This window comes from Apostichopus japonicus, chromosome 22 (assembly GCF_037975245.1).
Source record: "Apostichopus japonicus isolate 1M-3 chromosome 22, ASM3797524v1, whole genome shotgun sequence".
NCBI lineage: Eukaryota > Metazoa > Echinodermata > Holothuroidea > Aspidochirotida > Stichopodidae > Apostichopus > Apostichopus japonicus.
Window position 1 is genome coordinate 3729839 of NC_092582.1, and position 550041 is coordinate 4279879.

The 550041-nt window shown below is 37.4% G+C and overlaps 16 protein-coding genes, 4 long non-coding RNA genes and 2 other non-coding genes across 32 annotated transcripts; 11 read left to right on the forward strand and 11 right to left on the reverse strand.

Moving 5' to 3' along the window:
* Positions 1-1138: 1138 nt before the first annotated feature.
* Positions 1139-53635, reverse strand: LOC139963385 (nuclear receptor subfamily 5 group A member 2-like). 3 transcript variants are annotated; one of them, XM_071964082.1, is made up of 6 exons: positions 53102-53635; positions 40561-40605; positions 20884-21156; positions 17466-18094; positions 13859-14114; positions 1139-7849 (listed from the first exon to the last, which is right to left on the reverse strand). In XM_071964082.1, the coding sequence occupies exons 1-6, from the start codon at positions 53205-53207 to the stop codon at positions 7599-7601; spliced, it is 1560 nt and encodes a 519-aa protein (XP_071820183.1). In that variant the 5' UTR covers positions 53208-53635; the 3' UTR covers positions 1139-7598. The 3 variants fall into 3 exon arrangements, with proteins under 3 accessions (XP_071820183.1, XP_071820184.1, XP_071820185.1); XM_071964083.1 differs by lacking the exons at positions 40561-40605; positions 53102-53635 and adding an exon at positions 35132-35699; XM_071964084.1 differs by lacking the exons at positions 40561-40605; positions 53102-53635 and adding an exon at positions 35147-35681.
* A 39968-nt stretch (positions 53636-93603) lies between these two features.
* LOC139963980 (nuclear receptor subfamily 6 group A member 1-like) lies at positions 93604-138361 on the reverse strand. Its single transcript, XM_071965257.1, has 5 exons — positions 137954-138361; positions 129398-129766; positions 125092-125147; positions 98273-99053; positions 93604-97656 (listed from the first exon to the last, which is right to left on the reverse strand). Exons 1-5 carry the CDS (start codon positions 138021-138023, stop codon positions 97424-97426), a joined length of 1509 nt encoding a protein of 502 aa, XP_071821358.1. The 5' UTR covers positions 138024-138361; the 3' UTR covers positions 93604-97423.
* LOC139963982 (uncharacterized) lies at positions 127809-130234 on the forward strand. Its single transcript, XR_011791809.1, has 3 exons — positions 127809-128486; positions 129177-129338; positions 130092-130234. It is a non-coding gene; the product is annotated as an uncharacterized lncRNA (long non-coding RNA).
* A 6273-nt stretch (positions 138362-144634) lies between the features above and the next one.
* Positions 144635-151668, forward strand: LOC139963821 (torsin-1A-like). Of its 3 annotated transcripts, none has more exons than XM_071965007.1 (7): positions 144637-144791; positions 144936-145067; positions 146190-146360; positions 147204-147472; positions 148268-148443; positions 149009-149133; positions 149786-151668. In XM_071965007.1, the coding sequence occupies exons 3-7, from the start codon at positions 146198-146200 to the stop codon at positions 150058-150060; spliced, it is 1008 nt and encodes a 335-aa protein (XP_071821108.1). In that variant the 5' UTR covers positions 144637-144791; positions 144936-145067; positions 146190-146197; the 3' UTR covers positions 150061-151668. The 3 variants fall into 3 exon arrangements, with proteins under 3 accessions (XP_071821109.1, XP_071821108.1, XP_071821107.1); XM_071965006.1 differs by having other exon boundaries at positions 144936-145042; XM_071965008.1 differs by lacking the exon at positions 144936-145067 and having other exon boundaries at positions 144635-144791.
* A 1733-nt stretch (positions 151669-153401) lies between these two features.
* Positions 153402-165124, forward strand: LOC139963717 (torsin-1A-like). Of its 3 annotated transcripts, none has more exons than XM_071964802.1 (6): positions 153402-153549; positions 155656-155842; positions 157851-158113; positions 158311-158486; positions 159826-159950; positions 161454-165124. In XM_071964802.1, exons 2-6 carry the CDS (start codon positions 155683-155685, stop codon positions 161732-161734), a joined length of 1005 nt encoding a protein of 334 aa, XP_071820903.1. In that variant the 5' UTR covers positions 153402-153549; positions 155656-155682; the 3' UTR covers positions 161735-165124. The 3 variants fall into 3 exon arrangements, with proteins under 3 accessions (XP_071820903.1, XP_071820902.1, XP_071820904.1); XM_071964801.1 differs by having other exon boundaries at positions 153508-153639; XM_071964803.1 differs by lacking the exon at positions 153402-153549 and adding an exon at positions 153751-153991.
* On the reverse strand, positions 163062-169044 carry LOC139963718 (iron-sulfur cluster assembly 1 homolog, mitochondrial-like). The gene is made up of 3 exons (XM_071964804.1): positions 168822-169044; positions 166811-166970; positions 163062-165534 (listed from the first exon to the last, which is right to left on the reverse strand). Exons 1-3 carry the CDS (start codon positions 168900-168902, stop codon positions 165386-165388), a joined length of 390 nt encoding a protein of 129 aa, XP_071820905.1. The 5' UTR covers positions 168903-169044; the 3' UTR covers positions 163062-165385.
* A 6703-nt stretch (positions 169045-175747) lies between these two features.
* Positions 175748-301432, forward strand: LOC139964237 (neural proliferation differentiation and control protein 1-like). 2 transcript variants are annotated; one of them, XM_071965682.1, is made up of 9 exons: positions 175748-175984; positions 186312-186452; positions 239045-239116; positions 259483-259647; positions 265145-265211; positions 283057-283129; positions 285789-285868; positions 294061-294163; positions 300327-301432. In XM_071965682.1, the coding sequence occupies exons 1-9, from the start codon at positions 175897-175899 to the stop codon at positions 300411-300413; spliced, it is 876 nt and encodes a 291-aa protein (XP_071821783.1). In that variant the 5' UTR covers positions 175748-175896; the 3' UTR covers positions 300414-301432. The 2 variants fall into 2 exon arrangements, with proteins under 2 accessions (XP_071821783.1, XP_071821784.1); XM_071965683.1 differs by lacking the exons at positions 175748-175984; positions 186312-186452 and adding an exon at positions 218660-218994.
* LOC139963983 (uncharacterized) lies at positions 207648-209863 on the forward strand. Its single transcript, XR_011791810.1, has 3 exons — positions 207648-208240; positions 208340-208889; positions 209501-209863. It is a non-coding gene; the product is annotated as an uncharacterized lncRNA (long non-coding RNA).
* LOC139963984 (uncharacterized) lies at positions 211163-217006 on the reverse strand. The gene is made up of 3 exons (XM_071965258.1): positions 216311-217006; positions 215341-215457; positions 211163-214159 (listed from the first exon to the last, which is right to left on the reverse strand). Exons 1-3 carry the CDS (start codon positions 216524-216526, stop codon positions 213791-213793), a joined length of 702 nt encoding a protein of 233 aa, XP_071821359.1. The 5' UTR covers positions 216527-217006; the 3' UTR covers positions 211163-213790.
* A 796-nt stretch (positions 301433-302228) lies between the features above and the next one.
* LOC139964238 (exosome complex component RRP4-like) lies at positions 302229-316807 on the reverse strand. Of its 2 annotated transcripts, none has more exons than XM_071965684.1 (9): positions 316655-316807; positions 313861-313982; positions 313049-313150; positions 312132-312177; positions 311056-311211; positions 309994-310062; positions 309418-309597; positions 307689-307817; positions 302229-307135 (listed from the first exon to the last, which is right to left on the reverse strand). In XM_071965684.1, exons 2-9 carry the CDS (start codon positions 313968-313970, stop codon positions 307052-307054), a joined length of 876 nt encoding a protein of 291 aa, XP_071821785.1. In that variant the 5' UTR covers positions 313971-313982; positions 316655-316807; the 3' UTR covers positions 302229-307051. The 2 variants fall into 2 exon arrangements, with proteins under 2 accessions (XP_071821785.1, XP_071821786.1); XM_071965685.1 differs by lacking the exon at positions 316655-316807 and adding an exon at positions 316339-316363.
* On the forward strand, positions 314055-332769 carry LOC139964239 (uncharacterized). Its single transcript, XR_011791918.1, has 3 exons — positions 314055-316107; positions 326840-327048; positions 332486-332769. It is a non-coding gene; the product is annotated as an uncharacterized lncRNA (long non-coding RNA).
* LOC139964236 (choline transporter-like protein 2) lies at positions 320672-370424 on the reverse strand. Of its 2 annotated transcripts, none has more exons than XM_071965680.1 (21): positions 370175-370424; positions 352671-352719; positions 348591-348664; positions 346586-346667; positions 345606-345678; positions 344268-344396; positions 341800-341869; positions 340620-340755; positions 338924-339007; positions 338372-338484; positions 337439-337564; positions 336211-336310; positions 335112-335204; positions 333797-333911; positions 332779-333017; positions 331166-331263; positions 330443-330546; positions 329721-329794; positions 327070-327253; positions 326301-326385; positions 320672-325962 (listed from the first exon to the last, which is right to left on the reverse strand). In XM_071965680.1, the coding sequence occupies exons 1-21, from the start codon at positions 370212-370214 to the stop codon at positions 325850-325852; spliced, it is 2181 nt and encodes a 726-aa protein (XP_071821781.1). In that variant the 5' UTR covers positions 370215-370424; the 3' UTR covers positions 320672-325849. The 2 variants fall into 2 exon arrangements, with proteins under 2 accessions (XP_071821781.1, XP_071821782.1); XM_071965681.1 differs by lacking the exon at positions 370175-370424 and adding an exon at positions 361392-361536.
* Positions 370425-374685: 4261 nt separating this feature from the next.
* On the reverse strand, positions 374686-379266 carry LOC139963944 (ciliary microtubule inner protein 2B-like). The gene is made up of 6 exons (XM_071965185.1): positions 379033-379266; positions 378067-378326; positions 377314-377486; positions 376493-376634; positions 375789-376067; positions 374686-374944 (listed from the first exon to the last, which is right to left on the reverse strand). Exons 1-6 carry the CDS (start codon positions 379095-379097, stop codon positions 374853-374855), a joined length of 1011 nt encoding a protein of 336 aa, XP_071821286.1. The 5' UTR covers positions 379098-379266; the 3' UTR covers positions 374686-374852.
* A 2213-nt stretch (positions 379267-381479) lies between these two features.
* On the reverse strand, positions 381480-389769 carry LOC139963971 (adenylate kinase 8-like). The gene is made up of 10 exons (XM_071965240.1): positions 389339-389769; positions 388759-388843; positions 388303-388466; positions 387129-387279; positions 386546-386617; positions 385545-385748; positions 385141-385272; positions 384579-384668; positions 383570-383711; positions 381480-382850 (listed from the first exon to the last, which is right to left on the reverse strand). Exons 1-10 carry the CDS (start codon positions 389420-389422, stop codon positions 382523-382525), a joined length of 1452 nt encoding a protein of 483 aa, XP_071821341.1. The 5' UTR covers positions 389423-389769; the 3' UTR covers positions 381480-382522.
* A 4476-nt stretch (positions 389770-394245) lies between these two features.
* LOC139964258 (uncharacterized) lies at positions 394246-436943 on the forward strand. 2 transcript variants are annotated; one of them, XM_071965712.1, is made up of 22 exons: positions 394246-394403; positions 395449-395646; positions 408533-408701; positions 410181-410350; positions 411917-412069; positions 412546-412760; positions 413101-413240; positions 413502-413756; positions 414335-414449; positions 415664-415834; positions 416214-416477; positions 419392-419847; positions 420292-420415; positions 420788-423130; positions 423549-423766; positions 424862-425024; positions 426547-426695; positions 427274-427520; positions 428308-428786; positions 429157-430389; positions 431833-433578; positions 434129-436943. In XM_071965712.1, the coding sequence occupies exons 2-22, from the start codon at positions 395532-395534 to the stop codon at positions 434336-434338; spliced, it is 9135 nt and encodes a 3044-aa protein (XP_071821813.1). In that variant the 5' UTR covers positions 394246-394403; positions 395449-395531; the 3' UTR covers positions 434339-436943. The 2 variants fall into 2 exon arrangements, with proteins under 2 accessions (XP_071821813.1, XP_071821814.1); XM_071965713.1 differs by lacking the exon at positions 394246-394403 and adding an exon at positions 394474-394604.
* LOC139964418 (small nucleolar RNA SNORD83) lies at positions 415186-415262 on the forward strand. The gene has a single exon (XR_011791965.1). It is a non-coding gene; the product is annotated as a small nucleolar RNA SNORD83 (small nucleolar RNA).
* LOC139964419 (small nucleolar RNA SNORD83) lies at positions 418537-418613 on the forward strand. The gene has a single exon (XR_011791966.1). It is a non-coding gene; the product is annotated as a small nucleolar RNA SNORD83 (small nucleolar RNA).
* An 8750-nt stretch (positions 436944-445693) lies between the features above and the next one.
* On the reverse strand, positions 445694-464732 carry LOC139963551 (peroxiredoxin-6-like). Its single transcript, XM_071964407.1, has 6 exons — positions 464483-464732; positions 458677-458833; positions 457706-457843; positions 450567-450640; positions 446988-447060; positions 445694-445831 (listed from the first exon to the last, which is right to left on the reverse strand). The coding sequence occupies exons 1-6, from the start codon at positions 464566-464568 to the stop codon at positions 445700-445702; spliced, it is 660 nt and encodes a 219-aa protein (XP_071820508.1). The 5' UTR covers positions 464569-464732; the 3' UTR covers positions 445694-445699.
* A 6285-nt stretch (positions 464733-471017) lies between these two features.
* On the reverse strand, positions 471018-509956 carry LOC139963751 (uncharacterized). Its single transcript, XM_071964866.1, has 8 exons — positions 509809-509956; positions 504652-505432; positions 493923-494050; positions 489231-489279; positions 478608-478757; positions 475467-475808; positions 474399-474485; positions 471018-473524 (listed from the first exon to the last, which is right to left on the reverse strand). Exons 2-8 carry the CDS (start codon positions 504868-504870, stop codon positions 472715-472717), a joined length of 1785 nt encoding a protein of 594 aa, XP_071820967.1. The 5' UTR covers positions 504871-505432; positions 509809-509956; the 3' UTR covers positions 471018-472714.
* LOC139963960 (uncharacterized) lies at positions 481563-486180 on the forward strand. Its single transcript, XR_011791806.1, has 3 exons — positions 481563-482044; positions 482857-483055; positions 483452-486180. It is a non-coding gene; the product is annotated as an uncharacterized lncRNA (long non-coding RNA).
* Positions 509957-510936: 980 nt separating the features above from the next.
* On the reverse strand, positions 510937-538324 carry LOC139963958 (pappalysin-1-like). Its single transcript, XM_071965218.1, has 17 exons — positions 537155-538324; positions 526099-526972; positions 525090-525275; positions 524506-524651; positions 523662-523958; positions 522739-523068; positions 521417-521870; positions 520369-520500; positions 519296-519381; positions 518541-518740; positions 517056-517163; positions 515779-516285; positions 515009-515171; positions 514239-514470; positions 512980-513151; positions 512193-512277; positions 510937-511811 (listed from the first exon to the last, which is right to left on the reverse strand). Exons 1-16 carry the CDS (start codon positions 537702-537704, stop codon positions 512200-512202), a joined length of 4515 nt encoding a protein of 1504 aa, XP_071821319.1. The 5' UTR covers positions 537705-538324; the 3' UTR covers positions 510937-511811; positions 512193-512199.
* A 6752-nt stretch (positions 538325-545076) lies between these two features.
* LOC139964187 (LIM/homeobox protein Awh-like) lies at positions 545077-549602 on the forward strand. Its single transcript, XM_071965591.1, has 4 exons — positions 545077-545759; positions 546635-546813; positions 547416-547651; positions 548205-549602. Exons 1-4 carry the CDS (start codon positions 545673-545675, stop codon positions 548513-548515), a joined length of 813 nt encoding a protein of 270 aa, XP_071821692.1. The 5' UTR covers positions 545077-545672; the 3' UTR covers positions 548516-549602.
* The last annotated feature ends 439 nt before the right edge of the window (positions 549603-550041 follow it).

Genomic DNA, 550041 nt, shown 5'->3' on the forward strand with positions numbered 1-550041 from the left:
TCTTCATTTTATGAATATATATACAAAAGAAAAATTACCTAAGAAAGTTAAAGCCGTTGAACACTTATATAGGTAATGCTGCTGTTTAGGGCAATGTTCTCCTTGCCCCTTCCTTCTTTGTTAGCCGGGTACCATGAAGTAAAGACGCGATGCATCCGTGGAAGTAAAGTGTAGCAAAAAGGGCTTACGCACGTGTAGGTATGTGTATGAACAGAGATGAGGGCTTATAGAACAACTATAATGTACATCTGTTTTACCAGTGATCTATCTCCGAATAGCAGCTTCCTGGTCTAGTATTATACGTATGTGTTTTTTATCATTCTTTTATATGTATGTTTTTTTAGATCCTCCTGGAACTCGCGAAGAAGCCATCATTGGCTTATCAAAGAGGCAAGCTGACCGAAATCAGTCTCTTAGATTCATATTTAACGTCCGTGATTATGAATTGTCAACAACTCTGTATCTGGACGACGTACATTAATCTTGGAATGACTCGAACCAGGGACCTTATGCTTGGAAGGCACCAGCGCTAACCACTGAGCTAACACTCCAAAACCTTCCCCATCCCTTAAGGATATAACCTTCCCCACCCCCTTTGGTATCCTTTCTTCCTGGTGTGAAGTGCGAGTACGCACAAATGTTGTATATCTTCTATTCCAGAAGGTGGAGGGATTGTGAGGGGGGGGGGGGGGGGAGGGAGGGTTGGGAGTAGGCGGGCGGAATAGTCTCATATGGAGCAACATTCAAATCCTGGAGACAAAATGTTTTCAGTACAAGTCGGAGTACATTTGCATGTTAACTACACATATTCTGGATGTTGAGGGTCGAACAATACTTTCCTATTTACAACACATTCTTCTTCATCCTTCTATTTATCTTTGACAATTGCCAAGGAAAGGCCTGTTTATTTTGGAAAATTATTAAATTTCAATATTTTCATATTATATCCAGATCTTATCAATAATAGGTAGCATGGGTGTGTGTATGTATGTGTGCATGTGTGTGTGCGTGTATGTGTGTATGTATGTATGTATGTTGAATGGCGTGGAAGTGGCTTTTCAGTGCTTTGTCATTAAGCTCTTCGAATAATTTCTTAGAGAGATAAAAAACACAAAGAGAACAACAAACAAGTAATCGGTAATTTATCATGGGCTTTTAAAATTTATTTTTACTTCCATAATGTTATGGAATAGTTCAGCTTAAAACTGCAGAAGGTTAAATGACGCGTACACAAATACTTTATCCAGAAGAAATGAAAAATAAATGGGAACAAAAAAGACCCCCCTCCCCCACAAAAATCCTCTTAAACACTATTGCATACACACTATATGTAAATATATATATATGTATATATATATATGTATATGTATATATATATATATATATGTATATATATATATATTTATATATATGTATTGTTTGCAATGCAAACACACACTCACTATCCGAGTTATTCACAAAGTCAAACAGACAGTTTCATATCACTTAAACAGCGCCACAGCTGCACTCAGAATTATGTATGGTACGGACTTACTCGAGACAACACATACCATTCATTGGGAAATCATTATGAAAATGATTAAGTTAGACATAAAACTTGTTGTAAAAACCACGCCATGAAATTTGAAAAGACAAATAGGTTGTTATGAAGCGAGGTGTTAAATGAAAAGATAGGGGATGTTGAGGTGAAAATTATCTACAAATTACTTTATATGCAAAGCTGGTGAAGCACACACATACCTGAACGTTATGTCCATACAAGCGTCATACATGTCGTAAAGTCATAACACCGGGCCAAAGCAAATAATATTATTTGTTATTACAATTAACTATACCAATATATATACCCACGCCGATTTTTATTTTTGTCGGATGGTAAAAATGTTATGGGGAATGTGCTATTTAGGAGTTTCAAAACCAATGAATTCTCAGTAAAGTATAAAAGCCTTCTGTAATCAGGAACAAATCTTGCGTCTTATAGAAAAATACTGTAACACCAAAAAAACAAAATCACTGAGCTTAAAGTGTAATTACCCACGATGAAAAAAATCAAAAAAATCAAAAGATATCATCGGACACTATTTAAAAATATTTCTTAGTAAGTAATCTTGATTCTAACAACCCTGTAATATTGGTTTATGAAGTAAAACTATTTTCATCATTTTTTTTTTTACAGAAATGAAATATGAAGAAAGGATAAACAACACCCAATGTCGAGTTTACTTGTAATATACAAACAAAGTAAGAACTTGTTAATGAAGAAAACCAGTGCGAACAGCTTAGGCTAGTCTATAGTAAAATTCTGCTAGATTTTCTTGGTATGATCTTGTTCAAGGTTCCATTTAAAATAGGAAACATTCATTTACTTGTGGCAGGGATATGTGAATCGATTCCTTACATTAATTAATTGGGTGTGACGTCACCAATGGCGTACATCATTTTGAATGAGAGTGATTTGCTAATCAATTCATTCCGTCACTGTTTGTGACGTTAAGGGTAGAACAGAAGAAGCGACTGATCAAATTCTACTTGATTCAGGTAAAATTTAAAAAAAAAATATTCAAAATGTTGTCCATTTTCGTATACAGCATTTGAAGTTTGACGTTCTGGTCTTTTCCTGTTTTCAACTTACTTTTTTAAGCAACTCGAGTTATAGAAATACTGTTCAAATTGACTCGAACATTTGAAACGTGAAAGTAAGTGTAAGGCTGCTGTAATTGCCCAAACGTACCGTAATTCTGGAAATCCAGTTATGGATGATAAAAATATGGAATATTTTAAAGTGACGATCCATATTTTTTTTTTTGAAAAATTCGCCAAAGACTCTCTGAACGATGGCCTCCAATTACTGGCAAGATAGATGAAACAAATTTTCTTTTAAATGTGAAGTACAAAAAACAAACACACATTAAAAGTAAATAAATATTATGCGTCAGAAGGACTCGGGAGTAGAAAAAAAACAAGAATTAAAAAGTTGGGAATTTGCGAAAGAAGTTGATCATTTAAAAGAAATGTTAGGAATATTTTTGTGTCCAGTATGGTTCATGTGTTCTTCTTCAAATGTTAGATACAATTATCAATTTAATTACGCTATGTGACAGGGATTTTGTTCACCTTTAGGGACTCAAATTTTGCATTATCTGTAAACACGAAATTTCTATAAGGTTTAAATATGGTATAAAAATTTATCAGATTAAATGAATCATATAGGCTCTTCATATGTGTGTATTTGTCTTAACAATTAAAAAACAAAGCCGCTTACATTTAAAAAGTCACCACACTTTTCCGATTTGCTAGGAAAATTGGTAAGTCCTTTCGTAAGTACTTTCAAAATGACTATTATACTCCTCAAATATTTTAGTTACCCAACTTCAGAAGACTCAGATTTTGAACGTCATGAAATTTTCTTCTGAAGGACAATTTTATTCTGGGTTTACAAGACGTTTAATACTGTTGAGAAGCCACGGTTGGTCTAACTAGCATATTTGGGGTGGGGGTGGTAAGGGGAAGGGAAAGAGGGTGAGACAATGTTAATTAATATGAATGCTATTGGAGGTTACTTAATTAAAAACTTATCTACATCTTAAAACCCTGATTATTCCGTGAATGATGTAAAAATTCCTTGTGTTGTAAAATATTTACACGCACAAAAGACATTTTTCCATTTTTCGCCATTGAAATAGTAACATGTTAATGTTACATACACAGTCATCGCCAATATTACTACTATACTCACAAAATATTTAAATATCTACACCTTTTTGTTGCATTCTTTCACTAATGTAATAATAAAATCGCCTTGATATATAAAAAAAAACAGAAAACAAGAAAAACAAATATGGAAATACAGGACAGATATTCGTTAAAAGTTAAGAAATAATTTGTGCGACTGTTTTTACCAGGCTACAGAAAATGGTTAGAAGAAAGAAAAAAAAAACAACTTTTGACACTCATTTCTGAACGATACAGAGACACATTAGGAACATATAATGCTACGATAATGAACGGTATGATAATCTTGAAGAAGGACAAAAAGCAAAAAAACAAAAAGAAAACGACTCGCGCCATGTTTACTATAACAGTGTAAATTTTGACAAATTAAATGACGTCATAAGTTTCTCTATAATTCGTTAGAAGATATATAAAGATAACAGTGCATGCAAAACATACTGCAAGAGCGAAGCCATCCAGATGAAACTTTTGAAACACTCGATTCATAAAGCTCAAGATTTTTTTTTTTTAGAGAGACGTATGTGTGAACCACACAAGAAACTGTCAATCTTGATGCACACAGTTAAGTATTGACATGCGCAGATAATAAAGCACGTGATCGTATCTCTTGATTGCAAAATGCATTCTTTAACTAGCCTATGGTGGCCTAGAAGGGACATGAGATATGAGAATATATTTCGACGTTTTCATCTCAAAATGTCGACTTTAAATTTGTCTTTTTTTTCATTCGATTTCTCAAAGTCCCTCCTCTATCGTCATCGTGCAAAAATCTTGAGTGAAAATTAACAATATTTAAGGATGCTCAAAATTTTCGGACTTTTACCAACCGACATGAATGTGAAAAATTCATTTATGTAATATGAAATGTGCATATGAACTGAGGTCAAAAGTGAATACTAACACATAGATATGTTTTTTCATTTTTTTGTCCTTTCTTTAACTGTAATTTAAGACTTAAAAAAAAAAATTGGAGATTTTTTTCTTTCTAAAAATGCGACGTATAAAATGCTGTAATTAAGAAGCTGCCTGGTTTATCTGAAAGTATCCTGATTTAGCAGAATTTTCTTGAAAATAATCCAATAAAATGATGATGATGAAATACTATAAGAACAAAGATATAGGCATTTCGAAATGTACAAAAAAAAAATTGACCCTGTACAAAATGTCACACACGTAAAAATCTTAGGGTGTTTGCAAATCAAGACCTATATTGACCTTGAATGAACTACTATATAATGTATACAACTGTGGGATGATTTGATTAGAAATCGATTAGTTTGACCCCATACTATGACAAACTGAATCTAAAAGTGGTAAAATAGATTATACCCTGTTTGTGTACTTTTCATCTAAAAATCTAGACAGTTTTTAACGCGAATACGAAGTCATAATTGAAAGCCACATTATTCTAAAGATCTAGCCTGCATGGTATAACAACCCCAAAATTTAAAAAAAATAAGAAGAAAAAGAGCACATGATTGTTCCAAAAAATCCCATAATATAGCCATTCAGAAATTGTAAAGGCAAGCCTACACATTAAACGAAAAGAAAATGTAAAAGAAAAATGTTAGAAAGGAAGTGTTGTTTTGTTATATTATAATCGCCGTTGTGTGAATGGGTACATACAAAAGAAATATTCGCCTCTAAGTTTTTGCCGTGGTATATTCCAGACTATACGGGCGACATGGGTTAACTTATGGAACTAAAGATTACAAGTGTCCTTGTATTCGTCAGTGATCTGTGAAATACAAAACCCTTGCTCCATTACAAAGAATTTCGAAATGTTCCATACAGTTGAGTCGAGTTCGATACCATTTTCAAACTATATTCATACATGGATATTCCTACTGTAGATTAAACAAGTGAGATGTTCAAGTTCTCCATTTGCAGCACCCCTGTTTCATCTTTTGTATGGTTTCAAATATTCATGGTTTGTTCTAATTACTTTTAGGTGACCCGGTAAGAACATGTGACAAATAGCCACACGACAAAACTACCCCCCCCCCCCTTCGGATTATTTTATTTATCTTTCGTTGCTTTCGAATTAATTATGAGAAAAACTTTTGACAGTATATGGGAAGAAGGGAAGCGAAAAAGGTGACAACCTATATTTAGAATTATGGCGGTTGCTATGAATATTCATTAGAAGAGCAGAATCGGGTCATTTTGAATAATTTAATCAAAACAAAAGAAAGTATCTTCTTTTCATTACTATTCAATTATCGAATGCTAAGTGCAAAACTTAACCGAACCATGTAGAATATTCAAGTTTTGTACTTCTTTTTGTGTCATCCAGGCTATTTGTAAGTCAAGCTGAAATTTAAATTCTTATACTCCTGTATGTGAATGTAACTAGAGCCAACTAATCAGTACCGTACTTGTTTTAAAACGGTTAAAAAACAACCTGTTGCCCTCTTCCATCAGACACAAGAGCCACGCTCGCAACAAGGTTATGTTTTTGTCCAGTGACAGGATGAAAACAAAATGTCAACTTGGTGCTCCAACTGATGACACAAAAAATCTCTTGATTAAAGCGTCCCTTGTGATAGACGAGTCTTGAACTTGAAAGCGCCCTCTAAATAATGGATTTTAAATAGCGCTATGAAGAGTCACGGATGCAATAAACTCATCTTAAAAGGGCGCCTCTACAAATGAGTATTTCTTGGCTTCGATTACCCTTGCCCACTTGAAACACTCAAAATCGTATGTCTGTTATATGCTGTAACAAATAGCGACCGACACAAAGCAACAAAATATGGCTAGAAATCTTTCATTTTATCACAATTTTAAAAATTTCTCATCTCAATCACTGAGGAATATAGGATATTTTACGTTTATTGCACACCTGTTACGACGTTACACCTTTCAGATCATCTCCCTTTCTTTTCCATGCAGAGCTTCCCCGACACAAACCTCCCCCACCCCCCCCCCCACCCTCACCTAACCACTCATTCGTTCTGTAGCTGCGTAATTGACGGTCATAACTGAAACATTATGAATGAATGTAAAAGCCTGGTATATAGTACTAATGAGATAGAACTTGCCACGTTCCTCAAGTCGAATAAACGACCATTTTGGGTTTTATAAATGTGTCATTTTTAAAACTTAAAAATACACTAAAATTTCACAATTCCAAGTTTTATTGTAGAACTAAGATATCCAGAGAAAAGAATAATTCATTAGGAAACGACTGGAAGAAGACTACAACGTAATCTAAAGGTCTTTGGCGTTCGTGTTATTCTACCACCTTGTGCAATGTAAAATATAACAAATTCAGAATTTCTACACGTAAAAAAAAAAGAAAAAAGAAAAAAACACTCTAAACTCTGGCAGATTTCAATTACTTGAATCTGGTAACCCTTAAAAAGTCCCAACTATACAATGAAACAAAACATGTTCATACATTATCGCTTGATGCAAAGCAACCATCCCAAAGGTCCGAAAAATGTCTTTGGATAAGCGTTTGAATTTCTGCTCCCACCGTGTGATGACAACGGACAGAAAAATGATGCAATTCCTTTCATAAAAATCTCTTCTTTGGCTTTTCGAGTTAGTTTTTCATTTTTTTAAATGGCGAATGTCACCCGCTGCATGGCACATCTCGAATTTAAACCATCTTTTTCGTATAGGCCTAGGCTATTTATAAAACCACGGAAACTCATTTATATTCACGTCGGTTGGAATAGCCACACACGATGCACACTTTTCGAAGCCATATTCTCAGTCCTTCATTTTCTTGGATGATGGTACTGGTAATCCTCCACATTGCACTGAAGGTGATGGTCTTGGTTGGCCATTGACAACAAGCCTTGTGCTCAAATATCCTTCTCTCGGCTGCACACAAAAATACCCCCGTTAAGGTGATTTTACTTACGTTTACTGTGCAACATCTCCATTAAAAGACTGTTAAAGGGTACATCCCCGCTCAGATGCTTGTAGTAAAGGTATTCCTCCGCTCGCTGGCAAATTTGCCGTATCTCAGGCAGAAGTCTAACAAGATGGTTGAATTTGTCACCGATTTCTGGATACGCCGAAAGAGTGTAGTCCACTAGCGCGCCGCTTATTTGCTCCTGGCAGTTGTCTATAATATGCTTGTCCTGCAATCCCGACAGATCAGCTGGGGAGAAAAAAATAAGTATATACAATTTGAAGAACGCTTATAACGTTTAGTAACTTAAGCTCAACAAATGGTGTTCAATACACAATCAATAATACAAGCAATATATTCGGGCAAAGTGTATGTCAGCCGAAATCATAAGTTTCACATAGGTACTTTTATTTTTAAAGAAAAATCACCCAGGAAAGAACCTGGGCACGAAAAATCAAACAACCGAACGACTGATCCGCCGCTCTCAACCCCAGTCCCCTTGCATCGAGACTGTGACTGTGTGATCATCGTCAGGTGTGTATCAAGATTCCCCTAAAAGGAGAATATAGTGCTACACATGATCTTAGCCAAAAGTCATATAGTAGGTAAATACAGACGCTCGTTATGTCTCTAAGCTCGAACAACATATAAACGTAACTTAGCAACACCTTTTGATGCTTTCAAACTTGGTATACAAAATGTTTATTATCCATATACATGACGGCTGGCAGTTTTGAGGTGTTACGGCTTTAGTGCGCATGCGCGCCACACTAATGTTAATTTTAAATTAATTTTGCGAAACACTCCGACCTGCTCCCCGGACTAAGGTATTGCTTATAATTTCTGAGTTTAGTCTTCGACACATCGCTACTGGAGATGGTTGAGGGCTGAAGGGAGGGTGTCGGTTTGCCCATGAGAATAAAAATTATGGCTTTATGGGACTCCATAATCGAGCAATTCGGCCTATTTTTCTTCTTCTGTATTCAACCTCTCCATCCTTAAGAGTTGTAAAATGATGCATTATTTGTAATAACTTGTCTTTCACGTAAATCGACCGCTAAAAGTGTTTTCTTTTGTTACTCATTTGTAGATTGTCTAAATATGAAAACTTCACCTGGGTAATGATTTTGTTTAACGTCGACTATAGAGTATAACGTGTGTAGGAAATAGTTTAATTAGTGTTGTTTCCAGGCTCTTTACTAAACGTACAAACACTATCAAGGTCTAAAACCTTATCAATCGATTGAATAACTTTCCAATCACGTATAGCGAAAGTTGACAAAACAAAAAATCACCTTCGCTATATTCATAAACGAATAAGATTATTGCTTACACATGTGTCGATAGAAGGCTGATATTGTAGTATGTGCAGGGGCGACAATGGGCAAGCAAGTGTTCTATTTTACAGCGAACATAAGGTGGTACTATAGGCCTAAATTATACGTGGTGACCAGAAAAAGCGTGTTGTTATATGCGAGGAACATATACACGGCTTGTTATCATGCGGTCACAGTGTGAAAATCCCAATATTTTTGTATTGAGAAACACTGCATATGGCATGGCATTCATAATAAGATAGTATTGTGTTATTACATTATGTGATAAGCATAATATTATAATGGTATCGTGTTAGGCTTTATTAAGTGGTAATGATATTATGTTAGTGTTGTATTATTTTATGTGGCAATCTTTTTATGCTGGTTTTGTGATATATTACGTAACGACCATCGGCTGCTATTGTTTTATGTGAAACGATAACAAGGTGATATTATGTTATATGACTCTGTGGCAATCGTATATGGTATTGTCTTACGCTATGTATAGCGATAAAATTGTATACTGGTATTATATGTGGCGATTATAATGTTGTTTTACATAATAAGGTGATCTTAGGCCGATCTTGTGTCAATTGTACATGGCGATCATAGCCTTTAATGTGCGGTTAATATTTACATACAAATTCCCTAATAACGGTACATATAGCATTAATAAAACTTCTATGGCCTTTTCTTCCAAACGATGTCTCAATAAAAACATGAATTTTCCTTGAATGCTCTGAAATACTCTTAATTTTGGTCAGTTAGCTTTCAAAAAGAACGCAAGTATACACCGAACCACAATTATTTCACATGTATACATAACTTGATACCAAATATTCATGGTTCTTCTACCAATTCGTTTAAATTCATCCACAAAACTATATCAAAAAGTTTCTTTTAATTTTCTTGTTCTTTGCGCTATGCGATCATCTCCGAGTTTCCCATTCATTAGCTGCTGTTGGCGGGTTAGCTTCGGCAATTGCTACCTCAACCATACCGTTTAATAAAAGGCCAAGCCAGTTGGTATCTGAGACTGTCGAAGCGGCGGCTGAAGCTTCGCGAGGTTGGGAGTAAATTAATCCCGGAGCAGACTATACAGGAACGGGAATCGTGATGAGAACCCATGTGGAAATAATTATTATCAACAGTAAAGAATAACAAATGTTGTTGCGAACCAAATCGTGCATAGCCAAACGACCATCTCGGCCTTCATCCAAGGTCAAGTTAACCAGCAATGGCGTGCAAAGAATCTAAACAGAGCATGCATGCCGTGACGGGGTATAGAAACGCGCATGATAGGGCAAAAAAAAAGAAAAAGTAAGAAGAGATATTGAAGATTATAGTAATAATATACCACCACTATATAATACTGCAGTATACTACTATACGGTGTCGAATTTCTTTCTTGTATGAGGATGACGCCACCTAATTAATATTCATAAAGCTTCTCCACCAATGACGGGCGTTTCAAAGTGGTGTCATATCGATAACTAATTGCCACAAGCACTTGAGCGAGTTGAAAAGACATGATACATCTTTTAATGATCATATACATCTCCGGTGGTGTTTTTTTTTTTATATATAGACGTTATATAAGGCAGGTCCTACATATGGTATGACGCTAATGGGATATTCATCAATAACATGCATTGGGTTATTTCAAGCATAAATTCTGTTACACGTGATATAAATGAACCATCAAATCTATATACTGCAACAACTATAACAGTTGGTTTATTTTCTCATTTTACATTTACATATCCACATATATCTCTGCCAAATATAATTCGTGCCCAGGCCTCTATATTGGTTGATATTTCTTGAACCAAAATATTTGATGTGGCATCGCTGGTGGGCTTTTTGTCTAAGATCATGTGTAGTATATAATATCTATTCCCTTTTCCAAGTGACTCGCGATACACATTTGGCATAACGTCACAATCCTGCGGTTACAGTTCTCTTAGAAGTGGAACAAGCTGCTTGGTTTTCGTGCCCAGTCTGTATCTTGATGGGGTGACTTTTCTTAAAAAAAAGATTATTTTGTGGGAAAGAAACATCACACATAAAGATCTAATTTCGATGTCTCTAATTTTCTAGGTCATTATCTCTCCGAAATTTGTCAACAAATATACTATCGAGGAAAAGGAAAACGATAAGAAAGTGGGTAGCCATGCACTTGGTAGGACTAAAGTTAACTCAAAATCTTTCGTATTGTTGCTACGATTCTCCTAACAGATTAATGTCCTTTTCAGTTGTTGTATAAACAGTGATGAGAAGGTAACGAAAGAAACATGTAAACTTTTCAAACTGTCAAGTTTCGAAGACAAGATAACCAAACATGTTTAACCCGAAGAGCTTGTACTTGAAAGAAAGCTAAGATAACTGGACGTACTTCAACAAGCCCATCAGTGACGCTAGTAACTATATTGAATTTCAGAAGGGAAAAACAAACTAAAACCGAGGCATTTATATGAATTATTTTGACCTTTTACCCTCTCTGTATTGGAGGAGAAGCTAACATGACTAGCATCATTGGTCAATGTAGCAGAAAAGATGCTAATTGGGAGGAACAAATTAGAAAGAATGAAAAAAAGCTAAGAGGAATTTTAGTCCATTTCGGAGATATAACCAATTATAATGTTCCTTCCCACACTGGATCAAGTATAGGTCTAAATATGAGCTCACCGAGCCTCATATGCTCATTTTTCAATAATTTTCAACAATTTTGCAACAGTTGTTATTCTATATTTTATATCAATGCTTATTTTCTAAACCGAAAATGGATTTGGCAAATGCTGATTTAAATCGTGAAATATAGACTGGCATTGGTCTCAGTGCCACCACTGTTTACATTTACCTTGAAAATATCGGACAGAGAAACAACGTGAAAAATTAATGGATTCACCATAATTTATTACACATTAACACAAAGGCAGCCAGCCCCCCTGACACGACATTTAACAACTCCAAAATTGGAGCAAAACTTTTTCGTAGATAATTGGAGACCTTGTTAAGATCCAAGACCACCACCCCCCCCCCATTATAAGATAAGCATAATGGTTCGCTCTGTATCTATACTAAACTTTACTTCAGCCTTTTTGCTTTGACCATTTTTTTCCCCCAACCCTCCGATTAGTTTGATAGTTGATACAAAATGAGATTGGAACTGATCACATGGACAGACAGACACAGAATCTCACATAATTTCCACCACGTGAAGTTTTTTAAATTTAATACAATCCTCAACGTTTCGTCGGCAAGGCCAGACACTTGCAAACTATAGGGTTAATCACATGCATCTATAAAAACTTTGGAAAACTGCAAAATTGTCGACAGTTATTATTTGACATAAAACTTGTTGACTTGTCTAGATAATGGACATTTTATTATTGACCACAAATCAAGCCCTCCCCCCTTTGAGAAGCTTGCTCATATAGGTGTGTGTGCGTGTGGGGGGGGGGTGCTTGTATTCAAAATTATGCTATGTTTTGCAACTTTTGAAATAACATTGATGAATTTCAACTTAATTAGGTTGTACCACAAATACCCGTTGTGTATTGATATATTGTACACTATTCAATAGTTTTTGTAATATGTTGTCTGTCGATGATGGCGAATGGGGGGGGGGGGGCAGGGGGTGGAGGGATGAGATCCCATTGATTTTATCCTGCGCGAGGGAATGGGAGGGGCTAAATCCCACCCAGAAGTATGCGTGGGAGTGCCCCTGTCAATTCCCGTATGTCTTTAAACATGTTGCCGGCCATTATCGATAAAGTTAGAACCATATGGCAGAGCAGATAATAAGTCATTTCATTCTTGTTAGACCATATCAGAGCGGAAACACCTGTAAATAAGTACTACGCATATTTGGCAGGAAAACGTACGAAGCTCAATTAACTGCGTTTAGTGTTTCTTCTTTGTTTCTGACTTTTTCGTCCAAGATTGATTAATTCCTTTGCTCTTTGCTGAATAAACGAATACGATATTCTAGTTGCTGGAGTGTTTTCAAGTTGTATTAATAAAAAATTAAGTCAAATTGTTTGCTTCAAGTAGGCCCCTGTTTTCTTGTGCTGCCCTACCAACACCTTAGCTTTATGTATACAAATAAAGATAGGCAAACATGTTGCCAGAAGACAAGTTTAATCGATCCTTGACCAAACTCTTTGATGGCTTGACCTTGAAATTATGGAGGAAATTTACATCAGAACTTCAAATCACCAAATCGATATTGATCAGTCGTGATCTTTATCGCAATGCCGAAAAAAAATTAGGTTTGCAACCTCTTTTGTTTAATTTTTTGTTCTCCCTTCAAATGAGGGTGTTCTTATTTTGTGAAACTCTTAATGTGTTCTTCATTTTATTGTCAGTTGTTTCGTCTTCAAGGATGTTTCACGGGAAGAATGTCGCATGTTCAATGGAAATGTTGAACATTATTATGCTAGTTATAATTTCAAAGGTAATGGTTATCAATACCCTGTTGGGGGCGTCAGGAACAAATTGGCGGGCACACAATGACTGTCCGGTCTATACAATAAACTACGTTGCGTAATTCGAACTGCGCATGCGTGTGACGTAGTTCCGGGATATGTCACGCGATAAACACACATGTGATACACTTTATAATTGTCTATAAATATCTACATTTTCATGGTCTACGAAGAACTGAAGCTGCCATGACTGGTCAATATTTTCAGTACTTAGGAGAGGGATGGCTTTTACCCTATGAAAACTTGTGAATAGCTTGTTTAGCATTAAGCTGTCAAGTTAATTATATAAGTCAATCGAGCATATATGTGGCGTTTGTTTTACACCTTAAAAGCGAGATTCATGCCTATCGCATCTCACTTTGCTCATGCGCAGTTTGAATCATAAAATGTTTCATTGTGTCAAAAGGTCATGCTTGATGCGTGATGTATAGGGTTGGGTTATAAGGGCTTACCTGGATTTAGTAAGATGAGAAACTTCAAACACACGAAGTCTTTGTAATCTAGCTTGAGTTCCCTCATGCGCATAACCAAACGATTTAGCTGCTCCACCACGTCACCCATCTCCCTGAGAGGTAGCGTGTTTGGGTCGATTGTTTGTCCTGTGATGAGAAGGATGTGTTCACCATTGTAACTGGCCTGGCGATACAGGTGATCCAGCAGGAGCAATTCACTCCACGAACTCTGCAGAAGCTTCATTTGATCTTCCACCTGAAATGTTGGAGATGAATAAAAGAGAATGTGAAAACGAATTCATTGACTGATTGATTATTGATTGATAGATGAATTATCGAACCTTCAACCATCATTTTCCTTGAGTTGATATGAATACAGGTCATGACAAAACGAGACGTCGTGAAATGTGATGATTGGTAACGAAAGTATAAACCTGTTTTTTGTTATAATGATTCAACTTCTTTTGTTCTTTTTTTTATAATCAGTTATTATTCTTGGTGACAAAAAAAATTGACGTATTGTTTAGAAAATTAGATGTTCACGAATTTGCACAATACCGTCTTGTCTTTACAGAAGACCGTGACGTCACTCAAAATAATGAGGCGAACAATGAAAAAGTGCAAATTTCTTGGAAACAACTTGAGGCAATGTTGCTTTTGTTGGTGTTTGTTACATTGAGAATAAATATATGCCACTCCTTGAAAATGAATCTGGAAATGGCACGTTTGAGGAAGAGCTCATGATGGCGTCATCTCTTCGGTTCAAATATCATTGTTGTAATTGTTTCTTATATTATAATTACTAATATAAATATGAGGGCATATAACGATGAAATCTTACACCCTTTGTCCTTGTTAATTCGTAATATATATCTCTCATAACACTTTGAGATCACGTCTGCAATGTCTTAGTTTTTGCAGGCCTGCAGGGTGGCTTCTGATAAGAAACATTACTGTTGCGTTTTGATTTGAAAACATATACGGTGCATGAAACATAATATCTAACTATACAGTTTCCGAACTGAACCAGTTACTTTGAAATTAGAGGCAAAAAGAAAGTTAACCTTTATACTTGCAATGTTACAGTTCATAAAATTTGTTGGACGAAAACAATATAATTGCATTTGCTTAAATGATTAAATGATGAAGGGTCGATTTAGTTTAGAAATTTAAAAGTTTCTTTTATCCAGTTTCCAAGTAAGGAGTGGAAGCATCAGAGTATTAATACAAAACAGTTGTTGCCATGGAGAGTTGCATTTATAACATCACACCTCCTTGAGAACAAAACGTATAAACTTCACATCTATAAAGGACATCTAGAAATTAAAAGGAAATTTCACCTCTATGTTTAGATTAGGTTCCTCTTTCGAAGGCCTGAACCAAATTGACCTTCGAACTATCCTATTAATTAACTAGCTTATTTGAATATTTATAAAAAAACCATTGACATATTTTGAAAGGCATAATAAGCCATATATACATAGAATTTATCGTAGTTTGCCTTGTTATTTGTTGGCTTTCATATATACACGCCTCTCATTAATAAATTATTACGGTATGATATTAGCTCTAACATTTGAATTTTTGATGCGTTTAATTATCACCTTATATGCAGATTGCGATGCATATACCTTTATCGTTCGATATCGTTACATATTCTCTTATTTTCGACACTAATGTCTTTTTTTCCGTGCGTGTGTGTGTTTCTGTTCGTGAGAGCATAAATATCTTATAGCTTGTTTCGTCATCGGTACAAGAAATGACGAGGAACTGTTTAGGTTTACTAGCAGTTGTTGGTTATATACTTTTGCTGTAGAAGAACGGTTTAGAGGAATGGGAAGGAGGGGAGTAAGGAGGGGGGGGGAGAGAGAAAGGGTGAGAGCAAGGATTACTGCATTACGCTAAACGATACTTGTCAAAGATCTTAGTAACCGATCTTGTTGATCACAAATAATAACGGTTGGTTTTGGTTCTTCTTGTTAAGGTCTGTATTGTATACGGACCGTCTTATCTTAGTTACCAATATTGTTAAGCATGCATGGACGCTGCGTAACTTTTTGTTGTAAACACATATAGTCTCGGCCACAGGGCCCCGGCAAAAGAGCGATAAAGGAGTACAGCAGCCTAATCAATAGTGCGACAGGGATGTTCCACTTGGAGAATCTGCTGGTATAGAAACCCCGCAGTAGAGCATATAGAGCTTACACATAAATAATTAGGTAACCTTACATCAGACATTCTATTACTGGCTGTGTATTACGTAACACCGTCTAGTCAGGCGAAGGCCGTAAGAAAGAAATCGCGTGCTATTGTCTACTGAGCAAATACTAACACTACACAATTACTGCGTACAGAAAATGTGAGGGAGACCGTGTCGACTATGTTACGTCATCAATAGATTATATACCGTTATAATTGCACAGTGGTTTGTGTATGCAAGGGTTGTTATGTGTTGGACACGGGTTTTATCTTCCACCGTTGAAATACTACACACTGTTTCCGTGAAAGGAGACTATACGGTTCAGACATCGTACATAAGGGACTTCCCGAACAAACAGACAAGATATTAGATAGACTTAGATACTTATGTTTGTATGGAAGGGACTATAACTAAAGATTGGTTGAATACAACTGTTGAGCGGTTAATATAAAAAAAGGAGGAAAAATCCCGGGTTATTACTTCGGTGGAGCTACACACGTAGCCTACCTGGTATGTGGTAATTGATGTCGCAGTAGTTTCATGGTATATATGCGACGTAAATAACAAATCGCCCGATACGCTGAACTCCCCTTGAGAGAGCTTGTTATTAAAAAACGTTTATGCATGCATGGAATATGAACCAAGTCAAATTAAGGTTATTATGGGAAAGATACTACAAAAGATGAACAAGTCTATACTCGCAGTGTTAGGCTATATACAATTCGATCAAACAGCTATTCATTCAAACAATGTTTCACATGTTTTTTTTTTTTTTGGCAGGAAAGAATATCGATATATACGGTAAGATAACACGAGCTAAACCAACCACACGAATGGAAGAACAATCTAAAAACATGGTCACGGCTGAGGGAGTATAGAATGGTGTACCATGCACGCAGGGTTGGTTGTACCATCTGTTATTACCTCCATGGTTGTACAGCATCAGCACAGGGCACGTAATTTTGAGACATTATGTACATTCTGTAACATAGCGAAACGTTTCCACTAACAGCAAGTTGTTAAGAGGTCACACCGACTGGCCACCTGCAGAGGTGAGCCCACAAATAATTAACCGACTGAAAGAAATTTTTGGGCAGTAAAATCTGCAAATCTACATTTCACCCTCTTTTCTTTCTGTTTGTTTTTTCCCCCTTTTTCTTTGGCTTTTAGTAGATTTTCCGACGAATAGTCATAATAAGTAACTTGGATGAAGCAATGGCTTATACTGCGTTTCTACATTTTATTAAGTAACGTAAAATGATATTTTTTTTATATATATTTCGACGTGAGTGTGATCACGAAATCAGTAAACACCATGTACCATAATGCAACACATTGATTTACAACGTATACGTTTGAACTTTGCTAATGTAAACATGAATATTCATAAATGGGGGTCATCATTACCTTGAGTTCCTTGAAGAACACACTATTTCTGGCCCAATCGACGAAAGCAAAGAGCGTTTGGTCAGCTAATTTGCATATCATACTGAACAGATCATTGGGTACACCACCTAAGGGGCTATGGACATAAGAAGCAACTTTGGCCTGAAGTTGGGCCTGGTCTGGTTCGCTGCGAATCAGTTCTACCAAGAGCTTAGGGGTGTGGTCTGGTTCACTCTTAATCAGTAATGGACTTGTCGAAGTCGTTTGGACGTGATGAGGTGACGTTGCCTCCGTAGAACAGACAGGACCAGTTGTGTAGTTGAGCGGTTGCATCTGAGGGGAGGTGTACCCCATGGGCGACGATAACGCGGGGCTGGAAGATGTTAGAGGCTGTGGAATGTTCATGAGAGGGGGCGGTCTGTTCAAAGGATCTCTGATAACTACCGCCGGGGCAGGATATAGCGGCGAACTTCTCGATGCCGCATCGCGTATGCTTTTAATCGCCATAGAAATATCTGGGTTTCCTGGTCCAACAATTGCTCGTGCATTTGATAACAATCTGTTTCTTTGTTGCTGTTTAATGGCTCTGTCTCTCTTATACATAGGTCCAAACTTATTTCTGCCTCCCCTCATTCTATCTGGTCTCACGGCTGAAATAAGAAAACAAAAAGTATTGATATATAAGGCGAAATAGTATAGAGGGAGTGGTAGGGGGGGGGGGTAGAGAGGGGTAGAAGGTGGTTTCAAATAGTGAATCTTAGAAAATACAACTCGTACTTTTATTATGTCCAGCAAATTACTACGAAAAAAAAATCGAAGACTAAGTTCATAAACTACTTCTTGCTTTATCAAATCAGCTTTAAGGGGAAAACTAGCAATATCCACGGAAACAATGCTATTGGATTTGGTAGAAAAAATGGAAGAAATAATGGAATTTGTAGCCTGCCTACTAGGGAGAGATTGAAGTGATTAAACCATTTATAACATCACTGTTGAACTAAGTCGTCAGACCTATAAACAAATCAACATCTGAAAAGTTCTTTCGCAAAACTGCACTGCATATTTTATTACAGAAAAAGAGAAAGAAATATCATTGCCAATGAGGCGAGAACAGCTGGCGTGAACAGCCATTTTATTTCACGTGATTGCTAATTACCTACCAGTTTATACATGCACATGTGTGTGCAGAAACGTCTTGCACAGGCTAACATGTACATACTTAAGTTATCAAAAGTTTACACTTCTTATAGAGGTATACTGTGTAAGAAGGCTTTCAAAATGCTGACCTCGTATTGCCCCCTACCTCCACCAAAAACAATATGTTTCTTGCGCGCATTACAATGTGTGCTGCAGACTATCCATTATGATAAATGCATACCGATGCAAACACGCCTACTTCACACTATATATGGCATTTGACTTCACAGTCACAAGGAAGTTGACCAAATTGACCCAATTGGTTAATATATCAGTAGGCCTACTGTAACACTTCTCAAGCCGACCTTGAGACAGAATATGTAAACAAATAGCTTCTTTTTTTTTTTTAATTACAGTTATGTTAACACTCAATCTATCCAGCACAATGAGCAGCTATGAAAATGATAAGTATACAAACACAAACATCGCCCTATATTTCAGTCTGCATCATATAACGTGTGTATCATAGAGGCACACTGCATACGTACGTATAGACATTATTCACATTCGCGAAACTGGGTCTTCTGGAAAGAGTTCATGGTCAAACATGTATCATTTCAAAGCCATGCATCGGCCTATTGCAAAACAACAACTGTTGATTGTGTTATAGGAAAGTTATGTCCACTGAAGCACATAGCTACAGTACTGTTATAGCCTATACAAAACAGGCTCGTTATTTTTGATCGGAATTAGGAGAATAATAATAATGAAGAAAAAAACCAATACAGCCTATGCATATAGTGGCAACATTTATGCTAACAAGCTGGGTGCCTTGCAACGAGTCAAAAACCCGTGATTCTTAGTCATACGCAGGGTTTAAAACCATGGAAGCATACAGAAACTGTGATACTGTATACGTCGTCCACGCGATGTATACCGCAACTCACAAGCCATGTGCCACACAAATGGATACCCTCTTCAAAATATGTGGGTAGGTTTCGAACCGGAATACGGCAATATAATTCAATTTTTTAATCTAGCACTGCATCGATAACTTTTGACGACCGGTAATGCGGTAGGGAAGACATCTGTACATTAAAAGTTCATTTTTTTTGCGGTGATCAAATTCAACGATATTTTATTTTATTTTTACATATATACTTTTACTCGCAGGTGTCATAAGTATATAGTCTCATTTCATCCGTGTACACTTTCTACCATGAAATTTTCCCCTCACTAAGATACACAAAGACCTATCATATCCTACGGTGACTACAATACAACACACCTGCCGAGATTCACAAACACCGACGTTTTAATGATTCTTAACCGGTTGCAGAAACTTGAAGAGAATTTTAATCAAAGTTGATGTTACTTCCCCAGGTTAATGTCGCTTGCGTGCAAGTCCTGTTATTTCTTGGCTAATGATGCGAATAAACTATTTTACCATGGCAGGTAATACGTGCCTTTGCTTGGTCGTAAATCACAAAGCATTAACTGGTTACCATTTAGGTCTTTATAATTACTTAAGTAAAACCTTTGTTGACGATGAAATCACGACAACTTCCATTGTAAAGAATATTCCACGTTGAATGTAACACAAGTCGCGAAATATTGTTGGCTGTTGAGTATACATATATATATATATATATATACGGGCATGAACACACTGACTGACCGACCACCTGATTGGCTAACTGACTCACATACTGATATGTGATGGTTGACCAACCAATATAGGAGTGCAGGTAATAAAACTATTTTTTTCGTTCATAACTGTCTAATAAGTCACATTTATGCAAGGAATTTTAAGCTATATAATGACGCATTAGATTAAATGATTTTGCGACTTTGACCTTCCGATGTATGTAATACTTATTTAACACCCCCGTCTATACAATGAGATATGTGGGATTATATAACTTTGGCTGCACCATATTACATATTTACCGTTCAGTCCAATGCAGAAAGTTTCGTGTACCACAAAAAACTTTCATCTTTTATTTCTCATATTAGCTATCCTTTGTACTATAAAATTCTTCGACTATGCTGCGATTTTGAGTACTCAAAAATATATATCGAACTTCTAAGTATTTCCGAATGTCAATGATCTGCCTGGAAACCAATGTACTTCTGTCTTTTTGTCTATAGTTATTACATGATTATACCAAATTAACTAATTAGTTAAATAAATTATATTATGGAGGAGAAAAATGATAGGAAATGAGCAAAAATCAGTCTTCATATATTTATATGTTAAATGCATATACGAGTGGAAGACTACATATATTGTTATTCTCACCTTCTAATTTCATTCCAACTTTTAGACATTTCTGAAACCGGCAGTATGGGCACCGCTTCCTCTGTGTTTTGTCTATTTGGCAGTTTCTGTTTTCAATACACGTATAAACTTTCTTATTTTGAACAGTTCTTTTGAAGAATCCTTTACAGCTTTCGCAGGTAAGCAGCCCATAATGGTATCCGGAGACTTTATCCCCACATACAGGACACACCTCCTCAAACTCTGGCTTGACGTCAGATTGGTCGAAATTGAAGTCCATTCTCAACGAGGGTGCTGTTAGGTAGAGAAGAAAAAGGAAAGAGCGACGACTTAGTACCTTTAAAAACAACATCCCCGGCTTCAATAACTTTTAGGGTCATCAGGGTGTTTTGTAACCAAAATGTTAGCACCTTAAAGAAATTGCTACAGGTTTGTTACTAGATAATCTGATCCTTCTTCAAATCATTTCCCAGCCATTGTGGATTTAAATTAAATATCTCTGTGTGGATATTTACTTTGGAGGGTCAGTTAAAATGTGTAGGGGGAGGGTAGGGGGGGGAGGGGTCAAAACTGATAACCTTTAGAGCGTTTGAATATCAAAAAAGAAGATATTCCAGGTATACACATTTTCATAAAATATCAATAATTCGGCATGAAAATTCAGGCAATGGGTATAATAATTTTTTTTTAAATTTTAAATAGTATTGGACGGACCAGTAACAGTGACAAAACAGATGAGATTATTTTGAAAATTATCTGACAAAAAAACAAAGAAGCTATTTATGGTAAAGAAAGAAAGACTGCAATGAAATTTTCATTTTACGATAAATAAAAAAAAAACATGTCATATCATAGAAAACTGGGCGCCATACCGTATAAAACCGGCTATTAAATGTTAAGCCGATAGGTGAAATTCCAGTATTTAGAGACGTTTTTAGAATGTCAATGGAGTGCTCAATGAACATTTCATACACACAACTACTTGATTCGAAGGTCTGTACTCGACAAGAGGGTCATTTCATCCCCATCTTAAACTTGTAGAGGAAAGTTAACTAATTTGAGAAAGCAATCCAAAAGAGAACGCGAATATGACGCAAAAACTAAGATAGATACAATTTATATGCATCGATGGTATTAGATAGTAAAGTACATGTGGCGTCTGGCTCGGTCAATACTTTGCGATGCCATCTAAGATAACTTTTTTTTCTTTTTCACGAGCACATCAAGTCTCTTGTTGCAAACGAAAACCAGTCAAGATTACAACCAGTTTCGCTGTTTAGATATTTTATCCCAAAACGCTCTCAACTCGACAGGAAATGAAAACGAAAGAGGAGTAGAACAGAATATCTTTAAGTCAACGGCAACAATTTCAGAATCAACTTTTCGCTTTTGTTTGTGTCTTTAGACATAGGATAATCACAGTTTGTGTTGCGGTCACTTCACCGGGGTAGCCTGTACTCCTTGCAAATTATTCAAATGCATGGATGGCATGCAAATTTATGACGTCAGAACCCCGTTTACTAATGAAACGAAAGAGACTATAAATACAGGACCAAAAACATACGTCACCACTTTTTGACAATCCGGAAAGATACGGTATTGGAATGTCGATAAGTCTGATCTCAAATGTATTGGGGTGGGCGGAGGGGGGGGGGGCGGGTGGGAGGAGGGGTTGATATGAGGGGTAGCTGAGGAACCATACAAATAATACACAATGGCTTTCGGGGCACAATAACCCCTACAACCCCATTATAGCAACTCGCATACCACTATATACTGTACTAAGAAAAATCCACTGCACGTTAAATATACAGGTTCGTGAATGAGTCATAACTTGGTTTACACTTTATATTAATTTTCAAAGGTAACTTGCAATTTCTCTCGGGACGTAAAGAAGAAACTATATTTTTCCTGTTTGCTGATTCTTTTTCTTGTTTATCCATTTCCAAAATGGCGACAGAATAATAAACCTTTAATTATGTTGATGGTTGATTGCTCACTCAGGCCTTCAACCACAACTATTCTGCTGTGCTGTTCCGAAAGTTAACTTGCATTACAGCCATTCTTTCGATATAAGCGCACTAACAAAAGGCTGGGTAGAGAAAACCAGCCCTCCCGGTCATTTTTGCCGTGAGTTTTATCGTTTGAGTCGTATTACTCTTCTTACCCTCTTTTTTTATCTTGTTTTGAAAAGGTGGATTACAGTGTGTAAAAAATGTTTTTTTCTCTTGGTATATGATAACGGTCCAGTGGTGCTGAAAAGAAATCTAATTACTTCACAGTATAACTTACTTTAGGGCTACTCTCAGTATACGAAGAAGCACGCAAATTCAAAAGAATAACAGCATGTATGGTTCGGTGAAGATGAAGACGTGGATTTTACAGATGGTATAGGGTGGGTGGGGTATTGGGCAACTATTATGAGGGTTTAACGAAAATTATTCGATATCAATCAAAACTAATATACAGATTTTTATTTTGGTCGGATTACGTTAAGAAGAGACAATGCAATCAATTATTTTTTTATTAATCCATTTGAGTTGTGTGGTAGATGGAATGGGACGTGTTTTATACAGGTGCTATTCTGTTACGTCACATCGGCCTATACATATACACTTAATGTAAACCTGCTGATAGACATTTCAACCGTTCATAGCTTTAAGTATACATACATGTGTAATCTATATACCTTGTAGATTTAGACTCATACGCAATGTTACAACACTGCATGTGAATATTTCGACAGTGTTAGCTTTAGCTTTTTGGTTATTTTTTATTACTTCAGAGGCTCGTACACAATGAGACAGTCAAGCATTTAAACAGCTTTACCTTTTGGGGGTAGGCTATACTATCTTTCGTTGATTCAGACTAACATATTAAGTCAGCTTGAAAACAAAACACATTTTGATTTAAGGGTTTATGTAGGAGCTGCTGCGTTTATTGCCTTTAATAGCTTCAGACTAACAGACATAAGTACAGAGGGCCGGGTCGGGCCCCCTCTATGAAGTCATCATTTTCCTTAAACATTCATGAAAACGAGCATTGTATTTCTCTTTTCCTTCACCGGGCCTTCTCCCTTGACCCACCCCACGCCGCCCCTCTCGGCGCCATTGCCTGTGCACCGTTGATGTAATACATGTGTTGCCTGTAATATAGGTTCATAACTTCATATATACTTTGTTTCTTGGTAATGAAATAGCAATCACGGTTCAGACCAGGAAGATTCCTGTTTGAAGCAAACATAACTCTGAGAAGAAGATCTCACTGTTAGGCTATGTAAAAATGATTCGGCGATAGGAGTCAAGTTTTGTGTTTATGTGAGTCATGTTCACGGTTGGGAAAAGTATATAGTACAAACATGTACCAACTATAATAATCATATATATATAGATGATAATAAACTGTGATTGTGCTTCAAGCCACGTGACTCACGGCATACAGAGTGTATAACTGGAACAGTGGAAACTCAAGAGCAGGCCTACACGGTAAAGGCCTGCATACAACAAAGCACTATTATAGGGCTTCACAGGAAACAAATCTCAAGCATGAATGACCAATTAAAACATTCCCATAGAGGCTACAAAAACACCAGGTTGTACTTTAGAAAAACGGATGGAAAGTACATTATTTATCTCCAGGTAAAAACTTACACGGAGTTCTCGTGATTGATGGACACAATGTCATTCGCAGGTGAGGATTTCACCTATAACGATGATGTAAAAAACGGCTGAACTGTAACTCAGACTGTCGGATGTAATTAACAGATCCGCAAAGGGCTATAGAGACCAGAGGACATCAAGCTGAACTTTTGAACGGTATAGGCTTGATAAGGTCACATAGTCACATGTGTTAGGCTATAAATCCCTTACACCTGTATAGGGTTGTTCAAGTTCTAATTTTGCGTTGAATTTTGAGGCAACGTTGACTGTTAACAGAGAGGTAAAGTATAACTGGAATTGATATTTTGTTACTTTAGTTAACCAAAGTTTCAACGTGAACGATTAACTGCCAAATGAAATAAATCCGAGTATAATAAATGTGTGGTACACAGAGTCTTTAGGATAAAACGGTCGAAAACTCGATAGATTGATACCGTAGGCCTAGAGTGATATAGGTGTTCCTATTATGTGCAAATATTACAAAGCTTGGTCAGAACCACCAACCCAAACACACTGAATCCAGCTTAAAGGCGCCATTTGCAATGTGTGACTCATCGTATGTTGGATAAATATATATATATATATATATATATATATATATATATATATATATATATATTAGCACCACAGATGACACAGAACAAGAACAGCAGTTTGTTACCTACAAATTATCGATTGGCTGTATATGATCCTACATTGACCTTATGCCAACACTCAGCAGGATTTGGATACAATCCATTGACCAGCAGTTTGATGCTCCAACAACAATCAGTATTGCCCACTTCTAATTAGGGTAATTAACATCAACATAGACTCTATATAATTATATCTGTTTTTTCTTTCCCCCTCAATATTTCATTGAAATTTGAAACCTACGCTCCATCTGCCAGTACTCTGTATCTGGTATGGCTATGCACCCGACAGAGTTCCCTTTAACAAAATTGATGCCATTTCTCGCCCAGGCAGACACCAGGCATTCAAACACGGGTGTAGATTTTGAGGGCAATTGTATTTAAACGCTGGCGTATCATAGCACACACACACCAATAGTCATAATAACCACACAAAAGATCAAATTTTCCGCCTCGCCTCACAAGTTCAGCTGGATAGAAAAGGGATTGAACAAATTTTCTCACCTTTTTTTGGCAATCGCCTCAGCAAACCCATACTTTCACACATGCTAAAAAAGTTCCGTTAATATGTGACTCTTATATGACACCAAAATCAAGAAGATGTGGTTGGTGTTGATGTGGTGACAAACAACGCTCTGTAACGAGGTACTCTACCAAAACAAACTACAGAAGTGCATTCTATGCATGCTTCTTCTCTCTGCAGTACCGTTAGGTAAAGCCATTTACTTATAAACATGCAAACACACAAATTTCCTACTGAGGGAGTGCGCGACTGTGGTTTTTCTTAAGTCGCGGGTGCTTAAAGATTCGTGTAGTCGGCCTATTATATGTATTCGTATGCGTTAATAAACTTGAAAAGAAAGATAACAAGTATGATGAATATTTCAAGATTTAAAGGTGTAGTATACACACTTCACCCGGACTACCAAGATTTAGAACGATTTCAACAGGACTGTCATGGCTGCTAAAAGTTAATGTTATCTTTTCTTTCTTTTTCATCATTTTTTGCAAAACTATTGAAGTCAATGAAAACTTTGTTCATTCCTTCCCATGTGACTTTGGTTAACTAAACTAACAGATAATATTTTAAACTTTAGTGACAATTATCTCTATACCAAGACATCTAGCATGGAGTTACCAAAATTGTGCCAAATTTAACGCAAAATATTATACTATAGCTTAAAGTTTTGTCGCAGTGTCTGTAAAACATCTATCTCAATAGAGAGTATAGCTGACCACATGTAAGCCAAGTCCTTTGTTTACAGTGTCATGCTGGGGTATAGTTATATCTCCCAAAAGACCCTTATAAAGTATTGATATTTTTAAAAGCCTATAACAGCTATAGTGGACTAGAAACACTTTGGCTATACAGCTATATATAGAGGCATCGTCTAACGTACGGTACTATTTCGCGTATATGAAAATCTAGTATTTGTCGACGTCAAAATTATTAACTTGGTTCCATACAATTCAGGCAAAATGATGGGACGACAAAATAATCTCGTTCATATATTTACTAATCATCGTTTCGTAATTTATATTTTTATTTTATTTCTGACTGAAGAGCAGACGACAGTTACAATGTAAACAAAATCATAATAGAAAGAGGGAATTGAACAGACCGTTACTGCAGATTTGAAACCTTAACTGAAAACAAATTAAAATATTCCCTACATTTCTTAGCAGGGGAAGTATACATTGATATGCAGGGTCTCTTTAGCGCGCAGAGATGAGTCAGCTTGACGCAAAACGAACCAGGAGTAGACACTTTTTTTCGTCGGTTAGATAGAGATGATGGGGGGGGGGTTGCCCCCACCCATCCACATGCTTGAACGGTATTGTTCCTAATAATCGATCACATTCATTGTATTGGACTTGTTCTTTATATGAAAAGTAAATCGATCTGTATAGCTTTCCCTCATATCAGTGTGTCGCCGCAGATTTCCCAAATGTTTTCCTCGAAATTATCTTTTGTTTCGGAATTAAAACAACAAAACTTTCAACAACACTACACATAATGCCAATCACCGTTACACATCAAATGCCAATACGTTCTGTACTATCGCGTGGTCACGTTTTTCGCTGCAATGCCGTGAACAGCGCTTACTATTGCTTGCGTATTATTAATATTATATACTGCGTACTACAACAGAGAGCTCCTCAACTTGCGTCGCCGTTTAGTGTGTTTAGTACACGACTACAGGCTTGCTTGCATGAGTGTGTTATACTTGCGTCACTTTACATTGAACAAGAACCAAGAAAAATCCCTTCTTCAAACTAGAAATGATAATCTTACCATCCAAGACTTAAAAAAAAAGACAGCAATTTCAGAGAAAGATATGGATGCTTCGACGCCTTTTACATAATCTCTGTTATACCAGAAAATTGCCTTGGGGATCAAGAGGAATTATTAGCATAACGATGTACATTAAGCAACCGTGCTTCGGCCGAACTGGGCACGACCTAAGGCGGTTTAAATGCTAAAACACGAACAGCCCAACCAAAACACTTGTCTGCAATCTCGCGGTCTTCAGGTACTAGTAGTCGATTCGTGATGATGGCGACCTTAAAGGAGTACTACAGGCATCAGAAACTATTAAGTACAACAGAGGATACTAACAGAATAACGTACGTAACTGTACGTATATCATATTATCATTTGGTTAGACGAGCGTCGAACACTATACAGTTATATAGATTATCGGCATGTTGCAAAATCGGTGTGGCGTATAGAAAATTCATCAACTTGGGGGCCTATAGTGAGTGTTTATGGGTAAAAAAAAAAAAAAAAAGCGACAGAAAACACACTCATATAAGATTGGTAAAAGACAATTCAGACGTCTACTGGAGGTAAGGAAGGAATATTAACCAACACTGTGAATTTTCAAAAAGGGGACTGAAAATTTCATTCGTTGTACGATGGATAGCTACGCCTAACCTTGGATGTAATTAACACTTCGAAGGTCGAAGATAACTTTCGAAAGTAAAACGTTGTAACAGAGTTATAAATTGTAAATCCTAGTTGGATCACACTTCAACGATAGTGTGTGGGGGAGGGGGGGAGGGACCCCCAAATCACCTGTTGATTTTATACTGTTTTCTTAGGGGAGGGCTGGGGGAGGGGCTGTATCCAATCGATTTAACATCCATAAAGTATTGTAACCAAGGTGCGCCATACATCTGGCCCACATCTAACTTAGACAAAACATTCCCGTCTTCTGCGCAATCGAAATAATTAGTTATAACTCTTGATCGTAGTAAACTCATACCAACGAATGTACCATGCATAAGTCTGCGTGTTTGTGTACAGCTTCAAGAATACTACGGAAGCTCAGAATGCATAGAGCACTCCTGATACTTTATACCAGAGGTTGCGACGCGTGACTGCCGTAACGCGTGCGATGTCTCAAAAGGGATTAGTGTGCGCTGACTATTTGCACTTTGCAGCGATCTGCCTTCTGTAAAATATCACTTGTCACCCGAAAAGAGCAAAATTTGGCAACTCTGAGTGTGAGAAGTACCACTTTGTCAACAAAAATGCCCCAAAAAAATTCTAAGTTTAAATATCCGAGTATAGCCGAGTCTTGTTCTATTGGCCTCATAAACCGTCCCTATGTATACCCTTATATATCATGTATTTAACCGAAACAGAAGCCAAAAATTATCATAAACCAAGAGATGTTATTACATCACAATTGAGTAATACGATCGCGTTCCAGGCTCTTTGTTTAGCAGTAGAGTGATGTGATGTCTCACCTTAGCGTCGTTCTGTACAACGTTTGAAGTTAGACGAGGGTACTTCAAAAGACAGTCAAAAGTGTAAATGGAATTCCAAACCATTCAACAGTCGCGATAATATAAAATATCTAACTCGCAATCGAGGAAAATAAAGGAAAGAAAACAATACTTGAATTAAACACCAGATTTCACAAACATGAGACTTTGCAATGGAAAGTATTCATTGCATATAGATCGTGAATATAAATATAGAATTGTCTGTTTTCTAGTGGAACTATACAAAACCTATATATTGACGAAACTTGGGGAAAATAAGAGAACGGTGTTTAGTATTATAAATCATGGAACAGAGAGGGGTTATTTTAAATGTATGGATTTGCTTAGTTGAATCACCACGATGATCTAGTCCTAAAATGATACATTTTACAAAAGTTACATCTCTCATTGGTGAAATTTGCTTTTTGAAATTCACGGTTTAACAGCTATACATGATCGCGGTGACGTTCTTCCAAAAGGGTGTCTACCATGTCAGATATCATTTGCTATCCCAGGCTAACTTGTGATACTATTATACACAATGCATATATACATAAGTCATTATCACATGAGCAAATGTGGAAACTGAACTTCCGTCAATTTGAGGTTACAATCTGTTGAATCATGTCCTATGTGTCTACGTTCTATTCTTAATGGTGTGTAGGCCCATGAATTATTTAAATCTGTCTCCACTTCTCTGCATAGTTCATGGTCTCAGCAGTGGGATTGGGAGCAACACCATGCCGTGACTGACTAAGTACGTAATATATTCAAGTATTCAAACTTATAAGGAATTGATTACATATTTTCAAAACACTTTAAAGCACATTTAGCAAGATATTATAAAATGGGAACATCCCTTGATCATGGGTATACCTTTAACATTCCTAGGTAGGCATCATGTATGTTACATTATACCATATGTTATATGCTTTACATATGATACATTATACTATACTTTATATGCTATGTGTATGCACTATGCTACATTGTACTATATTTTACACGCTATAGACATCTTTCAGATACGATAGAACACTTTTAAGTTTGTTTTTTTTCTCAGTTTTGACAATTGAATTGCTGAGAATCCTTGTAAACTGAATTAAGCTTAGCTGAAGAGGTTTCAGGTTTCTTAGCTATATCACTTTAATTGTAACACCTGAAAGATTTTCATACCCAGAAGATAAAGGAATCATAATCGATCGTTCTGATAATACCAAATTATCACCTTAAGGCGATTCCGTTTACATCTCAACGTTTATTTGCGATATGGTTGCAGAAACAACGAAGCTCATTGCAAAAGTTGGATATTTTTTAACTAATTAGGAAAATGCTTTGATTGAAAAAAAAAATTCGCCCCCCTTTATTTATTATTATCTTCTTTTTTTTTCTTTTTTTTTTTTGGGGGGGGGGGGGGCTGTATTGTACGTAAGCAGGCATGCGTGTATATAATAAAGGTGTTCATTATTAACATGCTTATTATCAGCTGTGGTGTTGGTATAAATAGGCTATTATATATTAATATCCTTCACCTAACTAATTTTTAGTAGCGAGCCACACAAACAGTGATATCGGTGATAAGTTGGTAAGTTTAAAATTAGAAAATATCAATTAAAGAAAGATTAAATTATCGTCCCTACTGATCATCCCCGTCTAGGGAGATTATCGCGGATTTAAATATTCATCATCATATGTATGGATGACGACTTGAGCAAGTTTAAAAGTGACATCACAGAGTCACTTTTTTTTTTATAGTTTAGGAATGAATGTAGGGCAATGATTTGATGTATTTTGAAATTTATAACAACAAAAGAGTTGATAGTAATAGTTGCAAATCTTGGTACTGACATTATACAAGATAATATCAGTACTGGAATATTTGTCCGTACATCAGCAATATGTCTGCTTATACCGCGAAAAACAAATAGTAATAAATTCAAGCAGTAAATGCAAACGCATTGTGAAATAAAACATCAAACATAAGAACCATACCATAGCCTATATACTGCCATGGCTTTTAAAAACATATAATTGCCTTGGTATTTATATAAGACGGTGAAAGGAGGTTAATGGAAAAGAGGGTAGGAAAAATATAAACGCAATCAATGCGTATACTATTACTTACGCGCAAAATGCGCGCAACAACTTTGTTTTTGATGACTGCATCAAACTCGATACACTGGGAGCCTCGATTTGACTGAATAAATTTATAATTCAAATCAAACCAGCATTTAGAAATGTGAATAACTCGTTAAAAAGAAAATTTCGAACTTTGCAGCACAGCCTCAATAGCCTATGACAAGGAGTTGCGTGTTTATCTGTTCATAAGTTTAAAAAGTACGGGTAAGAGTTTTTATATATATGATATCAGATCGTTGATTACTATTACATGTACACATATCCATCTTGTATATGTTTCGAGAAGATCATTAACATCAAATATCTGATGGCCAAATGCACAATGGAATTATTTGTTCAATATCCAGGAAAGCCTGTAATACACATTATCGAACAAGCACGCTCTAAAGACGTTGAAGCATGTACATTTTTTGCCCAACCCTTGGTTCATATATTACATATGTATACCCAACCAAATTTGCGGTAATGCTTTGCCCCGAAACAAGTAAAATGCAGAATAGTTTGACCAAACTGAACAAAAGCTTTTATACCGACTTGGAACACCACATGTACAAAACATATTGTGAATCGCACTATAGTAAGCAACACCCCATACTAAAACCACCACACAACTCATGAGATGAACCACAACACGCAACGACTACAGAGCTAATACGACGCAACTTCATTCATGCCATGCCCCCCATTGGCAGACGCTTTAGCAGTTCATGGCCCAACTCCAGACCTTATAACACCATTTTAATTTTAAAGAATTGCAACCAGTTCCGAGAGGGGGGGGGGAGGGGTGGGTGAGGGCACCGGTATACTTTGTGCTCCTTGTTGTGCATGTTTAATTTATATGTTGAGGCAAACACCGATTGCTTGTGGAAGGCAAGGGCTAATACAGTAACATAGGTACACATGTGCAAATAACCTCCTGTTGGAGAAGTTGGTAGGTTAACCGAGGACAGAACCCTTGCACTGTACCCTGTTAGGGTCCCATGGCGTCACACACCGACAATGTAGAAAGATAGAGATCAGAATGATGAGAGTCTAATAAAATGACGTCATCCTCCCTATTTAAACAAGCCAGGGCGGGAATCGCACTGCCTGATTACAATATTTTATCTTCAATTCCAAATGTAAAATAAAGCCAAATAAGTTATAACTTCCAGTAGGTATCTGCACAGGTGTATCTAAGAAGGTGTTTCCTATTTTATAGTCATCCAAACAGATTTATTGAGAAATGGAACATATCATCGAAGTATTGCTTTCATTGTGTTTAATTTTTTTTACTTTTGATTACTTTGTTGAAATTTTTAAAAAACTCCTTCGATAACCCTATAGACATAACAATTTACCATCTATATACAAGAGCAATGCATAACATTAAAATGATTATGAAACCGTGACAACTGACAACGTCCCCATTTAACAAGTTAAGTACAGACAGATTTGGAGGATCATTATGGTAGCCACACTATCAGGGTCCTCGCCCTTCATCGAATTCTGATCACGAAATATATATATATATATATATATATATATATATATATATATATATATATATATAATATATATAATTGACTGAAATTTGGCAACAGTCAGACGTGGTGATGCAAATAGCGAGAATGGAAGACGTAAGAATTGCAGGGTTGAACGCGGCGAAGTAGGAGTGAGCAATTTACAACGTCAATTCTCTCCGTGTCGAAATTTGCCCGAGGCTATATTACGGGAAGATTACGGGCAAGTTAGGAAAAGCAAAAAAAATTTGAAAAGTGCATTCTGTGAGTGCAAAGGTCACGTGGGTTGACTTGTTGTGGCGGTAACTCTGTGGGTATGACAAAGCTTATTAAAATTATACGCTTACAAGAATATGAAGGCGATGGTAACCAATACAACACTGACAACAAACAGGGAGACTATAGGTATGTATGTATGTATGCATACATGTATGTATGTGTGTTTGTATATATGGTAAACATGGTGACAAAATCATCGGTGGGACACATTAAAGCAACTTATTTGAGGTCAATTTACATAAAAATTAATTAGTATTATTCATAACCAGACTTGAAACTGTAAATCGAATTAAGATACACTTCTACATTTTTTATGTCAAATGAGCATTTTGCACCATTAACGAATAATGAGTAAATTAATTTGAACTCTGTAAATATTCGCCAACCGAAACATTATAACATTAGAATATAGCAATAACATTAAAAAAAACAGTGAAAAATTTATGAAATTCAAAAAGACGAAAATCAAATTAACTAATGGCCTGCATTTGTTATGTTGTCTTTTGTCTTTAATATATGGTAACCGACAACTTTCACAAAGTCATCGGTTTCCAGCGGAAATTTTTGCAAACATATATGAAAAGATATAAGACTTAACTGCTTGCCAAAATATTTCAAACTTTGTTTATTGAAAGTGGAAATTTGATCTGTCAAATCAACGAAAGAGATTTGTGATTAATTAAGCACAGTGACTTGTTCAAAATAATTCAATTCCATGCAGCTTTGATTTTTTTTTGGGGGGGGGGGGGTATTTTACCTTTGAACAGATTTTTAATTTGAAAAAAAAAAGGTTTTGGGCTACATAATATGGAGCAAGAATTCTATATCCTATAAAGGCCTGTCATATAATGAAGAATACATATGAATGCGATAGAAGAGAATAAAGGATTAATTCATTATGTCTACCATCTGTTAACAATAATGGAAGAGTCTGCAGTATTCTGCTAATTAATTTCTGGGAACATTATAAACCAGCCGAGAAACAAAATGGACTTCTCAACCTTTGTTTCAGAAGAGAAAAAAAATATGGTTTTGTCCTTTTGCAACTTAGAAGAAGAATCAATATTATGTCGTAGCGAAACCTTCTAAAAATTTAAAAAAAAAAAAAAACACAATTAGCTCTTATAAAGCAAACGGAAGGAAATTAATTTATTGCAAATGGTATTTTGTGGCGAGAAAATGTTTTCATTGGCCAAGGCAATGAGACCAGTTCTTACAAAATTTCAAGGACAGATGAAGTATTGTGCACAGATTGTATACGGAAGTAATATGTCACATCACGCATACACAGGAGGACTATTAAGGTGACTTTAAGACGCCACTGATTTTTCTTACATACCACGTCGGTGAGGTATATACATTGAGAGGGCGGGGAGGGGGGGAGGGTAGGGTAGAGGAGGTTCGAAGGGTTTTTAATTTATCCCTTTAGTAGCGGGTTTGGGGAGGTATAACAGGAGCCCGTTGTGTATTTTTAGTTTTACAAAGTTTTACCGATTCTCTTTTATACAGTTTGACCAAAGTGGTAACTACACTGGTAACAAAGTAACTTCCTAAAGCATTTGTAAATTGTATGTAAACTTCTGTGTCTAACGATCTCTTTATTGATCTAAGCTTTATCTTAGCTTCTTCGAGGAGCAAACTGTCAGAATTATTTCAAAGTTCTGTAAGTTCTCTTAGTCTGCTAGAATCGTCTGCATTATTTGTTATACAATATCTTTCTTAAATGTTCATTTAATTATTTTTTATATTTATTTTTCATATAGGCCTATATATATTTATATAAAGTAAGCCTATCATGTGTAGGTGTGTGTAGTTAACTCCTTGAAAGGTCCGTCCTGCACGCACCGCTTTTTATTTGGTATAGGGTCAGAAATTATTAGATCTTACTCACATTGAACATTATAGTATGTAGCCTAGCTTGTATGGAAAGCACATACATGGACTATAGTAAATCCATATGACATAAGTATACGAACTGAATGTGGAGGTAGATTAATTAACCCCTGCATGCATGAAGTAAACGACAGAATTAACCCTACAGAGTCGTATACGAATCATAGTAATAACAACACATTCGTGCACACGGTTTAAGAACGATTGTGCAGGGATGCTCCGTGTGTTTACTAATAATACTCTACCGTTTATATAACGATAATGTTATTAAACACAATGTGACTGACGTTTCTTTCTAGTTACAAATCATTCCGTTATGATAACAACTAGTATTATGATATGTATCGTCTATAATCTATTGCTTGTAAGTTTACGAGCAAGCATAGCCTACCAGACAGATACAGACCTTGACCCCCGCCGCCGGGTAAACTTCCATTGATTGGCGGTGAATTCGAAGACGGAGGTACACCATGAGCTCCCGCCCTCTGAACGACGCTTGCCATCAGCTCCAAGAATCACAGAGAAACCAAACCAGATAGACTTTACTCATGGAGCCCAGATGTAACCCTCGCCGTGGTACACGGGCGATTGTAGCGATATTTCCACCGATATGACAACCTCTTTTCCAGCTTCACACCATTGTAAGCCTTAATATACACATGCACACAGAACACAACAACGACAGTTACTCACAAATGTAGAAAAATCCTTGCATAAGTGGCATTGCAATGTATTTCCTACTGCCTCGGGATCGCGTGCGACCAACTAATTGTGGAGTACTATTGAATATATTCGTTAACTAGCGTACTACTGGCCTATACCAACATACATTGCAATATACAGATCTCGCTGTGCATTTCAATACATTCCAACCATGAGAAAAGGCTCAATAGAGAGCGACGTAGCGCTGCGACGGATAATGATAATAGCTATGACCGTAGGTCAGAACGTGAGCAGTGATGTTTGACGCGCATGCGCCATTATGCATATTCAAATATAGTTCTTCTTCGCGGCAGATTAGTTGTGAATAAACAGCTGATTGGTTGAAAATATATAGAAAAGAGATACGTCATTAGATTTTAACCAATGAAACTCTCTTTTTCCTTATGAAAGTTGGTACTTTTTGTGGGGAAATTGTAACATTAAATGAGTTTTTAATCTAAGCTAATTGACCCAAGATTCACTTGTTTTATATATAAATGAATTTTAATACATGGAATAAGAACACAATTGATCGACATCTCAAAGACAAGGAAAAATGCTCAAAAAGATCTAGTTACGGCGAACCTTGAAGGAAGCTATAGCTTCTTCTTTTTTCTTCTTACTTTACACCATTATTGAAGAGAAAATTGAAAAGTTGAAGTAATTATGTATGTATGTAATATATGCTGGAAACGACTACAGTGGTATGAACTTACAATACAAGCACTGCCATATGAAACATAGTACGCCATCCATGGTTTTAGGTGACCAGAATCTAACTTGAGTGGACTCTCTTAAAAAAGATACCATCCGTGAAAACACGTAGGTATGGGTAAGATTGAAACGTATAGGTGTGCAAAAGAAGTTTTTTTTTTAATGACAGGCCTAGCTCAACTCGATACGAAAGTAAACAATGATTTTTTTTTTTAAATGCTGCAATTCTGTGCCCAATTTGGTGATATCTTAAAAAGTAGATTTAAGGATAGCCCAAGGAGTATATTTTCACTATCTTTTCTTAACAATGATAGTCCAAGGGTAATTATTTTGTTTAATTATCTGATGAAAGGGGAATATCGTTTTAAGCATCCGGGTCAAAATTGGCATTAAATATTTTTTAATTCAAAGTATTTAAACCGTTTTCGAGCCTATATTTAGTGTTGAATTTGAAACCTTTTTTTTGTACTAAAAATGAACTTGAAGCAAACAGGTGTTATGTCATACGTTATGTACATTGGCGAAACTGGGTTTTGTTTTACCTAGAGATTTTCATTCAATTTCTAATGCAAAAGTCTGGAATTTATCACAATAATAATGCACCACATTAACTTTGTAAACTTTTCCAAAACCTTCCCAATCCAAGGGCAAATATATAATGAAATATGAAGCGCGACTGAAAGCATTCTGTTTCCCAGAATGCAACTATGAAATTGACATCACCTGTTTGCTTCAAGTTCAAGTTTGATATGCAGACTGATAATTTCGACTATCAATATCTCCTCTTCGTAGTTAGTTAATTTCACCGGATCGCTTAGAATGAGAAGTTCCCCTTTGATCATTCTCATCTGTATCAAAATTAATCCACGTATTATATTCATGATTTTATAGTAAATTGAACGCAATATTTCACTGTTTTCTTGGGGGGGGGGGGGAATAAGAATTAGGTCATTGTTAGGATGATTAAGAGTTCCCCTCCCTCTCACGGCCCTTCATCGGTCCCTCACATATTCCTATAATAAACACAGTGCATGTTTTCGTATCCCCCACCCCCTTCACCCCCACTCCTTCACCCCACACATTCACCCCAATCCCAACAACAAAATAAAAAGCTATAATCAGAAAGCCAATCGCATGTGTTATAAGCATTACGAAAACAAGTTATTCTTATTTTTTTTAATATCGATCGCGTCCTCGATATGACCTTTTCAGAATTACATACACAACTGGTTGCATGTTTGAACTACTTCGGGTCAACCGTTCCCCGGATAATAACCAATGACCCGATTCTCTTGAGATGTTCGTACAATATAACACATATATACATACATATTATATATATGCTACGCCAACAGGAAACCCGCTATTGATCCCAGCGTATAGGAATTTCAACGGCTTTTAAGTGCATGGAACTATTTAGGGTTTTGCACTTTAGTAATTGAAACCAGCAAGCAAGCACCTCAGACCAGGGAATATGAAGGCGTAAGATATATTGTACATCCGTATGATATATCCTTATACTATATCCTGTGCAGGTATATTGTCATACACAACAAATATCGTTTACACAACACATATTAAGAATATATCCAATGATTTCCAAATTTTACAGTCTTATGTAAGAGTCTAAACTATGCCCTTTTGAACTTTACATTTGCAAAATAGATTTCATAAACATGCATGACCACGTGGATTTGACCTGTTTTATATAACCGTGCTATAATTTGAGATACAATAAGTGATCAAAATCGAGCAATTTTACTTAATTTCCCCTTTTTTCACACATCCTCTTTTATATAAGAAGATATCATATATTTCATACCATATTTTATAATTTTAGAGCCCCACAGATTCCGATTCACCGCTGTTTTTGGTAACCAAAAAATACCTGCTTTTGTTTTGGGGTCCTTTTTTTATTTTTCAATGTGAATTTTCAGAATTGAAACGGGTACATGATCACCGAGCAACCTTTCCCTTCTTTTAGTGTCTTATGGAATAGGACAGTCTTATTTCTTCACAGGTATATGGTATTTCATGATTAACATCACGGCAATCGGTATACCTTTAACAACGGCACGTGATGTAAAGCCCGGAATCCCACGCATGACGTCAGCATCGAGGAGTATGATTTTATATATTAAGGCTATAGCCTAACGTTAGTTATACATGCCGTGCAGTACAAGTGACGGAAGTGATGGCGGAGAGGGGGGGGGGGTGGGGGGGTATTACCCGCAGAAAAGTTATATGAATTCAGCCAACTGCTGCCTCAACTTCGTTCTGTATAACTATTTCTAATGTCATGGTACTGTGGAATATCACTAACGTTAGTAACATTAGGATACTACTATCCTACTAATCGGTAGTTTGGTACGTACCTGGTAATGGTATAGTAGTAGGCTAGGATCATGCTGTAGATGTGACGATACTACTAGCCTAGCCTACTAATCGGTAGTTTGGTACGTACCTGGTAATGGTATAGTAGTAGGCTAGGCTCATGCTGTAGATGTGACGTCATGCATAATATCCCGGGCTTACATGACGTGCCCTTTATCTAACAGACTACGGGGAAGCTTGAAATGTATTGTAGCCCACGAACAGGTAGGTGTACGCACTGTTCATACAGTGTAAGATACTATGAGAGGGTCATAGAAAGGTCACCTTAAGATTAAGCTTACAAAGCTCTGAACACTTTAAGCCCTCTCGGACAAATACCCATTTTGATTTTCGTAACTGAGAACGACATTTAACTCAGACCACCAATTCTTTCTGAATTAAATATATATGAAGTTATTAAAAAGGTTTCCCAGAAATGGCTTCATATTGGACAGCATAACTGGAGTCTGGAGGGGTAAGGTTGGACAATGGGTAAAACCACGTCATTGTTAGTTGACATGGGTAGTAACAATCTAGACCCTTCATCAATTTCATCCGCTTCCCTTTGATAAAACATACATATACATATCGTATATTCGAGGTCAAACACCAAATAGGCACATTAAATATTTGGATGTATGGAATATAGAAGAATCAACAACGTTATTTACGAGGTACTTCAGAGACACTGATATATACCAGTAGTTGAATCAATGATACCGGGGTTCAATTGGCAGTCACTGATACTAATTTTAAGGGTCACCTTGGCAACAAACGTTTGAACTCAAACACCAGCATATATACATTCTCTTTATTTTACTAGCCTCTTTGTTTTTCTAATTATATTTAAGTTTACACAATTGAGATTGTAATTTTGAAACAAATAGAAACCAAAAGAGATTTAAGAAAACAACTGAGATGGTTAGTTTGGATGCAAAATATGCAAGGTTAAGCATTTCATGAGTGCAATAGTGAGCAAAGTAGGTAACTTCGTGAGAAAGTCTTTAAGTACAGGTATAACCTTAAACAAGTGTAACCATGGTAACGTGGAGCTGACCATGACCTCATGAAAGGTTTCGGTCAACTTTCAAGGTTGACAAAAACAACATTTAGTGTAAAATATTCTGTTCATGTTTTGCGTGACAACATCGAAGTTACATCATCATCATCATCAAGTTGGAACTTACTTTTCGTGCGTAAATAAACAAAGTGTTGGAAGATAATTGACGCATGCGCGAGACATTAGGGTTGAACATTATGTTGCAATTTTTCGTAATGTTTACATATCACAGTATATGCTTATTAGACATGGATTCACCTTTTCCCACTTCTCGCGTTATTGTTAAAAATATCTGAGAAAGACCTCTTCGTAAACTCATGTGTATCGAAATTGGAACGATATGTATTGTTGATGGATCTTCCGCTCCTCACCCCCACCCCTCACTCGCCCCCCCCCCCTCCGAAAGTTTGCAATCTCGTGACGATGATCGACTGAGATAGTGGCCTAATTCTCTTTGACTTTAACCTTCGTCATAAATTCACAATCACTGCAACCTATAATGTCACGTGTGAAAACCGTTAATTATTCTATGATAAAACGACAAAAGCACGCGATTAACTCTTGAGTTCCATAAATATCACCATGACAACAAAAAGATGAAATTCATCGGTTCGATAAAACGAATAGCTAATATACTCTTAACCGCCCGTATATAATTATCTGGAAAAACTTCAATATTTGTTGACGGTGACCACACAACTTGAAGATTTGTTTGCATAATAATTAAACCCACTATTCAAGAGCTGAAGCATGCTTTAATAGTACTTCAGCTTTGCCATGCAAATGACTTAAAGAGGACGCCAGAAAGGACCGCCATTTTGAAAAGCCAAAAAAAAAAATTATATAAATAAAAGTACTATGAAAACAAAACAAAAGTTAACTTCTGCACGAAAAACAAAACAAAACAACAACAGCAGCAAACCAGAAGCGATTTATGCGGAGAAACTATACAAAACATGCATATCACTAACCATTTGACCAGGTAGCCCATCGGTCAGTAACAGGTCTGCCTGAATCTGTAAGCAAAGTATAGAGATTTACTTTAATATAGGCGTACGAATATCTTCTACTGAGCTAACGTCATGTTAAAAAGACCCGATATTTATTTTTGGGCTTAAGATCGTATTACTTCCATTATGTACAAGCTTACTCGCAATGTATGGAAGTATAGTTATTATGCAAATGGTCGAAACGAATACAGGAACAGGTATACAACACCCACCCCTCCCCCCCCCCCCCTCCCCCATTGAACATAGGGGCGGCCCCAAACTTACAAAATGGTATGCATCTGTGATTTATTAGCTTGGCTATGATAACGTCCAGCACGCTGGTATACAAGTATTTGTATAAGAATGCATAGAGTTATACAGGTGTAAATTTTCTGTTTACAAATTCATATGAAATTTTTTAAAAAGCAGTTCAAAAACACAGAAAAAAAGGAAGAAAAATAAAGTCTACGGTACGGTAGACTTAAGGAATTTTTCTGTTTAAAATATGCCCAGCAAAACAAATCGGTTTCCATCCAATACAAAGCCATTAGGACACGTGTACTTTAATATAATATACACGCTGGTCAGTTGTTTTTTATGAGGGGTCAGCGAAGGGTCAATCCATATTGCTTCACGAAGTCAATACGTAGTCACTGGTATGAAAGGAAATACCAGGGCACACGGACAAAGCAATTACAATCAAACGAGGGTGTTATGTGTACTAAATAATACCCTGGACATAATGACTAAATAATAGATAGGTCAGAACCAGCTGATGGTGATCGTATTGCTTCCTATCAAATTATTAAGACAGAATTGACCTGTTAATGGACGAAAAGTAGACTTAACTCTACATCAAGACTTCTAGCAATTAGCAAACTACAAGTAATAGTTTTGTTTAAATTTACAATAAAAAAATATTCGCTGACCGAAGACGCTTAAAGTTGCACATACTTAAATTAGGCCTATATCGTATGCAAAAATCAATTTTCAAAAAAATTCTACAAATTTTATACTTTTCCTTTCTTGCATTTTGTCTTTAGTGAATTTTATACTATTTAATGGAATGAATTATTATTAAGTATTGGCATAATAATTATGTACATAGTTTCTTTAAGAAAGGATTTTCGGTAAAAAACAAGCAAACTATACAAAAACAAAAAGTGTTGATCAACAATAAATATGTTTTTACAATTGATCCAAGCACGAAACGAGACGAAAGTAATTCAATGTTTGTATTTATTTGATCTAACTGAACATGGACATTATCTGAAGAGATGTTTTGAAGGTGACAAAAAAATAACGATATAGAAATTAGGAAACAATTGAAGAAACAAATGAAGTTAATCAAGTTGAGAGAATTATTCTGATTATTACCTTGACCCTACTCTCACCCTACCCTACCCTACCCCTCACCCCATGCCACCCTTTTCTCGAAGGGACTGAATAATGCATGCTACCAACCAACGTATACTGAGTCATCTCAATGAAATCCGTTGCTTGGCACGAACTATTCATGGGTATGATGGTGTTTCCTTTCAAAGCCTATACCATTTCCTCCACCCCCATAAGTTACACATAGAATACATGCACTGAAGCCTCTGCCGATGAAGATGTGTGGTAAGCGATTTGATCCAAAACGGTATAACAAATACTGCGTATATTTGAGCAAATGTTTAGGCGAAGTTAACTGTATATTCGGTTATGAACTTGTTGGCCAGGTTCATTGGGTACAGAAAACTTGCCCCGACCTGTTTGAGTAGACGAAGCAAAGCCGGCCATCGCAATTGGTCGATCTATATACAATAAAACAACTTCCGCAAACGGGTCAATAAGCAAAAACAGATTCCATTATGGGCAAACATAGTAGTTTTAATGTTGCTTTATTTGTCACAAAACGGAAGACTGAGTCACAGGTCTAAAGATTACATCAACTAGTTATGTATTGCTCGGATTTTAATGTTATTTCTTTATTTTTATTATAATGTTTGTGTCCTATAATAAACACGGGTTTTGCTGACTGCTGAAAGTAGGATATTGAACTACCTACCGACAATGACCTTAAATGACCTGAACACGGTTTACATTCAACTTAAAAACAAAAGAAGCAACACAGAGAGAAAGTGAAAGGTTTTACCAGATAGATAACACTATGGCATCAAACCTTGACAAAATGGCAGCCCCCCCCCCACCGTAGCATGACAACCCCCAACTCATTCCATCCTCGATGTATCTTCCAAACTGGGGCAAGGTTTTTTTAATTTTTTTTTATTATCATACACCTTTACATGAGTTGGTCCTGACAAAGTTCACTGTCGTACAAGGTAAGGATAGTGGTTTCATTAAAATTAATTCCATCTTCTTTAAATTGCTAATTTGCGATAATTTGTACGTAATTTGAGTACTATACTAGAACTAAGATTGCAATAAACCAAACGAAAACATACTAAAAGGTTTCACCAAATGAATGTGTACGTATGTATGAATGCTGTATGTAATGAATGCTGTGTGTAAGCATTCCAATTCTACTCTAGAATTTCGTCTTCCAGACAATTTTGTTAACATTAATTTGAACTAAATATCAAAGTACAAAACGAAACACAAAGGCAAAGGAACAAACAACATAAACAAAGCCAAATCTAACCGGTGCCATACGTTTGACTTCATTAAGTAACGACAACTTCATGATTTTTCTTTTTAGTTTATCAAACTAAATATTTTAGAGGTATTTATTTTGTAAAAAGATTGTCGATCATCATCATCATCATGGTTGTTGAAGTCAACTCGGAAAAAGTTGATTTACGTTTTAGGATAGGTAATCACTCAATCAATCAATCAATTGTTTAATAAAGGAAGTTACTCTATCATCAGGAAATGTGTAGTCATGCTAAATACATCTCGATTTGAGTTCTGGCCCTAGTAACAATTATTTCATGGAAATGACTAAATCTATTTAGAAACCTCAAATTCATTTTAAACAACTTCGATTGATCCTATGTAGCTTGTCCTTATTGAGAAAGGGCAAAAGATAAATTATAAACCGTATTCTCATTAAATTAGTTCGGATATGAGAGGTCAACATGCAACTGTGTAATTGCTTTTTCTGTAACTTGATAAGATATTAACCCATTAGATCCGTTAACTCTGGAAATGGCAAAAACAAAAATTCCCTTTGTTTTCTCATAAATACCCTGTAATTTAAATCCTTGTTTAAATGCTTCCATAGTTTAAAAGTTTAATTCGTTAACCTAACAAATCTTATCTGATTAATTTGGAAAATATTGGGGTGACGAAGAGAAAATAGAATAACCATCTTATAGTTTTGTTGCAGGACGGCAAATATTAAAATATTTTCAAAGATTACAGCAGGTTTGGGCATCTAGACAAATTATTTAAAGAAAGTACATGATTAAAATATCGGATAGCAAAACTCACATACATTATTGCACTGAAAATCAAATGTTATATTACAGCCGTTTGTAGTTTTGATGAAATATGACGAATATTAAAAGTACTTTTCAAACAAATTCTTCTCGTTTTGAAGATAAAATCCTTAAATACAAATGGATGTGGGAAGACAGTGTACATGACTTTACTATCTAATGAACAAATTCACAGGCATTGTAAACTGAAATATTCCATGTGGTGAAAATGAGAGAAACACACACATTTTAGTAACCAACCACTCCACCCACTTAATTATCATGGAATAATTTGATTATCTTTTGTCTTTGAATTAACCGAAATGTGCATGTTTTAAGCTATATCAATATAGTCAAACCAGTTTCCAAGACCTTTTAGTGAGAATTCTGTTCAATACGTTTTCTAGTTGGCTTTGGTTTAGCTCTGTATTATATTAACATATAATTGGTTAACTCCATCGATTTGTACACCCTTCAATCTATATAGCATAATGGACTAATATGGTTTTAATCATGTTACTCCACTTTTAATTTATCTCAATTTGGGGGGGGGGGGGGGGTAAAACAAATTGTCTCACAAATTGTAATGTTTATCTCATTATTATTTGACGTTTTCGCTTAATTTCTTTTATCACTTATAGGTGCGATTTTAGCTGAGTAAAGAAACGTGTATCTTTCTCTTTTTCTTCTTCTTCTTCTTCTTGTTCTTTTTCTATTTTACTTTCTGGAGGCAGGGGTAATGTATAAAATTTACTTTCCCAACCGAGTATATGGTACAAAATGAACGTGTCGAACTAACGCAAAAGCAAGAGACCGTAAAAACGGTTTTGTATCACTTTTTGAAATACATATAACAATCACTTCTGATACGTATTTCATAGGTTATCACGACAACTGTCGAAAACGATCTCATCCCTTCCCCTAGAAACCACCCCCCCCCTCCACCCCTTTCATCGACAACATCGCCTTCAGTGATTTCAAACACAGTTAACTCCATATCCCAGTCTTCTAAATCAATCCCAACATTCGCTCTTCAGTGTAGCAAACTGACAAGATTGCGATGAAACTGAAAGAAATATTCTCAAGGGACGAAAAAAATAAAGAGAAAGATTTGATATCGAGTTGATATCTTGAAAGATATCAGTCCATCAGTAATTCCAAGATCAACTATTATTTCACAAACCGATTGACAACTTGCTTTTGCGTCTCTTTAGATTTAAACTTGTCAATTTAAATTCTTCCGTATTTAAAGCCTATCTCCATCTTCATCCGACTATTCTCTGCATCATCAGAGTCTCGTTTCACTCTGTCCATCCTCCCTCCTCCTCCTCCTCCTAGACGCAATCCACCAGCCATGAAAATTCTCTGCCTGTCTCTCACGAGTGATATGTTCAAAAATAGACGAAAAAACATAGAAAATAGACGGGGAAAAAAAACCTTGGCATTCAAGTGAAACAGACTAGGAGAGTACAAGGCTACACTGAGGCCAAATGGGGCTCACTCAGAAGAAGACAGTTACGTACAATGTTGTCTACCGTTTTACGGTGCTGAAATAGTAAAGAATTTAGCAATCGAAGAGCCAGAGTATGATTTTTTCCATTAGTGCTTGCAAAAGGCACGATTTATTTCATATCAAGCATGAGCACAATATACAGACAAATGCAATGTCATGTCTCCACTCGGTTTTGCTTGTTTCTGTGTTGTATTGAAATCATGGTTTTCAAGCAAATAAAAACGGATTTCAAGACAGTATGTTTGTCTTTGGATTGTTTTCATTGAGATGATAATATTATAATATCTCATTGTCTTCATCTTAAAATGGCATCATTTTAATTTATTTTCGTTGTTTTCGACATACCAGTATTTGGTTGAAATTCCATGTTTTGGTTTATGTTTCCCTTGTCTTTCACTTGTATTCTTTATGGTTTATCAATAACAAGCAACATTTACAAGCTTCCGTTTTTAGCCGAAATGATTTATCGATGACAAAATACTGAAAAAAACAAACTTGACATTTTAAACCTTTTTTCTTTCTTATTTTGGATGACCCTGCACGAATTAATATTATAATAAGGTAATAAAATAGCCTCGTCTAGATTTTCATGATTAGTTTCAATCAATTTTGGAAATTTCTGTCTTTTAGTAAATTTACCGGACAAACGAGTTCTTTAAGTTTCTCGAAACTCCTAATTCCAATTCAGACACTACTCAAAACATTGTGTCTTTGTTACGTAATGATAACAGAAGACCCGGCCCAAACCCCCCTCCCCATCCCCAACCCCCGGCACTCGGTCCGTCCACCCTTTATCAATAGACCCCCTGACTTGTTAGTTTCGAGATAGAGACAACATTCTCGACGTACGGTTATTTACTTTAAGTTGCGTTGTGGAAAAACCACCATGGAATTAGGACTCACACTACACACATGTTAATAGGCTAACTGACTCGTTGATGCATCGGTTTAGGCAGTTACCCGGTTTGTGTATAATGGGGGCCCCGTTCACACGAAACGCATATTAATTCCAAACCATTCGTGCATACATGCCTCACGGTAACTTATGCGGGTATGCCTTTCAAATGGTGAACCATGTTACAAACAGATTCATCTATCACTTGGATTCAATCGTAAGCGATTTCTGTAGAACTATAATTTATTCACGCAGAGTTGTAATTATTGCTTACGCAGCATGGGCATACACACTGCAGATCTCTCTATATAAATAAGTCTTTTTCATAGCTCACCGTATAATATATACTGTCTTATACGATTTTGCATTATATATATGTTTAGTCATCTATGTATATTGGAAACCAATCTTTATTGACAATCTCTAAAACTACGTTTACGATCGAAAATAAAAAACAAAAGAGGCAACGTATTTGTCTGGAATTTTATTTATTTTTTATGCGTTGCCCCCTCTTTTCCCCATGTTTTATAATATTTATATTTTACTTGTAAAGTTTGGTTCCCCCTAATCACCGACTTAACTCGGTCAAAGCGGGTGGCGTACTTTGCCTCGTACCAGAGCCAACGGTTTGGTGACTATATAAAAACCATATTATTATAACATTACTCAGTCGGGCAGAAATTTCACTTTTTGCATCCTGATGTGCACTGCTTGAGAATATCAATATAGGTTTTGGAAAGTTATATCAAATATTTGATTTGAGGTTTCTTCAAAATAAATGGGTTAAAGCAAAAGATGAGCTTGAATTCCTCTCAACTCGAATAGGATTCATAATTCAACTATTCTTTTACATTTTATTTTCTGGGCGACTTTTGTGGCGTACAATGTTTTCTTTCTTTTCAGCGTATGCAAACTTGCTTATCATTGTGTCCGTTGAAGCAGGTGCTCCTATACTTGAGAACAAATTTAGAGCAATTGTTTCATATACCCCCATTTGGTGGGTCAAACATAATTCAACATCCTCAGGTGACCTTTTCGATCAGTTGCAAATTTACTTCTGAACAGCTGACTTAAAGATGAATCGAATTATAACATGTAACTACTATACACCACTTCCGCGAAATATTTCCTGTCTGTAGATAAAGAACATCCGCACATGTTTACAACAATTCAAGCGAATAGAAATACATTTAAAACAAAAACCTTAAAATGTATACTTTTACAGTGGAATCATTGTCATTTGTCTGTTTATTGCAGGATATACCCAATAACAACATACAGTTGATTGAGCTCTGATTGAAATACAATCCAATGCTATAGTTTATTTTGGATTGTGAAGTTGATAAAAAAAATTGTGTGCTTGTGATGAATTGCGCGAAAAAAAATGAACATTTCAGCAGTAAGTTATTGCCTTGGGTGAATAGCATTCATTAAATATGTTTTTAGAAGAATTTTCATACTTAAATAGGCTGGATAATGATCGACGCTCTTGTTTATATGGATAATATCAAATTGACTCAAACTAATAATAAAGGTACACTTAATTTTGTTATTTTGTTGTAATTTTTATTTCTATTGTTATATAGCTGAGCTTTTCAATTAACAACAATTGTTGGTCATTGTCGTATCATGAAAAGATATAGCCCCCTCATATATCTGCGCAACGTAGATTTGCGTGATGCAAGAATTTTACGAAGGGCCCATATAATGGTCAACTTTAGAACAAGTAAGGGCCTATATACGAACATGAAATTAACAATTTTCAAAAATATGAATATAACGAAAATATCGTCCAAGTAGGAATGTGGTTCCGTTTACTTTGTTAGAAAGAGGTTGTTGAAGTTGACACCGAATATTTTTTTTACAAAACGGGGTATACAGGTGGGCCTTCTCACTTCTCATCCGTTGTAAAAGTGAGGCATAGGGTATGCTGATTAAGGGGGACAACTTATTAATGCATGGGTGAATTATATTTGTGTTTGTTTTACATTCATATTTGTTAACAGTTTTATTTATTTATTTATTATTATTAAATTTTTTGGACAATATATCCAGGCGACATATTTACAGACCTAACTAATATTCCATTATATTGAAAGTAGCATGTATTCGAGCTAATTACCTGTGGAGACCAATAAAAACGTCACAAAGAAGACATATAAATAATGTATTCGATGATCATTCAAAACTTGGCGTGTATAAATGTTTTAATAATAATCATGTCCTTGAAAGTGATGAATCTGCGAAATAAATCACGGTTTTTTTCTTTTTCTTTTTTGGTCATTTAGAAATATGTTAACCTTATAAATTAAAAATGATAAGTTAACAAACGTATATATACCCAGGTTATCAATTGATATGCTTGGAGACTACCCAGAATTTATTTCAGTATACTGGGCATATTTTAGGATAATCCGTACGTGGTTGCTCGAGATAATAAGCACAGACAATTCATCAAAAAGGGCAAACATAGTGACAAACGCATGGCTTACTATAAAATGGTAAGCTACGTTTCATTGCTAATTGAAAATAAGGAATTAGGAATCACAAATAATTTCCAGTTGGTTGACATCATGATTTATCTCTATAGAGTAAGGCAAATTATGTCACCAACACAGAAATATCATTGTTCGATAAAGGTGACTAATGCCTACAGTGGAATTGAGACCTTCCTTACCGGTTTCGAACCTTTGGACATACAATCAGGGTCCATAGCCTAGTGGTTAGGGTGTCCGCGTACAAAGCGGGAAGCCCGGGTTCGAATCCCGGTGGAGGCTGGAAGTTTTTCCACTGTTCTGGATGTACGGTAAGTATGACTAGCAGCTCCCTTGCCTAATTACGTAATACATTCAATGGCGCATGCTACTATTCGTGTTACCAGCAATAGTATCTTATTAATGGTTATCTCAGTCTATTACGCAATATTTTTTGAAAAATTGACGATGAAGAGCTCCTTCAGACTATACCGCTTGTATATATATATATTTCATATTTTGTTTTTCGCCGAATTGGATCAATGTTCATGTAGCTGGAGTGTGTTTAAAAACGAAATTTGGAGCATATTTACATTTACATAAACAATCATCGTAAACAAAAGTGCTTAGGGCTAAATAACAGCAATACATGCTTAAACGAAATTCTGTCCCGAACTGACAAAGAAAGTCAACACAATATAAAATAACAACTTAAGGTTTTAAGTTGATGGTTTTCATAAATCACTTTACAGTCTAAAGAGAAGCTTAAACAAATTAACAATCTTACACTATAAAAGCAGGAACTTCATATATTGATTACGTCCACCACAAAATTCCACATGGTACTTTTCTCCTTCTTATACAAAGTCTTCAATATTTCTACCTATTTTGATGTGTTGATACTGGATCACTTCACCAGATGGTAGACAGGTAAGGCTACTAAATAACTAAGATTTTTTTTTGAAGAAATTTTGTGAAAATTCCAACGCAAAGTGATGTTGTCATTTTTGTTGTTGTAATGCGACAGTTAATATCACTAAATAATGTGCTTTCATATTCCTAACATGAACAATTTTTCTAAGCCCTGTTTCCTCTGACATCTGCTGGGGAAGCCCCACCCACTTTTCAGAATGAAGGGAAGAGGGGGGGGGGTTAGAGAGGTAGTTTCAATACTTGAAAGAGCAGCGACTAACCCTCATCTTATAAGCAAATATGATTGACACCTGAACCATTAATATATAAAAAAAACACAACGGTTGCTATTTGAATGTATAATTTTCATGTTTTCGCACCCAGCACGGTATTTGAGTATACAGCTTTAATATTGGCCACCAAAATATTCCACCAAAATAAAGGAAATCCCTTACCTACAAATGACCACCAGTGAGTGTCAAACATTTTTCTATTATTTTATAGCACTTCAATGAGAACATTAATTGCCGAATCCCCCACCCCTTCTCCTAAACGTAATGTTCACCCGTCTGGATGGGTAGAGCCTTCAGAAAAAATCGTCTTGAATCGTGCCAGGGGTGAGGGTGGTAATGGGGGGGGGGGTGATGCAAAAGGTCCAAAAGCTGTTCCAAAAATAATACAGGAAAATGTTTTTTGACATTTGCTGTTTTCTCTCTGAGTAAGGAGTTTTCGCGAAGTGGTTTCTATAACGTGATGTTTGGTACTGTTGGTGTGGACATGCGCACACGCTCATCAGAAACGAACATAATGAAAAGGTGTTACATGCATGGACCACATATTATATTTATTTAATTTTTATAAATATTTCGAGGGCAGCTCATGGCGGGGAGCAAGCAAAACTGCAATATTCTTCTACTTATTGTATATAGGGTGTAGATTGGCAACAGTCCCGTCAAGTTATTGCCAATTTACAAGAGGCTACATGAAATTTCTCACTATGAAACCATTATAGCTAGAAAATAACCCTTCTATGTTTTGATGACGAATCTTGTCTGTCTTAAAATTACACGACCGAGAAGATGAAGAAAATAAAACGAGCTTCCTACAACAGGGAAGTTTCGATGGCGGCCATTTTAGCAAATATTTATTATTAAATGAAAGAGTCCGATAACTGTCCAGCTTGAGTAAAGTAACTGCACTAATGACCATTTGTTATCAAGACTGGTTATTTACATTATCAGAATGTTTATCTTGGATGTTTGCTGAATGTTGCCAAAAACCAGTCGTATCTTTAGTAACATACAAACCTACCTTGCAGACAATTTGAGGTATCCTATTTAAGCACTAATGGATAGGACTAGCTTCCGTGATATACACTATAGAAACAGTAGGGCTCAAAGATAACTACATAGCCTATTATGAAACAGTGCTGTTATAATTATCAGGCCCGAAACTATACTAATGCACGTCTTAACAACTATACAACATGATTAATCATGCATGCTTTTATCTTATGTAATATTGACTTTATATACTATACAAAGAATTCGCCTCAGACCTGGTTGGGTTTCTTCAAAGAGATTAATCGCAGGCAATTGAACACTACACAGCCGTTTACTTGTTTCAGTGTATATATGGGAAGCAAAAATAACAGGGATTATTTCCACACGAATGTTAAACCTCACCCCCCCCCCATCGCCCTTTTAGTGTAGGAGAGGGCGTGCATCAAAGGACAAAAGGAAATGGATTATCTTCTTTTCACATTTCCAACATTTAAATGAGTACCTAGATTCCTTTTCTATATTCCCCTTGTTCTGTTGCATTTACAAAAAATATTCTGCTACCAGTTCTGCAGCGGGGGTCGGGTGGGGGGGGGGGAGGGGAGCTGCGTGTAATAGAATCTGGCTTCTTCAACTCAGGCTCTCCTCCCCCCCCCTTTTTTTGTATTGATACTTGTTCCATACTTGGTGTTTTACACAAGTGGAATTAAACTAAACTGTCCTAAAATCTTTATTGTAAGAAAATACTTTGGAATTACATGTATATATATATATATATATATAGATATATATTAATACATATATATAAATACATATATAACAACTTTCCAAAGAAGATCAAGATTTCGAGGCCAGTGTATAAATGAGGCAGGGTCTATCGAACTGAGGTAACTTTTATTAGAAATGGGTGCAGGGGTAGAGTAGGAGAGGGGAACAGGAATGTTTAAGTACAAATTATTGAGTCCCTAAACTACCACATTCGTTCTATATTACAATAACTTAAAATACTATGTTAAAACCATTTAGGCTTCAAACCATAAATTTTACAAAATTGTACATTAATCGTATACACTACTTGTGATATCTCCAAATATCATAAAAAAATATACGAATTTGAAAAATCACATATGCACTGATAAGAGGAAAAACATTTCCAATATTGATAATGATCATGAAAGCGTGCTATGTAGAGGCAAGGCTTAGCCCAACTGCGTGATCTAATATATCTATGTATAACAAAAATATTTTTTTAATTTACACCATTAATGAGCCTACCCAACAAAGTAGGTAAGAAATAAAAAGGCCCGCATGCATGAAGATAGAAAACCGTAATTATTGGTCTAGAATTATACAACAATTAATTCCTTTAACGGCATGAAAATAGAATTAGTTTTTGTTTCTCATGAATAACCCTATATGTATACATTGGTTAGTACCGTATACAAGACGATGATTTCTTAACGCGGCTATCAGGGGGTAACTTTTAATTTGGATGTCAATAGCTTGAGAATTATTGATGTATATTCCTCCGGTAATTTTGACTAACCAATTGACCAAAACTTTCTAGATCAGAGGTAAGAAACACGACAACGAGAATATAATAGTATAGCTCATCTTTGACAAGGGTCGAGAAATATCCGACAAGCGCTAAAAGTATCCCTGTATTCTATCGCAAACCAACACACACGCAATTAAGCTAAAATAAAAGCAAACCTACAAGAATTGTTCTGGCAAATACATGCTAGAAGGTAACTCTTAACTTTTAGAATCTTATTAGATTATTATTAGATATAAAAAATACTCCACAGTCCACACCTGCATTTCACCACTTCTGAGTCTATCTGAAAACCCACGTGTAAAAAAAATCTGTTGATATACCCCGATTGATTAATAAGTCGACTGAAAATGAAAACTGAGGGCTCGGGAAGCCTGCTAGGTATAGAGTTTGTTAGCCTAACGAGAAAGAACGATGGAAGTAAAGAGAGAGGTGGGTGGAGAGAGAAGGGAGAGAATTGAAAAGTACTTACTTTTGATGCAGTCTAGGGGTATTTCTCCGTATTCATCAAGTGCAGGGTGGGGTGGGAATAAATAGTCGGTGTGGTCGGGGAGCATGGGCATCTTCACAAAGGACATCCAGGCGGAGGTGTTCGGGTAACAGGACCTCTCAACTCATCGAAAAAGATACTGTGGAACATCAACCAAAATAACACCAAAATCCGAACAAGAAGGACGAAATGCCAAGGAAAAACAACTTGTGGTGAAAAACAAGAGTGAAAAATTGGTGTAAAACTAAAAGCTGCACAGCAGAGACCATGCACGAGTCAGACCGCTGGTTAAGATCCAAACACTGCCTGGGCTAATGATAACGGTTGCAAAAAACAGAACCCTGGTGTTCACGCACAGCGTCCGCGAGACCTTCGTTTCACAACTCAAAATCACCGCTAAAATATCTCTTGTTAGAAACTCACCAGAAGTATCCGTCCGCTTAGACTGAGACCAACATGAACAGTGACCAACTTCGTGATTGATCCATCAAGTACGTCTGTTGTACGACTAAGCATGCGAATGCATGAGAGAGTAATGTCAACTTAATGGGTCAATATAAAACACTGGTGCACCAACTAGAAACTACATAGCGTTGGCATACGTGCTGGTTGGGTTCGAAGGGCGCACGCGCGTAGCCGAAAAAGCCGGCATCCCTTCGTTGAGTATGGTAAGTGACGTGTATTGGCTGTAGACGAATTTGAGACGAAGCGACTCGGAGCGCAAAAATGATCAAAAAGTTTAGATCGCGCCTCTGTCCGAGTAATTTAATGTATTCCTAGTGGAGCAAAGTAATACAGTGATGCGAACATTTAGGCAAGCTCTTTTCTGTCTCTTTCTCTCTCTCGCTGTATGTCCTTTTATATACGTACTAAATGTTGTTGATTGTATTTAACATTTAGGTAAATCACACGGTTTAAAATAGAAACGACCAGATGACAGTTAACGAAGGATACAAAAGTAAGGGAGAAAAAATAAGGGTAAATTGTGACAAGAATAAATTAATAAAAGGAAAATTCATAATATTATATTGGTAATAACAGAACCCCAATGGGATCGTTAAGTGGAATGATATGGGGAAAGGGAAATAGTTTTAGTTGAAGTTTTAAGATTATGCAAATCAAATAATCAGATCATAAATTTACAGCCCTCGAAGAGGAAAATATTACTACTGGTATCACGTGACATTATCATGACTATAGGCTCACAATAACTGGATATGCTGTATTCATGAACGAAGTTCTGAGGCTCCCGAGGAATATTTTTGTTTTTGTTTTTACTTTTGATTGCGTTTAAACTTCAAATATAAGTTAACGTTGTATAGTCTCCTCCATAATGACAAAACCATGTGAACTGTAAAAAATCGCACTTGCTAAGATCGAATGTCAAAGTAACTGATAATTTATTTTAGATTATCAATCTAAAAGAAACAAATTTCTGATGGACTATTTCCATTACATTATAATCAATTCGAATGTGCGACACTATTAGAAAGAATTTGTTTGTCTCTCAACGTATATATATATATATATATATATATATATACATATATATATATATACATATATATATATATATATATATATATATATATATATATATATATATATATAAATATATATATATATATATATATATATGTATATATATATATATGTATATATATATATATAAATATATATATATATATATATGTGTATGTATATATATATGTATGTATATATATATATATATATATATATATATATATATATATATATATATATATATATATATATATTTGTAATATTGAATCGCAGAATGCTGCTTTAAGTTAAACGACTGTTGATACGTGTGACAAGAAGATATATTCCTCGTCGTTAGGATATTCCGGTTCCCTCGAGGTTATAGAAGGTTTTTGGTCGTTTATGATATTTTCCTCAATTATTACTCCTAATGACATCAGACGATTTTATGTTTCTCCATTTTGTCCTTTCTTCCACTATCTCTCTCTCTCTCTCTTTTCTCAGCTTTTTTCCCCATTTCTTTGACGTAAATGGCCGAAACTTTGGCAACCCTTCCATTTAAAACAGTTTTCTCTTTTGTAGTTGTTGTTTTTCCGTTTAACAGTTGTGTCTCGTTTAAATTAAAGCTATATTACCCTTCAGAATATTTAACTAAAATTTGTTCGCTTAAAATATATATGCTGTAACTTTCTTATAATCGCAGACGTTACCGTAATATAACAATGAATACCACTGTTATCTTGCTGTCAGTGGAAACAATTCTACTCATTTCACAATTTGTAATATATATTTAGTATATCTAATATGTTCGTGTGTGAAGTACTGGCAGAATGACGTGAACATTTATCAATGAAAGTTTTCTCAAAGAATTTAAAAAAAATGTTTAATTCACTGATTAAAATTCGAAACCTGAATGTTGCTTGAAGAAGACCTATTTAACTATAATCGAGTAACCAATTAAAATGTTGCAGCCGTTCTCTTAAGTTACTCAGATAATATGTTATTTGATGACGTCACGGTACCGACGCTGTTCTTTACAGCGGCGTCTGTCCATATATTAGCCTATAATCAAACATTGGTCATTCAAGGTCAAACTTCAACAAGTGAGTTTAGGCCACTTTGTATGTACCCTTCAATCAAGTGCAAACCGTTTTAGACATTTCTTTATTGACACTACTCGATAACTGGCAATCATTTCAAGGTTTTCGAGCATCCAGGACATTTTGTTTGACATCCTAAGAGACGGACCAGTACAGATGACATTGATCTATATGATAAAACCCAAGTGTTCGCTATGAAGCTGTTCAACTGTACACAGAGCTGTGTCTAGTGTGTAGCTTATCAACGGTCGTTCAATAATAGAGAGGAAAAAACCCACCGTACCCCAACTCTTCCCCTCCCCCCCTCTCTCCCACTCTCCCATACATATGCATCACCCCTGCCTCCCGACACTACTTCCTCACACACACACATACACACACACAAACATACACCCACATTTCATTAGATTATTTATAATAAATAACGGATAAAAGGTTCCGTGTCCAGATGTATCTGAGTTTGAGCATGAGAGGATCACGTTCTAGGTTCATGCAAGTTCATCTTTGTTTTTTGATTTTTTCATTTAAACCGGTTAACGCTTATCGATAGAGTGATCATAGTTGATTTCGAATTTTGCCATATATACGATCACGCACTGTTCCCCCTCCAACTCCCCACCCTACCCCCCCCCCCCCCACCAAGAAAACAATGAAAAGAAAAGAAGATTGTAACCTAACGATCGGACAGAGTATTCAAGATGTTTTCAACTGTATAGTTAATGACACAAGATCAAACAAGCTTTGGTTAGCGGATACTGCAGTGGAGATGTCACTATGTAATACAATATCATAAACTGTTATGTGACACTTGACTTTATCGTGTGGGTAAAGTATACCTACAGCCGAGGTCCGCCCACGAATAAATCGCTGCAACACCCGTTGTGATATCCTTGACTTCCATAACCCGTCTGATGGTTAGTAGACAGATGAAACGGCAGGACTTTTCGTCTTAAACTTTCATGTTTATTTGGTTGGTTCTCTCATATCGTGTTGCATGGGTTTCTGTCACTAATCTTTTCAACAGTGATTGATATTTTACACCAATATGTAGCGAAGTAATTTCATTTTTTTTTGGAAGTTATAGTTATATATAGTTATGATAATAGTGTTTATAATTATCATAATGATAATTGTGTTAATAATTAGCATAATGATAATAGTGATAATAATTAGCATAATGATAGACCGTACTGAAGTTGTACTATCGAAACATTAATTGAAGTGCGATAATTTGTGTACAATGTGTTAAAACTACATTGATTTTTAGTAGCACCAAAAAATTCTTTTAAAATTGAAATTAAAACAAAGTAGATAAATAAGTCTTCCGAGTTGGAGAAGTACACGTCTGTTAGTACAGTCAAATCAGTTACAACCTTGCCGGAAATATTTTATCCATGAAAAGCGACAGCCTCTAAGAGCGCAAATTAGATGGCGCGCTTTCGAATCCCATTGCCACGAGGCTGTACCTATGACCTCTACGCGACCCGCCGTTGTAACCATGACAGCAATATAAGTTTGACAAAGTCATTCCACCACTTCATTGATTTTGCACCAAATGTAGAGTTTTCAACCATTTGGCTTTAATTCGACCAGTCTCTTAGCTGTTATACATAGATAACTTTCGCGTATATGATGCGCTAAAATAATGAAATATCAAAATGCGTCGTATTATGTTCTTAGCTGTATACAGTCTTTGTTTCTTTCTTCATTTGAAACCATAAGCCATTATCACCCTGTTAGATTCGTGAAATTTGCATTCATAAAATCATTTTTTTTTTTGAAATTCTTAATGGACAGAAATAACTCCAATCACTACGGAAATAAAGTTTAAGTTATTATATCATAATTATATAGCGTATTGATGTCACTACACTAGAAATGAAATTAGTCTCCAACATACCACTGCAGACGAAGACATATTCATTTACATATCAAACTATTCTATAGTGATCTCGCATGCATTATAAATTTATTAAAACGTGACACTTTTTGTTCTTGTTTTGTGCTCTGTAAAGAAAGTACTTGTAACTTATCAGATGGAAGTTTATCATATCGGTAAAATGACTTGATGAAATCATATTCAAACAGCTATTTTTTTTCATACAAACCCTTGGCAACCAACAATAAACCGATCGTATCTGTAACACCATATGACATAGGAAATCTGAGAACGAAATCTGTTAGGCTAACGTTAAGCTTTAAAGCAACTGTTTGTTAACCACTTGCCGATGTTTCGGTGTTACATCGCACCCAGCGTATTTCATCCAGGGGTTAAATTAAAGCATCTGTTCTCTTACGAAAGTGTCTCTTGATATACCACTCTCGATGTAACGTCACCATCACACGGTTACAGTCTCGATGTAATGGGGCTGGGACTGGGGGTCGAGAGTGGAACAAGTTGTTTGCTTTTTCGTACCCAGGCTCTTTCTTCGGTGAATCTTCTTAAAATGTCTCCAGGGGATATTCTAATCTAGTGTAAACCATCCGCATGAAGTTTCTACACTATACAAAATCCCCCGGATGTAGCGAACTATATAAATTGATATTGTATACTAACTGCTGGCTTGCTAACTGTATTATATTACTTCTACTTATTCCCGTATATAGGAACACGAATATCGAGATATTCATCGATAATGTAAAAAATAAAATAAAAAAGTGATCAGGTACATTTGGGCTTACATTATTTGAATTTACGGACCCACACTTATTCTATTTCCAAGTCAGTAATAACTCGAGGTAGGAGATGCCATTAAATCCACGTAGAGATACATTAATGGGGCTAAACTTCCACTCTGGACTCAAATACATACGTGACGTAGTATTGAGAATTTAGTGTAGAATATCCGCATGATAGAATATTCAGGGTAGGAGGATTCTTTATATACTGTCACATTGTACTGAAACGTCCAATTTCCGGGTATTACTAAAGAAAACATATAATAAGAATGAACATAATAAAAAACATGCATACATACATACTGCACTAGGCTCAAATAAGATTATCTTTCTTAATCTCTACTACTTAACAGTGACTTGATTCTAATAGTAGTGCCGCAAATAGTCAGCGTTTTTTTTCTCCATAAAACTCTTGGTTATAAATTTTCTATCTCTTCCCTCCACCAATTTTATAGCCACTTCACTTAAGTATTTTCATATAAACTTTCAATTTTCAAGGCCTTAGCCTATAATTTGCATATAAAAATCTGGGATGAAAATCATATTGTTTTCAAATTTGAGATGGAATAAGTTTTCTTTATACCAGTACATAAGGTTTATAGGGAGGAACGTATATGAGGGCGTAGATAACAGTGTATAGGTATGAATAGAAAGTATTGTTGTTAGTTCGTGTTGTGAAGGCATTCCCTCAACGTTGTTTTTATACAAAAGAGAAGGAACTTGATCGTTATTGCTAACGTTGAAATTAGGTTCAATTATGACGGTTGTTTGCGAAAATTTCTTAAATAACTTTGATCGCATGTCAGAATTTTATGACTTTTAATCAGCATTGTAGTTGATACTTTAGTCGCTACGGGATAATATATTGCAAAGTAGCTAAAATAAACATAATTTGACTAACGTTACAAACATCTGTTCATTCAAGCCTAACGTTACAAACATCTGTTTATTGAAGCCTAACGATACAAACATCTGTTTATTCAAACCTAACGTTGCAAACATCTGTTCATTCAAGCCTAACGTTACAAACATCTGTTTATTCAAGCCTAACGTTACAAACATCTCTTTATTCAAGCCTATAACGTTACAAACTTCTGTTTATCCAAGACTTACGTTACAAACATCTGTTTATTCAAGCCTAACGTTACAAACATCTCTTTATTCAAGCCTAACGTTACAAACATCTCTTTATTCAAGCCTAACGTTACAAACATCTCTTTATTCAAGCCTAACGTTACAAACATCTCTTTATTCAAGCCTAACTTTACAAACATCTCTTTATTCAAGCCTAACGTTACAAACATCTCTTTATTCAAGCCTAACGTTACAAAATTTGTTTCTTGAAATTTTAAGTAACTAACATGTGTTTATCCAAACAGTTACACATTTGTCTACTTTTTCTTTGAAGTTTGCTTTAAATAATTTCTAATCACGTGACTTAAAACAGTTTACAAGACAAGCACGTCATGTACTAAGCAGTCATACCCATCATTGTTACCATTAAAGATGGCGATCACGGTGGCGATGACGATGACGATAACGATAGCGATGATGATAATGAAGTTGAGGGCGATGACGATTTCAATGCAGTATTTTAATGTATATAAACTTAAGTAAACTGAGGTCTCTGACAAACTTGTAAATATAACAACATTAGACACGAAAGTAGTTGCAAATTCAAATCAGTTTAAATGAGAAATTAACATTTCTTTTAGCCGCTTTCGTTCCCTAATTAAGTTTTCAAATTATAGACTTTAAAACACGTGACGCCTAAAAGGAGATGTATATATGTTTTATTGTGAAGGCACTTTGGAAAAACCTTGAATTTGAGACCGAAAAAAAAAAAATTAAAATTTAGGGCAAACTAAAATTTATCGTCTCTACCATTTTGTCTTATAGCTCTAGCATTACCCAATTCAAATGTCTTAAATATATGGATGAAAATTATGACCATATATCTTTATATTAGAAATGGAGAACATCACCTATGCTGTGTGTCAATCAGCAATTGGTGGAGGGGGGGGGGTGAGTAAAGATGGATCGGGTCAAAATGTAACAGTAACATATTACATCAAATAATGCTGAAAATGTCACATTTTTGAAAATATATGAGGATTAATTACATTCCATTCTAGCTGGATAAAATTTGGTAAACTTGCTGGAAATTGGGAGCAAATAAACTCCCCAAAATACGGGTTAAATGTGATGAATTGTTGCAATCAGCGTGCCCTTAAAAAACTCGTTTTCTCTCAAGTTTAGTTCAATAACTTTCAGTCTTCTTCATTTTCACTTTAGCATCATTTAAACCTTTTTTTTTAAGTTTCCTTCTGCTTTATACTACGTGACTATTGCTTTAAAACGATCAAATCTTCCATGATGAATTCCCATGATGCAATTCTCTTCACTTACCAGAGTAGACCAAACCACAAAAAAAAAAACACAGACAAAAATCACGACAGACTTACAAAATTTGGTTCGTGACAGGCCTTGGAATCGGCTATATTGAGATTCATCATACCCCTCAGCTCTTGAATCTAAAATATGGACACATCACGTAGCAGAATTTGTCTTCATCTTGCGTATTGTTTTGAGATGAAGCTTGGAGAAAATAATCTAAATGAATTTCAAGTAGAAACAGGGGAACTCTCTCTCTCTCATCTTCATCTTTCTCTTCTTGTTTCTGTTTCTGTGGCAAACAGATTCACGTACTGGGATGAAACCTTTTCCATAAGCCCGACTCAGCAATATTATTTGATTATTTATTGAATTAAAATAAAAAACAACAATGAGAGGAAACATATGCGAAGTTGGAAGAGTTACGTCAGAGATAACCTCGGGATGTCTTTAGATGCGTAGAGTAGAACTTTTAAAGGGGTATATAATTAAGACTAGATTGAAAATGAGGAATGGGGGGGGGGGGGGAGATGGGCGGGTGGGAAATACGGGGCGGGCGGGTGGGGTAGGTGTGTTACTTATCTTACAAACAGCCAACAAAATTTTAAAGATCAAATGCCATTTTGCATTATACTTAATAAAACGTTCTTTTTTCTGAACAAATGTTCCATCAGTCCTTATAGCCTTTTTTGTATCTTATAGTCATCCAAGATTAATCTGAAAATTTTGCACCAGATTTAAGTCCTAACCTCCTATACTCTTCTGAACGGATTGGATAACATAGTCTCTCTTCTAACCAAACTTGGTTTATAGTATCGCTAAGAGGTAATTTGGAAGAAATATTCGTTCTAACAAGTTTACTTTGTCGGGCATGTTTCCCTCCTTATTGTAACATTAAAATGTGACCTTCAGCTTCATTTTAGGGAGATGTAGATTTTGACTAACAGTACACCATACTTGCAGTGTGAGTACAGTGTCCCGAGTACGAGAACGAGTACACAAAACACGAGTAGGAGTGACAACCCTGAGTACGAATACAAACCCCTGAGTACGAGTACAAGTACAACCTCCTGAGTACGAGTAAAGATCTCTTAGTAAGAATACAAGTACAAACCTCTGAGTACGAGTACAAACCCCTGAGTACGAGTACAAATCCCTGAGTACAAGTACAAACCCCTGAGTACAACTACAGACCCCTGAGTATGAGTACAACACCCGGAGTACAAGTACAAACCCCTGTTTACGAGTACAAGCCCCTAAGAATGAATACAATTACAAATCTCTGAGTACGAGTAAAAATCCATGAGTATGAGTACAAACCCCTGAGTATGAGTACAGACCCCTGAGTATGAGTACAAGCCCCTCAATTAGTGTACGATTGGATGTAAAAAAGTGTCCTCGAGTACGAGAACGTCTGTGGACTCGAGAAGTTACAAGACTACATGACTGTTTGTAACAGAACCATTCACCACGGTAGCTAATACTACCCTACTTTCTCTTACACATTTTCAACAAGGTGATGGTGGGTGGGGGGGGGGGGGGGGTTGGGGGACTGGATAGATCATGAAGCTACGCCATTGGCGAAACAGCAGACTTGGATTGTCCAATTTAGCCTTATAGGTCCTATGGGCTTACGCCAAACGCACTTTAATACAAAATATATGTGTTAATTGTGTGTAGTTTAAGTGCTTTTGTAAAGTTTAACAATTGAAGGTAAAATAAAATAAAGTAAACTGTATGAAGTTCAAATAAACAATCGCCCCTTCTCTTTGCGATTTGATTTGATGGTAAACTTTCAGAATATTCTCAATAGTAAAACTCTCCTTATTAAAGGTCATCGGTATTTTGCCCCAAAATATGCTAGAAATTCGATCAAATATTGGTCAACAATGCTACCACTTCAACAATAATTTTACTACCACCCTGGAAGTATTTGCCCTCACTGAAACATTTAATTGTCTTATTTTACACTCCTCAATTACTGGAGGGAACTTGGAGATGTAGAGCCACTTGGGAAATTACTTTTGCATGTATGTATATGTATTTAAGATCCTCCTGCAAGCAGGAACTCGCAAAGAAGCCACCATTGGCTTATCAAAGCCGCAAGCTGACCGAAGTCAGTCTCTTAGATACATATTTTAAAACGTCCATGATTATGAGTTGTCAATTGTTAGTAATGTAACTTGACGACATACAGTAATCTTGGAGTGACTCGAACTGGGGACCTTATGATTGGAAGGCACCGGCGTTAACCACTGAGCTAACACTCCACTTTTGAAACTTGTTTTTTCATGCTAAAAATTTAAGGCCAAAAGTAATGACCTTCGTAGTTCATTACGTTCATTTGTAAATTACTCATTCAGACAATGAAAGAATAACCGGAAATTCTTGTTTTTTTCGATTTACCTTTTGCTCATGATAAACACGAAAGGCCTTCAGCATACTTCAGTTTCGTACATAGAATGAAATATACAATACGTAAATTAGAAAGTTTTAGTAGAACGTAATTTAGAACGTAAATTAGAACAAAATCGTAAATTATACGTTAATTAGCACGTTTAATATGAATAATCTGAGGAAGAATTAAAAGGGAAAAACTGACTGACCAATTTTAATCTTATATTCAGTAATATTCGGTAGGTATGGTAAAACCAATATTTGAAACGTAGCGACCAAATATTATATTTCTTGTGACGTCACTGATCACGAACTATTTAGCCTGAATTATAAATATTGCATTCAAATAGCGGGACCATATATAGTAATAAACACTGTTAAGTCAATTTCGTTATATAGTATAATTTATATTTGTTTTGTTTTTGGGTACATTAATTCTGCTGATGAAGAAGTCGTTTACAATGAGTATTATATAAAAAAAAACATAGTTAAACTTAAAACAGGTCCAAACGAATATCAAAATTAAATATAATTTTGCACTATTAATAAATATGATTATCAGTAACGGGTGAACAATAATATAGGAGTTAAACAGATCACTGAACTGCATTGCACTGTTCTTATATCAGTTGAGTTGCTCCCCCTTATGCTTGTTCGGTTCAGTTCGGTTTCATTCGGTTCCGTTCGGTTCCGTTCGGTTCCGTTCGGTTCCGTTCGGTTTGTCTTTGTTTGTTTCATTGTTGTTGTAGTTGTTGTTGGTTTGCTTAATAATTTGATCACGTGCACATATGGTCCTCGATATATCGAGGTGTGTAACTCACATTCATGCAATTTCTCAAACTGTGGAAACCAGATTAGGTGGTTTTGTACACGTTTTGTTTTTACTTTTTATTTTTTATTTGTTCTGACTGAGGACTTGAACAAAGGACATATACATGTCTTCAATTTCAAACAACCGATTCTCATGGCTTTATCAGTCAAACGTAGTACAGGTGATTACCCGTTTAATCAGTTAAAACTGTTTAATTAACATGTGTTACAATTATGACCAGTTGCTACTGAGAAGGACTTACAAACAGACAATACACTCAATCCTATACATAATGATTGACTGGACTAACCAGAATACTGTAAAGAATTCGCCAATAATTTCGTCCACATTTTTAACAGAAAGTGGTTGCTGGGGGAAAAAGACTGGAACAAATGGTTAAAATTTGCAATCTGAACCATTTAACAAGGTATACTTACTAGCAAACATAAGGAGAGTTGTGTATAGACTCGTAACAATGCAGTCATTAGTTGAAACAGCCTTTGAGTAATGAATTCGTCTGTTAGTAATTTTACCACAGTACCATATGCCGACAGGTGTAACATGTGTTACGGTGTTAATAACACACTTCAGTTTATACGGAGTTACGGTGTTAATAACACACTTCAGTTTATATACGGTTGCCTCTTATTCACAGTACAAACTGATGAAGCCATGTAGATTAGGTGTTTGAAAAGAGTCGCCCGTTCCTCAGGAGAATTCTATTGTTTGAGAGGTGTTGTTTAGGGTTAGGGTACATGGATTTGAACAATAAAAAAAAAAAAAAAATATTGACTCAATGTGAAACATACATGTGTGTGCAATCTTTTGTTTGTTATTATTAAACTCAATCAAGAAATCAATGAAGAGCTAGTTAGCTCTGCAGAATAGGAAAAAGGCCTAGTATTGATTACCGTATTGATTATTGATAATTATGCTGTTCCTTGTTACTCGCATAGGTGTAGGAGGCGGGGGGGGGGGGGCCGCAGCCCCCAACCAAATATTTTCGTGAAAATTCGGGCAATATGCTGAGAATTTTTCGGGCACCTACTGAAAGAAAACTAATTTGCAATGTGTTTTTCAATGGTTAAACTGATATTATTATTATTATCATTATTATTGTAATGACTTGCCCAAAAATGATAGCCAATTATGGAAGGGTAATAACACAGCAAATGATTGTATGTAATTGACTACGATGTAATAACCGATGCATGCCTATATGATATGTACACCAAATCAAATTGGGCTCCTATGCCTATGCTTGTTAGCCTTCCATGGAAAACACTTTTGGTATTAGATGAATTGGTAAGCTTAAACATTCTTCTGTTTTTAACACTATGGGAGTATATGAACATTGCAAAATTTCTTCTACTGTTGAGAATGAAACTTAGCGTACACTTGAAAAACAGATACACTCGTTTAAACTAAACTGCTAAATATTTGCTTTCATGTGAAATAAAATTCAAACGAACTGGAAAAAAATAGAACTAAGAACATAAAATCGCATTTTTGGTTTCAATTTTCTGCCAAGAGAAATAGCTTATGCTGAGGTTTCATGGAATCAAAACAAGTATCTCTAGGAGTCAATTGTGAAATTTATTTCATACCAGTGAACAGTGAGTAATATGGATGGCAAAGCCAGGAGGGGTTGGGGTAAAGTGAGGAAGTCTTCCCAATTTGTGAACATTTGTAAATGTGCCCCTTTCGGTAAAAAAAGGTAATCCTTTTTACCCTTTTTTTAACTAATCGGTCAACCATGATATTTTTTTATCAGTGAGCAGTGAAATACCGGTAATCCAGGATGACGGAGCCTGGAGGTGGAGAGGGAGGGGGGGTACCATGGGCACGTTACCCCTGTTTTGAGAAGTGCCCCTTCTTAGTAAAGAGGTATCCATTTTCCACTTTTCAGAAAAAAACGGCCCTTTAGTTATTTCCAACGTATTCAACGTACTGCAGGGGATCCTTATGTAACATTTTTGAAATGACGTCAGCTCTAAAAAATGCTTTGCACCCAAAAAAAGAGGAAATTAATCATCAGTTCTTATTACAATAAATATGGACACCAATATCACGTTAACAATCAGGCATTGCGTGTCTGAAGCTTAGCAAAACGGTGTACTTTTAAGCTTCTGAGGAAACCATTTCAAACTATTACTTCTGGTTATCCGAAGGCCTTACTCATTCTCGTTCTAAACCTATACCCACGAAAACATTAGGTCCTTATTTTTTTTCTTTCATTGTACCAATGATCATTTTCAAACAAGTCATTGTATAAATACGTTGCTCACCCAAGCGTAAGCCATAAATTAGTAGAAGATAGATTGGCCGTGCAATATAGGCAAGGTATATGCGTTTAATTTTAATGGCTACCATACGTTATATTCCCTGGCTAACTTTACCTTATACACACTTCCCCTAATCTTATTTGTCTAGTCAATTCAGCCGCGCGCAACTACCCACTTATACTTCCTCTTCATGAAGCCATGGGTCAGCTGAATTTTGTTTTAATATGATTCTATGATTCCGTTCGTGACAATATGGGCAGCTATTATGTTAATTACTTACAGCTTGATTTATCTAATTGTTTTGTTTCAAGGTGCTATGATAGACAATATTAAAACCACCACACACAAGAAATATGATAATAAAAATAATACAGTATGATTGCGTCATCACTACTGGCTTGTTAGTACTGTATTATGGAACGCCAATATCATGACTTGTGTACTTTTTTATATTATCATCTTTTTTTTTTTTATATTATGATCGTGTATTTTGATATCATCATCGTGTATTTTCACATTATCATCGTTTTTTCATAATATCATCTTCTACTTTTATATGATAATTTTCTCCTTTTATATTATCATCGTTTACTTTCATATAATCATGGTGTATTTTTATATTATCACCGATTATTTTCATATCATCATCGTTTCATTTCATATCATCATCGTTTATTTTCATATTATCATCGTGTATTTTTATATTATCATCTTGTACTATTATATTATAATCGTTTATTTTCATATTATAATCGTGTATTTTCATACTACTTTTGATACAATCATGACTTGTGGCCCATACTGTAGATGACTAGTAGAATGCATGAAAGACCAAACGAAAGCGGATTTCACCCACACACCCACGAACAGACTTTATTATGTCCGTCACCGTCTAAAATACCAACGAGACCTGGGATCCGAAAAATCCTGAACCGGTAAAATAACAGTTTCCGAAAAAAGGGAAATAGCTGTTTACATAAGGAGAAATAATAACAACATGAAAGAAAAGTTTACTTTTCTTGTCAGATTTAAACAGCAATATTTCGTGCGTTGAATTCGAATATTTCTGCCATAATCCCAGCACAGTGTACGCAACTCATAAGCTTCATGAGTTTCGCATAAAATGTTCAACTTTCTTATCAAATAGTCATGAAAACATGGTTTGCATTATATAAAGGATAACCTAAACCATCCTAACGCGTTTTCATATGGTCAAAACTAATTGTAACCAAAGTGGATTGGAGACAACTTGATCAGGATCGAAATGATTCGTTCATTAAAACATGTTAGTAAGGCATGTCGAAGGTCTTTATTTGACCAATTAGAACATACCAGATAGGTCAGTACTGTGGGTCATAAAAACCGTTCAGGTGAAAGACAAAGAAAGCCTGCAGACATGCAGGTCATAATATTCCATGCAGGTTATGTATACTATGTTAGCCATAAAGGCCATCGAGGGTATGTTGGCTATGAAGGTCATGTGGCCATGCAACCTTTTAGGCCATGTTCGCCATCTAGGCCATCAAGGACATGTAGGCCATCGAGGGTAAGTTGGCTATGTATAGGCCATGCAGCCTTGCAGCCCTTGAGGCCATCTAGGCCATGTATATATATATATATATATATATATATATATATATATATATATATATATATATATATATATATATATATTATATATATATTATATAACATATATATTACAAATGATGTATATGACATTGTCACGGTGCACTGCATGAGTTAACACCGATAAAGGACATGTCTAAAATAAACCAAGTATTGCATGTTTGGCACGCCATGGAGCTTCCTGTTTTGATTGCATCGAATTTGAAGGCTATCGGAGTAGACAAGTTAGAAGTATCCCCTGATCTGAAGAGTTATTTTTCACAATCTAACGATGAACGTCTGGGTTACCTTTAACACCCACCCGTTAACTGTCAAATCAGGTGACACCCAACATACTATATAGTGTATCATGCATATGCAGCTGGAATTATTACTGTAACCAGGGGAGAGCCTCTCAGTGGCAAAACACGTTTAATATTACAACATTGTATCTTTCTTTCTTTTTTTCAATGTTCCTTAAAATACTAATAGGCTAATTATAAGAATACATGAAGAAAAAGGGAGAAAAGTATCGATTTGAACTGAAGACGTTCATTTTTTTCTGACCGCTATAAACTTATGAAGGGTAAAGGGAAGTCACATCCATAAGCCTTTATTTCTGACCACGAATCGTCGATTTTATTTTGAATTGTCTCACTGTGGCTATATTTTCACTCAAACTCCGTGCATTTATTTTAAGATGCCACACATACACACTTTTAGATTATTTAGTTCTTTAAGTGGACTGAGCAATTGCATAATGGTCAAAAGTCTACTTATTTCCTTCCTTCCTTAAAAGAATATACTTGTTTTACTATTGATATTATTTTCTTGTTAAGATGCCCTTGGCCGTTCTTACTTTTACCCAAACAATTTTTTTCCCCCAATTCCTTTCTATTTCTCTTTCTCTCTCTCTATCTCTCTTCCTCTCTTTCAGGCTCAAAAAGGTAAGAAGCAAAAATACACACTTGCAGGTTCTTTTGAAACATTTCTTTTTTCAAATAAATTAAGTTTAGTATTATTTTGTCTCCAATTTTTTTTTGGAGATACCATCTAGTGGTTTCAGGGCTACCAATTTCAATCACTTTTTTTTTTTTTTTAAAAAGAGAAAAAAAAAATTCGAGGACAAATTTCGATATTTCCTTGACATCTCTTAAAAAATATAAAATAATGGTTCTTTCTCCTCAATGTCTTTTGTATTGCCAACAGTATCTTAACTTTATTTTAACAAGTAAAGATTATACGTTAATGGTGTCCTTGAAGGGTAATCTAACCAATGGGAAAAACCGTATAGCTTTGGCAATATACCATACAATAAATAAACATACAACTCCACAAAAAAAAAAAAATCAATTTCGTTTCTGCGCAGTCTTTGAATCTGTAGATATTAAATACAAACCTGCCTACTATATACATACACCACCCGAGTAGCATGAGACCGTTGCAGCTTTATTTTTAAACTACAAACAAGGTAGTTGGTTGAATGTTAAAGGAGCACGTAAGATTCTAAAATATATGATTTAAGCTATATACTGCTTCGATACTGTATGACCTATTCACCCCGCCATTACATACGCTTTAACATAAATCATTTTTGTTTTTATTAGTGTATTGTTGTGCTTTGACGTCATAAAGGGTATTTGCAATTTCTGCTCCATTTGAAAGTAAACATTAACACGTGCATATAGTACTATAGACCTACCGTACAGAGATTGACAGAGACAACGAACCTAGCTTTCATTACATATATACACCGACGAGACTAACGTCAACATTATTTGTTAATGATATCAAAACCAAGTACTTGCGATTTTTTTTTTGAGGAAATCAAAGACAAAGGAAGAAAATAAAGAACAAAACCCTTTAAGAATTGTTTTAACTTGGTATAAAGTATTGTTTGATAAGCTGAAGCGAATCAATTGAGAAGTTCAATAAGGTTTTGACAGATAAAAATTACTTTCATAGAGGTACTTATAGTTCTTTCTCCTTCATATTTGTTTTATTTTTGAATTGTGACAATTACATTTCTCAGAGACCGGGTGAGTGTCTTAAAGAAGGAAGGGAAAATTTTTCTTGAAATTGTACCGTTCATGGGTGACCATTATATGACTTCCTAGCATATAGGCTATGAGAGTTGTACACACTGGTGACGTTTAACCATATAGTATTTAAGCCTACATCAAGTTATTGTATCGATTATGATTGTGATTCCCATGTTCATAATAACCATATTTCTCGTATATGACTTGCAATACTGAGAAACGGATGATGCGTTGATATTAGTTGATTACGTTACGTTACGTCACAGCACAGCACATTTAAAAACAAAGATCTTATCTAGCGGGGGGGGGGGGGGGCATTTTTGTTGACACAAACTTGCTTATGAAAAATCTGATTCAATTTCAATAATAAGATTATCTATTTCCTTTTCGTTTTCCCGCCAAACACATTTCATTTGCAGACGTACCTTGTAACGTTCCATTCGAATTGCTATAGGAAGTATTTCATAACTTCCAATAGGCCTACATGGTACAAAGTAACCGAGGATTTAAAAAGAAAAGAAATCAAAAAAAAAATTAAATCGCTAGTCTTGATTCTTTAAAATGATTTATAACAAAGTATCCGTGGGCCATCTTATATTTAAACATTGCCTATGACTGTGTACTTTGTATAGGCCTGAGGAGGATTGCTTATGACTTACAGTAAATAGTTGGTTTTAGCGAGGATTAAAACACATGCATCTGTTATATGACACATACTTATAATGTATACAGCTATATTCACAAGTCTATAGCCCTTACTTGGCGAGAGTTATTACGAAGCAAACAGTTGCTTTATTAAGCCATTCTCAACGAGCATGTTAAAACGCTATACACCCCCCCAACCCCACCCATTTCACGTTGTATTCCCATCTCAACACCACCGGCATTTTTTAGACGTTTTAAGTTATTTCCTATAGAAATCAGGCTCGCTAGTATATTTTAACAGACATACTTGGCTTATCTCAAAGCAAAGGGAAATTCCCTAAGCCCCAATTTCTATCATACTTTCTTTCCAATTCAATTGTAATGTCTATCTTGGCAACCTCTGCCATTGTCTTATAGTCAAGAATTATTTTTTTGAACATTCTGTGAATACATATTTTGCAATATGGAACATGCAACTTCAGATCAGAGAGTAAACAAGTTGCCGTTATCATCCAACGCCGAGGCCGATAGTACATTCTTTTCGCGAAACTACTACTTATCGCACGAAATTATATATAGTCTCGGCTCGTGCCACTGCACTCTGTTGATTATCGGCGTTCATTATAATTAGCGTTCTTATTATTACTATGATAATTATTATTATTATTTTGGTACTGATAATTACTGAGGCTGTTTACGCCCGAATATTTCGAAGAATTTTGAATCCATCAAAATCAATTCCGATCACTGATTCTGTATGAGTGTGATTAATAATTAAAAAAAGATAGAAACATGAGGTATATTATAAAAGAGAAAATAATATATAGCGGTTCCTATGTTTCAAGTCTACTGATCCTGGTCTTTTACGCATTGATAACTCTATAGTCCTACATTCATGGGGGTGTCGAATGGTCACGTGATAACAGTTAATCTTATTGAACGAGAATTCGGTATAACACGAGGGCAACGTAATTTAGACATGAACGACTTTCATGACGCTTATCCTCCAGGTTAAGAGCAAATTCTGTCTTGAATGAAAAAAAAAGAAGGTAAATTCCATGGTTTATTCAAACAATCGAGATACTAGGGTATTGATGGTACCGAGTACTAGGGTACCTTATCAGATGAAATAAGTAGAGAAAGAGTTTGGGAAAATTATTAAGATCAATATATTCGCTAATGGTGGACTTGAGATGCGTCAAAGATGTATTAAGCTAAACGTGGTACAGTCGGTGGTGATTTAGGTTATATTATAGGCTAGCCAGGCTCGTAAAATCTAATTTGAACCACAAAGATGTACTTGACTTACATACCTATAGTTTGTTGACTTATTGACCTTAGATAAAAGGGTTGGGTCCCCCCTACCCCCTATATGAATACTATATCACTTACGGTATGTGAGCGTATGTGTGGGACTGTGATTAACGCCCCCCCCCCCAAAAAAAAAAGAAGATAAGCTGAAAGCCGGTAGCCAACTTCGAGAATCTCTTGAAGTTTGGAAAATTACACAAAATGAAGATTGAATAGGCCTATCGAACCTGAGGCTGAAATTAAAACTGGATTCTGGAATCAGTAAAGTTATTTTGGCCTCAACGATTGTAAAGAAATATGTGACCTTGAATCAAAACGAGACACGATCGATTGGCGAATTTAATCGAAATATTGGACCTCGCCCCCTCCCCCCCCCCCCCCCCCAATAACGACCACACACCACATCTCCTCCCTAATTTGGCTTAATTTAAAGTTTGGATGAAAGAAAACCGACACATTTTCATACAAAGAAATACCAAAAAGCAAACAGGGTATACAGAAAGGTCTTAACATCGGTATGATATGGTATATATATATATATATATATATATATATATATATATATATATTTATATAGTTGATCATATAGTTGATCATATACATGCCCATTCAAATGGAATAATTCAGACGAATTGAAGACCTTGGCTAGTGTCGCGTCAGGATAGACTTATAGTGCCCTATTCACACGCAATATCTAACACAACTGTGGAAAAACCAAACCAACTTCACGTTTGTGTGTGACAACCGAGCAGGAACAAATTTGGCTTAGGTCGTCGTGTAAAAAACAAGCTAATAAGAATTTATACTTATAAATATCTTTGGGGTTCATTTATTTCTGTCAAAACTTTTGACTCCAATATTATACACTGAACAACAATAACACAACATGAGGTATATTATGACCAAAAAATAACACGGTAGCCAACCATTGTTCGTGGCGATAAACTTAAGGAAACACACCTGCTAACCTTCATATAGACACAAAAAAACGAGAGAGAATTAAATAAACTCTACACAAATCAATCGTATGGGGGTTACTTGGTTATAAAAACTCGAGAAATAATAAATGAAAGAGAAGAGGAGAATAAATAAAGAAAGAAAGAAAGGAAGGACCTTTGTAGTAAGTTGTTAAGACTTCATTATTGTTCATGAAACTACAAATATATCTTTAAAGTGAGATTAGCTGCAAATAGGCACATAGAACTTAAATCGTTTGGAAGATGGTTAGTTGTTAAAAACAGCTCTGAACTGATCCATCGTTTATAAGAATTTAAAACATTCTTCTGCCTCGGTCTGACTCGAGATTTAGAGAGACACGGTATAGGCTCTTTGGGGGTGCGAGAGAATTTATACAAGGTTTGTTCACATTGTTTGCTTAACACTTCCTTTTTTAGTGAATTGTATATGGCGTTTGTTGACAATGTATCACATGTATATATATGCAGGATAAGTTGGTACCATGCAATTTTTTTTTGTCCAAGTTGCTTAAAAGTATTTATAACACATTCATGTTAGAATCTTCTCCGCATTGATATAAACGCAATCGTATAACTAAACTATATGTAATTCTTTAAATAAGCTTTATTTTAATTTTTCGTCTGCAATTGTGTGGTAAAAATCCAGTTTAAACAGTTTAGGGACCATGCAGTAAAAAGAAATATTTTACTATTTTGTCACAGTTTTTGGCATAAAGGAGCCCACTGTGCCACATTTATGAAACTTAATTTAATTTAAATATGTTTGCCAACTCGATACTTGGATCAGCATATTTTGAACAAAAAGGCGCAACCCCACCGAGAGATAGAATATTTAAAAAAAATAATAAAAAATAAAAATCCTAACCTACATCTCAAATATGTAACTTAAAATGTGCAGTACGACATCAAGAGTTGTTTAAAATTCTTCAAAATTGTTTTAAGAAAAAGTGTTTACCAAACCTTCTCAAAGACGATACAACTCCCCCCCCCCCCTCTCACCCACCGACATAACTGGTGGTTGCACCCCGGGCTGAACTATTCATGTCAAACTCAAGAGACAGCTTAATTTTTTTTTTTTTTCCCCAAAGGTGTACGAGAGATATATTTCTTCTGTCCATTTTTTCGAGGGATGGGGGACAAGGGGGGAGGGGATAGTTGTTCGGAAGAGATATTTTGTACCCCCCTCTTCTTCCCAGATAAACAAATGATTTTTGCGAATTTTGCAGTTATGAACACTTTAGCAGATTTACCTAGGGGATACACAACAGTGTTTAAAGGGATGTGATCATTTCAAAAATGCCAAACAAACAAAGTAATAACTAAGAGAAACGCAAATGAAGTGATAATCTCCCTTTTTATCATTAACGTAATTTTTGTTTACTATAGGGCAAAACGTGAACTTTTAATTGTGATCTACTACTACATAATATAGAAACACTTGTGTGTTTGTATGTATAGTGCGTGTGTGCATGTATTTGTGTGTGAATGTATGTGTGTAGCTATATTTGGGTGGGTGTGATTGCTTTGCAATGGAATGCTGGAAGTATGGAACAGCAATGTATACCATAAAGTAAATAAATGGGAAGGCTCTTGCCCACCCCTTACCCCCTCCCCTCCCCTCTCCCCTCTCCCCATCCCCTCTCCCCTCCCCAAAATGACAGAACGTGTACCCAAGTTCCCATGACAAATAAAATAAAATAAAAAAAGACTGATAAGTCTCAACAAAAGCAAACGCTTTAATTGTATCACTATCGGATTTGTTTTACGGCTTAGGGTTAAGCTCATACGAGGGGAGGGGGAGGGGGATGGGGGGTTTATGGGTGGGTGGTAGAACTGAAGTAGAACTATTAAATATGGGATTAAAACGAGAATAGTTCAGTGAATTTGCTGCAATTTGTCATGGAATGATAAAGTGGTGATAACTTTCAACTTTTGAAAACGTGCCTGCATGGGCGACGAATTGTCGAGAATTGAATCGAAATCCATCAAATTGTCCATCATTAACACTTCTTTACAATAACTTTGGAGAGTAATTCTATAGTTTGATGAATTACAATATTACTCAAGTTTAGTAAAACTGTTTATCAAGCGCAACGTGATGTGGTGGAGGGTGGGGGTGGGGATTGGTGAAAAAGAAAAATAGAAGAGGGCGGTGTTCACTTCAGTGATGCAATGGAGGTATGTTGTTGTATATTAATGAACAAATGTGATCACAGGTATCTAACAAAAGAGATTCAAAATGTCTTTTGTTTATTAATTGCTTTGCTATGAACTTAAACATTCTACTGCTTAAATAAAGATACGAGTTGCAAATCCTTTGTTAAAACAAGAAATAAAACAAACAAAAACAAGCAACAAAACTAGAAAGAAAAGAAAAATATTAATGAGAAATATCTATCGATTAATTTAAAAAAACAATAACAATAATTACGATAACTTATAACATAAAAGGCAGAATTTGCATTTCTTTCTTTGTTTTAAACTACCTTAAAAACAAGTAAAAGAAAAAAGGAAGAAAAACGGAGTTAATATAGACATTTTCGCGAACAAAATATTCCCCAGCATTTTCGTGACTTACTTGTATATGAATGTAATTCAGACGCCTGGCCTTGGAGCCGTTTTGTTAGCGACGTGCTAGAGGAAATTCAGCCGACATGGGCGGCAGCCAAATACTGGCCGTCGATCAGACCGCACTCAATTTGTGCTGTATATATTTCAATGTAATTCCTTGCAGTTGAACAGGTTTTGCTTCTTCCATAATAATTCCCTTCCCTCCTTTGTGTTTACCAACCCCTGTGTGTTTTATTTTTGAAGCATTCTATCAATTAATTGTCCAATCTAGCATATTATCTATTACAATCATATTTTATTTCTGATAAAGGGGTTCTGGTATTTGTTTCTGTCACATTCGAGTCGGTGCAGGAATTGTTCAGAGATCATTTCTTGAAGGGTTTGGACCGAGGCATGACTTCTTCGAAGTCCTATTTCTTATCAAATGTAAAAAATTGAATTGCATTTTGTATCTTTTTTTCTTTTTCGATACCGTTAAATTTTGCGGGTTGTCTCTTCGAAATATTTGTAACTTTTTTCTCAATATCACAAATGTTATAGCACTAAAGTATGCACAAACTAATGTTTTGTTTTGGTTTATTAATTAATTAATTAATTAATATATTTATATGTTAGTTTTAATATTATTGTATTACCCTATACAAACTACTAATATGAAGAAAGATATGCGCAATCACTTGGAGACCTCAGCTAAAATATGTTTACTTCCATTTCTCGTTTACAACTTTTCATGCATTTTCTCCAAGAAATCAATTTGGCAACAAGAACAACAAAACACACACAGTAATACTCCCCCCTCCCAAAAAAACAAAACAATAACAATAATAAAGAAAGGAAAATAAATCTTCTATACCATGAAAGCACTAAACTTTAAAATAGTATTTGCATCCTCTTAAAATTCCACTTTTCAAATCAATTTGTATATTTTCTTTTATCTTCATAGATTGGACTTGTATTTTGCAAAAGGTTTAGACAATTCTATATCACATTCATAAAGCATTCATAATATGTTTGTCATCGATCAAACCTGTAGACCTCCTGCAGTTTTTATTTTTTTATTATTTTTTATTATTTCGTTTTTTTTTTAACCAAAAGGACCTTTTATTTAGTTAATGGCTGCTTTGTGGTCTATTGTTAAATATATATATGTTAAGACTGAAGCAAGACCGCACGGTCACTAATTTAAAAGGATTTTGGTGAAAGCTTTTTCAACTTTTCTGCTTTCTTTTATTTTCTTCAATTTTTCAAAACCAAAAAAGGGGAAGGTAGCAGTGATACATTTTACTGTTTTGATATTGCATTTTAATGCTCATGTTGTTTATATCTTTAGATATTTTCTGACTATTATTATCTATTTTTATGCACTTTTGATGCTGATTTTTTGGGAATTAAATATTTGACACAACAAGATTTTCTTTTGTTCGGCATTATTTAATTAAGCTTCAGCAAATGCAATTTTCAGTTAATTTTAACAAAGGAAAAAGAACCAAAAAGATCAAAATTTTTTTAAAAACAGACAAGAAAAATGAATGGAACTCATTAATGTGTGACAATAAGGTATGATGTGTTTATATAGTATTTTTGTCTTATTCTAGACAAAGGAACGACATAAAAATTATTTCAATAAAGTAAAGATTACTTTTAACCTAAAATTATTTCATATTTGTAGGTGCTATTATAATCAAGATCACACGAGGGATTCAATTTAAATAACAAACAGATATTATCCCTTGATAAAGAAGATTCAAATTTCATGATTCCATATTTTCTGTACGAATAAGGAAACGTTTTATTCTATCAAAAATCCTTTTTTCCTTGAAATATTGGGGGGGGGGGGAAGGAGGAAATTTTCATTTGATGATGATACCACTGTAATGTTTGAAGAAAAAAATTGTTTCAGCTAGTACTGATACCCTACGTTATCACCTTTTTCTTTAAAGAACAACTTGGTTTCCCATTAACAACAATAAAGAGCCCACACACACAGGGAGAGACAACTGCAAATATGATCGAGTTATCGTCATACAAAAATCGACATTTTTGCATATTGTTCTATGGCGCAGGGTTATTTTTTGCACGTAGGATCATACACCAATAACAATACATCAAAAGCCTATGTTATTTTTATCCAACCTTGGAAAGTGTCATATAAGATAAAGAGAAATACAAAAAAGACAAAACTAAAGAAAAAGCTTGTACAAGGCTAACACGCGCTTGTGTGAATCAAAATGGCGACTTGCTGATTCACTAACCTTTCTACGTCACCGGTTCAAGCCTCTGTGAGCTAGTCAAGTTTCGTCGTGTTTTTAAAAAAAAAATAACTGATATAGCGAAAAGGAAACATCGACAATATGAACCCAGGAAGTGCTTAAAAATTATGAGAAAAATATGATACTCACCCTTCATTTTTCTTTTAATTTTTGGGCCTTTTCTATACGACTTGTAGCGTTAGGGATATTGGTAAATTTTACCGCGGAGCGTATGTAATACTATGCAGGTTTACCTCGCTATTTTTTCTTCACCGTTGTCCTTTTCCTCGTGAAATTTGGCGTATACTTCTTCTGTCTTCTAGTCGAGAGCGACCGTCTAGCAAAAATGGAAAAAAATATTAGTTCAGAGATATATACCGCTATCGAATTAAATGGCAGACGGGGCCTATGAATTTCCTGATCGGGGTAGACTCATTCATCTTTCCACTAACGAGTGGTGTAGTTATTCGGACACCCCGCAGAGAAACACTGTCGAATCTAACGTACGATTTACATTAGTTTACTTTACGCTTAGTCAACTCCGCATTTGGATTTAATATTTAAAATTATTCAAACTCGAATGAGAGTTTATCTCGATCATATTTTTAAAGAAAATTCCGGGCCTATATACGTGTTACTTTAGAACATCTATAGATTGGATATCATCAAGGTCGTGTCAGATATGGTATATAGAATGTTCCATATTAATAAAAATTATCTTTATTTATTTACTATATATCTGCCATACCACTTGGTACACATTTATATATATATATATATATATATATATATATATATATATATATATATATATATATATATATATATATATATAATAATAATAATAAATCTATTGTCATAGATAAAACACAAAATAAGTGATAATTAAACAAATCGCACGGTGTCGTTACATCTCGGCATTTAATAGTAATTATTAATGTCTCTATTGTTATGCATGTACAAGGAAGATTAAACTCTATGCGTATGTTATATATTTATATATACTTAATGGTAATGTCTGGTTTGTACAGTGAGAACCTCTTTCAAGCATCTAACTTTTTACATTGACTCATAAATCTAACAAACCTGTCCAAGCGTATTTTAATCTGAATGGGGGGTGGGGGGGGGGGGAGGGTTGAGGAGCCAAAGCAGAACAAAATTGTCTCTTGTTTCTTTCATAGAGCAGCTTTTTTAAGTTGATTTCGGTGCTACTTATTTAGAAAACACACATGACGATGTTTAGTTTAGAAGCTTGACTTGTCAAGGTGCACTTCAAATATTAAGTGCAAAAAAACTGTTGAGAATATTGAATTTATCTTTTATTTTATATTTGCATGATACATGTGATTAATTTTAATATGAAAATTGTCCGGACGACAAAATATGGAGATCAAATTCTGTAATCATGAAATGTGAATTATAGTTTTAATGACTTTCATTTTTAAGAAAACATTTAGAAGGTGTGTTTTCAATTTCCTTGATCAATTTCAATCTCATTTTATAAGTAATACTTGTTATGGATTTGAACAAACTTAAGAAAAAAACTTCTTTATAGGGTGATTTTAGGCGTAAATTTAGTCTCATTATGTCCAATAAGTCCACCCCCCCCCCCCACGCCAATCTGAGTTCTGGTATATCTTTCTGCTATTCTGGTTTCGAAATATTCAGCTTTTCCACTTTTTTAGCCCATAACAATTACAGAAAATATCAGTATTTTAAATATTTATTATTTTAAAACATAAGGAATTGAAGTTCATGCGACTCGAACTTGATCAAGCCTTCTCATTGTCTGTGAAGGTAACATTATAGGCCTAAATCTGTTATAATCTCTCCCAACTGGAATATTATCTTTCTTTTTAATTGTTTGGTAATGTTGTTCATGAGTGTTATCTCCTTTAGATAAACCAATAATGATGACTGGGTTTGTGTCTCATTTAACGTACACCTTTGTTTTGTCTTTTTGCATGACTTAAATTGTTTTTGTTTTCCAAATATTCGTAACGATCGGTCATTTTCTTTTCGTATCAATATGAACAATTGGCAGTATCTATAGGTTTCAAAATTCACGACTTATTAGGCAAAACAAAAATTACAATTCGCCTTACCAATCAACTTTCAAATGATCTAACAGCAATTATTTTTGTGTGTATAGTTTAGTAACAATTTTCTGAACAGCTCGATACACTATCCCGATCACAATACCACTCATTTATTAGCTATAGAATTCGCAAAGATAAATTTCAAATAAAAACAAACACAATTTGGAGAAAAAAAAATTGTTGCTTTACGGAGAGCTTACAAATATCTTCATTTTTCATGTTTAACTCGAACGATGTAGTGACGCATTTAACTATTTGCGTATCCCCCTTCGCCGCACCCCAACCCCTTCCCACCCCTTCCCATGCCAGAAAGAAATAAAGCCGGTCGTACACATAACCAACAATTTTTATGTACAGAAATAATGCAGAATATGTACATAAATAAGTTGAATGAGAGAGTTGGCGGGAAAGTTACTTTCATTTCCTAACAACTACCATAATGTCGTTTGTAATAGTTACACCTGTGAACAAACAAATCTCGCCCCGCGTGCAGTTTCATTTCTCGTCAGTTAATGCTTTGCTTTCAATTAAGAGAAAACCTTCCATCAAGCCCCATTGATCTAATGTCTAATACACACAAACATATACATATAGGCCTATATATATAAACTTTATATCAAAACTTTATGTAAACTATCAATCACAGATTCAATGAAAATAACAACAATGAAAGATAACATTTGCGGTGTTTCAGAGACTCATAGAAGAACGGAAGAAATTGAGGACAGTGTCAAGTATTAAAGCTGTACGCTGAAATAGGAAGGATTGAATCAGAATCATTTATGTGTGTGTGTGTGTTATTCTGGGGTGGATCCTGTACTTAAAAAAGAAAGAAAAAGAGAAGGAAAGTGTGTATAACACTGGGGTCTTTGAAAACGACTCCCATGCAGGAGGGGGGAGGGGGTGGGGCAGGTTATTCACACTGAACAAATTAATAACATTACGTGCTATATGGTAAAATTACACTCTGAGCTATATGTATTTATATGCTGTAAATGGGAGGTATATAATAAGGTCTACACGAACTGTTTGCTAAAAATCGACTTTCAAGTTTGTGTGTGTGTGATTGAAAGAGGTAGGGGTGGTAGGGGTGGGAGTGGTGAGGGTCCACAACACCCATGGCACGTGCCTGGATTGTGTATGCCTGCAGTGTCATACCTCAAACCACAAAGTTGTTTGAAGAGTTGTAAAATTATAAAAATAAAAAAAAAACATCCCCTTCTCGGAACCATTTTATACAAAGTATATATATATCATTTCCATGTTTCTCTCATGAAAGTGGGAGATGGGGAGGGGTAGCGAGGCGAGGGCCGACAAGTGTCAAAAGTGAGAATGAGGATAAAGGGTAAGGGGGTGGTGTTTCTTTGGGTTGTGTACGGGATAGGTGGAAAGGATACGGTCGAGAAATGTTGAAAGTGACAATGAGAATAAAGAGCAATTATAGGGATGGTGCGGGGATGCGGGGTGAGGGTAAGGGTACAGAGAGTGTAAGTGATGCGGTGGAGAAGTTTCGAAGGTGAAGGTGTACGAGTGTAAGGGGCGGGGGTGGGGGTTGCTGCAGCGTGGTCGCTTCTGTACTACTTTTTCGTCTTCCAGCGTCACATTATGTTCGAATATGCGAACTTGTGCTGGGGCATATCCGATGATTTGATACAATCATTTCTAAAATGATTTGAATTATCAAATATTAGTTTTAACTTCGCTGCTGATTTTTTACACTCCCTGCGAAAATAAATACGCCGATGCCACAACATATTTCAGACATTACTGTTCAACTTTTTCGATTTCCAAATGCCGTATTTTTCAACGCATTATATACATTATGTATGTATATCTTTAAGAATTCATAAATCTTTTACCAGTACCGGAGTTGTATAAATCTTACCGCTCTCAACAGATCGATATCTCAACATTAGCGAGAACCTACAGATTTCTATGGGAACCATAAATGTTTAGAACTTGTGCTTTATTGACTATAAAGTATGAATTATGGTATAATATGAAGAATATAAATAAATTTTTTTTTTAAAAGATGTCTAGGAAAGTTGGTCAAAGATTCATCGAAGGTCATAAAAGGTCTTTCTACCAATGAAAAGTTGTCATTATGACGAAACGGCCTTCAAAAACTAACAGACACATAGCGAAGCCCGAGACACATAGCGAAGCCGAGACAATGCCCAATCCATTACCAAAGAAAGGTATAGTTTGTGTGGAACCAGAGATATGATTCTAATGAGAATGTTTTCGAACTTAGAAAAATATATAGAGTAGGGTTCAAGAAAAGTTAAAAATCGAACACTGTACTTTTTCTTGATCCAGTTTATATTTAGTTACATTGAAAGAGAAACTTGAAATTGATAAACAATAAATACAATAATTCATCAAAAGCTATAGAAGAAGATGAAAAAGAAGAAGAAGATGAAGAACAGACCTAAGGCGTCTTTTATATCTTTTAGCTTTGATCTTTTCTTAGTTTTTTTTTGGTCAGCTCTCTTGCACTTTTTCCTCGCTCCCGAAATTGAATGTAATAAGACTAGAAACTTGTTTCACGATATAAAGAAACCGAAAGTCGTGATTTCCTTTCGTTTCTGAAAAGCTTTTTATCGGTTGGAAAGTACACAGGCCATGTGGAAAGTAAACATCCACACGGCATCAAATTGGGGGATGACATTCGATAACGAATAAGTTTTACTACCGTAACGCTTATAATGTATTCAATTATTTCTATAATTTTTAGTGTCTTTTTAACCAAAAGTAGTAAGGTTGAAATTATAACAAAGCGAGGAAATCACCTATAGTTCTTTTCAACGAACTAAAAACAAATGAGCATGTATATTAAAGTGGGTAATTGATAAATTGCTTAAATTACGTAAATACCCCGTCACCCAAATAGTATCCTGTTATAATAATTTTTTTTTTTGCTCGTTGGATGGAGTCTTTTTTTTTTCATTATTTAAATGAAACTTTACGAAGACTTTTTTTTAATGAGAATTATTTATCGGACAGTATCGAACATGTTAATGAAAATGAGCGAATCAGATAGGTTAAAAAAATAGCCATTAGGCTTAGACCTACTGTATTTTTATCTCATGCATCACAGGCCAATTGGGACAATTTTTTAATGCTTTAGCCTATACTGTACTTTCATATCATGCTTCAAAGGACTCGTACTAGACATTCTTAACAGTTCCTTACCCTTGAGCTGATTCCAATGCTAGTACCACTCTATACTGTCCTCTCATATCATGTTATAAAGCACTCATACTGACAGTATGAACAGTTCCTAACCTTTATCTGATTCCAATGCTAATACCACTCTATACGGTCCTCTCATATCATGCTTCAAAGCACTCATATTGACAGTATGAACAGTTCCTTACCGTTATCTGATTCTAATGCTAATCCCACTCTATACGGTCCTCTCATATCATGCTTCAAAGCTCTCATACTGACAGTATGAACAGTTCCTATCCGTTATCAGATTCTAATGCTAATACCACTCTATACTGTCCTCTCATATCATGTTATAAAGCACTCATACTGACAGTATGAACAGTTCCTTACCGTTATCTGATTCTAATGCTAATCCCACTCTATACGGTCCTCTCATATCATGCTTCAAAGCTCTCATACTGACAGTATGAACAGTTCCTAACCTTTATCTTATTCTAATGCTAGTACCACTCTTTACTGTCCTCTCATATCATGCTATAAAGCTCATATACTGACAGTATGAACAGTTCCTAACCTTTATCTGATAGAAAACAGGATATCCATACTGCTCATACTGTCAGTACGAATGCTTCGAAGCGGGCGGTGTAAGTACAGTGTAGAAAAATTGTCCTAAACTGGGTGTTTAACTAGTAAAGTTCATATTCACGTAAAGCTATGTCGCTAGTTAGAGGCAGTCGGTCGACGTCATAGCAGTGAGGGGTTTTCCCTTTATTTATTTCTTCTTTTTTCCGAAATCATATCATCACACGCACATTACAAAGATGGTACAAAATTGAGTTCACACCAGGCGCAAAGCACAAGGTATATATAATTTTTATTGTACCACGGTGAAAAATGTGCACGTGTACTCTGATACTGGGTAACGACATAACAATATGACGCCATCAGCACGTGACGTCATCAGAATAAATGCCTAAAAAAAAAAACTTTAAATAAATCATGGTTATATATCAATCCCGAAAATCAATCAAGTCCAATTTATACACACACTCACACATATCAATTTATATATAGCCTATATATTTATATTGAAAGTGAAATATGCCATCTGTCATTTTGTTGCACAATCTTTGACCAATCACGTTTAATCTTCTCTGTGAAAATGCTACCCACTGGTGGAAAGACACCTGTTTCTTTTTGTATTAGTTATAATGACATTGTTATAACAGTCACTAATAATATAATATACACAGCCATCATATGCATGCTGTACGGTAGAGGTGTGTTTGTGATAAACGACTTCCCAAATACAGCTAAGAACCATAGATATCCGTTGAAGAGATACCCTGGCTCAACTTGAAAACTCATGTTTATATAGACAGCCATTTTGTCCACGTGTGATGTCATAAGGCCACTAAACGAGTAGAATCGGTATAATACGCCGTATCGTTTTTGACGTCAATACCAGCACTGAGTAATATTTCGAAAGAGCATTACCGGTACTCTTTAGCTAGAAACAACATTCGGCAAAACCACCCTATATACTAAAGCAAAATAAACAATATTAAACGATTAAAGAGCAAAAAAAAACTATTTAAGCACAAAGTAGCCTCTTACGGTTATGGCTTACACTTTTTTTCCAAATCTCTGTCTAATCAAGGTAAACATTTTTTTGAAGGAAAACTTTATACAGAATTTTAGTCTTGATAAATCAGAGTCCAAATAAGAAACATTTGAGTGTTAGTATAGTTTAGCAATATGTTATTTTGGTTTGTAAGATATTCAAACTTTAAATATATTAAATTTCGTGAATGCTCCTTTAAGGCTTATTTGATGATGACGTCGACTATTCAGTGAAGACGTTAATTCATTTGTTTTTTCTTATAAATATTAATAGCTCAACCAAACCTTGCTCTATTAACTTCATATAAAACAACAGAGCACCCCTCTATAACATACTTTATCATTTGATATTGATAATTATTTATGCAATTTCAATGTAAACAATGTCATGTGATGCTATAAAAGTCTTATGTGTTTCCCATTGAGGTTTTACACTGCATCTGAGGTACTGAGCTAATGCGGTGTATGTTTGTGTTAGACTGAGGAGTACAGCCACTTTAATTGATGAGCCTCAGATGTTTCATTGTTAATGATCAATACTCAAACATTAAATGCGGGATAGAAAGAGAACATGGGACTGAGGGGTGAAGAAAGAAAAATGTTTAATTAAAGGACAATTGCGTTTTATAATTAATTATAAAATAATTAATGGATAAATAACGTATCCGAAACATGAATCGAAATGTTCGTAATGTTTTGTCTGGCGTCGAATCATAAGCATATGTCTATGTAATGACTGTGATGTCTTGGGCTTGTTCAATGATACCGTATGCATATAGCTACAATAAGATGTTGTGCTGTTGTTGTTTGATCTATAAATTATTAAATATGGTTTGTAAATATGATAAATATTTCAATAATGATAACCTGTTGGGGTCATCTTTGGATGATAAGAAAAAAAAAACATTCGTTCTATTTTTTTAAGTTAAATCTGACATAAATTTTAATAGGAGTCCATAAAAAAATATATTGTTAATAAATATCTCTCTCTCTCAAATAGTCTTTTAAAACTGAAGACTCTTAGATTTAGTGTTTATCACAAGCTGTATCGTTTTTCATTGACCAAATCAATGAAGGTCGTATTGGACTCTAGCCACATTTGAAGGGTGGAGACAGCGTTACTATGTTACTGGTGTCAGAGGTGGGATTTGCTTATAAGTTTCGTGTATCTTTGGAAGATTAAAATTGATCGAAATACTGAATATAGGCCTAGGTTTTAACCAATGTATCACTTGCACATGGAATGGATAATATGCACAACATCCACGTGATAAACACACAAACACACACACACACTCACGCTCACATGCATCGTTCTTTTTAAATATATATATTTTTTTCTTTCTTGTTTATTCATATATTACATTATCATCCATGGTTGGAAAATGATCTCAAGACCAGATGATGAGGAGGAGAGATTGCCGGAGCTGCGTGATGCTTTGAAATGTCTGTTTCTTCTATTCTGTCCCATCCTTTTGTTTTCAGTTGGCCTTGATGTTGCCGTGATCTCGCGTGACGAGCGTAGCGGGGGGAGACAACCTTGGCGAACGACGAAAACGCGCGCCCTTAGCTCAGCGTATTGATCTAGCGGGTATAACGTTTGCTAGCAAAATGTGAAAAATTGTCTGTATATACCATTTCATCATACCCATGTTTACAGTTACGCTCGTTTCTCACGTACACAACGAGATGAAATGAATAAAAAAAAAAGAGATAAACTAAAAAAAAAAAAAAAAAAAATGTATGGTGACATTGAACTTCAAGTTCATTGATTTATAAAATTATAAGAAGGAAATAATGTTTCTATTTGATAAAAATAGTAACAAATTGAGGAATAAAGATAGTCTTTACACAGAATTAAAAAATAAAAACGAACATAATAAAAGAGATGAGGGATGGGAATGAAAGCGAAGAATAAAGAATAAATAAAACAGAGGAAAGAAAGATTAATGTAATGATGATATTTGACTGGCCTCTAACATAAGGTCATGTATGTTATATGGATAAGCATTCTATCGTATATCCTTGAGACATAAGAACTTATGTACGTTCATGTCTGTTCAAAGACAACTTAAAAAAAGATAAGACTCCTTGCGTCAACGCAATATATACTAGCAAATTTACAGTAGATTACATCAAATATTGTGACGTCACTTTTATTCCCATTTGTTCTTCTATACTTTTCTTATTTGGTTATCTTTTTTAGCAAGATAAATGGATTATGTTCTACTGACAATTTTCCATACATTTTATGATCATTTTGATACCGTTTTGTAATGTAATAACCCCTCCCCACCTTCTCCATTCACCTCCATCATTTATTCACCCGGGTCAACATACAGTACTATATACATTAATATTTCACCATTTTGTGTAGATTTTTCATGAAAAATGTATTTAACAAAATTATGAAATCATATTCTTTTAACAAAAAACTAAGTATAGCATTGCAAGATGGGTTTTTTTTATCAATTAAGTCTCTACGTTTAAATTATTACTCTTTATTCACATTAAAAAGATACAGTATTATATACCGAAAACGACCTTGTTATAAGGTTTCTGTTTTCATACATCGAATTTTGACATCTTAAACAAGGAAGGGGGGGGGGGCGGGGCGCTGGAAATATGAAAATTACGATTTAGGCAGACTTAAGCTTATCTTTGAAATATTACGATGTTTTTCAATTTTAATATTTAAAGATATTACTAGTTCAGCTAGTCACACTTTCATTTCAAAATGAGTATCAAATGTAGAAAATTGTGTAATTTTCCCTTTATGTGTATGTTGGCGACGAAATGTTGTAAAACCGAATGACGTCATCCGTTACTTGATAAAACACCTTCGTTATAGACATAATGAAGAATCCTTGGGAGGTACATATTTTAGTCGAATCCATTTTATCCATATTTTGAGTACTAATCAGTGGTGTTGGTAAAATTGTCGATCAAATCTTAAGAAGCTGCTGTTAGGTTTCAATATGGTAACAATTGATTGTGTCAAAGTCAATCTAAGAGGCAAATGTTCACGAGGTACTCGAAGAAACATGCGGAATATGATGCGTTCAGAGCTAGATCGGGTATCGAGGACCATTATATCACCGTTGCACCCTTGTGCTATGAAAATGAGAATAAGTTATATTTTCATTTCGCATATCGTCCCAGGCTCACTCTAATGCATATTTGCCATGATGGGGACCATTAATTGACACGTGTAGATGCCCCGTCCACTCTCTCCCTTCCCCTTTCTCCAGGAAGCGGATCATATCGATATAAATTGGTCTGTGATGTCATAATGATAGACGTTCTTCAAAAGCTTTATTTTCTACCTTTTTGTAACCATTTCCAACCGCCTTAGAAATACCTAGTTGTATAAAGTAAACCATTATATACGCCTTCAAAAATACTTCGATATTTCACACCGCATTTACCCTATATATAAAGCTGTAATGTTAATAAAACACTATTTTGCGTGATTTCTCTTCAACTAGACTTCTAGAGATATAAGATAGACTTCACTTTGGACGATTCCCCGGAGCGACAACCGTACACATAAGGTGTACTGATTATAAAAGATTAATGTGACCATAAAAAGAGGGTCAATTATGCTAAACGACATATGCCTGATAAAAGGATTCACTTTTTTTTGTTGGTGTAAAGACTTTTATTGACTCGTTGATTGGTAAGTAAAGATATCCTGCTAAGAAAAATGCGATCATACTCGAATTGTGTTTTCGTCGGTGAAAAGCCCTAGATATAATAAATTCGAGTTTTGTACGTAGTAAGGACTACCATGAACAAAGATAATCCCGAATCGGTTATGATAATAATAATTATTATATGAAAAAAAAACCCACAATATATACAGAGGTGTATGGCCTGCGTTGAATTTCACACGGTATCGGTAAATAGTAAAAATGTAAAGGTATATGTGTTATAACCATATTATTGAATTTCACACGGTATAGGTATATATATATATATATATATATATATATATATATATATATATATATATATATATATATATATATATAAATATAAATATCAGCCCCAATCTCCTTGCATCGAGTCTGTGACTGTGTGATCATCCTCAGATGTGTATCACGATTCCCTTAGAAACTGAGGGATCTGATACTACACATGATCTTAGCCATATGCATAGTTACTGTGGTCACTTCACGCATGACAAGGTACTGTCTGTCTTGGGCCGAGACTTTACTCTGTCTCGGTGTTATTCACTGCTTACTTCACAAGTGGTTTAGTCCAGAGTTTTCTGGGTTTTTTTCCCCCTCCCATGGTTTCGTTTTCACCAAAAACTGACAGAAAGAAAGAAAATCATATCTTCGTTATATGTTTAAAACATCTGCGCTGTCAATCCACCATAAACCTCATCATACCACAAAAAAAAACCCATATACACCAACTTAATACAATTAATAGCCCTATGTATATGTATATTTACGCTTGATAGCTTCTATTAACCAAAGCATACCAAACCCCTAGACAGACAAATGGCCAATTCAAACACACTAGTGTGAAAGCTTGCTTTTTAGCCCAACCCAACGCCAGCCCAACTAAGAAGGAAAAAAAAAATCAACTAATTTTCCTGCGCTTAGACAAACATTGGGATATTACAGTTCGCTTTCAAGGTTTTTCACTTGTCTGTTACAATAACAATTTTCTCAATTCAAGGACAAGTTTTCAAAATCCGCCAAAAATATTGCCGCGCGGGCGACTCCTCTGCCGGAGTTGTTATAAACTAATATTACATTACATCTATTGATTCAACTAAATTGAAGGTCAGTAGTGGCTCATCGATTCTATACTATATGGATTGATAACCGAATATACAAAAAAAAAATAAAAACTTTTCTCTAAAAACTAAAACATGATTCCAACTAGAGTCGCAATTTTAAATAATATCGTATAATGAGATTTTTTTTCTGAGGGGGGGGGGGGAGGGGAGGTGGGATATATAATATTTATTAATTGCTTTTAAAACAGAAACGTAAATAAATGTTCTTTGAAATCTTTGAAAATTTCTCTTTAATGGCGTAATATTAATTAAGTTCAACGGACGACTCCCCCCCCCCATCTCTTCTCACTGCCATCACCACGAAGCTCCTCACACGAGAACAAATTTCGCTTTTTCTAAAGATGAAGCTGTGTGCAGAATGTGACCAATTGGGGGAAGGGGTGGGGGCATGTCTGTATCGTACGAAGATACGTGAAAAGGTTCTTGAATTTAGTACATTTGTTGAACGAAAGATATAATTATTAACACCTGATTCAGTTTCTTTATTCAACTTAATTTATCACGTCTACTTTCGATCAGATTCACCCAAGTAAGATAATTACACCTTTATGTCAAAACTTAATATGCAAATCGAATCAAAGGCCTATATATAGATAAATTTGTCATGGACATGTTTTTGACTTGTATATACAGGCCTATACGGTCTAGGTGCTCATATCAGTTTTTTAATATTTCATTAAATATTAATACCGACTTAAAAGTTTTCAGAGCACTTTATCTTCGTGCGGTTAACAGTTAGGTTATACAAATTCCACGATATTTAAAATATCTCAAAATATGTTAAATTTATGCAAATTTTATGTGTAGTCATTGTCTGTGTAGTTTGTATACTCATATGCCAATGTTTTTTTCATTTATATATTTATAGTTGCGAAAATATAAGAGGAATATTAGAGACCATAATTGTTCATAGTACGATTTGGTTGTACAATTTCTTCCCGCCTATACCACTCCCCTTAGCTTCATGGAACGCCAAACATGACACAAGTATTTACAATTTACTCTGATGCCGAAGCTTACGCTAATCGAATGAGGATTTTACCGAGCTGTTTCGGGGCTGTGCTCGTCGATATCACATAGTTAATTATGAGAGCTGGAATTGCTTCTATAAATGTTAGTGTGTTTGGAAGAAGGGGGAGGGGGGGGGAGGGAGAGGGTGGAATGGCGGTATGTATTAGGGTAATTCATCATTATAATTTGTATTGCGGTGTCTCCCTATAAGTTAAAACCACGAACCCGAGGAGTGCATGGGGTTTGAGGAAGATATATACAAAAATAAAAATAAAATGACTCAGAAAAGAATGGACAGCCAAAATAATTGTTTATATATACCAGTATATATTCCGAACCGTAACCTCTTTTGATATTTGAAGAAAAAATAAGAAAAGACATTTCAATGTTTTTAAATAAAGAAATATCAATGATAAATTCATTTAAGCACTTATCTGAAAATATGATATTAATTTTTTTTTTTATTAGGAAATGTGAATAAAATTTATTCTCAATATGAATCACTTTCGCATTAAGCATATGACCAAAAGGCTTGACAAAACAAGCAAGCTTTTATGCGTTCTGATAATAGATTCTGAGGTGGAGGATAAGGGGGGGGGCGGGTCTGGTGGATCATGGCATGGTCCTTATAGACGATCCTAGGTCGTGGGTTACAGACCGCTGCTTTGTTACACTTTACACAAAATGTCATGATATGTGTTATAATACATAGTACAAAAGCTTCTTTTAAACGAGCAAGAGAATGGTGTTGTCAAAGAATGATTGAGGAACAGGTGAGAATAATGAGAATATGAGCCATAATTGTATCAGTTTTACATAATTACAAACACTTTTCTATTCTTATGTTTTGTAGGCTAATAGCAAACATATATATTCATCGATTCTGCATGTAATTAAAGGAGACACAAGCCCAAACCATCTTCTATGAGAGATATTTGTGTATAGGACTAATTCTCCAGCTGAGTACAATTTTGCTCCGCTTGGGAAATATGTCTCGGCGTCATTTTGTAAAATATGTTACCATGCACTAGTATCTTTCTATGTTACTTGTTCTCAAGGTGGAATGTTAACAGTGTTAACACTGCAACCAAAAACCATCCATTTATGCCATATTAACAGACCATCTCCATTATACAGACAATAAAATATTGCATTAAATACAGAAGAAGAAAAAATCTAAATAATTGAAGCACACGTGATTCGATGATGTCATATTTAGACTCGGTCGTAGCCTTGTCGGTGTAGTCGGTGTAGCCTTGTGTGTGTGCATGATGTCTCCCAAATGATTGCGTGTGTGCATGATGTCTCCTAAATGGAATCAGATTTTTATCCTGCAGATAAGAACATTCGGGCGAGCACCATGCTAGTGCCAACAACGGGTGGAACAAATTTCTTTTAAAAAATGAATAATTATGAAAGTTATTTCGATCGATCTGATCGTAAATATTCCCCAAGCATTAAATCTACAGTTTTTACATAGTTTGGTTTATATATGGTAAAGAAGAAGATGCCTCGAAAACTTATCCAAACTTTTCTTAGCTGTTTTGAATTAATTGTTCTTCTCATGAATTCTACCAATTAAAAAGACTGGGTCGGTTTGTTTCTCCTTTGTTCACTGAACAACTCTCATGGGCTTCATTTACATGCAGCGGTGTGGGACAATTTTTCCCAGTGCTAATATCACTCTATACTCTCCTTCCATTTCATGCTTCACATCACTCGTACTGACAGCATGAACAGTTCCTAACCGTTTATCTGAGAGGAAACATGATATTCATACTGCTAATACAAGTGCTCTGAAAAAGCGGGGTATGAAATGACAGTATAAAAAGTATTAAAGAAAACACTCCCGATTGGCTGTTTACATGAAACGACTCATGAATATTGAATATTCATACCATGACAAAATAATCTTATAAGCTGCTTCCGGTTTCGAACAATCCCAAAACGTTCACTGGATTGCAATATAAAATGTGATATTCATGGAAAGTTTCTTGAAAAAAACAACAAAAGTAGATGAAAAAGAAAGAAAGATAAAAAAGAATATGTATATAAGGTTTGACCTTGCGATAAGTATGATTATTATTTTTTATACTCGGGCAAACCGAGCTCGCAGTCCGCGACCTTGAAAAAAGGTATTTAATCGAACTGAAAACACAGCATTTTTAAATGTTTCCCTAAAATGTACCTTTTCATCTTCATACAATTCCATCCCCTCCCTCCCTCCCCCACCCCTACCCCCCCAAAAAAATAAAAATAAAATAAAACCATGACCAAGCTTTCTATGTATTAGTCTATCTACATGATGATATATAAGGTACTACACTATACGATGAAATCTCACCAAATCTTGATTCCACTACCACTTGGAGGGAAAAAAAAACCGGAGAGTGAAATACTACAAAAAATTGGCTCCCTATTTTGTTTTACAGCAACAAAGTAAAAATGAAAAGGTATGAATGTACAAGAAATTATACCTAAGTAAAAAGAAAAATATGAAAAGGAAATTTAAACATGCAACAAACAAACAAAACTCCCATAAAAATCGTGTAAAAAAAAAATGTTAAACTTACAGACAATTATCTCATCTTATCTTAATAAAAAAGAATAGAAAAGAACACTTCGACGTTCCCCTGTTCGATGTATATGAGGGATCATACAACAAAAGAAAGGGTTTTTATTTATTTATTTTTCTTATTTTTAAAATTAAAAAACACAAATAAAATTTGATGGTATACCAAATGGGTGGCAGCATTTGAGAACTTGGACTTTTCAAATCGCTCGAAATAATAATGTTTTTGTGTTCTGGCAAGCAAACATACAATATTTTTGAAATTTAATGTCAGGGTGTGAAAAGAACAAACAATTCCTTCTTGTAGGATTTTTTGTTGTTGATATAGTAATATCGTTATAAACTGATTGATATATTACTGAAAAGTTAAAAAAAAAAAAACAATATGCAAATTATTAGACAACTAAGACAGCAAATCACAAACAAAAGCTATAGTTGAGTCTAGAATAGTGAAACATTGCAAGAATATGTCTATCTTTGGCTTAGGTCAATAAAAGGTCATCACCATGACAACCGTACAAAATAAAAATTAAGCTGCAACAATAAATCTCACTTAAACATATTTATTCTTGATTTTGATTCGTTGATTTTGAAATAAAATTCAAATATTTCTTTGGTTTCTTATTTTTTTGGCGCATTATGAATTATAATACTTTCGGTTAAGTTCACACACGATACATGGTAATTTGTTTGTTTTTGGTAAATTTCTTTGGCTTTAATAGCTGCAGAGAAAAAATAAATATATTAACTTTAAATATCTTACTATGAAACTTGTGTACGTTAATATCAACGACAATACTGTATTCAGCTTATTTGACGAAAATATCAACGACTTCTGCCCTATAGTGTAAATTTTTATATATTTTATTTGAATTCCGAGCTTACGAATTACAAAAGACCATTAAATCTGCACATAAATATTGATTTCTCATTTGATGAACTATGTGAAAACCCTTGGCAAAACAAAAAGGTTTGTTACCTTTGATTCCTTCCTTCGAAAATTGTGATTCATTGTATGGATATACACATCGTGGTTTATAATATACTTTTCTTCTATTCACAAATACATGGGGTCAATATTGATAACACTTTTATGACCCAAAAAAATGGATTTCTTTATTTTCATGATCACTTTAGTGGATTCTCAATCAGCCATTAATTATGTCTTTTTATAAAGAAAAAAATAGAAAATACAGCTAAAAAGATCACATATAAAGTTTCATTCTTGAAAAAAAAAAGGTTGAGAGTAGTGTTTTCCTTTACAAAAAGATGTCTGGATTTCAAGGCCAACATTTTCTTTAGGTGATGTTATCGTCGTCGACTTTTCGGTGACAATAAACTTATAGTTGGCTTCACACTATAATTTAAAAATTAATCAATCTGAAATTTAGCAAGAAATCATGTTTGCAATCATTCGCCGTGTTGCTCGTTCTCAAGCTGTCTGCTTGGTTGAAAACTTTGCTGAGCATAATCTCAAAATTATTAAAGTCGTGAAAATAAATAAAAACCAAAAAAAAAAAAAAAAAAAAAGGAAAAATCCGACACTTATTAAAAAATCTATGTGAGCCAAGTATAGCTTACGTCCCACTAACGAAGGTAACATGGCCTTTCTCCAGTGACGTAACGGTAGAGTAATGAATGGTTAATTGGGTTAATCATATCTGAATCAAAACAATTGAATAACCAATCTACAACGTTATATGAGGAAAACATCGCTCCGTATTATCACGAATGTTTTGGTTGAGAAAATGTTAGGAAAAATTGGTTTTCACTTTTATTGATTTAATGTCCGTTATACTTAAACAAAATATTCTACAACGAATCACTCATTATTTCGAATCCAAAGATTTGCGATTTTATGAAGAAAACTCTTTTTTTTCTTTCTTTTTTCCCTTTTCTCCTTGTTTCCCTATTCAGACATGCAAGATTATAAAGTTTCACAATTTTTCGGTGATAATTTTTGGCAAATTGAATCACCAAAAATCGCTCCGATGGTAGAAAATCTGACATAAATGACATCAGACCCGTAGCCAGAAAATTTAGATATCGGGAGGAAGAATATCAAAACACGTTTTTAAATTTTCATCAAATTATGGATGAACTTTGAAAGATTCTTAAATTTATACCCCCAAATGACGTAATTACACCCATGACGAGTGGTCATGGGGCAAGAATGTTTTTGGACCATATTCTTAGAACACGAAGGACTCAATGTCCTTGGATGTGAGTACACTGATAGAATTTGAAGACGAGCATTGCCGAAAAGTGATCTTTAGAACAAAAACAATGGCAAAACACGAATGATACTATTCTGGACTAAAATATATCTCAGAATAAGATGCATAGATTCTTGGACTAAATCTGACCTTAAGACAAGAAGCATACCATTCTGGACTAAAATTAACCTCAGAATAAGAAGCATAGAATCTTGGACTTACTCTGACCTGAGAACAAGAAGTATACAATTCTGGACCAAACTTAATCTCAGAACACGAAGCATACAATTCTGGACTAAAAAATATCTCAGAATAAGATGCATAGATTCTTGGACTCACTCTGACCTGAGAACAAGAAGTATACAATTCTGGACCAAACTTAATCAGAACAAGTAGCATGCAATCATGGATTTAATTGTTGAATTTTGATTAAAAAAAAAAACGTAATTTCTTTTGATATAGTCCTTCACTTGATCCATTATCGATTTTGACTATAAAATACGATGTATCTCTTGTATTTTCTCCTAAAACTATTCCGATATTTGCAGCGAATCAACGATCGTTATAAGTTTCACTAACATACATGGCAATGTAAGGCATATAAAGTAAATGTCATTTGAAAAAGGACGGTGACCGGTATGGTGGGGGTAACTAGAGGGGGGGTATCTAGGGTTGTGGTTATCTAGGGTGGGGTTCGAACTGACAATGAATTAATTAATAATTGAATTTAACAATAGCGTAACGTGGCAAATTTACATAAAACGATCATTTACTAGGGCGTGCGCGTTAATTTGTAACAGGTGGAGGTTTGCAGAAATTTCGATACAATATGCAAAACTGTGACAAACGATGTACTTACAGATCTTCACCAAAACTTAGTACAAAAATGGATAAGGGTAAATATGAAGTAGGGTGGGGGAGGGGGGGTGGGAGGGAAGACACAATTTCTTGATTGCATAACCAATGCGAGATATGCACTAAATGAATACACAAATGATCCAGTTCGCGCATTAATAAATATACACATACGCATATCACACACATCTTTGGGAAACTAATGTCACATATTTTTGGGAAAGATATGTCACATATGTCACACATGTTTGGAAACAATATGTCACATATCGAAAGCTTTTATTGACTATCACGAAGGCGTGTGACTTGATAGAATCTGATCAGTATTAACACTAACCAGTTTGAGTTTGCGCACAGACAGAAGAGAGCCACGTGACTTGGATTGTGAGGGAAAAAATATATGGTAGTAGAGAGTGAAGTAGATGTGTAAAGACAGGTAAGGGTTTGGCGGGAAACGCATTTATCGATAGGAGAAAAATTAGAAATCCCCTTCCGTTCAAGTAGAAATCAACTTACGACGTTGCATTTCAATATTACTGTTCTCTTTTTTTTTGGAGGAGGGGGAGGAGGCGTCTACATGAATATGCGCTATGGTACATAAAAAATTATGGTATTCTAGAAAAGCAACCAGAAGTTAATTAGTAATTGTTAATCAAAATGTTCACTATAAAACTTAAACGTTAGAATATTTTGTCAGGTGCTTATATCAGCTGTTTTACCTCGCACTGAATAATTAAAAAAAAAAACAGATTAAGAAAATATTACTATTCATAAAAGTAGCAAAAAAGGAAGAAAATGACAAACATGTTTTTAGCTGAAATCAGTACCGGTCAGAATAACCATATAAACAACATTACAACTTGTGTGTTAATTGTGCAGCTGAAACGGTCTAAAATTCGCCACAAGTCCTTCGGCGAAATTTTTTTCGCACATATTTGGCGTCAACGGCGCTCGATATCAATATGATCTTCCCACCAATATAGAATAGATAAAAGACAATAAAGGAAAATTGGTTATTGGACAAAAGATAATTATAATAATAATAATTATAGTAATAGTAATAATAAGCTGCTTTCGATGCATTGTTTTTCAAATGCTTCAAATAACCACTTAGGTTTCATTAAGCTGTCCTTAACCTCACGAGTTTTTTTTTTCCTGCTGTTTTAATATTATTATGATTAAAAAAAAAAACTACAAAAAAAAACAAAACAAATCTGTTAGTAAAACCTTGGATATCGTGGCTAATATTTTTAATAATAATATTATTAAAAACAAAAACGAGCAGTAAGCCTATATGTTCCCACTCAGTTCTCCTGAGATAAGAAGAAGAAGAAGAAGGGGAAAAAAGAAGAAAAAAGTCCCTAAATTAGGATTTGGGTCCGCAGGCATGCATCATTGCTTTAAACAATAAGGGTGCACAGTCGAATGACATTTCCCCAACCTTGCGTGAGAGTATTTTTATGTTGGGCAGTAGGGACAGCAGTTCCCGAAACCTGTCGGCGGCAGCGTTGTTGTTCAGCTGTACGTGGTCGTGAAGGACGAAATAGTACTGCTTACGGAGTGCTTCGACGGCTTCAGGATCAGTCATAGATTTGACATCTGTCGGAGAGGACGGCAGAATTTAACCAAAATCAGAATTTAAAGAAAAATATATATATTTATATATATATATATCAACAGTAATAGGCCTTACTTGGTCCAATGATGGCAAAATAAAACGTGTAAGATCATTCGCTATTAATGGGCCCAAAATGTTAGCATGCTAGAATTAATATGTGTTTTTGGCTTTTCAATTGTATACGCGGGGAGGTTCTCTGTCGATTCCTAATTATTCGCAGAAACTTGCGGATGTTAAACTTTAGCCACTTTAATGTCTCAACGAGGGCAAAACAATCCAAAAACGGGTGCGAAAGTGGATATTGGCTTCAAGTCAGAAGATTAAGCTGCCATTTTGTCCAATGCGTGACATCATGATGACGTCACTTAGTGAAAACTTTTTGTATTTCCGTTAATCTTGCAATCTATCACCAATGACAAATGAAGGAACAGATGTTGGTGTATTTATACTTATGCTTTTTATACAACAAAACTCTTGTTTATATAGACGAGGTGGGATGGATGGATGGTGGGTAGATGAGAAACAACGACTGAGGAGGAAAGATTATATGTTTTGTATAGTTTCAAAAGAACTGAAAAAAACAAAAGTATGAATTACCTGGGTTTAGAAAGTTGACTACTTTGAGGCAAAGGTGCTCCTGGATACTGACGTTCATCTTCTGGTACCTCGTAGACACCGCTCTGGCCATGTCCATTATCTCCAGTCCCTCGTGACCAAACCTTTGAACTTCTTCCTCACGTGGTATGTAGTTGGCTAGGACAGTCGAGAGACCCATGTATAAATCTGTCGGATGGCCTCTCATAGTAGCCAAGAGAACAGCATCCAGCCAAGTATCAGACAACATACTCGTGGTACTTTTAACTGTCAGTTTTGGCGCGAAAGGCAACCGTTTGGTCCAATCGATTTCTCGGTGAAGTACACTGTCCATTAACTTACAGAGGAATTCAAAGAGTTCCGAATACAGGATTGGTCTATTCGTAGGCAGGTTAAGAGGTAGCGACATCTCTAGATCGGATTCAGCTGCAAGAAGGCTCTCTACCTCTGGTAATAATGGAAGCTCCGCGCGTGCGTATTCCATACCGCTGCGCATCCCGTTTCCGTTAGCGCTATGTTGGCCTTTCGTCACGTGGATCGCTTTATAACCACCTGTGTGTCTGATTTGCTTCGGGTCGAAATACTTAACAACCGGAGGCCCATGGGCCATAGATGGAGCCGGAAATTCGAAATGTTCCCCGGAACCACTACTTAGTGACGTAGGAGAAAATGTAGGGGACGCCCCGTCACTTCCGGTGGCGGGACTCTTCACGCCCACTGGTCGCATGTACTCCTTTTCATATTCATCTCCAGTCATTATACGGTTAATTTCATCCGATGTTAGCTAAAAAAAAAAAAATGAAAAAAAAAATTATAACAGTTAAGAAAAAATAGACGAAAGGTTATACCTTCGGGAAACTGAAGAATACCATTTGAGCTACAATACCAGTTGTTCTCTGTGTCCCTTTACTACACGTTGTCCCTGCTGTCACTACGTGTTGCCACACCCCCCCCCCACACCACCCGCACTGTCCCGAAGATGATGTTGAACTTGAATCAAAGACAAAAAGAGTCCATCCCTTCTGGTTGTTCAGTATTAAACACATGCAGCACACCTATAAGAATACTTGAATTTCTTCCCAACTTGCAAACCTTTGAAACCTATATTTAATCATTTTTGCAATAACTGCGTCAATTTGATTCTTATGAAAAAATTTTCCCCCAGCATATTTATGGATAAGAACATAGGAAGCTTGGATTAATATTCAGTTAATCAGAGACTTCTAATTCATTTTAACAGCACAGCTCAAACGAATAGGTGAACAGAAACATCAAATGGAAGGTGGTTCCCCTTATTTTTCGGAACACATAATACATACCCCTCCCCCACCGACATATTCATATCATACCCCTCACCACCCCCATTTTCGACTAATTCGTGGTTGCATATTTGACTTACTGGGTCTAGTGCAAACAATATTGCAATACTCGTTTGGAATTCATATATTCACGAAATTTCTTCAAACATATTATAAATTATTCTATTGATAATACGACCATTGATCCCACTCAGACAATAAAAATGAGAAGAAAAAAAGTAATAACTTCTAAATGCCAACAATTGCTTCTAAAACATCTGCAAATGAGCTTCCTTCATTTACAAACTTCAGTGATCACACAATGCTTTATACATTTTAATTTCATTTTCTTATTACAATCACAAGATTAGCAGATAACTTGACCTTATGCGTTCCTCGCCTTTTTTTTCGCACGCACAAGGACTGCAAAAGTATGTATATCTGCTTCGTCTCGGACGAGAACATTATTAAAAATAACAAAATATTCTGTCCTTATATCAAAGAGAGGGTAAATTTAATCTTTGATATGAGCAACGGCCGTGAAGTAAACCAGCTTGTTGCACGCAAACGAAGTACCGTAACGGATATATGGGAAACACATATACATAGTGCCGAAGATTGCAAAACTTATACGCGTCGAAGATAGCAAACACATTCGGCGGGACATGTGAGATATTAAAATAAATCACACACGTACACATACACACACATACACAATGTAGTGTCGAAGAAAGCGAGCACATCATTGTGTCGAAAATAAAATAGCTGAGAAAACGAAATCTCTTCGCAACGCTAGTGACATACTAAAATAACAAACGTTTCTTTTATATGTTTGTTTGAATACAAACAATCTTTAAAGTAACATCTTTAAAGTAAAATAATATTGATATATAATTGATATATACGGTATATATGTGATCATTACGTGACAGTTACTGAGAAGCCGACAAGAAACTTTTCAAACTCTCTTTTTACAACATTGACGAGCCTTTCTGAAAATAACAACAAGACAAAACTGCTGCAGTTGGGGGCTGTTGACGACATCAGCACCCCAGATCAAGGAACGGTCGGTACTCAGATATTCGCTACCCAGATATAAAACTGTATCAGTTTTATCAGCATTTATTGATAATTAAAAATTGTTTGTTAACAGGACGAGTGACATTCAATACGATTTGTCCTTAATAAATTTGTAATGCATTTTATACATGTCCGTGGAGACCTTGAAAGTTCCATCTTTTACATATTTGGTTGTTCGTTCCGTGCTTTAGACTTGTTCTCCAACCACTTTGATTGATGAGCCTTCAAAACTGTGGACTGCTTATCGGAAAGAAAATTGGTTATGACATTTAAATACACCTATGCTATACTGGAGAAATATATGTTTTAGAAACGGCATAATTATGTAAGTCTGTTACTTTGAAAAAGGGTTAAATGTATCTGAAAGTCTTCAGAGGTACATCATTTTCGTCCGTTAGATAAGGAGAACTTGACAAATCTTTAAATATTTGCAACTGAGGTCTGCTGGGGTATCAAGCCAAGCGTCACATTATTAATTTAAACTATCAAAATTTCATAAGCAATATAGAATAGAGAAGTCAAAATGGAGTGGTCAACATTTCGCAAGATTTATTTCATGAATTCCTACCGCTTCCTAATGTCATAGGCGTACGAGGCGGGGGGGGGGGGGCAGGGGGGCAGAGTGCCCCCCAAATTTCCAGAGGACAAGAAATTCGGGCAAAAGTCCTGAAAAATTCGGGCAGCCTAAGAGGAGAAAAAATTTTTGCCCGACAATTCCATGATTTTCTTTATTTAGCATCATGATGCCCGAATATTTCCGTGTAACACCACCGTAAGCGCAGTTCATCTGGGCTACCACGCTTTTTGCACGATCATTTTTTTTTCTAACTAGTCAATTGTATACCTGGACCAAGGGCGGCGGAACCGGGGGGGGGGGCACATGGGGCACGTGCCCCCCCACTTTTCCTCAGGTTAAAAATGTGCCTTTTTTCTAGATAAAAACTGAGGTGCCTCAAGTTAGCAAGAGGCCAGGGAACCAGAATGAACACTCGGGGAGGGCCGTTTCCGGCCATCTGAGGGGTTTGTAAAACCAAAAATTTTATAGTACGCTCCGCGCCAACCGATGGTGGCGCTCCGCTCAGATAGTCGTGCATACAACTTTGCAAATCCTGGCTAAGCCCGTGACTTTGAATGAATTTCTGTGGGTCAAACTCAAAGCTATTTTGAATGGAAAAATATTAACAAGAAAAAAAAACTCTAATTCGGAAGATTCCTACATTAGCAACTAGCATGATTTCACCTCATTTTGTCTCAAAAGAAAACTTGTTCCTTGTTTCCCAATTTGCGCATTGGATATTGCAGTGCTAGTATACATATTTTCTTTGAGGGGGGGGGGGGGGTTGATGGAGTGATGTGTATACGCAAATAAGATAATACAATAAGAGTTATAAAGGGTACTAAATATAAGGCTGCATCAGTCCAATCGAATTTCTACAAAGTGCCCTTTGATGACGGTGCCCCCCCCCCCCAGATTAAAGTGCTTCCGCCGCCCTTGACCTGGACATCCCCGACATGAGTGTATATAAGAAATATATTCTTTTTCATGGATGGTGGGGGGGGGGGGGAGTGCCTACAAGCCTAGAAGTACGGGTTTATCATATTCTTTGTTATATTTTATACATTTTTGTGAGACAAATTGGCATGCAGTCTCACCCGACACAGCGACATTATCCCGCCTACGTGTCGTTGAACAATGTATGTTTTTCTGGAGGTAGCTGAATACTGTTAAAATAATAAATAAGGTAACTAAATAGGAGCTAAAAAAAATATACTGTCCCATTTTTCCCCTTCAAAGTGATGTTACCATTTTTTCTTCTTCTAATTTTACAAAATTTTTGGGGAAGTGAAAATTTCTAAAACGTGAGATTATAAAATAAAGAATGTTTAGATGCAACTTGCAAGGCCTCAGAAGTGCCGTTTCCGGCAATCTGAGAGGCATTGTTTGCCAAAACTTTTCTTGTACGCTACGCGCCAACCGATGGTGGCGCTCCGCTTAGATAGTGTCACGGGAACTTTCGCGCACAAAAAGTTCTGCCCCCCCCAAACTGAAATGGTCCCGTACGCCTATGCCTAATGTACGTCCCTCCCTCCCAGGTTTCCAAGTTCCAACCAAGGGCGTAGGAACCGGGGGCTGGGGGCGCCAGCCCCCAGTGAAAAATATGGAGGGGCGGAAGTATCATTCCGCCCCCCCCCCGCTTCGCAAGTCAGAAAACCCCTTTTTCATTTCCAAATGAGAAAAAAATCTCATTTGGAGCACCAAATTGCATCTAAGGCCAGGTGAAAATGCAAAATTATATACAAAATGGAGTGGGTGGGTTGAAGTGTGCTATATTGCACCAAATTGCATCTGAGGCCACCTGGAAATGCAAAAAAATTCTAAAGGGGAGTGGGACACCCCCTCCCCTTAGACCCCTCCCCCAGGCCGGCCATCAGTCTTCAGCCACCCCACTGAAAAGTACCTTCCTACGCCACTGTTTTCAACCATCCTCTGTCCGTCACCCACCCCCCAACACACATTCTTACGCTTTCGAGTAGCTATAATGACCAGGGAACCCGGGAATTTTGATTTCGATAAGTCCCTCCCCCCCCCCCCCCATCAATGAATAAAGCAGCAGTAATTAATTTGTAAAACAGAATCAACAAAAATCAAATGAAAAAAAATTTGAGCGAAATTTTCTTATCTTCCTTTTTCCTGTTTGTTTGGTCGAATTAAACAGAACCCATATTTTGGGGGAAATTGTCTTAGATGGATCAATAACTGTGTTCAATTTTGGTAAAAATGACGAGCAAACCAAGTTTTGGCAATGAAAATATTTGCACATATTTGGAGACACCACATCTAGCACAACCATTCGTATTGAAATTCGTAACCAGCGAGTATAAGCATGGAGGTAAAAACAGAAACCGCAACCAGAGAACATTTTGCGTCCAGTTTCTTCCCCAAATTATGCAAACGAAGTCCTCCGTTTATCATTCCTTTTGCGATTTCTATGGAGAGGGGGGGGGGGTGGGAATGATAGGGGAGGGAAGGGAAGGGAAGGGTGGATTATTTGTTCATTGAGTGGTTTATACGATCAGTTTTGACTAATGCAAATTATTTCACAGCTGTAAGCATCATTCCTGACAAACAACGAGGGCTTGCGCAATCCTCCCTCATACCACTTTCCCTCCCAGGAACAGATCACTAAAAGTTCCAATTTCCAACCCTCGCTAAACCGTACCGCCCATCATCATAATAAAAGAAAAATTACCCATAAATCATCTGTCACAGGGCGATGACATTCCACCGCACAAGATACAAATAGCCTAAATATAATTGCAGTCATTTCCATAATAGAACTAAAACCGTCTTTGTTGAAGAGTTTGAAATGTAAACATCGTTTTAGACAGCCTGTTAAAATCAGATAAAGGTACCCTCCACTCCAATTTCGCTCAAATGGCTCGAGATTACCTAACGTAGCCTACCACCTTATAGGTTGACCCACCTTAGTTAACCTTTCCTTGTGCTAAACCTACTTTTACTGGCCTTCGCACTTACGTCTTCAAAACACAAGCCATAATTCAAGGACACTCGTTTTTATTTCGTCCGGGCAAGTGACGAATGTTCTCTTGATTACGTAATAGAAACTGTTTCATGTGACTTCTCTCGATAGCGTAATTTTAGACGCAGTCAAATGATAGCACACCTATATAAAGATAGAAGCTACTATACAAACAAATCGAAGATGTGACTCCAGGGAAAGTTTACGATATATCGAAAAATAGAAAGATGAATGAATGAATGAATGTTCACCACACATGTCCCGCATGGCGCGCTGTCATTCCGTCGTCACGGAATGAAAAATCATTACATTAATTGCAAACAGGGCGTGCTACGCAGACGACGCAAGTTCGTGTGTAACTTGAAACTTGCGTTACCGCACGACGGTAATTCCCGCTAACGAAGCAAAATGTCACCAGAATTAGGATTGTATACTGAATGGTAAATTCGGGGGTACTGATGGAGGTTGACCCGGAACACTGTCAAGGGGGTGGGGGATGGGGGTGCATTGTTAAAACGTTATGAGCCAAAACAAGTTACCTATGTGCAATAGTAAAAGAGGTAAAAGAGGAGAGCAGTAAATTCCCAAAAGGACAAAGGTGTTGGCCAGGGGAAAATGGCAGCCAGGAGTGTCCAGAAGCCAGGTGATACCCCGTCATAAATAAGCCCCCCCCCCTCCATGTCTTCATTTTACCTCAAGTATAATACCAGAAATGAAAATATGTTATTCTTTTATCTCCCCCGCCCCCTCCTGCTCTCCTATTTTGCACTCTTCATTATTTTGCATTAAGTATATATTAAAGACAAGAAAATATTTACTTTTATTATCCCACATTTTTCCCGGGCCCCAAAGGGACACCTGTCCTTAGGGTTATAACCCTCGTGAACCTATCCTTCTTTTTCAGCCCCTCCCACCCCCCACCCCACAGATGGCAGCTCCTTGCTTGGGAGGGATACTGGTGAAAATGGTGTGGATTGCATGCATAAATCCATACTGCTTGATTGGCATATTATATATGATGAAACAGATGCTGATCATGAAGAACTTAAGACAAAATAAGCATTAATAAACTATATGACCTTCAGATATATAATGCCTGATTGTATATAAGATTTAATTGCATAAAGAACATGCCTTTCACACTTAATTGGTGTAATACTAAATACTTTTTTTCTTGTTTTTTTCATTGCACTGCTCGCACAGTATACTTGCAATTTTCAAGACACAACCACAACTATTCCCCCCAAATGAGGCAGATGGAGGTCCACGGAAAAGCCACTGCATCCCCCACCCCACCTCAACCCACCCCACCCCTTCTCTTCTTCATCACAACAAGTACCATAAATGTGTTTCCGTTGCAACCCCGAACGACTTTACTATCTCGCAGCTAATATGATCTCGTTTTAAGTTAAAGTTATGTATAGGCAATACAGAGGCAATACATGCCTTGAATATGAACGCGTGTGTTTGTCAATGGACTGGACGACGTTAATCCGTAACAATCGGATCCATTATAGGCGTCTGGCCTTGGCTAAGGCCAGAGGTCATTACAATGTTACGTAAAATGTAACAATGTTAGGGCAAACACACACGGGTTAACCACCCGTTGAAGCAATGCTATACCGGACTACCGCAGAGCTCCTTTGAAGGTCGACAAATCTTACGAGAAAAGAAATGTCAAACTTTTACCCCAAGGAGAAAATAAAAATGCATGACTGGAAAAACATGACTCATATCGCACCATTTCTATAATTACTGTTAAAAAAACACATATTAATCGGTTAAAGGATTTATCCTAACATGGGTTTTCACCCGAAACAGGAATAGGAATCAAGTGTGGATAAGTATTGTACCCCCTTCCAAACCCAAACCCGCCTCCCCCTACGGGAGCAATTTATATGCTAATAACCTTCAAGTCCCATCACATAGTTAACATGCAATTGGAAATGTCAAGTCATTCCTAGTGTAATTAACGTTTAATAGCCATAAATTATCTTTTTTAATTTCAATTTCCATAATTCCCATTAGTTTGTTGAAGCTCTTTGTTTCAAATCCTGAATGGACAGCGTCATATCAATTATGTGAGCCGGGCGTTTTCAAACATACAGATCTCGAAAAGATACTTATTTTACTCAGAAGTAGAAGGTGTGCTTAATAGCCGTCCCCTCCCCTCCCCCCCCCCCTGGCCAAAATATGATCAAACTGCTAGTTTTGTTTCCTTCAGAAAATTAAAATCTAACTGGCAAAATCACGACTAAATATATGTAAAAATGTTAGTTTTTTTTCAGTATATGTGGTAATAGCAATAGGGATTATTTGGACTCTGTACTAAATGAGTCAAAATTATTTTTTTTAATAAGGAACATTTTTTGAAGGATGAATTAGAAGGTCATCAAATTCCGCAAATATATAGCCTAAGCTCCGTAGAAAGAAACGTAATCATGCAGCTGTGGTCAACTTTTACTGCAAACCTATTAAGAAGCATCTTATCTCACTGAAATACTTAATTATCTCACTGAAAAGCAAGACTATTATGTAATATATAACAACATGGGTACGGGAAAGACATGTACTAGGGAGGGGGTGCGGGGGATCTAGGTTCGCGCTCGTACTGTTGTACCCGTACCCCTGAAGTTGTATTTGGAAACGTGCTGTTGTACTCCACAAAGAATAAATCAATTCCCTTCAGTTCTTAAACCGAGTACAAGACTCTAAAGCACGGATACGATTACGTAATCGTTAATCATCTAACTGAATTCCTCATTTGAAGTGGAGTACAACAAGCACGAGCACGACTGCATGGGTACGAGTACAACAGTACAAGCGCGAAACCCCGGAATCCCCTCCCCCAGTCTCCCCTCCCCTCCACAAGACTCCCCTCCCCCAGACTCCCCAGACTCCCATCCCCTCCCTCAGACTCCCCTCCCCCAGACTCCCCTCCCCCAAACTCCCCTCCCCCGTGCATGTGAAGTACCGCCTTAAATGGTCCGAATTTTAAAATTTTGTAGAAAAGATAGAAAAAGGGGCGAGGGATATGAGCATAACAGGGCCATTAACAACAAGATATTGCTTAGGTCACGTTCATACACATGTTGATATCTTTATCTATGTAATCAAGAAAAATGATGTCAGGTACTGCGAGAATATCAAACCCCCAAATTTCACATTTTGTTGAACTTTTACACTCATCTGAAATTTAAGCACCCATAAAAAAAAATCCAGCTTTATTATTGAGAAGGTGTCAAAAACAGTCACATTGGAACTATAAATGAAGAAATCGGTGCAATTATCCTCATGCCAACAACAAAACTATAAGAAAGCAGAAGAAGAAGAAAGAGAAAAAAAAGCAAATAAAAGTATCCCTTGGAATTTAGAATTAATGCTATTACGCCTATGAAGGAAACCCCTTATGACTATATTAGAAGGAATCCTGACAAAGCCCTAAACCCTGACCTACGAATGACCGTTGAAGCTAATCTCACAACAAAAGAAGTCCAGCAAACATGAGGCAAAATAGAAACGTCGAAGAAAAAAAAAATAGCCAGCCTGCTTTCTCAATCGGTGGGGATAATAAAACCTGCACATTGCACCGCCATCCAGCACGATATATGTAACACAACAGGTTGATCGAGACGGGGATGATTACGTAATCTAGAGAAATAGAATTAGGTCGTTCGAAGGCCATGCCTTAGATACATTACGTAACCGCTGCGGGTGAACTCCTGCGTTAGTCAAGGCGAAGTCCTTGAACGTTTCAACCTCGTTTTTCATGAAGGTATGTAAAGAACAGACTGACTATAAGCAACGTTTGGCCTCTGGTCGACCTTACGAGAAGGAGGTGCTTATCACCATCGGTAAGAGAGAGAAAGATACACAAACCAAAGACTAGAATCCGTGCTTGTATTCGAAACGGGGGAGGCAGAGAGATTAGCAAAAGTTCATCCTCATATCGCCGCTTTGATCAAAGTTTTTTTTTTTTCTTTTTTTGATAGGGATGGCTTTTTGACCTCCAAGTATGTCCAATTATAATTAGGAGAATGTTGGGCGGTGTAAGGCGTACTTGGCCTTCAATGGTGCATCAATTTAAATGAAGGGTGCAGAAGTGGTTTTGTTGATTGTTTACCAGTTCATCGAAATATGCGTGACAGAAACAGGTGTTATTAAAATTGAGGAACTTTTATTGTTTTCAAGTTGTGTAATATAACAATGATATTATGCAAACAAGTAGTCCCCCGTCATGGTTTGATTGAATGGTGCATATTGACTGAGCAGCGACATGGAGATAAACAAAAGGAAAAAACAAAACCAAACAATAAATATTAAAGTAGAAACAAAACGATGGTCAAGAACCGTAAAACCAAAAATAGTGCAAACTGTTTCGTTTTTAGAACGGATCATGACTGTAAAATTAAGACCTGTAAAACTAAAGACTGTTTAGGTTTACAGGTCTTAGGTCTTACCCTTGTCACCCTTGTAGAAACTGTTCTGAATTTGTTTTGGTTCTCGATAAGTTACCTCAGCTTCTTCTCCGAATTTCGCCAAATACAAATACGGGGGGGGGGGGGGTGGGGAGGGGGAGGAGGGGGATAATGAGAGGAATATATCTGCCAGTTGGGGCTGGCATGGGCAGTGATAGGGATAAATTGATATAGGGATAGATAGGTAGGTTTGGTGAGTAAACTAGCTGTTTCATGTCCTTTTGTATCCAATGACAATACCAATTGTCACATCATTAGATTTTCAACCAACATACAACATTATTATAGGTTGCACTGTTCAAGAAATGGCTAAAATATTGTTAAAACTTATTAAAAATAACTTCCTTTCTAAATTTAGATTATTTCCCTATGAATCCAAATCAAACTGTTTTGAGGGTCGCACAAAAAACGATTTCATAAAGAGATTGTTCCATTACTTTGACTTTCTCAAATTGGGGGGGGGGGGATTGGAGTTGAGGGGGTGAGGTGGTAGGGAATGGGAATTGAATCATGTTAAACGTGAAAACAAAGTATAGTGCATACACGTTACCATAGATAAATAATTGAAACCAGTATGTGATTGATTTCCTTTATTCTTTTGTTTCATTTTTAATTTCGTGATTGGACAAATCCGGAGGAAGCCATTCGGGATTTCAAGTACTTTAATGATGTAGTTAGTAGCCTTGAATAAAAACCATACTGACAATTAAATGAGGTCCTCGAGGCTAGTAAAAGTGCAAGTATTTTTGTCTTGACATCAGCTTGGTTATCTATAATTATCATACGCGTTTTTATATCACTCCCTGCAATACTGCCCGCAGGTCGAATTAATAAACATATCTTGAACTCTTCCACCTTTGCTGTGTTACGTAATAACAACAGCAATCTTGTTTGCTGTTTGTAATTAAATGCATCGTTTGTTGCTGGGAAGTGAAAAACAATCGATTGCATATTTTAATAGGACAATTCCATTTTACAGATGGAAGGAAGTCGGGGGGAGGGGAGAGGGTGGAGTGGGGTTGAAGGGGTTATTTGGATCGAAGTTGAAACTCGGTATCACCTATCTTTTCGGGGTAAGGAGCTAACAAGGGGTGGTAATCGGGCAGATGAGGGTATTAGCTTTCTCCAACCCGTGCTTATGCCCCACGGTTGATAATACATAAGCCTAATGCATAATAGCATTTTGAAATTAAAGGGAGTGAAGACTCGCGCACAAAGAAACGTCTGATGCCGGTTATCTGACCTAGTTTCGAATGAGGTGTAACAGAAGTGTTAGACACCACCATCGATCCCAGAAATAATCACACAGCTTGCTACCCTCGGTAATTAGACACTAGTGTACAGTCAATACATGCAGCTACGGTCAATACCGACAAAACAGTGTACATAGCAGCGATGGACATGTCAGGTCCACATAAAGATAACAAGGTATCACGTTTCATTACTGTCTGCATTTTGTAGCGACAAGAAGAAAACTTCACTTGCAAGCAACGGAAAGTTAACTTTTTCTTTCAGAGGGCGACACGCGGTTTGGGGCGAGTCTTCAATGCCTTTAAGAAGATAGCAATATACCAACATGCCCAAATGAGAAATTGAATCTTCACTTCCTGTTCAAATTATTAGCTAATTAAAATTATCTCAAAGACCTCCCTGACGTATCGAAAACGTAAAGAGAGAACTTAGTTTAAATACAGAGGAAACAGGTTGAAATTTCTTTCATATCATTCCTTTCCCTTGCTTAAACATTCTTGTCCTAAGGGTAGGGAGCCAGACACATTACGCCTACCTTGATTTCACAATGCGAAATTGTGAAATCATGTGTACAGATTCTGGTGAAAATTTTACACTGCGGGAGTTATTGAGGGCGCTATTAAATAATAACATTGAAATTGCCCTCCTGTAAGTCAATTACAGTTAGCCGTTGCATGTTGTTCAACCCCGATTGGAATTCCTGTTCATAGAAGAGTTATACTTACGGTATCTCTTTCATCAACATTTTAATGCAGAAAAGATTGGTTAATATACAATGCAATGCTTTGCGCACTTTGTTTCGTCACTTGATATGAACTCTTATCGCCTCTTTCGTGCGGGCATTGTCGTCTTGCCCTTTGTATACCCTTTGTATGCACTTTGTACACGCAGACTTACCACATAACATACGACTATTGGTTGCTCCAATCATGCGGTGACGAAATCTATACGTAAATCCCAAGACGTAACTTCCATTATTTCCATTACTTTTTCCCACCACCCCCCCCCCCATCCCATTCCCACGTTCTCTTTTCCTCGAACACGTTTACAATAAATCGTTAGAGTATCGTGTATGTGAAACAATGATTAGTCAATATAACGTTTTCATAATGTAAACAAGGCCATAGAAATGCCCCTTTTTTTATTGTAAAAACAACAACACATATGCTTTGCTTTTTTTATAGAAAAAATATTGAGAATGAAAAAATGAGAAAGTGCCGTAGTTGCAAAAGTGAAAAGAAAAGGTGCTGTTTTTGTTTGAGAACATATAGGAATACTGGAATTTGTTATACGTAATGCACAGAGTGCATTTATTCGAGGGCGTTTCGAGGTGATTTGTGGCATGTCCAACTGTCCTTAGAAGTTTGCCCTCCCTCCCTCCCCGCCCTCCCCCCCCCCAATATATAGTTTGAAAGAAAACAAATGTTCACTTGTATGCAGTGTAACTCTAGTTACGGTAACGTGCAGATCCATATGTGAATCTGGAAACAAGTGAATAAAGGAGGGCGCACTTCAAGTTTTAACCCAAATCGCTAGGACTGTATTGATAGTTGATGTCGATTTGATAAAAAAACTAGCAGAACTAGTCTATCCCTCACTCATATACAGCACGCATACATGCTACCCCCTCCCCACCCAATGAAAATGGAGGTGAGGCATACCCACTCCCTGCCCCTTTGCTCACGCCTCTGTACGACTGCTCCCCTCCCACCCCCCTTCCTGGTATTCCCTCCATCAGCATGGGTCGCCAGAGTGAATAGTGGGGGAGTTAGCTTGTTTTGCGTGAGAATGCAAGGGCAAAAAGTCGTCACACATACCCAGCATAGACAATATGATTAGTTCTAGAAAAGTTGATTTGCACTTCCATGTCTGATTGGATTGGAATATGTTAACCATTGCTTGTCTCCGGAAGGCCATTCTGTAGGCGGGCTGTCATGGCCAAAATAAAATGTACTATATTTCAAAATACATGAACAAAACTCTTACGATCTGTCCAACCTAATAGAAATCGAGGCCGTCCTTCATCCAATTCAAGATGTACTGTAAAGATGTCATCTTCTTTAAAGCCAATCAGTATGGTGTGAGTTCCCAACAAACGATACTAGCTACTAGCTATAAGTAAAGAAATGACTGGGAAAAAAGGACACTGGGGGTGGTGTGGTAATTGACGAGACGTGGGAAGGGGAGGGGAGGGAAGGGAAAGGACTACCTGATAAAGCATAACGAAAAGTGATGGCAGTGAAATTCCCTTCGACGAAATATGAAACGGCACATTGTGAAAGAAAAATATTGTCGATGTTATGGTGAATGTTGCAATATTGTATACGAAGTCATATGCATTGCGATAAATGACTGGATATCGCCTGCTAGATCAATATTGCCAAAGAACAGTATAATGGGGACTTCTGGAGGTACCTATACCACCCACACGCTTCACTTAGATAATGACTTGATCCGCCTCTAGCCCCATCCTGTGAGAGCGTGGTGGCCGATTGGCTAAGGCGGCGGACTTGTGACCCAAGGATTGCTGGTTCTATTACTGCCTAGTTCATTACGTTGTGTCCTTTGAGCAAGATGCTTTATGTCAATTGCCTCTCTCCCCTCAGGGGTTAAATGGGTACCTGTGAGGTAACTTGTCATTGGGCGTAGTGTATAACTGCTGCCGTCTGGAGGGATTGTCTCTGGGAAAGGTTATCATCGACCAGGGGTAATATAACGTCCGTAACGCGCTTTGAAACCTATCGGTGGTATAAAGTGCTATATAAATCGAACATTATTATCCTCCTACTCAACACCGCCAACCTCTTGAGGTCGCCCATGAAGAAATCATTTGGCAATTCTCCCTTTTGAACATCAGAACAAAATGACATTTTAAATTAAAGCTTGTCGATCGGTCCCCCCCCCCCCCCCGTTACTGTGCTGTTTTCTTCTACGCCCAGTAAATGCTAACACTAATGCTATACATGTGGCGCGAGAAACATTCTAATCCGGTCCCGCGAGAGAGGTTGAAATCCTTGTTCTACGTGGGTATGCGGACCCATAAGGCCTTAGGCTTTGGAGTACCATGTCAACCTGCCGTGTATATTGATCTATATGTATGTTTATGACATCTTGATTCTGTCATTGCTACACAACCAATGTTTCTATCTTGCCCTCGTAGAAAATGGACAGAAAAACTCCAGTATACTATAGGTAATATGAATTGCTGATGGGACGTGGTACACCCATGTCTGTGATGTCGCCAATCATCTTAAGACAAACATCTAAGATGCTGTTGGAACTGAAGCATGATCGCACCCTCCCCCATCACCCTCCACACCCACCTACCGCTGAAACAAAACGTTTAAAACATAAAGTGAACAAATGGACACCACAAGTTCATCCAGCTCCCGGGTATCTCTGACAAAATATTTTAAAGTTCTATATATCTATATATATATCTATATATCACGTATCTGGCTTATATCTCACATTGCGAAAGTCCACATATAGTTCAGTGCGAAATATATATATATATATTAAGTTCACAGTAATCGCCTTTTAATTTGACCAAATCGGCGTGCAGTAATTTTTGCAAGTACTTGTGTTTTGTAGTGCAAACAGTTATACTCGCTTATATATCCACATGGCACCCACCTACTTATTATTTCTTCTTCTTCTTTTTTTCTCCATTTTTTTCATTCTGAAACTACATCTTCTCCTCTCTCTCTATATCTCTCTTTTCCGTGTGCGCAGGAATTTTCGAGACAGTCTTTTCTCTTTTCTTAGCTAATATATAGTTCAATTGTGGAAAGGGGAAATTATAAAATATTCATCCCTTTAAAAGCTTTTGCTATACATCGCGCAGAATAAATTTTGTTAGCTTGGTGACTCGGAATTTGATGTTGGAGATCAGATCAAAAAGGTAAAGGGTAAAGAAAAAAACAGTATACGAGCAATTATACGGGGGTATGAGAAAGACCATGTGGTCGTTATAGATATGTGTTTTTCATTAAAAGGGCAATTAGTATATGCGCTATTCAAATAATCAACAAAAAAAAGGCTGATAAATATGTAGTAAAGTAAAGGTGGAACGCATAACGTTAGTTCACGATCCCCGCCTACTTTTCACGTCAGCAAAACAGTAATATTTAGGTGGCACTTTACGAACAACGGAAGATTCGACGTTAATATGGAATAAATCTAAATATCTTAATCGGAAAGGTAAAAGAGAGAATAACGTTTAATTTTCCCTCCTTTTACTTATTCATGGAAAAGCTTACAAAAAGCTAAGACATTCCTTAACGGGTTTGAACTCCAAGGTCATAAAAATAGCAAAGTCAATGAAGGCGACAGACAATAAGCTAGTACGCAAAGAGGTCCATTACAATTAGTGATAAAAGGACAGTCAACTCTAGTGTCCTCCCCTCGCTTGCTAGACTTACTAAAGTCTTCGGCATTTTTTTTTCTGATTTACTTCTTTTTTCGAAGTCATGTGACTTTCTCTTGATTTATTTCGTAACCTACACCTAGTAATTTACGTTATGTCATCATCCGAAAATGTACTTTAAATGCAAATTACAATATTAAGTCAAAACAGATATGCAATATTTTTTATATTTTGATCGAGGACAAAACTCAAAAAGTGTAATTTAGGGCATTTTTACCTATCAAACTTTTGACCATCCTTCACGACGTTTCCTTCTTTGTGTATAACGGTATCTTTCGCTTGTATATCCTCAGCGGGACAAGTATCTAAATATAGAAAGTGTTACCTTGCTATATATAAACATGACTAATGGGTCTTCCTTTACGTATAGAAAAGATTAAACCCGGGGTAAAGCCGGCCTACCTAATTTTTTTATGTTTCGACTGAGGGTTGGGGAAAAGGCAGTTCATTCCTTTCTGACTTATTTCCCGCCAGTTGATTATTTCCCGCCACAAAAGTCTGCTTCGGGTCAACTTTTACTTGCACTTTATGGGACATTCGATCGGGTATTCTTACATATGCAGTAATCATTATAACTTTAGTGGAAATGACTTTCAATTTCAGGTTTTTTTCAAACTGCATTTTACGTGGTATTTGTCGTATATTGTTGGGGTGACATGCAAACTATATATATCACTCACAGAAAGGTAAGGTGCCGGGAACAAATAAGTTCAACTAACGATACAGAACAGTTTATCTCTTCCTCAACTAGAGCCAACGAAATATCGTGTATTCCACCACCAAATGTTAGCTTTGTTTGCGGACGTGACAGAGAATACCACCTTGCTCCAATTGGTTGGTTGTTAATGATAATTATAAGAAGAAAAAAACATGAAATTGGCAGTCACTATTCGTGAATGGCTCACTACTATCCATTGTTAAGAAAACAAAATGTATTTTGATATTTTCGGGAGTTAAACGAGAAATAAACCAAAATTTGCATATTTGTACAGATTCCTTCCCGATATAAGGGAGCCGGAAAAAAAAAAAGATTTATTGAAATCAGTTATGAAATACAAACTCCCTCTCTGTCTTTACAAATGATTGTTATACTATAAAAGAAGCGTATCGAAGTGGTTCCGTCATAAAATATCGGAACGTTATTTTACTTCCCACTTGAAATTTCTTCTTCTTTCAATCTTGAAACATATTTCTTCTGGTGGAACTCTCGCGAATTCGTTGATAAGCCTATGTTATACACTCAACCTACATTTTGCTTGTTGTTGGGTATGAAGTTCAAACTTGCCCTAACTTTTCTCGTGCACTCTGCAATCGCGCAAATGGACGCACGCGATCATAATCAAATGACGTTTATGCGGTAATGGTAATTTTTTTCTTTTTCCTCGATAAACGAAATAACAGAACGTTGTAACGATTTCGTAATTTAGTTTGGTTCCACTCACTTAATCTGATTGAAGATTTTCCACATTCCTCCGTAAATAAAAGTTGTTTTATTTGTTTTTGCTCCGAAAATAAGGTGATGGTACTTTTGCCTGTTGTCAATTTATTTTGAAGGGGTGGGGGGGATCAGGTGGTCGAGTAAGGTCATTGTACCGTCGATTTCTGTACCAAGAGTAGAGGGGGTGGGGATGGGTGGGGAGGGCAGGATGGAAACAGAAAAAGAATATAATGTTGGCATACCATAGCTTTTATGTTGAAGTCATTTGGCGAGTCACTAATCGGCAATGGGGCGAGTCGAAGGACAGAATCATGTACGTAGTAATTATGTTAGCTGTGGTATTGTATATTGGAACATAACAAGTTGAAATGAAAGCAGATACAATCATACATCCTATTTCTATGTTCTAGAGAAGCTTTTCATGGATAAGCCCCCCCCCATCCATCCTCCTTACTCTTCCTCTAAAAACAATCTACAACATTTCTTTTGTGTGGAGATATCAAATCTCCACATGATCATGTTACACCGTTATATAGAACTGAAGTTTCCTTTGTTCCTTATTTTGTTAGGTGCATGGGGATTTTTTTGGTACTCCTAAAGCGTTGCCTAACTTGTGATAGTTTTTAGGAAATGTGTTCATCTCTTTAAGTTGTTGAGAAGATGCTCTCCTCATGTGACATATTTCACAGCAACAGAGTTGTTCATCGTCACATGTCACTGCATGTCACAAGCCATCGTCACAAACCAATGTGACAAAGTGCAAAGATGTAGCTTTTGAAATTGAGGATTACAGTTAAATCACTGTAGTCCCTTCAACCATATTTTGTGTCACATTTACCTCACCTTCAGGTAATTGCAGAAACTGATTATGCACTCTTGAGATGACAAATGTAGATTTGGTCAAGTCCTTTGAAGGAATCGAGTCTATAGCCTTGCCATGCGAACTTACAGTAAAATAGTATACGTACATTCCTACCGAATGGCTAACCTTCTCAACTGACGTATTGTATAGCAGTGAGCGATAGATACCCTTATGAGGACATCATCAAACTCTCGGCGTATACAGGAACCCTTATGAGGACATCATCAAACTCTCAACGTATACAGGAACGTCGAAAATACTCGAAATTCGATAAAACACTGGACAGAGCCCACGACTTACGAAACGAAATGTAGATTATTTTTGAGACGTATAGGAGCTTATTTCAAGGGACATGCTGAAATTGTAAAGCTATATAATATAAAGTGAAAACTTGAGCGTGCCATTTTAGTCTGACATAGAAAGTAATTATCTATTTTAATGTATACCCCTAGAGAACATGTCGATGTTTTTCGGAACTATTCCATTGACATCGGTTCCTGGTTTTAAAGAATGCTCAATTCATGAATTAAGTTAACGATGGCAACACATTGCTATTATTTCCAGAAGAGAAAAAAAGGACGAGAGAGAGAGACAGAATGATAGACATACAAACAGACAGAACGGTAGACAAAGAATATTGCGTCGTTTCATGTTTATCAGAAGAAATGACTTTGTAGGGGACAGACTTGTAGCAAGTCCGTCAACTGGTATTCGCATTCTACCAGAGTACTCCTACTCATCCTAATGCATTTGTACTCGTAAATTGTACTCGAGGCATTTTTGCAAGCCAGTATACATACACAAGTGCAATATAAAATACTAATACTCGCGCTTAGAGCCTTAATTGTACACATTCTTGTACTCATATCTAGAGGAACTCTACATGTACCCCGTACTCATATCGACGTACTTGTACTCTGCCACGCTGTTATGGGATGGGGGAGGGGGTGGGGAGGAGGGGAGGGAGTGTATACAGTCTACGTCAAGTTGCACCTCTGAACTGGTAAGTATAAGAGCTCTCTCGACTTGACCAAAATCGTCTGAATTATAAGAATTAAATTAAATTTCAAATTTTTAAAAAATGATTGCGAAGTAACATTCAAACTAATAACATTTCATAAATTGATTAAACCTTATCTAGAACTATTTTATTGTTCATTAAAAATAATTAATTAATAAGATACCATTTTGACTGTATATGCTTTGTTTTGAACCTCCTTTGCACTGTACGATTATATTGCTTTATACAAGTATATTATTATATTTTCTCCATCGACTTGAGGAACAACCAACTATAACTTGCAGGAGCACACCTGCACACGAGGAAATGACAAGTTCAACATTGAAACCTGTCACAGTAAATTACTATCCAAGGTCCTTCACTTACGCACACCCTAATTTCGCTATGACCTTGTCATGAAAATTATTTTTCACAGTCCACGTGAAAGAAATTGACCCTGACTATGTGAGTGAAAGCTGTCTCATTAATATTGTCAAGGTTTCATTTCGCCTTAAGCTATTTCTGAGCCTCACGTGAGGCGGTGGTCATGGCTGGATGGGGTAGGGGATTCCTGTGTATCGATGATCGACATAGGCTATAATCATCACTCGAGCAGGTTGTTGTTGTGATCGATTACCATAGTATGAAATGGATAGGCTAAGTTATTGTCAATATATAAAGTATAGTAGCCTATCCTATCCAATCACTCTATAAAAGTGTGGCTGACTGATAGCACAGAATCAACAACTGGAGCTTATCGAACTAATCACGAGCCTTGACTGTGAAAGTTTCTAAGCAGAAAGTATATATGGAACATTACATTACATCATTACATCAACTGAAAAGGTGCGTAAATCGTAGGGGCCAAAAAAATGACATATCGAACTAAAATTGGGCCTAAAGTCATATTTTAATGGAAATATGGATATAACTCACCATACAAGATCATTCTGTGTTTACCGTTTCTAATATATATATATATATATATTTATAGATATATATATGATTATTAATATGAAAATTGCATAGAACGGTGTTATTTTCACTGAGCTTTTAAGGCAGCTGGAAAGATCGAATTTAAAATTTGGCAAACACACATTGAGACTTTAAGCACCTTTTAGGTCAACTGGACAATGACGTCATCAGTACTTATCTAAGGTTGAATTATTATGTGAAAGGTTAAAAGTTCTAGTAACTCTATAGCTTAAAAATATTCTTTGATAATTTGTTCATACGAATAAAACAAAATACACGATAACAAACCAAGCGAGTCACCTTGTTGTTGTCAAAATTTATAAGAAATTTTCATTTATAATATGATTTTAATATTTCTTAATGGTTTTCCTATGATTTTTTTTAATCTGCTTCTAAGCAGCTGACCTTATGGTGTGCGTACTAGACTTGGACGTTCAGTCACTTTATAATTAACGGGTTTCTGGTGTTTAAATGACAATTCCTCCCAAAGTTATTCAATAACAGTGAGATGGATAAGCAACCGGTGAGTTTAAAACTTATAAACCCTTGTTTTAAGCTCATTCATATTTTACTATTTTACTAGTCGATCAGAACCATGATGTAATTGGGTTCACTAATTAGGTTTTTGTTTTTTGCCTTTGCGTCTTACAAATGCTAGTCAAATGTCTGTAGAATGCCTGATCAATATTAGAAGGACCTGCAGCAAATAGGTAGTAGAAGGGATACGTCATACTCTCCAACAGTCAATCCGATCCTCTCCTCCCCTCCCATCCTCCCCTCCCATCCTCCCCTCTCATCCTCCCCTCTCATCCTCTCCTCTCACCTCCTCTCTCTCCTCTCTTCTTCCCCTCTACTCCCTCCCCACTCATCCTCCCCTCTCCTCCCCTCTCCTCTTCTCCCTCCCCTCTCCTCCCTCCCTCCCTCCCCTCTCTCCCTCCCCTCTCATCCTCCCCTCTCCTCCCCTCTCCTCTTCTCCCTCCCCTCTCTCTCATCCTCCCCTCTCTCCCTCCCCTCTCATCCTCCCCTCTCCTCCCTGCCCTCTCCTCTCTCCTCTCTCTTCTTCCCCTCTACTCCCTCCCCACTCATCCTCCCCGCTCCTCCCCTCTCCTCTCCTCCCCTCTCCTCTCCTCTCCTCTCCTCTCCTCCCTCCCCTCTCCTCCCTCCCCTCTCTCCCTCCCCTCTCCTCTCCTCCCTCCCTCCCCTCCCTACCCTCTCTCCCTCCCCTCTCATCCTCTCCTCTCCTCCCTCCCCTCTCTTCCCATCTCTTCTAACCCCTCTCACCATCCCTTTTTTTCCCTCTCCGCCAATCAAAAACATATATGGCTCCGGGTTACGTTCTTATTACAGTTATGGAATGTTTCCCCGAAAGGAAATGAGGGCGGTATTGAAAAACTTAGCATGCATAGACGCCGGATGTGGGACCTGATTAATTAGCTTCGGCTATGAGTACAACGGTTCTGTACGCTGCCGTGTTGTACAAATATAACCGTGATGGCGATTCGCGTGATAGCCATTGCCCCATTTTGCAAGGTTGGTAAGGGTAGCCCATTTTTTTCCCTTTCGGGAAACCAAACAGTCAGCCATCGATTACAGTCAAACTATTACACATTCGCACCGTTAACCAGTAATAAAATAGCAAAGCTGATCTTGCGAAGTTAAGGTAACTAAAAGTTGACATGAAAGCTTCTTTCAGTCTTTTCAAGCACTGGAAATCCTGCCCCCCCCCTCCTCCCCATCCGAACCCATCTTCAGTTACGACCTTAATTTCAAGAAAGTACCAGGGACATGACAATTTGCTTGTTGCTCCTTTCATTGCGGTTTCCTGGCAAATAGCATACTGGATGTGATTACACTGTGAACATAGGTTGATGTAATATACAGCTGTACTGAATCTAAAGCAGGACACGTGACTCTTGATAAAACAGGTAAAACCTAATCTTTACTAAGAAATACATTAATTTATTACTTCAATTCTATATCCAACAGATTAAAATAAAATTTAAGGAGTCGCTAGCTATGTGCAAATATTGCCGTAAGCTGTCGTGATGTTCACCTGACACCTGGTTTACGCCGCTCGTTAAACACAATCATCCACGCGTCTGCCTACGTAACAGCCAATCAAAATGCGTCAAACGACATATTTTCATCGATAAAACAGAAAAGCGTTTTCTAAGCTCTGTTGCAATTATCCCTGCCGCCCTTATATATTTCGTATACTGTTAGCACAAAATGCCAGCATGTATCCCGGTAGCAATCCTTTACAAAATTACAACTCATTTTATCGACGACCACGTCAGGTCGATTAATTCCAAACATGAAATTTTACATCTTACATACACTGAATGTATATAGCAATAGAACGTTGAGTTGTAACCAGCCAAACATAATCTAATTTGCAGATATTGCATATCATATACACCACATCTTATTCGCATATACCATGTTATGTTCACGTATAAGTTGGATATCACAAGCTAACTTGTAAAGATAACTTGAGGGGATATTCCACAAGCTAACTTATAGAGACAACTTGCGCGGATATCCCACAAGCAAACTTACAGAGATAACTTGCGCAGATAATCCACAAGCTAACTTATAGAGATAACTTGCGCGGATATTCCACAAGCTAACTTATAGAGATTACTTGCGCGGATATTCCACAAGCTAACTTATAGAGACAACTTGCGGTCAAAATCTCTTGGTTGCGTCTAACTATATGGAGACTTACAAAGTGACACGAATCCAACCATCATATTTAACATATAAGCGACTAATATCGGTGAAGACCACGTCCCCGCAAACAGCTACAAGAAAAATCTGATTCAATTTGGGAGACATCCTAGTTTTAAAAGTCTCGTCTGGGAACTGTAAATTTATAAATCTGTGATGTCTTAATGCCACTAGGATTTAAAATCTTTTACCCTCCTATTTGTTGTTTTTTTTTCCCTATCCTATTTTCAATAGTAGAATTTTAACAGTTTGACATTAAAAAGAAGAATGACATCATTAAGTAATGGTTAATGAGTTTAATATTTTAAGTCAACACTTGGAAAACCCATCACAGAAAATTAACATTGTAATTAACAAAGGAAAAGATGACCATTGAAGGCACATGATGTCATGCTTAGACTTGATCAAGTCCTCTACCTTGTGTTTGAAGGAACGTTAAATCTGCGATATCTCCCAAATGGAATAAGATATTTCTTATCTGTTTGGGAAAGTTGTTTCATCACAGTTATCTTCATCACAGAGACCTACAACGATGATACTTTTGTGTCTCGTTTCTATTATCCTTCTTAGACTTCTTTGTCCAACAAATTTCATTGTTATGCCCTAAATTTCATAATTCTTTGTGTGTCTCTGGTGGATTAAAGGAAACCGAAACTATGTCGAGCGCGCGTGATATCAATCTTTCTGTTGTTTTTTTTGGGGGGGGGGGGGTGGGTGGCAAATTCGTCTCAAATTGATGGTTTATTTATAATATATATAAATGTACATCAGCTGACATTTTGCCGTACTTAGTGGAACCACCCTTTTGTCAAAATTCATATAACAGCACATCAGTTGAACATACAAATTCGTACTTATTAGAAAATAGAAATTTAGTCATGAAAGTTTTCTTTATAGTCGTCGTCCGACCAAGTCCTCTCCAGCAACAGAAGTGTATTTATACCGTTTCCCACCTTACACCCACTGTGACCCTGAACTAACTGCAAGTGGGTGTGTGAGTGGGGCTCAACTGTGCAGACGTAATAAAAGTAACTAATATGATCAAAATTGACTCCTATCATTATAAGTTAGATAGCTAAAAGTGTAGTATGCGGTGATGGTTATATCTGTATCTTTGTGTTCATAAACATTATGTGCGTGTGTGCGTGTTTGTATATGTGTTTAACTGTTTATGTGTGATCAAATTAAGATATTCCTTTCTCCCAACTAGCTGAGGTACACCGGATTTTCGGGACATGTGGGGCGGAAATCGTTTGAATTATAAATAATTAGTCGTTGAAATTGTATACGAGCAGATGGAGAGATCTTCATAGCTAATCAGTCTGACCGTATTTATTTGATCTAGCATATTTGAATTGATCATAAAAGATGCGGATGATTCCATTGCTATATGGTACTATCTGTACAGGTACGTTATTTGCTGCAGTCATGTTTATAAAGGAAAAGCAACGTAGTTAAAGCATTTTGCATCTTGACTTTGTGTTGGTTTCCTCAATGTGACATTGACTTAGAAAATTGACTAAAATCCTTGTATTTTCACTTTTGTATTTCCTATTCAACTTCTCTTTTTTAACAATAAGGGCCTCATCAGGCCTCATTCGAAAACAACAAAGAGCTGATGGCGAAATGTAGAATTGTCTGATTTCAGCCAGCAATATTGATTTAAAATTGAAATTGAGGTTCCGGTGTTTTCTTTGAAATCAACAAGTTGAAACAATCTGGAACTGAAATAATATGAACTCAATTCATTCGATTAGACTCCTTCCTCTACCCCTCAAAAGAAAGTTTTTTGCTTTATGTTTATAAATTAACAAATGAAGTCGCGTTAACACACAAAAAAAGAAAAAAAAGTAGTGTCTTACTCACACCGAGTCAATTTTCATTGACGCCCTCTATTTTCTCACTTAAGGGCGCCACAAACCTAAAAATCATTAGTGGTCTACGTATGTGACAGAGATAACTGTCATCGAGCCACATGTGCTTCAGTATTATGTTTTTCAGTATTTTGCTGCAATGTTTATTTTCTGTAATGGGGATTGGTTTTGCTACTGCTGAAATTTGAAATATTAAAGCTAGTAACCTGGCATTGGTTTCAAGTCTATAAACATTTAACATTCCAACTTGAAAATATGAAAATATGAAAATATGAAAATATGAAAATAAAAGTAAAAGAGAAAGTAAATGATTTTAGATCCTAGAAGCACTATATATGACATCACAGATTTACAAAATGGCAGCTTCCAGACACGACTTTAAAACTAGGATATCTCCCTCACTTTTTTTTGTATTATTAGTTTTTAAGCTGTTTGGAGAGGGGGGTGTTGTTCTTCACAAAAAAAATCCGTTATATCAGCTAAAGATGTTGGTTGAGTTTGTGTCCACATTAAAAATGTGATCATATATATAAATATATATATATAAATATATATATAAATTTATATATATATATATATATATATTTATATAGGAAGGAACACTTATATATATATATATATATATATATATATACATAAATCATAAATTTAGACCAAAGGTTTAGACCACTTTAGGCCCTCCAAGAGCAGCGTACGAAAATTGTTTACTATTGAATAAAGTGGTTTGATTACAAGTGAAGGAAACGTCAAAAAGTTACACGGTCATGATACCGAAATTGAAAGTGCCATGAATAGCCAGTGTCAGCTATCCAGTGAAAGGTAGGGTTAAGCTAGAGGGAACTTTTATAAGGACGAAGAGACCATATTACTTTCACGATTATGAACTTACTTTATAGTTATGAACGTACAGAGATACAGTTAGGAATACTGAAACTTGACCTAATTAAAAACAAAACTTAAAAAATGATACGCCACCTAGAGACTTAGAGGATAGTTCCGAATACTTGAAATTTATTGATTAAAAAAGTGCAGTCAATTTATAAAACATAAGCTACATCCTGATAGCATGTTTCATCGCGAAGGTGTTAAGTTGGTGATGTTGTGATTAATGTATCTGGCAACAGACGAAATGACATAATCATGACCAATGATTTGAAAATGTCTCTGTTTTTCTATGTAATGTAAAAAACACTTAAAGCAAACATATCTAAAGCAAGGTTCAAAATATTGAGACCTAAAGCACTGTAGAATATTTACGTCTTAAAGAGTCACATCGCCTGCCACCGTAATACTCGTTTCAACTAATCAGTAGAGAAAGCCACTATCATACGGTGACGTCTACAATAACAGAAACATCTTAACACAAGTGAGTCGTGTAATGGGATCTAAGGAAAAGGTAAGCCAAGTGAAAAGAGGGCGCTCGATCAAAATTAAAGGCTCGCCATTGTTTACCGGGATCAGTAGAAAATTGCCTGCCGCCCCCATATCGGTAAGCATGTGCGGATTATCATCACGTTGCTTATAGCGACATTCTGGTTTCATGAGTTTCATTCTGTTTTTTTTTTTTTCTGTTGGGGCTTTTATCTTGGAATCTTGATCGAGGCGGATTTTATCCGTTGTTATACATTTCACATTGTTGTTTGTGGTTTTGTCCAACAAATGATTATATATTTTAAATTCTTAATATTTTCATTACTGAATATTTAGCAATTTGCTTGGTTTCAGCATCCACCATATTTGAACAAGGTCTCATTTCATTTTACTGCGCTCGTGACAAATTAAGAGTAAGAGCTCAGAAAAAATGTCTTTATAGTTCTGCAAGACAACGGGAATAAATAAAATAATTTATTGGTTGGCTTTCCTACCTTCACTGGTCCGATACTTTTATTTCGTCCTCCCGGCATGCCATCTTCCCTTATAGCTGAGGAAAAAAATTAGACGCAAAGAAAGAACATTGTAAGTTGAGGGAAGGGACCAAAGGGGAGGAGTCTATTCCTAACTTCAACCGCACCACACCTTCCAGTCATTTGATAAGGATATTTATTAATACTAATGTGTGGAAGCAATTACGAGTCCATCTTGAACATCCAAACAGCTAGGCTCGGAACAATGTTCTGTCCCTTGCGTTCCTTAACACCTGTGAAGCACGAAAGGGAGGGTATATGTACGCACTATAAGGGAGTGAAGACTCGGGCACAAAAAAACGTCTGATGCCGGTAATCTGACCTAGTTTCGAATGAGGTGTAACAGAAGTGTTAGACACCACCATCGATCCCAGAAACTACACACACAGCTTGCTTACGTCGGTAATTAGACACTAGTGTACAGTCAGTACATACAGCTGCGGTCAATACCCACAGCACAGTGTACAAACGATACAGCGATGGATATCTCAGGTCCAGCTAAAGATAACAAGGTATCACGTTTAATCACTGTCTGCTTTTTGTAGCGACATGAACAAAACGTCACTTGCAAGCAACAGAAAGTTAACATTTTTCAGATGGCGGCACGCGGTTTGGGGCGAGTCTTCAATGCCTTTCACATTACTTTAAGCCGTGCAGCGAATTGGATGAGTTGTAATTCACGTGTGTGTGTGTCGGGGGGTGGGGGTGGGTGGAGGCATTCTCATTTTTTATTTAGAAGCAACATTAAAATGTCATTTAGTTTGCAAGGCTTAGGAAACCCACTTTCGACCTAACTTTATATTTAAAGCACAGTAAGGCGTGTTAACAAAATCCGGAATAAATTTTCATGAAAGTGACGGTACCAATAGTAATCTTTTGAAGTTTAATAATGTCATTCGTCACAAAAAGAGAACATATTCCTAATCTTTCCAAAAATTGGTGGACTGAAGGATATTACATACCTCTCAAGATTTTGAGGAAAATTTAACATTTGGAAGCGGTTTTTGTCATTAAATTTTTACTTTTCTCTTATTTTCAAATCTTTCGGTCGAAGGAGTATGTTCAGGATTGATATTTGCGTGCTTTTAACAGGTAAATCAAATTAATCAATTTCTCGCCCACATAACTTTATTTTTGAGACAGATTATCCAGAAGGTCTTTGTTTATTAAGTAATTATCTTAGCTAAAATGATACTCGATAGGTTTGCTACAATTGTCGAGAAGGATCACAAAAAGCAATGTGTGTTGGCTACGAAATTAGTCACAGCCGAACGGTCCCGATAGTGATAATAATGCAATAGCGCCACTAAATTAATGCGTAACCTGAAAGCAAAGCAAGGGTGCTCGTATCTTGCCCTGACTTGGGTGAGTGAGTAAACAGTCAAACACCATCTTCATTCAAGGTCAAAGGAAATTCAATGCATATTTCTAAGGATTCAACCTCAACGCAAGGACTTCCGGGGAACTGAAGGAAATAAGGATAGGATATTAGGCAGTGACGCAGGTGTACACAATGGACTTGGATGTTGTCAGACCTATACCGCAGTGAAGCTCAAGGTAATGCAGATTAGAGACATGAATACCCGAATACCCATAGGGATCGTTATACCATGTTACAACAGTCACACACTGGAATGCCTCGTGGGTTGTATAGATTTCGTGAAGAGAGTAATAAAAAATATTTCCTTCATGGAGTCAAGTGTGATGTCCAGTTCGTTTCGCAAACATGTCTGGGCTGTCCACGTTTTACCGAAGAGGAGTGTTACAAATTAATCAGTACACTGCCCTTAATTTAATTTTCTAAAGAAAGATGTGATCAAATTGTAATGACAGTGGCATGTACAAAGGAGAGATCAACTGGGGAGGGGCATATTCCTTTCCCTTTCCCCACCTCCATCGTCAGGCGAGGGGAGGGGGGGGGGTCAGTCGGGAGGAAAACGTTCAATCGGGGAATTTTGTTCAATAGCCAAAAATATATACTATCACAACCTGGTGTTTAGACATAATTATAGTATAACCTAAATATGTCGCAGGAATGAATCATTTTGAAGTCTATAAGTTTGATTTCTTTCTGGAGGAGGATCTCCAAACCCTCTCCCCTTCCCCATACACATGACATTTGCATTCAAACACCCCACAGGTCCACCCCTCTGTCGTAACATTTTGATCGCCATATAGCCTGCCCAGAAAAGTTCATGCCCTTACTAAAACCAGGCGGGAGAAATCCTGTGAGCGTCATTGATTAATCATTGAACAGAATATTGTAATCGCCCAAAAATATTAATATAACCTACTGGCACTTTGCTTTTTTTTCTTAAATTTTTATAATTATTATTATTTTCATCATTATGAAAGGTAAACTTGGCTATAGTAATGTGATTAACTCCAGCTGGTATACAGCTTTAAAGGAGATTTAACTCACAATAACTTAACCAACATTGATTGTAACACGCACGGTTACAATAAACGATCGCTATAAATTGTATTGATAGCATACTAACACATCATATATTTAAGTGATATGGGAGGTGTGTATCGGTTTATAGCATAACGAGTGGTGGTTGTGGAATGAGAAAGTGCCCATCTGATGTTGTGCCCCCCCCCCCCACTTTTTGGAAGCTTCCTACCACCCTGATTACATGAGAGACCACAACGTTGAGTCATCACAGATACTCGTGAGTAAAAAATGAGTAAATACTGGCGAGTAAAAATGTGAGTAAATAGGAAAAAAATAATCGTGATTTTTTTTTTAACCTACAGTTATATCTATGTAATTGAATTTTAAGTCATTCTAGTAGTTATATTAAGTCATATTTTTCCTTTCATATTAATTTTTGCTTAATATTGTTTCGCAATTTCTTTTTTTTTACAGACACTTAATTTGTTTTATCCGAGGTTCCATTTACTCGAAATGAAAGAACTAAATGAATCGTATACAAACTTAAAATGTCACGATCCAGTATGCACATATATATATATACTTGCCATGTCATTTGGTCTAACATTACGTAACGTTACGAAACGGATGATAATGGACGCACTCTTGCGATCAATGTCGAATAAATGTGTGGGTTAGTCTTCCAAGCTAAATCGCTGAGTAGCCGTTACAGGTCCATGATTACACAGTAGCAATGGCGCTGCTCTATCATATAAACTCTGTTGTAACTCATGGTATACCTGCATGTCTTTATTTTATTTTATTCTTCCTTTTTTTCCAGCGAATTCGAAAGTCCAGTTTCAGCAGCCATATACATTGACCGATATGTCCAGTATGTTTTTTTTTTATCTCTTCACGAATCGATATATTTGCTTTACTTACGACCTTGAGCAGTCTGGTCGGATAGGATTCCTGTATGGTAACTTTCATTACGTCAAGGTTGCAATTAAGAAGAGAGTTAATATGTATTGCATTGCTTATGATTTGGTACAGATCTGCATAGGAACACGCGATTAAATATGATAGTACTTCTTATACTGTTTATAGGAACACAAACGGTCTAACATGCCTATATATATGTCATATATATACATATTTATATATGTGTATATCATATACATAGGCCTATATATATGTCAAAGATATATATATATATATATATATATATATATATATATATACATACATACATATAGATATATACACATATATAGATATATACATACATACATACATACATACATACATACATACATACATACATACATACATACATACATACATACATACATACATACATACATACATACATATATATACACACACTATACCGTGCTCAACTTTGATAGGGCGTAGGCTTTTGTTGTGTTTAGGTGTGATTTTTCTTGGTGGCGGTAGATTCGATTTGATCAACTTTTGTCCAGTATTCGGGAAGCAATTTGTTGATGATAGGAGGGTGGGGGAGGGGGATAGAGATAGGGTGGGGGTGGTGGAGGTAGGTACAGGGGTGATATGTTACCAAGGCATCCACCTCGCGCAACTTATTAGCATATTGTTATCATAGTTAAAACATTTCTGCATATTTCTTTCACAAATTTCATTACTTCAGGATAAGCAGGTAGAGAATAATTGTTAACTTGGAAGCTCAGTTATTTGTAGGACACCCATGGAAAATAGTAAGCAAGATCAATGTCGTATCTCACAGGATACGGAAAGGTTACAACCTCACTCTAAACACGGTAGACAGACGGTTCTAGTTATGGGGAGACAGGTAAGTGAGGCAACAAAGTGAATTGTCAATCAGTATAGCTAAAACAATTTTGCTCTCACCTTTTCGATTCATTCCAACTTGGAGGCACTTGAGGAGTCTACAGTATTGACAACGGTTCCGTTTCTGTCTGGACATCATGCAGTTTTTATCCTTCATACATTTATACACCCTCCTATTACAGATGCTTCTCTTAAAGAACCCTTTACACCCCTCGCATGAGACAATCCCATAATGAAGTCCAGTAGCCCTGTCTCCGCAGATGAGGCAAGACTTGCTTTCTTCAGATGGAGGAGAAAACTGCATCGGCAGGGTGGATGATGATACGGTAGGGGAATGGGTGGACGGTCCTGGGGAGGTGAGTCCACCAGCTCCATTGTCGGGTGCTGGATGAAATGGGGCTGCGTAAATTCCGGCGGGAAATTCGAACCCTGTAACGAAAATGAAAATCAATATAAATCATTTTATGAATTTTTAGCCATGTGACGTCAGTCTCCTGCCTCATGACTATTCATGCTTGATCAACTTGTGTCCAACATATTGGACATGGAGGAGGAGCAGGAGCAGGAGGACGAGCAAGAGCAAGAGGAGGAGGATGGAAAAGGAACTATCATTCATGTCGTGGAAGCATCGCTCGTAATTTGATTGAAATGAAAAGCAGCTGTTAAAGACAACCATATACTTTAATTTATGAAATCGGCTTGCTACATTAACTTTCGCTATCTGTATTTTCATTGTTTTTTTTTTCCTTCAAAGTTTCAGCAACTTGTTGAGTCGATGACACGGTCAATGACACGGTCAGAAATACGGTTGGCATAGTGACTCTTATCGACCACAAAATGGATCTTATTCACTGCGACTTATTCCTTAACTATGTAATACAAATGTCACATCGACCACGGAACTGAGTCAAAAAAACACCAGGGTAGTAGCTGAATCTGGCCATGGTAGCAGAGATTTCTCAATAGAGTGACATACCCTATACCAAGTTAAACATGGTTTCCTTTACGAATGCATAATCCTTCTAACAATGATGAATGTATGATTAAATGCCCAACGGGTTGCCATTCGTTTCAAGTTGATTGTACCATTTTTCGTACTCCAATGCACTTCACTGACCATTCCCCCTTTCTTCAATCTTGGTCCCATTGTCCATCGAGGCCGTCCACTCCTTAATACCTTTAAGGGTTGGACTTCTATTGTGTGCGGCTCATCTGCAGGGTCGATGGTTTTACACATTGCACATGACCCAACTGTCCAAGCCAGCAAATACAACGACAATCGTAAGCATCTATTTGAGTCAATCCACGGGTCGATAGGCGGACAAAAGATGGAAGAACATCAACAGATCCGAAAAAGGAATGTTTTCAATGAGCATGGTCACAGAATAACAAAGGATGACTCTTTCAAGAGGATAGAGGCCTTTATAAGACGTAGTCCTGCAATAATTACCTTACCGTTGTATGTAAACCTTCTTATACAGTATAGTGTTTGCATTGCCTCAAAGTATACAACGACTGCCGAACGGCAGGGCCAATGACAATATACTACCGACTTCATCTTTGAGATGTCTGGCCTATACACCGCAGTTGTATACAGTATACGTAGGAAAAGAGTTTCCCCCATCTCGTAACATGTTTAAGTGGTGGATTGAATGGGAGGAATAATCATGAACTTGGTCGAGTGGAGGTGTGTTTGTGGGGTGGGGAGAAGAAGGAGGGGGAGGATGATAACAACCTCTCCCTTTACCGCTATCAATCAATACAATTGTATACAATAACAAAAATGAAAGCTTGGGAGGAAGAACCTCTTCTACGCAAGTGCCCTGTGGTATCCGTTCCTTGTCGTACCCATGGAAGTGTGGGACAAAGGGAGGGGGAGGGGGAGATATCCTCCCGAAAATAGCTGAAAACTGATACAACCTCAGCCCGTATTATATGTATGTAATATCACCCTGGGCCACTAAGAAAATAGGAGGCACGTTTAGAATCTGGTAATGATCTCTCTCTACTTCATTCACACCAAACGTACGCATGCTATACTCTTTACAGTCGTTTCTGCTAATTGTAACAGCAACCCTCACTGGCCAGGTTTGGATATTTACTTCGCTCCTGCCTTACATGTCTCCCCACAACCTTCACACTCTCGCTTCTACCGTGCCAAGAGTGAACTGGTAACCCTTTTTTCAGCGAGAGTGCTAAGGTTGTCGGAGGTGTCCAGGTAAGCGTACGTATGCCTCTCATATTTCGATCACGTAACTATCAGTAGTCTTCGAAATTTCTCAGAGTGCCATTTCCCCCCAAAGCGTTAATTCTCCTACGGTGGGCCACACCGTCGAGTTGTATTATAGTCCTACTAAGTGGTTATCGGGAGGCCCGTACCGCCCCGATTAATTAAGGGTATCCCGGAGAGTATAATATCAGTTACATTTCTTCAAATCATTTGTGTACATGCAGGGGAGATACCACTAGATACTGTTGGGGGTGGGTTGGGGGTGATACGATGTTATGTCGTCCAGAGGATGGGTGGCTCCTCCTCTTTGGTTAAATGAAGGTTGCTTGGATACAAAATAGTACTATATTTTGAGTGCTTAGGTTGTACATACATGTACAACATGTTGTATATCGATGTAATGTACTGCAATATTCTGTCTGACAGTGAGGGGGGTTGGGGGTTGGATAAGCCCCTATATTTTATTCTGTGGGGGGGGGGGAGGGAAGAGGCTAATTGAGAGCATGAGACATGATATCACAATGCGAACATATCGTGACGTCACAATGGTCCAAATCATACCATTCCCATCCCCAGACTCTCCAAATGAATAAACTGCATAGTTAAGACGTTGGTGTTTCCACGAAGCAGGTGACGATTATTTACAAAGAGTGGAACCGTAAGGTTTGTATATCTATGTGAGCAGTATTGCGTGTGTAGCCAAGCTTGGTACTGAACTGCATGAGCACATTGTCCTGAGCACCACTCGGGGTCGGCATAAGTGTACCCTACGCGGGGCGGGTGCAATAATGATGAGTGTGTATAGCCACACAAGAAGGGTATAGCAGTATTTCTATTATATTAATCTCCATGGTTGATGAAAATAAATGTCAAACCGAGAGGGAATACCTTGGCAGATACAAATACTCTTGCCTTGCCAGTAGAAGACATAAATGCAGCAATCACGAGGTCCGCCAATAACTACGGTGGTATTGGGGAGCCATAGCAGACGAACGGATGACACACTAACCCACAATCTTTTATCATGAGTTTTTAATTTGAGCGTAATACGACCTCTTGTGTTCTGGACGTGTTAAAAGCTAGTGCTGTAAATAAAGTGTATCAACAATTTGACAATTTTCATCACGTTGTTATTTGATTAAACTTGATCAAACTCATCAAATACCACTATTTTGAGAGAAATTCATAGTTAAACAGCGACTCCAGTAAGTCCCCTAGTTGTCAAGATGAATAAGTTACAAAAGGTCTTCAAATCGACAAGAAAATATCCTAACTCGTTTTTGACTCCGCATAAAATCGTCACAAAACAGTCCTCCTTCTCTTACGTCTCGCCAGAGCAGCCGTACAGTCACGATTGCTGATTGGCTAAAATAATTAAAATAATTTCTAGTTGTACCCCCCCCCCCCCACCTTACATCTGAGTAAAAGCCAACATAGCACGGGTAGGTAGGTCATTTTGTCTGTCCGAGGCTAGACATTAATCGATTTTATATGTTCAAAACATAATTAAAACTGTCTACTATTTCAAACATCAGAGGGCGTCATAAACAAATAGCAAAGCCATGACGAGAACCATCAAATTAAAGATACGAATCTTTTGTCTCAGAAACCCAGTATAAAGTTAAAAACAGAAGAAGCATTCGTTAGAAGGTAAAAAACAAACTCATCTTGTTGAAGCATAATTGACCTTGTATTAAGTCTAGATAATTATTGTCAATATGTAGGGAATCAGGGCTATAGATGTCTGCGGACACTTTATGACATTAACATCTTTAAAGAAAGAAATGAAATAAAAAACACAAGAGAACTCTTCAAAACAATTTGTTATCACTTTGAAGGAAAGAGCCAGGCTACTGCCAGACATCTGTATATGGAGTGAATGTTCTGATAAGGTGGAAATGTTACGCAACTTCTTCCAGACTCTATGTGCTCTGTGAGACAGTAAGGAGTATATTTAGATCTGGTTCACTTCCGCTCCCCGAATTTTAGTTCCAATTCGTAATATTAGATAGTTTTGTTTATGCTCGTAATGATCGGTCAATTTTATGGGTGCGCATTGCTACCAAATAAAATAAATAAATAAATAAATAAATTAACAATGAAGCCGAAATTCTCTTGAAATCCCTACCCAGATGTTTTCTAGTTCATTCAGATAGAATGGAAGGGAGATTCATGGTGTCGCACATAGTATATGTTAGGTACTGTGGCTTCTGGCGGGTAATGATCCCAGCAAAGAAATGGTTATAGTGAGATCACTATGCTTCGACAATATTGATTGCTCAGATTGTATTGTATAAATTTACACAGTATGGTGCATTCCTGGGGTCCCTTGTTCGAATCCAGGCCCGGGGAAATAAATCCTTTTCTCTTTTGTTAATTTATAATTTGTTTATAATTCTCCACTCCGTTTGTGTGTTGTTGATTTTGGCATAGACACAAACAACAAATAAACAAACTTTTCAAATACTGCGTTTTTTTATGTGTATGTAATTATGGAAACTTAAGCGCAGTATTTATAAATACTCCATTTTATTTTTGTTTCTAAATGGCAGGAACTGGCTTCCATAAAATTCAAAGTGAACTTTGTGATTAATATTCTTTATATGCCGAAACGTATAGGTAGAGCAAACCAGGACAGTTATGTTATGTTGGCAGTCTAAAATTTAAGACATGACACGTCAAATAACGTTTTTCGCCAAAGTTCCGTAGTTTTAATGAGTACGAATCAAAACGATTGTCTTTTATTGATATCGAATTTTACGATGGTTGGTCATCAAATAACAGCGACATTTAAGAAGAATATAAACAACTGAATAAAATGTCTTCATTGGAAAAGGGTGGGGAGGGGGGGGGGGACGGGGAGTCGAAAATTTCAAGCACAAGTAACTCGATGATTCGAAGTCTACAAAACCTTGTTCAATAAGGAAATTCAAAACCGTTGCATCTTCCAAATAGAAGAGAATATATCCAACCTTTGATACAGGAGTTTTTAATCACACCTTTCTGTAGATCACAGAAGTTAAAACAATGAAGGCGGTGCTTGTTGATTTTTTAAAGGAGAAATTTTGTTAACGTCAATAATAGAGATGTTTAGGATAAACAAATTCCCCATACAGCTATTTACGAAGAAAAAATGTTTTGGCCGATATCCCAATACAAAAAGCATTTTGTCATACGTACGATGTTCTAGTACCGCTATATAAGAGGTGAAAATTGGTTTTCCCTTTGCTTTATTTTGAATATATCATGGTGCAAGTCACCCGTATTATTACTGAGATCAATGCCGGTGATATGGCAAAATTCCACCATTGTAGCAACATTTGTAAGATGCCATCCCTCTCAAAGAAAACAAAGTAACGAATAAAGTCAAATATGGTGGTAAGTGTGATGTCTTCTTTAGATTTTCTTAGCCGCCTTCGGTTTAGGATATCAAAGGAGACGTTAGAGGCAGAGTGCCAACGTTGTGGGGCGACAGGTAAGTGGGAAAAAACGAGTTAAAAACGATTTACCTACCGTGCGTGCAGAGTCACATGGGAAGTGATGACGGTAAATGGGGTTTGTTTCTTCTTTATACTCTAGGCCTATGATAAGATAAATAGTGTATGGCATATGCCTATACTTGAATAATCATAACTCGCTTTGAGTCAGTTTAGTTTACATACTACAGTAGATAATAACTAAGAGGACATTTCAAGTTTTCAGCCTTCACTGCCATACGGCCATCATGTAACAGTATAAATGCTATGTATGTTGTTGTGTCTGCAGTATCGTATACAGTTTACAAGGTCTAATGTAAACTGTCCAATTGGACTGATTAAATACAATTCTTTATCTAAGGATTTTAGCAAAGTTATATCGGGTAACACGTAGGTCCATGGTCATAGCACACGAACATTAAGTCGGATTATTAACCTATCGTGGACTTTACACGCTTAGGCTGCAGTGGCGCTGTCAAATCCTAATCCTTGTATTAGGAAATACATGTATATATATATATATATATATATATATATATATATATATAGAGAGAGTACATATATATAAACATATATATATATATAATATATATATATATAAATGTGTGATCCAATCAGCTGTTCCCATTTTAACACTCGTAAACACCCTTCTACGCAATAAAAATTGTTTATCATTGTTTCTGTTCCATGAATTGTAACGGTGTTGTTGGTTTTAGCGATTATAAAGGTTATTTATCATGGTTTTCAGTGGACAATCCTTTAAACTCACACTGCATGTCAAAGTACATGACCATGGGTCTATTAATAGAGCTAAGACCACAAGCCTTTGAACCCCCCCCCCCCCCCCTCCATATAATTATCCTATCTATATGTACACATTTAAGGTATACTGAAGTATAGGCGGTTTTATAAAGTTCCAAACAAAAACAGTTTGAAATGTCAGTAAATATTATCAACTTTTTAGATGGAACCAAACAGTTTTGAGGATGTCCCGTACAGATGATCAGTAAATATTTGATATTTGGATCAGGAAACTGTTTCATCTTTTCAATGCCCAAGTCGAAATTTAACTTAAAGGAAAGTTTTAGTGCAAACGAGTTAGACAATTTAATCTGATGGGAGTACTATGAGATATAAGCAGGTAAAAGTAAATCGTTTACATGCCATAGTTGCCATCGACCAATTGTGGCATATGTGCCATCGACAAATTCTGGAGAAAAAATTGAATCGCTATACGAACAAAATTCACAGCATCCCTCTGAGGAAAACCTACTCATGGTAACAAAAATTCACTTCAGATTTGTTGAGCTCAGAATTGGGTATAGGTCCAGAACGGTACGCGGTAATGTCAATTGCTAGTTAACGCCATAATTAATTTGTCATTATCTCATTAAAGCAAGATTTCGCGTATTGTCAATTTATGTTACCATTCTAAAACAAGCAGACTACTAAAAATTATGATTGCACACGTGCAATTTACGACACTCTTAAGATTTTTTTCCCGCCAAGGAAAGGTTATAATTAAACGAATGGTTTCAATTTAATACATTGTTCAAAAATCTAAAATCTATTTAAACAACTTCCATTTGGCTACTTCTAATTACCGAAAAACTTTAACCAGTATACTTCAAGTCAGGAACAGAAAGACAGAAATTAATTGGGTTAATTTTGAGTGGAAACAATGAATAATCATGACTAATAATTTTGTTATTTTCGCTGCAGATTTAGTAAACGCGAAGTCTACAAGTTTTAAATTTGTTTCCAATTAAGAAGATCATGAATATGAAACGTCTAATAAAATACATTGAATCAATCGCAAAACTCAATATATATATATACTAAAAAAAACATCTATCGTGTGACACCATGAAAACAACGTTTTTTTCATATTCCTAAGTTTTTAAATAATCCTAAATTCCAAAATTTAGAAAAGTAAGACAAATCCATGTGCATGAGGATTAGGTAATTGGCTAGCACCTTAGACCGTTTCAGCAATACTGACAACTTTTTCGATTTTTTTTACTACTGAATAAGATACACCATACCCGACACTCCGATGCCCCCCCCCCCCCCCACCGCTGCCTCCAGCGCACGTATATAAGTCATGATTATTACTTATCCAAAAAAACTGAATCCCCGTGCCAACTTTCACTCTGATCTCGTCCTAAATGAATTATTAGAAAACGTTCATGAATGGAACCCCACCCCCTCCACTCTGATATAGCATTTATGATTCAATGTAACTAGTTTGTTCACATGAACAACTTGGTTGAAATTTAAGACCACAACGACAAAACAATCGCAGCCTTGGATCCCTATCCCATGGGTCCACTACCAATGGGACCCCTTCCCATGGGTCCCCTACCTTTCCCACTTACTTCTTACAACTGTCGTTCAAATCAAATGAGTTCAATTAACCTCGCATATGAACCAACACAAGTGAGATGTTGCCGATAGATGGCAAAAAAAGTTACGTATTTCGAGCAGATGGACATTGAGTTAGATTTATAAATATTTATAATCAGATAGAAAAATGACATTATCGAGAACATGGGTTACATACTCTCCATCATAACATGCTACAACGTGACAGACTGTTTTCTTTTAACACCAATGCATATAAGAACTCCTTTAAAAAACATTGTTCGATTTATAACAAACAGTTACATTTGTAAGTTATAGTACACTTCTTTACTTTAAAAATAAATATAAAATATATACAACAATATATCACAATATACTGACACACACAAGAAAGAAAAACACCTTTCTGTTCAATGGCTGTTAGTGAATTGGGTCACCATCGAACACACCAATTGAAATAACGTGGACATTACAACCAGAGATAAAGTTAGTCGAATTCCCCCCCCCCAAAAAAAAAATTATCAAATATTTTTTTATAATACGTACTCTGATGCAAGGCGGCCCTCTGAGCCTCCGTTGGGATAGCATACGGCCCCCATCTTCTAAAAGGAAGCATCTTTGATTTTTGTCTTTGATTTTTCCTTAAACGGGAAGTCAACGAAAATGTCCAAATCACTTATAATACCTCTCTCTCTCTGTCCTTTTTTTTACTGTGGTCAATCTCCTATCTGTGTGTACTTGGCCGTTGCAATTACGGCATGTTAGTTATGCGGCGAGTTCAACACTACTGCCATAACGTTATACATATATACCCGCTGCCCGGAATCTCAGCTCACTAGCAGACGTAATTACGTAATCAAGCTAGTCTTTACTGACCGCTTCTTTTTGTCATGACCACGATGGTAAGTGCCCGTTGCATTCTTTTCTACAATCAGACGACAAGAAAACCTTGAGCCCAATCCCCACAGCGATGAAAATAGCCTTAGATTACTTTGTGAAACGCAACTGTCTGAATCAAGGTTATTGGCAAGCTGGTCCACTTTCCAAATGGGGGGACATTTTTACAATAATTCAAGTGCATTACTCGATTTTAACACTAGTTCTCTGTTTCGCTACTTTAAATGCATGCAAATAATATGTAATTAATACACGATTTTTAAAAGAAACACCTAACTGATATTGTCTTTGTTCTAATTAATGTTTTATGAGTTGGGCACGATAAGCTGTTAGTGTATTCTCACCCGTGAGGTTTTGCAATGGAACAGTACTTTATAGTGTTACGTAATCATTAACTGGGCACCCTCGAAATTCGCTCACCGTTATTCATGACTTTGTACACACAAAGAATTGATAAGAATGCCGTCGGCAATGGGTGGACTCTCGAGAATAGAATCTAGTTAATGAGATCCAAGTTGAACACAAAGAAAAAAACAATTCTTTGTCAAGTTGCAAAAACAAAGCAAAGAAATGATTTCTTTAATAATAGCAAATATATTTTAAAGGTCGAACAAATCATTTGATGGTATATATTGGGTAATGTGGTGACGTCTCATATCAGCACAAACACACACACACACACACACACAAAACATTGAAAAAGACGACAAATTATTAAGAAGTTGTATCTATCTTGACCCCAAATCTCAACTCATCTAGTCCACCTCGCACCCCCTCCCACCTTCTCCACCAACCCCATAAAAGAAAAAACAGAAGAAATGCTTAACCCCAGTTTCCAATTATCCCATGATTATTCCAACATTAATATTGTTAGTATCATGTTCAATTTTCGTAAAGGTGACTAATTCAGGTCTTCTGCCATATTGAAAGGGTATGGAAAGTGGAGGGGTGGTGGTGGGTGGGGTGGAGAATTGTAAATTTTGATTTCTTTCTTTCTATTATGCCTATTTAGCGGGCTACTATGAATGATCATAGTCCGCATGGTCCAATCTGCTGCAACAAACAGGCGAATCTTTCTAGATATAAATATATACATATATGAGTCATATCTTATTTCTCTGGTTTTTTCTAATGATATATATATATATATATATATATATATATATATATATATATATATATATATATATATATATATATATATATATAAATATATATATATATATATATATATATATATATATATATATATAAATATATATTTATATATATATATATATATATATATATATATATATATATATATATATATATATATATATATATATATATATATATATATATATATATATATATATGAACGTATATATATATATGTGTGAATGTATATGTATATGAGGTCGCTATATCCCTCAAACATCACCAAAATTTCTGCTTCTCCTGATAAAACCATTTCCGAATTATGTCTTGATCCTCGACGTCCAAGAATAATTTTGGATGAACAGAAACTCTGCCTGGGAGATTATACATTAGATTGAAACACTGTACAGTTTTGTTCAACTTACGCCATTTTCTTTCATATATTTGTATAAACTGAAGGATGCCGAAATGCATACCAAATGTGCTTTCGCAGCGTTTGAAACAGTTTGAGGAATAGGTTGTACCGTATATTAATACATGTTATACATTTTAGTTCTTTACATTGGGATTTTGTTTTATAATATTATGTCTGTCAGTGGGGCTGTGGGTTGGGGGGGGGGTGAATTATCTTTTTGATTTTCTTCTGGGGAATGAAGGTCCCTCCTGGGGGTATATATACGTGTTTATACCCCTGCTTTAGATCTATACAGTATCTTTATGAGTCAACGATTTTGGCCAAGATACCGAGGAAAGAACAAAATGTGCTAATTACTCGCAAGTCAAGAAGTGGCGGGAAAAGGGAACTCATTTTAATTAGTTTTAGTTTGGATAATGCTAGGTTTAGAGTGGGAGTTGCCATAGCAACTCCCTGGTTTAGACAATCCTCTTGAGCAAGACAATATAATGTATTAACAAATCGGATTATCAATATGTTCTATACTATTGTTTGCGTGAAAACCTTGAAATTGTATTAATTACCGTCTTTGGTGACAGCTCGTAAACATCCATGAGATAAGACGAATCCGTCTGCTTTAACTGACTCGATTTCTAGTCATCGAGGTCACATCATTACAGCTATTTCTTTATTTTCGGCATTTGTTTTTGGTTGCTATGAAATCTAGTAATGCAGAATATGCTTTATAGACACAAAGAATGAATCCGAACCTGTAACACGTATTGGGCATATAATACATATCCAAACTTAAGTTAAAAGTGTATAGTCTATATATGTTTTAATAGTTCGAGAAAAAAAATAGCAACAGAATAAAAGGGATGTTTCTATATACCTATTCTGCTTTTCAAGATCATTCACCTGTTAAAATATCACGAATCTCTGGAAAGCTCCTTTAACGCTAAATGAATGATAATGTCAGCTCCTCAATTTAGGCCTAAATGTTTATACATTGTTTTTTTTTGTAAATTCTAATAACTCGCCCGAATCATATTCTTTAAACTATAAAAATTAATAACACAACCCATTTGTTCGTGACAAATATGTAAATTGTTAAAAGAGTAGTCCAGGACAAACATTTTTGTTGTTAATATATATGGAAATAAAGGAAAAGAAAACATTATTTATCAGTGTGCAAAAATGACGTCACATTGCTCCAACTTTGGTACGAAAGGTGGCAACTTCAACTGTCAATATCTCAAAAACGGTAGATAGGAATTGAATGCAAATTTCACAGAATGCTGAGATTATGTTCCTCTGTAACATATCAAAAAGAATTTTTATCTGGACTATTCTGTTAATATGTAATTTTAAATCATAAATGTCGTATGTTTCCAATTAGAGTTTTTGTGTTGCATCTGAGAAACCGACCTGCTCTGTATATGAGAATATATATAGGGCCTATTAGAGTCACTTTAAAATGGACAATTAACCTCAAATGTTTAAAGGAACATTCCTAAAATATGAGCTATTGTTAAAGAAGTACTACCTGAACTAATGGAAGTGGTGTTTGTTTTTGCTTGTGTTTATCAAAAGTGCTTATCAAGCCTAATGGTGCCTAAACCCATCCTATTCCAAATAAAACGAATTAGATCGCCTGTAATATCTCTATAGCTATTCCGATTTTATGTTATTCAGCTTTAACATTTGCTATAAATCTGGAACACTCCTTTAAGGCTAAGATGATAATGACGTCGGATTCTTAATGCAGGCCTAAATATTAATGTAAAACGATTATTTAGTGTATTCTAATAATTCAACTAAAACATATTCGAGTAACTCCATATGAGCGACAGAACAACCTTGGAAGATATTCATCATAATTTGTCCTTAAGAAAAAAAAAAACATTTGCAATACATTATCAAAACATTTCGAAGCCATAAAACTGTAAGGTTTTCCTTTTGAGCTTTATGTTATACATCTTCTGAATTAAACCAAAGATCTCTGTGTTAAAACTAAGTGGTCCAGCCACTTTCATTGATTAACCTCAGTAGCTAGAAGGGTTATAGAAACACAATATGGACTGATATCAGTGGTTTTAAGCCGTCGACAACGTACCAAACTTATTCTTTCGCCTATAGAGTTATCCTTTAAGGCAGGGGTTCCCTAATAACTGGGGTGCATGAACCCCCATGGTGTGCGTGAGTCCATCCCAGGGGGTTCGTGAGACGTTTCTGAAAGTCAAAACTAGAGTACTTTTTGTTGAACTAAAATCTGATATATCATATAATTTAGTAATGTACCTATCAACAAAATCTTTTCGCGTTCCATACGCATATGTTGCCATAGTAGTACCGTATATACCGTGCATTTTTCATTACATTATTACACTATGAACTTGATCTTTACAAACACTGTTATGCGTATTATAGTATAATAATGACTCAGATCGTGTCTGGAAAAGTTGGGGGTTCGTGGACAACTCTGACATCCACAGGGGGTTCGTGTGTGTGTGTGGGGGGGGGGGGAGGATAAAGTGAAGGAAACCCTGCTTGAAGGGATCGCAATAAAAGAGATTTTATTACCAAATCCAATCATTAATATTTATCAAAGCTTAACCCAAAAATAGGTTGATTCAATTAAAGTCTCTAGAAATCGTTTGTAACATAAGTCCAACAAACTTACAGATACATTAAACAATATATGGTACCACGACAATACGTTATAAACACCTCTTTCAGAAATTGCATCTCTCAGAAACATCTTTCTGAAATTGCAAAAGTAGACATGATTCTGCGACGTAAACTGGTATAAAGATCACCTTCTCTTGGTCTTATCAAGGTTACGTGGCGAATTGGGGAAAAAATCAGTCATGTTAAATGATTTCCGGTTAGTCATATATAAGCATGTAATCCTGATATTTCTAAATGGCCTCGGTGACAAAGAAAGGGAAGAGGTAACTTAAGGGGTCTATTGTTCTTAATTGTTGTGACTAACGTTAGACTCATCGACATTCTCGCACAAATAAATGGCCTATGCATGTGTTGCTGCAGAGTGGCTCCGAATTACCATTATAACTTGGTTGAATGTACCGTGCACACTGCCAGAATGCTAACGTAAGCACAATTTCAAGGTGCCCACAAATTGTTAAGATCTTTTTGTAAATATAGTTAGCAACTATCAAAAATAAGAATAATTGTTCATTTTAATATATTACCAACTTGCAACAAAACTACAAAAGTTCCTTAAATCAAATGAGTAAGAGCATTGAACAATGTTGAAATGACAAATGATTATTTATCAAATGTCATCAATTTAACAGCAAAATGATAAATAAAAGGTTATAAGATTCCCGTATTTCACCAATTCAATATTTTGCAGCAAAGCGATAAATAATACTCACATCTTAAAGTCATCATTATGATTGAACAGAGTGCACCCATCTTGCTTTGAATCTGGAAATTCACACAGAATTACCACTTTTTATAGGCATGCCTTGCCGTAAATAAGAAATGAATGTCTATAGCAAGTGGTATGACAGATAGATATTCAAATAAGTTCAACACACCAGACAAATTCCACTTCACCACACTTGGGTAATACGCCCTCATTGAAAGTTAAACAAAACCAGTTTATACGCATTGCCACACCAGTATAATCACTGTGGTCGAGTGTCACGGACATCGGTCATGTGACACAATGGTCTGGGGTTCGATTTCTACCTTCACCCGGTCGTGAAGTCGAATTTTTCTGGTGTGTTGATCTTCATTAATTTAATATACATCCGTCATGCCACTTACTACACATTTGTTTCTTATTCATACGGCTTGGCTTACTTATGAAAAGTGATAATTCTGTGTAAGTTGTCAGATTCTCTCTGTACAATCATAACACTAGGGTAATACGCCAAGTTTTCGCCACATGTATATGCTACACCTCAGTAGGCAGTCATGTCATATGTCACATTAAATTTCTCATAACACGACAGGGTACATCTTCACCAGGAGAGTCTGCAGTTTCCATACTGAACCTCTCTGCACATGTGACAATTGGATTTTCCTAATTTGCTCTCTCTCCAAAGGCATTCAATAATCTAAATTTCATCAATTGCTCAATTATCTTCCAATAATGTTCTTGAAAGGAGAAACAAAACCCAACCATTATCTTTAGCCTACATAATAAAAACTCTTGCCAAAAACAACTCCTCAAAGTAGCTAATAAAAGAGAAGAAAATTCTCCGCTGGGTAGACTTAATTGTAGTTGAAAATGTTTTGCCTGTGAGCAGTCACTTTATTAAACCGTGATGTCATAGTGTGACAAGGATTTGAAACCATTTACTTATTCTTTGGTTTTCCTTTGATACTTTATAGGTAGAATATTAACAGTGTTGACAACAAATGCCATCATTAGGTCATGTAAACAGCTCCAAGTATATTTGATTCAGTATTTGAAAACCTACCTCCATTACTGATAATAAATATTGCAATACACAAAGAAATTCTTAAAAATTGAAGCACATGAGGCTCGATGATGTCATATTCAGACTTGAACAAGCCTTCAGGCCTTGTTTTTTTTTTTTGCTGTTTGGAAGTTTTTCATGCCAGATACTTCTATCACATAGACCAATGATTGTTGTTGCGTTGGTATGCCCGGTAACATCCAACTGAGAGAAAAATACAATCTCTTTTGCTACCATAATTATCTGACAAGCTGCTCTAAAGCAATACAAGAACGGAATATACTATCGGCGTTCCATAGCCCAGTGTTGCTAATAGCAAATCAAGTGACTACATTTCTAGTCATGTAGGTAAAAGTAATGGCAAATGTGGGGTTTCCCCGGTGCTATATATATTATGTGTTCGGCTGCAATCCACCATGTTGTTTTCTGTGAAAAATTCTTGTTTTATCACACTTTTTGAGGCGTAAGATCGGTTTTCGTTGAAAATTAAGGCGAAGTAAGTCATATCAGTGTTTTCTTTTGGCTTACCTATTTCTCATTTCTTAACTTGTTCATTTGATTGCGATTGACTAGCCTATTTCTTGTTTCTGAGTTGCGCTATGTAAATCCACTGTATTATTATTATTACCCACTGCACTAGATTTGTATTCCTCCTCTGCCCTTACTGCCTGAGTATTATCGGAAGATTGAGACAGTCATAACTATCGCTGTGTACTTAGACAAACATCACTGGCCCGAGGTGGTACAGTAAGTAATACTACGCATTGGTAAGGTAACCGTGGGCCTAGTCATTAAATAGTACAGTAATAGTAGCATGGTGGGCTCATAATTGACGCACTTAAGGATTTGATTAGCAATGTCTATCAACGAAAAATCCAAATCCCTCAACTGTATGCGTTTTTCATATGTGTTGTTCCTCACAAATGTAATGATCTCAAAATATTTATCCACAAAATGTCTGCCTTGTCAAGTTCTTTCATGATACCTCTAAATTGACACATTCGTAAATAAGCTAACGGAAGTGTAGGCCTAAGTATACATACATTGACTTTGGATGCTGTTTGCTATGCTCTGAGCCTCTAAGCTCAGACAGGTCAGGTCCCAGAGAGTAGTGGTATCATACTGAGGTAATTTAATTTTGGTTATTTTTAGGGAGAAAGATTTCCAAATGACACAAAAATGTGCAAAACTGGGGAGATGGTGTTAAAAGCTTAAAACAAAACCACAATTCAATCAGCATATACCTGAAATGGATTAAAACTCATCAAATATGTTACTCTACTTGGCTGCAAATAGTTTAGGTTGCCTGCTGTATCGTTGCTAGTAATATTTGAAGGTGTGTCAATTACGAAGGTGCGTCAATTATGAAGCCTTTACTATACTGTAATACATTTAAATATTAGGGCTAGTTTGATCTTGCTCCATTATGGTTCATAGCCAAATCTTGTATAATTTGTATGTCATTATTGATGCCCTTAACAACTGTACCAGTTCAAGCAGTGTATCTTATGGATGGACGAACATAAGGAAATAAAAGCCTAGTCTTAATTATAAGGCTAACAACACTAATTTATGTATATGCAGCAACTCTTTGCATTATCTTTTGTACCTGATGAAATACTGAAATATTTTAGAACCAGGAAATATAGCTTTCATAGCTTAACTATTATGTTAACTCTTTGAACATTACAACCCATCATTGAATGTCCCTGTACCCTTCTCTCCCCTCCCCCCCCCTCCTCCCCCATCTCATAAGTTATTGGATAATCCAAGCCAGAATCTGCAAAATACTCTAGAACGAATTTCAAAATAGTGCAAGTGTGCTGTATGTACAGTGCACCTTCCATGCCACAAAATGTAAGAGCACAATTTTATATCATTTTATTTGCTTCAGACGAACATATGGACATACCTGGCAAGAATGTCCCTTGGATACACATTTTACTGTTATACTTTCATATTATCACTGCGAGTGGAAAATATCATTGGTATTCGAGCCTTCACAAACCTTGGTGTTACAAATGGGAATGCTGCAATGAAAAGTGGGTTCCAAGAAACTACAACGGTAAGCCAGTAATTAAGACAGGTGTTTATTCAACAGTCAGCTTCTGGTTTACTTCAATACCTAAGATTAAAGTTTATTAGAAAGTAGTACAGTGGTATTGTTTTTTGTCTTACTGTAGCTTCAAAAGTTTTGTGTTCATTTTTGCCTTGCTGAGGGAAGAAAAATACCTGAAAACATGAATTACTCAAAATGATAATTGGTATGTGGGATGCACATTACTGAGGACAAGATACCCATTGTTTTCTGTGGAGGTCAAAGGCCACTTGAGGTCCACAGAAGTCAAAGTCTGGAAACATTGTAGACTCGATAGTTCCAACAGTAAATCTTGAATGAAATTCATATTTGGTATGTGGAACCATCCTTATTGAGTATGTACAGGAACCCTATCAGTTTCTGTAAAGATCAATGGAAATTTGAGGTCAACTGAAGACAAAGTCTGAAAACCTTGTAAACACAATGACTGCAAAGTTAAGTGTAAGAACTGTTTGTGCACAGTTTACATTAAATATTTACCGCTAAATATGGCAGAGAATCACTAAACCAGTTGGCTTTCTGGTTAGTTTAGTAAATTATGACAAAATCCCTCAATATTTACCCTGACTGGTCGTTAGTAATGCCCAGGCAAATAGTGAACTACTGCAACAGGTTGGATGTTAGTTGCAATGCACTGTAGTTTTAATTGGTGATGCATATGCATCGTGAACGTGGATGTAGAACGTGGATATAGAACGTGGATGTATGGAAGGATTTAATGATTGCTATAAAGAATTGTCACATATCATGCTTGAACTTCAACATGTCCATAGATAATCAAAAATTCATTGTCTTTTACCTTTTTTCCAGAACTTCTATCCAAGCTGAATAGTGAGCTATTTGGACAACATCTGGTCCATAATGTGGTTTATGCAGCCGTTAAAGGCCATATTGATTACCAGTCAGCAAAACCACTTGTTCTTTCATTCCACGGTACTACTGGAACCGGCAAGAACCATGTCTCGCAGTTGATTGCAAAAAGCTGGTTCCTTAAGGGTATGGAAAGTAAATTTGTTCATGTTTACTCCGGCACCAAGGATTTTCCATATCGGTCAGATCAGGACATCAAGAGGTACAAGGTAGGTCTGTTTGTTATTGACAATAAGACCCAGTGATATTATCTTTGCACAGAAACTGGATAGCCAGACAATACGTTTTAGACTTTATAGCCCAAAATTGTGGTTGTGATTGATTCTTAGGACGACAGTAATTTATCAGTGGTTATTCAATAATATAAACATTAACTTACAGATCCCTCACTCTCCCTTCGTTTTTGGTACTATTGTGTACTAAAGGATCACACAATCATGACAATGTATCATTTTTCCAAAATTTTGGCCCCTCCGCAGAGATGCAGGGAATGGAAAATATTGTTTTGGTCCAATATTTAGTAAGACACATGCAAGGGGGAGATGTAGGGACCTCTCCTTTCGACTACATCTCTATGTTCCGACGTCTCTATGTTCCGACAGAAAGAAATAATTCAGGACATATTTTTTGATCCAAAAAATAGTTTGCACCAAGAAAACAAGTTTTCAGACCCCAATATTTTTGTGACCAACATATTTTTGGACCAAATTTTTTGGGGACAAACTTTTCCCCCCCCCCCAAAAAAATGTCACCAAAATTTTTTTTTTCTTTCTTTTTCGTGAACAAATTTTGGTCTCAAAAAATTTGGTCCGAAAAAATGTTGGTCCAAAAAAATCAAGTCCCCCCAAAAATATGGTCACAAAAATATTGGGGTCACAAAACTACTTTTCTTGGTACAAACAAATTTGTTGGCCAAAATAATTTGAAATTGTCTTTTTCCTTCCTTAACATCTCTGTTATACTCACTCTTTGGAGAACTTACCAATTTTTCATTCTCTTCACAGAATAGACTTCAAACAGAGATTAAGCGTGAAACGAAGAATTGCAAATATTCTATATTTATATTTGACGAAATAGACAGCTTTCCAGCCGGTCTGTTAAATTCCATACGATCATATCTGGAACATTATCCCATGGTTGATGGTGTGGACTATAGGAATACAATATTCATCTTGTTAAGGTGAGATAACATTAAAAAAAAATGGTTGTAATGACACTAAAGTGGGTGATAAATAGTAATGGACATAGGGTTACTATTTCCTCTTCCTCATGTCCCGACTGCACCCCAAATTCTAACCCACTTTACACTTGTCATCAATTTGTGTATGTTGTAATAGTCATAAAATGTCTTGCAAAGTATATATAATTTTTGTTTTGTATTTCTGTGTAAATTACTGCTGTTTTGGATTTGCTAATTATGTACTTACTTAGTTTGGCCTACTGACAGAGGCAAATTAATGATGGTGAAGTTTGCTCCTAATTTATGTTTCGAAGTCCATCCCATCCAAAAAGGATCTGAAACATAGCTAAAACTTTTTGTCACACGATACTCTTTTCTCCTTGGTTCAACCAAACCCTTTGATCCACCCTCTTTGTCTGCCACATCCCCAGCCCCCCCAACCCCCCCCCCTTTGAAGTTTGAATGAACATATGATATCAGAAATAAGGAATAATTCATTCGACGCGAAGTCCACAATCGTTATGCTGTGTTTCACACTCACAATGTCTTTTATCTCAATTTCTAGCAATACAGGTGGCAATACTCTCAAAGACATCACGTTTGACTTTTACAGACGTGGCAGAGATCGGAAGGACATTAAGCTCGGAGAGACAGAAAAAGAAATGGTGATAGAGGTCTTTAACGATAAAGGTAAAATACAAGAATAATGAAAGGTTTCAATCTCTTCAACAAACCTCTCTTGTGCCAATAGTCTACAGAAATGAAAAAAGTGGAAAAATTGTTAACAACCAGCTGATTGACAAAAAAAACCCTGTGTAGATAAACGAAGAAATGTTGAAAGACAACTTGTTAACAAGCCTTGCAAAATCATCTTCAGGGGCAGACTATAAGGAAGACAGATAGACTAGTCATACTGAATTGAACAGACAACTTAATTAGAACAATGAACGAGAAACAAGCGTAGAATTAGTTGATGATGATGATGGGGTGGTGCTGGTTACAGGGATGGTGATGGATATAGCGATGATGATGGTGATGATGGCCATGGCATGGTGCTGGTGGTGTGGTGGTGGTTACAGGGATGGTGATGGATATAGCGATGATGATGGTGATGTTGGCGATGGTGTGGTGGTGTGATGGTGGTGACAGGGAATCAGGGATGGTGATGGATATAGGGATGGTGGGGGTGATGGTGACGACGAAGATATAGGGACTTCAGCTACAAAAACTACTGCTCAATAAATGAAACTATGGAGGTTAAATTGCTGCAATTTTGTTTCTGATACTATGACTCACACAGCAGTAGAGTTCTTCTATCTCCAACCTTCGCTGTCTTTTGCAGATACGGGATTTAGCAGAAGTCGTTTGATAGATACTCACCTGATCAGCCATTATATACCGTTCCTGCCATTGGAGAGAGATCACGTCAGATGGTGCGTACGAATTGAGATGATTCGAAGAAGTATGAACCCGACCCAGGTCGATGTTATCGATGAAGTCTTAGACGAGTTACAGTTTCACGGTGTCGATCAAATGTTCTCAGTGAAAGGTTGCAAAAACGTTGCCGAAAAGTTGTCGTATGTGGTCACTAAGCGATGGATGAGAGATGAGTTGTAATACCAAAGAACTTCCACGATGATAGTATGTACTGTAGTCTGTAAGCATTGGAGAACAGGGTACGGAGGAATCTTGAAACTGACTGCCTTTGTTTGATGATTAGATTATTACATAACTTAAGGTCAGAAGGTTTCCCATGAAAAGATTGTACCCAATTTTTCTTGTTTTGAAAGGGTTTTCCTCATTTCTTTCATGTTTTGGTAAAGTTTCAGCAGATAAATATTTTAAATGTTGTGATACTCTTTATGTTCTGATTTCTAACTGGAGGCAAAAGGAAACTTACTAGTGGTGATTGATGTGTGTGTGCATAGGTGTGTGTGTGAACATGCGTGTATGTTTGTGATGCCTTGACTTGTAATCACAGTAACTCACAAACTTTATGGTGGATAACGTCATATTTGGTATGTGGATGCATCTTATTGAGTAGAAGAACCCGACCATTTTCTGCAGAGGTCAAATGTCATTTCTGGTCAACAGCCAGAAAACCTTGTTAACTCTGTGCATGCATGAATTTCATACTGTGTATGTAGATGCATCATGTTGAATTCATATCAGTATACATCATTAGTATTCTGCTCTTCGGAATTAGCCAAAGGTCATTTGAGGTCATCAGGCTCAAATGTCTAAGAAGAAATGTAAACAGGACAGTTACAAAAAGAAAATGTAGATGAACTTCGCACTAAGTATGTAGATCTACCTTATTCAGTATAAAAGCTGTCTGTGCATAGTTCACATATAGTGTTAAGCATGTCAAGGAACCACTAAAGCTTGTTGGCTTTCTGGTTATGCCAATACATTCTACTACAATGGTAATTTTGAAGGTAAAGTTCGTCTTTGCTTCTGCCTCCAGACCTCTTAAAGCAATTCTTGTAAAATGTTGGCACTGGATGCAATATGGGATCATATAAAAAAAAAATTACTGCTAGTCTTTTACAAATTTTGTCATGCTCTCTACATTAGGCCTGTGTTTTTTTCTTTGTTTGAGAGGAGGAAGGGTAAAAGGGTTTCCAAATTGAGCAAACTATGTTCCTTTACCTACAAGGTCTCCAAGTGCAGTATATTACTGTAGTCCCAGTTCACTTTGACCTCTAACCTCTTCACCTGGACAAGCCTTCACTGTCTCTCCTGATGGTTTGGTTTTACTTTGTCAGCTGTTGGCAGGCTGAAATATTAGGGAAGTAAAATTGTTGATTAAGAATTTTCATGGCATTAAGTTTAATTTATTTTACTAATATTATTATTACTAATAATATTTATTTTACTTAATTGGTGAGAAAACATTAATAAGTCAAAGCTATGCTAACTTGCATCTTTCCAAGTTATTAAAGAAAAACAGAAATGTTCCAGAAAATCCCAAATGAAACCCAATGACAATAAGTGTAGGTTATTTATTGAAGGCAACATTTGATTTTTTCTCCCTATTAAGTTATGGTTTATAATGCAGGCTTCTAGCAAAATCTGGTTACATATATGACAAGATTATGTTTTAATTTACTTCAAGGAGAATCAAGAGTAGATTCCAAGCTGATTGATGCCAAAATAACAAAAGAAAGGCATTGATAATGTAATCATGTAGAACAATAGTCGATTGTTTTCTTGACCAATAGAGATTTTAAGATGCGTAATTTCTTCCAGTAGTCAGGTTTTGGAGATCCTACAGTGTGACTCTTACAAGGTTACATAAGTATATTACTTTTCAGTATTAACAATGTCATCTGCTATCAAAGTGCAAGTTGTGCAACTCAGATGTGTTTCTAATTGGGTAATATTTCTTAAAAATTTGATTACAAATTTGATGTTTAACAAAGTTTTTATTTTCTTTAATAAATATCTTCATTGGACCTTACTGTAAATATTGTTCTTATTCTTTGAGCTATTTGTAATGTTAATTTCAAAATAGAAGGTAGGGCAAGGTGTTAGTTGTTAAAGGCATTTTCGTGGGATGAAAAATGTGAGTGTTTGAGTAATTAAAAATATTGAAATTTTTAATGAATATTGTTTATTTAAAAGGTGATAGTTTGCCAAATAGGGGAGGGGGGGGGGAACCAAAAAGTGATTGATGAGTCGCAGGATTTTTCGGACATTGAAAACTTTATTTACAGTTTTCAGAGTTTGCAGACAGGGACTGTGCCTGAAAATGTTATTATCTCATCACCCTATAGGGAGCATGAGATATTGTAGTTCCTTTGCCAGTTGGGCCATATATGGCAATGTTAATTGCCATAGCAACAATTGCCATGGTAATGGTTAATTTTCCTGAGTAGCTACTCTTGAGAGGTCATGCACCCATTGTGGGGTACCCCAGGGTGACCAGATGTCCATGATGGAGGGAGGGGTAAAAACATGTCCCTGTGTGCAGGGGTGTATGTGTTTCGATCATTGTGTCAGTCAGTAAGTGTGTGTCCAATTTTTTGTCAAAAAGTCCTAGGCCGGACCACTTTTCTTCAAACTTGTGAGAAGGTACCCCGGGGAGTGCCCTTGTGTCTCATAGACTTTCGGAACCAGAGGTCAAATTTAGTGAAAATGTTTTCTTTTGCATTTCTTTGCAAAAAAATGTTCAGTTTAGGGACCCTCAATTAGCAGTGTCACATGTGGAGGGGTTGGGGGGGGGGGCTCATTTGACTTTGAAATGTGGTAAACCACCTCAATACTTCCCATCATTATGGATCCTCTGTACATTATGTTCCACAAATTCCAGATTCCCTAGTGAGATTTTACATCGACAATTCCTTTTGTGTATATGATTTGATTTGTTTTTTTCAACCGTTGCTCTGACCTGATGAGAGAAACATCTGGCTGGGGAAGCTACACCTACACCCCTTACATCAACTACAGTGACACCCTTGAAGTAAGTATACTGACCACAGCATACCTACAATGTGATTTGAAACAAACATGAACCACTTGGAATGGTCTGTAGAAAGATTAGATGAGTCTGTTAATTGCTCTCTATCCTAATATTTGACCTGTAGCCCTATCAGAGATATTTTGGTTCAAACTCCTCCATTTAGGAAATTGTTCGTATTTATAGATACTTTTAATGTTAACTGTTGATAAAGTACTACAGGAACCCAAGTTAATCATGCATTTATTAATATTCAACTAGGTTCATCAGGAGAAAAAAATATCGACGAATATCCAAATATAGTTATCATAGGTCTGTACAATTGTATTAGTTGACCTACTTGTTTGTTGGCTGATAAAGTGGTGACACAAGTAAATGTTGAGACAACTCAATCCAACTATACTAGACTATGAAAAATGAGCAATAAATTTATGGCTAGAATGCATTCAAACAAGTGACCTCTGCATAACAAACCTAGTGTTCTACCAACTGAGCGTCCATTCGAATCCCGGTCTAACAATAAATTTCTTTAGTTCAAAACAAAATATCTATCTCAAATGAACTGATCACGTAATAGTCCTGTGCTTTCGAGGTGGGGATTCCCCTTGTTACAGACTCTCGCGAAACTACCATTGGTGTGTGATGTAAGTAAAAACTAAAATTTAAGTTTAACGGTTGTCCATTTAATACGCGGCCATGGAATATGCATATATCAAATAAGTAACGTGTAATCGGTAAGTCAAACCTTTTCAAACTTCAAATGACAGAACTATTGTTTTATCACAAAGCCGTAAATTAAATCTGCGGTGTGAACGGCATTCGCTTACGTTAGGCCATGTTGTTGTAATCAGATGAGAACATACAGTTGCCTTAGTTGTTATTAAATACTACTTTCAAAGAAAGTTGAGCAAATATTTATCTCTTGCAGGAAATGTTAGAGTTTTGGCTACCTAACAGTGAAAAGGATCATTTTAACTTATTTGCCAGCATCGAAAACAAGTTGTTTAGGGAAAATGAGTCTGTAGAAGAACAGCTCGGCTGAAGCCTAACGTTAAGACAAACGATGCAGTGTCTAGTCACAACTGCGTAAGTCAGGTGTAAACAAAGGCCACACAGTACACTAGTCAGGCTAAATATTTTGCTACATCTGTGGTTTTGTTGTGGCAGTGCGCATACGAATAAGAATTGCAATGATCATTTGGAACCTCACAGCAATTTCTAGGCATACCTCCAGTTAATCACCTGATGAATTGCATAAAATACTTTCTTATTCATTCAGCTAGGCCCTAGATGAATAGTGAGTACAGTTTGTCTCATTGGAATGAGAACTTAAACATGCAAACATGGCATTTCCTGCTTTGAGATCAAATTAAGTTCTGTAACACTTGCTGTCTTAATTCTAAGACAACATCTTTAGGTTTAGAACAACTGTTGTGAAATTGATGCAACTATTAAATGACATGATTTAATTGTGTGCATATCTGTGGATCTTATATATTTCAATCAGAATAAGTTGCTTGATCAAAACCATATTTTTTCATTGTTAATGTTACTGTTAAATCTATTATATGGTCTTCCATTCTTCCTTTGTCTAATTGATTATTTTATACTATGACTTTTTTCCCCTAATCATGTTTGTAATTCCAGGTTCATAATCGTTGCATCTTTATTCATGCATAAACTGCAATATGTTGTGCAGTGTATTAACAGCTGTATGATTGCAGCTATATTGGGAGGAACCATGCAGCTGTATGTTCTCAATTATCAACATGATATATAGTTAAATTCCCCTTCTTTACCAAAGCCATATCAGCAGACCTGTCAACCTGTTTGACCCCAAAATAGGGAGAATAACATTTTTCAGGGCCAAAAAATAGGGAGAACAAGGGGAAAATAGGGAGGCTCACTTCGCTTTCTACAGGGTTTCTTTAGTAGGCTTCCATTTGAAACAGGGAACAGTGGACTCTGGGTACTGTGACTTCATGGCTAGTATGCTAGATAGAGTCCCATCAAGCTTGAGACTTGACCGAATGTCTGTCTTGTTCTTGCGAACTACACTGAATAGCCTTTCCTGTTCAGCGTTACTGTGGGGAATTACTAAGCATAGGACTAATTGTTGGCTATTTTCAGAAATGTCGCAAGTGTAAAACATAGAAAAACCGGGAGAATAGAATATGAAACCGGGAGATTCGGGTAAAACCGGGAGAGTTGACAGGTATGTATCAGGTACTGGTTAGGCCTACTTAAATATTTAACATGATGTAGGCAGAGGTCATATATAATGGTGCTGTGGCCGAGTGGATAAAAGGGTAGTGGCATTTCAAGCACAATCGGGAGGTTTGGGGTTTTGATTCCCGGCCGGGTCATAGTAAGGTGGGTTTTTCATCCAAGAGCAATCTATAGCTTTTTAATTTGAAATAAAATGTTGAGGTGGAAGCCACCCGACATGTAAGTTGTAATCCATAAGCCCTTGCGGGTTTCTCCCCCATTTGTGGTCGCTTAAGTGTCGTAAAAATAACTTCTGATTATTATTTTTATTACATAGCAGGAACATTACAGTAGGTAAAATGATGTTTACAGATCATCAAATATGAACCATATTTGAGCATTTCATCATTTGTAAACCTGACATGTACAAAACAACCATCAATGAATCATCACAATGTGTTTGTTAGAATATTAATTTAATATGTTTTTCCTTTGATATGCCAATCATCTGGCTAATATTTTTTTTATAACTATATCAACAGGTTCTTGCCAGATAATAAAGTGACTACATGGATTGCCCTTCTGTTTTGGAGTTGCTGAGGGTAATCGTAGTGGTGTTTGGTCTTCGATTGGTCAATTGCACAGATTCAGTTTTCTCCAGCGAATGGAATCCATACTGTTGGGGATTCGAATGTTGCAATGAAGAGTGGATTGTACGTGATATAAATGGTAGGTTAAATTTTCATTGTCTCTGTCTCTTAACAGAGTGAGGCAGCTGACGATAATGGTAGGTTTGTGATAATGCCAGGGGAGGGTTGATCTGATGAAGTAGGTGGATACCTGAGATAGGATGGGGAGGGGAAAGCAATCTTTCTGCAGAGAGGAGACCAAGAACATATGAGTTGAACAGCTTAATTGGCAGATATAGCAAGCTTGTGTGAAGTACCTTCCAAGTTAGGCAGGCATGTACACATTTTAGTGTGCGTTTATGTGCTTGTCATATAAATGGGAAGCCAAATTGATAAATTATGTAGGGGTACTAGCTATTTTTCAGCGCAACACACTCCCCACCTTGAAAGAAGTTTTCTCCAACCTGTGAAGCCTATGATTTGTGTCTGCCAAGTCAGTAGTGGCTCAAATGAACTCCTCACCGTCACTGCAGAAACAAAAAAAGATTTAAAAAAATGAATCAACATACGTACAGCTGCCACATCATATTACCTGAAACAATGATATGAATTATCAGTTTGAATTCTTAAAAAAAATAGTTCTTTCAGTTTCCCATGAATCTCTATGTGTTCCAAGCTCAGTATCAAAAGAATGATTAACATGTCTCTTGCCTGTGGCATTTACCTCAGTCTCTAAAAGTCCAACAAATACTAACATCTAATACAACTTCGAGGACTATATCCTATTACTCAGCTCTTCCCACCTTGGGTTTTGCACCTACAATGGATTTGCTAAGTCCAATTGTAGCCTTAATGAAGCTCAGCATATCAAGTTGCTAGACAAATTATACAATAGTTGCATGTGTTTACAATGAGGTAAATTTAAACATACATACATCTGAAAGCCCAAAAATTGAACCAGTCATATCGTCTCCTTCTAGACCAATGAACCCTCACTATTTTGGAGTTTATAGCTGCACCTCACACTGACTGTACATGGGGCAGCGCCCTGTATCACTGGGTATCTATAAACAGGATATGTAGAAGACTGGGCCTAAATATTGAGCTAGCTCCCATGTTCAAACCCGGATACATAGTTACAGTTTAACCTGGTGTATGCCGGTGACTCTATAGCCTAGATCATACGTGACGTGGAACCGTGGTTGTCGAACCCTATGAGTTGCTTCCTCCGGTGGACCCACCGGCCTATCAGGTTGGTTCGGCTGACCCTCTTGGTCTGGATTATCCACGACCGCACCCTCTGACATCTGAGAGTACATCTGGTTCCCTGCCTCTGGTTTCCCTTCATCAGGTTCAGTCTGGTCGACAGAGTGTACGTCATCCCCCAGGATTTGGTGGCACTCGTCAGGTTCTTCTAGCCTGGCAGCTCCTTCCCTTTAGGTCTCTGCAGTTTGCCTTGGTTGTTGTTAATGATGGATCGAACCACTGACCTAGAATATAGCTGGCCATCTTTTTGAACTTGTGTAACTTAAGTAGATGGTTGCTATGGAGATCTATCCCATCAAGAACCATGTGTCTGATGTGGGTGAAACTCAATTACATGTTCACTAAATGTGAGAAGACAGACTAACTGCATGAATCACTTCACCAGTGTTACATCAGAGGTTGACTAAGACAGACCTTAACAGATAGATAATAGCCTTCATATTCATCATGTTCAATGGGAGGAAAGGGAAGGGACATTGCCCATGGTTATAGTCCTATGAAGTTTTCTTCTTTTTAAGGCTACTTTAAATATTCATCAAGTTTACTTCCACAAAAAGTCTTGCAGAAGTCAGGTTTATGTGTAAACTTATTTGATAACTAAAAGAGCTAACTTATTTAATATTGTTCATGACCTGGTTGCCATGGTTCCCTTACCAGAGTAAAGTAACATCTAGTTTGGACATCAGATCTACATTTTCCTCAGTTCATATAACCTTTACTTTACTCTAAATTCATTTTGAATACAATATTTGTTGCTGTATATCTCAGTGTACTGGATTTCAAGTGTCTCTCCCAGTTTTTACAGTCCCAAACTTTGATTTTCTCTGATTTTTCTTCCCTAGCACTGAGAGGAAATCTTTCAAGTCATCTGTACGGTCAGCACCTTGTAGAAGACACTCTCTATCGTTCCCTTAACGGTCATGTGACGTACGGCTCAGACAAACCGCTCGTTTTCTCCTTTCATGGAAGTTGTGGAACGGGAAAATCTTTTGTTTCGAAATTGATTGCCAAGAGTTGGTTCAAGCTCGGAATTTATAGCAATTTCTTCAACCTGATGATTGGGACGAAAGATTTCCCCTTTAAAAGTAATTCATCGATGTACAAGGTGAGCTTTGGTAGAATAATTGTCAACAAAATGTCTATAGTGCTGTGAATTTTTTTTTTTTTTTTCTCTTGGTTTTGTTGGATGTCTGGATGCACTTCAAGCAACAGGACATATTTGCACTAAGTGTCTATAATACATTGTAGAAATGTTTTGTCAAAATGTTTCATGTTTTCCTCTTCTGTGGTTTGTTTCCATAGCAATACATTCAAAGCAAAATTGAGTATCAAGTTCGAAAGTGTCCCCATCAGCTGTTTGTATTCGAAGAAGTGGATTCCTTTCCACCAGGCTTGCTGAATGCCCTAACACCTTTCCTCACTTCATATGATGTTGTTGATGGTGTTGATTACAGGAAATCTATCTTTATTTTAATCAGGTTTGTAAAGACTTTTGCAATTAATGTTCATTCATTATCCTACAGAATTAATATATACTTAAATTAAGGGACACAAGCACACTCATCATGTTTAGCTAATATGAATTATTTATAAATTACTACACCCCCAAACCTGCTATGGAAAATCTGGCTCTGGAGGTATAATAGTTTAAAGTTCATATCTGGGAGCTCTCATTCTGTGAATCTGTGATGTCATAGTGCAAATAGGATAAGGAACCTTTATTTTCTCTTTCTTTTCCTTTTCATATTTTCAAGAGAGAATGTTAACAGTGTGTACACTTTAACCATCAGCATTTGCAAAACCATTCTTCACAACAGAAAGGAAGCACAGTAATAAATAAAGAGAAACATAAAGGCATGTAAGCACGTGTGGCTTGCTGGTGTCATATTTAGACTTGATCAAGTCCTCAGCCTAATTGTGAGTGTGAAGAAACATTCAATCTCTAAAATCTATCAACTGGCATAATGAGGATCAATATATGATAATATCCTAGGATATGATCCTAGGATATGATGATAGGATATGATACTAGGATATGATCCTAGGATATGATCATAGGATAATAATAGGATGATCATAGGATCATATGGATCAATATTGCTGTTTTTTTTGTGTGTCCTGTGAGCACGTAGTTCGAGTATAACAGCTTGAGTATTAGTACGAATCATTTGTACTGGTAGAGTATGTTCTCCTTGGTATGGCAATGAGTATCAGTACATGATAGTGTTCAAGTGCAAACATAAGATATATACTTTTTTTTGCTCTATTATATCTAAAACTATATTTCAAAATGGCACTCTTACCAGTACTGATATCCAAGATGGTGAGTATATGGTACAGGAAAAGTGGAGTAAGAATACGGACTCACTACAAGTAAGCTATAGTGAGTACATCTCAAGCCGACAAAGACTGAATAGCATTACCAACTATGTTTGTGGGACAGACAGCAACAGAATTTTTAGGAACATGTCATGTTTGGCTACAGAGACAAGTGCAGAGGATCTCACCATTGCAATTGTACGTATTTAAGATCCTCCTGAAAGCAGGAACTTGCGAAGAAGCCATCATTGGCTTATCAAAGCCGCTCTGACCAGAGTCAGTCTCTTAGATTCATATTTAACGTCCTCTGATTATGAATTGTCAATTGCAAACAACTCTGTAACTGGACGACATACATTAAACTTGGAGTGACTCGAACTCGGGACCTTATGATTGAAAGGCACCGGCGTTAACCGCTGAGCTAACACTTCTATACAATTCATGGTCAATCGTTTATGATTATCTTGTTTTCCTTCTTGACTTGTTTTCATTTCCCAGCAATACAGGACAAGAATCAATAAATAAATTGACCAAGGATAATTACATCCAAAAGTTGTCTAGAGAATCTCTTACAATGAAAGTGATGGAGGAAGTGTTAGAAGAGGAAATCTACCAATCGTCAAGTGAGTTTATGAGTTGCTAGGCTCTAAGTTTATTTCCATGCATATGCATATGCATATGCATGTCCTGCGTTTCTAATGAAAGAAAGAATTTGAAATGAAAGAAAGAATTTGAAGCAAAAATGGCTAACTGATCTGCATTCAGTATGCCAGTCACTACAGCTACATGTTTTAGAACATACTTGTAAGTGTACTGTAGGCCTGTTTGCTTCCATAAATAAATATGTATTTGATTTGGCCTACCATTGCCTGTGATCTTTTCCAGCTTCATATGAACTATATTGAAATTTGCTTGTTGTGTCAATGTTAAAAACTGTATTAATGATATATGTGTGGTTTCTAAGTAGTTATAGGTACATATGTAGTAAATTTTTCAAGGAGTCATTTTGCGTTACTAAAAGTGCAGTATTTAGGTAATTTATGTCTTCTGATGCTATATGGTCTACACGATTGTCTTGTTGGCCCCATCAGTGCTTTGTGAATTAACAAACGCACATGCACTAGGGAAGGAATATCAATGCCAAAAATATTCTAACACCGTAACACCCAGCCTGGCACACTACATATACTGGAAGCATGGATTTCTTCCTTTGTTAAAAGAGTATTATAATTGTTGCTTTTCTGTCAGAAAATCAAAGAATTGAGTCTTACTTGATTAACTTTAGGATTGCTTCTGAGGAGCTTATACTCAAAGTTCAGTAGTATTGTCAAGTTTCGTCAACAAATATGCTAGCAAGTTGAATAATGGTAACAGCTTGCTCAAAAGTTTGACAAGATTTTTCAGTATCATCATAAAGAAAAGTTCACTCATTGATTAGATGTTCAACATGAAACAACCCCCTCCTAATCATCTGAGGATAATGTGGAGGGATGAGAACCTCTAGGACAGTACTTCTCAACCGGGTCCTTGTGGACCCCCAGGGGGGGGGACTGAAAAGTCTAATGGGTGAATTCAGAAGAAAGAGGGAAGTGGTGGGGGGCGGGGCATCCGCTCTGGGGAGCAGACTCTTTTTATAGTGCTTGTGAGGGTCCCATTAATCATTTATCTGTAGGCTGTATGTCAGTGCTTGACTTTGGTATTCTAGATCTCACCTACTGAGGAATCATTAAGGCTTTTCTCCGAAACTGAGCATTGCGTTGAAGTAGTTACCTAAGCAGGTTTAATAAGGGTCTTGTTTTGCATGAAGGTTTTTGAATCTTACAGATGTATGAACTGATGGTTGTTTACCTTAAAGGGCATTGGTATCCTCTCCAAATATGCTAGATAAAAAAAAACATTTTCAAATGTTTTGCGGAATAGAGTTAACGGTCTAGAACCTAGTACTGCATTCAGTACATATGACATGTATAAACATCAGTGGTTGCAAAGAGGAAAGAAATCAGTCAATCATTTTTTTTTTTTTTTTTGTAATCTCAATAATATAGTGTTAGCAACTTCATGAATGCTAACATTTGACAGCAATCAATATTGTAAGACATTAATTTTGTCTCTCTTTGTTTTGACAGATACTGGATTAAGCAACAGTAAACTTATCGATAAGTTCTACATCAGTTACTTCTTGCCATTTTTACCGCTGGAGAAAACACACGTCAGAAAGTGTATAGCGAGGACTCTCAGGCAGAGACTCGGAAACTCGTTTCAGCGTGACCTCGTTGATGATGTCATGGAGGAATTGTCATTCCATGATCCTGATCAAAACTTTTCTCACAAAGGTTGCAAAAATGTAGATGAAAAGGTGAACTACATTTTAGGTAGGGATGTCCTTAAACAAAAGTTAGAGCTGTGAAGGCGAAACTGTCGTACGTACTTCATGAGCCAGCTTTGAGAATTTTTTCCCCCCTGGATTAAATAATCAACAACCCCCCCCCCACCCCCCTCCATGACTGAATGTATTTCCCCATACTGACGATGGAGTGTAGAGGTGAAATGTTGCATTCTGTGGCATATTTTAGACAATAAATTAGGTCTCAATGGAAGGTTGTGCTAATAAATGCTTTTGAAAACATTTTCCTTCCAAATTTTGCACCCAACAGGCACTAAATCTGCTTTATTTCACTCAAACAACTAGGGTACTGTTTAATCATTTGATAGGTCTTTATACCTTTATTGATACCAAACTCCCATACCAAAGAGGTTTGTTAGCTTTCAGTTTGATCATTTCTTAGCCTTTTTAAAGAAACACTCCATTGCTTTATCAAAGTTGAAGGGGCAGCACAGGAAACTGCTGTAAATACATCCCATCATTTCCCCAAATGGTTAAAGATATGTGGAGATAGTGCAATGACTTAATAGCAATAACATATTGGTTTGAAACATTTTGAAGTGCTATTCTAGACCAGGGAACCCATACTTTGGACGTGATGTTTTTGAACATATCTGTCAATTTACTACTCATTTATGACTTGTTTATTCAAAATGCTTCAAAGTACTAAGAGTTCCTAGAACCCCATTTGTGTTCTTCAGGGTATCTATGAATTGTGAAAAGACATTTCATTGGTAATCTTGCCTGATCCAATGATTGTATTGAATGATTACCTATTGTCTCAAGAGTACTTCACAAAAATAATTAAGCCTATATTAAATGAAGTGTTTATTGTAGCCATCAAAAAGTAGCAGGTTTTCTTATTAATTTTTATTTTGATGTTAGAAATGTTATGTTGCAATATTTTTCTGCATGTTTGTGCAGATCTTCAAGGTAAAGTTGTTTTTGGTTATACACAGCTGACATTCTGTAGGGATTGACAAACAAATCCTAAGAGAATAAGAAGGTTGCTTGTATCAGTGGAGGCAAAAAGAGATCTTGATACCATTAAAACTATCAACAGATTGCTTGTGATTAATCTTTCACAGTTATGTTGAAATCTTAAAAGATCAACCAAACAAAAGGTAGGAGGCAAGTAGTGATACAAGAAGTGAATGGGGTGTTGGAGGGGGGTTGTAGGGGGTGGGTGAGCGGGTGGGGAAATGTCCGGATTACTATAGTTTGTGTGCAGCCTTCATGATTATAAGATTATGCACTATTCCATCACCCATTTCATGGCTGTTGCTACCGGATACTGATAAATTTGTAATGATCTGAAATTTGTAAAAAAAAGTAGAAATACATTATAGAAATTTATTTGCCAACACTTGTATTTTATTTGACTGTTGACAAAGCAGTATAGTAATCTAAACTCTTCCATATGCCTTAGCAGGCTAGGTGTTGGTCAGCCAGTTTGGGAAAAAATATTCCATACTGGGTTTGTATGTGTACTTGTATGAGTAAACAGATTTCTACCAGATAATGGGGTAGGAACTGTTTATATTATCAATACAAGTGCTTGGAGCAATTTAATTATAGGAGGACAGTAAAGGGTGGTATCAGAAATGGAAAAACTTTCCAAATTGCATATTGTTGGTAAATCTGCTGTGAAAGTGTTAAAGGCATTGGGATAGGTGCCAATGTCTGCTTTGAAAAGAACTAAATTTTGCTCAATTGAACCTCCCGTGTGGCATGAATACTTCAAAGCGTTCAATGTAGTTTGGGCTATAGATGAAGGGCGAGGGATGTTAAAGAATGCAACCATCTGCTTAAACCTACATACAGTTGTTTGATCACCCATCTCACTCCTCACAATATCTCAATATCAGAATCATTTAAGACACATTCTATCTGTAACTGTATTTATTTCCTTCATCAACACTATAACAATGCATTCACAACAGAATGCATAATCAGATTCCCAATGCTCTTTACCTTTAATTTATTAAAACTAAAGGAACCCTTCACCACCAACTTCCAACCTCAGTCATTGACATCAGAGTCAATGGCATTGCAAGAATTACCATAATATTCAAAATTATAATTAATTGGGGACACTTCTGATAAATACATTGCTATGAGGACATGCAAATTAATGGTAACTTATACTAAACATATGCACACAAGGCTAACCAGAACACTACAAATAACAGTAAGGTCCCTCTACTGCATATCTTGGATTGACACCTCCACATCCTCATAGCATATAGTTTGAGAAAAGAAATACATGTATGCATTTTTCAAATTTAGTAAATATTTTGTGCATGCATCTTGCAACAACTGAGTAATTGTCATTATGACAATTCAGCTGAAAATGTGTTTCTCTACCTCATATATCCACACAGGGGAAATAATATCGCTAAGAATAAGGGGGCATTTTGATAAAAAATTCAAAACAAAAAAAAACATCGACAGCTAAGCAAACATTCCAAAGGTATCACTTTGAAGGATAAATCAACAAGAAGATTATCGGAGGAAAATAAAAGCATTTTAAGAACATCTTCCAAGATAGCATCGCAGACTGCTTTACTGTTATATAACTTGCTGGAAGAATCAAGGGTTTTAGACAATCAAAATAGGTTACATTGAATCAATCATATCTCAAGCTAGGTACGAGATATTAAGATGGGGTTTCAAATACCAGTGTGGAATATTTTTCTCTTGTAGGTATGTGTTTTATTGTATGCCATTGGTGCATACGTTTCAATTTCGACACCTAGTTGGTCCATATGTACTATATTGCATATATATAGCTGTATGGATAGTAGTTCTATTGATATACAGAAACACCCCTCTCCCCCCCCCCCCCCACCCCTCTTTAAGTAATCAAGATGATGACCAAATAAATTGCAACTTTAAAACTTACACATACTTGAAAGGTATCAAAACAAAACAACAAAAGCATCATATCAAACACGAATTGTGACTTTTCTCAGTTTTCTGTGCTAGTGCAGCTATGTGTATTACACTCATCAGGGAATAATTAGTGTTCAAAGTTTTTCTAGCATTTATGAAGGCTCTGAAGTTGGTCACTCATGGCATACTATTGTTCCTGTGTAGAAAACTGCTATTCATCTTCACTCTTGTATATATAGCTACTTGACCTTTTTGTATAGCATTTTGAAATTCGATACTGGATAGATTACTTCCTGGTCTAGCCATTTTAATATGAAACTGCAGACAAACATTCCTCAAAAACATTTCCCTTTCACACATACTGTATATATGTGAGAAATGGTTTCAATAGTAGCACACCAGTGAATTTTAGGTTCTAAATCTGCATGTATCTTGAATCTTCTCTCTCACATGTAAATAAATTTGTGCATACAAATTTTTGTTTCACTCTCAAATTTTATAATTTAATATTATGTACAATTTTTCAAATAAAACTCTCTGTTCCATCACATAATACATATATACCACCATAAATATACCACCATAAATAAACCCTTATCAGTGACCTTAAACCAGCAATAGTTGCAACATATTTGAGGTGGCTATATATATAATCACTGTAACTGCTAGGTGACATCTTTTGCAGAATCATGAAGATAATCTCGTATCAGAATGGAAAGTTGCTTTCAGAAGCATCGTCACCACAGTGGCTATCTGTCGAAGCTCTCTCCTCCACAGTCGCTATAAGTTGAAGCTCTCTCCACACCCGCATGTTCCTTTAATGTTCGGGTTATTGAAAACAAACTCGCTGGTTAGTTTACTCTCTATATAGTCCATCTCTGTACCTAACAGTGTTAGCTGAGCTTTTGAGTCGATAAACACATGGACTCCTGAAACAGAAAAATAGAAAATGCAAATACAAATGCAAATCAAACTTAGTTTCGTATTTTGGTCGACCAGAGAGCACAAATTTAAAGGTAAAGTTAATCTCCCCTGAGGCCCTGAAATATCAAAACTACAAGTAGAATAAAATACAATTATATAATCAAAATAAAATAATATAAAATACAAATGAGAGAACAATGAAAAAAAAAAACATGACATAAAATTAGGCAATAGATAATCGAGAGACTGTAAAGCCTGCCATACACTGTACGACTTTCTCCCGACCCGACTCAACTTCACCGTCAGTAAGTGGAAAATCTTTGATGGTTAAGACTTATAGTCCTACGACTGACCACTGCACACTGATCAGGGCACGAACCAGGCTCTCTGCTGTTAAAGACCAGAGCTGGTTTAGGTAACATGAAAATGAATTATCCTGTAATCGGTTAAATTTGTTAAAACTGTACAGTTTCAGTCATGAAACCACGCAAACACTGCATGACTGCCAGCGCAGAAAACTCTTCATGTTCGGTTTTCCCGCCTTAACACTGGCAAATGATGATCGGTCGTAGTCTTACACCCACGCACACTACCACCCTTCTATCCATGTCATGACAGTGGAGTTGTATGAATAAACCACTTCATTAGTATTAATGGATACTAAAGGGAATGATCCCCTATTGCATTCACAGAAAAAAAAAGAAAAAAGAAGAAGCACAACCAGTTAGTCAACTACTGTACATAGAGGTTGGTTCATCAGAGGGGGGGGGGGGGGGGGTGGAGGGAACCAGCCAAAGTATGGTAATGCATTTCACCAGCCAATCTCAAAAAGTGTGAAATAAATCCCAACGGGAGCTTAACTCGATACTTGGAAAAACAATCAACAAATCGTGTGGCCTGCAAACCTTTTGTCTTCCCAAGAAGAATGGGGGTTGGGGTTGGGAGGGGGCACTACATAGCAACATACACTTTGACAATGTACACATAGTGAACACTCTGATTAAACACCCCCCCCCCCCCCCCCCCGATGGGCTCAAAGTTCCAGCTCTCTCGATTGCTTTATTCTTTTTAATTTGCAATCAATTTCCATTACTTCTTGCCAATGATTTCATATCATGTCCTGATCAGTTTCAGTTAAAGATTTTCTCAGCCCAAAAAACTTTTAATTTAAAGAAAGCAACTCAGTCCAACTGCAATTTGCAAAGAGAACTGTTTATGTAACTTGAACAAGATGGAAAGAAATTGAAAATTTCAGAATACATGATAGGATAATAAACTCACCATCTTGTTTCACTTCTTCATCAAATTTAGCTTTCTCCTTTGCATAGTCCAGAGTGTAAGTGAGTCCATTACATCCTCTGGTTTTGACACCAACTCTTAGTCCAATAACTTCTGGTTCACTTTGCATTAGTGACTTTATTTTAGTGACTGCAGACTGTGTCTGAAAATACAGTATGTACAAGATTGAAATAACTTCATTTATCTACGATCATTCAGCATGTTCTTCAAAGCAAAAGTAAAATTTTGACTGTAAATTTACATTTAGACCTGGAATGAGGGACCAACATAATCATTGAACTACCCCTCAAGGAGATTTAAGGATACATAGCATATATCCTGAAGGTGACTACTGCATCTCTTATCCTTTAACAGAGGGGCAGGAACTACAAATATACAGCTCATTAAAATATCAATGGGGTCAAAGAGGAGGGAGACTCTCATCTTCCGTTAACCTCTAAATGTGTGATGACGTCATAAATTTATGTAAACAGTGTTAGATTTAAGCATATGCTGTGCTTAACTTTAAGGTCATTTTTCTTGTTTATGGCACAAAAAAACAGACATGATGTGAGTGTATGTGTTCAAAGGGAAACCATGACCATCAGAACTGCTAGTGTTCTTGGAATTCTGGAAACAAACACATGATTTTTCTTTTCTATGAAATTCACATCAATAAGCTTTTCTCATGTAGGCATTTGTAATTGTTTGCAGCCAATATCAGAAGAAGGAACAACAGGGTAAGTTGTCAGTTAGGAGGACGGTCAATAGCTGGCCTACAGTTATAGCAAAAAAGAGCTTTAGACTGACAACAAGAGATGGCATATCACTGTTCCAGTTGATATATGTAACACTGCTGATATCATAACTCATTCATGAAAGAGGAATAGAGGATATATTGCATTCATTTAGAAGGGTGTTGCCAGCAATGTTGTTGAGTAAGGGAAGATTGCCGAAACTATTAAGAGAAAACCAATAAAGATTGTTGTAAATTAATCATAACAAAATTGTACTTAATTTTCAAAATAACAAAACAAAGCAACCTTAAATAACCTGATCGGCCGGTAAAACGAAATCTGTTAATTATACATATCCCACCCCAAAAATGCGTCCTTCCCAGCGCAAGTCCTAGATGATTTTGTCTATTTAAATAAAACCTCAAGAATCATAAGCAATAAATGCACAATGTTAATGCCTGCCCAAAGATAACCTAGGTCCAATGTTACTTGATTATTATGTAGCCAAGCCTAACAGCATAAGTTATTATGTTGATTAGGCCTTCCTGTTACATATAGAAGACTAAATTATTAACCTATGCAAAAAACTTAAGGTTACAAATGAGCTTTATCTTCAGTGAAATATTCTATTGATTGTGTGAGTAACAAATATGAATTGATATGCGACAATTGGCAATGAGCTATATCACTTTTATAGCCATGTTACATTCATATATTTAACAACATAATGAATGGAAATATGAAGGTTTGGATGGATTAACAACAAATTTAAATCATTTAAATTGTGTGCTGGAGTACAATAATACTAGCATAAAGTAATAAAAGATATCACAAAATGGCTTCAGCTAATTAAAGAGCAATGCTGAGTATGACCTGGTGAGAACTTTCTGCTCCATGTTTGAAATTGTCATGGTTGGTTGCTCCGAGGCACCAGATTCCAAAGCTACAATCTAATTACCCCAACATTGAACAATGTCTGCAAATGGCATAGGCCTATATAACATGGAAACATAACAATAGACTGATAAAGCCCATAAACAAAGGAGTGTATACCTACAAAATGCTAGCATGATCCAATCATGCAAATGCCTAATATTTGGCTAAACATTATGCTGATAAATGTTTCTAGTACATATTCAGAAGCATTGTTCTATATGACTGAAAACTGTTAGTGAACTGCGTCAGCCAGCCAGTGCAATACTGCTGGTATCTGTAACTAACGTAACATAGGCCTACGCTAAGGCCTATCATTATCAATGTAGGCTAAGTTGATTTACCAACACAAGGGCTGCCCGTGACGGTATCATTCGTTTGCCACCCTTCATTGCCCGAACCGTCGCCCTGCCAAGCGCTGCCATCTTTAAAATGTATCAGCTGGTCATTAACTTTGTATTTTCTGCGGTAATCACTGATGGTCTCATCTATATGTGAATTTGACCTAGCATTTTGTTCTTTGACGAGTATCTCACTATTACGTAAACACATATTAAAACGATTTGAGCAAGTGCATGCATCGAAAGTAAGATTACCTGGAAGAAGCACTCCACAGTACGAAAACGGACCAACCATGGAGGGTCATGTGACGGGCTCCTAGGCGATGTGGAAGCCACTAAATACTAACCCGCGTAGCGGTTCGGTTCATCGGTAACGATCCCGAGCGAGAATGATCTCACCTGACGTCACAGTCTTGCATAACTACGTAGATGCACATGTTGTACATTTCACGTGTATAGTGCGGGTACGAGCTCGTGTAACACGTACGAATTGCCGGGCCAAGTCCCGCTCGCGATTAAGTAAAAGAGGGGAAAATAGGAGACAAGTACACAAATATATGCAAACGTTTCACGGTTTATTCTTGACATTTTAAGTTAACAAATGTATATAAGAAAGCTGCAATAAAGTACTGTTGTATTTATCTTTATATCTCAAGTAGCAGGTCTCACAAGTTATTACACAGAGTTAACTAACCTCCAAGACCTGGTTGTGTACATATATCATTTTAAAAACTGTGAGTACCGTTTCAAACCCATATATCTATCTTCATCTCAAGTAACAGGTCTCACAAGTTATTACAGAGAGTCAACTATCCTCCAAGACCTGGTTGTGTACATATATCATTTTAAAAACTGCAAGTACCGTTTCAAACCGCTATTATATCTATCTCTATCTCGTAGCAGGCCTCACAAGTTGTTACATAGAGTCAACTAACCTACAAGACCTGGTTATTTACAAATATCATATTAAAAACTTCAAGTACCGTTGCAAACCGCTATTATATCTATCTCTATCTCGTAGCAGGCCCCACAAGTTGTTACATAGAGTCAACTAACCTCCAAGACCTGGTTGTGTACATATATCATTATAAAAACTACAAGTACCGTTTCAAACCGCTATTATATCTATCTCTATCTCGAGTAGCAGGTCTCACAAGTTATTACATAGAGTCAACTAACTTCCGAGACCTGGGCAAAATAACGTAATTCGGGAACCGAGAGCGCCGAGCACAGTTGCACCCGAAACCGAGTTCCGAGGGCACTCGAAATGGTCCGACCCGCTGTAGGGGTTAGTATTTAGTGGCTTCCGCTAATAACACAAGTTAGTTCGACATCACCATAAAAAGCTCGATCTGCATGGAACTTGGCTATTATTCGAACATTTACTGTCAGAGTCATATAGATTGTATACGACGGACACTCCCATTGGCGTAGGAGGCGAGGGGGGGGGTACTGGAGGGGGGCTGGAGCCCCCAACCGAAAATTTTGGTGAAAATTCGGGCAATATGGTGAAAATTTTTCGGGCACCTACTAAAAGAAAAATAATTTGCAATGTGTTTTTCAATGGTTAAACTGATATTATAATTATCATTATGATGTAATAACCGATGCATGTCTATATGATATGCACATTAACATGATTGGTTATATTTTTCGGGCAAGAGGTAACAGCCCCCCCCCCCCCCAAAAAATATCAAGTTGGGCTCCTACGCCTATGGACACTCCTATCGTGTTAGGTGTGAAAATGGCTACGAGCCTTGTGTTGAGAATCCTGTCGTCTGCTTCTCATGTCTATGAAAATTTGTGTACATAAGCTGCTTGTGTTCAGGCTACAGTTCGACTGTTTGGTGAGAAAACAAAATACTCAAAATGGCAATTTCGGAATTGAGAACTGCGTTTAAAAGTATAAAAATATACCACTTAGCTATATTACACTGTTCGAGTAGCTTAACAAGAAATGTGGTAGCTATAAGATCATGACATTAGTTATTGTCAGAGCCGTATATTTAGATAAATATACGGCTCTGGTTATTGTAAACTTTACATTCAAGGAGTACTATAAGAGTTGAGTGTTACAAGGGAGCACGTCACATGACCCACGTCATCAGTAGTACGTATGTTTTCGCGTCTCTCCCCATTTGACATCGGTCTAGGTTAATGTATATACCGATGAGTACATATGTTTACGTCTGCATCCATACAAAATGTTTCCCATTAAGTCTGTGAAGGAAATCTTCCGTTATCGTGATCTGGTTGATTTCCCCTATGTAATCAAATATTCATAAAGTTTGGTATAAATTGGGAATGCATTGGTGGTAAAGGGGACAGGAGGAAAGTTCTTCCTTACATAAATTTGAACGCTTTTCTCAAAACTAAGTCATTGATTTTCAACCTGCATAGATCTGTGCAATAGACAAGTTCCGGTCGCAATGCAATATATACTTTATATGCTTTAAAGATTATTACATATTTGACGTGCACATAGTTGTGGGAAGGGAAGGTGAAGCACATGAGAATCAGTTCTCCGTACAAACCTCAAACATTTCAAGGAAATTTTGAAACGTATTCCGAATAGACGCCCAATATACAATTTTTCTTACCGGGAACATGTCCTTGAAAATACTGTATTGCTTATTCTATCCCTGGGTGTATATACTTAGGGTATGCATGTACTATAAATACTGTACTTCTATAAGACGGGAAAATCGTTGTATAAATATGTGATTAAAATGTCATGTGTATTACGGTACGATTGGGTACGCAATACTGAGCAAAAAAGGGCTTCGGTCGGATTTAAACCTCAGGATGGGACCAGGCAGTTTTTATGGATAACAACTCCCTGCATGATGGGACCAAGGACTTTTACTGAAGCAGCTATATGAATAAAGTTGTCTAATTAGTAAGAACAGAACTTTTCAAGATAGTAATGTCTAGTTGAGTAGCAGCAAAGCAATCCTTGAGTAACAGAGTAAGCTGCAATCGGACCTCACTGGGAATATTCAAGCACTACGTGTTGCACCGGAAGCATCTCTCGCCACGCGTGCACAGGCTTCCAAAGGTGGCGAGAGGGTGTGGGGGGGGGGGGGGGTGGAGTGTCAAATTCCAAATTTCTCCAGTGTGACTGATTAAGGTATATGGGGCTTAACAATTTGTGTGGAAGGGTTAAAATAGTCAACTTTTAAACCTCAACTCAACTGGGTGCAGATGGGTGCATATTAAGTTAGGTCTACACAAGGAGCTTTAAACGCAAGATTGTGCTAAGAAATGATAATTAACTCCCAAATCCCCCACGCCTGATTTATAGGTAATGATCTGAATCGTTATGGGAGTACCAAATATGAATAAAGTATTATATCAAGAAGGGGGGGGGGGCTGCCGTAGTATCACTGAAGCGAGCCCCGTGTGTGGGGTCTTGGGGTCCTCCCAAATTAAAATGAAGAAGTCAAATGGTGCATTTTGAGGCATATTTAGATTATAATTGAGGTGCTCTTTTTTAAATAAATACTTTGTGTGAGGTTGAAAGAAGAGAGGCTAGTGGGGGGGGGGGGTGCACATCCATACAGGTCCTATTCTTCACCAACAGAATACAAACATCCCCCGATTGAAACAGTTTCCCCAACTGACGAATGGAGGTGGGGGTCATGTCCCTTCCCCTTCACCCATGTCACTGGTATATGTTCTTTTAGATAAATTGACCTCACTGAATATTGTGTTCAGCTGTCACTTTGTGCCACTCTGTCCAAGCCATGATTTGTGGAAGTACCTCTATCTTGCTATAAGACATCCATGTGATTTGAACGAATTGGCTGCTCCTAACACGTAGATCCAAAAGAAGAAATTTTGTGTCCCAAAATTTGTTTTCTCTTGGTATCATTTTACTGGAATTATTATTGGTTTCTTTAAAAATGATCCCCTTATTATCACACATGTGATTCATTTTAGCATAAGCTTTTTTAGTATAAGCTTGAGCGTTTGGATTGCTAGGCAGTGGCGTAGCTACGGGGGGGCCTGGGGGGCCGAGGCCCCCCATGAAATCGGCTGGCCCCCCCACTGGTCCCCCCACTGGGAATGGGGTAAAAAAAAACACTCATCAGTGCGATTCGCTAATATTTTTTGATCAATAATTTGGGAAATAGAGTTACACAATTTTCTCGTCTGCATCTGGCAGAATAAGAATAATACAATATCTGTAGTAATCATGAGAATGGTCACACAGCATGGCATGGCAATGGTCGATACGACGATTGCGACCATACACCACGAACCTTGTTGTGCTGCGTGATAGCGATATCTGCTGAAAATATGTTCAGTGCTTCCACCTAGCGCAACAATCTATCAAAAGATTGGCTCCGTTTGTTCTGAGCCGAGGTATCAGGTATTCATGGGTGGCGATCATGGGGGGGGGGGGGACGGGGGGGACATGTCCCCCCAATATTTCAGGTGGGGGATATAGTATCTTATATCCCCCACCCCAATATTTGGTGGCATAGTTTTTTTTAAGCATATGTTTTGTATTTTTTTATGATATCGCTAGTAATTTCAAAATAGAAAATGCTTAGATGCAACTTACAAGGCCTGGGAAGTGCCATTTCCAGCGATCTGGGAGGCATTTTCGGCCAAAATTTTCTTTTGCGCTTCGCGCCAACTCATGGTGGCGCTACGCTTAGAAAGTCTGGGTACAAGCTTTGCCCCTCCCTTGGCAAATTCCTCGCAAAGCGCCTGTCTAACCGTGTCACAATTTGTTACTATATATGACCGAAAGTAGTTTTTACTTTTTTTTCTCGAAATGAATAGCTAGACGGACAGCATCCGTAATGAAATTTGGTTTGCATCTTGTGTATGAGTGTAAGTACGTACAATCATACATAGGATCCACATCGATATGGGTTCACTGGGTTTCCATTTGGCCTGTTTCCTACAAGATTTCTAACCGCAGGTGCGTAGCCAAGGGAGGGGGGGGGGGTGAAGGGGTGGAGACCGCCCCCCCCCTCGAGCATATTTTTTGGGTATTTTCTATGATATCGAAGTTTTATAGTAGCCGTTATAAGAGGTTTTAATATTTGTACACCAATAATTTAACTGTGTCTGAAATTTCGAAAATTCCTTGACCAACATTCTTCATCATAGTATACTTCCCTCTACACTCGTACAATTTTGACCGGTCTGTTAGTGGTTGAGGGGGGGTTTTCTATATTGGTTGTCCATAGATGAAATTTAGTGCAACATTATGGGTATGTTTTGAAGTGAATTTATTATTCAAATTCTGAACAAATAATGGGCTTAAAACCTTGAAAAGTGGGGCTGACGGGTATTGTGGGGCGTTACGTAGAATTACCTACAAATGCAATGAGGTCGAACATGATGTGTGACTGGTGACAATCTTAACAAAAGGTTATGAATGAAAAAAAAAACTATTAGGAAAAACTTGGTTCTCAGGCAAAAGTGTACATTTGGTTGGTCATTTTCAAGCCCGAGAAGTGCCATTTCCGGTCATCTGGGGGGCTATCAAAACCAGAAATTTTCTTGTACGCTGCGCGCCAACCAATGGTGGCGCTCCGCTTTGACAGTAATTCGCCTGCATCCAAGCAGATGTCCCCCCCCCTTAATATTTGAAACAGATCGCCGCCCATGCAGGTATTCATATATTGCCTCGAGTCAAATGAATATATGTCATTGAATATTCCACAAAACAACTTTTTTATGGCCACGAAACTGTCGAAACAGGATTTTCCACTACTGGTAGAGATATAAAATATTGGGAATTCTGAAATTCCTGCAAATGTTGCCAACTTCCCTCAAGTTAAAAGTCTGGTTGAGTTGGCAAGGCCAGTCAGCATGAAAGAGAAAAAACTTTTTTTGCATTTCTGTCACCAAAGTTGCACATCTTTTTTGGTTGCTATTTTGCCTCACAGGTGCCATCTCCTGCGATCTGGGGGGTGCTGAAAATCTCAAATTTTCTCTGTGCGCTCCGCGCCAACCATGGTGGCGCTCCGCTTAGATAGTAACCTCCGGCTCCCCCACTAGAAAGAACAGCCCCCCATGGCCCCCCACTCAAAAAATCCTAGCTACGCCACTGTTGCTAGGGGATGCCATTAGAAATTGTCGAAATTTCGAGATAGAATGTCTTTATCTCGTTGCTCTAGTGTAAAATTTGCAGATTAGTAAGTTTGAAGATGATGTAAATTGAAATCGGTATAAAGTCAAACTTCCAAGAAGGTGCAGACTACTCTTAGTTGAAATTTCGATATAGGAAGAAAGAAAACATGTCGAGACTCTGATAAATTCTAGTCGAAATAAGAGAGAAAAGTATAAAAATTTGAAGACTGAATCGTCGCAAGTTACAATGTCCCATCTGGGTAAACAAAACTAAAAGTCTCCTAGGCAAGAAATCCAAAATCCCACCAGTTTTCTGCCACTCACCCACCGACGCCCTTTTTCAAGGTTCCAACGCTTCTGGCCATAACACTATTAAAATGATTTGCCCTATTCATTGTTCATTTGTCCTATTTTCCTTGCTGTCCATATGTATCTTTTATTGTGTGTTCTTAGTCTGTTTTCGTTCCAGTTAGCCCTGAAGAATTTTAGGATCGAAACGTCACGACTTTTACATATTTACCTACACAGGCTTTTTGTAGTAGATAAACAGTTAGCTTGTATTTTTTCTCTCCAAAGTGATCAAAAGTTTCTTAACCACCGTTACTAGGGTAGGAAGCAGATATTAGCTTTACATATTTACTATCATCTTCATTTCTACACCTGAAGTTACCGAATCTGATGGGATGTTTTTATAGTCAATTTTATGTTGTAAACTGTAACCCATCTGCTTCAAGTGGGGGCGCTTTTTTACTTGGCCACTTCACCGCGATAAATTTGTTCTTACAGAGCTGCTCTAGTACATACGTATTGTACGTACATACACTGTGTGTTGTACAGGGGGCTAGGTTAGGAATCAATCCCAACTTGATCAGTAATATTGTTGTACGGTTAAGTAGCGGAAACAACGACCACCGAAACGGGCCTGCAGTTAGGACCAATAGTATGATCTTTTCTGACATCTTGGCTTATATCGGAAACTAAAATGGAGGCTAACTTGAAGCTACTAATTTCGGTTTCTATTTTCGTTTTTACAATCCCTTATTTATCAAATTCTTTGGAAAATGAAGAGGGTAAGTGTCAACAGCACCTAATCGTACATTCGTAGCCTAAGTCTTAATTAACTTAGAGCATAGACTAGCACTAGTACTATGAGGGATTGTCGTTTGTTTTTGTGTTACTGTTAGTGTTGCATGCTGTATTACTTTTAGTCTTAGGTTATCCAGGCAATATTATCTGTGGTGGTGTTTTCATTATAGCTGTACCGGACCAAGGTTGCGCTTCGTCTGGTCTACGCTTAATCTCTGTCACTGTAGTTTCTGGACTTCTATCTATTTGTACTATGTAGACATAACCTGACCCCTTAACTTGTTTCAATTGTAAACACAGTTACAGGGCCTTAGTTGATTGAGTAACATTATCATCGGCTAGTACTACTGGCCAACTTTGGCCCAGATAGGCTAAGGATATTGAAAAATGATGAACTCATGCTTGATACTTAGACCTAGTATTAACTCATCCTAGGCATAGGCTAGCCTCTTTTAATCTACCTAATTTCATTAAAGTTGGTAGTATTCATATTTTTATAAACATTTACTACGTCATGATGTTTGCCTATACCAAAACAAATTGTCGCATTAGCCTATGGTAGTTCTGATAGTGGTAATCGATAATTGCCAGTTCACTTTGGAAGTTTGATTGATTGCACTCAACACCTTAGTTGCTGTTACTTGACTACAACTTACAAAAACAAGCTAGCACTGCACATGATTTGCTTTTGAAAAATAGGTTAAAACATTACTAAGCTAAGGGAGTTTGTCAGTAAATATCGCAAAAGTACATGTTCGCACAATCCTACACTAGCTCTGTGCTGTGTTCAAAATCAGCAAGCACCTGCTCCGGTTAGATTCTTGCATAATTTACTTGTCAGTAATTCGCTTGTTCTGCAGTGCAACATTCAGTCCTAGCAATGTTTGATCAATGTGCATAATCGCAATTTCGTAAGTTATTAATCTTTTACGATTGCCAAAGTGTTCCAAAATGTGCATTCATACCACAGTAGTTTCTTCGTTGCAAAGTTGCGCAGGCCTTTTGACCACATGCTTCAGTTCAACTTTTTTATGCAACATTCAAGTGCAAACTACTGTAGTTCATACAATGTTAAAAATAGCCATTGATGCTTGAGTTTTTGAATCGGCATTGCATTAAAATTTACGTACTGTAAATGGGAAAGTTATCGGAACTGGCTGTGATTGGGTCGACTTGCCTTTAGTGTTTGGAGAAAATGGAAAATTCATTCAACTTGAATAAAACTTACAGGGGTTCATAAATTGTGTTGTGAGTAAGTACTAGGCCTTTATATAGGGGCGTGTTCTTGTGTCATTGTGATCTACGTAATATTTTCTACATCATTTAAGGAGCTCAATTGAAAAGTGCAGTATTTTTATGCTGACATTTTTCGTGTAGACATTCATTTTGCTTTATGTTGATTTCCGACATTCACAGCATATATGTCCTATAATACAGACTTCCACACAGATGTATACAAGGGAGTTGTCTACTGACCGTCTGTGTAGTAGTGTGCATTGCATGATGATTAGTCCGGTATATATCTTAACTAGTCTACACCAAAATGTCCTGTTTCAGGATTTGACAGAACTTATTATGTTGTTGTATATTAGTCTAAGGTTCCTTCTTTTGAATTTTTTTCCTGTGTACATTATAGGCATATCCCTATATGCTTCCGTTGCGCTCAAGCCAACGTCTTGTCAGGAATCATTATAACTTAGTATTTTGTGATCCTGTAGAGGTATTTTAAAGTGCATGTTTTCAGGAAGGACTGCAGGGACGCAACTTTTTCTGAGCGGACCCAAACAGTTTTAAGACATTGCGACCAGCGTGGACGCAACATACAAAATCCTAATAACGATACTGCAATGTTCATCCAGGATCTTTACATGGGTAGGGTTTCAAATGAGCTTCTGTTAGCTTCCTAACCCCTGCGATTATTGAAACAAAGAAATGTGTGTAAAACTGTGACATCACTGTGAACACTGTCAACTATCAAATCTTGGGATCACAGAATTTCAGTCTTATGCTTAAGAAAATTGCCAGTTAATTACCTAAGTTGCAGATGGTAAGAAGTCCTTCATTAAAGGGTTTGAAAAGTTTTTTTTTTCAAATTTGGTAAACCATGGAAACCTGGTTTGTGGGAAAATTCCTCCGAGGAATTTTTACACAAAAAAGGAAAAACAAAACAAAAAAGAAAGGGGGAAGAAAATAAAGAAGGAAAATTAAATTCTCGAGGTGTTTCAAAATAATGAAAAAAAGAAAGAAGAAAAAGATAGAGTAGATATAATCAGTAGCGTTTTCCACTTATTCAATGTAACAGGAGTACTAATGTGATTATGAAAATGAAATTTGTTTGTTTCAAGAGCTTTATACTGTACATCGATCAGATAATTTTAAAATTCAGTGCACGATATGCAGGTGCACTTTTTCTGCTGTCAAGCCTTTAAACAAATATGAAATATATGAAGCTGAACGTGTCCCAAATCCAGCAGCTGGCTAAATATTTTTGTTTCCATACATTGGTGCACCGGCAAGCCTGGCAACCATCAAAATACGCAGTTTAGCAAAGAAATACTGGAAACCAAATGCAAGTTTGTCCGCAGAAAGAATGCGTACAGTAGTTGACTTCTGAATATGAAATTCAGGAGGAGGAGGATGAGGAGGAGGAGGAGGAGGAGGAGGAGAAAGTGAGTGGTGTCCAAGAAGTGGAAGATAGGGGGCGCAATCCTTAGAGGGCTCCAGACAGTGGCTGAGCTAGGGGTATTGGGCAGGGGGGCGAGAATGGTCTGTAGGGGCGCTTTGACACTATCTAAGCGGAGCGCCACCACAGGTTGGCGCGAAGCGTACAGAAATTTTGTGAGTAAAGATACTCCCTAGATCGCCGGAAATGACCCTTTCCGGGCCTTGGTAAGTTGCAGATAAACGAAGAATAAATAGGTGTCGTCGCCATTTTGTCAGAAAATTACACCAACAAAATGTAACAAATGTCAATAGGTATTTGACAGTGCAATAAAAAAGTCAATAATCCCAAATAAGTAAAAAGTGGTAAAGAGCTGAAAAGGGCACCAGCAGTCCATTTGAGTCAGGGGGCCATCCGCCGCCTCTGACTGTATGGACGCTCCGCCACTGGCTCCAGTCATATAGTTTTATAGGTAGATGAGAAAGTGCATACATGTACTGTACTTTGGAGACAGGTAAATTTTAAATCCCCAAACCAGTAAATTTGTGGCATTTGTCCTTTGAAAACAGAATTGATATAAAAATTTTTACACACAGTCTTTGACGCATAAGATAATTGGTATTGTCGGAACATTCCTACCCTATGATTGAGTCTAGGCAGCATATGTAGTCATTAGCAGTTCTTTGTGAAGGAAAAACTGTCGTTAATTAAGAAAGCAGGAATGTAACATGGATAATTAACAAAATGTGGATTATTAATCTGGGAAGCGGTGGATGTATCAAATAACTACCAATCAGAAAGCTGAATTTAAATTACCGTACATTTTTGGCTTCACAGAGCGTAAAATTTGTGTCACAGAAGCAGTTGAAATTTATGTCTTTGTGTGAATGACGGTTACAGTATGTGCACAGTTAAAAGCTTTGCCTCTATTTTCAAAGTGCTACTCTAGCCTACTTTAGGCATGACTGCATGAGTAATATTGTCTCAGTACAGTCAGTAAATTTTTGGTAAAAAAGTGAACAAGTTAAGAAAAAGCTGCTAAAAAGTAGCAAAATTCAGATATTTCAGGGGCATGTTAGTGCTCACTTTAACTGTGGGCCTTGTCACACATTCCCATAACTGGCAACTTTTACAAAGACCAAGTACATACCCTCTGTCTTGCCTTTTGGTAAGACAATTCTGCATCATTCCTCATCAACTTCGCAGTAATATACTTGTCATTTGAATCAGCTTCTTACCCAACTATATTCTGGTTGAAAATGTAACATGGTGTGTACAGTACAGACTGCTTCAATAGGTACATGCATACAGGTATATGGTTTTATTTTCATTTTACTCTATCTGACGTCAGCAAAGTGAATGATCTCATGATCATCAGGGAAGAGGAGTGAAGATAACTTGAAGTTGCTCTTTTCATGATCATATAAATCATTCATCCCGAAACAACAGAATTGTTGAACTGTCTCTTCAAATTGCAGTACTTATTTTGTAACTTTCCAATCTACTGGCTCGCGCAGAGTTTTGCTCTATTGGAATTTTGTTAAAAAACCATATCGGTTTGTTAACTTTCCTTTGTCTTTTAAGCGAACTTTAGAGCTTCTCTCGTTCAGCTATATAAGTTTTTAAAGGTTGAATTATAATGCACGGTTTATGTCAAATGTCAGTTAACCTCCTTTGAGCGTTTATGTTCCTGTTCTCCATGCCCGAATAATTTCATATATATTCGATATTTTGTCTTTGTTGGTGTCTTGTACAACGCCTTCCTCTTCTTTGTTGTGCCAGTGAGTCGCGGTAAATGTGCCATTCATGTTGATTAAGGTCGTTAATTATTGATTGTGAACGAAGCATAATCATTTTCAAGAATGACAAAAAGAAAAATGGTCTCTAATGCCACATGTCATTGAAGTTATAACAATGTTAGAGAAATTTCTTCAAGGATTTTTTCATTTTGTATACATATAGTTTGATGAATTCCCATTTCATGGATTCAACGGGCCACAAGCCTCTCGCATACATGTATTACGCTCTCTGATAAGAACACTGGTCCGTCGTAGTCACGGAAGATGATAATTCGCCGTGGGGAGGCATCACAAGAAAATCATGCATACCAAACCGATCATATTTCACACTACAGTCTACTCTTATCCCTGAATGTCACAAACCAAAGAGAAAATTTTGGCTCTTGCAATTGACTTAAATTAGGTATCAGATGTTTTGTTTCCATGGTTACTACATCTGCTGCTATAAATAGAGGAGGGCTGCAAGCTTCAACTGCCTCCATGGAACATTTTTTGGGGGAGATTATTGAGGATTAGAGGGTATATTCTTTAATAGTACTTGCAGGAATTTACAGTCAGGTGCTGCTATCTTGTGTAAAGTATCCTATTCTAGAATGTACTTGAGTTTCGTCAAATTTTAAAAGCTGATGATATGACAAGACTGACGAATTCCCTTCTTAAGTTTCTTTACCTTGTCAAACATTCCACTCTTCGATGCAGTTGTCAAGAAACTTGGTATACTTTTGTTTGATGAAATGCTTCCTGCCATACAAATGCAAACAAGTTTTACAGTCGTTTCAGGTTTAAATCTTATGAAAAAGAAAAAATGAAGAAAGATTTTAAATGGAATATTTTTCCCCATACCTCTATAGAAAACAAGTTTTACAGTCGTTTTAGGTTTAAATCTTATGAAAAAGAAAAACATGAAGAAAGATTTTAAATGGAATATTTTACCCCGTACCTCTGTAAAGAACAAGACGTTCCTAAATTGAATCGTTACACAGTATTTGAAATGAAGATTTTCAATAGAGCTTTATTCATATATCCCCATCTCGGTTTTGTATACAAAACTTTTAGTTTTAAATTTAACATTCCCTGGACATTCCTACCGGCCAGATGAGGGATCTTACAAATTTCAATCTGATAAATTTCTTATTACTCTTCATGAAGTTAATAGCCTGTATTTGGTAACCAACTTTTCATCTTTGGGAAAACATGTTTATATATGTAAGCAATTATGTGAATTATAAACACACCGCAGACCATTACATTTTGAATACCAATACAGTCAAGTCTATGACTTGAAAAACAGTATGGCTGCATTAAAACACGCTTTGACCTGGTCAGCCATCAGAGAAGCATCTCATAATGTACTGTACTAGAAGTGAAAGTAATTGTCATATTTGGAAGGAATGCTCCTAAATAGAATAACTGCGAGTGACGAGATTAGATTTGGAAAAGGTCATTTAAGTTTTAAAATGATTTGTCGTGATATCTCGTATTCTGGCCCTGTCACATATTGCTGTCACATGGTTGTTCATGGTGCAACATATTCATCCATAGAATTGTGCAAATGATGATGTTAAAAAGCTAACCGTAACAATTCAATTTTGGATTCTGAAAAATTCATAAGCCTTGCTACAGAAAATGTGCTCACTATAAAATTATTCGCTGTATGGAATAATACTAATCAACTTGCAATGATAGTATATATTTTTCAGACTATTCTGTTGTTAAATGTACTGCACCTTTTAAGGATTTGCAGTCAACTGTATTCAAGCTGAATTTACCTGCAGGCCAAAGTAGCAGAACAAATATATACACAGTTGGCCTTGTGTACATACATACTGTACAGTAACAGTACAGTACTGACAGCTCAACAGGACTACCAAATATCTAGTCACTGTACTTTTCGGCAAGTTATATGTAGCATTGCCTGCTTTTTGTAAGTAACTTTGAATTAAAATTGACTTGACAGTTGACTTTTGTAATGGGTCGAGGTTACTTTGAAGTTGAGTTTACGGTGTACCGTATCCCATTTTCATACCCACATCTATCTGTATGTAACCTTCAAATGGGGGACCGATCCAAGAGAAACAATGTACTATTTTACAGTAGATGCCTTTCAGGACATCTTATTATTGTTTTAAAGGACAATGCCTCATACAAAATATAATTAGTGCTTTTTTCCAGGGTTGGCCGATTTACATCACTGGATTTACTTTAAAAAAAAAAAATCATTTTGATGTAAATTACAGATTTGAATCTTTTTAGACATCTGGAAAAGAAATGAAGAAAATTAGAACAGGAATAGTTATTACTTTCTCAGATCTTTTATTTAACATGGTAAAAACCTGCAAAAGGGTAAAGAAGTGATAATATACAACTTAATGTGAGGTTATTATGGACCAGAAACTTTACAGGATGGCCAAGTAGCATGACTTTTTTCTACGTTGAAGTCTTAATCATAATCATCAAATTATTAAATTTTAACATTTTTTCCAGTCACTTTTGAGATCATATTTTCATATAAAATGTAGCAACATGAAAATTAATCAGATGTGGCAACTAAAGGAAAAGTAATAATACCTTCTGTGAGGGCCTAATAAGTACAGTTGATTACAATAAGCTTCACTGAAATTACTCTTCAATTCAGGCTTCTCTACTCCAGTAAACTGAAAGTATGAAAGTTATTGTTCTGGGTTGTTAGAATATACTGTATATTTTTTTGTCAGAACTGTGGCTAGAATATAATCTTGTCAAGGATAGAACAGACGTCAATTTAAGTGTTAAGGACTGTATACTGCAGCTTAGTTATAATTAAAGGTTTGGTACTGTACGTTTCAGTAGTTTAGTGCTAAATTACAGTAGCAACAGAGCTACATATCTGTGTCCTTCTTGGCTTCTAATGCTTTAAATAGAAAAGGATATGCGGGGTGGGGGAGGGGTAGGAATAAGGGTGGGGTATTCAATGCTGAGCTACAGTATTAGTTGCAGTACTTTTCCTCAGATAGTAGTCCACAGCAATAAGTACAATAAATGTAAAATTATCAAGGTTAGACTGTAAGTAATGGAAGTATCTCATTTCTACTCTTCACTTGAATGGAGGGTATACCATCACATCATACAACTTTAAAAAAATATTTATATGTGTTTTTATTATAAAAGGAAAGCATTAATGTACAAATGCTGGTATTGCTATAGAGACATCGTAATAGTGCAAAACTAAATCCAGGAAAGTGAGTGTTTTTTACTTCTAGTAGTTGCTCTGTGAAGTGTTGGTGATAAAGTACTCTAATAAAGGGAAAAAACAAGAAGATGGTTGCTGGTATGAGCTTGTTCTAATGAAATGTTATGTCCTTTTTTTCCAATGACTCGCTCTTGCAGGATAATTTGTACTGTACTGTGTCTCTATTTCTGTGTGTAGATTAGGACAATTAGGTTAATTTGGTTGTGGGGAGACAGGTTAGCTTGTCACTCGTATATCCAAACCAGTGCATACAGTCGTCATTGTATGAATCAATGGAGAGAGCTAACAGGCCTAGAATAGGATCATGATATTGTATCAGTAATTTGGTTCACAAATAACCCAGTGCAGAATAGTAAAAGTGATTTAATTGTTTCAATTTTTTGATGGGTTTGTTCTTTCTTCCCATGAGAAAGAAGTATTGACAAAAAGCTGTCGAGCCGTGGATGAAGTAACCGTCACCTTCTATTCGCCAACCCCAATTTAAATGGTTGATTGATTGAATTTTATAATTATGAAAAAGGTGCACAGAAGAGCGAGCCAGTCTTGTCACATAAAGCATGAAACATGTGCATGGATAATGCCTCATACAAAATATAACCACTGTAGTACTTTATTCCAGGGTTGTAAAAGATGTAAATTACAGATTTGAATCTTTTTACACATCTGGTAAAAAAATGAAGTAATTTAGAACAGAAATAGTTATTACTCTCTCAGATCTTTTATTTAAATTGTTAAAAACCTGCAAAAGGGTAAAAGAAGTGATATACAACTTAATGTGAGGTTATTATGGACCAGACACTTTACAGGATGGCCAAGGATAGCAAGGATCGAATGAGCCAAACAAACCCATTCTTAAAACCTTAAAAACAGTCCAACTACTACTGTAATTATATACACTGTCTTTGGGTATTAAACTTAACAAAAGTACATCTTTTAGAAAGTTAAAATGAGGCGTTAACCAGTTGTTGAGGGGGGGGGGGAGAGTAGGGGAAGGATGCTAAAGTGGATGTGTTTGAGTAATGAGGAAGAATGTTTGATGAAACTTTTGGAGATTTCACTCATTACAGGACATTGACATCATTCCTCAGATATCCTCAGGTGATAAACTTTCCACTCAACTGTTCCATTTGACTCCAGCTAGGTAATAGCAATATGGAATCGATTTTCTTGTCACGAAGATTGGTAGAAACTTTATTCTCCACATTCCTGACTGACGACCTGTACACTCTCTCCTGTTCATATCTCATTGCTGGGACAGGTTTCGTATAACCGGCCGATCTGGATTTAAGCTCACAAAGCTGCAAAATATACCGTTGTTGTTGTTGGACTCTCTCTGTAGTTGTAATTACCGAAGTCATCACATCCATTTTCCTTGGGTATATGAGAGGCCATTTAGGACTTTAATTCATTGCATCGTATTATAGCTGTATAGTAATGCAAAAGAGAATGCGGCAGTTTTGCAAATTGCCTGAGCTGCTGCTTGCTGCCGTAGCGAAGCCTACTTGTGATCACATGGAATCCATAGAATCACAGTTTGCTGTGAAATTGCTCAAAAATGCTGACGTGATGTGATTTGCCCTAAAGTTTTGATCCAATTATCAGAGGCTGTTTACTCCAGAGATGAGAGAGTTGACCTTTAATGACATTAAGGTGTAACATTTTTATATCTCCCTTGAAAACTTTATTTGTATCCTCAAAAAGTCTCTCTCACACAATATTTCAACTACTGTACTCTGCTCACAAAAGACTGGTTAAGGAGCAAAGCAGTAAACTAAAACTTGCTAGATAATTAATGCTATATTGGCCACAGAGTTTTAAAACTGTCAGCCACATTTAAATATTTTCGTAAAGTTTTTGAGAATACCTATCTGCATGGTATTATAACTTTGTCACAATCTTTGCACTGAATGTCTTCACAAGTTGACATTCTAACATTATGAGTGAAGCAGTCTTTAGTGAATGTTGGGTTTCCCTTACAGTGAGTGATAATTCTATTTTGTTATTCTATTTTTTCAAATTCTATTAAGATATTTCTATCCATTTTAAGCAGAAATTATTCAGGTTTATTTTGTAAAAAAACTTCGGTGTTTGCTATCTCTTTACATTATCTCTTTTTTTACAAATTTAACTGATCAAGAAGTAACAGTTGAGTTTATGCAAATTGAGACAAATTACTTTGCTCTCTCACCTGTCTCTTCACAATAATGGCACCCTCAATGTACCACTTGCCAAGAATGACCTAATAACCTTAACATACCGGTCTGGTCCTGGTATCCACCATTACCACCCAGAGACCGTCCTTCAAGGTTTTATTTTCATCCTTATTCAACACTGAACTCTCCTGACATCTTTGAAAGGAGTTTAAGGAGCCTTCTTGGCTCTTCTTAGTCTTGCAGAAACAGTGACAGTGCCAAACTGTGATTGCACTATGATTGTTGCAGTGAAACTGAACAATGTGCATTGGATATATATAATACATGTAAATAACACTGTTTTTTGTGCATCTATTCTCACCTTATTACACCCTCACTGGAAGGAAATCTTATCCTCTGATGTCATCAGAAGGTGGCAGTCTACTGTTTCACCTGCTTTAATTTTTTTTTTTTATCATCTCCTCTCAGAACTGCTAACATGTCCGGACCCTGTGATTGAGAAGTGTCTTGGATTAGGAAGGCAGCCATGCTCGGGGAGGGAGAGGATCTGCGGAGAGTGCATCGACCCAAAATATGAGATGATAGATGAAGCCTGCGTCATAATCAAAGGTAAGTTTGAAGACCGTGAGAAGTCTGTGCCACCACATTACACACATGTCAAATTGGGCCTTGTCTGATCGATAGTTACATGCAGTTGAATTAAGATATAACATAACAGTCAAAGCCCCGTACTATGCATTCCATCATAAACACAAGGTAACCGATCCCTCGCTCTACAATCATTTCTGGTACTTATAGTTAATGATACACAATCATGACAAGTGCTGTTTTTCCCAAAAGTTTAGCACATTCTCAGAGATCGGGGGAATGAAGAATTCAAACTAACACAAAGGTGTCCAGTTCTTTGTTATTGTATTGGTCGAGATGAAAGGAATTTACTTTGCTCCTTGCTTATCTGTCTCCCCACAACAGTAGCACTCTCATTCTAACGTGCCTAGAAAGAACTGGTAACCTTTTAATGTTTGCCCTCTATGACCTGCCCCCCCCAGCCCTTCCTTCTCATTCTTCCATCCACAGTAACAGCATCGTACTGTACGTAAATTTCGTCTGGATTATTTTCTACGGAATTCGTTTGGAACATTGACCAAGGATTCTAGCTTTTTCATCCATTGGTTTAATGTTTTCATCTCGACCAAGACAATAACAAAGAAAGGGACAGCTTTACAGTAGTTTGGTTTGAAGTTTTCATTCGCTCGGTTTCTGCAAAAAGTGCCGAAATTGGCAATTGGCAAAGCAGGACATGGTCGTGATTGTGTGAATATTTACTGTACACAATGGCACTGAAAACAGACAGTTTAGACCGAAGAGATTGAATCCATATAAACGGAGCTTAAATAAATAGTCAAGAGCTGGAAAAGTGTAAAGATGTACTGAACTGTACAGAAGTTTGCTCCTCACCTACTCTCTCCTCCACATTACCACATTTCCTGTCTCTTGTCAAAACAAAAGTAAACAACGACTCATATTTGATGACATTTTGGTCGGGTATTGTGGGTAAGGTTAGGATTATTCCCATACTAGTCACCGTGGGCTACCGTAGGAAACGAATTGATTTGACTGACTGGCTTTTGTTCGTACAGCATATTGCATATAAACCCATAGTTAGTAAGTATTGTATGTTGTTCTCATTGTAATTTTCGTAGTTCATTTGACGTTGAAAAGCTTCTGATCCATGTTAACTAGATAATTGACTGTTCTATTGAGAAGAAAATCACTTTACCACATGTGTCTAATCGCTTAAAGATGTATAGTGATGTGTTAGGCATACATATACAGTATATATTAGCGTTGTGCGGGATCCCGGTAGTCAAGTGAATCCCGGTATCCTGATCCCGGTATTGACTAGTCCCGATCACAGTGCAATGTGTAACTACTACCGGTAGTGGGAAAACAACCATTTATTACTGTACATTCGTTTCGGTATCATTCCCGGGAATCCCGAACATAATAAAAATATCTACAGTACGTGTTACTATTTGAAATAAAGAAAAGAAAACACCTTTATTTCTGGTTTTTGTGTTCTTAGTTTGAATAATATCTGATCAATTTACATACTGGCCTAGACCTATATATTAACGAATCAACTTGTAATTTGGACCTAGGCTACACCAAATATCGAACGTTACCTGGGCTCAGCATGTTATATGTACAGTATAGTATTCTGTTAATTATGTCAAGATTTGTGCAGATTTAAATATCTTTTGCAGTTCTAGGTGATTAGACATATATATATGTACGCATGTAGTGTTATCGTGATATTTTAATTGTAATTTTAATATATTCATATTAAGCAATTTATTGAAAGTAAGGTTAGTGAAGTGTGCAGCTTTACAATGCAGTGGTGTTGGAACTCGGTCAAGTTGTCAACACTTTTTCCTATTTGTTATATTTGTAAGATTTCAAGCTAAGAAACATTTAAAACAAAGGAGAAGAAGGGGGAAACAAATGTAACCCCTGATTGGAATGTTACAAACCAAGAGTATGGAACTTCTGATTGTCAATCTACCAATCTGAAGAAAATTTCACTGTTTCCCCTGACTCTGCTTTAACCCGAAATAATCCTGGAGCCGGCCGTGAATATCACTGAGCAGTACCCCATCTGTTGTTGTTGTCGTCAACGTCATCGTCTTTGAGAAAATGAAATGAGAAATGATCTAGTTACTGGATGGCAGCTTAAGTACTACCACATGCAGCAGAATATAACAATTTACTTGGTTCCAAACCAGTAAGTTTTGGAATTTCAAAGCCAGAGCATCTTTTCCATCTATATTATAGTTTAGAGATAAAGACATTCATGTTTCTTTCAAAAGATTGACAAACTAGAGTACTGTACATACTGTAAGATGATGTACTGTAAGTTTTGTTTTGATGCTGCAGAATAATATTACACTATTTCTTTCATGATTGATGGGCAGAGACTGTAAGAGTGAATCCCATTGCTTAAGGATTAAAATACTTTTATGGCATTTCGACCTTTAAAATGCCCATGAAATTGCTAGTCAAAAAGTCCCACTGTGGAAGAAATTGCACTCATGTTTTAAAAAAATCTGCGCCATTTGCAGTAAAGTAGATTTATTGCCTTTCTGCGTTGCCTTGTTTTTTTTCCTTCTGCAAATGGCACAGAAGATCCTCTTCAACACACCAAAATTCCTAATTTAGAAGTAAATTTGTGATCAACTTCTTCAGCACATAACACGCTACCATGGCAACGTGTTATCCTTGACAGAAGGAGTGACGCAATGTAGATTCCGTGTGCGTCAGCGGCTATCCGTCGTTATGAATCGAGAGAGAAAATCTGGCAGGACAATGAGAGCGTAAGAGAGCAAACATTTCATGCCGAGAGGCTTTAACCAAATATATATAACAGAAAAGTAAAGGCAATTGGAATTATCCTTTGTGAAATGCAAGTTAGGCAGTCATTTTCCGCGGCGAGGTTTTCTAGAGTTGCCGTCTGGTAGAGACGTTATGGGAACGGAAAAACTAATATTACTCTACTGTAGAACTGGATGTAAAATATTTAGATATAACGATAAAAAAAATTACTGACACTTTAATGATATCTTAATCAGCGTTAATGTACAGTACTAAGTAAAATATTATAATAATCATAGATTATCTTATTAGTGATGCCGTATTGATAAATTGGGTCTTTGAAAAATAAAGCATCTTGAAATACAAAAACTGGAATTTGTTCCTTTTCCTTGATTCATAATTGAGTCACAACTGTGTAAATCTAAGGAATTGTACAGTACTTGGCAAAACATTTGTTGAGTCCAGCGTTCTATTCGAAATATTTTTCGTCAGAGAGGAAATTGAAATTTAAAACTCAAAACTTGGAAAATTGCTGGTAGTTAAAGATTTTCTTCATGTACAGTAAGAATTAAGTTCTTTATTAAAGCTGACATGTTGCTCAATGTCTTCAGAGAATGACAGAATTCTTGGTACATGCTTTCATCTGACGACTAAATATTTCCTGAAACAGTAAAATGAAAATTTACAAACAAAAAAAATATCATAAAAATGACTTAAACAACTATTTTATGGATATCCTGATCTGAAAGGTAAAAGCAAAAGAATTAGAAAGAGAGCATTTGGAATTTACAGACTACAGGTACATGGTACAAATAGTGCTCACAATACAGTAAGCAACGTTGACAGTACTGTATCTAGCACAAAATTTACAGTATACAGTATTTCAGCAAATAATTCCATTGTTCATGTCTAATTGATGTTTTTCACATATTTTTGCCCGATTATTTCATTTTCTACCAGTAATAGTTACTCTACATTTGTACTTATTACTGCCCTATTTTTTTTGGGTCAGATTTGAATATGTCTAAGTTGGTCTTGTTATGACCTTAGAAGTACTGCACTGTGCATATTTCTTCCAATTGACATTTACACAGTGACGAGATAAGGGTCTTTAGCAAACACTCTTTAAGAGCGCTCTGAAGATAATAGTGTAAAAATTGAACCTTTGGTTGATCTGCCCACACAGAAATTCATGCAATTTAGCACACAGGAGTCACTATGTTCAATACAGTCTGTTGTATATAATAAGGAGGGAGGGAATATCAAGTAACATACAGTAACCTTTCTAAAAATGGAAGTTATGAAAATATTGCCATGGCTCTGATTATTCTTCTTTATCAAGAGGGGAAAAAACACAAAAAACAAAGATGGAGAGCAAAAACTGTTAACAAATCTCCTCATCTAAGCAAACAGAAAGCATGTGTCCACAGTAAAATGTGAAAACTAGAGGGCCTGATGTTACAATCCTAGCAGGACCTTCTTCATAGGCAAACAGAAATGCAAACAGAATAGGGACTGGTACATTTAAACTGCTGTATAATAGGTAGATGGGCATCTTGACTTTAAATGCACATCCATATGTCCATCCATCTAGTTTAAACGTGTCTGTAATCTACTGGCATGGAAGGTACAGTAGCCTAACCGCATCAGCAGTTACTTGCCGTCAGGATTAAAAAACGTTATTCTTTTCACCAACATGTCAAATAATCGTGAAATTTGGATTGGATCAAATTGTTTTTGATCTAACAGTTGTCTTAGGTTACAGCAAGGGATTTGAAATAAATAATATTTAGACTTTCTTTTAGTGACAACACACCAGTTGGTACATTCATCCTATGACAGTATTAAACAGCAAAACACTTTCTAGACAACACGTTCGTTTAATTCTGAGACCATAGACTCTAATGCCCTGGTCTGTCAGAACAGTTGGGTAAGCAGTTGTTACGATCGGTCACGAGTGAACAAGAAAAATTCCAGCTTGTGCAGTACAGTATCTCTAGCTGATGGAATATGACGCATGTATGTAAATACTGCAGCCATTGCATTGGCCTACAAATACAGCTAATTCTGGGTACAGAATATGCTAAATTTTTATAAGTTCACTTATTAATAATACTTCAGTGCTCTAATTTTATCAAATGCAAAGCTTTTCATAAGTGTGATGTCACACAGAAATGCCTGAGCAGTATTTCTTCAACATTGTATCCTCTAACATAGGAGAAATCAGCCACTTCAATTTTGACTTGCAAATCAGTGCCAAGCCTCTCAACTGTCTTTGTCCATTATACAGTTTTACAAATTAGGCTTGAATCAGTTGGGGTACTGACCATTTTCATGGTAGCGTGCTTGATTTGGAAATTGACCAAACCGATTGCTCTGTTATGCAACTTAGCATGTAGATACAATATGTACTGTATGGAGTATATCGTGTATTGTGAAGGAAATCAGCCAGGCTATATTGTTGTAACAAAGATTTCCATGGAATGTTCATATAAATACATTGACATTTTTATCTCAATACATTACATGTATAGAGATATTGTAACAGTTAGTGGGACTCTCTCTTCTCTTAAAAATTTTTCAGCGTCTTCATACAAAGTTCTTTTTCTCTGGAATTTCCAGAGCAAGCATATATCATATAGGCCTACAAAAGTTACTATTTTTTATTCCAGAACTATATCTCATTCTATGACTTTTTCACCGATTTATGTCCAAATCAGGCCAAATCGGGCCGAAACACAGTTTGTTTTATGCCTTTTTGCACACGCTCCAAAACTTGTTTGTAGGGAACTTTTGCCCACGTTTTCCTGTTTTTGATGATTAAGCCCCGCCTCCAAGCATGGTTTGTAGCAGATTGGCCAAACTCATGGCAGCTACATGTTAGATATACGAAAATGGCTACCCTCGCGACTAATTTTCTGTACTGTGTGTAGTGTATTGCACGCTAATTACATTTACACATTTTTGTACTGCTGACTGCTACAGTACGTTTAACTCGTAGTCCAACCATTGTTGTGCAAAAAAAAAACAATACTTTGCGTAGCTTTTAACATACTTTCCTAGCTGCTATCGTCGCGCATGGTACCCGAACACCAGACGTAGTCAACGGGAAAATCTTGCCTAAGCATCTCTTTATTCGCTGAAATTGTGACGCAGTTAACTCAAACAAAAATATCCATGAAATACTGCAACCTTCGACCACATGTTAGCCTAACCACCACACTAAGTCAATGGGAAATGTAGCCTAACGATAGGTTTGCAAAAAAAAAATGCGTAGCTTAGTTTACAACTTTCAATTTGCTGGAAATCGGCATTTGTTTGGAAGGTATGTGCTATGTCTTAAAGAGGGAATGTCGTATTTTAATTGGAGTAGTTTCTAGTTGTTATTATTTCTTTACATAAATCTGGTAACATTCTAGAGTAATATTAAACAAGTTACGATGCTACAATTTGCTTTCCAGTTTGATTGGCCTTAGCATACATTTCTAATTGAACTTGCATGGAGTTAAATAGGTAACGAATTAGGTATGTTTAACTTCAAGTTCGAAACATTTCTTTTTGTTCAAAAAAGGTAAAATACCGAAAATAAGTACAAAATAATGTCGGAATGTATGCAATATGTAATTAAAATTTACACTTTGGTAAAGATTGAAGATGGATGGTTTGTCTGAGATGCTTTTTGAGATGGATATTTTGAGTAACTATTCTTAGCCCATTTCAAGCCATTAACAGTTGACATACACGTCGAGGTGGTTAGGCCATTCGCTTAGCACAGTGCTGATAAGGTAGGATGTCATATTTACGTATTTTGGAAATTTGTAAAAAAAAAAAAAATCCAGTGGTGATTTGATAGTTTAGTTACTTAGTTTAGTAGAAAAAAGTATCAGGAGGGACACTTAAGTCCCCATCAAGGACCCTATAGAGAGAGAAAAAAAACTGAAGACAGACACTCAGACCCGATTACAATGCTTAGAGTACTTGTCCAAAGCATTCTTAAACCCATTCACACTACTTGCAAGTACAACTTTCTCAGGCAAACCATTCCACTCATTCACAACCCTATTAGAAAAAAGTTATGCCGAATATTAATCCTACTATGCGACTTTTGGAGTTTAAGACAATGACCTCTAGTACAACTACTGTTAGCAAACAAGAAAAAGTCGGTAAAGGATAAATTGTCGAAACCATACACAATCTTGAAAACCTGGATCAAGTCCCCACGTAACTTTCTAAGCTCCAGTGTGGTGAGATTCAACAGTTGTAACCGCCTATAATAAGGAACCCCCTTTAATGAACTAATCATCCTAGTAGCCCTCCTCTGGACCATTTCAAGTACTTCCTCATCCTAGCAAAGTAAGGGTTCCAAGCCTGCACAGCATACTCCAGATGAGGCCTAACCAATTGCTTATAAAGCCTAACTACGACGTCCTCTTACAGAAAACTGAAGTTCCTCTTGTTCATACCTAAAACCCTATTACCTCTTTTAGCAGCTTCAAGACAATGTTTAGAAGGTTGCAGAGATGAGTCAATGTAGATACGTAGGTCTCTTTCAACAGAGACCTCCTGTAACTCCACACCATTAAGATTGTATGTAAACTTTTGCTTACTACTACCAATGTGCATTACCTTACATTTATCAATATTAAAAAGCATACAAACAAAAGGATACCTAAGAGCCTTGTATTACAACGAAAGGAAACAGGAAAATCACAACAATAATTGTTTTTATCACAAACTTTATTGCCGATTTCGTATAAACGGGATATTTTCTCTTTTTCAAATAATCGGAATCGGTACATGAAAAAATAATCGGTAATCGTTATTTTCTTTACTGCATAATCGTTTGAACACTACTTGGAAGTGCACAGAGTTTTGATGGTAGTCACCACTACTGTCTACAGTAACATAGGTCGATAGGCCTAGGCTACAGTAGCTTTCTTAAGGCGGGCATCAAGAATGATGGTCGAGTTGTTCGCCTCTTCTAATTTGGCCGTTGTCATTGCCGTCAAACTATATGACCAAAAAGTCCAACAGAGATTGACCCAAGATGAAGGATACCACATAAAAAAAACAAGTTCTTAAATATTCTATTACATTACTAAACCTTGCAACGACACACAGGCAATGAGCGCTAAAGGCAACACTCGCAGGATGAAGTGTAACCTGAAGAGACTATTCGTGGAAAAGTAGTGTAAATGCAAGTTCTATATTTGTTGTATCATGATTGATAATGATAATTGTAGAGACAGAGAAAAGATATGAAATTAGGAATCGAAATTAACTTCCAGTATTGAGATACTGCGTCATTGATGCTCTTGTTTAAACTTAGAAATGGTATTGTACAGTAGATGAATTTTTTTGTTGAAATCATAAAAAGTAAGAAATTATCTTTAGATATATCAATTGAAAAAAATGAGGAATTTCCAAACTGTGTCATATATGTGGTGATGATGGCAGCACTGTACTGGCTGGCCGTTGTGGATCGTAAACTAATGTGTGGATTTGATAGATTGTATGTTTATATTTCCAGTCAGTTGGCTGAATGTCGAAAGTCACGGTCAAAGGTCAACATGCAAGATTTAATTCGCTCCTCGCTTACCTGTCTCCTCACAACCTTAGCAACCGTTCTACAGTGCCTATAATGTCCTGGTAATCTATGACCGGCACCCCGGTCATTGCCGTTACTTCTCATTCTACCATCCTAATTGCCTGCACGCATTTATTTCGATCAGAATATTTCCTTTGGATTACAATAGTTAAAAAAATATTGTTTTCTCTCTAAATTCTCTTTATAAATGTGTATTTTGTTAAATAATATTCTGAAGTGTAATTTCTATACCATATGCTTGTAATTTCTAAGTCAGATGGATATAACATAGTGTGGATTAAAACCTGTAGTCTTTAAGAAAGTTAACATTTGTTTTACAGACAAAGCTTGCCTAGTAATTCTCAATTTAGTTTAAGACTTTAACTTCGTTTGAAGATTATACCATAAAGAACATTAAACTGGTCTGGTTGAGGTTCATTGTTAAAGTTGTTTTTACATGAAATGTTGACACATGTATACCCCTTGATTACTACAAACATGTACAGTATAGTGATGAAAATTTGTGTTCATTTTAGAGAAACCTGGAAAAATCAAATGTAGTGAGCTTAGGAAATACTTTCAGTTACATTTATTCTTCTATAAGATCACACCAAAAACTAATGAGATTCTAGTGGTTAAAAAAACACATCATGTATGCAGAATTTACTTCACTCCCACCTTACCAATCTCCTCACTACCTCAGCACTTTCACTATATACTGTGTCTAGAGTGAACTGGTAAACTTTTAACACTGTGCACCCTCTATGACCAAACCCCGCCTGTCAATGACCTCTCCTCTCATTCTACCACCCAGAATGTTTAGAGCGCTTTGTGTTCGATCAGCTCGAATCTTACCAAACTGCGGTATTGAGGACCTCTTTTAGTGCTTATGGAAGAGCACGTGTATAGCCCGATAAGCATCCTTTTGAATCTGTAAGCATTGTCTAACATGATTGCATTGTGTAATAAGCTGGTAGCCTTGTACTGTACTCAATGTACATGTGAAAGCTATCTGCAGGCACAAACTGTATATGCAAACTACTGTACAAACAACCCTTTTTAATTCCCCAGTGAATGAGGTCGCCAGGAGGAACATCCTGTGGCGACTAGATCTTTATTTTCCCCAAATTCTGGTCGCCCAGAATGAAAATGTGATCGCCACTTTGATATGCTAAATATTAGTACAAAAAACACTAGGCCTAGGCTCAACATCAAGTAGAACTACTGTACTGTCAGTACTGACTACACTAACGTTGAAATATAGTATGTTCTAATTCCCGCGCTAATAGGGTTGGGCGATATATCGAAAATTATTATTATCGCGATAATTTTTTGGTATTGAACAAATGACGATAATTTCTTGTGAAAGAAATTTGAAATAAATGTGGAAAAAATGCGATTATCCTTTCTCCGTTTAATGTGTAAATGTTATTCTAGCATTCCATGGTTAAGCAAGTTGAAAAGAAATAAAGTTTATCAACTTCATGACTTTTGAAGTTCGTAAAAACCCGTCCTTTACAACATTCACTGTATAGAGAACAAAACTCTGAAATCAGTAGAGAAATGACCAATTGTGTACGAAAAGTAAGTTGGTACACCTTTCAAGTTTTACGAAAGATCGAGCAAAATACTTTCGAAAAATTCACGCGAAACTGGCAAATCGTGCTAAATGCAACTAATTTCATGTAAACAAGGCTCTAGTACACCCATTTATAAATTAACCATAAGACCACATCTGGTGTTGAGCGAAAAACAAAGTATTTTCTAGAATTTCCACAAAAAAATGGAAAAATTAATATCCTACCATAGTTAAGTGTATAGTAAATAGCCTAACCATTTCGTCGGTTACGGATCTCACGTAACAACAAAAACACAACTTAAATTGTATTTTGCGAAGTTGACGTTCTCTACAAGGACATGGAAACAATATTTAGCATTTAGTTAATCATGCCAAGTGGCCTAAAACATGGGATTGCAAGTTTTACTTTCATAAAGATGCCCATACTGTAGCTATTGAGGCCTTGATATCGTGCTATGTCTGTATGGTATAGACTGTGCCTCGTGTATCATGGGGAATAGATTGTTTTGTTCATGCGAAGGAGTCGGTTGGCTTGAGGTGTGTTTTAACTTACCCTAATGTTACGGGGATATTTACCTACTTTTCTTGAACGTCTAAGATTATATTTTGAATCACTTTACCGATCGGTTACTGACTGACCTAATTAATTCTAGAGTGGAGCCAAAAAAGTTTACTCCATGAAAAGTTTTTTTTGGAAACGTGCCAAAAATGTTAAAAACAGGTGTTAGACAGGGGGTTGTTGGCAATGTACCTGGGAAATTCGAAACACATGAAGCCAGCCTACCGTGATATTTAAGTAGGGTTAAACACTGCAGTTGTAAACTGATGTACGTATCGTGCACGCTGTTCATTGTTAGGCATTCTAGAAACGGGGCTTTGCCGAACGTAGTGTTTCATAATATCGACAGTTTTGTAAGGGAAATCCACTCAATATTAATTTTTTAGCAACATGCGTTTAGTCAGTAAAATTTTGGTGAAATTTCAGTTGCAAAATCTGATCGCCACAGTATTATAGGGCTGGCGACTAGCATTAATTTTTCCAGAAATTCTTATCGCCAGCTGAGAATTGTGGTCGCCAATGCGACCATGGCGACCGTAATTAAAAAGGGTTGTGTACAAAACCCAACTGTCTACATTATGTGGCAAATAAGCCTGCAAGGACTAAAGTAAGACATTGTCAGTTTTAATTCTACAAATCTGTAAATTACTGCTTGCGCTTAGAGTGTCTTTTATAAGTTTTGTAAATGATCATGATGTTTTAAATGAAGTTATAACCTTACTTTAAGAAAAAGAAGAATGAGAAAATTTAGATCAGTTGCTGAGATGTATACATGTAATTATTGTTCAGTTCAAAGATTTACAAGATTATTTTCTCATTTTCCAATTGAGTTCAAAAGAAAACCTCTTTCCTCTCCTGTTGGTGGATAATGAAGGACACACTCCTCTCTTATCATGAGATGATGCTGAAGTAATGTGATTTATTTACATCTAAATCAAAAAGAGCTTCAAGTGCTACTAGAGGTGGGTGGATCTTTAGTAGATTTCTGAATCTGCACAACTTGTCTAAAATCTGGTGAGAGCTTTTGGAATTAATCTAGTTATATCAGGAGGTAATAAAAAAAGAGAGTTGTTATTACTAGTTCAAGGGGATGTACCTAAGAACTCTTATATTTGTTAGGCTGGTGGTTGTATGATCTACTGTGACTTGAGTTAATGACCGATGTGAGTAATCTGCTTGTAGAAACATAAGAAGGAAATGAAATGTGAAATCTGCTGGTCTACAGAGCTCTAGTAGATTAAAGTGTTGTGTCTTGACAACGGTTTTGGTAGCATATGGCAAGTACAGTAGGATACAGAGCTAGGGTATGGGTCACCATGCAGCCAGGTTGGATAGGATATATGATACAGTATTATGTTACAGTATTGATGTAATGGGATTGAGAATGAGAGTAAGCAAGTACAGTACAGTAGTTGGTACAGAGCTCTAGTAGATTAAAGTGTTGTGTCTTGACAACGGTTTTGGTAGCATATGGCAAGTACAGTAGGATACAGAGCTAGGGTATGGGTCACCATGCAACCAGGTTGGATAGAATATCATCAATGATACAGTATTATGTTACAGTATTGATGTAATGGGATTGGGATTGAGAGATTGAGAGTAAGCAAGTACAGTACAGTAGTTGGTTCTTTGTCCCCAGACTCAGTCTTGGTTGATTTTCATTAAAGGGTGTGACACCTAACAGAAGTATTAGACACCACCATTGATCCCAGAAAACACGCACACAGCTTGCTACCATCGGTAATAAGACACTAGTGTATAGTCAGTACATATGGCTGCGGTCAATACCAACAACACAGTGTACAAACTATACAGTGATGGACATCTCAGGTCCAGCTAAAGATAACAAGGTATCACGTTTCATTACTGTCTGCAAACTTGACTTGCAAGTAACGGAAAGCTAACTTTTTCAGACGCGGCACGCTGTTTGGGGCGAGTCTTCAATGCCTTTAAGGACATCAACAGTATTTTTACTCTGCAGAGTGACAATGATAAGCACTACAGGCAGGCGCAGATAATCCCGATTGTTTGATGTCGATTCGTCCTAACCGAGCAGGATTTTGCAGTTGCTGTAGCTGTAGCTTATCTTTTCAACACAGTGACTTCAGTTAAGCACCCTCACTTCTGAAGCACCATCCACTAGCAATTCCTCCCCAATCCCCAATTTCAGTGATATGTTTTGGGAAATTCGTTTTGAAAAATGTAGGATGATGTCATAGGTTGGATCAATTTATCGAAAAACTCTGACATAGCTGGGTTTGGTAAACTTGCAAAACAAACTAAAAAAAAACAAAGATAATTCTGTAGTTAACGCATCACTCACTTTGAATTACAAGGTTAATTCCATCTTACCATAGAGCTGTTCATCACAGCGTAAATGCAACAGGCAGTTAAATGGTACTTTGAAACGCTTGCTTTAGAAAACAGAAATGCAAGCTTGCCCTCTTACTGTACTTCTGTACGGTATTAAAGTGAAGGTGTTGTGGCCAAGTATTGAAACAAAGTAGTTTGCTTTGAGAAATATGTATGACATGCCTTGTTAGGGTGGTAAGCTTTCAGAATGCCATTACAATACAGTAAATATTGCATGAAGGGAGACAAATTGACTTTTGAGTCGGAAATGACAGAATACTCAGTGAAATCTGATGGTATAATAATGTAGCAGTAACAAAGGAATGAATCTCCTACTAGGGAACAGAAGGGGACAAGCATTAAGATATGCAGAGAGTATGACAACGACAAGTACATGCATTTTATATCTTGGTACCCAATTAATGGAAATTACCGTTGCTTAATCTAAATTTAAAATGTAAATTAATGCATACATGTCACTCAAGGACCTGAGTTGACCCATGATGCAAACTGTTCCTATTTTGCAATCCTTTCATTGCAAACAGAAATGAATAGGGAAAAAACAAGAGACTGAATCCCACACCTTTGAGCTTGTGTTGAAAATATTATTCAATAGTTAATTATTGGACCTTTTCAGATCTGGTCGGCAGACCTAGAAATTTGAATGGTAGATCAAGAAAAAGAGAAAAATGGGCAGTGCCCCCGAAGTGAGGGCGCAGTTCTGAATTGTTCCAGTTTCATATGTTGTTCGGTTAGTTAGGAAGATGGATAAATGTAGAGACGGAGACAGGTAAGTATCGAGGCATGTCAATCCCCAAATCCAGTAAGGTTTGGGAAACCACTATCGATAATTCTGAATTTAGCAATGGACAGAGGACAGTGCCATCTTTCCCAGTTCTGACTGGCATGTTTTGTGTGTATTGTTTAATTTACTTCGCTCCTCGCTTACCTGTCTCCCCACAACCTTAGCACCCTCATTCTACCGCGCCTAGAATGTCCTGGTAACCTACTAACACAGTGCACCCTCTATGACCAACTCCTCCGGTCACCGCCCTTCCTTCTCATTCTACCAACCAAAGAGTCTAGATCGCAAATTTTCGAGCGGATTTTTTTCCATCGGATTTCGTCCACTTTTGGTTTCCCAGGATCGGAATTTTTCCCATCCACTGTTTTGGAAGTGTTTGAAGTTGTTTGCAGCGCGATAAGTATCCCTTTCTTCTTATTGTAGTACGGTTGTTGTTCTTGTTGTAGTACGGTTAGTTCATTAGGGTGTCGCCTATGCATGTATCCGTTCTCTGATAAGTCAAGGATTTCAAGGTAGACTGTATACCCTCACACTATACTACTGAGCAGCCATTTGTGATCACTTGTATACTTACCAGCCATCCATTGACCTTCTTGATCTGTGTGGATCTTAATACTCACAATTGTTGCGATCAAGAAGTTGGAAAGTCTTGACTAGAGATTCATTGGTTTAAAATTAGACAAAAAAGTGTAAATGTAAATGGCATCGTAAAACTTAGCAGGATTTGTTCAGGTTAGAAGTTTAATTTCAAGTTGTTTTTTTATTGCCAGATTTTTTAGTCCTAAGGAATTCAAGGTTGGGCATGGAGAATGCTTGTGGAGCAGGTTCAGTAGGGTGGGAAGAATTTGTACACTTTCAGTGGAGAAGGAAAACACCGCCTGCAAAAATTTGTAGCAATACTTTGGAATGTGAATTACAATACAGCTCTGATAAATTCAGTATGCCTATTATACTACAGTATACTGTACTTTACCTGTAGGCTGTTGTCAGATCTTCTCAGTGATTTATAATGAAATGCAACATCAGACTTTCACGTTCAGATTTCAATCAATTCTAATTGGTGCTGTTACGTTTTAAGTCTTCTTTGATGCCATAGTAGAGCTCATTGTGTTTCGAAACCATTACTGTTTATACACTACCCACATGCAATAGTTACATCAGGGAGTTGTTATGTTCCATAACAACTCCCTGGTTACATGCACCCAATTGTATCAGCTGTGTTCTACAGATCTACAGCGACGATGTAAACAGGAAATGACATCATCTTTGTCATTGTGATCTCAGGGATCACAGAGATCCACCAAGTTTTTTTTCACTTGTTATTTTGATCTCGCACTCAGGATCTGATCCCCCACAACAGGACGAGTAAGATCTCCTTGTCAGATCCCGATCGGAAAAGCTTGGAGTTAATCCCGAGCAGAGGATCAGATCCCCTGCTCGGGATCTACAGTATTGCGAAGGCACTGTAAAGTGTTGTTAAAGGGATGTTATTATCTTTAGCACATTCATCGTGTGTAGTGAATACAAACCTAAGTATATAATGTTAGACGCATGTTAGACACATGTTAGACTCATGTTATCTCTCCATCTTACATAAACAGTAGTTCTGTTGTTTATGGTAGAATGCGTGATTACTATGGAAGCTCTCTCTTCAAACTCACCTCCCAGGGTTGAAATTTGACCAACTAATTACAGAGTACTCTCAAACGTCTCATTAATTTTCAATGATGTTGTCATGACATTGACAAGCAAATTGTACATTGACCTGTCACAACCTTGTTATATCAAATTGAAAATGCAGTTTAACAAGGTCAAACAGTACTAATGAGGGGTTTATATGTCAAAATTACACAAGAGGCAAAGAGACTGTCACACTGGGAATTGATGAGGTCAGTGCCAACTATTCATATATTCACAAAAGAAAATAATAGATTTTCAGTTGAGTAAGTCACGTACAGTAATATGTTAAAAGCTGTCCAATGATAATATATTTTATATAAACACCATGCTACTACGCACATACCTGCACTCCTGCTCTACCATATAACTATACGAACATGTACATACTAGCATAACTTACTTCGCTCCTTGCTTACCTGTCTACCCACAACCTTAGCACCCTCGTTCTACCGTGCCTAGAATGAACTTGTAACCTTTTAACACTGTGCGCCCTCTATGACCATCTCCCCTGGTCAATGCCCTTCCTTCTCTCTCTACCATCCAAAGTGCCTACATCGTGCATTTTGCTGTCTGGACCTCACAAGTTCATATGGAATTGGAACCTTGGATCTTAGTTTTTTCCATATTTTAGATACAAAGTAACAATAAAATGAGACTTCATTTGTCAGAATCTGTCCGTCCCAAGTTGTAAACTTTCTGAGTTTCTGGTCAAATTTGTCTTTTGATTTAGGTTTACCCAGTGGCGTAGGAAGGTACTTTTGAGTGGGGGGCTGAAGACGGATGGCCGGCCTGGGGGAGGGGTCTAAGGGGAGGGGGTGTCCCCCTCCCCTTTGGATTTTTTTTGCATTTCCAGGTGGCCTCAGATGCAATTTGGTGCAATATAGCACACTTCAACCCACCCACTCCATTTTGTATATAATTTTGCATTTTCACCTGGCCTTAGATGCAATTTGGTGCTCTAAATGAGATTTTTTTCTCATTTGGAAATGAAAAAGGGGTTTTCTGACTTGCAAAGCGGGGGGGCGGAATGATACTTCCGCCCCTCCACATTTTTCACTGGGGGGCTGGCGCCCCCCCCCAGCCCCCCCGGTTCCTACGCCCTTGGGTTTACCACACTCCTATCTTACTGTACATGTCTAATATACATCTGCACTATGGCCTGCCATACCTACAGTACTTAGCTTTATAACGATTGGTAACATTTTGCACTGTCCCCTCACTAAGCCCTGTACTGTAGGTCTTTGGTCTAAGAGCTTCCTTATGAAGTGTGTCAATAGGTTTATGTTAATTACTAGGATTTTTGTCCGAAAGGTTTCTTTAACACTTGTTTTGATCAGCAGCCTATTCCTCTTTGTTGTCAATTCCAACATATTCAGAGTAACCACAGCTACATATGATAATTTTCATCTTTGCACAGTATGAACAGTAACAATGACATGTGACATCTATGGATTTCTTTGACATGCAGGTTTTCATCCCTCAACATTCTTTCACAAATCAGCTGACTATATTTTCTGCGCAGTCGATTAAAGAGATTTCCGTCGAAATAAGACTGAGCAGTTTTGCAGGGTTTTTAAGACATAAATTTCTCCCTCTTTTTCACCAACTATTAGATGAAACACCATCCTTCCAAAAGCGCAGGAATTCTGGTGTCAGTTATACCTTTCCCATGTTCCTCAAATCCATTAGGTTAATTTATCACAGTGAAAGCTGATGATGTAAACATTCCTAGCGGAGATGACATTCAACCGCATCTGTGTCTGCTTCAGTGTGAGGTTAAGATGGGTGATTAAGTGGTACACCATCTCCTTCTCGATCGTCATCCGTTACTTAAATGATATTTAATCATGTTCTAATGATCGAGTGCAAGGAAATACAGATCGACACATTTTTTTGAAGCTCTTGATATCAGAAAAAATGCTGGATTTTGCTTGAATTTCCTTACTTGCTACTGAACTTTCAGGGACCTGTGTATTTGATCAATAAAATGGATGTGATCTGGAGTTACACAGTAAACAACACATACTCCCCCCATTCCCACACCACCTCAGGTAAAGAAACGGGTGATAGGGATCACCACCGACTGAGGTCTGAATAGCTCAGTCAATTGGTAGTGCAATTGTGGGACCAGTGATTCTGATGTCACTGAATCAAAATACTTTTTTGTTAGTCAAAAATCCTCTACTCTTTTCAAACTCTAAGACTGTACTGTACTGTAAGTCTGTACTGAACTATACTGTACTGTAAGTTACAACTTCTCTAAGAGCGTATTTGAACATGATACTTACAAGTAGATACGTTCTATGCAGTACCCTGCTGAAAAGGGATACATTTGAAAAGTCCAATAAAATGATAATTAACTGCAGAACATTTCTTGATTGTAGCACTTTTATATATTTAATATGTATATATTTAATTATATCATATTCATGTACAAGTGCTGCTAATGTAACCTACATATGCAAAGAATAACACAAAAGTTACAAACCAAGGATTATTGTAATATAGCAATATACAGATATATATAAGTAATTGTAAATTCAACATAATAAAAGATACCAAAATGAGCTTAAAACCCTATAAATTGGAAAGCCAGCTGATCTGTGAATTGTACAGTAAGTTACTGTATCAACCATTTGGCTCCTCCCAGCTTGCTTAAAGTCTGCCTTCCTCCCCAAATGTCACATCACAAAACTTATTCTCAACCTATATAGTACTTAGCATTGTACAGTAAGGTGTGACTGTCTACCGTAGTCTTAACAACTGTATTTGTACATACAGTATTTACAACAGTGAATCTTTACCAAGCTGATGAATTTGATTATGGGCTTGTTGCCACCGGTAACTTCAGGGCTTGAATTGTTTTTTCAGGTCGTTTGATTGATTGACAGTCAGTCTAGGTGTCTTCTGCACAGCATTCTCCTTCCTATCCATTCACTGTTAATATATATAATTGACATCGTAGTGAGTTGGAAATATATATAGTTCCCTATAAGAAAATGATACTTGTCAGGCTGTAATAGGCTGTTGAAACGCTTAGAAATCCAATAGGATGTAAAGAAGGTATTAATCCAATGTAATCCGGGCAGTTTTCGAAAGATTTTAATCCACTACGAAAACGCATGAGTAAACACTTTGGATGGTAGAATGAGAAGGAAGGGCATTGACCGGATAGGACCGGTCACTGAGGGTGCACAGTGTTAAAAGATTACCAGGGCATACTAGACACAGTAAATGAGGTGCTAATGTTGTGGGGAGACAGGTAAGCGGGTCACTCGTAAATATATAAACCAGTAAGTTTTATAATAGTTGTCTGATGTTAGCTCAGCGTATGAAACTCTGAGTAACAACTACTAGTGTTCCACTAGTCTCAACTAGTCTCAACCTAAATTGATATAATATACAGTAGTCTACCTATACGGTAACTTACAGCAGGTTGTTACTTGAGTTTCATGCCTGCAGTGTGCGGCGATTATCAGACACTATAATAATATATATATTAATATGTGTTTCATAACAGACAAGAAATAGGTACCTGACCAACATCAGGGGAGAATCTCTCCTTCCTCTTCTCCTCAATCCCCTCCTTTCGCTCCCTTTCCTCCCTTCCTTCCCCTCCCTAATAAGATGACCTTTGGGTTGGTACTATTGGTCATTGCTTCACATGCAACCACAGTGCATTGATCATTCTAGTTTTCAATATTTATGTGGCTCTGTCACAAAAAAATCTATAAAAGTCCTTCACAGCCTCCTTGACATAGTGTAAGCTGCTCTCTGGTTTGAACTATATATATTTAGTATTTACTCTCTGCTGTAACTTAATATATATCTAGTATCTTTGAATTTAGCACAAGGTTGCTAAGTCTTACAAATATGTAACAGCCTTTGTAGACCCTAATCTCCAGGTGATGTTTGCTTGATGTAGCTATTCAAAGATTCTATGGAAGCTCTCCTTACAGATGAAGTAAGCCTCATGGAAATCAATACCTTCTATTTTCAAAAATCCCCCTACTCAATAGGAGAAATGTGTATGATCAATAATACTGCAAAGCCATTTAGTTAACTACGACCACCTACGTTACTTATGATTAGTGGTAAACTGTAGTTCACAAAAGATACTGTAGAAATTCAAGACGATGGGCTAACCTGGGATTAACGATTAATATTTCAGCACCACCAATGTTTGAAAATGGGTGTGATTGTGTTAAGTAAAAGATAAAGAGTTGTCCGTTCGAAGAAGAACCGTGTCAGTTATTAGCATTTTATTCAACTATATACGTAGGCCTATTGAAGATGTACAAATCTATAGGAATCTGAAGCAAACCTAGCCATCATCCTTGTTCTTATGATATCATCTGTTGAATACTTCTCACCTCATTTCTGTTCCTTTGTGCTCCCTTTCTCCAAAAACGTGTAGGGTGGGTGGGGGGGGGAAGGGGGTGCTTCCTTTCTCCAAAATAGTGTGGGGCGGGGGGAGGACTATTCTAGGAGATGGTACTATCTCTGTACATACGCAAGTTAAATTGACCCAGTCCTACTGTACTAAATGCGTACAATTGAATTACAATCTCATCAACTCTCTCATTAACTTATGTCCTCGGGATACATGCAGTAAAAGATACAGATTAATTAAGCCAATCGATAAATTGGTTCCAATCTAGGGCATTCACCTAAAAAATTGAACTCTGTATACCAAAAATCGTTGAATTCGTCTGGTCTCTAGGAACAAAAGATGTACTTCACTTCATCTCCTCACCAAAAGGTGCGTCTCTTGCTGTACCATGCCAATCTGGAGTGTAACTGGAAGTAAATAACCAAACCAGGTACGTTTTGTACTGTTTGAATCTCCATGAACATGGAGGCTACTGTATTTCGGTCTCTAGGAACAAGATATCAACAATGCGTTTTTTCACTTTGGAGGAGCCTGGATCTTATCCTGACCTTACCCTTCACTGATGGTACCTGTGTCCTTGTATACACACCTCTACCTTACCCCCACTCCCACTCTACTACATCGAGGTCCTTCTGGTAACTTTGTTAATTGTAGAGTTTACGCCATTGCTTGCTAGACAGTTCGCCGTGACCCTACTGTTGTACTTTCCCGTCTAGCGCATGTAAGAAAAAAGATTTAATGTTGCTGGTCTCCCTAGACATACAGTACCAAGTGTTACCCAGCATTGATTGAAACTACCGTAGTAGTACTAGGATGTCTTCCACGGTTGTTTTTTGTCAAGGGCACTTCAGGGATCGAGTAATGATTGATTTTGTTTGCAAAACAGTCCCAAAATCCCTCCCTATGCAAGAAATAGATACTTATCGGGCTGCAAATGACTTGTAAGCTCTCTAGAAACCAGTAGTTGAAAAACTCTCAAATCCTAAGATTTACTTTGTTCCTTGCTTACCTGTCTCCCCACAACCTTAGCACTCTCATTCTACCGTGACTAGAATGTACTGGTAAACCTTTTAACAATGTGGGCCCTCTATGACCGGCCCCTCCGGTCAATGCCCTTCCTTCTCATTCTACCACCCAAAGTGTCTACATCGTTCGTTTCGTGTGTGGATTCAACTTTATTCGATCTGAAAGGTTCCTTTTCCAGTAGATGGAAAACTCTGAAATCCTAAGAAACCATCATGGACGAATCAATTCTCCGACTAATTTATGTTTGCATTCTTTGGACAACCAACCTACAGTATGGAGTTGCTACTGTATGTCAGCAGCATCACCACCATGTTGCAGTGATTGGAACGGAAAGCAAAAACATGTTTCTCCCCTGAGAGATTCCGTTATCTGTCTTTTTCTTTATAAGAAAAAGGATCTCCCCCCCCCTGTGAGAAGCTTGGCAAAACATCCTTGACCTTGAGTTAGATGTTAAAGAGGCGTGGTCGTGACGTAGCGGCTTTTAGAATATTTCTTCTGGACGTCAGAGTTTGGTACAGTACATTTCTCTGACGTCACGAAGGTGACGTCACTCAGTACTTTTACGAATGATCACCGCGACGAACATCGGCAACTTTCGCCTGTATGCAGTCTGCTACATGTACAGTTTCACATAGGGAAAGTCCGGTACACAATGCAGGGAGTGACTGTATTACTGACAAAAGGCTACTGTAAATTAGATATTTAATGCGGAAATTAAAAGAACGGAGGTCCACATCGGTTCTTCTTTCCGACGCTTTGATGCGTGGGTTCGACAGTAAAAAGGCTTCGAGACGAAACGAGGTGAATTTAAAGAAAGTCGAGGGATAGGTGACAAAGACCTAACGGTTTCCTCAACACATTGTGAACACCTCCTTGAATGTCATCTCGCTGCATGTCGTTTTTGCTGGTAAGTGCGTAACTTTCAGCATGCATAAACTTTTAAAAATGTAAGTTTGATAGGCCTAGGTCTTCCATCCATAGGTGAACAAGTCATACATTGATGTAGGCCTATAACTGAAACAAAATTGCTTTCTCTCGATCTAGGTGAAGCAAGTACATGAGTATTCCAAGAACCTTTCAAATAATTGATTAGGAATAGGCTCAGGCCTAATTTCGGTTGCTAAAGCCTTTTATTTACTGTAGGCCTAACTTCTTCGTGTAGGTTTTATTCTGTCAAGGGTCCTCTTTGGACTTGTTTTTAGTTATGGACAATTGATTGACCACTATGGTGAACTGAAGTAGTGCCACTGCCAGGGCTTTATTTCTCAGTTTGAAACTTGTAAGATTGTATCTGAGGACAGTGTATCCTCTCATACAGAGAACAGGTGTAAAATGTTTAGATCGAACTTCAGGTTTCCCCCTCCCACACAAGATATATTCTTGTTGAAGATATATTCTCATGACATTAGTAGGAGTTGTATGTGGATCACCAGTTAACCACAAGTTTGCATGCATTGCCTATAGCTGGTTGTATTCAAGTGCTGGAGTCATAACAGACCAAAGTTGATGAAGACTTATACCTAAAAATATGTTGCTCTGTTCAGTAGAAAGTGGTGTGAGTGAAATTTGTGCTTTGACAGCCCTTGCAACTGCTTGTTTTTATTACACTTTGTTGAAGGTCATTTCACCGTGATGAAGAAGGTATTGCAGCCCTATCCCATGGTGAAGAAGAACTATTGTGTATTGATGAAGGGTGAGTATATAGTAAAGACTATCACATAGTTACTCTATGGAAGTTTCTATGGATACAGTTATCAGTGTAATTTAAATGGAATATAACCTGCAAGTTAACACTGCTGTACAGTGTAGAGCCAGCCATACTGTCAAGTGAGGAACTATTTTCATTCTCATTTAAAGTTTAAAGAAAAGAAGAAGAAAATCAGTTAGAGTAAGCTAAGCTAAGGCCTACGGTTTCATGTATGACCTATTCCATAGTGAAGTTGGGGTATACATCCTGCTTAAATACTCTGCTAAATGTGGTTTATTAGGTCAACAATTTTGGCCATTGAAAATTCCTATATTCCATGCTTTATACCAGAACTATACAAACATTCATTACAATCTTCCCTGCCTAAAGCAAATACCACCAAGAGTACCCTGTTTTGGGCAAAAACAACACAGGAAATTGAATATCTACAGGTGTTGGTAATGCTAGCACACTGCCCCCCACCCCCACAAAAAATACAGATACCATGACTGAAATTTTGTGCCTCAGCACTTACATTACAGTACTGATGCAAATAGGCTTCCATAATCTATTATTAATATACCTGTTGACTGAATTTTTGGATTTTCTTTTCACAGAGAATTACTCCCTAATGAAACTGTAGAGAGTGAGGTGTTTCCTCCAGAGCTTGAGATGGACTCCTCAGAAAAACAGAGTGAAGAGTCTCTTCCAGATAACTGCCCCTCAGGGGAAACTCTTGGTATAATTGAGGAAGCGAAATGTATTGTATCTATAAACAAATTGTTAGAACTGCTGAAGTTAATACATGGGGAATACTGCACACACACAAACTGTACTAAAATCATATCTTATCAATGGAGTGCTATTGGTACAGCAATTATTTTTTCTTGGAAGTGTGAAGATGGCCTTGTGTGGAAAATGGTACTCACAAAACAGATTTTGTGGTATCTTTTCAGGTAACATTCAATATTCGTCAGCTGTAACCAGTGGCGTCACCAGACTTTTCAGTCTGGGGGGGCACAGGGGGGGCACCAGCATTTGATGGGGGGGCACTTAGGTGGATACGGATCAACGTCCTGGGGAGGGGTCTAAGGGGAGGGGGTGCCCTCCAGGCGCGGCGGAACGGGAAAATTATTGGGGGGGGGACTAATGTGTAGAGACTATCTAAGCGGAGCGCCACCATCGGTTGGCGCGGAGCGTACAAGAAAATTTTGGGTTTTTCAAACCCCCAGATGGCCGGAAACGGCACTTCCCGAGTGTTTTATGCTGCGAATACCTAGCCCTAAAATATGGGTCTCAAGCCTGCAATTTCTCAGATTGCAAGCGCCCAAGCCCCCCCCGGTTCCGCCGCCACTGCCCCCCTCCCCTTTGGAAAATTTTCGCATACGGAGGATGGGCTAGATGCAAAATGCTGCCACATTTGATGCTAAATTCGATCTGAAGATATCTCCAGAAATTGCTCTTTTTGAGGTAATGATTTTAACAAGGCGCAGAATTTTGCGGAGGATATGAACCACATGCTGTCGATATTATGCCTAACCCTATCAATAGAAGCTACATTTGTTGAATTAATGTGTGCATGACCCCGAATCCTTTCTTGACCTTCTCGTTTTCGCCCATTATCTATTAAGATGTAACAGGTTCCAGCATCGTTATTGGCTCCTATCAGGGATCTCACCATGCAATCCAAAGTTTGATCACACATCGAGTATGGCTCAGTATGCAGGTGTGAACATTCGCCATTTGTTCCTACAAGCATCTGACCTCAAATGACCTCTGCACCCCTTACACAACAGGATTAATATATGGGTCCACAAATATAGGCAAGTATGGTGCCTGCGGACCCTCACATTCTCACATTTCGTCAGCTCCTAACCTGTCAACCTCAGACCAAGGCAACATATTGCAGTACCCTCCCTTCTCACAGTCATGTAGCTCGCGAAGCGGACTTGTATATCCGCTGGTATGGCGTGAGCACTGACACATTCAATGTAAATATCGACACCTGTTGTGATGGCGCGGGTTACGACTTCGATACCCGACGTTCAAGGATAAACTTGTTAATTTTTTCGCAACTCATTTGAAGAAAATACGAATTACTGTGCTTCTTTGTCCTTATGAAAAACCAACTCAGATGATGGGAGTTGAATATAACAAAATATATATATATTTTTTTACCAACCCAAATCTCAGATGGGGGGGCACCCGGGGGGGCACTAGGTTTTCCAGGGGGGGCACGTGCCCCCCCTGGCCCCCCCTTGGCGACGCCACTGGCTGTAACCATTTCAGGAAACAATTATTCTAAAATGGCATTGTATTTTAAAGTTTCCAAATTTGTTTTTGTAAGCAACACAACATTTCTACGTGTTCAAAGGTTGTATGTAACTCCAGCTGTTAAAGCTACCTGGCAGAAGGTACAAAAGGCAGAATTCTGCAAACTTAAAGACAGAGGTTTTTGTGTAGCAGGAGATGCTAGAACAGACTCCCCTGGGCATTGTGCGCAGTACTGTACTTACAGCTTCATGGATGAAGATTCTTAAAAAATGTTGCATTTAGAGGTAGTTGATGTTAGGGAAGTAGGGGGAAAAAGTCCAAACATGGAAAGAGTTGGATTTGAGAGATTTTTGGATTTCCTAATGAAATAATTAAAATCTGTGAAGTAGTGACAGATGCCCATGTTCTGATAAAGGCACAACTAATAAAAATGTGTACAATATATGATGGAATTTCTCATCAAGTGGATGTTTGGCATGGGGCAAAGAACCTTGTCAAGTAACTCTCTAACGTAGCAAATACCAAAGAGAACACTGATCTGCACTTATGTATGCCTGCTATAACGTAATAATTTCTGGTACTCCACTAAAGAGTGCGGTGGTAATGATATCACAATCAAGTCAATTTTGCTGTCACTTCTCCACCACATTGTAGACGAACACCAGTAGTTGTTATCAATTGATGGTACACCTGGTGAATGTAGTCATCACCACCTATGTGAAAACGACCATAGTAAGCCTTATCTGAAGAAGGGATCACCGTCACATGAAGCTCTTAGCTCTTCCATACTCAAGAAGCAATTTCTTAACACTTTTCCATATTACAAAAATTTCAAGCATACTGGTCTCTTGAATCATTTCACAATCATATGCTAATGTATGCCAATAAATGTTGTGCTTATTCTTATGATGGATATGTAACTAGAATGCTACTGGCTGCTATCGATCACAACTATCACATTGCAAACCAATGTATCTGGCAAAGTATAGTTCAAGATCAAAACAATGGGGCTTCAAAAAGTCAAAGTGCCTAAGTCTTTTGGTTACATTCCTGAATTGATGAAAACTGTCTTTCTGCTCAGACAAGAGAATCAGTGCCATTTATTGGCCAGAGTAGTCCTACCTGAAGATCACCCAAAAATCATCAAACCAAATATTGGCAGTGCTCCAAAGCCTAGTATGAGTGTTTTACTTGCACAGTACCAGCTTAGATTTGCAAATTCAGCTGACATGGGGCATTCCTAAGCTACAATGGTTAATTTAGGAAACGAGATGCAGTTTTATTTCACTTGATTTGTTATTGATTAGCACTCTTAATGGCTCGGAGAGATGTTACATAAAGTTAAGTCTTGATGTGTGCTAAATTTACTACACTTAAAGAGTTATTTAAAGACTCCCTACTTTACTCGTTCATTTAATTTAAATCAACTTTATTATTACTATGTTACAAGTCAAGCAAAGCATGTTCTTTGATTTTCATGTCAAAAACAGAGCCCTTGGATTACATTCAATACTATTTTATCCTTGTAACACACTGTAAACATGTCATTTGATTGATGCCTTAAAGTCTTAAGTATTGTCACTGAGTTTTGCATGCATCTGAGGTGGCAAACTGTAGTCTTATCCAGTGGTGAGTAGCATTTAGTCAGAACTTCTATCTAGACTAACGAACATATTATTGTAATGGTTTAACATGCAAGTCAATGGGGCTTTTAGTAGGGTTATGTCGTTCTAGTATCTTTAGACTACCTACTGTAGTCCAGCCCCTGTAATAGATGAAACTCAGCTGTTTAAGAGGTCATTTATCAAAATTAAAAGTAGTACAAGCTTGGCAACTTGGTCTGATAGCATTCATGGTTTTTAACTGTCTATAACACATCACAATGGCTGTGACAATACTTCATTTTTTTAGAGAAAGAAAAGAGAATACATTGTCATCAACTAAATTTGAACTTTTTATACCTTTATTGGAGTGCTCACATCTGTATTATTTGGATCTGCATTTGCTACTTGCCACCTACATTCTAACTTTTTCCCCTGATCGTGTCGTTTCATACCTTTCAAAACAAGAAATAAATATTTTACCTTTCAGCATAATTTGCAAACTTCTTTCACTCCTTGGAAGAACAATAACACCCCTTCCCCTCCACCCTGCTTAGGTTAACACTCTATAAACTTGAAAACCATGAAATAATCAGTTTACCTTCAACAATGTTTCACTGCTTGGAGTAACAAAAACGCCTCCCACAGCCCCACCCACCATCGTCCCACATAGGTTACTACTGTCTATATAAATAAGAAAAGAAATTACCATCACTCTACGAAAGGTTGTTAATACGATTGAAAACCCTATCACAAACCATGAAATAATCAGTTTACCTTCAACAATGTTTCACTGCTTGGAGTAACAGTTTCCCCTCACCCCCCCCCACTCTTCCCCAATCGCCCCACTTTTATCACTACCACTGTGGCAATATGGTTTCTTTTCAAACTGTTTTCTCTCTTAATCGATGAGGTTGTTGCCAGGATTGAATCCTACATATTGTCTGTCCACAGATGGAAATCTTTCCCTTATCTCTGAGATGCAACAGGATGGCAATACCATTCTATTTCCTCTACCTAGGCGACTAAACTTCAAGTAAATAAAATTTCTGTGTAAGCATAATGTCTGTAGTTCCTGTTGGTTCTGTTTTCTTCCAAAGCAAGATCATCCTCTCGCATGCGCATATTTACACCCAAGATGTGTGCATTAAGGCAAATATCACTAAATGCATTCGAGTAAGTTACACATTGTTGCACCCTGTTTGTGCAGCACTTCTTTTCCGCATCAGTTAGCATCTCTACACATTGCAGACATTTGCACCACGAAGGGACTTCACGAGAAGCAGTCACTTCCTCAGTTTGGTTTGGCGCAGTGAGATCACTGTGAGCATCTGGGTTTCTGCTGAGAAGCTCTACTGCAACCTGCTCTAACTGTTCTCGTGACAATCCTTGTACATACATCTGTTGGAAAATTGAAAATAGCTTGTTTATTCCTTCAGTACAATCATGAATATATTAAGAGATAGCAGGGAAATTGGCTGCTAGTAAAAATGCAGGATATTTTTTGGGTCAAACTCACTACCTCATAGCACTCTGAATGGTGAAATTTTGGTATATTGTGAATGCATGTGGAACGCAGCAGAGTGAATGATGCAATCATGGCACTTCAAATACAAAGTCTATTTATGAGCTATTTCATTCAGTTCTTCACAGATGAAAATAATCACAAAGGTGCATTTTGATGGCATTCTTAACACAGAAACCTTAACAGTGTGGAATTTATCTTATCCACAAAAATGTCACATTTTCAGCCACTGGAATATCCCTTTAAGAAAGAATTGAACACAAACATTTCATTTGATTTCATACCAAAAAAATTTGGACCGCAGCCATTCACGTGAAACAAAACATAATACTCATCTTGATAGATAACTAGTTTGGTTATCATTGAAAGAGACAAAAGGTGGTTTTCTTTGATTTCACAAAGACTGACATTCCTCAGAAGCTATACTTTCATTTTCTAATCTTTATTTACTGAAAACCTTAAAATCTGACATATTTTGGAATGTTAAATTTTTAGCTGGAAATGTATTATGAGTTTGAGTTTTCATTAAACTTTAATATTTTGAATGAATATCTGGTGTGGATAAATTACTTTGGGATTATGAATTAGGGGGGGTGGTTTCAGCCCAATCATCATGCATGGTGACATCACATAGTTTGCTTCTGTTAGGGAACTTCATAAACCTGTATTGGCTGCAATCTGAATATCACTCTCTGGAGATTTGCCGGTGTGTCTGACACTAAGGTGTCCAACTGCACCAATGTATGTGTGACAATATTCTTTGTTATAAGAATTCGGTACAACATAAATTATAAATAGAAAAATAAGCAAATATTGGTCTGATAACAGTGGGCACAGTTGCACATTGTGACATAAACTTGTACAATATTGTATTATATGCATCATAATCTGGACAAATTTTGGTCTGATAACATTGGGCAGTTGCTCATTGTGACATAACCTTGTACTACGGTACATTATCATGCATCATAATCTGCATACGTTATGATTTTTGTGGTCTATGATCATCAACGTAATGTAAATATTTAGTAAAGTGGAAAGTGTGTGCTATGCCAACCTGAATTTGAAATTCATTTTCGTTTGAAGCCACATTCTGCTGCCCAGGTGCACTATCATCTTCACCTGCTGCATGCTCATTTGGTGAGACCTCACTATCACTAGTGTCTGACAAATCCTGTATAAAGAAAAAAATTCAAAAGACACTTATGAATGCAATATTTCTAGCATTGCTGGCTTTGAGCCTGTTTGAGTGTAGATATCAGATGGCGATGCTCTAGATATCATTATAGTATAGGCAAATGGGCTTTAATCTGTCAGGACAGTTGTTATTCATACAGTATAGCTCCCTGGTCTCACCCCATGGTAAAGAATCACTGCTGTGCGTACAGTACTATACCAGCAGTACCCATTTAGTACTAGATCCTTACCAGGTTTGTATCAGGGCCTGCCATGCTGGTCACAACCATCCCCTAATCCCTGGCTCACACCCCACGGTATAGAACCACTGCTGTATGTACAGTACAATACCAGCTTAATCCTATAGTCCTAGATTATTACCATGTTTGTATTAGGGCTTGCCATGCTGGTCACAACCATCCCTTAATCCCACAACCATCCACTAATCGCCCTCACTCTCCAAAGCAATGTCATATTCTCGTTTAACCCTTTTTATGTCAAGCGCCCAAGCCTATAGGGCTACTTTTATTTGGTTCACTTTATAATTATAGGCATACGCCTATAGGATATACACTTAACTTACTAGACTTAGCCTAGGCCTAATATAGTAATAATAAATAATTTCTTTGCTGATGAAATAAGGCCTTGTACATTAAAATTCAAGTTGTAAGTGCATATGACACCCTCCCTCCCAACCATGCATTATATTTGACGATTCGTTTGCACGCCGAGAGCACCCTTACCCTTCGCCTTATACCATTACCAGTTAATAATAGACCTAGGCTTACTAATGACACATTTAGGCCTAGCCTACCTTAACCTAGACGCTGTGTTGACAGTTATTAACATACCGTAGGTTTATTCTGGCAAGCTTTCCTTTTTGTCCCACACGTACAGAAAGAATTGCAGTAGGCCCCTAGTCCCTTGCACGGACACCCAGCTCCTGCTCGGCCCCTAGTCCTAGTGCTGGGCTGTCTCTGACTTGTCTTATTACAATTACAACATGAAGGGTCTCCACCGGAAAATTGTGAATCCCATGATGATTGTAACGCTAGTTCAGATGACATCTTCTTTTGTAATTTTCAAAGAAGGTTTTTCGAAATTCACAAAATATACGTTCGAGCTAATGTTTCGGCAGTGGTACTGAATGCAGTGTCATATATTGAAGGCGAGTTGTCAACTGGTTGCCTGTACTGTAAGTCTGTAGACACACATACAGCACACACAGCAACGGTTCCGATTCGGTTAGTGCGATGAGGACTGTACATTATGTAGCGCATGCACTTCATATTGCCGCTGTGGCAACAACGCCTGTGTTTTGCACACATGTGTTCGGCAGACTTCTTGGAAATTAGTGGTCAGATACCATTTATACTTCTCTCTTACCTAAAGTAGAATCCATCTTACCAGTCACCTCCGATCTTTTTGCATAGTGTAATAATTTACAATATTGCAGTTTATATATTTTTAAATTTTAAAAGCTTGACATTGAATACTAAAAACGAATTTATTTTTTCCCCCTGTTAAAACCTCTTACATCACGATGAACAATGTTGTTTGGCAACAAACCTTAAACCAATGAGAAAATTGAAAATTAAATTGCTGTCGATATTTCATGACGACCACGCCCCTTTAACACTAGTGAAAGTTCCCATGAAAGTATCTCTGTCTTGTTATTAACGCTCTTCTGAACTGAACATAATTTAGCGTCTAAGGAGATTAACAACCGTGTTGAATCGTAACGGTTGTGAGTATTCTAATCACTCTTCTCTGATACCTGTCTCCATTCTACATATGCACTCTAGTCTAGCTAGTCTAGCCTACAAAAGTTTATAGCAGTTTGGCACAGTGCCCCCACACCTGACCGACTTGAATAGGTCAAAGTTTTTCATAGGGAAGGTGACATCGTTTGTGAAATAGCAAGGTAGTCATTCTTTCTCACTTTCTCGCTGTCCGTTTAAACCACACAAGACATATAAAATTATAACAATGGAAACATTCTACATTGATTTAGAAAACAAAATTATATATGCGCATTCACCAAAGCTCCAACAAATATATACATAGTACTTAATCATAATTATTGTCATGCTCCCGCTAGAAGTTCAAAAATCCTGTTTTGTTTCATAGTTTGCTATTTTATGATCCGCCTTCACCTTTTCCATATACCACATGCAACTTGGCTGAAATATCGGTAAGATTTGTGAGGATTCCTATGGAGCTTCTTCAACCGATGGATTGTGTAACTTGCTTCATTTGAAAATGTAATCACGATAGTCATTTCACTTTGGAAGAATAAGCAGGACATAACAAAAGAGAAAAAAGAAGAAGAAGAAGAAGAAATAACAAGGGTTATGAGTTGAAGACTTATAAGAAAATAAAAAGTAAAACAACCAACATGTTTTAATGGGTGAAGTTGTTACCGTTTGATTGGGTGTCAATCTTTGGTCAGTGATGTTCTTGGCAGATTCGTGTCTAAAGTGTTGAAAAATTTGGACTGTTTTGTAAGTTTTCTTCACCTGTGTAACTTCGAATGGACCAAGGTTATCTTTTGTTGATTTTTAAAATATGCGTTATCAATTTGCTTATGATAGAAGAAGTATGTACATGCTTGAAAGGAATTTTCTAGTAAATACATAATTTATTGTGATATTTTATATATCTGGAAGCAATTGCAATTTATTTTCCTACAAAACTCCTTCAATGTTTCAAAATTGGTGTCAAGGATGTTTGAGACAAATTTAGGTCGTCGTCATCTTCCATGTCAAACCACACACCTACATTACAATATCACCTGTACATTAATTCATCTCCCAATTCAAAATTATTTTAATTAAATATCTCCCTCCCCCCTCCCAAATAAAAAACAAACAACAAACAAACAAAACTGACACTAAAAAGACTAGAATCTTGTCACTGTTAATAATAAATGGACAATTGAATATTTGGAAAGGTGTTGTATTTCTCCACCTGTTTATCAAGTGGAAGATTCCATTTTGGTTTATCTGTACACATAGAGGAATAGCAAGTGGAACATAGCCAGCTGTTTCCCATGTCCTTTTATATTAACGAGTTGCAGTTTGTCCCCTGACGTGGTCGCCACAGCGAATATTCCATGCCTGTCCGAGTAAACTCTACTTCTCGTTGATGATGTCACACGATTTTCTGTGCTAATCAAAAAGACCGAAGCGTTGTTGTCGTCTGTGGTTGGCTGGCTGAGATTCAGAGTTGACAGTCGCATATTTGGGTGGCAGTTCTACGAGGTCTGGTTTCAACCTGTGGTGGTTTGCATGTACACATGATTGCAGTTAGTACTCTTGTTGGAATTTCCTATCCTTGTTTTGATTCAGTAATGGAAACATTTCTGCTTCGCTTACAATTTGAAGAAAAGAAATATATATATTAATAGATATCAGCATGTATGGCCTCGGAAAGAACGGATATACATGGATTTACTCTGCTTTCTCGCTGTTTCTCGTCTTGGCATGCCTCACCCATTCCACTGAAGGAGGGGCCCTGAGGTCGAAAAAATTTGGTAAGATCTTCATTATTCATTCAGCCCTCTCGTCACCTGTCTCCTCGCTACTAATGCATCTCAATGACCCAAAACCTGTACAGTAGGTTACATATCTCCTTCCTATAATATATAGTAAAGTTTAAAGTGTTTGCAGAGAGGAGATGAGTAATTGTTAGGTACTGATCCAGCAAGATTCTTCTCAGGCATTATGGTGAAAAAGTTGAGCTCATTTGCCATGTACATGTAATATATGAGTGAATGCTTTTTAATCAGTCTACCTTTTCCCCCGCACAGTCGTGTATTTGTTTATACTTTTCCACATGATTTGTGGTGATGGCTTCAAATCTTTCTCTTTGAGCTGCTTCACTTGCATTTTGAAGTACTCTAATAACTCATATGTACAAAAACCATTGTCACATTGTCTCTCCCTGTGGATGTCTTTTTAAGATAAAAAAGACGTGTTGATTTCATGTACACCTTTCATGAAGTTGAAGTCTGTTCATATGCGCTTCAGTTAATAGTGAAGGCATTATTCCAACGTTTTTGGCCCAAAATATTTTTTTGAGTTTCTGTAACACTAAAATTCTGAAATGCAAATGTGTGCATGGTTCATGAAAGAGATTTCAGTTTGGCACATCTGGGATAGTAATAAGTTAATAGGTTTAATTCTAATGATCTTTATGAACTCTATACTCAGACCTAATGACCTTTTGCATTGGAGTACAATAGATCTAGCTTGCATTTGAATCGGAAGAGATTTGACCTTTATTTTTAATCTTTTTAATGTAAAAACTAGGTTTGTATTTGAGCTGTAAAACTTTTCCATTTGTTAATCTGTTAATTTATTTAGGCTTACAAAGGATAAGCACACTAATTAGTGATGTATTTAGTGGCATACTATAAGGTCAGGATGATAAATTGAAGAATCGATTGGAATCGGTCAATCCGATCATAAATCATTTATCCACTCCCTTCATTATATAGTGTTTATTGAATGATGAAAACTAAGGACTATCTTTTATAGTTAGATTTCTGGAATTAATCACTTTCTCATCAATTTATTGATAGACAATCTAGCCAGTACCAGATGCTAATGTAAAATACACCTTGAAAAACAGAATCCACACTGTAAGGGAGAACTATCAATGTGTCTGCTAATAACAAAATGTGATTTTGTTGAATACCATAAAATAGCTAAAAGAAAATTTAAAAATATAATAAAAAAACCTCAGCTACTTTAAGGTTAACTTTGCATTGCAACTGCATGTCACTCTGACCAACATATACGTAATATTTACACCTAATCGGATATCCCTCGGTTATGTATGCGTTATGCAGTATGTTGTTGTAATCATTCGGCTATTACTGACATGTGTGAGTTATCTACGAATAAAACAGAGGTATTCAACCAAATACCGTAAATATCATATACCAGACAGTCCAACACAGTAAGTGTATGCAATCTTGCATGATTTATTTAGTGCTAGACTATAAATCTTTTCTAGATTTTCTCCATATTTTACTGTTCCTTGTGAGTTTTCGGTGGCTTACTGTATCATACCGTGTATAATATTTCTTAATAAAAATAAAATAAAACTGTTAGCAAACTGCTTATCCACTAGAGAGCCTTTGTAGGAGAATGTGTAAAAGTAAGTTGGCCTGACGTTTCGATCCTAGCAGGATCTTCTTGAGAGGCTAAAATGTAATATAATGTAATATAATATTTCTTGTTATTCATTCCTTTACGAATCCATATTATATATGTATGGTACGACACTGTATAGTGTGTGTTTTATGTCTTGTACAGTGTTCAGCTTCTCCTCTTACAACTAGGAACACTTTTAGCCAAGTCACCATGACACATGTGTAACTCAGTGTCATATGATAAATCGTTATGATGTGAAAACACCCATAAAAATCAATGATTCTGGTAATATTGTTATAATATGGAGGGCTACACCAATTAGGTATTGACTGAATTGTAGTCTCTGTACTGTGTGGATGGTCATATACATTAGCATACAAAAACTTACAAAGGTACATTGATCAGCAAAACACTTAAAAAAACAAAATTGTTATCTGTTACGATGGCAGAAACAATATATAATTTGATCTCATTTGAGTTTAACTTCTTGTGCTTCTCTGCTTATTTTCCCCACTGTCATCTGATTTGATTTAATTCTATTTTGAAAACTGCCAAATTTTCCTGGTTGACTGTAATTGCATTCATCTGATCAACAACAATGTTCACAATGCTCTCTGCCATAAAATCAGACAATTAATGTGATCATTAATTATTCACTACTTTAATAGCTTTCCGTTGAGCGTAAATTCAATCGTGTCGTATGTGTGTAAAAAGTTCATGTTTTGTTGAACTGTATTCTGCATGCTCTGCAGTGTAAAATACAGATCCAAGGCAGTTTGGTCTCCCGATGAAATGATACCAAACAGTAGATTAAGTGGATGATTCCATTATTTTATGGGGTACTTGGTTGTGAACATAAACCTTAAAACAATAGTCCAGAGGTAAATATTTATGTTTCATGTTTTTGTTTAATGTGTTACAATGTAAAAGAGAAATATACATCCCCTATGGATAATTCTGAAACATAAGATGGGCATATATACAGTAGGCTTGTATATGGAGGGTATTTAGCAGAAGGTTTCAAGTCCCAAGAGCAATCTTTTGACTTAACCGTTACAAAAATTTGCAAATAAATCCAGTTTTGTTGAGCCTGTACCATACATATTGGTACATCTGCTGAAGATGTGTGTGCTAATATAAAGCAGATTAGTAAATTGTACAAAATTGTGTTATTTTCTGAATGAGAAACAGGAAGTAGGTGTTGACCCCGTAGTAGGTCAGCGAGGGCGCTCTGCTAAAGTTTTCCTAGCTTTTGTAGGCTAGATAGACCGGAGTGCGTACTGCATGTCGCATGGAGACAGGAATTAAAATATCCTTTGTAAATTCCTTAACCAGCCATGCTTTGCAGTACAGAATGTTTTTAGTAGCGGGTGATGGAAGTGAAGGCTTCGACCATGTCAGACAAGGGCGTGATTGTTTGTTTTGTATGTAATAGTTGGAATGCAGACATGATAATACAGTATAAATGAACAAAGTATAGAAAAAAATCATTACATGAGATCTCAGCCTTCTAAATATAAATTTTTTTGTGTCAGGTAATTTTCATTCTGTGATATATTTTCAGAGCGATTGTACTTGTTTCATATTAACAGAGTTCAGAGTTAATACTTCCTCCCCATCAACGATCCTTATCACTGTTACAAGCTGGGACAATGTAAACCTGTTGTTTTCATCTCATCCTATAAACAAACAATCAGATTAGATCAGTGGGACAGTGGTGGGGGGGGGGGAAGTTCTTTCTTAGTACTTTGTGTTATCTATGATTGATTCATTGATTAAATGGATTAGAGGCTTACCCATGGTACAGTAAATGAGGATATTAATGAACTTTGCATGTTTGTGTTTTGGGTTAAGCTTTGAAAACTTAGAACTTGCTCTTAAGGACCATGGATTTCTTTTTAATGTTCACATCTTGATTGTTGCCATGTTTCTTTTTTCATTCCCATCCCTCTCCAAGCCTATTCTCCCCCTCCCCCTTCTCTCCCTACCCCCTACCACAGAAGAAGAACAAAAATGACTATCAACAATTGACAATACTTGCCTGTCGTTTTTTTTTAAAGACAAGATTATCAGTCTTGTACCTAAATTTACCAGAAAGCAAAAAAAAAAAAATTAACATGATTCATTCTCCAACCACCATTTTTTGTCACTCTCAATAAGTTTTCCCGTATTCGATTTGTTTAATTGTCCTTATTTGATTCCTCGAACTGTGGGGAAAATTTGGCGGTTCAGAGTTTCCTGGAAAGCAATTTTGATAAAGTTTAACAAAGAATAGCATGTTAAACTGAAAAATGCCAACACTGAACTATTGAAAACATGTATCGGAATGTGTATCTTAACGTACATCCGTATGTATGGTAAAGTGTGTGCTATGTACAGTACACTACAGTACACTATCTACTGTCAGGTGTGTGAAGAGCTACTAACAGCCCTTGCCTGTATAGAACCTATCCTGTAGGCCTTTGTCCCAGATAAGGTCAAATGTCTCTGTGCAGCCTACCAAATGGCTGGGGGCTGGGAGGGAGGGGGGGGGGGAGAGATTTGCTGGTGGATCCATGAAATGTTGGCATTTTTATACATTTTTAGATCAGCTTGACATGAATAGAATTTTTTTTCAAAAGTTAGAATAAATGTGTCCTCTGCAATCTTGATGTTCTGTCGTCCCCTGCAGTATAATTTGTATCAATTTCAATATCCCTTTAATACTAATTACCTTTCACATATTTTATAAATTAATTTGGTTTTATTTGGTCATACTTGGTTGTGCAATATGTGGGAATAATTATTTATTTTAATTGTGTTTTATTGATTTTAGGTTCAACAGCCTATGATATTAAATGACCGGTGTTAGATCTAACGATTTCTACGTAATGAGATGCAGTTACGCGTGTCAAATTAGCGGCAATTTGTATCAATATAATTTAGCAAACAGTGAATTGAGCCATCAAGTTTTATTGTCCTTGTAAGTGTGAATACTTTTTACATTCATATTACACAGATGGAAACAATTTTCTCCTTCAGTTAAACTGACCAAAACCTACAAAAAAATAAAAAAAAAATGGGGAAGGGAGAGAACTGGAGACAGAAATCTCTGCCAACTTTTGCAATAATGACAAAGTGTTAGTTTAACCTATATCCTGGTTGTCCTAAAAAGTGCTTTAATTAAAAATAGGAAATTTCATTCGTTAGGGAGGAGGCATCGAAAAACATGGCTTTTATGTTTTTAGCAGGCTGTAAGAATGACTGTTGCAATGACATTACATGTGTACAAGACTACTGTATCCTATCTTAGTCATTTTTACCTCACATACAGCATAGCAACAAAAATGGTACAAAGCCAAGGTTTTAATTACAAAACAATTAGAAAAATATTTAACCAGTATCAATTTTCTTTGTTCCTGTCTTACCTGTCCCCTCACAATAACTGCACTGTCACTCTACCCTGTCTAGAGCACTTTGTAGCCGTTTAACACTGACCTGTATCGGTGACCAGACCATTCCAGTCTACCGCCCTCCTACTCTTTCTACCACCAAAAAGAGAAAAGAGAAAATGAAAAGGGCATTGAAATGATAGCTTTCTAATTTGTGTGTTTTTTTTTATAAATAATGAAATAGCTATTAACTTCGCTCCACTCTTAACCTGCCTCCGACTTTACATAAATGTCTCTCACAAGTGAAAAGATGGAATTATCACTTACTTTGACTTTGTGCCAATGTATCATCATTTTCTTTAGTATTAGCTCTTATCTTCCCTTTACCACTCTGTGGTCATGATGGTATACAGTACATAACGTAACAATACATAACGTTACAGTACATAACGTGATAACAGTACATAAGGTGTACATAAAAGTAGATAACGTGTACATAACAGTACATAACGTAACAGTACATAAAGTGATGATTGTCTTGTTTTCACCTCCTCTATACCCCCCTAGCATGCAATCAACTCTCTCCAAGCATCCTATAATCGGACACCTTGCATCATCTCTCTTAGTTTAAACAATCTCGGAAGTGATTGTTCAAAAAGTCAACTAATTTTGGCATTTAGAGTGCTCCCAGTTCCTCCTCCTTTTGTTGGCCAGTTTTTATTTTTAACTCTCAAACAAGCATACATCAAAAACTCAGCTACAGCGGTAGTTAGCCTTCTCATGTTTCATCTGACAATTACTGCGTCAGAATTGGCTTTAAAGCAGTTCCCTGACTTGTTCAGGTTTGCTGCACAAGAGATGTTGGCCGAATCCCAGAATGTGGGCACGTTAGTCACGGAAAGATATCGCCAACAGATTTGTTTATCTCGACAGCACTCCTCTTTGTAAGTTTATAATGTATAAAGCAAATTTATACAGAATGCCTAGATTTGTAAGAAAGAACAGCAACTGTAGCACATTTTAAGTCAGTATTTGTTTGGAAAAGATGCTTGCCAAATGTTGATATGAATAATGGAGTGATGAGTGACTAGAGTAGTGAGCTTTTAAAGTGTGAAAGTATAATTTATTCTGTACAGTTTATACCATTGCCCTACTTTAAATACTGTATCAGTGATAAAAATGTCAATGGATCCACTGGAATTGAAACTGGTGTTGCATATTTATAGTAACAAAAGATGTAGCCAGCTTATTTTAACATCTCTGCTGGAAGTTATCTTTTTATCATCTTGCTATTTAAAGGAGTGTCTGCATTTGTTACGTTGCTTAACATCTTTGACACTGCCGAAGTTGAGCCTCTTGTTTGAAATGTCAAGGTTACAAATCAAAAAAGTGTGTGTATTACTGTTTTGTCATATTTTGAATATTTTTGGAACCTGTAAATTATAATGATGGAAGCAGATTATATTGCTGCTGGCATGAAAGGAGTCAACAGATACAGTAAATCATGATTTTTGCATCGTTCATCGTTAAACTTTCTTCTTTTCTTTGGTGTGGCGGGGGGGGGGGGGTGTGGGTGCGGGTGGAGCGGTGGTGCAGAGGATGGACAAATTTTCCAGTGGTCAAGTTCTCTCCTTGACTTTGAAGTTTGAATTTTTGCCAGTAAAATTCATTTATTGGTAAATTGAGGCACAATATTTTACAGTCTTGGTCTCCTTACTGAGCCTGCCTCTTCCTCGTCATAGCTTTGAGTGGTTCTATCCAAGCAATGAATAAGTCAATGCAGCAGCTACTTCAATGAGTCATCATCGTAGCTGTTCAGATCTAATGTAGGTTATTAACTCCATTCATCTCATGCCTGTCTCATTTACTTCGCTCCTCGCTTACCTGTCTCCCCACAACCTTAGCCCCCTCATTCTACTGTGCCTAGAATGAACTGGTTACCTTTTATCACTGTGCGCCCCCCCTCCCCTCTTCTATACTTGTGCACTCTCAGCTACCCTAGCGTATCAACTATCAATACACAAGACAACCTACAAGTAATTGTACAAGTCAACACACAGTATATACAAAGTCAATGGATCAGCTAAGTTTTTTTTTATTCCTTGCTTACCTGTTTCCTCACAGCATTCTCCCAAACAGCATCTCTCCCCTTCTCCCTGCCCCTCCCCACAACATTCCCTCCACAACATGCAGCGCTGCTAGTCAATGTTTAAGTCAATAGATCAGCAGCTGTATCTCCAGTACAAGCAGTAATATCCTGTAAGTCAATCCTTGAATATTATTAACCTTGTCAGTCCATTGGTAATTCCACTGCTTCATCTACCATAACTAAAAGCCTTTATTGTGAAAACAGTTGTTTTTTTGTGAGGTAAATAAAAAACAAGTTATTTTTTAAGTAAGAGTCCAACTCCCATGTTAATTATTCATGGATTAATTCTCTGTCTTCATCTAGAGATGAATTGAGATGTTCTCTTGAAACTGAAGCTCATGTTTCTCTGCAAACCTCAATAAACGGTAGGCTAGGTGCTGACCTAATTTTGCAGTTTCCAGCATCTCCTTCAACTCTCTGAAAATGCATCCGTTAATCACGAACAATCCCAGAGGGATGTGCTTGGATGAAATCTCGGAAACCAGCCGCCAGAAGTTTCCATTAGGAATACTTCACGGAAATTGTTGAAAATGGTAGTCACCATCTTGGCCAGAAAAGCACTTTTTTTTTGGTGATGCTTAGGGAAGATAGAAAAGAAAAACCACAGTTATGATTTAGTGAGAAATTTTTTTACTTGTGTTGCAGGGCTTGTCTGAAGGCCTGGTGAAAGTTTCTTTGGGGCCAATTATTGGGGGGCCAGAAGTTATCTGAATTTGAAAAGTAATTGAGATGTGCTTTGTTTGTTTTCCTTCATGCAATGCAGCAATAAAATGATTCTTTTGTTTAACAATTGTCACGATTATATTATAGTCAATACACAGAGCATTAGTGAGACAAAACACCGTGATCCTTCAAAAGTTGTAATCATTTTAATATTTACTACATCCGGACAACGCCGGCACCTTGGGTGGCAAACTCTCCTCCTCTCTCTCCACCACTCCATCTCAACTCCCACCAACTCTCTCACTTCCTCTTCATCTCCTGTCTCTCCTACGACTCCCTCTAGGGGAACTGTGGGTTCGGTGATAGATCTAACCTGTCCTGGCCTGCTAGCCAGGTGTCGATGTGCTGCCACTGTCTGTTGTGAAAACAATACAGACTAGACAAAGGTCTCGGAACAACGAACAGTTCACACATTTAAGGTGGCTTCGAGACATGTCTGAAAAAGCCATGTTAAGGAGAGACTAACGGCGAATAGTCTAACGTATATCAAACGGAACGACTATAAGGAGGAAGTAGGGTGGGACGTAAGCTAACAGAGTGAAGTTACGTAACAAAAACAACGCGCCCCGCTAGAGGCTCGCGGCTTACAAAGTACGCTACAATAGTGAAAAAACTTCCCACACTTAGAAGCGAACACGTAACTAGAATACATGAAGAAAAAAGGACGAAGCATGTATACAAGGGAGAGAACCCTTCTATCCACGTAAAGAGCGGGAAGGGAGGAACAAGGCTACGAGGTACGCCCCAAGTGAAACTCCCTTAGGAAGCGCACGAGTAGCAAAAACCATGGAGAAACATGAAAATATATACAAATATATAAAGGTTCAACATGAACAACAACAACGTAATCGAACCGCCTATCCCGCCTTAGTATGGGATAGGGGCTCGCGGCTTACAAGCTACGCTACAAGAGTGGAACTCCCGACATTAGGAAGCGCACGAGTAGTGAAAAACATGGAGAAACATGAAAATATATACAAATATTTGAAGGTTCAAACATGAAACAACAACAACGTAATCGAACCGCCTATCCCGCCTAGTATGGGATAGGGGTTCGCGGCTTACAAGCTACGCTACAAGTGTGAAACCAACACTAAAAGCGTAAAAAAGTAACGAAAGTACATGAAACAAGCAAAACATCTTAGGAGAGGTTAAAATAGCTGGAAAACATGTACACAAGAAAACAAATGCCTATCCGCGTATCAAAGCGGAGAAGGCGAACGAACAAAGTAGTTTGGCGGAACTACTTCCTGAGAAACCCACGTTACGCTAACAAAAAACGAACGCATGGGCGAGAGTGCACACCAAAAAACAGCCCCCAAAACTCCCTTCCCTAAAGAAGAGGATACTTATCAGGCTGTAAAAGGTTGTTGGAAGTGCTAGAACTCCTATAAGGAAACTTCTAGAGTAAAAATCCAAGGTATCCGGGCGAATTTCAAAGAAAATTTTTCCCAATACGAAAAACATGTGAGACACTTTGGAATGGTAGAATATGAAGGAGTTCACTAGGGGTCAGTGAGGGTGCACAGTGTTAAAAGATTACCAGGGCATACTAGACACGGTAGAATGCGGTGCTTAGGTTGTGGGGAGACAGGTAAGTGGGTCACTCGTAAATATATAAACCAGTAAGTTTTATAATAACTGAGATAAAAATTTGGAACAAAAAATCTCTGCCTCTTTCACCTCCAAACCCTGCTTTCTTTTCTTTCTTTCTTTCTTGTTTTCTTTTATGAATATCTGAAAGTACATCATTTTGATAATTAGCAAAGGACAATGCATTTGAAGTCCCCTACATCTTCTCTATTATACACTGCAGTTACGACCTCTTTGCTACTGAAAGTAAAGTTTAATTTGGGAGTTACCTATAAATATCTCTTCCTAAGGTTGTACCATTGTCAAAGGTTCAAGAATCACTTTTGTTGCAAAGAATAAAGTAAGCCAAGGCTGTGTAAATCCATCAATAATCATATCAAAGATCATTGTATAATGCAGCATTGTCCTTCGGAGTGAGATGAAATGAATATAATGTCAATATATTTTTTAGATCCAAACAATGGAAGAAGCTACTGTGTATGAAACAGGTATATAGTACTTGAACCAGTTATTTTTCGTCTCGTTCAGCATTAGCTATGATTTGAACGAACTAGTACTTCAAATTTTATGAAGCGACTGGCTCTGACCGTAGATTACGCTCAATGTTAGATATCTGACACTTTCGGTATAATCTACTGATAGAGCCAGTCACTTCATGGGGGGGGGGGGGGAGGGGGCACAGTGCAACTGGTGCAAGAATGATAACATTTGGAAGCAATAGTAGATCGGCGTTTGTATGCTATTGGAGACGTTTGAGGTAAATCAGATTCGGTTTGCTTATCTTTCTGTTCTTAACTAAACATGGAGGATGGAAAGTAGCTAACTATGATCACCTAAGTAGTAACATCAGTAGCTGTCATCATGTGATGGCCATCCACACTAGATGAATAGAACACTGCTGGAAGCATTTAGGAAGACAATTAACACATAATTACCAGGACACATTGTAATCAACTGTCAGTACTTAAGGTAAACCAATTTATAAGTGTTGAAATACTTAATTTAGATAAAGTATGAAATTGCATGAAGGTGTTGGAATGGAGTATTCAGGATTTGTTGCCAGTATATATATATAGGTGATTTTTCAGCCTTTTTGTGACATTTCTTCAAAGTCTAAAACTTTGTGATTTCGTTTCCTTGCATATATCATTGACTAAGATATGTATATATATTCAAAACCATGCCAAGGAATAATTAAGTGCATTTCATTCACAGAGAAATTTTGATTGAGCAAAAGAAACCCATCACACACAGAAATTGTTTTTGATTGCATTCATGAAGACATCTGTTACCGTTGAAAGTCAAATATTTATAATTGCCGCCAATATTTACATTGTCCTCTGGAACCAAAACGTGTTTAAATAAAGAAAGGGAAATGCCACACAATTTTGCTGAATTCCAGGCGCCACAAGTAATAACAGATGTTTGGACTAGCTGTTATCTCTTGAGAAAACATACTTGCTTGATATGCATAAAACGCTTGAAATTATTATTTCTAGCTAGCCTACAGTAGGATCTTGGAATGCTTTAAAACAAAAACGAAAAGAAATAGCTTCGTAATATTGTCACATGACATAAGATACCTTGAGAGATCTCAACAGGGATTTTCATTATTGAATATTGTAGTCCTGGAGAGTTCTCATGTGTCCGTTATTTTTCACGCCATTCGTCATAAAAAAGTGCATTTTGTACAGTACATCAGTAATCTTCGCTTCCTCTTCTAACATCACACTCAAACACATCCAAAGTACATAGTATGGGATTCTGATGAGTCTGAGAAAGTATCCGAAGACTCTATTCTAAGACGTTTTGTCGTGGTGTGTGAGACTCTATACAGATTAATTATAATAATAATATAATAATTATAACATAATTATTAAATATAATAGATTAGCAAAAGCAGGTGTTTGTTTGTCTGCCAGTCTGACTAAAACCTTTACCTAGAGTTTTCCAAATGTCTATAATTATTCCTTTGAATTCTGACCATGAAAATTAGGTTGTTTAAGCACTTGTGCAAAGTACTTTAATGGCACACAATATGAAAAGTTAGACATTCCCCAAACTTTGACTTAAAAAAAAACTTTTTTAACATTTTTTTGTTCTTATTATTGAGAATTTGAAGTTGCAGCTAGCTATATTAATTGGCTTAGCTAATGGCAGCTTTATTGTGAGCTTTTTGCATTGAATAGTATTGAAATGTTCACCATATTACACTCCAAAATCTGCTTCAACAGTGTTAAATCAAACAGTAAAATCATGGACAAATTGAAGAGATAAACATTCAAAGCGAGAAATGAATCTAGTTAGCCCCATGATAGAGTATTAGTACAAGGATATATGAAAACAAACAGAAAAATCACAAAGTTTTAGACTTATTGGAAATGTCACAAAAAGGCTGAAAAATCACTGATTCAATGGTAACAAATACAAACTCCATTCTTATACCTCCATGGTATTTCATGCTTTTTCTACATTAAGTATTTCAACACTTATGAATTGTTTAACTTTAAGTACTGACTGATTACAATGTGTCCTGGTAATTATGTGTTAATTGTCTTCCTAACTGCTTCCAGCAGTGTTCTATTCATCTAGTGTGGGTGGCCATCACATGATGACAGCTACTGATGTTACTCCTTAGGTGATCATAGTTAGCTACTTCCTATCCGCCATGTTGAGTTAAGAACAGAGGGATAAGAAACCAAATCTGATTTATACCTCAAACTTTTCTTATTTGTCTCCTTTCGCATACAAACCCTGATCTACACTAGCCTACTAACTGGTACCATTCTTGCACTAGCTGTACCCCCATTGACCCTCACAAGGGGTCACTGGGGGTGCAGCGAGTACAAGAATGTGTAACCAGTCCTTAGACTAGATTAGATCAGAGTATGTACAGTATGTGTAGGAGGTAAGTAAAGTCGAGACCGAAAGCAGTAAGTTTTGTCAGTTTTATCGTTTCCGATATGTCTAAAGATGGTTACATGTTAGTCCAGTTGGCAGATATCTCCAAATGGTATGTGACCTTTATGAAGAAAAATGTCGAAATATTTCCCCCCATATATGAAACAATAAGCATTATGAAAGTAATATTGAATAAATTATGTGTCACAACAGATATATTTGATAACTGAGAAAAAGTCACTCGTGGCACATAACTTCGGAAGTCTAAAAATTAATCTCTCCTTGCCCGCGTCAAAATTGCGCTCTGAAGAATTGGAATGTTATGGTTGACATTTAAGTTCCAGAGCGAAGCGTTATTTCATTTAATTTGGCACTTTGATTCTCTCCCACTGAGGGTATATATGCTTATACCACAGTGATTGTGTAAATAGATGGTAGAAACAACCTTTTTCCCTGTCAAAAATGGGCAAAAGAAAATGTGTAAATAGAATTGAAGGAAAATGTGACAACTAAATTGAGTTTAAGTGGTTTAATTGATTTATTAATTATCCAAAACCATGTAGAGGTGATGTTTGTCTGGTACACACATTTTCTGTCAGCAAAAAAAGAAAAAAAAGATTCATTAACAAAGAAACAGGAAACACTGAATTCACATCTACTGTAAATGGAATGATTTTCTTATGGTTTTTGAACTTGGCAGGAGCTAATTTTGCCAGCTTTTTTAAACAAAAATTCCACTGGAATTGATATGAAATGTATACAGCATCCTTGATCAATTAGTGAAATATTTGTTTTGAAATTTGGGCAAAAAAACATATTCCTAAGTAAATGCCAATCTTCAAAATAGTTTGAAGAAGATCAGGAAAAAAAAACAACAAGCCCCCCAAAAACACACCGAAAAGAAATTGAAGCCTCCCACAGAGAATTATTTAATGCCATTTGAGTTACAATCATCATCATTAGATTCATTAGATTCAACCCACACATCAGGTACTCGTGCTTATCTAGGATAGTTTGATAAACCATTACAGAAATATATCAAAATTGGTCAGTTCTTGAGGGAAAAAACATCTTTATGACTTGTAAAGGTAGTTTTTCTTATTTTATTGCATGGGGAGTGGCAGGGGGAAGGGGGTTATTTACAGGTTTGGTAATGGCTAAAATTGTGTTAAGATTTGATGGAAACACAAATCCAAGCTATCAATGTTAATAGCCTCTGTGAATAATTACATGTCTTAACCAATCAATAATGGGTTTAATTTGATAATGGTTTTCCTTAATATTATATACTATATTGTAAATACTTTTGGACCCTCATCTGCAAGATATATCTATATAAATGTGACTTTTTCCCCCCCACAATTTCCCAGTTTTCAAAATTGTATTCTGTCTTTTTATCTTAGTATAATTTTACTTTAATAAGCTCTCTATTTGGATTTGGATTTCACACCGCATCATTTGACACTCACTCACGCCGTGTTCAGAAGGCTGGTGAGAGACCAACATAAATTGCCCACGCAATTTCTCTCCAGGCTTTTGGCCCCCTTACCACTGATAAAATTCTAATAATACCAACGCTGTTTATGGCAGTATTGGTCGGTATGTACGGGAAGTCAGCTTATAATGACGACAATAATAACTGCTGTGACATTACAGTCTTATATAGACAGTGTCTGTGGGAGTGTGCTTAATTTCTGCTTAAATGTTAATCTGACATTTGGAGGCCAAATTTATTTTTCTGTTATTTTTCTTCTTCTTCTTCTCGATGCTTATCAATTGACTGCTGATTGGGCAGCAGAATTTGAAATATTAAAGACTACTTCATTGAAAAATCTTAGAAGCGATAGAAAATTCATAGTTGTAGTAAATTATGACCAAATTGGGATGTGAACAGATGCGTTTGTTTGAAAGGTAATTAATTATAAACTTATTAACTTTTGCCAGATAAACCCTTGACCATTCCAGGAAGTGCACTTTGCTGATTGATGTTGTCATTATAGCACATTTTCTGCTAAGTTTGTTATGTATTTGTGTCCTTGAAATTTACATCACTCCTCCCTTACCTGTCTCCATTCTACTTATGCACAAAATCTACTTAGCTTACAACAGCTGGTAAGATTTTAGCACACCTATTACCTCTTCCCCAAAATGAACAGTTTCCTGTAGATCTGTCAAAGTGCTTAAAATTCTCGACATGATTAAAGTGCAGATTTATCTTAATGATTTAGTTTCTTTCTGTAGATGGATATATGATTTGGTGCCTTGTAAAACTAGAAAGAAATAACCATCAAAACAAAAACACAGATTTTTCAACTAATATGTCATGATGATGTTGCTCATTTTGCTGTTTCTAGGATCATTTCATAATATTTCACCAAATATCTATGTTATTAAAAATCCATCAGGATATGAATTTTTACCTACTGTAGAAGTGGAAATCATTTGCAGTATTTTTAGTGTAGACAATACTAAAACTTTGACCAAAATAGCAGTCCTTTTGATGTTTCTATAAAATCCCTTCCTTTATTGTTATTTTTTTTATGTCTCCGCTTTATCAGATTTATTGATTGATTTATCGACCTCATTCTCTTCTTTCTTTGTCTTAAAATCTGATCTAAAAAGGAAGAGAACGAAATCAAATCATTTTGAACTTTTTACGGTGTGGATTTTACGTAAAGGCCCTATTTATCGAACTTTACTTTAGAAATTGTAAGTACAGGTTTTAAAGCCTTTCATGGTATTAAACATGTACATATATAGATTAATATGGACCGATGACAAACATGTGCTTCTTTTAGTATGTGCAGCTGTGTTGGTGTTTGTACTTTGTACATACAGCAGCTATATAAACAGTCAATGTAATCATGTTATTATTTAACACAATAGTTTGTTTGTGTAATTCCCAGGCTTTCATTGATTATGAAAGTGAAGGCTTTGGGTAGTGATTTGTCACTTTGTTGTAAAAAGTGCTGTGTTGTCAGCCCAAAATTCTAACCAGTGAACAATGAAGACAGCCAACAACAATCCCTACTTTTGTCCCCATCTCTCCCCCCTCCCTTCTCCCTTTCTACCCCTTCCATTCCCAATCCCTTCCCGATCCCTTCCTGATCCCTTCCCTCTCTCTTCTCCCTCTCTTCCCCCTCCCCCTCCCCATTCACCAAGCACAATTGAATCCTGGTTACACATACTCCTGTATTAACATGACATTATTATATCAGAGATACTTGAAATTCAAATGATATAAGACCAGCACCTTTCCTTGAAGTATATCCACCACCTGCCTGGTAGTAGATATCATACTGGATTATAAACAGGAAGAAATGAAATCCAACATGATCTGCTACTTTTAATTAAAGTCTTCAAAATTGCATCACAAACGATGACATTGAGCAAAGATTTTGACATATGGCAACAGAGATGCATGTCCGAAAGAAAAGGAGTCCAACATGATCTGCTACTTTAGATTAAAGTCATCAAAATTGTATCACAAGCGATGACATTGAGCAAAGATTTTGACATATGGCAACAGAGATGCATGTCCGTACATGCCTATTAAGACATATTAGAGCTTTAGGAATCAGTCACAGAAAGTTCACTCAGTTAAGCTTCACCTTAAGACAAGTTCACCACTGAATAGCTTTGTAGTTGATTCAACCCAGGCCTCAAAACTCAGGCTATTTTACTGGCTAAATGCCAGTGGATTTTTTCATTTGCCAGTAGAGCAAAAAAAAAAGGTACTTGCAGTATTTTTCTTCCAGTAGACATTAAGAACATAAACACATAATGTGTTGGATGACTATTGTCAGTCAAGAAATTAGCTTGATTTATACACTTACCAAACATAAACCCTGTATGTATTACTCTTTATGATTATTAGCAAATATTACTGGGCTGCTCCTGTTACCCTGTGCAAGAAACTGATGTTTGTTGTAAAATCAGGGAAATGCCAGTGGGAACTTGAATTTAGCCAGCAGATTTCTTAAGCACTTGCATTAATATTTTGCAATTATGTGGCTAAAATTGTGAAAATGTCTATGACTGTTATCACAGAACACTTTTTATCTAAATCTCTCAATAAGATTTATCATTCACATGCTAGCATAATTTGTTCCAAGATTCTCTGATATATATAATTATGTTTTAAACAAATACAGTTGTTACATGTCATCATTTCGAAAACATATATGTAGATTATACAAATTATAGTTTCGATATATACTGTTGTTAGAGATGATCTGAAGGACCTTGCACATTTGTTAATTCTGCCAGAGCGTGAACTTCCTACCAAAGTACAGTGTACATATGGCATTAAATGATATATAACTATAGCATCGTAATATCGGTTTGAAAAGATCCAGAGGCATGTAACTATATTATTTATAAAGGCAGGAGTTCAAATATGACCTTTTAAAATTCCTGCTCATCAAGGTGGTGTTTCTTTTCTCCCATCTGAAGAAGATGCTACTAGGATTGAAGCGTCAGTCCCCCCTAACCTTTGATACATTTACCTACAAATGCTGTCTACAGTAGACAATCAGTTAATCATTTTGGCTTTCACTCTATTTTTTATTTTTTTAAAACTTTTTTAATAAGATTCTTATGATTTTGTTAGTTTAAAGGTGACAAGTGTTGGCCCTAATGTGCGTTGAAAGTTAAAAAGAATCAGTCTATTAAGGTCAAACTTGAGCTGCATGTTAGGCCAGCCTTCTAAAGATTTTTCCGTACTGAGGGTCATTAAATTTTGTAAATTTAAGCCCCTCAATGTCTGGAGACATAAAATAATCTGGAGGTTCAGCACATATCCGGAAAAGTACTTTCGGTAATTTGAGCCACTTTTAGCCTAAATTTGAGGCCAAAGCTGATGGTGACACGTTCCATTCGTGTTTATAACTCTAAATCATTTCATACAGGCTTGGCCTAAATGTTCCCTGTCTGTTGATAGAGAGATTGCTTGTGATGAAATGCTATATCATTTGGTTCTTCCCAACTTTGGGGCCAATATAAACTACCATATTGTATTTATAAAGTCTGTCTTTTAATATAAACTGTGAAACCCATTCCTTGTCATCTAATACAGGTCTCTGTCTGTGTTTTGAATGATAACAAATCTTTGTGCCTACAATCACATGAGACTCTTTATCAGCTACTTTGGATTTAATTTTGAAGTATTGCAAATTATGTAAATAACTGAAAAACGACCCCAAATTCTCTCAATATCAGTTGAAAGATTTACAAATGGTTTATCATGCCATACTGTGTGTACCACTAGATTTATACAACTTGTATATTTCTCTCAAAGTGTGTTGTTTCTTATTTTGAAAATGACTCTGTAAAAGGTATCATGTATTGTACACTGCTTGGCTCTCTGCATGTAGTGCATACCTGTACAATTCAACACGAACAGCTCTTTTATCTTCACCTGTTCCTACCATGCAGTTAAATATGGCAAACCTAGGTATTTAGGGTGTGATATCTCTCAAATCTCAGGCTGAAATAGTTTCAACAAATTCCGGGTGGTGTATTTGGTACCAACCCAGGGGGAGGGAGGGGGAGAGGAGAGAGGGCATGCAATAGTTTTTATATTCTGATGGTAAACCCTAGCTTAAAGCAGCATTTTGCGTTCGGTCGCCGTTTTCTACTTTTTTGACATGTCCATCAAGTTTTTTACATACATCAATCACAAAACAGCGAACAAAGATATTATCCAAGTTTTTCCCAGACAACAACGTTAATTGGCGAGTAATTAAGGATATTTGCAGATAATGAGAAAAGTGTCCACAACAATTCCACATTAAAATTTAATCGCATACAGTTCTCCCAAACCCAGTAATTTGAATTCAACCAATCAGAGATGCAGGTTTAGTTATGAGCCGTTCCTAAAAATAGATTCAAGACTTTACATTGGTACAACCAGGGAGTTGTTATGGAACTCCCTGGTACAACTGCCATATAGACTGTTCACAAATCAAGCTTGGTGTTGTATTACGTATTGGTCAATGATGTTCATAGTGTTTAAATATTCATATCATGGGCGAGGTTTATTTGGATCCCAATGGAAAATATCTTGGAGAAAAACAAAGTTGAGAGTTGCAAATTTTTCGACTTTTATGCCACCATTTGAAGTAAGATTTAAATAGATAAGCTTGTTATGCATGTCGTTATGGCATAGTGGAGTCAGTGAGGTTGAGAAAAATCATAGAAAAGGATGCAAAATGCTGCTTTAAGATTTAACAACTCACAGTTTACTTTTAACTGGAGATTGGTTGCTATGGGACTAGCTACCCTACTTCTTTCTAACATCCCTCTTCATTGAGTATATAGTACCAATGATATGACAAGCTTTACTTCATTTTGCCTGAGTGGTTCCCATTGGTTTTGTAAGATTTTTCAAATATAAAAGCCGATGAAGCTATAAACTAAAATCTTCCGTTTCGAGAGATAGTCAAACTGTACTGTAGCTTTAAAAGTCTGTTCTGGTAGCTGTCATTATGTAAATCTGTGATGTCATAGTACGACCTGCATCTGAAGTGTTTTATTTTCTCCTTTGTTTTTTCTTTATATGGTTTTTTGTCCGGGTAGAATGTTAACAATGTTGACATTGAAACCAATGTCATCAGATTGATCAGATTTAGGTCATGTTGAAAGGTTCATCTTATGTAAGTTTCAGCATAAATTGCAAAGCCCATCTTCATTATAGGAAAAAAAAGCATTTTAGTCAATGAAGCAAAATGTAAAGAATTGAAAGCACATGAGACTTATTAGGATGTGATCAGTGACGGAGCTAGGGGTATTGGTCAGGGGGGGTCGAGGATGGTTTGTTGGGGTGCTTTCGACATTATCTAAGCGGAGCGCCACCACGGAGCGTACAGACAGTTTTTGAGTAAAGATACTCCCTAGATCGCCGGAAATGACCCTTTCCAGGCCTTGCTTATTTGCAGATAAACGAAGAATAAATAGGTGTCATCGCCAAGAAAATGTGACAAATGTCAATAGTTAGATGAGACCGCAATAAAAAAGTCAATAATCGTGAATAAGTAAAAAGTGGTAAAAAGCTGAAAAGGGCTCCAGCAGTCCATTTGAGTCCGTCAGGGAGGGGCATCCGCCCCCCCCTGACTGTATGGACGCTCCGCCACTGTATGTAATAAGAATACGTGATCAAGTCTTTAGCCTAATTGTGTGTGAAAGAACATTTAATCTGTGATATCTTCCAAATGGAATTAGATGGAGCATGCAGGGAGTCATTTGGGGAGGGTTTTCATGACAGTTACATTATCGCTATCACATGAAGATGAATAGTGATGGTTGGGTGTGTGTCTCCTTTGATATGAGAAGTTTAGATGATTCCCCATAAAAAAAAAATTTAAACAACATTTCTATCATTTTCTCAAAGAAATAGAAAAAGTGACATCACTGTGACATTGTTTAATATTTGATCTCTCAAGCGATATAGCGATTCTATTAAAGAATATGACACAAAATGTAATCTTTACCCTGACAGAAAGTAATAAGCATTTGTTCACAGGTGGTATGTGGGAAATTAAATGCAATAGTAGAGTTCCTCCCAGAAGGTAACATAGATCTGTATATTTGTACATTCTGACAGTGTTTTGCTGGCACATTGAATGGATTTCTGGGTAGTGCAAAATGCACTTTGTGATGTAACCATCTTTCCTCTCTTCTTTACAGATGATGATCTACCTGGGGAAGTTGAAGACCGTGTCATTGAAAGACTAGCTAAGGAAGGTAACCAGCAGACAGGTCAGTTTCACATAAAACCTGTTTATGTTTTGAACGTGAATTACTATTTACTTCGTTCCCCACTTACCTGTCTCCCCACAACCTATGCACCGCATTCTACCGTGTCTAGAATGCCCTGGTAATCTTTTAACACTGTACACCCTCACTGGCCCTAATGGCCTTCCTTCAAACCAGTAAGTTTTATAATATCTGTGAATCATCACTTCTTGCTTGTATGGTCACATTAATATAGCAGTGAAGATCCTCTTGTGCTCTCATCCAAGCCTAAGTTGCTTCCCTCTTCCCTTACCTGTCTCCAGTCTACGTATATGCACTTTCCCATATACCTAGACTACATGAATGAAGGATTTTAACACCGTGTCTCCAATATTCCACTTCCCGGACCTCACTCTGTCCCGCTTCCGTATTTACCATTCAGAACTTATACAACTAGGAGTTCTTTCTATGGACCTTTCGTCTGAGAATGTCTTACAACTCCGTTTGCAAATGTTTGTCATCATTTGTGGATTGTATTTCATCCGGAACAAAGACTTTTTTCACTAATCTTGAAATTTGAGTGAAATTATATGCGAGATTATAATATATCAGGCACAGAACTTGTGTATCCTAGATATGTCCATTATAAATATAAAAAAATTAATAATCAATTAAAAAAATTATTCTAACCTTTTGGTTTTAAGTTTTCCTCTGTGCAATAGTTAAGTTTATCATCTTTTGAAGCACATCTTGAAGAAACAATCTAAACGTTTACCTAGGAAAATGATTTCAGGTAATGATGTTATTGAACCATGTTAAAATACAGTTCTTTAGAATTTGTCATGGGTGACTTGTCTTGCATGCGTCTTCAAAACCATCTCACATCACATGCAAGGATACAGTGGTATTTAGAAAATCTGCAAGAGTTAAACTTGTCGTGAATTAGATAAGCTTTGTGAATACCCTTGATAAATGGAAACACTCGGAATCCATTTATGGTATATATCTTTATCTACATCTCTGTAAACCACTTAATGGAGACGTCTGCCTGTACTTTCCCTAGTGAATGTTACATCCTGTTTGTTTCTATGTGTAGTCATGGAAAAGTTTGCCTCCATCGTGTCCTTGTAAAAACCCCTGATCAAACAGTCCTAGCGTGCCAAACTAATTTAAGGATAGCGGCGGCCGATCAACATTCGCAAGGACATGCTTGCTGATGCTGATGTAACGACGATGACGAGGCTGATGAATATTCACGTCTTGCAGAATGTGAAATGTGGAACAGTCTGAAGTATACATTTGTTATTCTCTATGTATTCATTGTCCATCCTCTCTTTGAATAAGGATGCATATACCGTATCTAAGCCAATGTATTCAAGACCGCAGTCGATGGAACGAGTGCTTAAACTCCAGACGATGTAGAGTTGCATCGACAAAATCGTGAATCGATGTAGCTAAGTACCCGTTATCGGTCTAAGGTCGTATTTCCAGGCTTTCCTTGCAATCACAGTCTTAACATGAATCGTGACATTGAGCTCACAGACCCAAGGTCCCGGTATGAGGCATCTACAACTTGATTTTTTCGGTGTTGAAAATATAAAACTTGATTCAGTTTCGTCCATTAATGGATTTGCTTGTCAAGTTTGAGATTCATCTTAATATGATAGAAACCTTTCTACAGCAGTTCGTCATCATTTAGCAAATACTAGCTGTGACAAATGCGATGATTTCTTGAAAAGTATTTGTGACACATATCTCAACGTAAATGTGGATATGTCCTTGTTGATTGGAAGTCCGAAGGTATTCCATCATGATCATAGATCATATTAATGCCACTGCCTTTAATGCCAAAAAAATAAAAAATAAATCTTATAAATATATTCTCTAATGATAAGTTTGACAGATATGAAGAAAACACTGTATGCAATATGAATTTAACTACTTTCTGCCTAGCAACTGAATGTCAAAGGGTAAAAGAACCATTTTGTATTAAATTTCAAGAAAGGGCCAAAATTTGTACCTTGTTTAGATGTGATTTTAATGGAGGAGAATACAGTTCATTTCTTAACAGCAACCTGAAATTGACTACCACCAAGTGAATGTACCAGTTAGAATTAATTGTTCAAATATTACTTTGCTCTTCACCCACCTGTCTCCCCACAACCTTAGCACTCTCGTTCTACAGTGCCTAAAATGAACTGGCAACCTTTTACTAACTCTGTGCGCCCTCCCTCTATGGATGCTACTCTGAGAAAGTTTATTTATGAATTTGATTTTAAATGGTCCTCTCATGTAGGTGGAGACAGCATGACATGGTTTTGAAACCTAATAGTAGTGCTTCTTGTCCATGCAACTAAATGTACTAATTGACTCACTCCCTTTGCCAAAAGTTGCAAAGAAGGAATATCCCTTCGTTTGTTAAAAAGATCCTCAATTCTAGTGTATTGATGGAGGCTTGTCAATGCTCTGGGAAATTCCTTTGTGATTTTGCTCTGTCTAGCAAAAAGGGTAGGGTTGTCCAGCTCTGAGCCATCAGCAAGGTTTCTCTCCAGAAGTCAGGGTGAATCAGATGCTTTCTATATTTCCATTTTTTTTTATCCGAGGCCTGCTCAGGGAGTTTCAGAAATCTGCGGCATACAGTGAGTGTCACGTCCACATCACTTAGATGCAACCATTGAGGAGGAAGGAGAAAGTGACTGCTTTAAGCTCATTCATTTCAATAAGGATGACGTCAAAAGAATTCTGCAATTTTGATAAGCTGAATAAAAGGGCAGCGCTTTTATTGTCATGTGATGCCCTATATATGCTATGACAAACTGTGTCTCCCGGGCCCCAACCGTTATGCATGGATTGATAAATAGTTACAGGAATGTCACAAGAAATATATGAATAAGAATAAGTTGTGTAGCTGGGAATGTGGTTTACGCAACTGGTCTATTCGAAAAGGACACAAGTGTTGACGAAGTATAGATATTGAACTCACTTCCTTGCTTACATGTCTCCAAGTTACAACCTCAGCACTCTTGCTCTACAGTGCCTAGAGTGAACTGGTAATGACTTTAGCACTGTACGCCCTCCAAGGCTGGTCTCTATACTGGATGGTCAATGACCCTCCTCATTTCTACCACCCTATTGCTAAGAGAGAGTTTGTTGGCAAGTTTTGGGAATTTTACTTATCTGATGGTGATTAATGATAGCCCTGATAGCCCTGATGACATAACAGTGGTTGGCTATAAAAGAAACTGATTTGACAACGAACTGTTGCTTTTTCTGTACATAAATATCCCCTCAGGGACATATTCCAGCAACATTTTTCATAATTATTTCTCATGCAAAACACTCATACCTGTCATCTAGCAATTCCAAAAAATTACACCAACCTGGCTATATGTTTGTTTGCATCGATAAAGAGAAGTTTTTGAATACTACATCAGTTTGAAATTTGGATTAAAACTGTCAATTAATGTTTGATACAATGAACAGTTCTCTCCCATGGTTGTTCCATCACTCTCCTTTCCACCCCCTTTTCTATCTTCATTACAGCCCCCCCCCCCCTCTCGATTTGAAGGGACATTGTAAGTCTAATGTCTATCGGTATAATCTGCAGTTTGGTCTGCCTTGAAAGAAGAGTCTTGTAGTCCTTTTGTCTCAGTTGGAAATAAGCCAACTTTTGCATATCTGCTATGTATAGTGTTTTTGTCACATATTGCTCACATCTCCTTTCTTGACATTTGAAATGTATTCCAAACTCTGTGACGATCCACGCTGGCACACTTTCAGAATACCATTAAACTTTGTGAGTCGATCCTGAAAGTAAAAAAAAAAAAAAAAAAAATTGTTTTACCCTTTGTGATGTAGTAAAATGCATCAGGAACCAGAGTATATGCCATTTGTTGATATTTCCCCTCCTAATTGCAGGCCCTTGCGTGGTAAGCACGCCTTTGATCAGATGTCATGCACAGTTTTATGTGGTAAAGTGCAGGGAAAAGAGGTTTTTATAGGAATTTTCTAGTAGCAGACAATGTTAGACATATATTGAAGGGAAAAAATATTTCACACTTAACTGGTGCCTTACTCAATATACAGTTCTACATACAGTATGATTGAAATGAAAGATACAGTATATGATACAGAACATACAGTAGATACAGTACATATGATTGAAATGAAAGACAGCCTTATTTAAGTGGCTGAACATCCTCCTCCTACGCTAGGGAGTGAATTACGAAAGGTGCTCTGGGATGTGATCCAGGCAACTGTTCTTCATTCATTTAAGGCTTTTCTTAAGCTATTATGCATCTTGCCTGATTTATCCCTGAAACCTGATCAGCATTAGGAATGTTTGCTTTTTAGCTGTCAATGTTCTCTCTATTTCAAATTTCATGTAAATGTACCCCTTTTTTCAAAAGTTTTTTTCCTCACTGGATAAATGATTTTAATATTGTAAAGTAAAACGAAAACATTTCATATTAAATTGCTTTGGTGACATCATACTTTAAGCTGTTGCCAGTTGCATTTTACAAAATATCAAAAATTTTAAATATTAATATCTTCACAATACAAAAAATGCTAGGAGGATGTTACTTTAACCTAATGCTTTTTTATCTCTGCAGCTCATTCCCCCCTCTCCCCCGTCACCACAAAGACAAAGAGGCTTCCCCCCCCCCTTTGAATTGTTTTATATACACCTTTCTCATTATAATTATTATTCAAAGTTTTTCTTTCCTTTCCCAGTGCATCATAAGGTCTACCCCATGATATTGGGTTGGATAGTCTTCATCACAGCAGGGAGCTGCTAGAGTAGCAGCTCCCTGATCATAGTAAAGCAGACATTCATGTAAATAGCATACAGTATATGCCACTGAAGCCTACAACAATTAGTAGTATGACTGACATACCAAGGGCAATAGAAGAGTATATATGGTCTGGGTACAGCTACTCTGTGTTTGTATCTACCATCAACTCAAGAACCTAAATTGATAACTTAATGAATGTTGCCATGGACGACATAGCAGTGCCATTAATTTCATGACAAGGCCTGGCTCTGCATGTCTTATATATATGTGTCCTGTCTGACTGAGCATTTGACCCTGAAGCAAAATTTTTGTAAATTTAATTGAAACTGGAGTAATTTATTCCATGACAGCTTGGCAACTCAACCATCATCCAGAGTTTTTTACGGGGAGCTCTACCAATGTTCAAATTGTCATTTCCACGGGGCATGTTGTATGGAACAAAAAGTGGAAGTTTGGAAGTGTTTTTTTTTTTCCAAGCACATTTGTAAATGGCAGCAAATATAATTGCATGTGCTGTCGGGCACAGTATCGATTCAAGATTCAAATTCATACTGCCATAATTTTGTAAACGGATTAAAGCGGTCTCATGTACTATAGTTGTAAGATAACTACATTTACTTCATTCCTCTCTTAATTTACCTTGTCTCCTATACTTACATCTTAGAGAGGGTCATTGGGGGGGGGGAGGGGGTGGGGGAGGGAGTGGAAGAATGTTACCAATTTGTAGATTTGGCAGGTTGGAATTTGTATGTTCAGTAGACAGGTAAAGTAACGTCATTTGCAAATAAGTTTTGGGGTACCATCTGCTTTTGATACCCCTTCTTGCAGTCGATAAAATTCATGCATGCCGTATTTGTGGACATTTGTTTGGCAGTTGTACTTTCTAAGGCTGTACTTAAGTTTGCTTGAGAATTAAAAAGCTATTCTGGTATTATCCCTATGAAATTATTCAGTATTATGGTCCTAAAAAAGGCTAGAAGTAATACCATATGTAATACGTATGGACTTAGTCTTGCATACTTTAAAGTGCCATGGCATGGATTGATCTAGCCGGTTGGGCAAACTGTCATAGAGAAACACCTTTAGGGATAACAAGTTGCAAAAACTTTCTTACAATCTATAATTTATTACATATTCATTAATAATTACTCCATAAAGCACCAATGGATTTTCTACAAAATCTTCTTTAATCACCACCACTAGAGATGAACTTGTTTGTCTCCGTTTTTTTCCCTAAATTTCTCTGAGTAACACAGAATAATAATCTCATCCTTAGGGATTAACAGCTTACAAGGGACAACATTGTAAATATACAACCCGTACCATTCTCAAAGTCTGTATCTTCTTCAGTTAATGTACTCGTTGTTGTAATGTAACATCTCATGGAACATTTCCCTGTACAGGTTCCAGAGAAACCAAAACCATGCGAAACATTTCGATTACTAACAAAGAACATACCTTGATAAAAACATATATATAAACAGATAATTTCATAAATAAAGAAGTTTTGCCCACTTTCTGCTGACGTGAGTGAAAAGAGAGGAAAATAGAGAGTCTAAAACAGAACAGATGGCCTTCCTCTAAGAAAGCTTGACGTGGCCAGTTTAAACTATGACATTTGGAAGTTTTAGAGATTAGCCGTTTGATGTTTCAGCTTTTGTCGTCACTATTCTCTCCTGCAGTCAACATGAGCTGTCGATCAAGTGCTCTGCACTTCTGTTATTTCAATTTATTTGCAACTGGCATTGCTATTATGGCTTGGTTGACTGGTCAAGTGCTGCTTTGTTACCATGGCAACTGTTGCGCGGAAGTAAAGCTAGGTTGGCCAAGCTCATCCATTTGAACAACGCCGGTATCCGCTCTGATATTGCATATGTAACGTCATAGTCATTTGTGACGCTAAAGCATTTCAACCTGAACTTTCATCGAAGGCTAGAATTTGTTTCAAAGGCAATTAGAATTATTAAGTGTGTATACTCTTTGGTAAAATTGGTCAGCCTTTGTAGTTTAAGCGATGCAAAAACACTGTGATGTCGATGAGAAAGGCTTGTTCTAAGTGGAATTAGGTTTCTGGATCACAAACAGAATTCCATTATATTCCCCACCAAGTTGATATGTCTGAAAATGTGTGCTTGCAATTCAGTGATGGCAAGTGCTTCGTGTTTGAAGTACGTTGTAACCAAAGTGGCAACAAATTGTGATACCCAAACTTGATTCACAAAATACAATCTTTTTATGCTTTAGTGATGGTGTTTAAAGGAATTGAAGCCTCATCCATAATTTGCAGCCATTTTTGGAGTGATTTAGTAAGTGTTTTCCATGTGTTGTAACTTTTATTCTCACCAGAGCCCTAGAAGCCCTGTGCATGTTTGATAGTGCTAGGCTACAAAGTTTTCATCAAATGTTTCTCAACAACACAAGGTTATTCGTATGTTGTGGGTGACCGCAGTATCTTGAAGGGTCTGAATATGGGATGTTTACAAATGTTTTGATCTGGTGTAATAAGTTTCTTGGATTCTTGCCAAGAGGGTTTTGCCAGCGCAAGACAGGTGTCAGTGGGGTGTGTTCAGTATTGATTATAATGCTCTGTGCACTTGTGCAATGCAACACTCAACTAGTAAAATTAAATTTACCACACTGCGATGGAAGTCGTTGATAAATTTGAATGTTGGTAGCCTGACAGACTTTACGGCCATCAAGGCAGGTAGCCTGAATTCAATCATAGTAAGCAGTCCACAGCCCCCGGCGCATAGGATTTTTCTCGCCCCGACCCAGATACGCTTTTACTGAGCTGCAAAGTTCACATAAATGTTTGCATTTATTAAACCTGCTGTTTTCAGACGCCTTTTGCCAACTGTTTTGTATGAAATTACCTCAAGACACTCCACCTCTGTGAGTTTCCTCGAAATTCACATCACTTTTCTACAGTTGATGAAATTTCCAAAAATGTCATTTCTTCACTTTTGATTCCTTGCCAGACGCAGAAGGAATCTATCTGATGGTGTGTGTTTGTTTATGTTTGTGTGTATGTGACGCTTTTAAGCACCATAACTCAAAAAGTGCATGGTGGATTAACTTTATTCTTGGAATTGAGGATATTTCTTTTTAAGTACAAGAAGTTTAATTCTTTACTGTGAGGTTCAATGGTCATTTAGGGTCAACTGAGGTCAAAAGTCTGAAAACTCTGTGAACACGATAATTCAAAAAGTACATCTTTGCTTTACCATGTCTCTCTTTTTTATTTGTGATGTTCTTCTTGGTCAATTTTGTGAAAAACTATTTCACAACTATTTTCACAAATAATTAGATGAAACACAAATCAATAACTTTGGTGACATTTTTGTTTGTTAAAATCCTTGAAAATTCTGCCTACACAACCAATTTTTGTTACTCTTCAGCTAATAAGGTTTTGGCTTTCTCCTTGAACGTAAATTTGAACCCCATATGTATAATGGGAATATACTTCCATGGTGTGAAGAAAACTAATGAATGATTAACCTTAAAAGCTTGTACTTTGAAATCTGTCATGCATGAGGTACCTGTTTTAGGATAAGTTACAGTTAGAAGTTCATTGTTCTCTTACTTATCTTCTCTCAAGTCATGCACTTTTCCATCCAATAACCTCACCCCCACCCCCCCCCCAAAAAAATGTTATTTTGAACACCGGATGTGGGTGGACTTAGTGGGTTGAATTGTGACCCTGAAGGGGGTCAGTATGGGTGCAATATGTTAAAATTTACAAATATTTGCCGGTTAGATACTGTAGATGGAATTGTGCAAGATTTAAGTAGAGACAGGGGAGGGGAGGGGAGTGGGGGGAGCTGGGGAGAAAGGGTGTAATCTGGACAGGGAAAGAGGTGTGCAGAAGTTTGTTCATGACGGATTTTGCTTGAACAAATTAGGTGATAATGTTAGATTTTGTCTTTTAGACCGGTAGGCTAAAACTCCTATTAAAAGAAAACTATAGATGGATTTGATGCATTTTCTGATATATTACAACTGTAGCACTCACTAAAATGACAATTTGGTGAAATTTTCTTACCACATCTCATTTTGCACTGTATTTATGATGCTAAAGTCCTTCCCTTGTGACTCGATCCCAGTTTTCATACATCGTGGAAACTGTAGTAGTGGTAGACGTCACATGTATTCCACTTCATCGTTTCCCTCCTCTCCCCTCCCCTCCCTCACTTCCATCTTCTCCCTTACCTCCATCCTCAAGCTTCTTCAATCCCTCCCTAAGTTCCCATAGTCTCCTCCCCTCCTCCATTTATAGTTAAATACATGATTTAATGCAATCATTTCTCATTCTCTACACTCCCTGGCATATCCCCCCTTCTTTTTATTATTCATACATATTTATGTTTGTAAAGTCAATTCTTAAATCTGCATTAGTTGGATGTGAGTGAAAATAGAGCTTAATTTACAAACAGGTCGTTTGCCACACCGGATATAACGAGAACACCGTCATGAATTAATTCCTTTCAGACCTACAGAAAATGCCACCATTAACACCATTTGTCTCTGTGGAAGTAGTTTATTACGGATGTGTGAATCAATAATATACAAAAAAACACCGGAATTTGACTGAACGGTGTGCCAGTTACATTCTATTTTTAGAAAGTGCACACTTGCAGGTGGCCAGATTTGGTGACACTTTGCCATTGTTCCAAATATTGTTTTGTTCCATTTAAATACAGATGTTTTCCATCCTTGCCCCCTTAAAAATTTGCCGAGAAAATCGCATCAAATAAAACATTCCTCATGACGGGGAAGAAATAAACTAAGGCACTAGTATAGTGATTCGTGTGTTAAAGTAGTTCCTTATATAGGGCAAGAAGATGAATTCAGAGCATATTCTAGTTTTGTCTACCTTATGTGTATAGATTTTTTCTTTCCCTTATTTACTTTGTTCCTCACTTACCTGTCTCCCCACAACTATAGCACCCTCGTTCTACCGTGCGTTTAGTTGTTGTGACAGATCTTTGTAAGTTTGTTGTGTTATTCTTCACAGTAAATGCAGACAATGTAGTGTCCATACACGTACAACATCAAGTATGTACACAGGTCGCTAATAGAAAAACCCTGTGAACTGCTTTAGTGTTGAAAAATTTAATAATTTCACACTACAGTAATCCTCCCACATACTATGGGCTGAATATTTGGCGACTAAATCCATCCCAAGTGGAGAATCCCTTGGTACTTTCAGACTACTTTAGAAGTATCTGGAGCACTTATTCACTAACTTGGTGAGGAATTTCTTGAGTTGCAACCTACATGAGGGTCCACCGGACACGGAGAAATAATTTCCCTCCTACTGCAACTGTGACGTTTTGAGCATGCAGTATTACAATTTGCGTCAGACGTCACGATATAGTGACATGATAGTGTGAAATATGAAAGATAATACACTGTAAAAGAAGAGTCAGTTTAATATTTTACTCGACCAAAATGACTCTAGAAATAAAGAAACCAGGTATAACACATATTTAACTTGAAAATAAGACAAAATCAAACAATACCACATTTACATATTTCACATCAGTTAGATATTCAGAATACAAATTTCCTGTGTCAGATTAAACAGGTGGTAACTTAAGAAAACAATATTGGTCATGAACAGTATGTATGTATTTTAGATCCTCCTGCAAGCAGGAACTCGCGAAGAAGCCATCATTGGCTTATCAAAGCCGCAAGCTGACCGAAGTCAGGTCTCTTAGATTCATACTTAACGTCCATGATTATGAATTGTCAATTGTCAACAACTCTGTAACTGGACAACGTACATTAATCTTGGGGTGACTCAAACTCGGGACCTTATGATTGAAAGGCACCGGCGTTAACCACTGAGCTAAACACTCCCACTATATTCAACAGTATACATAGTAAATGATACCAGCAATGAGTCTTCAGCTGCTACCTGTTTGTACCTCTAATAATTCGATAAGAGTAAAAACCGTGCGAGACATCTACGTATATTCCGCCTTTGGTTTTGGCTTTTTTTACCGTGGCAACGATTGCAATCTTTCCATCAGTTTGTGTGTATCATGTGAGACTATATGCGGTTTGCAGTGTCCTGCGTCATACCATCTCGAGTAATACACTAACTCTTGCAGTTTCTCTCATTTTATTCCAAGATTAATGGGATCATGTTTCTTTTTGTGCTGGTAGGAGAGAAACAGTGCATAAATCATAAAAAATGGTTTAAAATTCCGATATCACAGGAAATCACCCAAATCAGATCATCTACCTACTCACAGTACATCAACTCACCCACCCACATCCAGAAACAGATATTTTTATGCCGTTATTTGTCATTCGACACTCTGTTAAAAGCAGTTCATCTTAAAGTCATTGATCTAGATTGTAATATACTACAAGATGCTGCATTTATTTTGTCTCATGTGTCAATTGTTGAGAATAACCTTAGTACCTTAATCACTTTGACACAGCTAGGGTAAGCCAAATCATCTTAATTGGTATAACATACATGTGTGCTAGATATACCAATATTGGTGAACAACTTCATCAAACAGCTTAGAAGAATTTTTTTTTCCCCACTGGGGAGATATCACAGGTTTGATGGTCTTCCACAGACAAGCCGAAGACTTTAGCAAGTCTAAATATGACATCCTTTCCTTCTCACTCTAACCACCCAAAGTGCTTCTAAGACCTTCGTTTTGAACTTGTATTATCTTTGGTTGTTAAATAATTCGATCCGAACTGGACTTTTCAAGGCCTTTTTGGACCTAGAAGGGCAGAGTGTTAAAAGGTTACCAGTTCAATCTAGGCACGGTAGCAGGAGGTAGGTGCTGTGGTTGTGAGGAGACAGATAAGCTTGTCACTCGTAAAATATCCAAACCAGTATTAGTTTTAGAACATCCCTCTATCATTTACTCTATAAGATAATTGGTTGCTCTCCTTTAAACTCTGTGACGTAAAATCACAGCTCGCAAAAACATTTTCAAATGTTTGAAGGTCGACTCTCTGAATTAAAATATCCCTTGATAGAAGAAGAAGAGAAATATTTATTAACATTGTGCAGCGATTTGGGACCATCGCAGCAGCATGAACGCATGATTCGATCAGATGTGCTGATGATGATGATATGTTTCCCAAATTGATGTTGACTTTTTAAGATTTCACGAGATGTGAATCCTTAATCAGGTTTTAGTTTTCTTGGAATCACCTCTTGGGTAATCCATCAATAGTTTAAATACCTCTTTTCAAGAAAGTTAGTTTGAAGATGCCAAAAGTAATTATAATAATTTTCTGCTTTAAAGGTCACCATATATGTAGAGTATTCATAAGGATTAAAGTATCTGTTTGTGTTTTCATTTTTTGGAAATCTGTCACTTAAAATTTGAAAATAATTATATCTTGACTTTAATGATTTGTAACTTTATAAGTTGATTCTGAATAAGGTTAAGTTTTATTTCATACTCTGAAGTGATAAATTACAACAAAAAAAATATGTGATTTAATCTTATTTTGGCATGTGATTACTACTTGTGAAATGGCATGATCAATACCATTAGACTATATTCTCTAATTAATATTGGTAAAACAGAAATCAACGATGTTCTTGATCTCAGCTACGTCAATGGTATTCTTAGTTTGATGTACATGTAGGTTAATTACTTGAAGTTGTTGAGTAACAATACATAAATATCTTCATCAATATCTTCATTTTCTTCAAAAGTCTACTTAAGACCCATCTTTTCACTTGTTCTTTTGTAAATTAATCTGCTTTCTTTGTAAAGCGCCTTGAGCAGTGACTTTTGTCTACTGATTTGGCGCTATATAAGTCTCATTTATAATTATTATTATTATTATTTGATGTATTACTTTAATAAGGATTAGGAAGAGAGTGTCAGTGTGTGATTTGCAGTAAACTCTTATCTTGGTGCCAACTGTATATATGCCATTTTTTCCTTCATTTGTAATAATATTGATAGAGAATGGAGCATCAGTGTGGGAATATCAGTGCACACCATGTCATTGATGTCAACTGTGTATGTTCATTACGTATTTTTAGTTCATGTTGAGCAATACAGTCACATACATGTGCATATTACATAATATGTGTATGTACTGTACCTGAGCATTCCATGTGGACAGTCAAATGAAAGAGATAAGAAAAATACCATGCTTTCCCTATTAGGTGAGGAACACATTAAACTGTTTGTGACGAATGCATACCATGTCATAATGTCAACTACACATGTTCATTTTTGTAGTCCCAGTGTTGACTTCAAGAGATACAGTCATGTGGTGCTCATAATGCTTAAGTTCATTGTGTATGTAATATATGTAATTTACCTTTGCATTGCATTCTAGAAAACTAATTGAAGAAAGGAGTTGCCCAAATAGCATTCATGTATTTATTTTGCTCCTCACTTACCTCTCTTCCCACAACCTTAGCACTCTTGTTCTACCGTGTCTAGAACAAACTGGTAATCTATTAACACTGTGCACCCTCTTATGCCCCTAACTCTCTGGTCAATGTCCTTCTCATTCTACAACCCAAAGTGCCTAGACGTCCGTCTTCAATTCGTTGAATCCACTCGTTTTTAGTGTGGAAGATAGCGAGTGTGCCAGATGAGTTCATACCATTTTATAATCTCAGCTGTGTATGTTCATTATGTAGTATCATATGATGTCGTGCTCATTAACACATATCCTGTGTATATAATGTTCCTTTACATTGTACGTAGAGAACTGTAAAGCGCAGAAGAGTTGCCCGTAGCATCTCCAGTATTTTGTGGATGACTCATTCATGTGTCTTTTCTGAATGGAAGAAGTTCCTTTCAAAGTATTGCTGACAGGCTGGATGAATATATTACACAAATCTAATTTTAGTCCCTGGAAGGTATGAGCAGAGCTACTCTCCTCTTAATATACTGTATTACTCTCTATTACATGCTCATGTGCGGTTGAAATCTTGTGTGTACTTCAGCAATGTTGCACAATATTCACAATGTCTCAATAAAAGCCAGCAACTGGGTTTGGCCGATGGATTGCAATATTAATTTCGACAGTATCTAATCGAGTTCTGGTCAGAACATGATGGGATTTTGTACATTAGAGAGGTTTGAGTACTTTCATCGTTAATTCACTTACACAGAAATTTATCTAACTTTCCCAATTAACCAGTCATCCATCATTCAGTAATTAAAAGTTGAAGTTTGTCTCCGTGGTAGATTTGAAGGCGACAGGTTTATTAAAATCATGTTCTACTCGTACATTAATACTGATTGGTTTTGAAAATTGAAAATATGACTAAAAATGTTTGATTAATACTTCACTCACTTCCTATGTCTCCTCTTAATTGCTGCACAATCTCTCTACCCAGTGAGTTTGATCTCTGTTGTGTGTGCGTGTGTGCGCGTCTGTCTATCTGCGTGCGTTTTTGTGTCTCTGTGTTAAATGCATGTGAGTGAACAATAAAAGAATTAAGCATTTAACCTTTGATAGTAATGTGTATCCTTCATTAATTAATTAATCTTGTATGAGTAAGTGTATACAGAAAAAGAAAATATGGAAATATATCAAAAAAATATTCACTAAAAGCTAAAGCTGTTTTTCTTGTTGACTTGTCAACAAACCTGTTGGATTATGATAAAAAATCAGGTGACTATCGATCAAAATGAGAAATCCTAGATTCTTTAAAGAATGACAAATAATAAGTGAATAGTGAAATGTGTCATTCCATTCTCAAAAATTGTTTTTCTCCCAAAATAATTTCTTTTCATATGTATTTATACAAGGATAATATCTGAAATTTTGCCAAAATGTTGTCTTTTTTTGGTCATTATTTAAAATACAACTGAATTTAAGAGACTGTAATTTACTTAATTCCTCTTTGATACCTGTCTCCCCCATACATGTGCACTCCTATCTACCTAGCCTATGACAACTTGTAACATTCCTTCAATGTGCCCCAGATTACCCTATTAAGGTCACTGTCCTCATCCTTTCAAATCTAGCATTCCAGTGCAAATGATATTTTTTTTGTGTCCCTCAACCCTCCCCCCCAACTGAATTTTCAAGTATTCAAATAATCAAATCAACATTCTTGATTGTTTCTCGTGAGTTTTTGAAATCGGAAGAATTCTACCTTCATCTCTTCGTGCACATGTTAGAGTATAGAGATTTCAAAAAAACGATGCCCCTAATTTTACCTTGATATGGACTCGGAATGGATGTCAGCCAAATCCACCCAATTATCAACTATGTGATTATTAACAGGCTCGATGTCTTATAGTTTGTCCTGATTCCAAGATCAGATGAATGTGAATGATGTCTTATATCAGCTTACAAGAATCCCAAGTGACTTTAAAACCATGCATATATAGCAGGGATGCTCTGGAATATGAGAGAACACTGCTATTTTAGTCTTTGAAAGTATGTAGATTTTATTGGTTCTTTTTCTATTTTATATCAGAGCTGAGTAAATTGTAGAGTCTTCTAGTTTTCCCCAGACAACTAATTATCTTCCCAGACAATCAAATCTACCCTGAGAGGTTATCCAGAGGACAGTGATCTCACTGAAGAATCAATTCATTTACTCTGATTCAGCTCACTCTACGCCGAATCGAACTATTCACTCGACCGACACAAATGATGAAAAAATGGGTTGTAGAATGCAAAGCACAAAAAGGAAGAAATTTAGCAATTGAGGTTTATACCTGAAAGTACATATTGATCTGCAGACTGCTGACACATCTTTGGATGAATTATGTTAATTTTTTACACCTGAGTTTCATCTTACTTGATTTGAGATGTACATGGCACCCTGGTAACTTGGGTAGATCCAGCCCTCTGACATTTCTATATTTGTACAATAAATTACCTGGGCTATGCATGTTACACAGCTCCATCAAAAACAAGTAATTAGTACCCCTTAATTACCTGTGGGGGTAACTGCAGGTTCCGGGTGTTTGGACTATAATATCCACCTCTTTGGTGTGGCTTCAGTTTTAATCACCAGCCTTGAGTTTACCCATGTCCCAGTGATAAGCAATCTCTGGGCTAACAAAACATTACAGTGTGTGTTTTAATCTTTGAAAACAGCATGTATACTTCACACCTTCCTTCTCTTTGCTATAATGTACAGTAGGCACTCCTATCTGAGTACCTTTAACAGTATGTAACATCTATCTTTCCACATCACCTCCAAGTCCAAGGCTTACAACACTATTCTTACTGAGGACTTTACTTGGACTGTAATATCCACCACCTCTTTGGTGTGGCTTTAGTTTTAGTCACCAGCCTTGAGTTTACCCATGTCCCAGTGATAAGCAATCTCTGGGTAATTCAACATTACAGTGTGTGTTTAAATCTTTGAAAACAGCATGTATACTTTGCTCCTTCCTTTTCTTTGCTATAATGTAGGCACTCCTATCTGAGTACCTTTAACAGTACAGTATGTAACATCTATCTTTCCACATCACCTCTAACTGACCCACCCATTTTGGCTCACTCTCCACCAATTCCAAGGCTTACAACACTATTCTTACTGAGAATCTGCATCCGCTTCAAGTCCCCTACACTTCCAATCATTTTTGAGGTTTTCGAAGATAAAAAGAGTGCATGAGCATCTGTTTGAATCCCTCAGAATGCTTGCAGCTTAGGTAACTTGATGGTCAAGGTTTCTACCCTTTCCCTGATCCCCAAAATTATATCAGGTATCTGTCAAAACAATTCCATTCAGTCAACGTCTCAGCCAACAAACATACTTTAATACTGTAGGTTGTTTCTTGGTTAAGCTGACTTAAAAACTTACTTCAGGAGCTTAAAATTATCACTATATCACTCTTAAACTCGCACGAGAACCTTTGGTGATCGCAGTTTCTGCTATTCCGCCCTGCACTTATGGAATTTGCTGCCAGTCCATCTGCGGGAAATTGATTCACTTGAACAATTCAAACGTGCTATTAAAACTTACTTATTTTCTAAATGCTACACACATCTGTAAAGCGCATTGAGCAACCTTTAGGTTGGATTTTGCGCTATATAAGACTAATTATTATTATTATTTAAATTGTTATGTATTTTTATCTCTTATTTCATAATAGTATAAATCATGTTCTGCTTCAGTTGGATTCAACCTACTCCGACAGTGGTATTTATTTATAGGTTTTTTTTTCCTATCATATTTGTAATGAATATTTTATCACCGACCACTTCAAAATTTTCTTTCCATTTTTTCATTGATGCGTGTCTAAGGTGACTTTTCAGTATACTCGATTGCGCATTAATTTAATTCACACACTGAATGTGGTATTTGTGTGGCACAAGGCCATCGGAGGAAAGCAAGAAAAGGTTAGCCTGTCTGTAGAGGTACTGTACCTCCCTGGTTTGCAATGGATAGATGGGGGACCACTGAATATTGGATCACATTAATACATTGGAGCCCTGACATATATGGGGACCACAACACATGAGGATTGGGACCACAGGATGGTGGTCGGGATAATACGTGGTCATTAGGTTTTAGGTTTTGCAACTGGTTTGTGCAAGATGGAGACAGCAAGCAAACTTTAAAGTGAGGAATTTTAGTTAAGATCACATTCCTTTCATGGTTACCATTAATAGACAAGTTGACCTTTATTTATTTTAGTCAATTCTATATGCTCATTGAATAGTGACTACTCTTCCTATACAAGTACTGATTAGGACACCTGTGCACAAACACCCGTACAACCGCACATTTACACATACACATTATATAAATGTACATAAGCTAGCAATGATTTATGACGCTCATATTATCAATACCAGCTAGATGCATTAATAATAATAATATAATAAACAGTTCTTATTAAGCGCCCGTAACAGAAGTCTCAGGGCGCTTTACAAATAATTACTAATTAGAAGCAAGATAAAGTGATACTGTTTGTTTTGATGATGTACTAGATTTCTACATTCTCTTAATATTTTATAATCTCCTACATCTATGCTGGTATTTATGCAGTACTGATGGTTTTATTATGCTTCATATTCTTCAGTTTAATTTCTGTATGTATGTAGGTGTGTATAGTACGTGTGTTTGATTCAATTTGTCATGTTCTGGGCTCAGAGAAATTAAATTTCAGAGATGTAGAAAGTACTAGAAAACAATTTAAAGTGCTAACCCTAAAAAATGAAACAACACACCTTATATTTTACAATTTCATATGTCAAGAATGAAAAAAAGAAGAAACTACACATCAATGAGAACTGTACAGTAGCCTTACCTGTCTTCTCAAACAAACTGCCCACGCTTAAATGCACTGGCCATAGACATAAACATAGGCGTAGGAGCCCAGTTTGATTTGGGGGGGCTGTAACGACTTGCCCGAAATATATAACCAAAGTTTTTCGCGCGCTTTCTACATCTTAATGTACATATCATATAGACATGCATCAGTTATTACATCGCATGCCAAATACATAAATCATATGCCGTGTTATTACCCTTCCATATTGGTTAGAATTTTTCGGGAAGTTGTTACAATAATAATGATAACAATAATATAAGTTTAATCATTGAAAAACACATTGGAATTTATTTTTCTTTCAGTACGTGTCTGAAAAATTCTCCTCATATTGCCCAAATTTTCACAAAAATATTTTCTTGGCTGCAGCCCCCCAGCCCCCCCCCTCCGCCTCCTACGCCTATGGACATAAATATATAATCTTTGGTATACAATGTACTGTATGTTTTTATATACAGGTACCTTTTCAATAAGTGTGTGAAGTTGTCAGTCATTATTTAGGGTTTCTGTCCCTATTTTCATAACTATTATACTGACATTTGTAAAATTGAGTAAACATTTTTCTCATATATAGGTTGAAAGGTCAATTTAAAATGGCAAGAATTCCCTTTGTGAAATTTTTATGAAACTATTTTAGTGAAACCATTTGCTATTAATATTGCTTATAATTGATGAGGGTTCGTTAGCTTCAACATCATTTAAGTGATTTAGCTTTTACTGCTGCTTTCTGTATTGTTTTTGTCTTCTTTTGTCTGTTGGTTTGTTTTGCCTGATAATGGGAGCAGTTGATCAGCTGTTTTCTGTTTTTTTTTTACCCTGTTAAGATGATTTGATACATATTAATATATCACATTGAATTGGTGCATTTTGTATATAAATGCTGAAGGGTTATACATTTACTTTGCTCCTTGCTTACCTGTCCCCGCCCCCACAACCTTAGCATTTGTGGATTGAAGGAGAGTTTCACACTTTTATATCGAGAGTTTTGAAGTGTTTACAGTCTGTTCTTCCTAATACAAGAAGAAATTTCAGACACCTCAAATCTGATTTTTATCATAACGAGTATATCTCAATTTTCCTGATATCTCCACAAAGAAGACTTACATCTTATCAGTACTCTCCCCCAAAATTGTTAAAGACTTTAAAAACTCCAGGGGGCCTCAACAGAACAGATAAACAAGCAGTCAGTTTCGCTTCTTATACTTGATAATAAACCTCAGATAGATCTGTGGAAACATTGACCTCACCATATTTTTTATTCTTTCCATAGCTTGTTAAAGCCAATTTACAGCAGAAAATAAAGTGGAAAAGTTCCTGAAGCTCAATCCAAAAATACTCTCTCTCTATCTCCTCATTTCATTTTCATAAAATTGAAAATGCTGACTTTAAATGATTGTAAAAAAAAGATGAGAATTATTCTCCCCAGGGGGAAAAAGCTTGTTGTAAAATAAGAAGGATAAGGGTAGATGTAATGTGAGACAATAAATGGATGTGATTAAGTAATAAAGATATGAATTATGTGGAGAGCGTGCATCACCAAGTCCTTTAATAATAGTGACAAATCCTACATTTAGTAGTTGTAGTAGGGGATATTGTATTGGGTATTTATACTGTAGGGGGTTAAATAACATGGTGGAGAGAACAAGTGGCATTTAAGGAGCAATTAAGATTATTAAAGACATTATTTTCTGCACAAATGATATTAATGTAAAGTGTTTTAGCATTGTCATTGATGTGTGCCATAAAGCTATGCCTTCCGTGGATTATGTCAAAGTACATATGTGTGGTACCATACTCCACAGATACAGGAAAATCAAGTCCCTACTACACCCTCCCACCACCCCCACACCCTCAAAAAATCTGGTAGACTAGAACTGTTTAAAAGTTGTATGTTCATTTTTGTTTTATTATTAAAATGGTATGTGAAAAGAGTAAATTGAGTAGAAGATGGAGTTTTGTGTAAGAAACAGTATGCAATAGATTTTAAGTTGGTGTGACATCACCATGCAAACTGTAACTTAAAAATCATCTAAGCTGTTACATTAGCAATTCTGATAACTCTATAAATGGTCACACACACACCCCCCCTCCCCCTCACAACTGCGACTAGTAATCAGTGAAGCAACTGGACAGTTTTTGTGTTTTGGCAATTTATAATTAGTTAAGGTTGACTTTGATACCATTGACCATTAAAGACAACTTTGAATGAACCAATTGACATTAATGCACACAATGTACATTAATAATTAATACACTAATAATATTCTAATTAATATTAACGTAGCCATATTTGCATATATATCACCTATAATATCCATTGTTTTTTAATTAGATGGAGGATCATCAGGAGCCGATGACAGCAAGGATGGGGGATCCCTAGAGGACAGATCTGCAGTAGCTTTGGATAAAAAAGAAGCTGACGCTGCGGTGGAGACCGAGGAGTCACATCCCAAACCTTTCACTGGCGAAATCGTTTTGGAAGAATGGCAGTTTATGCGTAAGTATATAAAACATGCACTTAACTTAGGTAATAACTTTACATCTCCCTTACTAGAGTTGTGGATCACAGGTAAAATTCCATTCCCCCTAAATGTAATTTCGTTTATATCTAGTAGAAGGAACATTACATTTCATTTTTTTCTCCCTCTGTTTATCTCCATATCATTCCTTTAGAAGATCTGTTTTATCCAATAATGTACTCCTAGGTTAGCTAATATATATATATATATATATATATATATATATATATATATATATATATATTAGAAACGGTAAACACAGAATGATCTTGTATGGTGAGTTATATCCATATTTCTTCTAAAATATATTAACTGGCTGTTTTTATCAAGTCTTCTTCTTCCTCCTCTTTTATCTTTGTTCTGCCTCTTTCTGCTCCACTCACAGACTAAACAATACTTAAAAACCCTGTGTATTATGATTCATTTCATCATGGATTCCAGTAATCTCTGTGAGATTCCTATACTTGAAATGTTTAAATCTGTCACTAAGCCAGATCCGAATGAGATTTCAGGTTTGATCCGACAGCTTCCTCCCAAAGCTTCCACTAATGATATCACTCCACAGAAAAAGCGGCATAAAATCCTAATCCCTTCCTTGTCACACCTGGAGAGTGCTTTTATGTATCGCCTCAGAATCCAACCTCATAACAGGACTTGCCATCTCTGTAGCGCTATGAGGATTAAGGACGTTTCAATTACTGCCGGAGAAATGAATTCGCAGAAAGAAGAATTTGGTCGATATGCGTGACTTTGACGTAATGAAATTTAGACGACTCTGACAGTTCGGTCACAGAGAAGGTGTTACCTGTACGAGGTACAGCCGAGTACCAGACAATGTAAATTATGTATTAACAATGGTATCATGTAGGTCTACAGAGATGCGATCACTTCCCCTTCTGTTACAAAAGTGTATTTGGCATTCCTTAGTGTTAAATAGTCTAGCAGTTTGACTTGCCTGGTTAATTTAGCTTTTCAAGATTATAGGGAAATACACCTCAAAATCCAGTCTTAATGCAGTATTTTGCGTTTTGTCGCCGTTTTCCACTTTTTTGTCCATGGAGTTTTTTACATATATCAATCACAAAACAGCAAACTAAGATATTAGCCAAGTTCTTTCCCTGCCAAAAGCCTTAATTGGCGAGTAATTAAGGACATTTGCAGATAATGAGAAAAGTGTCCTCCGACAAATTACACATTTAATATTAATCGCATACAGTTCCCCCAACCCACTAGTTTGAATTCAACCAATCAGATATGCAGGTTTAGTTATGAGCCGTTGCTAAAAATAGATTCAAAACGTCGAGTTGGTAACTTGTTACAACCAGCGAGCTGGACTCTAACAGCTCCTTGGTACAACTGCCATAGACAATCTACACAAATCAAGCATGGTGTTGTATTACGTATTGGCCAATGACGTTCGTAGCTTTTAAATATTCATATTATGGACGAGGTTTATTTGGATCCCAACGGAAAATATCTTCAAGAAAAACAAAGTTGTAAGTTGTAAAAATTTTCGACTTTTATGCCACCATTTGAAGTAAGATTTGAATAGATAAGATAGTTATGTATGTCGTTATGACATCGTGGCATCAGTGAGGTTGAGAAAAACCATAGAAAAGGATGCAAATTGCTGCTTTAAGGTCTGCATATACCCATTTCGTAGTGAGGGCTTTGTGTGTACTCATCAATTTGTATGTCAAATTTCAGGTGAGACTTTTGGATAAAGTAAAGGCAGGCTGTATTAGCATAGCCTATAGTCTGTGATCCCTTATAATACAACTGCCCATTATTAGGGGAGACAAAAATGTCAGACATGAAAGAATGAGTCCAGTTCCGTTCCGACGTAACCGTCAAAGTATTCTCGCTCGCTGCTCAAGGTAACTTTAGACGAGGAAACGAAGAGATTTTAATGAATTTATTGGAGATGTGAAATACTGCCCTCTCGGGTTTCAAGACAAAGTTTGTTTCCTAATGAACAGAATTAGGGGGGAAAAAGGCTTTCCAATTATAATATGTAAATGGAGGAATAAGTCATTCAAGGGAGAAGAGAAATACTTCTTGAAGTGGTCTGTATTTTGACGAAATATTGTGTGTCGCATATGACTCAAATTACAACTTTAGCATCACATGGCTGCAGCAAAGACAGAAGAGGGAAAAGAATAGAAAAATTAGCTGGCCATTCTGAAATCAGGTCTAGTTCAATATCTCCCTTGTAGTTGATTTCCATTTTCCATTGTAAGCATCCTTGTAATCAAGTTTCCTCTTAGAGCTAATATCTTTAGGAATAATTTGCTAAGACCATTGGTGACCGTATAGGAACACTGAGGTTATTTCCTACAAATTACCTCTTTTAAAGGTACCATTCAGAGGTGACATGCTATTGACCTCAAGTGACCCATATAGTCCCATACAGGTACCCTCAGGTCACTATACCAGTGGTTCCCTCTATGTACCCCTCTTTTCTGACCCATACTACCCCCTTGTATCTTTCCTCTAGCCTTCTGAGCTCTTCCTATACATGGAAGTACAGAACAAGATTGAAAAATCTTGTGTTTATTCATTTCAAAATATTTGTATTTGATTGTGTATCTTCATAGAAAAGGAAATTATAGACAATACCCTAGCCAGCAGTATCAAAGATTCCACCCTGGCTATTCTCATCTTCTTTATAAGCATCCACTTATCCAATCTATGAAAGGACATTTAATTTCTTGAATCGACTATTTTCTCTATAAATTAAGCCCTCGGCACCAGCCGTATAACCGCAAGAGTTTACCGCCCACACTTTTTACGGCGAGAACAGCATGTACTGATTCTCGTCCTGTACCCCTTTTTCGGGCCTAATATCCTCTTGCAACCCTCCTTGGGGCTTTTATACTTTTCTCATACACGTCATATTCCTTTGGGAATATGAAAAAGAAATATGAAAAGTTTACCACGTAACCCACCAAATAATTGCAGCAGACTTTTCCTCTTCTTTAATGTATATCGACGTTAAAAAGAAACGAAAAAAAGATATTTCCTTCCGATTGATACGCTCGCGAGGATATATGCTCCCCAGCGGGGAACATTATCGAAGATTTCACCCCTCGCCTTTCTCACCTACTTCTTATCACAAGCGTCCATTCTCAAATCAAGGAAAGGTCATTGAATTTTGTTTCACGTACTAAATTACTTACGGTAAAATGCCGTAGGAAGGAAAAGGAGTCACGAGCGTATCATATCGAGTGGTCGTCGTGTCAGGGTTACAACAGGAATCACTTTCAGAGGAGCAGAACTGATACTTGAATATATTTCAACATGCAGAGCCTATGTTAAGAAATACACCTACGCATTATTTGGCGGCTAATGTAACCTTTTTAGTGCATTATTTAAATATGATCATGCTTTTCTGAAATAACATAATTTGTGTTTTTAAATAATTTAATAATTAATGCCAGAGAATGCTAGAATGCAACTTAGGCAACTTTAGAAGTACAATCAACCTTCAGTCAACTTTATTTTAATTCTCTTCTTAATAAAAAACAATTTTTAAATTTAGGCGAATATAGAAAGGTTTGAAATAATCAGGTCTGTTAATAGGATGTTTTTTTTGTGGTGGGGCTTGAACATAATAAATATTACTAGAAATAAAGAGGGTCAAATGTTGTCTTTAAGAAAAACTGCTGATTATATCAGTATTACTAATATTCAGCATGACGGGGAAAGAAAAAGAAGAAGAAAAACTAAAACCATTTCGATCTTGTCGAGGTTTTGATCAATCGGTTTCATCATTTGTGATCAATTGCCACCATATTGTAAGCCAAATATACTTTTGTAAATAGTACCAATGCGCTAAATATATTTATTAAAGATGGAGGAATATGATTGATCAAACATTTGTTTAAGTTGCATGCGGAACTAGTCGATGTTTGGGCATGTGGAAAGGAAAAGGACAAGTACCCTGATGTTGTCACCAGGAGATTTGTCATTTCAAGTTTGATGAGTTGTTACCGTATGTGTGTGACAAAACAACCAGTCTCTTTTAACTGAGTTTGTTGAGTGAGTACTGCGCGTGTGTACGTCCCATATATATATATAGTCTATATATATGGGATATATATGGGATATATATGTGGGATATATATATGGGATATATATGTGGGATATATATAGATATATAGATAATTTTTCTAACTCCGAAAAACACAGTGAGACACTTTGTGGGTAGAAAAATGAAGGAAGGCCATTAGGGCCAGTGAGGGTGTACAGTGTTAAAAGATTACCAGGGCATTCTAGACACGGTAGAATGCGGTGCATAGGTTGTGGGGAGACAGGTAAGTGGGTCACTCGTAAATATATAAACCAGTAAGTTTTATAATATATAGATATATAGATATAAAGATATAAAGATATATAAGATATATATAAATAATATGTATCAATCATTCTTGAGAGGAACATGATTACACAAACTTGCCCATGTAGTCGAGGAGAGATATCAAGAGAGCATTTTAAGTCGATGGATTAGCAGATAATAATATAGTTTTCAAATTTTGTCTAGCAGTTTTGAGTGCCCTGAATTTGGTCTTCTATAAAACTCTATTGTTCCAGGGTAAAAATAAATTGCTAAACATCTTTGGAATTTGCATAGCAATTTGACCATTGTACATAGCTCTTTACGATGGGATACTGGATGAATAATTCCCTCAATATCACATACTGTAGGTACTGTAGATCAAAAGTATTGCACAGAAAAGTTTCTGATGGCTAATTCCTACATTTTACTTGTTTCATCTAGCATTGCATTCATTTTATAAAACATCTGTTTGCCTTTTCCCCTCTCTCTCTTACCCCATTTTTCCCTCAGTCGGTTGGTTTAATTGCATGTAATACCACCATACAAACAGTAACTGTGTGACACGTAGTGTGTATTCTTTGACTTAGTACCTGCAGAAGCACAGCATAAACTGGAAATAACATCACTAATAGAGGGTGCTATTTACCAATATCATGATGGTAGAAATAGACAGAGGGACAGCTGCATGATCTTAGAGGGCGCCGTGTAAATTAGAAATAGTGGTATTCTATATTTCAAGATTATGTAACTATGTAAATATGGAGACTGGTAATAAGTATCATTGCCTGTCAGATTTGGAATAACCCCCCCCCCCCTCCACCTTCCTAGTCTATCTACCCAGAATATTAGTCTCAATACATTTTTTGACCAGAAGTTTTCAATTCTTTTTTCACAAGAGGAACAAAATGACACGGAAGAAGTGAATATTATCAGTGTAGAAATAATCTCAAAATTGTATTTAAATAGTATGACTAACAAAACAATGAAAATATTTTGTAGCTATGCTCTGTAATTTTTTGTTGTTGTAAATCTTGCGCAAATAATAATTTAATGCTGGTGGGTTTTTTTCATTTCAGGTGATTTACCTACCATTGATTCGATCACTGTTAATGAAATTATCCTTGTTGATTTTACAGTTATCGTTGGAGGTTGTATAGTCCTAGCTGTGATTGGCGTTGCCATCGCTTTCTACTGCTGTTACAGGTGAGTCTGTTTAAAATGTTTTTTTTTTTTCTCCTTGCGGTTCTAGAACATCAGTCAACTCAAATAATAGAATTAAGCACTTAAGTGGACTTGCTAGAATAAACAGAAATCAGCAAATCAAGATGTTAACATGAAACAGAGCATTGTGGAGATGCGAAACCTCTGTATTATCAAAACAGCTACAAAAAATATCCTTTGCTTTCATTTGCTGTTATTTCTTTGTTTGCTTCTTTAAGTGGACAGATGAGCCGGTTCAGGATTACTAACAGATGATTTTATTGCTCTTGCCAAAAAAAAAAAATGGTCAACCAATGAAATAAATTTGCTTTTCCCATATTTGGCTATAAAATTAATTACAAGTGTAATTTGAAGTCCTGTCTCTCTGTGTCAGTAAGCTTTGCTTCGAGAACAGTTCATAGTATTGTCAAGATTTACACAAAAAGTGTCTCCTAGTGTTCTTTCTTTCTTTCTTCTTTTCTTTCATGGTGGTGGTGGGAGGGGGGAGGGTATGGGGTAGGCAGGGAGCTATGACAATTTTTAACTACTTTCAATTCAAGCCGGAAGTGCAGTTATCGAGATGTCTAAGTATCTTGAGAGCAAAGTTGAGCTTTCAACTCAGTCCTCGACAATCATCATCTCTTCATGGACATAATAGTCTGAAGTTTAGCTCTTTTTGAGTACTGTTTGTAATTCCAAATCAATCACCCCCCCCCTGCCCTTACCCTCATGCCCACACTATTTGTAGACTAACCAATTTACAATGAAAATTCTATATGAACTTGTTTCCTTCACCTCCCCCTCAGTTTCTATGACTATTGTGAAGGGCGCCATCATTAATTTTGATCACCAGTTGTTGTTATGAAAGAGCGCCACCATTATGGTACATTTGAAGACTATGGATGTAGTATCTGTCATTTTTAGGCTGGTCCATTAAGCAGTTTGCATTCAATACTCTGACAATAAGGCATTGTAGGTTGTTGTAGTGTTGTAGTACTTTTGTCTACGACTCATTGTCTACTGTATCGAACATAATTTGCCAGACATCTGGGGAAATAATGGCCTATTATTGCTTCAGACTTTGTAGTAGAACTTAACATATGAAGAAAATATTTCAAACACAGCACATTTTAAGTGACAAATCAATAAGCCCCTCGGGTAGTGTTTGACGTTCAAACACTTAATTTATTAAGGAGAAGCGAACCAGATCAATTGTCCATTTATTTTCTGGTTTTCAGAGCAAAGTTTGGCAAACACGTGTCAGATTTGGCTGGTAATAAACAGTACTTTATCTTCCAAGACTAGACCCACGAGGAATTGAATCTTTCTTGCTAAATGTTTGGCATCTCTACACTAATTTTTCCGGTGGGGGGGGGGGGGGGGAAGAGGAATGGAAAGCTGTGGGTGTTGGGTTGCATGGTTGTAAACTGCATGAAAAGCACAACAACTTGTTTTTTTTGCACTGGTTGATTATTATCTAAACTTATTATTTTTACATTTTGTAGTTAGTTTTTCATGATTGATGACATATGAATATAAACTTGTATACAATTATGTGTGCTCTTTAAGACTTAACTGTTCATTGCAAATGTATAAATTGCTGACATAATTTATTTGTGTCGTATAATGATGGTCGTGTTAGAGACAACGGAAAAAATAAAGTAGAACAAATGCTTAGATGTAATTTAAGTATAACTGTCATATTATTACGTCATTTGAAAATGGCACATTTATTCAAACAGTGAGTGTAAAGACTTTCCCAGATTTGTTAAAACCTTAATCAAATGACTTGAATGAGGTATTTCATGATAAACGTCTTGTATAGTAGAACATGTTGATGTCAAAGATGGTGCCCCAATGAAGTCTGTTGCCGAGGAAACTAGCACAACATAGACATCTTTACACAAGACCAGACAGTGGAATTTTACATATTAAAAACAAAAGTTCATCATTTATTAAGGGATTTTCCCTCATTTTGTTTCTGTCCATAATTCTTGTCTGGATTTTTGTATAATTCTCTTCTCGATCAAAGAGAAGAAGAAAGTCTGACATGATAATGTGTAGTCTGGCAACCGTAGGTTCATGACCAGACAGACAGAGATAAATTAATCTAATAGTTGCCAGAAGCAAAATTCACTTGATTAGTTTGATCAGTAGGTCATGCGTCCCATACTACGCTGCATATTACAGAGCATATTACAGAATAATTAAAGGAAAGGACAGACCAAAATTTGCTGAATTTGTGTCCATTTTAGAGGTCTCAAAAATTGCCATTTAATATTTGTAATAGCTAGAAGAAGGGAACGGGGTGGGGGAGGTGGGGATAGTGGCGACAGGGGGTGGTTGAAATAGGGAGGGATGATGGTGGTCAGAGAGGGGAATATATCCTAGTTTAGACAATAGTGGTTTCGTGTCTACAGGCAAGATTTGTTAGATTAACAACTTGATAATAACATAATATAATAATAATAATAATCAGTAGTTAGTTTTACAATGCTTAAGCGACCACAAAAGTGGGAGAAGCCCGCAAGGGCTTATGGCTTCCAATTCAACATTTTAACTCAAATTTGGAACCTTTTCAATTTGAGAAAGTAATTTCAGATCGTAGATTGCTCTTGGATGAAAACCTACCTTACTATCACCCGGCCGGGTATTGAACCCGCGGCCTCCCGATTGCTAAGCCTCAATGTGTATTTTACTTACATTGCAAATATCCATATAATATACACATCTTTTGTAAAGATTGTAGCCGACCGAGCGGTCTACATATATATCAGGCAATGTCTCAATAACACTTTAACCCTCAAATTACACGAACGAATAAAAATAGAGCAGAAGGTGTTGTATTGAGCCGAGCCGTTAAAGTTTGGGACTTAGCCCCGTAGGTGATTCATGTCGCTTTTACGTTGGTGGGCACGTAGCATTCCTTGGAATTCCAGCGGGATCAAATGTAATTGAGTGTAAGAGAGGCTATGACATGCATATATACCGATAGATGAAAAACTATGTCGGACTGTATAGTTCGCTAGATATACGTACATGGAAAGTGGGTCAATTAATAGAACAAATCAAATTTCGTGCTTTGAGAAATCAGCTGTTGAGGAAAATAGTCTGAAAAATAATTTAAAAATTTGATGTTCTGGTCATATGTGTCTCCATCTGATTGATGTTGATGAATGTTTCATCTGATTCCATTTAAACGTCTGATATGCCCTTCCATTAAATTACATTCTCAATCAAAATTTGATTAAACTCCTGTAAATTACTATAATGCTGGAGGCAGCCATACAGTTAGACCTAGATCAAAGTAGTATTTTGGATTAAAACTTTTCAGGATTCATGAGAACAGCGGGAAAATGATGTGGGGTCCTGTCTGCTTCTAGTAAAGATTTATCGCAATTGGCTAGGAACCGTTCTAAGACATACAAGATCTCTTCAGTGGGGTGTAAAGCAAGGACCAACAAATATCAGGTTCTGGGTCTGAGTTTTTGTTGTTCACCTGTTTTTTGACAGCATAAGCTTTTAAACCCGAGTAGGTGTGTGCTGTTTGTTACTGGAAGTTTCCTGTATGAATTCAAGAGCTCTAGGAGAGAATTAAGGCCATGACTGAAGAATAAACCGACTGTCTGACCATATAGGAATGGATGCATTAGAGTCTGGCATTGGGAGAAATTTAATAGAATTTACTAGACGTTTAAGAGATTGGACCCTGATCTTGCATGGAGTAGATTCAGAATCAGTAGATATATATATTCACTGGACCCAGATCTTATATAAATCAATACCTTCTAATTGGTGTACTATTGCTAGCAAGGCTACTAAACATTATAGCTCATACACCTCCTTTAACTTTTGCAAATTTGATTGAAACGTTGCCAAATGGAATCGAAAGGGTTTGGAAGATTGTACTTGAATAATGGCTTATATCAAGAAGATCTGGCTGCCATATGTGAAACTATAACAAAAGTGGTCATGTGATCCCTATGTAGCATCGTACGAGTTCCATTTGCTTGCATTAATATATACCAGCAAGTATTCCCAAGTTATTAGCTTCACTCCTGTGATCAGTGCAGTGACATTACACAAGCCCCACAGTCATCAACTGATCTAGCCTTGGAAAAGCCATCTTTAAGTAGATATACATGCAAACTTGTGTTCTTTATCAAACTTACTCCTTTCTAATGAATTTGGATCAAAATGGTCCTGGACTCTTTGAGGATTTTCCTGTCTAAAAGGTACGAAATATTCATTATTCATATTTTGTTGATACGAAACGTCCATTTTCATTGCAGTGTCATGTATGTGCATGTTTGTTTCTAGTCGGTTCCCCTTTGTGAAGAGCTCTTGAATTTGCTCTGTCCGTTCATGGCGTGAGTCTGTCAGTTGGACTTGTTTGCTTTCAGATGTTAATTAATTAGCTTCTTGTATTACTAGAAGTGTTGCTTCCCCCTTATTGCAACTAAAATTGTTTGTCTTGGTGCAATTTCAAACTGTGGTGAAAAGTAAGACATGTCAATATTTTCCCAATGAGTATTGATGCTTAAGTCTAATAGTGGAGAGCAAGGGGGGTTAAGCGGTTGCTTTAAAATGCAATGGGGGTCGTGATCCGAGGATCACGGTCTTAATACCTCGCTGGATCCCGACATCTTGTCAGTGGGCACGGCACTAACTCTCAAATTTTGTGTCTTTTTATCCAGGTATATAAATAGGGACCTATATTAAGGTAACTTGTAAATATAGTCTTGTGTTTTGGAGTGTGGAAGCACCCAATGAGATGTCCCATAAAGGATGCATAGAAGTGGCACTGTAGTAGCACTGGAGAGAGCAATTGTTTGACATTTGCCACCGTGGGTGTGTGGATGGGACAAGATAACATTGACAAGGAATCTGCTGTTGTAAATACATGTGTGAGGGGGTCTTGACATTGATACAAGACAATAGACCATTATATATTCTATTGTAGGAACAGGTATGTCCGACACCAGTGGTAGGAAACTGGCAGGGTTAATATCTATCTGCCCTAATTGGTCATTGCAGAGATGCCAACCAGTACGATTTTATCGTATTTAGTACGATAAAAAAAAGTGAATTAGATAATACGATTCGCCTCTTGAAAAATACGACTTTTCATTTTTCCAAAAAAAAAAATAAAAATAAAAAAAAATACCGTTTTTTTTTATATTTTTTATTTTTTTTATTATTATTTTTTTTTTTAATAGTTGATCAATAATCTTGCTACATGCTGCAATTCATATTTGATTATTTGAAATACCTGACACTTTCTTTCTTTTAAAGCAGCATTTTGCGTCCTCGACTATGATATTTCTCAACCTCACTGACTCCACTATGCCATAACGACATACATAACTAGCTTATCTATTTATATTTTACTTCAAATGGTGGCATAAAAGTCGAAAAAATTGCAACTTTCAACTTTGTTGTTCTCCAAGATATTTTCCGTTGGGAACCCAATAAACCTCGCCCATAATATGAATATTTAAACACTACGAACGTCATTGACAGATACGTAATATAACACCACGCTTGATTTGTGTACAGTCTATATGGCAGTTGTACCAGGGAGTTGCATAACAACTCCCAACGCAAAGTCTTGAATCTATTTTTAGCAACGGCTCATAACTAAACCTGCATCTCTGATTGGTTGAATTCAAACTAGTGGGTTTGGGAACTGAATGCGATTTAATTTTGTATGTGGAATACTCGCCAATTAACGTTTTTGGCAGGGAAAAACTTGGCTAATATCTTAATTTGCTGTTTTGTGATTTGATGCATGTAAAAAACTCGATGGACATGTCAAAAAAGTAGAAAACGGCGACCAAACGCAAAATGCTCATGAATAAACATACTATTCACTGATTGGTGGAATTCAAACTAGTGGATTTGGAGATATGAAAACTTTGTCGAGGACACTTTTACTCGTTATCGATATAAATCGTTAATTACTCGCTAATTAACGCTCTTGGCAGGGTGAAACTTGGATGGTATCTTAGTTTGCTGTTTTATGATTGATACATGTAAAAAAATCGATGCACATGTTAAAAAGGTGGAAAAAAGCGACCCAACGCAAAATGCTGCTTTAATTGGTTTATAATGTCAGTTAACAGGAATGTGGCTCATATTTCCATGAGTATAATGCAAGTCTATACAGTAATTTTTTTTCTCACTCCTACTTCTGGCTGAACCAAATTCTCATTGGCCCAAAATATGCAAGCAATTAAGCTGTATCTTTATTCTCATTATGCATTTAAACACCCTTTTTGCATCATAAGAATTATTACAGATGCTTTACAATTTTCTCATTAGATGTTATTGAAAAAGCAAACATTTTACTTGCCCGTTCTTACCAGTAAAACGTTTTTCTGACATTTTACTGGCCCAGGGCCAACGGGCCAGTGGTAGTGTTGAGTTTTTGTGAAAATCTGATTTTTCTCTCAAAAATCTGATTTTTTAGGATATTCAGTCTGTTTTTTTGTGTCAAGAGTTGGCATCTCTGTCACTGGGTATGAAACAGACAATGGTGGGTGTGAAAAAGACAATGGTGGATGTGAAAAAGACAATGGTGGTTGTGAGAAAGACAATGGTGAATGTGAATAAGACAATGGTGGATGTGAAAAAGACAATGTTGGAAGTGAAGAAGAATAAGGGTGGATATGAAAAAGACAATGGTGGGTGTGAGAAAGACAATGGTAGATGTGAAGAAGAATAAGGGTGGGTGTGTAAAAGACAATGGTGGGATGTGAGAAAGACAAATGGTGGATGTGAAGAAGAATAAGGGTGGATGTGTAAAAGACAATAGTGGATGTGAATAAGACAATGGTGGGTGTGTTAAAAACAATGGTGGATGTGAGAGAGACAATGGTGGGATGTGAAAAAGACAATGGTAGGATGTGAAAAAGACAATAGTTGGATGAATTAAATAGGGTAAGGATCGGAAAGAGTAGTCACATTTAACATTAAAGTTAATATGTATGCCTAGTCACCCTCCTTTCAATCCTTCCCTCCTGATTATGCAATCAGTGGCTATTAAAAAAGCAACAACAACATTTATACAGCAAATGTAGTAACTTGATCTTTCTGTGTTGTGAACTAGCGCTCATGTACAGTGCTTTTAATATCTTTAATGATATAGTACTGTTAGTTCTTGTCAGTTGACCCATGGAGGTAAAAACCTCCATGGTTGACCAGAATTACACCTTGCTATGAGTTTATTGCTTTTCAGTCTGTATCCATCTTGGACAGAGGTAGCCATTGAGTATTGCTCCTGGTTTCCTTAACTCTTTTATAGTCCTCTTCCATTCTTTCTGCCTCTGGTATTACATATACCTAGAATTAATACTTTTTGAGTGTGCCTTTGAGAAAAACAATCTGCTGGGATCCAACTGTTACATCTATCCTGAGGCAAGTTGATTCACTTTAAGATCTTTAGAAAGGAAAGACCCAGAGTTTATTATTTCTCCTTTGAGTACAGGTTATTCATCTTGATTGAGACTTGTTTTCTGCTAAAATGTCTCGGATAATAGAATTCCCCAAGCGTGAAGATGATTTAAATTTGACAATGGGCGATTCTGAGTCCCGACTTTGTTACCTTTACAATTGGCCATTTGATGGGTAAAAAGAAAAGGGATTTAAGCACTGAAATCATTGACTAACCTGGTAATTTTCTTCAGTGAGTCAGAGATGGAGAAAAGAGATTTAAATTCTTACTTTTTTAGAAGGTCATAAACACAAAGTTTGAAAGAGTAGAGAAAGGTTTGTTTTAAGGAAAAGATTCAAACCATTCAACCTCCTGTGATATAAACAATTGAGCCATCCAAAGTTGTCACAATGTTTATCAGTATCACAAAGAAGATTTAAGTTCGGATATACAGCAGCTATAGTATCTGTGATGATACATAGCAAATGGTGCTCTGGACAGGAACTCTGAAAATTTCCTAACCGTTTAATTTAAGTCTACGATTAATATTGAAAAGAAGTTTAAAGACTGCAAACAGAGATCATTAGTCCTGTCAGTATGAATTGGTTGGTTCGTTTCTTCTGTTGTGGACCAAATATTCAAGAAGTCGTGGCCTGCGATTTTGATGAGCCCATCAAGAGAAGCTCATTCTTGTAAGTAAATTGAATATTTTAAGATTATATATCTAATTCTTCATTATAATGGAATGTATAGTGATAAGTGACTGTCAGTTACTGGAATCGAACTAAGGTCAGAAAATGACTACTGCCTCGGAACCAAATGTGGCTTGGTATAATTTATTATGGTGTTCTTTGGGGTATTATCATTAACACAAACTAAGTTTCACTTGGAAGAGTGCAGTCACAGTTAGTAAAGGTCTCTCATTGTGGGTTTTCCACAACACTTAAAAGTCAAAAGATGATGATGTCATTTTGAAAACTTGGAGGTGTTAACAACTCATAAATATTCATTAAGTTTGTTTCTTTTGTGTGTTAGGTACAGTAACTTACATCGGTTGCACTGTATCTCTTTTTGCCCTCCAGTGTAAGAATGATAAAGAATGCAGAAATATCGCCCAGTTTTGCTTTTGCAGTCTATAATTTCTCCTGTATGTATTTGTCATATTTGTTTTACAACATTGGCAGTATTTGTATTAAACTCGTCTGTAAATCACCACATGAATTTCAGATGCATTCCACTCGTTAAACTTACTGTAGACTCTACCTAAGTAACGAAACATGACACCACCAACACTAATAACTAGGAGTTTTCAACAGAATACTACTGTTTCATTTGATTTTCGTTCAAGTATGTGAAATTACATACAACTCACACATTGCAAAAAGTTAGATACTTGAGGCATTGTAGTCGATGATAAGTACCAAAAATGCCGGTTGAATGACTTCAGTATTCCAAAATTCACGCTACCTTGCCAAATATATTTAAGCCAGTAAATGTCATTAATTGGTAAATATATATATATTGAGTCCATGCACTACAAGTTAGAGAACCCTATACTTGGCTGCAAACTCTTCTTCCTCACTAATTATTCCTCTTTTAATATTATGCGAAGTGAAAATCAGATCGATATCACCACCAACCGTTGTCTGTGATTTAAAACAGTTTATTCACGAGTCAGTGTCAGTTTAATTTTACTTCAGGCTTAAAGAAGGGTAAATCATTCTATTGTCATTCAGTTTCCAGTTTGTACACCTACCCTTAGGGGTAGGGGTCAAAGCTCTCTACAGGTGTGGAGGTGTTATGTATACTATAATATGCAAATTGGGCAGGCTGAAGGGTTTGTTTATTATACCAATATCACTTCCAGCCTTGTTTTGTTTGTATATTTTGTTCTATCCAGAAGAAAAGATGGTTATCGAGGCACAGAAATAATCAGTGTAGGACTCCAAAGTCGTTTCGTAGTATCGGAGGTTGTGAATAAGATTTAAATCTCTATGAGTGAAATTAAAGACATAATACTGTGGTGTTTTCCTTTGTCGTTAATAATATTTCCAATACTAAAGCACACAAACCACGACAACTCTTTTAAAGTTTAAACCAAGTGTGTTTTTATTAAAGCATCTTTCTTAACTGTTATTTGGCAGTTTTTTTCCCAAACTTATAGAATAATTACTCCAAATCAGCTGTCCTGTATCTTAAAAGCTAAGATCCCTTTCATTTTCACCAAAAGGCCCCTTGAGCACTCTTCCTGATGGATATGAGCGCATTATAAATCACCATTAATATTATCATTATTATTAAAGGAAGAATATCACAGTAGCTTTTTAAAAGAAGGCCATAACAAATTTTTTGGGACCACATTTCCTCTAACTCAGAAAGCTAAAACTGCTTATTTACCAAGGCACAGAGTAAATGCCAGCACTGAAGCCTTCTGCAGTGGAAGTCAGACAATGTCAGGATCCTTTCACTGTTATAATCATACCCTTCCCAATCCCCCCCCCCTCCGCCTCCCTACCCCACATCTGAAAGGTTAAAGAAGTTGAAACCAAAAAACTGGATTTTGCTATGAAGTTGATCTGCTTCATGTATGTGTAGTTGTATAGTCTTCCCCCTCCCCTCCCCCTCCCCCATCCCTAATGCAAGCACACACACGCATTTTGATTTCTAGATATATCAATAGTTCTTGCTAGTATCTTAAGTTATTTTTAGTTTTCATGTAGCATGTATGCCATGTCTCGATAGAGATGTCGCCTTCACCGTTGACAAGAGACGTTTAATTTAAAATGTGTGGAGGTTCTTTTCTCCCGTCCTACAAAATTTGATTATTTAGTATCAGGAAAATAACTGCCGGAAAATGTAATTACATTTAACTAATTAGATTTGGTAAAAATTGCTCCAATCTATTTTTCTTTTCTCTCTTTTTAAAAAATGAAGAATTGGCAGTTAGTTTGTTAGTGAATGTCTTCTGTCATCGTTTTCTTCTTATTTTTTTAAATTCTTGTTTAGTTTCATCAAAGTGAAAAGTGGAAATTACCATTTGAACAAGGTCTTAATACTGAATGTTGTACTGAATTTTTTCTATGGATTGCTACAATATATTCATAGATTCATCAAAAAAGTAGAAATATTTAGAAGAAAACTGCCTAATTTATTTGCTAGTTTTAGCCTCTTTTTTTATATTTTTTATAAAACAGTATTTTTGTTGTAAATTAGAAAAGAGATCAGTCTACTATTTTTTTTTTATATCACCCCTGATTCAATGTGTGAATGTTTTGTTAGTTGACATAGCTGCTGAACACCACATTGGGTATTGATCCCCTCCCTTCACCCCCTCTCCCATCCCTGCCTCCCATCCCCATTCCATAACATTCATGTAACAATGTAGCATGCCAGAAAATTGTCATACTTGCTTTTCTCTATGTTAACATATACCATATATATTTTTATTTTGTTTTATTTTTATTTTAAACATATGCCAAGGTAATTGCTAGAAAGTAATGAGAAACTCGAAAAATCAATAAAACTATAAATATTAAAAATATAAAACTATAAATATTAAATATTAAAAATGATAATTAAATATTAAAAATGATTAAGAAAAATAATTCAGTTAAATTTTGAAGTTTGAATTAGTTAAGCTAATTACCTACAGTTACCTTTACTATCGGCATTCATCTCCAAATTAGCATATTTCCACCCTCCACCCACCTCCCCCCCCATCATTCAAAATGCACTCAAGAAGTTGCTTTAATGAAACATGCAAGTAATGTTTTGATATTGTAGCCTTGTTTTATTAGCTTTAGTCAAGGGTATATTAAAAAATATTTATACTCAAATTATTGTTACATAATACAACATGCATTTTCCTTTTCCCCCCTGCTCATTACATTAAAGTTTCTTCAGTTGTTCATAATTCTCTGCGACAATTTCCTCCTGGAGTTTGACCGCACAATTTCTTCCTTGCAGCTCTTCAAACATCGGTTCACTGAATAACATTTTATCTTTAAAATACTTTGACTGTTATTAATGAACCGCTCTTAATATTGTGTGAATGCTTTCCTCTCGAAGAATATTTGCATTTTCTGATATTTGATAGAAAAATAAAAATGCATATATTTATTCATTTCCTTTTTGCAAACTCATCAAGTCTAATTTATCTCCCTGTGAAGGTTGCTCCTCTATTCCAAGAAGACATTTAACTCAAATTCTCCCCCTTTTGCAGTAATGGAATAAGCCTTAAATGGCTCCTTTATTAAGTTCATCCTGCGCTTAAAGTTTATGCGGTAGATTTTGAGATTGTAGCTACGGCAATGTTAGGACTGCAGTGTGTGACGTGCTTGGTTTCTCCTTCTTCAATTAAAGTGAGGCGTGCATATCGATTCCGTCGTTCGCCGACGACGACGATCTGCTCTGTATCACCATATTAGCCCGCTGTGTGCTGCAGAATACCGTGGCAACCTGCCCTGTGCAGTTACGGGTTGTATGGATTTCTCTGTTTTGTACAGTTCCAGCTAGCAGCCTAGCTTGTCAAGGCACCGGGGGATTTTAAGCGAAGAAAATTTGGAAAGCGTAGCTTTGATACTAAAGGAGAAGTGCCAGAGAGCCTGGTAGTCTTCTAAACGTGTTGTGAATTAAGCTTTCGTAGTTGGAGGTGTGCTGGAGTACTGACACACATACATATACAGGATTGTGTTTGCATACATTTGTTTAATGCCTCTTCTGGTACTCTGTAGCTGCTAACAACTCTACACTGTGTGTTCGTCCTCTGATGTCGCTATATATTCTGCATCAGGAGAAACCAGTTTCAGGGAAAGAAATTGGTCATCGATATTCCTATCTTGAACTCATGCTGAAGAGGTGTCTATCCTTAGCCGCAAGGAACTCGGTTACTTTTTCGCAAGTCATCAGAGATAACAATCCTGATTATAGGATTATAAACCCTTAGCATATATTAGCATTCTTTTGTTATGTAATGTTTTTCTATAAATCACCGTTTGGATTCATTATCGCTGAACATTTTCCAAGTCTCCTGTCAGTAAAATTTCTTAAAATAATCTGTAGTTCTAGAGAAAGTAGCTTTAGCGATACTTCATGGGGCTGTATGAAGACATGTAATCATGAAGACATTAAACCTTCATTAGCCACTGTCATTAATTACTGTCATTAGTTACTGTAAGGCATACCTGCTAATTATGGAGACTTCAATCTTTGTCAGTTGTTGGTAGTACGCCCACCTACTTGATTCAGCTGGATCTCTCTCGGGCGAACATTTCTCGGAAGAATATCGTCGTTAGCCTTTATGTGGTTATCTTTAAACAAAGAAAGAAACGCCAATTTTGAAGTAACAGTTATCTAAACAAAGGAAGAAACGCCAATTTTGAAGTAACAGTTATTTGAAACACGCTGACACTTAATACTTGTATCAAACAGAGAACAAAGTCAGTTTAAGAAGTAAATATGACGTTTATCGGATGATGTTTTGATTGGAAAGTCTCAGTGAGGTTGATGGATGGAAACTCACTCTGAAGTCGTCACGACTAAATCTCTTTCAGGCGATCAAATTCTGGTCCGTGGTATATGAGTTTATAAACACCAGGATGTTGTTTGCCCTCACACGACTACCATCTTACCCACTTGTGTGAGATCATTTGTTGATTCGTTTGTCGTTTTTCAAGACTTTTTTTAATTTTTCTCTGTGCCAAATGCAAGTGCAGGATTTGTTCTTGACAATGCTTTCGTCAACTTTAACAGTTGGGAATATTTTAGAGTGATTTAACCGAAAGCAGAGATTTGCGATCCAGCTATGGATGATATAGGAGACATGTTTGGGAAGGCAAAAGATTACGTATCTAACGCCAAGAGGACGGCAAAGGATGCCATATTTAACGCCAAAGAATATTTCTATGCAAATTACCAGACGGATTCATTGTAAGTCATTATTACCTACCTCTGCTGATGTATCATCTGTGAGTTGGTTTTTAAGTCCGGTAACCCGTCCTGTAATCTATACCCATCTCAGCAGTCCAAACTAGTTCATCTAGTGGTGTTAGGTCGGCTGTGATCTCAATTCTGAACCCAACTGATCTCAATTCAATATGATCTCAATTCTGAAGGCACTACATCAAAAGTGGTTTGCTGAAGGGCTGCAGCCAGGCTGTGGAGTTTTTCTTTTGTGTTGTGCAGTTTCACACAATAGGCATTGCTGATCTGGCGAGATAATAACCTCTATTGTTCGATATTTCATTCGGCCATGCTGTAGAGGATTCGGCCAGCTGCTGCAGCATTCCTTTTTTTTGACACAGTGCCTATTAAATAGATTATTATTTTTTTTTTTGGTAATTTGTGGCTTTTTCTTGATTTTTATCAAAGAAGCAGATTCTGTATCATCAGTTTTATTCCAATTTTCGATGCTTAATAATGCTATATTCCCATCATAATTTCCTGTAAGTCATTTGTATAATCTGTCCAAATTTGTCATTTTCAGATAATGAGATAAAATGAAGAAAACGAGTATGTTTGTGACTCATCCAATTTGCTCTTGTATATGTGGTTGATACTATGATGAAAGTCATGTTTGTGCTTGGACAAGGCAGACTTGTTAAGACTCAGACTCATTAAGAGGATAGACTTGATTAATGCTGCTCACTCATTAACCATTATATCGTGAAACAAAGCTTGCAGAATATCTGTTGTGGGATCAATTACAGTCATACTGGAAAAATACAGTATTTGTCAGTATTAATTGTAATTTGTACACCAAACTCTCAGGATTTATGGTCTGTTAAGGGTAGTATACATGTGTGGTAGGCTGAAGTGAAGGCTGAGCCTCGTCCAGACTTCTCTTGGGACATCATATTGGCTTATGTCTGTTGTTTAGTGTTCCCATTTGCAGTAGTCCATTTCAGTACATCCTTTGTTCATCACAAAATCTTCCATTTTGTCGCTTTTTCCTTGTACAGTAGTTTATCCCTCTTTGGAGAGCATTCAAATCACAATTCTTATCAAAACTATAAACTACTGTAGGTATTAAGGAAAAGTACCCTTATTTAATATTATATTTAATAATTATGTCTTTTACTTTTTCAAATCTACATATCGTAAAACGGAAGAGCTTTTCTACATGAATTGCGGCTCATCAATGTAATTAAATATGTAATTGTCTCTGCAGTGTATCGGTTAAGAGCAACATAACTTCTGACCTTCTACTCCTTTGTTCCTTTGACCCCCCTTGTTCTGACCTCCTTTGTGAACAGCTACTGTAGCACACATGATGCAACACTTCCCACTAGAATTCTGTGATATATTCTTTCATTGGAGTTGACATATATATATGCTGATGTTGTATGTTTATTCTCCGATGTCCCTTGTACCGACAATCACAACTGAGCACTTGAACCGACCCTCAAATCGGCCTGGGCAAATCAGTGCTTTGGATTTGTCGGCAGTCTTTTATCTGACTGACGGTGCTCATATCCCAGAGATCGTAATAATCAGACAAATCTGAATAAGTAATGAAGTGCTTCAATTGCACGGTTTTGATTTCAGTCATTTTGAAGCCGGATTTTGAAGATGAGTTTTAGGCCCTTGAAAGGGGAAGTAATAGAACAAGTTTAGCGTTTTTGTCAGGTTGAATTTCTTGTTTGTGAAATTTCTACAAAATGCATGGAAATGTTTGTCACACATCTTACCATTATTATTCAGTATGCATTATAAACAGACATGGCTGAAACATGGATTACTTCATAAAGAGGGATAACTTGGAATTGAAATTTTCATGCCTCTAACTTTCAAGTCTTTGGATGCAAAGTCATTTTGTGATAAACTTGATTAGGTATTGCCAGAATATGAACTGATATTACTATTTATCAACAATAAGCTTTGATTCAGAACCTGCTAGGAGTAAGAAGTCCTGTAACTTTTTCTGAGCCGATCTGGAAGATGTTCAAGGAATAATTGAAATATGTCAAGTTAATGTCTGTTGCTACTTGGCTGGTCAGTAACCAGAATTCCATTGTGGGTTGGGGGGGGGGGGAGGATATGGGGGATGATGGCACAACAAAATGACAGATGTCCTTCCTGGTGAGAGGTGTAAGGTCCCTTTGAGCAAATTTTGTTCGGGTAGATGAAAATGGTACTATCACTTCCATCATTTAACGACACTGTGTGGTACTTAGCGTATACAACTTAGCGTGCATGTGTTATAAAATGTAAGCATTTTGGAAGAAGGCTAAAATTTTGGGGAAAACCTGTACCCACATCTCTCTCCCCTCCCCCCCCCCATGATTATGGCCTTGCTACTACTGTAGGTACACTAAATAGCTTCTTTTCCCAGAAAATGTATTGAAAATCTGAATGATCTGTTGAAACTCAACTCAAAATGCATCGATACAGTTTCAACATTATAATCTGGACTCGCTCAGTTGTGTTATTGACTGTAGAGTGAACTTTGACAAGTTAGAACAAAAAACAGTATTAAGTAACTTAAATATGCTATATTCTGTTAAAAATTATATTGCTGGATTTTCAAGCACTTATAATGCATAGCATATATGCGTGCTTCAAAATCAATAGAAATTCATAAGAGATGTTTGTATTGATTCAAGGAACGATGAATTCTCGGTGGGAGATGGAATCGGGATTCGAGGGTGTTTCACTCATCACTCAGCCTGTCATACTCTTTTTATTGTCTTTTTGCAATTTTTTTTATATCATTTTTTATCCAATATTCTTATCTTTATAAAAGAGAGAGCGTTTTTCTTAGTGTTTCACAAAATGCATAGAAAGCAAGTGGAGGCCTGAAACACAATTTTACGATCGAGTTTGTTGACATTGGTTTGTGTATCTGGATTTTTCTGTTTGCTCTGTCGAAAGAGATGGATTGTTGCTCTTCCCCTCAATTTGATGAATTCACTTTGTAAAAAAAAGTCAGCTGGATTTAAATTGCAAGAACAGTCAAATGACACTGTGGCATTTGCATTGACCATTAACAGATCAAAAGTTACCACAAATGTCAAAATGTTGCATGTCTTTTTACTTCTTTATTAGACATTTGAAAGGGGCAAAAAAATAACCTCTATGATGCAGGGACTAATTAATTGGTAAAATTTTGTGTAGTAGATTTCAAAAGCTATGAACTTTGTCTCCTAAAATTACAAACTACATGTCCCTGTATAACACTGCTGTATATCTTTGCACTTGTATTGGATGTAGCAATTTGCCCATTTTGCGATGCAAGTCTGGATAAGTTATTCCCCAGATGTAGGAGAAATCAACTTTTTGTGTCAAGGTTAAGATTTATTTTTGTATAACTTATGGTGAAGTCATTTTGTGACATCAGGTTCATGCTACGACCTGTTATCTTTTATATAGATGCTATTGCAAAAAGAAAATAATAATAATAAATTAATTATCCTTTACATAGAACCCAACTGTACATACAATTAATTATCATTCTGAAAGTGGTTGTCTTATTTTCAAAACTAAAAGTTTTTTTCTCATTTTTTTTGCCTCTACCTCTGTAGCTACTGTATCTTTGATTCATATTTCCCTAGATTATACCTAACATCAACAGTATACAATGTTACTGTGACTCTGGTGTTAAAAACATTTTTGTATGGGTTGCCACTGTACAGTACATAATCACTGTGGTATGGGTCCCTATATATCATACAACTAACCACTGGTATGATTTTATACAGTGAGGAATAGTTTCTTGTAGTTCCTACAGTACATTACCATTCAGTATAAACTCCTACAGTACATAACCAATCTGTTGGTTGGTTTCCTTCTGTACAAGCCTACCACTCCATATAAACTCCTACAGTCAAGTAACTGTTGGGTTGGGTTCCTCTATGGCAGAACCAATAAGCTGGTTCCTATACTACCGTGCCAACTAGTTGATACAGGTTCCTGTGTTAAAACACAGAACTCACTCAAGTGGTATGCTCGATAGCTGCCACATGGTGTTACCACTCAATTGGTATGAATTCTTAAGGTATATCAGTAGGTGGTGTGAGTTATTCATTTGAAGAACAAATAATCTTGGTTAAATCCTGTACTTCTGGTACCATTTAATAGTTGATAGGGGCTCCCTACAAACAGAACCGCTCAGTTGGTACTGTATGATTTGCCATGTACAGAAGGATACCACTCATTTAGTATCAGTTCCTACAACGCTAAACCAATATGTTGGTACTCTCTGTTAATATGCCTAGAACCAATGAATTGGTGTCACCTGAAACCTGTTACAAATAATGTTACCTTGTTATGATGATTTTATTGTTTTATTTTATTACATTATTATGTGACAAGTTGTTTTGACATCCCACACTAAGAGACAAATTAGTCGGAATGAATTTTTTGTTTCAATGACATCACTCTTTGTATTTTCTTCTCTTCCCTTTTTCACCCCAGAATCCAGACCGCCACCAAGGATGCTGAAGCAGAATACCCGTCTTACGGGGTCACAGGACCAGGAGCTGCCCTGGTAAGATATAACACCACTGCCATCTCTACAATTATAGGGAGCCCAGCTTTCCCTGCCCCCCATCTCATTAAACGAAACATAATAATACGAATAGCCTGAGAGGGAGATGATCGAGAGAATGGAATTTATTTAGGTACACGGTTCTGGAGTTAAATAGACACATAATTGAATCGGTTGAAAAAATGGTCAAGTTTGCCCATTTTGGGTAGCATTTTTGCGATGCGATACGGGAGGAAACTATTCCCTGACTTAGACACAGCATTTTTAATCTCAATTTTAAGCAAATTTACGCAAACTTTATACCAAATCTAGCGAGTATTTCTCAAACTCAAGATTCCAATTGTTTAAACCAAGACCACCCTCCTCACTTTCTTCCGTTTTGTACTCACCAAAATGATCGTTTATTAGATGAGCGTGGAGGTATTGTTTCTAATGTATTCACCCAAGGCAGAAACAAATTCTCATAGTAGGATAAAAGTCACATTCAAGGATGGGTATGGAAAACTTGCAGGATGCACAAACTTTCTTAATTATTCCAAATGAAACTTGACAATCTAGTGGAATTGACGTTCCAAATTTTGACAGGACTTTCAGGTGGGATAAGGATAAGTAAGTCACGAGTAAAAATTGTGAAAAATGAAGCGGAAAGTCTGTTTTAAACCTACTATGCAGTGTGGTATGGTTGTGCTCTTAAGTTGATTATTTAAGTTTATTTTTATTTTATTTTTTATTATGATTATTGTTTTTTTTAATTTTTTTATTTAAGCTTATTATTTCAGTTAAATATTTTTTATTATTTCTGTCCTTGGTAAGTTTCATTTTGTCATGCACCGATGTGTTTTGTGATCTCTGGTCAGGCCTCGGAATGAATAAATGGAAAGAAATGGGTCTCAGTGGAATTCTTCAAGCTCTCCTGTTGTTGGATTCTCATAACAACCTGGAATAACCCGGCATCTTCTTCTCATCCTCCCTTTACTCGCCTCTCGGAGAAGGGCGCGAGATGTTATCATTAGAATGACATCAGAGAATCCCAAAAAGGTGTAGATGTCAGGGATTTCAGACAATTTAGTAGGGCCTACTTGAGTCGCTTTATTAGATTAGATTATTAGATTGAGAGAAAGGCCTTCATGTGTGAGGTTCAACATATAAACTGCCTTTTGTACGAACATGCATTAATGTTTTTGGAGAAGATACACTAATCCAGAAACCTCTTGTTGCCTTGCATATATCATAACTTGATCGTGTGTGGAAGCAGTCTTGTCGATGCTAATCTAGTACACATTTATCCCTTAAACACTGACATTCTGTCTATGCACTTAGTGGAATTGTAGGTCTAGGACAATTCCGACTTGTCCTTGCTTGACAGCTGCACAGACAATCTTAGCATAAATCTTCCTCAGTGGATGATAAAGTATTCCAAAACTGACTGTGCCCATGATTTATTATACTTGAGTGGCTAAGACAATTGACATCAAAAGATTCAGAATCCCATTTCCAAGTACACCTTCAGTGAAGTACAGTTTAATGCCCTTTTTCCCCCCTTTGTTTTTCTAAAAGACTAACCTTGAAGTTAGCCTTCACTCTGAGAGGTCATGTGCAATAAAATAATCTCTTTCAGTATGATGTTTGATGATCAGAGTTGTAGTGAAGAAATTAAAATGTACTCGATACGGCATTCATTTTGTACAACGTGTTAATGTTAATTAAATATGAAAAAGTAAGAAACAGTTTATTACAGTGCTTGTACACAGTCCTTGTGTACACAGTTATTTGGTCATGTTTGTGACCAGAGTTAGAATTAGGTAGTGCACTGTTTTAATCATAAGTACCTTTTTTACTCTGTCGTAAAGTTCAGAGTATGTCTGGGTTTTCCTGATTTTGGTTTCTATTTTTGACCATGTTATAACCGTAATCAGGAGGAATTATACATACTCAATGTAATCAGAGTAATTACCCGAACGGAGAATGATTGTGACTCAGTTTTAACTTAATTGCCTCGAGGAAATTTAGAGGTAGTTGTTGAACATTTGCAGCTGTTTGTGGTTTATGAGAACTAGAGAAGGCTGAAGCTTGTAGTAGCATTCTCCACTATGCAAACTTGTACTAAGTCTGTACTTGTAGTTGTATACATATACAAGCAGGGTTTATTAATTGCACTCTCCCTCATTTATATGTGTACTCATACCTTATACTTGTACTCATCATTCATACCAAGGGGGGATTTCTATTTGTACTCATACAGTACTCATGAGCTGTATGTACTTGTTTTGCAAGTCTGCCACCATGACAACTAGAACCATATGGGTTTCATTCTTTTCCTTTAAAACTACTGCAATGAAAAACCAAATCTTGTCTCTGGCAGTTGGTGAGAGCTTCAAGCTAAAAAAGTTTGTATTTACTTACACCTCTCTTACAAATCTACGTTCCCAGCTGCATGCCCAACTTACAAAACTTGATGACATGCTGACTGCATCCCCGTTGAACCACTACTGGGAACCCACCCACTTCCTAATGCATATAAATGTGCATTTATTGGGAAAATCTTTTACATCAAACACATCTGGAGATTTGGTCTGTAATGACATTTACATGACAGCAACTTATTACTACATAATCAGATTGTATCAAGTGTCATCATCTTACTCCTTTTTGGTTTCAGAGTGGAGACAGGAAGTTGGCTCAGAGTGCCCAGATGTATCACTACCAACATCAAAAACAGCAGATGATTGCCATGCAAAAGTAAGTAGTATATCCAGCTTATTTGGCAGAGTTTGAGTGTTGAGTTTAAAAAGATGAAAAATTAAAAAAAGATGAAACTGATGAAATTGATGTGTATGTGACCTTATGATGTAGTCAGCAGCGGTATAGAAGCTGGATGGAATTAAACAGAATTGTTAAATTGTGCAAGGTCTGCAGCTATATTTGACCACTGATGTGAACATCCTTTCTTACTGTGTGTTTGGAAGATTATGACTTTGCCTAACACACAAAGTTAATGTAGAAAGTAAACCTAAGGCTACCTATTACTTCACATTAGATAATAATAATAATAATATAATATAATATAATGATAATAATCAGCAGTTATTTTGCAACACTGAAACGACCACAAATGTGGGAGATTACAACTTTCACGTCAGGTGACTTCCAATTCAACATTTTAACTCAAATTTGGAATCTTATCAAGTTAGCAATTGTCCACATTATTTGCTATGTAGTCTCACACCACCTTCCATATGAATCTAGAAACAGTGTTCAAGGCGTTGGCGTGCCATCTCAAACAAGTTTCATAATCCATGTTTAGTTGAACTAGAAAGAGGTTATATCATTAACTCTTCCTCCTTTCCACCTTATATACCCAGTGGCTTACACTCACAATCTTAAGAGGAATTCCATACCGACTTAATTAATATTTTAAAGGGCGGGTGTTGCTTACCTTTTACCGTTTTGTTGCTGAATTTAATTTAGTTCCATTTAATTTTGCACAAACTTGCTCCAGGTTAAAATTCTCTCCTTAGTCTCAGTACATTAATTAGTGAGCACAATTTTACAATGAAACAATAACCCCCCCCCCCCACCCACGTACGCTCGCCCTGCTCCACCCACAACATCTCTGTTGACCTGAATTTCTGATTCTGCACTCTGTCTGTTGAATAAGGACGGCTGCAGATTGTCCTCTTTACCTCGCTTCAGCCTACATGCTTCGTTGGTATTGTTTACGTAAATAACTCACAGTTGTTTAGGTTTCAAGCAACGGTTACATCAGACATGATGTAACCTCCCACTCCCTGACATTAGTTTTAAACAGCCATTTGTGCCTTTGTGTAGTGTCCTGTTTTATGCGTTTTATGCATTAAAGCTACTTTCCCTCGTTATATTCTATTGGCAATAGCCTCGTGCCTTGATACACGTACAGTATCTCCTGTTCATTCTGGTTCCCACAATGCAACAATCTGAATTTTAAATCAATTTGGTTAATAAGTCTGCGATTTGGAATGCAAAGAACGAAATTGGTGCACCCTTTGGGGCTGACGCCTACCCACGGTAATTGGATTTAAAAGAATAAAAATGCTGGGATTTGATTAGCTTAAACCCGGCTTTATATGCCAGTTTCCGTAAGTGGCAGCCTTTTAATCAATTTGGTGATGTTAAATGGTGAATTTTCAAACTGAGATTAAGCTTCTCACCATTAAAGGGGAAGGGGGCAACTGGACGGATTGTTTTGGTTTATAACCAAAACTAATCAATATTGAAGAGATTCTGTTGTTTCACGAGATTGTTGTTGTGAAAAATCGGTCGTTTGAAGCTACTGTTGGCTATTTTGTCGGTCTGCATATTAACTTGAATAAAACATCTCCCTCAAGTACAGTAGCCGGTAACTATTAATATTTTCTTACTTTATCGTTCAGTCGTCTTCAGAGGAATTGTGACTTTTTATTAAGGTGCCTGACGCGACAAAACGATGCAACTCTTTTGCTCTTTTTTTTCCACGGTGCATTTCAAAGTGAAGGCAAGGGTCGGTTACACTGTATATATATGTTGTTACCAAAATATTTGTACATGACCGTGTACTTTAAGTTTTTACCTTAAGCAAGGATTAGTTATGGAATAACAGCTTGATGGTCTGGGGTACTTCCATGCTTTTAAACACCTGGTGTACAAATATTTAGCCAGCAGGGCTGGCTTGGCCTAGCGATGATGTCGTATTACCGTAGCAACGGGTTGACCTGGGTATTCAGGTATTGATTAACGGGTAGTTTTGTGTTCAGCAGGAGGCAGCTCTCCGATGTAAATTTTGAAAAACATTTGTGTGTTTACGACAGTATCGTTGTCAGCAGATGAAAGTTGTTGATGGGATGATGACAGCTAAAATAACACTGAATCATCATTTCGATAGTGGATACATGAATTTTACAGAATCTTGAAATAGACTATGCAAATTAGAAAGACGCTTGTGCGTTGTACGACAACTTACTTTCTTTTACCAGCCTCACGCCCTTAGCATCTTGTTACTGATATTTATGTTATAAATTTAACTCATGTCTGGATTCGAGAGGATTTATTAAATTATGCTGCTTTTGGGGATCGATAAAGATGCGGTCATTGTTTATCATTTATTTAGAAACGAGTTGGCTTATCTTCCTTCTTTGAAGTCGATGGAATTAGGCTCGGTATAAGGTACTATAACCAGCTGCTTTAGTTTTCAGTCCAAATCGTATTTAGTCAAGCAGTATTCCTGAGCCATGTCAAAAGATATTTGTACAGGTTTTGGAGTGTGTTAGATTTGAATTAAAATTGGCACATTTCTTGAATGCTTACAGGGGGGCATATTTTAGAAAAAATGGTGGTTTTGAAGTATTTGGATGGTTTGACTGGACATAATCTTTATAACCCTTTAATCAAACAGTGACCTCTCTGTATTTCAAACCATAACTACACAAGATAATTCCTTTCAGGAGATTTTTTCTTTAGACATTATATTTAATCTACATCTATGTATTTGTAAGGAGATTCAATACATCAAAGATTTTGATTTCCCCCCTTTGAAATATTAGACTTAACCTGGCCTCACATTAACATGCAAGTTGGCTAAACAGATTATATTCGTGTAGTAGATAACAACCCACATAAATTTCATTTAAAACCTTCAAAGTATTTATGTTTTGTTAGTAATATTGAGCATATGGTGGAAAAATCGCAGCGGAAGACCCAAATAGACTCAATTTCGGTAAACTAATCAAGATGTTTACAATTCACATTTCATGGTAAGATTATACAAGAAGACATCTGTCAAAGTAAGGAAAAAATAAGGAATAGATGGCCATTATTAAGATTAATTAAGTTCCAAAGGATGTGTAAAAAGCAGCATGTTAGAAACCTCGGCTATTACTGCGAAATAAAACAACAAAAATCCCTAACGGTCGCAAAGCTTCAAAAACTTGCATCACGCTTTTCGGCATATCTTCGACAGATTGCGACTGTCTATTTGGAAGGTACGAATGATTTTATGACATTCTTTAGGCATGTTTGAACCAGTTTCTAAGGGAGTCTTGACTGAATTACGGAACCAACAAGCAATACTTCTTTGCTTTCATTTATGGTTACTTCCAGACAAAAGTAAAACAAGCAACGTCCTATTCACATCGTCTTCAATTCTCTGCAACAGCTTCTATATTAAATGCAACCTCTCGCTGCTCCTCATTTCTCTCACCTTGCCCTTCTCCTCCCGTTTGGATAATTTTATTTCAGTCTTGAGTTTAATTGCAGTCATGTTTTAGATCAGTCAATCAATCAAGCCAAAGTCAAGCTGATTTACATCTGTTGTTTCGAAAGCTACGATAAATAAGCAAGTCTGTCAAACGATATTTTGATTTCACTCAATTAGACTGACCCATCAGTAGACATGTGCTTCTCTTCTGCAAGGACTCAAGTTAAGTTCTCTATTGCCCGTTCTTTGATCTGTTTATATGGTGAATAATGGCTGTGAAACGTTCGATTCATCACGATAAAGATGTGCGTCAAGGATAAGGTCGGCATGCACAACGTCCTCGCCAGCTATCCATGCGATATGGAATTGCATCGACATGATGAAGCTCCCGAGGTACCAACAAGAATCTTTAACTAATGAACTGTGCCACGATCCGAGTCGGTAGAAGTACTGTAGATTTCATCACTTTCCCCGACGACTGGCTTTTTACATTTATGCATTATTAAGCAAACCTCCTGGAGAGATGGAAGAGGATGACGGTTATAAAAGCAGAAAAAACAAAAAAGGCTCGTCGATCACGTTTCTCATCTTCTTCCCTCTGCCCCGGTCGGTCGCTATCGAGAGCAATTGAGACGGATCGTTAGATGACGTTGTACAGATTTTGGAAGGAGGATTGAGGAGAGGCGGGCGGCGTGAAAGAAGAAGGGTTTACTAAAGATGGATGTTTGTTTATACAGGAGATAATTGCTCATACCAGAGATGATGACAAATCATTCTCAGGGATGGATTTCTTTTTCGTATCTGAAAAAGTTGTTGTTTCTTCAAAACAGAGAAGTACCAGCAGGAGAACATCAGATCGCAGTATGGTGATTGGTGGAATAGATATGTAGTCACCGAATATTCATTTGTACCGTTTCTTGTTCAGCCAGTTGGGACGATTTCCTAATGCTAATACCTCTCTAAACTATACTCCAATATCATGCTCTCAAAGCACTGGTATTGACAGTACAAACAGTTCCTAACCTTGATCTGATAGAAACAGGATATTTCATACTGCTCGTACTGACGATATGAGTGCTCTGAAGCTGGGCATTAAACTAACACAGTATAGAAAAAAATTGTTCCAACTGAGTGTCTTGTTGGTTCTTTGCCTGTGGTCGACCAAGTTGGAACAAAAACCTGATGTTTTTATTACAGCTTCTTACAGCGCTGTGCATTGGGTTTTTGCTTCTTCTTTGGACAGAGAAATGAACTTTGAGTTTGAGTGGTTTTACTTCCTGTTTCTACCTGAGGTTGGTTAATATTTGCCGGTTAATGTTTGCCGGTTAATGTTTGCCTAGGATCAAACACGTCAGGTTTAATTTATTCTTTTCGTCTGTCGTTTTTATGAACGAGACAGCAGTTTTGACTAGAAACACATTTATGAGGCCTATGAGTACTTCCTGCGATCTGTCAAGTGTTCGAATCTTTCATTAATCTTTGTTATGTGGGCAATAGGCTTTGCATGCAGGGGCTCTCCTTATACATCTGAGAACACAAACTATTTCCAATTCATTTTTGCTGGTTCAATGAGATGGACAAATTTTCCATAAAGTTGACTAGAAGTAATCATTACGAGCTGGCAGTAAAATGTTGTCTCTAAAGTTTGTTTACGAGTGAAGTCATCGGTTTGTTTTTAACGAGGTCTGGGTAATATCCAGTACAGATTTAATGATAGACGTTTGCTCGTCAATTCTACGGTGGCTTTTCATTCTGAAAGCAATATCCAACTGATGAATAAACTAACAAATTAGCCGAGGTGGGTGGAATTTCGCTTTTTGGTGTTAAGTAAATTTGAACCGACGAAAATTGAACAATACAAAGTGTTTAGAAGCAAGAGAGGCAAATTTAAATTCGGAGTTTGGCATAAATAGCTACTTTGGCCATGGTCTGAACATAGTATTATTTATACTTAAGGTATTTACTATCTTGTGCACATCGATAGATACTGTACATATACCATGAAAGATATGGAAGCTGGCTGAATGTAATAATTGTGTAAGATCATGACGCATTGGAGAGGGAGAGAGAGTGAAGTATGGCCATGTTATTAATTTGCCTTTCTCTTGTAATATATGCCAAAAAATAACGAGTCATTGTGCCATACAATGTGTCAGTACTTCCAAACATACAGTTTTCATGGACTAATAGCTGAACATTTCAAATGAAAATACCATCAGAATCATTAATCAATGGGAATGACAGATTCAAGAGAGCAATTTCCCTCTCAAGAATTGATTCTCAGTAAACACCATCCCACCCCCTCCCCCACCCCCTCCCCCACCCCATCTTCTTAACTCTCACTGGCCTCCCAAATTGCCAGTAAGCCAATCAGAATAGGAAACATGATTTGACAACATTTTCAATTTAGCTTTGAGATGCAGAAGCATGTGTGCCCTCATAATGATTCTTCGGTCGTGATGCTGTTCTATTTTTAGCGTTTCTCTCTTAATTACTGAGAGCCGATCTAAGACAAACACCAAAGCATCTGGTTTTTAATCTTTATCCATAGAGGGCTTCCCAACTTAATATCCGCCGAGCAGAGTGTGTTGATTCAATCAGTCATTATTCCCGTCAAAAAGTACTGCGAGTAATCACTCCACATTCTTTTATATTGTAATTTTATAGTGTTTTCTTAAGATTCTTTATAACATTAAGAGGCTTCTATTAGTTGCGTGGAATGAAATGAAAATGGAATAAAGGGACAAAAAGGGTGTGACATAATATGCATTTTAGGAAAGAAGAAAATATACCGTTAAGGCTGATTCGTTTTCACGAATTATTAAAATCCCCAATGGAAAGTCACGAGATCAAGAAGTCAAGGCAAAAGCGAATAATCGGGTCCCTAACGGTTTATACTGATCTGTCATTCGTCGATTCCCTGTCGAAGAAAGATCACACATCGAACTACCATAGATTTGGGCATCGAATGTCAAGTAACCACCAGCCGTATGAAAATTAGTGTTTTTTCATTTCTGCTTCTATTATCATCAGTTTAAATGAGTTTATTGGGAGTATTTGTTATCGTTTCAATTACCAGCCCAAATGTTCAACCCTTGATCGACTTCCCCAGGGTTGCTCTCAAATGTATCTCCATGTATATGCACCCTCTGCACTGAAGCTGTGTCTTTTATTAATAGTCCATCTTGTATTTTCTGAGAAATTTCAAAACGGAAAATTATTACGACATAGAAAAGCACTTTAGCTTTATATTGTAGATGACAAGTTGTCTTCATTAAAATCTGCATGTTCGGTTGAATTAATTGTCCCAGTCAGTGGGGAGTACCATAGCCCTTGATGGCCAAAGAGAAAATGAAGGTACCCTGAGAGCTTTGATCTGTTACCTCAGTGTACCAGAAAACGGTCTAGGAATGACGAATTAGCAGTAAATTTCCCATAAAGGCTTGCAAATGACCAAAAAAATTAGTTTATTAAATTTTGAAACTCAACTATCAACTATATATAACTCCAGCTTCTTGCCCTTGGGTAATTTATTTGATTTGGTTGTTGTGCAATTTCAATAATAGCTTTAACCTTGATTTATTAGTCGTCATACTCTGGCAGATTATATATAGATATATTATTAAATAAATTTATAAAATGAATAGAGAAAAAACCTTTCAAACCTGATCTTTCAAAGTTTACCTCTGCTTCATTACGGTTATTGGCTGATGCTTTCCTAAAGAGTTGAACGTAAGAATCAGTAAATTGTCTGGAAAATGGAACAAAAATTAAAGCAAGATGTCGACTGAAAATTACAATCATAAGTTATAAACGCTGTAACTTTTATGAGATGGTCTGTTAAAATTAAGCACAAGACAGAACAATGGAAGGTGCGTATTAATTAACTTAACTTTCTCATTTGTGGTACTCGAACAAGGTTATCAAGAAATGTTTTTTGTTGCCTGCTAAATTAGTAGTCTGATCACAAGCCTTGAAAAAGCAGTTTGCACATGAGCATCTATTGTTAGCAACAAAAACAATGTTAAGTTCTATTGTTAGCAACAAAAAAAATGATTAGTTCTATTGTTAACAACAAAAACAATGTTTAGTTCTATTGTTAATAACAAAAACAATGTTAAGTTCTATTGTTAGTAACAAAAACAATATTTAGTTCTATTGTTAGCAACAAAAACAATGTTAAGTTTCATTGTTGGCAACAAGAACAATGCTAAATTCTTCTCTTCTCTCTCATTCTTGGCATACTGATGTTGTAGGTTTAGTGGGCTAACAATTAAATCCATGTGACATGCACTAGAAGAGCGGTCAGTAAACTGTTAGGCCAAGGGTGGTTTATGAGGATAGAACCACAACCCACCAGCCAACACTCCCCCCCCCCCCTCCCCCAATACCTCACAATGATGCTCACAAAGCAATAAAGCTTGCCAGGACTATGGACAGGTTTATCTCCTTCTGCAAGCTCCACAACCTTGTAGATAATTTTTCTGACGTCTGCAGCAATCCTACGATCCAACGAAAATATTTGGGTCGCACACCAGAGTTTGCGAAGTGTCGTAACCAGATGAGAGTCTACGTTTAATGCCAACAACTCCCTGGTCTCTTTGATGCAGTTTTAATCAAGCACATTTAAGGAATGGAATTGTGTCTACATTTTGAATGACCTCCTCTGTAGAAATTAGACATGGGGAAAAATGATCTGACTTTGTTCTTCCTCTTCAAACAGACGAGAGAAAGGTGAGTCTGCCGAGGATGCCTCCGACTACGATTCTGAAGAGGAGAACGAAGACGGAGATCTGACAGTCTACGAATGCCCTGGCCTCGCCCCGGTAAGTCTCAGTTTAAGATAGTCTCGAGCAATAAATATCACCTCAGGTCATTGCACTAGTCAGTTATGAATGTGCACAGCTTTCTGAGTAGATGTTTATTAAGTTTTCATTACTGTTCAATACTAAAATCTGTTAAACAAAGACAGTCTTCTAACTGGATTAGTTCACTTGAGTTTATAATAATAAACAAACCCATCAAAATTTGGGAAATTTTCCAATCTGATTTTTTAATGTTGTAAATACTTCAAAAGTTAAGAAATGCCAAGGGATGACTTTATGCATAGATCTGTGAATGGTTAATCTTCCAAATATGAAAAGTGCTGAAATCCAAACCTGAAATTCTGTTTAAATTTTTTGGAAATTTCATTAGCTTTTTATAGATAGCTTGAAGAATGATTCCCTATTAATGGTAAACATCTTTGAATCGTTCTTATGATGAAGTTTAGTTTATAGACTGTTATTTGGCTGATTTTAACTAACTTTAACATTAGATCTGTAATGTTATTTGTATTGTGTGCACGCTGTTAAATAAGCTGCTTGAGGTCTACTTTATGGGCAACATTTTTTCTTTTTCCTTCCTTCCCCTCCAACCCCCCCCCCCCCTGCCTCCCTTTATTATTGAATTTGATACGATCATTTCATCTTCGGCACTTCTATTTATAGACGATGTAGAAGTATCAAAATGTCAATTTAAAATTTAAAATCTTAAATCAGAAACCTCAAATATGGTATATTTGTGTGTGGGTGTGCCTCTAAATGATCATAATTTTTGCTCCGTGTCAGTACCACTATTAACTAGTTCCTTTCCTCTGGTAGTTTATTTGATTCGGTCGTTGTGCGAGTTCAATAATAGTTTAAACCTCGATTTAGTCATACTCTAGCAGATTATATAAATAAAAAATATAGCTGCAGTGAAAATGAGAAAAGCCTTGAATGATCATTCGAGTTTGCCTCGGCTTCATTCCGGTTGTCGATTGATGCTTTTCCTCAAAGTTGAACGTAAAAATCATCAAATTGTCTGGAAACAAAAATGAGGTTTTAAGTAATATGTTGACCTTGAGAAAATTACAATCATAAATAATAGATGCTTTTATCTGATGGTCTGTTAATATTCCAAGTTTTTACTCACAGTACCAAATATCTGTGGATTAACTTCCTCCATAAATCTCCATCTCAGTAAAAGTGAATTGCAAAGATGTCATTGTTGATAAGTTTGATATAAAAGTAGTACGTGTCAATCATACCAACTGTATCAATAGGTCTGAGAGAAAACTGTTTTATGCCGACCAAAATTGAATAAGTTTTCACTGAAATTTTGTTGATATCAAATAATTCAAATAATCAAATTTAAGAACCTTTTGTTCTTTCATCCTAATGGATATAACAAGAGATGTAACAATGGATATAATATCAGACAAAAATTTTTGGAGTAATTAGCATAATAAATTGACCAAAATGTGCTAAATTTTATCAAACGAGATAAATTCTTTGAAACAAACCAGTTTGATATATATTGAAGCTGGGACACGACAGAGGAAGTTGTTGTGCACAGTATGAAGTATCTTGTTGCCAAACCCTCTATGTCACATGAATCAAGTTGAACCTGAAAGCAAACACCCGCACTGACGGCTCTGGTTTCAGATTCTGCATCATCCTAGATGTATCGCGTCATTAGAGGGGATGTATCAAATGACAAGGAAGCAGGCTCAGAGGTTTAAAAGCCTGGAAAAGGAGTCATTTCTAATTAATTTGAAATGGTAGTAAACAGTGTTAACCATGCAGAGCGAAGTTTTTTGCATTTGGCTCAGGTTTCTAAGAGTACATACTGTATCTTAGTATTGATCAATACTAGATTGGGGGTCAGGGTTTTTATCAATAAATACATTTTAATAATTTAATATTCTTCTCAAATTTTCATTTTGCAATTTTATTAAAATACCATAAATCTGGTCTTCCCCTTATTTTCATTGTTGTCCAGTTTTGTTTAGCTCAACTAGTTTTAGCTAAAGTTGAGCTTTTGTCATGGCAATGCGTCTGTCCGTCCATCTGTCAACAGTTGTTGAAAGGCCACCGTGCGCGCTGTTTGATCGTTTCTTGTCAAACTTGGTGAGGCAATGACACATATCGACAGGTTGATACTCATTTTAGCAAACAGTAGGCCAAAGGTTATTTGGGGTCAAAGAGAGGTCAAACAGTCAAATCACGCAAAAGCCTACCCTTCCTAGGGTTAATGTTTGATTTTATCAAACTCGGTCACAGTGTACAGTTAGTGAGTTGGTCATAAAAGTTGTTCTTACTTTTGATGTCAAAGGTCAGCTGAGGTCACATCAGGTCAAAATATGAAATTCATATCAAAGCTCACTCCTCTGACAGTTTCTGTGTTACTGTGACTTTATTTCGCCATGGGGATCATGAGTTAACAGGCCACAAAAGTGATTCAGATGTAATATGGTCAAAGGTCATCTCAGGTCATCTGCATGATATCAAGTACTGCCCAGAAACATTTACAAAGATGTGGTCAAAATCTAGCAGATAGCATCTAGCTCAATCCACTTTCCTCAAATCTGGTTTGAAATCTGGGTTGATAAACTTTGATTTGTTTCTGAGCTTGGCTTAGTAACTAACCATGATATACTTTGTTCAATGTCTCGTTGACATCAGGAAGTTTATAGTTGAGCTACTGCGTCATAAGTTTTTTTCTTCTTCTTCTGGCGAGATGTAAAAGTTAGCAACTGACACAGATCATGCAAAGTCACTCTGTTATGTCTGAAGGTTAGCTGCACTTAAGAGTTTGCAGTAGAGAAGGTTGCTTTGTTGATCAAATCAAGGACATCAATTGCATATGTATTTGTTTTGTACTTTTGTCGTAAAACAAAATTCTAAGTCTGAGTTAAAGACCTTTAAGTACACATGATTAATGTCACTTCACCCATGGTAAGTCTTGCATGCAGTTTTAATGTCATACTTACTTGGCTCTCATGAAAGGGCAAGTACTTCGATCATCTGTCGACGTATTTTAGAGTTGTTATGTTTGCTCTTCATGAAGGCGCCATTAGTCAAATAGAAAGTGAAGTATATACTCCTAGATTGATATATAAAAAATACTGCCAACTTCAGAAATGGTAAACAAAATATTAATATAATTCCGACCTTATGTACATAGGGTATAACGTATCAGTTTAAGCAGCAAAATAACATATGCTTGTTACATAACAAGTGTTACATAATGAGTAGCAAGTGTTATAGAACCCTTTAACATGTACTATTAATTCTTCAAAATTTTATGCTGATCAGGACTTAATACATGGAATACTTTCTCTTCCTTGAAAAGATTATTACATAAACAAACCTTTTTAGTATTACTGTATGACTCCATATTGTAATATTATTACTGTATGACTCCATATTGTAAGACTATTACTGTATGGCTCCATGTTGTAATAAGATTATTACGTAAATCCATACAGTGACTCCCTCAATACTTTCAACCTGTCTTCTCTCGGCCTCTCCAGGTGTCTTTGATCTGTGTTGGAATAAATGCATGCTATAAGTTTGGCTGGCGTGACATTTGGAAGAGCAGACTCATTGATTTATTACAAACAATATTGATAGATATCATTTTGAGCTAGAAGTATGTTATTTTGAAGTCAAATTGATTGCACTAGGTTTAAAGTCTACCCATATGGGGCTCATGCTGCTGCATTAATTTAGTCACAGACTGAGAGCTCTGAGGTCCCGAGAGGTGTTTTCATTGTAAAGTATCTCAGGCAGACATTTCGTGAGCTCACATAAAAGTCTCAGAGATATATATTTATTGGGGGGGGGGGGGCAAGAAGGTACACTAGAGTTCTCTAGAAGTGTTTATGAGGTTAGGGAGAGGACATTTGAGGACAGAGTGACAGGGTTTGTGCAGGTGAAGATAATTGGTACTAGAGGCTAGAGCACAAAACTGAGGAATAGAGGATTATTGGTTCTAGAGCCTAGAGCACAAAGATGAGGAATAGAGGATTATTGGTTCTAGAGGCTAGAGTACAAAACTGAGGAATAGAGGATTATTGGTACTAGAGCATAAAACTGATGAATAGAGGATAATTGCTTCTGGCGCCTAGAGCACAAAGCTGAAGAAAAGACAGATACTAACATACTGTACAACACTTTCTCTGTGTTACATTTTGTTTTAACACTTTTAATTTAGATTTTGGATTATTAGTTGAATTAATAAGTACTATTACCTAACAGATCAAATTAATAATTACTAAATTAATAATAACTTGTTCCCAGTTACTCCCTTGTTCCCAGTTGGAGAGCAAAATGATTTGTCTATACAGTTTATATATGGTAGAGGGGTGCACAAGGGTGGGTTGGGGGAGGGGGGGTGAGGGAGTGGATAAATTATGTGCTATGGCTACACACCTATGGTTCAATGGTGCTGAAATTGTAACACATCATCTTTCATTGGCAAATTATTTCAACACATTTTTTTCAGAATTTGAAGTTGAAATACATTCACTGCCAGTTCACTGCAACTGTACAACATGTATCATGGCTGCCAGTTATTACACACACTTCATAAGCACTGATTTCATCAGACTCTGATTTTTTAATTTTGAGTGAGTTTTTGCTTGAGGGATAATGGGAGGGTAGCATTCAAAATGGCGACCGTTCATCTGTCTTGGGAAACTCGAGACAGTCTGTCTGACACTTTGGGCCAACTATCTGAAAGAAAAGTAATGAACATTGTTAAATGTGTTTTTGGAATCATCCATAAAAATTAACAGAATATTTCTATAATATATGTATTGTAAGTTGATATTTCAGTTAAGCATCTTTTAACCTTGCAATAGAATTGTATGGTAGTCTGACTAATAGTTATTGTTACTCTCATGTGTAGGTCAATTCTCTTCCCCAACCTTCACCCCTCCCTCCCTCCCTCCCTCCCATCCCTCTCCCCACCCTGTACCCCTTCTTTCATGAACTCCACCCTTTCACTATCTTAGTCATAAATCAAACATGTTGAGAGCAAGTTGAGGTGGAACTAATTACAGGCAAATAATCATAAATTATATGAAGTGGTTTATTGAAGATTCAGAGATGTTTGGAGAGCAAAAAGAGGTACTTTACATCAGGGAATCAGTTAATGTACTAGCAAGTTTGAAGCCTCTGAATATGGTCTCCGATAAAACAATACTGTTCCTGTTCAAAAAGATGCCGCTAAACATCCTTTTTCTTCTTTTGCACTCGTCTGGCAAGTCGGCCATTTTTCAACGGATAAATTCTTCCCCGAACATACGTGATTAACATAGCTGTAACTTCAGTTATATTGATAAACATAATTAGGTTATAATACACTTAATAATCTATTATTCATCATAGGTTATGTATGAAAGCATTTTACATTCAACATATTCGTCTCACACAGTTGAGTCCATAAACACAGTTGTTAGTGTGTAAGAATATTGTTATGATAATCTAAAAAACTTGAGGCAGGTGCTAATGTCTGGCCAAATCACATGTGGGGTTTGACGTTAGAAGCCTGTGAATGTTTTATGAGTGGGCTTGCCACGGTGAATGTTTGCATATTGAATATTAGTAGTTTGCAGCTCTGAAGCGTTGAATGTACAATCAGTAGATGGAGAATGTCACATGAAGAAATATTCAATTTGGTATACTTGAAATGAAAAGGAAAAAAAGAAGGAAAAGTGACTTCTTTGCCCAAGTGAGCTCTGTAGTGTTGGCAAAAGTGATGGAATCATTTGGAAATCACTCGAATGCAGTGGTATCCACTTGACAAAATTAAAACTGTTCTAGAAATTTTGCTTGTAATTTTGTTGTTGGTTTCTACTGGCTTATCTGCATTTTTGTATAATATATGAGTTTGCAATATATTTTTTTCTTTTTTTAAATCCTTTCCATAAATACGAAGCTGGGTGATTTTCCCCTCAGTGATCCTGCAAACAGTAATCCAAGGATTTCCGTTTGACTAATTTTGGCCAATGTATCAACAGTAGCTTTAGGGAAGTTCATGGTCACAAGTTAAAACAAAAAGTCTTTCCACTGTTGAAAAAATTTTGACTTTATATCCCATTTATTCGAGTCATTATTAAAAAGGGCTGGTTTTTCTATCATGAAATGAAACGTCCATTTTGTTTTTCCTCTTCTTCAGACTGGAGAAATGCAAGTGAAGAATCCATTGTTCTCTGAGGAACAATACAAGGAGGCCACACCTCCCCCTGCAGAAGAGAAACCATAAACAGCAGAAAGAAAGATTTGATCAGAGCCTGGCCAAACTGGAGTGAGCCACTTTCTCAGGGATTTGTCTAAAAAGCATTCATTGATTAATTAAAATCTAATTCGTTCATTAAATTAAACTCTAAATGGCAACTGTTGTAATTAATTAATTAATATGAACCGTTCTTGTTAAATGTTTTAACTGCACTTGCCTATTTGGTTAAGTTGTGATATTTTGACTGCACTTGACATTAAGTCCATGCCCACTGACCCCCCCCCTTCCTTCCCCTCGCCACACCCTTAATCCTGTCCTCCCTCCCCTATTTGGGTGTGGATTGATCAGTTTGAAGTGAACGTCAAGATGAGTAATGTTTCCTTGCAATGTTACAGACTGCTGTTCTGTACGGGTTGATTAAAGTAAAAGTTGGTTAAGACGACGTCCAAAATGGTTACTTCAATGGAGGTTTCTAATTTCCTTGGTGGTTCCATCATACATTGAGAGGAACCTAACCAGGATCCAAAATTGATCTTACTTTAATCTGGGCTGAAAGAAATCTCTACTGTCTCTCTTCATAAAGACATTGTGACTGAGAAAGTTTCAGCTGTAAAAGTTTGATACAAAAAAAAAGCTGCAAGATACATGTTTCTCTTTGTATTTAACAAACAAATAATAAAGTACAGTAATTTAGTTACATCTGCCACTCAGACAGGCCCTCTAAAATATAGTCATGGTTAAAACATCATCAGGAATTAAAAAACTGAAACATTTTGAATTCAAGTCAAAACAAGTTGCAGTGGTATATTGGTTTATTTTTCAAATGATGCTTTTTAGACTTGTTCCAAGTGGCTTTATTCCAGTCGATGACTCTCGCCACTGGCTTTATCGAACAATATAAGACCGGGTTTAAGGAGTTTCTTTTTTTCGTTGAAAGAATTAGGTTTTACGTGACATGTATTTTTCCCAGTGCAATCCTTCCTGTTGCCTGTTTTTTGTGGATGTAGAACAGTAACTTTAAATAAATAAATAAATAAATAAATAATCATAATAATCATAAAGAAGGGCGAGTTGTCTTGACAGCAAAGTCAGTGTCAGTTAATGAAGGCTCTTGCTTCAATTCAGAACATATTCATCTTAGAACGTCTGTATTTTTGTTCTATTCATAATGATAGAAAGTGGGGGTACATATAAACCTGGTTATCCACAAATTGACAGTAAAAAACAGGTGTTTAAAACCAAGGAAACTTTTTATTTATCAATATTTATTTTTGTTTTTAATGTTTAAGAGATGTTTTCAAGTTCTATCAGCTCTTATATTCCTTAAACATGCCAATTTCAACCATCAATTATTTAATTTTTTTTTTCTGTTTTAAAGGCATATCGTACTTAATACCTTGCAAACCGATGCAGAATTTGTGGAAGTGATTATTTTTAATTAATCTCGGCTGAATGGAGTAGAGTTTCATTGTTTCTCAGTTTGTGTTTTAGTTTATCTTTTTCTTTTATTTCATTCGTTTTGTCTCTTTCTTCTTGCTCTTTGGTAGAAAAAAACTGGTTTTGGGTTCGCTTTGTGATCAAATGCATCGTGTTCCCATTCATGTCAAATTGTAACACTGTACTACTTTTGAGTTGGTTATGGGCACACTCGCATGCTAGACCATTGATATAGTCACAGTCATTGCCTGAAACCATTCTAACACATTGGTGAAAAAGCAAAAGTTTCTTTCTCTCCAACAGGAGGATCCTGTTTATACTATTCAAACTTCCTCACCAGTCAAACAAAAAGTCTCAGTGGAATTATTTTTAGATTGGTTGAATTCTGAAAAGCATTTGTGTAGTTTGATTGTTGACCATACAACTTCCCCCCCCCCCCCCCCCCCGCATCCTTACCTCATGCACCCTAATTCATTGTGTTTCGAAAAGAGTGAATTTTAATATTCTACCTATCCAGTCTGATATCTTTTTAAGGAACAGAAGAAAACAGACTTCTTATAAAAGCGTTAGGGTTAGTATTTCTGTGGCCTGGCTTAGTAACAGACAGTATGTACAGGATTAGTGTTAAAACACGTTATTTTATTCATAACATTGGATTCCAAGGCTGTTTGGTTAGGTTGTAATTATATGCCATTATAAAGGAAATAATAATAATATTATTCATTAGAATGCGGTAGTTCTGTTTGTTTAGCATTCATAGCTATTTGGGAAGACTTTATGGCATCTGTGTGCTTCATCTCTCAATGTACGATCAAACTTTAACCATCAGAGGTTTCCTGTACAGCTCTTGTCAACTTGGCAAGAAGACTTTGTGCCCTGAGAGCACCTCTAAATGCTGTATTTATTTGACTTCAAATTGCTGTCTTTTCCACGAACTCTTTACTGGTCGTGCTCATGTTACAAACCTGTGATGAGGTCAAAACAAAGGCGTCAGCTGTACATGGCTGTATTCTTCTTGTACAGAATATATGCCATCAGAGATATTGTATCACCTGGGACATATTGACTAAGTAGCAGTGCGTGTGGGAGGCATGGAAGCTGAGGTGGGGGAGGGGGGTAAGAGTTGTACGGTCCTAACTCACCAGTAAACAAAACAGTCCATAAGTTAATGCGTTCAAGAGATCTCAAAATTACTGAGTTTTCTACACAGTTGAAATTACCATTCTGGTAAGATCCTAATTTTCTTTCAAAAAACTAGGTCTTCTCTCCTTTTTCCATTGGCAAAAAAGGTTTTCCTCGTTACGTGCAATCTTTTTCTTCATTTTTTTTTTTTGGTTCATGTTGTTTTTTTTGGTTTCATTTTAGATTTTAGTTGTGTATCCACTGAACATGTAATAGTCTTTTTCTTTCTTTTTTCTGGGTTATTTTAGACTGTATTCATAACTAAACCTTTCATCCTATACGATTTCTTACATTTATAGAATATAGAATATAATTATATGTAAGATTAACCAATCAATGGGACTTACATTATTGAGAACAGTTTGGTATGCTTGTTTATCCTTCTCTTATGTATTTTTTTTTCTTTCTATCCTTCTCTCTCTTTCTCTGAGGCAATTATTGAGAAAATGATGTAAATGGTTTTGATGAAAGAAACCACCAGAAGTAAATGAGGATAAAATCAATTGGAAAATTGAGAATTATTTTTTTACAAATGTTAAAGAAGAAAAGGTTTAATTTTGATGCATCGATGCAGCTAATGTCATGAAATGGTTAAAAGATGTTAGGGTAAAAAGCAGTTAACGAGGAGGATGGGATCACACTATTACAGAGGTAGTGAAACGACACAGCACTGGGTTTGTTTTTTAGGAGGAAAGAGAACATTTATTTCTCTCTCCAGCTTGTTTGTGAAGTTTTGAGAGATGGGTTATTGGAAAGCAGTAGACTTTACTTGGTATGAAAACTATGATATCACAATACTCTATATCAGCGCAAGTACTTAAGCTTCGTATTGGATATTTCAAAAAAAGAACCACCACGTTGGAAACCTGAAAGACAGGCACTTCTGACCTACGACCTTTGTAAATGGAAGGAAGATCAACGTGGAATAGTGAAATGTTTTTAAATTTTGGTGTAAGTTTTTTTTTTTTGAGTTTATAAGTCAGCACTAGTGATTCATTTCGATTCTCTGTTGATGATTTGGAGGGCAAGACGGTTTGGAGGGTTCATGCCTAGGTTACAAAGCTTGCCTTTCCGTCCAAGAAAAGCTTCCATGTGTCGTTATATATCGGTGGTACTCGATATATAATATCTGACTATTCAATTATCCTCGTCATTGTGGCATATTTTGATTGGTTGTTTTAATGTGCAACTTAAGTGTAAACTGATTATTCAAAAGTTGACAATCATGTGTGCGACTGTTGATGAGCCATGAGCTGGTGATTCTATCTAGTTATCTGTGGGGTGATTGTGAAGTGACGGGGGTGTGTGGGGGGGGGAGATTTAATGATTGCGGGGGGTGAGTTTTAAAGATTATCATATTTAAGAAACAGATTCGGTGATAATATTTTGAACATTCAATTAGATTACTTGATATGTCACCTTTCGTGTATTCATTGTGAAGATTTGGATTAACAGTTGTGTGGTGTAGATTTCAGAGATTATTAGAAATATATTTAAATGTCTTGTGTTGAATGAATATTCATTAGAAAGTTAGTTTAGTACTCTCCTTCTGCAGTACTACATATCTTGAATGAAGTAGAACAAAAAAAAGCAAGTGTATCATGGAATTATCTCTGCTTGCATGATTTTACAGTGATTATTAACCTCACAAATATTTCCTTGAAAGTTGACTATCTTGAGTAATCAAAATCTTGTTTTGGAGTCTGAAAAAAAATATGCCTTTATGAATATTCATGTTTTGATGTTCCTCATTATGATAAAACCATATCCTATTGCAATTGGCTGTTGAATATTAAACATTACAAACTGAATATTTAGATTTTCCAAGGTCTCAAGGTACTAGAAGCTTTGCTCTCCCAATGTGATGCAGAACTCCCAATAAATGTTACCAAAACTTGGAGTACTATTTTACCGTGGAAATATAAACATATGAAATATTACGACATATGAATGTTGATTATTGTACCGATGTTACCAAGTAGTTTAAAGCAATTCAGTGCCCTTTGTCATTCATCATTCCTTGCACTCGAAATTTCAATGGATTTATGTCTGTTCAGCTGGATATGCTTTTACACGACGAGCATTTTGCTTTGAGTCTCTATCATTCCTTCATCCCATTCATTCCTTTTGTGATTTCCAGTGAATTTTAACGATGTTATCAATATTTATTTTAACTAAGATTTAAAAAAAAAAATGGCTAGTTAGTGTCCAGATTTATGTGATGTTGTGGTGAATTAATGAGAAAGTTAAAACAAAAGGGTATATTTAAATTGATATGTAGATACGGGTGTGTGTTAATTATCATGGCTTCACAAAAGTACATTTGTAAATACAGAACAGGTGTAGATAAATCATGTATTTGGCTTCTTTTTTCATCTTTATTGTCCTCAATCAAAAGAGGTCTTAATTTGTTCTAAGTAATGCAGCAGAATCTTAAATACATTTATAAGCTTTTTTCAGAATCAGCGACATCATCGGTATATGCTTTAAACAATACTAAACTTAATTATAGTTGCAAAGTGAACTGCTCTAAATTTTCCAATGACCCCCATCAAAGCTGTGTAATTCCACAGCAGATAATTGTACTTATTGAATGTATAAATACTGCAAACAAAACTGACGATTGGCCACACAACTTGTCTCCCATGTATGTATGTATTTTAGATCCTCCTGCAAGCAGGAACTTGTGAAGAAGCCTCATTGGCTTATCAAATCCGCAAGCTGACCGAAGTCAGTCTCTTACATTCATATTTAACATCCATGATTATGAATTGTCAACAACTCTGTAACTGGACGACATACATTAATCTTGGAGTGACTCGAACCGGGGACCTTATGATTGGAAGGCACCGGCTTGTCAGTTTGAACATTGAGACTGAAACAAATGTGGAATTGTCATATCTCTGTACGACATTATACAAAATCATAGTTGCGTTTGGCTCGGAGGGTTTCAGGAGAAGAATTGAAGGCATTCCAAAAAACAAACAAAAAAGAAATCATGCCACCAAAATTTAGCAAAACAAAATAAATGTTAACTTCTTACATGAACTAGTGCAAAACTAAATGTCTTGTGTTTTGAGTCCCTTTTACTCCTTGAAAAAAAAAAAAAAACCAAAACCAAGTTGAACTCTGTATGGCTTAGAATACTCACATCCTCTGTAGTTTCATTTGCATACAAATGCATGATGTCACTGTCACCAATTGATATGATGAATTACCAGCTGATCAGATGGTACCACTTTTAATGGCATCTGTATTGAACTACACACTTGTAAGTCTCTTGTGGGAAGTGCACTTGAAATGTATGGCTTTAAGGGAAATGTGACCAGCTGATCAAAATACACAGAATAAATTGATAGTTTATGAAAGTGGTGCCAATACTCCCCACAGATTTAATCTGTGTCAAAATAAATAAACAAAACGGCCCTGTTGCCCCGTGTTGTAACAAGTCACCAGTCGATACGATTTTCAAAGGAAAAGTTACTCGAACGAATTTGTCAGATATTTCTCCCAAGAGAGAGATGACACAGTCTCCAGTCAGCGATCAGACTCCAGTCAGGAAACATGACTGGTTATGAGTCGACTCCATCTTAAAACAAAGTGACTCTCTACAACTCGGGAGGTGCACTGCACTCATTGCATGTGTACCGAGAGCTATCGGGAGTTGGTGTGATTATTGAAGCCGACTAACCTAATGCTGGAATTATTGGAAGTACAATAATATGCCTGATATAGAGAGTGCTATGGGATAGTACCAATGTTACAATGCAATGTAAACAGCTATTAAAGGCAAGAGTCATTGCAACCTATGTATGAACTTTCCTGCATCTTAACTGAGGAGGCCCGGGACATCAAGAAATATTGAGTTTCCTGTTTTAGCAGTCTGATATGTGTAGACTCATCTCAGTAGCTTCCTCCTTCCTGTCCATAGATTGTTTCATCCTCCTCTTTTCTTCGGCACCATCTCATCGCCCAAGATGGACTGTCGTCACAAGTACCATCAATCGCTGTGTGTACCGCTCTGAAATGACGCTGCTACAATTCCTTCAAACAGCGCCCTCCTGCTCCAATCGCTGGAGGGTCCACTCTACCACATTTTCCATCTTCTCTGGTACCAGGAGTTCTGTTATCTGTGGAAGCAAGCAGCAAACATTCAAAACACTCTTAACATCACATGGTGATAGGAATTCCCTGACAATGTTAATATGCTACACTGTTGAAGGCAAAAGAATCAAATCATCTTTGAAGTTTCTACCATGCATTTCATAATAACACAGACAAACAGTCTCTGATCTTAGGGAAACTATACCTCACAGGGCCCTTAGACCTTACAGGGCCCGTAGACCGAACATGGGCCACTTGATCTTTGGGGCACCTAGACCTCACTGGCCCCTAGACCTTACAGGACCCCTTGACCTCACAGGGGCCACTTGATCTTTGGGGCACCTAGACCTCACATGGTCCCTAGACCTTACATGGTCCACTTGATATTTGGGGCACCTAGACCTCTTGGGGCTCATAGACCTCACATGGTGCCTAGACCTTCATGGTCCACTTGATCTTTGGGGCACCTAGACCTCACAGGGCCCCTAGGCACTTTCCTCATCTATCTATTGGTTAAATCCAGCAGTGCATGTTACCCATATTGTCATGTCATAGGTTCATCTTGTACATGCTACTCACCGTGTACCTCATAGAGGACTCATACGTATAGAGAATACAGGTGTCGAAAAGCATCACATTCTGAGAGGCCAATCCCAAGATGCAATTCCGCAATCTGACAATCACCTCCCTGTCTTCCATAGGTACAGGCTTTGAATGCAAGAGAGATAGAAAGATGAAGATGGCTGTTAACAACGTCAAACTCAACAAACCAGAAACCGCACACGATGCCCTAACATACTCATTGTGTGGCAAACCATACATGTTGATAGCCATGAACTTGTGCATCTTGTTCTTCTTGAGATATCGGGTTTACAAGCTGGCCGTCACATACACACACGCACTGACAATTACACACACACGCACTGACTCATACGCACACACGCCAGCACGATCGCAAAGGTTACTGAGCCTTCGGCATGGTGACCAAAAACGGGACGTCCATCTTTGTAAGTAGAGAAACAGCATGAATAATCATAGATGGAGTTGCCACCTCATCCAATAATACACAAAAACTCACAAGAAAATATCCATAAGAAATGGTTTACCCTGGGAAGGACTTATGCAAAGGAAGTGTGTTGCTTTCTTCGTGGAAATGTATTTCCTGTTTGATGTGTCCTTGCCTTTAAGCCTGATTATGATCATTTTAATATTGTCCACCTTTCTCTCCCCCCCCCCCCCACCCCTCCAAAAGAAAACATAGTTTATCATGCTCCTGTGGTACTCCGATTATTAAGCAACTCACTTATACCAACCGAATATTTCCTTAGAAGAAGGCTATGTTTTCCATCCATGACACATACATAATTGCTCATTCAGTCTGTAAACTATCACATTGAGCCCAGAGACTTATTATGTTTCATACCAAGAGAGAAATCACTTTCGTCTCAAAGATCTGTCTCTTTATAAGAGGTTTGAAAATCTTTCACCGCAAAAGCACATAACTTTGCACAAAACATGTTGGTGGCTTGGGAGTATTGCCATTAACTTGTTTATTAGGCTAATTGAGTGCTAATTCAATTTCCGTTGATGTGGGAGGCAGAAAAAATCTTCCCAGTCTCTCTGCAGAATTTTAGCAACAATCAATAGTAAGTTACATTTTGTATCCCAGCACCACCTGGAATGCTACATTGAATGTAGTCATGAAACACACAGCTAGCTTCTTTCCACAACCGTAGTGGGTAAAAATTTTCTGGCAGCCTGCCTATATCAAAGGTCATCAGTCTTGCCCCCAAATATGCTAGAAAGTTGAATAATGGTCGCTCACGCTGAAACTTCAACGAGCATTTTTGCTGCTACGATCAGAAGCTTCTTTCTCATAAGTTAAGCAAAACAATTGTCTACCTGAATACACCCCAATGTCTGTGAATAATGTATGAGCATCAGATACTTCTAAGTAAATTTGCAAACTTTTGAGCGATTCTCGGCACCATTAAAAAAATTGGGGCCCCAATTTCGGTGACCTTTAAAGTCTTGAATGATCAAGAAATAAATGAGGAAACCGGCACCCCTTTTGCAGCACCCCGATGGAAAACTCATCAAGTCTTCTGGCAGCAGGCTTATCAATATTCAAGAATGAATCCCACAGGATCACCGTCTCTGTACCTGAAAGTCTGCCCTTCATCATATCTGATGTCTTTCTTCAACATTTCCTAATAATCCGAAGGGGTTTCTCATCATTTTCACACCGAAACATTCAACCTTAATTCTACCGAGTACGCTGCTGCCCTCAAATTGTGAAAAAATTTACCTCCAAATTCTGGATGAAACCACCGCTGTGGATGTCTTCCTGCTGGTTCACGATGGGACTGATCCAGATGTATCCGTTGTTGCCGAGGATGATGCTGGCACCGCAAGAGAGGTTGTGCATGTGAGTCTTACTCCTCTTAACGACCATAGGTGAGACCTTGACCAGCATGCCTTGACCAAGCTGCAAAGAATGATTAACATACAATAGAAAGGAAAACTAGTTAATTGTAACAAATGACGAGACTTGATAACATTTGAATAATAAACAGAAACAACAAATTCAACAACAAATATGAATTTGTTCACATTGAAAGGTAAATGCATACAAATTAAAAAATTCTGTTTCATTACCACAACACAAACATCTACTAACATCTGGGGACTGTATTCTGGTCTGGTCCGGTCTGCGCACTGTTATCAGCGGCTTAAAACAGTTTGCGCATTGCACACCCCGAGTGATCATTTTTTAATGCTAGTTCGTGACGACAATAATGGTCTTTTCTCTACATTCATTATAATAATTAAGTCCCCAAATTTATATATAACTATTAACTATACTTAAATACATTGTACTCGCCTTTCCATACTTGAGATTACGAGTATGAAGTGACAAGGAGCCATCACCATACACTGATTGGACTTCGGCCTAGACAAAGCAAGGTTAAGGAAACAATCATTGGAACATTCCTGAGTTAGAGAGATGGCCGCCCAGCATCCCTGTCTGTAAGCCCACCCATTTTGAAATGAAATTATTACTGCAAATGTCCTAAAAATGGCACTAGTCGCCTGTAATGGTTAAACACAGATACTAAAACATGATAGACACATCTATGTAAGCAGCATAATATATTTTGATAGTCAAGGCCAGCCAATGTTTTCATTATATCACATTGGTGTCCTGCCCAATGTGTAATTAAGTCTCTATGATTGTAGCCATGGAGATAGTAGCAGCTGTGGAGATGAATATTCATTGTGGCCATGGAGATAGTAGCTGTGGAGATTAATATTCATTGTAATCTCACACACTCTTTGTTCTAAAGGCCCACTCACTGTTTCTACTCAATTTTTCAATTTTAAATTTCTCATATGTTTGTACAACATAAATCAAAGGCACATATATCAGATCACCCTTGGTTACGCCTCTTTAAATTAACATGCCAAAACCAGGAACTCTCTTAACAGTTAGATATATCTAAGAGGCTTGAATGCAAATTAAACATGTTTTGTCATCCCAAACAAAGAACCCTTTGTCAAAGATTTCCAATGTAGAAGCAGTGCTGTTACATTTGCAAAGTGTTCAGTGTACTGGTTCTCTTTATTCATGTTATCACTATAAAACTGCTTGTAACAATTATTATTTTCTCTCATAGAATACATGATTTGTACACTATGAAGCAAAAATTACCTTCACTACAGCTCAAATTGTCATGGCAACATCACTAACTCTGTTGTTGCCAATTACAATCAGAAATATTTTAACTCATGTTAAAAACCTTGTACCTAACATTAGAAAATGCTATTAGGATATTTGACTATTAAAAAAAAAAAAAAAAAAGCCAGCAAATTTTTTTAAACAATGAACTTCAGTCGCAGTAATATTTCTTTATAATAAATTTCACATTTTTTATTCAAAGGATACACTGACTAAATCTCCTTCTTGGAGATACTTCCTCATATTCAACTCATCCTTAGCAGACCTTCTCCTTAATTCCCCTCCTGGTAGATTCACAGATGACAACATCAGCACTGAATTCAGACGAGAATTCGTATCCAGCTTCCATCTGTTTTGGGCCACCTTTCAAGAGACAGAGGGAAAAAGCTTTTTATACTTTCAGTAGGTCTATGCTAATGACACTAATGGATGCTGTCTTTTATTGTTGTTTCGATATTACAATATCAAAGATATTAATATATATATAAGCTGTTTTTAACGATATATATCGTTTCACAGATCACACTAAAACGACATTTCCAACTGGTACATCACGGACACAGAATCAAGACGTTTCATAATTAGAATCAAAGCATTTCTACAGAAAATTTAAGACATGAAAAACAGATTTTACTGGCAACAAAATGAAAAATAGTAATGTGGAGTTTGCTGGGGTATTTAATTTTCTTTGTACAGGTTGTGATGTTTAAAACCAAGGTGAATTTTTTTTTTTTGTGTTCCTATGAGGTTGGGTCGAAAATGGATTGTCAGAAATAAGGAAGTGAGGTCAAGTACAAATATTGGCCTGAGGTATATCCTACATGCACCTTTGGGTGCTTATCCTGACCGGATTGTGTTGAAAATGAGAAGGGGCCTGGCATATGGTACGATATATCACAATATCGTTTGATGTGAGAGATTGGAAAACCTATTGATTGTATTGATTGGTTGGAAAACCTATACTGTATTCAGAGTTCATGTTTATGTGTAGCAAGAAATGTCGCTAAGTGAACTTAGCCAGTTGGGTTTAAAGATATAATTCAGATACAAGCTCTTTTCATATTTTCTAGATTATGTAAAGATTGTAAAGAGAACTGACAAACACCCCAAAACGTACTGGTTTGGGGTATTAGTAATAACCTGTCTCCCATACATATGCAGCTATAAGAACACAACAGTTAAAGGCTTGGGTAGATAGGAGTGCATATGTACAGGTGAGACAGGTGAGAGAGAGAGGAATGAAGTCAAAATATAGATACACATTTCATTTAGATCATATTTACCTCCACGATTCTACCGATGATGACATCACCGACCTCTCCATTATACCTGAAGGAAAGGAATAAAAAACTTTCAGTGGAATATTCTTTACCAGATGAAACTGACTCTTTTTTAACCATACTGCAGGAATCATTCATTGCTCATAAATTATACAGCCACTTGGAGTTGAAAAATTTATTTTCTGGTTTGTTTTGCAAAATACTGAAAATTGATAGATTTCATTTTGTGATATCTTTCTATAAATCTTTGCAATTTTGAAAGCAGACTGTGTGAGGTTGAGTACCAAGTTGCCATGAATATAATTTAATCATGCCGTATGAATAGTGGTGATAATCTAACGTCCAATATCATTGATGATCAGGAAGAGGTAATACATTGGGAACGTCATCAGAAATTACACACATCAAACAACTTACGAGATATTTATATTTTCTTGCAGAATATTTCAAGTGCTTTCTTTAGCTGTGGCAATAATCGAAATTGCTTTTTACGCACAGGACAGAGAACATACGCACACCATCGATACCCAGCAAGATCCATTAGATCCTCTACACAAGGTCCGAAAACTGCTTTACATTCTAGCTATCGCAGAGCTAGGATCTGGTCACACCTTCATGCTTTTATAAACAAATAAGGGCATAGGCAATACTAATTCTTCTTGGTAATCAACTTAGAAGACGAAATATGTAGCAGTTTACATATTTTATATAAACGAACATGATGCAGATGTGTTTGATAATACAGACATGTACAAATTTCATGTCATTTTAACAGGCAGATATTCCTACTGTATGTATCACACATATGCTATAAATTACTTTAACATATTTGTTTGCTAAATCTGTAAAGGTTGATAGACTGATAGGGATATGCTTAATACAGAAATACCAGCTTTTTGAAAAACAACAATTCGGCTTACCTTGTCTTCAAAGGGTTCACATGGATCAGCTTGTTAACTGTTTCCACAACACCAGCGACTGATGCCAGTAGCTTAGTATCCTCAAAATATGTTCCATGTCCTCTGAAATCCAATTTGTAAGATCAGCCATTAAATATGAAGAGAAAAACACTTGATACAACTTATTGCAATTGTACTGTCAATAGATGCATCATGTTGTAGTTAATCCATAAAATGCTCCCTACTACAGTAACTGCTCCTTTGTGCAATGTTGACATGATAGGACACTCCCCCCCCCCTTTTATCCCCTGTTATAAGTGATAGTGTCTCATAGCACCCTGCCCACCCCCAATTCAGTCAGGTTCCTAACAGAACTGTTGATGGATTTTCCTTTCACCTTAGCAATTTTTTTTTACCTGTTTTAGATGGTTTAGCTGTTTGTTAGCCTCCATTGACCAAACTCCTAAGCAGGTAACCAATACCTGAGCACTATGAAAGTGTGGTAAATTACAATATAAGTATCAATGTTTTCTTTAAAAACTGGTAAAGCAAAGACTTTTCTTGAGATTTGAAACATCTCAAATGCCTTTTTATACAACAATACTTGCAACATGCATTTCTTTCAAGCATCTTTGATAGCAACTGAACCTATAAAAGTTCAGCTCAAAATCAGCTGCAGACACTAACTACTGAATGTTACATTCCTTCTTTACACTGAAGTTTCCCAGATTACCTGACTTCTCACGAACAGTAGAGACCACCTGACCTGTAGCTTGTTTGAAACTAACTGTGACTGTCGAGCAGATATTTACAGCCATTTTTAAAGTAATTACCTCATGTAGTCTGAGTCCGAAGTGATGGTATCTCCTGGGGTCACCAGTCTGTTAACCTCAGCAGCCTTTTCTGATGGTGGCTTTATTCTTATTCTTCTGATTTCAGCCATTGTTTAAACGTTCTACAAAGCAAGTGAATATATTGATCAGTATTCCAAATTGACCTTCAGAGTAAAGACTTCCTGTGCTGATTTTACAATTATATTGGAAACACATTTTTGCCAGTTATTATGCCTACATTATCCTTTCTATTTTTTTTTTTGGGGGGGGGGTAAGTGGGTGTGGTTTTTAAGACCAAGTATATAAGGACTGATTTTCTTAATATCCTGTGGTATTGAAAGATTGTATAGTACCCAATTCAAACATTCTAAATAGTATGTATCTGGAAAAAGTCTATCCTAGAGTTTTCAGGGCCTATTGCTTACATACAGGCATCAAGAATAATTAATGAGTCCTCTGCTTGCTATATTACATGTGCATGCAGTCATCTGATGGGGTGGGGGAGGGATTGATTTAAATTGTCTGTTTTTTTAGAAGGTATTTGCACTACCGTTATGTTCTGATTTACTCCAAAAGTTGGCGAACCTCATGGTAAATTTCAAAGGTTCATTGACATTATATAGAAAATATTGAAGTTAGTCATCAGATGACACCTCCTACCATGGAGCTCCATGCTCCTACAAAGTTACTTTTATTTTCTGTTCAAGAGAAAAGTCATAGGGGAAAGTTGTAAATCATAATTTTATGTAATTAAATTTTGCCAAATGCAAACTTTGCATGGATTCATAAAGGACAACAGGTTGAAAAAAGATTCTGTTCTGGTGTACCAACTACCTGTATGTTGCCACAGTGATATTGAAATATTTGTGCAAGTGCCCAATTCCTGGGATGTGCCTCAAATTAGGAATATACAGTAGGCCCAGATGATTCTCCTATTGTGAAACTGGCTTTGCTTAAATTTCCATCAATATTAGCAAATAAGTGAGAAATATGTATATCATTGTTGTGAAATGAAATATTTTATGGGTTGATATTAAATTTTCAACAAGCTATTTATAAAGGATCACAACGAAAGCCTAAAGGTGACCAAATTTTTTTCAAGGAAATCCAGAAACATGATATGGATGATGACTCCTGCCTCTCCTCCATGTTGACACCAAGGGTTAGTACCTACACACTATGTTCCAGATTCATTGAAGTCAAATGCCAAAGTTGAGGATACCTTTAAAAGTTTCTTGTCCAAATATAATAAAACTCCAATGACGATTGAAGCTTGTGAATTACAGGCTATGAAATTATTGAAGGATCTGGATTGCCATTACCTTTGAGCTATGACTGAATTCCATGTTTGGAATTGTATACAAATACAGCTTGCATACAAGCTGTTAATTTGTTAAGGTCAAACAGGTAATCTTTAAAACTATTCAGGGAGTTTTTACAAACTCGGTGATATCCATATGACAGCGCACAAACTCCAGAGACTACCCAGAAATTTGGACACTCTAAGCAAACTGTAAGGTTGTAGGGTACGGTATGTAGTGTAAGACTTATACTGCATGCTATGCATGCCATCATATTGGTGTTATTGTTATGTGCACTTACCCTTTATTGTTATGTTAATGTTTGTATGGTATGCCTTGCAGCTGGTGTACTGCACTGCTGTATGCAGTGCAGTGTTGGAGATAAGACAGTTCAGCTCTGACTTTGGTTGTGTCAAGTCTTCTTTGACTGTCTCTCTTTCCCACCCAGCCTCTACAATGGCATAGTTGGCAGGATGCGTCATTAAAAATTATGGTACTCTCAGTCTTGCCACCCCTTTTATCTTGGAGTTTTCTGGAAGTTCATTGCCAGTGACATTTAAGCCTAGAGGCTATTTCCTCAAATGCTGCTGATATTTGTGCTGGTCATTTTTGTGCTTGTGGCCCATCTGAAGTCTAATTTGGAATCTGAAAAGGGCGAGGCCAAGTCTAATGATATTGCTATGTTAATGTTTGTATGGTATGCCTCGCAGCTGGTGTACTGCACTGCTGTATGCAGTGCAGTGTTGGAGATAAGACAGTTCAGCTCTGTCATCTGTGACTGTCTCTCTCTCCCACCTGGCCTCTACAATGGTAAATGATGATCACATGCATAGCTTAAAGCAGTTTTCAACTTTTTTTCTGGAATATGAGATGAGCAAGACACCATGGCCTACATTACTATCACATTGGTACCTGAGACTTCCAAATTGAAACCTGGGATTCAATGGTAAGGTTACTAAGGTAATATTAAGTCTGTTAGAAAATTGCTTGTGTAAAGGCCTAACTTGTTTAAATTATGGCAGCAAGCCTAACTTAGGATAGCCATAACGATTAACGACAGTAGGCTAAACCCAAAGTTAGCTTTAGGAAGTTTGGGTCAGCCTAAACTTACAACATTAATTAGCCTACTAAATTTAGAAACTTAGAATTTGTTCAGTATTTATACAATGAAACATACAAAATTAAAACAGGAACAAAGAAAACAAGTTGAAGTTCTAGCCAACCAAGATATAAATCCGATTGGCATTGAATCGCAGCAATTATTGGCTGTTATATGTTCCATTTCGCGATTTCCATAAGGATACGTACAGTATGTACATGCTGCATACGTAAAGCAGACATGATTTCGTGGAAATAGGCCTTATACAATGGCATACTGAAAGCATGCTGTTTTCGTGCCATCGTACGTGATGGTAAAGATAAAATGAAATAATGAATGATTTTAAACATTTAAAGAAGCTCTATTCTGTTACATTAATCCTCCTTATACAAACCTTTTTACTTTTGAACACAGATTTCGAAGGAAAAGATGTGGGGACTTGCAAAGATAAATTCTTGGTAATGACGTGGGCAGGCTGCAGTGTTTTAGTACGTAGTAAAATAAATTGCACTGTGTAGAAAATACAATATGCAGTGCTATCGAATACCTATTGAGTTTCTTCCATATGGTTTCTTCAGATCCTTATAGGACACCGTACATATAATAGCTTTTTGGTCGATACCCGTTTTCTTTAACAAATAACAAATAAAAAGTTTTTGAACTTGCAAGAATGAATGAAAATTTCAAACTACTTTATATCTATTTGCTAAATATTCTACTTTCATGTACTATTTAGAAAATATCAGCATTGTATGAAGTCATATGTTTTGAACGTTAGGCTATTTACCAAGAAGAATGCTAATTTATAACATTAGGTCCAAATATTGTCACGGAAGGACACATTTCCGACCGCTTAACAGCGGCATTCTCGCCAATACTTACCAACTACGGCGGCCTGATATAGACTTAGCTTTACATTGACATCCTAGACAGACACATCTTGCAGCGCCTACCTAATAAATTCATCGGAGGATTTTGAATATCCACCCCATTGTAACCTACAGAGTGAACCTCGTACGCGAACCTTCCCAAATATGTTTTACATTATCTCCACTGTCGAGAATACATGCTATTTACATCGGTTTATCGAACACCTATTGAGCATTATGAAAGCTTTTTTCTCATACCCGTTTGCATTAATAAATGACCAATAAAAATCATTAAACGTGTGAGACTCAATCAAATCTAAAGATAGTATCATGTTTATTAACAAAATATTGTATTCCATGTTACTGTTTAGAAAATATCAGCATTTCAAAAATAAGTATATATTGAACGTTAGGCTGATGACTAAAAGGTATGCTATTTTATAACATTAGGTCCAAATATTGTCAAAGACGGACACATTTCCGACCGCTTAAGAGCGACATTCTTGCTCATCCAACCTACGGCGGCCTCATATAGACTCAGAGCTTTACATATATATCCTAAACAGACAGCTGCTCTTCATATATACACCCCGCCCGGGCTACTAGAAATATTAACAGATGGGGTATACGGATACTAAAGACCGTTAGATGAAGTAAGCAAGGGTTGCTATGTTGGGCCTTGGCCAGCGGGGCACCAGTGGCATGTAAAATCGAGGGGGGGGGGCGAAGCATAGTCCCCGGGCCTCAGTATCAAAGTTTTATACTCGCCTCTGGCTCTTCCTTGCATAAAAGTTCATGACTCTTGACTAAATCAGTCGGGGGAGGGGGGAGAACTCGGTTACTCCTTGTGGAGAGGATATAAAAAAGAGTGCAGAGGGGTGGGTACTGCTCGAGCCTTTGTTATAGTATTAATAACAATGGGAAATCATTTATTTGTTTCATTAAAACAGAAAGACAAGACAAGCAGAAAAGAAAAAGAAGCAAGGCGGGCAAAATAGGATGATATGAAATCTGAGTAGTCTTATATCTCTATTATTATTTTCCTTTCAAATAAAAATCATGAATTTATAACCTATCTACAATAAAACACCATCAAAACTCCAAAATTATTTTACAGCTTCATAATTTGATTACTGTTGAAATTGATCAAATTGCTTGGATTTCAACCTTTTCAAATACAAAGGTAAATCTTGACCCAGTTTAAAGAAGCTGCTGCCTCTTCAACTGAAAAACTAGAAATGACAGGTGGCAGTATTTCTTTTCACATGATTAAGAAGAGTCATCGGCAACAAGTTTGAGCACAAAACTGATGGCCTTGAAAGATAATGCAATAAAAAATGTGCAAACATGAAATAAATCAAGTCCTCCTCCTCCTATTACTTGTGACTTCCGAAATAATGTGGTCTTCAAGTTGTTTCCAAAAGGAAATGAACGTTTATTCACTAGCTAATATAAGTGTTTATATGTATAATGCTTGTCTAGACAATGGCCATCATGTATAATACATATATACACCTATAAAAATGTATTATCCAATGTTCTTTCATTTACTTGGAAACAAAAGGAAGCAAATATTATGATATTTCTTAGACTAGACAGGTGCGTAGCCAGTATGTAGCACTGTAGGCCCGGGCCTACAGGGGCGTAGCTATTTGTAGCACTGTAGGCCCGGGCCTACACCTTTTTGGCCAAGTTTTTTCTAAACACCCAATAATTCAAATCCATAAGCTTGCTGGACAAGTTTAAGAGTCTAGACAGGAAATACTATAATTGAAATTAACGTAGCAAGAATATATATGGCTAACTTACAGTAGGTGACATATTCTTCTGTCATCTAGGCTGTAATTTCTATCGCGTGCCGTTTCATTCAACACTCATTCAACAGACTAGGATCCGATCTTGTCAGTTATTTAACATCTAGATACGAACCCGTTTTCGCAGATAATACAGTATTTCAGTTGTGAAACATTCCACAGTCAAATAACCCTATCGGTAATTAACAGACTTTATAGAGCTGCAGCACTTTGCTGCCTGTTGTTGTCACGATCGGCATTCCAAAACAGCCTATTCGATAAACATTTACTAGCTACAGTAATTGTGTCAAAGGCAATTACTGGCGATTTTTGGCGTATCTGTGAATTTACAAGTATCAGAAGTTGAAAAGTAAGACTACTCTGTACATGTACCTTGCTAATTTGAAATACATTATGAAGTATTGAATTACGTACTATTTGAACTTGTTTGTTTTGGGGGTTTAAAAGCGATATTGAATGAGGTGTCTCAAAATAGCAAGAGGCCAGGGAAATAGAATAAACACTCGGGAGGGCCGTTTCCGGCCATCTGGGGGGTTTGTAAAACCCAAAATTTTCTTGTATGCTCCGCGCCAACTGATGGTGGCGCTCCGCTCAGATAGTCGTGCCTACAACTTGAAAATCCTGGCTACGCCCCTGCTAGAGAAAATAAAACACTTGAGTTCTAATTAGTAAAATAAATTTGATACATCGGTTTATCGAACACCTATTGAGCATCTTCAGAACTTTCAGGACACCGTACTTATGAAAGCTTTTTTTCTCATACCCGTTTTCATTAATAAATGACCAATAAAAATCATTAAACGTGTGAGAATCAATCAAATCTAAAGATAGTATCATGTTTATTAACAAAATATTGTATTCCATGTTACTGTTTAGAAAATATCAGCATTTCAAAAATAAGTATATATTGAACGTTAGGCTGATGACTAAAAGGTATGCTATTTTATAACATTAGGTCCAAATATTGTCAAAGACGGACACATTTCCGACCGCTTAAGAGCGACATTCTTGCTCATCCAACATACGGCGGCCTCATATAGACTCAGAGCTTTACATATATATCCTAAACAGACAGCTGCTCTTCACATATACACTCCATGCTACTAGAAATATTAACAGATGGGGTATACGGATACTAAAGATCGTTAGATGAAGTATGCAAAGGTTGTGATGTTGGGCCTTAGCCAGCGGGGCACCAGTGGCATGTAAAATCGAAGGGAGGGGGGGGGGTGCGAAGCATAGTCCCCGGGCCTATGTCATTAGTTGGGAGAAAAATGTTCAGTAGATTTTTCAAAATTTAAAAGTATATACAATAACAGAACCTAGCATTCAGACCTAATTTAATTGATCTTTTTATAATAGAAATATGCCTCAGAATACACCATTTAATATTTTAACTTTGTTTTTCTTCTTGGGAGGGCTGGGGATTCCCAAACCAATCCACACCGCCGGGGGTCGCCCACAACCACATCCTCCTACAGTATAAAAGTTATTGTACTCGCCTCTGGCCCTTCTATGCATAAAAGTTCATGACTCTGACTAAATCAGTTGGGAGACGGGGAAGATCTTGGTTCCTCCTTGAGGAGAGGATATTAAAAGAGGGCAGAGGAGTGGGTACTGCTCCAATTGGAAAAAGTTCTTTATCACTTATTTGTTTCATTACAACAGAAAGACAAGACAAGCAAAAAAAAATGAGGAAAAAAGCAAGTCGGGCAAAATAGGATGATATGAAATCTCAGTAGTCTTATATCTCTATTATTATTTTCCTTTCAATTACAAATCATGAATTTATATACTTTCTCCAATAAAACACCATAAAAACTCCAAACTTATTTTACAGCTTCATAATTTTATTACTGTTCAAACTGATCAAATTGCTTGGATTTCAACCTTTTCAAGTAAAAAGGTTAAAATTGACCCAGTTTGAAGAAGCTGCTGTCTCTTCAACTCAAACACTAGAAATGACAGGTGGCAGTATTTCTTTTCACATGATTAAGAAGAGTCATCGGCAACAAGTTTGAGCACAAAACTGATGGCCTTGAAAGATAATGCAATAAAAAAAAATGCAAACATGAAATAACTCTATTCCTCCTCCTCCTCTTATACTTGCGACTTCGGAAATAATGTGGTCTTCATGTTGTTTCCAAAATGAAATTGAACGTCTATCCACCAGCTAATATAAGTGTATATATGTATAATACTTGTCTAGACAAAGGCCAGCAAGTGCTATACATATATATCAGCTAGCAAATACAACTGTAAAAATCTGTTACCCAATGTTCTTTCATTCGCTTGTAAACGAAAGGGAGCAAAATATTAAGATATTTCTTCGACTAGAGAAAATAAAACACTTCTGTTCTAATTAATAAAATAAATTTGATACAAGTTAACTTAATTAGAGCTAAACACCTACTGGTCAAGATACCAATTTTGCTTTCTCATAATTTTTCTGTAAAAATCTGATATCGTCCAAAAAACAAACGATACAATTTTTTTTTCAAAAGGATAATATCTTTATCGATGATAGCACCATTGCAATTGATTTCACTTCCACGAGGTCATCTGTTTATGAAACTTCATCATTATTAAGTAGATTCGATTTAATTTTGAATAAAATAATCACTTGAAAGAAGCAAAGGCACATTCTTTAAGGGTCTGTGATATTATTTTACATACGAATTGTCTTGAACACATTAGAAAATATGAACTTAATTTTTCTTGAGAAAGAAACACTTTTATGTCTTGGATGAAAACATTGAATGAAAATAATCTCTTGAAAGAAGCGAAGGCACATTCTTTAAGGGTCTGTGATATTATTTTACTTATGAAATGTCTTGAACACGTTAGAAAATATGAACTTAATTTTTCTTGAGAGCGAAACTCTTTTATGTCTTCGATGTAAACATTGAATGAAAATAATCACTTGAAAGTAAAGGCACATTCTTTAAAGGTCTGTGATATTATTTTACTTATGTGGAGTGTTAGCTCAGTGGTTAACGCCGGTGCCTTTCAATCATAAGGTCCCTGGTTCGAGTCACTCCCAGATTAATGTATGTCGTCCAGTTACAGAGTTGTTGACAATTAACAATTCATAATTATGGACGTTAAATATGAATGTAAGAGACTGACTTCGGTCAGCTTGCGGCTTTGATAAGCCTATGAGGCTTCTTCGCGAGTTCCTGCTTGCAGGAGGATCTAATATACATATACATATACATGAATTGTCTTGAACACTGCAGTAGAAAATATGAACTTAATTTTTCTTGAGAATGAAACACATTTATGTCTTTTTACAGATACCAACAGATCAAATCTAGTCTTTCATTTCTGTTAGATTTACAAATGAAGAAATGATTAAGAAAAAAACAATTCTGTAGAAATAAAACTTCTGAGTAGTAGTAAAAAAAGTTTAAAAAAAAGTGAAAGTCAATACGTTTTGGAAAGACTATGAAAGTAGTTTGCAAACTTGCGCAAATGTCATCGACATTTACCATGTTTCCTCACAGAAATGAACATCATGGTAAAAGAAGATAAAATATTGGCAAAAAAACCTCCAAACAAACAAAGAAAAGAGAAAAAGAGAGATAATAATATTGGAATGATAACTGTCTGAGTGTCTGTGAACCCTTGATAAGGGAAAAAAAAAAAAAACATGCTTTAATTTCATTGGAGTGAATTCATCTCCATCCAAGACCACACTGTAATGTTTCTGTGTATCATAAACATCCATGTAAAAAAATTGATTATAATATGATTATAATAATTGAGAAAGACTTCCAATGTTTTAGGGAAAAAAACTGCACAGAAGAATACTATCAACAATAAATGTGTTGATGGGAAGACAGTTTATCAAGTACCCCAAGCCTTCCCATCAGCTCTCTATACAAGCCTCTCTGTTTCTGTAAGAGTGAACTTTATACGTTTATACTTGAATACTCCACAATCCACAGCCAACCCCCCCCCCCCCCGCCCAACCCATACCCGGATTTGAAGTTGCTTCCCATCAGGCTCTTTACAACAACTAGTTGTCATATCTCTCTAATATTTCAATATGGATACATTTATTTTAAGAAAGACAATGAATTGGAATTGTGTAGAAAAAAGAAAAAATCACTCACACGCTATAGGAGTGAACTGTTATGGAAAGAAATTACAATAAGAGTGAAAACCCTCCCAATGGTTACTTGCCTTGACAGTATTACAAATACTGAACAAATACAGAACAAATAGTTAACTTATTATTCTGGTATATTATTTATATATATATATATATATTAATATATATGCCGACATCTCCTCTATAAAAGAGTTTCAATTCCTGCTACTCCTTGTCACTTTCGGTGATCATGCACTGAAGAAGAGCTAGTTTTGCTCGAAAGCTCTGCAAAAACCAAACATTGGCTGTTTTACTTCCAATCACTTACCTAATTCAATTATTGTATCTCACTCGAGATCCAGCCTTTCTCTAAATGCAGCATAGTTGTTTAACAGTTTTTCCGTTATTCCTATATATATTAATATATATATATACATATAGGCCTATGTCTCTCAGAATGTTACATCAGGAAACTGCTACTTGGGAACTAACTCTCCAAGAATTCTTCTAAATCATCTTTTAGGTGTAGGATTATAAACACAGAACTGTCTACAAGATCATTACCAGGGACCCAATTGCTCTAAAAGTAACCAGTTAGCTCCCTATTAGATCATAGCAGTTTTGTCCAAATAATGTCAGAATAGGCTAACACATAAAGTCTGCCACCAGAATGGACGTCCCATTTCTACCAATTAGAAAATATTGTGACAATTTCTGCCACTACATCTGTAGATGATCACATAATGGTTGACCTGTTGTTAAGGTCAAGTGGTGAAAATTGATAAACTGACTTCAGCTTTATACTGTCTGTTTCAATGGTCAGAAGGAAATCACCTTTTAATGGTACTTTGCATATAAATCTTTGACCTTTTGGTTAGCTGAAATTAGCAATGACATCTTACAGCTGTTATGTACAGTGATACGTATGGTGAGAGGGAAAGACTACTGAAAGTATAATTTGAAATACTACTGGAAATAGATTTTTGCTAGTACAAGTAAGTCTCAATTTCACATGCAACTTATTTACTATACACTGTGTCCTTTCACATACTGGAGTACTGAAACCAAGGCAGATCATTATCTGAGGATATCCTGAAGTAAAAAAAGAGAGTTTGAGTCATTTTGGAAACTTCCTATACATTTTTTCCCACTATCAAATGATAACAGTTGCCAACACTGATCAACATTAGGTGCAGCACACATGATAATGATGAATTTCCACAAGCTCCTTCGATGTTCAGGTCCTGGAGATTTTTGAGATTTTCACATATTGCCCTCTGCTGACCCCAAATGACCTTTGACTTCCACCCCAAAACAATAGGGTCTTTGTGCTAATTATGGGGAAGCCACATGCCAAATATGAGATATGAGTACTGCAGAGGTTACTAATCTTGAGATATCATGTTTAAAGGGGCATCATATACACACACATACATACGCACAAACACATGCATCAACTTGACTGCATACAAAGTAACAAATGACAAATCTGGAAAAAAAAATAATAGAATTATTTCAAACCTCTTTATGTGGCCAGTATAAGAAACTAGTGCTTTTTTATCAGCCCAAGATATAGCCTGTATAGTTTAACCTCGAAAAATTATGACTTAGCCTCATTTTAATCCTCACAATAACATAGTACATGCATATATGATTTATCACTATATCACCTCAAAGAAATTTTTATGAGTTTGTAAAGTGTTATTTCCCAAGGTATTTTGGCTGTTCAAAATTATGACACTTTATTACAAAACACCTTCTTCCTTTTCCTATGATAGTAGCACATATTATACCACAAGGAACAACTGATTAAAGCCTTTCTTTCCTTTAGAATATAACTTTAACTGTACTGTACTGTTGGGAGGTGGGATGTTAATTTATTACAAAGAAAAAAAAATGCATCAGTGGGCTTATTTCAAGAAATATGCAAATTTCTGCTGTGGCTATGGGTTGTACTGTAGGAAATAACAACGTTTAGCATTATCGGTGAGAACATTTACAAATATATTATTTCATCATGGAACCTAGACAAAAGCTCTCGGATAGTATTTCAAAAGTCGCCACTTTATGTCTTTAGAGTCTGTCCTTAAGATACAAATTCAAATATTAACTAACTATTTAAATGTATTATTATAAAACATATTCTTTGTGTCTACATGTAAGAAACTCTTGGTAAAATTTTTGTATTATCAATGAAAGGAGCCTCAACTAGTAAATGCTTTTATTTTGAAATTTTTTAAAATTTATAAAAAAATTATATAGTCAAAGTAGTTTTACAATTGTTAATCTGAACTTTATCTCCCCATTTAAAAGAAACAAAACAACAAATGACAACTGCTTGGTGAGTTAAAGGACCATTGATTGCATCAAATAATGGACAACTACCATACTTTCCATTCCACCCTCCTCCCCCAAAAAGCAAATGACATATGTTAGAAAATTAAAAAAATTCTGTAAAGAACTGGACAAGTTTTAATAAACACGAATAAGGAAGCCAACACTAATAATGCTATATCTTATAACCCTACCTAAGGCTCTTAATCCCACTGCTAGAATTCACTGTGATCAGCTGCTAGTTCTAATAAAGCTAAGAGTAGGACCAACCCCCCCCCCCCCTCCCCAAAACAGAAAAAGAAAAAAATAACTAATAATATTTCTTTCAGAAACTGAAAACAAGGAGAACATGAAAAGAGTGTACTAGGGATGCAGTTTATAAGTGACATTAAATTGCTGACAGTTTTGATGGAGAATATTCGTAAATTCACACATATTTGCCGACGCTCTCTACTCTCTGGTTCAGCATAGATCAATCACCATTCCTCTTCTTTTGAGAACTTGTTCTTCTTGCCGACTATGTTCATCAGGTTCTTACCCATGAAATATGGTCTATCGGCAGAACCATCGTTCCTCTCCAAGTCCTCCACTATGGAATTGAAGACAAACAAAAAATGACATTAACATCTGTCACAATTCGGAGAAGAAAAAACTGACAATTAATCAATGAAAAATAAAGTGCACAAAATACAACCATATATATAGATGGATGGATGGATGGATGGATGGATAGATAGATATTAAAATGAAAATCCATGTGTACTCCAAAATAAGGGGTACTGTTTTATATATATTTTCTAGCACAGTACTCCTTATTTGTCAATTTTAAGTCATATCTTATTCCTCTGCTTTTGAATATCGGAATACCACATAATCCTTCAGTGAAAGTAGAATTTTCCATATTGCAATTCATAATGATATACTTACAGAAACAGAGGAAGAGGGTATCCACGGCCATGTCGAAGACACCAAAAAATAGTTTGGCCACCACAAAGGTACCAACGGCAATCACCTGAAATAAATGACACACAAAAGGAAAATCCCTGTTATAGTCCTCCATAAAAGGGAAAGTTAAAGAGAAGCCTACTATAATTAGTGGCATCACTAAGGGAAGGGGGGCCTGGGGGGCACGTGCATTCCCAAAAAAAATTGTGTCCCCCAGATGCAATTTGTAGTGTTAATAAACATTGTGCCCCCCTAAATTAGTGCTGTGCCCCTCCCTGTGGCCCCCCACCCCCAGATTGAATTGTCGGGCAATGCCACTGACTATAATTTAGACAATGTGGATATAGAAAACTCCTTGGTCTAAACTTCATTATTCACAGCTTGCTATCTTTGCTATCGTTTTCCACAATTTTTTAAAATTATTTTCACTGAGCAATATTTAGCAACATGTAACAAAAGACTTAATTTCACATCAATATTACTGTTACATATCATTTCATATTTATCTCTCGTTTCTCCAGTCCCATATGGCAATTTTGGCTCCATGAAATCGCTGCCGACCAGACGATGCCGATTGAGGTATATCGCTATACACCAAACCGTCTACCCTGAAAGGATGCACTAAGAATATTTCAAGCCACCTACCCACCCACCCACTCATCCTCTCTAAATTGTTTCCGAGCACCGAGTCACACCGATGTCATTTTTCGACTCTATCGACGTAAAAAAGGTAAGGAATTTTCTGACTTACGAAGATAATGACCCAGTAGTATCTGACGCTGGGAACGTTAATAACGTCGGTTGCGATGAAGGAAGTCACGGCGTAGTCTTGCCCAAAGGCGAAGAAAAAGAATGCAATCAATACTATGGCGGCTGTCACCATCAGAGTACCCAAAAATAACAGAAAATCGGTTATCTTGTTCACCACTGCCACTCTGAATAGAATGTAAAAAAAAATATATATAAAATGAAATAAAAGAGACATGGACTGAAATCAAAGGGATAGAATTAAAGTGAGTAACTGAATAGCTAGTCGCATATAAACTAGTGCTGTATTGAGCTCAGACAGATTTCTATTTTTCAACTGATGTTTCGACATATACCTTACTAGTTTTAAAAATTTACAAAGTTACCTCGAGAGAAATTGAACCTGTTTTGTGACTTTTATCACAATTAATCAGAACAGCGAGATTTCGAAAGTAGACACTGCTCCATACTCTGATATGACACAAATTAACTTTCGTGTGAATACTTTTCCATGAATGTGAATTTGTGAGCCGGTTAACACCCCATAGCCACTGTACCATACATTCTTACCATTTACATACACACATAAAATACATTGTTCATTCATCTTATGTACGTACAATTACATACACACATAAAATACATTTGTCATTCATCTTATGTACGTACAATACATACACACATAAAATACATTTGTCATTCATCTTATGTATGTACAATTACATACACACATAAAATACATTTGTCATTCATCTTATGTACGTACAATTACATACACACATAAAATACATTTGTCATTCATCTTATGTACAAACAATTACATACATACATCAAATACATTTGTCATTCATCTTATGTACGTACAACACACATAAAATACATTTGTCATTCATCTTATGTACGTACAATTGCACACACACATAAAATACATTTGTCATTCATCATATGTACGTACGATAACATACACACATCAAATACATTTGTCATTCATCTTATGTACGTACAACACACATAAAATACATTTGTCATTCATCTTATGTACGTACAATTACACACACACATAAAATACATTTGTCATTCATCTTATGTACGTACAACTACACACATCAAGTGCATTGTTCATCTTATCTACAGACAATTACATACACACATAAAATACATTTGTCATTCATCTTATGTACGTACAACACACATAAAATACATTTGTCATTCACCTTATGTACGTACGATAACATACACACATCAAATACATTTGTCATTCATCTTATGTACGTACAACACACATAAAATACATTTGTCATTCATCTTATGTACGTACAATTACACACACACATCAAATACATTTGTCATTCATCTTATGTACGTACAACTACACACATCAAGTGCATTGTTCATCTTATCTACAGACAATTACATACACACATAAAATACATTTGTCATTCATCTTATGTACGTACAACACACATAAAATACATTTGTCATTCATCTTATGTACGTACGATAACATACACACATCAAATACATTTGTCATTCATCTTATGTACGTACAACACACATAAAATACATTTGTCATTCATCTTATGTACGTACAATTACACACACACATCAAATACATTTGTCATTCATCTTATGTACGTACAACTACACACATCAAGTGCATTGTTCATCTTATCTACAGACAATTACATACACACATAAAATACATTTGTCATTCATCTTATGTACGTACAACACACATAAAATACATTTGTCATTCATCTTATGTACGTACGATAACATACACACATCAAATACATTTGTCATTCATCTTATGTACGTACAACACACATAAAATACATTTGTCATTCATCTTATGTACGTACAATTACACACACACATCAAATACATTTGTCATTCATCTTATGTACGTACAACTACACACATCAAGTGCATTGTTCATCTTATCTACAGACAATTACATACACACATAAAATACATTTGTCATTCATCTTATGTACGTACAACACACATCAAATACATTTGTCATTCATCTTATGTACGTACGATAACACACACACATAAAATACATTTGTCATTCATCTTATGTACGTACAACACACATAAAATACATTTGTCATTCATCTTATGTACGTACAATTACACACACACATCAAATACATTTGTCATTCATCTTACGTACAACTACACACATCAAGTGCATTGTTCATCTTATCTACAGACAATTACATACACACATAAAATACATTTGTCATTCATCTTATGTACGTACAACACACATAAAATACATTTGTCATTCATCTTATGTACGTACAATTACACACACACATCAAATACATTTGTCATTCATCTTATGTACGTACAACTACACACATCAAGTGCATTGTTCATCTTATCTACAGACAATTACATACACACATAAAATACATTTGTCATTCATCTTATGTACGTACGATAACATACACACATAAAATACATTGTTCATTCATCTCATAGAGATACTGCTCCACCCAATCATGTGTGCATTTGCGTTAAGTTATATCCGTATTTCTCATTCACTTGTGCATATTTTGTGTTCCCCACTTCCAGGTTTTTTGTCCTTTAATTCCATGTAAGTATCTTTCTTGGTATGTAAGTGTAGACATTATGAATACTAACCTGACGATATTTCTCATTAGTAGGAAGAATGCCTTCTGTGCAGACTTGCAAAAGTTCTTGCCGTAAATTGCAACCTGTATACAAAGAACAAGAGAGAGAATCTTAAAACCAGTCTTATAATCACATTTAAATTGAAATCACTTGACTAATTGCATCCATACATTAATTTCTGTTATCATAAAAGAAGAAAGCCAAAACACTATTGATATCCCGCAAATAGTCAAAATGTTGCAAAATTCTGTTGCTTATCAAAAGGAAACATAAAAAAAATGTGAAAATCTTCATAGCAACAGTATCTAGAGTTGGTTATGTTGCATTTAAGACAGCAGTGGACTTTTCCAGTAACCTTTGAGGCTAATAACTAGCTAATTGTAGCCTTGTTTGGGGGGGGGGGCAGGGAGAGAGAAAAAAAATTGACAGATTGAGGGAATTAATGTTTCTGAATGATATTTTCTTCATTCAATATGTTACAACTAATAAAATGGAGAAATGAAAGTTTTTATAGATAGAAAAATATCTGAACAAATGTTAACTGTTAACAAATGAAACTATAGTACAACTTTCCTCGATATGATTTTAAATACAGAGTGAAAAAAAATCTCTCTATATATATATATATATGTTTACAGTTATGGCAATCCTAAAGGCTTCTTTTTCCCCTAGATATTTTTTTTTTTTTTTAGGTAATGTGGTCATCTTTGAAATATCACACTCATTCTTACCATGATGTAAGCATTCTTGTTGATGAACTTCATAAATTTTTCCAAACACCAGAAAAGACACTTCAGGCATTTCAAAGTGTACTTCACCACTGGATTTTCTTTTCCTATTAAATCAGGAGAAAAAACAATATAAAATACACAGAAGTCAAATTTTGACAGTAACAGTTCCATTTCTGTTTTTAAAGAGAGATAGAGGAGGGGTGGAAGGGATGGGGGGGGTCAAACATTGTATATATACAGAAGGAGTTATTTCTCTGTATTTCATTCTGTCTAGGTTCTCTCATTGACAGTTGATGGATATTCTAAGATTAGCATTAAGCTGTACTCTGCCCTACCCCACCACCCCAACAGAAAACACTACTCTTATGGCAAGCTTAATCTCTTGGATGGGGAAGACCGTTTTATCTCACTAAGTGGTAAAAACCGCAACCAAGTGATAAAACTTTTAAATCCCAAAAGAAGTGCTTTCATTATGAACATCATCTGTGAGTTTCATTTCTGGAAAACATTTTTGATTCAATATATTTCCTTTTATTTGTCTAAGACATAGATTTCAATGTGTTTTTGTTTATTGATTATTGGACTGAGCTTCAATACAGTCTCTGCAATGAATGCTGTTTGGTCTAAAATAAATTAAACACAATATGAAGTTTTCCCAATCCCACCCCCCTCCCCACACCACTTCGAGGGTAGGAAACACCTGGTAAGTGAGTTATAGATTACCTTTCTTGAGCTGAACTTCCAGGTATTCCAGTAGAATCCTAATAAACTGTATGATTGCAATGATAGCTGCACCAAATGCAATCGATCCAAGGTGATATCTGCAAAGATGACCGAAAAAAGAGATTCCAAAAGTTGGTAAAGTGGTTTCATACTGAGAATGATTTCACATTTGATCTTGAGCAACTGCTCTGACATGGATCTGACCCTCTGCTAGAGATCAACTTTCTAGCATGCAAAGCTCCCCCTCCCTCCCCCGGGAAATGACCCCGCCGAGATCTTTATCCCTTTTCTTGGGAGATTTAGATCCGAGCTTGATATTAAAATATCGATTGTGTAAGCTTGGTGGATCATGGTGACCTGAGATTAGTATGACATGTTTGTATGACATGTTTCGTTGATCGCCCGCTTGAGTTCCGACTGCCGACGTGAACGTAAATGAAAAGTTGGGGTGAGATATTTGTGGTTTTTGGAAACATAGGACTACGATCTGGGGAATCAAACATTCAGGGCCCTCTGAGTAAACTACAAAGGCTTGCTTGAATTGAACTAGAACAGAAAGAACGCAGTCTCAAATCATCATGATCTGGTTCAAGGCTCTTTCCTTATATCTTCTGATTAAGAGTAATTTTCTCTTCTTCAATCTATAGAATTTACATTGTCTTAGACCCCTGATATTCAAACTATTTTTTGCTCAGTGACCCCAATGTTGACCTTCCTCATCTTGGTGATCCTCCAATGGTGGATGTTGGGACCTGGGGAAGGGGTCTACTGAGCGAAGGTGGCCCCTCCCCCTTTGAGAAAACCTTCATAAGATTATGGGTGCTAAGTTGCAAAATGGTGTTTTATTTTTGAAAACTTTTGAAAGTAATTTTTTTATTTCTATGGATATCAGCAATTTCTTTTCCTCTTTAGCAGTTTTTGACCAACCTCTCAACATTTTTTGGGCCACCCAAAAAAGGGTCCCTACCCCATCTTTGAATACCAGAGGTCTAAATAAGCATGCAGTAAAATGTGATTCATGGAAGATTAACAAACGGTATCAACAAATTTCATGATGAGAATTGCTACACAGAAGCAACTTACAAAGTAATTACTGACAAATACCAGTGGCATAATCCAGAATTTATTTGGGGAAGGAACCGTAGGAGACAGATGTCGATAGATACCAAAAATAAAGAAATCGCTGCTGAAACAGCAATGCACATCAGAAAACACTGGTCAAAAGTATGGAACACCCGAAGTTTCCACAGTGTACTTTGTTGCGAGCATAATTGTACTCTATTTCCAGCTAAGTTTTCATGCCAACAATTTTTTTTTCAGAATAGAGCCCAAGCCCCCCTCCCTTGGATTATCAAACCTTGGAACACAAATCAACAAGTTGCGGGGAGGAAGTTAACTGTCGCATTCCATCGGAGACATCATTCGGCAATAAATGTTTCCACTTTTAAGACTCACGACCGATACTTTGGGAAGCGTGGGAGAGATTAGAACATCATAAGCAACTGTTATCATGTAAACTATTGATGGCAGTTGCAGGAATATTAATTCCCCCATCAATCAAAAGTGCAAAAAGGTGCAAAAGTGCAAAAAGATTTCTTGCAAAAGCTTTTTACCTGCAAGCTCTCCAGATGGACCCTCCCAACGCCACCCTGGGAATGTTCTTCTTGTCGAATGTCCAGTAGTACGTTGCAAAGGTTCCCGCTAGGACCAAGTGGCTGAAACCGATGATGAAATTTAGAAGCCAGAGAAAACCGAACAGGTTGAAGAACTGTAGGTACTTGAATGAAACGTTATAGGTGGAATTGCTGGTGCAGAAGACATCCGTAGCATTTTCCAGAACTTCGATGGTTCTCTGAAAGGAAAAGCAACGAGGCGATACAAATTTTAACGTCAAACCGGAAATATTCTGTTAGCACCATGTAATGTATCTGACTTTGTTTTTTGCTTTTCCCTGAGAAACAGTCATTTACCACAAAATCTTAAAACACAGAGATCTGCTCATCTATAGAATGTGGCTAGGAATCTTCAAACATTCTGGTAGATTAAAATCTCCATTAAACACTGGGGTAAAGTTTGCCATTTGATAAGGCCTCCTGGCTACGTGGGTTTTTCCCTTAGAGTTTTCTTGTTTTCCTGATGAGTTCCAAATTTATAATCTTTGGGTAAAATTGATTGATAACTATCGACATATTTTCTCTTTTCACTCATACAGTGGTGCGGTGGGGGAGAGGGGTATAGCCTGCCTCCACAATCAACCAGGGGAACCTTGGTTGTCTGGGGATATTCACATTCAGCTTGTGAAGAATAGGACATATTATATAAAAAAAGTGGCACTATGTATTTATTAGCTGAAGGGAACTTTGCAGTTTTTCTCTTGCGTAGCAATCCCTGTTTCTGTTTTAACTTCCTTAATTTTCAAATGGACATTGTGGGGGTGTATAAGGCAGAATGCATGAGTTGTTATCCAATGCAGGCCCAAAAATATGCTACTTTACCTTCTCCATCTAAACAAGCTGCATAACCCTTCACCTGCTCCCTCCCCCCCCCCATACCTCTTCCATCTATTTCCAATACCTAACCAATGTTGGGTAGAGAGTGAACTCCATATGAAATTGAAAAAAAAGAACTCACCACACCCTCTGCTCTACCACAAATGATGGTTTGCACATTCTCGATTGACCGGTTTGTTACAATAACTGACAAATCATTTAAATTGTATTCGTCATTGGTGGCTGTGGCAAGGTATCTAAATACCCAGAAATTAAAGGAAAATAACGAGGACGTTCTCTGTTAGTTGACATCGTTACGTTAATAATTAAAGATACTTTTGTACGGCTTTTCGAAAAACAAAAGCACTCCCACTGAGTCACAATTCATCAGAGTTTCATATCTGAGATACGTCAGCTAAATGTACTACTTATAAAAGTAAACGAGCAAACGACCGTTTGCTCGTTTACTCGAGTATATGAGTCCAGTCTTTGAGAAAGTTTGAAGAAATTGAAGGAGTTGACCACGTCCCGTAGTTCCAGAAATTGTTTCAAACAGGCTAATGTGAAAGAATCTCATTAGTCCAAAATTCTAGTCAACATAGTTTTTACCATGTCAACTGCCGAAAATAATTTCTTCCCTATTGATCATTTGGAAGGATAGATTATTAAAATATTCTGTGAGGTCACATAATGACTATGTAACCGTAGCGACAACTGCCTTGTTTTCCTTCTTCTTCTTCTTTTTAAAATGGAAATGATTTTAACCTGTACTCTACCTACTGACTATCAGTTGTTAAAGTGGCAGTGATATTATTGCTTTTGACAAGCACTACTAGCAAATTGTAAAATTTTAAATAAGGATTCCCCCCCCCCCCATCGCATAACTGGGTCGCTTAGCAAACGACTCAAACTCCCTTGGGACACCTATATTTCGTAAATTCCAATTATTTGGACGTTTTTTGTACCCGGAAGTCTACTCCTGTTTTATCATCGTAGACCAAGTGATTGTACCTGTTGTGGTAGTAATTATGAAACAGCGCCACCAATCAAGACAGAGTTACAATATGGCTACCTCTCTATATCATTTATAACAGTACCCTCCCAAATATACCAATACTGGTCAATATAAACACCATCTACTTCAGTTTGGTGGCAGCCAGCTAGTACAAAAGAATTATGACCTATTGTTTGTTACCTAGTTTTGCTTCTTACCACCAAAATAGCAAGTTACAAATGAACGCCCCATTCCCACCCCCCCCCCCCCCCCGAGACTTTTGCTTACATACTGTTGCTTTGAATCATACCTTTTTAAACCTGATAAGAGTAATACCTCTCAGTAGAGGGAGAGAAGATTTCAGGCTACGTTGGAATGATTGACTGTCAGTTTATAGTAGAGACTATTAAAGAGACCCAAAGTATAATAATCCTACTCAATACGTATTCTGATAAAAGGATACAGTGTTATGAGTGCCCATAGTGCGATTACAAACATCTCCAGGATGAATGGAAACAACGGCCAGAACAGGGTGCTGTAAAATGCTGTAACAGATCTGCCAAAAAATAACACAGAATGTGAAAATCAAATTTTCAAAAGAAGGAAAGCTGAATGCAGATATTATAAAATACATTTTAAAGAGCAAAAAGCAAAAATGGTTACTATATTTGCCATCGACTTAACGGGACTGGATAAACTCGGTAGGTTAGAGTACAAAGATCTTATTTCCTGAAATGCATTGACTCTTGTTTTTCTACCCAACAATTTCTTTTCCCTTCAAAAAGTATACAGAAAGACAGAAATATTATTCAATAATTAATATCAAACACTGCAGAGACGTCCCCTTTATTGTTTCACTGAACTGTAATTGCCCAAACCAATTTACGTGCCAGCTACAAAGGCACAGGTGTGCATGTGGGGAAAGTCCAGGGAATGGAAGCTGTCATACATGTTACGGTAGAAAGGCACGATGCAGCCTGATACTGTCTTCAGAATCTGCGTATGACTTTACTTGGTAGTCAACCCTTCCATGAGACCGACATTCATATATATTTACAGATTTTGACACGGTATGACTTATGATTATAATTTTGATAGCATCGTTCATAGCAGTGGTCACTCAAATATGGATTCGTGCAAATGTTTATGACTCATCGTTACTGGCCTCTGCATTCTGATCAGAGTTATAATATACAGCTACATGACGAGAATTAGTCCATTAACCAAAGGTTGCATATTTCAGCTCTCTTGACCTCAACTAACTGAAACTTTATGTCTCCTGCAAACAGACTGGTGAGTTTGGAAGAGTTGATTTGTTCACACCTTGCCATGTCTGCCTTGATCTGATAGTGATTTGGCTACTAGCTGTGTGAAGAGTTGCACAATAGACGAATAGGCAGCTCAACTAAGGTGCGAAAAGATGGGACTGATCACTCAGCTATTACCAACTGGAAAAAAGCCTGCCGTCCAGTACAAATGGCAGGATTCATGGATGCAACCTATAGCTAATGGACACTTTAGCGGCATGACGGTACAAATTCGTACGTCTTACTCCGACTTACTTGCTGGCCTCTTGGATCAAAGCTATGGCGATTCGGATCCGGTTACATAAGCACAGGGTGAGCAGCAGTAGTATCACAAACAAGGAACCACAGGCGATGGCTGAAAGATCATTAAAGTTTCAATATTTTTAAACTTTAGATATGTTAAACATAGGATGGAATGACTTCATCTGATATCAACTTAAACGGGCAGTCTTATAATTTGAGGATTCTTTAACATTTCTGTCGTCTCTTCCTAAGACTTATTGTGATCGTTTGCATGTTGGCCAGTAAGTCTTACTGATGGATTTGTTTATAGTATTCGGTCACTGAGTTAGTTGACCATACAGCTAAGTTCAAAATGTAAGGTCTTCGATTTTTGGCACATTCCCTTTTCCAATTTACTGCCGATTGTATATGGAGAGGAACAGTGGCGGAGCTAGGGGTATTGGTCAGGAGGGGCGAGAACGGTCTGCAGGGGCACTTTTGACACTATCTAAGCGGAGTGCCACCACTGGTTGGCGTGTAGCGTATAGAAATTTTTTGAGTAAAGATACTCCCTAGATCGCCGGAAATGACCCTTTCCGGGCCTGGCTAAATTTGCAGATAAACGAAGAATAAATAGGTGTCATCCCCAAATTACACCAACAAAATGTGACAAATGTCAATAAAAAAAGTCAATAATCGCGAATAAGTAAAGAGTGGTAAAGAGCTGAAAAGGGCGCCAGCAGTCCATTTGAGTCCGTCAGGGGGGCATCCGCCCCCCCTGACTGTATGGACGCTCCGCCACTGGAGAGGAAGTCACAAACATAGATCATTTTCTGTCTCCAATTTCTGTCTCTGATTAAATGGTACCGGCTGACACAAAATGGAGAACACCTTTGCTGATAATATCAAAACATACCGTCTCTACAGGCAAATAGATAGGAATTTTGAAAATACCACAACATCACAAGGTCAACCTGGTTTTAGACCTCGCTTGGTTTTCGCCTGGAATAAACTGTGATTTTCCGGGTAGCATGTGATCTACGAACTTTCACAAAAGAGCTTGAGGATTCCGATGAGGAAGACAGCTTTTGCTACTTCGTATGTATCGTTTGTTACCCGGAAAAATTGCCGTTTCTTCTGGGTATAAACCGAGCGAGGGTTAGCCCGGTTGAAATCGTAATGAAGATTGAAGAGATCTGACGGCCATGCACAACAAAACTAATTGCAGACATTTAAAATGATGAGTCTCTCCACTACTAACCACCAATGAGCCATGTTTTCTCTAGCCGAAGGTAATAGTTTATGTCCAAGGTGAACTCAAACTCCTCCTCCATCTGAGTTTCACTATCTCGGATGGTCATGTACTCAAAAAAGCAAAGAGCGGTTCCTGTCGAGTAGAAAGATAGTTAATAATGAGCATGACAATTCAAAATAACTTAATTAAAAGGCCTTCAGGAGGGGGAGGGGGAGGGGGAGGGGAGAGGTGTACACTCCCCCCTCACCACTATGGACCCCCAACTTAGTAGTAATTATTAACACAACCTTGCATGTAGTCCTAATAAAAGATCTTATTATTTTTAGGAGTTGGCTACAACAGCCCCAGGACTTTATCCCCTCTTCTTAATAATCCAGGGTCCATCTCCTGGCCTTGATTTAGCTGGAGCAGTTACCAGTACATTACTAAATCATATTTTGTTTAATAGGTGTAAGCGACCCCAATAACAATCCTAACGATTTTTTTCAGATTTCTATTGTTTTTTTTTCATAACAAATATAAAATTGCTTTTCTAAATTCCATTTTTTTTTGGGTGACAGTATTTGTTATTAATTTCCTCTGTGGATAAATGATAAACAATATTTTCCAGCTCAATAAGCCGATATCATCCAGTCACTTGCTTCCAGATTTAAATTTTTGTAAATTCACCAAACTTCCTATATTTATAACTTCATGATAAAAAAAGATGCTCTCGAGTGTTGCGTTTCTGAATGGCTGCTCAAGACGCCGATATGAGAGAGTGAACCTACTTAATTGAGGGCGCTATTCTACAATAGCATTATACTACATCCAGATGTGGGCTTTCCGCACCAAAACTTAAAAATGATTTGCAGGAAAATGTCTGAAGTCTCGGTAAACTTCGACAAACGGGAATATTATTCCATTTTGATGATCTCCTCTCGAGAAAAAATTCCTTACCAGCTCCCAGAAGGCAGTTAAGGACGAGTATGCTCCCCCATACCATGAATCCAGCGATGAATCGCATGATAGCACACCACAGGAAACACAAGATACAACCGATTCCAATGCCACTGCAGACAACAACAAACAAACAGTAATAAATAATAGAAGAATTTACAGTTCTCCATAAAATGAGCATTAAAAATATAATATACAGTTATTCATGCTTTATTTTTCATTTGATCTTGAAAAGTTTATCTCATGTGATATTGTATCCTGAGCCTTGTGATTACAAATTTTTGCCCGTCGAAAGAGATATTTGAATTTACTTAAATATTTAGTCTGTTGAGCATTACAAAATATTGAAATATTTGTACAATTTGGCTGCACTGATCAAATAATTAATCATAGTTAGTGTATTGTAAATTTGGCTGCACTGATCAATCGTTAACCACAGTTAGTGTATTGTGAAGTTACTGCACTGATATACACTGATCAATCATTCACCATAGTTAGTGTATCGTAAGTCAGAATGATGCTTTTCAATAGAGGGCCATCTTTTGTACTCACATGAGAATGATGTGCCACGATGACCGGATATCCTCTACAATGACTAAGGCACTTCCACCAAATCCTGCAACAAAGTCTATTCCGCTGAAAAGGACAAGAGATAAAATGAGGTGTTAATAAAGAAACGCATCAAATGAACACATACAGGAGTATATAGATCAATCAATTATTCAATTGGTGTATCACTATCTCGTCCACCTCATCAATAGTTACACTACATGAGTCATCCAAACACATTGCAGGGTCACTTGATCAATGGTGCCTTACGGTGCATAATTCAATCAAATAATAAATTAATATCTCAGTCTTGTATTTTGTTCTTGATCAGTGGTTCCTTATGGTACATAATTCAATCAACTAATCATTCAATTATTTTTAATATCTCACTCTTGTATTTTGTTCTTGATCAGTGGTTCCTTATGGTACATAATTCAATCAACTAATCATTCAATTATTTTTAATATCTCACTCTTGTATTTTGTTCTTGATCAGTGGTTCCTATGGTACATAATTCAATCAACTAATCATTCAATTATTTTTAACATCTCACTCTTGTATTTTGTTCTTGATCAGTGGTTCCTTATGGTACATAATTCAATCAACTAATCATTCAATTATTTTTAATATCTCACTCTTGTATTTTGTTCTTGATCTGTGGTTCCTTATGGTATATAATTCAATTAACTAGTCATTAAATTATATTTAATATCTCACTCTTGTATTTTGTTCTTGATCAGTGGTTCCTTACGGTACATAATTCAATCAATTAATCATTCAATTATTTTTAATATCTTACTCTTGTATTTTGTTCTTGATCTGTGGTTCCTTACGGTACATAATTCAATCAACTAATCATTCAATTATATTTAATATCTCATTCTTGTATTTTGTTCTTAATCAGTGGTTCCTTATGGTACATAATTCAATCAACTAATCGTTCAATTAGTTTTAATATCTCACTCATGTATTTTGTTCTTGATCGGTGGTTCCCTTATGGTACATAATTCAATCAACTAATCGTTCAATTAGTTTTAATATCTTACTCTTGTATTTTGTTCTTGATCAGTGGTTCCTTATGGTACATAATTCAATCAACTAATCATTCAATTATTTTTAATATCTCACTCTTGTATTTTGTTCTTGATCGGTGGTTCCTTATGGTACATAATTCAATCAACTAATCGTTCAATTAGTTTTAATATCTTACTCTTGTATTTTGTTCTTGATCAGTGGTTCCTTATGGTACATAATTCAATCAACTAATCATTCAATTATTTTTAATATCTCACTCTTGTATTTTGTTCTTGATCGGTGGTTCCTTATGGTACATAATTCAATCAACTAATCGTTCAATTAGTTTTAATATCTCACTCTTGTATTTTGTTCTTGATCGGTGGTTCCTTATGGTACATAATTCAATCAACTAATCGTTCAATTAGTTTTAATATCTTACTCTTGTATTTTGTTCTTGATCAGTGGTTCCTTATGGTACATAATTCAATCAACTAATCATTCAATTATTTTTACTATCTCACTCTTGTATTTTGTTCTTGATCAGTGGTTCCTTATGGTACATAATTCAATCAACTAATCATTCAATTATTTTTAATATCTCACTCTTGTATTTTGTTCTTGATCAGTGGTTCCTTATGGTACATAATTCAATCAACTAATCAATCAATTTTTCATATCTTACCTTTGTATTTTCTCTTCATCAATGACTCCTCCAGATGCACTTTCAAGAGAATCACTAATTATCATGATGAGCTGCTTCAAAAATTGATCGCCAGGCTTGATACGAAAAATGAACTCCGGCAGGCATCTATTGAAAACTGTCTCAACCAAAGGAAATCAAGTTACCGGGTCATTCCGTGTAAAATCACGAATGGCTGTTGCTGCACCCTTTCCAAAAATTCCCAAATTTATTGTATGATTGGACCACCATAAAATAAGCATATTCTGAAAATTTCAGTTGCATTGCTTTACAATTGGCCGATTTATCACACTTTGAAATTCCGCAATTTGTCGCCACCATGGCATTTTGGCATTTTCTTGACTTTTGAGGTCTCATTTCTCAGCAATTGAACATTCTACTACCTTTCTAATACAATATTTTTGTAGCCTAATTTTTTATTTTCCTGTTCTATGGGTTAGACTCTATAGGCATCTGTAATAGAAAGGTAGTTATGGTGGTCCACTCATGCAATAAATTTGGGAATTTTTCAAAAATGTCGAACTACAACATACCCCAAAATCTGGTGATTTGATATGGAATGACCCAATATGTACCTGTTAATAACTGTATTACTCTATTGCCATAAAACTGATTTGCACCAGTTATGGATTTTCTTATTTTTTCTTCCTTCCTATCTCCCCCCCCCCCCAAAAAAAAAATTCAAGCAATGTTTCCATATGTTGTATGTAACATTCTGCTCATTTTGGTAAGATCATGTATAATATAAATAACATTGTTGTATCTTCCATTGTACCTACAGGATGGAATAAAAAGGTTGGAACAAATTAAAACCATGTTACCATCTACACCCCATGGCTGCAAAACCACTTAATGTCATATAGTTGGTATTGAAGTTGAAGTCGAAATAATAATCAATACAATCATAAATAATATACTAAAAGTTTGCACAAATATACTTTTCAATGCACCTTCCTGCTATGAGTGATAAAATGTGACAGGTGGAGAATTGGGTACACAGAGAGGATATACTGCGATAGTGAACCCCCTTCCCCACCCCCTTCCCCTCCCCCTTCCCTCCTTCCGCCCTCCAACAATGCACATATATGTGGGCTCATACAACTTAATAGCTAACAGCTGATAGTACATCTGGGTAAAATTAATACACTTAAGAAATAATTACCATCTGTACTGTTCAAAACATATGGAGCGCATTTATTGTCCTGGATTGCTTGTTCTTGATCAAAACCAGCCTGTAAAAAGGAGAATTGCAGACAATATCACAGATGTACTCTCTTAACCAAGGCTGCTCATCCCTCCCCAATCCCCTTCACAAATCTCCATCCACTAAAGAAGGGATAAGGAATAGTTATAGAAGTACTTATGCATAGAAGCATAATTATGCCCTCTTTGTACAGTTTACATGAATATTACTTTACAAATTTAAGTTCAATATATAGTTTAATGTTTGGGATTCACCCAATTGGCCATACCCCGAGTTTAATTCTCAAAATGCAACTCTCTCTCTCCACCCCCACCTCCCCCCCCTCCCCACTTTTCATCAAACAGAATGTATTATACGGAAAATGAGGCACGTGTGGCTGGAATGATGTCATAATCGGACTTGCTAAAGTCTTTGGCCCTGCATGTAAACGAACAATGAACACTGTGATTTCTCCTCAGATTGAACAAGATTTTTCTCAGCTGTTTTTGGGGAGTTGTTCCTCCCGAAGATCCGTTTCGGATTATGATTGGTTTTTTTTTCTTCTTTAAAATATTTCCTCTCCCAATTCATTAAAATACAACTTCATACGTGATTGCAACATTTTTCCTCCTACTAAATGCAGTGGCATAGCCAGGATTTTCAAAGTTGAAGGCACGACTATCTGAGCAGAGCGCCACCATCGGTTGGCGCGGAGCGTACAAGAACATTTTTGGTTTTACAAACCCCCCAGATGGCCAGAAACGGCCCTTCCCGAGTGTTCATTCTGGTTCCCTGGCCTCGTGCTAACTTGAGAGACCTCATTCAATATCACTTTTAAACCCCCCCCCCCCATAAAAAACGATTTAAAATAGTACGTAATGCAATACTACATAATGTATTTAAAATTAGCAAGGTACATGTACAGAGTAGTCTTACTTTTCAACTGCTGATACTTGTAGATACAAAGATAGGCCAGAATACAACTATAGCCAGTACTCGTCTTTTGATACAACTGTAACTAGTAAATGTTTAAGTTAGCCTAATAAGAGAAGGCGAGAGCTATCCGACGATTGCCATCTGATGCAAATTTCTTCAGCACAGCATCAACGTCAATTGCAAAGTCTCTGTGGATGTCAGTGGCGTTGCCAGGATATTTTTCAGTGGGGGGGGGCGCTGGGGGGACTTGACCATTTCCTGGAAGGGCGTCTTGTTACTATCTAAGCGGAGCGCCACCATGAGTTGGCGCGCAGCGTCCCTAAATTTTTTAGCTAAAAGACCTCCTAGATCGTCGGAAATGACACTTCCCAAGCCTTGGAAGCAGGGGCGTCAATCCGACTTTAAACGTGTGGGGAGGGGGGGGGGGACGTAATTGATTCGAGTATTCCGGCCGCAAGTAATATCTAAGCGGATCGCCACCATCGGTTGGCGCGCAGCGTACCAAGAAACTTTCAAATTTCAATATCTGCCAGATCGCTGGAGATGGCACTTGCCAGGCTGGATAGCAGCCATCTAGTTGCGTGATTTCGGGAGAAAATTACAAATTCGCCTCAGATATAGGCCTATAGGAACGATGCCACAAAATGTCCCTGGGCATACTATAGGCAAAGGAAGCTATCCGCCGCGACTGCATGTGCGACTGCGGTCGAAGGGTCGTTCATGAGCGGTCATCATGGAGATTCGAGACCATTCAGACCAATGATATATTTTTTCGCACATGTAATTTTTTTTCGACACCCAAAATCCCAGTTGGAGGGCAAATGGGGGCGACAAACTTTCATGGGGGCTGTCGCCCCCACGCCCTCCCCCCCCCCCCCCTTGGCTACACCACTGGTGGATGTGCATGAGTGCCAAGCAGCTGACTCTCTCTTCTTTCATTGAAGAACGCATGTAGTTTTTTATTCTGCGCATTGCGCTGAAAGACCTTTTAGCAGTTGCCGAAGCTATTGGCATGGTTAATCATGGTTAGTTTTAACTAGATGTTAAAAAACTGACAAGATTGGATCCTAGTCTTTTTCGGCGGGTAGAGTGTTGAATGAAACGGCACGCGATAGAAATGACAGCCTAGATGACAGAAGAATAGGTCACCTAATTTAGCCATATTCTTGCTACGTTCATTTCAATAGTTTTTCCTGTCTAGACTCTTAAACTCGTCCAGCAAGCTTATGGATTTGAGTTATGAGTGTTTAAAAAAAAGGTAACTTGGCCAAAAAATTTGTAGGCCCGGGCCTACAGTGCTACATACTGGCTACGCCCCTGAAATGTATCAAAGACTGGACATAGCTAGAGATTCATTCAAGTAAAAACTTCACCTTTCTGGACTTGCTTTACTCAAAGCAAAACCATTACTAGGGGTTTGCTTCATTGGCACAGAATAAATGCAAACGATTCAGAGCAACAGGGCGGTTGGGGGAGGGGGGGGCGGTATGCATGTGGAGGGGGAATCTCACCATAGCTGGGTCAACTCCGTCAAGGCAAATTGGTTCCCCAATTTGATCCACGGTCAAGTTCAGTTGGTCCAAATAGTCTGCCTCTGGAATTGGAAACCAATACTTCTTTGGACACTCACTGACACAAACCTATAACGAGGAAAAGAAAAAAACCATGGAATACAAGTTAATGAACATTGATCAATCAATCAATCATTCAGCCAGCCAGCCACTGACTGAGCCCCTATATATGTTTGTGACAGTGTGTCATTATTTTTTTGTCGCAATTTGCGTTACATTGAGTGAGTTTATCACTTGAATCTGGTGTGGTGTGGTGTGGTCTGGTGTGATGTGGTCTGGTGTGGTGTGGTGGGCAAATAGAAAGGCAATGGACTAGAGACCTGAGGATTTAAAGTTCCATTCCTGGACAGATCACTATGTTGTGTCTTTGGGGCAAGGCACTTTATCTGCATTGCACCTCTTACATACTACCTAGCAGTGGCGGAGCTAGGGGTATTGGTCAGAGGGGGTGAGAATGGTCTGTAGGGGCGCTTTCGACACTTTCTAAGCGGAGCGCCACCACAGGTTGGTGCGGAGCGTACAAAATTTTTTTGAGTAAAGATGCTCCCTAGATAGCAGGAAATGACCCTTAAGCGGGGACCTGTGTGGTAACTTGTCAATAAAGTTGTGTGTGTGCTGGTTTGTGGCTGCACCCTGCTATCATTACAGCCCCTGTGGGAAGTTCCCCAGGGGTCCTTGTAGATGTGGCTCACGGTAACGCTACCTGAGCGACTGTATGAACGGTGCACATTTTGGGTGCGTAATGTGGGTGCAACAAGTTAACTGCTGTTGAGTCGTGTGAGAGAAAGCATTGCACTGATACAAGACCTTCAACTTTTATTATCAGGTTGAAGCTGAAAAGAACAGATAACTTCATATGATTCGGACTATGGTCAGGGTTCTAAGAAAATAACATTCACCATGCTGCATGTATGTGACTCCACATATTAACATTTATCTGAAAAGTCACCCAGGATTGATTTTGAGCATGAGTAGTTCTAATTACTAATGTATGCTTTCAGCTGCAGCCCTCTTACGTACAGTGGGACCGTGAACATACATAACAAGACCTGTATTTGATCACAGTCGCTATGAAACTAATAATTGATGGCAATTTCAGGACAGACCGCTCATTGGTGATCTATTGGAATATGGAAATCTGCTGATAATTGATTGAATATGCAAATCTATTCACGATCAACATGAATGCATGTATGCAAATAAATCAATCAAAAGGTAGAAATATGAAAGGACGAATTGACGAAGATCAAATGTTGCAGCTTTATTGAATGGACTTACTTGTGGAGTATGGCAAGATAATTTGGTCGGTGAGCATTTGGTCAGGTCAAAGTAAACCAGATATGGTTTATCTCTATAAAAGAAAAAAAAGACGAAATATAGCAAATTGAATCAGAAATGATAACCAACATCATAACTCTCCCAGTGGTGGCTTGCCATAAATTCACGAGGGTTGTACTAAACAATAAGTGTTAAATCTGGAATGGCAGTAACAGAGAGAGGTGGGATACTTCACTCGATGTAACATCCCATTGCCCTTTTTCGCATGGTTTACGGTCCCAATACGAAGGGGGAAGGCACTGTGTTGTGCGGTTTGAGTGTCTGCCCCACAATCATTAAGGTTCAAAGTTCAAATCCTCCATCACCAGGAACCACATTTTCTTTGACCTATTTCAAAATTGCTGCTTGCTTTGCTGTGTTCTTGAGTGGTGTCTTCAGTGGAATTTGCTATGTCTGGTTTGCAAATTGGGAACTGGAGTATGGTTCTTTCCGTTCTTTCGATGGTTTCAAAACAACTTCGTTCACCACAGCTGCAATGCAGTGACGATGAATCGGGTGCTTTTTCGTGTTCATTCCCTCAGTATTTGAGAGAGTGTCAGATGGACACTCTCGTACATTGGATGGATGGGGAGCTGCATGGTAGTAAATGGTGGTACCGGGAGCAAGGGGCGACATTTGCACACCTGCCTCGTAACTCTCTGGACACTTGTCGAAGAGAGATCGAAGGCTTGGTATAAAGCTGGTGTCATCCAATGCCAACCACATGGGTATGGTGTCATATGAGTAGCTTCTATTGGCCTCCTAGTACTGGAGGATTACTAAACTAGTATAAGGGAACTTGGAGTGGGTCAACTGCTTTGGATATTCATGCCCAGGGGGCTACCTTGGGTGATGACTAGGAGCATGTAGGTGACCATATCAGGTGTTTCTAGCATGTTTGGGATCTCTGTAAGGCACAAAGATCCTCAGTGGATACTCACATAGCAATTTCATCGATGCCGCAGATGGTCCCGTTAGAATCGGTAGGGTAAACGAGTCTTCGTGGATCACCGCTCGTAAACGCTGGAAGAGGAGGAAGGTAGACATAGTAGATGGGTATAAATTACATTTTTTTTTTTTATACGTAAAACATGACCAACAAAGGGTACTACTAGGTTTACTAGGTGTAATGAAAGTCCTTGTCTCTCAAAATCATTGAATTTATTCACATGCGAGTTGTGACAATGTTGGAAGGGGTAGTTGGATGGGAGAGAGAGAATCATCTTGAGTTCTGCATCAATACAAGCTATATGCTCAGGAGGAATATTTGTGCTGTCATTGCTATTTTACGTTAGAATGGGATTAACCTACGTAACTTTAAAACTTGCAGATAAGGTGTGACAATGTTTGGTCCAATTGAAGTGATCGGGGGTGGGAGTGTGTTGTGTGCAGTAGAAATTGGTAATCTAGAGGAATATGCAATATTTTTATGTTATTATAATGAAAAGGATGTGCTATGAACTTCCTGAATATGTGGGAGTGACAATATTCCGCCCAGCACAGTTCCATAAATATTACCGATTCGTATCTGATTGGTCCACATTTACAAAACAAATCCTAGTTTAGGCTGGTTATGGCTTCAAGGCATTGAAGACTCGCCCCAAACCGCGTGCGGCCATCTGAAAAAATTAACTTTTTGTTGCTTGCAAGTGACGTTTTGCTCGTGTCGCTACAAAATGCAGACAGTAATGAAACGTGAGACCTTAATTGTTATCTTTAGCTGGACCTGAGATGTCCATCGCTGTATCGTTTGTATACTGTGCTGTGGGTATTGACCGCAGCTGTATGTACTGACTGTACACTAGTGTCTAATTACCGACGGTAGCAAGTGTGTGTGTATTTTCTTGGATCGATGGTGGTGTTTAACACTTCTGTTACACCTCATTCGAAACTAGGTCAAATTACCGGCATTAGACGTTTCTTTTTGCGCGAGTCTTCACACCCTTTAAAAGGTATATGTCTATCTGCCTCCATGTTTATATCCTTTTGGCTTTTGCTCTGCCTCCCTATTGTTGCCCTTAATATGCCCATCTTTTGTTTCCGATAACTTCCTGAATAGGGTCATAACATTACATATGGGAAGTAATCGTTTATTGCCCTTTTTCCTGTATTGTCACGGACATAAAAAATATCGGTGACGCAATTTCTGACTTGACATTAATGACACAAGTTGCGTCAAAAATGAATGGATTAAACTGAATGTCTTGAACTAGACACTAATAATTCAGAGGAGACTATCTTCAGTAAATATTTGAGTTCTTCACCCAGACCCTCTGAACTGGAATTGAAGACAGTGCCTGGCCTCTTCCCCCACCTCCCTCAAAACACTTACCCTTCTCCTTATTCTCTTTAGGAGAGGAAGCTAAAGCGAACAAAATTCACATGAAAATAGGACTTAAGAGTAAATATATTTAACCCTTCACCTTGTCTGAGAGGAAGTGCTCTAATATTAGGCAAATATTGAGATGTCTTTTTGCAGTCTCTCTGGTCTACTAGCCTTCTTCCTATCATCCATTACTTATTTTATTTTTGTATTGTATAGTTGACTGGGTAGTATGGTTATTTTTGTTTGGTTATCTTGTTTTGTGTCCCTCCTCTGTACAATAGGACATGTGGTAATCCAAAGCAGTTCCAGTTTTACTTCTCCCACATCCTTGAAGCCAACCATAAGGGTGGGAACAGGTGGAACAGGGTGGGAACAGGGTGTAAGGTGGGAAAGGGTGGGAACAGGTAACAGAGAGATGGGGTCAGGAGGTTGCCCCACAGCACAAAAATATATGGAGCGGTCCTGTAAATCAGAAAAAAAAATAGAAAACCTAGCGGGCCAGTGGGATAGGGTGACAGATAGGAGGGGATAAAGGGGAAGTGGACTACATATTCTCCCAAATATAGTACATATACATATATATATTTTTTATATTATATATAAAATATCAGAATTCTTACCAATTATACCAACGGCGATCATACCGATGAAGTACAAAATGAAGAGGATCAGACAAATGATATCTGTACATGATCTGAAAAGAAGCAATAAAATATAAGTTATTATAATTATGGGTTAATTTAGTATGGATGAAATGTGGAGGTGAGGGGGAAGTGGGTGGGAGGGGAGTGACCATGGTGATCAAAGCTTTAGGCATCTGCACTATGACAACCATGCCCTCCCTCTACAAACCCCCAACGCTTCCCTACATCTGCTACTCCTGTTGCAATCACCAACTATGTTATCAGTATTATATATTGGTCTTTACATACACACACACACACACATATATATATATATATATATATATATATATATATATATATATATATATACACATATATATATATATATTTTTTTTTTTTATTTTTTTATATAAATATAAACTACACTTAGATTACGAACAATATTAAGTTCCAGTTACAGACAATTCGTAATCAAATCACAGACCAGAAAATGCTACAAACTAGTCTTTCCACTATAGGCACCATGCCTTTAGCAACTGCCCAAATTTGTTTTAATTTGGCACCCACTTTACCAGCTGCTGATGAACTTTCTCTGCATATATTGTAGTTTACAGCTGTAGATTGCACCCCCTAGTCCTAGCTGCCTCACACCCGGTAGCAGATGCGTGAAAAAAAAAAGAAATACAGAACAAACCTGCAATTTTACTCAAATCTCACTAGTGGCCATGCAAATCAATATGTAAATTAGCCATTAGTTGTGTTTGTGTTGTAAGCCTGCAAGTTTACACAGGTACTGTAGCTGTTTCCTTACTGTTTCAATGTCCATTTATATGCTTTGGCCACAAAAATTTCTCTCCCAACGAATGAAAAGGACAAAAACATTTCACTAACAAGTTTATGATCTAGTTGCACACTAAACTTAGAAACAATTGGCACCATTTATGTAGAATTGTGTCAACTAACTGTGACAATTCACGAGTATTATATGATTGGCATGCTATTCCCAAGTCCATTCTAAAATGACAAGTTTCAAGGTTTTTTAAAAAAGTTAAGGCCATTTACCACCAAGATCTCCCCAATGCATACTGAAATGCTTTATTTACAGCATAAAATGAGTGTTCATGTCTTTGTTGTCACATAAACTATAAATATCACAAATTTACAATATTTGACCATAAAAACAGCACAAAAATGGTCACCACTTGCGCAATATCTAGGTCTTCTTTAGTGTTACTGTTTCTATTCGATTGGATCTAGCATTGGCATGAAAAAAAATAAATTCAACGGTAGGAAAATAATAATCAAACAGTTTGCTTGAAAAAAAGGATCCTAGTTTGTAATGCAAGGATGAATTGCTATAAAAATAAGACCACAATGACAAAGCCAGTTAGCTCCAGTGGAGTATGACAAAAGTTCAAAGGAAACCATTCCAAATTAGGCTGGCATATTTATTCTCCCGTGAATAATTTTATCAAGTATCGCATCGTAAAATGCGATGCAAATAAGGCAAATTGCTATACAAGTGCCAAGATGAATTTAGCAGTTTTTTTGTACACAGGACAATAGTACTTTACTACACAAAAGAGACAAATTCATTGCCTTCACACAGCTATATGCAAAAATGTGAACACTAAATTGGATCCTGTTCTCCTTTCTTAATTGTCAAACAGCCTTGTTACCTTCAGTGAAAGAAAACCTGTAGCAACGTTCAACAATAATAAACAATACCTCATACAGCCACTGCAAAATAGTCATTCTCATCGTGGGGCAGGGGGGTGGGGGAAGGGAGAAGGGGGAGGGGGAGAAGGAGAGGGGGAAGAATGATGAAAGTAACCACTGGTGACCTGGTATTACATTATTAGACATGTTTTGTTCTCTAAGCAAATTTTGTTTTCCATAATTAGCAAAGATTTTGTGCAATTAAATGGCAAAGATTTACAGCTGGATCCACTGACATAACGTAGCTCATACATTTACATGTATGTATGTCAACCTACTAGGGTGCATATCAGTACTGGACTGCAGGGAACTAGATGTCCAATCTGTTATCACATCATAGAGAGAGGGGAAGGAGGGAGAGAGGGACAAGAGAGGGGTTTGGAAAACACATAAAGAGCAATCAATTAGCTGTTTCTCAAACCAGGAGTACCTGAGGCTGCAACCAAAGGGCCATAACATAGTGACTATATTACACTCACAGTAAGTGAAAGTGCTCGACATAAATAAGCCAATATACCATGATTTATTCTTAAACATTGTCATAGCCATGAGCAGAGGGGGTAGTGCTATGGCTCCGACATATATGTCAGCCCATCCCCCCCCCCCCCAACCCCCAAAAAAATTTGTAAGAGATTTTTTTCTGTTCGAAAATAGGTTATTCCTGCTCTTCCCCTCCCTACCCCCCGTCCTCCCTAGAAGCACTGGATCCCCTCCCTCCTGCAGCGAGAAGTCTAGCTCGCCCCTGTCCTGAATATCTTTGAGGGTCATAATAGGTTATCCTTGCATGTAGTTATACTCATGTGGCTTTATTTATAAATTTCTGAAATTTTACTAATCCTTCCAGGTGTTGCTCAAAGCCGGCCTAAGGTAACAATTAATAAATTAAACTAAAGACAAGATCCAAAAAAGCCACCACACCTCCCACCTCAAGTGTGAATTATTAGGTAATAAAGTCAGTATTCCATTTTCAAACTGGAATTTAATTATATCACTCAAACAGTTTTTTTGTATGTAAGTCTTAAACACAGACAAAGAGCAACGTGAAATGTTCAAAATATCAGGCATCATGTTCAGTTTGAAATATGACTATATACTGTATAAGCTGATGCAGGTTTGATCAAACTGCTTTGCTGTGTCTCATGAGATCAATAAATGAGATCAATAAATGAGATCAATAAATATCAAGTTCATTGGTAAGGTAATTAAACTGAGCAGCCAACATCAATATTTATAGGTTGTTGGTATTTGGCAGTACCTAATAATACTCAAGTACTGATATATAAAGGGTATATTCTGTAATGTTGTTGTGAATATATGTCAAGTATGTAATGGTTATCTACAACTATATCCAATTAATCCTACCCCCTACCCCTCCCCCTCGGGTAGCAAAGGCTCATCTACAATAGGATATTAAAATGGATATTTTGGCACTAACAAAGTCCAGGAAAAAATCTGGATGAACCATTGAATAATTGGAAAGATTTAGAACATTTCAACACTTAAACAACAGACTGGCATAGTTGTTTGTACTTAAAGGGAGTGAAGACTCGCGCACGAAGAAACTTCTGATGCCGGTAATCTGACCTAGTTTCGAATGAGGTGTAACAGAAGTGTTAGACACCACCATCGATTCCAGAAAATACACACACAGCTGGCTACCGCCGGTAATTAGACACTAATGTACAGTCAATACATGCAGCTACGGTCAATACCCACAACACAGTGTACATAGCAGCGATGGACATCTCAGGTCCAGATAAAAGATAACAAGGTATCATGTTTCATTACTGTCTGCATTTTGTAGCGACAAGAAAAAAACTTCACTTGCAAGCAACGGAAAGTTAACTTTTTTAGAGGGCGGCACACGGTATGGGGCGAGTCTTCAATGCCTTTAATACTTCTTGAGTCATGGATTTTGCATTAGCTGGCAATCATAATCGGGCAAAGTTTGGGTAACGTAGCATATGGATGGATACTAAGTACAGTATTATAATTTAGTCGTCGTAGTTAGCGTTTTGAGCCTCCTACTTGTCATCATAACTAATCACTGTTGGTACTCATGCATTCCCCAGTAATGTACTAGTACTGATATATGTCTGCTATATCATAAAATAAAAAAATTCAAGTCATATTGATGACCTAAATTTTTAAAGCATTGGAGTACAAATGCAGATCTTTATATATACAAATGTATAAAGTAAAAGTTACAATAATGCTATATCTTCATGGCTAATGAGATATGATATTAGGAATTCAATCTATGTTTCTTTTTTCTTTTTTAAATTTCCTTGATAACAAAAATTCATCAGCAATTAAATCAGCCCAGAATAACATAAAAGGTTTGTTAAACTTTACCTATTGTGCAGAGGGCCCTTGAAATTAGGTTCAAATGTTTGTGCTTCTCCTGCATGAAGGAAAAAGGGAGAAAAAGAAAAGAAGAAAATATTGAGCATATATTACATCAAAATGAACTAAATATCTGTTTCTCTTTCTATCTATATCTAGGTTCTCCATAATATTGGTCTTGCTGCTGCTCTAAATTTAAATTAAGAAATGAAATATTGAAGCATAATATAATCAGATTTCAAACAATATGAAAATTGATAACTTCTGCATCATTCATGTCCACTCTACACTTCGAACTAATAAATCAAATTAAAATTAATATGCATCGCCCTTGCTGCAACATGAAACATACTGAAAAGCATAATAAATCATAGAACTTAGTTTTCTGTACATGTAAAATGTCACCACCTGCTATAAAATATAAAATTATTGACAGTCTGAGCTAATAAAACACATCCATTGGAAGCAAAAACCAATTTTTTTTACTTTTTCCCAATTTTTAACCTGCACTACAAAATTCCACTCAAGTCTCATTTCAAAGCTGGAAACAATATTGATTTAAGCATTCAACTGCTTTGTTTTGGTTTTTAACAAATGAGACGGCAAATCAGCACTGCTTTTATGTTACCTGCATCGAGTGCTTGCATAAAACTCTGTCAATAGGCATCACCATGACAACATATCATCCAAACCAGTTTCATCATCTGTATCATTCTGCACTTTGTGTACGCAACTCTTCTAAAGGCACATAACAACAGTGGGAGCCTTGTTCACAATTTCGCAAGTGGTGCGTCAATCGGTTGCGACGGGTTGAGAGGGTCCAAGATAATCCATGCGTGAGAGATCGGGGATGGGGAATCAACCGAATTATGCAAATTTAAATTCAACAACATATAAAAAAAAACTGGAAAGTCACTGGAAAGCAAAGTTAACTAGTTATTTATACATCCTATTAATTTATTTCTCTCTCTCTTGTTTCCTCTATTTTTGGGGGGAGGGGGGAGGGGGAGGGGAGGGAGACTTGTGGGGGAAGGGGGAGCAGGCAACCAGGAAAGCAAGAAATCAAAGTGGTTTCAAGTTCTCAAATCAGAAAATCAAAGCATAAAAGAGCTATTATATACTGTATTATAAGTGTTTCTCCCAAGTAAAGTTAAGCGCCATTCACTCTATGAATGGTACAACACAATATCATACGATATCATAAAACATTTTTTAGTGTTCACAATACAACGTGCCATGATCTCATGCGATAAATGTATCGTCCATTTTCATAGTGCTTTGGTCGGAATTGTCTGCAGTTGCCTCTCTTGCAACCAACAATCATAGGTTACATGCCACATGATACATGATAAATGCACTTGCAACTGGAATCCTGTACGTATATTGCTGAGTGGATGCCAAAAACATGAAAACCGTTGGTTTCATTTTACTGGGTATATTAATTATATACTTCTTCAAAGTTCAAACTGAGTTAAAAATTTGAGAATTTGTGGTAGATTGGGTGGATTTTAAGTACTTCGATTCATTGTTGGTGGACATATTTTATACCTACAATTAATACCCCCACCCTCTCGGGCCCACCCCTCTCACTTTTATTTGGACATCACTGAAATAAAACATAGTGAATGATATGGGTATGCATTCTTGTTTATGAACCCACTGCACACTCTCATGCAGTTCTGCATGCATGAATCAAAACATGTCTTTCCTAAGTAAGTTCCTTGAGAGTGGAAAAGGTGTCTCAGAAACACAATATATCGTCTCCCCTGTTAACACCAAATACAGAAATTTATAGGAAAATTCCCTTTTAAGTTTCTACAATGCACGTTTTTTTTTAATGGCTCTAAGAGGGTCATTTTTTTATTCTTTCCCTTTTGTTTCTTTTGTTAATACAATTAAATTGGCTCTTTTGACAAGTTACAGGCATGTTGTTGGTTTTGTGCCACAGTGATCAGTCACACAGTAGCACAGTGTACAATTAAGGCCTGACTGAACAAAGTTCTTAGATACAAAAAGGAGTGATCCAGTGTTTATTGATGAAATCCTAGAAAATTTAATACGTCTATTGTATAAGAATTGAAAACGGTATGATTGAGCTTGGTTTTATTTGTATAAAACTATAGGATATAGCAGAGAGGATTAATACATTAGCCCACATGACTATTAGCTTACTGTTATGATTACAGTAAACATATACCTCATTACAGTAAACATACCTCATTACAGTACTTCAACATATACCTCATACAGTTAACATATACCATAACAGTAACCATACCTCATTACAGTAAAAATATACCTCATTACAGTAAAAAATTACCTCATTACAGTAAACATATACCTTGTACAGTAAACATATACCTCATACAGTAAACATATACAGCAAACATATACCTCATTACAGTAAACATATATACCTCATACAGTTAACATATCTCATTAAAGTAAACATATACCTCATTACAGTAAACATACCTCATTAACGTAAACATATACCTCATTACAGTGAACATATACCTCATTACAGTAAACATATACGTCATACAGTAAACATATACCTCATTACAGTTAACATATACCTCATTAGAGTGAACATATATACCTCATACAGTAAACCTATACCTCATTAGAGTAATTTGTGTAAGTGCACATGTTACAAACTACTTGTCCTAACCAAGTACTGATAGTCACAGGAACATGCAAACCTTCAATTAGTTATATTGTGCTTGTTGAGAATCAATACAGTACGTGCTAAGCATACCTCTTCTGCCTTTCCACCCACCCCCCCCCTCATGCCCCTCTTCTCCCTCTCTCCACCGTAAAAAGAGAAGGAAGATGATACCCAGAAATGAGGAGTAATTAATTGAAACTAGGTGACAATTAACCAAGTTCAATTAAAGGCTTTAATTTGTTTATCCTTCTGCATGCATGGCACTGCTATTTGAACGGAATTTTGATATCGGGCCGATTAATACCTTGAAATCTTTTGAAATTATGTTCTCAAGTGTTCGTTGTGCAGACTAGTGTTGTTCACATACATGTAACTCCCTAGCAAAGTGTGCGATACTCTGGCGATACTATTAAGTTACGTAAACAGGTCAACTTTCACCGTACTTCCCAGCCAGCTGAAGCCAGTATGGTCATATTACACCTAAACTTTGAAGACTTCCTATGAGCAGTACACAAATGCAATCTTAGATGATATTAAGAAACAAATGTTATAGGCTGACTAAGAGTGTGATTTAGAGAAAACATATGTGTGACACAAGTACTTCAAGCAAATCTATGGTAGCACAAGACTTTAACGACAGTATTAGCAGTGCAGCATGCAGCGTTTCTCGTTTACTCAGCAGGTTTTAGTAAAAATTTTAGAAAATTACTGATCAATCTCAAAAAAGGCGTACAATAAATTTAAAAAAATCTAATTTATTAGACAAAATGGAGCCATATTATGAGACAAACCGGTGTGACAGGATTTTTTCCCCCCTGAAAATATTCCCCCCCGGGGGGAATATTTCCTAGGAAATTTTCCCCCGGGTGGAGATTTCCTAGGAAATATTCCCCCCGGGGGGGCATTATTCCTAGGAAATATTCCCCCCAACCTGGAAAAATTCCCCCCCACCTTCATGTAATTCTAGTTAATTATATTTTTGTACACCTATCAAGGATATCTCATCATGGAACTATAATAAGGAGATTTTAACATTTTTTGGGCATGAACTTGGAATATATCATTCCTGCAATAAGGATATTCAGAGGAAATGTCTTGGGTTAGGGTTAGGGTTAGGCCATGAATGCAGTGCCATGAATGGAATGGGACTAGCTCTGATGTTACTGATGTAGTCAAGTATAATCATTGTAAATTGAAACTATTACATTGTGTTGGTATGATGGTTCCACAGGAGGAATCAATGTTTATTGGGAAGGGGTTGACATATTGATTATTGTTTATGAGCTGTGGTGAAGCTCAATGGGATTATCTTAATTCATGGCTTAAGAAACTGATTGAACACCATTGAATTACTCTTTATGCCTCATTAGACAAAGTTACCTGGACTTCCTCGATATGAAATTGGATATTGGGAGTTGGCTACTGATTTTCTCAACTGGCTAAATTGCACCAATCCTTGCAACTAACTGTCCGCTGGCCACTAAAAAAATGTTGCGAATACGTGAAGGATATATTCCAAGCGTTTAATTGCCATGAACAAGCGATCGACCATCTCATCATACACTGAATTTGAGAAATCGCCTATTGGAATATAGGAATATTATGAAATTCATTGCAAGCTAAAGACTTGCAGGTGCTGCCAAGAAAATTGATCATGCTTATGGTGGGGGGGGTATATTTTCAGGGTGGGGGGGAATTTATCCTAGGAAAAATTCCCCCCGGGGGGGAAAATTTTCAGGGGGGGAAAATTTCCTGTTACACCGGGTTAACGCTGAAGTGGCGGTGCTAGACAATACCTCTTATGATCTGCAAATAGATATATATTGCTACTCTTTACAAGTTACCATGAATTTCCATGTGAGGGAGGAGTGTTCAAGTGTACAAGTGGGTTGTTTACTATAACTGCACAATAATTTTGATGCCAGTATATTTAGTTGTTCCACTTTGGGAATTCATTGTAATCCATATTAAAGCAGTTGTTTGTATTTCATGAGAAAAAAAATCATTCAATTCATGTGTACTTTCAACCATCCCCACCAATCAAATTACCCTCATAACAAACAAAAACATAATAAAGATGTCACCCACTGATGCTAGGCCCGGTCCACCTAGAGCTGCGTTTTCAATCAAAATTTCACTAAATATAAGCAGCACAGGGTCATATCCACCCTCCATCCTAGTCAGATCTATTGCAATGTCCAAAGAGCACAGGTATGCGACGTGTTTAAATATCATAAAATGGACCAAGAGCAATGTTAATGTGGTTTATTACCATGCTCGTTCTCATGTGTAAAACATGTACATATATTCTTATGCACAGACACATATGCTATGAAGGTGTTAATACAAATAAAAATCCTGTTGGGGGTAACCACTTCAAAAGGAGAACAGCTTTCTTTGGGATATTTAACAGAAATGCAGCTGTGAAAGCAAACACAACCTAATTGAACTTTATTGTATGTATTCATGTACTATTTGTATGTACTATTGTGTGGTGATAGGTCTACACAACTGCACAAAACAAACACAGACTTCAAGCTTTGGTTTAATGGAAATTCAACCGAAACTTTATACCCTTATGACAATATGGTACTGAATTCCAGAAACAGTGCAAATAATCAACCAAAACTTTATATCATTTAGACAATATATGGTACTGAATTCCAGAAACAATGCAAATAATCTACAGTACATTTACAACCATGTTAAGAATGTATATTATATCTCCAGAAGAGATATAACATGCAATCCTACTGATGTTACAGATCTTCATACATACTGTAAATGTACATAGTACACGACGGTACATATTCTTCAGTTTGTGTAACGTACAACGTTCATCAAATCGGCTCTAGTTTCGTTCATTATTAGCCTGGTAACAGTCAGTGGCGGAGCGTCCATACAGTCAGGGGGGCAGATGCCCTCCCCCCTGACGGACTCAAATGGACTGCTGGCGCCCTTTTCAGCTCTTTACCACTTTTTACTTATTCGCGATTATTGACTTTTTTATTGCGCTCTCATCTACCTATTGACATTTGTCACATTTTGTTGGTATAATTTGGGGATGACACCTATTTCTTCTTCGTTTATCTGCAAATTAGCAAGGCCCGGAAAGGGTCATTTCCGGCAATCTAGGGCGTATCTTTACTCAAAAAATTTCTGTACGCTACGCGCCGACCTGTGGTGGCGCTCCGCTTAGATAGTGTCGAAAGCACCCCTACAGACCATTTTAGCCCCTCCTGACCAATACCCCTAGCTCTGCCACTGGTAACAGTTGTCAAGTAGGCCTACACTTAGGCAATACTCTATGCCATGTAAATGAAGGCAAGATATGACACTAGGACAGTGTAGTATATGTTTTAATCATGAAACTACTGTAGCACTATTAATTAGCTGGGAAACTTCTCTATCTTCTTATGGCACCATCCCTCTTCCTGATATTTTTGCAATCTGTGGTTAATGAACCCAAATCTTATCCTGCTCATCTTCCCTCAAATTGATCTGTTTCAAAGGAGTGGTCCCTTTCTCAAAAATAATCCTCTTGTGTCAGTTAACCAGGAGATCAAAAGGCTCCATTGCTTGTCTAATCAAGATTCATTTCAGTTTAATGTCCAGAATCACTACTGCAGCTATATTAATTAGCTTGGAAATTTCTCTGCTTCTTACAATGGAACTATCCCTCTCCATCATCCTGATTTTGCAATCTGTGGTTAATGAACCCAAATCTTATCCTGCTCATCTTACATCAATTGATCTGTTTCACCCCAAGGAGTGGTCCCTTTCTCAAAAATAATCCTCTTGTATTGTTACCAGGAGATCAAAGGGTTCCATTGCTTGTCTAATCAAGATTCATTTCAGTTTAATGTCCAGAATCACTACTGCAGCAATATTAATTAGCTGGGAAACTTCTCTACTTGTTATGGCATCATCCCTCTTCCCTCATCCTGACATTTTTGCAATCTGTGGTTAATGAACCCAAATCTTATCCTGCTCATCTTCCCTCAATTGATCTGTTTCAAAGGTGTGGTCCCTTTCTCAAGCATAATCCTCTTGTATTGTTACCAGGAGATCAAAAGGTTCCATTGCTTGTCTAATTAAGATTCATTTCAGTATAGTGTCCAGAACCACTATTGTAGCACTATCAATTAGCTGGAAAACTTCTCTGTGGCCTTGTTCACATTTAAGAAAGCATGGGTCATTATTGATATTAAGTCCACGAGGAGGATTATCAATTAAGAACAAGACGCGTTCACATTTAAGTAATCTGAGTGAGTTTCTTAGAAAGTTTGCTTGCAAGATTAACATAATGCGCAGACGTCATATCAGCTTTTTACATTTCCTTGTGGTTTAATTGCCATTGCCACATGTGCCGTACTAATTTGGTACCTACTACTCCGTACATCAATGAGCCGTAACGTTCAATCATTGCACTTAAATAGTATACTGTATTCAAATTCCAAACCAATCCATGCCACTATATACCATTACACATTAACCATACAAACTCTTCAATGATCGAACAATCTTGCTAGTCACTGTTTTGCTGCTGATGTTGTATTTGAGGCTAATCCAACATTGAAGGCATTTAATGTTATGTCTAAAGACCTAGTAAGGTCAATGCATAAGCTAATGTTACTTCATTATATGCTAGGCCATATGTAATGGTTTTAGCCTTTCAGTAACTGCCGTAGCAACCGATTCCAAATTCATCTGTTTCGAAATAAACATAAAATTACCGATTTTGGCCTCTTCAAAAACCTGTGAGTTTGGCGTACAATGAATTGAAGTTTATTAGATTTAAGTGGACTGTTATTCAGTTTGTGTTAGTCTCACAACCTTAACGATGACTTTTCTGCAGTGTTGGTCGAATGGGTGCAAAGAAAAATGAATGGGTTCACGTATAGCGTCGTTAGGTAGTGTTTCGGTTAAGAACGGCAACGGTCTGATACTTGAACAAACAAACACAACGTACGTAGGTATGCCTCACTGATCTATACACTATGACAGATCTATGCCGTAGGCCTACTGCAGTTAAAAAATACCCGCCAAATTTACAACTTAACCGAAAATCTCGGGTCACCATAAGTCCACGACCGTTCACATTACATTTATTAAGAACGCAAGAGGGATTGAAGAAACCCTGGAATTAAAGTATGGGTGCGTTCTTAAAGGGTGGAAGACTGAAGACTCGCGCAAAAAGAAACGTCTAATGCCAGTAATCTGACCTAGTTTCGAATGAGGTGTAACAGAAGTGTTAGACACCACCATCAATCCCAGAAAAGACACACACAGCTTGCTACCTTCGATAATTAGACACTAGTGTACAGTCAGTACATACAGCTGCGGTCAATACCCACAGCACAGTGTATAAACGATACAGCGATGGACATCTCAGGTCCAGCTTAAGATAACAAGGTTTCACATTTCATTACTGTCTGCATTTTGTAGCGACAAGCAGAAAACTTCACTTGCAAGCAACAGAAAGTTAACTTTTTCAGAGTCCGGCATGCGGTTTGGGGCGAGTCTTCAATGCCTTTAAGTGTGAACATGGCCTATCTTATGCAACTATCCCTTTTCCCTCATCCTGCTTTCACACTCTGTGGTTAAATACCAATATTGCATTTATTTGGAATTTTTAGCATTCCATTGTCTGTTACATATTCATACATGTGTATAACTTGCCATTGGTGAAAGAGATTACTGTGATAGAATGTTTAATCAGCTACACGTAATTAATTGAGTAATTAACGTTTTCATAAAACTTGACAATTTTGTTCTCCCAAACAAGTATGCATGCAAACCACACATATTCTCATTCACATTTTAAACTCAACCAGGGAGGTGGTATCCATAACAACTCCCTGACTCAACCAATCAAATCATCTCTTTAACGTAAAGTACTGCACCTGCTACATTGCATGCAGTATAGTATAACGTAGAGAGTAGAGTCCTGATCCTGTATAGATCTAGGCCTAGTAGTATGTTAAGCTAGGCCAAGATTTAATTAACTAACAAACGTTATTCTACAAAACCATGTATTGGCTTTGGGCACTGTGTACCAGGGAAAAAGTTCCACAATGTCGTATGCTAACTCTACGTTGCAGCTGATCATCTCACATTGTGTATTATTAACATGACGAAGAAGACACAAACTGTATAATTCCTGCTCTCGTCTCGTCGAGCACAGAAAAGTAAATGTAGCCTAAGTAGTTTCATCGTGTGCAGTATTGTAGTTTGGACCTCACTAATAATCGTGAGTTCAAAAACAAGACGGCATGTTGCGACTTGACGGTGGCATGCAAAAAAAACAACCCTACCTAGAATCGAGAACGACTTTCAGGCTATATGCGGTCAAAGTGGGTTTCTATTTCCTTAGGCACGGACGTTTTCAATTTCAGTAGTTCCTTTTTATGGTAGGCCTGTCGAAATTTTTTGAGGATGTATGCCAAATGGGGAAACCTTTAAGTAGGAGCTGAAACAATAATTTCTAAGCTATTACTAGTCCTTCGTTTGCGATAATATAAACGGACGTCCATACCGGGTGACGATCATAACTGAAGTAGAATTTTCCAGACTAATTTAAACTGATATTACGGCTAATTCGAATTCTTATTTTGACAAATATACATCTATACAGGTTATCATTATCAAGTAATGACAGTGTATGAAATGCTTACTCCATATGTGCTGGACATATCATTATTATTATGGGACATTTGACCTTACATGACAAATGAGCCCGAATAGGATAATAACTATATGTGGGGACTTGGATCAGGTTTTCAAGATTGTGTATGGTTTTGACAATATATCCTCTACCGACTTTTTCATGTTTACTAACAGTATAAATTGTAACAGAGGTCATTGTCTTAAACTCCAAAAGTCACATAGTAGGATTATTATTCGGCATAATTTTTTTCTTATAGGGTTGTAAATGAGTGGAACGGTTTGCGTATTATTTTTCCCAGGACGAACGTGGGCATCGGCCAATCAAATCCCTGGATTCCAAACATGTGACGCTTTTTCAAAAAACATGTTCTGAATCTTTTTTCCTAGTTTTGACCCCAGATTATGAACGACAATCCTGCAATTTTTTAGAAACTGTATCCTTAACCCACTTCTAAACCCTAACTCTGATTTCAAACGAATTTGTAAATTCCTGAAAAACCTGAAACCCACGTTCGTCCTGGGAAAAAAAAAAACGCGAACGGTTTGCATGAGAAAGTTGTACTTGCAAGGAGTGTCAATGGTTTAAGAATGCTTTGGACAGGCACTTTAAACATTGTAATCGGGTCTGGGGGTTTGTGTCTTCAGTTTTTTTCTCTCTCTATAGGGTCTTTGATGGGGACTTAAGTGTCCCTCCTGATTCTTTTTTTTTCTACTAAACTTAACTATGTAATATGATGGATGATCTCATTTGTCACGCGCAATGACTGATTTCTCAACACACATATACCACAAGCTGGCAAATAATAGCATCCATTACCTTCATCATTCTTTAACTGTGCATGTCATATTTATCATAATGACTTTGAACCTCATGTTTACAATTATATGATGTCTTCACATTATGTTATTAGTTTCTACAATATTTGTGGAAACTGAGCTATATCCTTGACAACCGCACGTAAAAATTTTATATAGAAATCCCCCTTTTTATTATATGTCTAAGTTCATATGCACCGCGTCGTGCACATATACTTAAATCGATTGGTCTATATAGTTACACATATTCCACACACTGGCATATTTATTGAAACCTGGGTAAATAAAGGCAAATTTTGGTAAAGACTTTTATGCTATCTCTGTTCATTCAGCTCTGCATGCATCGGCATAAAGTTGGCACAACAAATTCAATACAAACGCATATCAGTGCGTGGTATACCGGTTTAAAAGAACATTTTTAACATGGATAATTTAAAAAAAGATATTAAAAAATAAAAATAAATATATAAAAATGGATATATATATATATATATATATATATATATATACATATATATATATACATATATATATACATATATATATATATATGTATATATATAGATATATATATATATATATCCATATATATATATGTATATATATAGATATATAAATATATATATATATATATATATATATATATATATATATACATATATATATATATATATATATGTATAGATATAGATATATAGATATATATATATATATCCATATATATATATATGTATATATATAGATATATAAATATATATATATAGATATATAAATATATATATAAATATATATATATATATATATATCCATTTGCGTCTGTTCAACGTATCTCATTCGAGATTCAACCTAAGGATTCACAAATGCTTTCAAGTAAATTATGTTGGCATCGTCTCCATGTGAGGCAAAAATATGTCACCAACTCCGGACTGGAATTGGGAAGCCTTTCGGTTCTTTCTTTCAGACCGATGCTTATCGCCCTAATGAAGTAAGCAGTCCATTATACGCTTTTTGATGACGTGTCTATTTGTAGTGCTCTTTTAGAATGGTCTGTGAAGCATTGGGTGGCAAATACTTCCTTGTGCAAAAAAATAATGAGTGTTTTTGATGACGCAGTCTGAGGAAGTAAAACCTTCAATGGTATATATGCAAGTCACGAGCTGAACACAAGTATTAAAAGCACCGAAACTTTTCAGAAAACATAAAAATAAATGTGTTCATCATTATGTCATCTGCCGTACAAGCAGTTATTTTCGTTATAGATATATTTCTAGTTTTGTTTTTACTTAAATAAGACTACAAGACTTATACGTTACCTCTAACAAAATAATGGACTAAGCTTCAGGTACATGGACTATTTTATAGGGGGTAAACAATTCCTGTATCAAACACAACATAATTGAACATTTAAGGAGTTGATGGTTCCACAATACTATCAACATTTATTAATTTAATAGTACCAAGTACAATTTTAATGTTCCTTTTGATAACTTTATTCTACCTATTGAATGTTTTTTTCTAACATTGACAAACAGTGCAGACCCTACGATTTTAGTAATAGCAACCTTTCTGAGAAATGACGGGCTGCCGCCGCTGACCAAAGGATTTATACCAACGAAGTCTTCGGCTTTGAGAACAGTGTGTCTGTATGTTGCTGTGTTGGACGAATCTTATACCGTAATATAGTAATTACCGACTTTACGATCCACAATATAGTCATTGTCGACTTTGCAATCCGCGGTCCCCCTCTCAAGTTTGCAAGGTTGGTAAGAGTGACTCCATAGATTTCCCTTTTCGGGAAACCAAAGTCAGACCAAAGAAAGCCCCCTCCCACCCCCTTAAAAAAAGCGCCAAACGATATCCAGCTTATAGCATCAATTCGCTCTTTGTGCCACGTTACTATGCAGTGAACAATCACTTAAAAGCTAACAACAACTTGAGAACAAGTTTATCGTTTTTCGTTGAACTGATCAAAGTTTTCAAACTATACATATCAACATATCAGTTTGATAACGGTTTCCAACAATCATCTTTATTGACTTTGTTGTGTGACGGTCATATAGTGGTTATTATCAACAGCAATCGATAAAACCAAACAAAAACTTATTTGTATTGAAGGCACGTCAGCACAAACCATATATACTTTTTCATCCATAAAGTAACCTCGAAAAAAAGGGGGATTTGTTAACAGTTCCGTCGAGTTGTAGTGTATAATGGTTATATAGTTTAGCATGTAAAATCGCGACGTAAGTACAATTAATGCGCACCCCCGGTAGACTAGACATGATTTTCGAAGACACTTTATTAGGCCAAAACATTTCAAAGCAAAAAAAGTGGTCCATACCATTTTTTTCCTTAATAGTTTTCGAACATATTATGAGAGGAGATTCCGGTCGGATGAAATTTGCCTGTTTTTCTGACAATTAATTCTCACCATTGTCGCAAAAAGATGCCAAGTCTGGGTGGGGCGATGATCTATCCAGCTGGATGTCTTGAATAAATTCATGTTCGCCCGGCTAAAGTTATAGCTCTTTGTCGAAAAACTGGTCAGTACCCCAACTTTTCCCCAACCCCAGTCGTCGAACTTAAAGGCATTGAAGACTCGCCCCAAACAGCGTGCGGTCACCTTTAAAAAGTTAACTTTCCGTTGCTTGCAAGTGTAGTTTTTCTCTTGTCGCTACAAAATGCAGACAGTACGGTAATGATACGTGATACCTTGTTATCTTTAGCTGGACCTGATATATCCATCGCTGTATCGTTTGTACACTCTACGGTACTGTGGGTATTGACCGCAGCTGTTTGTACTGACTGTAGTACCATAGTGTCTAATTACCGACGGTAGCAAGCTGCGTGTGCATATTCTGGGATCGATGGTGGTGTCTAACACTTCTGGTACACCTTATTCGAAACTAGGTCAGATTACCGGCACTAGACTTTTTTTTTGCGCGCGAGTCTTCACACCCTTTAAATGACGCCCCTGGTGATAATATGCATATATACGGTTAAGGATTTTGCCTCGGTACATGAACAGCAACATAATACCAACTCTTGCTGTCTATATTTACCCGTAGCATCCTATCTTTAGTATTTGCCTGCTTGAATATAGGCCTATATATTTGCGTTGGTTCAAAAAGATGGGCCTTTTCCTTGCCCCGTCTCCCCCCCCCCCTCCCCTCCTCATTTTTCATTGACTCCTTTTTCCATAGTCCTACCGGTTTCGCAATGAGCTTACTGTAATTATGTTGTCTATGTCAATTGACTTCATCCTTCAAAACAATGGGTTATATTTAGAATTTTGAATATAGCGGCCCAGTGGCGTCATGCATCTTCACTTGTATTTCAGTCTCTTTGGCATAAATTGATAAAATATCAAAACTTCCAAATCAGTCGACTGAGGTTTATTGCCCGGTACTTAAGAATGAGTACATGAAATGCGAAGCAAAGAAAACATCGTTATCATGATATCGTGTATGAACAGGGTATGTCAGTTTCCCTAAATGAGTTTAGGTGTATATTTTGAACAGGAAATATCAACGATATATGGAGGAAAATACAGGCGTACGGAGATTTATACATGCTGTCCGTTATACTAGTACTACCATCTTTGTTAACAAACAAAAAAGCCTCGTTTTTTTACAATAATTACTCATCCAATTCACCGCGATATATATAGTCTGCTTAACAAAACAATTTACTTTTGTCCCTTTATAGGGGGGACTATCCGGGTCTTTCAAGGAGAACAAACTTAGTCATTATAGCTTCCGCATAACAAAGTGGCATTCTATTGTGTGAGATCTGGTATACCTGCAGGGTGCATCCAAGCAGTGCATTTGTGTGGAAGAAGGCTGCGACAAGGCTCAATTTTTGGCACAGTTTGTATGCATGTATATGTGATCTTCCCGCAAGCAGGAACTCGCGAATGAAGCCATGAAAGAAGCCATGGAGGCTTTTAGACTCGCAAGCTGACCGAAGCTAATCTCTCGGCACACATCCATTTAACGTCCATGTCGGCAAGTTGTTATTGAACAACACCCTTGCCAGACGACACACCTTGCTGTCGGCGGGGAATCGACCCGGGGATCTCATGACTGGGAGACGCCGGCGTTAACCACTAGGCTATACACTCCGTCGTGTATATGTCGTGTATATGCATTAATATGTACAATTGTACATGTAACACCCCATAACTGCATGGGAAGTCTTCAAACCCCAATGTTCCTCATAAAGTTCATGGACAGACTTCTAGTATTTTAAGCTGTTTGGCATAAGGTATTTGTAGGGGGTGTGGTTTCGGTTTTGAATTGATCTCTTGATCCTGTTTGACAGCTTGAAGATCATACATACATAGGCCTATATACAACTATATATATAGCCTATAACTCAGTATATACTCAATTGATTTGTGATTTAGCTCGTTTCGTACTTTGAAGAACAAATGCTACCGTTCCTATATAATACGTTATAGTTCTGGGTCAATTTTCGATGATTTTAATTTTAACAAAAGCGTGACGTCAGAGTATATATATTTCCCTGGCGACATCATCAGCATTGTTGAGTTAACATTGCTATACCTAATCTGGAGTAATAAAGTCCTAAAATAGTGACGTCAGCGAAATGGGCGTGATCAATTTCAATCAAAGTTTTGGGGTTGATTAATCAATTAACAAATGATTGTCGTAAGATCCGGGTATAGGGAAAAAGAGAAATAACCATGTGATACTTTTCGTAACTATTCATGCGTTATCTCATACGTTTCTGCATGCTTATAACTTTATCATACATGATTATAACAAGAGCTGATGTATATATGAGTAAATATAAGTTGGCGTTAAGAGGTATACACATGTAACTATAAACGTAGAGCGGTAGGGTAAACCCTGGCTATTTCACTGACCCTCTTCACTGACCAATGAATGCGGAAGTTTACTCACACCCAAAGTGTTCAGACACTGACAAAGTTTAACCGAAGCAAGCAAGGATAGTACATGTTTCGTTGATAGGGATTCTGCGCCTGTATTGACCTATTCCATATGTTATGTGATATCGTTGCCGAGAATACAGTTAACATACTAGACTCATTTAAGTCATTTTCAATTCAAAATTTCATATTTAAACCATATCTGCTCTTCAGGTTGTCACTTTATGACCCAACACATCAGTCATTACGATGATATTATATTTATTTGAAAATTGATTATTAGGCCTATACACTGGGTTAAGCCATCAGTGAACTCCATAAATCAGATTGTATGTAAGGTAACACAAGTATACGTGACGCTTGTCGCTATATGATATGACATGATGAATGAAGTTATAGTGTTTGAAGCATTTTGAACATTTAGATCGTAAACATGGGAATACATGTCTCGATGTTTTTTTTTTAAAGGGGGGGGGGTGAGTGGGGGTTGGGAGGGTTCCTGTATTTTCTAATGATTTACGTGAGATGCGCCTGTCACTATAAATTTTATCATTTAAACATATTTTAACGGAACTTCCATTCATTGTAGACTCTAATTCATATACATTCATACAAATTTGAAAAATTCAGAGAACGAACAAGAACACAACCAAGCATATGATATCAATGTTATCGTGTATGTATTGATGAACCATTTGTTACTGAATAAAAAAGACTTGATGAAATTAAACTCCAAAATTCATGCAAGTGTTCATTTTCATTCTATATTTCTTTTTCGCACTTGTTCGCTTCCTTTCGCTTATCTTTCCATTTGGTTTTTTTGGTGTGAGAAAAACATTTTTTTTTGTAGTTGTAGTATATACTCATCGAAACCATCACCAGCGTTTATGTATGGCTATAGCATCCAAATAACGTTATTGATTGATCGATTGAAACTACCGCATGGTTTATATTCGTATTGGCGCTTCTCACTTGGAGATGCACAGTTGTCTAGAGTTCAACCTGGGGGGGGGGGGGGGGAACAAGCTTTGAGGGACCGGCATGTGACAGGCTAAAGGGCAGCATCTATATTTTCTGACAAAACATCACCCAGCTATATGTATACTTTGTTGATCTCTGCTGAACATTATGTATCTTTTTTCTTTCTATTTGTCCTTTTTTGTGTTTCGTCTGAACACAATTCTCCATTGATTAATATTCAGTTGACTATATATACTACCATATATAGTTGATATAATGGTAATGGTGTCCTTGTGATATCACCTGTATAGGCTCGGTTATAACACTGTTTTAATATAGCAGTATACGTAGTTTCCCGCATTAAATACGAACGTACTAATGCTCAGCTACCACATCGTCATAAAGCTATGAATTATTGATATACAGTAAGTATATACATTGAATTGAGTCATACATGTAATCATTATTTGCACGGAAACTGTACGGGCGACTATATACATATAACTGAAACGACTACGTGTATATAATGTGTTGGTATTATGTGGTATAAATAACATGTACAATAGCTTCCATAAAGATACACAAATATAATATTATATAATTTAATATTATATATGTATATATATATATATATATATATATAATATATGTATATATATATGTATATATATATATATATATATATGTATATATATATATATATATATATATATATATATATATATATATATATATATATATATATTATTGTTATTATTGTTATTATTATTATATTACAGGCTCAGGGCGTATATTGCAAGTAGCTGTGAATATGGCCGGTTTTAAATAATGGCGTTTGTAAACAGCTAACACAATTTGCAACATTAAAGATAGTTTTGTCAACTTGGCCTGAAGAACTGGCTACGTAAAATTTATATTTTTCATGAGTCATATATCACCGTTGCCGGCGGTACGGCCTGACGGTAACCTGCAACTGTTGTAAACATTGGTTCGGGCTACGTACTCCAGTCAGCGCAGTTAATGGTTCTAACGTCGTATGTTATGTTTCGATAGGCCTATACCATGATTTATTTATATCCAGTAATGTGAAATTATTATCGAGTGTAATATGATGATTAAGATACACATATTCAGATTTTGTGTAATTGCCAATTGGCATAACTGGATGATACGTTAGTACATTGAAAGGAGGCTATAGGGCGGTCTCAGTCGAGTCACCGTCAAAACTGAAGAAGAGGACACGTATATCTTTCTCTTATAGAGCAATAAATATTCAATTTTATACCCACTTTTCTTCCTCCCCCATCTTCCACCTCCAACTTCGTTATCCCACTTACGACAAAGGCATTTTCTTTAAAAAAAAATCGAAACACACCATCATTATATATGCAAGACGCTTCCTCCGTTCAGGTATATAAGCTATACCGTATGTCACGTTTACGTTAACCAAAATAAACAATTCTTATTAATAAAGTCACTTACCGTATTTTTTCTCATCCGTTGCATCATCTTTTACGCCCATTTTGTTTTTCGTTACGATTTCTCCGCAGGAAATAGTATCACAAACTCCCCCACACAAGTCCCAAACATTTATTTCCGTCAACAGAGTATAGACTGTAATTCAGTGTTATTAACTGTATTATTATACGGCTGTGCGTCCTCACCATGCAGCAACAATTAACAACTGTAGTATCACTGAACCGCGTTGTGGTGTGTAGCTCATTTTGCAATAATGAACACAAAGAAAGAAGGTTCACGCGAATCGAACGAAGTTAATTCATTGGTTAACATAGTAACGTTTCCAAAGAGCACTTTGGCTGAACTACAGGCATAGCTATTTTTGTATTATTTGTCATAAGGTTCTTTAACCAAAAATAAACAAATAAATCCTAGGGAAAAAATTGTTCTAAGTAACCATTTTGTGCGTCAGAGTTTAGGAAAAGGGAGAGAAAAGAAGCCTGGCAGAGTTAATCAACTCGAAATAGTATACAGGGCGTAGGAAGCTATCAGAGCAAAAGACAAATTATGGGGTAGAACACAACTGGGTATAACTGGGGTTTGACAGGATCATCATCCGTGAAATTTTGTAAAAGCTATATGGTGGCCAAGATGGAACATTGAAAAATTTCGGCTGTTATGTCCAATTTCAAAGTTTTCATAGATTTTTTTTTTTTTTCCACATCATACTTGCTAGAGTTATTATTAGGGACGAATTGTGATCAATTTAGCACTATCATGGAGGTGCATCCCAAGTTGTAAAAAGTGATGAACAGAAACATACTCCTGCCCCCTCCCTCCCTACCCCATTTTGAAACAGAAGGAGGCAGAGGGGGGATCCAACGGGGGTCGCCCATGAATGTATGGTGATAGAAGTAACCAGAGTATACACATTCTGTTTTAAGCGTCTCTTAAAAACACATTTATTCCAAAATTTACAGTGATTTGTCTTGCATATTTGTATACTTGTTTTAAGCGCTTTGAGGCCTTTGCATAAAGCGCTGTATAAATATTTGCTTATTATTATTATTGCTTATTATTATTCACAGTAATGCAGGGCCGTAGCTGGACTTCTGTTTTTAGGGGGCTCAATGTTTTTTAGGTGGGCAGGCATGACATTTTCTTCTATATAAAAAAGAGAGAAATCTGACCGTTTCGGGGGAGGGGGAAGGGGGATTGGGCTGACAGAAATGTGGGGGGCAATGCCCCTCTCTCTTCCCGTGGCGTTACGCTACTGTATGAATGTATCTTCGAACACACACTAGATCCCACTGTATGTATTTGTTATATAGATTCGGAAAGCTGAAACAATTTGAAAGTTTCATATTATTATCAACTATTTGTTGTCCATTTATAGGTCAGTGGAAGGGGCAGGTCGAGAGAGGTCAAAATTAAGGGGTCAAAATTCAGATGAGCTATATCACTTTACTGTTTTTGACAGTGAATATGTAGATTCTCGTGCGATTATATATTTAATAACAAAGGGAGCCCTATAGCTTTTCAAAAGTTTGTCAATTTCTCAGTTTTGTTTATACCGAACATCGCTGAGCGAGTCATTTACTGTATGATAGTTTTGTATTCTTTAACGTATACACAATTTGTTATTCCTTGTCGGTTTTACTTGCTTTCTTATTTGTTTCTTTTCCTTTCTTGCATGGGAGTATTCGAGTATTGTTTATTTTGACTGCTGCATCAATTTAACCAATTACATGTGAACATTGTTGTGAAAGACAAATGAAATGAAATGGGGCTTTATATTATTCGCTTTATATAATGTAGGCTACCACACTTCGTTTTTTGTGACAATTACAGCCCCCCTCCCCCCCTGATCCCAGCATATCATGAAAAGCATGGAGATGGTTCCTTCCATGATGAAAGTAGACTGTGCATCCAGAACGTGTTTATGGTATAAACACGTTTGAGTAGTAAACGAAATTTTACCCCTGATCGACCTCTTGCGAGGTCGATCAGGGGTAAAATTTCGTTTACTATTCAAACGTGTTTATACCCAAGGCACATTAAAGATGAAAAAAAGTACATCACTCAGAAAAAGACAAAAAAGAGACGAGGGCGCTGCGTGCTTTATGATTAAATTCCAAAATGTAACAGGGCGCGAAACGGACATTTTGATATGTATCATACCGTCAAAAACACTGCTGTAAGTACAACTTGTATTATAAAGCCACTTTCCCTCTTTGAGAAAGTTTCCTTTAAGCATCTCAGTCTGTAGTTATTGGACTTCTTAGTCTAAAACAAAACCGAGCATTAGGTCAGCCTCAGAAGCTTCACAGTACCCAGGCTCAATAGGAAAACAGGACTTTTTATTGCCTCAAATAACATACTTATCAATGGATTACAAACTGACATAAGACAAATGGTGTTGAACGTTAACGAAGGGTGCTCTGCTGTTTATATAATTTAAAGAACTGATAAAACAATGGATTGGCATTTAACATTTTCAGCCTTTACGTAGGAGCCAATGTTATCATTCAGCTTATAGAGTTAAAGGCTCTGAAGACTCGCCCCAAACCGCGTGCTGGCCCCCCAGCCCCCCCCCCGGTTCCTACGCCCTTGAGGCTATGGACGCTGATTGTACAGGGGTTCGAAAACGGTAAGGAAGGTCGTAATTTCACTGTAGGCGTCTGTGACATATATAAATATATTAAAGCGCACGCAATTAAAATACCGTATCGTAATTTGATGAGGGATGTTTTTTTTTGTACAATGAAATGTGATAGAAACAAAATCCATCTTTACGGTAATGAGGCGTATCAGACCAGACAAAAGGTTATTATTATCCCAGGCCTCTTGGTAAGTCATCATCTTGGCAGAATAAATCGCGACGCAACATGAAGACACGAATGAGGTCATGACACAACCAGCCCATTATAAGAAATGTATTTTACCACGCCTAACATTAATGTTTACAACCCAGTAACAATATAGTTAATAAAACAGCCACTGTAGTAACTACATACCTCATAAACGTTATAAATGTCTCAACCTATGTCATAAATGCCGAATCTCTGGCAGACACTTGCGGTTCGTTATTGTTGCACTGTGTGTACTTCATATTGAATTTTGAAGGCGATATAGCCTGAAGTAACTGTATTTAGGACGTATGGCAAGCCGTTTTAACATTTACCTCTCTATTCTACTTAAGTAGAATTAATTCCACGTAAGTAGAATACAATTAAGCTTAAGTGAAATGAATTGCACTTAAGTAGAATTACATTTTACTTAAGCTTAATTGTATTCCACTTAAGCGGAATTCATATTAGCTTAAGTTCAAACGGTTTTTGTCTATATCGTATTTTATTTAAGTAAAATTCAATTTAGCTTAAGTAAAAAAGAATGACACTTTTACTTAAGCTAAATTCAATTTTACTTAAGTAGAATTGTATTTTACTTAAGTAGAATACAATTAAGCTTCAGTGAAATTGAATTTAACTTAAGCTTAAAAGAAAGTGGTAATTTTACTTAAGTGGAATACAATTAAACTTAAGTAAATGCAATTCTACTTTTAATCCTTCATTCGGTTCTGGCACTACCATAAAGTTTCAGGTTCCTAGCTTAATCAGTCGGGAGGTGGAGGGCGGGTGGGGGTGGGGCGATGAATTTATTATTTATAAGCAAACCTGCCGTTTAGAGATACTTATAAAGACCTAAGTTGTATTCTAAATATGCCTGAGAATATGCCACTTTCCGTTAATTTCTTTCTTCTGAGGAGTATCCCAGACCCAGACCCCCCCCCCCCCCCTACATGCGAGTCGGCCTCAATAACGCCAGTGCAATCCTCCTCCGATATAAAATCTTTCATTCGCATCTAGCACGTCCAGTTTAGCCCTCTACCTTAATCAGTCGGGGGAATTATTAGTTCCCCTACCATCCTTCCCCCTCCACCCCACGTTTGAAATCCTGTCCACGCCACTGCTGCAGATTGCTCCGAGTTCAACTCTGGTCTGCATGGTCTGCAACACCAAACGACTATACGATCTATACTGCATTCATACTGAGATAAGATTCCGACTTTTTCGAGTTTATCGAGCAAAAAGCAGGGTTACCTCGATAAACTAAGTTTATCGACGATAAACCGAGTTTATCAAATGAGAACTATGTTTTTCGCTCGATAAACTAAGTTCATCGATAATCTCTGTTCATCGATAAACTGAGTTTATCGATAAAATTATTTTATCGCTCGATAAACCGAGTGTATCGAATTGGATATGGCACGCCACATGTGCAATAATTCGATAAACCTAGTTTATCACTCTGTTTTTCGCTCGATAAAATGAGTTTATCGCGAAAAACATTGTTATCCAGCCGATAAACTCAGTTTATCGATCGAAAAACAGAGTTTAACGGCGATAAACTCGGTTTATCGAATTATTGCACATGTGGCTTGCCATATACGTACGTGTGTTAATCGACTAACCAGGCAACCGAACGAAAGACACAAAACTATAGTTTGGAGAGAAAATAAAATCGAGACATCGTCAAAGTTAGTCAATTTATTTAATACTGATACTCCACAAAGTTCACAATCTAAATAATTTTACTGATGTTGATTTCTTTAAAACGTTTAACTTTCCACCTTCATCTTTGACAAAAGGTACAAATTAAACAAAAATTCTTAATCCCCTTCGTTTTGTTAAAATATTCTTTAACCTGACGAGGCGATTGGTTTCTCTTGGGATATTCTCTTCGCGTTGCGTGTGCTATGACCAAAAGTCGTTCCATACCGAAATTTTTGACCTGCAAAATTAAAAATTTAAGAAACATCACTGAATAAAGGAGTTAAGGAAAATAAGCATTCTTTTAGTCGCTTTTTTATATAAATATAATCGATCAGAAGACTTGTATCGTACGTGTATAGTGAAGCAACTTGTTATGGTTTGTAGCATGACTGCTCCTCTCCCCCACCCCCTCCCTCATTGTTACTAAGCACCACTGAACATTATAGTTCTTTAATAATGTTATACCAAAAAAGAAGAAGAAATATAACGATTGTGCGATGGTCATCGATTTTAATCAAACCTCACTGAGTAGTAAATAAGTCTCACTCAAAAACAATATGACAATTGATCTAAAACTTGGACAATCTTTGGTGGCCTAAAGGATCATAAACTAATGAGTAATTACTGCCTTATTTTTTTCAGGTTTCTTCATTATTTCGAAATGAAACATGACAAGTCAATATTATTCAACTTTACATTAATGGGATTTTAATTTCGATAGTATCATTTTCCCTTTGTCTTCTTCAAAGAAAAACGCAAATAGCTGATTTAAGTTATATATACTTTTGCATAGCCGCCGCTGAAGTTGTTATTTTCATTGTCTGCTGAGTATAATTATACCTACTAATATCATATAATTAGTTAAGACAATTACAATCGTAATTTAAGAGAATACAAGGGAAATGTGAATCGTTTCGATCCAATGTTCGACCGCAAAATGTGTCAGAGCAAGGAAAGCATCATTCAAATAAACTACGTTATATCATCCCTTCGTCTCTACGCATTGTATATTTAATCCTGTAATTAATCCATTTATTCCACCTAAATATTAAATAAACGAGTAATGTTAAAGCCATTCTTGCCTGGGATATGTCCAGTGTAGAGAGGTACCAGACCTGAGTCCATCGGGTAAATGACGGGCTGTTTATTTTTGGTACTCTGTACCGCGGGCAGGTACCCATCCTCTGCGGTGCACGACCCATCCTTCTGTTGTGATTTATATGTGTCGGCCTGTCCATATTGCTTCAGTCGGATAATGGCGTGTCTGTTGTCATTAGTAAAATCCAAAAGGGCGCGGTTTGTGATAACCGGATATCCCATGCCGATATAGCCACGTGACTTAGGAACGAAACCGGTATATCCTATGGTCGACAAAATGATGAAATCATAGGAGGCCAATATAACATGTGTAAATATTAAAGTTCAACTTTCACCCCCCCCCCCACCGCCCCAAATACGCTAGAAGTCAAATAATGGTCATATTATGTCGAATTGATTTATAGCACCCTCAAAGCGATGTACAGTACTTTTGAAATATTTTACAATTTTTTATTATCCTAAAACATCCGGCAATACTCGGGTCTTTAGAGGAGCGATAGACCAGTTTGCTAATCTTAGTATTATTAACAAGAATAACTTTCCTTTATACTATAAATATCAAAGAGGGAGCTAGAGAGGACGCGGGGAGGAGGGGGTAAAGTATTTTGTTTTTAAATGAGCTGGAATTGGTTGGCCGTCCACACCGTTTATGTAATAATATAATCAAATTTTTATTTAAACTTTGTACCTGAAACGAAACATTTTCCTGGGTTGCGATCGTCCATGTAGAAGGGTGAAACAGAATGTTGTTTGCACTTCGGGAGGTACACGAGTGGCCCTACATCTTTGACTAAAGATTTCAGAGGGAGGTCTTTCGGTAGATTGAATAGCTGTTGAATATTCATAGATAAATTAAAGACATTTAACAGAACATTTCATTAAAGGTTGCTTGAAGTATTTTCAATTGTGTTGAGGAATGCATTGTGCGAACAACGAGTCGTCATTCAAATGAGAATTTATTTCAAATTCGTGGTTCGTAGGCTATATAGCGATCAAAAATCACCTCTGGTGATTTTCAACATTTCCCGCTGAAGTCGTTTTTTAGTATGATGAAATTTAGGGGAATAATCAAATAAATACGTTAGTTTGATGAACAAAATATCCGGAACTTTGTTGTACGGAGTGAAAAAGTTGTCAATAACATGTTGACTATTTGATCATGTGTAAACAGTACACAGTATAGATCGCTGACCGACCTTTGATCTGATCATGCGTAGTATCTATTCTCTGACTCGTGATACACACCTGACGTAACATCGTCATGAATACGGTAACAGTCTCGATGTCATGAGGGGACTGGGGTTGAGAGTCGAACAAGTTGTTTGGTTTTCTTGCTCAGGCTTTATCTTTGAGGGTGACTCTTCTTAATAAGTAGCTCCAAAAACTGTAAACTTAGACCCGGCTACTTCTTTTGTAAGCATGCCGTTGCAATCTAACCAGACGACTATAGGTTTTTAATGCAAAGTCGGAATTGTTAGAAGGACAACGGATGCCGGACGCTGTTCATACCTTTCGTTCTTCCTCTGTGAGTTTTATATTTCCTTCTTGCATTTGTCTCAGTTTCTGCATTTTTGCTCGGTTTTCATCATGGTCACGATAATCTTTCTCGAAGTCCGATATTGCGTTCAAACAAATTTCGCCATACGTCGTGCCATAGTACTGTTGTCTCCTTGGGATATAGCCTGTGCGATACAATTCAAAAGAAAGGGAATAGTTTAGTTTAGTAGTAAAAAAGGATCAGGAGGGACACTCAAGTCCCCATCAAGGACCCTATAGGAGAGAAAAAAACTGAAGACACAAACACTCAGACCCGATTACAATGCTTAAAGTGCTTGTCAGCATTCTTAAACTCATTCACACTACTAGCAAGTACAACTTTCTCAGGCAAACTGTTCCACTCATTCACAACCCTAATAACACCCAAATACTTAATCCTACTTTGTGACTTTTGGAGTTTAAGACAATGACCTCTGGTACAACTATACTATTAGCAAACATGAAAAAGTCGGTGAAGGATAAATGTGGGATCTTTGATAAAAAGGGAATCAGAGTTAATTGTTTCTTATCCCGAAACATAACCCCATGGAAGGCAGTAACATAGAGGTATAGCAGGATAGGGGGAGGGGTGGGAGTGGGGGTTCTCAGGGATCAAACCCTGTAAGGGACTGACAGTGATGATCGCGACCTCCAAGATTGATTAACTTTTAAAATGCGTAATTTCTTTCTGGGGCGGGGTAGTATTTACACCACAATCCTTTTTACCTGTATACCCCGGAACCATTCGTGTTCCGAGCTTTTGGTCACCGAATCGATCTCCTTCTCTGTTCTTAATCAAGTCTAACTTTTCCTTTCTGAGAGCCTCGTAGTGGTATGTATTTGAAGACGGTTTGGTCACCGGTGCGATGTCGCACAAAACACGACGTCCGGAACTTGCAACCTTTGGATTGGTCAAAAGTCGTGAGGTTGTGCAACCAAAAGTCTCTCCGATTTCAAACTTAAATTGAGGGCAGAATCCTCGATAGCTAAAATATATTAACGAGATAGGACAAAACCAAAACAAATTTGTTAAAATGAATATTTTATCATTTATTACTTAAAACGAGAAAATCCCCTCGCCCAAAGTATAAAAATCAGACGCACCTTTTTTGTTGGGGGGGGGGGGGGGGAGAAGGAGGGGAATGATAGCAAGGAAGGAGCCTAGGAGAACAATTTTTCACTAATTAATGAAAAAGAGTATTAATCATTTGCAACACAGTCGTATAGATCTCAATGGAAGTAATTTAATAACACTCGATACACGTATATTAGAGAGATGATATTAATGATTCATAACAGACAATATCCAAATATCTGTTTAGTGGCCTAATTTTTAGCGTGCCTAAATGGCTGCAATTTAATAATAGTGTACCCAGAGTCTAGAGATGGGCTGTTCGCCAAAATGTGATGTTCCTAGGGGACATTGAGTTGACTCACGTAACGCAATTAATTGTTTCAGAGTATAAAATGCCCCTGTGTGTAACATTGGAGGTAACAATATCTACCGTTGAAAACATTCACGACAATGTTATTGTTGAAGTTTTGCTATGCATTTATGGCTTACTTGACTACCTCCATTGGACGGTGCATGTTGAAATGCTCCGCTATGTATGTGTATTTTTTTTTAGTATAACTATATATCTATATATATACAACAATGCGTTGAGACGGGCACTCCGTATGCAGACTTACCCAGGAGTATGGTATGGGTCCGGTGTCATCAACACACTTTTAACGCTTTTCTTTGATACAGACATCTTCTCTACAAGTTTTGTTTGCTTCTTGGTGTGTTAAACAGCAATTGCTATAACTTTCTGTTAGGGTACAGAAGTTGCTCTGATGATAATATTGAGAGCAATATGTGTTCCTTTCTCTTCCCTGTAATGATGAAACCCACCGGCGAAGCAATAGCTATGGAAACTGAATCATCGTAGTTGCTATGATATGTAAGGCAGTAGGCATATTTACATTCATTATGACGTAATATACTCTGGTCGCGCGAAGGTGGTAATATTTCTAACGCGCAATACAGCGCACATTCTGTGTTAACAACCTTGTACGCTGTTGCGTGCCATGGAAGCGCATGCACGTGTAAATAGCGAACAAGTGCCGTGTAAGTGACTTCTTACCACGGGGCTTACTAGGTTTATTCATTATGTATAATCATGGTGTTTTACCTCCATGGTATAATTGAAAGACGATAACGCCACTGATTGTGAAATGGGGGAAGGAGGGAGGAGTGATTCCACTGGGGATAAGTATTTTAGTTGGTTTCATCCTTCAGACTTGCGGCGATAGTTGAAACATCTGAAAACAATTGGTTAGTTTTGCTCTGCTTTAAGTTGCGCGCCGTGTTATTGGTGATATGGGATTTGAAGTAGGCTAATTAATGGTTACATCAATTACTGCCCGTACAGTGCACCAAATATGCTGTATTGAAACCACTGTCACCTTTTTGTGATAGCGTTTGGATGCGACGCGCAGCGCATCAAAGGGGCTCACGACGCTGAAATTCAAAGCAAAAAGGTTACTTGCAACATTATATCTGTGATGATTGCCGTTTATCTACGGTTTATTGACGATCTCTGGTCACTGAACCCATATCTCATCTACGTGTGGTGTGAATGGGTCTGTTGAATCTCACCACACTGGAGCTTAGGAGGTTACGTGCTGACTTGATTCAGGTTTTCAAGATTGTGTATGGTTTTGACAATTTATCCTTCACTGACTTTTCATGTTCGCTAATAGTATTTGTACCAGAGTTCAGTGATTCCACTGGGGATAAGTCATGGTAGTTGGTTTCATGCTTCACTCAGACTTGCGGCGATAGTTGAAACATAAGTCACAAAGTAGGATTGAATATTCGGTATAACTTTTTTTTTCTAACAGGGTTGTGAATGAGTGGAACGGTTTGCCTGAGAAAGTTGTACTTGCAAGTGGTGTGAATGGGTTTAAGAATGCTTTGGACAAGCACTTTAAGCATTGTAATCGGGTCTGAGTGTTTGTGTCTTCAGTTTTCTTGGCTCTCCTATAGGTCCTCGATGGGACTCGAGTGTCCCTCCTGATCCCTTTTCCCCCTACCAAACTTAACTACAAAGTGTTTTTGAACAGCGGCGTGGTGTGGGTAGGTAGTCACATACGGACAGAGCTGGGTGGTGACACATGTATTATGGTATGTGCTAGATGGTGTGAACCATTGACTTGATTGTTGAAAGCTGGAGTGGAGCTTAATATCCGAATGTATATAATTAACAGATGGGCGGGGAAATGATCTCATTTGAAAGGTAACCATTCTAGGACTGATGCACCTTCATTGTTGTGGTGTGTTTGGCAACAACCGCCGGTTCAAACTTCGTCACCATGTTGTAGAAAGTATGTCGACCTGTTGTCGAAATGTCCACGAGTAGTTCAGCAGCAAGCATCTTTAAAATGGAAGCTTTTCTTCCACTTTTAGTAATAAAATCAATGAAGTTTCATCTTATCAAATCTAAACCAGTGAAAATACAGAATTTGTAAGGCCAGTAATTGATTCCACATTATTGAATTCAGTCTAGGACACATTGAGAAAAGCACCACACCGATTGAAACGGTAGTGTTAATTTATACTGATTCGGTCAAAAGGGATCTCAGATAACTGAGAATGTATTTAATGACAATGGCCGTGTATTATGCACAGATTGAAGCCGACAGTGAAGGGTGGTTTTGGGGTTTTCTCCCACAGGAGAAAAATTAAAATTGTGGACGTCAAATGGTGAATTCTGAGGACTATTAAGACTACAAAGTAGGTCTAAATGCAAGATTGTACTAATAACTACTTTTGAATTTTTGTGTGAGGTTGAAAACAAAGGCGTGGGGGAGGGGGTAGGGGGCGGACACAAACACTAACTTTCTTCATGAAGATCAGATGTGGATCTGGTCTTACCATGAAGCTGGTAAACTCTCGCAGACAGTGATCTTTGCATCAAATATTTGTATTCGACCCGGCAGCTGGGATGAAGGGAGGGGGGATGGAGGGGGGGGAAGATGGTCAGGTCCTACTTGGTAGCCTTTGATTAAAGCAAAGTATAGAGGGACAGTTGTTAATGACACAAACCATGCAAAGTAACATGAAATTAATGATAGGTTATTTGGATTTCCATTGCCTTTTATTTGGTCAAATCTGGAACTTAAGGCTAATTTAACTAACAAAATTCCAACAAATAATATCGCAGAATACAGGTAATGAAAACGTTTGTATAGCTTTTTCCTGAAGCAAATGTTACGCTTTAGTCACATTTCATTGATGGAAACACATGAATTGACAATCTTTGCAGCACACAGTTTGATTTGTGTGATATGGGTGCTTGTCACAATCTAATACTCAGACGTGAAAATTGTACAAATTTATTAAATTTACTTGCTAGAGGAGACTTAAAACCCAAGCATATATTTTTTATTTATATGATAATTGATAAAAGATTCTTATGATGCACGAAAACTCTACCAACGAGATACATCTCGTTCGTAATGTACGATATCAATATTTCCAATATGAACATAAATGTTGATAAATTTTGGATATGTCCATATTTCTGCGACTAGTAAAATGACCTTCTTACAAATATCGTGACGAATAAACAAACATCGAACTTTAATTAGCAGGAACATTTTGATGTGAATTTTGGACTTGTTCAAGTTTTTCAGTCTTGTTTGTAGGAGGCCCATCAAATTCCTGCTATCCCTAAAATACCTATAGGCATTGCTAAGGTGCATCATACAGGTTAATGATGAGGGATGGATTATACCCAATTTATTTTCTCAAGGATTGAAATGTCTTACTTTTTACTAAAAAGATGAAATATAAAACATTTTGTTTATCAACTTTTCTTATAAAAACAAGTGATGTCACATTCTTGGATGATGGAAACTTCTGCTCATTGAATATAATTTTTCACTCTAAAACAGCCTTCCTAAACAGCCATCAAATCCAAACAGAATATGTCGGATGAATATAATAACAGAGTAAGTTTCTTTAAAAAGGTTCATGAAAATTGTCTTTACAGATCTTGACCTTTGACATCAATCGTAAGTTCTCATTTCTTTAACATTGAAAACAAAATGTTCCTTGGGGGTACCTAACGCTACCCATCGTCGATATAAAGCTGTGTAACCTCTCCTAACTACCATGTCTTCTTCTACTTGTCTACTCATCCAAGTCAAGTTTCTTGGGCGTCGGATTAACCAGCATACTCTCTATACATTCAAACACTGTATGCGGATCCTGGTCGGCATTTACGTGTTGTGCGTCTTCGCAGAAGTCCGCGATTTCCTCTGCGTACGCGTAAAACTCTGATAGGCGCTGTCGGACTTCCTCCTCGGCGTCCTTTGGCTGTTGAAGCCCCCGATCCTTTATTTCTACCGTTCGGGGTGGGTTATAGAGGGAGTGGTACCTCTGACCGGTGATCACGTCCAGAGAGCGGAGGGTGAGTCTTTCATACACAGAGTCGTTGGGTACATCGAGGAAAAATACTCTGGAGGGTAAAACAAGAAAATTTGTGAAAACTTGTCTGTTTAAAACAAACGTGAAGAAACATTTAGCGATGTCAATTCAAATTCTGAAGGAGATTACAGCATTTAAGAAAGACACCTACAGGCTGTAAAAACAGTTCTCTTTATTTACATGGCTTATGTGAAGCATGACGGTGAGGCTACACATCTTCAGTTATATCTCAAGGAAAATTTTGTAGCTAATACAAAAACCTAACCAAGTTTTTACAAACCTAATTAGCATAATTCAAAATTAGGGGTACCATTTATTAAACCAGGACCAGTGTTCTTTTCTGCAATGATTCTTACTTGGCAAGTATTTTGTGGTTCATTTCAATTTGAAAATTTTTTTTTTTTTATATCACTGTTAATAACTTTCAGAAAAGTCAGTCAGAAATTTTCAAACTTTGAAGATGGTCTTCGTTACATGAAAAGGAAACATCCAGACTTGGTCCAGATACTGAACTGCCAAGTTATTATTTTGTTGTAATACTATTAAAGTAGTTTCAAAGACAGAATGTTCAATTCATAAACAAAAAAATAGTTCAAAATAAATCAAACAAGAGATCTGTGTTAGAATTGTTAACAAATTGACAAAACACATCGCCTTTGAAATTGGCACAAAATAATACAGTTACCAAGAAAAGTTTCAGAGTGCAGTTATAGATTTATCAACAAGAAGAAGAAAGGAAAAAGCCCATACCTGTTTGCTTCATGACCACACGAGGAGAGGTTTTCTGCTTGTTCCCTGGTTCGAGGGAACCCTCTTAGCACCCATCCACGACTTGTACAGTCCACCTGGCTGAGCCTTTCATCAAGAAGTTTAACCATCTGGTTATCAGGAACTGGGAAATGAAGCAGTTATTCCATTTAGAAACATTATCCTAGAATTATTAAAGTAAATTCATTTATTTATTAAATGATTAAATAATAACGTACCTACTGCCACCTAGCCACCTGGAAATTGTCCAGATGGCTCGTAGCTGATACACCACATATCATATTTTCCAATTTAGAAGACAATTTTAATGGCAAAACTATGGACTAATATTTTATGTTGGAAATTTGCTGAATTAATTATCATGCAAGCCTGCTTTAAAGTAAAGATGAGCCAGTGAGACTTTGCCATATTTTTAGTTCACTTAACATGATACCTGGTGAATATGTTTATGACATATAAAAATCAACAAATATACTTTATCGAAACATTCCCAAAATTTTGTTAGAGAAAAGCATTGTATGTTTTTTAGTGGCATATCTGAACATCCATAACACATCTTGCCAGAGGGGATCCTTCGCGCCTCTCCCCACCCCTCGGGCTATTTGGGGGACATAAGTTATTATATCATTCTTTGACATTTGTAACACATTTCTACATCAGGCCTGGCAGAATATGAATAGGTCACTCTGAAGATATCGCCCAAAAGGAATGCCCTGACTATTATTAATTAATTTCAAGGTATCTACAAAGTCAATTAATTCAGAATGCAAAGAAGGTTTGTGATTTCTGATCTGGTTCTGTAGCAACATCACTGTCCTTTCTTTCTGAACACCATTATTAAAGCTATCATGCATCGAAGATTACAAAGCACATATAAAATTAAAAATGAATGAGATGGCAGGTAAAAAGTTGTAGAAATGGCTTGATTGAATATTACCAATGTGACTTTGTCTGGGGATTGTTTATTTTTTTTTTTTTTTTTTACTCTTACCTAACATTCCTCTTTCAACGTATGGCTTCATAGCTTCTCCCATCTTGGATTCATTAGCGACTGCTTCTTTGACCAACTGACCAGATGAAACTTCAAAAACAAAGATAAATAGGCCAATTTAAATATATTCTGTGCAAAGGTACCCCAAACAGGAAGTAAGCAGTGCACTTGGCTTTAATGAATGCTAAAATTCTTCCCCACACTTCCCTTCCCCCTACACATAGACTTTAGGTTCCAGTGAGAGTGCTTTGTAAAGTTTTGTTGTTTTGCTGTTAGAAAGCAGAATAATTTAATGTATAGCAAGTTAAAGTGTTTGAATTTCTAATAAGTAAAATAAATAATAATAATAACTTTGTTCCACGAAAGGATTTGCTTTATTGCTTTGCACTTGCGTAGCAACTTTTTTCTGATTTGTATAACAATTAAATATGTGATACCAAGATTATTCCTAGCTCACATATCTAATTAAAGTCAAGGATGAAGATTTCCAAACAATACCCTCGTCATTTCTGGCAAGTGTGATCTACAGAGCGACTATATTAGTTATGAAAATGTTGCTTACCATTGACAAGATTATACTTGCTAGCAAGGAGGGCAGCTTGTACCCCCTTTCCACTTCCAGTGGGTCCTAGAAGAATTACCCTCGGAGTGTGAGGTGCCAGTGATCTGGGTTTGCTCTTTAGGAATGTGAGAACTGTCAAATAAAATTTTAAAATAAGTTACATCATAAGTTTATACAGAAAAAGTACGACTTGAATTTATTGCAATTAAGATGAAGCCACCTGAGAATGGTTCGTATGCATACATGTATAAAAACGGAAAAAATATCCTTTCTAAATCCTAAGTTCGTTTTAAGTACATTCTTTTTAGCCTTTCTCATTTCAAACTTTTCTTTCCCACTACATGGAGCTAGCTAGTTGTCAATCTAAGTTGACTTTAATTTTACAGTTGGATGTGGACCGATACCTTGAGCAAAGATGTCAGCCTTTGGCTGGTCGGCATTCACCGATTTTGAATACTTCTCGTAGCATCTCTCGAGACCTTTGGAGAAACGGTGCCACTTCATCAGCCGTTCACCGGTCGATGTCTCGCTGCATCCCTCCGGTGGTTCAACCAGGCGGCTCTCCACGTCAGGGTTGGTCGGAAAATCAAAGGTTGTGTGATAAATTTCTGCAGACAAAAATATGGTAGAGCCATAAGGGAAAGACTGCACATTTTATGGCGGCAAGAAAAACAAAAATTAACTAAACCAAAACATTGATAAAAAATCAGACCAACTTGTGTGCCATTTTTTCCCCCATATTGGCAGATACAGTAAAGTAATGCAAATTTCAGGCAGTCAAAATTAAGAGATTTCAATTATCTTTATAAAGTTTAGAAGTTTTAGGGAGAAACTGTTAAATATTTGCAGTTTTGTGTACTAACAGTGTCAAAAGGATAATTGACATGCAAGACACATGATGTGATCAGACATTTCAATGAAGAGTGAGTCATAGTTTGTAGTTGCTCTATGACATGAGTGAAAATGTTTCATAACAAGAACACAAAAGATATCTGACCTATATATTATATTAACAGCAAAAATTATGGGTGAAACTAAAATGATTACTATATGTGAAGATTCAATGCAAATGAAATGTGGAAGCTAATCACCACAAAGACTTTAATTTATCTATAGTATTAACAAGTATACACAACTATTATACTTCTACTACACTATTAAATTATTTTAATATTTATTATTATACTATTTATTTTTACTATATTATTTTATTATGATATTACATTATTATACTACAATTATACAGTGACCACAAGCATTTTATTCATTGAAAATAATTCCCAAAATCCTTTGCAGATGTTATGCCGAAATTTTTAAACTTGTATTTATCTCCCCTGTGGAAATTTGAACACACAGAATGCAGACAAAGTATATAAATATATACTACACATTATTGTTTACAAACCTTTGGTCTGTGGGTCAATTCTCTTCCCCATTTGTCGTTCAATGAGAACGGTGTCCGGTGCTTCCAGGACCACTAAGATTGGAAAACAAAAACTCTTGAGTGTACTCTTCAATGCAATATATGAAAGATGAAATGTGAAGGGGGCATAATATTGGTGGGAGTGGGTGAGGAATTTGTTGCAGCTGCTTGAGTTTCAAAACTAAACTCTGCTTCTCACCATATTCATTGACGTACCTGTGCAAAGCCACAATGAAATATATGAATGTTCTTGGTCTCAATATATTGCAAATGAATTACTAAAACAGCTCAAACAAAGCTAGGCTAGAAAGTAAAGGCAACACCTGTTTGTTTTAAGTTTTCACTTTGGCATACAATTTGTCACCTTTAAAATGTCTTTCCTCTCAAAAATGGCACATAGAAATTGATCGCAAATATCCCTGGGATTCATAGGAAAACATATTCCTCTATTATCTGTCAAAAATAAAATTACTGCTGGCAATATCCTTTTAACAATATTAAATCAGTACATGATACACGTTGATAGGATGAAGAACCACATAGGCTTCCATGCATGCATACTCACCGTAATGCTTGGCAGTGATGCCAACAGCCTGCAAGGCCAGTGCTTGTTCTCTTGTTTCTGGGAATCCATCCAAAACCCAACCCTTCTTGACACAATCATATAACTGCAGCCTTGCCTGTATCATCTTCACCCACAGATCTGTTGGTACGGGCTAATGTGAAAGAAAATGGAAAAAAAAGGAAGTACCATCAATGATAACCTGCAACTGAAGTTAGGACAATTAACAGTCAGACAGTCAGTTTAGAACAATAACTAAATTGAACAAATGTGAAAACCAATACAAGGTATGAAGCATTTTATTTGTGCAGGCATACTACAGAATTTTTTTGGCACAGGTTGCATACAAGTACATCCCTGTGATAGATCAGGGCAAAAGTAAATCTTTTCAGATGCAGTTCCCAGTGATGGTACCATGGAACAGATAGCCCTACTACATCCCACGCCACTCCTCCCCCACTCCTACACTCCCACGTCCTCTTCTATCATAAATAGAGAAGTATAGAATTGGTGATGGTTACCCACTGCGAGGAAATTCTACGAAACATTTTTGTTAAATGATGCATATAATCATCCTGTGAATAAAGCATAGCAAACGTTTAATCATGATTTAGGTTCGATGCTGCTGTATCAGGGACTTGTTCAAATGTTCTGCTTCATCATAGCTGCCTATGATGATGATCACCCCCCATCACCCCCCAACCCACACAGTGCACATACATAATTTACACACTCTCTCTTTCCATCATATTTAGAAAACACTAGCATAGATGTCAGTAACTGGAACAAACTGGGAGTAAAATAATATATTTTAGTGTTTTTTGTCCATTATTATTATAGCAGTAAAGGCTTTCTACAGCTGATTGACACTGTCACATTTAAGTTTCTGTCAGCCCCCCCCCCACCACCCCCACCACCCTCACCATCCCCACCATTTGATATCACAATTTCTAAAAAATATCAGCATGTGATATTTACTAATGGCAACAGAATCAACCAAAATAACCATAATAAAGCAACCAAAGGTAATTACTCTTCATTATCATTCAAACCAAATATTTCTGTTTTATTCCAAACCTCGCCCATCTTAAAAGGTTTGAACATCACCCTATAACTCTTCAGAAATCATTTTTATGATTATTTTATAGAAATTCTTTGCATTTTACAGTGAGCCTACCTGGTTGTTTTGCAGATGTTTCTTTGCCTCTGCAGCGTTTGCAGATACGTCATCGGCCAGGAGGCTGTCAGCACTAATGTAGGCCGTTCTCAGACTACTGCAAACCATCTTCGAAATAGTAGTCTTCCCTGATGCGGTTGGTCCATGGATGATGATGGCTGGAACTGTGACATATAAAGGCAAAATCTTTTTTGAACCAACAACACAATTTGCCAACATTGCTATAAAGAATTCATTTGAGAAAGACTGCAGCACGCCAATGATATCTATGTGATAACTTTTGACATGTATACGTAGCATTAAACTGCCGATCTGGTGTTTAATTTTTATATTTTTTAAACACCAACCGTTATTAAATCAGTTATATTTTGGAGTGACAAGTTCAAAACCACTAAGGTATAAAAGTACAGTACAGTTGATACCTTTCATTAAATTTAACATTTTATAATAACTCACCATCATTATCATCTCTCTTTAGTTGTTCCTGTAAGAACTCAAGTGGATCACCTGGTTTGTGGATAAGCAAATCTTCAATCAATTTCTAAAAATGTATGAAAAGGAAAACAATTTCAGTACAAACTATAAAACTAAATCTGATAATGATAGACATAACAGGCACTTTTGATTCTGGCACATAACACACATAGCAAATAACTCACTCTCTCCTGTTTTAGTTTCATCCTGCCTTGGAAGAGGATCTTCCTATGATTTAAATGTCATGCCCTATATAAGTCTAACTATTATTCAGTTTGAAAACATCAACAATTTTAACAAGCTGCACATTTCCTTATCGGATTATTAAGAAAGAATTCAGGAAACGATATAGAGCCTAGGCCTAGCTCTGAATTATTTTGATGATATTTATACTTGTTTTGCTAGTCTTAATCTGGGCTATCATTCTTCTATACCATACTGTGTGAGTAAGTGAACTCCCTAGAACTCTCTCTTGTTGTAATACATCTTTCTTACAAACTTATGCCTTTATGGTTATGCCAAGCTAAATTTGTTCTGCACTTGATCGAGGTGGTATTCTTACCCGAAACATTTCGAAGAGATTGTGCTTTTCAGCATATACTCCAAACTGCGGTGGTATCCGCAATGGCTTCTTTGTAGCATCCATCGTATTTCAGTCTCCAGATGGCCTAAAAGATCAAAACTATGTAGGCTAGGCCCTTGTGAGTTTATGTTGTTATCCTTAATTAGCTAACGTAGCCTATGTATAATACTGATAGTGTTTCACTATGAAATTGTCAGTCACTGCTAGGATAAGTGTTGGGTTGGGTAGGAGTGAGAGATCATTGCCTAAATAACTTAGAGATAAATCAAAAAGAGCGAAAATGCGATTATTTCTTTCTTTAACCTCAACAGATACAATCCTGAGCGATTAATCAAATTCTTTGTTTCGTGCAAGTAGCCCAACTACGTACAACGTTGTAACAAGCTTTCCTTGGTTACTATGGCGAAAGAGGGTGCACATTCATGTTATTATTAATCTATTCGATCTCAATCTTGGTATTCTCAATACTAATTACACGAAAATGGAAAAAAGAACCAAAACAACAGTGTTCTTGATTCGAGTCAAATTTTTCTTATCTTATGAAATGACTTGATTTGAATTATATTTGACATCTTAACATTCTTAGAGTTGACAATGTTGTTATAATAAAATGGGAAGAAACACCATTTACGATTGAAAAAAATCTACAGTTTATTTTTGTCTGACACAATTATCATTCCACTTGCAAAGTTAAACGCATTATCTGCAGGTGTTATAACTAAGATTTCAGTATCGGATCTTCAGAAAACTTGGCATTGAGTCATTGTCACTAGCATATCATCCAGGAACCCTTTACTGGACCAAGTTATGATGAGAAAAGGAGATTTTGAAACGATATTGCATATTTAATACATAAACATACAATCTACAATGCTTGAGGCTGGCTTTGTAATACTGGTTCTTTTAGTACTTTCAGCATAAATATCAAAGATTGTAAACCAGTGTAGAACACTGTGGAGTTCGGTAGCCTATAACTTCAGTTGGAAAAAGCTATATATGAATTGACGACCACAACAATGTTCTCATAGAGACATATGCAACCACCAATGTGGAGTCGCCGATTGTATTTGTCTTATACGTCAGACAAATTGGCCCGAATCACCGAAATCTGTTTGTTGTTTTTCTCGGAAGAAAATAATTTCTTCCGCGAATAAACGCGTCATACATTATAAAGAATAATGATTCTGCTCCATTCACTTTGTTATTGCCAGATCCAAAAAGACACCAAACTGTATCGGAAGAAGAAGATCTCTATAAGACATGACTGTTGTGAGCGACACTGGGGCACAAACACACGTAGGTGTGTTTGTGTGGAGGGGCCCGAGGGGGGGGGGGATAAAATCAAGAGGGACAAACCCTCTCCCACGATATTTTACAAGAAACATCCTAGTCTACATCCTAGTACATAAAGATATCAAATGTATCATGGCAGTACAATCAACTAGTCGAAAATTCCTCACATTGTTTCAAAGGTTGCAAAATATGTCTATGTTATAGCACTACCAATTATTACAAACATTTACTTGTTCATTTTAAGCGCTTTGTGATTTGTCTATGTAAGGCGCTATATAAATATTTATGATTAATATTATTATTATTTTTTTATTATTATTATTATTATTTATTATTATTATTATTATTATTATTATTGCTATTATTATTATTAACATTATTATTATTTATTTTTATTATTACTTTCTTCTTCTTATTATTATTAATATTATTATTATTAACATTATTATTATTATTATCAATTATTTTAATAAAAAATGACAAATCTTACCAGGGTAACCTTATCAGATTACACTGATTCATTACAAGCGCCGGGTTCGCCAGTTTGGAAAAGTTAACACCAGTAGACTACACCACTATAGAAAATGAGTGAAGAACTCATGGAAGGGGAGGGGAGGGTGTAAGGTGTCGTTGTTAAGTTTATAAGGGTCCCAGCGACACCTCCTGATATATCAACTTAATAATAACTATACAGGTTAATTGAAGGGAGCAACGGGATACTGAGCTATGTTTATATCTTCTTTTATGGTTTGATTTTAGAAAATGGACAACTTACGTATAGTATGCTCTTGCTCTTGTTGTAGGCTTCGATGAAATCGTAACCTTTGTAGTCATGTAGGCGGATGACTGTGTGCGTGTGTGTGGGTGGGTGTGTGTGACGCCAATTGCTTGTAAACAAGGGCGTAGGAACCGGGGGGCTGGGGGCGCCAGCCCCCCCTCCCAGTGAAAAATATGGGGGGCCGAAGAATCATTCCGCCCCCCGCTTCGCAAGTCAGAAAACCCCTCTTTCATTTCCAAATGAGAAAAAAATCTCATTTGGAGCACCAAATCGCATCTAAGGCCAGGTGAAAATTCAAAATTATTTACAAAATGGAGTGGGTGTTGAAGTGTGCTATATATTGCACCAAATTGCATCTGAGGCCACCTGGAAATGCAAACAAAATCCAAAGGGGAGGGGGACACCCCCTCCCCTTAAACCCCTCCCCCAGACCGGCCATCAGTCTTCAGCCCCCCTCCACTCAAAAGTACCTTCCTACGCCACTGCTTGTAACACGCGATATCTCAAGAAGGGAAGCTTGGACCCAGCTTATATTTGGTGTAAAGGAGTACCACATGGAGTAAACAAAGGCTATTGCTTTTTTTTTTATGTCAAATGTCATTTGGGTCCACCAGGGGTCAAATTGTGAAAACCTTGTAAACACGATATCTCAGGAAGGGAATATTAATCAATCTCATATATAGCATGTAGTTGTGACACGTTGAGTTGAAGAAGCCTATTGCTTTATGTGGAGGTCAAAGGTCATTTGGGGTCACTAGTGGTCAAATTGTGTGCAAAAGGTGTATACTCTTTGTACATACAGCGTTGCATATTGGAACGAACGATATCCCCGAACCATCGGTATTTGCTTTCTTTGTTGCAGTTTTCCGTCGTATTTCGCAATTGTCGAGATTCACTGCCCCCCAAAAAACCTTCAGGCTTAGATGTGTAGTTACGTTGTGGAAAAGTCTAGGCGCCGTTTATGAAAATGAACTGTCGCCTAGTTAGATTTTTATCAATGACCGACCTCAATGCGAATTAACTGTGTAAGAATGGTTCGCTATCTGCACGTGCATTATGTAAGGGAAGCTTTCATGTGCGGAGATACAGCGAAAGCATAATTAAAAATATAAAATATCTATTTATTAGGGAGAACGATTTGAGCTTACGAAGTACGTAATGTGTTTTAAAGGCATTAATAAATATGTTGTATTCATATATTTATTTCTCAACCAATTAAAAAAAATATATTAACCGTCGATATCATGACGGCTTGGTTATGCATGCGCAGGAAATCCCTGCACAGTAAAGTATATGCAGGTAGACTACAAACAATAAACATTGTTAAAATTGTTTCTTGTCGGAATACCAATACACTTAAGGTGGCCAAGCATTTCCTAAATTATTTTTTAAGGCATTTCCTACACGCCATCAGTCATAATTCGCAAAATATACAGGAGTTCTGAGACAGGTTTGTTGTTATTGCTACTAAGATTTTTTGCCAAGATTTTCACTAAATACCAATTGCGAGTTGAAGATAGACGCTCTGTCAACCCAGTAGATTTTCAGTGCGTACAAGATCGCTTTGATTTAGAGGCAGTGAAATTGATCAGTTATAGCGATATTTATCGCGCACAAATCTGCAGCTAAAAAAAAAATGTAAATAATTGGGAAAATGAACGAAGTCGCGCTAATCGACTGAGTAGCGGTTCAAAGTAGCAGTGAGGTACTGTAGGCTTAGGAGTCACAGAAAGTATTGATGTTGTAAATCTGTACAATGGAGACTTGAACAGTAATCGTATACAGTGCCGAGTGAATTTTGCGTTTTCGCGAGCATATTTTTAGTCACGGTCCCCAAATAGCGAGTACTTTTAATAATATTTGTATAGGCTTTAGAAGAAGCCTGTTGTCTTGGTAGACATCAATCTGTATGCTGAATTCAAGAAAAGTGTCCATCTCGGTTATCAGTATTGGCTATAGTCAATGTGAATATTGTTTGTCATATCTCAATGGTTTTTTTTTACTGGACTATAATTTGAAGTATGTTGTTCATCCTGGCTATACGCTACAGCATATAAGTGTGTCACATTCATATAAGATTATTCATGTAGCATCATCAAAACCACACTGCAGTTTTGCTGTCTGGTTGTCTTATAGGCCCACACTGCGGTTCTCTTGTCGATTTGTTTACTATATGGAATCCATGTCATGGGGGTAATTGTGGCCACAGCGTGGAGCTGAGTGTTTTACCACAGTAAGGTTAACAACAGCATTGTGGATCGCACCTATATCATGTATAATTTACCGTTCGCCCCGGAATTTAGAAACTCGTAGCGCGTTCTAGTTTATTTGTATCAAGTTTTTTTAAGCTAGATTGTCATGGACTCATAGCATTATCATATTTCCATAAACGAAAAAAGTGTGACGGCAATACCTACACTGATACCGAATGTTCAGCTAATCGGAGAGAACATTTTGTTTGTATCACAGGAGAGTATCATAAATATTAGTAAATGTAATTTTAATGCATGAAGCTAATAATCTTATTATTTTTAAGGTGTAAGGGAAGGGGTGCTGGGTATTTTTACGTCAAAAATTTCGTCGCCAAATTATTTCGAATAGTCCAATGGTCATAATCATATTTTATCAAATTTTGGTGTTGCCGATAAATTGGTAAAATAAAAATGTGTTCGTGATGTTTTTTTGGTTTGCATAGAAGTTATGGAAATGTTGAGTACAGTGCAAGTACTAAAACTAGCATATTAAGTTCTTAGTTTTTAGAATCTCAATTTTGCCTTTTCATTGTTGCTACTTAGCGCCCCCATAGCTTGCACTCTTTTGACATTCCTATTACATACCCGCCATTTTGGATATTTCCAAAACCTTCGTTCCTAGAAGAGAAGGTGGAAACATCCCTTGGAAACTTTTTCATCTTGAGGTTAGAAGAGACTGCAAGGGTCTTGGCAGAGAGGAAAAGAATCTTAAATTACAAAGGTGCTAACATTTATTGAATTATGTACTATCTTAAGTAGTAATAGCCATTCCTGTGTGTTGTTTATTTCTTCCGGTGACCCTAGTTTCCTCTTTCTTTGGTTGCGTATTACACTGTACTGTAGATGAAGAGGGGCATCAAGGGATGCTTTGTTCGCACAGAGACAATTTTTCTTTCGATCGAAGAGCCTGTTAAAAAAAGAAGTAAATGCCATGGTGCTTTTTGCTATCAACTCTTGTGCTCATCATTATGCAATCATTTAACTGCATGAAAACTGTGGAAATATGCTAGGCCCATTGAATTTTTCGTTACAATATCGCTAAGGATTTTTGCGTTAAAATTGTTAGGCTATGTTATGTGCATGACCTGGCTCAACCTGTTTCTGACTTAACTAGGCGGTAGTCTTTGCCTTCGTTAGGTTACACTAGATTTGTCACGTCGACGTTTTCAGACGTTTGCAGAAGTATCAGTAGGTTTGTCTTACAGCTTGTAAAGCAGTCCTGATATTCGTTAGATGTGGGCCAAAGAACAAAGTTATGCTAGGCATACCTTAGGTTTATTCATTGCTTTTAAGCTTTTGTTGCTTAACTATAGTAGGCCTAGTCCTACGCCTGCTTTAAATAGCCTAACATAGGCTAACCTAGGCCAAAATTGGGCTAGGGTAGTTGTTGGCCAAAAGTTGGGCCTAATGAAAGGCTAAAGATAGTGCCTCGCTGCTGTAACATATGAACTGCATCATGTAAATGCTTGAATTTGTGCTAACTTACCTCAGATCACCCTGTCTACCTGTCAAATGTAGGCGCAGCCTAAGTTACACCAAAGCCTAACTTGCACACGTATGCCACTGCAAAGAATCATACAATTTTGTATTATGCACAATGACCTAGGCCTTTGTAAGGTCCATGTTGACATAATATAATATGGCTGCCAACAGTTTAAATACAAATAATTGGAACAAATGATTTATTTGCCAAAGTGCCAGGCCTAGCAGATGATGCACCAAAAATTTACTACCAGTATGCATACAATTTCCTTTATTGATTTCAGATTTTTCGGTATCTGTGGTTACCTTCAAGAATCTTACATAAGAGTAGCTCACTAATTACCTCCATGTCAGCATTGTCCACAGGATGTCTGACAGGCAAGGGACGGCTTCAAAGGGGAAAGATGGCAAACAGAAATACTCGTCCCTAAACCTTTTTGAGACTTACAAAGGAAAAAGTGTAGAACCGCAACGTGCAACATGTAAGTAAAACAGGTTTCCACAGTTGAAACTTTCTTTTGTATTTTTTTTATTCTCAGAGTGTTAAACCTATTTGAGGCAATTAGTTATGTACTGTAGGGCTGTGTCATTCCGGTTAATTCACTAACCGGTTAACCGTTTCTATTAACCGAACGGTTAACGTTTAAACGTAACCCGTGTTGTTGCCTCAAAAGAAGAGCCGAAAATCAGAGTTATATAGCTCAGATTATAATTCCGAAAGAGCGCCACCACTTTTGATGCGGAAGTACAGTCTCAAAATAGCGCTGCAAGTATCGTTTTTCCGTAACGCGTATGTCAAGAATTTGGTTGTATTTGCTTAGTTTTGACGATCGTTGCATTGAAAAAGACGAATCGCGCGTTTTCATGAAGTTTTAAACAGATTTTTGTTTCTCTTTCAGTTCATTGGTAACTGTTACAGAGATATTTGAAGCAAATATTTCTTCGTTAATTGCGTAGCCCCTACTGTAATAGCGCAGGCATTGTATGGCAGTAATAAGCCTAATATTACTAGGCCTACTTAATATTGGCATTGTGTATTGAAGTTCGCGATCATATGGAGTGTTAGACTACAAGGCTTTCACCAGCTAGGCCAATGTTAGGAAAGTCGGTTGTTAGGAAGAGATTACTACAGAAGTGTACGGTAGTAGGGCTAGGCCTACGCAATTACAAGTACAACAATGGGTCACAGATATATTGAAGTTGTGCATTGTGGCGGGGTAGGCAGAGGGTAGGGGGGAAGTGTGGAAAACATTGTAAAATTTCCCGCGAACACCCTGTCGATTTACCGCCGGAGTTCGCGCAGCAAACACAATTAGCACGCGTAGCATAATGGCGTGGGGTAGCCCCCGGTGGGGTCATGTGGTGGAACCCCTTGTGGGGGTCCAGGGGTTAACGCCCCGGAAAATTTGCCGCGTCTGGCGATAAAATATTCGCAGCTGTGGATGCAAAATACTGACAACTTTTTTAATTTAAATTGTCACGAAACTGATGAAAATTTTGAAATGACAAGTTAGAGTAGCCATATTTTGTTACAAAATGAAAAGAGATCTATCTGTCTTACAATCGCTAAAAAGTTTAACTTAAAAAAAACATGCGATTTTATGAATCAACGTTCGGCAAAGCCCCATTCCTAGACTGCCTAACAATAGCTTGCACTATACTACAACTACGGTAGGCTACATTTTCCAAGGTACCTTGCCAAACAACTGTGAGCTCATCCCCTGTCTAACACCTGTTGTTAACAATTTTTTGGCATGTTGCCAAGGAACGTTTCATGGTCTAGAATTAATAAGGTCAGTCAGTGAAGGTTCGGTTAAGTTATGAGAATTATTATCTTAGACGTTTAAGAAAAGTAGGTAAAATATGATCCCCGTAACAGCTAGGTAAGTAAAACAGGCAACTGACTCCTCCGCATGAACAAGACAATCTATTCCACATGATACATGAAAGTAAACCTTGTAATCACATGTTTAAGGCCACTTGGCATGATTAACTAAATGCTTAATATTGTTTCCATGTTCTTGTAGAAAACGTAAACTTTGCAATATACAATTAGTTGTGTTTTTGTAGTTACGTGAGATCCGTAACCGACGAGGTGGTTAGGCTATTTGCTATACACTAAACTATGGTAGGATATTATTTTCTCCGTAATTTTGGAAATTCTAGAAAATACTTTTTCGCCGCTTAACACCAGATGTGTTCTTACGTTTTATTCATAATTGGGTGTACTAGAGCCTTGTTTACTTGACATTAGTTGCATTTAGCACGATATGCCAGTTTCGCGTGAATTTTTCGAAAGTTTTTTGCTCGATCTTTCGTAAAATTTGAAAGGTGTACCAACTTACTTTTCGTACACAATTGGTTATTTCCCTACTGATTTTCAGAGTTTTTTTTACAGTCAAGTGTATACGTTGTGCATTGAGTATAAACTCATCGCGAATGCAAAAAAACTAGTGTTCGACCGATTGTATGACAATCGGTTTTACCGATTACCGATTATTTCCTGTGACAATCGGCCGATTGCCGATTACCGATTACCGATTATTTCAAAATTTTCGTGGAACTGGCCTAATGTATGATTTAGTGTTATGCATGATTACCAACTTCTAAGAACACTGTAATACATACATCGGGCGATGTACGATTATAACGAGGAGTCGCAATATTGCAATCCCGCCACAACACAGTACTGTACAGACTACAGAAGGGGGAAAATAGTAGCCATTAGCTACGAAATGAAAAGCAAAAAAGTTAGGGACAGGTTTTACAACTGCTATTTAAACCATTATCAGTGTTGCAACTCCAACGTAAATAAAGTAAAAAGTATATCGCACGTAAATAAAACATTCGTTATTTCGTTAGCTGATATCGAAATATATAATCTTATATGAAAAAAAATGTGTAGGCCTAAGAGTAAGTTGGCCTGACGTTTCGATCATAGCAGGATCGAAATGTAACGCCACATTATTTGTAACATATTCTTACACAGGCTCTTTAGTGGATAAGCAGTTTGCTAACAGTTTTATTTTATTATGAAAAATAAAACATTCCCGAACGTTTGCTTCAAGTTTTCAATGATTACCATCTGCGCGGTAAAACTTCCGATCGAACGAACGTTGTTTCAAACGATCATACACAGTAAGTCAATGGCGCTTCTCAATTGACTTAACTACATGTGGGAGAAATCACACACTAAAGTCCCATTGACTTTGTCGCGGCGTGTCACTGGAAATCAGACTTGCTTTTAGTCGGTTGCGGTAAGGAGTTTAGTTACTGTTAGCACGTATGGGGCATAGGAAAAAAGTTCATCTGGTTTTTCGTAAAAATATGCGTAAGAATGTTTGCCTAATCACAAAATAATGTTTTGCAGTAGAACCTCTGAGGAATGTCGCCAAACATGTTTATGGATATTTAGGTGTATTTGGAGCCTTGATTTCATCATTTTATGCCATTTGTAAAATCTTGGGCGCATTTTCAAACTTAACAGTTCTGAAGCTCAACCGTTCTTCAGCCAGACTAGCCTAATGTACGTTGTTCTCACAATGAACAAAGCCTAATGTTATTGTTTTCACTTTCCAGTTTTCACCTACGGTGAAACGGGCAAAGTGGTTCAAAAGTATACTTATTTGGTGATTATATTTAGTATAGACAATTTTTCTTTCTTATCAATCGATTAACATGATAACAGGTGGTTTTGTTAGATGCAACAAGCGAAGTAAAAAAATACGTCGTTCCCCTAAGGTTATCGCGGGTATACTGCATGATGTTAACTGCCAAATCTGGATAGTGTATCGAACAGCATTTGTACAAACTCGCGCGAGGGACTTACGATACCGTTACACCGTAGATTTGGGCACCTTCCCCGGCTATGAATAGCTTCGAATTGAATGATCAAAAATTTTTCTCCCGGTGTGGTTGTGGTGTATCAAAAGCGCGGAAAATACAATCCTTTATGTGGAACGTAATAATCGGTTCCAACTAATCGGTAGCGCAATGGATTTTGCCGATGCCGATTATTTACCGATTGTCTGATAATCGGCCCGATGCCGATTGTCTAACCGATTATCGGTCGAACACTAAAAAAAACGATGCGGGGATTTCCAGCAGACAAATGTTTTCTTTGTGGGATTACTGAGTCTGTTGAATGGAATTCCGCACCTTAGAGGGAACACTGAACTGAAATTACATCACAATAAAGAAAACGTTTACTGCTTAAATACAATATAAATTTGAAAGGATTAGATGCAGACTCGCCACGTTGTCGAACGGGGTAACAATAGGCGCTTCGCGGGTCGCATACCGCGTGGTAATCCCTTCAAGCGTACCGCCAATCTTAAAAATCTTTTGTATGGATGCGTGAAAAAGTTTGCAATTGTTACGTGATTTTCGGCAAGCAAATGTTGCGGTCTATTTCGGGAATAAAGTGATGTGAAGACGCGCCGTTACGACTGCGTAATTGGCATTACACGGTTAAACTTACACGGTTAAACTTATACGATGTAGGCGGACGTTTATCCGGCCGTTCGGTCGGTTAACCGGTTAACCGTTTAACCGTTACAGCCCTAATGTACTGTACAATGTAATCTGAATTTGATGCAAGCCACTAGTCTTCCGTTGGACGACCACCAAAGCTAGTTTTGGATGTAAAACAGACTTGGTTGTCTCAGGCGAATTGACCACCATTAAAAACTGTGATGGGTTAGTAAAGATTAGTTTGATACTGCACAGGGCTTGAAAAAGTCTATGCGTCTGGTGCTTGAGGCTCCTTATTACTGTATTCGGGCTGCCTAACTTCATGGCTGAAGACCGGCCGGGCTTAACAATTAAAATTGTCAACTTTATTCGTCGCGTAGAAAATCAAATTACACTAGTCTAATTCTGTATTGTACAAGTGCAGGGTTCGCAGGTTTCTTCCGGGGGTGGAAAAAAACGTGGAATAAACCGCGGTTTATTCCACTCGGAAGAAATAGGTTTCTTCCAGTTTCTTCCGGACAAAATGGAAGAAACTCATTTTTTGGGGAAAAACTGTTGATAAAGTTTCATAACAACCTGCAATGATTTCTAACTATGCAATAAATGGACAAGAAGCACTATAGTGTCATCTAGGTAGTCTACAGTATATCTAGGTTTGGAGCACATGACCTGCTTCCAGCATATACTGTACACAATATAGTACTAGGCTACTAGCATTGGACAATTCAGGGAACAACTATGGGCAAGCAATATTATGCAGACCAGAATGGTCCTGATTATAGCCCACTTCTTAGTTGAAAACTAGTTTCTGAGTGGAGGGCAAGTGTTCCCTGGAAACTAACTAGTGTAGGCCTACTACAATGCACACTCATTAAGTACATTGACCACTATGACCATATTTTGTGGAGATTGAACTCAAGACATGAGGGTTACAAATTCGACTGGAAGTTGTAGTGTGAAATGTGGGCTGGCTCATGGCCAGCTGTGTTTAATTGTGGATGTTTGATCTTTTTGCTGTTGGGATGACAAATCCTCCTGTTAACTACTAGTTGAAATTTAGGGAGTTGCAGAAACTAAACTGTTGCCTAAATCTAACAGATATTGTTTGGCTATTTTCTTGGTGTTCATTAATTAAATCCTCAGTGCATGGGCCAATCCAGATGAATCATTCATACAGTATGGCCAGTTATGCAATTCTGGTTGATGGGGGGGGGGGGGGGATCGCGAGATGATAAGTAGTCCTTCAATATTGTGATTTATAAGCAAACATCTTTTGGTCTAGAAAAACAACCCAAAATTATAATCAAAACAAAAATATCATATTTTGATGGTTTCAATGGTAGGCATTTCAGTCAGATGATGGTGAACTATTTGTCTCTTTATCATGTATGTGGGTTGTGCTGCATATATGCCAATTTTCACAGTTTTTTCCAGTTTCTTCCGGAAGAAACTGGAAGAAACCTGGAAGAAACAGGTTTCTTCCGGTTTCTTCCACGTCCCCGGAAGAAATAGGTTTCTTCCGGAAGAAACCGAACCCTGTACAAGTGGATTCATCACAGTTGCAGATTACCTGGCTGACACAGTGATACCTGCAAAAATTCTTGCCAAGAATCAGTAATGTTACTGAAGAAAGAATACATGTTTGCGTCCCAGGGATGCAAGCCCCCCCCCCCCCAAAAAAAGCTTGTATCTCGTACAAAAAGCTTGTGTCCCGGATCGAACACCAATAGCGTTTACTGTATGACCTACTTTTAGTATTGTAGTTGTAAAGATCCCATCCTATCACTGCCTATACTTTGTGAATGTTCTACACAATGTATAGGGCACATGGCCCAGTGTCCTAGCTAGGAGTTTACATGGGGTGGCCATCCCCGCCCCTCTTTTTGCCCGCCCTGCCCTGCACTTTCAACCAATTTTCACCCCCTAGCCCCTCTATCATCCGCCATTGCACTACCCTAGTCACCTCCGTAGTAGCTCCATGCTTTGACTAGCGATTCTAACAACCAACTCTTGAAACATCTCTGTACCTATAGTGTGCATATCTCTCGCTAAATTGCTCACAGTTCACTACCGCATGTACATAGGCCTGTTTGAACTTGGTAGTTTCAACGACAGATGCGCAAATCCACAAAACCTGATCCAACATTTACCCTGGGCTCTTGTAGTGTTTGCAAACAATCATCTCATATATTCACTACGGATCATCTCTATAAATCACATAGATTTATGATAATAATTGGTGTCTCATTAAGCTCCTTAAATTTAACGGTGGAAAATATTGAATCACGTGAATCAAATGAAAGGCATGCTGCAGCAGTCATAATTAACAATCATAACAATCATCTCTACGAAAATTATCGAAGGCCTATGTGAATAGTTTTTAACGCAATGTCGATTATAAAAAAACCTTTAATGGCTACTTTTGATGATGCACGAAGTAGTAGTTTACACATGAACGTTGAACCCAAAAAATTAACTGAAGCGCCTGGTCATTGGGAACACGATAAAATTTGCAACAGAAACTATAATGTGGTATGAATGCACATTTTACATTAGCAACTCTCAATGCGGAGAGAAGAAACAAACTGTGAGATCAAATATTCTTCTCATGATCAGAGATGTTAGCTTCCCACAAAATTCATAGATTGGCTCAACTCATAACATTTTCTGATCAAAACAATGATGCAAATATTATGTGATAGTCTCAGAAACAATTCAAGGACACCTTCGTACCTCAAGCGATTGTTGTCGAATAGTGCTGATTGACACAATATGTTAGTTTCGTGGGAGTTCATGTACTATGGAACTTTGGCAGATTGCCAAAATGTTTTGACATTAACAGGTTTGTACAAAGCGATACGACAATTGAATAGCGTAGGTGTACTCACGAGGTGACGTTCATTGGGAATTTTTTGGCGAGCTCACAGTGAGAAAGAAGTTGAGTAATCAGTGCGTGTAACAGGCCCTAGGAATGCGGCGAATGGGTTGGGTTAAGGGGAACACTTATCCCCTCCAGGAATTTTCTAATTAAGCATTTTTCAATAATTTAAATAAAAAATTGGTGGGGTTTACACGTAAGAAGTCATTCCTTAATTTGTTTTATTAATTAATCGAGCTAGAAGATGTAGAACAGTGCGACGCAGAGGAAGAATGGCAGGTAGTCATTGGCAAAAAGGTGCTGGTCCGGGACGCAATTTTTTGTCCAGGGACGCAAAATCTTCAAATTGCTTGCGTCCGTTGGACGCAAATTGTTTTTTGAGAAAAGAAAAACCCAAATACACACCCACAACTAGGTCAACGAAAAACATAACAAAACACATTTTTGAATGAACATCTTTCATTATTTCTGTTCAAAAAACCACAAATTCTTCTGACAAGAACCAAAAGTTCTCCCACTCCTACAGATCATTGAATTTTTTTGAAAATGAATATATCATAGATCAACTGCAAGGTACAGGGTTAACAACACTCCATTGTAGTGTTCAAACGATTATGCATAACAGAAAATACCGATTACCGTTTATTTTTTTCATAATCGTACCGATCCGATTATTTGAAAATGAGAAAATATCCCGTTTATTCGAAAAATAAAGTTTGTGATAGAAACAATTATTGTTGTGCTTTTCCCCTGTTTCCTTTTGCTTCGTTGTTATACAAGGCTCTAAGGTATCATTTTGTATGTACCAAATTACCTCTGGAGTTTCTCGGAAAGAAAAAAAAAGATTTTTTTTTTAAATTTCCAAAATACGAAAATATGACATCCTACCTAGTCAGCACTGTGCTAAGCGGATGGCCTTAACACCTCGACGTGAATGTCACCTGTTAATGGCTTGAAATGGGCTAAGAATAGTTACTCAAAATATCCATCTCAAAAAGTATCTCAGACAAAACCATCCATCTTCAATCTTTACCAAAGTGTAAATTTTAATTACATATTGCCTTCATTCCGACATTATTTTGTACTTATTTTCAGTAATACCGTTTATGAACAAATAGAAATGTTACGAACTTGAAGTTAAACATACCTATTGGTTACCTATTTAACTCCATTCAGGTTCAATTAGAAAATGTAAACTTAGGCCAATCAAACTGAAAAGCAAATTGTACCATCGTAACTTGTTTAAAATAACTGTAAAATGTTACCAGATTGATGTAAAGAAATAATAACAACTACTGTAGAAACTACTCCAATATAAAATATAACATTCCCTCTATAAGACATAGCACATACCTTCCAAACAAATGCCGATTTCCAGCAAATTGAAAGTTGTAAACTAAGCTACGCATTTTTTTTTTTTTGCAAACCAATGGTTAGGCTACATTTCCCATTGACTTAGTGTGGTTGTTAGGCTAACATGTGGTCGAAGATTGCAGTTTACATGGATATTTTTATTTTTTATTTGCGACACAACTAGAGCGAATAAACAGATGGCAAGGTTAGATTTCCATGCAGTTGACTTAGTGTGAAGTAAGGCTACCATGTGGTCGGAGATTTTTTGGGGATTTTAGGTTATTGTCGCTGGTACTGAAATTGCTTCGTGGGGGCCGTAATTTGCCTGTCACTCTGCGGGAAAGTCCCGGTGATTGTGCGCGACCCTCCCGCACTGCTTCAAATTTGATGCGGGATGTGAGAACTGTTTGCACGATTCGCGCTGCAATTGCAATTCCTAATTCACGAAATTGGTATTGCTGCCATGATTACTGTGCCGAGAAATATGAAGTCAATAACAACAAGGGAAGCAAAATCGGTGACCCTGGCAGTAGGGTTGTGCGCGATCCCAGTAGTCAAGTGAATCCCGGTATCCCGATCCCGGTATTGACTAATCCCCATCACAGTGCAATGTGTAACTACTACCGGTATTGGGAAAACAACCGGTTATTACATTCGTTTCGGTATCATTCCCGGGAATCCCGGACATAATAAAAATATCTACGTGTTACTATTTGAAATAAAGAAAACAAAACACGATTTTTTCTGGTTTCTGTGTTCTTAGTAAGGGTTGGCATTTTCCCGGGAAAAACCTGTTTTTCCCACTAAGCGGTAAAAACCAGGTAAAAACCGGGAAAAACTGGTAAATACCGGTAAAAACCGCCTCCGTCTCGAAAACTAGTATTAATTGTCAGTAAAATGCAGGGTCATCAGTAGGCACGATATTGTTTCATGACAGGCATATTTTATTGAATATGGGAGTTTCTTAGCTTCATTTTGAGCTATTTTATCACATTCTTATTCTACTTTTTGTGGAAAAAAGAGTATTTTTCGTATTGCACATGTATAGTTATTCTGTCACGATCTCTTTAGCAGTATGCATTGCCTATTGCCCAAACCATTATAGGTCTACACTGGGACATTCACCCCTCCTAAATTCTTCAGGCCTATTATGTGGCATGAACAGCGGAGGATAGAACGAAGTGGCGAACCATGGCATCCAAAGCCTCAAAGGGACAAGGAACCATATAATAATATAATATTATGTGCTCAGACAGTTCATTCCATTCCATTAATACAGTAGGCAACAGTCTATTGAGGTGAACTTCAATCCAGGGGGCTCAATAGAAACTGCTTTGAAACTTTGTAAGGCACATGGGCCCAATTAAAGTATTAAACGCACAATGGCCCTATGGAGCCATTCACACAACCAAACTGTTTACCTTGATGCAGACATGGTCCAATTATTATACAACTTCATGCATGAGTGATTAAACACTTTGAGGTGGACAGGTGAGGTGATACTGGGCACTTCCTGTGTATAGGCTAACTGAAGAGGTAGGAGTATCAACAACACAAGTAACTGTTCCAATTGTTACTTATTCTCAAATTAGTTGATGTCACAACAGTCACTTAGTACAGTGCCTATAAGCAATATAAGCATAGTACAGTGCCTAGTGCGAAGTGTGAACAGAGTACAATTTATCGCAGACATGAAGTGATCGTTCTTGGATGTGAATCATCATTTGGATCTGAGGGGACTAATGTGGCATGTATAATATGACGAACCATAGCCCTAGGAGGCACCAACAGTTTGATACGAGTCCATTCTCTAGATAATGGAATTATGCATCTCGATAGGAAAATAAAGTTGGTTGATTTGAGCATCCAATATATTATTTATTTGAGTTATTTATAATAGTCTAATCGGTAAACTCACAAGTTATAGATCATAGCTGTTCTTTGGATGTAACCCAACCCCCTACCATAAGATGCCATTTTTTTGTAGATTCTATGCTCCTCCACAAGTTCCACATGAGTTTTTAGGAATTCTATATAATTTGAGGTTTTCCCGGTTTTTCCCAGTTTTTCCCACTTATAGGTGGGAAAAACCTCCCGGTAAAAACCGGTAAAAAACTTGTTTTTCCCGGGGCGGTAAAAACCGCCCGGTAAAAACCGGCCAACCCTGTACAGACTTAGTTTGAATAATATCTGATCAACTTACGTACTGGCCTAGACTAGGCTATATATTAACAAATCAACTTTTCACGTAGTAATTTGGACCTAGGCTACAATAAATATCGAACGTTACTTGCGCTCAACATGTTACGGGACCTCAAAGTTATTCTGAAATTTTCGTTATTTATTCTTCCTTCAAACGATGATTGTCAAGGTTCCCATGTACAAAATCTTACCCTTATGCATTTCACCTCATTTTGTTATAATAATTTTAACGATTTTATAAATTTTGAGCCAAAACCGCAGGGAGTATATCCAGTTTAAATCCATCTTCGCACGGGACTGTATATTATTATAGCCTAGGATACGGTACTGGTACACAGCAGTGCAGTACTTGAGATTTTTATGCTGTAATGAAATGGATTCGTTTATTAATACGGGGGGGTTCCACGATGTCATTCATATTTATCTTTCGCTACTTTTTTAATTTTTAAGAACTTTTGTACAAAAGATTGATATTGCACGTATTCAAAGTATATGTCCTGGAGTAAACAACAGCCGATTAACGATAAAAATAAATCTGTACTATTCTTATGTATGTAGTTTGTAATCCCGTATTTACGTAGCCCCTATGTTATATTCTAATTGTCTGAAGTTCCAAACACGTGGTGACTTGTTGATAGTTAAAAACTTTTCATTGTGAACTTTTGAACTTGAAGGGGTTGCCCTATTCCAATATCATGGAATAGTGGGGAAATTCCAATTTATGTTTGTGTACGGATTACAAGTTTAATCCACGTGCGAACGTGTTAATCTAATATCGTACGTCGAGTATGAATGAAGGATGGTGTGGGTTGCTTTTTTCCAAGGTTTGTGCTTTTCTTTTGGAAGTGTATGTTAAAAAACAAAGGCCCTAATATAGCGTGTTATTTTTTTAATTTTTTTTTATAAACGTGCGTGTAAGAGTATGTACATAGCCTAGGCTATGCATATTGAATGTATGACATTGACAGTCTCTTAACTAAGTGCTTTGAACCGTAGATGAAAGTTGAGGAAAATACCGGTTGTAGTTACGATACCGGTATTCATGTTGCAACACTACCGGTTGTGTGAAATCCGACTACCACACAACGCTACCTGGCAGCCTAATTTGATGAAATTACATTGTGAAAGACGTATAGAGGGTGTCTTTATTTTAATATTTTGTAGTAAAAGAACAAACCTAATACATCAGTTGATATTTTCTACTTCCATATGTTTTTGAATAATGATATTTTCACCTTCCATATGTTTTTGAATAATCGGTATGACATAACTGGTATTCCACGTAATTTTTACCGATTCTGATTATGTTCCGATTATGCAATAATCGTACCGATTCCGATTAGGTTAATCGTTTGAACACTACTCCTTTGTGTAAAAAGCTATTCACATAGGCCAACTGTCATTTTTGTATAGATGATTGTTTGCAAAGAGCTCAGGATAAATGTTGGATCATGTTTTGAGGATTTGCGCATGTGTAGTTGAAAATGAAGTTCGAACAGGCCTATGCACATGCAGTAGTACAGTGAACCGTGTGGAATTTAGTGAAAGATATGCACACTGTAGGTACTGGGATGTTTGAAGAGTTGGTTGTTGGAATCGCTGCATGGTCAAAGCACGGAGCTACTACAGAGTTGGCGAGTAAGGAAGTACTAGGGTGAATGAAAGAGGGGAAGGAGGGGCTGGGGGTAGAAATTGGTTGAAACAGCAGGGTGGGCAAAAGGAGGGGCGGGCTGGGCCCCCCCCCCTGTCAAACAGCGAAGCTAAGGCACTGAGCCATCCGCCCTATATATTGTGTTTAACATTCACTAAGTACAGGCAGTGATACGATCGCATCTTTACAGCTACACTAGTAAAAGTAGGTCATATAATAAACGCAATTGGTGTTCGATCAGGACGCAAGCATTTTTTAACGGGACGCCCACTTATTGGGGGGCTTGCGTCCCTGGGATGCAAACTTTTTTTTCTAATAACATTACTGAAACATTACCAAGTCCAATGTGAGTCGAGGTATATAGGGGATTTGTAACTTAAGCATGTTTCTCACAACGTTTTGAAGTAATTTGCAAAAGTACTATGTGATTCATTGAACATGAAATTTGAAGTGGTAACCCCGACATTGATAACTGTGCGAAGTTTTTGACGTAGGCTTTGTGCAGTACAGTAGAAATCACCACCGCGTGCATTTTCTCCAGCTTGACCAGTTTGACCTGGCACCAAAATCTTAATACGGTATTGTAGTCAAGCGAAAGACCTACGCGTGTTGTCATGAGATTTTAGCAATCGAATGACACCCAAAGTTCATACTTCCCCTTGAACAAGTTGAACATACAGATTCCACCTTTTTTTTTATAGCCAGGGTTTTAAAGGGTATTGTTTTATTCTTTTGGCAGCATCTACAGTATCTAGATGAATATGAATCTGGGATTATTAATTATCTTTCTTTCTTTGCTTCATATGTACAGTAAGTCATGGCAAAGGTTTACAAAGTCTTGGAAAAGTTGGCTCAGTACGGCGTATGCCACCTCCAACTCCCTTACCAAGTTTAAGAAGTGAGCACCAAGGAAACGACCCTAATATTAATCTAGTTCCTGCCAGCGGCCAAGGATGGGGAGGCAGCGAAGGAGAGGGGAGGTGAGTAACTTCTTGCTAACTTCGTTAATAGACACGTTAATTGAACAGTATGTTTTGAGCTTTGAGGCAACGGTCTGGAATTATGGAAACTGAAATGACATCCAACATACTAATTAATATGTGACTTCACATAGGAGTTTTCCACAGTTCTGAAATCCTCACTTAGCATTCATTAATGAGTCAACTCTGAAATAAGCTGGAAAAAGTTCAAAATTACTGAGTTAAACGAATGTTTTACAGTTTGTGTGGATTCTACTTGCATGCTTATTTTCAAAGTTACATACAGTTATTGAAGGAGAAGTCTGTAGTTGCCATAGCTATAAAGAGAAAAGATAGTGTAACTAAAACTAATGTTTGATAATGAGCTATTCCGTTCAAAGACCCACGAAAGTTTGGGAAAATGTTTGCCGGTGACTGAGTGTGCAGGCCGGGTTATAAGCCAGTCAAATCGTAAGAAATTGTGTTGTTGACTATTAAGGAAGTTGATCTCTGTAGTACAGATGTACAGTTAAGCCTGTTATGTAGGCCTACTGTTCATGAGCTGATGTCATGTTGTCAGACAATGGTTTGATATGGTATTCGGTTGTTGTGAAGAAGTGTCACAAGCAGGACTATGTAACAGGTCTTTTGACTGGCTTTGAATCACCACTACAAATTGCACCCAGAATATTCCCATATTGCAGGGGTTCAAAGAAATGCTATTTGGCAAGCAATAGATGCCCTCCTATTTTCACCCTTGCATTATATGTATCTTTTAAACAAATTTACATTGATCTGTCACGGCTAAGTAAAACAATTCTCTAGATACTTGGATGATATGCTTGGTTTGTCCTTAACAACTAAAAGGAACTACTTAAAACCAGCCAGACATTTATTTACCCTTTTGAACTTTCTTCTTACCTGTTATAGCTATGTTACACTGTTTCACTTGTCTAAACAGGAAGTGACTGTAGTTCTTAGCTAAGGAGAGCTGGTTAACTTGGTTTTCTACTTTCAGTGTATGTTGCTGTTATCTGTAGGCTACTACAGTAATGTATTTTCAGTATTTACCTAGTTCTATCCAGAGGTCAATCTTTGTATTCAGGTACCTCACAGGTTTGGTATTTTGCACATAAAGTGTTGGTCTCTACTGTAGCTGCCAGGTGAATCCATGTATGTAAATTATCCTTTTTCAGTGGAAAGACTCCCTGGGTCACCTTTCGAACGATTTCACTTTGTACCACCCAAAATGCAAGAGCAAGTCATAGAAAACGGAAAACTGTCTTCCCTTTTTTTTTACCCCCTCCCCCACCACAATTTTGTAACTTATATACCTTAATAAGGAATATTAGTCTCGACTTCTCTCAAGGCATTCAATCATGGACAGCATCATTGTGTTTTTGTATCGACCATGATGAGCTACATTATTGCAATTTGTTTTGTTTACATATATATGTTGGTAACCCATGAATCGAACCTTTTCTCACTCTTTCGTCGCAGAGGCTCAGATCAAGAGAACGCTCCTACACCTCCACTAGCAGCAGCCGCTGCTACAGCAGCCCCACAGCCAGGTGGCCCACAACCAGGTGGCCCACAGGCCAGAGAAGAACAACAGCAGCAACAGCAGCAGACATCTTGGGTACCTCCTGCCCAAGATGCAATGCCAAGAAGTATGTTACCAACCATTCTTGTTCATTTTTTATTTTTATATTTTTTAATTGGTTCTATATATTTAAGATTTAGGTTTTTGTTACTATTTGTTTCCAGGTTTTGTAAAGCGCTTTGAGCAGCTTTGCTGATTATGCGCTATATAAATATTACTTATTATCATTATCATTATTATTATTATTATGATTAATTACTGTACCTGTCTCATCTCGAAACATGCGCTTTGCTCTCCGCCTCACAAACTGTCAGGTGACAATAACACTGCCTACTCCTCGTCCCTTCCTCTTAATCTTCCATAAGTTGTAGTAGTATTGAGCCTACTATTTCATGTGTATCTTTCATATATATGCAAGAATCCAGTTGGTTCTAGCAGTGTTGAAGATCCCAGCAAGTCCTGCATGAAATTTCCGTCACTCTTCACCAGCACTGATTAAAGTATCATTTAAAAAAATATGTCAGTGTCTTTCATTGGTGTAAAAATTTATTTCAGTTTTTGCCCTGTTCTTGTTGAGGTGTCACTTAAAAAAATGGGAGAGGGGGGAGACAGAATGATTAATAAACAAAACCAATAAATATCTTCAAAAGGAAAATCTAAAAGCAAATAGGACAGTGTAAGACTAATACTTTCTGCAGCAAAACAAAAGGAAGAAAACATGAACATGATAAATGCAGTTATTACAATAGGTGATTCGTTGACATCTTCACACGTTCGTTAATATCATTTAAACTCATATCGACACAGGTTTGCTTACCAACACTGAGTTTTGTGTACATACCTAAATCACACATTTCGCAGCATAACAAGTGGTTTTAAAAAAAAATGTATGTATGCATGTATGTGTGTATCTTTGTTAATATATATTTTTAAGTTCAACTGTGCAAAGAATTGTAGGCATCAACTTGGCAACCAACATTCACAACTTTTAGGTAAATCATTTTCCTGCTACTTTCCTCAATTTTCATCGCTATTTACAAGACTTAATCCATTGAATTGACACTTTCAAAACACCACCCACTACTTGAATAATCCGATAAGTTTTGCGATGGACGTTTTTCCGTCCACAGTGGACTTATCTTTTGTTCAGGGATTATCCAACGTTTTGGTTAGTGCTTCTTAATCCGTAAAATAGGGAAGTTGAATGGATGATAATTTGGACGAATTGGACACTGAGAATTTCAGAATAAGCGAAAGTTACTGTAGTAATATTGTCTTTCACCATTGTAGGAAGTCCTCCAAATTCATCAAGGTTGTAGAATAAAACCAGCAAACTCAAGGGTCATGTCCAACCTTGGCTTATCAGACAATGTAGTTCTTCATGAATACATTGTGTAACATAGCAACTTAGTAGTTTATGAAAGTTTGTCATAAAACAGTGAAAATGACTTTGCATTTGGACACAATGTTGCCCATCTTCATAATGATGTAGCGGTTAGGCTATTTGTGTAGTGTAGCATTGTGCTAAGTAATACCAGATGAATTATCTGATCTATTAGACCGTGTTACCTCACGACTACCGCACAACTGAATTTAAACATTGTCCCTCCGGTCGTGATCTAACTTTATACAGTGAATCCCGCTCATATGAGACAACATATGACCCCCATGGACAGAGAGTTTCCCACACTCGGGGCTGGGGACCAACAGGAATCTGGTCAAGAGAACAGAGAAGGCCAGCCTCCAGAAGCACAATATGGACCAGGTCCCAGTTTAAGACCACAGAGTGAGTTGCTGTTGCTTTTCCAAGAGTTTCTTATAGCTATCGACGAGGGCAAAAGTCCAAATGGGAACTGAAGGGAAAGAATGTCCACAGTTTGCTAAGATTCTTGGACAGATATGTTAAAACTTGCATGGAAAGGGTTTTAAAAGAGTACTAAAGGGTTTGGCTATGGAAGTTTGTGGAGGTTGCTGTTTGTTAGTTCAAGCCACATTACAGAGCACACATTAAATATACAACCAATGCTAATAGAGGAAGGGTTGGAGGTGGTGAAGGTTAGCAACAATCCTGTGTTTGTGTGCAAAACTATTTTATGCTCTGTTCAAGACAGTTCTTTTTGTGTTGTCTTTTTGTTTCAAGTTACTGTTGAGCTACTATATAATCTTACTACTATTATCTAGCTACTCTGCTACTATTATCTGCTTTACTGGTATTCATAAGCTCAGTTGAAATTGAAGAAAAAAAAAATGACTATTTTGCAGACGTAGCAAGTTGGAGAGAAGGAGGTGGCTCATTGGGGAACAAGTCAGGTGGACAGCCTACAGAAGGAGAAGCAGGTGCCGTTCAGGACAAGGCTGAAAAGGCACCGCCCATGGTCCCGGCTGGGATGCCTCCACCCCCTGTACCGCCAAACAGTATAAACGGTGCGCCCATGAGAGCACAGATGATGCCACCATATGCTATGATGCCAGCATTTGTGAGTTGCTCTTACCTAACTGAAAAAGAAGAAAATGACAAGAGTAATTTTAATCAGTCACTTCCAAAAAAGAAGTTTTGTTTTTGAATATGAAAGGATAAAGTCTGAAAGAATGCAAAACTTGTCATTTTTCCTGATATCAATTTTATGCAGCAAAATTGGTTATTGAGAAAAAGAAACTCATTTATCTTTGACTGTCCCATCGGAGAGACTAGCCATGAGAAGGTTTTCTCTGTTAACAAAAATGTAGAAATACTTGCTTGAGGGAGGCTGCATATGAAGCTCTGCTTCAGACCATCCAATCTGTCATTATTATATGTAGTCTCTTTTCCTCGGTCAGATGTACAGAGGTTTTCCGCCTGGCGGTCCGAGGCCCCCACCTGGAGGTCCTCAAGGTCCATTTCCACCAGGAAGACCACCATACCCTGGTATGCCAATGGGAGCACCTGGGCCAAGGTTCCCCATGAGACCAGATGCTAGGTAAGATATTGCTTTAGGCTTTAAAGATTGCGTTTCAATCTAACAGGTAGCTGTTTAATAAAAGACCTAATTCACATCAATGTTACAAATTTGCTTGGGTTTGAGGAAGTTGGGGGAGGGAGGGGGGGGGTGTCTATTGCAAAACTTCAAAAAATATCATCGTTCAATTTCTGATCACAGTGATAGAGCTTCAGTCGATGTGTAGGTGCCGGGGGGTATGTAATTTGCTAATTGCTTTCAATCGGTGATCACATCATACAGGTTACAACAACCTGGTCCTGGGAGAGGTCCAATGGGTCCTGGTGGTCCATCTGGACCCAGACAATCCGGTCCACCCAGCGATGAAGGGAAACATCCAAGGATAGTTGACGAGCAACATCTTAAAGACATGGAGACTTTGGTGAACAACGACGAAGGCTGGGCCAGCATGCAAGACGAGGTGGATTATTCCGAGAGACTGGTTTTCAGCGATGAGGAAGAGTCTGGAGATAAATCAGGCGGCGATCCATCAGCTCAGTATGTGGTTGTGCTCATTGCTTAGCAACAACAGTAGTGGGTGGGGGGAGCCCAAGATACAGCTCAATGAAAGCTGGAAGTTGGCTCATATTATCTCTGGGGCTAGGGAAGGACTGAGAGGTCATTAAGTACTGAAGCCATATTTTTAACCCTTGCCTAGCATAATGTTCATTTGAATTTGTGGATGTCCTCTTGTAATTGAGATAATAAAGCTACTGACTTCTTTTTATTATTTTAGGGTCAGGGATAGCTTTGTTTTCTGCTTTATTTAGCTCACATCCTTCTGTAATGATTGGAGGTGAAAGTATGAACCTTTTCCTTTTTTATTTATTTTTAACCCAGCTAAACATTTGTTTGTTTTATTACTCTGTTGCATAATTTCTGAACGCCCTTTCAATTTTGTAAATTGGAATGGAGCCACCAGCTCGTTTTCAAATCTATTTTGGTCCTGCAATTTAGCGATGGGTAATCAAATTGTTAAATTACCCTGCCCTTTAATCTGGCATATTAGGGCATCTAGGGCAGCTTTTAGGGCATTTGTCTAAATCTATCACCATTTAATCTCTTTCATAATACAGACGTAGAAGAAGAGCGGAACACAGGAAGGAAGAACATGAGCCGGAGATACTACGAGAAGATGTGGAGGTGGAAAGTGATTTGCATCGGCCAAACCACGAATCCAGTGAACCAGAGGTGAGTTGTTTGGAATGCCTTCGGTTTCCTTCCCATGGTTCGATGTGTCGGTAATTTATTCTAATGACCTCTCAGAGTTGTTATTAACAACCCTTTGTGTATGTTTGGTGACCTCCAAAAGCTGACGTTATGAATGTTGTCGTAATGACTTCATTAGAAGGAAGTCAAAGCCATTAGCCATAACATGTGCTCTGAGTGAATATCCCAAGCTTTATAACTCAGCCAACATAATAACATGGTAAGGTTGGAACATCTGTTAGATGTGTATCATTACAGAACTCATAACTCAGGTATATTAAGCAGTGAGAGGTTCATCTGTCATTAGTTTTTACCCCGTATTATATCGAACCGATGTCCTGTTTTGCAACTAACCTTCTCAAGAGATTATTTGAATAGTATCAAGAAATGTGTTTTTTGGGTTTTACAATAAATTCAAAATGAACTTAGGTAAAGACTTTGTCATGATACAAGACGTGTGAACCAGACACATGCATGCATTGTGTTGTATAAGCGTATCGTTCACTGAGCAGTGACGTACGACTAATCGGTAACCTGTATCTGTTGATTTTGTGCAGTAGTGCATTATGAATGATGATAATTTCCTGTTGTTAAGTTTATGATTGATATACAAATAAAGTGTAAGGGCTTTGCCTAGCCAATCTAGCAGCAGTGTGTACCTGATTTCTAGTCACTGTTTCATTCCCCTAGGATGTTTCATATTAGTAGATAGTCTTGAGTCAAATGATGTTCTATTGATCTGAGTGGTACATGCTACTATGCTGACACCTATCCACCATCCTTTGACTGATGACTCAAGTTTTACTTTAAATATTCACTGTTTTTTGTTGTTGTTAATTCCTTACGGAAATATTATTATATTAGATTCTGCAATTATTACCTTGCATTGCTACGAGCTCCTTAGCCCGACCCCTAAATTGATGTTCTGACTTCTGCTTTAATTAAACACAAAAACTTAACAAACAAAAGAGATTTTTTTAATTTGTTATATTAAAGTCTAAACAAAAAGAAAATTCAAAGTTTTTTCAAACTTTGATTGGTAGTAAAACCAAAGGAAATTTATCATTGTTATTATGATGATTATGATGATTATTTTGATTATGATGATTATTATGATTATTATTATTATTACTACTATTATTATTATGATTATTATTATTATTATTATGATGATGTTCCTGTCCAATTGTTTCCAGGAGGAGGAGAGAGCAGCTGGTAGACCAGTACCAGGGCAAGGACAAGGGCAAGGACAAGGGCAAGGGCAAGGGCCAAGACCAGAAGGCATGGGACGTGATATGAGGCCTATGCCCATGATGGGAAGGGGTATGCCTCCAATGGGACACATGCCAATGCACATGGATCAGCAGGTAAACTGGCTGTCTTAAATATGTACATTGCAAAAGAGAAAGGCTTTCGTGGTACTCTGATCCAAATTCATACATGGTAGCGTTTCTTTGTTGTTGTTTTTTTTGGGGTGGGGGTGGGAGTTGCAGAATTAAATGGTGTCATGTTTGTTTCTTGATTGTCAAAGTGAGAAATATTTCCATATAATGATTATCCTAGTGTTATTGGGATAGGTGACGCTACCTTCCATTACACAGTTACTCTCCGAAAACCTGTGACATCATATCATGATGATTCCATCACTTCATTGAATCCATAGAAATTTAAATTACATCGGCAGTTAGGCATGAATTCCCCGAGTTTTGCATAAAACACGCATTGTCTGTTTACTTTCTCTGGTAGAACTGGAACCGAGGCCACATGCCTCCTTTCGATCCGAGAAATCCAATGCCACCTCCAGGACAATATGCCAGGATGGGACCAAGACACTTTCAGAGACCACCACCTCCTCCTCCTCCTCACATGGTGCCGCCTCCTCACCATATGGCTGTGCCACCCGGTAGTCACCCCGGTCCACCACCCCCGGGTCCACCACAACCGGGTCCACCACCTCTGGGTCCTCCACAACCGGGTCCACCACTCAGTCCATCCCAACCAGGCAAAGAAGTAAGTCACACCCCTACCCTATCGCAGAAAAAAACACAGATAGAAGCACTTGAATTGTTTTAAAGCAGCATTTTGCGTTCTTTTCTATGGTTTTTCTCAACCTCACTGATTCCACGATGCCATGACGACATACATAACTAGCTTATCTATTCAAATCTTACTTCAAATGGTGGCATAAAAGTCGAAAAATTTACAACTTTCAACTTTGTTTTTCTCAAAGATATTTTTGAATATTTAAAAGCTACGAACGTCATTGGCCAATACGTAATACAACACCATGCTTGATTTGTGTAGATTGTCTATGGCAGTTGTACCAGGGAGCTGTATAAGTCCAGCTCGCTGGTTGAACCAAGTTACCAACTCGACGTTTGAATCTATTTTTAGCAACGGCTCATAACTAAACCTGCATCTCTGATTGGTTGGATTCAAACTAGTGGGTTGGGGGAACTATGCAATTAATATAAAATGTGGAATTTGTCAGTGGACACTTTTCTCATTATCTGCAAATGTCCTTAAAGCAGCATTTTGCGTTGAGTCGCCGTTTTTCCTCTATTTTTCCGTGTCTATCAAGTTTTATCAAAACTAAGACTTTCTCATACTTTTTTCCCCACAGGGAACGTTAATTAGCAAGTAGTTAAGGCTTTTATATGATTCTGAGATTTGTGTCTCCCTGACACATCGAATCATTTAGTATTTATCACATGCAGTTCTACAAAACCGCCTATTCAAATTCAACCAATCAGTGAAGAGATGTTTATGTATGACTTGGCGCTAAAAATAGACTCATTCATTGGCATGATAATCCCTCAGCGTTGGTACGCGGTATTACATCTAGCCAATATGCCTTATTGCATTCCCTAATGAGAAACGTTACTTTCCTCTCCTGAAAAACGTTATTTTCTCCCATGTTGTTAGAGGAGGAAACAAAGATTTTTCAAGTAAGGAAACTAACAGGTCCGGAAACTAACAGGCCCCATTGCACTACACTCATAGCTACATTGCTTTTAGTGCACAATGCACAGCGTGTACATAACGTTATTCAGGCATAACCAGTGTAAGTCACACACTGATTGTACTACAGTAACTAGCCTATGTAACACCGAGTAGAGTGATACAATATCGTTCTCGCGAATGTTACATACCGATCGGGTTCTTCTGGTTCCATGACTTTCTCTCTTATGTATCATTGCTGTTTTATTTTCGCGGAGCGACAAATTTTCTTGGGTTTTTAGGGCATCGTATGCAATGAGATATGGCGTAACTGTCCCTTCGCGCAGTACGTACATCTCCTCAGCTGATTTTTGTTTACTGTTTACCTTGCTATGCAAAGTGCCTTGTCCGTTATACATATTCACAAAGTTCCTTTAAGTGGGAGGAGTCTATCGAAGTCAAAGATTCAAAATACGAAATTCAGAAAATGTCATATTTTTTGCACTTTTCGGGAATAGTTTGAGTTGAAACTTTACAGTTAGCTTAGTTTACGTCATTGGTATAGTATCCTAGTATTGGGAAATCTCGAGAATCAACGCAAATTGCTGCTTTAATTACTCGCCAATTAACGCTTTTGGCAGGGAAAAAACTTGGCTTATATATATCTTAGTTTGCTGTTTTATGATTGATATATGTAAAAAACTCGATGGACTTGTCCAAAAAGTGGAAAACGGCGACAAAACGCAAAATGCTGCTTTAAGATTGTCAAGACTAAGAAGCAGCAGGGACTCCTATACCTTTTTGGAAATTGCGATTGAAGTTATCACAAAGAGTGCTGCAACGGGAGAGGGAGTAGGGAAATTAGGAAAGAGCACGAAGGTTGATGGGTGGGTTGTCTGGGGTAGGAAGATAGCTTAATTGATAATTTGGTCTCATTACTTTCATCAGATGATGATGGTGGTGGTCAAAACATGTCTGCGGCCAAAGTTTTGTTTATTTCTTATTGATCGTCTTCTCTTAAACTTGCGTATTTACTAGAAGTAATGATTGATTTGTGAACAAGACAATGTCACAGTCTTGTTTGGTTTTGTTTGCAATCATTTAATACACTAGTAGAACTGTACTTTGAGTCAAATGATGTTCTATTGATCTGAGTGGTTAAGACTACTCTGCTGACACCTATCCACCATCCTTTGACTGATGACTCAATTCACACTTCCCACGATGCATCTTGTTCCAATCATGAGGATAATGCTTGATACATTACTGCATTGTCATGAGGAGTCCGTCTGCGGTTATTAGACGCTAGAGTGAGCCCGTTAGAAGCTGCTTGTTATGATTTCTGCTCTCATATCGTTTAAGTTTTCCATTTATTTATCGCCAGTATAAATGTAAATTTAATTCATGCTGATATGCTAGTGAATGTATATAGACTTACATCATGAACTCCTTACCTTCTGGACAAATTACTTAGGCATTTTCCCGCGCCATCGGTGCTCAACTCACCAAAAAAATACCACCAACTAAACCGTAGCCTGCCAAGGGCAGCCGGTCTAGCCAGCTCTGTCTGGCCAGATCCGATGCCTTGACCTGGTCATTCTTTACCTGTGACTTGCACTGTTAAGAACGCGAGCCAACATCAGGTTTATGTTCGTGATTTTAGCACTCTCTCGGCTCAGCTCAGCTCCTATATGAGGTGTTTAGCATGTTAGTATTCCTATTGTGTTGGTGTATGGCACAGGTCATTTGAAGTCATCAGATACCTGAAAGGAGGCATCCAGTTGGTGAATGCAATAGTTGTTACTTGGGTGTACTTCTCTATAGAGAGTTAACCACAAATTGAAAGTTTTCTCTCATTCAACTGTAATAACCATATATTCCCACGTAAAATGCTTGAATAATGCAGAGCGCATGCGTATGGTGCAGTTTTCTAGCACTTTGATTAAATTCTTTTTTTTTTTCATTGTATCTTCTTCACCTCCAGGTTCCAGAACCCCCCATAGATAAAGAGGACAACAACTGGAGACAAAGGCGACAGGAGCAATCGAGCGGAATGGCAGAGGCCATCGAGAGGGCCCGGCAGAGGAGGGCACAAGCAGAAATAGAGGCAGAAGGAGAGAGAAAGAAAGGGGCGAGCAGTCTTTTAGCGCAACTGGAGCAAAAAATGGCGCAAAGAGTTGATGATAAACCAGAGGTCGTTGTGGGGTCAGAGGAGGCTGAGCCAGTGAGGGACTGGGAGGAGGACAGGGTAGATAGGCCGCCCTCTCGAGACGACATGAAGAGGAGGGAGCGGACGGAAAGTGGCAGCAGCGACGGGTCCCGGCAAGGGAGGGAAGGTCGAGGAGGGCCTTCCACTTTTGGAAGGCAGAACAGCAGGAATTTGCCTCCCAGATTCTTAAAACAACAGGAGCAGGCCAGGAGACAGCAATACCCAACTCAGGTAATGGCAGGGTGTATTTTTTTATTCATTTATTCGTTTATCTATCTGCGACAAATTTAATGTCATTTAAACCTGTCAATCTCCTCAATAACATAGATATGTATATATACAACTATTAAAACAGGGATATAATATAGTGTAACATTTTGCATAGTAGTTTTGAAGGCTATGAACTTTGGTCTCTTACTGAATACTAAGGTTCTGTGTACATCAGATGGCATCTTTGTAGAGCAATTTGCCCATTTAGCGATGCGATAACGAAAAAATTATTCACTGTGTAACCAGTAATATCGATAGGCTGGTGGGTTGCGGTGGTCAACATAGATTACTTTTTAAAAAAAATTGCATTTTCTTGTCACATTAATGGCATTGCATGCAACTTTTTGACAAGATTGCCGGGTTTCAGTCCACGATTGTATCACTGATTCCTTCCTTACACTTCAGGATTCGGTTCGACAGCTTCACTCGCAGCCGCGATCCTTCGAACGAGACGCCAACAGGCCCCCGAGGTCTCTGCCTTCTGGGGGCGGTGTGCCCCCAGGGCCGGAACATATTCCTGGAGGTCAGAGTAAGTTGGCAGATTTTTTTTTGGCCTTTCAATAGAAAGAAAAATGGGGGTAGTCTGTGTATAATAGCAAAAACAGAAATTAATTTTTGACAGAAATTTGAATCATTTTGACAAGTGCAGTTTGGAAGAATGTGAAAACATTGATATGACTTTACATAATGATATCTGAAGTAAGTGAGGGCTAATACTTGTCCCGAGGAGCATTTTGAACAATTATTGACCCTAAAGGCAGTGATATTGTCATCTCATGTGTGCATGTGAGGAAAGGGGGAATTACTTTTAGCCAGGACTAAAAGTAGGTAGCAATCTATAAATATATTTAATAGTATGAATAATAATTCACCAAGTCTAAATTTCTTCTCTATTGAACAGGAACGATCATTCGGAAAAGAGGTAGCTCGGAGGCCAGCTCAGATGGCCAACAGGAGAGGACGAGGGCGACCTCCGAAAACGACAGCCAGCATTCTGGGGGATCTCCGAAAGAGGTGTCGAGGTCAAACTCTCGGGAAGAATCCCAGAGAGGGAAAACTTGGGAGACCAGGGACAGTCCACCAGTGGTGCAATCCACTGAGGAGAAGGAGAAGCCACCCAAGGTGATAGAGCGGTTACCCAAAGAGCAGCGGGAAGCCAGAGTCGCAACACAGCCCGGGAAGACGGAAGAATTGGAGGAGGATGACAGAATGACCTCTGAGAGACACGAGGAGCCCAAACAGGAGAGCAGCGCTCCTCAATCCGAGGAGAGCCCGGCTGCATTCAGGAAGGAAGTCTTCCAGGATCAGACCATCTTGCAATCTGAGCAAGGAGCAATAGAGAGAGAAGATAGCGGTGAAGTTATGAGGAGGAAGAAGGAGAACGAATCGTCTGCACCCTTGCCGGAGAAAGAACCAGAGGAGACGAAGATGGAAGAGACAGTGGTGGTGAAGGCAGCGCCGACGAGTTACACCAGACCGCCAGAAAGAGGAAAGAGGAGAACTGTGGGAGAAGGAGTTAAGCAAATCCGAAATCTTTCTCAAAGTAAAGAGCCACCAACAGCCTCTAAAGAAGCACAGAGTAAAGGTGATTTTAGGGTGGGGGCTAACCAGGAGAACCAGGTGAAACCAGCCTCACCGTGGAAGATACCCGAGCCACCCGTGAAGCAGGGGGGAAACCCCGCGAAACCGGTGGAAGGTAAATCGGTCGCAGACGTCGTGAAAGAGAAAGCAGAATTCGAAGAGGCAATAGTTGCTGAAGAGAAGCCCCAGAAAGAGGAAAGTTCCAAGGAGGAAGGGGAGTCATCGAAAGCGGAAACAGTCGGTAAAGAAGCCCCCACAGGTGAGAGAACGAGGGAAAGGATAACCAGGTATCCGAGACCAAAGCAGGATAGCGATAGAAGAAGAGGCGACACCAAGAGACGAGGCACAGAGAGACCCACAAGAGGGCGCATTGAAGGAGGCCCCACCTATCGACGGGAGAGAGGTGGAAGATACGGGGCGGGTGGTACCCGCCCACCGAGAGGCAGCACCAGAGGTATGTCATTACGCGGCAGAGGAAGAGGGAGGGGTACAAGGCCGCTGATCAGTTCGCATTACAACAGTAGACATGAAGATGACTGGGATACCTCCTCGGACGACGATTCAGAGAGCCAGAGCAAGAAGGAGTCTCAGAAGGATGCGAAAGGTGATCACACTAAGTTTGAAGAGAGGGAAAGTACAACAGCAGAAGAGAAGGGTGCAACCAGCGAGGTCACCAAATCGGAAGACCCCAGGGGAAGGCAGCACCACGGAAACCAATACGATGGCAGGCACACGTCCAGTAGAGACCACCACGAGAGGAGGGAGTTTAGCAGACGGCCGGATACCAGGCCGAGACGAGGCAGTTCCAGAGGTGAATACAGAAACAGATATAGAGAGGAGATGACGTATGACGACAGTAGTAAAGAGTTGAGACCTAGAGGGGAGCCATCCAGACGGGGAAGAGGAACATTCACAGGTATGAGAGGTAGAGGAAGGGGCTCCAGAGGAGGAGGAGGAGGAGGGGGCAGGGGATCCTCCAGAGATAGCTATTATTCAAACCGCGATGACAACCGAGGTTCCAGGAGAGACGAGGGAGCCATGATGCGACCCACAGTTTGGAATAACAGCGAAGCAGACGAGAGCAGCGAGAAAAGTGAGAGGGGCACCCCGCAAGAGAACGACGGAAATAAAGAGACCAAATTGAACGAGATGGAAGGCGAGGAGACCCCGGACTACAGAAGAACAAGAAACAGTTACTCTGATGGCATGGACAGAAGTAGGAGGGGTACCAGAGGGGGACGACACCCAGGACAGAGGCAGCCACCAAAACCAAGACCCCAAAGGCCCGAAAAGCCGCCTAGATTTCAAAAAGTGAACGGGCGAGGGAGAGGACGGGGCAATCCCAGACACGGAGACGGAAGGATGGATTCATTGGGTCGAGGGAGGAGTAGAGACGTGGGTGCCCCTGGCAGCAGTCTGAGCAGCGGTGAGAGGACGCCCCCGAGAGTAGGCAGGCCGACCCTGGTCAAGCAGAGCTCTTCGGAGCACAACAATGAAGAATGGGAGACGGCGTCGGAGAGCAGCGACTTCAACGATAGGAGGGTGGGTGATGAAACCAAGGAGAATAATGGAGACTACTCGGATCCAGAGAGGCAGCCAGGAGACGCGGAGGGGGCTACTAGCAATGGTCCAAAGCCATATGACAAGGGAAAGGAAGAGCAAGGTAGGTGGTCTTTAGTTATCCTGGTATCAGTTTGTTGCAATCTAGTGAGAGAACTGATGAATTGCATGCTATCAATGTATGGTTTGTTTAGGTGTTGTGAAGGGTGAACAGAGAGAACTGTGACAATAGTCTGTGGAAGGATTTCAGTATGGAACACAGTGGCCAAAGTTATGATTGCTTTTTAACAAAAGTTTTTAACCAAAGTTGAACCGTATAAGTTTAAGGAGCCGCTTTGTTGTATATTATAGCATTTAGCTTTAAAGCAATGAGAATGGTGTAAGGATCAAGCATTGCTGCATTAACTGGTCTTCAAGGGAAGACGACTACTTTTAGGAACATCAGTTGTAAAGACAGGGCAAGTCAGGGTGGTAAGTGGGCGTCTGCTCACTCACTTACTATCATGTTGTTGTTTTTGTAGGTCTAAGAGGGTCCCACAGAGATGACCGCAAGTCCAGACAAGGTCCATCAAGAAGTGGGCCAGGCAGGCCTGCTGGTCGGGCAGCCAACGATGACAGAAGGTCCGGGAAGTCCAAGTATGATGACAGGAGGAATACAAACATGGACAATAAAGCAAAGAGGGATGGGAAGGTGTTCAGGATGGACCAGGTACATCTCTCAAACCCTGGATCAGTGCAAGTGAGTTGCAGATACCAAGAAATTTGATTCATTTTCTATCAAAAATCTCATACAAATGATTATTCCTTGCCGAAGGCTGAAGGAATCTGTGCAGTGGTGATGGTATGTGTGTGGGTGTGTGTGTGTGTGTATGTGACACTTGCTCTTAATGCTCTAACTTCATTAACTGGGGTACATTTCATATTTGGTATGTAGGTTCCCCATAGGTAGAACTGGTTGGGAATTGTTGTTGGTCAAAGGTCATTTGAGGTCAGAATGGGTCAAAGTCTGAAAACATTGTTCACACAATATCTCAAGCAGTAGAAGTTGTAGGAAGTGCAAACTTGGTGTGTAGCTTGCTGTTGGTTGGTATACAATCTTTAGTGTTTTTCATGAATGTCAAAGGTTATTCGAGGTCAACAGAGGAAAATGTGAAAATCTTGTAAACGTGACATCTCAAGGAAGGTCGTCTGTGCAGTTCACACACTGTAAATACAATATTTCCAGATAGAAATCTGCAGTGTTATTACAACAAACTACCCAACTAATCACGGCTCAACTCAACTCTGCTGTAGTTAAGTCGAAAATGTTGGATAATCTTGCATACATGTGATTTAGACTACGACTGATCGAGACTTTGCCAGTTTTAAGTTGCATCGGCTTCAGTCTGGAAAACTGGGCATTTTCCTGCCCGGTAGTCGCCAGCGTGCGGTGGTTTAGGGCTAGAACTTTTAATCGAATGTTCTATCAAATCTGACCAATGACAGGAAAGTGCATTGGCATGTGACTTAAATTAGCAAGTAGTGTTAAATGAAAACATTAGTGGTGTGGGCTCATCAGTTGTTGAGTGTGTTGGTTTGAGTTGTTCGTCCAATGGTCTTCACGACTATCGAACACCAGGCCACGAAGGTCCAGTTTATGCGGATTGTGTTCAGTCGGGGCAGTCGGCCCGGTTTTTGGTTGATAAATTACACCCTGTATTAACACTCCCGAGGAGTGGTAAAACACTATGGGTGACAAAATGAGAAAAAAAAGCTGAAGAGAGTTCTAGCAATTTAAACGACAAGAACTGGAGAGATCCTATGTTTTTTTTTTCTCCCCATGAAAACCCGACAGGATGCCTTAAATAAATCTTCATCTCAGAAGAAGCCTTTGGTCGGGAGTCATGGCAAACCAACCCCCATCCACCTCCACGAGGCTAAGGAGAAGGAACGAGCCAGGGTGGAACAGGAGAGGAAGAAGGAATTCATCCAGAATTATGATCTAAATAATATAGCTAGTGAGTTATCGGTAACATTCATTCATCTTTCAACATTTATTATATATTTTGAGGTAATTTTTTTTTGATAAAATGAGATTGAACTTGATGATAAGAGTTTATAGAAATTCTACAGTAATACTCATAGACATCATAGATAGCCTTTCTTTATTTACTTTGCTCACTAAAAGTTTTAATAATCGTCAGAGACATACAAATCCGGCTAGGACAACCAAAATCAGGTTTGGAGGTCGTCTGGTGGATGACGACCAGTCATATGCATCTACTTCAAAAGTTGGTATCACACTCCATCACTTTGAAATACTGCAATAGTGGTATGAAAGCCTATGATCCACCTGAAAGGGGAGTTTTAGTGGCCCAAAGCGGGTGGTTTATTCACCAAACATACACATCTCTCCTACGGGGTACATATTGCTGTTCTATTCACCAAACCTACACATCTCTGCTAGGGGTTACATATTGCTGTTCTATTCACCAAGCCTACACATCTCTGCTACAGTGTACATATTGCTCTTCTATTCACCAAACCTACACATCTCTCCTACAGTGAGCATATTTGCTCTACTATTCACCAAACCTACACTCTCTACTACGGTGTACCTATTACTGTTCTATTCACCAAACCTACACATCTCTGCTACAGTGTACATATTGCTCTTCTATTCACCAAACCTGCACATCTCTCCTACAGTGAGCATATTTGCTCTTCTATTCACCAAACCTACACTCTCTACTACGGTGTACCTATTACTGTTCTATTCACCAAACCTACACATCTCTGCTACGGTGTACATATTTATGGCTGTCTTTAAGTTTGCTACATCTTTTCGAACAACACACATTTGCTGTTCTGTCTACCAAATGGTAAGACCTTGTTGCCCAAGGGACAACCAGAGAATATCCTTATAAATTTGCCCTGCCCCAATTGCGCTAAAAAGTCAGGTAACAGTCACTCATGATGACACTTCGACAAGCAAGTTTCTGCCGACCCTCATAATCGTTTTCCCTCACTTTTATTTGACTTTGAACTGTCAAGTTGTTATTACACACTTTAATGGCTACAAAAAACACAATATTTAGCAGGCTAAAATTGGGGGGGGGGGGGGGTGGGGGTGATACTGATGACCTGACCTGTCAAGTGTTGACAAGTGTTAAAACAAGGGTTGTCAAGTGATCTGAAATGACTTAATTTCTTGCAGACAACCAAATGTTTCTTCGATAATGCTCCCAATTGAGTGCTGGAACTCTAGTGACTTTCTTTCTCCTCACAGATGTTGTGACCTTTCAGGTTATCTTGAATAATAGAACTCTCAAATACTAAATATATTGATATCCTCTACCTGTTGAAATGGTTGAAAATACCCAAATTCTTATGTACTTTTCTTTTCTCTTCACAAGGCATATTGACCCCACCATTTTACCGTTAAAAGCTTTAAAAAAGCAAAATATTTTGATATCCTACCTATTGAAAATGGTTTGAAAATGCTTTTATTCTAGTTGCCTTTTCTTTTCTCTTCACAAGGTATTGTGATGGTTGATAATATGCCAGAAGTGATCAAGGAAGACCCAGAGGACCTACTGACACCAGGTGAAGGCTTCCAAGAAGTGAAATCAAAACGAGCCCAGAGACAGGAAGCAGAGCGGAGGAGATTGGACACATCTGTCTTAGATGTAGGTTCAAATTTATAATGATGGAAATTCTCTTTTTTTCCTTTCGTTTATTGAGAGGTGGGATGAGGGGGGAGAGGGGTAACTTCGGCTGATAACTGCTTACTTGATAATAGAAAGTTGATATCAACATCTGCTTGTATTTCACGCAGTTTTCCCCCCACTGTGAGTCAATAACTTATGTCCAAAATCTGGTCTGCCTATGCCTGGATATCACCTGATCACTTATCGAATGCCTCTGGAAGACGGTTGGATAAGAAAAGTGGACCTCCACCTTCCTAGTGTTGGAGTGGTATATGTGATATTTAAGAGTCCAAGGAACATGTTTTGATAGGTGTGTGCTGGAACTGATCCTCTATGAAGTTGTATGTTTAATATTGTTGATGTCTGTACTCTTTATTACTGTGTGTGTATACTTGTACTTATCCTATCGTGCTCACACTACATTGATTGAAGTTGTCCTTTATTGGCATTTGAGATATTTTCTCATTTGCCATGTTTGTGTATCGTCACCTAGTAACCCAGTTTTTTGTCTTTTCAAGTTGTCATTTTGTCTTTTAATTTTGTCATCCAAATTAAAGGTCATCAAACCCAAATTGGGCACCTCAATGAAGAGAGGGCATTCTTCAAAGCAGCAAGCACGTCTGACCAAACCTGTGGCTACTGGCCTTAGCAACGGCGGTCCTGTTATCTCCACACTGGGGGATTCACCGGTGTTGAACCGTGCCCCTGGGTCAAGGCCTAATATCCCCATAACCCAACAACCAGCAGGGATGACCGTCAGTCCTAGCCAACAGGTCAATGTCTCCATGAACAATTCTGTCTTCGGTGAGGAAGAATTTTTTTTACTTTGACTGGATTGTAATGTTATATTGCCTTGAAGGAGAACCAACAACAGACAATATTTAAAATGTCTGGTAACTTTCTATGGGGAAAAACACATTTCTTAGTGTTCACGCCTCGCCTGAGGTCAGATGAGATGAGTGATCTGAATGTTAATAGTGATTTATTAATTATAGCTAGTGATGTCAGTCTCAGTCATACCACCCTATCCTATATTCAATTGAGCATTGATGTGCAAAATATGATTGTATTTTATAAATAGGCATCCATGTGTTTAGCCTCTTGGACTCATCTTTACTCTGATAAATAGAATCAGCCCACAGTCCACTCTTGCACATGATATATAGCTGGGATGTTTTGCCTGGCCTAATATTTAATGTGACGTCATTACTAGGTGTAACATGATGAAAGATGTAATCCCTTTCACCTACTCAACCCATCCCTACTTTACTGCTCACTGTGTTGTTGATATTATTATTCATCTTGGTGGATGAGATGTTACTTCCCTGCACAATTTACTAGCATGGCTCTTAGGTTACTGCAACAAAAACCAATGGTATATCACTGAATGAGAGACTACCATATTATTTCCAATCCACTCTTCATGAAAAGTCTTTCTAAATCACCTCTGTGATTAAAATTGCTATGAAGTTTTGATGATTTGAAACGTAGTGGCAACATTAGTATCAGTTTTTTATCACCTGTGTTAACTTTCCTGAAATCTGTCCAAGATTTGCTAATTTTTTTTTTTCTCTGTGCGTTCCTTTGGTAGGGACTTATTCAAGCAATGGACCCCCACCACCACCTGTGAGCAATGCATGGGACAAACCCCTGCAACTCCCCTACCAAGCCCAAGCTATGACCACAGCCACACAGTCTCCCGTAGGAGTTGCGTCCGCCATGACTGTGAATGCTAAGGGTTCACCAGGGAAGCCAGAAGCCAGCGACCAGCACGACAGCGGGATAGAACTGAACAGTGACCACCATGCCTCGAATCCACCATCGCAGCGAAGCTCTCCAAGTGGTGACACTAAGCATAACAACAAACTCATAGCAGAAGCCATTGCCAGCGGCAGCCAGCCTACCACAGGACATGTCATGACGACGCAGACTGATTGGTCCGCAGGGGTAGGCGCGGTTCCTCTGGGGGGTATACCCCTCTCAAAGGCATTGAAGACAGACCCACCGCCTAGCAACAGAGACAGACTACTGAACGTTTCAGAAGAAGTTCAAGTGTCTGCTTCACAGGAGGTAAGGGTAAAGCTTTGTTTGTGTTCATTTTTGTCGCATTCTAATTTTGAAATAGAACAAAAATTTGGTTTATTGGCTCGGCCTGTTGTGGGGCCCGCATGTGAAATAATGGAATAGTCAAAAGTCTTAAAAATTTAAATGTCACCAATACTACTATAAAAATGGTGTGGGCGACAAATCTCGCGAGAATAAAGACAGAAATTTTGCAATGTTGAATGTCAAGTACTAATAAGGAAAATGTTTGTAGCTAAGGAACTTGTTCAGAAACATCTTTGTAGATATAAACTGAAAGTACGGTACAATTGTTGCAGCATCTACTTAATTCTTTGTCTGTGAATGACTTCATCTTTTACTCGTCTCTTGTTTGTAGTTGAATGCTGCCCCCATGAGTATCGCCGCACCAGTGAGCATGTCACACCCCATAGACATCAGCCCTGCGAACCCTCAACGGCAGATGGGAGCCGCAGACGACCAGCGTCTCAGCATGTCCATAGAGCAGACCAAACACTATTGGGATGATTACAGGTCACTCGCGGTGTCACAGTCTAATGCTGCCACCTCTCAGTTGGGGTATGCCAGTGGCAGTGGCCCTGGACCTCAGCCAGTGGATCACCAGATGGATCCCGCTTCAGAGATGAACCAAGACTTGGAACCCATGAAAGAAATGGCCCCTCACTCATTACCACAGGAGTCCATGGCTAGTCTATTGGCAACCAACGGCGAAGATGAAATAACCTTTGGCACATTCGGCACAGAAAAGGACCTCCCTCAGAAAGCAGAGGTCCTCCCGCAGCCCTCCACTACCGGGCTCGAAATTTTAAACGCTAATGCGAACAATGAAATGATCGACACCCAACCAGAAAGTAATCTCAATACCTTTATGGCTCCAAGTTACGACCAGCCCGAGGCCAACAATATGTTCAACACGAAGGAGATGGACTCCTTCGAGCCTCCCATGAAGGAAGACGTTATAGAACCCGACAGAGGCAACATGGCACTCTTTGACATCCCGACCAACAAGGTGCATTCACGTATGGTTCCACAATTCTCCCACAAGCCGTCACCCATGAGGTACCCCTCTTTGGTCATCGCCACCCACCAGACTGCACGTCCAGCGTCTCTGGATGCCAACCAGTACCCATTGCATCACAGAAACAATGAAGCTGCTTTCGCGTACCACACCTCCGACTTGCCATCCAGACTGATACAGCCCACTGCTCTGCAGTCGATGCAGTTCCCCTCTGGTCTTCCCGAACAACAGGGCATCCAATATGGGTTCAGTCAGAGTACGGGTATCCCACAGTCGCCACCGATGTTGAACACGCAGCAGTCGCTGACGGCCACCCAGTCGTATCTACAGCAGTCTGCCACGCAGCAGTCCTACTCGGCAGCATTCCCTACCGCGTACCCCAGTGTCCTCTCCACCAGTATATCTCAGATGGTACCCAGTCAGTCCTACATGCCGTTCGGATCGTCACGGGGAGAGTACGGGGGCGGTGGCTCAGTCTTGATGAAGCCCAGCAGCGTCACCAAGACGGTAGCCAGTTTAGGGTACGCATCAGTCCCTAACATGACGGTCACTGGGAATTCTTTGTATGGACAGGTAAGGACGAAAGTTTAGTATTATACCCGTACGTTATAATGATACCAAAAGTCTTTAAGGGGCAGGAATGTCAACACAATGGCTGTACTACCAAACAGAACATAAAACAAATTTACGTACATTTGTCAGGTTTCACGGTGCCCATTTGGCAATATTGCTGTTACAGAGCCTTGAAGGGTACAGAATTTTGCCCAGAATAATAATTGTTATTGAGATAATAACCATTAATATGTATTTAAGGGATTTTCAGGTGGCAGACAATCTGACTCTTATATATGGACAACCCAAGAATAGTTTAGACTGTTAGTTGAAAAGTCCATCTCAATATCATGTGCCTAACTAAAGATACGGTTGACTGGCTAAACCCTCGATTCTTCCCTGAAGTAGATCACAGCAGGTGGTCTGTGATGTCATAACGTCAAATGTTCATCAATGGTTTTACTTTCCTCTTTTTAATCTGTTTGTTGATATATCCTCGAAACTTGATACATTTGGAATATTTTTCATAGCTTTCGAGTTTCTCTGTATTTAGAATTTCATCATGAATGCAATTTTTTATTGTAGAAATATTGTGAATTAACAAGAATATCTTCAGCTGAGTTGTCGTGATGATATCATTCATTCATTCAATCAACTGTTGCCAGATGTATTGCACATATTACCACCAATATTGACAACTTCAAGTTTGCCATAAAAAATGCAATGCGTGTGTGGTTTTGACCTATATATATATAAATAGATGCAGACCAATTTCCAGCATATTTGTTAAGCAATCAACTTCAACCACCAGAATATCACTAGAAGATAAATAGAAAGTGCAGTTTGTACAAGGTTGATAGAAAGTGCAGTGTGTGTACATGGTTGATAGTAGAAAGTGCGGTTTGTACATGGTTGATAGCAGATAGTGCAGTTTGTACATGGTTGGTAGAGAGTGCAGTTTATACATGGTTGATAGTAGAAGAAAGTGCAGTTTTGCATTGTTAATAGTAGAAAGTGCGGTTGTACATGTTTGTTAGTAAAAAGTGCAGTTTGTACATAGTTGGTAGTAGAAAGTGCGGTTTGTACATGGTTGATAGTAGTAAGTGCCGTTGTACATGGTAGTAGTTTGTACATGGTTGATAGTAGAAATCGCATTTTGGACATGGTTGGTAGCAGAAAGTGTGGTTTGTACATGGTTGGTAGCAGAAAGTGCATATTTTACATGGTTGATAGTAGAAAGTGGTTTGTACATGGTTGATTGTAGAAAGTATGGTTTGTACATGGTTGGTAGTAGAAAGTGCATTTTTTACATGGTTGGTAGTAGCAAGTGCAGTTTGTACATGGTTGATAGTAGCAAGTGCGGTTTGCACATGGTTGATAGAAGAAAGTGCAGTGTGTACATGGTTGGGTAAGACAAGATTTCATTGATTCCATTGTCTTTTCTTTTCTTCATCATATACAAAGCAAAGAGCTACCAATCCTATTGGCAGTCAATCCGTGTTGAGTGGGCCAATCATTGCATCGATACAGCCTGGCTACGGACAACCTCAAACGTCTTTCTTGGGACATAACAATGCACCGGCTCAGTCGATCTCGGCAACGCAGAGGCCTGCAACTGCCAACTTGTTCAACTCATTCCAAGGAAACCCTGCGTCTGAACTTTCCTCAGCTGTTGGGAACCTGCAGCATTTGGCCCTAGCTCCCAGTCCTGTTCACTATGTCAACCAGGCAAGTCAGGGAAGCATCCAGCAGTCTGCGCCCCACATGCAGTCTTACACCAACCAAAACAGTATCGGCAAGTTCCAACCGCGGCACATCGGCATTGGCCGGACGGAGAAGCCGACAGTGATGATGCCGTACTATGAGAAGAAGTCGCAAATGGAGCACAAGGTCGGCAGCTACCTCTCCCTGCATGCTGATGCCAAGCCATTCAATCCGGCTAAGAGGCCTGGTTTTGAACAACCCGCGTACCTGACGGGCAGCGCCGTCGGCACCACCACGAGTAGTGTCCCAGAGCCGATGGGCATGCCGGCCTCATCGGCCGGCATGATGACACTCAGCGCTTACCCTACCCAAGATGATCCGTTTAGGAAACCACACAAGGATGCAGACGTTTTCATGAAACAACCATCGGTGAGGCAGGGGTCACTCCATTTCCTGGATGATAAAGGCCCCACTGCTGCAAGTCAGTTTGACGCCATGGTGAAAGGTGATGGCATGCCCCCAACCCGGCCGGACTTTCCATCCTCTGGGACAGCCTTCTCCTCCTACAGCCCTGTTTCATCTAGTGTTTTTCAGTCAAAGTCGTCTGCCTTCTCTGAACCTGTCAGTTCACCATATTCATCCGGCATCCATTCCTCTTCGGCGGTGATGCCCATCCCGATCACGACGAACCCCAAGGTGGAACCTCACCTCACGTTCTCTCAGACGTCCATGTCAAGTCATCCTAACATCCCGCTACCGGTCGAGAGTGAGATGCGTAGCATGTCGCCCTCCAAACAAGCCGACTTGCAACAGTTACCCTCCAGATCATCGTCATCACCATCGGCCTCCAATACGGATAAGAGACCGGAGGAGCCCGCCTTGAAGGAAGGCAACGATCATCATCACTCCAGGGGAGGAGACACCAGAGGGAGTAGGGACCACGGACCATACACCAACAGAAAGGAGGACAATCTGAAGATTTCCCACTCTCAACCGCATGGTATGCCACTACCATCACTGCCTGACCATCAGATGAACAAAAGGCCCAAGAGTCTACCATCATCAAATCATGGCAACAGGATGAACCCCAACAACCAACCACCTCTCGGCAGCTTCAGGGTAAGGCCTGGAGGTGCTCAGTTTCCCAGGCATATGATGGGTCCACAACCACCAATGATGAACCATCCTCACCCTCTTGGACCAATGATGCGGTTTTCGGCCCCCGGAGGTGGTCTCAACACGCAGACCATGCGGTACAGAGCTCCTCCACATCTCCTACAGCAGCAGCAGCAGCAACAACAGCAGCAGATACCTCCTCCTCCGACATCGTCATCAGCACCGCCGCCATCGCAGCATCCTGGTGTCAAGTCCAACAAAGTAGGAGGTAGTGGTGGTAGAGGAGGAGGACACAGCCAGGAGCAACCAAAGCAAAATGACAATTTCAAGAAACCTCCAACAAATGTCAGCAGAAACGGTGCCCCGAGCAAGCTGGTATTCCCAAATAGGGTAAGAAAAAAAAATACACTCTCATTGAAATTATTCTGTAGGCTTTATTATCACCAATATTAAAAAGCAAAACAAAAAAATCTTTGTAAAGTTTGTACCCATCCAAAGGAAATTCATCTTTAACAATGTCAAACTACATCGGAGGTCAAGAATTTGTCAGTCTTTCAGTGTCGTGTGAATGATGGAAGGCCAGAGGAGGTTGAACCATAATTTGAAAAGAATAAAACTGAATAAGGTCTTATTAAGACTTGCCCTGAGATTTAGGCTAGTCATTTTCAGAATCTTTAGTCCCCCTCTTCTTGCCAACAAGAAATTGTTTGGCTCATGGTTTGTCAATTTTTTGGTAAGCGCTGGTTCATAATTCCTCCAAATCTTTAATAATGTTTATATCTTCAAAGTTTGTTTCAGTATGTCCGAATAGAACGGTTTTCTCTAGATAAAGGGCCAGACAGTTTTGGGGGGGGGGGGGGTTATCGAATATGCCAATCTTCAATAATTTTGTTGTGTTGAATTGTTGGTAGTTACATGACTCTTGTTTTTGGGTACACAGAGTGAAAAGAAGTACATCCCACAGGAGCCAAAGAAACGGTTAACTGAGGAGGAACTTAGGACAAAACAGGCCCAGGAGAGGAAGGACTTGTTGGCCTCGACGAAGGCTTACTTTGCAAAGCTTGACCAGGAGGAGATTGACCAGGTCGATAGTACCAAGACGCAGAAGAAGGAATCATCGGGCGGCAAAACCGATGGAAAGGGGAAGTAGTTGATGGATTAATTTATTTAACCCATAGCTGAACTGAAAAGAAGTTTGTTCCCCTCCCATCTATCTATTTATTTCTATTGATTTAAGAGAGAAATTTGAAGAAGAAAAAAAAGCAACAAGAAATCGGTGAAAACTGGCAACATTGAAGGTATCAAAGGGGTGGGGGGGGGGCGGGAACTGTGCTTGCTTTGTTTGTGGATTGGTGACAGAAATATTGACGCATATGTGGTTACTATTATTACGTCAAGTTTGATATGCACAGGAGCATTTTGTAAAGACTCATCGGCGAAAAATAGAATTGTGTCTATAGCTGAAGGAAGGAAATGAAACCTCTTAGCTTATTTTAAGATGTTCTGTCGAGGTTGTGCAGATTTCAAAAGATGCAACTTCTCTCATTATAACCTTCACTACAGCGATACACTCTAAGTGTTGTTGTTGTCGTCATCCATGGACTTGTATCCTTTGCCATTTGTGGGTGAAAATGTTGCATTCTGAATTTTGTAGCAAAAAAACTTGAAAAGTTTCTTCCATTCAGCAAGTTGTACTAATAAGAACTAATAAGAAATTAAAAGAATAGAAGGCAAACAAAAATTTTGGTGTAAATATTTGACTTTGGGAATGAACTGTTGACAACAAAAAAATTGGTGTGTGGAAAACTGAACTGGATATTTGTTTATTAACATGATATTTACTTCAATTATTTTTGGAAGTCAACCCTGGGGAGGAGGAGGGGGGGCTGGATTGTTTTCTCATGGACTTTCTTTTTGCCTTTAAACCTTAAGAGCACAATGGCTGTGTTTTGCCTTAGTGTTTTGGGTTTTTTTTTTTCTCACTCTCCTTGATTCATTTTTGTACTGTTGTTGAACGACAAAAGGCATCCAGAACAGGATTATAATTGGTGTGCACATAAAAAAAAAAAAAAATCATCTTTTCAAATGTAGTGGCATTCTTTAGTGGGTGCTCACTCAATTAATGTCTTGTTTTCACTTCTTTGCCTTTATGTATTTGGAATGCAATTCTTTGTTTTTTTTTTTGTTTTTTTCTGTTTTTCCTTTTTTTTATCTGAATGTGAAAATGTGTAGGAAAATTTTAAGACTTTAAAGCAAGTTTTGCTTGGTTCATTTGTTCATTTTTGTTGTTTGTTTGTTTGTTGAATTAAAATTTTGAGACATAGTGTGAAGAACTGTTTAAAACGCTGCAGTAATTTGAAGCTGGTGTAGATGGGGTCATCTGGCCTCTTTCCAAACTACCCTATAAGTATTTAAAATTGTTAAAGTGTTACAACGATTGTTTATTGTTAATACTTGGTTGATTTACTTTGTTTTGGTTACAATATCTAAGAATTTAAGAAAACTATTTAAGAATCCCAGAGATTCATGTAATTATGTAGCCTTACGTACGCATAGAAAGTTACTATCAATCGGTGGTATTAAAAGCTGATTGTTTTTTGTTTTTCCTTTTTTACAACTTCTTTTTTTCATTTCAGAATCTTTGTCAGTCATAGTTGAGAAAGGCTAATCAATCATTGTACACATTGTACTCACTTCGTTATCAATAATAATTAAACGTTAATAATTAGCAGTGGTGAATTACTGTTTAAAAAAAAACTTTCATTGTTGAGCATCAGTATTTCCATAATGAGAATATAATAATCATTTGTTTTTTCCCCAATTTTTTTGGAGATTTTTTTTTTTATTAATGTAAAAATTAATGAAAATTTTCGTATGGCGTCATCTCTTCTTGTAGATTGAAGTTTTTTCCTATTGGTATTTTCTGTTTTCAATGCAAGTGCGTTTAACCTGTTTTTTGCACTGTTTGATAAAAGTTTAACCATGTGAATGTTTTTGGTTTTTTTCCTTCCCTTTGAGCTGGTTTAAGTGGAGAATTTTGTGCTTGGATTGAAGTTTATTTAAATTATTTCTTTATCTTCTTCCTTACTCCTTCTCGACCAGATCGTTTCAAGTTGCATAGCGTTGATCTTTAGTGGTTCTAACTTCCGTCTTCAGTGTACATAACACCCAACAAAAGAAGGGTCATGCTTCTAAAAAAAAAATGAATGTTATATCTTTTAGTAGGTAGCATGCCAAGCCTTTGCGAGGTAGTTCGTCAAAAACGACGAAGCCGGTTTTTTCCTTTCTCATTCTTTTTTTGTGTTGATCTGTTAATAGTTGAGGGTAACTGCGGCAGTCGTAACTTTTGCAAGGAGGCCGACTGTTTTACCAATGGTACCGTTGGACGACAATTATTCCACAATGGTATCACTTCAATGTAAATGATTCAACACTTTACCTGTATAGAGTCCATTTATATCATCATCATCATTATCATCATCATCTTCTGTGATGTGATCAGTTTATGTGTGTGAAGCCTCTCTGTACAATTCACGAGTGGCATTTATCACTCGGTTTAAAAAATGGGCTCAGATTGTATGGTCTCATTGGTATCTCTGTTTAAAAAGCTCAGATCTTAAAACGAGGACGAGTTTTTTTGTGGCATATCAAGGTGGTTGTACATATAAATGATATGTAAGAAGTCTAGAGGTCATATGCTTTTGATGATGCCAAACACTCAAGAAGTTAATAAAGGACTTATTGTAGCACTACAATCTATTGTCTCTTTCTCATCTTTTCCTCAATCCTCAGTGTTTGATTCCTTGCCAAAGGCAGAACGAATCTATGCGATGGTGATAGCGATGTATGTAGGCGTGTGAGTATGTGACACTTGCTAGTAAACTATTAGTAACTAGTTAACTGGGGTACATTTGGTATGCAGGTGCCCCTTTGGTTCTGGTTAAGGATTGTTGATCAAAGGTCATTTGAGGTTAGAACGGGTGAAAGTCTGAAAACATTGTTCACACAATATCTCCAGTGGAAGATGCACAAAGTTCAAACTTGCAACATAGCGTGATCTTGTGAAGGTGCTCTATAAGTCTTCAATGAACATAGTCATTCAGGAAATGAAAACTGTTTCAGTCTGTTGATAATCCTTAACACACTCACTTTAAGACACTCAGGTAGGGGGGGGGGGGGGAGGGGCCTTATCAGTATTTGCCCTCTGAGCTTCACAGGGTCAACAGGTTATATCAAGAAATGGGCTCAAAATTGGCCATTTTCTCCACGATTTACACTAGATGACTTTTGCTTTTGGAAAAATAAATATTTCACAGTGTATCAACTAATGTCATGAAGAGGCTCATTCATTAATAACAGTTATTAAAGGGATGGTAGTAAAGTGGCAGAGCTGAGTTTGTTAATACATTTATCTGTATATATTTCACATAGGAAGACGTTTCTGGATATTGAAACATTTTGAAATATAAATTCTACACTTTTAAAATCCTTGCAGTGAAAGAAACGGTTGATGTGCCACAAGCAGTGGCGTAGCCAGGATTTTTTCAGTGGGGGGGGGGGCGCTGGGGGGCTTGACCATTTTCTTGTTACTATCTAAGCGGAGTGCCACCATGAGTTGGCGCGCAGCGTACAGGGAATTTTTAGCTAAAAATGCCTCCTAGATCGTTGGAAATGACACTTCCCAGGCCTTCTAAGCTGCTCTAAAGTTTTCTCAACATCCTTTATTTTGAGATCCCATGTTTTGATATGATCATCAAATAGTTTAGTGAAATAGAAAAAAACCAATCTAGTAATTTACTTTGAAATATCATGACATATCTTTTGTGAGTTTCACACCGGCATTGACATTTTCGACAAATCTGCAAATTGCGCGTGGAAAATAAAGAAAGATTGACTGGGCTTTCAGCCAAGTAACATACTGAAATGACCGAACTATATGTCAAACTGACATCAAAGATTGCGTCTGAAATATTATTAGGGTGATAGACTGATTGGCCGGCAATGGCGGAGCTAGGGGTATTGGTCAGGTGGGCGAGAATGGCCTGTAGGGGCGCTTTCGACACTATCTAAGCGGAGCGCCACCACAGGTTGGCGCGGAGCGTACAAAATTTTTTTGAGTAAAGATATTCCCTAGATCGCCGGAAATGACCCTTTCCGGGCTGTGCTAATTTGCAGATAAACGAAGAATAAATATGTGTCATCGCCATTTGTGACAAGTCGGAAATTTATATGGGTGTTGAAAGTACATGCGCTTCATCACAACCCTTGTAGTATCGTTGTGAGTGCTCATGTTTTCGAAAAACTAGATCGAAAACCCCGTACAATTCTTGGAAAGAGTTTCGTACAACAGAATTAAGTGCCGATAAATTAAATACCGCCGTACGTTTGAGCATTTTGTCAGTAAACTACACCAACAAAATTTGACAAATGTAAATAGGTAGATGAGAGTGCAATAAAAAAGTCAATAATCGCTAATAAGTAAAAAGTGCTAAAAGCTGAAAAGGGCGCCAGCAGTCCATTTGAGTCCGTCGGGGGGGGGGGGGGCATCCGCCCCTGACTGTTTGGACGTGCCGCCACTGTTGGCCTTGAAAATTTGGTTTTTTAGCGGTTTTAAGAGCATCAGGGTACGTCCCAGAAGTGAAAACCCGATTGAAAATGTAACAGGGTATCGAGGCAATGACGCGAGCAATGATGTGAGAAACATGTGTATGATGTCAGCATATTTTACCTTTTAACATCTTCTTTGGCATTCAAGTACCTGGAAACCATCTTTCTATAAGGGTATAGCATTGCTCACTAGCTTGTTTGATCAGTTAATGCGCACTGGTTACAAGATACTGATTGGCTGTTTGTATTAGTATTTATTTGTATGGTAGGGATTATGGATATTTAAAAAAAGAATGGCAAAGGCAAAGTTTGCCCGAACAGTCGAACTCACAGATTCAGTAGTAAACAGTAGTAAGGAATTGTATTATTCGACGGTCGTTAACATGCGTTTTCAGTACAGTGCGACTACTGTAGACTTCTCGGCCTATGCGCTATGTCACTTCAGGTTTTTTCAGCAACTATAGCAAACTGCCGGTCCGCGGTCGAAGGGTCGTTCATGAGTGGTCATCATTGAGATTCAAGACCATTCAGTTGATATATTTTTCGCACATGTATTTTTGTTTTGACACCCAAAATCCCAGTGGGGGGAGGGCGACTGGGGGCGACAAGCTTTCATGGGGGGCTATCGCCCCCACGCCCCCCCCCCGTAGCTACGCCACTGGCCACAAGGGAGTGCTACAAATAAGAGCTGGAAATCTTTTCTGGTTGTCACTTAATTCTTTATAGACAAATTTATATCACTTGCTCTACATTAGGCAGATAGTTATTTGAAATTATATGGCAAGGAATCACAAAGCCAACTGGCTCTCTGGTAATTGCCAAGTTATTCTACAAAGTACTGGGATACCTTTTCATACAGCACAGGTGGGCAAAGTGTGGATGATATGCAAATTACCCGGTTTTCAAAACAATTGATAATCAGAATGCAAAATGCATTGAGGTTTCGATGACTTCAATGCACTAGACTTCTGCTTGTTAGTATAACCAGAACTAGCTGTTACAATAACACTATGGCATGCTAACACAGGTCAGTCTGTACGTGGTTATACACACCTCTATCAAAAACAGTAGGCCGGTTCCTTTCTTGTACTCAATGTTATGAATCCGCACACCAAGTATTACAAACCAAACCAAATCTCTAATAACTTCGCACATTAAGGTTGCAGAGGAGTCCACTTATGGACAATTTAGATTGGAATATGCCCACCAAACTTCAAAGAATCAACTTGAAAGAAGCTAATACAGGTCACTGGAGGTCAACCTGAGGTCAAAGGTCACCCAAATGCAGGTCTACTATTGTATTACAATAGCTTAACTCCCAACCTTAATGGACATTTGGTTCTCAAGTTATTGCAAAAATACTAGTTTTGACCCCTGGTTGACCTTTGTTGACATTGGATCACATGACTGTTATGTTTTGAAACAATCCCTTACCCCATTCACAACTAGTCCCAAAATATCAACCTTGTCACACCCTGTCAATGGTAGTTTCACAAGTTATTGAGTAAAACTAGGCCAACATTACAGCCAACTCCATAGAGTGAAAGCAAATCTCAAGTTCACAGGTGCTTGACCTAGTTTCTCCTTGGCAGCTGGCCAAGAAATGTTTTGAAATTCGTGGTACCTGTGCAACTTACATCCAACCAGAACTACCAATGATCTACAAATATTTTCTAGAGAAGGCATGCTTCGCCATTCAAGTGCACTATTCCATCGAAATCACATCAACTCTTTAGCAAAATATCCATACGGATGAGTCACAAGTGTTGAAGTAGCTCTAGCACTTTTATATATCTATGGTCTGCAAGCAGTGGCGTCGCCAAGGGGGGGCCAGGGGGGGCACGTGCCCCCCCTGGAAAACCCAGTGCCCCCCGAGTGCCCCCCATCTGAGATTTGGGTTGGTAAAAAAAATATATATATATTTTGTTATATTCAACTCCCATCATCTGAGTTGGTTTTTCATAAGGACAAAGAAGCACAGTAATTCATATTTTCTTCAAATGAGCTGCGAAAAAATGAAAAAGTTTATCCTTGAACGTCGGGTATCGAAGTCGTGACCTGCGCCATCACAACAGGTGTCGATATTTACATTGAATGTGTCAGTGCTCACGCCATACCAGCGGATATACACTTCCGCTTCGCGAGCTACATGACTGTGAGAAGTGAGGGTACTGCAATATGTTGCCTTGGTCTGAGGATGACAGGTTAGGAGCTGACGAAATGTGAGAATGTGAGGGTCCGCAGGCACCATACTTGCCTATATTTTTGGACCCATATATTAACCCTGTTGTGTAGGGGGTGCAGAGGTCATTTGAGGTTAGATGCTTGTAGGAACAAATGGCGAATGTTCACACCTGCATACTGAGCCATACTCGATGTGTGATTAAACTTTGGATTGCATGGTGAGATCCCTGATAGGAGCCAATAACGATGCTGGAACCTGTTACTTCTTAACAGATAATGGGCGAAAACGAGAAAGACAAGAAAGGAGTCGGGGGTCATGCACACATTAATTCAACAAATGTAGGTTCTATTGATATAGGGTTAGGCATAATATCGACAGCATGTGGTTCATATCCTCTGCAAAATTCTGCCCCTTGTTAAAATCATTATCTCAAAATAGCAATTTCTGGAGATATCTTCAGATCGAATTTAGCATCAAATGTGGCAGCATTTTGCATCTAGCCCATCCTCCGTATGCGAAAATTTTCCAAAGGGGAGGGGGAAGTGGCGACGGAACCGGGGGGCTTGGGGGGCTCAGCCCCCAATGAAAAAGTTGAGGGGGCAAATGCATGATAAGCCCCCCCCCCCCCCCAATATTTACCAAGGCTCCGAAACGTGCATCTGCCCATTTTTCAATGCATATACTTGTCGATCTGTCCGATGCACACGTATACTATATAGGTGTAATAATTTTAGTAAATGCTGGGGGCCCTCGGCCCGTCCCCTGGCTATAGACCACATTGTCACCCCAACCGCGTGATCTTCACGCCCCGTGAAGCAGTGAGTGTGAGTACCGGTAAGCGCAACACAACTTCGTCTTAGGCCAATGACTTGCTTCATTTCAGCCAGTTCTCCAGCATCCCCTTACTACACTCAAAAACGTCTTTGCGAGTACACTACGAGTAATAGCTACTCTCTTAAAACACCATCGAATATACAAATTACATTGTTTTTACAGACTTTTACGTGCAATCTGAGAAATTGCAGGCTTGAGACCCATATTTTAGGGCTAGGTATTCGCAGCATAAAACACTCGGGAAGTGCCGTTTCCGGCCATCTGGGGGTTTGAAAAACCCAAAAATTTCTTGTACGCTCCGCGCCAACCGATGGTGGCGCTCCGCTTAGATAGTCTCTACACATTAGCCCCCCTCCCAATAATTTTCCCGTTCTACCGCGCCTGGAGGGGGCACCCCCTCCCCTTAGACCCCTCCCCCAGGACGGCGATCCGTATCCACCTAAGTGCCCCCCATCAAATGCTGGTGCCCCCCCTGTGCCCCCCAGACTGAAAAGTCTGGTGACGCCACTGTCTGCAAGCAAGCCTTGGAAGACACTGTTACACACACACACACATGTATGTAGATATGTACATAGCAATTCAGGACTTCTAGCGACACACTTAAGTCAATGGGGATATTGTCGCGAGTTCAGATTCAAATCTACGGATGCCCGTAAGATCATTTTCAATTGTCAGTAGGCTCTCCTATTCTTATGAGGCGAATCGCCCATGTCATATACTTATAGGCTGGACGATGGGAGATACCGTATATTATGAAAAGGTTTTTACAAGTTGACCCCTGGTGACCCTGAATGACCTTCGATATCCACCAAAAACGATAGGCTTTTTGTACTTAATGTGGTCAACCTACATACCAGAAATGAAATCAATCCAAGTTGACCCCTGGTGACCCTGAATGACCTTCGATATCCACCAAAAACGATAGGCTTTTTGTACTTAATGTGGTCAACCTACATACCAGAAATGAAATCAATCCAAGCTTTGCTTCTTGAGATATCATGTTTACAAGCTTTTCACTATTTGACCCCTGGTGACCCCAAGTGACCTTTGACCTACACCAAAAACAATAGGCTTCTTGTACTCAATAAGATACTCCTATGTACCAAATATGAGAACTGTCCAAGCTTCCCTTCTTGAGATAACGTGTTTACAAGCTGGGCGTCACAAACGCACACACACACACACACACACACACACACACGCACACACACACGCATGATTGCAAAGGTTACGATTATCATCGAAACCAAAAAGCCCTGGAGCCCTATACCATCAGAGCTATGTTAGTAACCAAACCAGAAATCAACTAATCCAATTATTCACTGAATGACAATGGAAAAACATGCAACTGTTGGAGTTAAGATTGTATAATAGAGGCCACTTGTAATAGTGGAATCCAAGATTCCCAATCTTTCTGTTCCCATATGATGAAATTGTTTTTTTGGGGGCATGATGGGGATTGTTCAATCCTTAAGTGTTGTGGCCTCTGGATGTCACCTTCACCAAGTAAATTTAGTACAGTGTAAGGTTATTATGGAAACGTTAGCTTGTACAAAAAACCTTGATAAATAAAGAAAATATCATTAAACATTATCCTACCTCTAACAGAAGAAAACCCCACCTTACCCACATCAGGTTGTGATTGAAAGTACAAACAAGGGGGTTGGGTGAAGTGGGGGTTAGATATACCAACTATCATAAAACCAAGTAGCTATGGAACCGGGGTAAACTACCCTCATACTTCTTCCGACTCGAAGTACAAATGACCATCAAACATCACTCGTAGACAAAGAGGAATTCAAAGATAAAATCTGATCATGCAAAGTTTTGTATTTGTTTGTTTCGTTACAGGCACATGGTAATTAGTACTCTCCCGGCATTTCTGATGAGGGTCCATACACTCACAACACATAATGACTGCTGCCAAACATTCGAGTGGAATAACAATACTGTACCACACTGACTACACAACTGACTAAGACAACTGACTAGTACAATATAAGAAGTCATAACTCTGAATGTGTTCAATGCAATAAACTGCATACAATAGAAAAGTTTTGATGACATACAAACAACTGACGACTACAAATTAATGTAAATAATTACATTTCTTTCTTTCTGTCTCCGTCCGTATGAAAAAAGTGACGACTTTCTCACCAGTTTATCCTTAACACCTTATCAGCTGACAAATGGCTCAGCCTTTGACATTGGATTTACACAGGCACACAATCGAAAATGGGGGGAAAATACCCTGCTTTGAAAGAAGCTGCGTTGAATGTGAAAGAAAAAACAAAATGGTTATACTTCTGATAAAAAGACATGAAATGCATCAAATAGAAGACTTTTTAATAACAGCATCTTCATCTAGAGATAATGAGAAGAAGAATTTACATCTCCCATCAGTCATCACTAAATCTAACATCTAATACTATCATAGCAAGAATGACTAGGCTTCAAAGATGTCAAAACAGTGAGAACAAGGACTTTTTAAGTCAAGGATTTAATATTTGGGGTAGCAAAAACTAGAGAATGATAATGAAGAGAGTTTTCATTCATTAAGGGCAGCAGGGGCTTCCAGAGCTGCATAACCCTCCCAGGAAGAAAACAAAAAAACAATTAGACAGTTTACAATAGTTGTTAAACCTCAGCACTTGAAAACTCAACAATAACACACACTTGAAGAATCAACCATTTTGTCCCAGCCTCTAACCTGATTCTGAACTCGGGGAAGATTGGTTATTTGAGGGATAGTATTGAATATGCTGAATATAATGCTACCACTAACTCCAGGGTTGGTAGATCGTCATGAGCATTTAAAGCCAAATCAGCTAGTAAAAAGAAAGTAGCCCATAAAGGCCAAAGTGTAATCAAGATATACTGAAAAGCCACGAGAAATGTTTTTTTTACAACTTTTGGGAGAGTAAATTAACACTAGGTATGGAATATCTATACTATTTTGCAGGCAAAAATGTTGAAACAGAAGCCAATTTTTTTCAGAAAATGCCAAATGATTTTTTTTCTTCACACTGCACAAGTCTAAAAGAAAAGGCCAAATACTTCATATTTTTAAAAGCCAATTTACCAACCCTAGCTGCTGCCATATTTGCTTTAGAATTAAAAGTTCATGATTTTTCCAGATTGAAAAGTCTTAAAACTTACAGCCTTGCTTTACAGTTAACTGGTCTATTTTAATTTTTTTGAAATCCTCATGCCTCAGAATCAAGATTGCAAAAAAAAAAAAATTATCCAGTAGGGTATGTGTTATTTTACTTCTGGTAACGAAATGCTTTTATTTGAAGAAACCGTAGTATACTGAAAAGTATGCGTTTCTAAGCGTGCCAAACAAAATATCTGGCAAGAAATTTGTCTGAAGAGTTTTCTTCAAAATTTCTCTGTTGTGAATCTACCAAACTCAAAGTATTTCTATTCATTGAGGCAGTTTTTTTTTTGCCATCAGGTTTTGATAGGGAAAGTCACTTTTCGATGAATAATGGACACTGAAGGGGACTGAATGAGACAATATTTGACTCAATTCAACAAAAAATTACACAAAACATAATGAGACCCATACCTTGACAGTTCTTACGGAAACGTTAGGTTGATAAAATAAATCTCAATGAAACAAGAACACCATTAAAACATTTACGATATCCGATTTCTTACAGAGAAAAACGAAAAAGAATAGAAGGGAGAAGTTATATATCATTTTTATGAGAATACAAATCCAAGAAACCACAGAGCAGGCACCACTTAGTTTAAGAGAAACTTTCACTGCTACGCTGTAGATACAGTACATATCTGTCTTTCAGTGGAAAGACATAGGTTATACATCAGAGGGTGGAGACAAAAATGGTAAAAAATATGTTTTTTTGAGATGAAGAGTGTTTATTCTGGCTGTGGTGTGTATCGCAGATACTGCTTCCCGGATGGTACCTCCTTAATGGTCACACCCTTCGGGAAGAGTGCGGGAATATCTTCGGCTTTCACCGACGGCAGGACCATGCAGTCACCTCCGGCCTGTAGTAAAAAGAAAGACAGACGAAAAGAACATTTTAAATATATTATCAATGATAATCAAGATGAGCTGGCTGAAACCTTATGTAAAAAAGCTTTCATACTCGTGTGTGTGTGTGTACAGCAAATTTACAACAAGTCCCTCGGTCTTAAATTTGTATCCAGTTATTCCTAATAACTGCTGTAACTTGAATTAAAATCGAGTCACTATGTCCTCGAGTAACTGTGACGACCTTTGTGTAAAGCGAGTCACTTTGTCCGCGAGTAACTGACATATCTGTAAATTGAGTCACTATATCCTCGAGTAACTGTGACGACCTTTGTGTAAAGTGAGTCAATTTGTCCGCGAGGAAACTGACATATCTGTAAATCGAGTCACTATGTCCTCGAGTAACTGTGACGACCTTGATGTAAGTCGAGTCACTATATCCACGAGTAACTGATCTATTGGTAAATTGAGTCACTATGTCCTTTATTAACTGTGACCTATCTGTATATCTAGTCACTGTGTCCTCTAGTAACTGTGACCTATCTGTAAATCTAGTCACTATGTCCGCTAGTACCTGTGATCTTTGTGTAAGTGAGTAACTATGTCTGCGAGTAACTGTGACCTATCTGTTAATCAAGTCACTATGTCGGCGAGTAACTGTGACCTATCTGTTAGTCAAGTCACTATGTCGGCGAGTCACTGTGACCTATCTGTTAATCAAGTCACTATGTCCGCGAGTCACTGTGACCTATCTGTTAATCAAGTCACTATGTCCGCGAGTCACTGTGACCTATCTGTTAATCGAGTCACTATGTCGGCGAGTAACTGTGACCTATGTGTAAATTGAGTCACTACATTGTGTACCATAAACCACATTCTTCAACCACATTCTAGTGTTGCTACATAGGAATTTCCAAGTGACCAAAACCAGACATGCCAGCAAAGTTTTCTCACCATCAGACAAAATCAAACTGCGAAGAAATAGAACTTCCATTCAATTCAGCAAAATCTGTTGTCTCAGTTTTACAAGATACTCTAAGTTTTGTAACTTTCTTGATATTTTGGAAATTTTGACATCACAATCACAATCGACAAAAATGAAATATATATTAAAATCAGGAGTCAAATACAAAAAAAGACGAATTTGACTGTCTCCTTTAGTTTACTGACCTTCCAGTCCGCTGGTGTGGCCACTTTCTTAGTTGCTGTCAGCTGTAGAGAATCCAAGACTCGAATAATCTCACTGTCATGAGAAGGAGGAAAAAATTGAAAGAATAGAGAGGGTGATCAAAACCATACTGACAAGGAAAATTTTGGAAAGAGATTGAAATAACAAACATCTTCCTTGCCAGGAAAATTATTATTGAAAGCCAGAGACTTCCAGAATACATATTGTGTACTTAATAAAGAAATTGAATTTTTATTTAATTGTCCTTTCTTTTTCATGTCCCATGCTTTATTGTAGAAAATGGTTGTGATCTCTAGTAGCATTTCTTAGTGAGGGGAGGAGGAAGGGTCGGGTGGGGGGAGGGGCTTAGATGGAACTAAACATTTTTAAAATAAAGAAGAGAAGTTAAATTATACATTGAAAATTTTATTTAGAATCAAATATATTGCATACAGTGAATTAAGGGCAAAATTCACATAATATAACTTTAAATTCTGTCTGAAAAGAAAGTATGTGTGATTCTTTGCGGACAGGAGACGTACCGTTAAATTTCAAGCCATACCTCCAAGAAGTGAGGGAGTGCATGAAATATCAAACTCAGCCGATAATATATCTATGCAGATATAATTGGTAAGTAATTGTACAATAATTTAAGTTCTCTTGTAAATGCCTGGTATGCTCACACCATTGTGAGCTCTCCTCTTGGTTCATAAACTTGTCAAAGTCATAAATAGAATATCACAATGCACACGATAGGAAGTCCTCGGGATTACAATTTTTCCCCAAGTCACCATACGTTTACAGAGGGCAATGTACTCTTGAGATTTCCCTACTCCCACAAAACATAGATGTTTTGTGTTGCATACGTGTCTCATTTGTACCCACAGTTTGTTACATTAGAGCAGACACTGGATTATCTTTCTATCAATCTTTATCTATCTTTTTTGCGTTGTTGCGGGACATTTATCCACTGCATTGAGTTGTATTAGTTATGTTGTATTGTACTGCATTGCATGTTGTATTGTTATATATATAGCATTGTACCAAATTGTATTGGAGTGTGCTGTATTGTATTGTTTCATATTGTATTGTTTCATTGCATTGTACAGACTTTATTGTATCGTATTGTTTAATATTGTATTGTATTGTTTCATATTGTATTGTTTCATTGCATTGTACAGACTTTATTGTATCGTATTGTTTAATATTTTATTGTATTGTTTCATATTGTATTGTTTCGTAGCATTGTACATACTTTATTGTATTGCAGTGCATTGCACTGTATTGTTTCATATTTTATTGTATTGTTTCATAGTGTATTGTTTCATTGCATTGTCAAGACTTTATGTATTGTATTGCATTGTTTAATATTATATTGTATTGTTTCATTGCATTGTACATACTTTATTGTATTGCATTGTTTAATATTGTATTGTATTGTTTCATATTGTATTGTTTCATTGCATTGTACATACTTTATTGTATTGCATTGCACTGCATTGTTTCAGTTGTGAAATATTGTACAGACTGTATTGTATTGCAATGTAACTATGAGTCATACATGTGTTGTTTCATAGTTATTGATTTTTAAATTAGTTAAGCAGTTAAGAACATGGTTGAAAAAACCAATAGTATGTGTAATGTGTTCTGCTTTTATATTCATAAAGTCACATTAAGGTAATATCAATGTTTCTTTGGCTGTTTAAGCAACACAACCTCTTTTTTGGCCTTGGTGCCCTACTGCCAAATAATGTTTAGCCTTGGTGTCCTACTTGACTTCCCTTGGTGCCCTCCCAAATTCATAAGTCACAGAAGCCAAATGGCCTTGCCCTTACCAAGCCTGATTTCCAGCCCTGCTAACACAGTAAACATTGCTTTCAAAGCACAAACTTGTTTCTGGTTACAAAGGCACAACTTCTATAGCTCATACGAAATGCACCAGAGCACGACGGACACATCTGTTGAATGCATTGGCTGGTATTCAAGTTTTTGTTTGACAATAGTCTTGAGTATAACTGTGCATTAAACTCACTGCTATTTGTTAATTCTACTTCAAACAGACAGAGTGTCTGCCCCATACTACCGCATACAATACATTTACTTGAATAGCAGAATAATGCACTGTTTCCTATAGGCAACTACAACCAAGGATTAAACCACAACAACTAAGCACTAAGCAAGTATTTCAACACCACCTCCCTGCACCTCTACTACTCACCAAGCTTTCTAAGACTAGATTCTAAATTTCATCACAAAAGAACCATTTAAGCACTTGTCACTTTCCTACACATACTGCAGGGCTTGACATGACCGACGGCACTGACGGAAAAAAACCGTCATGCCCTCGTTGTTTGCCAAGGTGCCCTGAAAAATGCACCCAGACGAAGGCAAAAGTTGCCGTCACACCCTTATTGTCTTGCCGTCTTTCAGTCCAGTACATAAGTTACACTATAGATTATCCAACAATCTGGGGGAGATTTGGATTCTTCGCAGGAAATTTGTTCCTCGACGATCTTTTCACTTTCACACAGTATTAAAGTCAATGGGACTTCTCCAATTAGTTAACTGGATATGACAGAACTCCCACAGTAAAATCCCATTGACTTTGTTCACGAACATCATCAGAGCGTTCCCTCCATTTCGTGACCATACAGCAAAGCATGGAAATGCAGACTTGGTTAGGATTCACTGTGCCATACACTAACAGTGATAGGATAGTATTAGGTTTGTGAACACAAAAACGTGAAGAAAAAACACTTAAGGTGCCAAAGCACCATGTTTACACCCTTTTCATGCACCTCTACTATTGTAACAGCTTTCTAAAAAGTGGGTTTCTTGTAAGTCTTAAGACTGTATTGTATCAGTTTTTCAGAGCACATTTTGACAAATCTTGACATCTAAGCGCCATTTCAACAGCACCTCCCTGCAGTATGACTGCAGTTTTCCATGCTTGTTCTGACTCTCCACATATATGCACCATTTTAGTAGCACCTCCCTGTAGTGCACCTTATGTTCTAAATTTCAACACCACATTTTAACACCACTTCTCAGTACCTTCTCCTACTACTGCACAGTTTTACCAAACAGCACATGATCTAAATTTCACCGAGAATTACATCACTATAAAGCTTAGCTGTAAACTTTGAAATCTGTTTATGTTAACCTCTTCTTCAAAGACTGAATAAGGTAAAATAAGTTTGCTTATTAAATTTATCAGAGTTGAATAAACACAATTGGTCACCTTATCAACCACTGTACACGTTAGGACCTGGTCAGTAAATACTAGTACGAGACTTACTGCATGTGAACACTGATCAGGTTATTAGAGCTCCTACACAGTGAGGCTAAGCTGAAACATTACTGGGTTTATAGCTTTCAGTTGTATTTTAACCTTTTAGATGCAATACCCGATCAAACACTCCCATTTATAGCTTAAAAGATCTGTGAATATTAATAGAGCATGCAAAAAGTATACAGCAAGATTTTTGCTTCGACCTTCCTTGAGGAAGCAATACCGTAATACGGTACATACATTTGTGATATCAACAATAGGAATATTAATATTGTCATTTCAAACTTACTCAAAGTTTCTCCCTGTGGTAGCTGGATACAAGATGGACAGTTTGAGTTTCTTGTCAGGGCCTACGATAAAAACCTGGAAAATGAGGGGGACAATAACTCGGTGATGATGGACTTCTTTATCTCTCTTTTACAGAACATTGTGATAAATTAAAGACCATCTCAAATGGTCACCAGGATAGCACCCCCCCCCTCCCCCAAATATTGTAGACAGTCGAGTAATCGTTGCTTATCATGTTCAAACTTCCACAAGTTGTTTACTGCCTGCACCTCTCAATCTGTACATCATCAATTTATTATATCGCCAAGTCATCTAATTGGATACTGATTCAATGATAAGGAATAATTCCAGATGGTCATGACGTCCAGCTACTGTACTGTTGATTGATTTAGGGCGATTATTGCCATGGTGATTAACGAGGCAGTGCGGCTGAACTCCTTTAACAAGAGATCATCACAATTATTGTAACAATAGTTATAGCATGCTGCTAACTGACTTCACTGGGGAAAACCCCTAAATATCACCTGTCTGGGCTTAAGAGTTTTATAAGTGGTACTACCAACTCCTGCAGAATTAATATCATTTTATTATTTATCAAAAAATACTTATTCAAGCATATATAGACTGAAAGAGTGACAACTTGATATTGTTCCTGACAATTGTCAGGAACAATATCAAGTTGTCACTCAAAATGAATGGTAGACGTTCACAGGAAACATTAATGTTTCCTGTGAACGTCTACCATTCATTTTTTACAGTTATTGGTTTATACTACTAGTATACATACAACAAAACACTATTTAAATGCTGTATGGCATGGATTCTATATAGGTAAAGAACCACAGAGTATAATCCGCACATGATTGAAAACAATATTTGAGGGTGGTGGGGGGGGGAGGACATGGTTGAGGGAAGAGGAGGTATATGAAACGGTGTAAGGCTCAGAGGTAACTGAATAGTCACATCATTGTCCTACTTCAGATGTTATAACAATGGCCTCCCCTTGGTGCTTCCAATTTGAGGATTGATAACACACAGCTAAGCTAAAACTCAAACACAACAACTACATATCCTGTGGAAGTGCTATAAACCAAAGCATGTAGAGTTCTGAAGGGCAGATTCCTAGGGCATGTGAAGTTCCTCTGAAGGGCAGCTTCCTAGGGTGTGTGAAGGTCCTCTGAAGGGCAGTTTCCTAGGATGTGTGAAGGTCCTCTGAAGGGCAGATTGGTATATATCAGTAGTACTGTAACTTCTTAACCCTCACAATGTCTAGCACAGTGAGGATACACAACCTACTGTACAGTATGTGTGTAAGCAAGCACCGTAGAGTATACACACACCACTGATATGAACAAGATTTATATACTTATTTATACATCAAAATGGAAGGAGAAAAGGGACCCAGTGGAAGAATAATGCTTAATACACAAAGGAATAAAAACAAAATTATTAGAAAAAACAGATTTTGGACTTGTAATATTCTTGATGATAATTATACAAGAGATGATTCGAAGAGGAGTTGTTATGGCTTTGACTTCTGTATTCAGAGTGTCTCATTATACACACTCATTGTTCTTAACTACTTCTACTAACATGCGTCATATACAAACATTCCTAAGAGTGACCACAGCCCCATGCTTCTTAGGGTAGGTTGGTGGTCACAACAGGACATATTGTGGTTGCTAAAGGGTGGTGTAAAATACAATACTGTAGAATGAGTACAATATGTTACATCTCCCTTTTTTCAGTTAAAATAAATTTAAGGATGTGGATGAGAAACAATTTACTTATCCAGAAATATACTTGAATGATAATGACCTAACACTGCATAACTGTAAACTCAATCTCTAGCAAAGATTCGACTACTGGTTCTAAGTTACCAAATGACTTCCGCTTCACTACCAAAATAATTAAATTCCTTTGGTCACATTTCATAGTCACTGTGCCAACGTGGTTTTGTCTTTGCTCTACTACTTCTTCGAAAATCAGTGTTCGTGGTTTGGTCCTCTGAAGAGGTTTGTTCATTGTCAGAATTAACTATGTCATTGTCGTCATGTCTGTCATAACTAAATGTTTCACCAGTTTTAAGTAAATGTTTGCGGTTGCGTCTATACTGTACACCTTCAGCTGTCTCTACATAGTATGATCTGGGCTGCTCAGCCTTAGATACAATAGTGGCTGGTTTCCAACCTTTGTCAGTCTGTAGGCGAATATTATCTCCTGGTTGCAGTTCTGGTAATTTCTTTGTCTGTCGGTCGTAATATGTTTTTTGTGTTTGTCTCTTCTCTACCAGTCTTTTGTGTACTGTCTCTGGCTTCAGTATTTTCGGCTTGAGTAAATGCTCAGTCGTTGGAAGTAGGGTATTTGTCCTTCGTCCAAAAAGTCGTTGTACAGGTGATCCGAGAATATTATCTCTTGGTGTATTCCTGTAGTCTAATAAAGCTAGGTATGGATCTTGTCCACTCTCCTTTGCCTTCATTAGCAAAGCCTTTGCAATCTGCACCCCTTTCTCTGCCATGCCATTAGACTGAGGATGGTATGGACTAGACGTAATATGATGAAATTTATAAAGTTTCGAAAAACTGTCAAATTGCCAACTTTTGAATTGGGGTCCATTATCTGTGATAAGGACATCTGGAATACCATGGCGTGCAAATTGTGATTTACAATGTACTATAACAGTTTCACTCTTAGTACTAGGTAAATGTGAAATTTCAAAGTACCCAGAGAAATAATCAATTAAAATCAAATAGTTATTTCTATTCCACTCAAAGAGATCAGCACCCAGCTTCTGCCAAGGTCTTTGAGGAATCTCATGAGATTGTAGAGGTTCTTTTTTATTCTGCCTCCTGTGTGTGTTACAGATGGAACACTTTGAAATTAAATCTTCAATTTCAGCACTCATTTGAGGCCAAAACATAATGTCCCTTGCTCTTCGTTTACATTTTTCAACACCAAGGTGAGCATTGTGGACTTGAATTAAAATACTGGATCTTAGTGTAGTTGGAATAATTAACTTGTCCCCTCTAAACAATAGACCATCACTTACAGTGATTTCATGTTTATAATTCCAGTACGGTTTTGCACCTATAGGGACGTCTGTCCTTGAACTAGGCCATCCTTGCCTGGTTAGCTCAATCAGCTCTCCCAAGGCTTCATCACCACTTGTAGCATGCAAAATTTCACTCATTTTGGTTTTAGAAATTGGCAGCATTTCAAGTCGAGCCACCTCAAATTCCTTTTCACCCAAATTGTCTGCTTCTTGTTTTAAACTTGCTCTAGACAATGTGTCAGCAATAAATAACTCTGCCCCTGGTCGGTATTGTACACTCAGGGGGTATTTCTGTACTTTCATTAACATTTGCTGAAGTCGATGTGGAGTTTGATACAAGGGTTTCTTAAAAATTGGTTCTAATGGTTTGTGATCTGTTTCAACATGAATTGATTTCTGACCATACAGGTACTCATGAAAACGCTCACAACCAAACACAATGGCCAGCATTTCTTTTTCGATTTGGGCGTAATTTTGCTGACTCTTAGTCAATGATTTAGAAGCATACGCTACTGGGGACCCTTCTTGTAGAATTACTGCTCCGACACCGAGGCTACTAGAATCTACTGATAGGGTTACTTCTTTTGTGACATCAAACAATTTTAGAACAGGGGCCTGCGTAATCTTTTCTTTAAGCCTTTGAAAACTTTTTTGTTGAGCATCTCCCCATTCCCAGTGCACACCTTTCTCAAGAAGTGCCCTTAAGGGTGCACTCTCTGTAGACAAATTTGGGATAAATTTTGCTAAATAGGTAATTACACCCATAAACCTTTGTAACCCTTCCTTATCTTCTGGGGACTTCATTTCTGTGACAGCTCTGACCTTCTCTGGGTCAACCTTGAGCCCACTCTCACTTAACACATGACCTAGATAGGTAATTTCAGATTTTCTTATCTGACATTTACTTTTGTTCAGTTTGACTTTTCTAAGTCGGCTTCTCTCCAAAACATTACGTAACCGCTGGTCATGCTCTGCTACCGTCTCTCCCCAGATTAGAATGTCGTCTGCTACGATTTCAACTCCTTCAATACTTTCATACACCTGGCTCATAACATCTTGGAAAACTTCCGGAGCTGAACAAATTCCAAACGGCAGCCTATTAAATTTAAATCGTCCAAATGGAGTATTAAATGTGCAGAACTTGGAACTTTCTTCGTCAAGTTTGATCTGCCAGAAACCTGAGCTTGCGTCCAAAACTGAAAATACTTTCGCTTTTGGCATTCCCGATACCACCTCTTCAATAGTGCGCATAGGAAAATGTTCCCTGCTGATCGCTTTGTTCAAGTCTCTGGGGTCGATGCAAATGCGGGTTTTGTTTGGTTTAATGACGGTCACCATACTATTCACCCACTGTGTTGGCTCATGCACTCGCTCAATTACATTAAGCTTTTCCATTCTCTCAAGTTCCTTTTGAACTCTGTCCCGAAGAGCTACGGGCAGTTTTCGGGGCGGGTGAATGACTGGTGGAACATTAGGATCTACTGTTATATGATGCGTCACATCTGTGATTTCGCCTAATCCTTCGAAAACATCCTTGTATTCATCCAGGATGTCTGACTTTTGTTCTTCCTTTGTGGTGAAGACACGTTTGATGAGCTCTAAATTTTGACTGCTCTCCAGCCCTAACAAACATTGTGGTGAACCATCTACTACTTGGAAATCTAGCACATGGTAGCGGTCCTTATACTCGCAAAGTAAGTTAATGTGTCCAAGGGGACTCAATCTTTGTCCTCCATAACCCACAAGTTTTGTTCCACTTTTAGTCAGAGGTTGTTTTGTGACACGTTGGTATGTGGCATAATTAATGACATTGCACTCTGCTCCAGTGTCAATTGTGAATAGCACTGGCTTATCCTCAAGCTTGAGTGTCACTTCCCATTTTTCTTTGTTTGTGATGGAATCGTTCTTTGTCATTCCAATATAAAACTCATCAATTTCTGGGTCAGAATCTGAATCTCTCCCCTGGGATTTGACTACTCTGACTTCTTTTGGTTTTTGCTTTGGTGCATTTTCTTGCTTGCTTCTACAAACTACTGCAAAATGATTCAGTTTTCCACAGTTTCTACATGATAGCCCTTTAGCTGGACAATCATGATTCTGAGTCCACGCCCTGCCACATTTAAAACATGACTGTGTCTGATTCTGAAACTTTTTGTTTCTTAGTGTATTAGAATTCGCAAAAGTTCTTACCGTTTGCAAGTTCTTTTCTGTGTCCGCTGTGAACGACTTCATTTGGTGCGTTGTAGCTTCACTTGCACGGCAAATGTCCACAGCTTTCTTTAACGTCAGGTCCTCTTCACGGAGAAGACGTCGACGGATCTGGTCATCACAGACCCCGCACACGATCCTGTCACGAATTAATCCTTCTGCTAAGGTTCCAAATTCGCAACTTTTCGATTTGTTACGTAATTCCGTCACATAATGGTCGATGGTCTCATGTTGCTTTTGGTTTGTAGTATTGAATATGTGGCGTTCCCACGTTATGTTCTTCCTGGGCGCACAGTACTCCTCAAATTTCTCCATTACTTTATTAAGTGTCTTTTCATCTCCTGCTTCCTGCCATTGGAATGAGTTGTAAATCTCAACTGCATCCTCCCCAGCAATATGAAGTAACGCTGCGCTCTTTACTTCATCTGTTTTAGCGGCTATACCACTTGCAGAAATGTATAGAAGAAACATTTGCTTCCATTTCCTCCAGTTTTCCGCAAGGTTTCCTTGAAGGCTCAACTCGCCTGGTTGTCTCAGCTGATCCATATTTGCAATTGCCAGTAACAAAATTAGAAAATTCTTAAAATAAGGATAACTTTTTCACTTCTGACACCATGTAATATTCTTGATGATAATTATACAAGAGATGATTCGAAGAGGAGTTGTTATGGCTTTGACTTCTGTATTCAGAGTGTCTCATTATACACACTCATTGTTCTTAACTACTTCTACTAACATGCGTCATATACAAACATTCCTAAGAGTGACCACAGCCCCATGCTTCTTAGGGTAGGTTGGTGGTCACAACAGGACATATTGTGGTTGCTAAAGGGTGGTGTAAAATACAATACTGTAGAATGAGTACAATATGTTACAGGACTCCTAAATGAGACAGATGTTTGCCCTTATTGAGGACATTCATATGTGATTGTTTTGCATGTGTGAAGAAACTGCAGGGTACTAAAACTGTGCAGTGGGCCATGTGCTGCAGAGACATACAGTAATACAGTGGGCCATATGGTTATTTTGTTCCACAACTTGAGCAAGACATGTTGGCAGTGAAACAATGAAGTAGTGTCTGTTTATTGTTATGGAAGTCAGTCGGTGTGAGTATCGGTGAGGGTACTTATTCGGGTCAGGTACTATGTAGCTAATAAGCAATATATATGACTAATATATCTGGATTTTTTTTTTTGTAGTCCTCAAGGGTTGGATTACTGCATTGTTACTATGGAGATGGATAAAATATGTATGCCATGAAGACCTGTATATGTACAAACTTAGGAATTGGGACGTTAATCCTTCCATTGACTTTATATAGCCATTTACCTAGCCTACATCTAACAATATACTGTATATAGCCATATACCTAGCATCTAGCCATATTTCAATTGAATACCGGAATATTATGAAACAGATCCCAATAGTACAAATCCTTATACTACTTAATTAAGGATACAATGACAACTAATTAATGACTAAATTGCCACTACTTAAGGATTAATTTACCACTAATTTAGGAATAAATGACCAATATGACAAAGTTAATTGGCATTGCACTAGTAAAACAACCAAAGTTGAACCAAACCAAAACCATTCTGTGAAAGGTTTGAAATCTACAACACCCTGATATCGCACTTTGCAGCATGCATGAAACACTGTACGATTAACAACCTTGCCGAATAGCGAAAAGCATCATGGTTCCTTTTATTGTTATTTTCCTTACATTCCACTTTTTTTAATTGATCTTCATTTATTGAACTCTGTACTACCATTTGCATATAATTACTTGAATAAATACAATGAGAAAAAAAACCAAATCAAACTTCCTGTCTGAGGGAACTACCAAACTTAAATAAGTCCTGTTAACTCATACTTACACATCTGGCTGTGAGCGGAAGTCCCGCCTTATCTACCTCATCAGGGTCCAACATACCAAATTTGACAGCCAACTCACGTTTTTCATCAGCAATGATAGGGTAGGGAAATTTATCCACTGAGGCAGTCGCTTTAATATCCTGTAATAGAATTCAACAACCAAACCATAAACATTTTCTAATAATACCCTCAAACTTATTAATACGGTAATCCTTAATATATTTCATTATTTGACAATCTAGTGAATGTTTCTTGTCCATACTGATCAACATATCTTGACAATGTCAATGTCAATTTACAATAATATTAATGGAAAATTAGAAGCTGCGAGTATTAAAATTCAGGGGTATGGTTAATTATGCTCAAGCCAAAATGATTAACATTAAAGAATGCCAAACATTGCAAACTTGATTACTTTTTACATATTATTTTTGTATCATTTTTTTTACATGATTTATGTGATATAGAAACTTGTTACCCTAGGTTCACTGACCATCAAAACATGTTATCCAGGAAAATTAGCGATAACTCACGCAGAGGAAAACATTATAATTGCAGATTTTTATGAATATAGTTTTGACTTGTCCAAATTGGTATACATGTGTATGCAATAATAACATGTATAAAACTTGTTTCAAAACTGAATGACAACTAAACCAAACTTATTTCAAATTTTGTTCTTTAGGTACATATGTTCAACATTCACTCTAGGCAAGTAAAACACTGCAATGGAGGCATGTACTCTAACATATATATGTAATTCAAAATTTGTAGAAAAAAACATCATTTTCATTTTTCTTTTGCAAATTTCAAAGTTTGCAATTATTTCTGGTAGTTTCTCGTCATGTACTTCCCTTCTCATTGTACAATGATTTTTGTTTATTAATATTACTTTGTCAATATTTCAATTTTTGTACACTCAGGAAAACAGATATTCGAAATGTAATGAAATGAAATAAAATATAGAACCCACCGTAATCCATCCAAGATGGCTGTCAACGCTGTCACAGGAGAGAGCGATCAGTTTGCAGTTTCTCTTTTCAAACTCAGGTACCAAGCGTGCAGCCCTTCCAAGTTCTGTGGTGCAGACAGGGGTGAAGTCAGCAGGATGAGAGAATAGAATGGCCCATCTGAAGAAAAAAAAATGAAAAAAAAATCAAGGATTACGAAAGATGCCGACTCGATGATGCTTACAGCGTAAACAATGCCAGCTTTAAAATGTCAACATATCGCCTGTTGATTCTAAATCTTACATATGGCTGTAAGGGTACAGGGGAGGGTACAGGGGAGAGTGAGGGGAGGGTGAGGGGAGGGTGAGGGGAGGGTGAGAAGGTGAGGGGAGGTCGAGGGGGTGTGGTGGGGCTGGGGTGGTGTGGGAGCCAGGACTCTCGAGAGGGAAATGAGTGATGGATGGAGTTGCCATCTACTGTTGGTGTGGATTAGAAATTTTGTTTGTACAACTTTATTAGTTAAAATGTAACTTAGAAATAACACTGTATGTTTAAAGCTATTAGTACAATATGTGGTGGTTTATAACTTTGCATTAACCTGATCATGGCCATGTTACATTATATTCACATATAATGGGGACTCCTCAATGATTATTCAGAGTGACAGATCTAATGCGGTTAGATCCACCTGTATGGAGTAAATGATACACCATGTCCTATAGAAAGTACTCAATAGTATCTCTCAGTAACACATTCTATACCAAAGAAATGATCAATTAGGGAATTGTGAAACTCTATAGTGAGTAAGCGTACTCAAAGTGAGGAAAGGTTATGCACTGCGTGGCTAAATGTCCAATACAGGAGAAACTTACAAGGTCAGGTCAGAAATTGACAAAATATTGACAAATATGACGAAAATAGCAAAGAGACAGATAAGGGAGTAACACAGTGAGTGTGAATGTCAAGTTGTAAACACAAAATAAAGCTTTGAATTGCATTAATACTGTAGCACCACAGAAACAATGTGAGAATTTATTCTAGTGTAGAATAATCCTCTCATAAATTCCTTACAGTCGCTACCAACTGGAAAATATATCTTACTACTCGCAACAGTGGTTACTGTGCAGAGTTACATTAAAACAGTATGTACAGCAGAACCTACCCATTGTGGCAATGGAACTTTAATTATACTCCGCCATATTGTTATTCTAATGTAGTGTACGTATATACTGTATGGCACTGTAAATGTTCTACATCACTCTCTTTACTTTAAGTACTCCTTGGTATATCATTCTGTTAATTTCACTGCAGAACTCTAGAATTTTCACTTCTCATGTATAGGACAAATGACAGACTCCTATACAGTATCATATAGACTTCAGTGACTCAAGTCATTCTATTCCAAAAGACAATTGCCTCAAACAAGTGCCACAAATCAGCATATAACAAGAACAACTAGATCAGAACAATGTTCAGTGACACGTAAACTAAGATACCCACCGAACCAGAACAGGTCTACGTAATGCTAAATGGATTACTTTAAAGTCTATAAATACCAAAAATAGTCAAGGATGACTGAACAGCTTGTAAGGAAACCAAAGGTCGATCTTGAAGCAAGTTACTTGTGGCAAAAGTATGAATGATGGCAGTGACACCTATGCTTGCCTGCAATATTATATAACAAATTTAAAGGTAGTCAGTATAGGCCCCAAATTATAGCATGCTCTAATTGAGCACTAGAACTTTTCAAAAAGGACTTTCCTGGTGGTCTTTGCTCTCCAAATTGTTCTCAGACATTTTTAAGGAACACACAAGATGACTGAATGTTCGTCCCAGCACTGAGGAAAATTTCCTTGAAGGTTGTAATATAAACAGTTTAAGAATTTTGACCATAGGTGACCATAGTTTAGAAGTATAAGAGACTGTAGCTTACAGTATTTTAACAGACAATCTACATGTACATAGATAAATAAAATATTCCTGCACATGGCAAACAGTCACATTGGCAGATAAATTACAAATTTTTTTACCGTGCATGAAGATTAAGATACATATTTCAATATTTAATGGTAATATCTAATGATTGCTACATGTGCCAGGATATTGATTGAATCGAAATGGTTTTCACACCCAAAGCACCAGCTGGTTTGATGTAAAGGGATTGAAGACTCACGCACAAAGAAACGTCTGTTGCTGGTAATCTGACCTAGATAGAACGAGGTGTAACAGAAGTGTTGGACACCACCATCCATTCCAGAAAATACACACACAGCTTGCTACCATCGGTAATTAGACACTAGTGTACAGTCAGTACATACAGCTACGGTCAATACCCACAACACAGTGTACACAGCAGCGATGGACATCTCAGTTCCAGATAAAGATAACAAGGTGTCACGTTTCATTCCTGTCTGCATTTTGTAGTGACAATAGGCAACAGAAAGTTAACTTTTTTCAGAGGGCAGCACGTGGTTTGGGGCGAGTCTTCGATGCCTCTAATTTTAAGTGTACTGTATATTGAACAGAGACTTGTCTGTGACTCTCGGCACAGCATACCATATCAACAATACATACAGTACAACAGTAATATCATGACCTCCTATTATAACTACATAATAACACTGGTTTAAAACTAATTACCCAGTAGATACTTTGTAAAACAAGTATTTTTAGGAAAGCCAAACTACATAACTGATCCGCTCTCAACCCCAGTCCCCTTACATTGAGACTGTGTGATCATCATCAGATGTGTATTACAAGTTCCTTATAAATTGAACAGATACTACACATGATCTTGTGAAAAATGGGCAGAGAAGAGAACTGCAGTGTACAAAACCCTTCTTTTCAAGGTCTATGTCACAGATTGTTCCCAAACATACCAACAGGCCTACACTTTTCTCTATTGGATAGATCTGAGTAGCAAATAATATTCAGTAACCTGTGTTATGCATTCAACTTATTGCGTTAACGTCCTCCCATAAAACCAACATATTGTTACTCCTTTGGCGTTCCATGTTACAGACATCAGCACTGTTAGATACAGCATGGCCGCTGTTAGCCAACCAATACATTAAATACAGTATCTTGTGTGGTCTTTCTTTTGGAACCCATACCTAACAAACAGTTTAACTGTGTGAATTCAATAGACCGTATGTATACTGTATTGTAGCTTGCCCACACATTGTTTGAACATACAGAACCACCTGGTACTGACACAGTAGCCAGCCTGGCAAGTGCAAGCTCCATTGATCAACAAATGGAATCAACAAAAGGGCTTTGTTACTACTGAAAATGGAAAATTCCTCTCAAATTTACAATTTTTACATTCAAAGAAATTCCACACAAAGCAGTGTAATGAAATACTTTTCTGTTGTAGGGCAATTCCATGGTAAACCATGGTTCCATTGTGAGTTGGCTTGGGTTCAGTTCTTTTGGTTTCATAATTTCCTCACAGCTGAGGAGTTTGGTATCTTAGTTTTTCTACAGTAGTTGTGAACACATTGTATTGTCCAGGCCTACCTTAGCACAAGAGGAACAGTTCAGTGTAGATTCTCAGTATACAGATTACGGCAAACTTGTTGATACTGTAACTAACGTTACATATTTGGAGCGGCCTAAACAAGAAGATGGGCTTTAGTAAAAAACCATCCTCTCACTAGATGAACCCTGCCTACTAATACACATAATGAGTACCATCAAAATATTTGTAAATTTGCTCATTTCCAGAAATATGACAAAATACTCGGTTACTCATGAATGCTCATAATCATGTTATAGCCTGTCCACACAAAGTGTCCATAGGCACAAAGTTGCTAATACAACTAATATTAAACATTGTAAATCAAAGGGCTTGAAACATGGATACAAATTACTTCTCATGTTAGGTTTTAACACTAAATGTAACTTTTACTAGCTTATTTTATAGGTTGTGTTACTATACGAACCACAGAAGTAGCACATACTGTAGACAGTGGACTATGGCACCATTAAAGGGTGTGAAGACTCGCGCACAAAGAAACGTCTCATGCCGGTAATCTGACATAGTTTCGACTGAGGTGTAACAGAAGTGTTAGACACCACCATCGATCCCAGAAAATACACACACAGCTTGCTACTATCGGTAATTAGACACTAGTGTTCAGTCACTACATGCAGCTACGGTCAATACCCATAACACAGTGTACATAACAGCGATGGACATCTCAGGTCTAGATAAAAGATAACAAGGTATCACCTTTCACTACTGTCTGCAGTTTGTAGCGATAAAAAAAAACTTCACTTGCTGGCAATGGAAAGTTAACAGGGCGGCACACGGTTTGAGACGAGTCTTCAATGCCTTTAAGTGTATAATTAAAATCAATTTAAAGATTGCCTAAGGAATATTTCATAATGCAGGCCTGCAAGGGCTGAGAAAGCATCAGGTCAGTGAAATAAATTTACATATAATGCAATGCAGTAGTATTTAGCTAATTCTGTCAATTGAGTATTTCTGCTTTAAAAGTTGGAAATGTTGTCGGTAGATTCTCTTCTTTGATGTGTCTTCTAGCAGCCCTTTTCTTTGACATAGCTGTACAGTGCAGAGATGCTGGTGAACACAGACCTTCACCTACCTTTAAAGGTTTGAAAAGGTAAAAACAAGGCTCTGGATTCACTATCGGTCTGCCAGAGATTTAATTACAGGGATAGTTTGCTGGATCAATTTCATTGCTAAACAAAAATGCTGGTCCAAATGTTGTACGCCCTTTAGGCCAAGATTCAATCCTCATAGCTTTTGTATGATAAAGACATGAAGTTATCAAATTTGGCAACAATATTTGAATGCAGCTGGCAACAGTTCTGAGTAAATGATAGTAATCATGACATTTGAGCTGTCAAAACTATTTTGGTTCTTCTTCATAATATTAAATCATTTACCCAAAGAGGAAATTACAGAGAGAGGCTTTTTTCTTTTTATGAAATTCCAAACATGAATAACTTTGATGGCTTTAAGCAGATTGTCAATTAATGTATTACATTTCAAGGATAAGTGTTTTCATCTGACTATTGCTGTTGGTGGGAGTAACCGCATAGCACGACAAATGTATTTTTGACTGACATCTCTGCCTTATCTGATTCTGTGAATGCTCTTCAAAATATTTTGAATTCAGTAACATTCCATTCTTTTCCTAGAGTGAAGAAACTTGGACGTGATGTGCTTGTTGCCCACTTCACTACACACACATTATGTGCAGTTTTTCTACAAATTCACTGCTAATTTCCTTTGAAATTAACCAAAATTGAAACTCGATTGTCTGTTAATTGTTGAGAAACAATTTAGGTGTGGTTAATACTGCACTATGTTAGTAAAGGTCATCCCATTTCATGAGAGAGCTAGGAGGAATAAGGACTACACCCTAAACAACTTTAATTGTTGTGCCTTGCTAAGGATATAAGAAAACTAGTGTGAAGTTCAACCGTTCATCCAGTCAATGTATAATGAGCAGCCACTTCAAACAATCGCAGCTACTTCATACAATCGCTACTACAACTATAGCATAGCCCCTCCCCCTTGGACTTGCTTTTTATCCCCATCCCCTACACCTTTTAAAAACAACCTTCCTCCTACTACCGAGTCAAATTGCATCATAAACATGTGTTGAGGAAGGAAACTGATCATATGTTATTAAGCCAATACTGTTCCTATGTTCATTTGATACAACACGTCTGTGTTGTATGTTAGCTAAGGACTAACTAGTATAATAGTAGGCCTAACACAATTGAATAAGTTTCCCTTCCGGAGCCTAAGGTAGCCAGAATATGCAAAGACAGAAGTTTGGTTAGCAAACTTACTTATCACCTATCCATTGGTGAAATTTGATTGGGCCTTCGCTTGTTGCAGCTTCAAAATCTGGGAAAATTTCTCCGAGCTTTGCCATTTTGAGGTTGCCTAATCGTTGACAGTATTCAAACTTCAGAAAGAAATATAAGTTCGGCTACTTTGGCGATGTTTCCACGAGGATATTCTGCTGGGTCACTCTTGCTTAGTGGGCTGCACGCACAATAACTAATGCTAAGTACTGAATAAACAGTATAGTACGACTTTTGTTATTTGTTATGTAATATGAGGGACCTGGGTCAAACCATAGAGTTATATATGGTACACGTATCACTAGAGTATTCAATGCATACATCAACAAACACTTAACAAACCAACGAGGTAAATGAATCTGGAGGATTCATGTCAATTGGGTGCGCGCGTACCATGTATGGAGGGTCATGTGATGTGTTCCAGGGTGGTACTATACTGATATTTCTCTGTAACAGTTCGAGAACAGTGTTAGTGACTTCGTGAAAGATTGGTCGCTTCGGACATGGGAACCAACGGCATAAGAAGGTACTGGTACTTCAGGCCTACGAAATAGTGCTAATATGCTAACTTTCAACCTTATTCTCTTGAATGAAGGCAGGCTTTCTACATAATCTTACTTATTAATACAGCTCTAGGGGCAAGCTTTGTCTCATATGGCCTATCGTTATTACTACACGCTATAAGTGAGTGTAGAAATGGGAAATGTGGGGAAATGTTTAGTTCAGTGCAACCACGGAATTCTCCATGGAACAGAGCCTAATGCTGCTCGACGGGAATATAGCTATCACGTTAGGCTACAGGCACGGTTATTGCTAGGTAACCTGGTGTCGTCTGCTGCTCTAATCACGCAAACTCATTTACGTACTAGTTGGGTGAAATCATCATGCGTAATAGGGAGAGTAGTATATTAGTACCACCCTGGAACACATCACATGACCCTCCATACATGGTACGCGCGTACGCCCGTATTTACTGTGTGATAGTTTCTCCAGATTCATTTACCTCGTTGTAACAAACACTGAGCGGCCATGGTGTTGCATACGTATTATTAGAACTAGGTTTCATACAGTAACGCGTGGGTGAAGCTGAAAAGAAACTTCACACGTGATCTGGGCATATATTTGTCTTGATTTTTGTCTTTCAGAAGTAACAAAACTCACACTGAATTTGTTGCTGCACTGCAGGCTACTATGCAGGCTATTAGACCGGTGCTGTGGCCGAGTGGGTAAAGGCGGTGGCATTTGAAGCATTGAGGCTTAGCAATCGGGAGGTTCGGGGTTCGATTCCCGGCCGTATGGAAAGCCGTTTTAACATTTAATAAGGAATTTCAGATATCTCGAAATGATTTCAGATATCTCAAATTAAATTACAGATATCTCCAATTTATTTAAGATATCTACAAATAATTGCAGATATCTCATAGTAAGGTGGGTTTTTCATCCAAGAGAAATCTACGGTTTTCCCATCTGAAATGACTTTCTAAATTGAAAAGATTCCAAAATTTGAGTTAAATGTTGAATTGGAAGCCACCCGACGTGTAAGTTGTAATCAATAAGCCCTTGTGGGCTTCTCCCACATTTGTGGTCGCTTAAGCGTCGTAAAAATAACTGCTGCTGATGATTATTATTATTATGCGTTAGAAGAAGTCCTAGAACTAAATTGGGGGCTTTTGACCACAATTCCTACAGTTCGTTAGTGGTCATGCAAGCATTGAACCATAAACAATGCCGCAGGTAGTAAACTGTCGAAATATTCTCCATGAAAAGCCGTCGGGGGAGATGTCGGAGTTCACGGTGGGACTCAACCTTCCTATGCCTAACAAAACAATGACATCCGGCCTGATGACGGAGATGCCGGGGAGGTGGGTCGGGCTGAGCAGGGGTTTGGGGTGACGGGAGAATTAAGTTGATTTAAATTTGGTTTACTTCATTTGTAAGCGATGAGTTTGCTAGACCACGCAAAGCTCAATTTAACTGTAGAGGTCGAGAGTTTTCCAGTATACATATTCCAATATAATCCTCGGACTTGCACTACCCTTACATCGGAGGAGCTAAATATACAACTCTATAGGCTTACACATAAACACAAGCGGTTGTATAGTAAGTATGCTATACTCCTTCAGCCTTTTTCACTCAGTGTAATAGCGTGCAGACTTTCCTTTGCTATTGCTAATAATGTTTTACTTTCCGAAATATATGTCAGCTAAGCATCTTTCGGTTCCCTTTGGTTTCCTTATAATTTCCTAATTGGTATCTTAATTTTTCGGACTGATATATAGTATCAGTGTAAGAGATATAACTAGGACAGACACTATGCTTTGAAAGCTCCCCCCACCCACCCCCATACCCAACCCGATGCTTTATGTTGGTATTCCTCTTCAATCCACGACTGAATGGTTCATCGTTCTATAAGTTCGAGCTCCATAGGTCCATTCCAATTGATAATTTTTGCAAAATCCAATTTCAAGCCTATCATTTTCTAATTAGAATCAAGTGGCTGGCGTAACCATCGGATAACGTCCTAAACTATATAGCATAAAATAAACAAGCTATGGGTAGAGAATAGACCCTTTTCCGGGTCCAATTTTACACGCCCAAGATACCAGCCGTTTCAGGCTCGTTGGCAGATCTTACAACGTAACACAAGCTGTGTTGCGGTGTAGATGAGAGACACAAGAGAGGGCGCCCGACGGTTTTGGACACTGATACTTTCGACAAACATAGCGACACTCACGCCTAAAGCACGGCGAGTTAGCTGTTTTATTATATTTCTAAGTTCTGTTGAATTTCATTTTTCTGTAGATGCGGAACGTTTGTATAAGGCCACAAAACTTCGTTAATCAGTTTATACTCTCAATAAATGAGGTGATGCAATATGAGGGGGGAGCAGAGTTTGCAATTCTATTTGTGGCGTCCTTTAAACTTTAACCGTACTCTACAAGCTGTGTAGAGCATAATTAGGTTTCCTCGGATGATACAGTACAGTAGGTAAGTAATGAGGCATGATTTTGTTGTTGTAGATAATTGAGATGATTACTAGATGATAAAAAAGAATGGCGCTATATCTCTTCAAGCCATTGCATTTGTCTAAGATTGAGTTAACACTGCGGTGGTGGTATTGGTCTCAATCTTAAGGTAGCATACGCCCATTAAAAGCCCCATTGACTTACACACTAAATCACAAAAGTAATGTGGTCTCTAAGTCTAGATTAGAAGTTCTCACTAGCTAAACGCTACCTATCACCAGATAGCTGACAAGTTGGCCTTTCATGGCACCATCAATTTTCCGTACCATGACCGCGCAGATTTCTTTGCTATCAGAGCCGGAAGTTTTCGCCACTTGTAAACAAACCTCTTCACTCAGTAGTAAACAATTTTCGTACGCTGCTCCTGGGAAGCCTAAAGGGGGTTTAAACTTGCCTCAATTGACCCAACTTTTTTGACCACATGTACTTCCATTCATGCTCTTCAACATGCAAGCCAAAAAACACTAGATCATGATTGATAACAGGTCAAAAAAGATCAAAAACAGGTCAAAAAAGTTCTCCTGTTGCTTTTCGGCACTTTTCCTGAGATAGGAGAACAATCGCGCGGATGGATAAAGACTCTAATAGGAGTATGCCACCTTATAAAGATACCAGAGCCGTATATTTCACTATTGACCACAGGATGACGCCATCTATTGATCGGTAATAGATCAGTGGTGTATAGGGGCGCTGTGCTTGAGAAAGTGGCTCTTGTCCCGTTCAAGCAACCAAAAATCATTTGCTCTTTTCGTTCACAAATAATCAGAGACGGAGACTGTTACGCTGTAAGAGTGAAAAACATAGAATCAATTCAGTGCCACAAAAACATTTGTTTCGTGTCGGAATATCGATCCGGGGAAGATCTTATAAGAACTGTAATCGAATCAAGTGATTATGTCATATTCCCCTGCTAAGTTTCGTTGTAAAGTATATGGCTGATGCCATCAGACGATGTTAAACATATGGGTGTATTCAAGTATTCAGTTATAGAGAGCATAACATACAAATGTTTCAAAAGGTGATTTCTGGTTAGTGTAAATAGTAGATTATTCCAAAATGTTGGGAAGGATCAACTATCAGGTGCGTATCCAGGGGGGGGGCGTTGGAGGCGCGCGCCCCCCGGGTAAGGAAAAGAGGAGAGAAAAAAAAGAGAAGAAAAAAGGGAAAAGGAGGGAAAAAAGAAAAGGAGGAGAGAAAGGAAGGGAAAAGAAAAAGAAGAAAGAGAGAAAAAGGAGAAAAGGAGGGAGCAGAAGATAGCCAAGACCTCGGGAAGAGAAACGGAGGAACAGTCATAGTTAAAGCGCTGATCCCTATTATATACACAGGGTAGCCAGTGACAGATCAAGGATTACGGAGGGGGTGTGCGCCTCACCCTACCCCTTACACCGACAACTCCATTTTTGACGTTTCCATTTTTCCTCTCTCACTAATGTATCTATATAAATACTATATATGGTCTATCATAACGCGTGTGTGTTTATGGACTATTTAAACAATTGTACAATTGTGCTATATGGAACCAACTGTGGCTGGTCTTGAACTCGACCGAGTCATCGGGGAACATGACGCATTTCGGGAAGGGGGCGACCGCCCCCCCAGCAAATTTTCTTTATGACATTGCTAGTAAATTCAAAATAGACAATGCTTAGATGCAACTTACAAGGCCTGGGACGTGTCATTTTCAGCGATCTGGGAGGCATTTTCGGCCAAAAATTTTCTTGTACGCTTCGCGCCAACTCATGGTGGCGCTTCGCTTAGATAGTTTGCCTACAGGCTTCGCCCCTCTCTTGGCAATAACTCGCTACACGCCTGTTCGAATTTGTAAAGCAAATAACAGATATAATATCATATCAGTGAGCATTGAAATGCATGTTCCACGATGAACAGCCTCAAAAACTGTCTATGTGTGTGTAGTCAAAGGCATAGGAGCCCAATTGGATTTGGGGCTGTAACGACTTGCCCGAAAAAAAGCCAACATTTTTCGCGCGCGAAGCGCGCGTCCAACATATCGATGCCAATATCATATAAGCAAGCATCGGCCATTACATCAAATGGCATCGTGTACCGCACGGTCCGTCAAAGTTGCACAGTATACCGCCGGATGTTAATGTAAACAACCAAATGTCTTATGTAGATGGAGAAAAAGCATACAGATCCATTTATGTCAAAACACTCTTTTACAGTAGTAATGTCGGCCAAGCTTAGAACTTTATTTTAATTACAAAGGAGATCATTTTTAAGCTATTCATTGCTATTTATTTTTCTTTCAGTAGGTGCCCGAAAAAATGGGAAAATATTTGGTTGCGGGGGGGGGGGGGGGGCTGCAGCCCCCGCCTCCTACGGGACCTACGCCTATGTGTGTAGTGTTCGGTTTCGATATAGCTGATATCGGAAATATTTGCTATTTTTCATTTCCTTCAACCAAGTTTTATAATAGCCATTATAAGAGGTTGCAATATTTCTACACCAATAAATTAACTGTGTCGGAATTTTCCAAAATTTCCTCACCAACATTCTTCATCATACTTTCCTCTACTCGTGCAATTTTGACCTGTCTATTAGGGGTTGAAGTGTTTTTTTCTATATTAGTTGTCCATATATTGAATTTTGTGCAACATTATGGGTATGTTTTGAAGTGATTTTTATTCACGAGAAATGTGAATTTTAAATTCTCAACAAATAATGGGCTTAAAACCTTCAAAAGTGGGTTTTCGGATATTGTGGATATCGTAGAATCACCTACAAAAGCAATGATCCATAGGACATGCAGTGAGGTCGAACATGATGTGTAACTGGTGACTATCTCCAAAAAGGTTATGGATGGAAAAAAAAAACTTTTTTGAAATACTTGGTTCTCAGGCAAAAGTGTTCATCTGGTTGGTCATTTTCAAGCCCGAGAAGTGCCATTTCCGGTGATCTGGGGGGTATCAAAACCAAAAATTTTCTTGTACGCTCCGCGCCAACCGATGGTGGCGCTCCGCTTAGATAGTAATTCGCGCCCCCCGGGTTAGAAAATCCTGGATACGCGCCTGACTATTAATAATAAAATGTCAATGTAAGTGACAAAATATCTATCTAAGGATGTTATATAAACTTGTGGAGTTAGTGAGTGACCAGATTTTTGTTTTTTGCATATAGTATTTCGGGTTAACACTGATTCAATTTCAATTTATAAAATAACAAAATTACCGATTATCTGCGATACCGATCCTTGTCGTAGTTTACATCACTTTTTTAATATTTTTATTTATCATTTTCAAAGTTTGAATTTAAAATAATTCCATTCTATTAAACATTTTACAAAAATCAGTTGGAATTTGGTAAGTACAACGTATTGCATGCAGTTTTATTTTAACGGCCCCACAATTTCGTTGCTGATTCAGTAAATGACTGTATTCGTGATATCTCGGTTGTATCATTTCAAATTGCCGTGGTACGATGACGTCATCACAATAAGTTCCTACATCCCAAACGGAAATGTTATAGAACAATTTTCAAACTTAATAGCACTTTATTTACGTAAAATACATTTTATATATTGGTTTATATATATATATATATATATATATATATATATATATATATATATATATATATATAAATATATATATATATATATATATATATATATAAATATATATATATATATTTAATCTGTCTCTTAAAGAAAGTAAGTGATACATTAATATAATAAAGTTATATACAATTATGTGATCTGCGTTTTTTAATCAAGTAACTATGGTGCACACACTAAAACACTTAAATTGTCAATATTCCATCACTGACTGCTTTGTCACTTACTTATCACCCAAAGGAATGGGGGGGGGGGCGGGAATGTTTTCATTGTTTGAGTCTGGTGTCGTTCCGACTGAATTGTACAACTGACAAAGTTGAAAAGAAAGGCAGCCTCTTTGTTAATTCTATGCATGCGATTGCGTGCGTTTTGGAAATAAATTTGTAACACCCAAGGTGAAGCAACTCTGTTCTGAGACACAAATATCAGCCAATTTGACGTAGAGATGAAATACATATTACTTATAAATATAGCTACCACGGTATATTGCGTGATGAATAGACTATGTTTGGTTACGAAAACTGCTTGATGTTTCCTTAATTTGATCATATTCAATATGTCAGTTAAGTTGAGCCTTTCAACGCAAGTGCATAATGATACTTCTAAAAAGTTTCTATAAGCTGTCTTCTTAATCTGGACTTTTAATTTATAGTCATACATGATACTCAACGTTCTATTTACTCCAATAATAACGCCAAAGTCCTAAGACCTATACATGTATCTGATACCAGTTTTCGGATATAGGTCGGGTGTTTGATTGTTTGAGAATAGACCGTCAATCGCTTCATTTCGATGATCGATTTACTCCTTAAAACATCAAGATATTGCACTATCAGCCTCTTATTTATCGGCAATTGAGACCTACGTCATGGTGTTAATGTTTATAAAAGTCTTCCGATCCCATGATGCGCTGCGCATATCTTAGAAGAATTCCTCTTCGATACACTCTTGAATATTGAATGCATAGTTATATTAAAGCACTCAGTTCATACGCTTTCGGCAAGCTTAGTAGCGATTAGACATGTATGTTATTAAATGGCACTAACCACCTAGAAATATATGAGAAATACAGGTAGAAATGTATGTAGAAATCACATGTCATTCACGACGTATTGTCGATACAAGTCAAGCATTTAGCTGTAACCCGTAGTCCCGTACCCTGACATGACTAATTTACCAATTTTGGCAGAGGTATAAATCTAATTGCTTTACGTATCGTGTTTCAGCCCAGGCACGTCGAGGGTCCCAATGCAACTTGACGAAACACGGACGTGAGTATATATGATAGGAAGGCATGAAGCCAGAATTGTGTACTGTAGTGTAGGGGCCCAGACCTACTGTAGCTAGGCCTAAATAAGCCTAAACGTTAGGACCTAACTTGTAGAAGTAGTGGATCATCTAAGGCAGAGGATGTAAACATGTGCGGTTCATATGGGTTAGGGCCTTCCTGTTTGCATACATGTCCGTTAGGATAGTCGGCTTGTAAACGTCTTGCAAACGTACGCATCAAGGATGCAAGATGCACTGCGCATGTGTTAGAAATCTTTTTCGTGGCTCTCTTGAACATTCAATGACGTTGTCCTTGTCAAAGTTGTAAGATGCGCTGCGCATGTGTTAAAAGTCTTCCTCTTCGATGCTCGCTTGAATATTCAATGACGTAGCTCTTATCAGTGATGGACGCTTGTGAATTCTCCTTTTCGGTTGAGCAAAATTAAGCGTTTCCAGCTGCTGCCCTTCGGAGTTTTGGCCTCTATTAAAATTCAACTGGTTTGAGTTCTCTTCTCCAATTGTTCCTTTCTTTTGCTTTTCATCATTTGCGACCAGTTTGTCATGTATTAGGAAACTGTTCAAACTTTTGTCAATAGATTGTTGGATTCTGCCAAAAATTTGAATTATTTCATCCATGTTTACCCAAATAAGATGACCACCTACTACGATAACCAACGAAAGACCAATAGCAATAGATATACTAAAAAACTTTGACGATAACAACAACACAACTACTAATACACAGAACATACGTGTCATGGATGCGTAAGGCATTTGACCTTTGACATCTGATTCCTCGTTCAATGTCTTAGAGTCTTTTACCGTGTCTTTAGTGTTCGCAGTTATAGTATCTTCTCTGCTATTGCACATATTTAAATTACTCAACTCCCCTGCCATTTGGTGCAGTCCATTCTTTCGCCGCGGAGAGCAGCTTTTCCCATCTTCCTCCTGCTTGTGACATTGACGATTATTTACATCAGTAATGACGTCACTATTGCGTACTTCGGCAACTCCATCTCCTTCGTCTTCGATTTCAGCATGGAGGCATTTCTCTTTCACTTGTTCTTCATCTCCAATCGTCTGATTTATAACCCCGAGTATCTTTCGTAGACGAGCCTCTATTTCAATAAATGGTGGTCTTCTGGATGCCTCCAACTAATAAATAAAACAAAAGCACAACAAGATATAGGCCCCTAAATCTCAGATCATCATTTGGCTTATAAGAAAAGGAAATGGTTTGTTGAAGACTGCACTATTGTCGGAATGATTTTCAGCTTTCTAATCACGTGCTGTTGTTTTGACCGATATTGTGGGTCATACATTGGGTCCTATACACACACACACACACACACACACATATATATATATATATATATATATATATATATATATATATATATATATATATATATATATATATTTATATATATTTATATATATATATTTATATATATAATACATAACAAAAATCCACGTTTATTCCAAAAGAAAATATTATTAGAAAAAACCAGAGAAAATAAGATATGACTCATAATTGACAAATAAGGAGTAAGTTTTAGAAAACTTACTCCTTAGTTTCTAAAACTTACTCCTTATTTGTCAATTATGAGTCATATCTTATTTCTCTGGTTTTCTCTAATTATATATATATATATATATATATTGTCCGTGAAATATGTTAATAAGGAGTATACTGCATGTTTTGGACTTCCTGTGGGATATTAGGGCCCACTGTAGAAATGCTGTTGTTACCCTTTTATTGCCCTCTTACAATAGCATATGACATGACTGTTATAAAACTATGATATATGTGGTGTTACTGTAGTACAACTGTACATTTCTGTTGGATCGTGTAGTATTACCGTATAGTATAACTGTAGTATATTGCACTACCATGGTACTACTGTACTAAGACTGTAGTAAACATGTAGGCATTATTGCAATATTGTAGTAATACTTCATTATAATGTAGTGTCTCGCCCAATGATTAGGTCGATCTATCACGTATCCGCCATATCAGCGTACTCACCACGCAACAATCGTCTGCTAATTGCAACAGCGCCTCTGGACAACTTCCTGCTATCAGACGAAACGCCTCCAAATCGAGACCAAAACTCTGGCGAAAAAACAACAACATGTCTTGTAATGTTTTATTCTAAAACTGAAATAGACCATCGAATGTTTGATTCCCATGTATGGGATGTAGGCTTCAAAAAATCAAACTCGTGTTGTGCACAGGATAAGCTTTAAGCATCCTCCCCAAAAGGGGAGAGAAAGACATGATTCGAAAACAAGAGTTTATGACATCTTCTGAAAGGATACGTCTGCTTTCAGAAAGAAAAACCAATTTGCCAGGCCCAAGAATGTTTTTTTACCATCAGTTACCTGTTACAGCACCGAGTTTATATTAGGGATGGATAGATGGAATATACCCAGATGAGAAGGGGAAACGAGATGCACTCTGCATATACCCATACTATATATAGAATTGTGCGTGTACTGTCAAGTATTAGGCACGGGGTGCTGTCTCTCTCTGAACAATTGAACACTTTCCCAGTGACAGAAAAGGCAATCGAATATATCTCCTTCACACTATGTAAAGCTGTGGCCAAAAGGTATGAACTAACGCCCGTGACACGAGATTTCAGGCTCCTTTCCTATACCTCTGCCTGAATTGGAGTTTTATTCTGATTACAATATTTATCAACTAGTCCTAGCCTAGCATTTGTTTAAGTAAAACATTGTTTCACTCTTCACTGGTGGTGAATTTGACATCACGATTTAGACAAAACGGTACAACCACCTGACCTAACTTTAAAATCTTGTAAATGAAATAACTTTGTTCTCTTTTCCTTTTGGTGTCAATTGGGGGGGGGGGGGGGGTGGAAGGGGAGAAAAGGGAGAGTAATTCATACTTTGCAACTGTATCATAAACGGATGAAATGTGGTCACGATGTTTACTTAGGAGAATCTCTTCTATATTTCTTACCCCCCTCTCCACAGAAATGAAATTATTGATGACCATAGAACGTTTTTCTCTACGGGTGTAATTTGATTCCGTTTTCTTTTTTACCGAAACTATTCATCCTTTTCTTACATTTGTTCTTGGTAGTCTATCTGGGTCCGCTTCAATCCGAGCGATGATCTCACAGAGAATAATTCCGAACGAGAAGACGTCGACTTTCCTAGTGTATTCTTCACCTCTGAGCATCTCAGGGGCCATCCAGTAAGCCGTACCCACCACCGACATCCGGCGAGGGGAGTCCGTATCATCCCTGACGTCATCGGCGTCCGGTTTATCTACAAGACTCGACACGGGGTACCGTTTCGGCATCAGAGGAGAAAGCTGTGCGTCTTGCAGGCTAAGAATTCTGGCTAGTCCGAAATCTGCCACGACGACCTGGTAACCACCATCTTCTAATCTTCGAACAAGACAATTCTGAAAGAGATAGAAAGGTTCGAATAAATAACGCATACACGAATGAAATCAAAATTAGATTCTGGTACGTCTGTCTGGCTGGAATATGGACAAAGGGAAAGGGAGTTGACCAACTATATAGCTGGCGAGAGTCCCAGTGACCGGGTCATAACGTGCGTAAGTTCACCTCCGCGTGTTTACTTAACAGTAATAGAGCATCTCAGACAGTTTCAGAATTTGGAATCTATGAAAAGGACGCAATAAAGAACATATGGTGTTCGTGTTTGGAAAGAGGCAGCAGAGGGGAGAAGGGGTGTGGGATGTGGGTTGGGGGAGATGGGGTTAGAGGGGGAGATGGGGTGACAAGGGGACAGGAGATATCACAGTGACTGTGGACGCTAAATAATGGTCAAACTGTAAGATGGCAGAATATTGGCGCCATTACTGACACTCCAGTATTAGACAGCATATCTAACTCTACGTACTTTCCTCTCTTTTTTTCCTAGACAAGACACAAACTTGATGGGAATGATTTCAAGAACTATGTACCACAAGGATCCATTTTGGGTCCCCAGATGGTCACACTGAACACTGCGCCACTCGGTGACGCAATCTCAGCACATGGTGTCAATTATATGACATTCGCTGATGACACACAGTTGCACTTGATCTTGAATCGGAGTGACCGCTCAGAACCATTTTATAAACCGTGTGCAAATCAAATGAACCGTAACCAAAGCAACATTACACTGCATTTCATAGGGAAAGATCCAAAGGGGTGGGTGGGGGGGGGGGAGATGCGCGCACATTCACACAAATAAAAAATCATAATATTAAAGGGAAAACTAAAAGACGACAAGGAGAAGATGATATTTAATTCCCTGCATCACGCTGACCTAAAATAAAACCGAAATATATAAATGTCTTATTATTTTCTAGGTTTGTTTATCACTACAGAAAGAGTTCACTGTTTCTCATTGTGCGACATAACAGGCTATTTTTATCACATTCTTTGCGAAGATATTGTTAACAGCAACATGATATTTTTTGGGGGCAATGTTGAATTCTTTATAGTGTCACCGATGCCTGTCTTATTACAAATAACTGACCGGCGTAATGGAGTCGGTGCCTATATGGTTACGTCTTTTTTTTGCTATACTTAAGAAGATGATCTGATCTGCCTGGTCACAGTGGTCAAACTCTAGAGGCGTGACCATCGGATTATAAGACAAACAAATTTTGACCTGGCACATATATGCAAAACAAAACGAAAATTAAATCGGTAGATGTTTCTCACAAAGATCTTTTACATATTTGAAGAATTATTACAAGTTGGATTGTAACATATGAAATGTGTGTTGTTCATTTTTCGCCATAAACATATTGTTAATATCTGTTTTTTGTATCGAACAAATATAATTACTAACAACAAACTTTAACCTAAATGGTTATACACAAATGAGGATTGATTTTGGTATATACACGCAACATTTGGGGTACTATGTCAAATTAAAACAAAGGTGTCCTTTTTGTTGTTATTGTTTTGGTCGAGATGAAAGCATGCGTCATGTTTGTGTGATTATTTAATATACAATAAAGTACCAAAACATACAAACAAACACGGCCGTAAAGTTATGGATCGGTTAGTTGGTCTTTATAATGGACTGCTTACAGGGGCATATAGATTGGAAAGTTTTTCCCTATAATGTTAAGCTGAAAATATTTGTGGCCTTCAATTCGCGTGACAGGAGTAGTGTGTTCATATAAGTAGATATTTAAATATGTAAACATAATAGAATACAAAAAAATACTGTATACGACTGGGTGCACGGTTAATTTAAGATGATAAGTGTTTTTTTTAATGGATGAGGATAAATGGCGAACACTCTGATTTTGCGCTGTGGTTTATATTTATCCTTGAGCTAAGTGATTTCATCGATTGCCTAACCCTATTCCGGCGATGACAAAATCTTGCCAAAACTTTTCAGCAAATGTTAAAGACCAAATCAAAGGTAGGCCTTCATCACTACGATTTCAATTGTATATATATTTATTCATTTGCCTTTGTCGTTTACCTCCATTTCATTTATCAGTCTGTTCAAAGTATCTTTCGAGATCCGGCTTTAGGAATCACAAATGATTTCGAGTTGGTTAGCATCATGTTTGATCTCTAGAGTATGGCCCGCAAATATGTCACCAAAACAGAACACAGGGGGATAGGACTGTGAACCTAGAAAATGATGGGTTCTTTACTGACACTCGAGTTAGATGTAACACACATATATAACAGAAACAACACCATCAACAGCAACAACAATCTTCTCCAAGGGCGGCGGAACCGGGGGGGCACAGGGGGCACGTGCCCCCCCACTTTTCCTCAGGGTTAAAAATGTGCCCTTTTTCTACATAAAAATTGAGGTGTCTCAAGTTAACAAGAGGCCAGGGAACCAGAATGAATACTCGGGAAGGGCCGTTTCCGGCCATCTGAGGGGTTTGTAAAACCAAAAATTTTCTTGTACGCTCCGCGCCAACCGATGGTGGCGCTCCGCTCAGAATGTCGTGCATACAACTTTGGATATTGCAGTGCTAGTATGCATTTTTTCCATGAAAGGGGAGGGGGGGGGGGCGTTGATGGAGTGATGTGTATACGCGAAAAAGATAATACAATAAGAGTTATAAAGGGTACTAAGTATAAGACTACATCAGTCAAATTGAATTTCTGCAAAGTGCCCTTTGATGTCGGTGCCCCCCCAGATTAAAAGTGCTTCCGCCGCCCTTGATCTTCTCGGTATAGCTGGCATCAAGTTTTACCCAAATTACCTCAGGTTTCAAATCCCGGTGGCATATGTTCCTGGAATGTAAATAGGACATCCCTCTTGCTACGTCAGCCGCTAGTTGGATTTTCTGTTGCCACGACAACGTAATTTGTTTGTCTGCTAAGATATCTCCCAGGGTGCCTCCAGATACATACTGTGGATTGTAAGTAAAACCATTGCATTTATTGAAAATTAAAAATGAACACAAAATCAAACAGTGCATAATATATAATTCTTCATGGATGAATTATTTGAGGAAACATAAGCGAGAAAGGAAAAAACAAAAACCTTGGAGGGATGTAGAGTTACTCCTTGGTCATACATGGCTTTGACATGAAAAATATTATGTAGGTTTAAGAAACAAGTACCTGGCCTCTTCTTGCCTAAAGGCAGTTAATTTTCTCCTGTTTAGCTAGTCAATGTTGGTTTCATATTTCTTTATATTATTATTATTCATTTTTCTCTCTCTCCCTCTCCCTGTCTCTGTTTTTTTTCTTTCTTTTTTCCTTTTTCCTTTTTAGTTTGCTAAATTTGTAAATATTGAAGGAGAGTGGAATTTGATCTAAGTCATTGATAATAATTTTGAAACAGAAAAACAAAACTGTGAAAAACTGTAAGGAAAAAAAGCTAAGTGTCAACCTATTTCAATCGAGTCCCTTAAGACAGTTGCATTAAGCTTATTGTGTTATATATTTGGCAAGGAAACCGCAATGCTGTTGGCTTGTATATACGGAAAATGAACAAAAATGAAAGAAACACTGTCTTTATGATCTGTGCGTATAGCGTAATCAAAAAGTTTAGATTTGAATGTATACTGTCGGTATCTCTGATATCCTAATGAATCAAATATGAAGATATATTTGATGGGAATGTCGAATACCGTTGAACTGACACAAGATATATTGTTATAAGTATCTATTGAATGCAACATGAACCACATAAATGTTTTCTGTTTTGAAATTCCGTTTTTCCTTTCTTCTTCTTCTTATTTTCTTGGAGGGGAGGGGAGGGAGGGTGGTTTATTTTCAGCCGGTGGACAGGACTAACAGCAACGTTCGGACAAAGGCCTCAACAAAAATAGCGACAGACCAAAAACGAAAAAAGAAGAAAAAGCGACTTCATATGATTCAACTTTGATACAAAGATATGTAACGTATAGGCTGTGACGTAATTGTGACGCACGAAAAAGAGCAAACTTTTCTCAAGTTTGAGCAAGACCGTAGTATCGATGTTTTATCTATATATCTGATGAAGCAGTATCATATATTCTCGCCTACTCATGAGTCGAGATTAAGTTTCATTTTTCTGATGATGCGATTCTCGAGGTGTCGATGAATCTTCCCCGTTTTGGAAAAAACAAATCCTAAACTCGATATTGAAGTAGGCCTATATCATAGGATCAGGATATATCCTTAGCGACGTATTTACGATATATGATACGGGCAATATGTACTGTATTTATAGTTCATATATACTTGCTTGAACATTTAAAGTAAGAATCACATGATAAATGTATGAGAGTTTTATCAGGAAACCACGTGATCATAAGACGTTTCGCTAAGTTAGAGCAGTTGTCTATACTTGTTATTTGCATCGTTGTTTATATGTCGTTCCTAAACGAGCAATGAACTTGCAAGTACTGCTTCCGTATACGTCATAGTTCGGAATAAATATTAAAGTTGATGTGTCGCACAACATTTCGCCTATCAGGTAAACAAAACATTATTAACACTCTATTGAGACAATAACAGTTTTTCACGTAGATGGGGATGGGGTATGAGATGAGTGAGGTGTTATGGGTACGGTAGGGAAGTGGTAATAGGGGATATGGTAGGGAAGTGATAAAAGGGAGGTAGGGCAGGGTGAAAGGTAGGTGAGGTGGCGACGAGAGAGTTCCATGTGAACTTTTTAGCAATTGTCAAACGCCATATATTAAGCTCTCAACGCAAGGTTGTGCTAGTAAACACTTTGTGCCAGGTTTACTACAGCAGATCCCCGACTGAACCCCCCTCCCCATGACTGACGATGGGAGGTGGGTGGCCACGCCCCTACCCCCTTTTTTGGGCACCCCACAGTTCAGATACCCAAGTATGGTATAGAGCTGTGCCGAATATAACTTCTTCATCCAGAATAATTTCTCCCGTATCCTTAGGTAGTTTGGATACACATCTATGCCGTTGACTGACCATGAGCTGTTACGTTGTACACTTCCCATCCTACATTCTAATGGGTGTGTACAACTATTGGCATATATAGGCCCGTCTCAGAGGCGTAGGAAGGTATTTCTTGTTTAAGGAGGTATTGCAGGAGGTCACTAATGGAGTAGAGACATTTTTATTGCAGAGGGGGGGGGGGGGGGGTGACGGCGGCGGCTACAACGAGATTTGCAGTAGTGACATAATGATAACCAATCCCAGGGCTCTTTAACCCGTATAATTACAAGAACTCTGCATTCGTGCCTGCCTACATAGACCATGTGTTGCACCGATACATTGCGTTTATGTTACTGATTTACCACAGGTAGACCCACATACCGCTATAACAGGTAGACTCCATATAGATAACCCATCGTCATTCACATAGAGGTTAAACTATTTTTTATTTGTTTTTTATTTCAACAAATAAAAATATTATGAAAAGAGAAGTAAGTAAAGATAAATATAACGAGACAGATATAAGGGTCAAAGTTTAAGAGAATTAAATATATAAACAGATAAACATCATCAAAGCCACACAGGTATGAAGGGTAAGTATATGTACTGAGTGTTGCACCTGAATTCTTGCGTGTATATGGTACGTCATAGTTTCATCTCACTACATCTCTACGCACGTTGTAATTTCAACCTAGTTTGGCCTTTGTCAGCCCATATACAGAGTATCCCCTCTCTTATCCCAGCTATATTAGCGACCACCCATGCGAGGGGAGTCGGGGAAGGGGGAGGGAGGGAAGGGAGGATACACTGTAAACATTAGTTAGTCACGAATGGCAAAATTCTAGTCACAGTGACTAGATTTAGCTAGTCATTACCAATTCGTTAGTTGCAGACCAATTTGCATGGTCGTTCGACTAACATAAATTGGTCACATAAATTTGTACGAACTTTTTTGACACTCACTATGCATGTCATGTATGTAAGCGTGACGAGAATATTCTAGTCTTCTGTTTGTTTACTTTCTATAGCCTTCAGCTTTGACCAATGACGTCATTATTTTTATCCAATCATCGTACCGTAGAATACCGTGTGCTCAGCTGATCAGAGCTCAAAAATTAAGACGACGGCCGGCGATTACATGTATACTGTATGCACGTACGTGATACGTCGTACGTCGTACATTGCGACCATTGCCTAACTGCAGATAGAACAGGGCTATCAACAAAATAAGAAGATTCTTAATCATTTAACAAATCGCCAGAAGCAGTTTCAAAATGTCGTCAGTTAGGTAAGTTCAATCACAACTGAAATTCTAATAAATAATAATTGACACAATTGACATAATGTTCAAGGAAGGTTTGAATATCCGCGATATGTTTGGCTGGAAACTTAGTATGGGTAAAATTAACGTTAGGCCTTAGTAAGCAAAACTGTTGCTAACGCTAGGACGAAGCTAGGCTAGGTGTTTAGTCTACCTAGTGTAGCCCACATGCGCTCGTAGATGTATAGTACTATAGTAGCAGTAATACACACTTATATGACATTTATATAAATGTGTATTATTAGCTAGTATACTAGGCCTATATTCCAACGTTACGAGCGCCTGTGGTGTAGGCTAGCCTACGTCAAGTTTCTAGACACTTCGCCGACCACCCCGGTCTGCATTTCGTGCACTCTGAACTGAAGATCTTCCGCATGGAACTTACCTTCTGTTCTTGTAGGCTAAAGTACATGGTAATCATATTTTAGGTTATTTTTGCTCAAGTTGGAAGTATCTGGTGTTTAACTAAGGACAAAAACTCAGTTTCAATGCATGAAATACCCATAATGTTGTTAGCTCAGGCCATAGGCCTCAGGTTCATAGTGGCGCTATGTTAGTATCCTAGACCAAGTCTACACCAGCTGTAGCACAATGTTGTAGGGTTCTGTATCGTAAGTGGAGTGGCTGCTGAGTGCTAATACACTAGACAGAGAATGTTTTGAGTCTTATTTAGCAAATAATCCACAAAGGTATGCATTTTCTACTCCTGCATATGTGCATCAAGGGGTTTTGAGCCTACTCAGCCTATCATTAATTTTCTGTTGTTTGTTCATTTTCAGAGAAAGTTGATGTGCTAAGTCCTCAGCATTCACAGCTGTATACTTTGAATGGTTGTGGTATCAATGGACTCAACTGGTTAGATGAGGTAACAACAAATTCCAAACAACTCTGACAGCAGAAAGAGATATCCTGATACTTCCATGGGAGATAGACTGTATTAACTATAGGAACCAATGCTTGCCACCAATGGAGAATAAGGTAATTTGACTTTGTTGTTCTTTGACAAGCAACAAATTTGAATGTTTTATCACGAATTAAGCCCCCTTTCCACCTCTTGTCCCCTATACCTGTCTTTAATACATTGTAACAACCTATGCATAAACCTTTAAATGGACTGGATATGCTATTGAGGTGAACTGTGTGTCTAGATAGCATATCAGTAAGCTTTCCTTTAGACTACTGTACATACTGTTACAGTTAGGCTGTGGTTTACAAATCCCGATGATCCAGTTTTGGCAAAGAACACCTTCAATTCTATACTCTTATTCTTAGTATATAACTTAACAGTTCAGGAATTACATTGGGGTATGTCCTGTAGGTCAGTTTGGGAGGAATCAGCTGAGCTAAACAAAAGTAGTTTTCATCACATTTCAGAGCCAGAGACGAAAAAGCCCTCCCTGCTGACCCTTCTCTGGATGATGTTTCTGCAGTTATGGGTGTATGGCAAGCCAGACCAAGTGGACTGTGATCCGGATACCAATAAAACCTGCAAGAATCATATATGCACCCAGCTTGGTCAAGCTTATCAAAATTGGTGACTGGAAATGTTGTTGCAGACGTAGACCTGGTTACTGCTTACACAGTATTGCTCATATGTGTATTTACACACTGCACAGTGCATACTGAAATCTCTGAAAAGACATCTTTATGGACCAAAAATGATAATTGCATAGAATTCTGTTGTGGTTTATATTGTGACGACTATAAAAAGTATCATTTTGGTATTAACAAAAAAATTCATCTCTCACTTAAGGTGGCATACTCCTATTAGAGTCTGTATCCATCCCCTCAATTGTTCTCCTTCAGGAAAAGTGCCAAAAAGCAGCATGAGAACTTCTATTTTGACCTGTTATCAATCATGATCTAGTTTGTTTGTGGCTTGCATGGTGAAGAGCATGAATGGAAGTACATGTGGTCAGAAAATTTGGTCAATTGAGGCAATTTTAGACCCCTTTAGGCATCCCAGGAGCAGCCTAGGAAAATTGTTTACCACTGAGTGAAGAGGTTTGTTTACAAGTGACAAAAACTTCCGGCTCGAATAGCAAAAAATCTACATGATCATGATACGGAAAATTGATAGTGCCATGAAAGTCCAACTTGTCAGCTATCCGGTGATGGGTAGCGTTTAGCTAGTGAAAACTTCTATCTAGACTTAGAGACCACATTACTTTTGTGATTTAGTGTGTAAGTCAATGGGGCTTTTAATGGGCCTATGCTACCTTAAATAGGAGGAACAATCTGTGATATACAGTGCGCATTATGCAATCAGTGAAATAACCACAGTACGTAAAGACATACAGAAGTTCTGGCGGAATGGTTAGGGCACTGAACACATGATTCCATGATCGTGGGTTCATGTACCAACCTGGTCGATAGGTATGTACCTTTAATGAAGACACTTAATCTCAATTGCCTCTCTTTACTCAGGTGTAAAGGGTGTATAGGGAGGTAATTCAAAAATATAGCATTTGCACCGTTTTATGGCTGCAATGATATGGGATGTCCCCTGGGGAACATGTAGATGTAGCTCAGCATAGTGAGCATAATGTCTGATATGTGTTACCAAGGACCATAGATAGTGTTCCGTAAATACTGTGCCAATGGTGCAATATAAATGGCTAATTTACATAACATTTACAGAGTGTGGCTAGCACAAATGTTACATACTTAACCAAATGTCTTTAGGCCTTTGTTACTTTACCACAACTGTATGTCAAAAGTGAAAAAGAAAGGATATTTTTTTGTGTAATGCAAAGAGATACTTCACTTGAGTATTCATCATTGACTTATAAAAAAAACTGTGGTGAGTCATAAACCAAACTTATGACAAATAATTTCACAGCAGAAATTGTAGCATATACTACACATAATACTGCACACCGGTTATATTCAATAATGCACACCGGTCATACTACTAGTATGCTATAGTGCATGCCTAAGCCCCACATAAGTGTAGTGTATAAGGTTATTGTTTGTGTACTTGCGCACACCTTTGGGATCAAGCAAAGTTCAAATTATCAGCAAATGATGTTTGATATATCGGGCAAGTCTTTAACATGGACTTCAGTGTACTTGGAAATAATTACAATGATTTAATGAGGTTAGTGTGATTGAATGTGGGAACCTCATTTAAAATCTACCCCAAAAAATTGACCTAGAAGGTAATTGTCTACCATTCAAGACATAGCTTATGGTTTGTGATAAAGTACTTCTAGAAATGTTGTAACTATACTTTGTTAACTGTTCCACTCTAGTGTTGCTTCAAAGATAATAACATATTCAACTTGCATGTTCTGCAATAATATTGTACCATCACATCTCATGGTCAGAAACTCAGAATAATATCACTTCCAAGTTCATAAAATGACTTATATTATTCTTTTGTTTTAAATGTAGTTGTCAGATGTTGTTAGACATAGAGATTTAATCTCTGGTCAATGGTTCTCTTTTAAGCTCACTTTTTTGTTTAGCTTGTCATGGTAATATTTTTATTTATCCTAATTCGAGATGATGATTATAAGGATATTTTCTGGCCCTTTTAACAGTTAAGGTCATATAGAGCTACTCAAGGCCTTTTTATACCATTTGATTTGACGGGGTATTATTTTTATAAATAAATTATAAATAGTTATATGATATATTATTTTGTGTATATTAAATATATGTTATGTATATTTAAATTTAAATATTAATTAAGATAATTTATTTGGCTAAAGTTCTATTTTTATATTTGAGCTGTGTACTCGCAAACTTTCCCTTTATCTGTCTGTCCACATCTTTTCCATGCTGCTATTTGATGAAACTGATGGAGCCCATAATGATGCATGATCTAATTGTTTGAAAACTGTTGAACACTGCCAACTTAGGAGCGTTTCAAAGTAACCCCATGAGTAGTCTCAAGATGTTTTATCGGAGAAGATTTTGACAATTTTGTAAAGATAAGTTTTCCCAATTGTCCAATAAATATATATTTTAGTTTTAAATGTTCTTAAACCTTTAGTGTTTGTTACTGTTCTTTATGAGATGAATTTTAAATGGAATGCTTATTTGTCACATTTTGCATTAATACTGAATGTTAATAAAAATTACCATGAAACTTATAATGTGTGTCACTATCTCATTTCTTAACTAAAAAGTACTTAATCTTAAACTAGTCTTGTGACCTAAATAAGTAGTCACAGTTGCATTGACTTATATTTTTGGTCACTGGACTAAGCTTTGGTCGATAGAGGCATCGTAGTAGGACTAATTTTAATTAGTCAGAAAACTCGATTTAATTAGTCACAAAACTAATGTTATATAGTCAAATGACTAGAAGAAACTGGTCGATAGAGGCATCGTTGTGACTAATTTTTTTTAGTCATATTGACTAACTATTGTTTACAGTGTAGGTGAGACTCAGACCCGGCAAAAACTAGGTTTCTGACGAGACCGCACAATTCTGCAACAAACGCAAGTGTCCACACCACCTCTCCGCTCTTCTGTACAGCAAAACATGTTAGGCTAACCCTTTCTACATTTGTTGTACTTCCTTAGTTATGATGTTCGTAAACGACCGATTTGGTAATCATGGAGCGATTTCACTTTCAACGAGGAGTAAAATGCTGGAGGAATAATTGGAGGCGAAAGAAGGAGGAAAAAGCTGGCAGAGTTTGTTCCTCAGAGGAGTTTATTCCTCAGAGGTAATACTACGTAACTTTGGCGAAATGGGCCGTATGCGTAATTTTCAGCTATATACGCAAGCGATGTGATCAACATTTCAGTATAGCGTAAATCAACCAACGTTAGACATGAACGAAAACAACGTATAGGAATAAATAAAAAATGAACAAAGATTAAATATACGACTGTAGTTCGCTGTACCGAGCCCCCCGCCCCCCCCCCCCATTCCCCGCCCATATTGGATCTGCCGGAGATATCATGAAGACATTGCATGAAATGCAACAAGTGGAACGGCAATGTGAACTCTGACTGCAATATACCGAGGCAGATAATTCTCATTTATAAGAGGCCGTGTATGTCAAATGTAACCTACCGTAGTACGTGGTTGCACAATAAAGAATACCTTGCGGATATACGCTTTGCATATGCCTATATCACAGTAATCAGCATTATCATTAGCCATTCTTTATCGCCAACTCGTCTCGACTGTTCTCTTTAGATTGATGAAATTGATGAAGTTTAATTCCAATTATATAACCAACTGAGGCCAAATCGGGTCTTAGTTTCCTTTTTTTTTTATTCTTGAGCAAATACTGCAATATTTGCGTTAATTCGTAATAAAAATATAAAAGATATTTTTATGTTATCGCATATTATCAGTTTCAATTTATTCACTTATGAAAACACAATGTCTCTGTCGTTGCTATGGGGATGATTTTGGAACATGTATAGAAGCAAACTATAAAATGAACCGCGGCAATAGCCACAATTCACTAAGGAGTCATAAAAAATGCCATTAATTTGAAATTTGCCATTTCAGACTAGTGATTACAGATGATATGCTAAAACCAGAGAGCCTGACTGACATTAAACATGCGTTAGTGCCATCTTTATGCATATAAAGCCTATATAAACGGTTAATGAGTCTTAGGATGTTGGACGTTTATTGAGCTTCATTGTGCACGAACAGATGAACAGAGCTCCTGTTCATCTCTCATGCGTAACAAACTATATTGCGTAGTCATTTTGTGTTTGGTCGCGAATGAACGGTTGACTCGAGTTGTTAATTATGCTTCACTTCCGAGTTAAATAGGATTCCACAATTTGATTCTTCGTGTATATTATGGTCATGCCTTAGACATGCGTAGATGGTATGCTATTAACTGATTATTTTGTGTTTTTGTCATGCAGTTCCAATGACATTTATTATATAGGACTGTCGAAAATCCAAGGAGAAAAACTGATACGATTCAAATTTGGTATATATGATCAATAACTTACTCTACGATCTCTGCAACTTTCTCTATCCACTTCAAACACACGGTTACTGTAGTAGATCTTAACAAACTGTACTTGCAAGCAAAGCATTACTTTTTTCTTTAACATTTTACAAATAAATGCAACTGAAAGTATAGTTGTAACTTGCAACGGTGCTTGCTAACTTAACATTTCAAGCGAAGTATGTCTTCCATGACACAAAATATTTTGTGACAATTTCCATTCGGTGAAAAACATTCCACTAATTAGCCTTAGAATATAGGCATACATGCCTATAGGCACGCAAAATACTGTGCCTATACCTTGCGTTGCCATGGTGTCATGATGTTGTAAGTTTTCATTAAGAAAAAATCAAACATGTTTTATATCACAAGTGAATTATAGAAACATATTTATGAAAGCTGAAGCAGTCATGAGGTGTGCCGTGATAATGAATAGCTAAAAATATGAGTTATTCATACAATTAACATATCCAAGATCATGAGCTTGGTTATAACAGTGCAAACTCTCATATATGTAACTACATGGTTAAAACTTAAAGACTTAAAATTGTATTCAGAAAACCGCTGCTTTCAGATGTTATTTTTTGTCGTTAAAGGAGAAGTAACATTTATAATACTTTCTGTCCACCGCCGGAAGGAGGGTGCCTGTGATCTCTACACATCACCATTCACAACGTTAATCAGTGGCAATCACCGAACAGGCAACAACACTGTGTACGTGGAGGCCGTACATCTTTATCCTTATTATACCTGGCTTACCTTCTATCAAATTGATCATTCGCAATATACGAATCCGTGTGTTTAAAATATGAATATTATTATCAGCTTGCGAAATATTCAAATCTTAATCTAAGAATAGAAACAGATCTGTCTTTATCTGTTTATATCTCATTCTTCGATAACCACAAAAAAACATGATCAGAGAGACCAACGTCATTGCTTCATCATCTTCAAGATAAATGAAAATGTTTAATTGATAGTTTGATGGAAATGATGTTTTCATTACTCCAGTGGAGAAAGAATTTGAGATAACTAAAAAAAGAACATTTGAAATATTAATCATTTAGTTCCTATTGATATACCTATACACCGCAATTTAATGGGTGTACAGCACTGTCAAGAGCTCAAAATAACTACGAATTACACAAATGATATACTTCATTATTTTAATTTTGGAATTTTTACTTTCTAATAAGACAGAAAAAACTGACCTCCAATAGTGGATGGATGTGGCCATCTTTCACGCATGCGCCTCGATATCTAAAGAAGGATCAAGAAAACACGAGGAAAAAATCGTTACCCTTCAAAGAGAACCAAAGAAGGGGAGAGGTTGAGAGGGGGCGGCAGGGGGGAGAGAGGAATAAAATACGTTTGCCCCTCGGAGTGAAAAGGCTCCCCACACCACCACCCGCGGAGCTGGGACATGTCCTAATTGAACGAATGACCACATTACAGATAACAAAGGTGGTCACTATATTGTTAATTGATCCGGAGTAGGAGGTGAGGGGTACATGGGGTTAAATGTACGAGACTCGTGTTGGTACAGTGGCTCTCCCTCGCTTTCCCCTTCACGGGAAAATTTTCAAAAAAAAAAATTATGCTCTTTCTAGGATTTGTCGGCAATTTGTGGCTTCGCTGTCCACAAACTGTGACAAGAAAAGAAGTCTTCCATTGGCTGAAGATTTAATTATGTCATCAGATAAGATGCATATATTATACCAAAGAGTAAAGTACACGAAAACTGCCGTTTTCTCATTTAAGCACTATAAACCTTTAACTATATATAATCTATGAATTAATAGATATATTTCTATATTCATTTTTTTGCACCCTGTCTGAAAAGTTTAATTTAGATCTTGTTTATAAATACTCCGATGATCTTATATTTCATTACTATTTACAGGTGCGTCATTCTCAGTATTATATATATATATATATATACGCATATACGTATGCATGACGAGGCAGGTCAACCTCGGTAAATGACGATGACGTAATTGCTCGCCTTCGACAACCCTAAACATCTGCAAAGGTGTTCCATGTATAACTACATCTACAATGTCAGAGAGAGAGTAATTTCCTTTTTAATTTCTGTTTCACGTATGTGTTTTTGTTGTTGTTATTGTTGTTTGGAGAAAAAGAACCAAAAAAAAAATTCTCTTCGTTCACATGTTTCCTGATACAAGACGTATTTCCGGTATGGCAGTGAAGGTCACTGAAATGTCACGCTTAATTTAAATTAACTATGATCTATGGTTCACACGTTTAATTACTTAGAAAACCCGACAATGCAATTAGATTGCATATATATATATAGTGACAGATCGCGTGGTATATTTTTAATTTTGGACTTTTTCAAAGTGTTGTCAAAATGGTCACGGAAGAGTAAGAATATATTTATAAACCATTCACGCATTCATTGTTACCATGGTTTCTAACACTAATCAATGCGTAAATATATAATGTGGTATTAATTTTGATAACATTGGACGAAGACGGAGATAAACAAGTATATAAACAACAACAAAGAATCAGTCATCCGTAATGTTATTCAATTCTCTGTTTACGATGTCATTCAGAAACCACAAGCTTAGTCCTGGCCACTCCCTTACTAAGAAGAAAGGTTTTCAGGGATTGACTTCTGCTAATTATCATAAAGAACTGACTGAAACAAATTAGAAGTCACAACATGAAAACAAAATTATCCAGCTAAAGTGATTTTAAGGTTTTAACACTTCCCCCTTGCTGACTTCAAATGAACTTTGACCTTTACAAAGAATTACTGGGCTCTTGTACTCATTATAGGAAAGTCACATGCCAATATGACATCTGATGAAACTGCATATCTTGATGTCATTTTTAAAATGTCCAGATTGTATAACCTCTGCTGAACCCAAAATGACCTGTACCCTCCACCAAAAACAATAGGGTTCGTGTACTCATTATAGAGAATGTCATAGCCATATATACCACCACTGCATTTTGCTATCTAGAAATATAGTATTAACATAGTGTCCAAGTTTTGACACCTGTTGCCCTTAAATGAACTCTGACCACATCAAATTGTGTCATAGGCTCTCATACCATGCATATATGATCTCCTCTCATGTTATGGTTCTGGAGATATAGCACTTTTGATATATTTACAATTTGCCCTCTGTTGACCTCAAATGACCTTTGACCTCCACTACAATGAATAGGGTTTGCTGAACTAGTACAGGAAATTCACTTGCCAAATATAAGAAGTGCATAGGCGACCTTCCTTGAGATATCATGTTTACAAGATTTTCACTCTTTCTTTCCCCCTCTGTTGACCTCAAATGACCTTTGGTATTCATCTAAAACACTCCAGATCGTCTTCTCACCAACGGCAAGCTTCGCTATTGTATCCATTTTAAACCCTTGTACGTTCAATATTTGAATTAAAAAAAAAAAAAATAGGGGTTCAAAGTTCCGCGAGGTTATTCATCAATTTGGAGGAAATTCCATTTCGAAACTGATACATCTTACATAGTATTTTATCAACTGGTTATAAACAACTGATTGGTATCTATATAAATATATATATATACAAAGAATTTTGAATTTCCCTTTTCGGCCGCAACCGCAGCCGAAAATAAATAATGACACTATTTATACGGATCTATGGTGTAAATGAATAGTGTGTAATTCAAACCATATATTGGCATACACGCTGTTCTCTGTAGCAGAACAAGAAGGATAGTCACACCGAACGCATAACAAGCTCCAAAAACCCCGAAATTATATATAGGCATATATACAGTGTAGGATGGCACGGAAGGAAATTGTAAGGGGTAATTGTTTTTATATGTAGGTGCTATGTATATAGAATAGGAAAGATCTACTTTCGCGCTGATCTTTAAAGGTCGTCTGCGTTCCTTCATTACACATATATAGTTTATCATGCTGATTGATCTTGATGGCAAATTTTCAAAGGATTGACCAGAAGTTCCATGACCTTCCACATAATTTCGTATGATTTATATCGTTACTAATGATCGAAATTGCTTTAATTGCTGGTTGAATATAAAATATTAATTAAATGTTAAACATGAGTGACAATGATTTGATATTCTAGCATGCATATTTGAGCATATTATGAGCACGGTTAGGCCGATAATGTTAAAGATACAGCATAGGCCTATTTGGAATGGTTCTTAGGCACGTACAATGAAATACGTATATAGAGGTACCACGTGTGTAATGTGAAGACATTGTTTGTATGAATGAATGAATCGTTCTTTTCTCGAAGTGTAAGGTAATATAATTTATGATAACATGTGTGTATATAAGAATCTGCCGTGTCCATTGGAGACGGAAAAAAACAATTGACGTAAACGTTTATACGTCTAATCAAAGGCATTTAACCTTACGAATGTAACACAGTGTATACGTGGAAGCCGTATTCTTCGTGAAGCAGATTTTTCCGCGGTCAGGAAGAGTACCGGAGCGCCAATATTCTTTAGGATTAGCAATTGTGTACGAATAAAATAGAAAATGCGCGCACAGTGGGGTGGGTAGTCAGGGCCATCTATATAGAGTTACACGTGCGATTAAAAGATAAGTAGGTGAAGGGATACGTGATTGAACAATCAAAGCTTAACATTATGTAAAAATTGGAGTGGTGCATGTGTTGCTTATCTATTCTGCTTCAAACGCAGTATATTTAAGACCATTTTTAGACGTTTATCAAAGATACGTGCGCACATTCTTCCAAAGGTGACAATACCGTAACTCGTGCATGGTTTACTTAGCATGATTTCAGTGTATATACACAGAATACTATAGGCGGTACCAGAAATGTAATTGAATGTGCATAGCAACACGCATGCGCACTGCTATACTTTATAATCTAACATAATATATACATGAAGAATCATAATCTGCAGTGTATGCATTAGTAAGTTAGTTTCAAACTGACTTCAGCCAAATTGCATCACCTACCAGGAAATGAAAGGGAAATGTTAGTACAAGTTATTCTTGGCAAAGAGACAGGACCTAACGTATATAACTACAAAAGGAATCACATGTACACGACTTGTACACAGTGTTTCTAAGAACCAATCCTGGGTGAAATGTAAACGGGATTCAACATTATGGAGGCGACTATACAAGTCCTTGTTTTATATGTGATTGGCAAGTTTGAACGGCACTGGACTAGTGTTGATACACATAGTGGGCTGTAACTTGAGTAGGGGGGGGGGGGGTGAGAGGCTGCTCCTTATTGCCCGTTTCTGCTATAGGCTATCTACGCCGGCCCCGATGTTGTAACCCATGTATCGTAACCAATGTTGTAAAGCGGTCATATTTCTTATCACATCAACACATCTCCAATATTTAGATGAGCATAATCTATATAGGCCTGCATGAACCCAGGACAGATGGGACCATTTACAAGTAACCCCCTCCCACCCCACCCACCCCACCGTTTCCCCTTCCTCGTGATTCACATGCTGGCATGAATTAGCTGCCCTTATTCCGCTGAGGAGAGATATATTTTACTTGTATTCATTGATTCATTTCATTGAGGACGTTAAATTTTTAAGACGGACATGTGCTAAAACGTTTTAGCAGTTTTACCATCCAGTGGTCTTTATGGGACTCTACAATTATATCGAAAGAACATATAAATTTGTTAACAGTTTCATTTTCTGTTTGTTGAAACCCGAAGAAATATTCTGAGGCGTTTTGAATGCAATTTACTCGAGGGCGCAATTTGATTTTAACGGCGGAAGTGAAAAACATTTTGAAGTTGAAGTAATTGAATATATACATGAGAGCAATATTAATTATGTTTAATACCCAACAAGACACATGGCCTATAAATCACATTATGAACCCTCAATAGGAATGGACCCAAATAAGGTTTTGTGTATATTCACCTGACAACGTTGGGATGTTCAAGTTTGTTTAGCAATTCTAATTCCTGGATAAACTTCTTTTGGTTTCTTCTATCGAGATTTTGACTAAGTTTCAACACCAGTAAGTCATTGCTGACCATGTGACGAACCTGGAGTAAAAAACAAAATATAGATTTATAAAAACCCGTGGTTAGTCGAATAACCAGATACATGATAAATTTGTTACTTGAGTATCATGTCATAAACATGCACAATACGATAGACGCTAAACAGAACATATACGTTATATAAAATGACAATAGAAAGCTAAATATAAGCTGAAAAAAAGCAAAAAGAGGGTTGGAATTTTTCCAATTGTCAATTAAACTTTTTTTAAGGAAAAGTCGCCCAGGAAAGAACCTGGGCACGAAAAACAAACTACCAAACGACTGATCCGCTCTCAGCCCCAGTCCCGTTGCATCGGGACTGTGACTGTGTGATCATCGTCAATTAAACTTGCTACCACATTAACATATCAATTAAAGAGCGTCACACTGTTGTAAACAAGTATTAGATTTTCTTAAATTTGTTGACATATTATCTTGACATTGTATACACGGATTCCCTCCCACATGCTACGTTCCCTCCACTAAACGATATAAGAAGAAGAAAAAAAACACAATTTTGAGCGTTAAGTTTATGGAATAATTCCGTCCATTTTTGGACAGTAAAATGGAGGAAACAAGATATTCCAGTAAAAGCTTCGTCTTACTTACCTTGTTAATTTGAAACCAAGTAAGATATATCACGTGATATAATGGTTATAAATATATATATAGTATATTGTCATTGGGCATGTCAATAACCTTGCGTTTGAAATCATCTCTATATAGATGGTGATAACTTATACACTAATTTATCAAAATTGAAATCACCGATTTGCAAGGAACATATATAGAAGTAAATATCGATCGCTGTTAAATGCCAATTATGTTTCCTTTAGCCGGTAAATATAGAATATACTCCACCCCCTCCCCCCCCAACCTCTTCTGTATAGCATGCACAACACCTAGTGACAAGATTGATTTACTCGGGAGAATGTTTTAAAAACCAAGACAGAATTCGATCACAATTGATATCTATACATCAAATATTTAGCAGTATTCTTCGTCATATACGTACACACGCATAGTTAGCTGGTGAAGGCTGTCATTAAGGACGATATTTTAGTTAATATGTTGTTTTTGTGATTTTTGCATATTATAGTGCCGAACGAGAGATGCATCAATTTAGTCGCATCCGTTCATTTGCGCGAAAACGGGCAAAAGAACCCCCCCCCCCTTAATAATACACTTAATTTCAAATTCTTAATGTCACATATACTTAAATATTTGATGGTACGTTAACTCTTACGGTAGTATTTGTATGAGGCGGAAGAGTCAAGCAGAATTGTTCAGGTTACAATCAAGCATGTACTCACTCCCGCATTAAAGATAATTACTGCATGTACTTAAGTACATCAGATGTATGAATAATGTACGTACGTTTAAAATACACACAAATGGATACGCTTTGTGTTACGCGAATTGGTTTTTTATATCTGCAGACACTATCGTAATTATCTGTCTTGTGAAGAACAGAGAGTGTGTTATATTAGTAAAGTTGTACCTTGTGTTTGATGTTACTCAACCTTTGGCGAAATTAATCAACCACTTTTAAACGTAAGTCCTGTCTTAGTAACTTATTGATTTGCTTTCATCGTTTATCAAACCATATCGAGGAAGTAACACGCCCGATACAGGTCAGATCCACATCAAGGTCGAAACCTGCAGCAATGATTTTATATAGGTGGATGAAGTACCTTAACAGGAACATTTTTTTTTTTGGGGGGGGGGGCAAAATACAAAATTAACTCCTTTATATAAGACATAAATCTAAATGGACGTTTCAAAATTCAATTGGTATATGTGTCCTCATTGTGCAAGAAAATCCATTCTGTACCACGAAGTTGTTTCAAAATATTTGTATCCAAACACTCAAATCCTGATATATAATAATGATTGCCCCGTTTACCCGGTATTTGAAATCTAAACATATCCTATTTATATGCATACATAATTGAAATTCTGATGTCGATTTGGGAATTCCTTCAAACCATTGGCGAATTTTGTATTTAATGTCTCCTCTTCAGAAGATGAATTCACTTTATAAACAGGATATGACATATCAAAAATATTGTGTATCGATTCACCGTGCAAGCACGGTATAATGGATAATGAATGATTTAGACTGAATTTATAAGGAATTGAAAGGTGATATACAAAATTGTAAACAGACAATCTAGCTCTCTAATAAACAATACATGGAGTTGTATGCAATACAGCCATGCAGTGTATAAAATGAAAATGTTATGATATAAGATAGATGGCAAGGACATGCATGGTGGCGTCCATATTCACTCAAGCCCAAATATGGTTTGGGCTTGCACAATATGGTTAACTTACTGGACTCGAACCCGAAGAACTGGATATCTAGATGAATAATTAATGGGCCATAAAGAGTATATGGGTCCATGTGGCTTATTGATTGCACCTTCAATATTAATACTATAGACGAACAGTCGCCTGCCTATAAGACGGGTGACCGGTTTCATAGGATGAACGGTTATGTTTACGGTATATAATACTTGTCACCGGGCCCCTCTGGGCTCGAACCTCGGGGTGCCACTGCGGCAAGAAAGGTCGGTTGTTAAAGGTTGCATATATAGATTAAGCTTGAAGAAGACGGCAGATAGCATTACATGAAGTCGGTTTATTTGTGAAAGTATAGTTTCAACTGTTCAAGGAACATTTTTCAATTAGCCACGTGATATACCTATGCTTGCGTTATCATCGTATTACAATATATGTACAGTATACACACACACAGGCACACACAATACATACATATAGCCTATTGTTTATCAGTTTTTGTTAAGCTCGAAGAATAATTCGGAAAAGCGTTCAAAGAAAAGTCGGTAAAGCGAAAGCATTGTGTTTTCAATGCACCATTTAAAGTTAGTCAATTGATACTAACACGTTTCATTATTATGTTATATGTATAGAATAGCATATATAGGCCATTATAACAGCGAATCCTGCCTGTTTGTACAGTTTAGCACTTTAGTATCATTGTTGATGTGAGATGTGATTTAGGTCACTCATGACACACGAACATCGTGCCTGATTATGCACAGTAAAACCTTTAGTATAATTGTTGTAATGAGATGTATATAGAACCATGTTAAACAGATAACATCGTGCCTGTTTATGTACAGTAAAATGTTTAGTGTAATTGTTGGATAAAGACATATAGGTATAATAAACACATGACGTCCTGCCTATTAAGTGCAGTAAGCAATTCAGTATTGTTGAAGTGAGATGTGATACTTTTCAGTTTTCTGTTAATTAAAATCTCACCAAACGACTTGTCTGTCACGAGAGCTGTCCTGTATGTTAAATAGCTTTTATGGACCACTTAAAGGAACAATATGAAATGTGAAGCCACTCGCTATATTGTTAGACACGACATGAACCCAATATGATGAGTATTTGTTATATGATACAACAATGACGTAATTACCATAGCAACGTTTATTGTGATCAAAAGCACATATATAGTACCGTAGGTTTTGTCACTGAACTATAGACTAGAAACCAGAAAACAGCGATCAAAATACGCAGTTCTATGAAAATATGACGCAGACATTACGCGTCCGTTCTTACTTTTACGGACTTGATTGACTTCTAAACCGTTCTTACATGTTGCTGCTTTTGTTTTGTTGTTTTCTTCTTCTTTTAGGGATAAGCGGTTGTGTGTGGGATGATGGAAAACATGATAACACGATCAATATTTTTTAAGTGTGAACATGTCTCTGACTCGCCTGAAAAGGTGAAGTTTATAACTCACTTATCTAGTATAATTAGAGAGGTTTCAAGATTGTTGATGACATGTATCAACATGGGCGTCAGCAGGTTTCAGAAAGTGGGGGGACACTATACTATCTAGGCGGAGCGCCACTATTGGTAAATTTGGGTACATAAGACTAGATCGCAGGAGACGGCCTTCCTGAGTCGTTTTTAGTTACATCAGAACCAGATCTGTGAGGAGAAATTTTGTCTCACAAAACTAAATTCCGACAGAAAGTACTGGTAGAAAGATGCCGTTCTGACACCAAGGGAGACGAATTACACAGCGTCCATCTCAAACGAAATATTGAAAAAGTGGCGCCGTCACCTCCGGGATGAGTGGAGTGGTATATATAATACATGCATGTAGGTGCGAGACGTCAGTTGTTATGTGCCCAGGTACTTTAATAATATTAAACAGAAAAAGGCACCGCGCGCAGAGCGTGTGTAGCGCCTAGCCGGCACTCAACAATAAAGATCTACCATATCCGGCGAATACATGTAGCCTTAATTACTTAACCCCTACACCCCTATTCGTCCGTCCAGTCCAAGGGACTGGAGGTAGTGATATGAACATAGTAACTCATCACCATCTACCTGTATGGCTTACCTAATCCCTTGGAACCCATACAAACAACATGTGTGCAAGATTCAATACACTTTCGAATGGTCTCCCCCTCCCCCCCCCCCCCGAACGAATTAAATGGGCAGATTTAGGATATTGGGAGAATGGGAGATAAATGACGGTGCAAGTGATAGATAGCAGGGGCCCAGGGAGTCCAGATTTCTTGACCTTAAATAGAAAATCGCGCATATGCATGTGATTTTTTTTAATAACTACTCTGAAAAGTGGGTGGGACAAATGATATGATATCCCCTCCACTTTTGAAAGTGGGGGGACATGTCCCCCCCCCGTCCCCCACCTGTTGACGCCCATGTGTATCAATATCATCCGATTCTTACATGCAAGTAGGCTAGGCTGACGTAAGTATATGAGAGCGTGGTAGGCATTGTTATGCAAGTAGGCTAAGCTAACGTAAATCCGCTACTGTGGAAAGTGTGTTAGGGATTTATGCAAGCAGGCAACACCTGTACGTAAATGTGTTATAAAGTGTGTAATATATCTTGGTCCAATGTAGTAGTGGGCGAACTCGAATAAAGGAATTTGCGAAGAAAGCTATGCAAAGTAACAAAATTCAAAGAAGAAAACTCAGAGCAGTAGCAAGTGCCAAACCGTTTCCGCGGAAGTGTATTGGTTTTGTTTTTTCTTGTTCCATGGCGAGTGCACGTAATACAAAGGCTAGGCTACAACATGTAATTGGTTTTTATAATCATTCACCTATCAGTCCTATGGTTTCAAGTTAAGTATATATAGTCTAAGTATGGAGGATCGACGGTAAAAACACCGAGTAACCTTAAACTAATATAGAATCCGAAGTAAAGCACAATACGTTCATATTCCCCTCCCATCGAAGAAAATGTAGGGTGCCCCCTGATTTTCATAAAATTCTGCCCGGAAGTTCATCATTCAATACGTCTTCTACTTCTACTAGACATAAAGTAACAAGTTTCCATGAGTTGAGTGATTACTTCATTAGGGAGATGATATAGGTATTACGGCAGAATCGTGAAGAGAAAACGAAAAAATCGTTGATGTGATAGGGTTAGAATAAATTTATCGGATCATGGCTTGAATACGTCGTAAACCACGATTTTAGTACCAATAGGACCATTTTCAAATTACCGTAATACATCTTTCTCTGATGCAGGATATCACATGTAATAAATTGCACAGGCAATGACTTTTATGTTCGATCGCATTTTGAGAATTTCCAAGAAGCTCTTTTTTGAGTGTCGATCGGCGGAGTTAATGAACACGAATTCCTCGTGAAAATCGTACTAAATACACTAAATAAACCTGTTTCTTCAATCTGTTGGGTCCATAATATACACGTCTATAAAAGACTAATTTAATGTAACTGCCCTTTAACAAATTATAGTTTGAGCACCGACGTTGAAAGACCTATCCCCATAATGTCCCATTGTTTTCAAAGGTCTCAAACACGGTTGCGTTAGATTTTGGAAATCAATGTTGGTTTACATTTAGATTCATGAAATATTCAACTATTTATTTGGCCGTTGTTTTACAATCATGAATTTAGAAGCTAATATGGCCTTAGTTTTATGCAATTTTTGATCAATTTAGGCTAGATTTATAAACCCTTGCACGTGAGGGTGCTTTTTGCCGAGTTTAGAAAAGAGTATGTATCATTCATATCAGATACAGATTACATAAAAATTTAATAGAGATACGTCACGGTCGAATGATGAGAGCGATTACTGGTGAATATGCAGTAACGTGTCACATGTATACTGTTCCCTTGTTTTTATGTTTCCGTATTCAATCAATCAATACTCGTATAATGAATTCATGCGCACAGAGCGCGCGACTGCATGTCACAGGTGACCTCTGACAAGGTCGTATACGGTCGCTCCAAGAATGATGACCATTCCAAGTTACAAGGGCGACTGTCCGATCTACGTAAACTCATGCATTACTGCTCAAGTTCGGCTACAAGGTTGCCAAACTTTACGCATTTCACCATCACTTAAAGAACAAACAAGGGAGCTACAAATTGGGAACAAATAGACAAGGAATATCACTTCAGGAAAAAAGATTATACCTGTCAAAATACAACCAGTTGGAATCTCAAGGCGTCACTTATAGAAGTAATACAATGATATAGATCCTTACATCAAGACAAAAGATTGTCCGTTGGTTTAGGCCAAGTTCACTCTCCATTACTCATATGAAGCGTGAAGTGTTGCTTTAGGCGCGAATTCATACCAATACTGTAGTCATAAGAAAGACGAATACCGTTTTGTAATGTTAGTCGCAAAGGTCGATAGGTTTAACCTACATTATTGTCATGGAATCTCTGAGGACACAAATAAAGCCTATAGGTGATAGGTCTTCTGATACATCTCCTTTGAAGATTCACGGGGAATAAAGTCTTTTTTTGTTAAAAAGAATTTCGTATTCAGAAATGTAGACATATAGCTGCGTACAGCAGTCATTCAACACGATATGTAATTTACGTAGTTGCAAATTGATGTTGTTATGGAAGGGGGGGGGGGGGGTGCGTATACAGGGCTAAATTGACTTGATGCCTTTTCGTAAAAGCGCAGAATAGAAACCGAAAATGAAAGCAAAAAGGATGTTAACTTTCAGCAAGTTTAGTTTGTTTCATTTTATTTGAAATAAAGCATAATCGGGCAGGGGAATGGAGATCATAAGTATTTCCGGTACTGAAAAAGTGACTAGAAATTCATCATATTCATCAGGGTAATAAAATAAATGGCTGTTTTGAAGCAATATTCGGATGTTAGATATATACACGGCACTCGAGACTCATTCATCTACTGGTGTGAGTGGTTTTCTCGTTTTATAACGAGAAACGTTAAATCACCTCTATCGCGTGACTATCCGGGACTTAAACTGTGCAGTCCTATTTACATATTTTATCTAGTGTTGTATAGGCTATATTTACAGTAGATATAGTGATATGTCAGCATACTAATGCAGTGACATTCTGGTTATTTGGTATAATTACACACGAACACGAGGTGTCCTAATCCGGTTATTTTCTCTTTATTTGGTTCCTGTCCTGGAGGATACAACATCTATTGCATCCCCTCCCCCCCCCCCTCCTCACTCCAACAACACTATCCACATATAAGCCTCATCGGCATGTTTTCTCAGGCAGTAGGCAGAGATGCGCGTAGGGAACAGCGATGGGTTCTCGGTTAACAGGGAGGTCGCAACAGTGTACCGTATCTCATGAATTCGTATGTTAAGACTGTAGACTGCATAAGCGTATATACAACACATAGATTGATCACATGTTTGTTTAGATCCTCCTGCAAGCATGAACTCGCGAAGAAGCCTCATTGGCTTATCAAAGCCGCAAGCTGACCGAAATCAGTCTCTTACATTCATATTTAACGTCTATGTAAATGGAGCGTGTCAAAGTCTCATTTACCGTGCTGCAAAGAACACGTTTACGGTATAGAACAACATGCAGTCCAACCAGACGCGCATTATACCCTGCACTGCAATGCCCCCCATAAACATGTCTCTCTGCGGGATACCACCATAGCAACATATGAAGCTGCTATAACGAGTTCAAGGTGTATCACACACGAAGGTGACATTTTCATGTTTTGTTTTGCTTTCGTATTTTGCCCCCATCGCCCACATGGGAATACGGTCTGCATCGTGTGTGTTTTTACACACATAATGTATAGTGACATGACATTAAGTTCGTACGTGAAATTATTTATAAGATGCATCATACACAAAAGTAAAGAAATCATATCGAGTTGACGTTAGCTACTTATGACAGCTGCAAGATCGTCACCAGAGGAAACAAACGTTTTGACAATACAGAACTAAATTGAAAATCAACAAACACCTACAACACACCATAATGATTTTATTTGTAATGCAATACCGTAATTGATCAAATAAACATGTTGAAAATTAACCTGCATGTATAGATTTATGTAAGATGTAAAAAAAGTTTACATGTTGAATATCCTCTATTTGTTTTCCTTTAAATGATGACTTTGTGCACCAAAAACAAAAAGCAAGAACAGATTTTTAAAGGATTAGTTTCATCCTTATGTTATGTTCTAACATAATACGGTACATCACTTCCACAAACACGCACACACACGCACACAACACGGGCGCGCGCACATACACGCATATACAATATAATTTTGAGTGCATGTCGTCTTTCAGTAATATTCGCCTTGTGAAGTCTCTGAAATCTTCCTATTAACGCAAATACTGCACAGTCCCTCATTTTCGGCCTTTGTTTTAATGCTAACTTATTGTTTCATCATTCTAAATAATTATATATCTATTTTTCTTCAAGCAAAACCGCAGAACACAAAGGGATGCATTCTGACACCGTTTGTTTCAAGTTTTTAATGCATTGTAAATAACATGATATCAGAACCTCAAGGGGCTTATATTTTCCTATTTGACTTTCGTGTTGCTTGTCATGAGAAGATACTTATATGGTAAGTATGTACTACAATTTATCGTCCAGTCGTTTTGATTGATTTTAATTTAAAGAATAAATTTTCCAGGAAGCAAAAGAGTCATATTTAACTGCAAACATGCAAAACGGATGTCAGTCTATTTATTACGTCACAAAATGATAATTTGTGTTTTAAGTCAGCAATTAATTAACCTATAAACAGAACAAGATCTTTAAAAAAACGCCAATAACAAGCTGCATGCTTTCAATCCAATTAACATGTTAACGCCAACTTCGTTGCATCCAGAAACGTCTCTCAGGCTTGTGTTGTTATACCAGCAGAACAAAATTCATGGATGGAGACAGCTATATACGTGATCAGCAACGTGGATATACTGTACATTATATAGGTAAACCTACCGGGTTAACAGGGACCGGGTTAACAGGGACCGGGCTAACAGGGACCGGGCTAACAGGGACCGGGCTAACAGGGACCGTGCTAACAGGGACCGGGCTTACAGGGACCGGGCTAACAGGGACCGGGCTTACAGGGACCGGGCTAACAGGGACCGGGCTAACAGGGACCGGGCTAACAGGGACCGGGTTAACAGGGACCGGGCTAACAGGGACCGGGCTTACAGGGACCGGGCTAACAGGGACCGGGCTAACAGGGACCGGGCTAACAGGGACCGGGCTAACAGGGACCGGGCTAACAGGGACCGGGCTAACAGGGAAGGGGGATAGAGGATGGATGGATGGAAGAGTCGGTAGGGTATGTATGGAGGAGATAGATGGAGGAGACAAGAGGAAGCCTCTAAAGGGGAGGGGTTGGGGGTTGGGAAGGTCAAAAGAATATGCATGGTCCCGCGTATCCCAACACAGCGGGACCTATCATTAACATCATGTAATTTCAGACGGATTGCTGCATTAATACTTGCTGATTTCTAAACCGAAAAACGACCAGAGTTGTCTGGTTTTGAAAATGATTCGAAACGTTTGCTGAACTGTTTATAGCTTATAGAAATCTGGAAAAACTACGTAATAATAATAATGATAATAATAATAATAATAATAATATTGAAAATATATATATATGCTATACAATGCTGGGCAAGTTTCTGCACATGTAACAACAGTGAAAGACAACCCCGCATATTCAGACACTTCGAACACAACGTTTTCTCCAAATCTACCAATATCTTGGATATTTTTGTTCCAAATCCGTCGAAGAAATGAAAGGGCGGGGGGGGGGGGAGGGGTGGGGTGGGCGAATAGTATTGTAATTTTGTGACCGTATTTCAAACGGTGCCTTAATTTGGATAACCATATAGACGGTTTAAACTGTAAATATGTAAGATAAAAAAAAGAAGAATAACAACTGAAACAGAATGTGTCTGTTTGTCAAGCTTTTTAAAAGCAGTATACTAGAGTCCTGTATAGCTATACATTTATCACTTCTTCCTTCGCATATCGTTCATTTTCGATTTCTAACCTATACGTTTATCAACAATTTATGCAAATGAGTTAAACACGGATGTCCGATATGAAACTAACCTATACGTTTATCAACAATTTATGCAAATGAGTTAAACACGGATGTCCGATATGAAACTAGTATAGCTTTCTCTTCCCTTTTTTTCAGGAGTATCGAATATTATAACAGTGTCTAAACGTACTGAATCCAATAAGCCATGGATCATTAGCTCGTGTAAAGAAATTTGAAATATTTTTAGAGTCAGTGCATGAAAAAGAGAGAAATGAAAAAATTCTTACCTTGTAGACTTTTGAAGAAATTCCCTCTCCAATCAGTTCTGCGTCATAGTCGCCCCAAAAGGTTAAGTTGGCCACTGCCTCCCTCAGAGCATAGCAAGAACTACCTGGGATGGGGTCCGGAGACTTCGGGCTGGGTGGGGCCCTGATATCAGGGGATGGTATCAGGTGGGTCGTTTGAAGATGAATAGGTGGGCTCGGTCGACTCACAGTCACACTCATTTTGACCTATTAGACTCTTCTTCTTTTGTTTGACAAAAATTAATTAGTTATTCTAATTAACACTTCAAAACAAATGTTCCGAAGGCTGGAATAGTGACACTGGGATAATTTAATGTCCGAGAGCGATAAAGTTGTATGTATCTATGAGAGGATCATAGGTTCCGTCATGGTGCAGTACGTAATAACCATTCATACCAATGCTTCAGTGTATCTGCATGTTAAACTAATGTCTACCTGTCTGTACGTACGCACGTACGTAAATTCTACTGCATTAATATGATACTTTAAGACACGCATGTCAGACGAAAATCAGCTTTTCACACGAACAGATTTGTTGAACATCTACTCCACAATTTCTGAATTGACAGCTTCAAGTTCTTCTTCAAAATAAATTTCCTTTGTAAAATTGGACTCGATTATTTCCAATAGCATGTTACAGGCCAATACGAGTACATCAATCACGGTCAATAGCGCAGGCTGATGAATGTCTTTACCGACCTGGTGAAAATCAATTCCGTCTTATACAGGCTGGGAAAACAGGCTTGAAATTTGGTATTAAGATCTGAAAAACGGAAACATGGAGACACATTTCTCAGAAAAAACGATAGATTAAAAACACGGATGTAAACACGACGGATGAAACTCACAGAATGCACGTACGTAGCAATTGGTAGTTCAAATGATCAATGAACTGGGAAGCTGTGAATCAGCGACTAATATAACGCCACAAGCCAGCGATCGCTACAAGTAAAGAGGACGCTTGTTTTTTATATGAATATCTTTTTGATAAACACATGTTGTGGCGGTGTAATTCGTATCGGCTTGGAATCTTGACCTTTACGCCCTCAGTTGCCACGATCAAAGTGTCAACAAACGAATACTGTAAGGAAATAACAAGGAGCTATATAATAATGCAGGAACTGCTTTTTGTTTGATGTTGGTAAACGTCCCCAAATATATATATTTTATGGGCGCTGACCTTGGGTTGAAAATACTAAAAATATGATACAGCCCAATGATAAGGGTTACGTGCAGGTCACAGCTCGGGTTAGTTCTTGGTGACCGTAAATATAGTCTGCGTTTGTTTTTCATGGTACCGTCAAAAATGTGAATGTAAGATATACAAGGTTATATGCATGGGAAACATTAGACCCCTACACTGTATAGTAGATTTTACAGGTTAGTTTTAGTACGTTTTCTATACACATTTCGATAGCAAATATCGGAATAATGCAGATCAGTATGGCAGATGACTATTTACGGTACGTATGGTAACAATAATGAAAAATATAATAAAATAATATAAAATAAATAACGTTGTTTTCTTAAATTCTCGAGTTTCGTTAAAGCAAGTGTCTGGATAACATTTTTATTACGAGTGACGTTACCAGCAAAAATTTTGTAAGGGGAGGGGAGGGAGAGAGCTAATGTTGTCGGTCAAATGCTGCGGGGTGGGGTTACATTTCATTTTTTTTTAAATTATTTACATTTATTATTCTTTATTCTATTTCAACTTACAGGTAATATTAATAGACCAAGATATTGTGAAAAGATCAACCACCCAGCCAATGAAATGTTGCAAGCACCCGAACCCCCCCCCCCCCCCAACACACACACACACACACTTCTCATATCCGTATAGTTACGTCCGGGTAGCGTAATATCCGTACGAATATTCATATCCATATGAATATTCATGACCCAAGCTTGGCACATTAAACTGAAGTCACCGGGGTATGGTATCTCGACCTACATATACATCGACATACATATATATATATATATATATATATATACACATATACACATATATGTATATACATACACATACACACACACATATATATATATATATTTATATATATATGTATATATATATATATATATATACACATATATACACATATATGTATATAGGACTGTCAATAGCAGACAGGCCTATTGGCTATCCAAAATTTGAAAGGTTACATACCATAAAGGGGGTCATTGGCGTGAGCATCAAACTATGACGAAAGGTATAGTGGGTTACACGGATGAATTCTGCTGACGGATTGTATTACTTTTAGACACCTGTCTTTTCTCTGACATATGTTATTACTGTTTAAGCTGCATCAGCAGTTGAAAATGAAGGTTGGATGTAGACATATATTGTGTATTTAAGTGGGAGCTTGACTTTCAGACAGGTTAACAACCACAGTTGAAATTTTGAAATAAACCGGCTCATCTTATTTTACAGACTTTTTCGTGTTTTTTCCTCTTTTCTCCGATGTTGCTGAGGTGCGCATATGCGTGCAACCCGCTGCGCCGTGAGAATATATAAACACCACTTCCCATACATGTAATACAAAGCAATCATATGAAAGATTTACTAAAGGAAGCAATGTTCTTCATCCTTCCTAAAATGTTATGTTCTGAGGGAAAATCCCCAAGCATTTTATTTTGTTGGGTTTTAATTTGATTTACAATAGGAAGTGCCTACTGATTATATCCAAATTATATATACGTATATAAGTTATAAGTTAATTATATAAGTATACACGCGTCTTCTAATATTTATTACCAATTCGTGCGTGTCATACCTTAGGGTGCATGACAATATATAATTTTATAGCTCTCAAAGACTTCGGGACATTGCCATTTTCTCTTCATTTTCTTATGAGCAGAGAAAGGTTTCATTCACTATTTGCAATCGAATTAACTTAATTCAGTTACTTACTTCATCTTGACAAGCTGAATCCACAAATACGGTTCTAGAACTAACTCGGTTGGAGGTTGTTGAAGTTTCTAGTATACTTTTTTTTTTGGGGGGGGGTGGGGGGAACTCGTGTAATTCTCCCGCAGTGTGCGCGCAAACATCCATATAGACATATGCATGAGTCAGAAATAGTTGTATATGTACAGAGGACAACGGAGCCGGGAACACCTGAAGCATGTGCCCCAGTTTTGTAAAGAAAAAAAATTGCCTTAACTTTCCTAAATTAGTATAGCGCTCCTTATGTTTCAGTCTAAAGTACACTTGTTCCATTATGTAAGTAAAAGATGTCCTGAGATATTCATTCTATATCTGGTCCCTTGTTCTAATAATCAATGGGTTTTTTCTTCTCTGGCCTCCGGAGAACATTAACTGAGAATCCCTAACCTTCTGAATAATATTATCTTATTTCTTGTTTCATTGACGATACACTTAAACCAGTTCCTATAGTTTGAGTACACAGCATACTGTGTAGGCGTGGAAGTAATACCGTACACCCTATACCTCCATGGTTACAGGTGTATAATATACTTCCATGGTAACACTTGTCAACCCATATTGAGCTTTTTATCCTTCTCTTTATAGAATTGTTATACGTGGAAATCTTATGAATATTTGAAAACGGCCCACTTTAAAGTTGAGGAACCATATCCTTGGAATATACGTGGGTATAATGGTCATACGTGACTTATCAAAGGACCAGGGGGCTTAGTATAGGTGAGCCGGGCCACTTGATATATTCTCTAAGATTAATGAAAACGAATTCTGGCATAATATACCTGTTCGTTTTACAACCACTTTACGGAACTCTCTCGAATTTATCTCCCTATACAGACAAAATTGATCTCGAGTGATCGCACGAAGAAAAGCCCTATATACACGATTGCCAGCAATTACGGCGTATGGCTTTATGATATAGATCCTGTTAAAATTCAAAGCGAATACTTTGGAAAGTTGGCTAGACAGCCGATTCACATAACAGAGATTATAATAATACTGTAAACTTTAAAGTTTTGTACCACAGGAAATACTGGACTGTGCTGATAAGTATTACACATCGGTAGCATGTGCTATTATGTACAGTAAGAACTGAGGATAATGTGTAATCCCAACAAATGCACCAAACTGGATTTGTTGGGATTACACATATCCTGAGTTCTTACTGTAATCCTAGTAGCACATGCTACTGATTTATAGCACGATACAGTTTTAATGTGATACAAAGCTTTACGAATTTATAGTAGCTACCGTGTTCTCTGTGTATCGGGTGGGCTAGAAGACTCATGAAACAATTATTTAAGATTACACGAGACCTCATCTAATCAGCTAATCTCTTCGTCTTTGTAATGTATATAACTTTGGGGATTATAAACAGTATATCTTCATCGAAATGGTTATCATGCATTGATTGCTGTGGTTACTGCATGTGTTGTGTTCGAACTGTCTTAGTATTCCAGCAGTTAGTTTTCTTTTTAGAATAGAGGGCTACTTTAGTTGAGGGAGACGGCAGACTTTAGAATGGGTGGCAAATAAAAACAATATAACGAAATCATGAATTACGTCATAATGAAACGACTATGAGAATATTGTGGGGACATCTGAATGTATTTGATGTAACCTATACCTTTACTGTATAAGGGATAGGTGTTCATTGATATGTCCTTCTATATCCGTGCACCCCACTCTCTTCTCTTTCTCTTCACAACTCGCGCACAGTACAACCCCTCAAACAAGCATGTAGGTCTACACACCTGCTTCGACAGATAGTCTAAAAGCAGGGGCGGACACAACATTGTTCTTGTGGGAGAAAAGCGATAAGAAGTTGTACCCAATCCGCTGGCAATAACGCGTAAGGATATGTCCGTCTGTATTCCCGAGAATACATATACATACACATTATCAAACAAATTATTATGTACATGCGCATTGTCCATCAAGTAGCTAGGCTCTATAAACAAACTTCCCAAAGTGTGCATATACAGATTAACCCTCAACTTAAAATGTTTTCCCATCGCTGCATTAATATCATGTATAGGAAACCTCGCGGACCCCAGATAAGTTCCCCGAGGGCTGCACCCGGTCCGACGGTTCCACACTTTGCCTATAGTTTGTTTCAATTTATATGTTTTATTGAAGTGCACTGCTTAACATAACTACATATAGGACTCGGTCAAGACTATACTTACCCTTAACTTCGATCTCATTGAAATGTATGTCTCTTCGTAACCTATCACGCTGTCTGTATTCGTGTAAGTGAAGGTGAGCTATTTGTATATATCTACAGCGAAGAATACTGTGCTGTAAATAATTCCATGATAGCCTATATATAGAGAGAGGATTCGAGTGTCCGGCTATTGTCTGTAAATAAGTCGATATGTCGGCCGCGTCCATCTGTATTGTAAGATAAAGTTATATTCAAGCCCTGAAATGGATTCTTCGCGTAAGCGTCGTGGCCCTCAAAGTTTACAATTGAATCCATTGTCCCTATAGATATAATTAGCTAAGGTAAGTTGAAATTGAAACTACGTCAAAGAAATTCTATGAAAGGAACAACAGTTTTTAATCGAACATGAAGAAATAAAGTGTTGGATAGATAGGTAGTCCGTCGAATCATGGAGCTAAAAACAGATTTTAGCTCCATGGTCGAATCGTCGTTTCACCTATATATGTATCTTATCGATATGTGTGTAACTCAGGCTAAGAAAAAAGAAACACGGCAACAAAGAAAACAACTTCACTATACATTAAACAGAGTCTTATTATTCAGATCTCAACAGTTTGAGGAAAACCTGATTGTGACTGTATTTAAGAGATTGAGATGAATATGAAGACAAACACAAACAGAACTGAACTGAACATATCATATATCGGTAATGCAGAAGTTACAGTTCTCTTCTTGTTGCAGGGACAGGATTCGATACCTCTCGATCAGAATTCGAGACCTCTCGGGCAGGATTCGAAACTTATCGGCAAGGACTCGAGACCTCTCGGTATATACTCGGTATAAATATATATATACACACTATAGCAATGCGTTCCTTGATAGAGACAAGAATGACTGATGCTTCTGTCGACAACTAAATTATACTGATTAAAGTATGCTGATGTGTACGGTGGCCTAGTGTTACAGTTTGCACACATTATGGGTTTAGCCTAATCTATCAGTAATGACCAAATTGCGAGGAATGACTTGTTGCAAGAGGCGGTTATAGGTATCTGTAAATTTATTTATAATGATATGTATGTGTATAACATAAAGGATGAATTACTGGGAGTACACGAGGTTTTATAAAGTAAAATAAAACAAAAACAAGTTCCAGTCTGTGTTTGCTATTCTTGTTTTCAGTAATCTTCCTTTAATAATTATTTCATGCACGTAAAATAAATATTACGAGAAATACAAAAGTCTCGTGACATTGTTACTTAACTTAGATTGTTTCCCCAGTGGAAGCTTGTCCCAAAATTGACACTTCTTAGTCGTAAATACACATATTGAATAATCGCTCGTATATTTTTGCGTGTTTATATGCGTACATTTGATGTCCTTCCCAACTACTGGAAGGAATGTGCCACCTCCACTCCCATATATCGGCCTTCAAACACAGGTTCCCTTCCCGACAATCTCCCAGTCTCCGTTGGACATATAATGTGTTCACTTCATGTACTAGTTCCAAATGACCAGCCTGCACATCCTATTACCTGAGAACTCTAGTAACCTCCAAAATTTGAGACGCGAGAGGAGGTCGGGTGTTGGTGAGAGCAATGTTCGCGAATGGTCAAAGATGATGTAGTTGCAGACACAAATTAAAAATAGGATATCACTCATCTCTGCGAATAAGATAAGTAAAAAGCAAAGAAACACTTTCAAGTCCCCGTACAGGGATCCAGATTGAATACGTTGCTATGGAAACTGACGTCGGTAGAGTAGGTAAAATGTATGAAACGACAATGATGGAGGTAACATGGTTTCATCATCTCTGTAACAAGTTTGTAAAACATAATATGAGGCTAACTTTGTAATAAAAATATGAGGCTAATTTTTGTGTGTGATATTTGTAATCTGCATCAGTGTGATCAATGTACATATATGCATATTCGAGTCCGCATTGTCAATGAAAAGACCTATCAGGGTTCGTCTGGAGGTATGACGTCATTGTCCATATTGAGTTTCTGAATTTTTCGTCCCCTTCTGAAAAAATACAACAAAACGATATTAAGATGAGATGAATGGAAAGTATGAATGAGAGAGAGAAGTATGTGTGTCGGGGTGGGGATGGGGGGGGGGGGTGATCTACGGAAGTAGTTCATTGCGTGAGAAATTTGATGGCATTCGAATAAAGAAATGATTGATGAAACAAATATTAATTACAATGGCGTGTCTGTGGGGGGGGGGGGGTTGCTCTCAGCGGAAGTATACAATGCGGTGGTGGGTTCAACTTTTAAGAGATATACTTTTTGCAATAAGAATTTTTAATATTAAAAACGCTGTATATGCAACAAAGAAGAGCCGCATACATCAGTTAAGGTAAACAGCTTCTTTATAAAAGCGATACATGTAAGCAAAACTCACGTCGTTATCATACAGGTATATCTTCACATATTCGAAATTGACCAATCCATTCACCGAATTTTGAACACGTGATCACTTGAGGTTCCTTAAAAGAAAAGAAAATTATAACATTTTAACTGAGGGTGCAAGGTTATCCACATACTTTAGTCAATCTTAATATCCTTTAGTGTAAGTCTTACATTTTCTTAGGGATGGAAAGGGAGGGGGGGGGGGGCTGAATACTCCTAAGTTGATTAGGAGGGCGTCCCTGTTTGAACAGATAATATCATCGTTGTATTTGAAGCTTTCACTGTTCATTCAAAATAAATATTCGTACTACTCATTGGTTTAGTATATACTGCACTTCTAAGAATGAAAGCTTGCACAGTTAATGTGCAACCCCTTCTCACATTACCGCTCTCAACCCCAGTGTATCATTTGCACCCCGCGACGTCCCCACACGACCTCCATCCACCCCACCCAACTCCCACCCAAGAGCACCCCTAAAGCTTGAGTGCACCTTGTGTGGTGTATAGATCGAGGCCCCCCCCCCCCACCCACCCCTGTACGTCAGGACCTTTATACCAGCGGTTAAGCTTGTGATATGTGTATGAGCAGGGAGTTGTTATGGAATGAGCTTTTAATACTTTTCAGCAGTCACATTGGGAGAAAGAATATATAGCCCATTATTCTCAATACACCCGAGCTGTGGCCTTGTAGTTCGGGTATTCATTGGAAGTTGTTTGCATGGTAAGGAACTCGTTTACATCATGTTTAGGTCGGAGTGATTACAAATATATAAACTTACCATTCCACTTGCTGGACAAGTCATTATGCAGCGACTATCATAATAAAGACCATCCGTGCAGTCGAATTTACCGTTGAACTCCTGGGGAATAGGTGGACACGTGACACGCTGACAGGATGGTCCAACCCATGAAAGTAATTGTGAACATCGATGATAGAACACTCTCGACACTCTGGTAAAATTAAGTTAAGTACATTCATTCTTCATCAATTCTATTAACTAAAAAAAAACATCAGAATAAAAAAGGTAAAGTACAGTCACATTTGTAAGTAGCGGTTGCTAATTTACATATCTTTTTTACCCATAAATTGGCCAACAAATGTGTCATTTTTTTTTATAATAACGAACGACACGTGCACTATCAGCGTTTGTGATTAATTCGATACTGCTTACTGAAGCAATGCTTTGGTTCCATAATAAAAAGAGACAAACAAAATAGGAAATAAGTAAAAATAAAAACAAGAATGCACATTTAATTCCTGGTACAATTTGCAATAGTAGGAATGATTTTTTTTTGCTACGAAAACATTGAATTTCCCTTATCACCTGAATAAAATCAGCCATTATGTCTCCTGAATGCAACACTATCATGAAAGACAGCTCATATATACGTATATATACAACATTAATTACGCCTGCATATGGCCATGTTATTTTCACTTGTGTAATATTACAATAATTACATGAAGTAGGCTATATGATTTCTTTGTACTGTAGATTTATTCTTTCGTATGTCATTCTGTTTCTTGTCAAGAAACCGAAGAGAGAATCCACTTTGTAGTTGGTTCAGTTATACAATGTTCTGAACAAAGTAGACGTTTTGCTTGCACAGTAAAAGGTGTTTCAAATCCTAAATCGGCACTGTGACATCACAGATTTTACAAAATGACAAAACCAAGACCAGACATTCAGACTAGCATTTGTTGGAAACGGAACAAGATTTTTCTTAGCTGTTTTGGTGGGTAGTTCTTCACAAAGGGCTCTGGCATATACCATATATGAGGTATCGATGTTGGTTTGTTCTCGTGTCCCATTTCAGCTTAACTGCCAAGCACCATAACAACTCGGTCCTGATTTTCATAAGCAAAGTTTTTGAAAGTTGGTATTTAGTTTGTCAATGAAACAACCACCTTCTCCGAGTTATAAACATTCCTTTGATCATCCCCCAAAGAAACAAGTTATACGAATGATTGTATCTATAAGCAGTGTTTTTAGGTTTTTTGTTGTCAGCGCGCGCATGCGATTAACGCTTTTAATACCTCTCTGATCCGATGTGGTGTCCGACATCTGTGCTGTAATTACTCTCAAAGCCTGTTGCACATCGAAATTTACATTTAGTCCCCACGACTTGACCGCCTCGAATGCAATGCTTAGTTAAGAGATGTGAATTTGTTGGTATAGCCGGGGCATCGCATAAGAGTTGACAGAATGCCCCAGGAAGGGAGAAAAGTCCATCCTCCTGACAAAATATTTCATTCGAGTCTTCACCACCTGCCAAAAAAAAACGGAGAGTTAAGAGAAATCGTCTAACGTGTCAAAATTGTATGGACTTGTTACACGTTTTCAGACTTATTATTTCCAAAGTACAGAGTTATCATTGAGGCAGCGGTTATGGAATGATGGGAAAATGTAACAAACTTAGGTTAGATTAGGACAAAATAACCACTGGCTTCCTCGATATACCATTAAACATCATCCACGCAGTACCACGATATATATCTCTAAATGTTTTTCTGTATTATTTTTTAAGATAAATAAGTTATACATTAATGCCCACTAGAGGATCTGGAATTCTTGTTGTCAAAATGACTTTTTCAATACCACTTAACTCACTCCTACCAGACTACTGCATTTCAAAACTACATTTAATCTTGATTTTTATTTTGAGGAGGGTGCGGTGAGGGGGGGGGGTGAGGGTAGGGGATACATGGACTTTATTATTATATTGACCGGTAGAGGATGAGTGTCCGACGAATAATAAAAACCATAGTGAGTTCTATATGTCTATGAAAGATAAAAGAAGACTTACCCTTAAGTTTTGCTGGAGGGGTGCACTTAAAGGTACACCGTTTCCTAAATGCCATACCACTAGGACAAGAGGTCGCACCATTTATAATGGACGGCATTGCACAAACGACTGGTTTACAAATCGCTGATTCTAAGTTCTGCCAGATTCCGTTTGTGCATAGTAGCTGTTCAATGAAAATCACCCATGTTTTAAAGTTACATTCTTTATCATCCGAAAGAGTCAGTAATTACTTCTTTCAAGGAGTGAAATTCACTCTAAAGATAGGGTGTTTTCAACCTATGAGCAGTATTATAGTGGACACTCTCAGAAAATGAATTCGCATTTATCATAACTCAGAGTGTAGACGACCTTAGAATGTATATGTAACTAAAGAGACACATTGATTACGTAACGTTGATATCTAGGAGGAGTTTTGTGGGCAGAAATTCGTGATGGACTATCCTTAGCTTTCCCAAGGCGCTATTTTCAAATCGTTCCTAACAGAGCTTGTCGAATCTGTTATAATAAACTAATATAAATATTTAAAATGAAATTTCTGTTTTTAATGTATTGTTAGTTGGGACCTTGGGTCATTCTTGCCAATCCGAGGGGGGGGGGGGGGGGGGGGTTAGTGCCTGCATTGGTTATTATCACAGGCTTACAATGTCCATTTGGATCGAGAGAGAAAAAAATAATTAATGTGAATGAAACGTTACACAACGTTACTCGAGGCTTTAGCAGTATTATAAAAGAAGATATATCATTTTTTAAGTGTTATAAATAGAACTTACGTCAATGACATTAGAAGGCCTGTATCCCGTGTTACATTGTACTTGACAGAAGTCGCCTTCTTGGTTCCCAGAGCACGTGGTGTTGGCGTTGCGGATCTCGTTAGTTACATCTCTGCATGTTGGTAGAAATCTTCGGTAGTCGCCACAGCTTTGTGTTACAGGATTGTATAAGTTTCCAGCGTCGCAAGATCCTATGGCAAGAGGGTTTAGCGTCAAGGAGTTGCGTAACCGAATACCGTAAACCGCGATATACCGAAATAACTTGTTAAACCTTAATCTGACATATTTTGTGTAATGGAAAGGATTCGCTAGATTTTGATTTATTCTGATATGGTATGGACTGTCTTCACATCCGAGAAATATCCTGTCGGCTGCAACAGTGTGTATATGTCCTTGAGGAGACTTTAGAAAGACGGTTACCCGAACCGGCATATCGCTGCTAAAATCGACCACAGCGGCAAGATGAAGGATGACAGATGTAGCGATAACCGGTTTTCCAAATGAAACCTAAATTAGGGAAGAGAAAGAATAGGTGAAATGTCACTTTCCAACTGATGACTGTGAACAGCTTTGGCAATATATAGCTAAAGTATAGCTATTTTTGTTGGTAAAGTCCACTTTTGCCTGGACTGTTATTGTTGTTTTCTTTTATGTACCTACTTTGTTTATCTGTTTAACTCGTATATATATATATGTATAAGTGTACAGTAAGCAAGTCCTCTAACCTATAAGGAGATATTTTGTTTACGTGCTACTGTACGATTGCGAAATATCATATTGATATTTCGTCATGTTTGTTTCCATCTACATGTTCCAATGCTGAAAACCTCCCGATAAGAAGCAGTGATTAAATAAACACTTTTATTGTTTTTTGAAGTAAACTACAGTTACGTGTTTGACTATTTAATCTCTTCTGGAATCGTATTGTACTTCTTTTAACGCTACAAAGTTCAGTCAACTAGTCGTTTTTGTGGCTACGAATCACGTCTCTGCGTTCATCTCTGCCAATAATTTTAATTTGTCGGTTCCCAAACCTACTTCTTAGACGTTTCAGGTGACCACTTTTATTCAGTGATTTTACACTTGGTTCTGGCCGTGTATACTATTAACATATTTTGGATGCAGAACGTTACGGTACTAAAATGTTGAAAGATTTTAACATTTTGATAAGATTGTTGCCGGCCTAGATTTCAAGTTTTAAAAGAAGGTTTATTATAAGTAATGTCTGTGAAAAATTGAATACGAACGAAAGGAAATTTCAAACGTTTTCTTAGTACCTCAACTTCATAGAACAAATCATCGACTACACAAGGAGACCAAGCATCGTTTAGAGATCGAGAGAGCTCATCTTCGAATACATCTTCATCATCGAATATTCGACAGGTCTGAAAAAAGAAGTCAAAGAAATGAATATCAGCTCAAAAAACCCGTTAAAGTTTAGTTAAGGCAGTTTAGTTAAGTTTAGTTAAGGCAGTTTAGTTAAGTTTAGTTAAAGTTAAGGCACCCCTCTCGACCACTTTGGTTTATGATTTTCACGGTATATGTATATATGTGTCATTAGTACGCAAATTACATTTGAGTCAACAGCAAAAGTAGGCCTACATATCCAATTGGGGATTTGGAATAAAAGGAGCGACTACTCTGAGAGTCAGCGCTGATGCGCGGTATAAACAATCCTATCTACTCTTCCCGTGGTGAGTTCTAAATTCAGGTGACCAGACATCCCAGATTTCCGGGACAGTCTCTGGATTTCATGTGCCGTCCCTGGAATATCCCTGAAATTTGTAAAAAGGCCCGACTAATTTCAAGTTTACCTGTTTTGGCCTCCTTTTCGTAGAGACAGCTTGAAACCAGGCTAAGTGGTGATTGTTTACAATTATAGGCTAAAAACGTCAATTTCAGTCATGGCTCACAGATAAAGGCAAGCCAGATCATCGAATAATTTCATAAAGCTTGTAATTCACGCAAAGCCTCATGTTGCACTATGCGATGGATAGTAAATCTTCCAGCGACCTTCAAGGTTTTTTACATTGGAATTGTTATCTCGGACAAAATTCTGGATTTCTGGATGAGGTGTTCTTATACCTTGGGCATATGAAAATATAGGACGACCAAACACTAAGAGACACTCAAAATCCCTTCCTTTATATCAGTACAGTGTATGGTACCAACCAAGGGCGTAGGAACCGGGGGCTGGGGGAGGGGGCGCCAGCCCCCAGTGAAAAAATATGGGGGGCGGAAGTATCATTCCGCCCCCCCCCCCGCTTCGCAAGTCAGAAAACCCCTTTTTCATTTCCAAATGAGAATAAAAAATCTCATTTGGAGCACCAAATTGCATCTAAGGCCAGGTGAAAATGCAAAATTATTTACAAAATGGAGTGGGTGTTGAAGTGTGCTATATTGCACCAAATTGCATCTGAGGCCACCTGGAAATGCAAAAAAATTCCAAAGGGGAGGGGGACACCCCCTCCCCTTAGATCCCTCCCCCAGGCCAGCCATCAGTCTTCAGCCCCCCCCCCCCACTCAAAAGTACCTTCCTACGCCACTGGTACCAACCCTTGATGTCAACATGGAGGGGAGGGTGGGGGAGGTGGGGCGCGTCGGGGAGGGGGCGGGGTGGGTGTCAACATCAATATCATGTTTTCGATTTTCATGGAAAATAAATATGGTCACCTTTACTCTTAATCCTATGTGGAAATTTGCTGTCGCATTTGAGCGATATGTTTTACAGGTGAAAATACCGTAGACGGAGTATAACGTACCTTCGACATAGGAGCCGGACCGATTAATTTCAATGGGTCACACCTGGTGTCGTTCTCTTGCGTTATTTCAGCCTTCGACGCCCATTGGTCCTGGAATCCGCCTGGCGCTATGAAACCGCAATCTTCCCAAGAATCTGTGCTTAGCTCATGTACTTCACATTCCCCGTCCCCTCGATAGTATCGGCATAGGCTCGGTTGGCCTACAAATGAATGGAATGAATGAGATGATGTGGAAACGGCCTTCCCCCTGCGAGAGGGCCCCCTCTATACAAAAAGCATAATAATTAAAAAGTATGTTTCTTTTATTAAAATAAAACAAATTACACATAATATTTTAAGCCCTCAATTCTTGGATATGTAACTTGCAACTAGTCCATGCAGAGCCGCCGTACAGAACATTCCAGTGACGGGGAAGGCTGGGTTATGGGCTACCCCATCCCCGGGCTCGAACTCAGTCAATGGGGCCCGGGAAAATATGGAACATAAAAAGAAATCTTTGAAATGAAGACATCATCGAGGGGGAGTCGATGACAACATAATTGTCTCGGGGCCCTGGCTTGGTTCTCGATGTCCCCGATCTTTGCAAATAGTTGATTAATTACAGGGATTATCTGACTACAATATCTTATGAAACCGTAGCAATGCGTAAAAGGAATATTTCTATCTTCCTCTGATCATTTTGTGTCACTATTTCCCTCCGAAATACATGCAAATCTTATTTATAACCTATACAGATGTTATCATTTCCGACTTACCTTCACACAAGAAATAGTCTTCCACGTCACAATGTAAATTACATCCATCTCCGCTGAAAACGTTCCCGTCATCACATTTCTCTCCTCTGCAAATGAGAGCAGTAATTAAAAATAAATTAAAAATATATGATACGTCATATCTGCTTTCCCTAGGAGCCCCCCCCCAAAAAAAAAATGCCCACTGCCCACCTTTTGACAACCAAATGCCGAAGGTCATCAACTCACCGACCATCTTCAATGAATGAACTGCCACAGACAGCCGGCCTAGCGTCACTAATGACCCATTTTATCTACTCTTTGTGTGTAAGGTTACGCGTTGTTATCCAGAATTTGTTTATCCCCCCTCCCCCCCCCCCCCCAAAAAAAAGAAACATTAAAACTGTGAACTAGTTGAGCGCACTTGACTTAATAACGAATACACTATCCGGTGTGTATCCAGTTTTGGCTGCAACTTACGAGATGGTGAGGAGGGTGTGGTTGGGTGTGGTTTGGTGGGCAAAATATTCCTCACCATAACATACTATGGGTATAATGGAACCGCTTATATGATGTCTATAGTACTAAATCTGAGCGCAAGTAAGGGTGGGGGGGGGGATAAAGAGGGTGGATATCACAGAACTGTTGTGGCAATACCTTCGAACACACCAATCAAGTTCAAATTTGATGTGGCCCTACTTGTTTGTGTTTTTGTCCCGATCTACTGGACCATAAAAAGAATGGACATTGGTAACTTGTCACACCCATACACCAAAGTGTGCACAATTCAATCAATCTCTCTTGGGGCACCACAGTGCACCACATCCACGTGTCCCCCGTGGCACTTCCCATAGGGTGCAGCCACGAACCGGCGCACACAACTATATTTACAAGTTACCTCGCAAGTCCCCATTTTGTACACCTGGGTGAAGAGATGCAATGGAGATAAAGTGCCTTGCCCAAGGACACAACGCAATGATCTGGCCAGGGCTCGAACCTGTAATCCTTAGATCACAAGTCAACTGCCTTAACCACTTGACCACAACGCCCCGCTTTTCTTTGTTATTATGTATAGAATGTTTAAGTAATATTCTCACACATTGATTATTCCATCTCCACAAAAAGCTTTACCGACATAATAGTGAGTTGGTGTTGGGAAGTGGCCGGATGCACCACCAGAAGACACGGCCATCAAACTGTATGAATACACAATATCTTCCTCAATGTCCCTGTGAAAGAAAAATGATCGATACTATATAGATTGTTGATGGTATAGATGATCGATAGGACACATGATCGATAGCATAGACGATTGATAGTATATCGATAGTATGAATGATAGATAGTATGACTGATCAATAGTATGACTGATCGATAGGATAGCTGTACGATATTGTAGACGATCGATTGTATAGATGATTGGTATAATAATATGGATGTCTATAGTATAGAAAACCGATAGTACCGAAAATCGATAATATCAATCATAGAGTGTAATGTCGCTCCTATTTGCCTCTTCAAACTTCAAAAAGAATTTTACTTCCAAGCAACTGATGGTCTTTCCTAAATGCCCGGAGACATTTTGGAGGAGCAGACCTTCAAGATGTGTACTTTTGGAAGCTTTTAGCTTTGCCATCTATGCGGTTTGTCACCTAGCGCCATCCTTATTTAAAGCAGGCGTAGGCCTACTTTAGTTAAGCAACAAAAGCTCAAAAAGCAATGAATAAACCTAAGTTATGCCTAGCATAACTTTGTTGTTTGGCCCATATATAATGAATATCAGTACTGCTTGACAAGCCGTAATACAAACCTACTGATACTTCTGCAAAACGTCGGAAAACGTCGACGTGACAAATCTAGTGTAACGGTTTATAACGCGCTGTCGCCAGCAGATAATTGTGGCTACATTGGAGAAACGCGAACATGCCTGCACCATAAAGGAACATTTTCGTGAAGGATATGAACAGCTTATGCCGAACACTTTGGTCAAAATGTTAGACGAGTATGGCCACATTTATTTGGAAAGACAGATTAATAAGGTGATACATGTATGATCGAGAATACCCCTCCCCCTCACCCTCCCCCAACCCTCACCCTCCACTCCGTCCGTCACACCGATAAACAATAAAGAGGGGATAAACGTACCTGTCGGTGAACTGTGTTTCGCTAAGTGCCATTATCATTCCATCTCTAAAAGGTGGATTCCTGCTCAAGGCGTATATAGGGGAACAATTCTCGCAGAGTATATGATCTGGTGCCGACTCCAGAAGGATGGAATCCACATAGCTCGTGGGGTGCCATAAATGTAGACGTACTTTATCCACGGTTCTGTGTGTATCAAATGTCCTTGTGTATGGGACGTCACATGATACGTGAATCATACCCAGCGAGACAACGTCACCATCTGTCATTACCAGGTCTAGATCCATCGTCGCACCCTTTGGTGAGTATGTCACCCATATTGATATCTTCTTGGCAACAACCGGATAATCAAATTCCATCTCCAGATAACAGTCGCTTTGATCGCAATTAAATTCTCTTGGGTAAGGTGGGTACCATAGACGACTATCCTTACGACATCGTTCAGAATCGGGTGGACCTGAAAAACGAACAAAATAATAACCAGAATGCAAAAATGCATTGTGGTTTCGATGATGTAACATGAGCAGCTTTCTCCATGAATCTGACGTAATGTATAGTGACGGTGTACATGTTTACTAAGGGTTTCACGATTTGACCTCTGACCGCTGACCTCCACCAAAAACAATAAGCTTCTTTAACTCAATGTGGTACTTCTACACACTAAATAAGAGGTCGGCCCAAGCTTCCAGTATTGAGATATCGTGATTAAAAGTTTTCACAGTTTGACCCCTGGTGACCTCAAATGACCTTTGCCCTCCACCAAGAACAATAGGCCTCTTTTACACAAGTGGTTCTTCTACATACCAAATATGAAGTCTGTCCATGATTCCCTTCTTGCGATATCGTGTTTATGAGGTTTTTACATTTTGACCCCTGGTGACCCCAAATGACCTTTGACCTCCACCAAAACAATATACTTCTTGTACTCAATATGGTACTTCTACACACTAAATATGAGGTCCTCCCAAGCTTTTCTTCTTGCGATATCGTGTTTACAAGGTTTTCACACTTTGACCCTTGGTGACCCCAAATGGCCTTTGACCTCCACCAACAACAATAGGCTTATTGTACTTATTGTGGTACTTCTACACATATAATATGAAATTGGTCTGACCTTCCCTTCTTGAGATATCGTGTTTATGCTCGTGTTTACAAGCTGACGTCACATTGCCTACGCAGCTAGCCTCTGAAACTGCAAATGTACAGAGACTATATGGCACTTTAAGTTTCAACGTCCAGTCATGTAGGTATCGTTCACTTGGTTCGTCATGCCAATATGTGAAGCGCGTACGCGCACTACAATAAACAGGGGTATTCACACTTACCAGTTGCATATAAGGCCATCCCTTGAAGTCTTGTTGAGTCACTGCTATAGAACACAGAGGATGCGTATACCCTTAGGGCGCCATCATCTTTGCAATCCGCACAACTCTCCCCAGGGTTGATTTCACTTCCCAACGCTGGCATCCACGCGAGAGTCACAGTTCGCTCGCCAAGATGTGGGCGGACACCGGTTCTCACGATCGTCGGTGAGTACGGAAGGATAGGTTTGACGGTGCGAGATTCGCTACTTCTCCAAGAGCCGTAGGATAAATCAACATAGCAGTGCATCCTAGCGGCTTGCTGTGGCGTGAAATGATTCACGCAATTATCATCTGGAAAAAAGTTGATAAGAGTTCGCGAATTTCAATGTCACCATGTTATCGGAAAGTGAAAAGACTATATAAATGATGCACGGTTCCCCAGGTCAAAAATTATAAGACCCTATCAGGATTACTAGAGGGCGGTATATATCAGAATAACGTTTTATTACTTGACGTAACAAACTGAAATAGCCATATGGAATTAACTTATAGTGCATAAATGGGTTCAAATAGGGTGCTGATACTTGTCCAAATAACATCTCTCTGTATAAGTTACCTGTTTGACACAAAGTCGGCGTAATTCGCCGCAATACCCAATCTCATAGGTTTTTTTATATTTCTTTGTACGAAATAGTGTTGTCATACTTTATATCTCTGTAATATTATATATATAAATACAATTGACCAGTACAGGTCAGCATATGATTATGTCATACAGTACTTGATACGTCAGAGGCAGGTAGTAACAGACTGTGCTACGAAAATCTCCAATGTAATTAAAAAGAGGGGGTGGAACTTTGTCCACGTTGCACTCAAATCGCCACTTGAAACTTCCATACCCATATTTACTATTTACCTTTAATTAAAGCAAAAGGACAACTCACCACCGAAGCCCATAAAATTTCTGTAGGGCGTGTTCCTGAACGGAGGTTTGTCGAAGTCACACACGCGATACTCTCTCAGGCCGAACGGATCATGACATTCGAAATTTAAAGGTGTAGGGTTGGTATCCTGGACGAGATCTCCCAGACTAAGTGAAGGAAGGGTCTCTCTACAACTGTGGGAGCATGAGACCTCTGAAATTCCGTGATGGGTGTGCAATAGGCCTAGATTATGTCCGAGCTCGTGAATGACAACGGTGCTATTGTACCGGAGCGCGTCAATGCTGATAACTGACCCACCTGATAGACGAATAATTAAAGAAAAAAATCTACTTACATGAAAGTATAGAATATACAGTAATTCAAAGAATGTAAATAACTTGTTTGGGCCTTTGGTCCAGGCATTAGTTGTTGACAGTTTGCTTTTTTCGGCCAACAACAAAAGGACTTTTCCCTTCGTGGTAGATCTGTTTGGCAACAGTTGAGGCATTTTGTGGCCTAAAGTCGGCCCGTTGAACTCTCCAATCAATTCTTAAGAGTCAATCGTTATAAATAGTTGGCGCTATTGATGAATACCTCTTCCCAACATACTTAATACAAACCCGTCAATACTCACGTAATTCCCCCAATCTTGTCATAATCTATGTAACGTATTGATCAAGAACAACTCCACGGAGAATGTACCTGTAGGATTCTTCGGAACAACGTAATCACATTTTATTTAAATCTAAGTATATTCAAGAAACAAATAATAGATTAATAGAATGATGTTCACTCTTTTATTTCGAAATCCGTGAAAGATGGTCTGAATTAGCACATAAGCAAGTGGCATGTTTTTTTTACCCACCGTACATTGTAAGAGCTTCGGAATGCCATGGGTAGGCAGCCAGTCCCATGACGCCAGTTTCCATAATGGGTACAAGATACAGGTTTAGATGGGTCGTAGATTCCAGTCCTATCGCCTTCTTGTAGCGGTTCAGCGAAATAAACGTTCTGTATTCAAACGGTGAAAAGTACGAAAAGAGGAAGTTTTCAAATCGCGACAACCCGGTGAGCTGGTGTATATTTAGTCTCGCCGGGATTTAAATACAAGCGTTTTCTATTGCTATGGTAAATTTGGAAACAGCATTGTAGTAATTAAATCTGTTTCAACTAGTTCTTATGAAATAGCCATTTGGACATTTACCAATGCATTAATGCTTCAACAACTATTCATTTCAGCACTGATTGATTTTATAATACGAAATTAATGAAACACAGTCAAGGTATCTCAATGGACGAAAATTTATAGAAATATCGAAAAATGTCACCACCCCCCCCCCCCCCCCCTCTTACAATCACGTCATCGATTTCTCATTTATTATAAAGTTTTGAAACATTATGAAAAGTCTTTTATCAAGTTCGACGTGCAAGTATATTATGTAAAGTTACCTTTCCAAGTGGTTTGGGTCACGACAGTACAATGTATCCGTTCGTTGCCTGTCACAGCAATCTCCATTGTCGTAAGAGAACCTCCCTATGTTACAAGAGCCATGACAAATACCATCGCCCAACATATCACTTGTACAGTTAATATGCTGTGAAGCCACGGAGGTGAAACAATCGCCACCATCGTACCTGATGAAAGATAAATTTATGTGAAAATATGATACGGACAATTGGGTGGTGTTCAGAACATGCATACTTTAAAACAAATCCAATTGTAACTTCCCAATCGTTCCATCCTTCTTGCTCGCAATACAATGCACGATATTAACTTGTATGATGTGACTTAGGCTACACAGGTTTACACAGGGATCAAACATGAACAGGTATTGTAATATATCTGTACGTGATCGGTATAGGCTAACTGCCTACCGTGATAGTAATATGGGGGCGTTTGTTATGACTTGCTTTAATATCAGAACATATTATGCTTCTCTGTTTAGCGGCTACCATGTTAATATGCTGACATTGAAACCAATAAACAGATAGTTTGTAAGTCCATACCGGCCCAAGAAGTGAATGCTATTTCAAAAGTGTTTTAAACTACCCACTGAGGTGACCTTTATCACTACATGTTTTTTTTTGTTGCAAGTTTCATCAATTCGGACGCTTGGATATGGTCTTTAAAATTTAAATCATTTACCCAACTAATATTATCTTTTCTACTTCTTATCAGTCAAAAGATGTGGAACGGTATAGCCTAGGCGTTAATATTTCTGCAATGTTTGCTACGTTAGTATCTTGGTCACGGTTTCAACAGTGTATCTCTTGTTTTGGATAGTTTCCATGGCAACAAATAACTGCAACTTTGCTGTATCGTCCCCACCCCCTCCTCCCCCATCAGCCGCTCCTATTAACTCACGTAAGCGCCACCGTACCTTTTAAGTATAACATCTTTTTTATGGTGAAACCACTTGGTAAAGTTGGTCACGTCATGTTTGATTTATATACTTACCCTGTTAATTCATAATCACACTCACTGTCACAATGCCCGTCTCCAATCTGTTCCTCGGTGCAGGATAACATAACAGTTTTCAATTTTAACGTTGAATTTCTTGCAAAGTGAATCTCCAGGTCCCAAACCAAGTTATGTGGTCTGTACGCGTCTTGAACTAACCTATGTTGCCAATCAATTTCTCCTGTGGTCACAACAGGGTCAGATCCATCGTCGTTGGAAACCGTGATATACCGGTATTTGAGAACTTTCATATTGCGTAAATTTGGCTCATTGATATATCTCCCCATCAGATCAACATTATCACATACAGTGAATCCGCATGGCGGAACTTTTAGCTCCAGCTTAATGGATGGAGGAATAGATGACGTCATTAAACGTGGATAAACGTGGTCAAAACTTTCCCAATTTTCCAGATTTCTGAACTCTTCTCGAAGAGTGTAATTATGTCTTTCAATGGATTCTCTGTTTTGAGAATATCTTGCAACCTCCTCGTGTGAAAACACGAATGGGGAAATAGTCAATATATCGATCATACCTCTAAATTGGGTGCCCTTGACACCACTCCCCCCGATTGTTAATTGCTTGCAAATGAATGTCACAGGGGAAAATATGGGTCCTATCTGACCCCGTCCTTTACCCACCAGGGCACCGTCGATATATATAAGCTGATAGGATCCGTCATAGGTCACCACAATGTGTGTCCAGTGGTCGTGCTTGTATGTTTGGTGAGCTCGGATAATCGTCGGTTCGACAGAACGATCCGTCATGACACGAAAGAAGAAACGGTTATCGGGGGTTTCATCTGTGTCCAAGGAATTGATGCCAATACTCCATCCCCAGTTCCCAGATGGCTTGCATTTATCTGAAAGTTCTGATCAAGAAATAAACCAATCAGTCAAACAATCAATTAATACTAGTATACTGTGAGTAAGTTGTTATTTAGCAGACACATATAAACATAACTATTATTGTTAAGAACGTATCAACATTGGGGACATGATATATATTTATTTGTATCGCTAATGTATCGCAATGCATTGTTGGTATAATGTCCTTGTATTTTGGGATTATCAGGTCACAGATAATTGTGTGGGATTATGAGGTCACAGATAATCGTGTGGGATTATAAGGTCAGAGATAATTGTGTGGGATTATGAGGTCACAAATAATTGTGTGGGTTTAAGTACCCGCACTTGTGCTTTGAGTATTGTACTCAAGTGGTACTCGCTTGTATTCGTATCCATGCTGGTGAACTCGTACAAAGTCTATCGGATGTGACGTGGCAGTAGAAAACTTGTATCTAGTCTATGTTCCAAAGACCTCGGAAGTTGATTATAATTTAGTGTGTAGTCAATGGAATAGCAACTATTGTGTTACGCATAAACAATACAGTTATACACTGTATCCTATACCCTACCCTGCCTACCCTGCCTACCCTGCTAACTATTCTCCATCAGCCTTCAAGGAGGTGAAAGACCACCTTCAGATATTAGTCATTACGTGGGAGTGATTATATAAAGCGAGTTCTTTTGTATCTATATTTGTTGATGTTTTGTTTTTTCTTAGTTTGCTTGGTCCATTCAGCACCAGCTGTTTGGTTGAGTCCTACATTTGGGAATTGTCCATGATGCACGCATATCCGGGGACAGAATCTTCTTCTTTCGCTGACTTGTTGCAAATGCTCTGGGTTCCTTTTTCAAAAGGAACAAAGTTCAAAGTTCACAGTTCAATTCATTCTATTGTATTCATTTCTAACAGAGATCTAACAAATTCGTGTATTGATATTAAATATATCCCCAAACTTATTTTGGATAAATACAGTGGTCATTTGTGCAAACTTGTTGTTTTAAAAGTGTCAAATTTTAAAGTTTGGAGTAGGTAGTGTAGTTATAGGCTATGAAAGCCTTGGAAATAACAATAAAGCAGAATGCAAAAATGCATTGTGGTTTCGATGATGTAACAGTTGAGCAGTTTTCTTCGTGAACCTGACGTAATGTATAGTGATGGTGCACAACATACTTGATCTTAGTAATAAAGTGAAAAGCAGTGCGATGTGACAAACAATAAATTCACAATGACACAGGCTGTCCTGAAATAACCTTTGACCTCAACAACCGGCTTCTTGTACTAAATGTGATAGATACATAAACATGCTAAATATGAACATTATCTGTCCTTGTTAAGATATTGTGTAAAACATGGTTTTCACAATTTGACCCTTGGTGGACTCAAACGACGATTCACCTCAGCCCACAACATTAGGCTTCTTGTACTCAATGTGGTACAATTACATACCAAATATACGATCTGTCCAAGCCTCCCTTGCATTAACTTGTATGTTTAGGAAGGTGTGTTAGTGTAGAGAGACAGGTAAGAGGGGAGTGAAGTAAATAGTTGGCATTTGTTGACTTCAAATGACCTTTGACCTCCACCAAAAGCAATAATAGGATCCTTAAATTTGATATGGTACATCTACAAATCAAATACGAGATATGCCCAAGGTTCCCTTCATGTACTATCATGTTTACAAGACTTTCACGGTTTGACCTGTTGTCCCCAAATGACCTTTGGCCTCCACCATAATCATCGGCTTCTCTAGTTCAATGTTATACACCTTCATACCAAGTATGAGATCTGCCCAATCTTCCAATGTTGAGATATCATGTTGACAAGGATTTCAAAATGTGACTCCTGGTGACCCCTGGTGACCCCTGGTGACCCCAAATGACCTTTGACCTCCATTAATGACAATAGGCTTCTTGTACTCAATTTGGTCCTTCTACAAACCAAATGTGAAATTGGTCCGACCTTCATTCCTGGATGTATAGTTTACAGGCTGGGCGTCACAACCCACACACATACGCCATCATGAATGCAAAGGGTACGATTATCATCGAAACCAAAAAGTAAAAAAATATATGTACCAACAATTTATATAAATGTTATAAATTTATTGCTTTCTTATTTGCGGGGGAGGGGGGGGGGGGGACGGTCAGAAGCATGTACTGCGTACAACCTTTGATCTTTCAAAATCTCTGCCACTTTTTTAAAGGTTGATATCAATAACGAATCCAGGAAGAGATTAGACAAGTAGCCAGACAATATAAGAATTACCGAATGAGATGTGCATAAGAAAACGTTTTCCGTTACATCCCCTCCTTTTAACAAATTCATGTTTGCATATATCATTTTTTTTTGTACCAACAATATATCTAATGAGGGGGTCAAGACCCTCTCTCTGGTTCCACCACTATTTATTATTATCCACCTTAGGGTGTTAAAAGTTTGGCACAGCATACTTACTCATAGGAATTCATCATTTTGTAATAAAAACAAAATAATCAATCATATTGATCAGGGGTAATCAAATCTATATATGAACAGTTGATCAATATTTTCGCAAAAATGACAAATAGTATAACTTCCAAATAAAGTAAATATATTAATTAACAAGGAAAAAACTATAAGTAAATAAGACGTGACTATTTCAGTTTGTTAAATTGTCAGCAATACATAAATATGATAGCCGGGCCTTCTTGTCTAAGAGACTAATATATTCACTTTGGCGACATATAGAAAAGTATATAGGTTCAAAATTGAATGTGGTATTAACCTATCACACATTCATATCCTACGTATATATGATTATCGTGAAACTGTGGCATCGTCAGTGGTTTCGATGAGCTGATAAAAGATTGCTATTATCAACAAGGAGCGAGCAATTATGTACCATGCGCAGGTCTACGTAGGCGGACAGACGCCATGTATGAAACCTAGATACATAGGACAACCAGCAAAAAGATACTTAGGGAAAGCTCCATGTGCGATCGTATAGCTTTAACGAGAACTGTTCATGAAACCTAACACCAAGCATGTACGTGCACTATTCATGTCTGCGTGTGTTTGTACAGCTGCATCGGTGTACCAGAGGATCGGTGCTACATGCTATCGGGTCTGCGACAAGTCCATTTTGTTATTAGTGAGTGAATTTTCATTTGAATAGTCAATTTGGAATTCTATAGCGATCAACCTAATAACCTATTGGATCAAATTCATATGTACTGGGTCACGTGGCCTCTATAAGTAAAATGGTTGCCGAAAAGAAAATACCTATCTTATACAGTTTATGTACAAATATTTTATCGTAGTGGCAAACTACCGTTTATGACGTCAGCACACATATATGTACACGAAAATTTATAATCGAATGTAGTAAGAATTGTCATTTTTCATACTTCAATCCACGAAATATCGTCGACGTCATCATCGTCTTCATATATAACCAAATCCCACAAATGGTATAATTATAATAAACAGACAAAATCGAGGCCATATTTTTCTTGACTCCATTGTTATAACTGTTAATAATTCATAACATCATTGTCATATACTATTGTTTATAGTGTGTGTGGGTGTGGGTGGGTATGTGCGTGTGTGTGGTGCATATAACAACGGGTACTTTATAAATACTACCATATGTTACTTGTCATAATTGGTTGTATTATAATATCTCCTTTCGTCGTTTCCAATTGTTCTTTCAGACTTTCCATGTTCTTTCTTCCCTTCCTTTTCAATTGTTCTTGGAAATAGCATGCAGTGTTGAACGGGCATGATTTATGCACATAGCTGAACCCCCTACCCAGCAACCAACTGTGCCAGGTATGTGAATGTAATAATCGCTGGGGGGATCAACCCATAATTCGTTGCAAGAATACAATTTTTGCCAGACTGCTTGAACATTTCAGACACGACGAGTTTGACTGGATAAAAAAAAAAAATGTAGATAAATATAGCTCCCATTTCTATAAAGAAAGAAAATCATGTTTTATTTGAACATTTCTGCGTGCATGATCGTTTCAGACAGATTCCTTCCCTTTGTGTTTCCGGTTATGAAATAAGAATGGGGGGGAGTAAGATCGAAAAGAGGAAGAATATCTAGGTGTTCTAAATAACCTCTAAATCCCTAATCCCAAACCCCAACCCTAACCCTAAAGCACCCCAATGGCATGGTGATAAAATATCAAGCATCCTAAAAACCAAGGCAAGCCAAAAAAAAAAAAAAAACAATGACGGAATTTAGGAATTTACACCTGTTAATTGTATTTCAAAGTGAACCAAAGGTGAATTTATTTGACATTGATGTCATGATCCTTGAAATTTATTACAAATGAACACGCACAGGGGTTGGTGCACTTTCCGTTGCGTGAATAATAATGTACGCATAACGTAAATTGCTACACTATGGGACGCCAAAAGTATCTAAATTCAGACAGCTGATATTGAAATAAAACGTAAACTGCTTTCGATGGAAATTATTTTTTAAAAATGACACGGAGTATGTATGCATCGGCATATCACACTATCTTCCAGGGTAAGTGCAGTATGCCCTCATATAGCAATGTTATAACGAGTTATTAAGATTGCAGTCACTTAATTTGAAATAATAATAAAATATATATAATTAAAAAAGGTGATTCGAACAAGTTCGTGAAGGATTTTTCCTTTTCAGGTAATAACAATGGCTCGAGTCAGGAAAAATCACTGATATTGATTCGAACTTAAAATGAAGGAGCAACTCGTTTACAAATATGTCATCAAGTTATATAAAACGACTACTGTACGATTAAAGACCTTCATTCTAATGATCTTTGTTAATACAGCTATTTGCATATAAGAGCTTCCAAAGGGTTGGCTATATTTAAGTTCTGACCGTCCAAATTGCCGGGTGTACAAGTGTAGTATAATATAACCTACATTGGCTAAATGGAATAACTCAGGAAGTTCAAAATGATTTGAGGGACCGGTGACTGTAAAATGTTTGTTCAAGGTTAAGCATGGGTGGAAAAATTATTTGACATAATTTAGGGACAATGCTGAAAACAATAATACATATAAAATCACTTGGAGCTGTCACGTTTATCATGCCAAGTCTGAAGATAAAATTGTCTGTATGTACACGAAGCCATTGTCTGAGATTATTGAGGTGTCGATGAACCGAACACATTCTTATGAGGAAATTCTCCAATGGCATTCTTCGTGAAATCATGCCAAGCGGAAAAGACCATTTTGGTTTCGATGATAATCGTAACCTTTGTAGTCATGCAGGCGGATGAATGTGTGCGTTTGTTTTGCTATCTGACCGAGGACTTGAACAAAAGAATTTCAGGTCCTCGGTTGTGATTTCTAAAGAATCACCACGTCCTCGGAAGAATTCTATTGTATGGGGTATTGTTAAAGTTAGGGTACGTGGATTTGAACAATGGAAAATACAATGGGGTCCTCGGTCTGAATGAAACACAAACATGCGTGTACGTGTTCGTGTGTATGTGTGTGACGCCTTGCTGGTAAACACGATATCTCAAGAAGGGAAGCTCGGACCAATCTCATATCTCGTGTGTAGGAGTGCCACCTTGAGTAGAAGAAGCCTATTGTTTTTACATCAGGTCAAAGGTCATATGGGGTCACCGAGGGGTCAAATTGTGAAAACTTTGTAAACACGATATCTCAAGAAGGGAAGCTTGGACCAATATCATATTTAGTATGTAGTTGTGACACGTGAAGTATAAAATGCCTATTGTTTTTTGTGGAAGTCAAAGGTAATTTGGAGTCACCAGAGATCAAATTGTTGAAACCTTGCTTTATAATCTACTGTACCTCCCACCGACCAGCATATTAGATAACATGTTGCTTGTGAGGTCAAACCTCATTTGAGGTCACCAGAGGTCAAACTCTGAAACCCCTTTTACATGATATCTATAACGATGGAAATCGTGAATAATTCTCATACTTGGTTTGTGGATGCAGCACATTGAGTACAAGACCTCTATTGTTTTAGTGGACGTGTGCATTGCCACGTACAGTAGACTGACCTGTGTTTATCATGCCATCATGTTATTGTATCAAAATGGTGCAGGTTCAGGCCATTTATATTGTAACAGCCATTTCTGGTTAACCAGCAGAAGTCTGGTGCAATGAAGTCATCGAAACCTCAATGCATTTTGCATTCTGGTTTTCAGTGAATGTCATTTTAACTTATAGCTTGATCCAATTGACCTATTCGTTTTAAGTCTTCCGGTTTTTTTTTTAAATTTAATTTTCTGTTTATTTGTTATTGCTTTATCAAGAGTTAGGCATATATCATTCAGCTGCCAAAAGGACATGCTTAGGAAACCCGCCTGGCAGTAAATAAAATAAGAAAATAAAACTCTGCAATTTCAATTACAGCATCGTAGCTTGTGAAGATTTTGCCTTGATGGTGTTGTTGTTGAAGTGCAGGCTACCACTAATAAACAAACCACGGATATAATGTCCCCCCCCCCACCCTCCCTTTGTTTTTGGCACAAACATTGACCCCGTGAATTAACATGACGGAAATCAATGTTTTTTTTTCAATAAATGTTATGTCTTGTACAGACAACTACCGCATTATTTGTAATGAAAGCTTTAAATCGTGCCTTGCAATGACCATTCTTCGTTTTCATTATGTGGGTGGGGGAGGGGGGGATTGTACTACTTTGTTACGCCCATATATCATGGACTATACACTAGAACAATTTAGATTATAACTAAAACGTCTTGAGCAAGTCTTGGATCGGTCGATCCCACTACTGTGGACAAGAGCTGCCATTTATTACTCCTTGGTGTGTTCATAGGCAGTATATTTCTGTTTGAGGAGGGGGAAATGTTATTGACTCGGGTACAGTAGGCCAAGCCCTGGTGAGGAATGTCAGCACTTTTAGATATGTAAAAATTGTTTCTCTCTAAGCAATTTTGAAGCTTAAATATGCATGGCTGTAGAAAAAGAAGAAAAATAATTGAAATTACTCAAATTACTGTAGACTATATCTTCTTTTCACCAAAGTTTTGGGAAGAAGGATAAGTACCCTCTGACCCTCCTCACACCCCACCCCACTCCCCCTCAACGGCTCGTATAAGCCCCTTGTCGGTGACGATTCAGCGCATGTCAATTAGGGAAATTAGTTACGGTTTGTTAAATTTACCATCTCATTAGAAGAGGAGGATCATTGTCCTGAAACGTATCGACAGCCTTGGTCAACATATTTTAAAAAAAAAAGAATAAAAAACATGATATACGGCTCCTTAGCAACTAAAGTCTGGGGATACTTATTCCATAGAGACATGTGTTTTAATAGTAATAGCTAAAGACACTATACTATTCCCACTGCCAAGCAGTGAAAGGCTGAATGACATAACAAAGACACCTTCACGTAAAACAGGAAAGCCCGAGAGACGTCGACAGGATTTGACAGATAGCAGCAAGCGCCGCAAATCGGTGTATCAAATGTCTCCATGTAGACCATACACCATTAGCTAAAGAGTCTAGTCATAGAAAGGTGTAACTGAAGGTCACAAAATGTCGAGCGTATGTGATAACATTCAAACAATTTCTGTTTCCTCTTTTGTTTCTCATATTTTTTGGCATTATGTTGAGTGATGATGAAGTATACGGGAGACTATAAAGATAATTTATCGTCATAAATGTTTAACGGGAGACCGTAGGCCTATCATTAATCAACTTATGTTTCAGTGTAATAGCTGTATATATATATATATATATATATATATATGTGTACATGGCAGTGAAGACACCAATTCTTGAAGACACTTGAAAGAGTAAACCAGGTCTTGCGTCAAATCGTCATCGAGAGGAGTTTAACCCGGTTACCATGGTGCAATTGAACTTGAACAAGCATATCCATTACGAAAACATATTCCAAGTTAAGACAGAAGCAAACTAGAACATATTATGTATAACAACTACGGTTTAATGACAGACGTTTGCACAGTCATGAAGTAAAAAAAAATCACTTTAGATATTACAGAAAGTTCTATTCTCCATATTTTTTTCTGCCAATATTTTATCAAATGGGTGTATTTCCAATAGCGTGATTCTTATTTTCCCTTGCTTTATTAGTTTGTCGTTTGCTGTCGGAGATTTTCCATTTTCAAAACGCCACGTTATGGTTATTAGAGCGTATTTCACCATGTATTCGATTCAGTTCCCAATATGTAGTAGTAGAATTCCTCGGCATCTTTTCATAGTAGGCTAGTATTAAACGCATTTAAAAACAAATTAGATTTTGGTTTTTATTTCATTTAATTGTTTGACATTAAACAGTTTTATGTCAAGACAATAAGCTATATCTACACGGATCATAAGGTATCGTACATACCTGCGATAGTTTTTTTTATCAAAGCCTCGACTCAAAAGAGCAAAGAAGAAACATAAAACGCCTCTCTCTCTCTCTCTTAATCCTCAGATTTCTTTATACATTTAACGTTATCTAAAATAACAACTACCATATACTACCTTAACGAGAACCTCCTATCTGCTGCAATAACTGAGTTTAAAATGTCTTCCGGATTGTACAATTCTACAACAAACCATGGTGCAACAGATGGTTGCCGAACAAGTGGTTATCTGTATTTTGACCCACTCGTTGAGATAAACGAAACCCCGGCATTGTTTATATGTTTTGAGGTATATTTGACTATACACTCGACACTGGACAAGAAAGAAAGTTCGTCATTTGAATTTTACTATGTACTGACTAATACCGCCTCAGTGCGAATGAAAAACAAAATCGCATTTCTTTCACTCATAAAGAGTTTTCATGCAGTATTCATAAAATCTAATATGTTTACATCAGAAAACATCGATGCTGCCTTTTACTTTATTTAACAGACAGGGGCCTCTATTTTTTGTGAAAGCCCCCCCCCCCAAAAAAAAAAATATATATATAAAATAAAACAACAAATAAAAACATGATAATAAATCCACTTTTGGCATTTTTTTGGCAAGTCGCCAAATAAAAAAAAAAAACCCAAAATATGTGGTAGCCACAGACTGTAATATCTAAGCTCTGAACTTTGGAAACATATTTTGGCCATGTTTCTGTCATCGCATGCTGCAGTAGACAACAGAGAACGGTGCTCTTGTTAAATATTATGTCATGGTCACGTAAGTATTTTAGCATGATTCATGAAGCTGACTTAAATCTCACCCCCACCCCCCACCCCACACCTTAAGAAAAGAAAAAGGGTTTTACCAAATCAGTTAACCTATTTCCATGTCTGTAGATTTTGATTCTTCAAATCACTTTGAAATTTTCCTTTTTGATTTTGTTTGTTTTACACGTTTCCGATTTTTTTATACTGTGAATCAAACTAACATGAAAATGTGTCTTGGCGACGACCTGTTGACAACTCGGAATGGAAGCACTTATTACTTTGCTCATTATCCTTATAAGTATGTTGAACAAAACTCTGGAAGGGGAACCTTGGCTTTATCAATTTCAAGGCTTCGTCAGTTTAGATCTATTTTTAAGTTCTCGTAAGCTTTTAATTGTCAACCAAACGTTTATAAGCTTCACGTGTATCCCCCAGCTGCTTCGAGATACGACAACACATGGTTGATTCATGCTTAGGAAGTCTTTATAAACCTCTATCTTTTTGCTCTTATTTTTGTGTAGGTTTAATTGGATCATTCGGAAATTGTCTTCTCTTATATGAGATGTATACGGGGTTTCTCTAAATGTATATTTATTAATGGCCTTACTTCCCCTATTCAGCTCTCAAAGAAAGCGAGTAAGATTCATGATTTGGACTAGAGTAGTGTATAACATAAGCATTGATGCAAATATTGTATTTATACTAGTTAGGGATTATATATATATATATATATATATATATATATATATATATATATATATATATATATATATATATATATATATATATATGGATGCATTTGTGATTGTATTTTACCTATTACACCCTAGGAGGTGTACACTTACGATAATGCGAGTTAGACCAGGGAGGTGGTGAGAAAGTAATTGCAGGGGCACCAGTAAATTTAAGGAAGGGCATGCACAACACTCAACATGTCCTGTATTAGGCCTATAACTTGCAAAGTTTTTGTACAAAACGATGGTGACACAAATTGGGGGCCTGCATGCAGTCCACACGGGGTGGGGCAAAGACTCAAGACTAACATATAAAGATATTTGTATGTAAGAGAAAACATTCTTACCCGCAATGACAGCACCTGTAGCCTGCCCTCCTTCGGGTTTTACCCACATTTCTACGGAAAAGTTTTCGGCAGGAAAGTAAACGTCTTCCCCGGTGTCATGTAGGTGACTGTAATACAAAAAATCGCTATCCAGGTCAAAGTAAACGACATTTGCAATATGGTTACCGTCTCCTGGTGAACGATTCTCATTTTGTCTTCGACCAGTGGTAGACCTCTTAATTCTTTGTATCTTTAACATTCTCTCCTCTTCCGTTAAACTCGTACTTTTGACTAGCGTCCGCCGTCTTTGGGATGACGTCAAACATTTCAATTTAGCATCTCTACCAGCATTAGAACTAGAAGTCTCCTCGACTAGATTAGAATACCGTATCTGGTCCTGACTTTCCTGAATAGTACTGGCAGATGGGACCACGCTGTTGGAATTACCTGATGTTGCAGTTCGGAATGTTCGATGAGACCCGAATGTACTTGTTACACAAACAAATAGTATAAAACACCTGAACAACATTTCATTTTGTCCGTCGGATATTCTCAAATAAGACAGCGCCATAGCTTTTCCGTGATCACTCCGTTTGATCCGAGGGCTCTTTTGCTTGTAACAATGTTTTATTTTTTTTTACAAATTTGATGGGTTTTAGTTTTCTAACGAGATTTCTTGGCAATAAGCCAATAGTTTTCTTTTTTTCGGTTATTGTGGCGGATCGCGTACTTCCTAGGTTTTTGATTGGTCCTTTTATAACCCTACACGCTGGTGTTCTCGTGTATGATGTGCGACGGATGATACGGAGAGTTCGTCACAGTATAGTTTTGAAGTCACGCAAAGAACTCATCGAACGCCGTGCGTTAACTCGTTATTTTATCTTCTTACGGCTTGTCTGACCACTTCCTATATCTACACAATGGATTACACAATTAAGGGGTCAAACATTACCATCATTTACCATTCCACAGGAAATATATCTCGATACCATTGTCAGGCTTTGTGGGAGGTTCCTTTAAAGAGTACTGGTGCTGGTGCGGGAATCGTGGTTTAAAATCTTGATAAATCTGGCTTCTTACGGCTAGGTTCTACACTGAGGACAAATGTAGGAAACGCTGTTAACAAATAAGGCCTATGGACACAACATTTTCGGAACATAAAAACGGGAACAGGTGAAGCCAATTATTCCGCGACCTTGTATGTTATTTTGTAGATTCTTCCCATTATGATCATTATACGTGAAATACTACGCAGACGTCTCTACTGATAATACGTACCTACGATATTTGTTCAGCAGGTCAGCTGAATGAAGATCATTTTGCACACGTCACTCAATTACAATTCAACCAATATAATACTGTCAGACGAGTTACGGACTTTAACTTTGACAAAACAGCAGGTGTAGGCCTACTTAGAAACATACAAAGTGCAATCGTTTCCCTACACTTCCCGAGGCGGCGTTTCCAGGAAAAAAGAAATCCAAAAATACACAAAGAAGCTTACCAATAAACAAAACAAAACCCCAAAAGAAAACAAGAAAGTACACGAGTGGATCATTTACTGATGTCAAAAGATACAATAACGTTACCCACAATATAAATAAATATAAAAGAAATGAACCATTAACAAGTCACATGTCTTGTCTATTGTTATAAATTATAGAGCGAGCTTCTAAGATTCATCTACCTCCAACCTCCCCCACCCCCCCACTGAACCCACCATTCCCTCCCACAACTTCCTTCCAACTGTATTATTTGAGTAAAACCTTAATTCATGACTCACTGATCCTACCCCTGCCCCTCCCCAACATCCCATCTCGCCATTAAACATATAACCTTTCAGCGTCGCATGTGTGATATATGAGTAAAACGTTGACAGGCTCAATCTGCGGGAAGGGTTATCGATTCGCTGCACCATAAGACTCCTAATTTTGAATAACGCCATCTATTTACCTTAATTTGTAAACTTGATACTGCACTCACTCGTTAGCATTATAAAAGTTCAATAGTGTGAGGCAAGCCGAGTCCATATTTTCCTAGTATCTCGCCGCATTTCAAATATCTAATGTACACGAAATATCATGTCCACATTGTTAAGTTTAATTGTGAGATAACACGTGCTACAATTGTAATTCCATAAGGATTTGTTTTGAATAGAAAGTCTGTATAGGCCTATAGGTTAACCTATTTATGTAAAGGTATTGTTGTCCCAGCATGTATGCGAAGTACCCACATGTGTAGTCACTGAGCATGCATGTATATGCTGTGGTTGAAGTTGAAAAATATTCCTTACAGTACCACAATATCACTTTGACGACGAATGTGCAGTAACCTATATAACCATTGGACTTGACTGTACTTGACTAGTTTTGGCTCTGAATCCGAATCTAGGCCACCCCCAAGTCAAGGTCGACTCCGATTTCAGACAGTGTAGGCCAGCCCTGTATGACAAGTCAGCTCTTAAACAACTCTTGTCAAATTCGCACGATACAGGTACCATACAACAATTACAGTAATGAACTTCCGCTCGAAAGGTTACCAATTGTTGAAAGAAAGGAAAAAAATAGCTAATAATTACCTAATACTGTCTTGGCATAATTTCAATCATCGTCAGTGATTTTTTCTGCATTAAATCAAAGTACAGATGGTGTAAAGATAAGCCGGGAGATTGAAGCTGATATCATGGAGCTATAAACAGGGGATATTGCTACGGACGAGCAGACGGAATGGTTGGGGGTTCAGTATGCTAAACTTGCTCCTAACTTGCTCATCAAACTCTAAACGGTCATGATAGGGAAAGTCGGACGTGTCCATCGGTTGATGTGTTATTAGTATAGGCTACGCCATCAACAAATATAATATAGTGTGTATGATATAGCCTATCAGTTGAAAACGTCTAGCTACATAAGATTTAGTGGGCCTGGAAAGTAATAGATTTATTCTGTATAAGTCAATTGATAAATTAATCGTGGGTATACGACACCTGCGAGACGACGGATGCCGACAGGACTTTCGACCTCAGACTATATATCGGATCGCATACACGGCCTATACATAATTTCGGATTGGCAACGTGCACTTACAGTACTCCGTACTTCGATTGTTACATTTGTTGATGACACTTTGTCATTGTCAATTGTGGATTTTTTTCTTCTGGAAGTTAAGGTCACATAATAACCAATATTACGACTCTACGACATCAAAACCATTGTTAATCCGTTTGAGAGATTGCTTATCTCATTGGTTTACAAAATATCAGGAATCCTTGTCACGTACTATATTGTTTGAACAATACTAAAAACTTCCGTTTGGCAGATTAATTTACTCAATTCGTACAAAATATGTTTTTCTGATGACCGAAAATACCGGTTTCTGTTCACTTTTATCAAAGGCGTATTTTTTTTTATTTCTTTTTTATCTCCCTTCTTAGTCGGATATCTATATAGCAATCCCCAAAATAGCTGTATATAGGGATATCTTGAAATTGTCGGAAATACGCAGACCTCCATCTCAGGTATAGGCTAATTATAAAATCTGTTAATCACCAGGCGTAACTCTTTAGTAATGAAGTATTGTAGCCTATTTAATGAAGGACAATGAGACATGATGTATCTGTCCACTTTAAAAGAACGACTGTCCCGAGAATATGAATGTAAACACACAAATAACGGTAAGGTATATTAGCGGATGTTGTGGGTGCGGTATAGTCTTGGCCAAGTCGTTTATATTACTCTTTTCCCCGCATGCAAACTGTACGTGCCTCTGAGTCCGCTCTGCCTATCACTATAATGTGCTTGCCTACTGTATTATACATGCCGCGGATCTGTCCGATACAAACCTAGTATTAATCGAAAGCGTTACCGAGGCGTGCTTTATGGGCAGTACATCAAATAGATACGGGGAAATAGTTTTTTGAAAAAGAAAGGTACACTAGGCTGTTCATACTATAGGGTCTTAACGAGACTATGGGTGAGGGGGGACATATAGCCCGCTTCCTGTCAACCTCACGCACACATACACCTACAAAAAAATCATGCTTGTCATGCATCCTTTCAAATTTGAATGTTTAGCGAAAGACTACCCGCTAGATCCCAACTCCCACGTGGGAGACGACTCCAACTACCCCAGGACCACACCCTTCATTGATTATGGATCAACTCCTAAGTTGTATAATGACGTGTGATATATACGCAACCATGGTTTTTTCGAGACCTTATTACAAGTGATGATTCATCGATATTTAACATGGTAATGAATATATAAACTTGTTAGGACAGCCGTTCGCAAGTCCTTCAATTACAATTTTTGCTATTTTGGGAAATTTAGATTGTATTACTAGGTTGGTTTAGTTATCATAATCCTTAGAAAAAAAAAACCTTAAAAGTCCTTTGAGAATAAACGTTCACATTAATATCGGTAGACGCTTGTAAACGGTTCCCTGACCATGTGTTTAGTCATGATACGTAAAACTCCTAAAGTTTTTCTTTTCATCTGAAGTTGTCACAAACTGAAGGATCCCATAATCGAACATTAATAGACAATAAGTTACCTAAAAATACATAATCTATAATGTCAGATAAACACCCTCTTGAGACCCAAAGTCACTAATATATGCTTGCCCCCCCCACCCTTTTTTTTGCAAGCGCAACCTCTATAATAGATAGTTGTTATCTTTCCTGAAAGTGTTCACGGCCGAAGCCCCGTGCCGTTGAAAGCCCTTAGGCCTGCAAGGCAGCCATGACTACATGCACCAGCACTACATGGCCTCAAATTTTCGCATCCTAAATATTGCTAGAGATTTTCAAATCAAAATTCTTGGATGTTCTAACGAAAACTCTCCCATCCCCACCCTCCTTCTTTAAACAAAATATTTGCTGGGTATGTTTAAATAACTTTATATATATATATATATATATATATATATATATAAATGAAAATCGTAATGAGTTGGAAAATCAAGAACAGTGAAAAAACTTATATATATTACACATTAGTGAAGAACGATAATACTCGATACCTCGACTATAGAACAAAAGTATAAAAACCCGTCGACCATTTTTGTCTTTGTGGAGTTATCGGGTGTGTCTGAAGAGAGTGGGTGTGGTGGGGGGGGGGGTGGTCATATAAATGGCTACAGTGTGTTTCATTTTTGGTGTATACCAATAGTCAAATGCAGGTGTGGTACGGTAGAAGCTCACCATTCCTATCATAGGCTACTTTTTTGCTCGCATGTAGTTCCGTTGATGAACCTTACTGAAGCCTCCCTCCCCCTCCCCCTCCCCATCCCCTTTCAAAACATGATACTACTCTCCTACTCCCATTAGAACACAGTACCTTTGAGCAAACCGACCGAGAATTACCATACCTGGCGAGAAGGGGTAAGGGCGGGGGAATTCGGTCCTTGAGTCCGGGGTCAATAAAGTCCCGGCAAAATATGGAGGGAACCTGGGAAAATGTGGAATAATTAATAGAATGTTTTTATGTTCATAATATATACTTATGGGGATATACTGTGAGGAATGGAAAAAGTGGGCCCGGTGACATGAAATTTTCGTAGGGGGCTCGACCTGGCTCTACGCATGATTTTATACGGGGCCCGGCCCGGCTGTATAGACATGATTATATACGGGGCCCGGTCCGGCTCTACGCATGATTATATACGGGCCCGGCCCGGCTTTGGACGCCTCTGAGTAATATTAGAAATAAGTTACAATTTATCAAACAAAGACACCATCATAGATTGTTTTTTTTACAATTGTTTTACCAGATTCAATTTAATTCAAAGTAATTAAGAGGATACAGTTAGTAACGTTCTGTCTGCCTGCGCGCATATTTTTCCATTAGTCGTATGTAAAGAACAAACTTGCGACTCTTTACTTCATTATTTACATATATAATTGATATTGTACTGAGTTGGAAATCCAGAACAGTAAAAAAACTTCCAGCCTCCACCGGTATTCGAACCCGGGCCTCGAACATCCTAACCACTATGGGCGCTGATTGTATGTCCAGAGGTTCGAAACCGGTAAGGAAGGTCGTAATTCCACTGTAGGCGTTTGTCACCTGTATCGAACAATACTAGTTCTGTTTTGGTGACATTTTTGCCTTTATATATAGGCCTACATATATAAAGTCAAAATCAATATAAAAAGGACCAAGTTGATCATACGTGCATTTTAATGAACCATTTCGGTTTTATGAGGGCGTATTTAATGTTTACTTATTTCTAGAAAATGGCATGTATACTACCTTTTAGTATATATGATGAAAAAATCGTACCATTTAACAATTTTTCGTAACGATAAAAAGCAACAGTCTCTGCGTATTCGAGAGGAAGGTCGTAACTATACGTTGTGGTCACGTGGCTTCTTATGCATTATATACTTAAAAGTTTTCTTTCAGTAAAACAGATTAGTAAGTGGGCAACTGCTCATGCAATTCTTGTAATCACCGCAAAGTCAAACTGGTCAATGGCTTAGCTGTCAAACTATTTGAGTGAGTGGGTTTAAGCTATTGAATCTTCGATTATAGACACTTTCTTAATGACAATAGAGTAATCGCCGATAGATCGATAGTTTCAAGGAAACGAAGGGAACTTCCACCTATATAGTGCTCGTAACTCAATCGAAGAGTTTTAAAGGGATTACAGGAGCTTAAGTATAATATGCGGTATGTGCTTGATACTCGCTCTTACAAACCAAATCTTCTGCAGAGAGCTGATTTAACAGGAATTTCCTTTATTCTAAATTCGACTGAGGGAGGTGATGTGGGAGAGGCTTCATTGTACAGAACAGCGCATGCGTAATATGACGTTTCATGTTAATAATATATTAATTATTATAGACACTGTGTAAAGATAGAATCATATGTAGTAAGATACTGTATTCTTTTTTCATTTACTTTTTCCTTTTTTGTTTGGTTTGTATTTATATGTATCATTCTATATCTTCTTTTATATTGCCAAGAACGTTTTCTGGCAAAACATTTTCCGACTCCCGACCACCTCTCCTAGGGCGGATTTGGGCTGCCGGCTTTTCTAACACGGAACCGAAGTCGCTATCATATATCTAAATTGCCGAGGCGCATATTTTCCCATAGTGGAATGCGCTACATTGGGTATATGCGAGTCGATAGTATACTTTTGCCCGCTCCTCCCCCTTCCCAACCTCCTCAACAACCCAATGTTCTTCAGAGTTGACCAACGGAGACAGAACAGAAGGACAATAAATTAAGGGTCATTTCGAGAGTGTAACGTTTGATCACGATGATTTAACATAGAGTCTTACTTCTGTGGGGGGGGGGGTGTCAATAAGGGCCGGTAACCCTCTAGCTCTTCTCACCCCGATCGTCGATATAATACCATATGGGCCTCTCCCCCGCTGTATACAAGTTATGGAGACACAAGCAGATCATAGAACGTTCGTAAGGTTTGCCATTGTGAGCTTTTCAACCACTGGACCCCCTTTAGACACGGGGCCCGTTAACCATGGGAATAGACAGTTGCCTTATCAGCCCTTTTAAATTAATATGGCATTGCCAATTCCCACCACTCATCCTGTAAGAGAAAGCATCCGATCATCAAAATATAAATCGTGTCTTATATAGAAATGTGTATTTCCTTCGATTTTTACAAGTTTTGGTGTGTATGTCATACGTGACTGTATTCTATTAGACTTATGACACTAAGTAGTGACTATTTTGTATATATTTTTTATACTCGCGCTTAAAATGAAGGCGTATTAATCCCTCTTTTGTATTTATCCGCATGTGCGGTCACCATTATCTTTTCAATAACGTGGGTGAGAAGGATTCCCTTCCCCTTTTTTTTTGTGTGTGGGAATGTTAAGCTCTACTGAGATGCCAATTATCGTATTCGACTGTCACGGAGTGTGATTGACAGACTCACAAAGAGGTTGTGGGATGCAGTAGACGCCAGGAGATTTGGTTCGATAATAAAAAAGAATCTTACGAACAGGAAAACAAAAACACAGAGGACTATTATCACCAGCAACAAAACCAAGCTTTAAGACGCTTTCAAAAATATTTGTTAGAAAAAAGGGTAGGAATGGGATAACACAACCAGTGTAAAGGACATCTCGCTATCGCTATTACTATATCACTTTGCCGGACACTCCATACATGTGGATCAGAATGTTATCGAATTTGTAACAGTGTGTTACATATCCGGGGACGAGTTAACATACTTGGACAAATAACCTATTGAAATGTATCATATCATATACGAGGGATATTTTTCATCTGGACACCGAGTTGACAATGTTGTTTGTAAATGCCGTCAACGTTAATTTCATCGCTTACGGATTTTCTTTTTTTCACTTTCTTTGTGCATAAATCTGTTTTTATTTTTGTACGAGAAGATTAGCAGCGTTAATGGGAACTTTTTAAAATCAAAGGAAACCCCATATTTTCTTTTGCGCTTTTGAAACACGAGAACAATTAGTGTCGGTGTAAGAAGGTTTGCAGAGCTTCTCATTTCCTGTAAATAAAGAGTGTATGTTCAAATTGTTGTGTATTAACCATGAAGGAGGAATATGAAGAAAAGACTACACTCGAATTACGACGAGACGACGACGTTGACGACGAGGTATTTATCAAAAGAGAAAAGGTAAGCCCCCTTCTCTGAATATATAAATAAATAAATATATGAAAAATAAAAAAATATAAAAAATTATAAATAATATGTATATAAATAAATATATATATATATATTTATATATATATTTATCTCACTCGAGATCCAGCCTTTCTCTAAATGCAGCATAGTTGTTTAACAGTTTTTCCGTTATTCCTATATGTATATATATATATAATTGAAATCGTAATGAGTTGGAAAATCCAGAACAGTGAAAAAACTTACAGCCTCCACCAGGATTCCAACCCGGGCCTCCCGCTTTATATGCGGACACCCTAACCACTAGGCTATGGACGCTGATTGTTCGAAACCAGTAAGGAAGGTCGTGATTCCACATATACATTGTTCCTTATATTAAAGAAAGCAGAAAGTGGCTAATAATAATATTTTTAAATATGTTTTTAAATTAATACTTTTTATCAATTGTATCCTTATTTTGATACTTAAACAATCACAGGGCCGGGATAGGGTGAGTAGGACAGGGTCAAGCTGTAATCCCATTGCTTGATTGCTTGATTAATGTCTCTTTCAAAAAGCTAAGAAAAATTCTTCTTCCGTTTTGTAGATATCATGCTTTTCACTTTCATCAACTTTGTGATGTTATTATACTTCCAGTTGAAGAAGAAATTAAATTTCTACTCCCCTACCATTTTCTTTTCACATTTCAAGGTGAATGTATCTAAGGTAAAATTGACCAAAAGTGGATAAAAAAGAAAATGCATACGTCGGAAAGTACGGCTCCATGAAGTTCTTTTCAATTATTCAGCATTGCAGTTGATGTATATAGGCCTATATAGGTTTGCTAACTTCAACACTTGTTTTCTTTTTTTTTCTTCCCCGGTATATAGGGTAACGTATGCTTTGAATGTAGACTGGACATCAACGACAGGTTTCTGCTCAAAGTCGGAGTTAGCAACTATTGGCACGCGAATTGCCTTCGATGTTCCGAGTGTTTGATAAAACTGCAAAACTTTAGTACATGCTACTTTCGGGACCAGCATGTATTCTGTCGAAGATGCTACCGCAGGTATGTAATGAATTTGACTTACGGTTGTAGAGGAGGGGAGGGGGGGGGGGAGATTCGAAGGGTATCACCAACCCGATAACATGTCCGACTTTTAATCTTACATTTGATTTGATTTGTTAAAATTTCGATTTTTCAATCCTATTTACATGATTGGCAGTAAATTAACTCGACTATAATTATAGAGTCAAAGTTGATTTCCAACTTAAGAAAGATGCACAAGAAATTTGAGATATAACTCTTTCCTCGAGATTAATAATAATATGGAAAACTTCGATAGCAATAAACCAAGTACTGTTTAACCGTTTAACCGAAGACAGTAGCCTGTGCCACATTGACAGACAACTTAGAGACCAAAAAGAAATGGTTAATTTACAGCAAGCTTTGAAGAGAATTTCTTATGATTTCTGATGCGCACACACTTGCCCTTTAATTCCATTATTATGCGCGCTTCGTTACTGCTCGCTGCAGGTATCAATTTGTTACCTGACACAAAGCATACAGAGTTAAGATATACTGTTTCAGCTGTCGAAAATAATTATTTCTAATATTCCTTTTCTTTAATATCCTACGTGTATATTTTTAATATTTTTCTTTCCCGCCAGTCATTATTCGAGGATTTGTTCAGCTTGTAGTCGATCGATTGGCCCAACAGATTGGGTTCGTCATGCTAAAGGCTTTGTGTATCATCTTGCTTGTTTCTCCTGCCACCACTGTAAGAGGCAGCTCTCGACGGGTGAAGAATTTGCTCTGACTGGTCACAAAATTAGATGCAGGACACACTTTCAATCCAGCGGTCACGGGTCGGAGAATGACGGGGAACAAACACCCAGCATCGATGGTAAATACCTTATTATTCATAGTTATGTGAAAATTACATATAATTCATTCTTTAGTTTAACTTTACTTTTTCAAAGTACCAAGTAATGAATTTGTTGCTGAAAACTAAATTAAATTAACTCAATCCATCTGGGCAAACACAGAGGGGAAGGGGGGGGGGTTAAGAGGAGTATCTGCATAGCCACATTATCATAACTGATTACTATTCCATATATAGAAACGTGTTTTCATTGAAAGGTTTTTCTTTTTGCAAGGTGTAAAGCATCCACGTTCCACCCAAAGCCATATAAGCAGTTTTGAGGGTTTTATTGACGAGGAGAGACTGCTTAAAAAAATGAACCAACAATCAGCCAGAAAATTGATAAAAAACCACGGAAAGATAAAATATCACAATTTTTAACTTTGCCGGACCACAAGTATTATGTACGCGTCCGTAAAATAGTCCCGTATATGTTAACATATACCAATGGGCACAAGGCCCGATTCTTCGTGTACTGTATGATAATTGATTAATATATTTTGTCGCTGATATGAGTCGCTCTCCTCATTTGCAGATGATTCAAATACAAGTTCTGACGATACCACGACGTCATCGGACAACTCGCCGAAGCCGAAACGAATTCGCACGACTTTTTCCGAGAAGCAGCTCGAGGTGCTTCACGCACACTTTAAAGTCGACGTCAACCCGGATAGCAGCTGTCTTCACACTATAGCTCAAGTCACTGGCCTAAGTAAGAGAGTCACGCAAGTTTGGTTCCAGAATTCACGAGCAAGGCAAAAGAAATACACGACTCATAGCAAAACACATGCCTACTCAGGAAAACACTATGTTAACTACCAGACACATATTAAAATGGAAGTTTAAACGATGTGTGGAATTATTACTTCTCCGAACCCACTGATGACGGCCATAGCAACCACACTGCACCGTCTGCATGATTGTGATTGGCTCTCAAGATATTCAAAATTACACATCGTCAAAGAAACCTATACTGGAACTTTTTAACTTTGCGACCTTCTTTGCCTATATCAGCTGTAAAATGGGGTTCTAGATCTAACTATTTGCTTTTTTTTGTCATTTTGTAACAATTTGGATACCAAAGTACCAAAAGCTGTTATTGTTAAATGAATATTCATGAAATACAAATTTCCAGCTGAGAGTGTTCTCTCGGAAAGAATGATGCGACTTTGTCTTCAGTTAGCGGATGTTCTATACAAAATACTTTCATGTAACACATGAGAGATGTTGACGAACACGAACACGATTTCTCTCTCTATAGGCCTACTTATAAATTTATTTTATCTACCAATTTCTAGCTTTTTTGTTTTTGGAAAGAGAAAATCAAATTGTTAGCAAAAATGCGTCTCGTTTAAAAATTAATCAGAATGATTTTTGTTTGCTCTTAAAATGCACAAGTACTGTTGTCTATACCTTTGTTTTTAACTTGCCAATCATTCTGTTCTATTCGTATGTCGTAACTTGGGGAGGGGGGGGGGGGGTCTTTTTTTGTAATATTTCGATTAAAGCTTAAACGAATTTGGTTAAAAGTCTGCAAATGTAATTATTAATTTTGATGCACTACAAAAAGGCAAGCGTGACGCAAAGTGTGTTAATACGCAACTTTAATTAACTACGTAAACTGTATCATATGTATTTGGTAACTGCGTCAAATTGTATATATGCGAGACATTTGTCCATAAAGTGTAAATGAAATTTCATATGGAACGCCGTTTAAGCCATTTCTTGTTTCACAATATGTGTGTATATATCGAGTATTTTTGTTGTTGTTGTTGTTCTTGTAAACAATGGAAATAAGGTAAGAAACCGAAACCATTGTTGTTGCTTCTGGAAAAAAATAATCCCTTAAATTGTCAAGAATGTTATTGAACGATTTGGGAGTACCAATACAGAATGATGGTTTTTTGGTCTTAGTATCAAAGAATATAATTTCCGAATATGCTTCCTGGTACTCTTTCAGAACTGACAGATTCATTCCTTACTTTCTAACAGTTACTGTGATGGAGACTATAATTTGAAAATGATATTCTATAATTCTGTGTAACACTCGTGGATTATTGTTAATACGTGTAGCCACCTGCGTGTAGCTATGGTTAAACGAATGAGAGATTCCACCTACATGCGATACTCCTATATCGTTACTACCATTTCTTAATCTCCAGAGAAGAGGGGGGGGGATAGAGGGGGGGGGGGCAAGAAGGGTATCGGTAATATAAGAATTTCATAGTTCTATTGTTCTGTCTATACTTTATGTTAATAATTACAAGAAAACTCGACCAACTAGAAATAAATATATAAACAGAACGGTTCTGAACAATTATTTCTTGATCTGTTATGTTGGAATATGTTTGCTGGCCATCGAAACCTCAGAG

Excerpts from the sequence above, each read along its gene's own strand:
- LOC139963385 (XM_071964082.1), bottom strand. The coding sequence starts at position 53,207 with ATGTCCTTTGTGAAGATGCCCATGCTCCCCGACCACACCGACTATTTA. Across the intron at positions 40,606-53,101 it reads ACCCCTAGACTGCATCAAAA|ATTCAGGCAGACCTGTTACT; the intron begins GTAAGTACTTTT and ends CTTTGCTTACAG. Across the intron at positions 21,157-40,560 it reads ATGGGCTACCTGGTCAAATG|CACCCTCGTTGAGAATGGAC; the intron begins GTTAGTGATATG and ends TCTACCTAACAG.
- LOC139963980 (XM_071965257.1), bottom strand. The coding sequence starts at position 138,023 with ATGCTTCCTTTTAGAAGATGGGGGCCGTATGCTATCCCAACGGAGGCT. Across the intron at positions 129,767-137,953 it reads GAGGGCCGCCTTGCATCAGA|GGTTCGAATTTCCCGCCGGA; the intron begins GTACGTATTATA and ends TTTTCGTTACAG. Across the intron at positions 97,657-98,272 it reads AGTCAACTTTCTAAACCCAG|ATGTCAAATCTATGACTGAT; the intron begins GTAATTCATACT and ends CCTCTCCGACAG.
- LOC139963821 (XM_071965008.1), top strand. The coding sequence starts at position 146,198 with ATGGACATACCTGGCAAGAATGTCCCTTGGATACACATTTTACTGTTA. Across the intron at positions 147,473-148,267 it reads AGGACATCAAGAGGTACAAG|AATAGACTTCAAACAGAGAT; the intron begins GTAGGTCTGTTT and ends TTCTCTTCACAG. Across the intron at positions 149,134-149,785 it reads AGAGGTCTTTAACGATAAAG|ATACGGGATTTAGCAGAAGT; the intron begins GTAAAATACAAG and ends TGTCTTTTGCAG.
- LOC139963717 (XM_071964802.1), top strand. The coding sequence starts at position 155,683 with ATGGATTGCCCTTCTGTTTTGGAGTTGCTGAGGGTAATCGTAGTGGTG. Across the intron at positions 158,114-158,310 it reads GTAATTCATCGATGTACAAG|CAATACATTCAAAGCAAAAT; the intron begins GTGAGCTTTGGT and ends TTGTTTCCATAG. Across the intron at positions 159,951-161,453 it reads GGAAATCTACCAATCGTCAA|ATACTGGATTAAGCAACAGT; the intron begins GTGAGTTTATGA and ends TTGTTTTGACAG.
- LOC139963718 (XM_071964804.1), bottom strand. The coding sequence starts at position 168,902 with ATGGCAGCGCTTGGCAGGGCGACGGTTCGGGCAATGAAGGGTGGCAAA. Across the intron at positions 166,971-168,821 it reads CACGGGCAGCCCTTGTGTTG|ACACAGTCTGCAGTCACTAA; the intron begins GTAAATCAACTT and ends CTGTATTTTCAG. Across the intron at positions 165,535-166,810 it reads TGAAGAAGTGAAACAAGATG|GAGTCCATGTGTTTATCGAC; the intron begins GTGAGTTTATTA and ends TTTCTGTTTCAG.
- LOC139964237 (XM_071965682.1), top strand. The coding sequence starts at position 175,897 with ATGGAGGCTAACTTGAAGCTACTAATTTCGGTTTCTATTTTCGTTTTT. Across the intron at positions 259,648-265,144 it reads GGAAGAATGGCAGTTTATGC|TTATCGTTGGAGGTTGTATA; the intron begins GTAAGTATATAA and ends TTGATTTTACAG. Across the intron at positions 285,869-294,060 it reads CAGATGATTGCCATGCAAAA|ACGAGAGAAAGGTGAGTCTG; the intron begins GTAAGTAGTATA and ends CTCTTCAAACAG.
- LOC139963984 (XM_071965258.1), bottom strand. The coding sequence starts at position 216,526 with ATGTCATCTGAACTAGCGTTACAATCATCATGGGATTCACAATTTTCC. Across the intron at positions 215,458-216,310 it reads CTTGCCAGAATAAACCTACG|GATTTGTCAGACACTAGTGA; the intron begins GTATGTTAATAA and ends TTCTTTATACAG. Across the intron at positions 214,160-215,340 it reads AAAATGAATTTCAAATTCAG|ATGTATGTACAAGGATTGTC; the intron begins GTTGGCATAGCA and ends ATTTTCCAACAG.
- LOC139964238 (XM_071965684.1), bottom strand. The coding sequence starts at position 313,970 with ATGGCTGAAATCAGAAGAATAAGAATAAAGCCACCATCAGAAAAGGCT. Across the intron at positions 311,212-312,131 it reads TCATCGGTAGAATCGTGGAG|GTGGCCCAAAACAGATGGAA; the intron begins GTAAATATGATC and ends GTCTCTTGAAAG. Across the intron at positions 309,598-309,993 it reads GTAATCTCAAGTATGGAAAG|CTTGGTCAAGGCATGCTGGT; the intron begins GCGAGTACAATG and ends CATTCTTTGCAG.
- LOC139964236 (XM_071965680.1), bottom strand. The coding sequence starts at position 370,214 with ATGGGCGTAAAAGATGATGCAACGGATGAGAAAAAATACG. Across the intron at positions 346,668-348,590 it reads GATCGCCGTTGGTATAATTG|CGTTTACGAGCGGTGATCCA; the intron begins GTAAGAATTCTG and ends CTCCTCTTCCAG. Across the intron at positions 330,547-331,165 it reads GGAAGTTCAGCTCAAGAAAG|GAAAAGAAAATCCAGTGGTG; the intron begins GTAATCTATAAC and ends CTGATTTAATAG.
- LOC139963944 (XM_071965185.1), bottom strand. The coding sequence starts at position 379,097 with ATGTCTGTATCAAAGAAAAGCGTTAAAAGTGTGTTGATGACACCGGAC. Across the intron at positions 377,487-378,066 it reads AATGGTTCCGGGGTATACAG|GCTATATCCCAAGGAGACAA; the intron begins GTAAAAAGGATT and ends TGTATCGCACAG. Across the intron at positions 374,945-375,788 it reads CTACACTGGACATATCCCAG|GTCAAAAATTTCGGTATGGA; the intron begins GCAAGAATGGCT and ends TTAATTTTGCAG.
- LOC139963971 (XM_071965240.1), bottom strand. The coding sequence starts at position 389,422 with ATGGATGCTACAAAGAAGCCATTGCGGATACCACCGCAGTTTGGAGTA. Across the intron at positions 387,280-388,302 it reads AACATCTGCAAAACAACCAG|CCCGTACCAACAGATCTGTG; the intron begins GTAGGCTCACTG and ends CTTTCACATTAG. Across the intron at positions 386,618-387,128 it reads CATCACTGCCAAGCATTACG|TGGTCCTGGAAGCACCGGAC; the intron begins GTGAGTATGCAT and ends TTCCAATCTTAG.
- LOC139964258 (XM_071965712.1), top strand. The coding sequence starts at position 395,532 with ATGTCTGACAGGCAAGGGACGGCTTCAAAGGGGAAAGATGGCAAACAG. Across the intron at positions 414,450-415,663 it reads ACGAATCCAGTGAACCAGAG|GAGGAGGAGAGAGCAGCTGG; the intron begins GTGAGTTGTTTG and ends AATTGTTTCCAG. Across the intron at positions 433,579-434,128 it reads AGCTGGTATTCCCAAATAGG|AGTGAAAAGAAGTACATCCC; the intron begins GTAAGAAAAAAA and ends TTGGGTACACAG.
- LOC139963551 (XM_071964407.1), bottom strand. The coding sequence starts at position 464,568 with ATGGCAAAGCTCGGAGAAATTTTCCCAGATTTTGAAGCTGCAACAAGC. Across the intron at positions 450,641-457,705 it reads TTCCGCTCACAGCCAGATGT|GTTTTTATCGTAGGCCCTGA; the intron begins GTAAGTATGAGT and ends CTCATTTTCCAG. Across the intron at positions 447,061-450,566 it reads ACCACAGGGAGAAACTTTGA|TGAGATTATTCGAGTCTTGG; the intron begins GTAAGTTTGAAA and ends TTCTCATGACAG.
- LOC139963751 (XM_071964866.1), bottom strand. The coding sequence starts at position 504,870 with ATGAGTGTGACTGTGAGTCGACCGAGCCCACCTATTCATCTTCAAACG. Across the intron at positions 489,280-493,922 it reads GAACATCCCAACGTTGTCAG|ATATCGAGGCGCATGCGTGA; the intron begins GTGAATATACAC and ends ATCCTTCTTTAG. Across the intron at positions 478,758-489,230 it reads ACATCCATCCACTATTGGAG|TATGTATCTGGAGGCACCCT; the intron begins GTCAGTTTTTTC and ends TACAATCCACAG.
- LOC139963958 (XM_071965218.1), bottom strand. The coding sequence starts at position 537,704 with ATGGCGCTGTCTTATTTGAGAATATCCGACGGACAAAATGAAATGTTG. Across the intron at positions 523,069-523,661 it reads AAATTTTATGGGCTTCGGTG|ATGATAATTGCGTGAATCAT; the intron begins GTGAGTTGTCCT and ends ACTTTTTTCCAG. Across the intron at positions 512,278-512,979 it reads CTTGTCCAGCAAGTGGAATG|GAACCTCAAGTGATCACGTG; the intron begins GTAAGTTTATAT and ends TTTTCTTTTAAG.
- LOC139964187 (XM_071965591.1), top strand. The coding sequence starts at position 545,673 with ATGAAGGAGGAATATGAAGAAAAGACTACACTCGAATTACGACGAGAC. Across the intron at positions 545,760-546,634 it reads TATTTATCAAAAGAGAAAAG|GGTAACGTATGCTTTGAATG; the intron begins GTAAGCCCCCTT and ends CCCGGTATATAG. Across the intron at positions 546,814-547,415 it reads TGTCGAAGATGCTACCGCAG|TCATTATTCGAGGATTTGTT; the intron begins GTATGTAATGAA and ends CTTTCCCGCCAG.